We start from the raw sequence: 436,471 nt of genomic DNA, 5'->3' as shown, positions 1-436,471 counted from the left end.
ACAACCCACTCAGAGGTGGAGTGCATTTTCCCACCTTTTGAACGAGAGCTGCCCTCTTGACTTGCTTTGGCCAAAGCATGTAGCAGGAGTGGTGATGTGCTTTACGACCAGGGGGGCTTGACTGTTTCTGCTCTTCCCTTATTAGGACCCTGCCTCGGCCCTGAAAATGAGCCTGGACTAGCCTGCTGGAGGGAGAGAGAACAAGAATGGGCCAGTCTGCGGAGTAGAGCCACACCTGACACTGTGCTGTATCTACCAGCCACAGCTCAGCCGCCCACTGACCACAGAGTAAGCCTGGCTGAGTTCAGCCAAGCCTGCCCAAACCACCAGAACCACCCATCCGACCTGCGGACATCCAAGCAATAACAAGTGCTATTGTTTTAAGCTACTAAAATGGGGGGAGTTTTGTTACTCAGCGTTATCATGGCAATAGGTAACTGACACAGGATAGTGGATGGCTGAGAAGCAAATGAGAAATGAGGCAAGGGAATCCATCCCCTCCATTATTTTAATTATTAAAGTTTCATGTTAGGGAACATGAGGTCCTTTCCTCCTACATGCACCAAGACTGCTTTTCATTTGCTTCTTCCTGGAGTTCATTTGGGGACTAGAAGGAGGAATGGGCTCCAACAGAATACTTTCCTGAGTGGAAATAATTAATTCAATGTTTCCTGAAATGAGGAGGAACCTGCCTAATGGATCTGGTATTTGCATTCTGGATGCGGGTCTCAGGAAGAAGCTAAGGGCCTAGTGGGAAAGGTCACTTGAGGAAAGCTGTTTGGAACATCAAAAATAAAAACAAATACAAGAGCCTGTCTGACCCTGCCGTTTTGACAGGCGTGGAAGTGAGAAACCAGGTCAGGGAGCTGGGACCTGGAGTGCGGGGCAGAGGATCCTGAAGACCTGGAGGCATGGCTAGCAATCCAGCACACCCTGAGCACGTTCTGTCTGTCTCGGATGAACTTGGCCTTGCTCCTCACATGCCTTCATAATGCACTGGGCCAGATTCAAGGCTAATTCAGGAACTGCCCCAAGGCGCACTTCAGCATTTTTCTTAACAAAGATGGGGAAGGAGGACGGAGGGGAAATGTATCCACCGCTCCAAGCCCGACTCAATGCTCACTGCTCCCCTGGCCTCCGATGGAAGGACTCCCTCCCTCTGAATCCCACTAATACTTCCTGAGGGCCGCCAGGCAGACAAGTAACACAAGTGTTATCTGACTTGCTAAACCTTTAAAACTGCCTTAACTACTTCAGGTGCAAATGCTCAGTGTTTACACTGGCTAAATGAACTCTTAAGGGAGAACTTAAGATCCCAACACTGCATATCACATTGCTTCCGTGGGAAATGTGTTTTCTACGTTAAAACAGCCTACAAACGCCTTGGGGCAGCAGCTATTTCTAAGGTGGTCATATTTGCACAAGGAGGAAGCCCAGTTCCCTGGAGGCTTTTTCACTTTTAATTAAAAAGTGCATTCAAAGAGGCCTTGCGTGATTGATCTGTCTCTCTAGTTCAGTTCACTCCTTTGATTGGGATTTCCCCCAACCTCTGATCCAGGGATCACCTCTCCCTTCCCTAAACTGCAGTGAGCTCTTAGCCAAGAAGGTTTCTTACCTTCCTCCTCACACTCCTTAGCTCTTTGCTTTGTAAAGTGCTCTGGTGTCCAGCTGGCATGGCTCAGTGGTTGAGTGTTGACCTATGAACCAGGTGATCACGGTTCAATTCCCGGTCAGTGCACATACCACGATTGCAGCCTTGATTCCCCGGTGTGGGGTGGCAACCCATCAATGGTTCTCTCTCATCATTGTTGTTTCTCTCTCTCTCTCCCCCTCTCCCCCTCTCCCTTCCACTCTGAAATCAATTTTAAAAATTTAAATAAATAAATAAATAAATAAATAAATAAATAAATAAATAAATAAATTGCTCTGGTTACGGGGAACCCATAGTTTAGAATCGTTGTCCCACAGCAATGGTGGCCGCTCATGATTGTTCACTCTTCCTACCTGGGTCACAGGAGCCAACTTTCTTCCTCTGGAAACAGTTGTGAGGCCGCCCCCGATGGGCACAGCCACTGAGAGCGCTCCCTCCTAGGAAGCGCCCGGGACAGTGAGGGAGGGCCGAGGGTGGGGATACCTGGTGCAGCCAGCAGATCAGCCAAAGCAAGCCTGGCCAGCAAGGGTCTGCCCACGGGGCCTGATCCCCACCTCAGACAACGACTTTGCCTTCGTTTTTCTCTTTCGATTCTTCTTTTCTTATTTATTGTTTAGCAGTAAATAAATATGGAAAATTTCAAACATTCAAAAGTAAGAACATACAACGGACCCCCAAATACCTGTCACCCAGCTTCAACAATTATCTACTTATAGCCAATCTCATTTTGTATATACTGCCATCCATGTTCCTTCCTCCTGATTATTTGGAAATAAATCCCAGATATCATATCATTGTTTTTCTGTAAATATTTCAGTATTTCTAAAAGATAAGGACTCTTTTAAAACAACAACAAAATACTGTTATCAAATCTGAAGAGATTCAATGCAATCCCTATCAAAATTGTAATGATATTTTCCACAGAGATAGAAAAAAAATCCTAAAATTAGTATGAAAACACAGAAGATTCTGAATGGCCACAGTAATCCTGAGGAATAATAACAAGCTAGAGGCCTCACACATCATGATTCAAACTATATTACAAAGCAATAGTAATAACAATGACATGGTACTGACATAAAAACAGACATAGACCAATAGAATAAAATCAAGAGCCCAGAAATAAACTCATGTATATAATGTCAACTAATATTTGACAAGGAAGTCAAGACTACTCAATGGGAAAATGATAGTCTCTTCAATAAATGGTGTTAGGGAAAATGAATGACTACATGCAGAAAAGTAAAATCAAATGCCTATCTTACACCACTCACAAAGGTTAATTCAAAATTGATTAAAGACTTAAATGTAACACCCAAAACCATAAAACTTTTACATTTTTATTTATTAAGTTTATAGAGAGAGCAACATCTATTTGTTTTTCCACTCATTTATGCATTCATTGGTTAATTCTCATATGTACCCTGTCCCAGGATCAAACCTGCAACCTTGGTGTATTGGGATCACATTCTATCTAACTGAGCTACCCGCCCAGGGCAAAACTTTTAGAAGAAAATATAGGAGAAAAGCTCCTTGACATTGGTCTTAGCAATGATGTTTTGGATATAACACCAAAATCACAAGCAACAAAGGCAAAAATGAATAATGGGATTGTGTCAAAGTGAAAAGTTTCTACACACTAAAAGTTTCAGCAAAATGAAAAAGCAACATATGGAATGGGATAAAATCTTTGCAAACCATCTATCTGATAAAGGGTAAATATGCAAAATATTTAAAGAACTCCTACAATTCAATAGCAAAAACAAACAAAAATAACAATCCAAAATAATGAGAAGAACTGAACAGACATTTTTCCAAGGAAGACTCATATAAATGACCAACAGGTACATGAAAAAAAAATGCTCAACACTAATCATCAGAGAAATGCAAATGAAAACTGAAAGGGCTAAAGAGAATAAAACGGGGCAGAGGAAACTTACTGTGCTTAGCAGATATCTTGCAGAAAGCTTGCAGCCTTGAGCACCGCATAGCTCAGATAACCAGAAGACACCTGACATGGGAGGAGCCAAGGATGGACCGGACCCTTACGTCAGCAGAGCGGCTTGCAGCCAGCAAGGATTAATAAAAATCTGCCTTTCCCTTCAGTCTCTGCTGATTCCTTTTTGGACTCAGCCCACCTGCACCCAAGTGCCTGAAATAAAAGCTTCTTTTGATACATTATGGCCTCATGTCATAGGTGCATGACCCCGACCCACTCTGAACATTTCAAAAACCACAATGAGATATCCTCTCACAACTGTTAGAATGGCAATCATCAAAAAGACGAGAGATATGATTAGGAAAGGACATGGAGAAAAGGGAATCCTTGCACACTGTTGGTGAGACTGTAAACTGTTAAAGCCACGATGGAAAACAGCAGAGATGCCTAGAAAATTAAAAATAGATTTACCATATGATTGAGCAATTTTACTTCCTGGTGTATATCCAGAGTAAATAAAATCAGGATCCCAAAGAGAATCTGCACTCCCACGTTCATTGCAGCATTATTTACAATAGCCAAGATATGGAAGCAACCTAAGTGTCCATCGGTAGATGAATGGATAAAGAAAGATGTTAAATATATGAATATTACTCAGCCATTTAAAAGAAGAAAATCTTGCCATTTAGGAAAACATGAATGGACCTTGCTAAGTGAAATACGTCAGGGAAAGAGAAATTCCATGTGATCTCACTTGCATGTGGAATCCAAAAATCCAAGCTCACAGAAACAGAGCGTTAGCAGGGACTGGCGCAGGGGTGGGAGGGGGTGGGGAGATGTTGTTTAAAGAGTGCAAACTTCCGTTTAGAAGGTGAATAAGTTCTGGGGATCTATTGTGCAGCCTTGAGATTCCAGTTAATAATACTGTACTGTATACTTGAAAGTTGCTGAGTGTAAATCTGAAATGTTCTCATCACAAAAAAAGCATACGACATAATGGGGCTGTTAGCTAGCAACTCATGGGAATCATAGTGCAAGAATGAAGTATATCAAGTCAACACTGTGTACATCTTGACTTACACAATATTACATGTCTGTATCTCAATAAAGCCGGGGTGTTATCCAGCATCTTGAAGGGTTCAGGAATCTGGAGAAGGGCTGCGAGTAAATTAATAAAGAGACTAGAAATATAATCTAAAGCTGAAACCGGTTTGGCTCAGTGGATAGAGCTTCGGCCTTCAGACTGAAAGGGCCCAGGTTCGATTCCGGTTAAGGGCATGTACCTTGGTTGCGGGCACATCCCCAGTGGGGGGTGTGCAGGAGGCAGCTGATCGATGTTTCTCTCTCATCGATGTTTCTAATTCTCTATCCTTCTCCCTTCCTCTCTGTAAAAAATCAATAAAATATATTTAAATATATATATATAATATAAATTTGTAATCCATGGGGGAGCCAGAGGAAGCTTAGCTGTAGTGGCTAAATTCTCCCTATCTCCGGACCCAGGGCTCTTTTTATTCCCACATTTTGCCCTAAAGCAAAGTAGATATTCGTATCAAAGGTAAGTTTGGTATACAGTAGGCATTGTCAGGTTGGGGGAAATGCCTACGGCTGTTCATGTGTTTGGCCAGCAGGAGGCAATAACATAGATTGAAATGCCCTCAGCTGTCCGGTAACAGGCAATAATATATGCAGATCTTCAGGTTTGGGGAAATGTTTTCGGCCATTCCAGCAGGCAATAACACGTATTCAGCCCTGCTGAATATAGAAGCCCATCAACCTTTTGAGGACTTCTTGCATTTATTATGGCATGCTGGAATTAGCCCCCAGCACTCAATAAAGCTGGGAAAGAAATCTGAAAATAATTAACAGTAACACCTCAGTATTATCAACTATCCAGGCAGTCTTCAAATTTCCAAGTGTGTGAAGTGTCATAATTTTTAAACCGGTTGTTTAACTTGGTTTCGGGTCAGGTCCACGTTAGTAATTGGTTGATATTCTCTTATAATCTGCACGTTCCCTCATGGTCTCTTTTGTCCCCTTTGGAATTTGTTTGCTGCAGTAGCTAAGTTGTTTGTCCAGTACAGTTCCCACAGTCGGGACGACCTCCCCGCTGTCATTCAGCATGTTTCTCTGCCGCCCTGCTGTCTGCATGTTTGTGCTGGAGCTGCCGGCTTCATGGGATCCCAGTGCCCTTTTTTCGGCGAGGCTCCTTCACAGGTGGTTTGTTCATCCGATAGGAGGCCCATGTGTCTGGTTGCCTCTCTCTTCACCCACTAGCTGTTGTGGCTACTTAGCGCCTAGGCATTTAATTCATTAGGGCTGCCAGTGTCTTTAGTTTTCTTAAATTGAGTTATTTTTCATACTCTAAAATTCACTGTTTTAAAGTGTACAGTTCAATGGGGTTTTAGTATATCTACCAGGCTGGGCAGCCCTCATCATGATCTAATTCCAGAGCATTGTCATCACCCCAAGAAGAAACCCCGTTCCCATTAGCAGTCACTCCCATCTCCCTTCCTCCCAGGTCCTGGCAGCCACTAACCTACCTTCTGTCTCTATAAATGTTCCAGTTTGGACATTTCATGTAACTGGAATCATGTGTGGTCTTTTGTGACCGGCTTATTCATTTATCATACTGTTTTCAGGGCTCACACAGGTTGTAGCGAGTGTCAGTACTTCATAGGCCCCCATCCTCACCTCCAAGGTCTCTCACCCATTCCCAGAGCCCGAGGAACAAGGACCAGCTCCCAGGGGCACTGGGTGGGGTGTGTGTGATGAACAAGAGGGCGTGGAAAAGGGAGTGAAGCAGGCAGAGGAGAGAGGCCGAGAGCCTGGGGCCAGGTGTGGAGGCCTGGGGGTGGGGGGCGGGGAGGGCGACCGCACAGGCTGAGAGGCTCCCAGAAGGCAGATTTCAGCATCAGATTCGGTACAGTTTTAGGGGAAAAGGAGAAGCTTTTTAAAGGGAATTTCTGAGCCGGGAAGTCTGTGGATGGCGGTGAGGCAAGGGACCCAGTCAGGAAGAAGTGAGGAGCTCTGTAGAAACGTTGAGGCCGCAGTAATGGCAAGTAAAAGGAAAAGAAAAAAAAAACCCACAAAAAAACAGGTCACCCCACAAGCTGCTGAGCAAACACAGGGTCTGCAGGGCTGCCCCGGGACAGAGCGAGGCAGCCTGGAGCCCGGCTGGGGAGAGCTCATCCGAGCAGTTTGCCGAGGGCCGTCTCGGTCGGGGCAGGGAGGTTTAAGACTTGACACAAAGTTGGAGTTAATTAAATCATACCAAATTACAGTGCAACCCTATTATTTCAATGTTGGTTAATTAAAAATGGTGACTATTTCAAAGCCACTGCGAGTCCCCAACCAACCAGAGGTCTTGTGTTGCTGTTAATAAAAGCGCTGAGATAAGCGGAACCTGGTAAATGCAGAGTCCAGTGGGGTTTGGAGAATTTTTTCCTTTTGTTCTTTGGATTTCAAGTTAATAAGGTTTTATTTAAAAAAAAAAAAAAGTTCAGGTACCTGTATGCGGCGATGCCAGCAGGATGCTGACTACTAAGTAATACAGCTCTAAAATAATTAATTTTTCTCCTTAGCCTGACAACCTAATCCCCCCAGAGTTATAGATTCTGGAGTTCCCTCCTCCCCAGAAATTTCCTTTGTGTGTGAGGAGCGTCTAGCCCGGGCACAGAAAACCAATGTTTGCAAAAGCACTGTCCAGTCCACCGACTATTTATTTTAAAAACAGTTAGTAGTTAACCATTGTCTTACAAATAGAGCAGTGGCCACGTGTGGCTGCCTGTGCCTGGTCACCTGCCCCCGATCTGGTTCCAGGTGGGGACCCATGAGACCAGGCACTCCTGCAGGGTGGCCTGTCTCCCTGACCCACCTGGGCATCTGCTTCTGCCCCCAGGGGTCTCCCACCCAGCGTGCTCAGCGTCCTTGCCAAGCTCGCTGCCCTGGAAGCCACCTCGCCATCAAGCTGGCCCTGCCCGTTTCCCCAGGCCACCGGCACCGGAGAGGTTTTCTTTTTGTTCTTTGGACTCCAAGTGAATCCTGACGCCCGCACCCTAGCTGGGCAGCGGAGGAGGCACCAGGGGAGTCTGTCCTTTCATCTTCTCACACTGGAGTCTGCACCTGAGCACGGCTCGGCTTAGCAGAGCCACTACCCTTTAGAAGACAGGGACTCTCTCCGAAGGATGGCTGTCACTTTCAGGCCATATACGCTGAGTGGCCGGATTATGATGATCTCTGAACGCATAATAATCTGGCCACTCAGTGTATATCCTATATAATAAAAGGCTAATATGCAAATTGTCCCCTCGACCAGGAGTTTGACCAGCAGGCAGGCCGGCCAACTGCCGATGTCCCCTCCCCCTGGCCAGGCTGGCCGGACCCCACCCATGCACGAATTCATGCACCGGGCCTCTAATATATATTTTATGCGTTCAGAGATCATAATAATCTGGCCACTCAGTGTACAGTTGCATAGAAACAAATGAATATGTTTGAAACTTGAACATTTGTTCTGCTCTCTTTTGGTGAACGTGGTTTCTTTAAGAAGACAGGTACCAATGATCTGGGAAGAGGGGTTCCTCACTGAAAGACGTGATCTTCGTTTCCTCTCTTCGTATCGCCCCGTCCTTGTTCATCTGGGTAGCTCAGTGTATCCCTTGCTGGGGTTGTCGGGACAAAGGGCACAGCTGCGTGGCTCAAACAACAGAAAGCTGCTTCCTCCCAATTCTGGAGGCGGCAAGCCTGAGATCGAGGTTGTGGTGGGCTTGTTTTTTTCCGAGGCCTCTCTCCCTGGCTTGCAGGTGGGCATCTTCTCCCAGCCTCGTCCCTCCGTGTGCCTGGGTCCGGATTTCCTCACCTTTCAAGGACATCAGTCATGTTGGAGTAGGGCCAACACTAATGACCTCCTTCTATCTTAATTACCCCTCTCGCAGACCCATCTCCACATACAGTCACATTCTGAGGCACTGGGGAAGGACTTCAACATGTGAATTCCGGGAGGACGCAATTCAGCCCTGAGCACTCTGGAAATGGCATCCTCTCTCCACAGACCAGCATTTACATTGACAGCTTGAAGGAGCCGCCGGTTGTTGGTGACATGCAAAACACACAAAATAGTCAAAGCTCTTTAGATCCAAATTATAAAATAGAAAAAAAGTATTTCCACAGCACATAGAGGTCATGCTGTGTTTGTTAGTCTTATTTGTTAGTCTGCTTTTATGTTTTCTTAAAGAAAACTGCTTCTGACCTTTGATGCTTCCCTGTAAAAGGTTGTGCAGGAGGAATTTATTTTTTTTTTCTGAGTACCATTGAGCAATGGTACTTGAACACAAATTCTGTTATGAACTTAAGTCATAGCAACTAATTTTTTATGGCACTTAAAAATACCTGTTCAGCCTGGCCAGCATGGCTCAGTGGTTGAGTGTGGACCTATGAACCAGGAGGTTGTGGTTCATATCCTGGTCAGGGCACATGCCCGGGTTGCAGGCTCAATCCCCCGTGTGGGGTGTGTAGGAGGCAGCCCCATCAATGATGTTTCTATCTCTCTCTCCCTCCCTCTCTGAAATCAATAAAAATATATTTTAAAAAAACCACCTGTTCAGCCTTGGCCCATGTTGCTCTGTGGTTAGAGTTTTGGCCTGTGCACTGAAGGGTCACGGGTTTGATTCCCAGTCAAGGGCATGTACCTGTGTTGCAAGTTTGATCCCTGGCCAGGTCGGTCTGGGGTGCGTGTGGGAGGCAACCAATCGATGTGTCTCTCTCACATTGATGTTTCTCTCTCCCCTCCCCTCCCCTCCCTTCTCCTCCCCTCTCCCTTTCTCTCCTCCTAAAGGTCAAAATATTTTAAAGCAGCGACTAGGTGCAAAGGATATCTTTGCTAAATAAATGGATTGGTAAATGGACAGGGGCTGGCAGTGAGTTCCTTGTCCACACAGTAGCTCTGCTCATCAGGGAGAGCATGAGCAATGGCTGGACGTGGACACAGCCTCATTAGATTTGTCAGCGATTAGAGTGACTTTTGGAAAGCAGGCCACGCCCCTGGACAGCAGTTTCCCATTTCATTGGTAGTTGAACCGCTGGAGTATGCAGCTATTATGCAATGGTGCCACCTGGTGGTCGTTTATAGAATAACCACAGTAGTAGCTTCCATTCCATTCCTAAATTCCTGAAATGTCCAATTGCTTTCCCTGTTGTCTATTGTCTGCCTGTATGCCATCACACATGAAAAGAGTGATTACTAGCAGTCACTTCTTGCACTTTTGTCTAAAAAATGAAATTTCTCAGCTATATCGACCGATGTATTATGGAAAGAACACGGGGGATTCAGGTTAAAACCCACTTTGGCAACCTATTAGTTATAGGACCTGGGAAAGTGACTCAGCACCCATTTCCCGATCTGGAGAATGAAAATAATACGATTCTTGTGAGAACGACATGAGGTAATACATGTACACCTGTGAGCACCTGCCTGGTCCAATCCAGCCCGTGTGTGGAGGAAACCTAAGCCACGGTGAGCCGGTGAGCATTCCCTGAAGGAGGGCGTGGCCAGCTCTGTTTTAGTGGCTGGAAGTAATAGTCATTTAATCACGTTCCCCCCCTTTCTTTGGCAGGGGCAACGGTGGTGGTGAAGGCCGCGGCTCAGCCAGTGGGTAGCTGTGGCCAGTCTCGGCAGTGCCCACCTCTGTGCTGGACACTGGCCCAGTGGAATCAGTTAACAATGGGCCCAGCATCTCTGTACACTTTCATCCGGGCCAAGTGACGTGATAAAGTGAGCTATTTGGTAAGACAAAAAATTGGTCTTTTCGGTTTAGTTTTGGTTTGGTTGTGTGTGTGTGTGTGTGTGTGGGGGTGGGGGTGGTGGGGTGGAAGTGTCATTTGGCTCATGCTCTGGGTTCCCAAAAGGAACATAAAGCATCTTCCTTCCTCCCCGGCCCCCGCATTCTGGGAATGAGGCCACGTGTGTCTGAGGGCTGAGCCTGTCCACCCAACCCCGCTGGCCACAGCCCTCACATTCCAGCCCCCGGGGCATCGGGGGAGGAAGCTGGAGGGACCTTGGAGGAGAGGGGCTGTGACATTGCTGCTTGATCTAAAGGGGGGTCCACAGTGCCAGGAAGTAGAGGGGGCACAGGCGTAGTGGTCTCAGCAGATGTCAAGGAGTCGGGGTGGGCGTGGGGTGCCCAAGGCGGCTCACAGGGATGGGGCGTGAAGAGCCCAGGGTTGAGCCTGGACTCAATGGTGCCGCTGCCACGGGGACCAAGACTGAAGCGCCACCTCCCAGCGGTGCCCGCGGTGTCCTGGGCCCAGAGCCCACTTCTCTGAGCGGCGCAAGCCCCTCCCCAGTCCCTAGGGCCCCGGGGAGCAGAAAAGGTCCCCAACACAACAGATGGGATTTCCTTCCAAGCCTGGGTGGGAGCTGGAAAACTGAAGGAAACAGGACTCCTGCGCCTGACGGTCAGGGAGCAAATCCTTGCCAGGACCTGCTGGGAGGACGCGGTGGCCCCACAGCCCGGGACCCCCGCCCTCTCCCTCCCTGTCCTGGCCAGGCCGGCGCGTTCCCATAGACGGCGACGACAAAGGCCCCACGCGAGAGGAGAAGGCTCGGAAAAGAAGTTTTACGGCCACTTCCTGAGGAAGTGCTCTTTCACGCCACGAAGCCCTGGCTCCGGGCCCACGTGTTTAGTGGGAACGGGGCCGGGGAACACGGGCCCTGCAGGCCGGCTGCGGACCAGGTGCGGAGGGGCAGGTCCACAGACCGAGAGAGGAAGCCGGGCCACCTTCGGGGCCCCGCTGACGACACGCTGCCTGTCTCGCAGGAAAGCCGCGTCCTCCGATTTCAGCCAGAAAGGTGCCGTGACGCTGTGGCTGACGGCTCAGGGGACTGGAGATGGGCCCGGGCCAGCCTCGGGCCCTCCGCAGCGGGAGGACTGCGGTTCCGGCTGGCTCAGCCCCTTCATTATGACCCTCCTGCCCTTTGATTCTCAGCCTGGCTTCCTCCCCACCCCAGCCTGGAGCTCTGAGCCCCTCCACACCCTAAACGTCCCACATGAAGGTCCCAGCGAGCCCCAAATATCTCCCGGAAGAAAAATGGGCTCTACCTCAGAAACACTGAGAAACCACAAACGAACAGGAAATCACCTTCACAATCCGGGAAATATAAACACAGTTCTGTCTGTTCTGCAACCCCCTTTTCACCATCAGGCACTGAGAACGAAGAACAGCCCTGAGAGTCACCCTGTGGAGGCACCCCCCCCCCCCCCCCGCCCCCCGAACACACACACCATCATCTCAGTCAGGCTGAGCCCCAGCAGGCCTCCCCTCCTGGGCCGCTGAGCCCGCAGGACAGGGGACCCCCCCCCCTCCGCGCCCCGGAGCCACACTGAGCCGAGGCCGGCCCTGAGGATGCGGCGGCTTCGGTCACGTAGGTCTGCTGGCCACACCGATGGCCACGTGGGAGGCACTGGGAACACGTGGGCCTGGAAGCCTACTTTTTCTCCACCACCCCCTCCCCCTGCCAAGGACCTCAGCGTCCACCCCGGAAGAGCACCCCTGGGACGGCGAGTGGGGAGCACCGGCGCTGGTGATGAGGATCCCGGTGCAGGGCCCCGGCCCCCCGCCCTCTGGGCTGATGTGGGAGCCCCAGGGTCCAAAGCCGATCTCAGGTGTCCCTCCCTGAGGGCTTCAAGCACCTTCTCTTACCGTGTGAGAACAGAGAGGTTATGGGATTTGCCCCAAGTCACACAGCACATGAGTGGCACAGCCAGATGGTTTCTCTGCCCCAGGCCAGTGTGCCTGTGCGACAGGCTCTGGAGCAGTGGTTCTCAACTACGTCCCTAGCCCAGGCCCTGCCGGTTAAGTCAGACCCTGTGGGGGTGCGGACTGGGGTGTTGATAGTTTAAAAGTGTAACACCCCCCCACCCCCCCGCGTGATTCCCTGTGCAGCCAGCGTGGAGCACCCCTGTAGATTTGGGCATGGAGGTTCCACCCGGTCTCCAGATCACGAGGCTGTGTGCTCTGAAGAAAGTTACCTCACCTCTCTGAGTCCCATTTGCAAATTGTAAAGATGCCCGTGTTCCCGATGAAAAGCAAACACCAGGATCCGGATAGTGAAAAGCCACCAAAGAACATGAACTCACCTCCTCGAGATCAAGCAGCAGGCATCCTGAGACGTGGCCGGATATGGAAGGATTCTTGTCAGCTTGATGGGCTGTGGTTATTAGATTCAGAAGATTAATTTTCTGTTATTACAAGTAAATCATTTAAAAAGTAGCCCACGCCCTAGCTGGTTTGGCTAGGTGGATAGAGCGTCGGCCTGCGGACCGAAGGGTCCCAGGTTCAATTCCAGTCAAGGGCACACGCCCAGGTTGCAGGCTCGATCCCCAGTAGGGGGCGTGCAGCCGATCAATGATTCTCATCATTGATGTTTTCTCTCCCCCTCTCCCCCTCTCCCTCCCTCTCTAAAATCAATAAAAATATTAAAAAGTAAAATAAAAAGTAGCCGAAGCCGGTTTGGCTCAGTGGATAGAGCATCAGACTGAAGGGTTTGATACTGGTCAAGGGCACGTACCTTGGTTGCAGGCTCCACCCCTGGCCGTGTCAGGGTGAGTGGGGGAGGCAACCAATGTGTCTCTCTCACATCCATGTTTCTCTCTCTCTATCTCTCCCCCTCCCTTCTACTCTCTCTAAACATCAATGGGAAAAATTACCTTGGGGTGAGGATTAACAACAACAAAGTGGTGAAGGCGATCTTCAACAGAAGCCTATTTGGAATAAGCCCCTCCTACAGGGCCCTTCGGAGCAGGGCGCGCAGGCCCAGCGCAGCGACAGGCGCAGGACAGGCCTGCGTGGAGTGTTGGCTGAGGGAGTGCGGAGGTGAACGCACTGCTCTGCTAAAAAGAAGAGAATCCGTGCAGGACCTGACAGGTGGAGCGCTGAGTCCAGCCAGGCCCGCGTGGCTGCCCCGCGGAACTCCCTGTGGCCTCCCTGAGCCCAGACTGCGAGGAGCTCCCCAAGCGACAGGACGCCGAGACCAGCACGGGCTCTGTGGTTCAGAGAATGGCAGGAGGGTCATTTTCTTGGGCAAACATATTCTTTAAAGCAGGTCTTTCTCTCTTGGCATAAAACAATTCCTTTCCTCCAGCCGTCTCAGCCAAGATTGTTGGGCAAACAATTAACAGGGAGACCGAGGGCATGAGGGATCCCTGAGTCAAAGGGTCAGCTGAAGAACAAAGCCACAGGCCACAGGGAGCCCCTGGGGTTCCCTCGTGGGGGAGGGGCAGGCGAACGGGCACAGAGGGGAGCGTGAGGGTGCGAGAGGTGCCAGGACACATCTACTGGTCTGGGGAAGGAGAGGGAGATGTCCACACGTGGGCCCATCGCCGGTGCGCCTGGAGCACGGCCCGCAGTCCCAGTGTGTGCACGTGTGAGTGGATAGTGTGTGCACGTGTGAACGGTGTGTGCACGTGCAGGAGCACGAGGAGTGTGTGCGTGTGGGCGTGTGTGAGGCCCGTGTGAGTGCCCGCATGAGTGTGCCCGCACAGGAGAGGTTAGGACTCTGGAATCAGACGAGCCCCGTGTGGAGCCCTCCTCTGCACTGCCTGTGGCTTTGCTTTCTTTTCTACCCTCTCACCCGTAGTGCAGTTGGGAAGGTTAAATGAGGTCCTGCAGGTGAAAGCAGGGGGCACTGACCCGGTAAATAGAAGTTTCCTCTTCTCCCTCCTTCCTTCCTCCTGCTTCCCTCCTTCTCTTCCTTCCTTCCTTCCTTCCTTCCTTCCTTCCTTCCTTCCTTCCTTCCTTCCTTCCCCCATCCCTCCCTCCCTCCCTCCCTCCCTCCCTCCCTCCCTCCCTCCCTCCCTTCCTTCCTTCGTTCCCAGCTCACAGAGCCGTTGTGAAGGTCACGTGAGACAATGCTGAGAGCCTGCAGCAGCCTGTGTGACCCTGCATCGCTCACTCGCTCGTCACTGCCTGGGGACAGGGCGCCCACCATACACGTCCACCACTGTGCCCGGTGCCCAGTCCGGTGCCCGCACTGACCCACAGCAGGTGTCGGTGCTCACTGACAGTGAATGAATGAAGGTGTCGGGGAGAGCGTGGGGTGTGGCTGTTGAGCCTCCAGAGCCACAGCGGCTCCCCCTGTGGGAGAACTGGCCGGGGGTGGGAAGGGCGCCCTGCGGAGTAGCTGCTCTGCCCCGGGGCCCCGGCCTGTGAGCTCCATTCCAACAGGTCCCCAGCCTGGCGGCAGCAGCGGGCCGCGGCAGGGGCCAGTCTCGAGGACTCCCACTCTCCCTGCTCAGAGGAGGCTGGTCCTTCCGAGGGCAGAGCCCCCTGCTCCATCCTCATCACGTTTACGCCACGCAGAGCGGCCGTGGCGTCAGCTGCCTGCCTTTGGCAATGGGTAAAAGGCATCGCCCAGCTGTGTTTCTAACGTGGGCCTGGAAGATGTTCAGGGGAAGATTTATTTTTGCAGCTGGGCTTCTGCCAGACACAGATTGTATCTTCTGGGAAAATGCGAGGCCCGGGCTAATGACAGAGAGAGCTGAGGAGCAAGGCTGGGCTTCAAGTGCAAGGCCATTGCCAGGCAGGGCCGGGACCAGGAGAGCGGGAGCCTCGGGTGGGAGTGAGCTAATCACAGAATAGAAGGCGGAACCTCAGGCCTTCACACCTGCAAGGGCTCCACCGCCCGAGACAGCAGCAGAACGGGGTCCACTCCCCGCTGGCGGCTCACAAATGGAAACCGTGTCCGCAGGTTTGCGGAGAGGAGCCTGGTGGCCCCGTGGCCTGTCCTCTTCCCAGCTGCCCTCTGGGGACCTGGGTGCAGGGGGTGCACAGAGGGGAGACTGCCGCCCAGGTTCTTGCCCACATCGGGGAGTCCCATGCGGGTGCGTCTGGCCAGTGACTTCTCATCTGTTCACAGCCACCGAGCCCCTCCCTGTCCACGCTGTCTGGTGGGAGCCTGTAACCACTGCCCCCTCCCCCCTCCCTGCCTCCCTCCCCACGGCTGTGGTCCGATCCGGGTTTCCACCCACAGTCCTGCTCCCCCCCTCCCCGCCCCCAGCCCTGCCCTCTGTGAAGGCAGCAAGGGGGTCTGCAAGCCATTTTCAAGATTTCAAAAAGCCCAAAGGAAAAGCATACATTTACCTCAATGAGGCTCCCAGACTAAATAAAACATTAAGTGTATTTGCTCTGGGCTGGAGTCTATCAACTCAGTGTGGTATCTCGACTGATCAGAAGCACTAATCGGCAGTTACACGTCTTTGATGAATAAAACTCAAAGGGACAAATTATTATTCAATAAATGTAGTTTGCTGGGCAGATAAAAGCTTTCGAACACAGAATCCCTTGAGGAAAGAACTAAAAGGGATCTTTCATGGTGAAAGGGGTGGGAACCCCTCACTTGCACAAATGTCGTATTTTTGTTAAAGCAAAGCACACATACTTTTCCACAGGCCTTTGAAGCCAGAGTTCTCCTGGGTGGATGTTGACCTCACAGCCTTCCTACAAATAAGGCATCGCTCCTGCCAGCTTCCCCCAGGGCGTCCCCAAACGCCGCCACCGGTGCTCCCCGGGGGCTCATGGGAAAGGCCCTCCTCCAAGTCGTTTTTGGAAAAACCAGCTGAGCAAAACGACAGCATTCATGTGGGGTTTTTCAGGGCTCTCAATAGGTAACATGAACCCAGAGCCCCCAGCTGCCAGCCCTGGGATCCATTTGGGGGGGCACATTCTTAAGTAACAGGTGTTCCACAGAGCACGCTCAGGAACACCCGAGATTATGAGGACAGGGGTGACCCGAGACCCCACTGACAGCCATAGGGATGACAAAACAAAGAGGAGAAAGATGGCTGAAGACAGAGTGGAGAGGGGCCCACGGTAGGAGGCAGGCCCCAGGGTGGGGTGGGGTGGGGTGGGGCGCAATGATGCCAGCACATTCGGAGCCGACACTTTGCTCTCTTCCTGCTTCCCCTGCAGGATGGAGGTGGGGCAGGTATGAAACAGATGTGGCACAGGCCGCGTGTCCCCCAGTGCCCTGGATTCAAAAGGAATAGTTCACCCTGGCCAGTTGCTCAGTGGTTAGAGCGTCGGCCCGCAGACCAAGGGGTCCAGGGTTTGATTCCCAGTCAAGGGCACGTACCTGGGCTGCAGGATGCCTGTCCCAGTCGGGTGCGTGCAGGTGTGTCTTTCTCACATAGATGTTTCTCTCTCTCTCTCTCTCCCCCTTCCTCCCTTCTACTCTCCCTAAAAATCAATGGGAAAAAATAATCCTTGGGTGAGGATTAACCAAAAAAAAAAAAAAAAAAAAGGAATAGTTCAAGAGACTTGGGAAGCCTCTGCTTAATTTGATTTCCAGCCCTCGTAGTGTTCTCTCCTGAGAAAACAGCAGGAAGTGGGGTGTTTATGAGCAGCGTCTCAACAGCTTTGAGCGAAATCTACTTAACAAGGTCCTACCTGACCCCTCCCTTCTCCAGCCCGTGGAGTCCCTCTTCCTTCCTCTGGGGCCACCCCAGCACCTACACACAGACCAGTGACCGCGTCTCAGGGTGCGGTGGTGGCTGTGGCTGTGTAACATGTCCAGATGTGGCACGGAAGTTCAGTGATGCATCCAGATGTTCCCGCCACCACAGCCCCACACGGGGAGAATCGGAACAGCGCAGAGGAGGCCAGCGCAGGAGGCAGGGGGTCGCCTGCGGGGGCTTCTCCGGGCAGATGCACAGACAGGGGCCGAGTTCCTTTCTTCTGCAAGCAGAGACAGGAGCTCCGACCAGAGAGAGGCGGCAGGGCCCGGCAGGCCGCTGGCCAGGGAAGGCACAGGAAAGAAGGAAAAAGGAAAGGACGCATGCTCAGCTCCTACACTCTGCCAGGCCCTTCCGCCTACCTTCCTTTCGTTCATCCTCACAGATGCCCAGGAGAGTACCTTCGTTGTCTCCACTTCATAGATAGAAAGCCACGGCTCAGCCACGTCCACAGATGACGAAGAAGTGCTCTGTCTGGCCCAGAGCCCCCAGGCTGCCCCGGGCTGGGCTGCCTCTGGGAATTCCGGAGAGCTGAGTGGCTGAAGGGAAGTGGGTGCCAGCCAAGAATTCTGTGAGACGCCTCTGAAGACGCAGCTGAGAAACGTTGAGGAGGGCCATTTCAGGAGGAAGGCAAGAGGCTCATCTGTGGTCCCCGCTTCCCCAGTGTCAGAGGAGAGAGCCCGAGGCAGCGCTGGAGCCCGCGAGAAGGCCAGGCTGCCCCCTAAGGGTGGCGGTGCGTGAACAGCAGGGTGGAATAGCAAGGGAACCGCAGTCGGGAAAGATGGGAAAGCTGTGTGAGAAGGAACCTAGAAACGATATCCAGGAGTGCTTCCTATTTGTGTAGATCTTTGAACCTTGCATGGCAGTTGCATGTCCATATTCTTGTCTTATTCATGGTAACTTTCCTCGGGGACCAGGGGCGGGCACACGGTAATTTGTGTTTCCACCTGACAGATAAAGAAACCGGGCTCAGTGAAGTAGGGAAAAGGCATCCTTTATGCCTGACAGCCGTGATGGGCAGATTCCTTACTTCCCTCCACTTCCCCATGCAGCCCTATGGCGCCAAAGGGAGCCGTTCGGTGACCTGAATTGCCAAGTCCAGTTGACACTTGTGGCAGAACCAGAACTCGAGCCTCCCGGCACCGGAGTCACCGTGTCTCCCTCTCCTGCCACCCCGTTCCTATAGATTTAACCTAAGAAACCACCTTCCCCTGATTTCCAAGGCTTTACACACCAACGTGGTCTCCTGCCTCCGGGAATACTTCCTGGGGTCCTGAGAGACGGTCACCCAAAGCTGCCTTGACCAGGATTCGGTGACTTCATGCACAAACGGCCCTCAGCTGGGTCCTCCGGAGACACGAGCAGATGCCTGCTGAATACACTGGCCCTGGCATCCACGGTAAATGGAACACCAGTGCTTCTCCCAGTGACCTCGTTTGTTGAGTCAGATTAACTCGATCATAGTCCTCTGAGCCAGGGTCTGAGCCCCTGGATGGTGTGTCTCAGAGGCATTCTCAGACTGGGTACCGCACCTGATCGCCAAAGGGATGGAAAACATTCTGTCAATCAACGATTGCTGGCTTTCAGTGGTGTGTCAGTCTGGCTGCCTCTCTCTATATAATTCAACCAGGTACTTAGAAATGCAGACATTAATTCATCACTAATTTTCAGTTAATGTTGTCATCAAATGTTGGGAGAGTTGAATGAAATTGAAATAGTATTCGGAGAAAAAGACCATTATAAAATCTCTGCTAGGGCCCTAACTGGTTTGGCTGAGTGGATAGAGCGTCGGCCTGCGGACTCAAGGGTCCCAGGTTCGATTCCGGTCAAGGGCATGTACTTTGGTTGCGGGCACATCCCCAGTAGGGGGTGTGTAGGAGGCAGCTGATCGATGTTTCTCTCTCATCGATGTTTCTCTCTCATCGATGTTTCTAACTCTCTATCCCTCTCCCTTCCTCTCTGTAAAAAATCAATAAAAAATATTTTTTTAAATAAAAATAAATAAATAAATAAAATCTCTGCTAGGGACAAGCAGCCAAGTTGGGGCAGCTGGATTTAGGGGATCTGCTTGCTATTGGCAGGGCTCCATCCCATTGGAATAGAAGTGAGCTGATGGTCAAGTTCATCATTCCGTTCCCTCGGTGACAGAGACAATGCACGCTTGATGACAGGAGAACAGAGGCTTACAGCGTTATCAAGTCACTGGCTAAGATAAGGGGAAAAGGAGCAAGACGATAAGTTAAACTAAATAAGCACTTTGGAGCCCACATCAGGTAAACAATTCTTTTTAATTAAGGAAAAAATTTTAAGCACGAAAGATGAGAAAAGGGGCTTAAAGACAATTTCTGTCAGTGTGAGGTATTTTCAGGAAAGAATTAGGCCAACCAAGGATTATTATTTTCTTAAGCTTTTGATGGAAATCTCAGACTTCCAACCGTTCGGCAGTTAGAAAATCAAGAGACAGTGGCTCCGACTCCAGAGAGGGGAAACTAAAGGCCAAACATAACCCGGGGTGCCTGAAAGCCTGCGGGGAACTCAGTGCGAAAGAGGTCGTAGGTTCGGCCCACCCTTTGAATAACCCCACACTTTCCAACTTAACTTCAGGTCTTGGCCACACAGCCCAGCAGATCCTTCCCCGCCTCCGCACGTCCCTCTGCCCCAGGGCTGCCCTCTCCGGGGGCTCACCAGACCCTCAGTCCCGCGGGCACACGCCGGCCTCCTCCCTGCTGTCCAGTGGCCGCGTCCTCTCACTCCCTGGCTGGACAGCAAACTGCTTGGGGCAGAGCCCATTGCTCTGTCTTTACCAACAGACCCCACACAGACCCCCAGTCTGGGCTCTTGAACGACGAAGGCAGCTGCACTTGCTGCCGGGTGAGAAGAGCTCACCGCCGTCTCCAGCACTAAACAAGGATCTGTTTCTGTTTTACCACGGGGAAACGTCTCTTGGCTGGGCCAAGTGCCCTATTACACGCCACGAAAAAGAATGAGCCAGAGCTCTGTCTGCTCGGACAGAGAGACTTTCATGATGCACGAAGCACTTACTGCTCAGTGAGCAAAGCAAGTGGCCGGACTTGCACCTAGTATGACCCAACTCTTGTGAAACAGTTTCCAAGAAGGAGGGGGGCACCCTCCCGGGTGAAGGTGTGTGCAAACGCAAGGAGAAAAGGACCAGCGCCCAAGAACCGTTGCCTTGGTGACAGGCCTGTGCCGGGACTGGGGGACGGGAGAAGAGACGTTTTGAAGACAGTGCTTATAAACAAGTGCAAGAATGTGTTAGTGTGGTCATTACAGGTTCTCATAGGGCAGCCAAATGAGAGCTGAAGTTGGGCCTCAGGGTTCTATAACGTGATGTTGGGACCAACACCCAGGGCACGCCTCCGCCTGAGGGATAAAGGTGAAGCCGAGGGATGTGGGGAGGAGCTCTGATCTGAGGAGGGGCTGCTTCCTCCTCCTTCCATGGCTTCCCCTCTTCCCCTTCTTCCCCCCTCTTCCTCTCCCCCCCTCCTCTCCTCCCCCACTTCCCTTTCTCGCCTGCCCCTCCTTCCCCGGCCCCCCCCCCACCTCCTCTTCCTCCTGAAAACTTTTGGGGGCCTCATGCCGCCCCTCTTCACCCAGGGTCTGTCCTGCAGCCAGAGCCAGTGGCCTCCAGGGAGGGCAGATCTGGGCCTTAGTGCTCCCTCCATCCCTCCAGGACCGGAGCAGGTAGGTGACTTATCCAAGGTCACCACATTTTACTACACCCCTTCCCCGGAACAGGCCTGGCCCTGATGGTGCCAAGCCCAGGCGGAGGCCGTCCGGCACCAGGTGGCTGGAGGCAGTTCCGAGGACAGATGTGACTGCCCGGAAGCCCTGCCAGGGGAGCCGAGGGAGCTGATGGCTGTGTTTATCCGCCTCCTGCACGCCGGAGGGCACCGTCCAGGCTGCCCGTGACAGCGCAGCTGACTGCTGAACCCGGTTCATCTTCCTGGTTGGGGTGCCCGCTGATTCGGCAGGTCAAGCCCCGCTGTGGCTGGGACTGCTTCACAAAAGGCAGTTTCCAAACCACATGCCTTGACCACATGCTGGGCTGCCTGGTACCGGTGGGTGAGGGGGGGGGGGGGAGGGAGGGTGCCCTACCTCTGGGCCTTCCTCACATCTCTGTTTGAGGCACCCAGCCAGGGGCATGGGCCACCTTCGTCTCTGCGAGTGAGAGCTCCGAGGGTTTGGGGGCCCCGGGAAAGCATGACCTCCTCAGCCCCGCGGAGGACAGAGTACCGGGAGAGGCAGGCCGGGTCCTCAGGGTCCTGTTCGCTGTGATCTGCTCCCTGGCCCCCAACACCCATCTCCCCATGCTCTCTGTTGCGCCACATGCCACCCCCTGTCTCTGTGCACAAGCCAGAAACTTGGGCTCAACCTTGACTCTCCCTCCTCCTTCATCCCTTGGGAACCAGTTGCCAAACCCTGTCAATCTCACCCCTGTACTTCCCTTGAGGCACTCTGCACCCTGCCGGTCCTGTCCAAGGTGCTCCCCTCTCCTGGCTGGCCCGCTGCAGGCTCTCCCACTGGGCACCTCTTCCCTTTGCCTCCCTGGGGACCCAGTGGGTGCGATGTCTGGTGGGTGACACCGGGATTCGGGTGTCTCAGACGCGTGGTGCAGCACAGCTGAGGCTGCAAACCACTGCTCCAGGCCAGGCTCTGCACGGCCGCCACACTAACTGCTCTGAAACAAATCTGATCTGTCAGTCCCTCCTTAAAGCCTGTCAAAGGCTCTCCAGATGGCTCCTCTGATCAAGGCACCCCCAAGCCCCCAGGGGCTAGCCCCTGCCCACCCTGCAGCTCACCCCCACCCGCTTCTCGGGGAGCCCTCCCCTGTCCTGGCCTTCCTCCAGCCTCTCACCCTTCACACTCCTCCCACCAGCCACACAGGTCGTCCCCTCCTGGGAACACCTCCTTCCCGTCCCCCCTCTCCTCCTTCCCAGATATCAGACAAGCTCTCAGGGACCGGTTTCTCTTCCTTCTCCACACCCCCGCCCCCCCGTCTGCAATTTCACATTCATGATTATTTGATTGATGTCTCCTTCTCCCCCCTCTGAAGGCAGAACTATGTCAGAATTTGTCATTGTCATAGCACATGCTAGTCACTCAGGAATATTTGTTGAATTGAATGACTAGATAATTGCAACACGTGTTCAGATGAAGGCAGTAATGGTGGATACAGGATTGGGAAGATCGTGACCCCAAACTCAGATTTCGGGAAGGGTTCCTGAAGGAGGTGGCATCTTAACTGAGAGCCGGGGATAACCGGAGCTCGTCAGGCCAGGGCCCTGGGGGGCGAGGGGCCGTGCTGCCGATAGAGGGTGCGCACAGGCTGGGTGGATGGAACAAGAAGCCATCCACAGGAAACACATGGGAGATAAGACTGGAAAGATGAGCTGTGACCAGATCACACAGAGCCTTGAGCTCCAGGCTAAGGAGTTTGGGCTTGATGCTGTGGGCTCAGGGAACCCTGGAACACTAATCTTAGCATGGAGGGGCCCTCCCTGGCATTCCCAGCATCGGTGCAGTAGGGGAGCATGTGGGCACTGGAAGGGATCTGAGCTCATTCAAGTCCAGCCCCTTCGTTGGACAGGTGAGAAAGTTGAGGCCCAGAGAGGGAGAGTGACTTCTCCAAGGTCACACAGCTGACTCCCAGTACAGTGTTCTTTCCAAAAGAAAAGAAGGATCATCTCAATCAGATGTCAATCTAATTTTAGCTCCTCATCAGTATTTCTTTTTGTTGCCCTCGCCAGCCAACCTCCTTTTCTTTGCCCGTTCTTCAAAAATATGTTCGTCCATGAAAGTGTTTGTCCTGGTTCCTGCTCTGCGGGCCACAGCCGCTTAGAAGGCCTGGCTTCTGTGCCTAACTCTGTCACTTACATACAGTGGGGTCTTGGGCCAGTTCCTCCGCTCTGTGGACCTCAGTTTCCAGTTTGCACTGCTAACCTCAGCCTTTCCCCGCTCACCCCAAAGAGTCATTGTGGGGAAAGCTCTCTGCCTGGCCATGCAAACGACTGTTAAAGGCCCCATGGCACCCTCAGGGTGCTAACTGCAGCCAGCTGGGAGGCCTAGAGGTGTCCGTGAAGACCCTGCGAGACCCTGACAGTCACTCCCCTGCCAGGCTAGCTGGGCGTGTCTACCGTCATATTGAACACCTGCCCTCAGACTTCGGGAAGAGGCTAATGGAGGTAGGCGCCAGGCACCAAGAACCCCGTGTGCAGAGTGAGGCTCTAAGGAGGCAGCCGTGGCCCAAGCATGCAAAGGGAAGAAAGCACACACGTTGAAGCCGGTCCTTAAACCCATTACAGCAAGTCGTCCCCAAGGACTGACTCTTCCTTCTGAAAGAATTTGTGAATCATTCTTTTTTCTGAAAACTTACTCTACAGGAAGCAATCTCCATAGCAACCAGTGCACGTCCCCAGAGCCTCTGGAAGGAAGTACAGTGAGCGCTCTAAGCGTCTTCGGAGGACCAGGGGGCCTCTCGTCTTCCATGTCAGAAATGGGCCTCATCTTCAGGTTGCAGCCGAGGTAGAGCTAACAGGAGCTTCAGAAGGAACCAGGAACCAGGGATATCAGTGTGGGAGCCAAATCCAGGGCCTTCTGAAGCCCCGTGGGGAGCGCAGAGGAGGCTGGGCCATTGTGGAGGTTTGCGGGCAGGAGCCTGGGCCACCTGGTCTCCTCGGGCAGCGGCGGGGCCTTGGCTGCCGCCCAGGCCTTTCCCAAGCGGCTCTGGGGGACCTCCTTCCACGCTCATGCCTCCTTGTGGCCTCCCTCTTGTCTCTTGTGTCAGAAAGCTCCCTTCCTCTGGGACCAAATGGGAAAGGAGTCAACACTCACTGCCCAGGGAGAAAACCCTCCCCGTGGTGGAGTGGCACGTGTGTGCATGCGTGTGTGTGTGTGTATGTGTGTGTGTGCGTGTGTGTGCGCGCACACCTGTGTATGCGTGTGTGCCCCCACAGCAGTGGGGACTGCCTGGAAGCTTCCAGCTCCTGGAGAACACTCTCTTCCCCGTACTCCACAGATGCTCTCTCCTCCCCCGTCCACAGGGGGTTCTTCTGGGGACTCTGCAGGCCCCACCAGCTCTTTCTCACCCTGGTGGGAGACTGCGTCCTTCGTCCTTCGCAGGACTGACCAAAAGTCATTTGACTGCCCTCCCCCACCCCCGAAGCGCCTCAGCCACCCCCATGACTAACCCAGGGATTAACCCTGGTGCATCGCAGGTTCATAATAGAACTGACCTCACTGACCTCCCGGGCAGAAGCAGCGCAGGGATGAGCGCAGGCTGGTCCCCAGAGGCCCCGGGGACAGATCCAGGCCCTGCCACTTCCCACCGGGGGGCCTCGTCCTGAACTTCCTCATCTGTGAACAGGAACCCTAGTGCCCACCGGGCGGGGCTGCCGGGAGGTCGCAGCCAGTGCCTATGAAACCAGACAACAAATGAAGGTTCTCTGGAGAGGCCCTTAGGTATGGAGGCTAAGTATCCAAGGAAGAGGTTCTTCAGTCAAACATAATTTGAGCAGCTCTGTGCTAGGTGCTGGGGCACCTATGAGCGCCTGAGAACAGGGAACAAGGACTGAGTCAGGGAGGGAGGTGAGCAGAAACGGGTGGGCGTGGGCCGGGCAGACAGAATCCAGGGGGGCCAGAGGAGGAGCCAGGGGTGTGGCGGCTCAGCCAGCGTTCGCCCCGACCCTGCACTAAGGAGTCAGAGCCGGGCCACGGGTCTCCCTGAGGTGGGGTCAGAACTGCAGAGGGCCACGCGGAGAGTCACCGAGGGGCTGAGCCTGGCAGGTCGTGGGGGCGGCTTCTCTGTCTGCCAGGATGGTGGCTTTGACCTCAAGCCAAGGAGGGGGCCCAAGGCTTAGAGGGGAAGCAGGGAACGCTCCTTCTCAGCACCCCAGGGGGATGGAAAAGGGGCTGAGCCAAGGGCTGGGGCAAAAAGTCCCCAACCCCACCTTGGTTCCCGGGAACAGAGAGGCAGCACCCCAGGAATGCCCTGGCGTGGCCTGGACAGGCAAGGCTGGCCTGAGACCACCTGGCAGGCACGTGGGGGCAGGAGGGTGGCGTAAGCTTAGAGTGGCACTGCCGGGCCCCGGAACTGGACGGTCAGTTGAGCGGGAGCCTCCCCTGTGGTGAGAGCCCCACCCCCACAGCGAGCCCAGAGGCTGCTGCTGCTTGCCAGCGCGGTGAAGGCATATCTTCCGAGGTGGAGAGCGCCCAACAATCCTAAGCTCCTTTTTATTTTATTTTATTTTTTTAAAATATATTTTATTGACTTTTTACAGAAAGGAAGTGAGAGAGATAGTTAGAAACATCGATGAGAGAGAAAAATCGATCAGTTGCATCCTGCACCCCCCCACTGGGGATGTGCCCACAACCAAGGTACATGCCCTTGACCGGAATCGAACCTGGGACCCTTGAGTCCGAAGGCCGACGCTCTATCCACTGAGCCAAACCGGTCAGGGCCCTAAGCTCTTTTTTAAAAAGAGGACGTGCTACAACTCAGATGCCCACCGATGGATGAATGCACAGACCAGTGGTCGGCAAACCACGGCTCGCGAGCCACATGCAGCTCTTTGGCCCCTTGAGTGTGGCTCTTCCACAAAATACCACGGCCTGGGCGAGTCTATTATGAAGAAGTGGCGTTAGAAGAAGTTTAAGTTTAAAAAATTTGGCTCTCAAAAGAAATTTCAATCGTTGTACTGTTGATATTTGGCTCTGTTGACTAATGAGTTTGCCGACCACTGGAGCAAACACAGTGTATCCACGCGATGGAATATTCATTAGTCAGCCACTAAAATGGTACAGTGGGGGTGAATCTTGAAAATCTGAAGCCAAGTGAAATACGCCCGACACAGAAAGGTCACATATATGATTCCGTGTTTGTGAAATGTCTGGAATAGGTAAATGCACAGAGAAAGAAAGCAGACGTGGTTGCCAGGGGCTGGGAGGAGGGGGGACGGAAGTGACTGTTTAATGGGTTTGGGGTGTTCATGAAAATATGCTGAGACTTGATATGGGTGGTAGTTGCATAATATCGTGAATGTACTAAATGCCGCTAAACGGTACGCTTTGAAATGGTGAATCTCATGATTTTGTGTGTTGTGAGTTCCGCCTCAAATTTTTAAAAGTTTGCAGCTGAAAGAAGAGAAATGAATGCTGTCACGGGTGCCATGAGCAGTCAGGTCCCGCTTCAGGAAGGAAGGGCTTCCTCCCCCCCCACCCCCCAACCCGCGGCTGGGATGCTGCCCACAGCCAGGCCTGCGAGGCCAGGCCCTCGCCCCCAGCCCCACCTCCTCCCCAGGTGGCCACTGCCAAGGCCTGACTGGCTTGGGGCTCTACAGGCCCCGCCCCCAAGGCTCCTTTGCAGTTCTGAGGGGTCACCCAGCCGCAGGGCACCCGAAGGTCCACTGCCCCCTTCCCGCCACTTCCCTTCTCTTCCGAGGCGAGGGTCCCGAGAATTCCCCCTAACAAGCCCCTGGCGCTGAGCTCCCTCGGCAGGCTCTGCAGCCGAACCCCCTGCGCGCCTGCAGAGCGGGGACAGTAATCGGAAGCCCGAGGGGACCCGAGGCCGGCGTGGACTCCTTGGCGCAGGGAGGACGGCTGTGAGGGCCGGTGCCGCGGTGGCTTCTGTTTCTACCATCTGAGCGGAGGCTGGCAGAGCGGGCCACTTGTGGCATTTTGGTTTCACAGTTGCTTTGGGACCGCTGCCAGGACAGGGCCTCTGCCCGCGACAACTTTGGAAAGACATCCACCCAACCACCCGACCCCCCAGGTTACTCCTTCTCCACGGCTTTTAAAAATAGACGTGTGAAAACCACCCAATTGCCAAGAAGCCGTGGGGTTCCGTGCTCGTGGCCTTGAGATGCATGTGGAAAACAAGTCCCCACTCTCCCCTTGGCCTCGGGCTCAGATGGGAACGCGGTCCGTGCCAGGCAGCAGCCGCTGGCCAGGCCGGGCTGGCGCTGTCCCCGTGCAGGGCCCGGAGGTGTGCGGAGGGGCCTCCATTTCCAGCAGGGCCTGTCCTCCGAGCTCTGGGCTGCGAGCAGGGGGCAGTGGTGCCCAGTAACCCAGGCAGAGGTGGCAGGTGGGGAGCCTGGGCCCTGGGACTCAGGCAGGTCAGAACCTCAACATTTCTGCGACTCATCTTCAAAAATGAAATATCAGAACGGCCTATTTTCCACAGGTCCAAGCAGTTTCTTTAAAAAGCATTTCAAGAGCCTGGGATAAAGCAGGGGACTATATCAAGAATGCACCTAATGGCAGCGCGTTGAAATGTGTGATATTTTGCAGAATTGGGCTGGCGTTTCCTTCGGTGGAAATTGTGAGGGCAAAGTCAGCTGAGCAGATGCTGCCGTCAGCAGATGTCCCTGCGGTGGAGAATGAGCAGGCGTGTCCAGACTATACACATCTCCCATTTCCATACAGTAACTGATACGCTGCTGGCACACCATTTTCCCGTCTTCGTTAAAGATCCCAAAGGAGCTTTCCTGCCTGCAAGGTATCTCGCTTCAGCTTCCACCCTTACTTGAAGCAATGAAGCTGTTTTGTTTAAAAGATGCGATTCACATTTCATTTTACTAATTTGGTGAGCCTCCCCCGACTTCAGTGGGATAGTAGTTGGTAAAACATGCCACTGATTACTAAAAATATTAATCCACTAGAGGCCCCGTGCACAAAATTCGTGCACGGGGCGGCGGGGGTGGGAGGGGAGGGGAAGGGTCCCCTCAGCCCAGCCTGTACCCTCTCCAATCGGGAACCCTTGGGGGTGTCTGACTGCCAGTTTAGGCCCTATCCCAGGGATCGGGCCTAAACTGGCAGTCGGACATCCCTCTCACAATCCTGGACCGCTGGCTCCTAATCGCTCATCTCCCTGCATGCCTGGTCACCCTTAACTGCCTCTGCGTGCCAGCCTGGTTGCCCCCAACTGCCCCCCCACCAGCCTAGTCGCCCCTCACTGCCCCCCCCGCCAGCCTAATCAACCCCAACTGCCCCCTGTGCCGACCTGGTCCCCCCTAACTCCCCCCCCCCCCCCCGCTGGCCTGGTCACCTCTTACTGGCCCCCCTGCCAGCCTGGTCGTCCCCAACTGCCCCGCCCTTGCTGGCCTGGTTGCCCCCAACTGCCCTCCCTGCCGGCCTAGTCACCTCTCATGCCCGCCCCCCCCGCCAGCCTGGTCGCCCCACGCAGCCTGCTGTTCAGTCATTTGGTCATTCCTCACTAACCCCCCTGCTGGCCTGGTCCCCCCACAGAGCCTGCTGTTCAGTCGTTTGGTCATCCCTCACTAACCCCCCTGGCAGCCTGGCAGCCATTTTGTGAGGGTGTGATGGTCAATTTGCATATTACCTCTTTATTATATAGGCTTGCTGATTTTGAAAATAATATAAATAACATCATTTTTGGTAAGAGGTTGGGCAATGTTGTAGGTGAAATGCCGTCACCTGGGCTCCGTGCCCTTGGCCTTCTATGTGGAGAGTCAGGCTTTGTACGCTGTCTGTGCTAGTCCACAAACACAGACACCGTGCCCAGCTCCTGGTCAGGACCGAGGTGGGAAGGATCTCTAGGCAGAACCGCAGCCGGCGGGTGGGGGGGGGGGGGGGCAGGGCACCCCAGCTGAGCCTCGCCCTGGGTTCCAGGCACAGCTACACCCAATGAGTCTTGGGCCGGCAGCCTCTGGGCCTTGTTTGCTGTGACGTGTGAGGAAGGAAGGAAGGAAGCAACAAGAAGTGTGTTTGGGCGAAGGTGCCTGGGCACAACCACCTGCCCCAGGAACGAAGCCTTTGTCCTGTGAGGTTTTCACGAGGGTCTTTGTGGCACAGAGCACAGCAGAGGCTCTAGGTCAGGGTGAGAGGGAGACACCCGGTGGGACAGGAGCTGCAGGGAGCACAGCGTGCCCCAGCCCTGGGCGCTGAGGGAGGCCCAGCACCTTTGAGTATGCACCAGTCAGGTAGGTGGGACAAGAAAATGAGGGTGTCACGGGGGAAGCCCTTCAGAAGTTAGCATCCTTCCAAGAATGTTTTCCCTAACGACTGGTTACGTACAGACTAGGTTTATGCACGATTCTCCCATCAAAGTGAGTCCTCCAAGGCGTTCTTCATGAACTGGATTCATGAATTTGGAGCTAGAGGTGCTGAGTAATTATTAGAACGAGGATCAGACTTTTGGGTCAGAAGGGCAGGCAGTGTTCAGGCGGAGCCATGTGGGCCTGGGGGAGGGGACTGCTGCTTCTGCTGTCAGCCAGAGTGAAGAGAACACACACAGATTTAGAGCAGAGGGCACCCTTCCCATTGCTGACCGACCGTCACTTTACCCGCAGCTAGAGCCGTGTCCCCAAGGCCTGGCCAGCGGACCTCCCGGAGAGCCCCTCCTCCCCGGGCAGAGCGGCCTCTCGGGCCTCCACCCTGCGCGGCTGTGCTCAGGGAGCTGCCGGGCTCCCAGCATCCCCACCTGCAGCCGGAAGCTCTGTGTCGCCTGTTACTCATCAGCTGGCCACCCTTCACAGGCTCCGGGCCTGCGGTTCTGAGCTGGGGAGTGGAGGCGGCGGTGGGTGTTCGGGACTGAGCTAATCCCCACCCCCCCCCACCCCCCCCAGCCACATATTGAAGTCCTAACACCCGGACCACAGACTGTGGCTAGGTTTGGAGGTCGGGTCTTTAAGGAGAGGAGGTTAGGACCCAGACGGGCCCAGGGAAGGCGCTCTGTGAGCACAGGGATCTTGAGCCTCCAGAGAGGTGGGAGGATACATTTCTGCAGCTTAGCCCCCTGGTCTGTGGTCCTTTGCTACGGCAGCCGAGCAGACTGGAACTGGGGCAGGCGACACAGTAGATGCCGAAGAAGTTGCTAGAACCCTTGAGAAGGCCAGGCCTGAGGACATGCAGGAGGGGCCGCTGGCGGTAAAACCGGGGAAGGTCTGGCAGGGGAGGAAGAGCAGCTGCAAGGAGAACAGGGGCTCCAGGGTGGGGGAGGGGTGCCTGCCCTCTGCCCCAGCACCCGGATGCTCTCCCTCCACGGCAAAGGGGGCGAGTCCATCATTCCCACGGACACGGAGGAACAGCCAGCAGTACAGACCCATCTCCTAAGTGAAGCACAAGCCCAGGCTCTGTTCTCTGACGACGTGGACATTACACATCTTTATTAAGAGAGAAAAAAAAGAATAAAAAGCAAAGCCTCCACCTGAGCCTCTCCAGAGGGGATCCTAGCGCTGCCTCGTCTGAGGGTCCGCCTTCGGCCGCGCCGCCCTCCGAGGCTCCCGGGCGGGCGAGGCCGTCCAGGCGCCGAGGGGCTGGGGGGGCTGGCACTGCTGCCTTCCTGGGCCCTTTTCTCCATCAGAAAACACTGGTTCCGGTTGGACTGTGCAGCCGTGTGGGCATAGAGATGAACATGCGGATACTGTGTACTAAAACGTTTTCCTCAACCAAAAAGTGTATTTCTTCTCTCTGATTCTAAACGAAACTGGAATATTCCCAAGGCCCCTATAATGGGGAGGTCCCGGGCACCGAGCCTCCGGGGCCTCCTGGGGGCGTCGGCCCTGGTGCTGGTGCGGTGCCCCCGTGCCCAGGGGCCTCACAGCCTGGGCGGTGTGTGTGGGGGGGGTCTGGCCCTCGGAAGATGGAAAACCAGACTCGGGGGAGGGAGGGAGGGAGGGAGGGAGGGCGGGAGGGAGGCACCGGGAGGAGGCCAGGACCCAGGCGTGGCCGTCGCTTGGTCCAGAGCGGGTGGGAAGTGGAAGGGGAGCGCGTGGGAGCCGCAGAGGAAGCGCCTCACTGCGGTGCTGCCCGCTGGCCCCCTCACAGGGGTCTTGGACGCTCCCCTCAGGGGCAAGGCTGGCCCAGCACCCGGTCCGGCTGCCAGGTCAGGGGGCCCGGGAACAGGCACGGGCACCTGGCAGGGGTGCCCGGGCCTTGGTCGCCCAGCAGAGCCGCCTGCGTCTTACCGAGCCCCCCCCCCCCCCCCGCAGTGCCCGGCGGGGTGCCGGCCTGGGACACAGAAGTTCTTTCTGACTGACCTCCTGCCACTAAGTGTGTGGCCCAGGGGATGCTGAGCCAGCCACCCCCAAATGGAACCTCTGCCCAACGGTCCCAACAATTGCAGGCAGCAGGGGGCGCCCCGGCGCTGGGAGCTAAAGGGGGGCTGGGCCTGGGTGACCAGGAAAGCTGGCGGGACAGGAAAGGCCGGGCGCAGGCTCCGGGCTGGACGGACGGCGATGGGGGGCAGCAGAGGCAGGGGCAGCTCAGACCACAAAGCCGTCCCAGGAAGGCGAGGTCCAGGATGGAAAACAGCCCGATGTTGAAAGTAATTCATCATCCCCGCTCACCCAACCCCACCTCTGAAAAGCCGTTTCCTGTCTGTCTGGCGACATCTCTCCCCCGACTCCGTGCTTCCTTCCTGAGGGCCAAGGGAGCTGCTGTCCCCCGTCCAGGTCCAGGACACACACAGGAAGGCCATGAGTGACAGGGCGGGGGGCGGGGGGTGGAGGGGGGCGCTAAGCTGACCCTCCCCTCGGAAGGCTGGGATCCACAGAGCCCCTCCATCGCTTGTCTTTGTCCAAAAATAAACAGGGAGGAAAGAGAAGGGGGACCCCCCTTTCAGAGGGAGGCCAGCGGGGCCAGCTCTGAGGACCCCCCTCCAAGGACCCCACTCAGGGACCTTATTTGTAGTTAAAGCAAATGCGGCCCTCTCCGCAGGCAGGACAAACCTGAGAGGAGAACAGTCCGGGGGAGACGAAGAGAAGCAAAGGCAGCGCGAGCAGGAAGCACAGAGCAAAGCAGGCGGAGCAAGGGCTGCAACAGCCTGGACCGCACATGCTGATAAGCTTCTAACAGCGCCGGCGCCCTGATAAGCTCTCAGATTGCGGCGAGCGCTTTGATCGCCCAGAAAGGAGTCCCACAGTGAGGCTGGGTCACGGCAAGTGCGGTGGCAGAGGGGAAAGCAGGGCCAGTGCCTTGCCTTTAGAGCCTGGACTTAGCCCCTGTCTCTCCCCACTTCCTCACAGTTTGCACAGATGGAGTATGAGGCCCAGACAAGGGAAGTTAACTCGCTCAGGGTCACACAGCAAGCTGGGGAAGGAAAAATAAAAATCTGGGATGCAAGCCCCAAATAACTGGATCCCCAGTCCAGTGTTCTTCATTTAGTTGTTCACTGAGCCACTCAATCAAAGAGTAATTACTGAGTGCTCACAGGCAGGCTCTGCTCGATTCTGTCTCAGAGCGGTTACCATCTTTCAGCCAAATCCCATCCGCACGGCACGCCTCAGCCCAGCTCCTCCGGGTTCGCCCAGCCTGGCCTGCTCCCTTTCTGCCGGCAAGGCCGTGCCTTCAGGGAGCTCGGACATGGTGTCTGCAGAGGTCCCCGGCCGCTCATCAGCAGGGCTCGCAGGAGGAGCTTCGAGCAGGCCAGCACCCGCCCGGCCCTCGCGGCCCCTCTCAGATGGGGTCTGGGGGAAACCAGCACGGTCGGCTGCCGAATGGGCCCAGAGGTACTGACTCTGCATTTGTGTGATGTGTCTTTGGATCATCCCGACTGCAGTATTTAGCCTCTGCTAAAGCTAAGTGCTTTCCACACATTCCATTATTCAAACCTTCCAACAACCCTCTCGGTTGAGTACCGCTATTCTCCCCATTGCACAGATGAGAAACCGAGGCCTAAAGGGATTAAGTAGAATAAGGGAGGAGGGGCAAGCCTACCTGACAGAACTCCAAATATACATCCGAATACTCCTTCCTTCAGAGAGTGTCCTTGAGGGCGGCCCGGACTTAGTGGCTGGCTTCCAGGGAACAGAACATGGAGGGAAAACAGTAACGTTGTCGGGGAGAAACTCAGCAGACACCACCTTAACGACTAGTGACAAATCGTGTTTGTTTGTTTTAAACTTTATTTATTGATTTCAAAGAGAGAGAGAAACATTGATTTGTTGTTCCACGTGTTGACGCACTCATTGCTTGATTCTTGTGTGTGCCCTGACTGGGGGTCAAACCCGCAACCTCGGTGTATTGGGATGATGCTCTAACCAACTGAGCTGCCCGGCCAGGGCTAGGACAAGTCGTGATGACAGCCTGAACCCTGACAGGATGGTGATGAGGGCACCTCACTTCTGTGCTCTTCTTCCCCCAAACCCATAACCCTAGTCCAAATATGAGAAAAAGCCAAACGCAGGTACATTCTACAAAACGCTGTCTCAGTACTCTGCAATGTGGCCAAGTCATGCAAAAACAAGGAAAGATTGAGAAATGGTCCCTGATTGAACACATGTAATGTGGCCTGGCTGGTGTGGCTCAGTGGTTGAGTGTTGACCCATGCACCAAGAGGTCCCCAGTTTTGATTCCTGGTCAGGGCACATGCCTGGGTTACTGGCTCCATCCCCAGTAGCGGGTGTGCAGGAGGCGGCCGATCGATGTTTTTTTCTCTCTCTCTCTCCCTTCTCCCTTTCCCTTCCTCTCTCTCTCAAAATCAATAAAAATGTATTTTTAAAAAAGGCAATGTGGTATCGTGGATTGGATTCTGGAACAAAAAAGGACATACGTGGGGTGAAACTGGTGAAATCTGAAAAAAGTTTGTCATTTGGTTACTAATAATGCACCACTGTTAATTTCTTAGCTTTAATAATGTGCCATGGTTAGGTAAGATATTCACATTAGAGGAAGTGAGGTAAAGGACCGAAGAGGCTTCTGTGTTATATTTGTAATTCTGCTGTGAGTCTACAGTTATTGAAAAGGAAGAGTTAAATAAAAAAAGGATTAAGCCTAAGGTCAAAGGGTAAGTCAGGATTCAAATCCAGACCGCTGACTTTCTAAGGTCTCTGTTTGACCTTAACTCCCTCCTTGGTTGTGTCTTCAAATAATGCCCCTGCTGTTCATTGAGTGTTATATTTTAGACGCTTTTACATAAGTTCTACAAAAACAAGTCATTTTTTTGTTTTACAGGCATCTACCCTGTTTCTCCTCCTGTGGATGACACTCTCTTCAAGGGATGGTGACTTTTCAGTAGGAGTGCTGGTCCTCATTTCCAGGTTCAAACATTAGCACCTCATGGCACATGTGCACACACTTATATGCACACACACTCACACACACGTGCACCCTCATACTCACATGCACACATGCACTCACATGCATTCACACACATGCACACACTCACATACACACTCACTCATATGCACACATGCACACACACTCGCACACACACTCATGCATTCACACACATGCATTCACTCACATAAACACTCACTCATATGCACACATGCACACACACTCGCACACACACTCATCCATTCACACACATGCACACACTCACATACACACATACACACATGCACACACACTCATACCCTCACCCGCAGTCATTTACCCAGATGTGTGCTTGGGGTGGTACATCTTCCCTCTCTTGTTTTCTAGTGAGTGGGAGGCCGCCCTGCCTTCCAGCCAAGAGGTCCCCTGGGGAGCTCTCTCAGGCGAAGGTACAAACAGGGCCTGTTTCCCCTCGGAGCTTTCAGTTCACTGGAAACGTGTTCCCAACGCAGTGGCATCCTCAGCAGCCTCTGCAACAAATCCAGGGCGGGCCAGGCCTGAAAGTGAAGGACACCCCAGGAGCAGTCCCCTGCCCCCAGCCAGTGTTCGCTGCTGTCACGGCTATTAGTCCGATTGCCACGAGCTAGGTCCTCCCTGACTAGCTCCCCTCTCCCCCTGCCCCCTCTCATCTGAGCTAACTCTCCCTCCTGGGTCCCAGAGCGCTGGTCAGTATCCTGGGGGCACGTGTGATTTCTGGCCTCTGCTGCTGTCTGCCTGGTGGGCATCTCTGTGTCTCCTGCAGCACCCATCCCAGCGTGGTGCTGCCACTGCAGGAGACCCCCACCCTTGGAGGGAGGGAGAGGCGGGAGCCCCTGGGCTCAGCTTCAGCTCCACCCGCCAGGAAACTGGAGCTCCAAGAGCCTGACCTGCCTTTTCTGACTTTAACTTTTTATTATGAAAAACATAAAAACACACAATATTATCAACTAGAGGCCTTGTGCATGAAAATTCGTGCACTCGGGGGGGGAGGGTCCCTCAGCCAGGCCTGCGCCCTCTTGCAGTCTGGGACCCCTCGGGGGATGTCCACCTGCCAGCTTAGGCCTGCTCCCCAACATCCTTAGCATTGCCTTGCAGCCATCAGCCCAGCTTCTGGCTGAGTGGCTGTCCCCCTGTGGGAGCGCACTGACCACCAGGGGGCAGCTCCCGCATTGAGCATCTGCTCCCTGGTGGTCAGTGTGCATCATAGCGAGCGGTCATTTCCCCATTAGGGGGTCAATTTGCATATTACCCTTTTATTAGGCAGGATATTCTGACATTCTTGTTTCATTTACTCTGTACATTTTTTACTAGAATATTTTAAAACACCTCGAAATGTGAGACTGAGATACAAGAACCATTGAATTTTGGGGTTAAATGAACCTCAAAAGTCATTCTGTGTTCCAGCAGGCTGGCCTGGGCTGGTGGCCGAGCAGTGGGTGCCCAGCCTGGGAACAGCCCGGCCCAGGAGGATGCGCTCGGCCAAGGGCCTTGGGGAACATGCCCTGGGGTGATGGTTCAGTTCTTCCTGTGCCCAACAGAACCCACCCAAACGATCCTCTTGCCTCCTTTTCTCCAACTCCCCTCTCCCCTGCACCACACCTGGCAATTTAGGGACCAGTGTTTCCGTTTCACAAGCAAGGCCATTATGCTCAGGGAGGCTGGGGGCCTTGCCCACGACTGGCCAGTGGAGGCAGAGCAGGATGGAAGGACTGCCCCCCTGTCCCCGCCCCCCCCCCCCCCCCCCCCCACTGGCCTGGTTTATTCTCACGAAGGGAGCAGTCTGTCAGCACCCCATTCCCAACAGCAAATAGGGGGCAGGCTCCTGGTAAAGGCTGCTTGTGAAAGGCGGCTTTGGGAAGTTAAAGCTGAATCTGAGAGCTAGGTTTTAGGAAGTGTGTTAAATGAGCGGGAGAAAGGTTTGCTGGGGCTGGGGGTGGGGGCTTCAAAGCGATCCTCAAAACACACACTATGGGGAATGCTCCTTCCCCGCCCCAGACCGCTCCAGCCCTACCCACGCTGCCCAGGGGCCTCGGTCCCATTGTATCTCCTGTCCTTTGATGTCGGATAAACCCAGTTCATCTCTTTCATATCACTACAAAGGAGCCTCCTAATTACTTTGTTTAGACAGCCTCTTTTCCAAATGTTACACATTCGGTCTCCCCAGGCCCCCCAAGCACTTCACATCATCCAGGTTGTTGCAAAATCCACTTTTCCCAAACTGGTTGGCACTCTTCTCTCCCCATTACCAGCCTCCCTGGGCAGATCTGGACACGTCCCATCCCCTCCCCGCCCCTCCCCAAAGGCTGCACCTGGACACAGCCCTTCCTCTGGGAGACGTCAGCAGTAGGGGCTCACCCTGCTGGGGACCTCGGAGAAGCCTCCGGGCCACGGCAGTCCTGCAAGGGCGCAGGGGAGGCCGGCTTGTGGGCGAAGCTTTGCCCTGGCGGTGGCAGGCGGCACACAGCCCAGGGCCCTCTGCTAGACCACAAACTGCCCTGAGTGGCCATGTCTCTCCAGGTGCCACCTGCTTGGTCGCTGGGGCATTCCTTCTCCTTCAGTCTCTCTGATCCTCCACCAACACCCGCCGACACCAGGTTCGACTGGAGCCGATTCCAGACAGCCCCCGGCTCCCTCTGCACACCCCGCAGGGGTCTCTAAAGGGCGCGGACTTAGGCAGACAACCACAGCCTCCCATCTACAGTTACAGACAGTTATTTTCTGGACAGCATCAGGTGTCCAGTGTTCCAATTTCCCCCCGTGTCTCCCGACTGTACTTTTGTAGTTGGTTGGTTTGGACCAGGATCCAAACACAGGTCACCCCACTGAGTAGGGAGGCTCGCAGGGCCTCATTTTGGGGTGGGCGTGGGTGGGGGTGGGTGGTTGGTGGGAGGGGCAGGCCTTCTCTCCGTTCGCCCTCTGCCAGCCGCAGATGCAGCGACTCCGTGTTGTTGCTAACCCTCGGGGCTCATCCTGTAGCCTTGCGCTCTCTCCGCATTTCCTGGTCAGACTCGGTGTGGTACTCCTTCCAGGCAGCCGTGTGCACCGGCCCTGGCTGTCAGCCCTGGCAGAGTCCTCGTCCACGGTGTTTCCCTGGTCACACTGTCGGCTCCTGTCACCTGTCTTCCCAGGCGCTGTGATCTCCGCGATGGCAGGGCCCCCAGGTGCCCGCCACACGGTCAGGCCGGCTGAGCACGTGCTGGTGACTAAGGAGCAGGTGTGCAAGGCATCCGTGTCTGATTCGCTGCTCCCCGGCCTTGCTTTCCTAGGGGTTAGGAAGTGCCCGCTCTGTGCCATGCCCTCTGGATTCCTCAGCTCTCATCACCACACGTGAGCCAGTGCGGCTGTTCATTATCGCCCTTTTACAGAGAGGAGACTGCAGCTCACCGCGTTAAGCTGGTTGGTCACATCTCCTGGCTGCCGCGTCGCAGTCCCTCCTACCTTCTGTTGCCCTCCCTGCCACCTGCGAAGAGCCATTTGGGCCATCAATCCTGGCTGAAAAGTTCTAGAAAATGCCGGTAATAGAACAAGTAGGCTCCCGCTTCCCAGCTGCAGAAAGTGGTTCTTTTCACGATTTCTGCTCAGGTTGCAGAGCGATTACCCCTTCCCCTCCAGCCTTGCCCCCAGCCCAACGGAGCTGAGTTCTTTCTCCACCGTGGCATCCTCAGTCCCCGTAGCTGAGCAAGCCTCGAGCAGGTACTTCAAATCAAGCAGGTGCCCCCCCGCTTAACCGTGCCTACCTGTGCATCAGTAGGCAGGGAGCAAAGCAAGGAAAACACATACATTTAAAAAATATATGTATTTTATTGATTTTTTACAGAGAGGAAGGGAGAGGGATAGAGAGTTAGAAACATCGATGAGAGAGAAACATCAATCAGCTACCTCCTGCACACTCCTTACTGGGGATGTGCCCGCAACCAAGGTACATGCCCTTGATGGGAATCGAACCTGGGACCCTTCAGTCCACAGGCGGACGCTCTATCCACTGAGCCAAACCGGCCAGGGCTACACATACATTTTCATGTGCGATCCTTGCAGGAGGCGCCCCTCCTCACCATTGCGCTCATGGGCTGGCAGAGAGCACTCAGGTGCTGGGACACGTTTACCTGCTTCTTCCTTCGGTTTCCTGCTCCTCCCTCTCCACCCCTGGACAGAAGGTCGGTGGTTGTTTGAGAAGAATAGGGCCTTTGTGTTTCTCTCCTTTCTTCCTTGCGCCTAATTAGGATTATGCTTGGGAATCAAGCTCATTAATCTCTGCCAGTGTGGGGTGAGGGCAAGCTTCTCACACTATCAGTGTTGATCAATAGCTCACTGCCGAGTCTGAAAAACAACCCCGCCTTTCATCACGGGCTTTAATGAGGACCAGCGGGATGGCCTGTGGGAGGGCGGGGTGAGTGGGTGTGGGCCAGCCTGAGGGTGAGGTGTCAGGGAAGGGGCCTTCCAGCCGGCACCTCCCGAGTGTGAGGTTGGAGCTTCCCTATGGTGCAACTTCTCGGGGCATCAGGGGGGGGTCACAGGGAGTGAGTACGCCCACGATGGGTGTATTTCAGGACAAGGGGTCCTTCCTGCGGACAGACTGGAGGCCACAGCCCGCTTCCCACACTGGGCGGCCCCCTCGGCCGAATGATTAGGAGAAAAGACTCGGGTGTGCAGGAGAGGGGTCTGCAGAAGGTCTGGGAAATGGGAGAAAGCAAAACATCTCATAGGGCTGCAAGGGACAGAGGAAGGAAAGACCTGGCCCTGGGAGCAGGAGAATGTGGTCTGTTAAAAACGCCGTGCTGTCCCGGGGGTCCTGCGGGTCTAGGCAGAGCAGATCTCCGGAGATGCCCACAGAGTCCTTGCCTCCAGGGGGAAGGCACAGTTGTAGTGCTCCCCCAGGAGACTATCAGTAAACGAGAGGGGGAAAAGGGTAACTGAGAGACGGGCATTGAAGGAACCCAGGATGGGTTTAAGACCTTTGGAAGTCCTAGCCTCCTCCATCTGAAACATATTAAAATGAGCTCAAATCACACATTAAGTAATTTTATTTTGCTATAAAAAACCGAGATGGTTTTTTAATAATTGTTTTTTTAAATGAATTTGATTTTTGTAGTCTATATTTTTGGGCACATTTTTTCCAGGCTGCAAACGTTTTCACAGGCTTTGGAAGGCGATTGTGCTTACAGTGTGTGAAGGCAAAACGGCTCAGGGAGCTGCGGGACCTCAGCGAGGGGCCCGGGCCGCTGGAGCCTGGAGCCTGGAGCCTGGAGAGCAGGCTCTGTGCAGCAGAGCCCCATGCCAGTTTTGGGACGAGATTGTAGGTCTAGGCCCGTGGTCGGCAAACTACGGCTCGCGAGCCACATGCGGCTCTTTGGCCCCTTGAGTGTGGCTCTTCCACAAAATACCGCGGCCTGGACGAGTCTATTTTGAAGAAGTGGCGTTAGAAGAAGTTTAAGTTTAAAAAATTTGGCTCTCAAAAGAAATTTCAATCGTTGTACTGTCGATATTTGGCTCTGTTGACTAATGAGTTTGCCGACCACTGGTCTAGGCCAAAGGGTACAGAAAAAACCTTTCAGGCTATCTTCTGAAATAAGTGCTAAGACAGGGACATAGAGGACAGAAGAAGAAAACAGGGTATTTCTACTGCCAGGGACATGCCTCACTCAGTACAGGGCAGAGGGAAGAGCTCCTGGGGCTGGGACGCTCTCACAGGGAAACACCCCACAACAACACGTGGCCGTCTAACCCAGGTGGCCCCCCACCGACTGGGACGATGATGATGCCCTGGGAACACCAGAATACTACACCCAGCAGCCGCAGGGACTCGGCCCCGTTTGCCAGCCCATGTCGCAGCCCATGAAGGTGAGGGAGGAATTCGCCCTTCCCAATAACATGTGTCGGTGCACTTTGTGGAATGCCAAGGGAGAAAGAATTCCAGACTTTGAAATGCTGATTAGCCTGCTGAGGTTACCTATGGTCCCAGCAACTGCAGAAGACAGTTGGTTTTGTTCGCCAGTTTCGTGGGGAGTAACATACCAGTGTGGAAGCTGTGGACACACGCTTCTGAGATCTTTTGGGGGATCACCTGTCTGGAGAGTGCAGGTGCGCTACCTTTGCTGCAGTATTCTGAGGTCTATCTCCCCAGGTGACTCACAGCCAATGACTGATGACAACAGAGATATCAGTTCCTTAACGTTTCTGCCCAACACTAGACTCCTCAATAGGGAATTGTCTTGGTCCCCATTGGGCAGGCCAGGGCACTCCCACAACTCCACGGCAGCCTACCCCTCCTTCCTCCTTGCCTCCACAGATGTCAGGCCTGCATCAGGGTCTGCAGGCCCATCTTGACTATTTGCACCCATTGTTTCATCCAGTACTTACACAACTCTAACATGTATCTCCATGTTTCAGGTAAGGAAATGGAGTTAATTAGATGCTGACCTTGGATTTGAGGACTGTATGATGCCAAAGCTAATACTCTTTTAAAACACACACACACATACATCCACACACACGATGTGATGTCTACTTAAAATCTGGGTTTCCATGGGAGAAAAATGAAAGAAAAATGTAGTAGAGAGAAAAATAAATCCAACGAATAGAACTGGCTTACAAATCTGTCAAGAAAAAGAATAACAAATCAAGGCACCAAGATTTGTTGGCAAAGTTTTAAGCATCTTGATCTGTTACTAGGTGTGTTCTTGTAGAGAAATACAACCTCTTTGGGCCTTCGTCTTTATACATCTACTAGAGGCCCAGTGCATGAAATTTGTGCATGGGGGCGGGAGGGTCCCTCAGTCCAGCCTGCACCCTCTCCAATCTGGGACCCCTCGGGGGATGTCCGACTGCTGGTTTAGGCCCAATCCCGCCCTCTCACAATCTGGGACCGCTGGCTCCTAACCGCTCACCTGCCTGCCTGCCTGATCACCCCTAACCTCTCTGCCTGCTGGCCTGATCACCCCTAACTGCCTCTGCCTTGGCCCCTGCCACCGTGGCTTTGTCCGGAAGGACGTCTGGAATAATGTCCAGATGTCTGGTCTAATTAGCATATTACCCTTTTATTAGTATAGATTAATGAGGCAGTTGATAAGATGGTATCTAGATTTCAATTCTAACCTTCATTTTCTTCAGATGGAACTTTTATTTAGTTGTTTTCTATAAAGAAAAATGAAATTGACATTAACTGTTTTCACCAAATCCCAGTTAGCAAAATGATCTGTGGACAGTGGGTTTCATAATTCATGGAGAAGCATCATGCCAGGATCCCAAGAGGGTGTGATGGGGCCATGGGCACCTCACACACAGGCCCACAGAAAGGCTACCCACTGTTTCTCAAGCCCTTGCTTGGCATGAACTTCTCATGGGCAATCACTATGCATATTTCTAGTGGCGGTGGTGTGTGTGAGAACTGGGATGAAAGCAGAACTTTTTAGCTGAAAACAGTAAATACAACCATTCCCTAATTATGATCTAGGCTTTTTGTGAGAAAAGGGACATAAAACATGTGAAAAGCGCTTTGAAGAATGTTCATTTGAAAAGCCTCATTTAAATATTTTTCCACTTTCTTCATTTATTTCTAGATCTACAAATGAGTAGTTATTAACTATTAACTGATGTTTGGTCAAACAGTTAAGGAAAAGGCTAAAAGGCCACTCTCAGAAGAGAGAGCAAGAGAAATACAAAACCCAGAGAAGCTACAGACTCTAATACCAACTCAGTTCTACAGGCCGACTCTGCCCGATGGGTTTAATGTTATAAATGATGCAGATATGAAAGCAGCATGCGCCTCTCACCACACACACAAAAGCAGTTATGTGAGGTGATGGATGTTAAATGACCTTATTGAGGTAATCATTTTGCAATATATGCATATATAACACATTATGTTGTATACGTTAAACTTCACAATGTTATATGTTAATTATATTTCAATACAGCTGGGGCAGGGGTAAAAGAAAAGCAGTGTGGGCATTTCTGAGAGGAATGAGATGAAGAAAACAAAATGCATTATTCTTTGAGAGAGGAATGTAAAAAATCCACTAGTTTACTATGTTAAAAAAAGATGGCACATTTATTGCTACATAAATGTTATATACATATTGTGTTTTCTGTTACAGTGACAGAAAAATTTTGAACTTCTTGCTGCTGGTTGAAAAGATTTATCAATAATACCTTGAATTTGACACAGGATACAAATCTGCAATAAACCAACAATGGAAACTGGAGAACAAGATGAGAAGCAATTCATCTCGGACAATTAGCTCTTACAATACTCCATAGGTACTACACGGTATGCTAGAGTCCTACTATGGTCTTAAAATGCTATTGTAAATTTCTGATATTAATGAACAGGTTATGGTAAATAACCCTACATTTTTACTACCTAATATAATAAAATAAAGTAAGAAACTTTTTACTGAAAACTTTTTGATTTCAAAAATCTAGAAAGAGTAATATTTAGAATTCAAGAAATTTTCTTACAAGATTATTGTATAAAAGACTAGCTACAGTGAAAAATAAGCCAAATGTTTTTTTCTCTCTATTTTATGAAGGAAAGCTTCTGGGCATACTGCAAAGTCTAATATAGCGAAAAAGACAACAAGCTCTGAAGGAAAAGGCCAGGTAGTGGCCTATGTTCACTCACACATCATAAGCAACAATTTCTGTTTAGCTGATTAACACTGAAATGAAGAACAAGGCCACAGAGAGAGTCTGATGTAATCGGAGAATATATGCAAATTAAAGTAACTAAAAAGCCCACTAAGTTCACAAAAGGCTGACTTGTTAGGAATCATCCTGATTGGAGGATCTGAAGTTCTGTCCTGTTTTTGTTCTTTCAAATGAACAGAAATCTTTAAGCTACATAGTGATTTGGGTCCTTTCTTCTGTGTGCTGATTGCCACTGTTGATACTGGCTATAAGGAATTATTAAGCTAAGACAACCTTGTTTAGCATGTTTTTCTCTCCCAGGGTAGTTGTGGTGGAAGACAGATTTCATGGAAGTTCAAAGTGCTTATTATGTCTAACAAAAAACAACTCTGAAGGGTAAGAGACAGAGGGGTGCGTTAGTGCACAGCATTATGATGGACTGACAAGCACTGGTTTAATGCTAATCTGGCTCATCTTCTTGGGGCAGGGCAGATGGTTTGCAGCTGATTAAATCACCCACTGAATTCTTCCCCACTGCCCACCCATCCAAACGATAGAAAAAGAAAGGCGAGGAAAAGGAAACATGGGTGACCACTGCTCTTGTATCCCATTAAGTAACCAGCCTCAGAGTGGTGTGTTCATTTATCACACTACCTGCCTTGGTGACTACTGGGTTTTGTTATGGTCACCATAACTACAGCCTGAAATCTTCTTTGTATTTTAAATCCGTTTTGTGCTTACTTATAGCTAACACTTTATAAGTACTGTATGTAGTACTAACTGCTTGGAAAACAAAGCAATTTCTAAATAGTAGATTCTTCCCTTGTAATTTACACTTCTTGCTATTACAAGCTTTACTATGAAACCTAGAAGCTTGAAAAGTCTTGGTTATTATTAGAAATAAAGCAATATGTATTTTGGGGAAAATCTAGGGGACAAAATTTCCCCTTTCAAAATCGAAGCTAAGTTATGGTCACAGATGGTCTCTGCTTATCTTTGTAAGGTAAATAGGCAAAGCACAGAGGGCTACACGGAGGGTTCTGGACTGTGACCATAAACTACTCCATTTCAGAGACCAAAGAGAACACCCACCAAGAGAAAAGAAAAATGAATGAAAAAGTGAAAGCGAGAAAAAAGCTATACCAAGTAGTATTTTCCTATTTTATGAAAAACAGTATTCATATGGCAAAAGGATAGGACAGGGCAACAAAAGACTTTTCCCTTCCTTTTTAAGACACTAACAGGTATGCCGGGAATGCTAAGGGCCAATGGTTGTCACTGCTTTGTTCTCTGCACGTGAACAGCTTTAACGAATGCTGGCATCAGCTGAGTGTACATCAGCTTTCCACATTAACTTTTTCCCTTTATATGTAGACCTTACAGTTCCATAACAATAAATAAAATTTGTAGTTACAATGCATTTGTCAATTCAGTTTAGGCACAAGGCAACTTCCACGGTGAGTGGAGAGATCGAGACAATCTCTGATTGTGCAGAAGCAACACACTGCTTGCGACAAAATGACACGTTGATGAGCTTCCTATCTTCACTTCTGATGAAGTGCTGACCAGTTGCTTTGATCGTAGGATTACATTTGAGTTTCTTGCTTCAAGTGTCTTGTTTTTTCTTCTCCCTTCTATCAGGTTTGTCTTCAGATAATCTGAGTTGTCCAGTCCTTATGAGGAGAGTTCACCTTCTATCTAGCCTACTGATAACTCTGGAACTGTGGCAGGGAGAGCCAAGGAGAGAACAGAACCAATCAGCACATCATTATTAAAATAAACACCTCCACAGAAAAAGACCCCAAAAGGTTGACATTTCTTATACCCAGTTTTACACTACATTAGCAGTCTCCTACATGACTTATATAAGCCTCTTTATTTCAAGGGGTAATTAAAATAGTTTTACTTGAAGATGTGGTAAGATTTTTAAAGGAGATCATGTGGTTATAAAATAACAAAATACAGGATTATACAACAGCTGTGACAATTAAGCAAACCTTAACTTGAGCAACATTCCAGTTGACAATACCTGAGCTTTGAGGTTCTACCCATGCCTCCAGCCCATCAATCACACTGTGTTAACAGTTCATACCTATCTTCTCTAAACTGAACATTTCTGAAGGCAGGGACCATTTTGAATTCATCTTCACATTGATCCCAGTTCCTGGTCAATAGTAGGTCCTCTAGAAATATTCGCTCAATGAATTTTTAAGAAAATGTATAGTTCACATTTTACACATATTTATATCCTTAATGTAATATAGATAGTAGTGACTCTAAAATTTTCCATTTTAGCCATTTTTTATGGAAATAGTTTTAGGAAGACTCATACTTTGCACCTCCTTTTTCAACAATAACCACAGTATTATTTGCAATAGAGGGATGCTCTTAGGGATGGATAACTGAGATACTCAAAGCCACCTGGCCTTATATTACATGGTGGAAAATTCTTGTGCTTTTACAGTCATTCATTCTGTGATCATTTATCAGCTAATTTGATTCTAGCAGTTATGTTCCTGATGCTCAGTCACTTGCTGGTTTTAATCTGCCGCCCAGTTCTATAAAGAATTGAAGGTTATCAGGTGAGACTAGACAACTAACTACCTTTATGAAATTAGTAACCTATAAGACATATTTTAAGATAATAAACACTAACCAATAAAATCTAATGGAACAAAGTGCATTTACTACATTATGTTTTTTAAAAAAAGGGATTTTTGATAAACTCTTTTTGATAGGTAGGAATCTCAAAAGTTTAATTTAAGTGGGGGAATTTCCTCATTGTAGAGATATGAAAATCATATGAGATACAGAAGCAGTAAAAAGAGCAGGAAGTAAACAGAAGGGGATAAGACAGATGTGAGGAAGGGAGAGAGTTAAAGAGAAATGGGGGAAGGGAGTAAGAGAAAATGGGTACAACAAACTCGAGAGAAACAAGAAAAATAAGACACAGGCTCTAAGATAAATATGACAGATGAACATAAAGCACTCTTTTCACAGCCTGGTGGTTATCTGGGACCTGAGCATAAGAAGTTACCTCTCATCACACTTCTTCAAAATGATCTGCTAATTTAGAAAGTCACTTTTGCATTAAGAAACAGTGGCATGTTTTTATTTTAAAATTTCAAAGTTTATTTTTGAAAACAATTTTTTTCAGGATATTCTATATTTTCCACAGAATAGGAAGCAGTGGCGTGGGTTTTAGAGGGCCTGCATGTTAACCAGCTCTTGCTGAAGTCTCTAGGGCCTGCACAACCAGTTAGATTGCTGGATGGTTTTTGTGAGGGACATGGCTTAGAGTTTTATCCAGTGTGCTAATACTAGAATTATAATTGACACTTAAATAATTACATCAACATTCTTCCTCTTGCCCCCAAATGAAGTTTTTTGGTCTAGTTTGTTCCTAGGAAGGCTATGTGTAGAGGTGGTAGGAACCATATTTTTCAGGAAAGGGTGAGTTACTGACTAGTGTTTGTAGTTTGCAAACTATTCTATCAAATTCCAGACTTTCAGCTCAAAATGACAGCCATAAAGCTGATCAAATGAAACTGTATTTGAAATTTTTTTCCTGCTCCACACCTCCCATTCATTCATCTTTGCTTATTGCTTTTAATCTCCTGATGAAACTGGGAAAAGAACTACCCATTGCTGAAGCGGATTATAAAAATGAAGTTACCAGTTCTACTCCTAATCCATGATGATTAGCTAAAATGCTACTGTCCAAGATATTTAATTATAGTCTATATTAATTTCTGCCACCTAAACATTAACTATACAACTAAGATTATAGATAACGTAAATGCATATAGTTAAGAAAAAGGTGATTCAAATGAGCAACTTGGGCAACACCCTCATATTACTTTTGTCACTCAGTTAAAAAAAAATCACAAGGAAGTAAACTGTATTTAGTCCATGAAGAGGAAAATAAAAGAACAGTCTTTCAACAAGTATAATTCCAGAGAGAAGGGCATTCTGGTTCTAGCACATATGACAGCTTTACATTCATCTATAGATTACTGGTATAACTGATATTTTTTCTGGGAATAAAGATGCATATTACAAACTTGCATTATTGATCCAATGGAAACAAGTAGTAACTTTTTTGTATACAAATGAAGATTTCATGGCAAAGAAGAGGTGGATGGTTAACAGAAAACTGGTTGACGATACAGCTAAGTATTTCTGGTAGAGAAATGAAGAGTATAAGTGGTAGCAAAAGTATTTTTTGGAGGAAGAGTCATTGCACTATTTTCTTCTTGGACCAGAATGACATTCATGATGAACCAGAACAGAACCCAAAATTCTTTATAAACCACAGGATGCACTTTGAAGAGAGTAGTAACTGGGTATAAGATGATACTGGCTCTGTAAGTATGACTATACAACAGGAAGGTAAACTGTTGGATTCCAAATTACACGTGACCTTTAGCACAACCAGTGCCACTAGAGCATTCTGTTCAAAGGTTCTAACTTTGAGATAAATCAGGTGACCTCCTTTTCATACTCTTACTTACCTGGCTGATGTTTACATATGACCCATAGGGTTGGTAGCTTCACTAAGCCCAGGATGAGTTCCTGGTAGTGTGGTTGGCGGCTCTGCCGATACGGCAGAAACTTTTTCTTCTTCCCTTCTTTTAAGGCAGGCTGCTTTGGGGTTCAGATTCCTCTCTGAAACAGAGGAAAATAATTTTTATTATTATAATCATAAGTTATGAATCAGGAACTCTTAGGTCTTAAACTGAGCAAATTACTGTTATTTTTCTTTCTGAGAGTTTTATCCTATGGTAATCCAAAACTGAGACATTGTTACTCAGGAATTGCTAAATCTGGAGGTCTTTTCTCTAGAGCAGTGGTTCTCAACCTTTCCAATGCCATGACCCTTTAATACAGTTCCTCATGTTGCGGTGAACCCCAACCATAAAATTATTTTCGTTGCTACTTCATAACTGTAATTTTGCTACTGTTATGAATCGTAATGTAAATATCTGTGTTTTCCGATGGTCAAGAGAACCGCTAGCAGGGTCGCCTAAGACCATCGGAAAACACAGATATTTACATTACAATTCATAACAGTAGCAAAATTAGAGTTATGAAGTAGCAACAAAAATAATTTTATGGTTGGGGGTCACCACAAGATGAGGAACTGTATTAAAGGGTCGCAGCATTGGAAAGGTTGAGAACCACTGCTCTAGAGCATTTTGTTTCTCTAGAAAAGAACTCTCCAATTTTTTGAAGATGGGGTTAATATATGTGGCTGCCAGCATTAGGGAAGCAAAGCGGGACACAGGGCTGAGGGGTTCACTGTTGAATTTCATGCCTCTCAGATCCTCTGCTTTTCTTGGTGATCCATATTTGCAGCCTTTCTGATTTCATTTCCCCCCTAGAAAATACCCTTTCTGTCTTTTATGGGGGAAGAGAAGAGAGGGCAGAAGCAATATGAAGTGGAGAAGAGACTTAGGGATCCAACTTTTCCATAGAAGATCTTCAATCAGTTTTTCTGCTTCAGGCCTGATGCTGTTGCAATAATCAGCACCTCCAAAGTGCAGAGCCGGTCAGGAAAAGGGGCTCTGTGCGGCATCCTGCTCTGCTTTTTGCTGGTTTTCCTCCACTCTCCCCTTCATTTCCTCTCTCTAAATAAGTCAGTTACCACTGTTCTACTTTCTTTCCATCTTATATAATACAGTTTTTGCTATCTCAGCTGCTCTTTTATCTCCCATCTGTCCTTGTGAGTTAATTCCATTTTTATTCATTTCAGTGGGATTTTAGTAAGGAGTAGAGTATTACCAATGAATACGCTAAGACTACCATGTTTGACCATCTTGTTGCAACTTAATTAAAATCTACTAGGTTACGGTCTGGAAATTTGTTTAGGAAAAGGAAAAGCCTCCGGAGATTCTGCGACCAATCAGATTTGGTTAACATTGTCCTAGTTTACTCATCTTTAAGCTCTCTAAGAGACCAGGAAACTAAAATCGTAATAGTTCTATCAAGTCTAAATTATCACTGGAAGAGAAGTGAGCTGATGCACTGCCCTGTGGAAGAGTTTGATGAGGAAGTACTTGACCTGTAATTCAACCTTTAGTAAAAGCTGAGAGTACAAACATGACAGTAATATGTGAAATCTGCTGAGGATTAGCAAACTTGTAGTCATAATAAGGTAAAGGCTTAAATCAGCAATGGCAGGGACCAGACAGGATTTCATATGTGGGGCACCAAGGCACAAAGAGTGCTCTGGCAAAATCTGAGGCTTGGAGGGAAAGCCACTTTTCCTGCTGTTCTCCAGATGCACTGGGCCTGGGTCTGGCTGCCCTCCTCGTAGAACACTTGTACAGGGATGACAGGTTGTGCATAGCTACTTACAGTCTTGGAGCAGCCTCCCAAACTAGAGGGGAGCCCAGAGTCCAGATGATGTCCAGGGGATGCCCAAACTAGACATGTAAACAAAATCAACACCTTTGTAGAAACTGATGGGAAGTGGATAAATTACTGCTGCATGTTTTTCTGAAAGTGTGTTCTAGTTCTCTAACTCTGCTTTCCCTACTAAAGAGAGTTTTCTTCCTGTAATCAGTGCAGGGAGTTTTATGGTTATAGTTGTCAAGCATCTGTCTACTCCTATTTCTTTTTTCTTTTCCAACTTCCTTCACATGAAATATTACACAAACATCCAATAAATAAGACAGATGGAATTTTTCTCAATGAAGAGAAAGGCAGAGTCTGAAACCCAAGGTTACATCTATAAATTCTTGAAAAAAGGCTTAGGATGAGGTATTCATAACTTTGGATAAAAAGATATACAAGTAATATGCAAAAAAGCAAGAACAATGGTAGAACCTCTCAAGGGTTTGTGTTAATTGATAATTCAGGGTCTAGCACATAGCTGAATGGGACAGAGTAATAAATGCTTTTCAAAAAATGAAGTTTCAAAGCATTTTCAAGATTCCATCAAACTTCTTGAGAAGTTGAACAGCTGGGGGAGCTGTCTGAGTCAGTAGTGGATGAGCCTAATAATTACACTTTTGCTCTTAGGGACATTCAGACATGCCAGTGCATCCCAGCCTAAGAAGTTCATGGCATTCCTGATCAGGGATTAACAAAGAAGTCCTGATACCCTATTGACATGGGTATAGAGGACATCCATATGAGGCCAAGCCAGGAGGGGCCATGACCAGGCATGCTATTAAACAGCATAGCCTAGTAGATGCCCCCAGGGTAAAGCAGGCAAGGAACTGAGTGCAGAGAAGTAGGAAAGACAGAAGGAGCAGGAGGACAGGTCTAGGCAGGTAAATTCAACAGTGTTGAACACCAGAATCAACAAGACAAAGAGGCATAAAGGATAATGCTGAACAGCAGAAGGAAGTTGGCTGTTCTGCATTGTTACACAGGATTACTCTTGGTTTGTGTGAAGCACTGAGCCTATAGATATTGACCAATACAGTGAGACAGAAGTGAGAGAACTACAAAGAAAATTTGATCCAGATGATACAGTGGCAGAAGTACTAATTGAACTTGCAAACAATATGCCTAGGAGAAGAGTGAGTGAAAACAGAAATGTCTGCCCACCTGAGGCAGAACAGTTATGTATCTTTGCTGAACCTACTTACCTCTGACTTGCTGTTCAAGACTAAGGATGACTGCCACAGCCTGATGAAGAATAAGGAGTTTTGTTTGGGGTTTTTCACTCTTTAAATGAAGTTGACACATTCGACCAAGCTCTTTGAATGCCTCGTTGATATCCCGTACACGCAAGCGCTCCCTGGCATTGTTAGCCATCCGCCTTTCCTTCTCCCTTTCTATCTTCTGTTCTGGGTTCAAATCCTCATCTTCATTAGTACTGCTAGAAAACAAAGGAACAACAATGCCTATTAGATTCCCTATAAAGCATAGATATGTTTACTGAATGAAATTATAAAGTATAAAGATGCCAAAAAAATTACCTATAAATTTTACCAAACAGTAGTAATAGTTACATTTCACATGAATGTCTATTTCTTTCCGTTTTTTCTTCAAATGCAATTCAAATGATACCACAAACAGGGTAGGCAAAAGTAGGTTTATAGTTGTGAATATGTAAAACAGAGATTCTTGTATTATCATTATTATTTATTAACTAGAGACCCAGTGCACAAAATTCATGCACCGGTGGTGGTGGTGGGGGGGGGGGGGGCGCGGGGTCCCTCAGCCCGGCCTGCACCTTCTCCAATCCGGGACCCCTTGGGGGATGTTCAATTGCCTCTCGCAATCTGGGACTGCTGGCTCTTAACCACTCGCCTGCCTGCCTGGCCTGATCACCCCTAACCACCTCTGCCTGCCTGCCAGATCGCCCCTAACTGCTCCCCTGCTGGCCTGATTGCCCCTAACCGCCTCTGCCTCGCCCCACACCCAGGACCCGGGCTTCCCTCCCTCTGGCTGGCCGCAGGCACCCAGGACCCGGGCTAGCTTCGCCCGGGCTGGCCGCAGCCGCAGGGGACCGCGGGGTGGGTGGCTTGTCCCTCTCCCAGGCCGCAGCCTGGCTGGTCCCCATTCCTCTCTCGTGAGCTCATTTGTGCCTGGCTGGTCCCCATTCCTCTCTACCCAGTGTTGAGTGTCTGAGCCATTACAGTGTGATGGCGTGAGGGCATGATGACTATTTGCATATTAGCTCTTCCTATCTAATAAAAGAGTAATATGCAAATTGACCATCACTCCGACACACAAGATGGCTGCCCCCATGTGGTTAAAGATGGCCACCCCCATGTGGTCAAAGATGGCCACCACAAGATGGCCAGCATGGGAGGGCAGTTGTGGGTGATCAGGCCAGCAGGGAAGGACAGTTGGGAGGGACCAGGCCTGCAAGGGAGGGCAGTTGGGAGCGATCAGGACTGCAGGGGAGGGCAGTTAGGGGTGACCAGGCTGGCAAAGGAGGGCAGTTGGGGGCGACCAGGTTTGCAGAGGAGGACAGTTGGGGGGGATTCAGGCCTACAGGGGAGGGCAGTTGGGGGGGGGGACCAGGCCTGCAGAGGAGGGCAGTTGGGGGGGGATCAGGCCTGCAGGGGACAACAGTTAGGGGCAACTAGGCCTGCAGGGGAGGGCAGTTGGGGCGACCAGGCCGGCAGGGGAGGGCAGTTAGGGGTGACTAGGCTTGCAAGGGAGGGCAGTTAGGAGTTACCAGGCCAGCAGGGGAGGGCAGTTGGGGGCGACCAGGCTGGCAGGGGAGGGCAGTTAGGGGTGACCAGGCTGGAAGGGGAGGGCAGTTAGGGGCAATCGGGCCGGCAGGGGAGCAGTTAGACGTTGATCAGGCTGGCAGGGGAGTGGTTAGGGGGTGATCAGGCTGACAGGCAGGCGAGCAATTGGGAGCCAGCAGTCCTGGATTGTGAGAGGGATTCCAGGTTGGAGAGGGTGCAGGCTGGGCTGAGGGACATCCCCCCCTGCCCCATGCATGAATTTTGTGCACCAGGCCTCTAGTTATTATATAGGATTACTTAGGATGATTGTATTATTCTCCATACAGACAACTGTAAACCTATTTTGCCCCATGCTATACATTAAAAAATGCATTTCCATTGCATAGTACAGAGTGAAGACTTCTCCATGCTAGTGAAACTCTTCATAAATATAATTTGAATGACTACATAATATTCTAGGCACTCTGCCACTCAAAATGTGGTCAGCAGCATGAGCATTACTAGAGCTTGTTAAAAACATAGAAATCTGCATTTTAACAAAATCCCAAGTTGATTTATATGTACTTTAAAATTTGGGAAGCACTGTCCTGGTACGCTAGTGCATTAATTTGTATAACCTATACTCTTAAATATATGCTGGCAGTCATCTGGTAAACAGGAAAAAGCTTGAAGCATAGAGTGCGAGAAGTATCTCAGAAAATCACTATTTTTTATTCCAGAGAGAAATATCATCAGTAGTGATAATTAAAAATATGGGTGAACTGGCCCTGGCTGGGTGGCTCAGTAGGTTGAAGCATCAGTCCAATTCCTGGTCAGGGCACATACAGGAGGCAACTGATCAATGTTTCTCTCTCACATCAGTAAACATATTCTCAGGTGAGGATAAAAATTTTTTAAAAACATGGGGAACTGAAACAATATTTTTGAAGGACAAACTGGCAAAATAAAAATCCAAAGCCTTAAAATATTCATTACCTCTTATTCACTAATTCTAACTTTAGAAATTCATTCTATGGATATAATTAGAGATGTACATAGAAATTTATGTAAATAAAGTTGATCACAGAACTATTACATTAGTGACACACTGGAGGCCAATAATAGGAGGTGGGTTGGATAAATCCCGTACATCCAGACAGTGGCCTACTATGCATCCTCTAAAAAAAATCAAGCTGCAGATTCATTCAGTAAGAGCTGCCAGACACAGAAGACTACATTCTGTATGAGTCTATTTACATGAACTTCCAAGAAAAAACTATGGTAATGGAAAGCAGATCAGTGGTTGTTAGGGGATGGGAGAGGGTGCTGATTACAAAGGGGCATGTGGAAACTGTTGGGGGTGGTAGAAATATTCTTCCATTTTGCAGGAAACACTTAGGAATAGATGAAAAAGTTAAAAATACTCTGTTAAATGAAAAAAAGTTGACATTATAAAAATTATTTCCAGTTTAATTCAAATTTAAACTATGTTTATGGAAAAAGAGATATTCCTTGAAAAGTAGACAGTAGTTGACTCTGGGTGGTTTTTTTGTACACTGTTCTGTATTTCCCAAATTTATGTAATAAAAATGCATTAAGATATCAGAAAAAAACATGTGAGGGAGATGCTTTGGAATAAATTCTAGAAAATTCTACTTATATTTCAGAAATAAATTATTGAGCAGAGACTCTCAGATCTTTAAAATGATGTGCACAAAAAAACAGATGTTTCCCCCTATTTTCTAATATGCTGAGTACTGTAATAAAGAAGTACACAATAGATTCCTACACGCTAATTGTCAAGAATTACATAAAAGTATTCTTTTAATAGAAAATCACTAGCTCTTAGACTGCAAAGGGACCTTGACAGATCATCTACCCCAAAGATTTCCAAATGTGGCCATTTATCAGAATCTTTAGGAACACTTAAAAAAATAGGTCCACTACCACATACTGATTTAGTGAGCTTTTACTTCTAAAATGTTTCTGGAGCTTGTGCAGCAGGATTGAAAACCACTGCAAGATCCATAGACATCAGCTATCTCCCTAGGATCACAAAGCCAATTAGTGGCAGTGTGACGACAAGAACCCAGGTCAGTGCTCAATGGAAGCAAACCTATACCACATGCCTAGCATTACCATCATCATAACAGTAACTCTAGTATATTTAATGAGTGTTTACTGCATGTGAAACAGTGTGTAAAGGGCTTTATGTGCATCATTTTCAGTTTATTCTCACAAGGATTCTAGCTCAGAGAGCTTTAATGACTTGCCCAAGGTTACTTGGCAAGTATATGATGGAGCCATGAGGAAAACCCAGGCTAGCCTTACTTTGTGCGAAGGACATACTGTTAATCTGTTAACTATTGTTAATTACTAAGTATTGTTATTATTAACCTATTATACTGCCTCTCAATTTCTGATGACCTATAACTGGGTTCAGTAAACTATGACCCAGCAGCTGGCTATTTTTGTAAATAAAATTTTATTGGAAGAGCCAGCCCATTTGTTGATGTGTTGTCTATAGCTGCTCTTCTGCTACAATGGCAGAGTTGAGTAGTTGCGACAGAGACCATATGGCCCACAAAGCTGAACATATTGATTTATCTGGCCATTTACACAGAAAATTTGCAAACCTCTGATCTGTAAGATGAGAAGATGAAGAGGAAACATGTAATTTTTCCCCTTAAAATTCTATTTGAATAATAAAACTGTGGAAGAATTAAGATGCCTCAAAGGAGTGGTCTATAGATTCCATGATCCAGTCTTCACTTCTTCATCCCTCTACACAAGTGAGTACAATGCATATTAAAATAATAGCATTAGTATCTTAAGATTTAATTTTTCCTAAGAAAAATGTTAAAGTGTTGAAAACAGTGAGAATGTCAAAGGCAAAAGGACACCTTTTTAAGTATGTGAATAGAGGAAGGATCATGCTGGCTTTTTATATCTATCACACTTACTGTAATCTCCTTTGTGCCATAATTTAATACAAAGAACAATGTTAATAATAGATATATATGTGATATATACATATTGATAAGTGAATATATACCAAGAAATAGGATGGGCCACAAATATACCAAGTCATCTAGTTTTAATATATAACTATAAAAAAAATCTGAGGGAAGAATCTGGAAATCATTTGAAACTAACATTATGTGTCAATATCCATACTTCGAAAATCTTCCTCAACATCAGCCCATTTAGAATACTTCCTTCTCCATACTCTTCCAAATCAATGTTTAAACCAGGAGTTGGCAAACTTTTTCTATAAAGGGCCAGTTAGTAAATATTTTCAGCTTTGTGGGCCATCACTTTCTTTTGCCAATGACTCAAAACTGCTATTACTTCAATGCAAAAGCAACCATAGACAATCCTATATAATAAAAGGCTAATATGCAAATCAACCGAACAGCAGAATGACTGGTCAATATGACACGCACTGACCTCCTGGTGATCAGTGTACTCCCATAGGGGGAGTGCCGCTCAGCTAGAGGCCGGGCTCACAGCTGGCGAGTGCAGCGGCGGTGGCAGGAGCCTCTCCCACCTCCGCGGCAGCGCTAAGGATGTCCGCTAAGGATGGCCTGGGGAGCGGGCCTAAACCGTCAGTCAGACATACCCCAAGGGCTCCCGAAGGGACCCCCCCCCCGAGTGCACGAATTTCGTGCACTCGGCCTCTAGTATGTAAATAAATAAGGTTTGAAAGTGTTCTAATAAAACTTTTTTTTGTAAAAACAGGCAGCCCTGGCAGGTGTGGCTTGGTTGGTTGGAGTGTCATCCTGTACAACAAAGGGTGGTGGGTTCAACTCCTGGTCAGGGCCCTGCCCAGGCTGTGGATTCAATTCCCGGATTGGGGTGTATGTGAAAGGCAACAGATCAATGTTTTTCTATCTCTATCAAATAAATTAAAAAAACCAAAAGCATATCCTTGAGTGGGGATTGGAAAAAAACAAAACACATTCTGTAAAAGAATAAAAAATAAAAATAGGCAGTGGGCTGGATTTGGTCCATGGGCTATAATTTGCCAACTCTTGGCTTTAAATCATACAACAGTCTTACCATATATTTAGCCTTATATTAGTATGTTCAGATATTTATTGATTAACTGTATCTAAATGTATATACTGCACAATTTAATTTGTTTTAGCTATTTTGTCCTCTAATTGTCTTACAGATTACAGACTTCCCTTACAAGCACTGTGGGGAGAAATGTAATTCTTTTTTTTATATGTAGACCCTAATATAGTGTGGTATAATAAAAAACATAATTTTTGAGTCAGCTTCGTATGGTTTCCTTCTAGGGGTGCTGTAAGAATTAAATGAGATAACATACATAAAGTCCCAACATAGCAGTTAGAACACAGCTGACACTTAATAAATGCATAATACCCTTCAATTTCCCAATACTTTCACCCATGGCAAATGAGTGAAATTTAATACCTGAGTGTTAATAAATACCTTGTTCTGCCTCTAGATGAAACCTTGATATCTTTTTGGGAGGATTCATCATCTGATTTCATGTCATCTGATGAAGGAGGTTCATGAAGGTTTTCATCTTTCTCTTTGTTTTCAGTCTTGATTTCTGCTGGAACAACAGTTCCAGACTGACTTTGCAAGCCACCTACCAAAGAGTCAAAGAAACAAAATAAACATCCAGACGCATGAATTAGAACTAAGTCAGTAAAACACTATTGAGATGGTAAATACTCTTAGTTATTAGAGGGCTATGAGGGAAATCTGAAGATGTAGGGAAGTATACTATTTACAGCTGGGAAGAGCATGTCCACAAATCTTAAAACATTTTTTTTAAAGCATCTGTATTTAGAAGAACAAGCCTGGCCTTGATGGTCCGTATAATGATAACTTTTAGGCACTATTTAACAAATGAACAAGGTTATGATAAACTTGATGGAGTTTTAGACACTGATGACTTCTAAGATTCTGCCAAGGAAAAGGAAATAAGTTTAACACTTTCCTGGATAAACACAATAAAATAGGTGTCATGGTTAAATATAACCAGGAGAACTTTACTTTGGTATCCTTAACCTTTTGCACTCGGATGTTGAGTGTGACTTGACATGGTTAGCATTAGAATAAAGGAATCGAGAAAAAAGCAAGCGAGTGCAAAGGGTTAATATTAGCTATATATTTGTACTTATTTATAAGCTCTATTATAACATTTACCAGTTTGTTTTTTAACAGAGCTATTTCTACAACTGAACTGTTTCTGAACAACAGCTCCTATCATTCAGAGCTCTCTACATACTCAGACATATCTTTCCCAGTGCCTCTAGGGACCATGAAGACTCAGTCATGAGGGGAAGTGATTAAAGAAGACAGACACGACAGAAGCAAGAGCAGGTAAGAAAATGACAGGTTAAAAACTGAAGAACACTTTGCATGTGGTTCTATCCATAAGTTCTATAATTTACCCAGCCAAATGGGCCGAATGGAACCTTCAGTAGCACTACTGTTTGGAATTCTCCCACTTAAGATGACTTTTGAGTCACAGATATGAATCCGCCTGTGAGAAAGGTGACTGCTCCAAATGCAATCTCTGTCTGTATTATTACGAAAAACCAACAATACCTCTATAATTTTCTTGTGTTTTATGGTTCAAATCTGTGCTTGAAGCAGTGACTGTACTAGACAGGACTGAATGATTGCCATTGAGACTGACAGAGTCTTCTCGATGAGTTCCAACCTAAAGTTAAAAAAAGAAGTCAAGACAGTTCAGGGGCAATAATTGTTTAAATTCTTTCAGTGGGTTTATTAGGGAAAACAATAGGACTCATCTGAAATTAGCAACTTTTCTTCTCTCTCTCTTTTTTTTAGCAACTTTTCTTGAATGCCACTTTTCTGGATTTTGGATTTCAAATGACTTGATAGTCTAAATTTATTTTAAAAGGTTTCATTAAAAAATTGCAACCTCTAAATTTAACATCCCACAGGATTATAGCAAATGAGCTAATAGAGACAGAGTACTCTGGAAGCCATAAAGCACTACACATAATCACACCTGTCAATAATCCTCTCTAAACTGATCTGAAAACCTTATCCAAATGCTATCTAAATACTGGGCGGAACAAAGGTAGGCTTATAGTTGTTAGCATGCAAAACACAGTTTATTCTTGTTTATTTATTAACTAGAGGCCTGGTGCACAAATTCATGCACCAGTAGGGTTCCTCGGCCTGGCCTGTGGGATTGGGCTGAAACCTGCTCTCTGACATCCCCCGAGTGGTCCTGGATTGCAAGAGGGTGCAGGACAGGCCGAGGGACCCTACCAGTGCATGATCGGGGCCGGGAAGGGACATGGGAGGTTGGCCAGCTGGGGTGGGACTGTGGGAGGGCTCCAGGGCATGTCTGGCCCATCTTGCTCAGTCCCGATCAGCCGGACACCAGCAGCAAGCTAACCTACCAGTTGGAGCATCTGCCCTCTGGTGGTCAGTGCACGTCATAGTGACTGGTCAATGGGTCAACTGTCTGCCCCTTGGTGGTCAGTTGAACGGCCTTAGCATATCATTAGCATATTACGCTTTGATTGGCTGAACGGCCGACTGGACACTTAGCATATTAGGCTTTTATTATATAGGATTATTGTATTATTTTCCACATGAACAACTGTAAACCTACATTGCCTCACTCTGTAAAGTGTGCATGAATTTGCATTTAAGAAAATATTGCTAGATTCCAAGTAATAATAATATTTATTTTTACTCTGGTATGCCCTTTCCTCACACAAACAGATAGTGTCTTGTTTTTTCTTTGTCTAAATACCTGGCCTCAAGCATTTTTAAAGAGCAAAAGACAATATAAAAATGCCATATGTTTTTATTCCGTTTTATCCAAATTTATACAAATCACAATTAACCTGAAATGGGAAGTTAAGGCATGCAAACACCACCAAATGTTTGGCTATTGCAGTATTTTGAGAAAAACTGGTTATAAAAGAAGCTTTATTAGAACAGTAGCAGACATGTCAATTAGAAGATTAAACCTTTAATTAAAGAGGTTTATTGCCTGGGGTTATATATGAGAACCACTGTTTTCAATAAATCCTTCAATTCCAGTAAATTGCTGAACTCTGAATTCCTCGAGTAATAAAATATAGCTTTATATCTTTAACTAGTAGCCCTGCGCACGAATCCGTGCGCCAGTAGCTCTCTGCAGGGCCTGGCCACTCTGCGCCCGATGCCCAGAGGCCCATCTGTGGCCAGGCGTGGAACGCTTGCCTCGTTGCCGGGGTGACAAAGCAAGTGTTCTGCACCCCAGCCTGGCCAGAGGCCCATCCGCGGTTGGGCATGGAACGCTTGCCTCATCGCTGAGGCAACAAAGCAAGCATTCCGCCAGGCCGCTCACACTGCCCGCTCTCAGCGGCCACCACCCTGGGACTGGGGGACTCTGGCGGGGCTGAGAGGACTGGGCACCGCCATCTAGTGGCTATGGGTGCTGCCATCTTTGTGACGGAGTGATGGTTAATTTGCGTATTACCCTTTTATTAGATAGGATGACTTTGTGTGGATTTATACCCTAAGAGGTATAAATATATCCCTTTGCTTTCTTATGAGCTAAACAAAAGAAACCAAAGCAAAGTTTTAGGCAATGCAGACCACTTGGTAGTGGACCTAACTATATCAGGTCTTCCACCACTCTTTTAAAGAAATGTCTGTCCTCTATCTACATCCTTATTCTTATCTTTAATGTTGTTTTAAAAAACCCATTTAATGTATTTCACACTACTTTTAAAATTACTTGAAGATTAGTCATTGCTGAGGATTAGTTGTGTCACTACTCCCTTAGGTGATCAAGCATGACTCTATCCTTTTTCTAAACCACACAATTTCATCATGCATTAGAACAATAAAATCTTAAAGTTGGGAAGGGACAATAGAAACTACTTTATTCCCCTTCCGAAATCTTCCCCAAGCCTTTAGATCCCCCCCACCAAAAAAAAAAAAAAAAAACACCTGAGAAAAATCTGAAGAACTAAACCTAACAACCAGTGAAAAAGAGGGTTGTGAAAATTATATTCAAGAGAGAAAAATTATTCTCAAAATATTTCATGATATTCTGTCTCTAGGGTGTCGTAGTCATGTTTATTCTTATGCTTTCTTGCTAGCTATGCACTAACTGCTCAATGATCTAAGGGGAAGGTCAGTTCAAAAATCCCATTTTATAAAAATAGCTATGGTATAAATACAATATATAACAGCATATTCTTTGGGACTTTAAAGCCTATTCTAAAGATAAAATATCACTAAAACAATTTTGACTGGCAGAAGAAATCATTGCAGGATAAAGTAAAAGCTAAGATTTCTGTATTTGTTTTTATAATAATCTTAAAACAAAACTTTCTGTGAACTTTGGTAATATGTGCTAATTCTGCTCTTACCTTAGTATTTTGAGCTATCATGCCAAGTACTTTAAAATAACCATTAAAAATTAAAAAATTTAAACATGTAAATTTACTACATGGGAAATTCATTTTATAGCTCTGTAAGACAGTAATGACTGGACAGTAACAAACTAAATTTTCACTTATTTGAGTGATGATGCATCTGCTAAATTATTATTTCTTTTTATTTAATTATGATAATAATTATTTGATTTTCTGAATCTCTACTAATAAAATGTTCTATCACCTCCTTTCTGATGAAAGGTTTGGCCGACAAAGGATCAGTATCTAAACAATAAATCTTAGTGAATTTGCTTTTCCCTGAAGGAAAACCAGAAAGGTTGCTTGATTTGTTTTGGGATATAAATGCCAGCAAATATTTTTGTCTCTATGGAGTACTATAAACTATTTTCTCACACCAATCTACATCATTGGCTTCCAAAAGAAAAAAAAATCAAAGCTTTAAAAATTGGCCTCAGACTAGCAAAACACTTGAAGTCTGCAGTTTTTCATGTTAATGAAGTTAGCAGGAACTTTTTCTTTGTAACTTGATTCCCCTTACAAATGGCCCTCATATATTTTCTGGAGAATTTGACTTTTACAGTTCTTATAGTTCTCTTTAACCCTTGCTCACCTTGGCTCCCATATCCTCCCTTTAATCTGCAGTTACCCATTCATATGGCTCTGTCTACACACATACAACAGGTGTATAAACAGTTCTTTGTCTGGCCCGGAGCTGTGAGGCCAGCCAGATAGGACCCTGTTTAATTGTTCATCTCGTTAGCATACAGCTGACAGACTGCTTCTAGGGAGAGTAGCAGGGGAAGGCAAACCCTTAGGCCTGCTATGCTCAAAATTTCAATTATTATGAAGAGCTCCATGTCAGAATAAAAGGCCCATCCCATTAAATAACATCCTCCTGAATTCTGAATCTTCACAATCTGCCTGGCCTTACTTTGGTGGAAGCACCCTTCAAGAAACCTGTTTTCATTTCATTTGGCCAAAGGCTTTAGCACCCATGATGGAAAAAAAAATGTTAAATCTAATTAGTTGATGAATAAGGGGTCTTGTGAATTAAGGAACAGACTGAAAGAGAACTCAGTATGAATGAATTCCCCTCTGATTCTGAATTCTATTATAATGATTTGTACTGTTCACTGAACACTAATGATTTAAATTAATCAGTACTAATCTACAGACTGATGAAAGGATCTTTATGTATTGTATACATTTTGTTTTACTTAAAGAGGGGATTTATGCTAGAAATAGCAGAATTCCATTTGTTATGATATTTCCATAATATAGAACCTGTATGATTTTTAAACTTTAAGAAATGCTGCCATTTTGAACAATTTTAAATTTAAAAACCGTATCAAAATCCCTAAACACTTTAATGTGGTCTTAATAAAAATAAATTTTTTAAAAATTGCCCATTTGAGAAAAAATAGGTTAGAACAAGTAAAATACAGTTAAAAATAAACTCCTTCAATTCAGTTGAAACCTAGGCAAACAATTCTTACAGTATACAAATTTATACCAATTAGACTAAATACTATTTATATATATATAAAGTTAAAATGACTCCAAATTTATTTTGATAAGTGAGAAAAATGCTAATTTTAAACAAAATATCTTATTTGCCTTAGTCTTTAACAACTTAATCTTAAGTATCTTAGAATTTAGAAAAAACAGTCTCTCTAACTGCTTTAGGATTTGAAAAACAGACATGATTTATATTTTTAAATCATATAAAGTAGCTTTAAATTTCATGAGTTAATGTTATTTATTCTGTTCTCAGAAAACAAATACCACAGATCTCCAACCACAGCTTAAACAACAAACCCAAAGCAATTAAAAAAGAAAAGAAAAATACCACAGATCTCTCCAACCGCAGCTTAAACAACAAAAACCCCAAGCAATAAGAAAAAAAAGGAAAAAAAAAAAAAAAGAAAAAAGAAAAAAAAAGAAGAAAAAAAAAAGGAAAGGAAAAAAAAAAAAAAGAAATGCTTGGATTAAATTTCCCCATGAAAAATCAAAAGACCTCATGGATGGAATTTTATCCAACGTCATAAATAAGAAACTTTTTAAGATTTGCACCAAACTTCCATTAATACAAAAAGCTCCTAATCTAACTTAGTTTGAAGTTGAAATCATTGAGGAATAACTGAGTACTTTATGTGAAAGATAAAATGCTATAATGGATCTATCTCAATGGGCCTCAGTATTTTAGATATTATAGCCATAAACAGATGTGATGTACAATAACTTTATATTGTGGAAACCTCTTTGTAATGCCCAAATGAAATTAATGATTCTACTCCTTTTTAGTTTTCTACTTAATACAAGCATTGTTTTCTGTCAGTAGTTTATTCCAAGAGTTTATTCTTATACTACATAAATAGGAGCAAAACTAAAGTCCAATGCTGACATTTTAATAGTTCTAAAAACCCTGATTTTGTGCCTTAAAACTTAAATGATATATCAATCACATCCCAATAAGAGTGCCTGAAGAAAAGTCTTAAGTTTTATACTTGCATTAAACAAATATGGAGACGTAATAAAAAATACATAAAGGGAATAGAAAATTAAGTAAATGAAAATGTTAACCCCATTAAAAAAATAAGAGCAAATATTAAAACTATGCCAGGCTGGTTACTCTAAATATATCCTTTTTTTAGTTTCTTTTTCCAATATAATAATCTTTCAGGAAATTCAATTTTGTGTGTATATTAGATAGCCAAAGTATGTTAAAAAGCTGTCTGTAGTTGAAACCTCACTTAATTCTCAACTTTGATATAATCAAGTCTATTCAGTGAAAAGAAACAACAGTCAAAATGAAGTCTTTCGACATTGAGTCCTATTAATATATATTTTTGTCAGATGGTAGTCTTCTTATCTCCTTGGTATGAAATATAAAAATCTTTTTCTGGAACAACTGAAAAAAGCAGACAATTATATCTTCTGTAAGATGGATAATAGTTTGGTGAAGGCCAAGGGAGGGGGAGGCCGGGATGGGTGGAGATGGGCAAAGTGGGGTAAAAAGGGGGACACCTGCAATAATGTCAACATTAAACAATTTTTTAATTAAAAAAATACAGTAAGACTGATCTACAAATCAATACTATCAGCTGTGGATTGACCTTACTGACACAACCTTGTTATAACTAAAGACAATGTAAAGAAAGGGTCTCAGCAACAAGGCTATGTTCTTGACCAAGGACACTATTCTGGTTGACCCATCCATGTAGTTCTAACATCACAAGTAATCTTCTTTTTACATTTTTTATTTTATTTTAGTCTGTGAGAGAGAAACATGGTTGGTAGCCTTCTGCACATGACCTGACTGAGCATTGAACGCAAAACCCAAGTATGTGCCCTGACAATCAAACCCGCAACCTTTAGTGTATGGGATGAACCTCCAGCCAATTGAGCCACCCAGCCAAGGCTACACCACAAGTAATCTTGATAGCATTGCAGGCTGGGAACTGAGCTCCCTCTACCACATTTATCCTGCCATAAACTCTTATTCTTCCATTCCCAGTACATGCTGGCTCACCTCAAATATTCTGCTTCAATACAACTCCCAAACTACTCATTAAAACAATATAAGCAGCCTGGTGAGTATTGCTCAGTGGTTGAATGTCGACCTATGAATCAGGAAGTCGCCAGTTCGATTCCTGGTCAGGGCACATGTCCAGGTTGTGGCTTCAGTCCCTGGTAAAGGCATGTATAGGACGCAACCAATCGATGTTTCTTTCTCACATCGATGTTTCTCTCTCCCTCCCTCTCTCCCTCTCTCTCTCTCTCTCTCTCTCTCTCTCTCTTCCTGCCTCCCTCCCTCCCTCCCTCCCTCCCTCCCTCCCTCCCTCCATCTCCAAAGTCAATAAAGACATGTTAAAAAATAAAACAATATAACCAAAAAGTTTCAGGCTCAAAAAAAAAAAAAAGGTAAGTAAAAAAAAAAAAAAAAGCTTGCTAACCCTAGTTTCCTGCACTGGGAAGATAATTTATGTTCTACATTGGGTAAATAAAGGAACGCTTCTTTGTAAATAAAGTTTTACTGAAACAAAGCCACACCCATTTGTTTTCATAATATCTATGTCTTCACTTTCACGTTACAAAGTCAGAGTTAAGTAGTTGTGACAGATCATATAGCTTACAAAACTGAAAATATTTATTATCTTATAGGGAAAGTATTCAGACCTTCTTCTAAATTCTAGGAAAAAAGCAATATCATATTTAAAACCTGCAATTAGGATGGTGATTTACAATAAATGCCCATTAGGACAAAATCCATTACAACAAAAATATTATCTGAATGTTCTGTGGAATTACTGAAATAGTATTTATGCTTATTAGAATAATTCTATCTCTGCAGAACAGAAATAGAATGATGAAAAGTAAATATTTTTGAGTAGCAACCTCACAAATTCTATAAGTGATATAGAATTACTGATAAACTGATATTTCTGTGGTTACTTTGTAATTTTGGCCACATGACTTCCATTTTTAGGAGCCTAAAACAAATACTAACTTAGGATCACACAGAGGAAAAGTATATAAACTACCAGAAAGTTAAACAAGACAAAAAAAGGTAATGCCAGAATGTAAATCTGTGTCATTTTTTAGTTACAATATATGGAATAAAAGCAGGAGATAACTCTTAGAGATGGCTGTCAATAGTTACAATTATGTCCCCCCAAATCACACACCCTCCAAGAATATGAAAATAATTGAATCCATATAGGTGGGTTCTGATAGAAAAATCCTCAGACACGGATAGAATCACTAGGATAAGAGTCTTCCTCCTTGGCTAGAGGGGGCTGAAGAGGGGGGTGATGGGCGATACATCTGTAATAATGTCAATAATAATAAAATATAATTAAAAAAACAACAACAAAAGAGTTTTCCTCAATAGTATGCCTAAGGCTTAATTGGGAGAGTCACCGGCAGATAGATCTTTATTTTATTCCACCCTTTGCCATTTTGCTGAAACTGAGAACTGAGGATTCACAGCTAAAAAGTTCATTTCAGGAGGACAAGTGAAATATTGACTCACCTGACAGTGTCAGATTTTATAAGTTAATACTTTATATTTTGAGGTTAAACCTGGCAAAAACATCTAAATCTCCACCTCTACTAGTGATTGTGTCCGAATCGGGAGGATATAGTTGATGATGTCTAGCAGATTTTTACCAGCTCTGTGTCCTCTCAGAAAGTTATAAGCACTGAAGGGAAGACCTTGATGGACACATTAAGCAATACCTTGGCTTAGTTGTTGTGGGATAATGCTGCTGCTCAGACTAAGCCAGACTCTTCACATGTTTCAGAAAACTCTTTTTTTCTTGATTCCTTTGACTTTTTTCCTTTTTAAAGAATATCTCTGGCAGCCCTTTTGTTCATGCTCTGAAGTAGGCAGCAAATTCCTAGAGGATATATGTGGCTACTTTCTTAATTAAAAGCTTCAGGGCAATATCTAATGAAACAATTTTCTCTTTATTGTTTAAATAAAGAGAAAATGTCCTTTAAAATGTACTAGATTTCTAGATGGCTTTGAAGGAATGGATTTAAAAAAATCCCTTCCTAACTAATATCCAAAATTGATAAATACTAAAACAAAAAACAAACCAACAAAAAGTTGGTAAAAACTACCTTCTAGCCCTGGCCTTCAGGGCTCAGTGATTAGAGCATCAGCCTACTCATCGAAGGGTCTTAGGTTCAATTCCTGGTCAAGGGCACAAGCCTAGGTTGCAGGTTCGATCCCCCACCCTGTTGAGTTTCTTTCTCTCTCTCTCTCTCCCCTCCTCCCCTTCTACTCTCTCTAAAAGTCAATGGGAAAAAAATCCTCAGGTGCAGATTAACAACAACAACAACAAAAACACCCAAAAACAAAACAAAAACCCCCACATAGGTTCTATTTTGTACAAATAAAGGAACCCGTTTTTTGAAATAAACTTTTATTGGAACACAGCCACACCCATTTTAATTGGGAAGAGTCAGATATCCTATCTAATAAAAGACTGTATCTCTGCTACAAATTGAACTGTACCTCTGCTACACCCACAAGCCACACCCACTAGCCAATCAGGAGTGAGTATGCAAATTAACCCAACCAAGATGGCTGTGGCCACAGAGCAAGCAGGACGAGGCTTGGGTTTCCCCGACAATGGAGGAAGCCAAGCTTTCCGCACACCCTGGCCAGCCCTGGACTCCACTCAAGGCTACAAAGTTTCAATTATAGAAGATAAATAAATCCCAACAAAAATGGCAGCAGCCATGAAGCTGGAGAGAGCAGGAGGCTTGAATTGCCCCCAGCGATGGAGGAAGCCAAGCTTCTGCAGCCCTGGCCTGCCTTGGCCTCTGCTTAAGGCTACAAAGTTTCAATTATAGAAGATAAATAAATCCTAACAGAAATGGCTGCCGCCACAGAGCAAGCAGGAGGCTTAGCTCCGCTCAAGGCTACAAAGTTTTAATTATAGAAGATAAATAAATCCCAGATCCCAGGGCCTCCACTTGGGTCGCCGGGGGGCATGGCCAGCCTGAAAACCACCATAGGTCCCTCGCCAAGGCCGCCCCATGCCCCAAGGGAACCCCCACCCTGATCTGGGGCACCCTTCAGGGCAAACCAGCTGGCCCCCACCCGTGCACCAGGCCTCTATCCTATCTAATAAAAGAGTAATATGCAAATTGACCATCATTCCAACACAAGATGGCTGCCCCCATGTGGTCAAAGATCCTGCCCCCAAGTGGACACAAGATGGCCACCACAAGATGGCCAGCAGGGGAGGGCAGTTGGAAGGGACCAGGCCTGCAAGGGAGGGCAGTTGGGGGTGATCAAGCCGGCAGGGGAGGGCAGTTAGGGGTGACCAGGCCAGCAGAGGAGGAAAGTTGGGGGCGACCGGGCTTGCAGGGAGGGGCAGTTGGGGGGACCCAGGCCTGCAGGAGAGAGTAGTTGGGGGGAACCAGGCCTGCAGAGGAGGGCAGTTAGGGGTGATCAGGCCTGCAGGGGAGGGCAGTTAGGGGTGACCAGGCCTGCAGGGGAGGGCAGTTAGGGGCAAACAGGCTGGAGGGGAGCAGTTAGGCATCAATCAGGCTGGCAGGGGAGTGGTTGGGGGTGATCAGGCTGGCAGGCAGGCGAGCAGTTGGGAGCCAGCAGTCCTGGATTGTGAGAGGGACGTCCGACTGCCCGTTTAGGCCGGATCCTACTGGGATCGGGCCTAAACGGGCAGTCGGACATCCCTCAAGTGGTCCCAGATTGGAGAGGGTGCAGGCTGGACTGAGGGACACCCCCCACCCTGTGCATGAATTTTGTGCACCGGGCCTCTAGTATTAAATATTATAGCAGATAAACTGGAATATAAACAGTAATCTGTATACAGTGAAGAATTAAAAAATGATTAAGAGGTGAGAAAAGTAAAAACTGCAAACGTTGCAGTAGAGGTAAAGTTGGGATTAGAATATATTTCCAAATAAGGATAGATAATATTTCAACAAAATATATATTTCTATGAGTCTCACAATTTATAAATGTTCACACATTTATTATCAATAGCAGCAAAAACTAACTTTAAAGGAGAGTGAATTTCAAGATATCTTGACATTACCACCACCCCCCCCAAAAAAAAACCTGGTTGTTAAGATATAGAGATAAAGTTATATCTAATGACACCATGTTACTGAAAACAGTTCTCAGGAAACCAGGCTGCCTTGTTTGACGTTTACCTCAGCAGCTCCAAAATGAATGTTGATGGCTGTCTGACATGTGAATGTGAAAATCTGCAACCAATCCTATTTTACAGAACACAAGCCTTCAGCATTTGGGGCACCTAATTATTTTGATGATAGGTGAGTTTCAGCCTTGATCATATGGCTTACAGCTAGAAATCTGTTTCATAGGAGAATATTTCACACCATGCAATGAATCTTAGAAACCATGTCATATACATGCGAACACATGGTATCAGTTAAATAGCAGGTTCAAAAAATAATGTAAGACATTCAAAATAAAATTGGTGATGTGCATAGCTATAGAATTTTACTTTTTTTCCTCTAAAGAATTACCACATTTTAAAAAAGATGAACTGAATTATTTTATTCTCTTTGGGGATTAATCTAAAATTGTTTCCTTTCAGTGTCACTTAAATTACAGCCATTCTTAAAACTACCCCCACATTTTTTCTTCATTTGGGAATAAAGCTTAAATATGGACCTGTACAAATAATTTCACATTCCTTCTGCTAGTAAAGGCTGGTTCCAAACTATAATAAACAGATTTTCTAGACCAGAACCCCTGAAATCCAGTCTTGCTTTACTACTTTTGCTATTCAGACTTTCTACACACCATTTCAAGGCAAAAACTCTTCTGCCAATAATATGCATCTGGAAAAAAAAATCCAAGTTTAAGCTAAAATGATCTCTGTAGAAAGTTTCTGCTTTTTGCACATGATCATAGCAGGATTTTAAGGCCAATGCTCAGCCAATAACCCTGCCCAGGACAGTAAAGGAAATTCTTAAAAGCCACTCTATTTCCCTTCAAAAAGAAGGCCTCTCTCCCCCAAAAACATTTAGGACAATAGGTTTTGGGAGTTATTATTTTAAAAAAAAGAGCACTATTTTACCATTGAAGCAGATCGACTGCTTGTTACAAGGCTTGATCCACCATAGTTTGAATTGAGGCTTCCAATTGGTGCATTGTGGGATGGTCCCAATAAACTGTGTATATCACTGTGACCAGCAGGCAAATTGGTGGAAGGTCCCACAGCATGGTTCCGCAGCACATGGATAGCATCATCCAGTCTGTCTAAACGATCCTCCATTCGAGATTGCTGGAGTGATTGAAAAAAGACATGGAGGTTACCACTGGTAACTAATAAATTCATTAAAACTTCTATGTTTCCTACTTTGGGATATATGGAAGACAGTAAGTGAAACCTGCACTACAAATCAATAATCAAAGAAAGTAGACTATGCTAAATTAACAAAGCTTCAGAAACAAATCACTGCTTCCTAAAATCAATTTACCAATCTACCATGAAGTTACTTCTTTAATTTCTATAAAAGATGAATGCTACTGTACTACTGTCTGATAATTATAGCTGATAAAAAAGATAATGGGTACTTTAATACTGATCTTTGAAATGAAGGCAATTTGGGGACACATTCTCCAATCCATCAAGTTCCAGTTGTGATTTTAAGTGAATAAAACATACCTATCTGAAATAATGAGCACATCCAAATATTCTCTTTCACAAAACTGAGGAAATGATAGACTGTCTGTGGATACATACATGCCCCATACACAAATATATTAGAATTTTTAAAATCAAAAGCACATGCTAGTAGAGCTCTTTTAAAAAGAATCATTCTCAACAACATAAGCAAACAAAAGTCTATTCTTACACACTGTTACAAAAACTGAAATGGTCATTGTTTGGTTTTAAAAGACTTTGGAGTCTGTACAGGCTTGAAGATTTTAAATGGATAATAGGAATTATAATGAACTGAAACAGAAAAAAAGGCACCATCTAAAAGAAATAGTACCTCACAGACATCCTTTAAGAAGGACATTGCATCTTGCAAATGCTCGTGAAGTTGCTGCTCAACTCGATTTTTCTGGCAAAGTCAAGACAGAACAGGAGGCAAAGCACAGGTTAAGATTAACTCCAAAAGAGATGAGGAAATAGCTGATGTGCATGTCAGCATAACATGTTAGTAAAGTTAACGCGGAGACCTGTGAGATCTACTTGTATTAAGGTATGAGAAGGCTGGAATTTAATAGCAAAGTTATAAGGTTAGCTTCTAAATAGCACAAATGCTTATATGTGATTCAAAATATGTGAGAAGACTTTCCTTTAATTTAAAATATTCTATTAGTCACAGAAAAATAACTTTTCTATTTGCATTCCATCAAGTCATCCTTATTTTGTTTTTACAATATTTTGTAATTCTGTGGTAAGCAAAGAAAAGCAACAGTAGTTAACATTCAACCACAAATTCTTCACGCTAAATACCTAGACAGGCTCCTTTATTCTACTGCTTTATTTGTTAAATAACATTTTCACTTGTACAATTTACACAAGACAGTATTTTTTTTTAGAAAGAAAACATGGGAAATAATCTTCATGACAAAAATAATGGCTATTACATTTTCAATTTTTAATGGAAATGTACTAAACTATATATACATCATATAAGAAAGCATTAAATACAACTATTTTCCATTGCTGGACTAATTTTCTTGCTTTTACTTGGTCTGTGTGGTTTTTTTTAAAGTTTCCTCTTATACATAAATGCAAAAGTATAGAAAAATTAAGCCCTATATTTTTCAAAGAAACAAAAATACCATTACACTATTTTAACACCAGCTGTCCTTAGACCAGAAGCCTAATGTCTCAAAGAACAGATGGCAAAGGCACACCCAATGTATCTTATATTGTTCAATTAAATCAGGCCATTTGTTAGCAAAGAATTTGTGTGTAATGCTATCCTACTGTTTTTTTTTCATTGTTACTCAAGATTTACTAAAAAAAAAAAAAGAACTGCATACTATCAGATAAAAGCGACCTGTATGTTTCGAAGAGGCTCTTACCAGGGAGTGGAGTGAGTTTTCATAGCTCGGAGATGAAGGAGCTTGCCCTCCAGGTCTAGGCCACTGACTAGTACCTGTTAAAACAAAATCCCAAAGTACCCACACCTTGGTTAGCTCCAGTATTCTTGATAATGTTCTCAAGGGGGTAAATATAAATTTATATGAAAATTTTTGTTCAACCTTCAGCATAGTATTGGCTTCTTGTAAGCCCAACACATTAAAAAAACCTTTTTCATTATTAATACAACAGTGAAGGGAGTTGAGAAAACAAAGAGGAAAAAACCCTATACTAGTACTTTAAAACATAACTACTTTTATGTTTGCATATTCTTCAGATTGTCACTATGCAAACATATCTTCATAAAATGTACTTAAAGTACACATAATTTAAAATTCTGTCCCTGCCATGGTTTTTACATAGTCTTTAAAATAATGCTATTAATGAATGACTACATTAATATTCATGTGATTCTCTAGATCATAATTTGCTTAACCACCATTATCTCACTGCTGGACATTTTGGTTGCTTTCAATAGGCTATTATGAATAGTAAATGAATAATATTATATTACAAATAGTAAATAGAGAAAATGTCTTGAAGATAAGTAGCATTCTAAATTAAAAGGTACAAACATATTTATGATTTAGTTATGCACAAATGCACCAATTTCAAATGACTGCATACTATCAGATAAAAGCGACCTGTGCACTTAGGATTATCCGTTAAAAACTTTCCCAGCACGATTTATACTAAAAGCACATTATTTAATTTGGAAATATGATAAAATTTTTCTTAAATTTTGTTTATTCTTCAACTTTAGAAAAGTACCAATATAATAAAAACTGAAGATAGGAAATAAGAAAGGATACAAGTTTCAAGTAGAAAGAATAAAAAGGGAAAAAGTCTTAAGAAAAAATAAAGAGATTAATTCATCCATAGGTTGGGGAGAATGCAGTTTTTTTAAAAAATATATTTTTATTGATTTCAGAGAGGAAGGAAGAGGGAGGAAGAGAGAGAGAGAAAGAGAGAGAGAGAGAGAGAGAGAGAGAGAGAGAGAGAGAGAGAGAGATCCATGATGAGAGTGAATCATGGATTGGCTGCCTCCTGCAAGTCCCCCACTGGGGATTGAGCCCACAACCCAGGCATGTGCCCTTGACCGGAATCGAACCTGAGACCTTTCAGTTCGCAGGCTGACGTTCTATCAACTGAGCCAAACTGGCTAGGACAAGAATACAGTTTTAATGGTCTTACCAAACAGCTTTAAAAGGAAAAAGAACAACTGATCAAAAATTTTAACTATTTCATGATTGTGCATTTGAAAGTAAGTTATTTATAGAAAACAACAGACGATTCTATTAAATATATATTACCAGTTCTTAATAAAAGCTTTAGTGACAACCCAAATTACATAAGAAATATGAAGTTAAAGGTTTGCTTAATTTATCTCATTTATTGCTAACTTAATTTTAAACTATGTTCTACCAGAGCCTGTTGTTGCAGGTTAATTTGCCATATTTAGGAAACTAAAAACATACGTATATTTCACCTTAGCTGAATAACCTAGCAATTGCATTACCATTGATCATACATGCTTTGCAAGTGGAAAAGTTGGATACATACATTCTTAATAACTAATTATATGTATACTGTTGTGATCATACAGAAAAATTTTAAATTCTAAAATTGTAAGAAAAAGTATATGTTTTATATACTTCATCAGCTAACCATTGTTGTCTCTTTACTTATAAAAGCAAATTACAAACAAATTATTTTGAGGACCAATAATTGCTTCCTGCTGGACATACAAATGTAATCATAATCCAACTACACAAATAAGGACAGTTTAAAATTGCTCACTGCCCTAGCCAGTTTGGCTCAGTGGATAGAGCGTTGGCCTGCAGACTAAAGGGTCCCAGGTTCGATTCCAGCCAAGGGTACATGCCCAGGTTGCGGGTTTGATCTCCAGTGGGGGGCATGCAGGAGGCAGCCGATCAAGGATTCTCTCTCATCACTGATGTTTCTATCTCTCTCTCCCTCTCCCTTCCTTTCTGAAATCAATAAAAATATATTAAAAAATAAATAAAATTGCTCATTAAAACAGAAGCTTGTAGACTAATTTTATAATTAACAAGTAGAATTTAGCAACCAGTAAACCCAGTAACTGACTATATGAACAATTCACATAAAAACGAGTAACCAAAACTTTATTACTAAGCACTGGTGGAGAATTATGAATTTTTATGTAAATAAGAGGTTAATCATAATCTATTTTGGAAAATAATCCTAAATTATTTAAAAATAGTTTCCCTTAATGTTTATAGTATTTTATTTTCAATCATTTTGCTCCATCTTTCCCAACCCCCTTGGGTGATCAGCCTGTCATAGGAGCCTGATCATCACATTTCTTAATTTGTGTGGAATATTAATTCAAGTTTTATGTTTAAATACCTCAGAATTGTTAGAACACATCTGTTTTGCAAAACATGCAATTTTTCTGTTTCATCACTAACGTAGTGTTGAACAATAAGATGTGTGCACTAAATTTACTCAGGTAAGAAATCACCAACATTTGTTATTTTTTTTATCGTTATAGGAAAAAACTATGCTAAGGTCTACCTCCAAACTGTAATTTGTTAAATTAGAAAAGTATACGTCTACTCAAACCTATTTTGTTTTTATTAAAGATAGGGCTGTCTACTGTGATATACCTAGTTAAAACAAAATACATGATTAAATCACTGTTATCGGTCTGAACCCATACAAATGCAAAGTTAAATTTCATGGTCAGAGCTCCTTGAACCCACTTGGTCATTTCAAAACTTCATGCTATTGGTAACAAAGGGGATGGCTGGAGAGTTATAGTTAGTTCAGCAGAAGTCAATCCTATGGCTGGCAAAACTTAAAGGGGGGCATGAAAGTTTAGTGGATATGGGAATTAGTGGACCTTCATTCTTGCTGATCTGTACTATTAATTAATTTTATAATCCCTGACTATGACAAAGGCACACATTGCTTTTTGTTTTGTTTTTAATCTGTCTTACAAGGCCAATCAAAGATATGAAAGCACTCATTTCATTAGCTTAAAGGTTTTTTGACTATGGGACATTATTATTATTTCTTCCTGATGGTAGATCTATTGTGTAATCAGTGAAGAAAAAGGACACATAGACTTTTACAACTTTAGCCCAGTAATGGCTTATTAAACTAAGGATGAAACCTTTAGGGCTATGAATAGAATTCAAATTCTGGGAACAGACGATAATGCTAGCTAGCATACCTCTGACTCTGGACATTTTTTTTTTTTAAACTAGTGTGTGAATAAAATACATAGATTAAATTTAGAATATGTTGGTATCTCTAGCTTGTAATCATCAACTGTAGCATCACTGCACAAATATGAAAAAAAAGGTGCAAAGGCTGAAAACCTCAGGGGTTTCCTAGAGCAGCACCAACCTTTCGGACCTCGGAGACTACCAGTGGTCCGCGAACCACTGGTTGGTGACCGCTGTCCTAGAGACTAGAATGGTGCCCCCTTTCCTTCACTGTCACCTGTTATCTGGTGGTAACATATATAGAGGTTTTTTTAAAAATTATTTTTTATTTTTCAATTACTGTTGACATACAATATTATTAGTTTTAGGTATACACATAGTGATTAGACATTTATGTAACTTAAGAAATGATCACCCTTATAAGTCTAGTACCCATCTGACATCATATATCTCTCTCTATAAAATGCCAGCAACCGGAACACCATAATGACTAGAATGACTAGTAACTATGACGCCCACCATGGCCAGCAAACCAGCCCAATGAGGGTGTGTGTGTGTGTGGGGGGGGTGGCCGGCCAACCAACCTCCCGCAACCCCTCCCCCCCCAGCCGGCCCTGCCCCTGATCGCACCCCCATCCCAATAGGGGGCGGGGCTGGCCAGCCAACTTCCTGCAGCCCCTCCCCCCCGGGCTGGCCCAGCCCCTGATCCCCCTACCCCAGTAGGGGGCGGGGCCGACTTGCCAATCTCCTGCAGCCCCTCCGCCCACTGGCCCCACCCCCAGCCAGCTCCGCCCCCGATTGGCCCCCCACACCAAACAGGGGTGGGGTTGGCTGGCCAAACTCCCCTGGCCCCTCCCCCAGCCACTGATCCCTGATCGACTCCCCCCACCCCATTTGGGGGCGGGGCCGACCTGCCCACTGCCCAAGCCCCTCCCCATGGCTGATGCCACCCCCGATCAGCCCCCACCACTGCGATCAGCCCACAGCCCTTCCCCCAGCCAGCTCCACCCCCAATTGGCCCCCCACCCCAATCCGGGGCAGGGCCCGCTGGCCAATCACCCATGGCCCCTCCCCCCAGCCAGCCCGGCCCTGAACGGGCTTGCCAGCCAACTTCCCGCCACCTCTTCCTCCCAACAGTTCAGACCCTGATCCGCACTGATTGGGGCCAGGCCGGCCAGACCCCACCCATGCACAAATTCATGCACTGGGCCTCTAGTAGCTATTATAATATTTTTGACTATATTCCCTATGCTGTAGTTTATATCCCATGACTGTTTTTGTAACTGGTAATTTGCACATCTTGATCCCTTCACCCTTTTTGCCCACCTCCCCCAATCTGGCAACCATCAATACGTTCTCTGTATCAATGAGTTTATTTTGTTTTTTAAGCTACCACATGTAAATGAAATCATATGGTATTTATCTTCCTCTGTCTGACTTATTTCACTTAGCATAATACCCTTATAGAAGTTTTAGGCTCCTACTTCCTTTTATTAGATAGGCATAAGCTTTCAACTATTAATATAGTTAATTTCTGTAGTTGCCCTGGGCTTTTATTGAGCACCCCAAAGAGCTAACTTTTATTCAAGAAGGTTATAATAAATCTACTTGATATTAAAATTTATTGACCACTTCCAGAAAACAAGCTAGCTGGGTGACCAGGAAAACAGCATCAAATTATTCTGCTAGAAAATCAGGGAAGACTGCCTTTGATCACTAAATCTAAAATTCATTCAATGTTTCTGATCTGTTCTTTGTTTTGCCTAATAAAATTGGTTAATAAATTTAAAGAATAGATACTAACATTTTGTGTGGCTGAGAGAAAAATCTTAGGACCATTTACCATGCATTTTCTTATTCTGTTAGTTGTTTCCCTTTATAATCTCACCCTAAACTTAAACATTCATGAGATTCCCCTATGTTTGGGAAAGGTTGGATAATCCTTAAGGTAGCATTTAGTGCTCTGTGTTCCACAATCTGGCCCCAGCCAACCTTTCCATCTTACTTCTTCACACATCCACACATGAAGAGTTCATAATCAGTATTCTCAATGGCTCTGGAGGAACAGGTCACATACTTTCTTACATCTGCATCTTTGTTATGCTTTTCCCTTAATAACCAGAAACTTCTATTTACCTCCTTTTAAAATACTACTCTCTTCATGAACTTTATCTTGAGTACTCTACTTTAGATAAATATCTTATTGATTAAACTAACCAAAACTGAGGAATCCTTTCTTTCCTCTGTTCCTCTCTTTATTTTCATTGTGAATGTTCTGAAGATTGCCATTGAGTACTGAAATTATTAAACTTTTATTCACTTATATTCAAGAAGCAGATAAAGAAAGTCAAAACATGGTTTTGCTTGTCTGCTTTCTCAGTTCCCTTAATAAACACATTCTCTTACCTCAAATACCAATGTCTTCCCAAATGACAACTGTAATAGATACAGCTACTCTTCTATCTTGCTGCCAGAGTCCTGTTTTTGTTCAGAAGGTGTGTGTGTGTGTGTGTATGCATGTGTGTGTGTATCCTTTCCTAGTGTTAGCTGGGGAAGAGTAATTGTATCCTTGCCTCTTGGGATAAACCTGATGTCTAAGATAAACATGTTGGTCTCTGTCTGTTGAGAGCAATTGTGTTCAACACTGGCCAATGAATCATGAGGGGAAATCTGTTAAGAGATTTATGGAGAAGGATTCTTAAAAGACAAAGAAAAGATGGTTCTTTTTTTCCTATTGGACACTGTTATGTCCACAAGTGGGACCTTGAACTGCTATCATGCCACAAGTCTGAGGAAGAAATTGCAAAGAAGGATATAATGGTCCAAGAACTTGCTCTGTATGAGATTCTTGTCATACAAGATACCCAACTCCTTTACTATTTCAGCTAGCTGAGACAAGAGTTTCTTTTTCTTTCAGCCTAAAGCTTCATAAATGATACAATATCATCACCTCAGAAGTTTCCTCATAAGCATTCTCTCAGTAAAAATGTATGTTATTGGCCTGAAAAGTTCCCAAGGAAAATGAGCAGGATTTAACACATTAAGTACCCTGTCAGTCACCAGTGACTGACACTATACTTTCCGTCTGGAAGACAAAACGGAGGCACTTAACATGTTAAGCAAGAATGATCATTTCCTCAGAAGCTGCCTCCGTGGCTCTGCACCTGTTTATCTACCCTTACAAGCCTGTGCTCAGTCTGGCTAATGAGGCATAAGGGGTAGGGCAAGAGTAGAGAGCACACAGTGGGTAGAATTTTTTTACTTTAGAAAACAGGCCACTGCCATTCAGGATACATAATAATTTCCACATTATGTAGGAGTGTTGGTTTGCTCCATCTTTTTCATTTTTCCTTCAACTGTGAATACTTTATCACATAGTGCTACTTCCCTTTTTCACTCCTCCCTCTTCATCTCTGCAAACTGTGTGTGTGTGTGGTGATAAAAAGGAATCACTAGACACAGGAGATGGGAGATACACCTGCATAAAATCAGTTGTCAATTTGCCCTTTCAAAAGTATTTTTCTTTGATTAGAATACTAATTTAAAAGCCTATTAACAGCTTCATTACACAATTCAACAGTCCATAGATTTTTCATTAATCAGCTGAATTAGGGGAAAAGAGGACTCCACCCATTAAACATCAACTAAAGATGGAGGAAGAAATGTGAGATTCGACTTTGGTCTGTCGTTTTTTTGAAAAATGTCTAAGTCTCTGATTTTCCATTTTACTGATGTTACTTCCTAGATGCTGAGCTCCTCTGTTGCCTGCTTTCCTATCCAGTGTTAATGAAAACCAAAGGACACTTTTATAGCTATCTTACTGGGCAGTGGAGCAGAGGCAGTGGAAATATATAGTAAAGGGCTAATGTAGCACCTCAGATGAGAAAGTGAAACAGGCTCTGGCAAAAATGATACCAATAATTTCAGTAAAACTCTGCCAAGAGGGTGAGTAGGGTTAAAGTTACATCATTCTTCCGGTAATTTCAGCTCTCTGTTAAACAACAACTTTAAATCAATGGGTCTTTCATAGTCCAGTCTATGTGGGGAACAGCTGTTCAACTTTTACTAGACAGCTGAAGCCATGGTGTCTGAGAAAGTGGCAGAACCTGCTAATAGCTGAAAGCAGCTGCCAGCAGTTCATCATCTCCACATTGGAATGCTCGGAGCAGAGTCACTGGCTAACACACACAGCACAGGTGATAGCCAGGGCCTGGATACACCAGAGCCCTGATTTTTAGAAATCCTGCACAATGCAAAAAAGGCTTAACAAAAACAACAAAACCACACAAACTTAACTAATGGCTTAAACAGAAAGAGAATAATTTCTGAGGTTAACTGTTGGAGGAATATGGCAATTTTTACCCATTTGCCTGACTAGCCTGACTAATATCTTCCTCAGAACTAATACCTTTCTTTTTCAGCATAGTTTTTCTCCAAATACTGGTAGAAAATAAAATTTAAGTTTTTAAATTATAGCTTAACAGATATTAAGCATTTTCCTATAATTTTATTTATTCCTAATAAACCTAAAAATTTCTATTTACAATAACATTTGTATTGCAACAAATTTATACTGTAGGAAGGATATATCTGAAACTTGTTAAAGCTAATGTGAAAAAAAAGGAACACATAAAGCAAATCTGAGCCACTTATTTAACTCCACTAACAATATTTATCTACATTCACAGAGAGTTCTTTTCCTTAGCAAAAAACCCCAACATTTCCCCCAGGAATTTATTTACATATCCTATCTAATAAAAGAGTAATATACAAATTAGCCATCACTCTGTTATACCCACCAGCCACGTCCACCAGCCAATTAGGAGCGAGTATGCAAATTAACCCAACCAAGATGGCTGCAGCCATGGAGAGAGCAGGAGGGAGGATTGGGTTTCCCCGGCGATGGAGGAAGCCAAGCTTTCCGCACACCCTGACCGGCCCAGGCCTCCACTCCAGGCTACAAAGTTTCATTATAGAAGGTAAATAAATTCCAACAGAAATGGCAGCAGCCACGGAGCTGGAGAGAGCAGGAGGCTAGGGTTGCCCCCAGCGATGGAGGAAGCCAAGCTTTCTGCACACCCTGGCCAGCCCAGGCCTCCACTCCAGGCTACAAAGTTTCAATTATAGAAGATAAATAAATCCCAACAAAAATGGCGGCAGCCACGGAGCTGGAGAGAGCATGAGGCTAGGGTTACCCCTAGCGATGGAGGAAGCCAAGCTTCTGCAGCCCTGGCTTGCCTTGGCCTCCGCTTAAGGCTACAAAGTTTCAATTATAGAAGATAAATAAATCCCAACAGAAATAGCTGCAGCCATGGAGCAAGCAGAAGGCTTGGCTCTGCTCCAAGCTACAAAGTTTCAATTGTAGAAGATAAATAAATCCCAGATACCAGGGCCTCCACTTGGGTCGCCGGGGCGTGTGGCCAGCCTGCAAACCACCACAGGCCCCTCACCCAGGCTGCCCCACACCCCAAGGGAATCCCCACCCTGATCCGGGACACCCTTCAGGGCAAACCAGCTGGCCCTCACCCATGCACCTATCTAATAAAAGAGTAATATTCAGATTGACCATCACTCCAACACACAAGATGGCTGCCCCCATGTGGTCAAAGATCCTGCCCCCATGTGGACACAAGATGGCCACCAGGCCTGCAAGGGTGGGCAGTTGTGGGCGATCGGGCCAGCAGGGGAGGGCAATTGGGAGGGACCAGGCCTGCAAGGGACAGCAGTTGGGGGCGATCAAGCCTGCAGGGGAGCGCAGTTAGGGGTGACCAGGCCGGTAGAGGAGGGAAGTTGGGGGTGACCGGGCCTGCAGGGAAGGGCAATTGCGGGGGACCCAGGCCTGCAGGGGAGAGCAGTTGGGGGGGACCAGGCCTGCAGGGGAGAGCAGTTAGGGGCAAAAAGGCTGGAAGGGGAGCAGTTAGGCATCAATCAGGCTGGCAGGGGAGTGGTTAGGGGGTGATCAGGCTGGCAGGCAGAAGTGGTTAGGGGCAATCAGGAAGGCAGGCAGGCGAGCAGTTGGGAGCCAGCAGTTCTGGATTGTGAGAGGGATGTCCGACTGCCCGTTTAGGCCCGATCCTGGTAGGGGTCCCAGATTGGAGAGGGTGCCGGCTGGGCTGAGGGACACCCCCCCGCCCCATGCACAAATTTCGTGCACTGGGTCTCTAGTATATGAAATAATAACTTATTGAACCTAAAAATAAAGACAAACTATCTAGCAAAAACAATTTTTCATTTTTTTGAGTCACACACATGGTACAGAGAAATGGCGCAAACAAGGAAGAAAAAAGTTACATGTACTTCTAAATAGATTACTTTGTTTATTTTCTATGGTATCTTATGAAAACTTTTGATTTATTTCCTTCTCCATATTTTGCCTTCATCCAATTGTCTAGCCTTATTTTTATCTTGTTAAAACAATTACCCTTAGAAATTACAAATTATTTTAAGAATGAGAGAAGATATGAAAAATTCAAGAGTAGCAAATATTTCAATAGTCTCAAAAAAAGAACCCAAGAGGAAAGCTCTCTGTTCACATATTTTCTCAAAATCTATTTTTTTCATGAACTTTAACTGGATTTTATTAAAAAATTAATTTAAAATATTTCCAAGTAGCCCCTACATTTATTAAGTAGTTAGATAAAACAAAAGCCTACCTGTGAGAGGTGAGGGTGATCCAACCGGTGTTGATGGATTTGATGGAAAACTACTGCTGGTATGGTCAGGAGAATAAATCTAACCAGAAAACAAAAGATATACATATAGAAATATGTGACAACAGCAAAAATATAAATCCATTTGCATGGATTTATTTATTTACTTTTAAATATATTTTTACTGATTTCAGAGAGGAAGGGAGAGAGAGATAAAAACATCAATGATGAGAGAGAATCACTGATCAGCTGCCTCCTGCATGCTCCCTACTGGGGATCCAGCCCGCAATTCAGGCATGTGCCCTTGACCGGAATCGAACCTGGGACCCTTCAGTCTGCAGGTCGATGCTCTATTCACTGAGCCAAACCAGCTGGGGCTGCATGGATTTATTTTTATAATCTAAGTTGACCACCCCTAAGACTCAGAATGAAAAACTGTTTCATTCATTTTAGGACCATGTCATTACTTAAATGCTATAAAAGCCCCAGTTTTAAAATTAGAATTAAAAGGTATCATATATATATATATATATATATATATATATATATATATATATATACACACACACACACACACACACACACACACACACACACACTAATACAGGAGGAATAAAATAGATCATCTCTATTTCTTTGTTATCCTAGTTGAAAATAATTTATATTCCTAATTTTAAAACAAAGAGAATTGACTATAAAATAACAAGTTTGATAAACAATCTTTTTAGAATATACCATATAAATAAGTGATATCCATTAAAAATAATTATTTCAGGAAACGCTTAACTTACCTTTTGAAGAGTTTAAAAATTTTTAAAAGCCAAAGAAAATCATTTTTCAAAAGTTACCCTTTATTTCTCAAAGCTCTCAATTTTATCAACTACATTTCTTCCAAATTTAGCTCCAAGTGATATGTGAGTACTATAAAAAAAAAAATCAAACTTGCTCTCAAAAGATATTTTGTTACCGTGGAGGAAAGTGAAAAAACCATGAAACATGAAAGTCCTTCAAAAAATGTTCCCAAAATGATCTGTGGACTTTACGCCCTAACAGGTTTTCTTTAAAGAAGACAACAAATCTGGATGCAGATATTTTGGCATTTCAACTAAAATTTTTTTTGCAATATTTTGTTTTTTCATTGATTTTTAAAGTGAGAGGAAGGGAGAGAGAGAGATAATGTGAGAGAGAAACAGTGATGAGTTACCTCTGGTAAACACCCCGACTGGGAATGGAACATGCAATCTTAGGCATGTGTCCTGACCAGTAATGGAACCCATGACCCTCTGGGTATGGGGTGATGCTCCAACCAACTGAGCCACCTGGCCAGGGTTGATGCAATACTTTATATTTATTTCATTACTGCTTAAAAAAAGTGACAGAGCCCTAACCGGTTTGGCTCAGTGGATAGAGCATTGGCCTGCGGACTGAAGGGTCCTGGGTTTGATTCTGGTCAAGGGCATGTACCTTGGTTGCGGGCACATCCCCAGTAGGGGGTGTACAGGAGGCAGCTGGTCGATGTTTCTCTCTCATTGGTGTTTCTAGCTCTCTATCCCTCTCCCTTCCTCTCTGTAAAAAAAATTCAATAAAATATATTCTAAAAAAGTGACAGAAATTCATTCAAGTTAACCTAAATTAACCATTAAATATTTTAAAAGTCTCCTTAATCTAGGCACTAATGGTCCCAAAAAGGTCTTCTCTAGGATAATCCTATTCTTATAATGGTCATAATAAAAATTCTTCACATTTCAGCATTTAACTTAAGGCAGACAAGTCAACTTATGTGAACAAATTATGGTCAAATATTTTTAAAAGAAAATGACTAGTGGGTGCAGAGAGTCATCCAACAGAAATAACCTTGCTCTGAATAAGCTTAGAGCTCTAATGCATTTAAAGGGGCCCAAATTATGTTATATAAGGGGTCTCAGAATTGGTTTTAAAGACAGTGTAATATGCTGAAAAAAGTCAGATGTTGGGACAGTCTCATGTAAAGCAAAATTCCACAAATCATAATCATCAAACAACATTTCATTTAAAAAAAATAAGACAGCGCTAATTACATTGCAAGAGGCCAGAAAGTCTATGTTCCTTTGCATAGAAATGGATATATCTACCTCAAATAAAATACTCCAAATTGTATGATGTTACTAAATTGTAATTGCAAATGCATTTAAGCAAGTTCTCTCTAAATAGCAGACCTAGAAGTTGTATATTTAAGTTAGAAAGCCATTTTGGAAAAAGCAAAGCTATCAAGAAGTCTTCAGAAGACTTTATGGGAAGATTTAGTAATAGGGAGACAGTATAAGATCAATATTGCTGGTATTAAAGTTGCTACCTTTTAAAAAATTCAGGGAACATGAGAAAATTAGCTAACAGTCAAATTTTGGTTCCCAGTGGACTGCATAAACATAGTAATTTATTTCAACCACTTAAGTAAATTAGATTAAGCTCATCAAACTTCAACACAAACATATCTTCACATACCCTTTTACTTTTATAAATTACTATTTCTCATGTTTAAGATTCAAATAATTATATCTTTTCTGAACAACTTATGCTAAGTTTTATGGAATATGCTTGGACTATAATATTGGTAAGGGAGAGCCCTGCCGGTGTTGGAGTATCGTCCCTGTGCACTGCAAGGTCCAAGGTTTGATTCCCAGTCAGGGCACATATGGAAGGCAACCAATTGATACATCTATGTCACACTGATGTCTCTCCTCCGCATCTCCCTACCTTCCTCTCTAAAATCAATTTGAAAAAAGAGAGAATATTGGCAAGGGAGGAAAAGGTTGATAATATTGATGGTGGGTGGATGAGGAGAAAAGTTTCAATTCCATGCAGAACTTCATCATAAACTAGACCAAATGACTGATTTTTTAATTTCCTTGTCTGTAAGGATCGACAACATGCAAGTATTGGAGAAATAGCATTCCCTCTCTGTTACACCCTCCTGCTTTTGTTTTCTTCATACTGCTTACATTAATTCCTAATTGTCCAAATTTGTTTACTTGCTAATTATCAGTCTCTTACCCTTTCCCCTAGTAAAATGTATGCTCCAGAAAAGCAAGGACTTGGTCTTATTCAGACAAAAATCTGAATTATACAGAATCTGCAGTAGTTTCAGACTCTACAACAGTGCTGGTAAATATGTACATATTTGTTGAAAGAATGAATGATATCATCCTTTCAAGAAGTTACTATTTGAGAATTTCTTTTAAATCCTTGGATTATTTACCTAGACCACCCCTCTTTTACTCTTCCAGTTCTCTTAATGTAGATTTCCAGTTTCTTTTCTATTTATCTGTGTTAACTCTTGATAAAACCATTCTTCACTAAGTACCAACTATGACATCCCTGTGAATGACTCCTAAATTGACATCTCTATCCTCAGACTGATTGCTCGACTTCTCCATATGGACCTATTCTTCTTCCATCTCAAGTTCAGTAATTCCAAGCCCAAACTTTCATCACTGCCCCACGCTTCCTACCCTTCCCATGTCTACTCTTCTGTTTTCTCTGCCTTAGCACCACCCTTCTCATGGTGATGAGAACCACTTTCTCTCCTCCTTTCCCCAGGTCCCTCCACACTTCCCACCATAGATCCCAATACCCACAATTCTCTAGTTTCTGGAATAGGCACACATCATTCTCAGTGACATGACACTTCCTCAGACCTTTACTAGAACTTGTGGCTAAACTATTTAAGTCTTTATAGCCCCCGCTACTCCCTGCTTCTTTCATTCCATACATAATTGCCTGAGCTATTGTCCTCACCAGTTTTGAACAGTCAAATGCCATGCAGTGCTTCCTGTTGCCTAAATAAAACAGAATGAGATTTGATATCTTTTATAATGTGGTCACACAAACATATCTTTCTACACTTTAACCTACATATAATATTATGTACCCTATTATCCAAACAAAATAATTTTATTTTTATTTTCTGAACATAGCTTATCCTTTCAAAGCTCCTGTTTCTTAACTTCTCCCAGAGAAATCCTATACACATCACAGTACAGCTCAATTGTCACCTCCTTTGTACTCTTAGAATAACCTGTACTTCTCTTTGTTTTTTTTACTTCAAACTATGTGATACACTATCATTATTTTTTGTATGCCTGTTATCTTCTCTCCTTGAAAGTAAATTATTTGAAGGCAGATTCAACATTAAAACCATTATCGTTTGTCACTCTCATGTACAAGTAGGTGCTCAATATTGTTTTAATACTTGACAGATTAATACTGTGAGCCCAACACTTAAAATTTGCTATTAATACTTGTATTATAAAGCAGGACTCAGTAAGTGGTAGTTATTTACCTTAGTATTTATGTAAATGGGGTTCCTCAACAGGAATACCAAAAGGGTGAAAAAGATCTTGTTATAAAGATGAATTCACTTACAAATCAGTTTTATGGTGTAAGCTTTGAGAACAATATAGTGAGGTTCCACTATTTCTGAGAATTAATGTTAATGTACTAAGCTGTCCATACCACACTGTTAGGCAGATATAAACTTTTGAGAATATAACTAAACTATCAATATTTATTCTCCCTGATAACTCTGCCATTAGTGTTACATAATCCCTAACCTTGCAAAGGACTGGTGACAACTTTTTCTTCTTTATAAAAAACATTTTTTTCTACTCACCCATCACATTCCCTCGTTCTACTCTGCCCTAAACTAAAGTGATAACAGATAGAATTGTTATTAATACTTTTCCTGAACAAAAATCCTGGCAAACTACAGGCTTTTTGTCCCTGTTGCTTTCATAAAAAGAATGTGTATGCGGGGAGAGGAGGAGCAACACAATGTTAAAAAGGCAAAATAATACAGCCTTTTAGATCACAGGTCAGTTAGTTAAACTTCACCTCTGCATGATTATTCTATTACCAAAACACATACAAATTATACTTATTCTATATAGAAATTGTTGTATTACTTAAGAAATTCTAAACATAAGGTCTTATTTGACAGAGAGTATTCTAAATCAGGAATACATTACTTTTTGACCTTAAAGAACTCCTACAGTGATGTTTGAAAGAAAAAAGAAAAAGAAAAAAGTCAGTCATTTAAAAATGGGAACGGGAGTGATTTAGAATCTAGAGCATAAACACAAAGTAAGACTCATTCCGCATGCAGCCATGGTCCTCGGTACTGTTAAATGACCAATGATGAATAACTCCCAATACCTTCTGCCAGGCTTAAGAGGTAATATGCCTCATTTTACTGCAACAAATAAGGCTCCTCCTCCTATCAGTCATGGTCCATTCCAATCAGCAGGGTGCCAATAAGCCAGAGGGTAATGAAAAGGGCCTCAGACAAAAAAGAAACAATAGGGAGCTCCCAAGCCCAACCTTGGAACTGTGAGCCCAATTTTTTAAACACTACAGTGCACATTTCAGTTAATCTTTATTATGCTAATGTTATTGAGTCTAAGGAACAAAGACACTTATTTCATGAATTACTTTTAAACATCAACTTCCCTGAATTTTCTTTTCTTTTGTTAAAGACTACTGACCATTTAACTATCCAGATTAAAACTCTCTCTTCTATGCTCTGAGGTAGAAATCGAAACATAAATTATCACAAAGAAGTCTGATATAATCAACAAAGTTAAACAGTTCTCTTGTTTGATCTCCTCTAAATTAAAGACCAAGTGTTTTGATATGGTATTAAGCACTGAAATAAACCAGATGTTTCTTCCTCTATATAACTCTCCATGGGCACAATCTTAAAGGGTTATTGTCTGGCAAATGTTCAGGGAAATGCATTAGAAACGGCACGAATGCCCAGATTTTCCTTTCCTTCTATCTACCCTAGTTTATTATCTAAACTAATGCATAATCCACAGGGCTTTGGGAACTTTGTGTAAATACTTTCATGTACAATTCTCTTTTTAGCTATCCTGAGATTAAGACCACAATTATCCAGGCTTAAACCTAAAATAAAGGAACCTTTGCAAATGTATTATCTGGCTTTACATGTTTAATCACACAGTATTTTATGTGCTCTTTAATACCTAAACTGAAGAACAAAGGTTGTACCCTCTGATGTTTTACACATGAAAGACCTTCTAAGACATATAACAGACAACTGGGGTGCTAAAATATCTTCCAATGACAGTAGGATGGTGCTTCTCTATCTAAAACTAGATGCTATGTTAAAAATGTCACAATATAAAGAACTTAACATTTCAAAATACTCCTGGTCACCATTTTCAAAGATTTATAATATCAAACATAAAATTCTGATATGCCAGCCTCTTAAATGTAATCCTCATAAAATTCCTTCTCCTCATCTCTTCTAATCCTTCCTATGTCCAATGTAATGTATTGCTTTTCAGTACATTCTGAGAGCACTAAAGTGAATGTGAGTCTTGTAATGGAGTTAGAGAAAGAATGTATTTGGGGGAGGTGTCCAGTGGGGAGGGGGCAGCAGATGGATTGAAGTAAGGGATTTGAAGTGTGCAGACTATGGCATGCAGTGATGGAGCAGATGGAATGCATCACCATCAGCTATGACAGAAATGATTTATGGAATGACCTGGCTGCTCCTGCCTAGTAACAACATAGGATGACAGAATTGAGTTTCCATGACAACCAAAGCCCACCCACTAACTAGATTAAACATTCTTCCCTGGCTTCCACTAACACTGATTTTGGATTTACTTTTCTAAATGCCAACTGATTGGCTCATATGTTGGTCATAAATATGGGAAAATAGTCAAGGACTTGAAAGGTAACTGGAAAGGAGCTTGAAGGACATCACTAATTCTTGCCTACCTGAATGCCAAGATTCCTTCCCATAAATTTTCTTTTAAGAAAAAAGCCCCTGGAATGCAGGTTATATTTTTTTAAAAGTTCCTAGTATTAAAGGCTCAAATATTATTTGTCCTCCTACATGTGCAATATATGCAACTGGATTCTTTCAGAATCAGCACAAGGAATACGGCAGGCCAATCAAACACCTAGGAGGCCCTTGGACTTAATATCTCTCTATATAAAAGCCTAATATGCAAACTCCAGGGAGACCAGGAGTTCGGTCGCTCACTATGATATGCGCTGACCACCAGGGGGCGGTGTGGAGTGAAGGCAGGCCCCAGCCAGTGGCCAGCAGCTGGGGAAGGGAGGCCCCAGCTGGCAGCTGGAAGGCCCTAATCAGCCCTGATCGCCTGCTCGGCCTAGGGACCCTACCTGTGCACAAATTTCATGCACCGGGCCTCTAGTCCTATATAATAAAAGCCTAATATGCTAAGTATCCGACCATTCGACAGGCCGCTATGACAGCACTGACCACTAGGGGGCAGATGCTCCGACTGGTAGGTTAGCTTGCTGCTGGAGTCTGGCTGATGGGAACAGGGTGAGATGGGCTGGACATGCCCTGGAGCCTTCCTACAGTCCCTCCCTGGCCTCGATCGTGCACCAATGGGGCCCCTCAGCCTGGCCTGCAACCTCTCACAATCTGGGACCCCTCAAGGGATGTCGGAGAGTTGGTTTCGGCCCAATCCTCACAGGCCAGGCTGAGGGACCCCACCGGTGCACAAATCCATACACCGGGCCTCTAGTTATAGAATAATTTTCTTCATAAATAGGTAGTTTTCACCAGGTGACAAATAAGTAGATAACTGCCTTTGTTTAATCCTCACCAATCTTTAAAACAACTCACCGTATCATTGCTCTTTCTGGAAGTACAAACTAGTAAAGCTCATCAGTTCAGGGTTCTCATCTAATATATATGGACTTCACCATACCTACCTTGGTGATCTTAGGGCAAGAGACCTAATCTTTCTGAGCTGAAGTCACTTGACATTTTAAACCTTAGTTCCTCATCTGTAATATGGGGAAAATAATGCCAACCTCACAGGGTTTTTTTTAGGATTAAATGAAAAAAGTCATGTAAATGCTTAGTATAGTGCCTAGCACCCAGTAACCATTCAAATTATAGCCGCTATTTTTGTGTGTTATCACTACTATTTGTATCATATGATGAAAGACTGAATTCAACAAACATTTACTGAGTTCTATTTTGTGCAGGGCTCCATTATGTGATAGATAAGTTTGACTTGGCTTCATTTCTCAAGAAACTTGTACTTGGCTGCAAAGAAAGGCTCATTTACAGAAACCATAATCAAAGAGGTTTACCTTCTTAAGGGTTCAATAGTTGCTTCCTATTAATTACTCTCACATTAAGTGAGAGTAATTCCCCATGAACAGCAGCAAATGTATTTGACAAAGTTAACTGCACTTCGTAGAAAATGTAAGACAAGTCTGTGGGAATTCTGAGAGACATGTTATTGAGGAGAAAAAAAAAAGAAAAACCCTAAGGAAAAACTTCAGAAAGTATAAAGAAGTGGAGCCTCTTTTAAATAATTAGATTTGTAATCTTTATGAATTTCTGGTAAATGCTCTCCCCCAAAAATTCCAAAATAAGAGATTTCAGTTTTAACGTTTTACGGATTACATATTAAAACATAATCATTGCTTTTATTAAAGCAAATCATTGCTTTGCCATTAATGTCTTGATGTGATATAAACTAAATGCTCAAGAAAATACTATGAAATTCCTCCAAATCAGTTTTATTAATTTTAGCACAAATTCTTCAATGAATCTGGCTTTTTGTAGGGAAGGCTCTCATTTCCCATTTTTTGAATGAATCATTTGCACATGATTCTTTTTTCCTTTTAAAAAATATGTAAATAATTTCTGTCTAGGAACAATTCCTTATAAAAGCACTTCCTTCTCTGGATCAGGAAATAACGGAGTTGTCTTTCTTGGTTCCACCTGACTTACGTTAATGGGCAGCTCACTAAGTATTTGAAACTAATACATAGCTTTAAATGTTAATCTCAGATTTAAAAATGTCCAAATGTCTCTTCCTTAGACCTACATCTATTCCATTAAGACAAAGACATATATTTAAATTAGAGTTAGAAGAATAGATCTTGGGGGAATGTTCTCAAAAGTTATTTTAAGGGCAGTATGAATTGATACAAACTGAGAATAGTGCTAAATGAGTAATGAAGTTGATCCTGTTATAACTCTATCCTTTAATTATGACACCTACTACCCACAAAATATAATCACTACATTTCAGCAGTGTAATATTCATTTAGTAGAATATATAAAATCGATACTCACAGACGCCAAAGCCTTTCCAAGTGCATCACCTGTCTGTGAGCTTCCAGCAGCGTTCCCTCTGGTTCCTGAATATTTCAAGTAGACAGACAAATCAAGAATTTTAGCAAGCTGGCATGCTTTTTTTTAGCACTCTGCCATTATTTCAAGGGTGCTCTCTAATTGTTATCTCACAACTGTCATAATAAACTAGCAAATACTCTGCATGTGCTGTACTTAGTAGCTAAAGATGTTTCTACATTAAGGAAAATGAAAAGATTTATTATTTTCCTTTCATTTTTAAATTCAATACTAAAAATATATTAAAAGGTATGGGGTTGACTGAAATTCCCATAACTAGGGAGTTTTGCCAACTTGAAAAAGCTTACCTAGAATGCTATCTGATCCATTGATGGGAGGAGTGTGTGAAGCAGCAACATAAGGTGAACTGCTGGTACTGCCACGATGGAAGCTGGACATTGGTGGAAGACTCGTGTTTATGTCTGTTGGTGAAACTGAGTGTGGAGGATAACTCTAGGGAAAGGGGGAAAGAGACATACCGTATTAAATACATTTTCTGAACAATATGCACATATAACTGGACAACTACTGTAACAGGTGAAAAAGAACATCACAAGTTAGCAGCTGAAATGGCATGCTTAATGCAGTAGCTTAGACGTATTTCAAACTTCAGAAGTTTTGGCAGAACCAAATCTTACACTTGTAATCCAATAAGAAGCACAAGTGAGGACAAAGTGCTGCTACACTCTAGTCATGTGTTACAGCCTACCAAGCGGTCATGTGAATGAAGGCTGCCATAACTACTGGATTGAGACATGTGGGAAGTGGAGGTCCCCAGAATTCCACCAAAACCAGGCTGGCTCATCCCATTTGATGAACTCCAAAGATCAGAAGAACTGTGGGTCCCATCTAAGACAAAAAGAGAAATATAAAATTTTCCTTAGCTAAATTTTTTTCTTATTTTGATGATGCTATAAAAATTCAAAGGGTACCCTCCAGATATTTTTCCCTCCCCTTTCCAACCTAGTCTTCTATCTAGTTTTCTTCCCTTCAAACTGCATAATGACTATCTAAAAAGAAGGAATAAAGCTTTACAATTAGAGAAAAAGTAATCCAAACCAGTAGATAAACTATTATAAAAATCCTTAAAAGATCTAGCTTAATAGCAAGGATCATAAAAATTCCAAATTTGGGGATAGATTGAATTTAATTTTAGGTTAAGTGGTATACTCATAAATATTTTTTTTAAATTCCTTAATCTATAACAAACAATTTACCTTATATCAAACATTCTGAAACTGCAGAATAAAGAAGTTTCTATAAAAGTAAACCTAAGTAATTGATAATGACTATGTTACAGTCAGCCTTCAAATGAAATGTGTTAGCAATGACTTCATTCACCAATGTAAAGTCAAGGAACCACTTATGCAGTAATTTATTGCTCCCATAGTATATGCTTTCCATAGTCCAAAACCACAGGAGACCAAATAAAAATGATTTGCTAGACATAAATTATTGGAAATGTAATACTTTTTCTATCTTAACAAGTCATATTCTGTCCTATGATATTCACTCTTTATTTATATTGGTAATTCTAGGAATGATATGAATCTGTAATTTAAATAAAAAACTAGAGTTGTTAATATCTTTCATACATTTAAATTATAAAATAAAAAATTCATTTTTCTCAGTTTAAATCAATTATAAATTCAATTAACACTAGATGGGCACTCCAATGGTTTGCTGGATAGTCCAACAATGCAGTCAGCAATAAATCGCACTAGAGAATTTTAAAAATAAATTTTCATTTACATCAGCCAAAAACACCTAGATAAAAAATGTCTGAATTCCTATAAAGGTATTCCTTTTCCTCACAACTGTACAATTTTAGCTAATATACAATAGATAACTGCTGTAGTATTTGACAACTACTTGGCAGTACTTACCTTGCATAAAGAAAGTGCTAGCAAACATACTGGTTGGTGGCTTGGGAGATGGATAACTAGGAGATTCACGGTTGAAATCATCTGAATTTGGGGATGGTGCATATACCTTAAAATTAAATAGGAAATTTAATTAAAATGTAAATTACTCTCATGTCACTTATGTATAATGATTGTAGCATTATAAAGGTCTATAAAAGGCTTACCTCATATCTACGAAGACCTAACACAGATCCAAAGAAACTGCTTAAATCCACATAAATAATGTCTAACTTGGTTACTATCTACATATTTATTTTTAGCTGATTACTAGAGAAAAACACTACTCCAAATACAGGGTGGGGCAACAGTAGATTTAGTTGTTTGTATAAAAAATAATGCAATTGTCAATAAATAATAATACAAGAATAAACTCTGTTTTGTGTACTCATAACTGTAAACCTGCCCCAACCTTATATTCCTGTAATAATCTTTGTGTGACAATTATACCAGGTGGTTGAATAAAGTCATAAATGTTGACTCTGCTTATAAGACATAAATTCATATAAACTCACAATTCAAAATGTGATGATGGAAACAAATGTCTTTTGAACAGAGCATGAAATAAAATTTGGGTTTAATCATAAAAATTCATTCTTTTCACTGTTACAAGATTTATTTTTTTAAAAATATATTTTATTGATTTTTTACAGAGAGGAAGGGGGAGGGATAGAGAGTTAGAAACATCGATGAGAGAGAAACATCAATCAGCTGCCTCCTGCACACTCCCCACTGGGGATGTGCCCGCAACCAAGGTACATGCCCTTGACCGGAATCAAACCTGGGACTCTTCAGTCCACAGATTGCGCTCTATCCACTGAGCCAAACCGGTTAGGGCTACAAGATTTATTAAAAAAATACATTAGATTAAGTGCTACTATGCTTTATTACTATTTAAAAAACTCATTTGTCAGAGCAGCACTAATTTCCTTTGGCACATCTTTGCTTCAGATAAGCAAAATATGAACATTTTGAACGGGCAAATGGACAACATCGGCATTTTTCTGGAAAACTAAAGGGTCAACCAAATAACTTTTTTAAAAATATGTTCTTACTGATTTCAGAGAGAGGAAAGAAGAGGGAGAGAGGGACAGAAATGTAAATAATGAGAGAGAATCATTAATTAGCTAACTTCTGCACGCCTCCTACTAGGGATTGAGCCTACAACCCGGTCATGTGCCCTGACCGGGAATTGAACTAGCAACCTAGGTTCACAGGTCGACACTCAACCACTGAGCCACACCGGCGGGGCCACATAACTAATACTGGGAACATGATCAAACTATTTACATGATGACCACTGAAACCAAGAAGAAAAAAGAATACATTTAAGGTAATACATGGTCTGTAAAAGTAAAGCAGGAGTCAGGAAGAATGGAAAGGTGTATTATGAACAGTGTATAAAACACTTCTTTTATTTGGTCTGATAAGAATACGTACATTAAAATTCACTCCAAAATAAAAATCCTAAGAGTCCACTTAAGTAGAAATCCTAAGAGTCCACTTAAGAGTCCCATTAACTAAAATTATGGGAGCATGTGTAAAAAATCGTATTTTTTTCATAAGCATAAGAAATTTCTGGAATTATATATGAGAAACTTAATGGTTACACATCTGGACTTAGAACTGGGAAGGAGGACATTTACTTTATGCCCTTCCACACAGTTTGATATTTTTACCCTGAGCACATATTTCTATGCACTAATAAAAAATGTTGAGGAAGCACACACTCAGATTACAATGGGAGCCAAATTTTTTATTTTCATAAACTATCATTTATATTCCATTTAGTCTTTCACTGAGGTATTAACTAACTGTAAAGACTTTGGAAAATTACTTAACCCTCCAGACTCAACTATATCATTTGAAAGATAGTGCTAACAGTACCTGCCTGCATCAGGTGGTTGGTAGAAAGATCAGACAAGATGATATATATATAATGTTTAGAACAATGATCACTCACCAAGTATTAGCTAATAGTATCATTCTTATAGGAGCAGTTATAATGTTATGTATTGTCCCTGTTCAGTCTTCAAATACTGTTTCTTACATCTGTCTAATGTGATCTGAAAAATTCATCTACATAAAAGGTTAAAAAGTCAATTTTTACTCTTTTTGCTACCTGTGCTAATACTTGCACAGGTGTGTCTTTTTGATGGATTAGGAACTCAGGTTAGTTTCCTACTTTTTAGATTCCAAAGGTAAAAATACACCTGTGATACCTGAGAAGTTTGGGACAAGATATATTCTTATAAATTATCCAGAAGGATCCCAGATAGGGCAATATGGTAGATAAAATGTTTCATATATATACATATATAATGGTTTAATATACACTGAGTGGCCAGATTATTATTATCTCTGAACGCATAATAATCTGGCCATTCAGTATGTGTGTGTGTGTGTGTATGTGTGTGTGTGTATGTGTGTGTGTGTGTATGTATATATATATATACTAGAAGCCCAGTGCACGAAATTCGTGCACGGCGGGGGGTTGTCCCTCAGCCCAGCCTGCACCCTCTCCAATCTGGGACTCCTAGAGGGATGTCCGACTGCCCGTTTAGGCCTGATACTGGTGGGATCGGGCCTAAACAGGCAGTCGGACATCCCTCTCACAATCCAGGACTGCTGGCTCCCAACTGCTTGCCTGCCTGCCTTCCTGATTGCCCCTAACCACTTCTGCCTGCCAGCCTGATCACCCCCTAACCACTCCGCTGCCAGCCTGTTTGCCCCCAACTTCCCTCCTCTGCCGGCCTGGTCACCCCTAACTGCCCTCCCCTACAGGGTTGATCACCTCCAACTGCCCTCCCTTGCAAGCCTGGTTCCTCTCAACTGCCCTCCCTTGCAGGCTGGGTGCCTCCCAACTGCCCTCTCCTGCTGGCCATCTTGTAGTGGCCATCTTGTGTCCACATGGGGGCAGGACCTTTGACCACATGGGGGCAGCTATATTGTGTGTTGCAGTGAAGATCAATCTGTATATTACTCTTTTATTAGATAGGATAGAGGCCTGGTGTACGGGTGGGGGCCAGCTGGTTTGCCCTGAAGGGTGTCCCTGATCAGGGTGGGGTTCCCTTGGGGCGTGGGGCGGCCTGAGTGAGGGGCCTGTGGTGGTTTGCAGGCCGGCCACACCCCCTGGCAACCCAAGCGGAGGCCTGGTATCTGGAATTTATTTTCCTTCTACAATTGAAACTTTGTAGCCTGGAGTGGAGCCAAGCCTGCTGCTCCCTCCGGGCGGCAGCCATTTCTGTGGCAGTTAATTCACCTTCTACAATTGAAACTTTGTAGCCTTAAGCGGGTGAGCCCGGCCAGGGAGTGCGGAAAGCTTTGCTTCCCCTGTTGCCGCCAGCAACCCTGGCCTGCTCTCTCAAGCTCCATTCTGCCGCCATTTGTTTGAATTTGTTTACCTTCTATAATTGAAACTTTGTAGCTTGAATGGAGGCTTAGGCCTGCAACGGCTATGGGAAAGCTTGGCTTGCTCTGTTACCTGGGAAACCTTGCTCTCTGTGGCTGTAGCCATCTTGGATGGGGGTTAATTTGCATACTCGCCCTGATTGACTGGTGGGCGTGGCTTGACTGGTGGGCGTGGCTTATGTAGCGGAGTGATGGTTAATTTGCATATTACCATTTTATTAGAGGACTAGCGTTCCCGTTGCAGGAAAAATCCTGCAATAGGGTTTCCTGCTGCACTCTACCCCACCCTGCCTGCTCTCCTCCCTTGTCCCCCGCCCCCGCCTTCTCCACCAGCCCGCCTGCTTTTCTAACTTCTCTGCCAGCCAGCTCTCCTTCCTTCTTCCCTGGCCCCGCCTCCGCTCCTCCCTTCTCCCTCGGCCCGCCTTCTCTGCCAGCCCGCCTGCTTTTCCCTTCTCCCCCGGCCCCGCCTCCGCTCCTCCCTTCTCCCCCGGCCCCGCCTCCGCTCCTCCCTTCTCCCCCGGCCCGCCTTCTCTGCCAGCCTGCCTGTTTTTCCCTTCTCCCCCGGCCCCGCCTCCGCTCCTCCCTTCTCCCCTGGCCCCGCCTCTGCTCCTCCCTTCTCCCCCGGCCCCGCCCCTTCTCCCCCGGCCCCACCTGCTCAACTTCCTTCTCCCCCGGCCCCGCCTCCGCTTCACCCCCCCCACCCCCCCACCCCCCGGCTTGCTTGCTTCTCTGCAGCTTTGCTCCCTTCTGCAGCTCTTGGCTTCTTTCTACACTGTCGCGATATGCAAATTAGCCGCCATCTTTGTTTTGATAATTTGCATATTCGTCCTGATTGGTTGGTGGGCGTGGTTTGGCTGGTGGGCGTGGCTTGGGCGTAGCGAAGGTGCGGTCAATTTGCATATTTGTCTATTATTAGATTAGATTAGAGGCCCGGTGCATAAATTCATGCATGGGTAGGGTCCGGCCAGCCTGGCCAGGGGGAGGGGACATGGGCAGTTGGCCGGCCTGCCTGCTGGTCGAACTCCTGGTCGAGGGGACAATTTGCATATTAGCCTTTTATTATATAGATTATATAGGATATACACTGAGTGGCCAGATTATTATGCGTTCATAATAATCTGGCCACTCAGTGTATATATTAAACAGTTTTCTAGCTTAGTGTTATTACATAAAAACAGTGTGAAAATGAAATAATTGGGTATACACAAATGTGTTTGGAATGTATTATATAGGCTATGATAGGCAAGAAAAAGTTTTCAATAGAGGAATTTTGTATTTTTTTCTTTTAATCAAGATTCAGTGTCTAAATTCAGCCACAGATAGATGCTCTCTATTCCCTTTATATATCGTTTTTCCCAAAGTAGGCTAAAACCACAAACAACAAAAAATAAAGTAAATCCAAAGATGTAGCAAGAAAATACAATGAGAATAAAATTTAGAAACCAGGATTAGAACATGTCTTATTTTGTTGCAAATGCTTATTTATTATACACATCATCACTGATCTGAAAGTATGAAATAAAAAATTCTCTATTTCTATACAGGTTATAGACTAAAACAGTAGGTAAGCCTCCCACTGATAATTATGAAAAAACTCCAGTTTTGATGTCATTTCACACAAAAAACTACATAATTTGCCCGTTTAAATTTATACATAATTTACCAATTTATATTTCTTTATCCTTATTACCATTCAATTCACTGTATTCTGAACAAAATATACTTACTTTAATAAAAAGATAAATCTCACTTTACTGCTTTACAAATTGCTGTCACATAAAGACTATACTGATCAGATAATGGTTAATAGATGGCTGTCGTGTAAAGCAAGAAAAACTGATATAAATCACACCAAGGAGAAGAGACTTGCCTACTCTTGTAAACATTTTGAAAGTATACAGAGAAAATAAAATGGACTCATTTTAGAGGTAAAGTTATTTTTGATGTTAGTTTTTATAAACAGAGTTTGAAAAATAAATGGACTTTTGAAGGACAGAGCTTATAAATGAAAATGGTAAAAACTAAACTACCATAAGTTTATCATATATTTACTAACGTAAGTTCAAAGTTTGTATCTTAATAAAAATGTTTTGAAAAACATGGTTCTTGGGCCCATCTAACAGCATTTCTAACCCAGCCAAAGAACTTTACTTTTGGTATCTTAACCATAGCTTGCAAAAACATAGATGCAATGTTATGAAGCAGCAGTTGTGCCAGTCTTGATTTTTCAGATCAAAGAGTTCTTGCGGAAAAGCGCAACTGATGTGGTCTCAAAGACTTTATTAACTCCAGATGCAGGGAAATAGTCAGCCAATTCCACAAAAAGAGCAAGTCTCTTTTAGTTACAATCAGTACTGGCTACAAATTAAAACCAGACTGCTTATGTCATCTGATCACCTGCACATAGATGCCAGTTTTTTTTTTCTAGTTAAATGATCTAATCATATATTTAAATCTTAAGTATGATTTCGTATCACAACAAACAATCTCAAAATTAAGAGAAAAGAATATGTATGCTTTAAGATGATTAAAATCTACCAGAAGTCAAATTATTAAAAAAAATAGAAAAAACTACAAGTAATTTAAGATGTTCTATTAAAATGTGGTACTCAGAAATTGTCTTTAGAATTCTAGCTCCATTTAAGAATGTCAGGCTCACAGTAGCTATCATGAGACTGTCTTTCTTCTTTCCCAAGCACTTACATTTTCTCCTTCAGGAATGGTGACAGAAAATTTGAGTGTCTGGTGAACAGAACCATAACATTTATTCCAACTTGAATGAATATATACTGAAAATCTTAGAGTATCTCCCTTTCACTGTTAAAGAACAAATCCACATTAATATCTTTAATGTCCTCATCTCATCCACCCAAATTGACTTTTTAAGAGTAATAGAGTACACCAGGGATGGATATTTACAATTATAGCGATCACACAATTATCCTTGGAATGTTTTAGCCCATAACAACCAATGTGAGTCAAGTTAGCAAAAACAGATTCCCTTTTTCCAGTTTGGAAGGTTCAGTTCAGACATATGGATAAACCCAAATTCAGGGCAGCAACTTTGTTTAGCTTTAGAGGCTGGAGCTGTGTACTGTGCTCTTGATTTTAATGCATCCTTCATGTAATTAATATTGGAAACATCTATGCAAAGCAGGGAGGCATAATTATTTTCTGATGCTTATTGAGAAAAGATGTAAGGAAGTAAAAAGCTTTTGCTAAAATGACCTTTTCTTTTATCTTGTCACACCCAGTGAAGAGTTAAAAGACAACGTCATTCCCCATGCTTTTTAAAATAGATTCACAGCCTGTGTGGTGACTGATATATATATATATTTAAAATATATTTTATTGACTTTTTACAGAGAGGAAGGGAGAGGGATAGAGAGTTAGAAACATCGATGAGAGAGAAATACCCATCAGCTGCCTCCTGCACACCCCCTACTGGGGATGTGCCCACAACCCAGGTACATGCCCTTGACCAGAATCGAACCTGGGACCCTTCAGTCTGCAGGCCGATGCTCTATCCACTGAGCCAAACCGGTCAGGGCAATGACTGATATTTTTAAATATTCCAAATGATGAAGAGTAAGAATAGATGTATATCCTAATTAAGATACCTTCTACAGAAAATGAGAAGAATGCTTTAGATGAGCACTGACCAATAGAGGTTTCTGTGATGATGGAAATGTTCTAGATCTGTGCTGTACAATAGCAGCCACTAATTACACGTGACTATGGAACACTTGAAAGGTGTATAGTACAACTGAGGAAATGAAACTTTAATTAATTTAGTTATATGTGACTAGTGGTTACTACAGAGCAACACAGGTGTAGATCACTCTTCTTTACCTAACAGTTTAAAATCACATAAATTGCTTTGAAAGAAATATTCTAGCAGTCTCATAAGCTCCAAGGCCCATCAAGACCATAATCAGCCTAAATTCTCACCTTGGGAACACCTTCAGCTAATTTGGAAAGGAAGATAGAGAAGCTTATCCATTTTTCTGAGCATGTTCTGACAGAAATTATTACGAAGATTTCAATATGCTTAAGCTTCTATTTGTTCTTTTGTCAAGATGCTTTGAATAGTTCTCAAATTTTAAGTTATAATATGTTAAATATCATTAAATGCTTTAATACATGCTAACATGAAGCTCCAATATGTAAAAAACATTATGCTAAAAATAGAAGTAATCTTTAGCACAATTGTTATCAACTTACCAAAATAACAAAATAAAACACAATCATTTGGCTAATTAATCCTACCATCAGAATTTTAAAATAAAAATGTGAAATCATGTTCAGGAACATCCATTTAATTATTCTTATATTTTATATAACTATATTTTATATTAAACAATACAAAATTTTATAAGCTTGTACTTAAAACCTGAAAAAGAAAATACCAACTCAAGTCAAATCCTGAAATACTATTAATTAAATTTGGGGGGCAATAATTTTTAAAATGTGCACATTTAAGAGTTAACACTCAAAAACTAAGAAAAACTAAGTAATTACTATAAGATTTACTTTTTAGTTATTGCTGATTACCTATGCAGGTTCCACACAAAGTAACACACACAAATAACAGCTTCCTGAATTTTGTGGGACCTGAATTTAGTAAAAAATAAGCTGTTTAAAAAAGAGTAGATAAGTTGTTTAATAATTATACTCACTCAGATAAGAATGCCAGATAAGTGTTAGAGGAAGTTAAAGAAATTTCCTAAAAATGATTTCCTATTTATTCTTCTGATCACTTTGAATCCATTATTTTCTATAAATAGTGATATTATGTATACACTCAGATAAAAAGCATCTTTAACCTAAATGGCAAAACTTTAAAGTTTCTGAAATTTAAGTCTTCCCACTTTCCTTGTTCCTTCTCTAATCAAAATTAAAACAACATAACCCCAAAGAAAAATTAAAACATTTAATTAAATCTATGAAACAGCAGTCTAATTAAAGGATTCCCCCATATCTAATACACAAATGACAGATTTGATAAATATCTTAATGCTTTTAGTATCTTAATATTACATAAACAAGTACTGCCATAAAGCCCAATCTACGACAATAGATTTTATGGTGATTGCAAACTTAGGGAGAAAATATTTGGATAGTTCCAGTAATAAATACCACAAGAACTGAAACCAAAAGGCATTAAAAAGTAAAATGTCTGAAGCACAACACAAGGACTAACTCTGAGACATACAAACCATCTATATGGAAGATTCTTTTCACCTAATTAGCCTGCTAAAACAATGATAATTTCTATGAAAGGTATGTTTATATTTTCAATAATTTCATAAATAAGAGGAGCAGTATCTTTTTTTAAGAATTTCCGGAGACATGTTTAGGGTGAAGTAAAATGTCCTTGCTAATAACAGTAAGAAAAAAGAATCCAGTTTTGGTACACAACCTCTTAAAATTGCTACTTCTGCTGTCTAACAAGCATAATTGAATATTACTGGTTTTCAATTGTGAGAAAAACTTCTTAGATAAATCAAGCACATTTTTATAACTTAACAGCACTGGGTATATTTCATTAGCTCTTTATTGTAACTGCTAACATTTCTATAATAACCACAAAATTTTCCTGAGAGATAAACTGTGAAATTTTTAAAAGATTGGGTTTGAGAAATTTGTATGCTAGGATAATAGAGTACTTGAACAAATCAATGAGTGACACTTCTTAGTTACCTGCATTTTAAAGAAATTTAGATCCAACAATACAGCACCTGATCCCTTTCTTTAACATGTTTATTAACTAGTCAAAAGGGACATAAAGTTCTTTATAACATTAATAAAGTTGATCAGTGACAACATACTCTCTTGGCAGGGCCTATAGTTTTAACTCACTGATATTTGTGCTCACTTGAATCAGAAAAAAAAAAAAGATCTTGGATTCATATCAGGAATATAGTCTCAGATATTTTTCGTAAAGGGAAAAACAATCAAATAAGATTTAAGAAGTCCTTGTCATTCAATGTCTTTAGTATTCTACCTTTAAAGAATTATTAAATGACTTCATATTTTCCTCATCATATACATTAGATTTAACTCTACTGGGCCCACAAACAGCCTGGAAATTTGAATTAATTTAATTGTGTTTTCTTTCCCTTGTTAATTAGCAACAAAACAGAAATGTAGTTCTATACACTCTCACAGGGGTTTCTGTGCTTTTATTAACTGAAAATGTTTATTTGAAAAATAAGTCTTAGAAATATTTACAATGCAATTTTAGGTACTTGAGACCCTACTTCTTATGAAATACAAATTATGTGGGCAGAAAGGTGCTAAAACTATGCTAAACCAGTTTCTAGTACTACGAGTTCTATTAGAAGAGGAAACCTGAGTTTTTAAACATATTTAGGATAGTTTTAAGTTCTTCATCTTAAACAGAAATAAAAATTTGCTTGACTGACCACATCAATTAGCATTCAGAAAATTGCTAGCCTGATCAAAATTAATTAATTAATTAATTAATGTATTTATTTGTTTATTGGAATGGCCCAGTGTTTTTCTGTTACATTTTCTTTTCATTGTAGTATGTTTTGATATAAATGGTAGTAAGGATAAGTGAAGTTAGGCCCTTTGCTATGGAGACTAGTTGCTTGCTCTTGGATGATATAAAAGAGAAAACCTGCTCTTGGGAGAGAGACCTGGGTTCAATTCTGGCTTAAGCACTTACTAACTGGATGGGGCTTGAGCAAGTTACTTAACTTCCCTGAACCTCATTCTCCTTACTTATAAAAGGCTAGAAACAGATAAATGATAGAATGCAAAAATTAAATGAGGTAAACATGAAGCCCCCAGCATAGTTCCTGACAGAGTAGCCCTTATAATCATGTTGGTTCCTGCCTCTTCTTTCCCAGATTCTATACAAAGAAGCTCAATATTCAAAATGTGTCTTTAAGCTTGAGTTTTAAAACTTGGGTTTCTATGTTGTCTCTAATAAGATTAAAATAATCCCCTGATACAATTAGAAGAGCATCATGTCTGTACTTGCTGCAATTTTTATACCTGGAATACTTTGCAGCATCTTCAGTTCAAGGCCTAGAAAATGGAGACAGATCAGATGAGAGAAAGGCAGAAACTCCAGAATCCTCAATGTGAAGAAAACAGGAGGAATCTTCTCCTTCCAAAACTTTCCTTCCTTTACCCCTAAGACTTTCTAGTTTTCTGCATAAAGGACACAATTTAGTCATATCAATGAGAAAACTGAATGCAGGCCAAGTCCTTCATATATAAGGAGTTCAGAAACCCATTATTCCTTGCTATTTTTTACTTTTTTTTCTTTTTGTTATTTCTTAAATCTCAAAAAAAATATTCAATTGATTTTAAGTCCTCTATCATAAACATATTAATATCTTACAGTATGATACAGAATGTAGCTAACTATAGCTATGTATGATTCAGAACATTAATCCCTTCACTTTTCAAACAGTGGGAAAATAGGGTTAATATTTTTGTCTTTTCTTTTCTGCATATAGGTGTCCAAGCTTGTTATGTTCCAACAATACAATACGGCCACATAATCTTAAATAATAAAATATGAAATGTCTCTTCTCTGATTTTTCCCCCCTACAGTCTGTCAGCCTTAATAAAATACCCCAAATATCATCAAAATATATAGAATCAACTTGAAAATTTAAAAATAAAGATAAAACAAAAAAAAGGGGGGGGGGGCATTTTGTTTAAGGCCAGTATCACTTAGGATTTCTTGATCTCACACAATACCCGTAATGGAATCGTAAAAATAAAATCAATGTGAATTTATCAGCATTTCAAAATATTAATCTGCCCTATCATCTTAAAACAAATTGATAAAATGGTATCAAACAGTGAGCTTAAATTTAACCTGTTTACTATGAGAATTATATAAACATTCCATGACTCAAATAAGGAAGTATATTTCAGGTCCAGAAATATTAACTTAAAGTGCTAGTTTTTACTATAAAGCATTGGTAGGAAGACATTTCCTAATATATATACTAAGATTGAAGAATTTACAGTCTTAGGATAATGTAATTGCATACCACATGATTTTCTTATTGAAGAGTTGTAAGAGAATAATAATAAAAAGCTAGATAGAGGTGGTAAAAATAAAATGTATATACGAAAATACATATAAGACCACAGGGCCTTATGATACAGAAGACTAAGACAATAAATATATCATCTCTTTATGCATTTTTCAGGAACATAAAAGTCACCTCTGACCTGTATCAGGCGCAGGCTATCAATTTCAGGCTACACTTCTCTACCATACTAGCTCTGTCATCTACACTAAGCCTGGAAATACTTAATAAGATCAAAGCTGTTGCTCCCCCCTCCCCCCCCAATGTAGAACAAAGAGAAATGTTGTAATAGAGTGATCTGTGCTCTCAAAAGAATAAAATCTAAACTCAATTTGAGTTACAGTCTCTCTTCAAGGGTCCCGTATAATTAATTTTACTGAACTCTCTCTCTCTCTCACACACACACCACCACCACCACCACCACCACCACCACCACCACCACCTTCAAACAGACGATTTTACTTAAAATTGAACATAAAAGAAAAATATTTTCACATTTGAAAGACAGTTGCCAAGGAAATATATATACAGATCAAGTAATCTCACTTATATTACCCCATCAAAATCTACCTCTCACATTTTCTAAAACTCTACCTATACCGGCAGTGTGAACACATACTTTTTAATGAGTTTAAGTATGAATAGTTTGGTTTGATTATACTCTATTAAGAAATATTACCCAAAAGTTAACAAAAGTTAACAACCAAATGCTAACAGAGTTCAAAGAGGCCTTACCGAAGCAATCAGAGAATGAAGAAGTGCTTTCATTAATTCTCACATGCCCTGGTTAGAAACATAGAGGGTGGGGCAAAAGTGGGTTTACAGTTGTTGAGTATGTGAAACAGAGTTTATTCTTGCATTATTATTTGTCAATTATTGTATTATTTTCCGCACAAACAACTGTTAAACTACTTTTGCCCCCATCCTGTATGCTACTTTAAAACATTCAAGTGGTAGAAAGGGTAGGGACAAATGTAGCTGGATTTTCATACCTATTTTGGGAAATGTGATTAAATTTCCTCTAAAATTTCACACATTAACATAAAAAATGTCTCTACTCCTAAACAACCCCCCACCCCCCCACCAAAACACTAAAGTTATATAAGTATTTAATAAGACACCTGAGGGAAAACTTTCTTGGGGAATGACTGAGGAGAAAAATACTGAATTCCTGACACAAACCCAAGATTGTTATTCATTAGTATAACATTTTTATAATGTTTAACAATTATCTTACCAAGATAACTCCCTCCTATTGTCTCTTCCAGAGAAGTTCACTCTCTTTTTAGAATATACAAAATCCTTGACTTAAAAATATTTTTGCAGAAACATACTAAACAATTAATACTAAGTAATGAAAGAATAGAAAAGTCTTACTTAGCAACACAGAAAGGTATTATTTTAAAACATCTAACCATGTGCTGTAAATCGACCAGAAATACATTCTTTGGGAAATATATAAATGCATTCTTTGAAAAATAGTGATTTATTTTATGAATCTGCACAGGGTTAAAATTCTAGTTTGATTGGAAACAGATGGTATCCCAGTAAAGTCAGGCTCTGGACCTGAAACTCCAAACAGGAAATACGGCCCTCACTAGCTGACTGCTTCCCTAATCATTCCCAGAGCTTCATACTTGTTATTTTTATGAATATCCAATATGACTTTCATCTTTGCCTTCTATCTAGAAAACATTAAAGAATCTTCTCTGTCTATATATGTGTGTGTACTTTATATATAATTATATGTTTACAACATAGTAAAACATTAAAACAAAAGTACTTTCAAGCTCATTGCTAGTAAAGAAATCAGGCATTACAAATAATTCAAAAATTCAAGTTTATTTTCTATACTATTTAAAAATAAAATCCAACAACTATTGAGTAACTGTCAAAGGCACAACTTTACTGACACTACTTGCAAAAGAAATACACAATCTAAATGTATTGTAGAAAATTATAAAACAAAACCTCACAGATTTTAGTAAAAAGCAGTTAATCTACACTGTTTTCCATTAAACAAGCCAGTCAGAAGCTATATGAACAAAGAAAAAAGACTTACTGTTTTCCCATTGTAGTAATACATCAAAGAATTGCTGCCCATTCCAGGAACAGGATAAGCACAATACATGTTGATTTTGAAAATGTTACTGTTTGCAGCTAATGCACAGAGATTCTCTCCAAGACATACATCCACACAGCTAGAGTTAAGTCTTCAGGACTATGCATCCACACATGGATCTACTCAAAAGGAACTTATGCAAAACAGGACTGAACCAACTCACAGAGCAGAGAGGGAGGGTTTATGCCGTAAGTAACCTCTTTCAATTTCTATTAAGTCCTTGCATTGTGGAGAATAGCGATAAGATAAAGTTTAGGGTATAAAAAAATACATGTCACTTACAAATGCTAAAAAATAAAAAAAGCAAAGTTTCCTAGAAATAAATATCCCAAGGAATTATTAATTTTGCCATATATATGAGATTATCTATTTCAAAGAAAGGCAAACGGAGAGATCTGCTCATCTGTTTTTAGTTTTAATTAAATCAGAGCACTTGTGGCTAGGAAACCTAGCTTGCCACACCTCTAGCAACATTACCATCTGGCATGGTCTAAAGTTGCTTCCAACTTTGATAAACACATGATCAAGCAATCAGAAACTGGAAACACTGAATCATATGTAATAAGAGGGACCTAGGCAGTTAAGCCTTGTACAAAATCACTTCCTGGAGAAAGCGGACCTGTCATGTAAGTACCTCTTAACTAGGTAGAACTAACAATGATTTTTTTAAAAAAACTATAGAAGTATTATTGAAAAAGAAGGGTAAGGAACATATTTCATGGATATGTTCAGTCCAAAAAATAGATTTTCAGTTATAAAGCTCCTTAAATTCCTCATTCATTATACCAATTAAAAGTTTATAATGGGCTGCACTCTTCTAGAACATCTAATATGTATTAAGCAATTCAGTAATAGAAAAAACAAACAAGGTTTTGTATTCCCTTATAAAAAAGTGAAAAGCCAGTGTGTATAAGAGACAGAATGTACATGCTGGCTGATAACCTAAAAAAGGTTTCTTTGAACTCTTTCCTCCTTCTAAGTTAATTATTGTTTATATATTTATATTTATATTTTAATGTTAATGCTTAAATTTCTCAAAAAGAACAAATAATCAGTGTTTGAATCTCATAGATTTCAAAAATTCATTATATTTAGAAGTCAAAAGGTTTTAGACATTGTCTGCAAATCCGTATTTCTCACACACAAACACATTTTGTTATTTAAAAACTGGTGTGGACAATTTTTTAGAATATCAACTTTTCTCTGATATGCTCCTATCAAAGCTTCTTTGTACTATCGCTTCGCTCTGCGCCTTGTAGGTTCTAACAGTACTGTGTTAATCAGAAAAGAGCTCATAGGCTACAAATTGGGGTACATTACTTTTGATATCTTTGATGAAGCAGAACTCCAACTTAGAAATATTTTATAAGGCACCCCCCATTCTTATGAAACATATTGATCAAATTATAGCAATAAAACTAAGTCAGATAATAAGGCCAGCTAACTTCAATGTTTTAAAAGCTGATGGTATTGGAATAACAATAAAACCTCCCCACACTCTCCAGATATAGAAAAGACTAAGCAGCAGCTGCAAAAGAACATCACTGTACAGCAGACTATTAAAATGCCAGTCTGCAGAGTGGTCTGTAACTTCCTCCCTCCTGAGAGACCACAAAGACCCATTTCAATCCTTAGAGAACTGTGTAAAAAGCTCTGATTTACAATTAACAATGCCATGCCTTAAAACCATTCAAGTAAATTTTAGTCTTTCATAGACACAGTTTTTTTCTAACAGAACACCTACTCTTAAAAAAAGAAAAATCAACCATCTAAAATGAAATTTCCTTTTTTCTTAATGATTAATTTAAAAACACACACCTTACTTTTGAATAGAAATTGAAGCAGGATGGGGGAAGGGTAGCCACAAAGCACTGACAATACTTCAACATTTTTTTCCTACAATCATTATTCCAAACTGAGAAAACTTTATATGGGCTAAAAAAAAATCCACCTACAGTCATCAGGCTCATTTCTCTGGGGCTTGCCAGGAAAGAGAGAGTACTATGTTATCTGATAAAACAAAAGCATAATGTAAGTCCAACTACACAATCTTGGCTATTAAAAGCACAACAAAAATTTTAGTACTTTATCATTAGTTCTTTTAGGCAGCTAGCTGATATTCTGAAAGGAATAAACAAATATTCAAGTAAAAAAGAAATTCAGATTAAAGTCAGACAGCATAATCTTTTACTGTTCTAAAGCAGTTTATTAAACAACTAGGTAAGGTTTGCAGTTAAACCTGAAACCTGAATGTGAAATATAATAGTTTCTAAACAGAGTTGAATAATTAAAAGCTTTTGTTTCTACTCTTCATTTCTATTCTCAAAAACAGAGATACAAAATCCATATATGTGTATTTAAGATTCCTCCCCCCAAATACATAGTACATTCACTAGGTATACACAGCTTACTAATTAAGAGTGTGTCTAGAAACAGGGGTGGTGGTGGTAAGGTAGATCTACCTAAATATGACATTAAATTCATTCCTCAAAAATAATCACACAAAAAAAACCAACTAGTAGTAATCTAAATAAAATGTTCCCATATTTTAATTGTACATTATGGTAAGGCCTTTTAAGTTTGTTGCTCCAAAATATCTTTTTGAAATTACCTTACCTAAAAGAAACTAAAATTGGTTGGTGTAGATAGTCATTTCTTTATCACAGTTACGAATTACCTTCTATGATAAAATCGTCTTCTCTTCCTCAAAAATATTTTTTGAAATAATTTAATCTATATAACAGCTGCAGCACATTTTTTTTTCTTATGGAGAATCATATTACAGGGGAAAAAATGTATATAGATGGATCAAGTGCTGCTCTAGTCAATGCAGTTGTTTAATCTTTGCCTTTTTTTTTTTTTTTTAAGGAACATGTCAAGGGTTAATCCTGTGACTTTGTCTGACAAAATGAGTCAGCTGGAGCGAGGGCCACTTTTTAAATCTGATTTCAGACAGATATGCAGTGTGCATAGGAGCTCTGAACTGTCATGCACTTTTTATCCTGAATTGTTTCCATCCACAATTCTAAGTAACCATTTGCATTATTCTAAGATTATGTGATCTGACTCAACAGTCACACCACCTAGTCCAAAATCTAAAAAAATCACCAAGTTTCATAGCCAAATGGGATACTATATACAAGGGCAAAATGATTCATGAAAATGTCAGAGAAACCTGAAAAAAAAAAAATTACTTGGAGCCACACATCTTTTATTAACAAACTGATGATTCCTTGTTTGAGAATTACTGGATTTCACTGATTTTCAAATATGCTTACCCTTTTCAGTGGTTCAGGATGTGATGTTTATTGCCATTCTAACAGCCATCAAGTATAGACGTAAGCTAGCTAATAGAAAGCTATGAAGTGCTTTGCCTAAGCAATTTACTGCTTTACTGAAGATTTAAGAAAAGATGTTTTCAAACGTCTACTGGGTAGGGACTTCCTGGCTACTTGTTTATATTCCAGGTCCCTATGCAAAAATTTTCTTTTTCCTTATTTTTCTGTTGATTGGGACATTGACAGATCTTCCTTGGAGAGCTATGCACTCTTTCTTGGAATTAACCATGCAGTGTTTTAAGCTATTTTATTAGCTCTTCTTTATATGTGATATTTGGATCACTATAAATCTCATACCTGTTTTTGAATTTAAAGCAAGAATGTTTCAAGAGTGACCTAAAATATAAAAAGCTTTCCAAAATAATTTAATTGAATTACAAACCTTGAATGTTACTAATCTTATTGTACATTTTTTAATTTAAATTTTTATTATTGTTGTTTTAAACCCTCACTTGAGGATACGTTTCTATTGATTTTAGAGAGAGAAAGGAAGAGAAAGAGAAACATTGATGTGAGAGAGAAACATTGATTGTTGTCTACCATAGGTGCCCCGACTGGGGATCAAACCACAACCCAGGAATCACATCCACAACCCCCAGGTGTAGGGGACAATGCTCCAATCAACTGAGCCACCCCGCCAGGTCTGAACTCTCTATTTTCCTAAAGTGTGAAATTAAGTAAATAACTAACAAATTATTGGCTGCAAAGGATGTTGGGGATAAAGATAGGTTTAAGAGAATAGTAAGTGAAAGAACCTACAAGTGGGGTGATACAAAGCAAAAGACCTTTCTCAAAGCCTCCTCTTACTTAGCTTGTAAAGAGATGACTTGTGAGTGCATGCTGTCTCCTAAGCGTGCAGTATTTATTTAGTTGGCTAACTAAATCAGACATCAAATTCTAGGTTTTATATCTAAACATTATATTTTCTTTTCACAAAAAAGAAATCTTATCTAATAAAGCAGGAATATGCAAATTGACCATCACACTGTAACAAAATGGCTGCGCCCACAGCAGAGGCAGAGATTCCATAACACAAGATGGCTGCGCCCACAGCAGAGGCGGGGATTCCATAACACAAGATGGCTGCGCCCACAGCAGAGGCGGGGATTCCATAACACAAGATGGCTGCGCCCACAGCAGAGGCTGAGTTCCCATAAGGAGCCTAAACGAGCCATCAGCAGGGACCTGAGGCTGCGTGGCACTGGGCTGGAGCAGGGGACCTGAGGCTGCACCCCCCGCCTGGTGGGGCTTGACAGGGGACCTCAGGCCATGCCCCGCGCCCAGCAGGGCTTGACGGGGGACCTGAGGCCACACCCCCCACCCCAGCACCAGGCCAGAGGACCTGAGGCCACACCCCCTACCATGTGGGGCTTGACGGAGGACCTTAAGGTGTGCCCCCCAGTCCGGCCCAGGCCGGGTGACCTCAGGCCACGCCCCCGCCTGGCGGGGCTTGACGTGGACCTCAAGGTGTGCCCCCTACCCCGGCCAGAGCCGGGAGACGTGAGGCTGTGCCCCCTGCCTGGCAGGGCTTGACGGGGGACCTCAGGCCGCGCCCCCTGGCCTGGGGACCTCAAGGTGCGCCCCCCCACCCAGCAGGGCTTGACGGGGATGGGGCCGGCCAGGTCTGGATCTAGCCCAATGTGGGTGGGGCCGGCCGGGTCTGGGTCTTGCGCGATTTCGAGGCGCACGTGGATGGGCAGGGACTTGACTGGTTCCCGTGGCGCGCCCCAGACTCTCACAGGAGGAAGATTTTCATATACATTTTACTAATTTTCTTTCATCTCTGACACTTGAAAGGGCAAATAGCAATACTAAAATATTTCCTCTAATTAATTCCCTTTTAATGTGCACAAATTTCAAATTTCATGCACCAGGTCACTAGTTAAGAATATAAAATTCTAGTAAAACAATGCATCCCTCTTAAACCAATCCAATAACATTCAATGCATATTATTTAAAAATGCTATTGACCTAAAATTATATAGTGCACCTTTCTAATTCAACAGTATCATTCATCTTGCTGATACCAATCAATCAGTAAAAAGACTTCCAGATATTGTCTTTCCACTGTATGAAAATATTAAAAATAAAAAACCTGATTTTGTGATCTTTATTCAGGTGATATGAAGAAAAATTTGTTCTAATTGTGCCTTATATGTGAGTACCTAAATCTTAGCCAAACCAATAATCAGAGTTATACTGAATGATATTACAGATTGGTCTGAGTATTGATATACAACTTATTTCAATATATTAACACACACATAAACATACACTTCTCAGAGCAGAGTAAAAACATATGCTAAAGTTCACAAATAACATCACCTGTCTCAGACAAAGAACATCAGATTTATTATCTATTTACAAAAATCTCTAGTCTAACTTGAGTTTTAGAAATGATTCATGATTAATAAATTAGAAAATACATACCTGTATAGTCAATGGAAACAATCAGCTAATTAAACTGCATTTATAGGGCAAAAGAATACCTGTTTAACTCCCCTTTTGACAACCATGACTATAATGAGGATGTGTAAAACAACCATATCTCCTGGAGGAGAAAGCAAATAAATCTCTTTCTGAGGTAAATAAATAGTATCCCTCTGACATCAACACTAACAGAACTGACAGGTCATATAAAACTTCTAAAAGGCAATCATTAGACACTCCTTTCAAATAAGAGAACTGTAATTCCTGAAAATATGTAAAACCCAAAGCAAATTGCATGTTTTTTTAAAATCACAAACTGTAACAAAGCACATTTCTTTGAAATATTTAAGGGGGGGGGTCCCCCCTCCCTAATAATTCCTGCATCTCTTGGCTGTCCATTTCTTTTCCCACAGGAATTGCAGTTTGTCGTTTCTCATTTACCACTTGAAATAACATGGTAAAAACACCAGTATGTTGCAACTTGATAATTTCCCTGCAGATGGCTCTATAATCACAGGACTGCCTAACGGTATATGCACAAGTTGAAAAAAAAAAAAAAAAAGAATGAAGAGGACACCCAGGTTTTTAAATTCCTTACTAAGCTAGCACTTCTGAAGAGCTTCCAAGACTGGATAAAGCTTTGCACTACTGACTTATTAGGCAACCTAACAACAACAACAAAAAGTGTAAGCAAACAAATCTATTTAAAAAATTATCCGTACAAGGTAAACAATTTGCTCTTGGGTTGAATTAGCTCTCCCTTAGAAAAGTGCCATCCGTCTTTTTTTTTTCTTTTTCCTTTTCCGACCCCGTGCGATTTTTTTTCATCTGACCTGGAAAGAGCCGGGTCCTTTATGAAAAATGAAATAGTACCAAGATATTCTATTCTATTTTAAAATTATTTTTTAAGAACATCTGCATCTTAGCCTAGAGCCATTTCAAGAATCTGCAAACTGAAGAGCTACATAACATGTTATTTCTGGCCCAAAATCTATTATTTGTTTCAGTAAAAATTCTTGTTAGTGGCAGTAATTTTTTAAATACTTCATACCTTTAATTAAGTAATAAGTCTATCATCTTCCTCATATTTGTAACAATCAAATAACAAAGCACAGTTAATTTTAGCTATATGTATTGGAAGAAATCACATAGATCCTGAATTTATGAAAAGAACTCTCTTTAAGTATGGTGGGTTTTGTTTTTTGTTTTTTAAACATCTTTTTATTGATTTCAGAGAGGAAGAGGGAGGGAGAGAGAGATAGAAACATCAATGATGAGGAGGGAATCATTAATTGGCTACCTCCTGCACGCCCCCTACTGGGGATTGAGCCCGCAACCCAGGCATGTGCCCTTGACCGGAATTGAACCCGGGACCCTTAAGTCTGCAGGCTGACACTCTATCCACTGAGCCAAACCAGCTAGGGGTAAAATATGGTTTCTTACTGTTATTTCTGGTTACCACTCTCAACAAAAGCCAAATAACATTTCATTTTGAAAACACATTGAAGACAGGTATATTAGGCAGGGGGAGATAGGAGATGTCAGTTAAACTTAGAACAAGGCAAAACAAAAATAGTTTGACTAATGTTTGATATGCTGCACCAATGAAGGCAATATACCACTCTAACAATCTGTGTCGTGTACCAGACAGATTGGGAAATAGATGGGAAAATTTGAAAAAGGAATCTGTTAAGCTACTTGTTCTATATCTACATCACGTCTACACACAGTAGGGCAGAAGTATTGTCTTCCTACCACTCATTTGAACTCTGTAATGTGAGAGAGGTTGCTCAGGTTCCAAATGCCGTGATGTCATGATGAGAAAGAGCACTGGACTTGGAGTCAGGAGACATAGGAGGAATCTGGATTTCACCTGCACCTTTTAGGAGGCATGAGAGTTTAGGCTAGGTCTTGAATTTTCCTGAGTCTAAGTTTCCATTTCTGCAAAATATAGGCATTAAAATAAACTAGGCCAAAGATTTCCTAGCCATTTCACCGCCAATAAAACCTTTTATTATCTACTCCACCCCAAAACACTGAATTCCTATTTTGAAAGTTTTTGGTCTTCCAAACTCCTTTTTACTGAGTTATAATGAATATTTTCCCCTTCTTAATAAACCAAAAACAAAGCCATATAACTTCCATTCAGAACTTCTGATTAAAGGAAAATGAAGCATTGCCATGCTAAGTTGAAATAATTCTAATACAAGAAACTTGTTTTAACTAGCATGGGTAATTTTATTTCAATCAATTACACAATTTGATAGGTATTCTGAAATATTTTCTATCTTGTCAGATTACTGTTTTTGAAGACCCAGGCTGTGACTCACTAGCATAGATAATAGCTAGTGTCCACAGCAACCTTAAACTATCTATATACACTGAGTGGCCAAATATTTATGATCTCTGAATGCATAATAATCTGGCCACTCAGAGTGTGTGTGTGTGTGTGTGTGTGTGTGTGTGTGTGTGTGTGTATTAGAGGCCCGGTGCATGAATTCGTGCATGGGTGGGGTCTGGTCAGCCTGGCCAGGGGGAGGGGACATGGGAGGTTGGCCGGCCTGCCTGCTTGTTGAACTCCTTGTCGATTTGCATATTAGCCTTTTATTATATAGGATATACAGTGAGTGGCCAGATTATTATGCGTTCAGAGATATAATAATCTGGCCACTCAGTGTATATAAAAGGCTAATATGCAAAGTGTCCCCTCAGGGAGTTCTATCGAGAGACTAGGAGTTTGATCGCTCGCTATGACGTGCGCTGATCACCAGCGGGTGATGCGGAACATGGCAGGCGACCAGCGGTGGTGGGGGGGCACTAAAGGAGCAAGGGAAGGAGGAGGTGGGGAGGCAGGGAGGCAGGGGAACCACACGGTGGTGGCACATGGGTGGCAAGTGAAGGAGGAGGTGGGGAAGCGGGAAACCTGATCGGCCCTGATTGCCGGCCAGGCATAGGGACCCTACCTGTGCATGAATTTCATGCAATGGGCCTCTAGTCTCTATATATAAAAGGCTAATATGCAAAGTGTCCCCGTGGGAGTTCGACCTGGAGTTCGATCACTAGCTATGACGTGCACTGACCACCAGGGGGCGGTGTGGAATGAAGGAAGGACCTGGCCAGCAGCCGGAAGGCCCTGAATGGCCCTGATCACTGACCAGGCCTAGGGACCCTACCTGTGCACAAATTTCATACACCAGGCCTCTAGTATTTTTATAATCATCTCTGCAAGTGGCATAATTAAAAAACTAAAGCCTCACATGATAGGCTGATACAAAAGAGAATCCAAAAACATAATTATAACTTCTCAGTTTTAAGCTAAAAATCCAAATGCCTTATATTCTAATAACATTTATACTAGCAAATGAAGTATTTTCACAAGGGATTAGTAATATACTTCGATTACCTAGTAATAGTTTCGTTTAAAACTAAAATCTTTTTAAAAAGTTTTCTAGAGTCTAGAACAAAATAGTGAGAAAAAAGAGGAAAAGGTTGCTATCTTACAATAGGTAAGTAACAACTCTTATTGAACTTTGCTCTTGTTCAATTCATTTGACAACTTTTTTTTTTAATTTCTTTATTGATTAAGGTGTCACATATTTGTCCTCATTCCCCCATTCCCATCCCACACCCCTCCCCATGGATGCCCCCACCCTCCTGTTGTCCCCAACCATTGGTTAGGCTTGTATGTATGCACACAAGTCCTTTGGTTGATCTCTCCCCCCTCCCCCCACCCTCCCTCCGAGGCCCGACAGTCCGATCAATGCCTCCTTGTTTCTGGGTCTGTTCTTGTTCATCAGTCTATGTTGTTCATCATTTCCCCTAGATGAGTGAGATCACGTGTTACTAGAAATATACTTATAAGAACCGAATGTGAGACGAGCAATAATAGTTATGCTGACAGGCAAATGAATCAGTCTGTAGTGAGTTTCCTTCTGGACCAACAGTTCTTTTGAGACCCAATTTCAATGTCCACCAGTTCCTTATGTGTACATGTCGGCACTGACTTTTCAGTTCTGGATGGTGGACAAATGGTGTTAATGCAGGTCCGACTCCCTCTGGTTTGGTCTCGCCCCGATCCAGGGGTGCGGCCTCACCCGGACCCGGGACTCAGCCTCACCCTGACCCGGGTCCCAGCCTCGCCCGGACCCAGGGGAGCGCGGCCTCACCCGGACCCGGGACCCAGCGGGGCTTCGTCTTCTTGATCCCAATTCCTGACAGTCAATTCCCTCTCAGCAATTCCTTCGGCCATTTTCTCAAAGCTCTGGGGCGGCTGCCGCGGAACTCGCCGGGCAGCGGGCTCGGCGAAGCTCCGGTGCGCCCAGTGCGCGGCAGCGGGCTGGTCCGAGGTCACTGCGGCGGCACTCGGGTCTGCAGCGGCGACCAGTCGCCGGGCGAGCGCACCTGGATCCGGGACCCAGCGGGGCCTCGTCTTCCTGATCCCAACTCCCATCGGTCAATTCCTTCTCAGCAATTCCTCTGGCCATTTTCTCAAAGTTCCGGGGCGGCTGCCGCGGAACTCGCTGGGCGGTGGGCTCGGCGAGGCTCCGGTGCGCCCGGTGCGCGGCGGCGGGCTGGTCCGAGGTCGCTGCGACAGCGCTCGGGTCTGCAGTGGCGGCCGGTCGCCGGGCATGTACACCTGGCCGCTTCCGGGGTGCAGAGATTCTCGAATGACTCGGAGGTCAGCAAGCGCGGAGTCTCCCACCCCATGTCCCCCAGGGGCTCGTCTGTCCGTGCTTGGCAGCGAGCGGAGCCGTCCCCTCAGCCGGAGACCGCTGGGGGAACCGCGCCGAGCACGTTCCAGGCCGCCATTGTGTCACCAGAGCCGTAGTTCTTAAAGTGTGATCTTTGGCTCACCGGCATCAGCATCATCCCGCGTCCCCCTGTCTTTTATTCTAGTTGTAGAGCATCCGCTCAGCCAGCCCTCCGGTGGTTCTGGATGGTGTCTGCTCTGTTTTCCAGTTGTAGTTTCAAAATTGTTGTGGTAGACAACAATCAGGCGTCTGCCCTATGCTGCCATCTTGGTCCTCCAGAAGATTCTTAAGTAACCTTATAAATGTGGTTCTGAACACTGTGTCGTTCATTAGTTTACTTTCCTCCATCTCTTCTATTCGTGACCTGCTTCGGTGTCTCCACATTTTGGCTGCCTCCCTATGTTGATGGAGTGGCTTTGTGTGGTCAGTGACCTATAAGGGCCGGTAGCTCAGTTTCCCCAATCTCCCTAGGTGGTCGCTCTTGGTACCCCCCTTTGTGGGCTGAGTGCAAAGTCTTGGTGTTGTTAAGCCTTGATTGCTGTTGGTACACTGGGAGGATTTGACCTCCAGTCCAATTGGCTGTGAGGATCAGCTGTGTCTACACTGGGAGACAGCCTTATTCAACTAGACTTGCAAAATTGTAAAAGCCTCTGTGCTCAGCTTGGATGGGGCGGAGTTTCAGGGTGGAGCCTACAGCCTTGGCTTCCCGTTAGCCCCGCCCTATGAGGTTCCTGGGTCTCAGTGTCCCTCAGTGTTCCTCTGTACTCCCTGCAAACACCCCTGAGAGAAAGGCGCCCTGGAGTTTCACGCGCTGCCAAACAGTCTAGTCTCTCCCCCAATGAATCTGGATTCCCAGATTCTCGCCCAGAACTGGGTTTCAGTGTAGTCGGAACTGGGGCTCAGCGCAGTCTGGAGCTTTTGTCTCCTTCCCACTAGGGCAATTCAGCGGCACAGTCAACAGACCATCCTCTGCGCGCATTCCCGTGCGCGCCTCTGGAGCTCTGCCTTTCGCCGCTCCTCTGCGTTTCCGCCTTACAGCCCAGATTCCCCCAGTATGAGCCTGGGTCCCCAGGGTCCCGCCCGGAACTGGGGTTCAGTGCAGTCGGAACTGGGGTTCAGCGCAGTCCACAGCTTTTGTCTCCTTCCCGCTAGGGTAATTCAGCGGCACAGGCAACAGACCATCCTCTGCGCGCATTCCCGTGCGTGCCTCTGGAGCTCTGCCTTTCGCCGCTCCTCTGCGTTTCCGCCTTACAGCCCAGATTACCCCAGTATGAGCTGGCTTCCCAGGGTCTCGCCCGGAACTGGGGTTCAGTGCAGTCGGAGCTGGGGTTCAGTGCAATCTGGAGCTTTTATCTCCTTCCCGCTAGAGAACGCCGGCCAGGCATTCAGCCACCCTGTCCTCTCCGGCTCCGTCCTCCCCGCACACGCGCGCGCCCGTGTCTCCGCCTGTGTCTCCATACCTCAGGCTTTTACGGCTTCTCTGATTTTCCTTGTGGTTTTCTCTTTCCTTCTAGTTGTGGGCGTTTCAGTCAGCCAGCTTTCCTGTGGTTCTGGATGATGTCCGTTTTGTCTTTTAGTTCTATTTTTGAAATTGTTGTGCCAGGCTGCAGGTTAGGTGTTTAACCTATGCCACCATCTTGGTTTCTCTCCTCATTTGACAACTTTTGTTTCTCACTAATGTGCAATTTGATCTACAAGTCAAATATATTATGTTTAACATAGCATCATATGGAAAATAAAGTATTTTTGGCGATGTCCTTCAAATGAACATGTAAGCCTCTACAGAGATGCCTGTGTTATACTTTTAGCAAGGAATGAAGAGTTAAGGAGGCAAGAGGGAGCCCATCTTAATTAAGTAGGCTGTGGCTCCTCACTGTACAGAAGTTGGGCCTGTGATGTGTTTCTTTGTGCCTTCAGGCTGGATAATTTAGTAGATCAGTAAAAGAGATTGTTAAGCAGACTATAAACAAAGGTGGCTGTAATGAATATGTAGGTTGGAAAGTTTACAGGGTACAATAGGTGTGGGATCTTGAGGACACCTGTTGCCCCGACACTGGTTATTTCAGACTTAAATGATGGATGCATAAAAAAAGGTTCAAACTGTGCTAATATTGTTGAAACTGGAATAAAGATTATGTAATTGTAAGAACACAACTATCAAATGATAAAAATTTACATGGAAAATCAAATGCAGGTTTTGCTGGTTCTAATATATCTAACCGAGGGTAAGACTATACTGTGTAAATGGGAAGAATTTCAGTAATCTTAGCCACTGAAAAGACTTTCACTTTCATGATGAGAAAACTGGAGCTTTTCCCCTGCCCTAATACGCTTTTATAAAGTTTAAGCATGCTAAAGGTTTTATAATATAGAATCTATATTAGTTCTATAGAATCTATATTGGTATAGATATATTGGGTTATGTACTAACATAATTGCAGATACAGTAAAACCTTGATATAATGGACTAATTCAGGCGAGGGGGTGTCTGTTACAAAGTACAGAGTTTCTGAATGCATAAGTTAAAAAGTTGACAAATTAGTTTACTTATTTTTCCTTATGTAGACACATTTGTGTAATTAAAATTAAGCAAGAAAAGTTTAATTTCACAGAAAAGTTTTCTATATGCACTACTGTAATTTTAAGTTTATAATGAGTAGGTCTAGTAAATGCGGCATTCATGGGTCATCTTGAGTAATCAAATGCACTTGGCTGGGCGTGGCTTACTGCATGTAAGAACATGGTAACATCAGCCAGCATGCCTTAAAACTACTGAAGAAAGTCACACCATGAGACAACAGAACCAATTACTGAGCACCATGTGGTATGATCATGTGCTAATCGTTTGCCCAATATTAAGAGTGGTGATTCTTGATTTAAATACATAGACTATAGTTGTAGATAAGCAGAATTTATTTATGTTGGCAAAAATACTACAGTGCTTTTTTCCCCCAACATATAGCCTCTTGAATAACATTTATTAAAAATAACAGTGAGATAATAATAACAACAACAACAAAAAAACCCTGTTAGTTTAATTATAAGCAAATCTTGGATATAAGCATTTTTAAAATGAACAGGGCGTTAATTTTCACATATGACATACAGACGGGAAATGTCCGTTACATCCAAAGTCCATTTAATGGAGGTCCGTAAAATCAAGGGTTTACTATAATAAAAGATGAAAACTTTGAATGGTCAACACTTTAAAATGAGTTTAAAATCTATTCAGTAACTCCTTGGTCAGTGTGGCTCAGTAGTCATCCCATGCACCAGGACATTGCAGGTTTGATTCCTGGTCAAGGGCACATGCCCAGGCACATGGCATGCAGGAGGTAGCCAATCAATTATGTTTGAGAGAACATCGACGTTTCTCTCTCTCCTTTCCTCTTTCTCTAAAAATCAACATACTATTCTTTTAAAAAAATCTATTCAGTGAATATAAATATAGGAGAGATATTAGAAATTATCAGGAGACTATTCATGTTTTTAAAACACTTAAAAGGCCAACTACATGAATTTATCTATATATTATACTAGGGGCCCGATGCATGAATTCATGCACCAGTGGGGTCCACTGGTCTGGCCTGTGGGATTGGGCCAAAACTGGCTCTCCAACATCCCCAAAGGGGTCCTGGATTGCGAGGAGGTGCAGGCCAGGCCGAGGGACCCCAATGGTGCACGACTGGGGCCAGGGAGGGACTGCGGGAGGGCTCCATGGTGTGTCCAGCCTGTCTTGCTCAGTCCCAATTGGCCGGACCCCAGCAGCAAGCTAACCTACCAGTCGGAGCGTCTGCCCCCTGGTGGTCAGTGTACGTCATAGCAAGTGGTTGAGTGGCCTTAGCGTATCATTAGCATATTACACTTTGATTGGCTGAACAAACGACTGGACACTTAGCATATTAGGCTTTTATTATATAGGATACTAGTGACCCGGTGCATGAAATTCATGCACATTAAAAGGGAATTAATCAGAGGAAATATTTTAGTATTGCTATTTGCCCTTTCTCTATAATAGAAGTGTCAGAGATAAAAAAAAAAATTAGTAAAATGTATATGAAAATCTTCCTTCTGTCGGAGTCTGGGGCATGCCACAGGAACCAGAGTCAAGTCCCTGCCCACCCACGTGTGCCTCAAAATCACGCAAGACCCAGACCTAGCCGGCCCCACTCCCATTGGGCTAGATCCAGACCCGGCCAGCCCCACCCCCGTCAAGCCCCGCTGGGTGTGGGGGGCGGCCTGAGGTCCCCTGGCCCAGTGCCGGGGTGGGAAGCATGGCCTGAGGTCCCCTGTCAAGCTCCGCCCAGTGAGGGCGTGGCCTAAGGTCCCCCAACCTGGCGCCAGGGCAGGGGGCGCAGCCTGAGGTCCCTCATCAAGCCCTGCCGGGCAGGGGGCATGGCCTGAGGACCCCAATCAAGCTCCTCTGGGAGGGGGGCATGGCCTGAGGTCCCCAATCAAGCTCCTCCAGGAGGGGGGCGTGGCCTCAGGTCCCCTGACCCAGTGCCGGGGCAGGGGATGTGGCCTGAGGTCCCCTGTCAAGCCCTGCCAGGCTGGGGGCTCAGGCTCAGGCCCCTTGCCCCAACCCAGCGCCACGCGGCCTCAGGTCCCTGCTGATTGCTGCTTAAGGCTCGTTACAGGAACTCGGCCTCTGCTATGGGTACAGCCATCTTGTGTTATGGAAACCCCGCCTCTGCCATCTTTGTGATGGTGTGACGGTCAACTTGCATATTCCATCTTTATTAGATAGGACTAGAGGCCCAGTGCACGAATTCATGCATGGGTGGGGTCCCTCGGCCTGGCTGGTGATCGGGGCCGATCAGGCTGGGACTGTGAGAGGTTGGCCAGAGGTGGGGGGTGGAATGAGCGGGGCCAATTGGGGCTGGCTGGCCGGGGGGAGGGACCGCGGGAAGTTGGCTGGTCATGCGAGATTGGTTGTGGGAGCACACTGACCACCGGGGGCAGCTCCTGCATTGAGCATCTGCCTCCTGGTGGTCAGTGTGTGTCATAGCTACCAGCTGGTCACCCGGTCGCTTAGGCTTTTATATATATACTAGAGGCCCAGTGCATGATTAAATCATGTACGTGTAGGGTCCCCTAGGCCTAACCTGCCATCCAGGCCATATCCACTGCCCCTCAAAGCCTGCTCCCCGCTTTTGATGGCAGGGGGTCCGCTGGTGCTGGAGCGGACACACAGCTCCCCGCTTTCAATCGCGGGGGAGCTGGCTGTCTGTCCGCTGGTGCACCAGGCCTTTCAAAAGCCTCCAGCGCAGCCATGGCACAGACGCTGAGCTCGCGCCGCCACTGCCAGCGTGAGCTCAGCATCCCGCCGGCCCAATCAGCCACCCCGGCCATCCCGAGTCCCGCCCCCTGCGCCTGCCGCTGGCCCAATCGTGGGCGTAGTGGAGTGATGGCAATTTACATATTACCCTTTTATTATGTAGGACTAGAGGCCCGGTGTACAAAATACGTGCACCGGGGGGTGTGTGTCCCTCAGCCCAGCCTGCATTCTCACCAATCTGATACCCCTCAGGGGATGTCCGACTGCTGGTTTAGGTCCGATCAGGCAGCCAGGCAGGCGAGTGGTTAGGAGCCAGCAGTCCCGGCAGTCGGACATCCCTCTCAAAATCCGGGACTGCTGGCTCCTAACCACTCGCCTGCTTGGCTGCCTGATTGCCCCTAACCACTCTGCCTGCCAGCCTGATAGCCCGCTAACTGCTCCCCTGCCGGCCTGATTGACACCTAACTGCTCCCTTGCAGGCCTGATCACCCCCAACTGCCCTCCCCTGCATGCCCGGTCGCCCCCAACTGCCCTCCCCTGCAGGCCTGGTCCCCCCAACTGCCCTCCCTGCCGGCCATCTTGTGACGATGTGGGGACGGCCATCTTGTGACACGAGGGCATGAGGGTCAATTTGCATATTGCCTCTTTATTACATAAGATAGATTACACTCCTCTAAATTAGATATCATACAAGTAAAACAAATGACTTTTCAAAGTAAAATCAAACAAAGAGAGTATCAGTGATGCCAAATTTTATGTCAGCACATTACTCAGGATGTAAATGCCTTCCCTAACTTTGAATGAAATCCGGAGCCCCAAAGAACCCCAGTAATAAAATTTAAATTTTCATAATTTATTCCTTCTTTCCTTATACTTGAAAAAATAACCCTAAATTTCATTTGGGGAAAAAAACAAAACAAAAACTTCACATTTCTATTGATGTTGAAAACCCTGAGGATGGGCTTAAACTCTAAAAAGCATTTACAGAATTCAACCACATACACTTTAAAAACCATACAAGTTACACACACGCATATGTGTACACACACACACACACACACACACGTGGGATATTTGGTTTGTGAAGTCTCAACAAGTTGAAAAACTAGCAGCTGAAGAGTTCAATAAACCTTAAAAGCCAACTCTGAAATTCAGCCATGTTCTTTCTTCTTTAAAAAGAGGTCAGAAAATAACAATTATCACTCTACAACCACTTCACATCAGTACAAACAACTGGATACATAGGACTCACTGGTCACTTTTCCTTCTGCTTTTTTACTTGAATTAGATCAAAGACATCACTGGCTTGTCACAAAAATGAACATCTTATAACTATGAATTAAAAGCTTATTATCTGCAATGATACAATTCTGGCACTGTTCTGAACAGTAGTTACTGTCAGCATAAACAGTGGCTATTTCTTCTTACTTATGTATGAAGAAAATCTTTCACTCACTGACCAAATTGAATATAAAGTTGGAATGAATTTTAGAACCATTCCCTTTATACACTAAAAATTTTCTGCTAGTCTGACCTATAAGGTCAGAGAAAGAATTGACCACTTTGGAAATTTTATATCATGGTAGTCTTCAAATAGAGACAGCTTATCTAACAGCCAGAAATAAGAAACTCTAAAGTACCTACAGTTGTTGTGTATCCTCTATGTTTGTCTGCCATTGGAGCTAAGCAAAAACCTATTCCAACTTATGTTCAAGAACTAAAGGGTTCATTCATGAAGTTCTGCTGAAGCTGGAACTGAGAGTAAATACTGTTTATTGTGCAATCACTAAAATTATTCTTATTATTATTATTAAAGGCCTAATAACACACTTACTAATCTTAAAGGCCTAGTGACACACTGTAACCTTAACTTCCTAGTGACTTCCATAGGTGATATCCTTTGAGAATACTCTATTTGATGCTCAACTTGCTGTTTTCATGGATAAAGTGGAAGTAACAGTTTTCTATAGTTCTAACTCTTGACCTTTTCCTTACTGATTCAGATAGCCAGTACTCTTTAAAAAATTTTTTATTGCATTTATTGGGGTGACATCCTATATAATAAAAGGCTAATATGCAAATCGACTGAATGGCAGAACGGCCGGTTGCTATGACATGTGCTGACCACCAGGGGGCAGATGTTCAACATGGGAGCTGCCCCCTGGTGCTTAGTGCGCTCCCCCTGCTCAACCAGAAGCTGGGCTCACGGCTGGCGAGCGCAGTGGTGGTGGTGGGAGCCTCTCCTGCCTCCACTGCAGGCTAGTGGTAAGGAGCGAGGGGTCCCAGAATGTGAGGGCCCCACACTGCAAGAGGGATGTCTGATTTTTCCCCCCATTTTAGAGAGAGAGAGCAGGCTTTTCCCATTTGGGGACCACTCCCCAGGGGAGTTTGTATATGCTTCCAATAAACTTCCACATTTTTATTTAAAATCTTTTATTCCGCAAATTTATTCTTCAAACTTTGTGGCTAAAGAACCCACAAGGGGTGTCTGTGCCCCCAACTCCAGTATCAAAATTGGCAATCTTTTGGTGCATGGGACACCGCCCAACCAACTGAGCCACACTGGTAGTTTTTCACATTATTTATTTCTACCAGCTCCAGAAAGTATTTGTCATCTCTTTCCTATTTAAAAAAATCTTAGGTTTGCCAACCTCAGGATTTAATATTCTAACTTTTTCTATTTAATAGTTTTACCAATTCTATTTAGTCTGCATATGAAAATGCTGGCTTATTGGACATGGTTTAGTGGTCTTTGTGGTAATACCTCAGGATATCTTCTTAGTCATCTCAAGGAGTGCCCCTAATATTTCAAATTTAATACTAAAAATGACTCAAAATTCATATTAATCAAAAAAATAAGCCATTTCTGCTCATGGCCGAATAACTCAATTGGTTTGAGTGTCTTCTGGATATGCCAAAGGTACAGGTTCAATCCCCAGGTAAGGGCACATATAAGAATCAGCCAATCCTATATAATAAAAGGGTAATATGCAAATTGACCCTAATAGTGGAACGACCAGGAACGACCTGTCACTATAATGCGCACTGACCACCAGGGGGCAGACGCTCAACACAGGAGCTGTCCCCTGGTGGTCAGTGCGCTCTCACAGGGGGAGTGCCGCTCAGCCAGAAGCCAGGCTCATGGCTGGCGAGCGCAGTGGTGGTGGCAGGAGCCTCTCCCGCCTCCACTGTAGGCGGATGGTAAGGAGTGAGGGGTCCTGGAATGCAAGAGCCCTGGACTGCAAGAGGGATGTCTGACTGCCGGCTTAGGCCTGATGCTCAGGGCCTACGAGAGGGCGCAGGCCTGGCTGAGGGGACCCCCACCCCCCGCCACCGCCCCAGTGCATGAATTTCATGCACCAGGCCTCTAGTAAATGAATAAATAAGTGTAACAACAAAGAGATTTCTCTCTCTCTCCTTCCCCACCTTCTCCCTTCTTCTCTCTCTCTCTCAAAGTCAATAAATTTTAATAAAAGCCATTTCCAATTAAATAAACTTTGGGGAAAATGGAAAGCATAATTTCTTAAACTGTAGTCAATTACCAATCCAAAAGATACAGACCTCTGTACCTGTCTGTAGCAAAGCAAGAAAAGGTGGAATCTAAGCTGCTTTGATTCATCTCAAAAACAGTCAAGTAACTTACAGGTGGTGGGGGAGGAAGAGTTAGAAAATATATTTTTCTTGATGGCTGGGATGGTAAAATACATTTTGAGAGTTTAACTGAAAAGCAAAGAAATTATCTGATAAACTGTAATGGCTTTTGTGGGAAAATATATACACACTTAAAAACAGGACAAAGGACAGAATAACATTTGATAAAGAAACAAATAGATTCTGTTATCAGCCTATTTATGGGACTGCAAACTAGTTATTTTCAAATGAGTGAAACATGCCATTTTGATGCACCGCCAGGATTTGATGTTCAAAAGCTATAATATAACCAGAATATAACTTTAGAAATTTGTCTAAAGGCATTCTAGAATTTGTCTAGGTGTTTAGTTTCAGGTGATAAAAATCTTGAAAGTGTCTTGCTTCTTTCTTACTTCAGAATTCTGCATCTTCTGTAGCATATTTTAAAAATAGATATATGTTTGGAATTACTAATACCAAGTTAAGAAATAAAGAATAAGAAGCAAAGATACTTCTCTCCATCTGAGAAATGCTTCAGAGGCTCACAAGGATGTTCAACCAATGATTAAAAAAAGAAAGAAAGAAAAAAGACATAGACTTTGATAGTTCAGAAAACAAAAATAATTAGTATGAATTCTAGGCAGCGGAATTTAATTCAACACATTTTCCTTCCTTTCAGAGGTTTCTTTTCTGAAAATGAATGCTTTTAAACAACAACAGCAGTTTCCATGCATCCTTCCTTATATTTTCAAAAATTTCCTTGCTTTTCAACAAAATTTTGTAAATATGAGATGCTAAAGTTTCTTTAAATTTCAGACTGTAGTGGTAGAAACTACCAAAAATAAAGAACAGTTACTGAGTGTCTATTCTACACGTAGCACATAATGCCTTCAAACTACCATTTGAGACAGGCATTAATTTCTCCTTTTACAAATAGAAACTTGGTATTCAGATAACTTGAAAGCAATTTCTTCAAGGTTATAAAATAAAAAGAAGCTGAGGCCAGATAAAATCCATCATCTGCTTATCTGGAAGTCTGTGCTTTTTCTACATCAACCCTTTAGATGGTGATAGGTCCTTAAACAACAAAACCAATTAAAAATAAATTTGACCAACAAAAACATAATTGAAAGAATAAACTATGTTTTAAATTCAATATATTAAACAAGATATTTTATGAGTAAACCAAGATACATAATACATATTAGCATTAAAATAAAAAGAAAATGGTCTTTGACATTAAGTTAGGTTGTAATTGGCTCTATGTGTGATCTTCAGCAAGTTCCTGAGTATCTCTGAGTCTGAATTTCTTTATTTGTAAGAAGAGTATATTAGTTATCATAGATTTATGTGACCAAGACTAAACATTGAGATGACAAAGGATAGTGTCTACAAATCCTCACCTGGTAAGTCCTGCACTTCTAACAGAGTGACACTGAGTCTGTAAAGGATGCTAACAAATATATTACAAATGTTTCAATTTTTCACAAATTACTAAGGAGAAAAACACAATTGCCTATAATCCCTACCCAGTGCTTCAAAATTTCCTTAACTGTTATATCTTAGTAAAAATCTGATATAGATGAAAAACAGCTAGTGTACAAAGAACAAAGACTAGAGTTGGTGGTTAGAGAAGGGGAGGGGAGATTCAGGAATCCTAAAGGAAAACACCCACAAAGTCAAAACACTGCCATGCCTTTGGAAAGACTCGCAAGTAACCTTACTAATCACAAATGCCTCTATTATCTATTGGCCATAAGCATACTTTAGGCCTTTATCTAGGGTAGATTGCCATGAGTGTTTATCCCCTTTCATATCTTGACTGGTTTTATGTATTCCCTAATCCTCTTTTGAAGTGGAAGAATGGATCTGCTATAGGAAAAGTACAAAGGTTGTACTTGGTACAGAATCCAGTAATGCTGTACTTCTAGATGTGGCTTGAGCACATGTTTATTTTTTCACATCTCTATGCCCTTTTCACATGTATGGTCCGTTTTCCTTCTTCTCTAACATGCATTGCTATTCATCTTTCCAGACACAGCTCAAATGTCAACTCCTGAGGCCACTAGTACTTCCCAAAGCAGGGTTAGTTCTACCTAACCATGTTTCCAGAGCACTTGGTATACACCTTTACTTGCCTCATTGCAATGTAATTAATTCACTGACTGCTTGTTTCTCATACTAGATAGTAACTTCCCTGAAGGGTGTATGTTTGCATTTTCAATGACTAAGCATCATTCTACTGTTTTTGCTATAAAGGTCTACCTTATTCAATACTTCAACCTGTCTAGAGAAGCAAGTAGAAAATTAAATGTGCTTAAGAACATCATTTCTTCATCAGTAGGAAGAAAATGATCCCCACATGACTTAAAAAAAAAAAAATCCTCACCCGAGTATATGTTTAAATTAAAGGTTTTTTTAGAGAGGAAGGGGGGGGGGGAGAGAGAGAGAGAGAGAGAGAGAGAGAGAGAGAGAGAGAGAGAGAGAAACATCTATGTAAGAGAGAAACATTGATTAGCTGCCTCACGTATGCACCCCAACCAGGGATCGAATCCACAACCTTTTGGTGTATAGGATTATACTCCAATCAACGGAGCCACCCAGCCTGGGTGAATTTCTGGTTATGTATTGAGCATATCAGTTTTAAAACCTTTAGTAATTAGCATTTTCTGAAAGGAACTTCAGATTTCCCACTCTAAGCTTCCTAAGGGATAACTTTATGATTGGTCATACAACCAACCAATCAATAACTGAGCCAGTTGATTTAAGCAGACATCAATCTCCTAATTTTACATACTGCTTTAATGATGTCAACACCCCTTTATTGGACCTTCATCCACAGAGAGAAGTTACCATTCAGTTGTTCTGCAGAGAGGAATAGAGGAACTGAGGTCTGTATTTATAATACCTAAATAACATAATACCATGGCTTACAAAAAGAAAAGGCCTCTAACCAATGCTCTATCGTCAGATTATGTAGCTTATCAATGCCTTGCATGTAGTAAGTTACCCTGCCTATTATTTATTTTTTATGAGTGGTACTAACTGTTAGGTCTGATCAAATAATCGAAGCAATACCCTCTCCCCTGGGAAACTGACCTTTAGATCATTTCCCAATCGACATTCCCTTTCACTTAAACCACATTCCATTTGCTAAGACCAGTAACTTTCCCTTCTGGACTTGCCCAGGATCCTCTGTCATCTTAACACACTTGGCTTTTCCACGCAGGACCTAACAAAGCACCTTATCTTTCATTTAATACTGCCTGGCCACAATATAAATTAGACAATGATTCACATTGGCCTGAGAATGGAACTTGCGATTTTAACATTCTCTGGGACTTAGACAATTTCTGTCACCAAAATGGAAAATGCTCAGAGATCTCCTAACACTAACTCTTTCACAGTGTCTTTAGTAAAGGTAACATGTATTTTACAGATTAAAGATAGAGTGAATAAACAGCAAACCTTAAAATCTGAGATGTTACTGTAAAGTTTCTAGTTTAGTTTGGGAAGTATAATATCTAAGTGATCATGCAACAAAATATACATAGCCCATGTTCATTTTTATACCCATTTAAAAAATAATCCACACAATTAAATTACATATATTTCAGGAAAAACATTCAAATAGAAAACCATGACTTTAAATCCCATTGTTTTAAAAATATATTTCTTTTAAAAACTTGAGATTTCAACATAGAATCCAATCTAAAATACACTTTCAATTAAGTAAAAGACATTTATTATTTATATATCCTAACGATAGCATTCAATATGTGTAAATACTATTTTCAGCATGATTTCAAAGTCGTATGATCAGGTTTGAAGTTGATGTTAAATACAGAACTAAAAATACTTAATTCTATTCTGTTCTGTAAAACTCTCAAATAAATCCCAAATAAGGTAGCTAGTAATACAATATATAAGTAGGCTTGACTTGTGAAATTTCCTAATGGTTCTCAAAGGAATCAAGGTTTTGTCAGAATTTCTCTGTCTCTGAGACAATATGGTGAATGCTGTTAAAATTAGGAATGCTAGTGACCTCCAGTATCTATTCTCCTTCCAGGCTGTTCTGTCCATTTTGTCCTTTTGGTTTAAAAATGAAAGAACTATGAAACACTAAAAATAAATTGTTTCTTAAAACTGATCTCACACTAAGAAGAAATAGATGAATTCTGTATGTACTAATGTGGTTTTTTTCCTTACCTGTGTAGTTCTATTAAATATTGGTATGTAATTTAACTTTTACTATTCTTATAGAATTATAACAATAAATTACAAGAAAATTGCCCAGTTACATGTTTTAGCAATTCTGTCAGTTTTAAATATGATTTCTGTTAATCTAGCAGAAATCATGTGTTCTATGGTTGAACCACCTATCGCTGCATAGTACACAACTGTTAAAATGTAAATTGCCCAACTATTTTTAGCTGCTGCTGAAAAAAAAATTTGTCTTCCGGAATAATGATTTGAGGCATTGTGTTCATTTTGTTTATCAAGCAGCTATTCAGCCTCTAGTGGGCCCAAGTGCTTACGCAAGCAAAAGCTTTTAAGCATGCCTGCAGCTGCAATCCAACCTTACAGGTAGGCTGCAGGTTCAGAGCGCAGCTGCCCTAGGCTGCATAAAACTCAGATCCATCTGGAACTGATTTTCAAAGAGGATTTCAAATTTGAGTTTTCATGTATCACATGGAAGAGAAGGCCGGGGAAGAACACAGGAAAGAAGGAAAGCAAACAACCAAAAGATGATATCTCTACTTCAGCCTCAATAAAATATGAAAAGCTCAAACCCATGCTGCTCCTTCTAGATTATGACTTGCCAAGCCGGATATTCCATTCTGCGTATACTTCGATGAGCGGTGACTCATCCAGCAGCACCTGCGCCCATGTGTTAAGTACTGCCAAATAAAAGCCCAACATCCATTTACACAACAAAGAGATGTACCCTACAAGGCTTTTGGATTGAGGCCGCACTCCCCATTTGCTCTAAGCAAAGGGAAAGGAAAACATATCTTCCCTCCTCACACCAGGGATTTTTAAATTGTAGGTGGATTTATGATGTAGGTTAATTTACAAATACTTTTACTCTTTAAAAGAATAAAGTATATTTAATAGCATAAACACCCCTACAGCATTAGATTATCATGACCATTAATAATTGTTCACCAAATCTTTCCAACCTCCTTCATGAACACTCTTAATTCTCAAAGGATACATTTTGGAGCAAAGAGGGATCAACAAACTAGTTGCTTGAAAGCTTTCCTGACGGTAGGCTGAAGTTAGGAAAGGCTTAATGAAGGCTTTAAAATCCACAAGGGCTTCACAATGAACATCTGACTTGGTGATTTATGCATATTAATAACCTCAGTCCTACTGAGGCAAGCTGAGCCGAACATGTCCTCCGAATCTTAATGTCTTTAGCTCCACTGGGATTATTACAAATGTAAATTTCTAAGATTCTCAGCTATTAATCTCTGTCTGTCCTCCTGTTCAGCAACATAATGACTAATTAAACATCAAAAGACCTGTACAGGAGATCTTCTTTGACAGCTACTGGCCTAGTCCTCTTCCCAAGAGGGGAATTCAAATGACAGGGACATGGAGTAAAAGCCTATGAGTAAGCTACAAATCATTGCAGAGAAATCTAAAAACCTAACATTAAATGCAGATTTATCTCAATCCATGGTTCCGTTAAGCAGCAAACTGATTATGTGAAGTGTTCTTAATGACACCAGTCGAATATATCCTTATAGACAGCAAATATTGAATATCCGAAATCATTTTGTTTACCACAAAGTCAAAAAAATGGGTACTTACAGAAGAAGGCAAACCAGGAGGCACCTTTCTGACTTTCTTTGCTTGCAAAGGATCTGCACATGGAAAACAGTATATTTCATCAGCATTTGTATTAGAAAAGATCAGACTTCAAATGAACAGGAAATAAATTTTCCTCCTACTGCCTCTCTTGTTTTCCAATATTTAGGAGTAAGCAAGAGAATATAGGGATGGGAGGCTCATTCTTCACAACTGGTTCCAGTGCAGAACAGGTCCTAATGAAGTGATATATTCTGAAATACATATCCCATAAATTTGGAAAGATGACGGCAAGCAAAGTGAAATAAGAAAGAAAACAAGAAACTAATAAGCATATGTGAGGAAAGGGAATTAATGTTTCTTAAGTACCAATTACTATGTCTGGGCTCTACACTAGGCACTTTGCATCATTTATCTCAGTTTCATTTGCAGAGGGGTATTCTGTGCAGGAGACGATTTTCATAATATAACTCCTTAACAGAGACATAAATTTAGTGTCCACATCACACGGAGAAACCAGTTTACTTTAACAATGTGTGGTTACAACTGCAACTTCAGCACCAATTACGGTACAATTTACCCTTGGATGTTTATATCTATTTCCAAGAAATAACTATATAGAGGAAGTATACTTATTTCTAAGACATAAATGATTTATTAGTAAAAATGAAAACATGAGTACTTTAATATGCCTACCCAGCCTTACTTGGTATTTAAATTTAAAAAAAAATATATTTAACTGATTTTTTTACAGAGAGGAAGGGAGAGGGATAGAGAGTTAGAAACATTGATGAGAGAGAAACATCAATCAGCTGCCTCCTGCACACCCCCTGCCGGGGATATGCCTGCAACCAAGGTACATGCCCTTGACCAGAATCGAACCTGGAACCCTTCAGTCCTCAGGCTGACGCTCTATCCACTGAGCTAAACCAGTTAGGGCTTGGTATTTTAATTTTACTATCTGTAAAATTTAAAACTTGTCCTTATTTATTGTAAAAAAACAAAAAGGTGGGTGATAAGTACAGCTTTCTAATATTTCACAAAAAATGGATCAAATTCAGGATTTTTCAGAGGGGTTCACTATTAAAAAGAGAGAAAGCAGAAGAAAGCTAATGTAAAATATAATTTATTTTTGAAAACTGTAAAAATGGGAATTAAACAAGCATGGTCTTTTCCTGGGTCACAGATGATATGAAAGACATGGAGTTAAGAAAGAATGAAACCCATTTAAATTCGGGGTGGGAATCTTTTTTTTTTTTTTTAATATATTTTATTGATTTTTTACAGAGAGGAAGGGAGAGGGATAGAGAGTTAGAAACATCAATCAGCTGCCTCCTGCACACTCCTTACTGGGTATGTGCCTGCAACCAAGGTACATGCCCTTGACTGGAATTGAACCTGGGACCCTTGAGTCCGCAGGCCGACGCTCTATCCACTGAGCCAAACTGGTGAGGGCGGGGTGGGAATCTTTACAGTAAATACCCCAGGAGGTTAGAAAGCACAACTTTATAAGTAGGATGTGGAAAAATTGTATACAATAAAAAGGGAAAAAAGCATTCATTGGCACCCAAGTCACTAACCCAACAGGCAGCCTAAATGTCCTTAAAACAAAGTGCCAAAAAGAAACATCTGGCTCGCTCTATATTTATAAAATTTACAGGCAAAATTTCCGTTTTTTTGTTTGAAGCTTTTCTAGAACCCAACTCTTCACAACTAACTAATACAGTATCTCTTGAGCAAAAGCCACTCTAAACAAAGGGAGTCCAATGTACTGCTCCTATTAGTTTGGAACCCATCATTCTATTACAGGGTAATTCTTAGAAGATATTGCTATTTAGTTTAGGGCTAAATAGAACATTTTCATTTATATTTTAATTTTATCATTAGTTGCCACAATACAACCACATACATAATGTGACATTTAAAATCATGACTTTGGAATTCCCACTTCTGTTTGGAAGGGTTCAAAGTGTCCTAGTTAAGAGAGGAAGCTGGCTGGATTAAAACTTCAGACTCATCATATAGCACAGTGATGGAGAACCTATGACACGCGTGTCAGCACTGACACACGTAGCCATTTCTGATGACACGCGGCCGCTGAGGCGGCCGCATGCCGAGAATGAAACATTTGCTGCTCCTGAGTATGAAACATTTGCGAAATAATGTTTTTTCCTCAAAGTGACTCACTATCCGAGTTATGCTCAGTTTTTTGGCAAAGCTTGACACACCAAGCTCAAAAGGTTGCCCATCACTGATATAGCAGCTGTGTGAGTGTGGGCAAGTCACTTCACCTCTTGAGCTTCATACCTAAGATGGAAAAGTGGGCTACACCTCCTGGAGTTACTGTAATAAAGATAATACATGAAACAGGGTCAGGGCAGTGCCTACAGAGAGTGGCACCATGAATTTTAGCCATTAGTATTAGGTTTACATTAAATCTGGCAAAATGGTTATAAATTGGATAGTTAGATACTTTTTTTTAACCTTGCAGATTCAAGGCCTCAAAAATTGGTTCAAAACTCAGAATTGTTCCTCTCTATGAAAATCTTTAGTAAAAGGCAAAAGATTAATGCGCTCTAAAGAGAAACCAGAGTATTTGTTAGATACTGTTTTGCAGAATGTTGACTGACTAAAGCAGTGATGGGCAACCTTTTGAGCTTGGTGTGTCAAACTTCGCCAAAAAACTGAGCATAACTCGGGTAGTGTGTCACTTTGAGGAAAAAACACTATTTCGCAAACGTTTCATCCTCAGGAGCAGCAAATGTTTCATCCTCGGCATGCGGCCGCCTCAGCAGCCGCGTGTCATCAGAAATGGCTACGCGTGTCAGTGCTGACACGCGTGTCATAGGTTCGCCATCATTGGCCTAAAGTATCTAAATAATTTAAGAAGATGCTGAGATTGGTGTAGATGATCTTTGAGGTCCTTTTAACTCTGAGATTTTATGAATAACAGCAATGCCAAGTAAGAGTGACTAAGACTAAGAAATAACAATGAAGAATCTATACTAATAAGAGGAATATGCAAATTGTCCAGGATGGCATCAAATAATGACTGTTCAACAGGCTGCGTCCCTGTCCCCTGCTCAGGCAGCTTCAAGGCCCCGGGTAGGTAGGATAGGATATGATAGGAGGGGATAAGAAAGGAGAGGAAGAGGAAGGCAAGCCTGCATGTAGACAGGACAAGAGGAGAAACAGAAATACAGAAAGGGAATAAGAAATGGAAAAGGGAATGGAAAAGGGAAGGAAATGCGGGGTTGCACACAGGAGAGGGTGGCGATCATGGGGGGGGGGGGGGGCGTGGCAGAGCAGCTGGGCCCAGAGAGGGGCAAGGCGCAGGTGGTGCACAACGGGGAGCCCTGTCCAGATGCGGGAGGAGGGTGGTGGCCCCCGGTGCGGGCCGTTGGGATAGAGGGGTAGACAGTCCGAGGCCTTCTAGGTGGAGGCTGCACAGGCCTTGGCCACCCTTGCTGGGCCGGGCGCCCTGCACTGGGAGGGAAGGCGCAGCGCAGCTTAGCTGGGGAGGAATTGGACACTAAGGAGGGTACCGCTTTCGTCCCCAAGGGCTGGACCCCAAAGACACTGGCCAGGGTTAGTTTGCTGACGTGTTAAGTGTACTTTGTTGACTAGAAGTTGAGGCATCCTAGGCAGGGAATGGGAGGAGGATGGCGGCGGGGAGGCTGGGGAAGGGGGGGCAGCGAAGGCCTGGCCAAGGCTGGGCCCTGGGCTGGGGGTTAACGCCCCCCGAACAAAAGCTTTAATATCAAAGTGCGTTCAGGTGGGGCTGGAAGCAGGTCCCAGAGAGGAGAGGGGAGGGTTTAGAAGAGAAACCAGTGAATATGGCAGGTGGCGAGGGGGGGTAATAATAGGGAAGGAGGGAGGCAGGGTCAGGCTCACAAGGGAAAGGCAAATGGGGAGGGTGAGAGTGGGAGGAGTAAGAAGGAGACAGACACGGGGAATGAAGGGAGAGAAGGGAGGCGGGAGGGAGGGAGTGGGGCCGCAGGAGGTTTGAAGGGAGGGATGGAAAGAAAGCAGGAAAGAGAAGGATGCTAAAATGGGGTGAGGCCAGGAAAATAGTTAAATAAAAAGAAGAAACAGACTGTGAGAATGAGGGGAGTTTAAAAGGAGGAGTTAGTAAGAAACTTAAGTACAGGGTGATTTTTTAAAAAAATGTAGTCCGACATCCCCTGAGGGCTCCCGGGCTGTGAAAGGGCACAGGCATGGCTGAGGCTCCCCCTCCCCCTACCCCCCCGCCCGCTGTCCTGCACGAATTCCGTGCACCTCGGGCCTCTAGTAGAATAATAATGATCCACTAAATGGTATGCATACAGAACATGAGTGGGCCTCCCTGGGCACTAAGTCTTGGCTATCTATATAGATAAAAGCCTAGGCGACCAAACGATCGGAATGACCAGAATGACCGGTCACTATGATGCACACTGACCACCAGGGGGCAGATGCTCAACACAGGAGCTGCCCCCTGGTGGTCAGTGCGCTCCCACAGCAGGAGCGCCATTCAGCTGACTGGCCCATCCCGGTGGCCCACCAGGCCGGTGGCAGCCACTCAGTCCCTCAGTAGTCCTGCAGGTCCAATCTCCAGAGAACGGGCCAGGCACCGACAGACCAGTGCCACCGGCATGATCCTGACAGTGTGGCCAGCCTCCTGGAAGTCGGCCTTGGGCACCGCAGCCACCTTCCCCTCCCTAGATGCTCATCAAGGAAGAAACAATATAAAAGCTGTCGCCAGGTGGCTCCTGACAACTGGCGTGAATGTCAGCAAGACGGATCCAGATCCCGGGCTGGCAAGGGCATCCCACCACCCGCCTGGAGGGCCGATCGTGTCCCAGCCCTCCCCACCCCCCCTGGGGACACCACCCATGCATGAATTCGTGCACCGGGCCTCTAGTATAAAATAAATTACTTAGCTTCCTCAATCTTGGTTCCTCATTTGTAACAAGAGGTTAATATCACAATCTCATAGAGTTTTTGTAAAAATGTAGTGTATATATATAGCATAGTACCTGAGATGGAAACAATAAACAGTATCTATCATAATGAAAATGAAAATGAGTAAGATATAAGTACTAATTTCTGAAAAATTTGTTTTTATGAAATCTATCCCCACCCTTTCTAGTTATTTCAATAGTTCATTTTATCCTTGAACTTTTAGTAATAGTATATTGGTCTATAGTAGTGTTTTTTGTTATAATCACTCATGTAACATACTAACAAATTCTTTTCTAGAGTGGCAATAACATATCTACACTCAAATGAACGTTCCTACCCTAACTCATTTGGTGGGAAACAAAAGTGGAGATGGAGAAGACACTTTACAATTAATTTTTTTCACAAATCACCCACAATACTGAGAGCTGGGCACATCTAACAGCTCTCTGCTGAACATGACAATCCATTATTGTGCCCTTTGTTACCCTCAAAGCATATTTTAGACCCAGAAACTAGGGCTATTTCACCAAAATATCAGTTTGACAGAGGTAGATATATAAATTGGAAGCAGACAACAAATATTTGTGGAATTGGAGGAAGTCAACAAATATTTGTGGAATAAATAACTATGACATACTTTTTTTGTTGTTGTTAATACTCACCTGAGGATATTTTTCCCCGTGATTTTTAGAGAGTGGATGGGAGGGAGAGGGAGAGAAAATCACTGATGTGAGAGAGACACATCTATTGGTTGCTTTCCCACATGCCCTCATTGGGGTTGGGGATCAAACCTGCAACCCAGGTACATGCTCTTGACCGAGAAAGAACTCAAGACCCGTCAGTGGGCAGGCCAATGCTCTAACCACTGAACTTAATGGCCAGGGCAGATATACTTTCTTTTGGTAGACTATCTATATCTATATCTATTTTTTGACAGACAACTGTTTAGTTTTTATTTCATAATCATAAACTTAACTCTGCAATCCAGCTAGACTGGGAAGGGGTAAAGAAATTATGGAACCCAATGAACTGTGGCAAGAACACAAAGATTATAGAACATTCCAAACAAATCGGGATGAAGGGGTGCTCTCCTGAGCTACAGAAGGAATGGTCTGATGGTTAAAATAAAACACAAGTCAAATTTATTAGAATTGTCCACAGTCAGCAATGGTGATCTTCTTGCTGGTGTTGCCATTCCTGGACCCAAAGCACTCCATGGCTGTCACAATATCCATGCCGTCTGTCACCTGGCTGAAGACCACATGCTTGCCACCCAACCACTCAGGCTTGGCAGTGGAGATGAAAAACTGGAACCGTTTGTGTTAGGTCCAGCATTTGCCATGGACAAGATGCCAGGACCTGTATGTTTTAGGATGAAGTTCTCATCCTCAACTTTCTCCCCATAGACGGACTTGCTGCACCTGTACCATTATGGCGTGTGAAGTCACCACCCTGGCACATAAATCCCGGAATAATTCCGTGAAAGCAGGAACCTTTATAACCAAATCCTTTCTCCCCAGTGCTCAGAGTACAGAAGTTTTCTGCTGTCTTTGGAACTTTGTCTGCAAACAGCTCGAAGGAGACACGGCCCAAGGGTTCGCCTTCAACAGCGATGTCGAAGAACACAGTGGGGTTCACCATGTCTGGTCACAGGCAGCTCCAGGGTGACGGCGTCTGCAAAGCCTAGACTATATATTTTTTTACAAGCTGGTCTACCTTAATATAAACATGCTTTACAAGTTCAATTTTCCTGAATAAAGGATTCTTTGGTAGGAATCACCAAAAATGCCACAAACAGCGATAAGGCGTCAGAATACACCCGAAACTTGCTGTTAAGTAGCAACACAAAATAGATTGGCTTGGATAGGTAATGTATAAAGAAAATGAGGGTTGAATGCTTAATAGGTACTGTCTTTTTTTTTTTTTTTGCCTTTTTAAATGTGGTTTGCGATTTTAAAATGTTTTTATTGATTACAGAGAAAGGAAGGGAGAGGGAGAGAGGGAGAGAAACATCAATGATGACAGAGAATCACTGATCGGCTGCCTCCTGGGATCGAGCCCATAACCCGGGCATGTGTCCTGACTGGAAAACAAAGAATGACCTCCTGGTTCATAGGTCGATGTTCAGCCACTGAGCCACAGTGGCCAGGCCTGTGTTTCCTTTTAAGGGGATGTTTTGGAACTAGACAGAGATGACAGTTGAACAGCATTGTGAATATACTAAATGCCACTGTACACTTTAATATGATTGTACACTTTAATATGATTAATTTTACATTTTTACTTTTACCTCATTTTAAGAAAATGTGGGGAGTAGAAGCAATTAATATGCAAAGAACATTGAACTTGGAGTCAGAAAATCTTAAATTTTATTCTGTGAAAATCACCTACTAATTATATGAATGTGTCCTCTTTTGAGCCTCAGTTTTATGTTAAATCTAGTATTGTATCCACTGCCTAGCAGGACTGTTGTATTATGAGATGAGAATGTATATAAAACCACTTTGTAAATTGTTCAGCATTATGTCAATTTTAGTAAAAAATATGAGCAGAAAAAAATATATGAGCAGACATGTTTATGAAGAAAAACTAGTTCCATTTTTAAGTTTTGTTTTTCATTATTTAGTCCCTCCTATACTGATGACCAAACAACAGTATTAAATTGTTTATTAATTATCTAATAGATGTATTATTTTATGTAAATAAGCCCCAATATCAACATGATACCCAAGAAATCAAATTTCTTAGCCAGAAGAGACTAAGGGTGGGGAGAAGCATTTGTAGGATGGGGTTTGTCTGTGAGACACTCACCAAGTGCTGCAGAGTCATGGAGTGGTCTTCTCCTGGAACTTGTGGCGGAGAATGAGTAGTATGGTGTCCCAGCTTTTCCTGAAGAAGACAGCTGTGCTGGGCTTCCAAGCCCTATATCTTGTCTCAGGAGACTAGACTATAAAACAAGGCCAAGGAAACAAGTTATGTTCCCACTGATAATGACCCAAACCTGAAAATTTCAATACTTCTAAATTATTTATAGTACCTTCAACAATGTCTTGAATTTAAGAAGCATCCAATAAGTACTTGAGTTCAATTAGACCATTGTTTAAGCATATATTTCTTTTCCCCCATCAGTGGGTGGCCCACTTTCTAATAACTATGTGGATCCATATAATCTTAAGGTTCAAAGACACTTTAGTTACTATGTGGCTCCACCCATTCATCATCAAGAATGTTAAAAAAAAAAAAAGCCACCTAGTCTTTGCTTGAATGCTTTCATGACCACATATACGTTAATTCTGTTCCTTTCCTATTCTCTTTCTGGATAGCTCTCATTGTTTGAAGACTACCAGTATTTTCAAGACTAGGCATTCCTTTGGTAGGAATCACCAAAAATTCCCATACTTAAACAGTGATTAGATAAGGTGTCATCTTCAACAGTGCTCCTGAAGGGTTTGAATATCCTCACTGTCCCTGACACAGATTCTGGATATATTTTCAGTTTATCAAAGTCTCTTGTAAAATGAAATGGAAGACAACATGTCAGATTACTGCAGAGTAGTTTTCAACACCACATTTGTGCTAGCTTAAATTGAAAGGTTAACAGTGATCACATCCTATTATTCTATTGCATATGCTGCAATTAAGTCACGTCCCTAGGTACACACGTGCTCCTGACCCTTAAGTCCACGCCGACACTCTAACCACTAAGGCAAACCGCCATAGCCTGTTTACTTATTTATTCATTTACTTATTTGTTAATCCTCACATGAGGATATTTTTCCCATTGCTTTTTGGAGAGTGAAAGGGGTGGGGGAAGACAGAGAAACATTGATGTAGAGACACACATGGCCTGGTTGCCTCCCACATGCGCCCCAACTGGGGGCAGGAAGGGAACCGCAACCCAGGTATATGCCCTTGACAGGGAATGGAATCCAAGACCCTTAGATGCTCGGGCTGATGCTCTAACCTCTTAGCCACACTGGCCAGGGCCTGTCTTCTTTTTAATGTAGGCACTTACAACTATAAATTTCCCTCTGATTACTGCTTTCACTGCATCTCATTTGTTTTGTTATATTGTCTTTTCATCTTCACTTGATATTTCATTTTTCTTAAAAGCCTATTCAACAATGCTGAAGCACAAACAGAATGGATGGGCATGGATAGCATTATGCTAAGCGAAATAAGCCAGTCAGAGAAAGATAAATATCACATGATCTCACTCATTTGTGGAATATAATGAACAACATAAACTGATGAACAAAAATAGAGACAGAGAAGCATCGAAAAGACCGCCAAACCTCAGAGGGAAGGTAGGGGACGGGGGGGTGGGAGGGAAGGGACAGAGATAAGAGATCAACCAAAGGACTTGTATGCATGCATATAAGCATAACCAATGGACACAGACACCAAGGGAGTGAGGGTATGTGCTAGGGGGTGGGAGTGGGTGGGGAGAAGTCAATGGAGGGGAAAGGAGACATATGTAATACTTTAATCAATAAAGAATAAAAAGAAAAAACAATGCTGAAGCATACATTAAGTATTCAAAGTACTAAACCAGGTAAAGATCATTCAATCTTTTAGAAATGCTTATAATTAAAAAATTTTCCCAGACTCCTCAAAAGGTAAATTTTTCTTTGAACAGAGGTGATACCTTCTTGATAAAGGAGAAAAGTGAAAAGAAAATTTCAATCACCAGTTAATATGATGTGTGCATGAAAAGACTGCGTAATATTATTAATGTAATTATTTAGCATTAAGTGCACAAATTCCAACAGATACAAGGTTCAACAGATTAAGAAAGATGTGGCCCTGGCTGGTGGCTCAATTGGTTGGAATGTCCTCCCATACACCAAAAGGTTGATGGTTCGATTCCAGGTCAGGGCACATTCCTAGGTTGCAGATTTGATCCCTGGTTAGGGTGTATACGGGAAGGCAACTGATGGATGTTTCGCTCTTTCTCTCCCTTCCTCCCTAAATTCAATAAACATATCCCTGGGTGAGGATGAAAAAAATAAAGAAGAAAGATATAATTATCAGACATAAAGGAGAAACAGTACCCCTTAAAATAATAATCCAGGAAAAACGATAAAATTGAGAAAATCAATATAAATGTAAATAACACATGTGTTCTTTCTATTTCTATAGCAAACCTTTTTGCAATGGATCTCCTGATTATGTAAAAGTGGTACTGACATTTCATTGTCATGTATGCTTTGTGTTTTTCTTTCTTTTTTGCCCGGGCTAGGCACATTCAACATTCCTCAAATAGCAATCAAAATATGGCTCAGTGTGTTGGATATGACATATTATTACCACATGTGTGAGGCCAGGGGTCATGTACCTTGAAATTTTCCTTTAAATAACAGTCTTTTAGGATGTTCTCTGCTAAGAGAAAAACTGCCTTTCATATCATGTTTTGAGGCATCTGCTGTATTTATTACTTCATCTGCTTTTTCTCATATAGAAGGCACGTATGAAACTGGTCACTATACACGAGAGGAACTGGGCATTCATATGTCTTTTAACAGTGCTCCTTACAAATTTCCTTGGCATATAAATTCTAATGGGCATATAAGATAATGATTTATACAAAGCATTAACAATTTGCAGGTCAAATTGGGCCTGTTTCAAAAATATTTTTATTGGAACATTGTCTCACCCATTCATTTATTTATTAGCTATGGTTGTTTCTGTGCTATTATAGATAAACTTTCAGATGAGTAAAATGTAGCCAGTGAGTTATTTCTTCAAAGAAGTCAAATAATAGTCAAAATAAAGACTAACAGGGGCATAAAATAATCTGTCATGAACAGGAAAGCTCATCCTATTAATAAAGAGGAAATATGCTAATTGACTATCATGCCCTCACAAAGATGGCAGCACCCACAGTCAATAAGGAGGGAATATGCTAATTGACTGCCACACCTCAAAGATGGCGGTGCCCATAGCCACAAGATGGCGGCGCCCAGTCCCCTCAGCCCGGCTGGAGTGGCAGGTGCGCAGCACGGCCAGGCCCACCGGTGGCCCAGGCAGGTCTGGGCGCTCCACGCACCTGCCTCTGGAGTTCCCCAGTCCCCTCAGCCCCCCAGCCGCCCAGGGCCGGCCCAAGGCACAGGCAAGCCTCAGATGTTGGCTGCCCAGCTGCCCAGCCAATGCCCAAGGCATAGGCAAGCCTCGGATGGCGACTGCACAGCCACCCAGGGCCGGTCCGAGGCTCAGGTAACCAGGGCTGGCCGAGGCTTGCACTGCCGGCAGTGGCAGCAGCCGAGGTGTGATGGGGGCATCGCCTTCCCCTGATCGCTGGGTCGCCTCCCACCCCTGAGGGCTCCCGGACTGTGAGAGGGGGCAGGTCGGGCTGAGGGACCCCCCTCCAGTGCATGAATTTTCATGCACCAGGCCTCTAGTTTCTTATAAGCCTAAAAGTAGATGAAATGTTTACAAAAACTGTATGTCCCGAAATAGCATGAGCTTCATAGTTAGCTATCCTGAGTTCAAATGCTGACTGTATGATCTGGGGTAAATTACCTAACATTAATGCATCTGTTTCCTTTTCTATTAATGGATGTATTATCAATTAGTTTACAGGGTTGCTGGGAGAAGTAAATAAGGATTTAAATAAAACTAAGCATGGTTGTAGAACCTAGTGAAAACAAAGCAAAACCAAAAAATGATTACCACATTCTAAGTATCACAAAAGAATGAAAATAAGATGAATGACATTTTAAATTATTCTCTGGGCACAAACTCTTTGTCATAAAGTAGGAGACCTTGTGTGCCTTGAATCAAAGATGTCAGAAACAGCAAAGAGGACAGACAGAATCTTTGAAAGAGGGTTGACAATTAGAGGCTAAATCCTAAGAGGAGTGTGACAGATTCAAACTGTTTCAATTTAAGTCAAGAATAAATTGACATATGACAACTTATTTCTCAAAATGATTAAACAAAAGTATTTTTGTATAAACCACCTTTAGCATCCAAACATATAAACACACATTGAGTGAAAGAAAAGGAATGGTGAATTATACAAGTGTGGTGAAATGTTAATTAATGAATCTTGGTTAATAAGGACATGGATGCTCACTGTACTATTATTGCATGTTTCCTGTAGATTTGCAATTTTTCAAAATAAAAAGTTGGATAAAATCAGAATAAATATCAAGGATTCACTAGCACACTTTCAAATGTATTATCTCAGTTAATGTTTACTATGACCATGTAAATTTTATGTTATACATATAGCAAGTGGTAAAACCCTAATTTGAATCTAGGTCTGTTTTAGAAGTTTCTTTCTCAATACAACAAGACTTCTACAATAGTCCACGAACCTAATTACCATTTAAAAGACTGTTAACTTGAAAAAATAAGTGACCTGTACATGAATTTGTGGATAATAGTCCTAAAGCTGTGTAACCCACAGAATACATATTGGTAGGCTTTGCATATATGCATACAATAAAGGGGGGGGGGAGAACAAGTTTTTTGGGACAAAAAAAAGTATGCTTGCTAACAATTACAGTATTGCTAAAAACTTTTTCCTTACTATAGACAAATATGGAGATGTGGTTAGGAAATAAATACTCTGTCTTGTTCCATACTGAATTTTAATGCTCCCCCGCAAACTAGAGAAGCTGTCCTAATCATAGAAATAACCTACTTAATCTATATCTTGAGCTATGTAATTAGGCAAGGTAAATGTGGAAGAAATTGTTCTTTTTTAAGAACACAAGATGATTATTTTATCCTTTTAACTAAAATTAACTAAAAATAAATTGCTTAATACTATAAGAAATAAAAAAGAAGTTTAAGACAAGGTTTTCTCCACAAGAACTTGACAATCTAGGAAATAATGCCCATGAAACTAATGGAATGTGTGACTAAAAAAATTAAGGGCTAAACTATTATAAGCCTAATATTTTTATATTTTCCCACAAACAAAATAATATACTTTTCCTTTGTTTCCTCAAGCATTTTGGTAACACTAACACATAATAAACTATTTTCCCCTATATAAATTACATATCAACTCATGTTATTGATTTTTCTGCCTGCCTAAAACAAATGAGAAGCATTATTGATTACCACTGATCTTGTCCTGGAGGTATCTCAGGCAAAAAGAATACACAAGTATCCCAGAGGATACAGAACTAGGCAAAGCAGTTTTATTCTGTTTAGCTGTCTTATTCAAGGCAGAATCAAAATTCTGAAAAGATATAGTATTACATTTCTTACACATGCTTAGAAGAGAATCATTTTTACAATCATCTAGAACCTCATCTGTGCAAAATATATTTAATTATTGAAGAATAATCAATGTTGGGTTATCCTTGAAACACTAATATAGCCTAGATTATTGTAATAAAACCTACATCAAGCGAAGTTTCATTTTGAATTACATATAACAAACCTCTAGGCAGTAAATAAAAATCCCCATTTCTTTATAAGGAACTTAATGTAGCCTATTTGATCATTTTTTTTCAAGTTCTCTCCTTTTTCATGTGCTTGAGAATTCCCAACTCTAAAATGTGAACTTGAAAAGACTAATGTAAGCCTTCATGATGATATTGACTGAAAAGTAAAGGACACAAATATAGGAGGGGGCTTGGTCAACATGATTTATCAATGCGACTGCTTAATTTTTGTATTAGAAGGTACTCTAAATATGATTTAATAAGAAAGCAAAAGAACATTCTATGTAAAAATGGTACTGCAATAGCCAGGAGGATTCAGAATCACAATGCAATAATTTGGATATTCTTTACCTTTAAAAGATAAAAGTGATTGAACTCTTGATAAACATAGGCTTGTTTCCTAAGAACTGCTTTTTATCATTAAATGGCTTAGTCCCAACAATGTACTACATATACTTTGATATCCATAACTTGTTTAAATAAAGACCTAATTAACCCTACATCTAAAATTATTAGCCTCAGTTATTATTAAAAATTAAGAACTCATCACTAATTTGATTTCTAAAAAAAATAAGACGGAGAATATCTAATGTTATAGTCACATAATCTCAAAAAAATTAAAATATTTAATATGGACCCCTGGAACCTCTGCTCTATGTATATTCTGCGGAATTCCTTAATTTCATACCTATTATATACCTCCAAAGTAGTATGCAGTTTCAATACATAAAAGCAAGCAGCTGTTCCCTTTTTGAGAGGAGAATGTACTAATTAAAGAGGTAGAAAGACATAAAACAATCATGATAAAAGAGTACATAAACTGTTAAGATTTCTCAGTTGAATTCTTTATACTGCACCATGTATTTGTCACTGAAGGATGAAGAAACAAAATTGTTCTAAAATCAAAATGAGTACAGTATTATCATATTTGCAACTGTCCTTTTAATTTAGAAACATCACAGCAGAGTATATCTGTAAGTCCATCTGAAGTTTCAGAAATTATGACAGTGGAACTGAAGAGTGACAAAGAAGTCTCTCACCTCAAGTTACAAGCAAAACTCTCAGAGGATGAAGGGGAATTTAGGGCAAAATATAAATGTTGGGCTTTAATAATACCAGTCTTCTGTTAATTTTCAACAAATAATTAAAAAACAGACTGCAATAATATCCAAATTTGGGAAACACCGACATTTGTGAAATAATTGTATTATGATGCAAATTAATTTACATTGAAATTCTAGGGATATGTTAGCAATTATCAGCATGTTGTTAAAGAATTCTATCCTGAGAATCTCATTAGATAGTGATGCAAAGTACAGTTGTTATCATTCTGAGAACAAAAGAATCCTGAATGAGTAATCAATAGCAACTGGCAGAAAATGAGACATTAATTATGATCCTCTCTAGTGTTTTGTCTAAGACAAGATTTCATTAAATGCTTTGTGCAACCTGAATAGTTCCAAGAAATTACCAACACTTTGGATGAGATATTAATTGGGGGGAGGGGTGAATGGAGATTTACAGGGAAACAAGGTAAAAGGAAACCTAAGATGCTTCTGTATTCTTTTCCCAGGTCAATAAAAACACACCAACCACCACAGCCAACTTTAATGCTTGTTCTTTTACAAGTCCCAAATCTTATAATCTTAAGACTGTCTCTTGAAACTTTAATTATCATTTTTTATACTTAAAGTGTCATGCAGGTTTGAGAAGATAATGACAGTCATCCATCAAATGCATCCTGCCAATGCAATCAACCCAATCTATCTTGAAAAGAGAAAAAAGAAACTACCTATATACTATTAAATTACCAAAACATGGTAAGCTTAGGATTTAAGTTTGCCAATCTTCTTTAATTATCAGCAACAGAGGGAAATTTTATCATCTTAATACTTCCTTCTCATAATTTTTCTCTCTGAACTTTTCTCCCAAATCTGGCATCAGCCAATGAAAATATATCAAAGTAGAGATTTGGGATGTAGATCAATAAAAGAAAGACTTCTTGAAAATAAAAGAACTATGAAGAGAACAAACTAAAAGCCATTTTAATATATCCAATATTTAAATAACTGCAACTATGCAATAAGAATAACTTCCTTTTAGGATTTTATAGGCATCCATAAAGAGTCCCTACTTCCAAAAGTGCTGTAAAAGGCATACTCTGTCTTCTTCCAAATGAGTTTTTCTGACTGTCTACATGTAGAAACTTCCTTGTTAAACAGGATCCTCTGAAAGTCATCTGCAAAGCTACCAGGAAGTCTTTGAGCAGTTTCTTTTGTGAAGACAAAGGAGCCAACTATGTGAAGTGCTAACAGCATTAGAAGAACAGGAGATAAATGTCATTTCTCTTTTGCTTTTGTGGAAATGGTGTTAAATAGTCCTAAGAATTTCAGCAGAGGTTCTAATACTTTGAAGCCACTCCCTTTTTACATCTAGTAATTGAGTACCCCTTCTTCTCAATCCCTTGTATTTCCAGGAATACAAGTAAGAGCAACACAAAACCCAATATTATTAAATACTAGGCATATAGTTAGGCATGCAATACTTTTTGAACTGAAACATTCTATACTGGATATCTTTAAGAAATTAAACTTTTTATTTTTGAAATTCTCAAATATAAACTAAAGTAGAAAAACACACACAATACAATGAACCTTCATGTACCTTTCACTCAGCTTCAACAACTCAGTATTCTGCTGCTCCTGCTTGCTTCATTTATTCTGTCATCTTTCAGCTCGTTATACCCCCCAAAACTGACAACAATCCCTTATTATCATGTAATATCCAGTCTGTGGTCACCTCTGTTTTAATTTTATATTCTGAAATGGTGTCTAGCCATTATTTAATAGACGTTTTTCTCCCAAAATAAATTTGTAAAAGATAAACTGACTTTTTAAAATAATGTTCCCCAAAAGTACTAAGAAGCACCAAAAGTCTTAGTAAGTAATATGGAAAGAGCAGAAACAGAAACAATGAAGATTTTTCCCCTTGCCAACTCCCCTATACAATATAACGCTCTCTGGCCTTTTAACAGAAGCAAGAAATTAAAATTGCCTACTGCCTGACACTTCAAGATGAGACTTTTTTCCCACAAAACAATTTATTTTACCTATGTTTCAAACTCACAAATCCCAGAAGCTCACTCTGCAGGCAGCTGCTGGCTTATTCGTCTTGCTAATGAGCTTTTTCCTAGATCACAGGATTCAAATTCAAACATTTTCTGAATGCCTACTGTGTGCCAACCATTGTACATGGCCCTTTGACATGCTACTGCGTCAATAAATAATCTCATGAATAGCTTCAACACTGATAGAATATACAACTTTTATGTCTAATATTCCAGACTCTAACAATCCTCTAACCACCATTGAATAATTTATTCCCAAGAGGATATTGTTAGTACTGGGAACCACATGACTTCTGAAAATTTTAAGTACAATATTCAACTCTGAGATAACCTATTCTTACAGCACCACTGTCCCCTAATTACTTACACTTGTTCTTTCGCCTCAACACATCCAATATCTTGACCTTTTCTTTTCCAGTTCCAAAGTTTAATCATGGTTTCATTTCCTTTTTTCGAAAACTAGACCATAAAGTCTAATTCTTGAACCATTATCACATTACTACCTCAATTCTAGCCTCACTTCATTTATTAGCTATGAAACCTTGGATAAATTGTATAACCCCTGACAGTTCAGATTCCTCGGTTGTGAAATAGGAAGAAAAATAGTACCAGCAATAGCAGCAACAACAACACTTTTTTCAGAGAGTATTGTAAGGACCAAATGAAATGTTTGTAAGGTGTTATACACAATGTCTGGCACTAGTAAGAGTCTGATGTATGCTATCATATGCATTACAATTAGCCTATATAATTGGCCTGCAAACCTGATCACTATATCAATTCAAATATTTGCTTCTACATTTAGTCTGCTGAGTACTATTGGAACAAAAATTAAAGTGCATGTAAAACCTTGTAGATTACTGTCAGTAGTAATTTCTGGTCTCTAACTTCAGATGGATCAGCAGTGCCTTTTAGAAAACCTGTACTTGTCAGTAGAGAGCTCATGAAATTGGAGGAACATTTAAGGTCTTTTATTTCAAACAACAGATGCTCTAATCCTATTATAAAAATCCCATTGAAGTGAAAGTCTAGCCTCTGCTCGAGCACATCCAGTGAGAAGGAAGTCACTACCTACCAAGGTTCTATCTTAGGTACCACCAGAGGCCCGGTGTATGAAATTTGTGCCCTCAGGGGCAGGGGGTGTCCCTCAGCCCGGCCCGCACCCTCTCGCAGTCCTGGAGCTGTCAGTAGGACATCCTTAGCGCTGCCTTGAAGGCAGGAAAGGCTCCCGCCACCACTGCTGCAACTCGCCAGTCACCAGTGTGAGCCCGGCTTCTGGCTGAGCGGTGCTCCCTCTGTGGGAGTGCACTGACCACCAGGGGGCAGCTCCTGCATTGATCATCTGTCCCCTGGTGGTCAGTGCCCGTCACAGCGACTGGTCGTTCTGCCGTTCGGTTGATTTGCATATTAGCCTTTTATTATACACTGAGTGGCCAGATTATTATGATCTCTGAACGCATAATCTGGCCACTCAGTGTATATCCTATATAATAAAAGGCTAATATGCAAATTGTCCCCTCGACCAGGAGTTCAACCAGCAGGCAGGCCGGCCAACTGCTGGATGGACCCCACCCATTCACGAATTCATGCACTGGGCCTCTAATACACATACATACACACACACACACACACACACACACACACACACACACACACACACAGAGTGGCCATGTTATTATGTGTTCAGAGATCATAATAATCTGGCCACTCAGTGTATAAAATGAGAACACACTTATATTAAGTTAAAATCAGGATTGCTTAACTCATGGACCTACTGTCCACAGTTTTAACCTCAAAAGTTACAGAAAAAACAACAAATTATGCTTCAAATATTTGAAAATGTTTCTTCAATTCTCAGCAGGCCAGTATATGACTGCTTACATATGAAAGCCCCTGATTCTCTTCTCAGAAATACTTATCTGCATAGGAAAAAAACTGCTTTGATGGAAAATTGTGCATTATCTAGCATAGATGGTCGGTCAGTTCTGATAAAAACATTCAAGCTTGCCTGGCCAGTGTGATTCAGTTGGTTGGGCATAGCCCTATGCATCAAATGATTGCCAGTTGGTTCCCAGTCAGAGCACATGCCCGGATTGTGGGCTGGATTTTAAAAAACAAACAAAAATCATTCATTTAAGCTCTGTGAGGGAATACTGTCTCTGTTGTAACCACTCAACTTCATCTCTGTAGCAAGAAAGGAGCCATGGCCAATGTGTAAACAAATGAGCAAGGCTATCCTCTCTATCCTCTCTAATAAAATGGTAATATGCAAATTAACCATCACTCCGCTACATAAGCCACGTCCACTAGCCAAGCCACGCCCACCAGCCAATCAGGGCAAATATGCAAATTAACCCCATCCAAGATGGCTACAGCCACAGAGAGCAAGGTTTCCCAGGTAACAGAGCAAGCCAAGCTTTCCATAGCCGTTGCAGGCCTAAGCCTCCACTCAAGCTACAAAGTTTCAATTATAGAAGGTAAACAAATTCAAACAAATGGCGGCAGAATGGAGCTTGAGAGAGCAGGCCAGGGTTGCTGGCGGCAACAGGGGAAGCAAAGCTTTCTGCACACCCTGGTTGGGCTCAGCCGCTTAAGGGTACAAAGTTTCAATTGTAGAAGGTGAATTAACTGCCACAGAAATGGCTGCCGCCCCAGGCTACAAAGTTTCAATTGTAGAAGGAAAATAAATTCCAGATACCAGGGCCTCCCCTTGGGTTGCCAGGGGGCGTGGCCGGCCTGCAAACCACCACAGGCCCCTTGTTCAGGCCGCCCCACACCCCAAGGGAACCCCCACCCTTATCTGTGACACCCTTCAGGGCAAACCAACTGGCTCCCACCCGTGCACCAGGCCTCTATCCTATCTAATAAAAGAATACTATGCAGATTGATCATCACTGCAACACACAATATAGCTGCCCCCATGTGGTCAAAGATCCTGCCCTCATGTGGACACAAGATGGCCACTACAAGATGGCCAGCAGGAGAGGGCAGTTGGGAGGCACCCGGCCTGCAAGGGAGGGCAGTTGTGAGGGACCAGGCCTGCAAGGGAGGGCAGTTGAGAGGGACCAGGCTTGCAAGGGAGGGCAGTTGGAGGTGATCAACCCTGCAGGAGAGGGCAGTTAGGAGTGACCAGGCTGGCAGAGGAGGGAAGTTGGGGGCAAACAGGCTGGCAGGGGAGCAGTTAAGCATCAACCAGGCTGGCAGCGGAGTGGTTAGGGGGTGATCAGGCTGGCAGGCAGAAGTGGTTAGGGGCAATCAGGAAGGCAGGCAGGCAGGCAGGCAAGCAGTTGGGAGCCAGCAGTCCTGGATTGTGAGAGGGATGTCCGACTGCCCGTTTAGGCCCGATCCCACCAGGATCGGGTCTAAACGGGCAGTCGGACATCCCTCCAGGAGTCCCAGATTGGAGAGGGTACAGGCTGGGCTGAGGGACAACCCCCCGCCGTGCACGAATTTCGTGCACCGGGCTTCTAGTATTCTAATAAAACCATTTACCAAAAAAAGGAAAGGGGTGGGGATATTTGACTGGTAGCCATAGTTTGCTGACCCCTGGTCTAGAGCACATCTTTCTAGGTACCTGATTCTCAATCTATGGGAGTTATTTCATAACTCTGTTGGTTGTAGATAACTGATAGCAATGCAAAATCATTCTTATCAGTAGACCTGCAAAAAATTGTCCATTGAAAGTATGAACAATCCTCCCTCACCCTCAAAATCTCTACCATACTCCTCAAAGGAAAAAAAAAATGTTTGCCTCCATTTGAACATTAATTTCCATAATTCTGAATATGTTTGTTTTTAGATTCTCCTTTGAACTGGTTCTAACACCTTATAAATTTCTACACTGATGAGATAAAATCTATATGCATGTTCATTTTTATATCTGTAGGAGTATAATTTTACCTATTTAAAAAAATTATATTTTAATACCTACAATGTGCTATTGTTACATGATAACCTAAACTACCTCCCATCCTACTGTTCTTCATATGTGGCTTACAACAATAATGTCTCAAATAGTTTCCTTGTCTCCAGTTTATAAATTCTCTTGTATATCTTGAGCCAGAGCTCAACTTTCTAAGAAACACTTGTAGTTTTCATCATGCCACATGTCCAATTCCAAACCCTTACAGGGTAAAATACAAATCCTTCAAGCATTGTTCTTAAAATTCAAAGATCTCACACTGTTCCTTTAAGTAAATATTTCATTCAAGCCAAACAAAATTGCTACTATTCACTTATTTTTTTTTATTTTAAAATACACTGACTTTTTTTTCTTTTAAAATGCTACTATTCACTTATTTTTTCTTGTAAAATACATTAAAAGGCATTCATTGATACCTTCTATTTGTCAGACACAGAGCTAGATGATTGTGAAATACAACAAATAAGTAGCCAATGATTCTGACCTCACAGAGTTTACAGTTTTCGTAGGACAAAATCAAGGAAGTAATTACATGATGTGTTAAATATTACTGCCTCTGCGCAGCTGGTGTGGCTAAATGGTTATCGACCCTGAACCAAGAGGTTGCTGGTTTGATTCCCAGTCAGGGCACAGCGCGGGTTGCAGGCTCAATCCCCAGTAGGAGGCAACCAATCAATGATGCAGCCAATCAAGGTGGCAGCCAATCAATGATACGCTGTCATCATTGATGTTTTTCTCTCTCTCTCCCTCTTCCTCTCTGAAATCAATAATAATATATTAAAAAATATTACTGCCTCTATTTCATTAATCATGCTATCTTTTCCCAAGATGTCCTCTTTACTCTGTCAAATTTTACCAATTCTTCAAGATTTCAGAGTTCTACATTTTCCTTTGCAAAATCTTCTCTATATCAAGATCACATTCATTTTTCTCTCTTCTTATATCGATACTATTTACTTGAGACTAGAGGCCCAATGCATGAAGATTCGTGCAAGAATGGGCCTTCCTTCCCCTGGCTGCCAACAGCGCCTTCACTCTGGCCGGAGCCACCTTTCCGCTCTGGCCCGGAGCTGCCTTTCCGCCTTCCCATGCTGCCCAGAGGCCCAAAGCGGCTGGGGTGCAGAACGCCTGCGTCTTCGCAAGCGTCCCGCCCCGCCCTCAGCCGCTCTTAAGGACCGATACTATTCTTTTATTCTGTTGCCTGGCCCAGCTCCTTATTCATGGTAAAACAAACACAAATTTGTTGATTTGATTCTATATGTTAAGCAAATCCTGTAATGTGTGGTTGTTTCCTTGACATTTTTCACCCAGTAAGAAAGAAGCATCAACAAAAAGATGAAACATTTAAATGATAAATGAATTTGGTCTGCTTACAATGAAAGTTGCAACAAATCTTTGTGAATTGGAAATGCCTTAGTTATTAACCCTTTGCACTCGCTTGCTTTTTTCTCGATTCCTTTATTCTAATGCTAACCGTGTCGAGTCACACTCAACATCCGAGTGCAAAAGGTTAAGGGCACAATAGTCCTTATGGAGTAAGGGGTTCTTTTTATTAAAAATAACACTAAAATTGCAAAAATTTAGCCCATAAAATGTAAAATGCAATGTGGAATATAGATTTGTGTAATCCTATATAATAAAAGCCTAATATGCTAAGTGTCCAGTTGACCAGTCAGCCGTTCAACCAATCAAAGCATAATATGCTAATGATATGCTAAGGCCACTCAACCACTTGCTATGACGTGCACTGACCACCAGGGGGCAGTTGACCAGTCAACCAGTCACTATGATGTGCACTGACCACCAGGAGGCAGACAGTCGACTGGCCGACCAGTCACTATGATGTGCACTGACCACTGGGGCAGATGCTCCAACCAGTAGGTTAGCTTGCTGCTGGGGTAATGCCAATCGGGACTGAGCAAGATGGGCTGGACATGCCCTGGAGCCCTCCCGCAGTCCCTCCCCGGCTGGCCAACCTCCCGCATCCCTCCCCGGCCCTAATGGTGCACCGGTGGGGTCCCTTGGCCTGGCCTGCACCCTCTCATAATCCGGGACCCCTCGGGGGACGTCAGAGAGCCAGTTTTGGCCCGATCCTGCAGGCCAGGCCAAGGGACCCCACTGGTGCACGAATTCATGCACCAGGCCTCTAGTTAGTCCTATAAAATCAGTGCAAAAATCTATTATTTGATTAAAAATAGATTTGAAATAGAGCAAATCACCTAGAATGCTTAACACACTTATATTAAATTTATAGAAATCTATAAATCTGGACTAGAGTACTAGTATATCTTTCCAGGAACCTGATTTTCAGTCCATGGGAACTATTTTATAACTGTAAATTGTAGATAACTGATAGCAATGCAAAAATAATTCTTATCAATAGAGATTAAACAATTAAGTTATTGAAATCATTTTAAATGCATTAAATATTGTCTTAGCAACTTAAAATGTAAAAGCAGTAATGGGTTCAGGATACACCATCCTTGGTTGAGAAGTTTGAGAAACTTCTAGAAGCAGGAAGCTGACTCTGATCCCTTGCCCCCAAGCCCTTCTTCCCTGAAGCAGGCCACAACATCTTCAATGTGAGAGATACCCTTACTATACCCGGAGGGAAGGAGCATCCTTATCTTTCTCTCTAAAGACAAAGGGATGCCAAGAAAAATCCTAACAAAAAGGTCTTGCTAAATTTCCCCCAATTTACCTCATCCTTGTTAATCTATCATATTCCTCCACAACTATGCCCACTCTTCATCAAACCTGGCATTTCAGTTGCTAATGAAGGCTCATGTCATGTAAAACTTTCTTTAAATAAGTATGCATACTTTTCTCCTGTTAATCTTTGTCAGTTTGCTTTTCAGACCTAGCTAGGGACCCTGAGAGGGCTAAGGAAAACTTTCCTCCCCTATAGCAGCAAGACTTTCTCATACTCTTATGGGTATCTTAGGCTGGATAATTATTCTTATTGACCTTATCCTTTAGGATTTCTCTATATATAATGTCAGAAATCACCCCATTATGTAACACAGTTCAAATTATAAAACTGCCAAGTTCTCATTGGCTAAGGAAAATAGTTCTCTTAGGAGAGAAGCCTTATTGTGGGGAGAGGGAGAGGAAGAAAGAAGTACCTACACCATAGTATCTTTTATGTAGCAGCTTGTAATCATGCTACCAAGTAGAAATGATCCTGTTCTTGAAATGACCACAGAATTACAAATTTAGAAGGGACTGGAAATTTGTTTATCCACTGCACTTAAATCTTCAGCCATGAAGAGAAAAACTGTAGAAGTCTTGGGTAACCTTTTACAGAGCTGTAGGAATTCTTTCTATATCTTGAATATGGGTCCTTAGTTAGATAGGTGCTTTATAAATATTGACTCCCAGGAGTGTGGCTTGTCTAATTTTTTGAAACCTATGCCTTTTTTCCCCTTAATTTATTGATTGGGGGCGGGGGGGAGGGAGGGAAGAGAGAGAGAGAGAGAGACCGAGACCACTTATTTATACATTCATTGGTTGATTCTTGCATGTGCCCTGACCAGGGATTGAACCTGCAACCTTGGTATAACAGGACAATGCTCTAACCCAGCGGTCGCCAACCTTTGGGACCTTGCGGACCTCCCGTTGGTGACCGCTGCTCTAACCAACTGAGTACCAAGCCAGGGTAAATGTATGCCTTTGGATAAGCAGAAAATTTTAATTTTGATGAAGTCTAATTTACCATGTTTTCTTGTGTGGTTATTTCTTTCCGTATTCTGTGTAAGAAACCTTTGCTTACCCCCCAATTGAGAAGATATTCTCCTATGTTTTCTTCTTAAAATTTTTTTTGCAGTTTTAGCTTTTACATTTAGGTATAGGATCGATCCTCAATAATTTTTGTGTTTAGTGAGAGAAAAGGACTGATGTTCATATTTGTCTGTACACATATCCACTTGTTAATGCATTTTTTTGTGGTTGTTCAAAAATCTTTCCTTTACCCATTGGACTACTTCAGCAAACATTGTTGAAAATCTAAATATGTGTGGAACATAAGTGACTTCATCTTAAAGCTAATCCACCACCTTGACATCTGGGTGAACCTGGACCCCTTTCCCTGCTCTGAAATGCACACACAGAGTTCTGGGCTGTTCCCAGGACTCCTGTCGCTCTCTCCAGGCGAGGGGATCTCAGAACTCACCCTGGCACCAGAGCCTCCCACACCTGGTTCTTTTGATTATTCACACATTTTGACTGCTTAGGAGATATAAGCACTTGGTCTGGGGCCGTGGTCGGCAAACTGTGGCTCGCGAGCCACATGCGGCTCTTTGGCCCCTTGAGTGTGGCTCTTCCACAAAATACCACGGCCTGGGCGAGTCTATTTTGAAGAAGTGGCATTAGAAGAAGTTTAAGTTTAAAAAATTTGGCTCTCAAAAGAAATTTCAATCGTTGTACTGTTGATATTTGGCTCTGTTGACTAATGAGTTTGCCAACCACTGGTCTGGGGGGTGGAAGGTAGGAGGATCCATTAGTCTTGCTGCCACCTGAGACTGCTTTCTGTATATAAATCCCCTATTACAGTCTTTAAACTGACAAGCTGCACTTGTCTGTCTTGTTCTTTGGCCTCTTGGCACCTCTGATGTTTGGGGACCGCTTTGCATATACAGCCCTATCAGCAAACAAACTATGTTAAGTGTGGGTATACTGGGCTCTATGTTATTCTAATGCCGTATTTCTTAGCCATGACAGTTCTTGCTGCTTAATTACTATAGCTCTATATAAGACCTTAATTTATACTAGTGAGGTAGCATAAATTCTCCAAGTCCACTCTTTACTTTTCAAGACTGCTTTGGGTATTCAGGTGCTTTTTATTTTTTTTTAAAAATTAAAATTAGCTTGTAAATTCACACACACACACACACACACACACACACACACACACTCCTGGTATGGTTATATTTGTGACTGCATTTAACCTACAGATCAATTTGGGAAGAATTGACATTTTAAGAATATTGTCTTATATTCATAAACATTATACATCTCTTCATTTGCTGATGTCTTTTTAAACTTCTCTAAATAATTAATAGTTTCAGTGTTGAGGTCTTACATGTCTTTTAAAATTTATTCCTAAGTATTTTAACTTTTTTAGATGCTACTATAAATGCCACTTCTTTTCTTTAAAAAACAACAACACACAACTGTTCTTTGCACCCAATAAAATGTTCAGAACTTAAGTGTACTACTCAATTTTGAATGCATATCAATACACAAGACATTTCCATTACCTTGGAAATAGGGACTCCCTCCTCTCATTGGCAACCACTAATTTGAATTTTATCAAAACATGACAGTTTTCCTTATTATAGACATTCATATAAAGGGAGTCACACAGTAACACTTGGCCTCTTTCACTCAGCATAACATTGAGATAATTAGATCATTCCATTTTATTGGTGAATACATTCAATGTGAGGACCTAACAGGTCATTTATCTGCTCTCCTGTTGGTGAACATTTTGGTTGTTTTCAGTTTTAGGCTACAATGAATAAACTGCTACAAACATTTTTGATGAAAGGTTTTGTGAACGTTTTTGCTTCTCTTAGATAAGTACTTGGGAGTAAAATTGCTGAGTCATAGGTGTATCCGTATCTAATTTTACGAGAAACTGCCAGTTTTCTAAAGTCAATGTACCATCTTACAGTCCCACCATCAATGTTTCATCTTTTTATTTTAGCTATTCTGGTAGGTGTGTACTGGTATGCCACTGTGGTTTTAATTTTCACGTGCCCCATAGCTAAATATGTGGAGCTTTTGTTTATGTGCAGATTGCCCATTTGTGTATCTTCTTTTGTCAAGTGTCTGCACAAGTGTTTTGTCCATTTAAAAAACTGGGTTGCTTATTTTGTATTACTTAGTTGTCAGGAATCACTGTACATATAAGTCCTTTGTCAGATATATGTGTTGCAAATACCTTCTCCTTCTCGTGGCTTCTCTTTTCATTTTCTTGACATTCTTTTTTGATGAACACAGTTTCAAATTTTTATTAAGTTCAATGTATCAAGTTTTCTTTTATGTTTTCTGCTTTCTATGTCTTCCCTAAGAAATTTTTATTTACCCTTAAGTGGAAAAGATATTCATCCATATTTTCCATAGCAAGCTTATTATTTTAGTTTTCATTTTTAAGTCCATGATCTATCTCAAATTTATGTTTGTATGTGGTGTAAGGTAGGATTGCGTTTTTAAAATATTGACATACAGTTGTTTCAGCACCAGAGGTTAAAGAGGTGTTTCTTTTCTCACTAAATTATGGGGTTGCTCTTACCAAACATCATTTACAATATAGCTATGGGTCTCTTTCTGGACTCTATTAGATTCCATGATCTATTTGTCTATCTTTATAAGAATACCACACTGTCTTGATTAGTATAGCTTTGTAGTAAATCTTGAAGTCAGCTAACTTAAGTCCTTTCTCCTTTCTTATTTTCAAAATTATTTTGGTTCTTAATCCTGTACCTTTTCAAGTGAACTTTAAAATTATCAATGTCTATAAGACCCTGCTGGAATTCTGATTTGGGCTACATTAAACCTCCAGCTCAATGGAACTAAGATCTAAATGGTACTGAGTGATCCAATTCATGAACATGGCCTATCTCTCTATTTATTTAGATCTTAATTTCTCTCAGCACTACAGTCATCCTCCCTTACCTATGTTTTCACTTCCTGAGGTTTTAGTTATCCATGATCAATCATAGTCTGAAAAATATTAAGTGGAAAATTCCAGAAATAAACAATTCATAAATTTTGGATTGTGTGTCATCTTAATAAGTACATGATGAAATTTCACGCTGACCATAAAGTTGCTTGTAATGTATGTTTCGTCAGGTCATAGTAGCCTAACACTATGTCATAATGCCTACTGTCAATCATCTCATCACATAGGCATTTTATCATCTCACATCATCACGAGGAGTACAATACAGTAATGCCCCTTTATCTGCAGGAAATATGTTCCAATGAGTGCCTGAAACAGTGTATAATACCAAACCCATTATATATATTTTTTCCTATAAATACATACCTTTCCACTTGAAAAAGTAATTTATGGCTTCTCTTTGGCATATCTGGATTGCTAGTATCACTACTCTTGTGGTTTGGGGCCATTGTTGAGTAAAATAAGGATTACTTGAACACAATCTGATAACCATAAGGGCTACAATTTGAGTAATGTGTGGGTACATATATAGTATAGATACAATGGACAAAATATAGACTACTATCTTACCTAATAATAGACAAACATGTAAATTGACCATACCTCCGCTACGCCCACCAGCCAATCAGGAGTGATATGCAAATTAACCCAACAAAGATGGTGGTTAATTTGCATACACAGACACCGAGTGACCCGGGGTGGGTGGGATGCAGGTGTTCCACCCCACTCCCTGTCTCTCAGGGCCTCTGGGCAGTGTGAGAAGGCAGAGCCAGAGCGGAAAGAGGCAGCTCCGGGGCTGGGCCAGAGTGGAAAGGCGGTGCCAGCAGCCAGGGAAAGGAAGGCCCATTTTAGCACAAATCTTTGTGCATCGGGCTTCTAGTATTTTATAGTTTTGCTTTTTGAAGTCTTACAATTTTTAAATTCAATTTATCCCTCAGTATTTTATGCTTTTTTGATATGATTATAAACGGTACTACTGTGTTAATTTCATTTTTTAATCTTTCATTGATAGTGTACAGAAATTGGAGTTTTTAGATTGGCTTTGTATACTGACACAGCTAAAAGTATTTATTATTTCCAGTAGTACATAGGCTTTCCCATGTACACAAATGTCATCTGCAAATTCAGCTTAATGAATTCCTTTCCAATTTTTATGTCTTCTTTTTCTTGCCTTATTACACTGGCCAGGACATAAAATTCAAGTAACAATAGTGGAAATTCTTGTCTTGTTCCTAATATTAGGGGGAACACTACTAGTCTTTCAGCATTAACCTTTTGCACTTGGATGTCGAGTGTGACTCGACACGGTTAGCATCGGTAGCAGGAATCGAGAAAAAGCAAACGAGTGCAAAGGGTTAAGTAAACTCTCAGCTATAGACCTTCCATGAATGACTTATCAAACTAAGGAAGCTGTTTTCTATGCTTTATTTGTTGAGAGATTTTATTATGAGTATTTGAATTTGTCAAATATCTTTTCTACATCTATGGAAAAATCATATTGTTTTCTTTTTAATTCTGTTAATGTGGTAAAATGAATTACTGATTTTGAAATGTTAAGCCAAACTTTCATTTTTCTGGTACAAAAAATGAGTTGTTGCTCACCTCATAAAATGAGCTACAAGGTGTTCCCTCCTCCTCTGTTTTTGAGTATAGTATGTATAAAATTGTTTGTTTTTTTCCCCCTTAAGCATTTGGAAGAGTTCACCAGTGAAACCATATGACCCTCAAGTTTCCTTTGTGGGAAAGTATTTGAAATAAACCTCTCTTCCATTCTACTGGTAATTTGGGCTCTTTCCCCCTCTTTCCAATACTCTTTTGTCTTAGTCTAGCTAGAAGTTATTAATTTTATAGATCTTTTCAATCACATTTTGGCTTTGTTAATTTTTCCTATTATGTGTATAATATTACATTGGTTTCTGCTTTTATTTGTATTATTTCCTCCATTCTACTTATTTTGTGTTTCTTTTTCTAACTTCTTAGATCAGAACCTCAGGTCATGCACTGTAGAACTGCTTTGCAAATACAAGCATTTAATGCTATATCTTTTCTTCTGAGCACTGCCTTAGCTGCAACAACAAATTTTGTTATATAACATTTTATTATAATTCAGTTAAAATTATCTTTGAAATTCTCTTACGATTTCTTTTTAGAACCATAGGTTATTTGGACATGGGCTTTTAAATTTCTAGAATTTTGGTGTTATTCTAGATATCTTACTGACGTCTCATTTAATTATTTTGTGATTTCAAAACTTTTCAATATATTGACACTAGTTTTATAAACCAGCATACGGTTCAATCCTGTTGAATGTAACATATGCCCTTGAGAATAATTTATATTCTTCAGTTGTTGGGAACAGAGTTCTATAAAATATCAATTAGATCAAGGTAGTTGACAGTTCGTTTAGTTCTAAGTTTTTGTCTACTTATTCTGATAACTGCTGAGTTATTCAAATCTATAATTATAATTTGGAATCTGTTTATTTCTCTCTTTAATTCTATTAATTTTTGCTTCATTTATTTTGAAGCTCTGTTACTAGGTATATACACACTTATTAATGTTCTTCCTGATGTATTGACTCATCATTTTATCATTATCTAATGTCTGCATATGAGATTGGCTATAATAGAAAAAGAGGATGGTAAAGAAGCAAATGGTATGGGTAAATTTCCAAACTAAGTGTTAATTGAGTTTTTAAAGTTAACTGTAATTTTCTCAAGGATATACTATCTGAACTCTGATGAAACTTAAATCTCTTTGGAAAAAAAAAACAAGACCCTTTTCTAGGTTTGAACAATTTGAAAAAACATTTACAAACTACTTAAATACTAAAGAGGTCTCAATGAGAAACTATTGTAATGATAAAAGGATTTTTCATTTTATTATGGCAGTTTTTAAAGTACTATACCTATCCTATATAATAAAAGCCTAATATGCAAACTGACCATCACTCCAACACACAAGATGGCTGCCCCCATGTGGTCAAAGATGGCCGCCCCCATGTGGACACAAGATGGCTACCACAAGATGGCCAGCAGGGGAGGGGAGCTGTGGGCAATCAGGCCAGCAGGGAAGGGTAGTTGGGAGGGACCAGGCATGCAAAGGAGGGCAGTTGGGGGCGACCAGGCCTGCAGGGGAGGACAGTTAGGGGCAACCAGGCCGGCAGTGGAGGGCAGTTAGGGGCAATCGGGCAGGCAGGGGAGGGCCGTTAGGGGCAACCAGGCTGGCAAGGGAGGGAAGTTAGGGGTGACTCGGCCAGCAGGGGAGGGCAGTTGGGGGCGACCAGGCCTGCAGGGGAGAGTAGTTGGGGGGAATCAGGCCTGCAGGGGAGGGCAGCTGTGGCGACCAGGCCAGCAGTGGAGGGCAGTTAGGGGCAATTGGGCTAGCAGGGGAGGGCAGTTAGGGGCAATCGGGCTGGCAGGGGAGCAGTTAGGCATCAATCAGGCTGGCATGGGAGTGGTTAAGGGGTGATCAGGCTGGCAGGCAGAAGCGGTTAGGGGCAATCAGGCAGAGGCAGGTGAGCGGTTGGGATCCAGCAGTCCTGGATTGTGAGAGGGATATCTGACTGCCCATTTAGGCCCGATCCCAGTCGGACATCCCTCGAGGGGTCCTAGATTGGAGAGGGTGCAGGCTGGGCTGAGGGACAGCCCGCCCCATGTGCATGAATTTTGTGCACCGGGCCTCTAGTTATTAATAAAGATGTTGGCTTCTATGCTCTTTGCTGAATCAATTAAAAAAATTCAATTGCAGAATGATCTATCAGTACTTCCAGTAATACTGCCACCCCAGTTTCCTTTTAATGGCTCATCAGTTATAGGATTGCCATGAAGGTAATATGAGGAGACTCATTTAGCAACATATTATTACATCATCTTAAGATGAAGTAAGGCCCATCAAGCATTATTAAATTAGCCTGAATTTTGTAGTATGTCAGCAGCATTTTATGTACATTAATAGGAGAGTTAATGTTCCTTGGGGGGGATTTTGTTGAGGAAAATGATTTCCAAGTGGTGTTAAGATATAATTTTTTAGTCATTATTTATATTTTCTTGTATCATCATTGTGTGGTTAAAATTGTTATGTAATTTGTGAAAAGGTAAGACAAAATGGCAACTAATTAGTTTTTTCTTCTCTGACCCATTATAATAAATACTGTTTGGAATACAGGTACTTCTTTGAATGGGTGTGCTATACCTCTTTTAACTCTTGAATTTCCTGAGCTTACTACTTAGGCCTCAAATCAGCTGGTGCCATCCACATTAATTTCTCCTACAAAATGCAGCATAGTCAGAGGTAGGTAGCAATAATAAATAACAAAGCCACCGTTCCTTTCACAGTAAGGAATCCCTTTGCTTGTTTTCAGAGTCCTTATCTTCAGTGAGGGCATTTGTTCTAGCTGCAGTATAATCTTCCTTCCTCTGTGCTGAATTCTGGGCTTCCTCTTTGGGACTCATGCATTGCTTCTGTGAATTCATAAACAAATCTTTCCCCCACTTGAATAGATTTACATTTTCTTATATATAGAAATATTATTTTATATTTCATACATTCTAGTAACCTTATTTTTTCTTTTCCACACAGGCCTACCTAATCTCTCCAATATGTTATAAACAATTGTTAAACAGCAATCTTACAGTTTCTTATTTTTTCATTCTCCTTATATGCTTATACTTAAGTGTATACAGAGGAACTGGGTTTCTCAAAGCATAATCCCCAGCCCATGTCAATTAGATCACTTAGGGGCACTTGTTAACAATACAAATTCCCAGGTCCCTCCTGGATCAAACAAGTTAAAATGGAAGGATGGTATGGGGACAGACTAGGAATCTAAGGGATTCTTATGATAAAGTATAGCTACATCATAGTTAAAAACATCAAGCATGAGTTTAGGTTTACCACTTGCTAAATGTATGGCCTTAAGCAAATTACTTAACACCATTTACTTATCTGTAAAATGGGTATTGTTAAAATATTAAATCTGTTCATGTTGTGGGGTTAGTTAGTGCTCAGTAGTAAATGGTAGCAATTGTTATTACAGTCCTATTCACATACATTTAAAATAAATGTGTTTTGTTGTTTTTTAAATCCTCACCTAAGGATATATTAGGCGGGAGGAGGGGGCATCAGTTGGTTGCCTCTGTAAGTGCCCTGACCGGGGATCAAACCGGAAACCTAGGTGTATAGGCCAACACTACCACCAACTGAGCCAGCCACCTGGTCAAGGCTAAAATAAATGTTTGTTTTTTTTTGATATGAGAATTAAATCTGGTATAAACACGCATTAATCCTTGGCAGAAACTGTTAAGATTCATCTTGGTGAAATTGGTGAATTATATAAATAGAGCTTACCGCTGTTTTTAACTAAACAGCAATACCTTTGCCAAGAGAGTATTCAAACTTGTTAATACAGGCATTAACTACGATTTATTGGATACAGTTGTAGTTTTTAAAAGCTTGCAATAGCTTTTTTGTTAAGTTTAGCAGTAGTGTGAACATTACACAAGTGGCTCTCAAACTTTTTGGTCTATTAAAAATAATATTAAGGGCTCAAATAGCTTTTGTTTTGTGGGTTATATGAACTGCAAACTCTGAAAAATATTCATTTACTTTGTAAAATGTACATGGAAGCAAAAATGCTAATTCTATTTTTCAAATGAGGAAATCAATGCAGAGATAGGATTTAAGGTTAAATGGTATTTCTTATAACCATAGGTCCTAACTTGTAGAGATCGGAATTGAACCTAAGTCTTCTGACTCTGAATGGCACAATTATGGGATGTGTATGAAATAGAGTAGTATTGTTAGTATGACTTAAAATTGGCTCACATGCCCATGTATGAAATTAGGGTGGATCTGCATGCAGACAGCAGAAAACAAATTGAACATATCCTGTCTTTCCTTTCTAAACCTTTTGGCTTGATTCTGATGGGAATCTGTAGTGAACTGAGTTCAGGATTCTCAGTCTAAAGACATGGGGGAAGAGCTGAGAAGATGACCATTATTTGATACAAAACATGCTAGGGAATGTGCAAGAACTGAAAAAAAGTTTCCATATAAAGAGACTATAGAAAGTGAAAAATTTTATTAGATGTAGGACTGAAATGAAAATATTTCCAATGTTAATAAAGTTAACATTACTGGGTCTTCAAGCTACACAGAGCAACTATATGTTCTTCATGTAATGCATTAGTAACTTTCTTTTTATGAGGAAATATGCAAAAATCATTTTCAGAAACGATAAGCATTTTGGAAAGAGGTAGGAAGATAACGGCTATGCTGCTTCCAGTTAAAATGAATATTAGTTTTAAAAATCTGTGATGCTAGAAAAAGACTGTCTGGTGAATTGGGGAAGGGAAACCATTTTAAGCAGGGGGAGCACAAGAAAATATGTTTAATTGCCAAAAACCCAACACAGTCACAAATTAAAGACACAAATAATGGTGAAATAAATTGAATACATTTTTACATCTTCCATTAGAGCATTTATTTATGTATTAAAAATGATCTCACAGCCTTTGTAATTATTAAACTTACTTGACAGCCTGGTAATCCAGTGTCTCTGCTGTACAGGGAAAATGAGCCTCTCTCTGATGTTTTTCCTGTAAAACAAAGACAATAACTTTATATAAAACCCTCATTTGTTGACAGAATTCAACTTCTAGACCAATCATGATAATAATGTTGCAGTCTGGAAGTACAGAAAATTAGAAACAAGAAGATAAAAATCCAATAAGTAAAATTTTAAGTGCTTACTATCATTCCAGTCAGCTTAACAGTCAAATTCTGACTTTCTACATGTAATAGCATGTATTTTATTACATTTTTTTCATTGTAAAACATTAAAAAATATTCAAAAGATTGGACATCAACGTAGTCAACAGTATTATACATGTACCCACTAGTGAGAATTACTTTTTCCCTTATTTGCTTCAGATTGAACATTTCTCCCTCTCTCGTTCTCTCTTTCAGAAATTAAAACAGTATAAGACAGCTCAAATCTCACCCCAGGCCCCAAGGTAACCATTATCATAAAGTTGGTGTATATGATTCCCATGTATATTTTAAACTTTTAAATATATATATTCACTCAAACAATATACATTACTGTTTGTGTTTAATACATTTAAACAGATGAGATTACATGGTATCTAGTTTTGAAATTTGCATTTTTGTGCAATATTATATTTTTGAGATATATGTTAGCAGACACCTAGTTCATTCATTTTTACAGTTATAAAATGTCATACTATACAAATAAAGTCAGAGTTGGTATATTCTTCTACTGAAAAATAGATTATTTCTACCTTTTTGTTATCATGAAGAGTGCTGAAACAAATATCCTTGCACAAGTGTTATACATACACATAAAGTTTCTCCAGAATAGACACAAAGAAATGGAACTGCTGGGTTAAAAGATGTACACTTTCAACTTTTCCTTACTATTCTCTGAAGTAATCATGCCAATTTATATTCTTCCCAGAAATGTTAAGAATTCCTGTTAGGATTATATCTGCCTTTCAAATGTCACATGGCCAAGTGTCAGGAATGGTATGGGCCAGCTCCAGAGGGAGATCAGATGTCCCACAGTACTGACGATTAACAGCAGTGTTCTGACTCATTTGCTTTTTAAAACAATGGAATTTAAGTATGTTCAGGAAAGTGAGTCATATGTAGAATATTATATAATTAACTAAACAGTCCTTGACAAAGAGACATGTTGCTTAATAAGATTTCTGTAGGGATCACGGTTTAGTGTTAACATCAAAGAAGACACAAACAATGACATGGCAGAGTAACTCTTGTTCTCCATCCCAAGGTAAAAGTAACAACCTAATTAAATCTGACAAGTTACCCAAAATATGTAAAGTTATTGAGGTTACATGAACTTTACTATAATTGTATACTATACTAGTTATTAGCCTATGATTGTACAAAACTGCACAGTTTATTAATTTAAAAAAATTCCACACATACATGGATTGTCAAAATTGTCTACTGATATAGTACATAATAATAAAAAAAAAGACTTGGAGACATATGGACTATCATAAAATAAAAATGTAAGACATGCCACAGTGGCCAACTCACGTAGAAAGCTTACAACTCTAAATTTGACACCTACTGCACTTCAGATATATCAAACAATTATTGTATCAACAAAGGTAGTTATTAGAAAATACATTAATAATTAAATGTACAATTCTGAGCCCATTGGGATTATTACAGCATATGTCTTAAGAAGCACTATTACTGATGAAGCACATGTTCAGGTAAAGTAATGACCATACAAAAATGCAGATTTATGACAACAGGTTAATTAATGTGATCTATTTGCCTCACATTCTCACCATAAATAAGTTGTACATAAAGAATTTTACTCTGAAAAATATACATATGAAATAAAAAGAAAAATATTATAACTGTTTAAGGATATATCCTTTATAACTAAGACTTCTTGTAAGAGTCAAGGTGATATCTTGGGGTTTTGGACACTACTCTTTTACTCTTGGAATCTGACCTCACAAAACTATTAAAAGGATTGTTTGCAATTCTGACACATATCCCTCCCCATGCCTCATCAAAATGGATCAGGAACCCTGCTGGACCAAGAAGATGGCAGAAACTGAAGGGAAAATGCCAACTCAGAAAGACTGACAGAGAGATTACTGGGGAAAAATAAAGAATAACTACACTTACGGTTTTGGGGTATTACCTTATTAATCAAATAAATTAAGTAAGTTTATGAGGTATTAAAAATAATAAGCAAATCATTAAGAAAATGCTGCCTTGGGGTACCTCATAAAAATCAATTGTACAGGACCTGGGTCATAATTTAAGATTTTAAATGACTAGAAAGTTTTATAATTTTTGCCTCTTTGCTTTTCTGACCTACTATGAGAAGAACTGAATTGATGTCAAATCTTGATCAGAAATATTACCCCCCAACTATTCTTATTGTTTCTTTGAGAAAATAAGCTTCACTTTATAAGATTATTTCCATACAAATTTGGCAGCTATCATTAACAGTTTCTTCCCTTCAGTTAAAAATAATCATGTCTCATATCTTTGGCAAAACAGAATTGGAAGACTACATTAACATTTAAACAAATACAGTACTATAAAGAAAAACAACAACAAAAAACGGCTCTATCAATGGTTTGTCAATCACCACAATGTACTAACAACTAATTTTTGGTTGAAAAACACACTAGCCCTTTCTACCTGGCAAATTCCTTTTCCTGAAACATTATTTCAAACAACCACTAAAGACTTAAAGTTAAGTAACAACTTAAGGACTGTTATATTTTCACTCACATGTACTAGTAAAACAATATTTTCTATAGACCTCAATCTATTGGCTGGAGAAACCTACCCTATAATACTCGCCTGACAGTATGTGCTCTTTTGCTACTGATTCAAAATAATGTTTTTATGAAAAAATGGCCAGACAGAGATATTTTGGAAGATATAGCTGGCTCAGTATTTATTTCTGCAGCAGTACAGTGACTACCTGAAAATTTCCTGCAAACTAAAATATATTACTTTCAATGAATTATATACTATTTAAGAAATTATTATTGACTTCATGAGTAACAGCACAATTAGAACAGTTTCCCTATTTATCTGATAGCTAATATTACTCCAATGTTCATTTTTGTTAAGGCATACTGATTTGCATTCATTAATTCAAATTCACAATCTATTATATAAAAAACTCCATGTGCTACATTTTAAATGGATAGCATTAGACTGGTTTTTCTTATACAATAAAGGCTTAACCTAAAAAAAGAATTCCTGGATGTTTCAAAAAAGTTATCTAGGCCAACTTTACTATATTTCAAAATGATATATTTCAATATACAAATCATGAGAGCTTTTCCATATTTAGTTTTCAGAGAAACAATATGAAACCCTTATATAGGCATATCTAAATATTTGTATACAAATCTAAATTTCATCACAGTTCTAAGAACAGTCTTATCCTCCTTTGCCTTGGGTATCTTTGAAACTCATTTTTACCCTAAGCTCACAGAGAAGCTTTTCCTCTTTTTTTTTTTTTTTTTTTTTTTTGGTGGGTGAATACTACCAAAGGTTTACTACAAAAATACCATCCTACAAAGTGGGAAAACCTGTAAGGCCATTGGGTATATCAGAGCAGAGACCTAGGAATTCTGATTACTGGATTCATCTCTTGGCTCTTGACTCTCTCTCACTGAGTGAACTGGGCAAGTTAAAAGTCCCTTATCATTAGTGGTCCCACTCACTCTTAGAAAAATCAACTCAGTAACATGCACCCCACACACGCCTGCAGTTTAATTAATGCTTATAATATACTTGGAAATTCTTGTAAGAAAGAACCTAGGCCAATGCTAACCATCAGAATTACAGACTTCATTTTGGTAGCAATCTGCTCAAACTTACAGGAAAAAAATCTAAAAAGGATTTCAAACCAACAGACTATTTTTTAAAGGAAAGAAGGGAGAAAGGGTTTTTAACATAAATGCCTGCCTATTTTCTTTGCAACAATTTGTTTAAGTATTATTGGCTAACACTTGTGCCAAGCACACTGCTGGCTACATTGAAGATATTTAAATATCTAGTGCCAACAAGCACAGCTGCTGGACTCTCTATGCCCTTCCCTTGTTCACTCCATGCCAAATTACTCACACAGCTATGAAAGATGAGGCTGAGGCATAGGAAAATGCCAAGTGTGAGTGAGATTAGTAATAAACCAGAGGATCACTATAGAGGTCAGTGATTAGCAAGTTCCCAGTTGTAATCACTTTTCTAACCCAGCCTTTATCTCATCACTTATTCCATCTTAACCCTACACCAACTTCCTGTGACCTGCAGGCATCAGAACTGTAAGCAGCTAGGTAATTTCCAATAATTTCTGCAAAATTGCTAAAGCACCAATAAAGTATGTTATTATCCTTGACAAGAGCACATAGTCAGACCTGGGCAATATGAATAGACTTTAGAAATGACTTCTTGAGACTAAAACCTAAGACAAAGTAGTCCAGGAAGCAAACGTGCACCTATCCAGTTACTTTTCACCATGCTCTCCACCCCTCCTCGTAAAATCAGACTCACATTAAATATAAACAGAGAAGGATGAGAAGGTTTATACAAAACAGTTTGCCTTTCAGCCATCAAAATGGCCAGAGAGAACAATTAAAATGCAAACTTCAGTATGACAGGTTGAGGTGGGTAGGATGTTAGAAATGAATGAACAGAGTAAGATACATTTTTATCAAATTTAGTCATTTATCAAAACTTTCTGGACCACTTTATGGTCCAATTGTGCCACATATAGAATATATAACAAGGTATTCATTATAGGTAGCTCAAAATCTAAACTCTACTTCTCTGAGACAGTTTATAACTGCATTTTCTAAACTGTCCCTGAAATCATATATACATCTATATTGCATTGCTGCTTTTCCTTAGGTTCAGAATTAAGTGTGTTTTCTCACTTAATGTCTCTATACTTCTCCAACCACATTGTTTAGAACTCAGAAACAAAGACATGTCATTTTTAAAGCAATCCAATAGATTACAGAACTAGGAATCATCTCTTCATCTTGGCTGTATTTCAGGAGAACATGGTGAATGCATATTCTCTAAAAATAACAAAGTAACCTTTATATCACAATGTTTTTTATTCTATTCTTAAATAAAAAATAACTTGAAATAATTTAATTGATGCTTTACAACTTTCTAGGGATTAAATAAATTGAGCCAATCCTTCAATACTTTAATCTTGACTGCTCCCTTACCTATCCCCTGCAAAATCAGATCACCAAACAATTTGCCTGGGAGAAGACAGGAAAACATATTATCAAATTATTTTTGTAATCACAAACTTAAATAATCTACTCCTTCTGAGGTATTGATTGTTTCAACCAAATTCTTGTATGACTGCTTCTCTGAAAAATTTCTTGCTTTATACAATAATAAATAGAACATAAAAGTTTATTATTGTTAATTCCCATCATTTTCTCACATCTTTCTATAGTTTGGCTGTTTAATTTAAACCACAACCTTACCAGGCAAGGTCAGTATCTGAGTCTGTTTTTTATATGGCACCCAGGGACCAGAAGGCAGATGCCACTTGTTCAGAGAACACTGATCTGGAATTCTAGACTTGTTTTGTTTGTGTGCCAGGAACAGATTCTACTCCAACGCTCTATCTATGGCACACAGCCATGTGGAAGCAGAGAGACAGTTTAACAGAACTGTGCTCTAAAATAGAGGATAATAAATGACTGTTAATTAGCTAGTTTCCCTTGACAATAAGAACTGGAACAGAAAGAAAGGAACTAGTCAATGGAACTGCTACCATTCACCAACTATCTGGTCAGAAACAGTGACTGGAATGAAACAAGCAGGGAGAGTCAGGAGGATCTATTTCTGTCTCTGCTGTGAACTAGCTGTGTGACATAAACAAGTCACTAAACTTCCCCAGGCCTCAGTTTCTTACTTGGAGAATGGGTTATGGTAGGACAAGATTGAATTAGATGATATCTGTTTTAATATCCCATGAAATTGATACCTCATTTATTTTGCTATTCATCAGGCATCCCCTTCTAATAGAATGCAAATTTGGGCACTGCCAGTAGTAAAAGTAAAAGACAGCTGCTAAAAATGTAGGGACTTTTAGAATAATGACAATGTGCACTTAAAAAAAAATGAAGTATATAAGCATCTCATCATACATTTCTCTAATACACTATGAAATATTTAACTATGAATATGGGATGGTGAATACAGCAAATTGAAGTTAATGTACTCAGAATTACCAGGACTTCATTCTACCCACATTAAGAAAAACTCTTAAATGTTAATAAAATTTCTCACTGGAATGCAACACCCTCCACCTATATAATGTAGAAAGATAGCACACTTTGTATACCATAGAAAATATACAAATGTAGAGCAACTGAAAAGAAACTATTCTATTTTATTGAAAAGATGAAGAAAGACCAAAAGAGAGTCTTAAATCCCCTTCGTGGTCTACTAAGATTTAAATAAGATTCTGAACAAAAACAGATCCAGAGACAGAGAAACATCGATCAGAACGTCAAACCTCAGGGAAGGTAGGGGTCGGTGGGGGTAAGGGGGAGAGATCAACCAAAGGACTTATATGCATGCACATAAACCTAATCAATGGACACAGACAACAGGGGGGTAAGGGCATGAATAGGGGAGTTGGGGGTAATGGGGGAATAAGGACACATATGAAATACATTAATCAATAAAGAAATTTAAAAAAAAGATTCTTGCTACATAATAGGTACTCTGAGGGTAAAATACAAGACATTTAGTCTTCATTGTGTGGCTTCCAGTATTGGAATTTACTGCCATCTTTTCTGTAAAGAAAAGAGACAAGATATGTTTTCGACATTTTTATTCTCTATTTTTCCAGTGGGTTTGTACATATTTTTAGGAAAAGGTTTTTCCCTAGAAAAAAATATTGAAATAGTCATCATCACATCCATTTACCTTTTCTACCTTTGCAGTTTGAAAACAGGTAAAGGCTAGCCTCAAGTTTTCCCTGGGTTATAATCCAAAGTTAAATTGTGAGTCAGGCATAACTCAAAATGAGTTTTTAAAATTCCAATTCATTATATAAAACTATATAAGTCAATTTAAGTCACAGTATGTCTGTTTAAAATATCTGCTTAAGGAAAAAGCAAAGGAAGAAAGTAAAGAAGAAAAATATATATAGTAACAAAATCAGGGAGGAGGCATGGGGAAGTGGTTTGACCAGAGGTCCTGGATGTAGACTGACTAGGTTTAAATTCCCACTCTGCTTTAATTAACATTACCTATCTTCTCTGTCCCTTAATAGTTGCCCCAACTGCTACATGAGATAACAGTGTCATCTCACTGGGTTTTACATCGTGTAAAATGTACTGACATATAAAGTACTTAGAACAGTGAAAAACACAAGATAAGGGCTAATTATATTAGTTATTATTTTTAAAATGAAATATATTGATTGTAAAATCCATATATGTGTATTTTTAATATCAGTGCCAAGGAAAAAGTCTTAAATAGAAAGGGGGGGGGGAGGAGGAGGTAGATTCCACGTAAATAATTTAAAGGGAACTCCTGAGTATTTTCAAAGTTTTAAAAATTCTTTATGTGTGTCATTTCATTAAAAGCTAATGGCTTCACTCTTCTCTTAGCATTAATGAATGGGTGTATTTCTAGTACTAATTGTATAGTTAATCACAATTAAGTTTTATTCACAGCTGAAATAAAAAGAAAGCTTTACCAAAGAATGCATGTAAGATCTGGAAAAGGTGGTAAGGGATTTGAAAAGAAATGAAAGCAAGAATAATCTAAAGTGAATTTTAACAGAGTTGTAGATTCTATAATACTAGAAGCCTGATGCATGAAGATTCGTGCTAGAATGGGCTTTCCTTTCCCTGGCTGCCAGCACCACCTTTCCACTCTGGCCCAGCCCCTTTCCGCTCAGGCCCCGGCACCGCCTCTTTCTGCTCCAGCCCCGCCTTCCCACGCTGCCCAGAGGCTCTGAGAGACCGGGGGTGGAGCAGTGTCCCACCCCTGTCACTCGCGCCTGTGTATGCAAATTAACCACCATCTTTGTTGGGTTAATTTGCATATCACTCTTGATTGGCTGGTGGCATAGTGGAGGTACGGTCAATTTACATGTTTGTCTATTATTAGGTAAGATAGGGGAAAGAGGGTAGGTAGGCTTGGATGTAATCCTTAATCATCTTATTTCCTTTTTCATGGGGGTTGGGGAAATGGTTATAGGAGATTATCTTGGGTCTGATGATTCCAACTCACTGCTTCAAGATAACTTGGTGGTTGTCTGAAATTCATGGGGGATACAGAGAGGGACCTTCCTTATTAGGTAAAAAGGAGGTGTAACAGTGTTACACTGAGGAGGCGTTTGTTACACAATGTTAGCAATGAATAAATGGATGTGATGATGACTATTTCAATATTTTTATCTAGGGAAAAACCTATTCCTAAAAATATGTACAAAACCCACTGGAAAAATAGAGAATAAAAATGTCGAAAAAATATCTTGTCTCTATGTGCTTCATTTTGACTATTTAAATTTAATGTCATTTTTAATACGGCTGGATTTAAATCTTACCATTTTGTGAGGGTTTTTTTCTATTTGTCTCATATGTTTGTTTTTAACCTGCTTTTGGATCGAGTGTTCCATTTAGTCTTCTGTACTCTTGGCTTTTACTCTTTAGTATTTGCCCTCAATTTATAATATAGTGTATCTTTATTGATTTTTCTCTTTTTTAATTAATATTTTTAAACTTTTTCCTGACACCATTTATCCCCTCTATGTCCTCTTATACCGCATAGTATATATTTAATTGGCAGGGTCTACCTTCAAATAATAATGTAATGGTGTAACAATCTTAATATAAATATCTGTGTTTTGGGAGTTTTAATCACACTACAAAACATACTACAAAACTACAAAATTTATGTAAATTTTTTAAATAATATATACTTATATACTTATTAATATATATATAAGATATACTTATATACTTATTAATATATAATATAGATATATATATACTTATATCTATTAATGTAAATATCTGTGTTTTGTAGTGTTTTAATCACACTACAAAACTACAAAATTACAATCGTAATGTAAATATCTGTGTTTTCCGATGGTCTTAGGTGACCCTGCTAGCGGTTCTCAACCTGTGGGTCGTGACCCACAGGTTGAGAACCGCTGCTGTAGAGCCTAAGACCATCAGAAAACACAGATATTTACATTACGATTCATTAACAGTAGCAAAATTACAGTTATGAAGTAGCAACGAAAATAATTTTATGGTTGGGGGTCACTACAACATGAGGAACTGTATTAAAGGGTCGCGGCATTAGAAAGGTTGAGAACCACTGCACTATAGAAAAAAACTACTGAGTCCTGGTGTAGATCCAAGTTTCTGTCTGGAATCACATTCTCTCTGCCTGAAGAACTTTGTTTAACAATCATTGTAGTGCAAGTCTGCTGGGAATGGATTCTCTCAGCTTCTCTGTATCTGAAAAAGTCTTAACTTTGCCCTCATTTTAAAAATAAAAGTATTTTCAAAGGATAGATAAATCTGGGTTGACAGTTTTAACATTTTTAATACTCATTTAAGGATATCCTCTATCATCTTATTGCTTTCAAACTTTCTATAGCTGTGGTGTAGTTTATTTTTATTTCCCTATACATACTTATTTTTTCTGTCTCTGGCTGCCTTCAATATTTTTTCTTTATGGTTGGCTTTCAGTATTTTGAACATAATATGTCTAGTTGTGTGCATGTATTTTGTTTTTAAAATCCTGGATTATAATTTTTTCTCTCTCCCTCTCCACCTGAGACTTAATCACACGTATTAGGCTTTGACATGTCCTACAGCTCTGTCAGCTATCACTCTTTTTTCAATGTTTCAGTTTGGATTTCTATTAACCTATATAAAATTTACCGATTTCTTCTGCAATTGTGTTGTCTACCGATAATCCTAATGGAATTCTTCATCTCTGACATCATGCCTTTCATTTCTTGCATTTCAGTTAGATTCCCATTACTTCCATCTATTTGCTAAAAGTTACCTATTTGTGCATGTTGTCCACCTTTTCCTCTAGATCCTTTAACATGTTAGCCAGACTTACTTTAAAATCCTTGTCTGATAGGTCCAACACGAGTCTTGAGTCTTGTTCTGTTGATTATTGTGCCTCCTGATGTGGATGTCTCATAGTTTTGGTTGAATGCAGGATGTCATGTGTAGAAGAAGTAAACAGTATTTAGGCCCAGAAATGAGTATTCCTCTTCCTGTATAAAACCCTTAGTGTGAGAAAATTAACCAAATCAGGAATTTAGGTGAATGTGATTATTGTTGCTGGGCTACCTTCAGTTTACCAGAGGCTTAAACTTCCTCTAGTGATTGGCTCTAGTGTCTAATGCTTATCATGTGGCTTTTTCTCAGGGTTAGTTTTTCATCCTGGGCTTTCAACAGATCATATAAATCTGTGTTCCTGAGTGTATCTCTACTTCATGGTCTTGCCCCTCCCCCAGTGGTAGACTGCTGTTACTTTCCTGTCCTTTGTTCCTTCCTCTCCCTATAAGTGCAAAACTGCTTTATATCTGACGTTGACCTTGGGTTAAAGTCAACCCTCCCTGACAGGAAGGAGACCTGTGCTTGGTTTAAACTTAAGATCATAGGTCTAAGACTAGTTGCCTGTCCTCCCCCACCCCCAATCACAATAAGTCTTAGTTTATTTCCTTTGGGCAAGAGGCTTTGCTGCCCCTCCTAAAGTCTTTCAGTATCTAGGGTCCAGGGAAGCTGGCAGGCTTTTCTGCCTTTCCCACAATGGCAGCTGATCAACACCTGCATCCCTATACCATCAACAGGAATTCTCTTCAGACTCCTGCCCTACCTCTAATTGTTCTCGGAGATTTGAGGGGAAAAAACTTGAGGGTGAGTGTAAAGTCCCCTTTTCAACTGTTTTCTTTCTTTTTTTTTTTTTAAATATATTTTATTGATTTTTTTTACGGAGAGGAAGAGGGAGGGATAGAGAGTTAGAAACATCGATGAGAGAGAAACATCGATCAGCTGCCTCTTGCACACCCCCTACTGGGGATGTGCCCGCAACCAAGGTACATGCCCTTGACCGGAATCGAACCCGGGACCCTTGAGTCTGCAGGCCGACGCTCTATCCACTGAACCAAACCGGCTTCGGCTCAACTGTTTTCTTGTTAGATGCCCCCAGCTAGTTCAAACTGCTATGTTGCTAGGCCCACATTTGGTCTTCTGTTAAACCTTAAAATTTTAGCTGATTTCTCTTACCCACTTTTGTTGTGAATGATAAGACACCTTATTCTCCCATGCACTACCAGAGGTAAAGTAGTTCATATGTCCAATTTCTCCTTGGAATTCAGGTCATATGACTGCCTTGAGATTGCAGCTCTCTTAGCAGTTCAAAAAAAGAATTTAGTATTGTATCAGGCTTTTAAATTTTGTTTTCATTGTTAAAGAGTGGAAATGGCATTCTTTGCATCTCTCTACACTGTAAGTAGAAGCTAGATGTCCTCTGATCTTCATTTTTGATAGTTTCCATGTCTGCAAATTCACTGATCCTTTCTTCTGCAGTGAAAAATCTGCTGTTAAACCCATCTAGTGTGTTTTTCATTTCAGATATACTCTTCATTTTTAGAAATTCCATTTGGTTTTTCTTTTTTATACTTTTAATTTCTCTTCTCAACATACTTGTGTTTTCCTCTAGATATTTGAGTTATGGAGCATATTGATAATATTCATTTTAATACCCTTGTTTGCTAATTCTATCACCTCTGTACTTTACTGACAATTTTTACTTGTGGTTACAGAGTATAGTCTCCTGCTTCTTTTGATAGTAATTTTTGGTTTGATGCCAGATATTATGAAGTTCACATTTTTGGGTACTAGATTTTGCTGCACCCCTTTAAAGAATGTTGAATTCTGTTGTGATAAGCAGTTAAGTGACTTAGAATCAGTTTGATCCTTTTGGAGGGTTGCCTTTAAGCTTTGTTAAGGAAGGTCCAGAACAGCCTTCATCCCAGGGTTAATTTAACCTCACTAACACAATGCCCTTCTGAAAACTCCACACAATGCCATTTATAAGCATATCTTGAAGATAGTACAGGTTTGATTTCAGACCACTACAATCAAGCAAATATTCCAATAAAGTGAGTTACATGAAATTTTTGTGTCCCAGTTTATATCTATCTCTATCTCTCTCTCTATCTCTCTCTCTCTCTCTCTCTCTCTCTCTCTCTCTCTCTCTCTCTATATATATATATATATATATATATATATATATATATATATATACACACATACTAGAGGCCCAGTGCATGATTAAATCATGCACGTGTAGGCTGTCTGTCCGCTGGTCGGGACCCAGTGTGGCCGGCAGCTCCGAAGTCCCGGGGACCCTAGGGCGAGGCGGGGCGGGGGCGTGGTCCTCCGGCGGCAGGAGCCCAGGCCAGGGTCTTGCCTTCGCCTCCTGCCCAGGAAGGCTGGGGCCGCCGCCGCCTCCTCTGCCTTCCGGCTCCCTCATGAACTATCCCTCAGCCGGCCCGGGCTGCGCAGAAACTCGCGTCCTCTGCCGACACCACCGCGCGCTCCTGTGGCCCAACTGCTGCCAGATTCCTCCCCCGGGAGCCGCACCCCTCGTCAGCTGGGGCCTCCAAACGCCCGGCTCGCTGCCCCAGAGGCCCCTTCTGTGCCGCAGCACAGCCATGGCGCAGACGCTGAGCTCGCGCCGCCGCTGGCGATGAGAGCTCAGCATCCTGCCGGCCCAATCACCACTCCAGCCACCCACTTTTGTCACCGAGTCCCGCACCCTGTACCTCCCGCTGGCCCAATCATGGGCGTAGTGGAGTGATGGTAATTTGCATATTACCTTTTTATTATGTAGGATATATATATATATATACACACACACAGACACACTTTCTGTAGTCTATTAAGTGTGCAAGAGCATATGTCTAAAAAACAATGAACATACCTTAATTTAATGCTTTATTGCTAAAAAAAAAAAAGTTAACTATCCTCTGAGTCATAATCTTTTTGCTGGTGGAGGGTTTTGCCTTGACACTGATGGCTGCCGACTGATCAGAGAGGTGGTTGCTGAAGGATAGGGTGCTGTGGCAGTTTTTTAAAAGAAGGCAACAATGAGGTTTGCCAAATTGATGGATTCTTCCTTTCACAGACAATTTCTCTGTAGTATATGAACCTGTTTAATAGCATTTTACCAAGTAGAACTTCTTTCAAAATTGGAGTCAATCCTTTCAAACTCTGCCACTGCTTTATCAACTAACTTTATGTAATTTTCTGAGCCCTTTATTGTTATTTCAATGTTCTTCAGAGCATCTTCTCTAGGAGTAGATTCTATCTACTTTCTTTGCTCATCCATAAGAAACAACAACTCCTCATCTGTTAAAGTTTTAACATGAGACTGTAACAATTTCATCACATCTTCAGGCTCCACTTCTAATTCTAATTTTCTTGCTTTTTCCACCACATCTGCATTTACATCCTCCACTGAAGTCTTGAACCCTCCAAGGCAAGCATGTCAAAATCACGGCCCACAACAAATATTTATGCGGCCCAGCCAATATACCAGTATGTAAGAAATTGTTAAATAAGAATTACGTAACTCAATTTTTACAACAGCTTCTTATACGTAATTATTAATAACGAACTACAACACTCGCTAATGACTGATTACTATAATCATGTTGCATTCGTTTCCCTTACGCGCAGGCACACCATTTCTCTCCACTAATACTAGCAGCGAATATTTTAGCAGCCGATTGCCAAGTCATTAGTCTTGGACTGACTTGTTTGGTGTGCGCAACAGGAAATATTTTGCTTATGGAGAACAAGAAAAATAGGTTTATTTGCATTATGCTTATTAATTTGTGCAGTTATCCAGTGCCTGGTAAGTTAATGTTCAAGAAAAAATATTGATGTTTATTAAAGTGTTCTATTATTTTATGTTAACGATTATCCACTTATTTCAGCCCTTTGTATTCAGCATGCTCTATCAAAATAAATCTACGTTTCTATGAAAATTGAAGCTTTTGGTTTTTTTGCAACCCACATAAACTTAAACCTTGTTTATCTGGCCCATGTTAGCCTTTGAGTTTGACATGCTTGCTCCAAGTCATCCATGAGGGTTAGAATCAACTTCTACCAAACTACTATTAATGTTGATATTTGGACTTCTTCCCATGAATCATGAATGTTCTTAACAACTACTAGAATGATGACTCCTTTTCAGAAGGTTTTCAATTTATTTTGCCCAGGTCCACTGGAATCACTAGCTATGGCAGCTATAGCCTTATACAATGTATGTCTTAAATCAAAATTACTCCCTGATCCATGGGCTGCAGAATAGATGTTGGGTTAGCAGGCATGAAAACAAGATTCATCTTGCTGTACATCTCCATCAGAGCTCTTGGATGACCAGGTGCACTGTCAATGAGGAGTGACATTTTGAAAGGAATGTTTTTTTGGGGGGCAGCAGATCTCAATAGTGTGATTAAAATATTCAGTAAACCATGCTATAAACGTATGTACTGTCATCTAGGCTTTTTTTTTTTAATATTTTATTGATTTTTTTACAGAGAGGAAGGGAGAGGGACAGAGAGCTAGAAACATCGATGAGAGAGAAACAACGACCAGCTGCCTACTGCACACCCCCTACCGGGGATGTGCCCGCAACCAATGCACATGCCCCCGACCGGAATCAAACCCGGGACCCTTCAGTCCGCAGGCCGACGCTCTATCCACTGAGCCAAACCGGTCTCGGCTCATCTAGGCTTTAATGTTCCATCTGAGAGCAATGGCAGAGTAGATTTAGCATAATTCTTAAGATTTCCAGAATGACAAATTAAATTAGCATTGACTTTGTCACCAGCTACATTAGCCCCCAACAAGAGGATTAGGTTGTCCTTTGATGTCAGACATTGACTTGTACTCTCTAGATATGAAAGTCCTAGATGGCATCTTCTTCTAATGTAAGGCTGTTTCATATACATTGAAGACCTGTTGTTTAGTGTACCACCTTCATTATCTTAGCTAGATCTTCTGGATAACTTGCTGTAGCTTCTACATCAACACTTGCTGCTTCACCTTGCACTTTTATGTTATGAAGACTGCTTTTTTCCCTTAAACTTTGTTAGCTTCAAACTTTTCTGCTGCAGCTTCCTCACCTCTTTCAGCCTTCAGAGGGTTGAAGAGAGTTAGGGCTCTGCTCTGGATTAGGCTTTGTTGTGATTGGTTTTATCTTCTATCCTGATCACTAAAACTTTATCCATACCAACAATAAGGCTGTTTCGCTTTCTCATTATTTGTGTTTGCACTGGAGTAGCACTTTTAATTTCCTTCAAGAATCTCACCTTTGCATTCACAATTTGACTGTTTGGTGCAAAAGATCTAGCTTTTGGCCTACCTGGTTTTCAACATGCCCTCCTCACTAAGTTTAACCCTTTGCACTCGCTTGCTTTTTTCTTGATTCCTTTATTCTACTCGGGATTTAATTTTTTAAATACCCCAGATTTTACAAAGTGCAACAGTAGAATAAAAAACTGGAGTTTCTTTTCATACAAACTTATTTATTTGGATTTTTTTATATTTCAAATTATTGATACATTCAAAGAGTAATTTTAATCTCGACATCCGAGTGCAAAAGGTTAATCTTTTCTAGCTTTTAATTAAAAATGAGAGATGTACAACTATTCCTTTCAATTGAACACTGTGAGGACATTGCAGGATTATCAATTAGCCTAACATTAATACTCTTCTGTCTCAGGAAATAGGGAGGCCCAAGAAAGAGAGATAGGGGAAGAGCCAGTTGGTAGAGCAGTTAGAACACATATAACATTAAACAATTAAGTTCACCATCTCATATGCAGTTCTTGGTGCCTCAAAACAATTATAATAGTGACATCAAACATCACTGATCACAGATACTAAATATAATATAGTAATAATGAAAATGTGACACAAGAAACAAGAAGGGTGTTCGGAAAATGGCGCCAATATACTTGCTCCAGGCTGGGGTTGCCACAAACCTTCAATTTGTAAAAAAAAAAAAAAAAAAATGCAAAATTACAAAGTGCAATAAAGCAAAGTGCCATAAAATGAGTATTCCTGCATTATGAGTTCTTCCACTTTGGTTGGCTGATAGACCTATTCTCAGCTTTGTGTGAGTTTCAGGAATTGTTCAGCCTATTCCTTTCAAGTGAGTCTTTCCTGGTCTCAAGTTAAATTTCCTCTCACGCATGCACACACAGACCAGTACTCTACCAAAGACTTTACGGAACCCATCTACAGATCTCGAGCTCTTTTTTTGGTGCTCCCTCCTTTTTGCCCTACAAATTCAACCTTGCTTAGCTTCCTTGAATTCTGTTCTTTGTCTCCTTAACTCAGTAAGACTGCTGGACTTTGTTTGATTTCCTCTCCCCAAGTAGTCAGTTAGGAAACTGTGGGACTCACCTAATTTTCTTCCCTTCTCCCATGTACCACTATTTGAAAACAAATGGTTTAATTGGAAACTTCTTGGAAATCCTTCCACCAGCCCCTTTCCTACTCCAAAGAATAAAAAAGTATTCTCATAGTCTTTCTCTAGCAAACTCATTTTTATTGATCAGAAAGCTAAAATACAGTAAAACTTGACTCCTATAAACAATAAAACTTGACTCCTATAGACTTTCTGATAAAAACAAACAGAAAACAACAACACCTGCTCAGCGAAGTGTGTATGGTAGAAGATACCATAACACAACACAATCCAAATATGTTGCTATCTTTACATTTTGGAGTAACTTTTTTTAAAAATATATATTTTTTTATTGATTTCATAGAGGAAAGGAGAGGGAGAGATAGAAACATCAATGATGAGAGAGAATCACTGATGGGCTGCCTCTTGCATACCCCCTACTGGGGACCAAGCCTGAAACCCGGCATGTGCCCTGACCAGGAATCGAATCATGACCTCCTGGTTCATAGGTTGACACTCAACCACTGAGCCACACTGGCTAGGCATATCTATTTTTTTTTTTAATCCTCACCCAAGGACATGCAGAGAGGAAGAGGGAGAGGGCAGAGGGCAGAGGGCGAGGGTAGAGGGTAGAGGGCAGAGGGCAGAGGGAGAGGGAGAGAGAGCAGAAACCCAGGTATGTGCCCTGACTAGAAATCAAACAGTATACAGGACATGACTCAACCAACTGAACCACTCTGGCCAGGCCATTTTGGAGTATCTTATGTTAAATACATCCTACTCAGCTAGACTTTACCATAATAGAAATTGAGTTTGATAAATTATTAGAAAATTAAAAAACTTTGCTTAACTACTTTTTGTTTTTATGACATTATAAAGAGGTTCTCTTATTTCTAACCTCAGATGTTTTATTTCTAAAATACTTTGAATTCCACTAGGTCTGCTGACATATTGGAATCTAGAACAAACTGCTCTGAGAATATGATCTCCTGCACTAACTACACACAATATTTTTAAAAGGTTAAAAAGCTGGCAATTTTCCAGTTCTTTCCATCATATCTGTTATGGAATACAATGTCCAGTTTGTAGTTTCTCCTCTATTTTCTTTTGGCATATTGACTAAGTATTTTTGTGTGTGCAGGTCTTTAATTCCTGGCCCTATTGCATGTGATTTGATACTACTACTACTACTACTACTACTACCACTACTACAACTACTACCACTACCACTACACACACACACACACACACACACACACACACACGCATATATGCTGCATATATGCATATATAATGCAGATAGCATTAAAATATTTGTAAAAAATGCTGTTATTAAACTATTTTTTTCTTAAAGGTTATTGCTTCCTAAGAGTATCTGTTTCTGACTATATTAGCTATTTACATTTATTTTGACACATTTTTCCTGAATTGCTTTTTGTCTACATCAGACTGTATTCAGTAATAAAAACCACTGATTTCATTATAATATTTTGAAAAAATATTAAATAACAATAAAACTCACACTTAAAATTTTAATTTTGAAATAATCCCATTCTTTCTCCAAGAGATTCCTACATCCTGGCAAAATAAACTTAGATTCAGGACTCTAATCCTGTATGTGTCTCATGTAAGAAAACTGGTCATGTGCTACTTAATCACATTGCTTTAATGTCCATTTGAACATTGTTGTTGTTTTCAATCTTGTTCATAAAATTGTATTTTGTTTCTTAAACATTCTAAATTCAATCCCACTGAAGGCTAGCCTCTGCACGAAATGTTCTTCTGCCAGAACATGCAGGTCTCTGCTCAAATGTTACTTCCTCAGAAGAGCCTTCTCTGACTATTCCTTCTCTATTATATTTTATGAAGTCATAAACATTTGCCTGTTTCCTTTGCAGACGTGATATAATTTAGCTGATAACCTTTGGTAAAACCATCATAACTCACTTTTTTCCCTTTTTGTAATATATAGAAACTCTGCTTTAATCTGTATTGCTACTTTATTTACATTTTACTATTATTTTTATTCTACTATATCACATTTGCTCTAATTAAAACCAAAATTCCTTGGCATTTTCTGTTCTTGTAACATGTGTTTCCATTCACAACTTTATGAAATATGCATAAGGATTTACCTGCATGTTTATAGTTCTTAAAACTTCATATTTTCTTTCCTTCAGACCATACAAAAATCTTCTTTTGTGTTTTAGTAAGAATTTCTTATTTTGGGTAAAGTGCTCGCCCCCAATATAAAATGCTTTAAAATATTCTAAATGGAAGTTTTTAGCAGAAAAGTAGCATATATGAAAAAAAACACACAACAAAAACCCACTATTCAGGGATCAGAAGCAATTGTTTAATAGGATATAGAGTTCCCAATAGATATCTTAAGATCAAGAAGGAAGTGCAAAGATATCTCCTAAAGAGTTAAATAACTATCATGTTGATGTTCAACAAATACCATGCTCACTGGAATTCAACTTTCTAGCAATAATAAGAAGCTTAATAGCAGAATATACAGATATAGTCTTAGTATGGAGGACAGAAGTGATCCAGAAATGATTGCATTTATTCCACACTTACTTCCTCAACTTTTTTGGATTATATTCAGTCTATATCTATTTTAGGAACTACTTTGGATGGCCCTTATGTTTTATGCAAGGAACCGCTATTTTCCCAGATGAATAGAATATCCATTCTCTGGCTCCAAGTTTCCATGACAATAAAAACAAAACATTCATCAGCACCAACTTGGTATTTGATGGCAAATGCAGCTGCAGTTTATAACAGTTCAATCTTTATCCCAACTCTTTTCTGCAGAATAGAGGCACTGTATTTCCCCAAAGCAACTGAATTGTTTTTACAGTGATTCTCCCTTTCCACAGACCTTAACACTAACAACTAAGTGTGTTAAACAATCTTCAAATCATCCACTCTTCCCCACATCATGCCAAATACAATGAAAAGTTCCTGAATTTTGCAACAAGCACATTTGATCTGTGAACTCTGAAAGATTAGTTGGTTTAAGTATTACGTAACAGCTGTAGAAGAACATAAAGTGTTTAAGCCTTCATGATAACCACAGAGAAGATAAAATTTTGGAGCGACATTCACTGTAAACAAAAACCTGTTAAATTCAATCTGCTAATGGTAAGACAGTGCCCCCTTGTGTCTTGGTATTTCTGCCTTGACTAAATCCAATATTCATTTCCTTAGAATTTTATGATATAGATTTGAATAATTTTTATATCATAGAGACAAACAGGTAACTAGCAGCTTTGCTAAGATAAAATCTTAATGTATCAAAATATAAAAATACTGGCTATTCCAATTTCAGTGATTTTTAAATGCATAATCTGCAATATGAGGAAAATGTAATGAATTTGGACAGATTCGGTAGTTGTTTTTTATTTTAAATTTCATATTTAATTTACATTAGTAAGAGAGGTTGACAAAGTTTTAAAAGGGAAAAGAAAAAACTCAGCACTATCAGTTAATTTTCCTCTGGTAGTAGTTCTCCTCTGAAACCACTTTACACTAATACTTCATTATCACCTTGGGACAACTAGTGAGGTCCAAGCTTTTGGACACAGTTTGCACTAAATGGAGACAATTAATGTGAAATTTTAAAAGGTATTTATAGTGACAATATGAGCACTTTTCTAAGTTACATATACTTTTATAATTGAAACATACAAGAAAATATCCATGTTTTAACCCCATTCAAAATGTAATACTCAAAACTGCAGGCCTGGGCATGAAGTTTGTAAAAAAGCTGAATCTCAAGTCCTACCAAAATGATTTCAGTAGGACCTGAGATTAGTGCTTGCATTTTGATGAGATTCCCCAGAAGATTCTTATGGGCATTAAAACTTGAGACACTCCTTGCTCTCCTATTTCCAACTATCAAGAGGTGAGGGAGGCGGGGAAGGAGAGGGGACCTGATTGACTATTTGGACACAGGGATTTAGAGACCAGGTGGATTCAAAGTAAGTAAGAGAATCAGAAACAGCTTTGGGAAGGTAACCTTGAGTATACAACCCAAGCTAGGTCAGCCTGCTTACCTACTGCAATTGCAACTATTTTCCAATCTCTGAAATCACTATTTTAAAGCGAAGCAACAACTAAAAGTTTGCCAATTAAGAGTTTAATTTGGGTGATCAAAAAAGAAACTTTCAAAATACAAACAATTATGTAAAAATTTTAAGTCTATCACTCATTATCAATGATGCCTACTACATATTTGTACATATCGCAACCCATATTTACTATACATTATCTCAAATATTTGATACTCACCCTGCCCTGATAAGCAAGTGTTATTTCTCCCATTTTATAAATGAGGTGACTGAGACGCACTGAGATCAACTAAATCACCCAAAGTCTCACACATAGTGAAGGTTGAGTAGACCTAAGATACAGGTCTGATGTCAAATTCTAGGTTCTTTGCACTGTACCACAATACCATTACTCGTTAATGTGAATAAAGTCTAATTAGATTGCTTGTCTCTTAAGAGAAGCCGAGTCAGTATACTGACATCTGGTAAACACTGAAGAAAACTGAGATATCTCTGGACAGATATAAGAAGAACCTTATATCTGAAGATTACAGTAGCATAATAGCACTGGTCATATGGAAACTTGGAATAAGGGACTCTAGAAGGAGAGAGGGGGTTGCAGGCATGAAGGTGGGAAGATTCCAAAAATAAATTATACTGATAAAACAGGTAAACACTTATGCCTGACCCTATGTGGCATTAAAGAACTCTTTCTCTAGGCACTCCTTTAGCTCTTAGTCTTTGTACCACAATTATCCTCCTTCTGGATGCAAGTTCAGCTACATGACATGTCACTTTCTTGTAGATCAGTTTGAATACCTATTCCTACTACCTCTAACACTGTATTTATGGGAAAAGATGTACAAGTTCCAAGCGACTGGCAAATTAGTTTTTAGAAAACACAACATGTTCGTGTGTTAATAAAGAATTAATTCATCTTCCCAGCCAATAAGAAAATATCTAGTTAACACAACTGAGGAGGCAGATGATCAAAATGGAAGAAGTGGTGGATTTACAACCAAACAGATTTGGGTTTCAATACTTGCTTCACCATTTAGTGTGGGATGTTGGATCAACTTAATCAATCTCTGATTTTTAGTTTTCATATTTTTAAATGCTAAGAAGTTAAGAGTGGTAAAAATAATATTTTCTTTTAGCTCATTCTATATTTTGATTTTTTTCTACAGTAAATGTGTATTATATTTGATCTAAGAAAAAGATATTGTCATATATAACATAACACAATTCTTATAAACTACAATCTTTAAAAGAATTCATGTATGTAATACATGAATATTATAATATGTGTATTAACTTAATCATCATTACAAAACAGTCACCAGGAACACAAATAGAATAGCAAAGCATAAAAACACAAGAGCTCTCAGTAATTTATGTAGTAGTCCTACTTATTTACACATTTATATTAAAGAGCAATGTTTCATCAAATTACAGTCATCCTTACTATCCAACAGGGACTGGTTCCACCCCTCCCCTCAGTGAATAGCAAAACCTGAGGATGCTCAAGTCCCTTATTAAAAATAGCATAGTATTTGCATATAACTTGTGCACATCCCCTCTATACTTTAAATCATCTCTAGATTACTTATAATACCTACTACAATGTAAATGTTATGTAACTAGTTGTTACACTATATTATTTAGAAAGAGAAAGTCTGCACATGTTCATATAAATGTAACCATCCTAGGCCTTACTACATATTACATGTCAGCAATGCATAACATTTCCCTTCCTCCTCCTCCCCGCCCCCCCGAATATTTTCATTCTGTTGTTGGTTGAATCTGCAGATGTGGAACCTGTGGATACAAAGTGACAACTGTATTTTCAAATAAGTTCAGGAATATAATTTATTCTGGCTCAGAATTTGAGCCTATTTGTATTAAGTATCATCTGTTTCTCTTTCTGTCGCTTCCATTTTTAGAGTAAACAAATTCTAAAAGATAAGTTTAGGATGTGCCTCACATCCATTACTTTCTTTACACCCTCAACCACCACCATCTCAGTTCAGGTTCCTATGGATGAACAACTAAGCAATTATCTCTCAACTGATATCCTCACCGCTGTTTCTCTTTGTTCCCATCATCATCCTATATAATAAAGAGCTAATATGCTAATTAGACCAAACAGCAGAACGACCATCCAGGCAACCTCTGGACAAAGCCAGGGCTGCAAGGGCTGGCCGAGGCTGAGAGGGCTGGCCGAGGCTGTGAAGGGCTGCGAGAGCTGGCTGGGGCTGCGAGGGCCAAGCCCCTTGCACGAATTTTGTGCATCAGGCCTCTAGTCCTATATAATAAAAGGTTAATATGCTAAGTGTCTGACCCTTTAACCATTCGCTATGATGCACACTGACCACCAGGAGACAGATGCTCCGACTGGTAGGTTAGCTTGCTGCTGGGGTCCAACCAATCGGGACTGGGCGAGACAGGCCGGACATGCTCTGGAGCCTTCCCGCAGCCCCTCCCAGTCCTGATTGTGCACCAGTGGGGTCCCTCAGCCTGGCCTGTGCCCTTTCACAATCCGGGACCCCTCGGGGGATGTTGGAGAACGGGTTTTGGCCTGATCCCCACAAGCCAGGACAAGAGACCCCATCGATGCATGGATCCATGCATCGAGCCTCTAGTACATTGATAATAAACTTATATTCAAGAGCACTTTCTTCACTACATTCTACGGTTCAAAACTGATGAAAATTTCCCAATGCATGGCATACAAAATCCATTTTTTTAAAATTATAACATTCCAAGCTCTCCACATTCAGGTTCTAATCTAATCTTTTTTTGTTGTTTTGTTCTAATTTTGAAAAAGTTCAAAGCTTTTACCACATTAGTAAGAGAGTTTGTCTTTTCTCTATATCTGGAGGTAATGCAACAACTTCTGGGCCCACAGTTAAGAAAGCTAAAAGCAATCTAAAAGTTGTTCATAGAAAATGACTGAGACAGTAAAAACATTTAAAATCATGGGTTATGAGTAGAGAAATATTTCTGGAGAAGAGAAGGTGATAGATAGCCTTGCTTTAAATATCTGGATATGTCATAGTTTGGTGTGATCCCCAGAGCATAGCTAGGGCCAAAATAGGAAAATTCTAGGGAGACAGATTTTGTTTTTAAGCATATTATAAAGCATACTGTTCTAACAGAGATACCCAAAGATTAAATAACTGCCTTGGGGGAAAGTAAGTACTACATTATTGAAGATAGTCAAAGCGTAAGTTGGACAACACCTTCATGGAGATGTAAAGGCAGGCAAAACAGTAAAAAGGAGAGTATTGGACTTGGAATCAGAAGTCACATATACTGGTTAAAAGCACAGGTTGTAGAATCACAAAGACCTGGGTTTGCAATGTAAATTGTCAATTCTGAGTAAATTAATTACCCAGTTCCCTCATATGTAAAACAAAAACACTTGTGTCTATCATATAGAATAGCTGTGTGAATGTAATGCATTAATATACACAAAAGGCTTAGTGGCTGTCACAAATAAATACTTAATAAATGTTTTGTATTATAATTACATGGTACCTTGTAATCAACAAACTCTAAGATATGGAAGGTTTTATTATTAGGTATTAGCTCCATAAATGTAGGGATTTTTATCAATCTTGTCCCCTTTGTTTCTCCAGTCCTTAAAACAATGCTTGGTGTTTCAAGCACTTGATTTACAAACATCCTCTCTAATAAAAAAGTAATATGTAAATTAACCATCGCTCTGCTACATAAGCCACACCCACCAGCCAATCAGGGCGAGTATGCAAATTAACCCCAACCAAGATGGCTACCAGAAGGGAGGCTTGGGTTTTCACGGCAACAGAGGAAGCCAAGCTTTCCACACACTCTGGCAGGCCCAGGCCTCCACTCAAGGATACAAAGTTTCAATTATAGAAGGTAAACAAATCCAAACAGAAATGGCAGCAGCCACGGATCGAGCAGGAGGCTTGGCTCCGCTCCAGGCTACAAAGTTTCAATTGTAGAAGGTAAATAAATTCCAGATATCAGGGCCTCTGCTTGGGTCGCCAGGGGCGTGGCTGGCCTGCAAACCACCACAGGCCCCTCACCCAGGCCTCTCCATGCCCCAAGGGAACCCCACCCTGATCCAGGACACCCTTCAGGGCAAACCAGCTGGTCCCCACCCGTGCACCAGGCCTCTATCCTATATAATAAAACAGTAATATGCAGATTGACCATCACTCCAACACACAAGATCAAGAAAGCTGCCCCTATGTGGTCAAAGATCCTGCCCCCACGTGGACACAAGATGGCCACCACAAGATGGCGAGCAGGGGAGGGCAGTTGGGAGGGACCAGGCCTGCAAGGGAAGGCAGCTGGAGGCGATCAACCCTGCAGGGAAGAACAGTTAGGGGTGACCAGGCTGGCAGAGGAGGGAAGTTGGGGGCAAACAGGCTGGCAGGGGAGCAGTTAGATATCAATTAGGCTGGCATGGGAGTGGTTAGGGGGTGATCAGGCTGGCATGCAGAAGCGGTTAAGGGCAATCAGGAAGGCAGGCAGGCAAGCAGTTGGGAGCCAGCAGTCCTGGATTGTCAGAGGGATATCCGGTGGGATCGGGCCTAAACGGGCAGTCGGACATCCCTCGAGGGGTCCCAGATTGGAGAGGGTGCAAGCTGGGCTGAGGGACACCCCCCCCGCCCCTGTGCACGAATTTCGTGCCCTGGGCCTCTAGTTTGTTAAATAAAAGGAGATTAAAGTACTAGTGGTTGTTGGATTATGAACCATTTGAATGTTGATAATTTATTACCCAGCCATGTGGTATTAGTGAAAGAATATCTCTATGTTAATAACCATAATCCTTGGCATTGTATATTCAACATATATCTACTTAGGACTTAATTCATATGTTAGGCACTAGGTGTTCCTCAATACCTGGGTTTGGAGAGAAAATAATGATTTTATGTTTATCAGATATATCAACAACAAAATGTGTATAGGAGAGTCATCCAAGAAAATCATACTTTTTGACGAAGCATTTTCTTAATTATATTAGAAATTTATTCTAAGGAAATAACCAAGTTAGGACAGACAAAACTTTGCACATAAAAGAGGCTCAATACAGAACTGTTTATAAACAATTTAAATTGCCAATAAAAAGTGAAGAGTGGGAAAAATTGTATGATATACTATATGATAGATTACCCTAGAGCCCTTCAAAATCATTTTTATGGTAAGTGCTTATTACATAATATTAAGTGAAACAGCCAAATATAAGATTGAAAGAGATAAATTCTTATCTATAAAAAAGTGTGCAAAAGGGAAAATTGTCATCCAATTATATGGTAGCTAGACAACTGCAAAATATGGGGGTGTCATAAAAATCTAAGGAAATGCACACAATTGATCCAAAAGTATTAAAAATTTTGCTTAATATTATACCTTAGTACATTACTTTTCCTACTTAAGCTACATTTGTAATTCACCATCTGTGATTTTCAGATGGTGAACTATAGGTGTGATTTAAGCAGGAAAGGTAATCTTAAACCCAATCAAATTGCCCCATTTATTAAAGGCAGGCCTGTCTCCACTTCAAAAGACTAGTGACTGAATGTACATTTATATGTTTTACTAGAGGCCCGGTGCACAAAATTGGTGCACTTGAGGGGGGGGGGGGCACTTCCTCAGCCCAGCGTGTGCCCTCTTGCAATCTGGGAGCCCTCAGGGGATGTCCTACTGATGGCTTAGGCCTGCCTCCCGTGGGGAGCGGGCCTAAGCTGCAGTCGGACATCCTTAGTGCTGCCGCTGCACTCACCAGCTGTGAGCCCAGCTCAGAGCTTCTGGCTGAGCAATGCTCCCCCTGTGGGAGCGCACTGACCACCAGGGGGCAGCTCTTGCGTTGAGTATCTGCCCCCTGGTGGTCAGTGCACGTAATAGCGACCGGCCATTCCGCCATTTGGTCGATTTGCATATTAGCCTTTAATTATAAAAGATATCTGTTTCAATGAATAGTTTTTGTGTTTTAAATTGTGGTAAAATGCACACAACATAATATTTGTCATCTTAACCATTTAGTATATAATTCAGTACAATGTTAAACACATTTACATTGTTGTATAACTAATCTTTAGAACTCTTTTCATCTTGCAAAGCTAAAATTTTATAACCATTAAATAATTCTCCATTTCCCCCCTACCCTGCCCAGTCCTTAACAAATCACCATTCTATTTCCTGTCTCTATGAATTTTACTACTCAAGGTACTGCATAAAAGTGGAATTATATAGTATTTGTCTTTTTGTGACTGGCTTATTTTAGTTAGCATAATGCCCCCAAGGTTCATATATGTTATAGCATGTGTCAGAATTTTCTTTCTTTTTAGGCTTATTTTACTTAGCATAATGCCCCCAAGGTTCATATACATTATAGCATGTGTCAGAATTTTCTTTCTTTTTAGGCTTAATAGTATTCCATTGTATGTATATACTACATTTTGTTTATTTTCCATCAATGTACACATGGAATGCTTCCATCTTTTGACTATTGTAAATAATACTGGTATGAACATAGGGTGTACAAAATCTCAAGAATCTGCCTTTAACTTTGGAGGGTATGTGCTCATAAGTGGAACTGCTGGATCATATGGTAATTTCGTTGTTAATTTTTTGGAGAAATAAACTGTTTTTAACAAACTACCTGTCACATTCCTGTGGGAAAGAGGACTTCTATACTCCAAATGTTAATACTGATTGACAATGAAATTATGAGTGAAGTTTATTGCCTCCTTTGGTTTATTAATTTCCAAATTTTCTATAGTGACATTATGGTAGACAATAAAAACACATATAAAGCTTTTTTTGCTAGTATTACTTTTTCTTGTGAATGTATCATAACACATGCTTGAATATTCCTGGCTCCTAGATATTAAGACAAGTGCTAAGGTCTGAATGTTTGTCTCCCTAAAATTTATATGTTGAAACCTAATCCACAAAGTGATGGTATTAGGAGGTTGGACCTTTGGGAGGTGATTAGGTCATGAGGGCAGAGTCCTCATGAATGGGATTAATGCCCTTATAGAAAGCCTGACATAGCTCCTTAGCCCCCCTTCCACCATGTGAGGATGCAATGAAAAGTCTGCAACCCAGAGGAGACCCCTCCCTCAACCAAGTTGGTACCCTGATTTCCTAGCCTCTAGAACTGTGAAAAATAAATGTTCGCTGTTCTTAAGGAACCCAGTCTGTGGTATTCTGTTATAGCACCTCAAAATGTACTAAGATAGCAAGTATACTTTCCTCTCTGAGTGCAGTGCAAAGCTGTAATCCACTAACATTTTGGGGTTTTAATTTAAAGGTATAAACATAAGACATTTTTAATGGTGGCACATAAAGATGGCTAGGTATATTAAGGTTTCTCAAATGGTTTAGCTATGATTCAGGAGCAAAGCCCTGCTTAATGAGTGGCACTAATTTTTCCAGGGAAAAGTACTAAGATTCACTAAAGTATGCCTAGTCCAGAGAATCTATCTTCTGCTCCCAATTATCAGAATCACTGCTAATATTCTTAAACTATAAGGAGGCAGAGAAATACAGGTAGTGGAAAGCTGGTTATATTAAGATTTCAAAAAATATCCATGATAGGACATTAGGCATTTGCTTTTGAAATTTAGTGTATGTAATTAATTGTCATAAAATAAGTTATCAAAGATCATTATTCTTTGTGGTACATATGAATAAAAAATTTGAGAGCAGGGGAAAGTAAATATTAAAGGGAAGAGAATACCAAAGCACAAGAAAGGCTTTTAAAAGAGATGAGCAGCTCGAGACAAGGAATAAAGGGGGAAAACAGATTGAGAGGGGCAGAAAGAGAATAATTTTCATGTGTTTGGGACAATCTAAATGTGATCTTAGCTAGAGGACATTTCAAGGTCTTTTTGGAAACTGTATAAAGTTTAAATTTGAACTCAAATTTTCAACTGAAATGGGGCAAATGACCTTAGCTACTAGTTAATCCTATGTAATAAAAGTCTAATATGCTAAGTGTCCGGTCATCCAGTAGTCTGTTCAACCAATCAAAGCATAATATGTTAATGATATGCTAAGGTCACTCAACTGCTCTCTATGACGTGCACTGACCACCAGGGGCAGACAGTTGACCGGTTGACCAGTCACTATGACATGTACTGACCACCAGGGGGCAGACACTCCAACTGGTAGGTTAGCTTGCTGCTGGGGTCCGGCCGATCGGGACTGAGTGAGACAGGCCAGACACGGCCTGGAGCCCTCCCCTGGTCCCTCCCTGGCTGGCCAACCTCCCGCGTCCCTCCCCAGCCCCAATCGTGCACCAGTGGGGTCCCTCGGCCTGGCGTGCACCCTCTCGCAATCCGGGACCCCTCGGGGGATTTCGGAGAGCCGGTTTCAGCCCAATCCCGCAGGCCAGGACAAGGGACCCCACTAGTGCACAAATTTGTGCACTGGGCCTCTGGTATAATCATAAATTCACTTATATACTCAAAGCTTCCCAATATCAGAAACATTAGTTATAATATTCTAAATCTAGAATTTTGATCATTTAACAATAGAAGTCTTAGTAATCAAATGCATCAACTGGTAGTATGCATCTAAAAAAAGAGACTATTTTAATGGCTTATAACTTGTGTATACATAAATAACAATAATACTTGGCCACTTTCTTTTTATCTTTTAATCCTAATAAATATCATTAGGCCTCTTCTAATCTCATCTTCCTTTTGCCTATTCTATTCCAAGCCTAATGAATTCCTTTAATAATGTTATTCCTAAAATAAGTAGCTGCCTTTTTTCCCTAGAAATAACTGCTAGAATGGCTTATCAGGTTACATGCATGAATAACCCGCACACAGCTTTACCATTTGGTATGGTTTAGATATGAAATAGGTCTGGTTATTATTTGTACTATACTTGTTGTCTGGGGTAGCAGCTGCAGTTGCCTGAACTTCCACTGGAGGCAGCAGATTCCCCAACCAATCCCTAGTGCATTGATTCACGAAGATTTTTGTAACAAATACAATGTATGAGAAAGAGGCCTTAAGTTAAGGCACATTCCAAGCTTAGGGGAAAACTCTTGAAAATCTGATTTAAGCACTGAGAGCCCGTTGCAAACTGCAGAAAAACAGTGTTAAAGAAAAAAGCATGAAGAACAGAAACCCTCAGTGCTAATGTGTTATTTTAGACATGGGCATCAAAGTCCAATCTTATGAAAATTTAGCCATCCAATGATGCTAACAAGTAAAAAGAAAACAGAAATATTGGAACTTCTTTTCCTTTCTGATTCTCTGTTCTCTATGATGGAGTGCTATCAAGGAGAGGAGTGGCTTAAGGATAGGCTGCTGGAAAGAGAAGAAAAAGTAGAATGGGTGACAATATTCTTTTTAAAAAAATTCTTCTTTATGATGAACACTTTCTGTCACTGGAGAAAAGCACAGTACCTCAGAACTGCAAACAAAAACTTTTGCAAAGTTCTCATACTCTACAATTTAAACAAATCTAGATAGCAGTTGCAGTGCCATTGTAGTACAAAGGCAATGCCATCACCACTAAATATAGGTGGTTAGACTACATAAATCCTACTATTCCAATATTCCCAAGTAATCAAAAATTAATTATAGGAATAGTATTTTAGACACACAATTTACATTTTCAATTTCTATAAATCTTTTCTTTGACTATTATAGATTTTTCAAAATAATATAATAAAAGCCCTTTATACTTAAGTGTCAAACTTTTACCAAAGTGGAAAAAAGAACATTATTTCATTATCCATTCACATATATACTATGTAAATGACATTTTAAATATTAGAAAAGTATTTTATTTATAAGCATATGCTAAGTATGACACACTAGAAACTGATATCTTTTGAGTGTAGAGATAAGAAATACCTACTGATTTATTAAAATATGTGACAATTATGTCATGAGGATATTTTTGTTTCAAGTTCAAATGTTCAATCCATGGTTTTGATAGGTCAATGTGACTTCATAAGAAGCATAAAGAGGAAATGTTCCCCCACAGCAACCAAACCAAACCAAACCAAACCAAACCAAACCAAACCAAACCACTACAACAAAACAGCACGGTATTCCACCTGGTCTCTCAACCTAGCTTCTTTCCAACTTCTAGAGAGCAAATATGGGTAAAAACTCCAGCCTTTGACTTTTGTATGTGTCTTAGATACTCAAAGTAAACTTCAAATATGTCAGGCAGTAATTTGAGTGTTAGAATTTAGACAGTACAAAAAACACATTTCTTTTACTCCCTGTGTTCAGGGATGGCACATTACCTAATGTATCAAAGACATTCTAGCTCAAAATTATTGATCGATGATTTTCTTTAGACAGACTCTTGCAGAACTACATATCTACACAGTGATGACATCAGTTCTACATTTCACCTACACACAGAGTGGAAAATAAGAAAAATATCTAAATTATTTCAAAAGAAACTGAGAATACATCAGGTAAACCAGTTTCTTAGCACAAGACTATTTCATTAAAAAATGTTCCACATTTTCTGTCCGTTCTTAACAGCAACACATTAAAAACATTCTATAGGTAACTAACCTTTAGTTACACTGATCATTTTACCAAAGTGGCTTTTAGTTTGTTTTCCTATCTCACCAGATAAATCAGAGTAAGTAACACAGGGTTACATATAAAACAAAAAAACCTAAAGGTTAGTAATTTTGTTTTATTACTATTTAATAGAACATCAAACCTTTTCTTCTACTACTACATGTAATATATTTCAGTTGAAAAACTGAAGACATCTTTAAAAAGGCTTTTCTATCTTAAACCTTACAAATCCAATTCATTTCAGGGAGGGTTGCTGTTTAAGCATTACTAAAACAATTTTAGAAATGACACTGCTTGCTCCTTCAGGTCTACAAACCTGAAACACTGGGACATAAGAAGGTTGATATAGACAGTTCTCTAATTTTAAAAAAGTAAAACTCATTTTAGACATTGCCCTAAAAATAATAAACAATATAAGCCTATGTAAACCATGATTTTAAAGTAATATGCCATATATATATATTATAGAAATAGTCTCCTGCATAGCATTTTATAAAAGACTGCACAGAATCTATTTTTCTTTCTTGAATAACCTTTCCTTCTTTGTTTACTTCTTTATATTTTGCTTCTTTAAAAAATGTTCTTTTTCCAATTACATGGAGGAAATAAAAAGAAATGCAACTCTTTTATGTAAAGTAAATCCATCTGGATGTTTGCTGCATCCCATACTATAAACCTGTGATCCCCAACCAGAATGAGTTATAGTAAAGCTGCAGGCAAAATTGTCTCCATATACCACAATCCATTATCCCTGTCAAGTTAATGTTCCATGTTGAGCCATATGGCACGGGTACACATTCAACAAAGGAAATTCCTTAAACTTGTTATAATCAGCACTTGCAGTCATCCAAAAAAACTGACATAAACAGCTTTATTGTGTTTAGTGCATTTCAGTTAATATCCATGACAAAAACAGGAAACAGTACAGGAAAAGGAGGAGGAATGTGGGGGTGCAGAATTATTAAAAAAAAAAAAACCTGTACATTTTATAATTAGATTTTTTCCTAAGTGATTTTCAATTACAGTAAGCTCCAACCTCTTAACAGTGATCCACTTGGCCATATTTAAGAAAAAACAAAGTTTAATGACATCAATTTTCCATGGCATGAACTTAAACATAAAGTCTTATAGTATTGATTCATAAGCAGTTCAAGCAAAATAATGAGTGATTTGAATTTTCATGTTTGTTTTCTTTTTACAGTAGTCTCATAATTGCTAAAATCTAACAGTGCTTCATTAAAAAATAAGGCAATTTAAACAAAGTGTCTTTATATGTGTTACGTGTAGGTCACAGATGAATCAAGGACTTCCAGAAGCCTTTGGTACCTGGCACAGCCCAGCACATCAAACTCCAGTCAAGGTACAAGTAGAGCAGAACTTCATTTCAGCCCCCGCAGTGACAACAATAAAACGCTGAGAAAACACACTATCAAATACTGAACTCAGCATCAATTTCTGTTAATTACAGCCTTGTCAGCAACGTGATTATTCAAACAACTCATGCAAATGTTAATGAGGCCTTATTTGCATATTTATTTTTTCCTTTGTTGAAATGTCATTGATTATTACATTCTACTATGATGAATGTGGCTGATGATGTGCTCTGATATGTAATTAGTCATTAGGAGGAATGAATAGATCAATTATGAAAAAGGACTAAGATTAAGAAATATCAAACAAGACCGCCCAATATAACTATAGAATCTTTTTTAAAAAGAACCTAATAAATAATTTCTTGACATTTAAACTGCAACATCAGTAGTTTTCAATAAATAAACCACTACTTTTGTGAGGTTAAATGAAGGCTTAAAAATATATCAGTACTTTGATAATCCAATTATGATCATAGAAACCATCTTTTCAAAATCTGCGAACCATCTCAAGTGGCATGTCAGAACAACAAAAAGAAAAATAATTTTTTAGACTTGTACAAATTATGAGGAGAAGGAGGTGGAAACAGGTCAAAGAGAAAGGAATATAACACTCTAGAGAGAAGGGGTAGGAACCTGATGGAGAATGACTACTTTCATAAAAACAAGGCGAGCAAAAACAAACTCCTCCAAATCCCAATTTATTCTTAGAGGAACAGGATTATTTAGCCTCTGAAACTGTTTGCTGTAACTATCCAGCCAGCACTTGCTATTCACAGATGAAAAAAAAACAACACACATTACTGCAGACCAGATGGGAACATTCCACATGACCAAACCAATCAATCACCTCGGTGGGGCGCAGGTGCAACACAGCCGTGTAGCAACACACCATTTCACAGTCTATCGGGCACAAACACATGGCCACCAATCAATGGCACCCCAAGGACCTCGGAGGGGGCAAGCTCTCTGGAGTCTTACTGGTCCATGCCTGATGACTTCATAATCACACATCATTTCATTCACTAGAGGATACAAACTAGCATTCTAATAACCTTCTACTGCAAATGGTCATGTTGTGCATATTAATACAGAGCTGTTTGGAGTGAAGCAACTGACTTTACACGGCAGGCTAGGCAAAGCATGCAGGGCTGAAACAACCTGAAGCTAGAAACTTCTTCCTATTTGAAGATGGCTGTTCTGTTCAGGCTGAGATCAATGGCAACGTGATTCATTCTGCCACATCAAAATTGGCATGCAAGGCTCGTATGTTATACAAAGCAACTGTTAAACAATAGTATGCTTGAAGGGATAAGGGACAAAAGAAGATAAAATAAAAAGGGAAGTTGGTAATTGTGTATGATGGATAAAAAGGCTCCACATCTTTCTAAAATAACCTAACTGCAAATAAATATTAGGTGATCATGAATAAAACTTAAATGGATATTCACTGGCTTTGTTTTCCTCACATTTTTCCAGGGCTTGAGGGGAGACTCTGTACAGTGCATATAATTACAAGAGAAGATAAATAGAACAATTTCCAGCAGACACTGCTATAATTCCAATATTGCTATAGTTCCATTCTCTGTTAGACAGCATTCACAGAGCTCCTGTTGACTCCGTGTCAGAGATGTTTAGGCAGGGATATCTTGGATAACTAAGCATTTTTTAATAACTGATTCACCATACATCACATAGAGATGACCTAATTTAAAAAGAAAACCCAAGAAAAATGTGCTTAATCCTAAAAAAGCAAACTAGTCAACTCAAATCCTTGGTGGAACAAGGCCAAGCATATATCTATATTTAAACAGCAGATTTCCTGATAATTCAGAGGGCAGTTTGAAACCTTACAGGTCCTTAGATCCTACTGAGAACATCAATCACTGGAGCCAGAGTTCATGTGGAAACCAGTGCAAGACATGTAGTAGAGTCTACACTGACCATCTGACAGCACTAAAGGTGGGCTTGAGTGATTAATTTTTGATGCTAATATTCATATCACTTTATCTCTCAAAAGGAACCATATAGAAAATCTAATGAATATCATGCTTTGCCCAGATGAGGATAACAGTGACTATATCTTCTACAGTCTAAAGATTGTATACATTCTATGAATATAGAGGTCCTTTTGAGAAAAAAAATCTACTGATTAGTAAAAGGAAGGTATTATTATTATCATCATTATTCCACAAAAATAACTGGTAAGATCATCTCACTGGTGGTTTAGTATGTAGCATTTACTTTAAAAAGCGGGCCTAACTTCTTTCCAAATGGTAAACTAGAAGGGGACACAAGACTCAAGTCCTAAGACTAGGATTCTGCTTCAGGTTCTCACTAATCAGTTGTGTAGCCTTCATCATATCAGATAATGCTGTTGACTTCAATGGATTAATTTGCAGAGTGACCTGATTAGAGAGGACTAGATGGCTAAATGGTACATAGCAGCCACTTAAAAAAACAGTCTGGAAGTTTCTCCGAATTTTGATCTCCCTTTGTGACCTGACATCTTTAAAGGCTCTAGCTAGTAGTTTTCAGAGTTCCATGTAGAATGAATAGAGATCAGGTGTGCTAAATCCAAAAGTCTAGCAGGGAAGCAAAATAAAATGTATTTATTGTTATAATGAACAAACAATAATTTTATATGGATATGTGGTCACTCTTATAAAGACACAAAAGGCAACCATTTCTTTGGTTTATAGAATTGTGAGTAAAATAATCAACATTTGAGTTGACATTTGCTTGCTCCCTAAACAGACTAACAATACCAAAATTGTATCATATTACCACCTCCACACCTAAACAACACAACTAAAAAGGAGCATAAAACCTTTCCAATTAACCTTAGGCTAAAGTTTTCTGAAGTATCTCACATAGAGGTGAAGCAATCCTTGCAATAGCGCTGAAGCTAAAAACAATATGGAATAAACTCATTTAATAAAAAAAATATGGCGATAAAGAGTGGCAACTGGCCTCAGCAAATCAGCAGGAAGGACTCAATAGCATGCTACCACCAGACGTATCTTGGGTGACCACCAAAACAAATTTTCTCTCTTTCTTGATTCGAGTTCAATTCGTAGTAAAAGCAACTATGTCTAAACCTTTCCCCAAAGACACAGGAGATATATTATTAAATACATGCCTGACAATAATGCCTTGAAAAGCAAAGTAAAAAACCATACTTTCACTTTTTAACCACTGTCAATACAAAATGGTATTTAAAGGTAATATAGAGAAAGGTTAAGAAAGCAGCTCTAGATTAAGACAGTATTTGGTTTAAATACCAGTCCCATAAGTTACTAATTTTGTGACTCTCGGACTAGTTACTAAACTCTCTAAAACTCAATTTCTTGATTTGAAAAAGATGAATAATAATATAGGCAATATCTACTCCACAGAGGTTGTTATGAAGATTAAATGAGCTAATACATGTAGTGCATAGCAACATACCTAACACACAACAAGCAATCTATTTTTGTTATCATTTAATATTAAAAATAAAAACACTAATTTGAAAGTATAAAAATCAGAAGACAGTTAATCTCTTTAATGGTCTAATCTCAGTTCATAAATAGTACTGATCCCAAATCTGTTTTTTAAAAAAATAATATTTCACAAAATACTGACAGCCCCCTTATGATAACTAACAATTAATTGCAGCTGCTGGTCAATGTACTCCTCAATTGGCCCCCTGATAATAGATCCTACAGAAATTAAATTAGGAAAATCTACCAAGAGTGGAGGTTTCTGCTTTTGTTGAGAAAGATTTCTCCCTTTTCTTTCTCTAGAGATAGTTGTGCCAAGTTAAGGAAAAGTGTTGGTCAATATGAACCTAATTGACAAATGTTGCTTCACTAGTATCTACAAAAAACGAAAATGGTCAATAAAAATCAGATGTAACCATGTAACTAAATTTACCTAGTTATAGAAGCCACTTCACAGTAGAGGAGGGTGCTCAGCAGAGGCAAAAAGGAGGAAATTTTGGGAGGAATACAGTGTTTAATCTAGTAGGAACCACAAAGATCTGGATTTGAATCTAGCATTCACCAACTAAGTAGTATCATATGAACTCTGGTGAATTTCTCTTGCTCTCTCTCAGCCTCAGTTTTTTCATCTATGAAACTGGAGGTGAAATGGGAAAGAAGAAATGAACATTTAATAAATGTCTTTTAAGTGTTAAGCCCTGTGCTGGGCATTAGGACACATCACCCTCAAGAATATGGCAAGACCAGAATTACTATCTCCATTTCAGAGATTAATGTAGTCTTGAACAGACATTTCTCCAAAGAATATATACAATTAGTCAATGAGCACACACAATAATGCTCATTATCCTTAGTTATTAGGGAAATGAAATTTAAAACATCAATGAGGTTTTTATACCTACTAGATGGCTAAAATAAAAAAGACAGAAAATTCATGGCAAGGATGTAAAGAAATTAAATTGTTGGTAGGATTTCAAAATGGTACATAGCAGCCACTTGAGAAAACAGTCTGGCAGTTCCTCAATTAAACAGAGGTATATTACTCAGCAATTCCACTCCTAGGTATATTATATACTTGGGGAAAATAAAACATGTTCATATAAAAACCTGCATACCAATGTTCATGACAACATTATTCATAATAGTATAAAAGTAAAAATACTCCAAATCTCAATCAACTGATGAATGAATAAATAAAATGTAGTCTACCTATATAATGGAATATTATTTAGCATAAAAAGGCATTAAGTACTGACACATGCTACAACTTGGGTGACCCTTGAAAATACTATGTTAAGTGAAAAAAAGCTAGTCTCAAAAGGCCACATAGTGTATGATTCTATTTATATACAATGTCCACAATAGGCAAATCAATAGTGACAGCAAGTAGATTAGTGGCTGCCAGTGTGTGTAAAGGTGGGAATGAGGACTGATTTCTAATAGGTACAGGGTTTCTTCATTAGTGATGAAAATGTTCTAAAATTAGGTAGTGGTGATGACTACACATCTGTGGGAATACACTAAAGACCACTGAATTGTATACTTTGAAAGGATGAATTTTATGATATGTGAATTATATCTCAACAAAGCTGTAATTTAAAAATTACTGAGTTTCAAAGAGTTAAAAAGAACAAAACCACTGCCACAGGGTTATGAATATTAAATGAACTAAACTAAAGCACTCTGCATGGTGCCTGGGACACACTGAGGGTTGTTAATGAAATGTGACCCCCTTTTCCTTTTGTCAAATGCAAAAACACTGATTATAACCTGATAGTTCAATAAAGCTACCCAATTCTTGTCATCTGATTAGCCATGAAGGAGCACAGCTACATGTTTATAGTTCTACAGTAAAGTTAGTAAAACTAGTACATAATTATCATTACTACAAAAGAAAATGGCCTTACTAACCAGCCCACATCTAAAGTTGACCTAAGTATAATGAAAATATACTGGAGACAAAAATATTAGTTATATATAATTCCAAAGAATCCCTTCCAAATCTGTCAGCAATCATTTCAGGAACAATGGAGCTGTAGCCATGAACATCACTTCTTTTTAAAAAAGAACATTATTGTTCAAATTAATTTGGTAAGCTCTAATATACATTGCTCTAATTTCAGGATTAAATATTCTGATGTTCAAAAAAGTATCTTTTAAAATCTCAAAACACAAGCAAAAAATTTGTGTCCCATGCTATCAGATGGCTCTCCTGAGAAAAGCTAACACTGATCAAAACAATACAACAGGCAGGTCCTTATATGCTAATTAGTTTATTCCCCACCCCAGGTGATAGTAAAGAATAGACAGGAATACCTCTCCCCATGGGCCACTATTACCTCTACGGAGAGTTCTCTAGATTTATTCTTATACCTTCACTGAGTGTCACCAATGAATTTACTAAATAATTTTATGAATGATTACTATATTCTCTCATTCATTCATTCATTCATTCAATATTTCACAAATACTTCTCAAACTCAGTAAGAGTTCCCTCCTTGTTTAAATCAGTGTGGGAAGCAATGGGAAGACACCCTTGACGAACCAGGAACCTAAGGGGACCAAAAATTCTCTATATAAATGGTGATACCATTTATATAAATGCAACTCTCCCCATTACAGCCTGCCTTTACTTGTATGATCTGTAGATGAAGCAAAAACTATTAACACTGAATTTATTCCCTAACCATACTTGTCTCATTCAAGTTTGGCAAAACTTCTTGTATATTATAGGTGTTTTATAAATGTTTACAGATATATAAACGAAGAAAAAGAGAAGGAAGAATAGAGAAAAGAATAAGAAAGAAAAAAATCTATTGTTTAGATTTGTTTTCATGAAAAAGGACCCTACACCTACCCCTCACCCTCTGCAAAGAAAACCTCCACACAAAATAGATTTCCACACTGGACTGATATAATTAACCCAATTACAAAGAATCTTGATGATCCACAGTTATCCTATGCTGCCTTATCACAAGAAAGTTGCATTAAACATTAACAAATATGTAGCACAGAGATCCCCACTGAGACCTTTTTTGGACCCACTGGGGGAATAGATAATCAGATAATAAAGCAAAATTGGTAGATGCAGTTTCTTTTAGGGCACACTAATGAAGAAGAAAGATGGGATCTAACCAAGGACCAATATTATAAAAAACATATTTAATTTAAAGCAACTGAGGCTTTTCCAATACATAGATTAAGGGGAGAGAACAGCTTGGGTTTTTGTTTCTTACAGCAATATACATGAGCAATGATTCTTAAATGGGAGTGAGGTAGAACACATTATATTGAAGGGAAAAGGGAGTAGAGATTCTGAAATTTAAAAAATATTTCAGTATACATTTTTGGCCTTATTAAAAAAAAAAGAATGAAAAGCTCAACCAAATTTTTGCTAATAAGATTATAACGATGATACCACAAGGAAGCATCTTGAAAGAAATATTGCACTAAAGACAAATTACAATAGATCATCGTCTCAATTAAAAAAACAGATTCTTTAAATGCAAAATATAAGTGTAATAAACTTAAAAATTATAAAACACTGTATTAGCCAAAATTATTAGTTGCTTTTATATTTTTCTCCAATTTTAGTTTTCTGTATATGAAAAAAACAAGCTAAGAATAGCTTCTATTTATAGCCATGCCACAAAGACATACACCTTTTACTTAAAGGGTTATAAAATGATTTAAAACTATATAACAAGGAACAGGAAAGAACATATAGTATAGTACATCCTACAGCTATCAAAAACATCACAGGGATTAAACTAATCACTATAAAATGAGAACTTGCTTTCTAGAAATTAGCTGAGTTTAAAAGTAATAAAGTAAAAATAAAGTAATAAAGTAAAACAACTAGTTTAGTATTTTGAAGTTTAAAGGCTAATGCACAGTAGTTTTCTATTTATTTCTTGAGTAACTGCTCATTCTACCTATACGTTTGTCCAGGATAAAAGTAAAATATTAATCACTTATTTTTTGGCTTATCTTAAATTAACTTGGTGCCACTGTATTGCCAATTATAGCAAGAGTTATATGCTTTTTACTCAGGCTTATCAGCTGGATCCACTACAGTAAAATTTAAAAGAATATTATAAAAAGGCCCTGGCTGGTGGCTCTTAAAAAAAAAATAAAATAAAATAAAAAAAAATAAAAAATAAAAAAAAAAATAAAAAAAAAAAAGCCCTAACCGGTTTGGCTCAGTGGATAGAGCGTCGGCCTGTGGACTGGGGGGTTCTGGGTTCGATTCCGGTCAGGGGCATGTGCCTTGGTTGCGGGCACATCCCCGGTGGGAGGTGTGCAGGAGGCGGCTGATCGATGTTTCTCTCTCATCGATGTTTCTGACTCTCTATCCCTCTCCCTTCCTCTCTGTAAAAAATCAATAAAATATATTAAAAAAAAAAAAAAAAAAGGCCCTGGCTGGTGGCTCTGTTCATTTGAGCGTTGTCCATACACCAAAGACTGCAGGTACAATTCCCAGTTGGGGTGCATAGGGGAGGCAACCTATGGATGTTTCTCTCCCGCCCCCCCCCCCCCACTCTAAAATCAATAAACATATCCTTGGGTGAGGATTTTAAAAAAGACTATTATAAAAATTCTTTAGCTTCTGTTTTATTTTAGGCTCTTCGACTGGATAAAGAAGAGCAGGACCAGTTACATTTTAGGCTTCAAACCACACTTAGTATTCTCAGATTTCTGTGCACACAAAGGCCCCAAATAACTTTCTATATAGACCTGACCAAGCAATACAGCCAGATCTTGAGAGAGGCAGCTGAATTGGGCATGCAAGCTCAGTTATCTGTCCCCAGTGGGATCTGCAACATTACCCTGTTCAATTTTTCCCATCTGGTTGGTGGCTTCTTCCTGCAGAGGCAATGCTTAGTCAAGAAAGAAAGAAAGCCAGAAAGAAAGCCGGGGGGGGGGGGGTGAGAAGCAGGGGAGTGGGGGAGGGATATAACCAAGGTGGTATAGCAATGTAAGAAAAAATGAATAGTTGAGATCTAAGACATTATCTAGGAATCTTAGATCAGCTAGGAGACATATTAGCAGTGAGCGGCAAGCACAGGGGACTTCTTGGGACATGGTCACTTGTGTTTTCTTAAAATTTGTGGAGGAAATGAAGCTGTCACCTGCGATACCTGGGAAGCCTGTGAACATCAATGGAATCTGTCCAATCTGCATCAATCATACTACCCAAGAGAAAGTCCAGCAGACTGCCCTGAATTCTAGGAAGGTCAACAACAACCAAAGATACTCAAGCACACTGGCTGTAACTCCCAGCCACTCCCAGACTACTGTTGGCATTATTTGCCATAACTACACTAACCAATAGTTTCATCACATCTATTTTTTTGTTTTGTTTTGTTACTTAAATCAAGTAATTGGAAAAGAAAATGCTAAATCTCTGTAGCACAAAGTAGAAGTAGAAGCATGGAAACTGAACTATGTGAAAAGCTCTAATAGAACTTGATGAAAAATTAGCAGCACTTTCTATAAATAGAAATCCTTACTACCCTAGACTCCAAATGTGAGGCCTACTTCTCTTCCTTTAATAGGGAAACTCACAGAGTTAGAAGTGGTGGAGATATGTTAGCAGCAAATGAAGATTGTCTACCTAATCAGAAGAAATGAAAAAGGACTGGAAAGGAATCTCTCCTTGGGGTTCACAGTTATTTAGCTCTATAACAGTATCTCAAATAAATAATTTTTAAAAATTAAAAAGTCTTTAGCAGTCTTCACAGCTTCAGAATAAAGCTCGTGACTAAAAAATTATCCTATATAATAAAAGGGTAATCTGCTAAGTGTCCGGTCATCCAGTCATCCATTCAACCAATCAAAGCATAATATGCTAATGATATGCTAAGGCCGCTCAACTGCTCACTATGATGTGCACTGATCACCAGGGGGCAGATGCTCCGACCGGTAGGTTAGCTTACTGCTGGGGTCCGGCCGATTGGGACTGAGCTAGACGGGCTGGACATGCCCTGGAGCCCTCCCGCGGTCCTTCCCCAGCTGGCCAACCTCCCACATCCCTCCCCGGTCCCGATCGTGTACCGGTGGGGTCCCTCGGCCTGGCCTGCGCCTCTCGCAATCCAGGACCCCAAGGGGGATGTCGGAGAGCCAGGTTCGGCCCAATCCCACAGGCCAGGCCAAGGCACCCCACTGGTGCATGAATTTGTGCACTGGGCCTCTAGTACTACATAATTGTGCACTTTACTGCAAAAGCCTCAGACTTTCATTCACTTAAGAAGTCCCTTCATTCATGTTCATTCACTTCATTTATATTGCCAAAGCCATGTAAACCAAAAATTTTGACATAGCAAAGATTTAAAGTTTAAATTTAACAAGAAATGCACATAAGAGCAGGTTTCAGTAATGATTTTATCTTTCATAGCTGTGACTGACTTATTTTTTGCTCTAATGTCAGTCATTATTTTAGTTCTTCCAAATAGCCATTTTTGGTAGACAGAATAAATCTCTCTAGTTTTCTTCTACAGCTAATGAATACATCCTCAAATTTATGAGCCTCACTTCATAAAAGGCTTAGTTTCTGACCAGTTATAAGAAGTTACTGCCTAAAGACGAAGAAGAGACAAAAAAAAAAAAAGAAGTTACTAACTGTATGTTTTCCTGAATATTGCACTCCAAATTTAATTTTATTTAAATGATATATTCCAAAGGTCCTAATAAAAATGAAAACAGAAAAGAAAATGACAGGGTGCACTGGTTCTTTGGGTTGGTTCTATTTGAAGCTGAGAAACTATACAGCAGTACAGAGTTGTGTTTTAAGAGTATCAACTTTGGAGTTAGAGAGCTGAGTTCTACTTCCCGATTCACAATTTAATGGCTGTCAAAGCAAGTTTGCTAGCAGGCTTCTCAGGTTTGTTCCTTTACTCATAAAAACACTATTATAAGAAATTAATGAAATGATTAACATGAACACTACTCACAATGTCTGGCCCAAATATATTTGCTGAACAAATTGTAGTTTTTTGTTATATAATCATATTATGAGAATTACATTCTTTTTTCTTGGTTTTTGGTTTTGGCAAATATAATCAAAGCTCTGCAGTGGTGTTTTAGGAAACCAAATGTCCTCTCCTCAGATTGCTTACCTTCTGATGAAGGGGACTTGAAGCTATAACACAAGGCAAATTTCACATTTCCTTACATGTGTCATGGGAAAGATAAAAATGAAGGAAAAATCAAGCAAGGCTTTTTAAAGGTAGTGACATCTGAGTGGGACTATAAAGCATGGGTAAGTTTTTTTGCAGGAGACAGGGAGATGAGAAGCAGGAAAAGTAAAAACATTTTAGATTTAATAGTATATAGCACACAATTAGTAAATGTTGGCTAAATGTATAATGTATGAATAAAAATCTCTATATTTTATTCTGATCTTGCCCCATGGGCATACTGTGTAATGACAACCAAATTAGTTATACTAGTGTATGTCTCCTCAAAACTCCAAAGAATCCCTCCCAAATCATTTCAGTAACAATGGAGCTGTACCCATGCACAATACCTATTTAAAAGATGACTATTGTTCAAATGATTTTGGTAAGCTCATGGAATTTCTCAAATTTTAGAATGAATGAATTCATATTTAGCTATCAGAAATGTATCCTGAACTAGTAAAAATGTCTGGCTCTACCCATCAGTAAAGCTTCATTTTTTCCTAGGCTAGCCAAGGGACTCAATTTCCCTGTCAGTCAAGTAACCTCACTGGTCGATGTCACCATTTATACAGCTTCTGCACTTCATGTCAGCTCCAGACCAGGCCTTAAAGAATGTGACTTCTTCCATTTTCAAAAATGGACATCCATAAAACTTCTGTTACCTTTAAGTATCAGCTAATTTGCAGAGTAAAGACAACAGACATTTTCTGAGCCCACTCAACAACCAAGCTCTTCCAGCCTCTCATTAAAGAAGTTGCGAATTTCCCTAGACACTAGCTGACTGCTCACCCAGGTGGGTCTCATAGGAGTCAGCATTTAGCAAAATCATTCTTAGGGTTTAACTTTCACAGTTCCTATGTACAGGCATTAGGTATGGTGGTGCACATCAATATGAAAGCACTGTATTCTTCCAGAAGCTGGCAATTTAATGGGAGAGAGCGAGATGTATGCAAATAATCCTAACACAAGCCGAAATACATAGCTGCAAGTCATGAGAATACATTAATGGGAGAGATCATATAATTTATCTATAGTTTAAAAATAACTCAACAATTATTGAGTGGCTGCTGCATATCAAGTATTGAATAGGGCCCAGAGGGGGAAAAAAGTATCAAAATATCCTATCCTCAAGAAACTTCCAGTCTAAAGCAAGTGCATGCAATTAGCAAGTTTCAGTATAAAATGAACAGAATGCTGTGGACACAGAAAAGGAGCATTGAGTCCAAGATGAGAATTTAGGCAAGGCTTCCTGGAAAAGCTAATGTATGAGTTGAAAATTTTAAGAGCTCAGGGTCATAACTGATTTGCTTGCCAATGTATATTCAAGTAATTAACACAGTACCCAGCAAATGATAGAAATGCATTAAGTTTTGAAATGAAGTGGTGAAATTAATCAAAGAGAGGTGTGGAGGACATTTCATTTAAAGAAAAGAGTATGAGAAAAAAAAATGCAATCATGAAATAGTTTGAAATAAGCAGGTAATAAGTATGGGCAATTAAGTAATATTAGGACCAAAGACTCAAGGCAAGAAGTGATGGGAAACAGAGTAAGATATTTGAATGCCCTGGATTTCACTGAGGTTCTGACACAGAAACAAGGTTGGTGGTCAAAAACTGTTTAATGTTCTAATAATGTAAATGATTGACTTTTTTCCCCAAGAGATACAAAGTACTTTGGGAAAGAGGAAAAGATGAATTCCTGTTTACGATTGCCAAGGGAGCACATGGTATTTACTAAATGTCTGCTAAATCGATGACACTGTGATCTTACAACCTATTCCTTTATGAATTACAATATTTCAAAATCCAAAGTATAAAGTTTCCATATGGAGTGAAGGCTGTTGAATAGTGGGAGGAAAAAAGTCTATTTCTTGATTTTGTGTCAAAATAATACAAATAAAGAATTTAAATTATTTGCTAGCTGGTTTATAATTATTTGACTACATAATCTAAAAAATAACATATAGCACAGTATCCAGTATGTAGAAGATACTAAAAAAATCTGTGAAAATATGCATGAAATAGCTGCTCATTAACTGCAAATTCATAATTAACCCATCATATGAAAGAACAAACAAATGAGTTAATCTGAGAAAGTGGTAGTTAATCTAATACATACAAATCTAGAAAGATTTAGAGAAAATAAAATAAAAGATATGCCAGGTAAATACTGAACAGAAGAGCTGAAGTTGCTGCATGAATACTGGATACAGGCTTGAAGCCAAAACACAACTCATGAGATAAAGTTAGTCACTGTAACATAACAAAGGTTCCTTTCACTAAAGAGATAAGATGGTTCCCAATACTTATACACATAATAGAACAGTGTGGGGGTTCAGAATGAGCCTCACCAAGATGTGTCTCAGTGATATGCAGATTTTTGAACTAAGGGCAATTTTAGCTTCAGGCTCATATGAAAATTCTGCTCCTCCCTTTAACTACCTAAAAAAAATTGAATTAGAGGCCTTGCCCATAATAAGACATTATCCTATATAATAAAAGGTTAATATGCAAATTGACCAAAAGGCAGAATGACCAGTCACTATGACATGCACTGACCACCAGGGGGCAGATGCTCATAGGAGAGCAGATGCATCCCCTAGTGGTCAGTGTGCTCTCCTATGGGGAGCAGGCCTAAGCCATCAGAGGGACATCCCCTGAGGGCTCCCAGACTGCGAGAGGATGCAGTCCAGGCTGAGGGACCCTCCCCTCCAAGTGCACGAATTTCGTGCACCGGGCCTCTAGTATAGTTGTATGTCTTTAAAAAACAAAAGGAAAGATAGCTGGCTTTAGAAATCTGAAGTATTTATTTTATTTTATTATTATCTTTCTAATATATACTTTTATTGATTTCAGAGAGGAATGGAGAAGGAGAGAGAGAGAGAGATAGAAACATCAATGATGAAAGAGAGTCATTGATTGGCTGCCTCCTGCACACCCCACACTGGAGATCAAGCCTCCAGCCCAGGCATGTGCCCTGACTGGGAATCGAACCGTGACCTCCTGGATCATAGGTCGACACTCAACCACTGAGCCATGCCGGCTGGACTCAAGAATTTCTTTTTAAGTGTACTTTAAAGGAAGGGACAAATTATTATCAAGTAAGTACTATATATATACACAGAAAAGCAAATTCAAAATTTGACTAAAGAAGCATTTAAAATGAATTTTTAGAAAGTTAACTTTAAAGATACATAGGCTGCTTTGACACTAGGTAAGCCAGAGAAGACAAACTAGAAAGTAAATGGAAAACACATTAGACATAAAAAAAATCTCAAAATACATTGGCTGTTGGCTGTCTGCCTGGCAAAGCTGTTGAGGTAGATTGACTAGTGATTTGATCCAGAAAGGTGTGTCTGAAGAAGCAACACACACATGTGCAATGCATCTACTAACTGAAAAATCTGTAATGAAAATTTTCTCCAGATATGAAGTTCAGAACATTTTTAATAACTGCTCTGCAAATTAAGGTTAACATCACTGTCTGATGCTAATCAAATTGGCCATATGTCAAAGTATAATATAAAAAGTATAATTTCAAATGAACAGCACATATCCCAGATCCAAAGCACCCATTAAAAGGAAAGAGAGCCCTTTCATCTGTGTAATTTCTAGTTCAATTGCATTCAAAGACTCAAGAGACAGTCAGTGATTCTTTAACATGGGTTAACAGAAATAAAAGTTAATTTGCTCATACAAAATTATTTCCTAATGAATCACTGCCCTTCAATTTGCTTTTATTTAACATTTACAAAGGTTGTTTTTGAAGTTTGCGGTATGTCACTGCCAGGAGACCAAGCTGTGTCTGTACTTAGAAAAGAACACAATGGAGATGAGGCGGAGTTATAATCAACATTGAAGCTTGCCTTCCTTATACTGCCAAATCCATCCTGGCCTAGGATCCTCATCCTAAATACTGCAAAAGCCAATTAAATTGATCATTGTACTAAATACAAGATAAGCTTTCTGCATTGCAAAAATTGATAGAACAAATAACAGACAAAAAATGAGTCAACATGATCAACAACTAAATTTTATTTAATATGTCTCTGTGTTATTTTTCAGTAGGCAAATTACTTAGTTCAATATGATCTCTTAAAAAAATAAAAGTAATTTTTAAAATATCTTTAAGCTTTCCAATCCTTTTTTGAGCCATGAAACTACTTTTGAAATTATGCAACTGTTTTATTTTTTTAATATATTTTTATTGATTTTTAGAGACAGAGGAAGGGAGAGGGATAGAGAGATAGAAACATCGATGAGAAGGGAAGTCATTGATTGGCTGCCTCCTAAAAGGCCCCCACTGGGATTGAGCCCACAAGCCGGGCATGTGCCTTGACTGGGAATCGAACTGGCGACCTCTTGGTTCCTGGGTCGACGCTCAACTGCTGAGCCACCAGCCAGGCTGCTGTTTTTAACAATAATCCTCATACTAAAAGTAGCAAGATTCTAATTAAAATAAAACTATTTTCATCCCAAATTGAGGAAAATACAAATTTTAATTTATCAAAAAGCTCTACGTACTAAGTATGCCCTATAAGTCTCAAATCAACCCTATAACTTAACTATAATTACTGTCCTCATTTACATACAAAGAAACTGAAGAAACCAGAGCCAGAAATTGAACCCAGGTAGTCTGACATCAGTCATGCTGCAAGAAAGTTGCACTTATACCTACAGTAATGAATTTTTGCTCATTCAAGGCAGATCTTAAAATTACAGTAATGTGAGAGGTCATTTTCTACCAAAGTTAATAATATCTAATTATAGACATGCTTTTTTATTCTACCTCTTATTTTATTGGGTTTTAAAGATGGCAGTTGAATTTCAACATAAAGCATTTTTTCTACTTTAGTTCTATTTTTCCTCAAATAAAACTGTCATTATAAAAATAAGCTTACACAGTTAGCAGTTTGATGCCAAAGTATAATGAAAATTGGAAACTTAGTATGTGCTCAAATCAAGTCACACCTGAGAAAGTGACCCAATAAAAGTTGTTAATAAATCACTTCATCATTCTGTCCCCAGGCTTCTTCTTAATTCTTCTATCATAACTACACAAAATACCTGCTTCCAGCTATTAAATTATGTAGTGAAAAATAAAACAATGCAGCAGTCTAAATGAAATGAGAATGACAATATTTATATAAACTATATTAAACTCTAACCTCTCAGAAGGGCAAGATTTTAAATTTCTCACATGTCATCTAAATAATTATTTTAAAAAATCCATATTAGTGCCCTAGCTGGTTTGGCTCAGTGGATGGAGCGTCGGCCTGCGGACTGAAGAGTCCCGGGTTCGATTCCAGTCAAGGGCATGTGCCTTGGTTGCCGGCACATCCCCGGTGGGGGGTGTGCAGGAGGCGGCTGATCGATGTTTCTCTTTCATCGATGTTTCTAACTCCCTATCCTCTCCCTTCCTCTCTGTAAAAAATCAATAAAATATATTTTTAAAAATCCATATTAGAAATTATGATGCAACAATACCTACCAGAGTAAAAAATAAAACATAATTAATAAGCCACTAAATCCCATTATCTTATTTATAAGTCAGCCATATTAGGAGCCTAGAATTTGTTAATGAGAAAATGTTCATATATGGAACCCAGGATTAAAGTAGTGTGAAGTTTGTTAAACAGCATAAGCTTTGGGTCAAAGAGACCAATATTTCCCTGTCCCTACTAATAGGATTGATAAGAAAATACTTAACCTGTTGTGCCTCAATTTCCTTTCCATCACACTGTAAAACAATTATAACAATACCCATCTCACATGTGTTTTACTGAGGATTAAATGAGACAATGTTATGAGAACAATTAGAACAGAATCCAACACAGTAAGGTCCTGTGGTAGTCTGGGAATTGGACAGGAGAAAAGGAAAATGGCATTTTCTTCCTTGCTTTCTGAGTACAGGAGGGAGAAGTATATCTTGTTTATCTTCTTTTCATTGTACAATCCTCTCCTATTGCCTAGCATCCCTCTGCTCACCTGAATGCCCAGGGTGCTCAACTCTTTGCTGTAGATCCCTGCAGTGATTTGCCATCCACTGTACATCACACTCCAAAATGAGTGCATTCCCTCTTCCTTCAATTAAGACTTCTCTACTAGGAATTAAGCAATGTAAGTTGACTACGTTTTAAAAATACATTAACAATCTGATAGATTTTGGTTATTAACCCAAACTAATCACTGGTAGAATATAAGGCAATTAAAGAAAATTAAAATTTAGGCAAAAGTAGAATAGACTTTCCTAAGAATTTGCCTATGATCTGCTTCTTTAAGTCAGTGGTTGGCAAACTCATTAGTCAACAGAGCAGCAAACCGCGGCTCGCGAGCCACATGTGGCTTGTGAGCCGCAGTTTGCCGACCACTGCTTTAAGTCATATTTACTAGTCACAGCTTCTCCCAATATAATCCACATCCCCACCAGGTTTTGAGTATTTTCAAAGTAGAATCCATGGCAGTGTGTAAGGACAGCCAGCTGCTTATACTAGTAAGCTGCCAAAGACAACAATGTCATAATAACTACAAAACCATATATTTTTAGTGTTGAAATTGTAGAATTTTCAATTTACCTAAATCAGATGCTAACATCTAGAGTAAGATACATTTGTATTTTATTTATTTGTTTATGTCGTTCATTCCATAAATACCTAAATGAAATATATTAAAGCTGGTGAATATCATTAGGGACCAAACTGTGATTTTTTACAAGAACTTAGAACCTTTGACCAGCTTTAATTTTTCCAAGTAAAGAAAGGGTAGAAAACCATTATCTATATCAGTGATGGCGAACCTATGACACGCGTGTCAGCACTGACACGCGTAGCCATTTCTGATGACACGCGGCCGCTGAGGCGGCCGCATGCCGAGGATGAAACATTTGCGAAATAATGTTTTTTCCTCAAAGTGACACACTACCCGAGTTATGCTCAGTTTTTTGGCGAAGTTTGACACACCAAGCTCAAAAGGTTGCTCAGGATCTATATACTAGAGGCCCGGTGCACAAAGTCATGCACCAGTGGGGTCCCTAGGCCTGGCCTGCGGGATTGGGCCGAAACCAGCTCTCTGACATCCCCCGAGGGGTCCCGGATTGCGAGAGGGTGCAGGCCAGGCCGAGGGACCCCACCGGTGCACAATTGGGGCCGGGGAGGGACGCGGGAGGTTGGCCAGCTGGGGAGGGGCCCCGGGAGGGGCCACGGGAGGGCTCCATGGCGTGTCCGGCCCATCTCGCTGTCCCGATCAGATGGACCCCAGCAGCAAGCTAACATACCAGTCAGAGCATCTGCCCGCCCCCCCCTCGGTGGTCAGTTCATGTCATGGCGACTGGCCGACCATGTGCCCCCTAGTGGTCAGTGCACATCATAGCGAGCGGTTGAGTGGCCTTACCATATCATTAGCATATTATCCTTTGGCTGGTTGATGGACAACCAGACGACCAGTGGGGTCCCTCGGCCTGGCCTGCATCCTCTCACAATCCAGGACCCCTCAAGAAATATCAGAGAGCCAATTTCGGCCTGATCCCGCAGGCCAGGCCGAGGGACCCCACTGGTGCATGAATTTGTGCACTGGGCCTCTAGTAGGATATATAAAAGCCTAAGCGACCATTTGACCAGTCGCTATGACACGCACTGACCACCAGGGGCAGATGCTCAACACAGTAGCTGCCCCCTGGTGGTCAGTGCGCTCCCACAGCAGGAGCACCACTCAGCTGACCAACGGGCGCCAGATGCAGGGCTCACGGCTGGGTGCCACAGCCCAGAGACCGCAATGGAGCGGTAGCAAGCCTACGGGGCAGCAGGCGCAGTGGGGCCGCAATGAGCAGGAGTGGCAGGCAGGAGCAGCAGGTGGCATTGGACTGCCGGTTTTGGCCTGATCCCTGCAGGCCATGTAGAGGGACCCCACCAGTGCACAAATCCATGCAATGGGCTTCTAGTATATCATATGAAGTAGATGGATTCCCCCCAAATCTTTACTTTCTAAAACAACAGAAATAAAAACAAATCTGAACACTCAAAGTACTCTTAGTCTAACCCAAAGCTCAATCAGACATTTAATTCTGTTTGAGAATTGTTTTAGTTTTACTGTCATGCAACATAAATATAAAAGAGCAAAATGAAGACGATTCATGTTAATTTACAATTTCCTTTCCTATTTGCATTAAAAAAACACACCCTCATTTTAGTTCTGAGTTTAGTAAGAAACAGCTTTTATTCATTCATTTATTCAATATATATTTTTTAATGCAAGGCATAAAGGTACCAAAAGATATAAAACAATTAAGAGTCAACCAATCTATACTAATAAAAGGGTAATATGCTAATTAGACTGGACTCTTCAGGACGACCTTCTGAAAGTCCTTCCAGACGAAGCCACGGTGGCGGGGGCCGAGACAGAGGCGGTTAGGGGTTATCAGGCTGGCAGAGGAGAGCAGTTTGGGGGCCACCAGGCCAGCAGGGGAGAGCAATTAGGGGGCCACCAGGCTGGCAGGGGAGAGCAGTTGGGGGGCCACCAGGCCAGCAGGGGAGAGCAGTTAGGGGGCCACTAGGCCGGCAGGGGGAAGCAGTTAGGGGGCCAAAAGGCCGGCAAGGGAGTGTAGTTAGGGGGTGATCAGGCCAGCAGGCAGAGGCGGTTAGGGACAATCAGGCAGGCAGGCAGGCAGGCAAGTCGTTAGGAGCCAGCGGTCCCAGATTGCAAGAGGAATGTCCCGTATTGGAGAGGGTGCAGGCTGGGCTGAGGGACCCCTTGCCCCCATGCACAAATTTCATGCACTGGACCTCTAGTTATATTATAAAACCAAGAACTATTTGGGAAGAAGAGTGGGAAGAATCAACATTGAGATTTGGTCAAACTAGAACCAGTTTTGATAGAAATTCATACATCTTTAAAAAGCTTACAAAACTAACTCTCTGCACACCCCCATCCCACTCTCTCACTTAAAATCATAACTGTTTACATAAACATTATAGTAGGTTAAACAGCCTATATTTTTTTTCATTGGCTGAAAAGCACATTGGGATGACTGCCAACCAAAACCACATCCCCAAGTACCAAGCTCCTGATGGAGTGATAAATTAAACATCATGTAATATGTTCATATGTCAAAAAGCAAAAAGTAATACTTATGTTACTGAGATAAACATGCTTTCAAAAAGGGATAACAAAAATAAATTTAGTAGTTAGGCTTAAATATGGTTCTCAAAATTTAAGCCACTCTCTAAAGTCCTGATTCCTACTGAAAAAATATAATTACCAAAGCCTGACCCTACTTCATGGTTAGGACCAGTCAGGTTTTACCTCTAAATTTACTTTCCAAAAGTTGTTCAGTATCTTCTAGCAGACAAGACTTTCAACTACAGTACTCCTTTCTTGAAAGGTAAGGTACAGCCACTCAAGAAGTGACACCTTAATTATTTATTGAGCACCACTATATTTCAGATATGGATACAAAGATAAATAATAGAGAGACTTGAACACAAGGAATTTATAGTTCAGCAAAAAAAAGACAAGAGGTGTACACAACTCTATGATAAAAGTGATAAAAAGTCATGAAGTTGCACAATGCATTGAAAAAGTACAAACGAGGCAGTGATTGCCTCTGAGGTCACAGATGTCACATATGATCTGGTCCTTGATGGATAAGAAGAAAGTCAAAGTCACTAATCAAAGGCAAAAACTGTAAAAGTGAATGATAGTTTTAGAAGTAAGGAGTTGCTGGGATATGGCTATCTCTTGATAGAGATGGGGGGGGGGGGGAGTGAAGCTTGAGCCAGAAAATTAAGGTCTTAAAGGGCCACACTAAGGATATGAGACTTAACCCTGTAGGTAGGGCACAAGGAAAAGGATGTGGAGAGATCTATGATACTTCTTGTGAAAAAGCAAAATTCACAATTGAAAAACTTAAATTATTCAAACTGAACATCATGTTTAAGTTAAATGAGTTTAAATTTTATTTTTCCACTTAAATACCACTGTGTTCCCACAGCTTTATCTGGAACTTAATGCCTACACAATATTTTATTTTTATGTACATTATAAACTTATTAAGTACAAAATCTGAGTTCTCTGTAGTTCTTTTGAAGATAGTATTCTCTTCATCTTGGTATTTCCCACACTCTCCAGCATGATGTTTAACAGATAGAAGATACTCAATAAAATATAGAGACAGATAGTGTACTAAAACTCCTACCAGAACTATTAGAGTTTGTGCTATACCAAATCAATTTCATAAAAATAAATTTCACAGAAAAATCAAGGCCACATAGACCTTGCTGAAAGGATAGAAATTCAACTGCTACACTCCTAGAATACATCAAGCTAAGCCACCCTTCTGCAGTTCCTCTTGTTTCTGAACAGTTGTTGAGATCAAGTTGCAGCTTGGCCATGTACTCACAGTTAGCAGATAGCTGAGGGCATTCCAAGTGGTAGTGTTCCTTCCTCCAAGTCATCTGCCAAAGGTGTCATCTACCTTTAGGCACAGATATAACCAAGGGCCCATCCCTGTCAAGCTACCTGAGGTTTGGCTCCTTTGCACAAGGGTGTCAGATAACTGGAAAGTCTGATCACCTGAAAATTCAAGTGAGGTCAGGCCACAGGGATAATCTGGCATGGAAGATAATCCCAGCTCCAGAGCTTCCTACCCAAATCTAGGGAGACAGAGTTCTCAGCAGTCAGAAGACTAATTTTTCTCGACTCAAAAATTTCAGGTATAACTCCTCATTTCCACTTCCCCAAGAACTGAAGAGGAGCAGAGGATTTCCCTTTCTTATAAATCACGTAATAGAAAATATAGATTATACTCTCCAGTAACATTCCTCTGCTCATCCTAAAAGTTTCTAGTTCTTTATGGTATCTGAAGGAAGTAGAGGAAAGGTTGGACCCTTGTTCATATGCCACTTTTGGGTAAGTCTTTTTTTTTTCACCCTTTACACACATACAAAGTATATATTCTTTTCAGGATACATAAAACAAATCTACCAATTCCTCTATGTACACAGGAAAATTATGAAATTTTATCAAGGTCTGCTGATCAGTTCTTTCTGTGTCATCTTCCCAAGGACCTCAGTCTAAATTACCTCTCTCTCTCTCTTAGGTCTTAGAGAGGATAAGCAATTGCCACTACCTCTAGTGAACCCAATATTTCTTTTTGATGCCTGCAACAAATCCCTAAGAAAAGTTGTAGGTAATATGTTTTTAGAGTTTTGGCCTGAAACTCACTGGGATTCGGCTGCTCCATGAAATAAGACACTTCACCACCAAGAAACCAACTGAAAATAAGTCGATACAGCCCTAGCCAGTTTTGCCCCTGTGCACTCCATAAAAACAAACAAAACAAAACAAAAACAGACCCCCCAAAAAAAACACACACTCACATACACACACACACACACAAAAAACCAACAACAAAAAAACTAGAATTAGATCAGAGCAAATCAGAAAAGGGAGGACATTCAAATATGCCTTCATCTCAAGACCCCATACATTGGACTAACACCAGGCACACTGCATCTGCAACAGCATGTAAATATATTCTTCACTCACTGAAATTCTACACTTCTCTTCACAATGTTAGTTCAGTAACCCACACACTGCAATTTGAATCTCCTATTATCACATCAACTCTTTTTTCCTTTTCCCCTAACAACTCAATAAATGTTGGAAATATTCTGAAGTGCCTTAATTTTAACATCTCAGTTTCTTCATTTGTTTGAGGAACCAAGTCCATTTTTAGCTTTCAACAGCCAATGCATCTGTTCTATCTAGGCCCAGCCAAAACAACCTATATAAAGACAGACTGAGCCTCTTAAATTAAAGGGTTTTGTGGAACTGAACAGAAGGCAGAAGCCTACATTATTACTCTTGCTTTCTTTTATTTCCTGTATATAAATGCCTCACTTTTCCCAATTAAAAACAAACTTTCACCCAAATTCATAAAGTCTACTCATGGAAGAAATAAGTAATAGGTACTATGGAAAGATGACTCCAGTTTCTTAAGTGCATAAACATTTGTTTATATTCTTTATTTAAAACGAAAATATCATACACATTAGAGTTTTAACACAAACCAAGAAGATTCAGTGTCTTTCTTAAAGCATTACCCAATTTGTAACACTCCTTTATTTTTCCAGTGCTTTCAAAGGAAAAAAACATGAGCCTCTTCCATAACTATGGTATACTTTAAATGCTTTAGAGTAGATTTCTTTAAAATAAAATCTTAATAATCAGATGAACACAGTCTCATTTTTTGAACCCACATTGATCATGTTAATTAAATCTTCCCCACTGTGTGCTTTACTGACCCTTAGAACCATTATCTTTTGAAGCAATCCATTAAGACACTAATCAGATATATTATACACTGTTCAGCTAGCATGTGTGTGCATGCTGTGAAAGCTATCTCTTTACAACTTGCTGGGTAATTTAGGAGTTGCTTTTACTTCAAGTTTCCACATTCTGGTTTCCTACAACACTAAATGATCTATATATCTTCTCATTAGAAATATCAGGACCACTTGGATCTTGGATTAAAATATTATTTCATCCATTATATATATACAACTTTAAGGCCATTCTAACCTCTTTAATTTTGCTACTTCACAAATTAATGCTTTCTAAATACCTTATATGTGCATTTGTGGGAACTCTGTATAGTTTACCACAAATCATAATTTTATTTAAGTCATGTGTAAATGACTTAAATAAGAACATTTAATGACATTAAATAAATCATCATTTTAAACTAACATTTTTTAATGAAGAAAGATAGGAAGCCAAGTTAAACTGCCTTTCACCATTTCTAGTCATTTGTGATATACAATAGTATTCAGTATTCATCCCCCAAACTCCTAAAACACTATATGTAACGGTAGGTTAAGAAAATTGGAACACTTTAATTAGTTAATAGGTGACCTAGGCCACAGGTTCTAACTAAGTAATTATAAGAATAAGTTAAAATATTTGATGTTAAGACAAGAGACATAGAACTTCTAATACTTTTCTAGAAAAGCACAGTGAATTATAGAGAATTACAAAATTATTCTTTAAGTACCATTTAACTTAATATTGCCCTATTTACAATATTAATAATTATCACTATTGTGCATACTTCCAAATGCCTACCTCATAGGACAGTGGTTGGCAAACTGCGGCTCGTGAGCCGCGGTTTGCCGCTCTGTTGACTAATGAGTTTGCCGACCACTGCCTTAGGGAAAAACACTTAAAAAACATTTTAATAATGTACTAATGTCTTTAACCTGAAGTCAAAACTTCTGGGTAAGGGTAATGCCTTACAAGCAGTGGTCGGCAAACTCATTACTCAACAGAGCGGCAAACCACGGCTCGCGAGCCGCAGTTTGCCAACCACTGTCATAGGAAATAAAGAAATATATTTTTTGAAAGATCAGACAACAGCTGGCATTTTCCCAGCTAACCCCACACACTGAAGCACAGCTACAAACGCCCAGAGAAGAAGACCCACTGGGTAAAATGGTTCTCTGCTCAGCTTTGCATGCATCCGTGGACTTCACAGTAGATAAATATACCCTACAGCCAGATTTAAGTGGCACACTGAAGCAAAAAAAGGATATTTGAAATTTAGCTATTTCATCTTAAACTTCTTTTTAAGTAAAGGGTGGTTTGTTTTTACTTCAGCTTTTACATATATAAAAAAAATCTGCCCCCAAGGACTTATCCACATTTTTATACTAATCATTTCAAAATATTTCTAAAATCCTTAAATTTATAATACACCATAGTTCATTATAATTTTAAAAGATCTACAATTATAATTTTTGCTTTCACAAATGACACAAAAATTTGACAAATACAAAGGTAGGTATATTATTTTATTTATTATGGGCTCTTTGTACACATATTCAAAAGCAAGACTTTTAAATCTTAGAAAAAAATTGGCATATTAGGTAGAATCTTTTAAAAATTCAGGAACTTCTGAACTAGCTTACTGATGTTTTTCTGAACTCCATTTCCAAGAATCCTCCCCTGTTCTCCCCCAATTACTTCAAGAGTCTCCAAGCCAGAACTCCCTCTAAAGACTTGTTTGCCTAAAATACCTAACTCCAGGGACCACCAGAACAGCCTCGCCTCAAACTCTTCCTATGGAGCCAGCTAAGTGTCTGTCCAACTGTCAGACTGGTCGCTATGACACACACTGGCCACCAGGAGGCAGACGCTCAACGCAGGAGCTGCCATGACACTCACTGGCCATTTAAAAAGAAACAGCACTGCAGACCTGCAGCCAACAAACCTACACTTGGCTTCACCCAAGTGGGACACAGGCCCCACCACCACCCCACCAAATTGCAGCAAATGCTGTTAAGACCCCATGGCACAAAATGCAGCCCACAGCCCAGCACAGCCCAGGTGGAGGAGGACAATGGGGGAGAAAAAGAGGGACATCTGTAAATAATCTCAACAATAAAGATTTTTTTAAAAAAAGATGCAACAACATATTTTGTCTGGGCCTGTCCTCACTTTACATGAGTGCAAAATGAGGTTTGAGGATTAGGTTGACTGTTGTCTATATAATCTCAATTAGATGTGAAAAATTTCCTTCTATCCCCTAAAATGCTAATCCTACTTAGGAAACTCTTGCAGTTTTCAGTTTTCACTAGGATTAGCATTTTAGGCTGTGGGCACCAGGTAATGACGTCACGTACCAACGCCAGGCTTCCTCTCCCTAGCGACTAGCCTCCTTGGAGTTTCTTCAGCCCAGGAACGCAGGAGCTGCCATGACACTGCTCTATAGCCAGGTGCAAACATTTCACACTGTAACCAAATGTCTGTGAAGTGTTTTCCCGTGCCTCATCTCATTTGATCCTCACAGAAGTCCTGGATTAGGTAGGTAGGAGACTCAGCAGAATCCTATTTTCTTTTCATTAGCCAGAAAACGGAGATTTAGAAAGTTTAGAAACTTGACCCGACTGGAAAGAAGAAACGGTGGAACTTGAAAATGACTTCAGGTTTTCTCACTACGCAGAATAAAGTCAAACACTGCTGCAGTTAAATACTTTACCCTTTGTCTCCCTGTGTGATTTACAATAATAATCTGCTTCATGTTGGTATTTACTGCTGTGTTGCTCACAATTATCTGAAAGAGAAGTTGAGGTGCTTCACTGGGCTGGAAAAAGTTTAGCTAAATCAGAAAGCAGGTCTAATTAAGCAAGTTTATTCTATCATACCTAATAAAATGGTAATATGCAAATTACCATCACTCCGCTACGCCCACGATTGGGCCAGCTGGAGGCACGGGGGGTGGGACTCAGGGTGGCCGATTGGCTGGCGGTAGGAGCGGGGGGCGGGGACTCGTGAGTCCCCGACCCCCGCTCCTCCCGCCGGCTTAAACGGCCGGCGCTGCTTAGGCCAGCGCTGCGGAAGACGCTGGTGGCGGAACTCGGGGTGGCCGATTGCGTGGCTGCTGACACCAGTTTTCCGCCAGCAGCAGTTTTCCTCTGGCCACCCGCCCGATCGGAGCGCCTCCCGATCGGAGTTCCTCTCAGGGTGGCCAATCGTGCTGGCGGGAGGCGCTCTGATCGGCGGGTAGCCAGATGAAAACTGCTGCTGGCGGATAACTGGTGCCAGCAGCCAGGTGAAGGAAAAGTCTATTGCACGAAACTTCGTGCAACGGGCTCCTAGTATATATATAAAAGGCTAAGTTGACTCGTGCATGCGTGATACATATAAAGCTCTTGCTGGCACCAATCGCACGAATGTATTTCGATCTGTCATTGTCGATTGTGAACTTGGTTGACACTTCTATTATAGAGAAAGGGTGAACAGTGATATTAACCCTTTGCACTCGCTTGCTTTTTTCTCGATTCCTTTATTCTAATGCTAACCATGTCGAGTCACACTCAACATCCGAGTGCAAAAGATTAAAACATTTCTTCTAATTAATTGCCTTTCAATGTGCACGAATGCGTGCACTGGGTCACTAGTATGCATATAAGATCTTTATTTAATCTACTAGAGGCCCGTTGCACGATATTCATGCAAGAATAGGCCTTCCTTCCCCTGGCTTCACTCCCAGCCGCCCGGGAGCTGGCAAGTCCCCGCTCCTGGCTTGCCCAGAAGCCAGCAAGTCCCCGTTCCCCGGACGCCTGGGAGCCGGCACCTCCTCGCTCCCGGGCCGCCTGGAGCCAGCAAGTCCTCGCTTCTGTCTGGAGCACCACTCCAGTAGCTCCCTCCGCCGTCCTCCCTTCCCCTCATAGCAGGCTTCACTCTGCTCCACACCTGCATATGCAAATTAACCTCCATCTTTGTTGGGTTAATTTTGCATACTCACTCTGATTGGCTGTGGGTGTCGCAGAGTGATGATTAATTTGCATGTTTCTCTTTTATTAGGTAAGATTCCCAACCCCCTTACCCCCTTCCCTCTGAGAATCACCAGTCTGTTCCATTTCCATGCTTCTGATTCTATTTTATTCACCAGTTTATTCTGTTAATTCGATTTATTTTGATTTTTAGATTCAATTGTTGATAGGTATGTATTTGTTGCCATTTTGTTTTTCATATTTTTTATCTTCTTCCTCTTCTTAAATAATCATCTTCAACATTTCATATAATCCTGGTTTGGTGGTAATGAATTCCTTTAGCTTTTTCTTGTCTGTGAAGCTCTTTATCTGACCTTCAATTCTAAATGATAGCTTTACTGGGTAATCTTGGTTTTAGGTCCTTGCTACTCATCACTTTGAATATTTCTTGCCACACCCTCCTGGCATGCATAGTTTCTGTTGAGAAATCAGCTGACAGTCATATGGGCATTTCCTTATAGGTAACTAACTGCTTTTCTCTTGCTGCTTTTAAGATTCTCTCTTTATCTTTAGCCCTTGGCATTTTAATTAGGATGTGTCTTGGTGTGGTCCTCTTTGGGTTCCTCTTGTTTGGGGTTCTCTGTTCTTCCTGGACTTGTAAGTCTATTTCTTTCACCAGGAAGGGCAAGTTTTCTGTCATTATTTATTCAAATGGGTTTTCAATATCTTGCTTCTTCTGGCACCCCCACAATGCGAATGTTGGTACACCTGAAGCTGTCCCAGAGGCTACTTACACTATCTTCTCATTTTTGGATACTTTTTCCTCTTCTGGTTGGGTGTTTTTTGCTTCCTCATATTTCAAATCATTGATTTGATTCTCAGAATCCTTTGCTGTACTGTTGAATCCCTGTATATTCTTCTTTATTTCAGTCAGTGTATGCTTAATTTCTGACTGGTCCTTTTCCATTTTTTTTTTTTTGAGGTTTCTATAAGATTCTTGAGTAACCTCATAACTGTGGTTTTGAACTCTATATCCAGTATTTTGCTGTCTTCCATTTCTTTCATTTGTGAAATGTTTCTTTGTCTCCACATTCTGGCTGCTTCCCTGTGTTTGTTTCTATGTATTGGGTAGAGCTGCTATGTCTCCTTGAGTTGGTAGAATGGCCTTGTGTAGTAGGTATTCTATAGGGCCTAGTGGCTCAGCCTCCCCAGTATCCTGAGCTGGGAGCTCTAGGTGTACCCCTTTGTGGGCTGTGAGTACCGTCTTGTAGTTGAGACTTGATTGCTGTTGGTATCACAGGGAGGAATTGACCTCCAGGCCAATTGGCTGTGGGGACCAGCTCCGAGTACAGTGAGAGAGCTGCTATGAGGAGACACCCCTATGGAGCAGGACTTGCTTCAGTGGGGCTTCAGTGCTCACTGAGTCTGCTCCTTAAGTGTGTCACTTATGGATGTGAAGAGTTGTAATCTGGATGGTGTGACACTGACCACTGGGTACACTGGCTCTTAGGTCTCCAAGGAGGTGCAAAGTCAGCCACTGCCTGGGGCCACCCAGCAGGAGCTACAGAAAGATCTGTTGATTCCTCCTCTTTGTATCGGGTTTGGAAGTACCGGATGAGCCCAAGCTATGAAGCAAGGCAGGCTGGTGCTGGTGCCGGGTCTTGGGCCTTTTATTGATAGGTTTGGGACTCCCTGACCCAGCTGCAGCTTGTTGAGAGATTTTAGCCTGAGCAAGAACAGGCCATTCATACGCAAAAGCGGCTGCACACAGCTTGGGTGGGGTTGTAAATTGGATGAGGCAGGGTCTTAGGGAATCACCAGAGCAACAGAAATGGCTGCCAGTAAGCCCTGTGACCAGGGAAGTCCCAGCATAGGAACAATGATCCCTGTGAGCACCTCCGTCTGGGAGAAAGCTGTCCCCGGGTTCTTGCCCTGATGCCAGACAATCCAGTCCTTCCTCGTATGTGTCTGTGTTACCCGGAACCTCGCCTGGCATTGGAGCTCAGAGGAAGCAGGACCCTGTAAGTTCAGTTCGTGGTGCCAGCCTTTTAAGAGGAACAGCTGGATCTCTAGCAGACTCTGTGTAATCCGCACTTGTTTTTACAGCCTGCAGTTCTTACTGCCCATTAGGACTTCTTTTCCCAGCTCTGGGACCCTGGGTTGAGGGTCTGGTGTGGGGCTGGGACCCCTTGCTCCTCAGGGCAGTCTCCACAGAGAGGATCTCTCCCCCAATTAAACAAGTGGCACACATGGGTGCTGGATGAGCCCGTTCCACGCCTCTGTGCCTCCTACCAGTCTCGGTGTGCTTTCTTCTTTACTTCTCTAGTTGTAGGACTTCCATTCAGCCAGCTTTCCAGCGATTCTGGATAATGGTTGTTCTGTATTTTAGTTGCAATTTTGATGTGGTTGTGGGAGGTGACGAGTACAGGCATTTTTACCTACGTCGCCATCTTCCTAGTTGTCTGTTGTTGCATCTTTCTACTTTGCCTCTTGGGGGAAGATAGGTGACAAGGATCAACCCTTACTAGGTGAAGTTTATCACTGAAGAATTAACTTTGGGAACTTCAAATATTTTTCTCTGACATGCTTACTATTTTTCACTCATCCCAGGCATAAAGTACTTACATGTTGTCCTTTTGCTAATATTTTCCGTGGAAAATTCAATTCTGAAGTACAGATTATCTTGTTTTCTAGATATTCTCAAGTTGTTGATGTCCTCAAGAACACACTTAAGGCTTTGGCCTTTGATGTTTCCCAACCCCTAATGCCCAAAGGGAGAATAGTGTTCTGCACACAGAGCAAAGTACAGATGCTGACAAAAAGATTCTTCTCACTTGCTAGTATCACTTATCAGAGTGCTACAATTTCCTAAAAAGAAAAGTTCAAGAGACATTCTTGCCTTAAAATACATGAATTTTCAGTTATTTAAAATGCCACAAGGGTGAATATTTTGGTCTAGATTTCCATTAGAAATGTTTCTAGAAAAACAATCTCTGCACACCCCTGAACCATGTCTTACCTCCGATATTGCCTAAACTACTCTTCTATAACTTTTTATTCACTCTAATTTATTTACATATTCAGTTATGTTTGTATATATACTTATTAAACTGTTCTTTTGAGATAACTCGATTTACATGCAGTTCTAAGAAATAATGGAAAGATCATGTGTACCCTTTAATTTCCTCGATTTTGAAATATTACAACCAGAATACTGATATTGATGCAATCCATAGATTTTATTCACATCTTCCCCCAGTGGTTTTTTCTTCATTTGAGTAAGTTCATGTATCTGTCACCACAAGCACGATAGAGAATAGTGTCAACAGCACAAGTATGCCTTGTTTTTCCCCTTTAGAACCAAATCCACCTGTCTCTTTAATCCCTTGTAACCAACAATTTATTCCTGATTCTATAATTTTGCCATTTCAAGACTAGTATACAGATGGAATCATCTAATCTAATAATAGACAAATATGCAAATTGACCGCACCTTCGCTACACCCAAGCCACGACAACCAGCCAAGCCACGCCCACCAACCAATCAGGACAAATATGCAAATTACCCCAACAAAGATGGCGGCTAATTTGCATATCGCGACAGCGTAGAAAGAAGCCAAGAGCTGCAGAAGGGAGCAAAGCTGCAGAGAAGCAAGCAAGCCGGGGGGAGGAGAAGGGAGGAGCGGAGGCGGGGCCGGGGGAGAAGGAAGTTGAGCAGGCGGGGCCGGGGGAGAAGGGGCGGGGCCGGGAGAGAAGGGAGGAGCGGAGGCGGGGCCAGGGGAGAAGGGAGGAGCGGAGGCGGGGCCGGGGGAGAAGGGAGGAGCGGAGGTGGGGCCAGCGGAGAAGGAAGGAGCGGAGGCGGGGCCGGGGGAGAAGGAAGGAGAGCGGGCTGGCGGAGAAGGCAGGGCGGGGGAGAAGGGAGGAGCGGAGGCGGGGCTGGGGGAGAAGGGAAAAGTAGGCGGGCTGGCAGAGAAGGTGGGCCGGGGGAGAAGGGAGGAGCGGAGGCGTGGCCAGGGAAGAAGGAAGGAGAGCGGGCTGGCGGAGAAGTTAGAAAAGCAGGGGGGCTGGCGGAGATCGCGGGGCGGGGGACAAGGGAGGAGAGCAGGCAGGGTGGGATAGAGTGCAGCAGGAAACCCTATTGCAGGATTTTTCCTGCAACAGGAATGCTAGTATAGTATATAATTTTTTTCATTGTTTACTACTAAAATATTGAGTTCCCTGTTTTTATTTATTTTTATTTCTTTAAATACATCTTTATTGTTCAGATTATTACAATTGTTCCTCTTTTTTCCCCTCATAGCTCCCCTCCACCCGGTTCCCACCCCACACTCTGCCCTTACCCTCCGCCCCCTGCACTGTCCTCATCCATAGGTGTACGATTTTTGTCCAGTCTCTTCCCGCACCCCCCACACTCCTTTCCCCCGGAGAATTGTCAGTCCACTCCCTTTCTATGCCCCTGATTCTATTATATTCACTAGTTTATTCTGTTCATCAGATTTTTTATTCACTTGATTTTTAGATTCACTTGTTGATAGATATGTATTTGTTGTTCATAATTTTTATCTTTACCTTTTTCTTTTTCTCCCTCTTCTTAAAGAATACCTTTCAGCATTTCATATAATAGTGGTTTGGCGGTGATGAACTCGTTTAGCTTTTTCTTATCTGTTCAGCTCTTTATCTGACCTTCAATTCTGAATGATAGCTTTGCTGGGTAGGGTAATCTTGGTTGTAGGTTCTTGCTATTCATCTCTTTGAATATTTCTTGCCACTCCCGTCTGGCCCGCATAGTTTCTGTTGAGAAATCAGCTGACAGTCATATGGGTGTTCCCTTGTAGGAAACTGTTTTTCTCTTGCTGCTTTTAATATTTCTCTTTGTCTTTTGCCCTGGGCATTTTAATTATGATGTGTCTTGGTGTGGTCCTCTTTGGATTCCTTTTGTTTAGGGTTCTCTGCGCTTCCTGAACTTGTAAGTCTATTTCTTTCACCAGGTGGGGGAAGTTTTCTTCAAATAGGTTTTCAGTATCTTGCTGTCTCTCTTCTTCTGGCACCCCCATAATTCGGATGTTGGTATGCTTGAAGTTGTCCCAGAAGCTCCTTACACTGTCTTCATATTTTTGGATTCTTTTTTCTTTTCTGGTTGGGTGTTTTTTGCTTCTTTGTATTTCAAATCTTTGACTTGATTCTCCTTGTGTTCCTCTAGTCTGCTGTTAGATCTCTGTATAATATTTTTTATTTCAGTCAGTGTATGCTTAATTTCTAGTTGGTCCTTTTTCATATCCTCGAGGGTCTCGCTAAATTTATTGGCCTTTTTAAGAAAATTCTTGAAAATCCTTATAACCGTGGTTTTGAACTATATATCCAGTCGTTTGCTTTCCTCCATTTCTTTCATTTCTGACATGTTTCTTTGTCTCTGCATTTTGGCTGCTTCTGAGTTGATAGAGTGGCTTTGTGTGCTAGGTGTCCTATAGGGCCCAGTGGCTCAGCCTCCCCAGTTACCTGAGGTGAACACTTTTGGTGCACCCCTTTGTGGGCTGTGTGCACAGTCTTGTTGTAGTTAAGCCTTAATTGTTGTTGGTATCACTGGGAGGAATTGACCTCCAGGCCAATTGGCTGTGAGGATCAGCTGTGTCTACACTGGGAGAACTTGTGCTGGAGACACCCTTATGAGACAAGACTTGCAAAAGCCTCTGTGCTCAGCTTGGATGGGGCGGAGTCTCAGGGCGGAGCAGACAGCAATGGCTTCCCATTAGCCCTGCCCTAATAGGCCCTTGGGTCTCCATGTCCCGCGGTAATCGCTGCAAGCACCTCTGAGAGAAAGCCGCCCTTGAGTTTCGCCCGCTGCCAGACAGTCCAGTTTCTCCCCAAATGAGTCTGGGTCCCCAGAGTCTCGCCCGGAATTGGAGTTCAGAGCAGTCGAGAGCTTTTGTCTCCCTCCCAATTGAGAAAGCCAGCCGTGTACTCAGTTGCCAGCCCTCTCTGCGTGCGCGCCTCCGTACCCCTGCCTTCTGCAGCTTCTCTGAGTCTCAGTGTGCTTTTCTCTTTCCTTCTAGTTGTAGAATTTCCACTCAGCCAGCCTTCCTGTGGTTCTGGATGATGTCGTTTTGTCTTTTAGTTGTAGTTTTGAAATTGTTGTGCGAGGCAGCAGTTTAGGTGTTTACCTATGCCGCCATCTTGGTTTTTCCTCCAGTATATAATTTTTAAAGAGTGGCTTATTTCCAAACTCAGCCAAATATACTCAAGATCAATCTAAACTGTTGCACTGATTAGAAGTTCATTCCTTTTTATTGCTGAATAGTATTCCATGGTGTGAGTGACCATAATTTGTTTAACTATTTACCCAGTGAAGGACATCTGGACTATTTCTAGTTTTGGGCTATTATGAAAAAAGGTGCTATGAACATTTGTGTTCATGTTTTTGCGAGAACATAAGTTTTCAGTTCTCTGAGATAATGTTCAAGAGTATAAATGCTGAGTTCTATTCTAGTTGCATTTCATTTTATACTAAAATGTTAAAATGTTTTCTGGAGTGGCTATATACCATAATTAATTCCTTGGATTAAAGTTCTTACTGGTGGAGTTAAGTAGACGCACAACATATTTTTTTAAAATGGGATATAAATTCATCTTCATAAGTGTGTTTGGGGCACTGTTTTCCTTCCAAGTGGAGCATGGTAAATTGGAAAGTTAAAAGTACACTGTATAACAAAAACATTTGGGAAGTTCAGATGAGCTGCAATGTCTTAAAACTGTTCAGTGTAGCAAGTTAACCAAAGGAATTAGGGAGAGATGAAAAGATATAAACAACAGAGAATACACATAACAACACACAAGTTATGAATGTATACACATATATTCCCCCAATATCTCTAGGGAAATAGTAAATTACAAGCAGTAATTTCTACTACTACTCTGCCAGTACCTGAAGATGTTTTCTAGTAACTTTGTAAAACAGCTAAAGATACTATTTACATTTTTTAAGAAGACACTTGATTGAAATCTTACTGCAAAAAGAAATAAACAAAAGCCTACATTTGATGTGCTCTTATCTCGTCTAAACATACAGGTAGACATGCACATGCAGACACACATATACACAGAGAAAAATACTCCGCACATTTTAATTTCCTTGAAACCAATTAGCCTGTATGAAAGAAAAAAAAGATGGTGTGAGCATATTTTACTTTATGTAGGCTTAAGAAAAATTTTATAAAAAATTATCAAATAACAAATGGAGCACATTTCCTCTTAAATCTTTAAGATAGAAAAGAGCCTTAAGTTGAAGATAAATAGCATATCAAATTAGAACATTTCATAAACACAAACTATTAAGCACTGTACATAAAAAAGTTTAAATATATATTCTATGCACTGTAATAAAAACCCCTACTTTACATTTATCATGAATCTGTTCATACAGAAGCCTAGAAAATGTTATAATATTTTTATTACACACACCCTTTGGAGATCCCCAAGCTGACAGTGTATATTCTCAGTAAGGCAACAGCATACTATTTGGATGATTGTGCCATCCTCACATTGTCCTCTCATCACAGATTCTCTCTAGAGATTCTTCTCCACAGCTATTCTCTGAAGGTTTCTCTCTGAAGAACTGCTCTACTGCCACATCTCTATCAAGTTGCCCAATTTTCATATTTTCCTCTCCAAATGTTGTAGTTCAGTTCACTACAGCTACAACTTTATATTGCTATTTTGATAGTTTTTTTTTAAATTTCAGATTATAGATTATAAAAAACTAAAGGGATAACAGGATTTCAAATGACCAGACAACTTTAAAAAAATCCCAGTGAAATATCCCTCACAAGTAGTGTGGCTATCTGAGGCCAGAGTCACTGGATTTTTTTGTTAATCTTTGCTAATTATCCCATAATACAAAGCAAATGCAAAAAAGGGCCACTAACAGCTGAATATCATGCAAGAAACTAAGTATTTCATGAAATGCTTGAAAGTGATGTTAAAGAACCATTTAATCAAACACAAAAGCCACTAACAAATTTATACCTAACTGCATCATTAGTCAGTTAATAACTGAAGAGAAAATCAACACGGTTCAAATGTGAAGTAAAAGCGATTTCTATATTGTTGAAGGAAAAATAATACCGAAAAACAGCAATTATTTCATTTTTTGTTCATTTAGTAGATAATATGTTATTATTTGTTTTGTTAATATTACTTTCTAATTTTAGTTATTTTAATTTTCAAAATAAAGTGCCAATTGAACATTTTTTCCCATCTTCTGATATCTTGGCATCTCTTTTAAGTAATTCTAAGTAATTTTTTAAGTAATTCACTACAAGACTAAGTGAAGGATCTAGAAGTAGAGAGAGAGAACACTGCACCCCTACCCTTTCCCATTTCTCAAATTTCTCAGCTCAATTTGCCACTCCAGTTTTCTCTCATCATCTCAACAAATACGTTTAAGGAGAAAGAGGGGGACCCTATGACAAAGTTTGAACCCCTGGATCCATTATGCCTAAAATCAATCTATTCCTAGCAATCTGGGATATATAAGTCAATAAATATCAATTTTTGTTGAACATAATTTAATTTCTCTCGTTTCTAAGAAAATTCCTGACTAATACACTGGATGAAATACTACTCCACAATAACATTTTTTTTCTGATCACTTTTGGCTGTGCCTTATGTTGATCTCTTCTAAATTTCTATAAGAATTTTTTTGTATTACTCACATTCTACCAAGTATATTTAGTGAAATTACTACACTAAAATAGCCAAAACTGTAAACAGACTGCAACTTATTCACCTTTATATTGTGCCATATAGTACTTTACACAGTTAAGGACAGAATAAAGAGTTGAAGGAGAAGAAGGAAGGTACTCATCAATTCAGACTGGTCTAAGCAGCAGCAAAAGAAATAAGATCTATAACAAAGAAAAAGAGCAAATAAACAAATAGTTGAACATGAGAGGTAAAAAGCAAGTGTGTGGGGGGAGCACTGTAGTAAAAAGGGGATGTGATCTAAATTAGAATCAAGAGGGTTGGGTCCATGTTTCCTAATTACTCATTTCATTTCCCAGCTTTGGTTTCTTCAATAGTAGCTGGGTCTCTTTCACTCAAATTTCTCCCAGTGCCAACATTTTGTGTTGTAAGCAGCCAAAGGTCAGAGAATTCAGATCAATGAATATATAATTCATCCTTTCTTAAGACTTGAGGTTATTTAATTAAATGCTGGAGTAAGTATGAAAACCTCAATCTTATGAAATACTGTCAAATACTAAGCCATACTGTTTACCCCTAAGCACAATCATAATCATTTTCATTATCTCATCTAGTGAAAAAATTTCATATATATCTAAGTTAGAGATCTTTTGAGGGCAGAATTCAATTGTGCTTTGATATTCTAAAAATGGTAACTCTGCATTTTTTGTAATTCTAAGAGACTTCTGGATTAGTCATAAATTAAAGTGCAGGCAGGATCAAATATACAAGTTTTCTTTGAAATTCGATTGTTTGAAATACCGAATATATATGAAGAAAGTGTACTTGGATTTAAAAATGCAGACAAGCCCATGGAAACCCACTTAATCCACAATGAAATGAAAATAAAATGTAGTAACTGTTACCAGAGGGGCATGTTAGACTCTGAGGTAGAAAGAAGGACAGGCCTGACAAACAGACCTCAAAGGCAATGGAAGGACAGTCGGTTTACTTGTAAGTCAAATAGTACTTATAAACAGAGGTTTAACATGTACTTGAACAACTGGACCCAAACTGTTAAATCAGCTAAAGTGAGTTATAAAAATATATACAGCAATATTAATACTGTATCACTTTGCATTTCAGAGAACTTTCATTTTCCCTTCAAACAACTTACAAGCATTTTCCAGTGTGTGCTCTATGGAAAACTAGCTCTTTGGAGGCTAATGATCCTTTTTTTAGAAAGGCTCTGTACGTCATCTGGATCTGGGATGTGATGGGCTAAACAAAGTTAAATATGCTTTTTCTTCTTTTCTCTCCAGAGTCTTTAATATTCTCAAGTACAATCTGAATCTCTTGAGAGGGAACATAAATTTTTAAAACAAAAACACACACAAATAATACAATGTTTTCCAAAGTTGTGTCACTATAGAACCTTTTCCTCATGGTCATCTCTCAAGACCAGTGTTTCCATAATTACAGTTTAGGAAAATGCTGACTTAGTAAAAACCTGGGAGTATTACATAGAAAGAATAAGCATCATACATGCCTAATGTGCCTAACAGAAAGAACACTGGACTGGATGTCAGCAGACATGGGTTCAAAATTCAGTTTTCCCAATTATTGTCTCTGAAACGTCAGGGGAAAAAAACAATTATAATTCTAATTGCAGCCTTTTTCAGGGTTGAAAATATTAGATACGTTAGATTATAGAATTCCAGAGCTGCAGAATATCTTTGAGACTACCCACCAGCACCCTATTAGAAAGAGAAAGGTTATTAAAATCCAGATCACCTAACACTCCGCCCTGCATTTTTTCTTATACCACCAATACTTTCTTAAAGTATTTTCACTCTTTAAAAGATAAAATATTAACAAAACATCTCTAGAGGCAAAATGGATCTCAGAAAACTACACAATTGAAGGTCTCAGAAAAAAAGGAAAATTGAAAGTAGTATCTCATCTTAAATTTCCCATTGACAGCACATGCACACACCACGTAAAATAAGTAAAGCTTTGATAAACATAGGCTTTAATATAAGAATAATCCATTCTACAATCAGTTAGGAATTGAAGGCAGGCAATTCTATAAAATAATTCATATATATGTCCAATTAATAAACTGGTCCCAGCCTCACCAAAAATACATCTAATCAACAACAGGTAAAGGAAAGCACATATTACTGAAGTTAATGAGGGAACCAAGAGTAGAAAAAGAGAACAATAGACTATTTGGTGATACTACTGCAATTCATTGCTATTGTTAAAGCTTTGCAGTGTTACTATAATAGAGTACAGAACTGTTTGATGCTAATTACTTAGTTATGTGCCAAAAGATGTACTTATTTCAACTTGAAACAAAAAAAAGCTCTTCTTTTTCATATTGACAAATCAACTGGATAATTCTGGAATTCATTAAAAAGGAACACTAACTAATCTAACATAATAGCTTTACTTCCTGTATAAAACACTTCAAAATATCTAAATGAATATAGAAATGCATGTTTCTATGGCAAATTTTTCATTACTGAATCATTAACAACCCTTGTTAGGCAAAATTTCTCATTTTGGCAGTGTGCAAAATCATTAAAGTGTTTGAGAGCTCCATCATGAAAGTGCACTTTATAATACACTATTTCTTCAGGCAAATGTGCTTATGGCTGAACATAATACAAAAAAAAAACACACAAAAAAAAACATTCCCTAGACATACAATCCCCCCCCCCAATGGTGTTTTTTATTTGTTGCAGCAATGATGAAATATGTTACTGCTTTTCTATTAGCTTTAACTATTTCTGAGCGTTTATCATTCATAGCCGCCCCTGTGAAGGGTCATCACCTGTTATGATGATTACGTATTAACAGTTCCAAATGATTCTAGTACCATCCCTACCTCAGTTGTGCTTTAACAATGAAGGTTTTTAGACTGAAACTCTCTTAAGTTGTCACTGGCTAGAAAGTAAATCTATCCACTGTGACTACCGAGTACTATAAACCCACATTTTGAATATGTAATAGTACAATTACTTCAGCTCATATCAACTAGGAATGCCTACTGCTGTGTAACTGTTCTACAGTTTAAGAGACATTTATTTCCAAAAGCAAGCTACTGTCCTGAAGATTGCTTAGACTAAATTATTAGATACTTCATTTGATCACTTGTATTGAAAACAAAGGGAAAGAAGTACAGTAAATCAGATATTGCTAATGACCGGTGAAATGCTTCTGAATATATCTGCCACATCTTTTCAGAATTATTTCCCCCTTTCTTACAGGTAAATGAACATTTTTAAGATTAGGTTTAAAACTTACAATGAAAATGTATTGCTGTACCTTATTAACAGTACAATGCAGTTAGATGAATGCAGATTTTTTTTCACTTGTACTGTATAAACCTGTTTAAAAATCTGAGTTTTTAAAATTTATTTCAAGACTTATTTTATACACAAGATAGGGATGACTATTAAAAGTATTCTAATAATTATCTGTAAACTCAAGAAACCAACAAGCACATGCTCATAATTTCTCCAACTAAGAAAATGCTACCTCAAACTGAATTACAGAAATATTTTTAGTCAACAGCTGCTCAGAGCAAGTGGCTGACACATAGTTCTTAGAATTCATTTAATTCTCACACTTACCCAACAATTTTAACTAACCTTTGCTCAAAGCCGTGCTAATGATATAATTCTACTGGGCTTAAGAATCATCTCTGTGAGTTAAGAATAAAGGTACGAACATAAATATTAAAATAAAAAACATTTCCTGATTTTTCAAAACTTAAGAATTATAGCCTCAATTAAGAAAGCTTAGTTCAATCTGAAATTACAAGCACATTGACTATAACATGCTCTGCCACATTTACTATAAATTAAATGTTACTTGGAGAAAAAACTATACTACAAAAGATATGAAGTGTCATATCTATTTTACTTTGATAGTAAGCTCAATAGAAAATTTAAAAAATAAATTAGAAAGTTTTTCTTGGCTAAATGCAAGGATAATTATTTTGTTCTAAATTTATTAAAATAAATTCTGATTTTAACCTGGAATGATCATGTATTTAATACTGGGATTTTCATTTGCATTTATGTTGAAACAAATTGTCATTTAAAAAAATATATATATGTTATTGATTTTTTACAGAGAGGAAGAGAGAGGGATAGAGAGAAACATCGATGAGAGAGTAACATCGATCAGCTGCCTCCTGCACAACTCCTACTGGGGATGTGCCCGCAACCAAGGTACATGCCCTTGACCAGAATCGAACCTGAGACCTTTCAGTCCACAGGCCGACACTCTTTTCACTAAGCCAAACCAGTTAGGGCGAAATTGTCATTTTAAACACAAGTTTTATTGCTGATTATAGATATTTTACTCTTATATCATACTGAATGATTCTGGTTTTAGATTGGTAACTGCCTTAGGCAAAATCCACACTAACACATCAGACTTGTTTCCTCAGCACTTTACACAGGATAAGGGAAATAAACAAAGACTGTGTAAAGCAAAACCATTTGTAAAAAAAAATTGCAGACCACCAGGATTTTGGATTTGGATAATCCACTTACATTAGCATGGCTATGTCTTAAAAGGACAATTCTAAGATCACAACATAGGTCATGTCCTTCAGAAATAGAGTAAGTAATGAAATCAATGACAATTACACAAAACCTTCCATATTTACGTGATGCCACAAAAACCAGTAAAACAGATTAAATAAAGCTTTTTAATGTGCTGAGCACCAGCATAAGCAAAAAGGAAAAATAATGTCATAAAACAGATTCTTTTGAATCAGGTTCTGTAAAAAGATGAAAGTATCATAAAAACGAGTGGCATACAAGCTGATTTAAAAAACCCAACAACAAAAACACCTTGGGCTTATCATTTCAGATTGTACAGCTATAAACTTTCATATGAGAAAGATAAAAGGGAGATGGAGTTGTACTGCAGGAAGTAAAGGGGAGATATAGAGAATGGTTAACATTAAAGGTTTTGCCAAAATATAATAATCAGGTTTAGGTAGTGGGTAATATCCTTCAAAGTACAACTTTTCCATTGCAGAACAAAACTTTTAAAATCGCTAATATGAACCCAAGTGCTTAAAACAAAAGCTACAACATCTAAATGTACTATTAAGTCTTAATCAAATAGTGCCAAAAGAAAATATTATCCAATGTAAGTAAAATCTGCCTAAAATCACTGCTTTGTTGTATTTTTAATTACCACAAACATACAACTTTTGACAAATAAATTATAAATGTCTCAGAAACACTTTTCTGCCCCAGAAGCAAAAAAACAAAAAAATGCTTGATGTTACAAAAACACTGCAAAAATTGACAGTTAAAACATTGCTGCTTTCTTTTTTGATTCCGATGACAATAATGCTATATGAGAAAGATCCACATTTCTGGATGCTTGCTCCTCACACTGAGCTGAACAGGAAAGCAGAGATGTCCCTAGAAACTCAGGAACTTTCCTTTAGATACTTATGTGTCCTTCCTGGACAAGAAGACAAAATATGCCTCTAACCAAAGAGGCTTCGTGAAGACTACTTGCAAAAAAGTACCAACTTACCCATCAGATTTGAGTTCATGAAAGGTGTTGGGGACAGGCCTTCATGGGCCCCTAATCGACTGTCATTCAAGTGATCACTGTAATGAGGGCTGTCTGTAAAACCCTAGGGGGAAAAAAAAGATGGGAGTGTTAAAGAGATTACTTGGCAGTCCTGCTAATTGAGCATAATCATCTAATTAATATACAGACTTACAAATGGTTATTCCTCATCAAGTTCATTGTTCATTACTTAGAAAACTAAACAGAATGCTTCTTTTGTTATTTTTAAGGTTTTAAAGTAAAAAATGTTTCTTTCTTGATCTTAAAGAAAATTAGCCCTATGATCTCTTTACATCTAAGAAGAAAGTTCTATAAATCCTTTTAAAAAAAGGGATAAACTAAGAAAATATATTTCTGTGTTAGGAAATGTTTATCTCTATCCTCCTTTTTCTGCCTCCTTTCCCAAGTGGCAAACAAATCTTTAGCAAAAAAAAGATCTGTTTATACTTCTTTTAATACCAGTATAACAAAATATACTCTTACAGAAAGTGAGCCATGTAAAAAAGGAAAACACATTAAAAATAGCTGATTTAAGTTTTTAAGAGTCTGAAAAATAAAACTGCAAACAGCATGAAAACAATAAAGCTAATGTTATTTCACAATAGCCGTTATTAAATCTCTCCTTAAAACTTAAAACATGGCTTTTTAAAAGCAGAGAAGAAAAAAAGATACCAAAGTTTACAAATAAAATGTTACAAAAGCTCCGTGGATTAAAAACTGTTCTGGTTCTCAGACTCTTACACATACTAAGTACAGCATCACCTTCTAAAATCATACTCATACTGATAAGGCCTTGAACCCTAGTTAATTAAAACTAAAGATGATACCTATCCTTCTGCCAACTTAAAACAATTTTAATAAAGATTAGAAAAACTAACAAGAGGCCAACAAGAAAGACAACTGCCTTGGCTCACAGAAACCAGAAACCACCCAGAATCCCCTGGGACTATAAAATCATCAATCACTGAACATTTATCATTAACGCAGACTGCAGGGTAACATTCAAAAAGACATTAATGGGGCTGAAACAGGCCTCACTATCTTTGCAGGCATGTTGTCAGTTCAACCAAAAGGCTAGGAACTGAGAGCTAAATAACTGTCAAATCATTACTATTGCTTATGGATGCATGTCACAAGTCCTTCTGCTGTTCTGTTTAAAAACTAATCTTCTGGGAGTGCTAACTCCCAAATGAATCATTGTTTCATTTTTATCTACTTTAGAATCACTGATACACATGTGACAGACATTCAAGAAGAATCTCAGTGATATTTACAACTTGGTTATGACCACAAGAGTATCTATCCTCTGGTAACCACAACCATGTCCCGTCTGTCACAGCTACATGCAGCAGAAGCTATATACAAAATAGAATGGGGGTGGGGGGTGGGAAGGGCATTGGGGGGGGGGGGGGAGAAGGGGGACATATGTCATACTTTCAACAATAAAGATTTATTTTTTAAAAAGAATGGCTTCTAGGTCATTCCTTGGAGTTTTCTTTTGTTGCTTAAAACTGAACACTCTTGAAGTGTTAAGTAACATATGGCTATCTCACACATATCTGAGGTTTTCTCTCCAGCACTCCCTCTCACTGCCATTCTTAGGCAAAAGGTCAAAAGAAGGTACAAATAATTCACTGAGATATTGCTTATCATCATTAAATAATACCATTACTCAAGAAAAATACCAACAGAAATGTGGCCATATTGTTCACACTTCACCTGAATGATAAAGGAATAATAATATATTGATTTTTATGCTCTCAGTTCTTATTCTTAAGCACAATACAAAGAACTTTCTTCTTTTATGACTAAAAAAATAAAATCACTTTAATTTTTTAAACTAATTCATAAAGCACATATATACAAATAAATGTAAGTTTTAGGGTGTCATCAAATGACTGTACACACATGATGCATTAACTTAATTGATTAATGTAGTAGCAAAAAGGAATTCTATCTCTAAGTCTTCATTAATATGTGCTCAGAGAACACAACATTTATTTTTCTATCAACCTTGCAAAAATAATAGTAAATATTGTCCCTACCTATATGCACCCACACAATGCAGGGCACAGCAGAGAATTACTACAAGATTATTTCCCAGTCTACTCAAAATCCCATAGAAATTTTTGAAATTTTATGGAATTGTCATATTGCACTACATAGGAGTCTATGAACATTTTCCATCATGTAAAAGCAAGATGTGAATATGGGTCCTCAATATTTCTTCATAAATAGTAAACATATACTATTAAGCAACATATAAAATTTTGTAAGGTATAAAAGTTTGAATATTTTTTCTTCAACGTTCATCTTTGTCCATACAATTTTCTTGAAAAGCAACAGCCCAAGAAGAACAACAAAATAGTTCTTCATCCACATATACAATCTGATGATGGAAGAAGGACAAAGAAACCAAACTAATAAATGTTTGTTATAGTTTTAGACCTAATATGTACCAAATCCTCACTTAAAAGACCTGGCTACTGTTTAAGATTAATTTTGTTATTTCTTTCACATAGTAATAGCAGATGCCCATCGAGGATATAACTTTTGGTGAACCAAGATGAATAGTTACAAAGTAATTTACAAACATTTAAATAAGATCACACGTTCAAGAATACGTTAATGTGTAAACTAGCTGGATGGTATCTAGATTAGTGCTTTACAAACTTCAATGTTCGTATCAATTGACTAGAGATCTTGTTAAAATGCAGATTAAGAAGTATAAGGTCTTGCTCTGGCTGGGCTGTTCAGTTGGTTGGAGCATTGTCCCATGCACCAAAAAGGCTGCAGATTCAATTACCTGTCAGGGCACATACTTAGGGTGCAGGTTCGATCACTGGTTGGGGTGCATATGGGAGGCATCTGATCAATGTTTCTCTCCCTCTCTCTCTCTCAAATCAATAAAAACATACCCTTTGGTGAGGATAAAGGGGGGAAAAGTATAAGATCTTGAGTAGGGCCTGAGATTTTGCATTTTTAATACACAGGTGATGTTGATACTACCAGTTCACAGACCACATTTTTAGTAGCAAGAACCTAGACAATCGGAAATAAAGATCTTTCATATAGAGAGAGGAAAAGCCCAAGTCTAGAAAAGTGATAGGTTATACACTGCCTACCACCCTGAACCATATTAACCTTTTGCACTCGGATGTCGAGTGCAAATTACTCTTTGAATGTATCAATAATTTGAAATATAAAAAAATCCAAATAAATAAGTTTCTATGAAAAGAAACTCCAGTTTTTTATTCTACTGCCACGCTTTGTAAAATCTGGGGTATTTAAAAAATTAAATCCTGAGTAGAATAAAGGAATCAAGAAAAAAAGCAAGCGAATGCAAAGGGTTAAAACACCAGAAGTTTCTAGGTTAAGTATAAATTAGGAAGAAATACCATAGTTAACAACAACAACAAAAAAACCTAAAGCAATTAGAGTAACAAAATATTTTTATTCTAGTGGCCCGGTGCATGAAATTCGTGCATGGGGGGGGGGAGGTGGTGTCCCTCAGCCCGGCCTGCACCCTCTCCAATCTGGGACCCCTTAGGGGATGTCTGACTACCGGTTTAGGCCCGATCCCTGTAGGCCTAAACCGGCAGTCGGACATCCCTCTCACAATCTGGGACTGCTGGCTCCTAACTGCTTGCCTGCGTGCCTGCCCAATTGCCCCTAACCACTTCTGCCTGCCAGCCTGATCACCCCCTAACTGCTCCCCTGCCAGCCTGATTGACGCCTAACTGCTCCCCTGCCAGTCTGATCGCCCCCAACTGCCCTCCCCTGCTGGCACCCAGAGAGTTTCTTAAGTGGAGGCACAGCTACTTCAGCTAAGTGTGTAATGTTGAATTAGGCCATCCAGAGTCCAGATGCATAAGTTACTTCAAATAAACATTTTTGGGGTGTGCGTGAAAATTTAGATCTTTGATATTGAGAGGAAAAAACTATTGCTTTAAAATAATGTTAAGACTTATTTCAAATACTGTAATGAAAGTATGAAAAACAAAACAAAACCCTTACATAAAAAGGCTGCAAAAACGTTGTTTTACTGTGAAGACAGTAATAACTGAAAATAATAGGTTTCTTTTAGGCCACATCCTAAAAAGGTAGTTGCTTTTTTATTGTCTTAGGCCTATACAAAGGTCTTAAAAGACCCCTGACCCTGCATTCTGAAGATTTTAGGTTAACACATTTGTCTTAAAAACTGTGAGGTACCTAATTTTTAAAAACAACCAGCCACACCCCCTTCCTCAACCATATTGTCACATCATCCAAGTTATACTTTATAAACAGCCTTGATGTGCTACACACGTGCAAAAAGTACACAAAGTGGGTAAACTACTTTGCCTTAGAAGTATATATTTAGTAATCACTTAGTTACATTATTTCATTTTTGTGAAATGAGAACTCATCAACCAAACCTTTCAAACAGACCCACCAGATGATAAATATCACCATATGTTTGATTCACAGTACATTTGGGCACAAACACCTCAATTACACCTTTGTGTTTAGTATCAAAAACCTTTCCATGTGTGCGTTTTTTCGCTACAGATCTCTTGCTCTGGATTACATTTTGAAAACTGCCTATTACAGATAAAGCACCTTTCCAGGTACGCTTCTGAGAAATAGATGTAGTTATGCACACAAAGGTGTGTGAACACCTTTTCATGCACAAATGTCCATATGATGCCTGCGCCGGGCTCCCAGAACATGCCCACCGCGTGTGCGTGACTGTGCACCCGGATCCTGGCATAAACAGGCCGTCCCCGAAAATGCCAGAGCCCCGCTGGCCTCCCCAGCAAAGTTTTTGTTGTTGTCTTTTTTTTGTTTTGTTTTGTTTTTGTTACTTTTAAAGTTTTATTGGTTCATAAGACTTCTGCATATAAAAAAATACTCCATAACACTATGCAGTATTAAATCACAATTACATTTTTTTGCCAATTAAAACTACCCAGAATATACATTTTTTTAAAGAGAAAAAAAGTCATACAGAACTGAATTCTGAAATGACATTATGCTTTAAATACTATGACAAAATAAATAATTCCTTATATGTAGGGAGTGGCTATAGGGTTAAGCCTTGGACTGACCCGTTGGCAAAGCCACAAACAAGTCCCAGCTTAGAGGGCACAGCCCTCTTGGCATAATTAAGCTTGACCTTATGACACTCCCTAGATCCTTCCTGGGTAGTTAATGGGCTGTGGGAGGTGCAGCAAGTGCTGCCAAAACAAGTGAAACTCACAAGAACATTGTAACTATGTTGACCACTTCCTTGTTTTTCTCCAACTATAAAACAAAGCCTCACCTTGCTGGCTGGATCTCTCTCTGTGGCCTCAGCCAGGCACAGGAGATCCACCAAGTCCCAGTTTATTCTCTTTGTCTTTTCCTTAATCCTTCGCCACACCCTCCGCCCCACCCCACCCCACCCCCGGCCCTCAGGCTCACCGAACCCTTGACCGTGCTGGCCCGACACACTTATAACATTAATTCATTGCACAAAGCTGCCAGACACTTCCAAATGCATAACCATTGCAGAGTGCAAATGAACGCAATTCAACACTACACACTTAGCTGAAGTAGCTGTGCCTCCACTTAAGAAACTTTCAAATTTCTGGCACAAAAAGTTGGGCTGTTTTAACTTTTACCAGGAAACCAACTTCACAATCCATTTACTCTCTTTCTGGCCATTCCTATTTTAAAAAAAGAAGAAGAAAGAAAGAAAAGAAAGTAACATCCTTCTGCTATCAGAGCCTCAAAGAGTCAGCATCGCCTCTGCTTGAAGAAATCCACTCCTCTCAATTCTTTGGGCAGGTATTCCTGGTCCACAGGCTTGCTTGTACATGGGGTTGTATTTGCAGCCCTTGCCATAGCCCAGGTCCTTCATGAGCCGGGTTGGCGTGTTCCTCGGGTGCAGTGGGACAGGGGGCAGAGGCCCCTGGTGGTTCCGCAGGCAGGCTTTGATGTTGTTGCAGGCGCTGTACACCTCAATAGACTTTGGGGCTCTGGCAAAATAGACTACACACTGGGCCAGGAGCACCTCACATTCAGGCATGCCTATGAAGTGACAGCCCTGGTAGGCGGCCACTGCTTGTGGTAATGCGAATGGGTCTGCCAGACCTATGTCTTCACTGGCAAACCTCACCAGCCTCCTTGCCACATACAGCGGGTCCTCTCCTCCTTAGAGCATGCATGCCAGCCAGTAGAGGGAGGTGCTCGGGTCTGAGCCCCGCATCGACTTATGAGCAGAGATGCAGTTGTAGTGCTCTTCTCCTGCTCAGTCATATAACATGTGAGATTTCTGGAGGCCTCCCTTCACATCATTCTCAGTGATCAGAACTTTACTGGGAGAATAAGCTTGCCCACTCTTCTTACAAAACGTCTTCCTGGAGCTTAACCTGGCCAGCACCACCAGCTGCAGTCCATTCAGTCCAATTTGGACTCCCTAGCGTCACTACACTGGCTGCAGTGCAAACCTCTCCACCCCCACGGGGCCTGGGGCCTGCGGCCACATGGCCCACACCCACCCCAGCCATTCAGCTTGGGGCTCTGCGCGGGGTGGGGGCGGGGCAGCCAGTGCCAGGAGGCACCTCAGAGTGCCAGTGGGTCTTTATTTTCACTTTTTAAATTTTTGTTTTAGGGCAAAAGTCTATGATTTTTAATTAAAACTGAAAAACTGTCAGGGACAGGAATGACAGAGGACCCGTCCTAGGTGGATGGGATCCTGGGGGTGGGGAGTGGGGAACACTGTTGATACAGTTGTCAGAATTCAAATGCGGTCTGTGGATTGAACCTTAACACCGTTTGAATGGAGATTTCCTCACATGGTTGGGTGGAGAATTGTTATGTAGGAGTGTCTGCTTCTGGGAAATACACAGGGGAGTATCTGGGCATCCTGTCACGTGTAGAGCATGCTCTCAAACAGCTCAGAAAAAGACTGGGGGAAATGGGCATATATGTGTATAAATGCACACACTCACTCACAGTCTAACCTTGCTATTTTTGACTCCACCTTTGTGCACCAGCCTACTTGCTGAGATCAGTAACTCCAGAATCAAGGCTTGCAGAGCCTCCTTGGCCACTGGGCCACAGCGAGGGTGCAGGAACCCTGCAGACAGGCCCGCGGGCAAGTCCCAGCTGAGGTCCAACAGGTGCCACTGTTTTCTTTTTCCGCTCCAGTATGTGAACTGGGGTCTATTTCGCGGCGGGTTCCGTTGGGGCTTTGGCATTTCTGTGCTTCCCAGTGGCATTTGGCTGTGTGGGATGGCCAAGCTGGCGCTCCAGTGGCTGCCAGTTCCCTTAGCCCGAGAAGACTGTGTGGTAAAATACGGAGAAATGATCGCGTCGTAAGCAAGTTCAAGCTGCCCCATTTCAACCTTAAGGAAAAGACAGCACCCATCACATATGATGTCCTTTCAAAGGAAACACAGAGAGCGCTGCCCCGAGCATGCACAGTGCTGGCTCACCGGGCCCACAGACCAGTAGCGATGGCCACTTGTGGGTAATGTCGTGAAGTCATGACGCTGAGGCGAAACCCGAGGTGAGTCCAGCTGCCACGACCACGTCCTGGCCCACGTCCAGGCCTACTCCCCACAGTGAAGCCTGCAGTCGGGCACTGACAGGCGGCTCAGGGAACCTGGCATAGCCATGTCAGTACTGCTGCAGTTTCTCTATGCACGTTTAAACCATCCACGTTCTTCCAGAAAGAAGGGCTTTTTCTTCCACTCTGGATGGCCACGCTCCCCCGGCGGTGCCCGAGGACCTGGGGCCTACCTGGCACCCCAGCCTCACTGACCCCGCAGGCCACTGCCCTAACAACTCCGTACCTCTGCAGCCCTCCACGCAGCCTGCCGGCGTCGTCCAGCACGGTCCGTCCAGCGTGGTCCGTCCATCTACACGTGCCCGCAACCAAGGTACATGCCCTTAACCGGAATCGAACCTGGGACCCTTCAGTCCGCAGGCCGACGCTCTATCCACTGAGCCAACCCGGTCAGGGCCCTTTCTTTATTTTTAAAAGACCACCCGGCACACGCCTGGCCCACAGTGCCACCCCAGCCTGGGCAAGGGGCCGCCAGCGGTTTGCAGGCCGGCAGCACCCCCAATTGTGGTGAGGGTCCCCTCTGGGCACTGGGCTGACCTAGGCTAGGGGCCACCGGCGGTTTGAAGGCAGGCCATGCCCCAGATCCAGGCGGGGTCCCCTCATGGTCATTTAGGTCGTGACAGCCCTAGGCTATTATTAGTATAGACCACTGGTCGGCAAACTCATTAGTCAACAGAGCGGCAAACCGCAGCTTGCCAACCACTGGTATAAACTACAGGCCCGGTGCATGAAATTTGTGCATGGAGGGGGATTCCTCAGCCCGGCCTGCACCCTCTCCAATCTGGGACACCTCGGGGGATGTCCAACTGCCAGCAGTCAGACATCCTTCTAGCAATCCGGGATGACTGCCTCCTAACCACTCGCCTGCCTACCTGCCTGATCGCCCCTAACCCCTCTCTCTGCCTGCTTGCCTGGTCACTCCTAACCCCTCTGCCTGCTGGCCTGATCACCCCTACCTTGCCCCCCTGCTGGCCTGATTGCTGCTAACTGCCTCTGCCTGCCTGCCTAATCGCCCCTAACTGCCTCTGCCTGCCTGCCCAATCGCCCCTAACTGCCCTCCCCTGCCGGCCTGATCTTGCCCCCAACTACCTTCCCCTACAGGCCTGATCTCACCCCCAAATGCCCTCCTCTGCCTGCCTGATCGCCCCTAACTGCCTCTACCTCAGTCACCACTACCATGGCTTTGTCCTGAAGGAAGTCAGACATCTGGAAGATGGCCGGTCAACCCGGACTAATTAGCATATTACCCTTTTATTAGTATAGTTTATATAGGGTAGGATTGCTTAAATGGGGGGGGGGGAGCCTTTTTCAGCAGGAGGAGATGCTCTTGGCAGACAAAAACACATAATCCCTATATCTGGACTGATAGCCAGCCATATGCACTATCCTGCCAAACTGGTCATTAAAAAATTGAATCACTTTCTTACACCTTACACCAAACAGCTGTTGCCCTTAAAACCCCTCCTCAGCCCCCACCTTAGGTTCTGCCTTCGCAGTTCACCCAGAGTAGGTTCTGATTGGTTGGTTTCTATGCCAGTGTCAAAAGCTCCGCCTTCTAGGCAGCCATTGGCTCCTCGCATTTCACCCAGATTTGGTTCTGATTGGTCAGTTTCTATGCCAGAAAGCATCTCCGGGCCTATCTCTGGGCCTGATCATAGAGGCGGGGCTGATCAGCAGCCGCCCCAGGCTGCTGGCGAGCAGGCTGAACTGCTCACCTCTGGGAGAGAGAAGCTTGGCTGCTGGCGAGGCCCGGAGAGAGAAACAGGGTCTAATCACCCTGCTTCTCTCTCCGGGCCTCGCCAGCAGCCACTGCTGCTGCTGATCAGTCCTGCCTCTCTCTCTCTCCGAGAGGTCAGCAGTTCTGCCCACTCACCTGCTGCGCGTGCAGCCTAGCGTTCAGTCGAGCTTTCGGTCGTTTTGGATGTTACGACCCTGCCTCTTTATATATATACATAAATATACATATACATATACATATACATATATATAGATATATAGATATAGATATAGATATATAGATATGTAGGTATATACTCATCCATGTGCCCCAGCTTTAATGAGAAAAAGAATGGGTTAGTTGATCCACTGTTTAAATAGCCAACTTTTTTTTTCATATTAAGTTTTATTAAGTTTCAAATAGAAAACATTCCAAAAAGAGAAAAGTTATATATAATACCTATGTTCTATATTCAAATTAACAAAGAAAACACTATCGTTCTATTTCTTTTAAAGTCAGACATATCAAGACCAATTCTTTTCCAAAGAGAGCAGAATTAAGTCTGTTGGGTAAGTAAACTATTTGTCAAACAGCTTGAACAGCCAACTCTTTAAGTACCACATAGAGTTAGGCAATGAGAGCACAGATGCCCATAAGCAGAAAAGGCAAAAGAATGCCATAACATAATGCAATATGGAGCTGACAGAACAGCATGGAATGAAGCGGAATAATGCAGTGACCAGTTATATTATCAAAGGGCTGGAGAACACAAAGGGAAGGTGACTGACCTGAGGAAGGAGTTGGAGTGAGGAGAAAGGAACAAAAACCAAGCAAGCAATGTTACAATGGAGCCTAAGTAGATCCGTCAGCTATACTGATCAATGGATGCTATTTCAATTTTAGAATATAAAGGAAGTAAACTAGTGAAATCGTTAAATACAGTGCTATTATGGTGCATTATTTTAAATTGATAGAGCATGACTGTGCTAATAAAAGTAGTCAAACCTGACCTCCTGAGGCTCTTAATTAAGATCTTGAATTCTGTACAATGGTTTTACCATGAAAATAACCATTAATGAATATGAGATTTTTATACATGAAAGATGATAAACACTAGATTATGAAGGGAAGAGCAATACTACCAGAACCATCTATCATAGTAGCTTTTTAGCCATAGTATGCTACTAACCACAAAAAATTTCCAAATACACCCTAAAAATTACTGTTCCTGTCTTACAATAAAAATGGACAGCACTCAAAAGATTATTAACTTATAAAATCAGTTGATACATAGATCACAAGACTGTTCAATTTTAACTTAAAATCTGTCTAAATTACAACTTAATTTGCAAATATTAAACACCTATGAATACACAGTACTTCATAAAAGCTTTGATATTATGAAATGTATTCTACATAATGTATTTCATACTTTTCTCTATGCTCCTTTCCTGGTACAGAATTTAGAAACATCAATCCCTGCTACAATATGACAACAGACTTGAAGTAATCAATCAAAGCTGCTACCATTTTCAAACTAATTTAAACTTCACATAATCAATCAAATCTTTTGTCCTATCAAAACCAAACAAAAGCACCCTGATCTTTTTACATAATAGTTTTCTCGCCCTAACCGGTTTGGCTCAGTGGATAGAGCGTCGGCCTGCGGACTGAAGGGTCCCAGGTTCGATTCCGGTCAAGGGCATGTACCTTGGTTGCGGGCACATCCCCATTAGGGGGTGTGCAGGAGGCAGCTGATTGATGTTTCTCTCTCATCAATGTTTCTAACTCTCTCTCCCTCTCCCTTCCTCTCTGTAAAAAATCAATAAAATGTATTTAAAAAAAATAGTTTTCTCCTCAGGTTTGTCTCCTCAAAAATACAAAAACTTTTTCCTTTGGTTAATTTTTTAAATAGTTCATTTAAAAACAATATTCCACCTAAACAGTAAATAAGGTGTAATCACCAGAGAACTTTCCAAGTTGAGAACAGACTCATGGTTTTTCTAACCTATGTTGCGATTTCTTTATATGAAAACCACTGCCCATTTTAAAATATTCTTTTCAATTATTTTCAGTAGTTGAAAAGTGTGCGTGTGGTAGGAAAGGCTCTTTCAATAAAGATTTACTTTCTCAAAAAAGCTTTACTTGACCCTAGTACAGGACCAAATTGGGTGAAGTCATTCTGAGCTCCCACAGCAGCAACTATTTCCATCATATCATTGCTCACACTTATTGAAATTACCTAATTATCCATTTAAATTGCACCATAATTATCTGTTATAATTGCACAGTACAGTGTAGTGGATAAATGTGGAATTTCTGAAGCCAGACTGGCACATGTGAATTCCATCTTTACCATACATTAGCTATGAGACTTGGGACAACATAATCTTTCTTGCCTATTTCCTTAAATGTAAATTAGGGGTAATAATAACATCATCATTTCACAAGTTGTTATTAAGCATTAAATGAGGAAATATATGTAGTAATTGAAAAAGTGCCTGGCACATAGTAAATGCTAGCCATTATTAGTATCATCTCAGTTAGAGATTGCTGTCTTACAAATTCTGAAGACAAGGACTGTGTCTGTTTCTTCACAAGAACATTCTCAGAACAATGGCTGGCACATACAGAGCAGGTACTCCATAAACGATGGATGGGAGTTTTCAGCTGTTAAATCTTTAAAATACTGAAAGGCTTTAGATATTATAAACATGCAATCAGTTTTTCCATAGAACACCCAATAACTAGCAGAAAGAAGGCTGATAAGTTACTAGCTTTTCTAACCAGACTGAATAAGTAACCACAGAATTTTCATATTCAAAGAACCTCAACTATTCAAATCCTATAGCTTCTAAGTGGTCAAAGCCAGTAGAATCAGACAAAAAGCATATGCTACCAGAAATCTCTGGATCAGGCCTAAATATAAATGAGTGATCATACCTCAAAGAGAAGTAAAATAAAAATAAAAATAAATAGAAGTAACATCTGAAGTTTAAAAGAGAAAAAAGTCCTTATTACACTTCATTATTTACTCCTATGATAAATTACCAATATAAATGTTTAGATAAGTAAGGTTACACTTTTTAAACAAATGCTTGATTGCAATGGTCTCTCAATTAAATACACCTATGAAAAAGACAAGTGGTTGACTTGATGTCAACAGTCTGTTACCTGAAAGTCGAGTCTGTGTTTACTAGTATATCACTTGGTACTTTTTCACTAGTGACAAGCACATTAATGAGCACACAGTATATGACTAATAAACATGTTAACTTAATAAATGAATGAACAATGTTCACTGTTGACGAATCAGGTCTACATCAGAAAAAGCTACCTAATATTCAATATGTTAAGGTTCTGTTTTCCTTTAAGAGGTCAGTTGCTAACACATAATCAATTTTCTTGACAGAGAAATGGATTGTCACCCAGATCCATAAATTCCTAAATGGCAAGAATGTTTTAATTCCTCTTTATGATCCCCAAAGAGATCAGCACAGAACTTATGCATTAATTAAGTGCTTATTTTTTTTAAGGATGAATAGCTTTTCCAGGTAGCGTTTTACTTATGAATGCTAAGTAGTTTCATATAATTACGATAATTCCAGACTGAAGAGTAGGTCTTGAATTGTCATGGGTGGGAGGAAAGAGAGAATCAAAATCTTTTAGAGGGGGAAAGGATTCTCATAAAATATGATGGATACGTGAAATACTGCTTAGCACAAGGGCATGAAATGCTTTTGAACATGACATCCCAGATGATCATTTTAAAAAGTTCATATGGGTTCAGTTCTAAGTTGAATTCATCCATGTTCACAAATATATCCATGTAACTGCTAATGCCATCTGTTAGAAGCTATCAGAGTACCTACTAAATAAATTGACTGATATAAACATGCCAGCACTGTATAAAGGCTTTAATGTGTCATACCAGTTAATTTAAATTATATACAGATACTATATTTCCTCATCTCACAGTTGAGGAAATTTTGTCTTTTTAAATAACTTTCCCAAAGTCAGAGAGTAGTAGAAAAGTGACTTAAACTTGGAATTGTGACAGCAGATGACTTAATGTTAGCCACTAATTTTTTTTATCTCCAGCACCAAGAAATCTGTCAATAGAGTATACACTTAAATAGAGAATAATTTCCATTAAGCCAGGCATTTTCAATGTCTCAGAACCCCTTTGGTCTCAGGGTTTCTTGTATAAAAAATACTTTGTCTTGCCCTAGCCAGTTTGGCTCAGTGGGTAGACAGTTGGTCCACAGCCTGAAGGGTCATGGGTTTGATTCTTGTCAAGGGCACATAATTCAGTTGCAGGCTTAATCCCCGGCCCCGGTTGGGGCACATGCGGGAGGCAACAAATTGATGAGTCTATTTCACATCAATGTTTCTCTGTCTCTCCCCCTCCCTTCCACTCGCTCTAAAAATCAATAGGAAAAATATCCTCAGGTGAGGATTAATAATCTCAAAAAACACTGAAAACCCAAAGAACTTTTAATTATGTGGGACATACCCATTGATATTTATCATATTAGAAATTACACCTGAAAAATTTTAAATACACAAGAACCATCAGAGCAAAGGCATCATTACCTATCATGAAGCATTTGGAAATTCATAGTATACTCAGGAAAGAAAGATTGAAATGGCAAACAGCGTCTTAGTAGCATATTGAAAAAATAGTTTTAATCTTGCAAAATGAGTTAAAAGGGTCTGAGGGCCGAAACCAGTTTGGCTCAGTGGATAGAGCGTCGGCCTGCGGACTCAAGGGTCCCAGGTTCGATTCCGGTCGGGGGCATGTACCTTGGTTGCGGGCACATCCTCAGTAGGGGGTGTGCAAGAGGCAGCTGATGGATGTTTCTCTCTCATCGATGTTTCTAACTCTCTATCCCTCTCTCTTCCTCTCTGTAAAAAATCAATAAAATATATTTTTAAAAAATAATAAAATAAAATAAAAATAAAAGGGTCTGAGGGACCTCAAGAGGTCCCTGGAGTTGCTGGATTAGGGTACAGTTGATCCTTGAGTAATGTGGGCAGGGTAGGGAAAGGTAGATGAGGGGTTGGTGAGGGGCACCAGCCCTGGTGTATAACTTTTGACTTCCCCAAATCTGTGTATAACTTTTGACTCCCCCAAAACTAACTACTATCATCCCTCAGTATCTTCAAAGGACTGGGCCTAGGGCCCCTGCAGATACAAAAATCTGAGCATGCTCAAATCCCTTATATAAAATGGTGCAGAACAATGCATAGAGTTGCTTCACAGATTCCCAACTCTTTTCGATCCATCATTGGTTAAAACCACTGTTGGTTGAATCTGCGGATGTGAAATCCAGACATTCAGACAGCTGACTGTATACATTTATTTTTTTAAATCCACATATAAGTTGACCTGTGGAGTTCAAATGCATGTTATTCAAAGGTCAACTGTATTTACTATATTTTAAAATAAATCATGCCACTATATCTTGTCAGAATCTGGAAATCCAGGTTGAAAACTTTGACAGAGGCCTCATTTCAGAGATGAGAAAAAAAGAAGTCAAGAGGTATGCCTAAGATTACACAGCTAGTCAATAGTAGATATCTAATCCTATCTAATAAAGAGGGAACATGCTAATTGACCCTCATGCTGTCGCAAAGATGGCGGCGCCCACAGCCAATAAGGAGGGAATATGCCAATTGACTGCCCCGCCCTCAAAGATAGCAGCGCCCATAGCCAATAAGGAGAGAAGATGCTAATTGACTGCCTCGCCCTCCAAATGGCGGTTCCCACAGCCAATAAGGAGGGAATATGCTAATTGGCTGCCCCACCTTCAGAGGTGGCGGCGCCAACAGCCATAAAATGGTGGCACCCAGTCCCCTCAGCCCCGCCGAGGCGGCAGGCGCGCAGCAAGGCCAGGCCCACCCCTAGGCGAATCTGGCCACTCCACACACCTGCCTCCGGAGTACCCCAGTCTCCTCAGCGTCCCAGCTGCCCAGGGACAGCCCAAGGAGCAGGCAAGCCTCGGATGGTGGCTGCCCAGTCGCCCAGGGCCACCCGAGGCTCAGGTAACCAGGGCTGGCCGAGGCTTGTGCTGCCGGCAGTGGCAGCAGCAAAGGTGTGATGGGGTGTCGCCATCCCCTGATCACCGGGTCGCCTCCCCCCCAAGGGCTCCCAGACTGTGAGAGGGGGCAGGCCGGGCTGAGGAACCCCCCCCTCCAGTGCATGAATTTTCATGCACCTGGCCTCTAGTCCTATATATAATAAAGATGCAATATGCAAATGGGCATTATGCAGAGAAGCGTAACAACCGACCGCATAACGACCGAATCACGGATCAGCAGGAGGGAGAGGCAGCGAGCTATAACAGGCGGCGGAGAACTACAGGAGGCGGCAGGGAATCAAGCTATGAGGGGGAGGGGGAGGGGGAGGGTAAAGGGGAGCTACAGGAGGGTGGGGCAGCGGGTGGAGAGCTACTGGTGAGCTACTGGTGCATGGATTTGTGCACAGGGCTACTAGTCTTACTATATTAAAGAACATATTTTTTCCTTTTTGATTACAAAGTATCAGTGGATAAATATTTGAGGATAGTTGGTAGTAAGGAAAGCAATTGCACAATAGCAAATAGGATATCAAAATTCCCAGGATCTCCTGAATAAGCCAGTACTTTCAGTGTTGTGCAGAAAAAGCTAATAGTGCATTTCTCCATTCACTATTATGTGCTGCTCCTAGGGCTTCCACTGATGAAGCATATCCATGGTCCCTATCAGATCAGCCTTCGAACTTCATTTCCACTTCCACTTCCAAACAGGACAAAGTAACAGAGATCATATTAACCCTCATACTTGAAACAATCACCAAACTAAAAAACTACATTCAACAACACTTTTGAGTCATTGGATATAGGCAGTGAAGAAATGGTGACCTCTAAGAGAGGAGTAAACTAAGTGAATCCTATGATTGCTGGGGTGCGGGAAAGAGGGAGATGGTTTAACCTAGAACTCCATAACTAGTAAAAAAAAAAAGAATACTTAAGACACATGGAAGATGAAAAACTTCATCAGCACTAGACCTACACAATGAGAAATATTAAAGAAAGTCCTTTAGTCAAAAGAATTAAAATACCAGAAAGAAATATAAATTTACACAAAGAACTAAAATAAAGCATGTTCTCCTATCACAGAATAAAAAGGATCAATAAAAATATTTGTAGAAAATCCCAAATATTTCAAAATTAAATAATACATTTATAAGTAATTCACAGGCCAAGTAAGTAATAAATAGGAAAATTATAAAGTATTTTAAACCAAGTGAAATGAAAACAGAACATAACAGAAATTATGGGATGTAGGTAACACCATGGTCAGAGTAAAATTAATCTATAATAATGATAAAAGCATAATATGCTAATTAGACCAGACGACCTTCCGGACAAAGCTGGGGCTGTGAGGGAAGCCTGGGTTCCCAGTGCCTGCCGGCGGCCAGAGGGAAGTCCAGGTCCCGGGTGCCAGAGGGAAGCCAGTGCTGGCAGCCGGGGGAAGGAAGGCCTACTCTTGCACGAATTTCGTGCATCAGGCCTCTAGTCCTATAAAACGAAAGCCTAATATGCTAAGTGTCTGGTCGTCCATTCAACGAATCAAAGTGTAATATGCTAATGATATGCTAAGGCCACTCAACGGCTTGCTATGACATGCACTGACCACCAGGGGGCAGAGAGTAGAAGAGTCGACCACTTGCTATGACGTGCACTGACCACCAGGGGGGCAGGCAGTCAACCTGTAGACCAATAGCTATGATGTGCACTGACCACCAGGGGGCAGACACTCTGACCCGGTAGGTTAGCTTGCTGCTGGGGTCCGGCCGATTGGTACTGAGCAACACAGACTAAACATGCCCTGGAGCCCTCCCGCGGTCCCTCCTTGGCTGGCCAACCTCCCACAACCCTCCCCAGTCCCGATCGTGCACTGGTGGGGTCCTTAGGCCTGGCCCGCACCCTCTCACAATCCGGGACCCCTTGGGGAATGTTGGAGAGCTGGTTTCGGCCCAATCCCACAGGCCAGGTTGAGGGACCCCACTGGTGCAAGAATTCGTGCACCGGGCCTCTAGTAGTAATAAAAATGCCTATTAGAAAAGATGAAATGTCTCAAATCAATGACCTCAACCTCGACCTTAAGAAATTAGAAAACAAAGAGCAAATTAAACTCAAAGTAAAGGTAAAAGTAGAAGTCAAACATATTGAAAAAAAAAAGGACAATGAAACCAAAATTAGTTATTTGAGAATATCAATAAAAGATAAGCCTTTAGCCACACTGATAGAGAAAAAGAAAGGAAACAATTCATCAATATCAGGAATGAGGTTGGTATTGTAACTACAGATCCTACAAACATTGTGCCAGGTAGATTCTAAAAGGCCCAAGGGTGTCTGTCTTCTGGTATTCACACCCCTATATAAACCATTCCTCTTGAGTGTGAGCTGACCTAATGACTTGCTCCTAATCAATAGAACATGGCAAAAGTGATGGATGTCATGTCTATGATTAGCTCCACAATATTGTGTCTTCTATCTTGCTATCAAACCCTCTCCCTTGCTGGCTTTGATGAAGTTGCTGTGATAAAAAGACCAAATTGGAAAGATACTGAGGGCACCTTCCAGACAATAGTCAATAGGGAACTGTGGCCCTTTGTTCAAAAACTAAAGGGAACTGAATCCTACCATAAACCAAATGAGCTTAGAAGCAGATGCTTCACAAATCAGTCTTTCAAATGGGACTCCAGTTCTGGCCCATTACACAGTTCTGTTATACAATTCTGTATAATAAATATATAGATACCTATTATAGTTTTATTCAAGACATGAGCAACCAGAAATGAAATAAAAAATACAATCATAAGAACATTAACAATTATTAGTTAGAAACTGAATGTAAGTTGTGCAAGATGAGTTCAATGAAAAATATAAAACATTACTAAGGGAAATTAAAGAAGCTTAAATAGAAGGATATACCATATTCATGGATCAGATGGCTCCCCATTGTTAAAATAAGTTCCCCTTAAACTTATCTATAGATTCAATGTAATCCCAAACAAAATCCAGAAGACTTTATAGAAATTGATAGGCTGGTTTTAAATATTTCAATTTTTATGCAAAACAATTTAAAACCAAATAACAGACTGGAAGACAATACACTATCTCATATCAAGGTTTATTTTAAACTAGTGGCCTGGTGCACGAATTGGTGCACATTGAAAGGAAATTAATTAGAAGAAATATTTTAATATCGCTATTCGCCCTTTCTCTATAATAGAAGTGTCAACCAAATTCACGATCGACAATGACAGATCAAAACACACGTGTGTGATTGGCGCCAGCAAGAGCTTTATATGTATCGTGCATGAACAAGTCAAGTTAGGCTTTTATGTACATAGAATAAACTTGCTTAATTAGACCTGCTTTCTGATTTAGCTAAACTTTTTTCAGCCCAGTGAAGCACCCCAACCTCTCTTTCAGGTAATTGTCAGCAACACAGCAGGAACACGAAGCAGATTATTATTGTAGACTAGTAGCCCGTTTGCATGAAGATTCGTGCAATAGACCTTCATTCACCTGGCTGCCTGCACCAGTTTTCTGCCGGCACCAGGGACCCAGGCCTTGGCTGTGGCCACCGCCTTCTGCCTTTTTCAGGGTCGGGGCTTGGCCCCGGGCGGTGGCCTTGGGCTCGCGGCACCCAACATCCTTGCTAAGGATCGCAGGAGCCGACCCCCAGTGGTTTCCTGCGATCAGTGCAGGCTCCACGCTGGTGCCCAAGGCCCGGAAAGCCTCGGCCCCTGGGACCCCCGGGAGCGGCGGGAGGGGCCGGGCCACGCCCCCCCAGGTGGCCGATCGACCCCCAGACCCCCGGGAGGGGCAGGAGGGGCAGGACCATGCCCTCCCAGGTGGACGATCAACCCCGGGATACCCGGGAGGGGAGGGAGGGGCCCGGACACGCCCCCCCCGTGGCCGATCGACCCCCGGGACCCCCGGGAGGGGCGGGAGGGGCAGGGCCACACCCTCCCAGGTGGACGATCAACCCCGGGACCCCCGGGAGGGGCGGGAGGGGCCCGGACACGCCCCCCTAGGTGGCCGATTGCCCCAGGCACCCCCCGGGAGCGGTGGCATGGGCCCGGCAACGCCCCCCGGGGTGCCGATCGCCCCAGGCACCCTGGGGAGCGGCGGCATGGGCCCGGCCACGCCCCCGGGGTGCCGATCGCCCCAGGCACCCTGGGGAGCGGCGGCATTGGCCCGGCCACGCCCCCACGGGGTGCCGATCGCCCCAGGCACCCCGGGGAGCGGCGGCATGGGCCCGGCCACGCCCCCCTGGGGTGCCGATCGCTTCAGGCACCCCCGGGAGCAGCGGCATGGGTCCGGCCACGCCCTCCGGGGTGCCGATCGCCCCAGGCACCCCGGGGAGCGGGGCATGGGCCTGGCCACGCCCCCCCGGGGTGCCGATGGCCCCAGGCACCCCGGGGAGCGGCGGCATGGGCCCGGCCACGCCCCCCGGGGTTCCGATCGCTTCAGGCACCCCCGGGAGCAGTGGCATGGGTCCGGCCACGCCCCCCCCGGGGTGCCGATGGGCCCGGCCACGCCCCCCCGGGGTGCCAATCGCCCCAGGCACCGCCGGGAGCGGCGGCATGGGCCCGGCCACGCCCCCTCGGGGTGCCGATTGCTTCAGGCACCCCCGGGAGCGGCGGCATGGGTCCGGCCACGCCCCCCCGGGGTTCCGATCGCCCCAGGCACCCCGGGGAGCGGCGGCATGTGTCCAGCCACGCCCCCCCGGGGTGCCGATGGGCCCGGCCACGCCCCCCGGGGTGCCGATCGCTTCAGGCACCCCCGGGAGCGGCAGCATGGGCCCGGCCACTTGGCACCGCCATCTTGAACTTCTCAACGGCGGATATGCCACCCGGAGTCCCGCCCCCAGCCTCCTGCCGGCCCAATCGTGGGCATAGCGGAGGTGCGGTCAATTTGCATGTTTCTCTATTATAAGGTAAGATCACGCAGGGAGAACAAAGGGTAAAATATTTAACTGCATCAGTGTTTGACTATATTCTGCGCAGTGAGAAAACCTGAAGTCATTTTCAAGGTCCACCATTTCTTACTTCTTTTCAGTCGGATCAAATTTCTAAACTTTCTAAATTGGTTTTCCAGCTAATGAAAAGAAAATAGGATTCTGCCGAGTCTCCTATCTACATACTCCAGGACTTCTGTGAGGATCAAATGAGATGAGGCACAGGAAAACACTTCACAGACATTTGGTTAGAGTGTGAAATGTTTACACCTGGCTATAGAGCAAGTCATGTACCTGGGATGAAGAAACTGCAAGGAGGCTAGTTGTGGCTAAGGAGAGGAAGCTGGGCATTGCTAGGTAATGGTGACATCATTACCTGGCACCAATAGCCACCATTTTCAAGCTGGGCTGTGAGCCACATTTTGCGACATGGGATCTCGGCAGCATGGGCTGCGATTTGGTGAGCTGTCACTCCAGGGTGGTGATGGGGCCTGTGTCCCACTTGGGGGAAGCCAAGTGTTGCTTTGTGGGCACCAGGTCCGTGGTGCCAGTGCACATCATGGCAGCTCCTGCATAGAGTGTCTGCCCCTGGTGGTCAGTGCATGTCATAGCGACCAGTTGGACAGTTCAACACTTAGCATATTAGCCTTTTATATAGAGAGATGTACAGTAATCCAGTATGGTCTTGGTGTGATCATTAAAAAACAACAACAATGGAACAGAATAGAGTAAAAAATGGATCTTTTCATATATGTCCATTTATTTTCAGAGGTAACTAGGGAATTCAATGGGAAAAAAATAATCTCTTAAACAACAGATACCAATAAAACAGGAGCCTTACTTCACACCTTATTAAAAAATGAACTGTAATGGAGCACAGATCTAAACAAACAGTTAAATGTATACGTTGTTTAATTTACTATGCCTTGAGACTGCTATGTTACTAGTAGTCAAACTTATTTCAAAAGGGTTACAAGAAGGATTCCCTGGATGGGAAAATATGTGAGAAGTATGTTGCATTCCTTTCTTAAAGGTTTATAATTTACAATAATATTAAAAACAAAAATCTAATATGAATAAAAACATTTGTTTAATTTTGTTTAACTCAATAATACATAAATATGGTGGACCATGGAACTGTGAACTTACAAATTGTTTATTAATATCCTATTAAACACAGTTTGAGAAACTATAATCTTATTCAATTTCTTTTGTTTTACATGTTAGGAACTAATGTCCAGAATAAGTAATTAATTTGACCAAGTTTGCTTGTCTAATGGAAGAAATTCACTTGTCTCCAGGCTTAAGTTCTCTGTTTTTTGTATTACAAAACAGATAATCATTTTTACTTGGTATGCCTTTAAGGTTTCATAATCAAGTACTGCTTCAATTTCTGTGCTTCTACTCTCCCTGGGCCATCATTATTAGAACTTTTATCATTCTATAGTATAATAATCTGTTTTTCCCATAAGAAAGAGAACTACTTTTGCCTAGGGTATGTGAACTAATCATTTTTGTTTTGCCCAACTAATTCCAGAGACAGAAAATAGTGGAATCTCAATAAATGCTTCATGAATGAAAGAAGTGGAAGAAAAAATGTAAGATCCCACAAACTAGAGTACAGAAGTTCAAAAGAAGACTTTAAGATTTAAAAAGGGAAGAAAGATACTGAGGAAAAGTGATCTAAAAATGTAAGGTAGGGTTAGTGGCAAATCAAGTACAGTATTTACAGAGCACAATCTCAGAAAAGTATGAACTCAATGAGATGTAATGTTATCATCAATGCAGAGAAGATATTTGGTTCAGGACAGCTGATACTTTATTGTTTAATCACTAAATAATTTCCTAAACACCAAGAATACGTTCTGCTCCATGCAAAATGTAGCACATTGATTACAATATAAAACCACATCCAAATAATTACTTCATTTGATAACAAAAAAGATTAAGCATCAGTTCAATATATTAAAGGAAAACCTTCCTAGCTTATTTTCAGAAAATCCTCTCTAATAAAATGGTAATATGCAAATTAACCATCACTCCGCTACATAAGCCACGTCCACTAGCCAAGCCACGCCCACCAGCCAATCAGGGCGAGTATGCAAATTAACCCCATCCAAGATGGCTACAGCCACAGAGAGCAAGGTTTCCCAGGTAACAGAGCAAGCCAAGCTTTCCATAGCCGTTGCAGGCCTAAGCCTCCACTCAAGCTACAAAGTTTCAATTATAGAAGGTAAACAAATTCAAACAAATGGCGGCAGAATGGAGCTTGAGAGAGCAGGCCAGGGTTGCGGGCGGCAACAGGGGAAGCAAAGCTTTCCGCACACCCTGGCCGGGCTCACCGGCTTAATGCCACAAAGTTTCAATTGTAGAAGGTGAATTAACTGCCACAGAAATGGCTGCCGCCCCGGAGGGAGCAGCAGGCTTGGCTCTGCTCCAGGCTACAAAGTTTCAATTGTAGAAGGAAAATAAATTCCAGATACCAGGGTCTCTGCTTGGGTTGCCAGGGGGCGTGGCCGGCCTGCAAACCACCACAGGCCCCTCGCTCAGGCCGCCCCACGCCCCAAGGAAACCCCACCCTGACCCGGGACACCCTTCAGGGCAAACCAGCTGGCCCCCACCCGTGCACCAGGCCTCTATCCTATCTAATAAAAGAGTAATATACAGATTGATCATCACTGCAACACACAATATAGCTGCCCCCATGTGGTCAAAGATCCTGCCCCCATGTGGACACAAGATGGCCACTACAAGATGGCCAGCAGGAGAGGGCAGTTGGGAGGCACCCGGCCTGCAAGGAGGGCAGTTGTGAGGGACCAGGCCTGCAAGGGAGGGCAGTTGAGAGGGACCAGGCTTGCAAGGGAGGGCAGTTGGAGGTGATCAACCCTGCAGGAGAGGGCAGTTAGGGGTGACCAGGACGGCAGAGGAGGGAAGTTGGGGGCAAACAGGCTGGCAGGGGAGCAGTTAAGCATCAACCAGGCTGGCAGCGGAGTGGTTAGGGGGTGATCAGGCTGGCAGGCAGAAGCGGTTAGGGGCAATCAGGAAGGCAGGCAGGCAAGCAGTTGGGAGCCAGCAGTCCTGGATTGTGAGAGGGATGTCCCAAATTGGAGAGGGTACAGGCTGGGCTGAGGGACAACCCCCCGTCGTGCACGAATTTCGTGCACCGGGCTTCTAGTGTTAGAATAAATGACAACAAAAATATATCACAAAAGGAACTAAAATTAATTGATTATGCTATGTCTGACCACATAATCAATCTCATTTAGGTCTCCTAACTACCCTGTGATGTAGATATCCTTTACAAATTTTTTGAGAAACTAAAGCCTCTTCTTTTTGAATTTACATTCCTAAGAATCTGGGCTACATACTTTTTCCCACAATAATCTCCAAATCCCAAAATCTGTGAGATAGTAAACTTTTCCAACAGTTTCAAATTTGTAAACATAATTTTCTTTTTCTGATTTATAGAACCTACTGGTGAGTATTTAAAAACTAGAATAGGTCCCCATTTTGTTCTGGACATACTCCAGCTTCCTCCGTAAGGAGCATCCAAGATTATAAAACTCCTAACATGGTTTTGCATCAGAAGGGATCTGTATACCTTTCATAAAACTGGATGTAAAAAGAGAAACTCTTATTCACTACTTAATAAACTCCAGATATTACACTACATATTTTATAAAACTTCCTCTATTTAATTCTTATACATTTTTATGAGATCAATCTCTTTGCAGATGAGAAAACTGAACTCAGATTAAGTATTTTATCTTTTCCAAGGTCAAATATATTGGTAAAACCAAGAAGCAAACTTACCTGATTTTTCCATGGCTTTATTTTTTTTTTTTACATATAAAAGTGAACATTTTTATAAGAAATAAAGATAGCCCCATCATGTTACAACTTCTAGAGTATCTATCTTTAAAGTCCTTGATAAGTAGAAATATCAAGGGGTCTCTTTTATACTTCAGCAAATGTAATATGATAGAAAGAAACAGTAATTTAGAGTCATATTAGTTTTAGATATTTAATATCTGGTAAGTTTTCTACATTCTCTGAGCCTAAATTTCCTTGACTTCTAAAATGTACAGGTGTTTTCCTAGAAGAAAACAAAGGCTAGTAAAATCTTGGACATTCTCAAAGCAATATTTATTTTATACATCTCCTCAGGCAAGGGAAACAAAAGAAAAAAATAAACAAATGGGACTATATTAAACTCAAAAGTTTCTGCACAGCAAAGAAAACTATCAACAAAATGAAAAGACAACCTACTGAATGGGAGAGCATATTCACCAATACATCTGATAAGAGGTTAAAATCCAAAATTTATAAAGAGCTTATAAAACTCAACACCAAAAACAAACAATCCAATTTAAAAATGGGCAAAAGACCTAAACAGACACTTCTCCAAAGAGGACATACAGATTTCTAATATACATATGAAAAAATTAAAAATGGAACTGCCCTATGACCCAGCAATTTCACTTCTGGGAATTTATCTGAAGAAACCTGAAATACTAACTCGAAAGAATATATGTACCCCTATGTTCATTGCAGCATTATTTAGAATAGCCAACACGTGGAAGCAACCCATGTCCATCAGTAGAAGAGATATAAAATAGCCATGGTACATTTACACAATGGAATACTACTCAGCTGCAACAGGAAGAAAATTTCACCCTTTGTGACTGCATGGATCGACCTGTTATGCTAAGTGAAATAAGCCAGTCAGAGAAAGAAAAGTAGATGATTTCATTCGTATGCAGAATCTAATGAACTGAACAAATAAGCAAAATAGGGACAGACTCATAGAGAGTAAGTAGACAACTCTGGTGGGGGGTACTGTGGTAGGGATAGGTTTGCAGAAAAAGAAATAAAAGAGAAAGAACTCATGGACAGGAATAACAGTGTAGTGACTACGGGGTGGGAGGCAGTAGGGGAGTGGGTAGAAGTGGAAGAGGGTATATGTGGGATAAATGGTGATAGAAAAATAAAATAAAATAATAAAATAAAGGGGGGAAATGTTTAGGATTTTTAAAATGACTTCTTGGTGAGCTGGTATGAAACTCAGAATAGGCATCACATGAGAGGTCTTAAACTATATTATGACAAATGCTGGTTATGATTATTGTTATTAATAAAAATAGGCTAAACAGGCCTAAAAATGTATTCAGCCAGACTCCATCCTCAATTATTTCCTAAGTTTATAGGAAATAATTAAAAAGCCATCAGAAACTAGGACCTCAACAATTACAAAAAGGGACACAAGAGCGATTTTAAAAGATTAATATGTTTTGACTTCTACTTGTTAACTTTAAAGACTAAACAATGAGAAGAAAAAAAGAGAGACTTGCAAAGATCAATCCTGATAAACATGCTATCTCATAGGCATACAAGTGAAACTCACAGTGAGGTGAGAAAGGCTCTTTCCAGAAAATCTATATTAGAGCATCTCAACTGGCGTTGTACCTAGAATGGCTAGACTGAAAAAATAGGTTTGACTGGCTTAAAATGGAACCACCGACAATCTGATAGGTATGTGATTTGAAGGAGCGTATATCATTTTTAACCCAATTATTTTGTTACCCAAGAATATTAAGATTACAATATATAGTCAGGTGTTGTTTTGAATGCAACCAATTGTAATAACCATTTCTCTCGTGGGTTTATTTAACCCTAACTTTAAAATACACCCTTTTCTTACCCATAGTTTTCTTCACATTCAGAAGGAGCAGTTATATAACAAAACAGAGATTAATGGGAACATAGATGCAATATATAGAAAACACTTACTTTAATTCTCTGTCCCTCTTGTCTTGCTTTGCTATTTAACTGCTTCATCTCGTGTTTTGTACCTGAGATCAAGAGGCATAAAATACTATTTCAAAATCTGTATCTCCTTTCTAATTATTGCATTTGAACTCCTAGAACCTACACCATTTTCTTCTTCAAAATAAAAAAAGCAAACCATAAACAATCTACTCTAAAGGAGAGTTAACACTAAACTTTAGTACCCATCAATGCTAATGGGGGTTAGGAAGTAAAAATTATTTTATTTAATTTTTATTAACACAGCTAGATTTTCCCATTTATAAGGAAAACCATCAAAATCAGATAATCTAGTAGTTGTATAACACAACCACAGCTAACTTGTCAAAGCCTAAATAAAACACATGAAGTTTAGTTCGGGAGTCATTACTCTGGGGGCAGTAAGTCTCTATGATTTTGTATCTCCCCTAGTCACCAAGTGTGCCAGTTTTTTTTCCCCCCTTTGTGACATCTCTCTTCTTTCCATTACTTTGTGATCTTAATCTATCCATCCTAATCCAAATTTTATATCATCACAAGTGGGCCAGATGTAGTAACATCTTACCAGATCATCTTATTTCTTGTCACCCTTTTACATTGGTTCCATCCTTCATACCTCAACATATTGATCTTTATAAAGCACTTTGTGTCATGACCTATATAAAAGTCTAATTTTAACTGGCTCTCTACTTCCCAAAGATAGACTATATTTCTTCTACAGAAAGGTTACCTGCCTTACCACACTATTTACCTACAAAGCAAGATGATTTACTATTTACTGAACTTCGTGATTTGGAAGCATTTGTACTTGTGGTTCCATCATTCCACATTTCCAGAAAGTTATCTTCATTTTAACTTTATTCATACAAATGCTATCTGTCCTATAATATACTACTCAAATACTTCCTCTTCTATTAAGTCTTTCCTGACCACCCAATGTAATCTCTCCCTCTCCTGTAATCCCATGTTTACCAATAAGATTAATTTTATAATTAATTATTTGCTACCTTAAAAGAGTTAAAGTTTTATAATTGATTTAATTCTTTAGGCAAATATGACTTGTATTTCTAACCATAATTCCTGAACTCTAAAATATATATTTATTCATGTTTTACATTTAAGAAATTGAGTGATTTTAAAATATCAGCAAATTAAAACTTAGGACCACAGTAAGCCTCAAGCTACTTAAAAGCAGGCAGACAACCTTATTATCCTTATTTACAATGGTGGTTCCCACTGTGCTCTGCTGGAAGAAGAAAACCACAGGTCCTCTCCACCCTTAGATATTCATTCCGAAGGCCTCTACCTTAAAATGTAAATGAACTACATGCCAGGTTCTCCCAAAATTCAAGCCAGTCCAACCCTTCCTGGGATCAAAATGACCTCGGTGTATTTTTACAGATAGCATATGAGGGGAACTAAGGCTTTATTATCCCATCTCCAGCTCGCTATTTGTCAAACTATGGAGTGGCTCCTAGTCTATCCTTCCACATGAATGAAAAGATGCTAAATACCTGCTAAAAATGGAGAGATATTCCTTTAGCCACATCTGGTAGAAATGGTTTAGGAGTCCTAGAGTCCTAGAGATATAATACTAAACTCAGCCAGATAAGGTAACCTTATGAATTCATTTTAATTTTCATAAAAGCTGAAAGCTTATGTTTACTCTAGCTGATTTTTTTTATTATTTTGGTTTTCCTTATCCCAAATACCTGATCTATGGATTTCTGTATGAGTCTTAGGAGGCTAGAGCAACTCTTAAATCCTTGTACCCTCATATTTTTATTTTCTACCTGACCTGGTTTATCAAGCTGCCATCCATGTGTATTCCTGACAACTGGTCTGAAAAATGACCACTGCTGGTTGCTTTTTTAAATAAACCAAACCCTCATATCCTGTCACCGAGACAGAATAGTATGTATTAAAATGAAAGACCTCTAAATGTACCTACTGTTTATCCCTTAATAAAAAGTCCCTACAATTATTCTGTGCTGAGTCATATACAGCAGCTAAAACAAGTATTTTAAAGACAACTCATCACCACATAACTACTTTTCCTCTCCTCCACTAATAGGCCTAAGTATGGAACTTAGTAAGTTATTATTAGTAGCCAGCACCCTTTTATCAATGAAAAAAAGGGAAGGGGGATGAGTTTAAGGTAAAGAGAAAAAACATGCCCAGGGTCACAGAGCTAGAAAGTAGAAGTCCAGAAATAGAACCCCAACAGCCTGACTTCAATATTCAGGCTCTTAAATTCTAAGCTATTCTGCCTCCCAATTCACTATACTTACTAAGCAAATTTATTTTTACCATATCCTGTCCCATGTTCTCTTTTGGGATATCAATTACAGATCCTCTTCTCTTTCACCTTTCTCCTATCTCTTCTCTCATTCCTTTAGTATATGGCAGAAAATTTAAGACAGTTCTTCGAGTTGAGAAATCCAGACAAATCTCATGGGTAGTTTGTATCAAAAGCACACATCACAAACTAGTAAAATCTCAAACTCATTAAGTCGTAGTTTCCTCATCTATGAAATAAAAGCACTGGATATAAATAACTAATATACCTTCTAATCTTAAAAACTCTATAATACTGCAAAATGGAGACTGGAGGAAGAGCAACATGGACATGACTGTTTCATTCTACAAACCATAGTATAAAGATAAGGGGGGCGGGGGGTGGAAAATGGTGGAAATTTAGCAATTAGAAAAAATAAGCACTCAAACCTTATTCAACTGAATGTTACTTCTTTCCCAAAATAACTGCCATAATAGATTATATATAACCTGAAAAATACTCATGATTAAAATGCCTACTCCTGGTACCTATAAATATAATATCTATTAGTAGTGACCTACCAGTGAACTTCCCTACTTTTTAAAGTGAGAAATGAAAAATTCTACCTTAGCACAGGGTGCAAACCCAAATGGTACTTCAGTACTTTGAGCTTGGTCTAGGTTGTGTAACAGAGCTAGGAGGCAGGAAAACCAAGATGAGATGGCCTTCTAAAGAGGAAAAGAAATCTGAAACTGGAATAAACCATGAACACTATAGTTATTAAGAAAAATCATGATATTCTCAGGCCTTCATGTCTGATACAATGACAAATGTAGGAAACATGTTTTCAGGAAATGATAAAAAATGAGGAAGAGGCAGGACAAACTCTTTAAATATACCTTTTGGACATGTCTTAATTGAGATTTTAACTGTTCCTTTCAATCTCTGGTGCTTTGATCTCGATCACCACTTTCACATATTTCTGAAATTAACAGTGCTAGTCACATCACAATGATTTTTTATCTGTTCATAAGTGTGTCTTTGTTCTACAGAGGTGAGCTATAGTTTAATAACACAGAAACCAGGACTCTAAAGTAGGGAGGTCTGAGGTACATGCCACAAGTACTATGCTGAATGTCTCAAGCATGTTCTGTCTCATCTCCACATTTCCTAAGAATGCTAGCCATTTCTTCTATACCATTAGATATAGTTTTTTATTTCTGAGTGCCCTAACCAAAATTCTGCACTGAATGATGTGCTGTGGGTAGTTCTGATAACCAGAAATTCAACCATATTACTTGTACATTGTCAAGTTACTTTTCTGGTGGATCAGGCAGATACAGCAGACAGAAGCCCTGCTGGAGTGACGTTTCCTACTTCTGAGAAAACGGGTATAAGACTAACACAATGATGAGAACATTCCCTTTGAAAAGCTGTTAAATAAAAACTTCAACCTATATGATTTTGTGTAGCCAAGCTTACACAGTAAAATACATAGTAAAATACAGTATTAATAAGAGCCCATGTGCCAAATATGGATTTATAGTACTACACAAAATTCTTTTTTCCTTATAGTTTTGAGTGGGGGTAGAGAAGAAGAACAGCACCTCTGAATCCATGTGAATTAGTAGCATATGTTTTATAATTCCTTTTTTATTTATCTCTACTGTTCAAAGTATTACATATGTCCCCCCTTTTCCGCCATTCGAACCCTGTATCCCACCCCTCTCCCATCTCCAGGCCTACTGCACTATCGTCTGTGTCCATAGGTTATGCATATCCTATACAATAAAAGGGTAATATGCAAATAGACCGAATGGCAGAACAACCGAACAACCAATCAAAACGTAATATGCTAATGATATGCTTATGCTCCTCAACCACTTGCTATGACGTGCACTGACCACCAGGGAGCAGACAGTAGACCAGTCGACTAGTCACTATGACGTGCACTGACCACGAGGGGGCAGATACTCCAACAGGTAGGTTAGCTTGCTGCTGGGGTCCGGCTGATCAGGACTGAGCGAGATAGGCTGGACACGCCCTGGATCCCTCAGGCGGCCCCTCCCCAGCCTGATCGTGCACCGGTGGGGTCCCTCAGCCTGGCCTGTGCCCTCTTGCAATCCGGTACCCACAGGGGATGTCAGAGAGCCAGTTTCAGCCAGAACCCGCAGGACACTCCCCTTGGGAGGGCACCAGACGCAGGACTCACGGCTGGTGAGCACTGTTGCTGCAACACAAGCCTCTCCTGATCAGGACTGATTGGGCGCGAGCCCGTAGAAGGCACAGTGAGGCCAGGGTGAGCAGGAGCAGCAGGTAGGAGCTGCAGGCAGCCTTGGACTGCGGGTTTCGGCCCAATCCTGCAGGTCACCCAGAGGGACCCCACCGTGCATGAATTCGTGCACTGGGCCTCTAGTATACATATAAATTCTTTGGCTAATCTCTTCTTGCTCCCTCTTTCCCCCCGCTTCCCACTGAAATTTGTCAGTCTGTTCCATGCTTCTATGCTTCTGGCTCTAGTTTGTTCATCGTTTGTTTTGTTCATTACATTCCATATATAAGTGAGATCATGTGATACTTATTTGTCTCTGACTGGCTTATTTCACTTAGCATAATACCCTTGAGGTCCCTTCATGCTGTCTCAAAGGTTAAGATATCCTTTTTTTACAGCTGCATAGTATTCCATGGTGTAAATGTACCACAGCTTTTTTATACACTCATCTACTGATGGGCACTTGGGTTGTTTCCAGATCTTGGCTATTGTAAATAATGCTGTTATGAACATAGGGGTGCATACATTCTTTCTGATTGGTGTTTCAGGATTCTCAGTATATATTCCTAGAAGTGGGATCACTAAGTCAAACAGCAGTTCCATTTTTAATTTTTTTTGAGTTAATTCCATACTGTTTTCCATAGTGGCAGTACTGTCCGCATTCTCACAAGCAGTGTACTAGGGTTTCTTTTTCCTCCACATCCTCGCCAGCACTTGTTGTTTGTTGATCTATTGATGACAGCCTTTCTGGTAGGTGTAAGGTGGTACCTCATTGTTGTTTTAATTTGTATCTCTCTGATGATTAGTGACTTTGGGCATTTTTTCATGTCTATTGTCCATCTGTATGTCCTCTTTCAAGAAGTATCTGTTTAGGTCCTCTGTCATTTTTTAATTGGATTGTTTGTCTCCCTTTTGTTGAGTTGTATGAGTACTTTATTTATTTGAAAATTAAACCCTTATCAGATATATCATTAGCAAATGTTCTCCTATACAGTGGGTTCCCTTTTCATTTGATGCTGGTTTCTTTTGCTGTGCAGTACCTTTTTAGTTTGATGTAGTCCCATTTGTTTATTATTTCCTTTGTTTCTCTTACTCTAGGTAATGTATTGGTGAAAATTCTGCTACATGAGATGTCTGCTAATTTGCTGCCCACATTTTCTTGTAGGATTTTTATGGTTTCATGACTCACATTTAAGTCTTTTATCCATTTTGAGTTTATTCACGTGTGTTAAAGTATCTTCTATTGTGGCCTCTTTACTTCTATTGTGTAAAGTGTTTTCAAATATTACAAAACTAGAGGCCTGGTGCACAAAATTCATGCACGGGGGTGGGGGGTGTCCCTCAGCCCAGACTGCACCCTCTCCAATCTGGGACCTCTTGAGGGATGTCCGGTCAGGCATTCCTCTCACAATTCAGGACTGCTGGCTCCCAACCGCTCACCTGCCTCTGCCTGATTGCCCCTAACCGCTTCTGCCTGCCAGCCTGATCACCCCCTAACCACTCCTCTGCCAGCCTGATCGACACCTAACTGCTCCCCAGCCGGCCCGATTGCCCCTAACTGCCCTCCCTAGCCGGCCTGGTTACCCCTAACTGCTCTCCCCTGTCAATCTGGTCGCCCCTAACAGTCCTCCCCTGCAGGATTGGTCGCCCCCAACTGCCCTCCCCTGCAGGCATGGTTCCCCCCAACTGCCCTCCCCTGCTAGCCCGGTCATCTCTAACTGCCCTCCCCTGCTGGCCTGATCACCCCTAACTGCCCTCCCCTGCAGGCCTGCCCCCCCAACTGCCCTCCCCTGCAGACCTGGTCCCCCCGAACTGCCCTCCCCTGCAGGCCTGGTCACCCACAACCGCCCTCCCCTGCTGGCCTAGTATCCCCCAACTGCCCTTCTCTGCCGGCCCGGTCACCCCTAACTGCCCTCCCTGGTTGCCTGATCGCCCACAACTGCCCTCCCCTGCAGGCATGGTTCCCCCCAACTGCCCTCCCCTGCAGGCTTGGGACCCTCCCAACTCCCCTCCCTTGCTGGCATGGTCCCCAACAACTGCCCTCATCTGCCAACCTGGTCACCCCAAACTGCCCAACTGTGCTGGCCTGGTCACCCCTAACTGCCCACAACTGCCCTCCCCTAAAAGCCATCTTGTGGCGGCCATCTTGTGTCCACATGGGGGCAGACATCTTTTTTTTTTAAATATATATTTTATTGATTTTTTTACACAGAGGAAGGGGGAGGGATAGAGGATTAGAAACACTGATGACAGAGAAACATCGATCAGCTGTCTCCTGCACCCCCCCCACTGGGGATGTGCCAGCAACCAAGGTACATGCCCTTGACCGGAATCGAACCTGGGACCCTTCAGTCCCCAGTCTGACGCTCTATCCAGTGAGCCAAACTGGCTAGGGCGGGGCAGACATCTTTGACCACATGGGGGTGGCCATCTTGTGTCTTGGAGTGATTGTCAATTTGCATATTACTCTTTTATTAGATAGGAATAAATTTTTTCTATTATTAATGTAAAGTTATTTTTTAAATGGTTCAATTTGCTATGATAGAAATGTTTTATTTATACAACTAGAGGCCCAGTGCATGAAATTCCCTCAGCCCGGCCTGCACCCTCTCCAATCTGGGATCCCTTGAAGGATGTCCTACTGCCGGTTTACAGGGATCAGGCCTAAATGGGCAGTCGGACATCCCTCTGGCAATCCGGGATGCTGGCTCCTAACCGTTTGCCTGCCTGATTTCCCCTAACCACTCTGCCTGCCGGCCTGCTCGCCCCCAACTGCCCCCTCCACTGGCCTGCTCACCCCCAAATGCCCCCCTGCCAGCCTGCTCACCCCCAACTGCCCCCCCCTGCTGGCCTGCTCACCCCCACCTCCCCTCCCCACTGGCCTGCTCGACCCCAAATGCCCCCCTACTGGCCTCCTCTCTCCAAACTATCCCCCCCCCCCCCCGCTGTCCTGATCACTTCCAACAGACCCACACTGACGGCCTGCTTGCCCCCAACTGGCCCCCCTGCTGGTCTGCTTACCCCCAACAGCCCCGCCCCCCAACAGCCTGATCACCCACAACTGCCATCCCATCCTGGCCTGATCACCCATAACTGCCCTCCCCTCTTGGCCTCTAACCACCTCTACCTCGGCCCCGCCACCATGGCTTTGTCCAGAAGAACATCCGGAAGGTCTTCTGGAAGGTCTCTCAGTCTAATTAGCATATTACCCTTTTAGTAGTATAGATAGAGGCCTGGTGCATGGGTGGGGGACAGCTGGTTTGCCCTGAAGGGTGTGCTGGATCAGGGTGGGGGTTCCCTTGGGGCATGGGGCGACCTGGGCGAGGGGCCTGTGGTGGTTTGCAGGCCGGCCATGCCCCCATGGGTGAGGGTTCCCACTGGGGGGGTGTGGCCAGCTGGGTGAGGGGCTGAGGGCTGTTTTCAAGCTGGCCACACCCCCTTCAGGGTGGGGGGTCCCCACTGGGGTGCCTGGCCAGCCTGGGTGAGGGTCTGATAGCTGTTGGCAGGCTGGTCAAGCCCCCCAGTGGGGACCCTCACCCCATGGGGGTGTGGCCAGCCTGGGTGAGGGGCTGAGGGCTGTTTTCAGGCTTGCCATGCCCCCCCGGTGATCCAGGCTCCCAGCCCCTCCTTTCTTTCTATTTTTTTTTTCAGCGCCTCCTTGAGCGGAGGCCAGGGCCGGCTGGAAGCAGGTATCTGGGATTTATTTATCTTCTATAATTGAAACTCTGTAGCCTTGAGCGGAGGCCAGGGCCGGCCAGGGTGGGCAGGAAGCTTGGCTTCCTCCATTGCCGGGGGCAACCCAAGCCTCCTGCTCGCTCGAGCTCCGCGGCCACTGCCATCTTTGTTGGTTAATTTGCATACTCACTCCTGATTGGCTGGTGGGCGTAGCGGAGTGATGGTCAATTAGCATGTTTCTCTTTTATTAGTGTAGATATGATAACATCTAAAGAAATTTCATTCATATAATTTCATTAAAGTTTAAATTGACTTGTTAATACTTTCAATAAAATGTGTCAAAGTAGTTTTTAGCCAACATCAATACTTATTTCTGAATTTTAAGAAACTCAACACACTAAAATACTCAGGAGAATGATGTACTTTGGTTAACGGAGATTCTTATTTACAAAATTATATCCATCTTTACCTTATGGAAAAAAATGGTCAAGATAGTGAATGATGTTTAATAATAAAACTCCAAAAGTTGATAATTTTCCTATAAATAACTTCCATGGAAAGTTTCAAAGACACCCACAAATGTCTACGCTGGTGAGAAGAGCTCAGGGTAAAAATAAATGGTTTGAAACTATAAATAAAACATAACTTCTTAACTAGCCCACTAAATCATTTTAGGCTCAAAATCATGACTGGCATAGGAGAAAAGTTAGTGAAAGAGTGGATTTCAATGGGAAAAAAACTTAAAAAGAGTTAGCATTAAATCACTTATTTATCTGACCTTTCAGTAGACAGGTAGGAATATAGATATAGATAGATAGATAGATAGATAGATAGATAGATAGAGATAGATAGGTATAGATATAGATATATAGATATATATATAGATAAAGATGTATAGCTATATATCTGTATGGCAGACTGGGAATATCTAGAGATTAATCTTATTTTTAAAATAGAAAATTAGTTCACTATAAAAAAAATTTAACTTCTCACTACACACAATATACACTCAAAAAAATAAATGAAGAGTGAAAGTGGCATTTCAGGACTTCTGGTTGGAAAACCAAGATGGCGGCATAGGTTAAACACCTAACCTACAGCCGGGCACAACAATTTCAAAAACACAACTAAAAATCAAAACGGACATCATCCAGAACCACAGGAAAGCTGGCTGACTGAAATGCGCACAATTAGAAGGAAAAAGAAAACCACAAGGAAAATCAGGGAAGCCGTAAAAGCTTGAGGTATGGAGACACGGGCGGAGACACGAGCCCGCGCGCGTGCGGGGAAGACGGAGCCGGAGAGGAAGGGGCGGCTGACGGCCTGGCTGGCGTTCTCTGGCGGGAAGGAGATAAAAGCGCCAGATTGTGCTGAACCCCAGCTCCAACTGCACTGAACCCCATTTCCCGGCGAAACCCTGGGAAGCCGGGCTCATGCTGGGGGAGTCTGGGCTGTGGGACAGAGACACAGAGGAGCTGCGCCGGAGCCGCGCACGGGAATGTGCGCAGAGGAGGGTCTGTTGCCTGTGCCGCTGGATTGCCCTAGTGGGAGGGAGACAAGGGCTCCGGACTGTGCTGAACCCCCAGTTCCAACTGCACTGAACCCCAGTTCCGGGAAAGACCCGGGGAAGCCAGGCTCATACTGGGGAAAGCTGGGCTGTGGGGCAGAGGTGCAGAGAGGCGGCGAAGAGCAGAGCACCGGAGGCGCGCAGGGGATTGTGCGCGGAGGATGGGCTGCTGACTGTGCCGCTGAGTCGCCCTGGAGGGAAGGAGACAAAAGCGCCAGACTGCGGTGAGCCCCAATTCTGACTACACGGAAACCCAGTTCTGGGCGAGAATCTGGGAATCCAGATTCATTGGGGGAGAGACTAGACTGTTTGGCAGCGCGCGAAACTCCAGGGCGCTTTTCTCTCAGAGGTGTTTGCTGGGAGTACGGAGGGACACTGAGACACAGGAACCTCATAGGGCGGGGCTGACGGGAAGCCAAGGCGGTAGGCTCCGCCCTGTAACTCCGCCCCATCCAAGCTGAACACAGAGGCTTTTACAATTTTGCAAGTCTAGTTGAATGGGGCTGTCTCCCGGCATAGACACAGCTGATCCTCACAGCCAATTGGACTGGAGGTCACATCCTCCCAGTGTACCAACAGCAATCAAGGCTTAACAACACCAAGACTTTGCACTCAGCCCACAAAGGGGGGTATCAAGAGCGACCACCTAGGGAGATTGGGGAAGCTGAGCGATAGGGAGGCAGCCAAAAGGGGAAGACACCGAAACAGGTCACGAATATAAGTGATGCTGTAATTCATGCTGAGGGGCCACAGGCAGTAGCTGACCTACACTCCATTGGAGACCCAGAAACGAAGGCATCTAGTGGTCGGTGTGAGATGACACCAGATTTCAACCACTACCATAAGGGACACATTCAAGAGGCAGACGCAGTGAGCGCCAAAGCCTTGCTGCACCAAGACCCGGCAAATAAACGTGTCTCCCGCACAGCAACTCTTCCTTTATAGACACAGAGGGTCCGCACGACCAATTGGCCTGGAGGACAATTCCTCCCAGTGACACCAACAACAATCAAGACTTAACTATACAAACAAGGACCATGATGGAGGCATAGGGCAGAAGCCTGATTGCTGCCTACCACAACAATTTTGAGACTACGACGGGAGAGCAGAGCAGACACCATCCAGAACCACCGGAGGGCTGACTGAGCAGATGCTCTACAACTAGAATAAAAGAGAGGGGTACGCGGGATGAAGCTGATGCCGGTGACCCAAAGACCACACTTTAAAAACTACGGCTCAGGCGACACAATGGCGGCCTGGATCGTGCTCGGCGCAGTTCCCCCAGCGGTCTCCGGCTGAGGGGAAGGCTTCACTCGCTGCCGAGCACGGACAGACGAGCCCCTGGGAGACATGGGGTGGGAGACTACGCGCTTGCTGACCTCCGAGTCCTTCAAGAATCTCAACGCCTCGGAAGCGGCCAGGTGCGCATGCTCGGCGACCGGCCACCGCTGCAGACCCAAGGGCCGACGCAGCCACCCCGGACCAGCCCGCCGTCGCGCACCGGGCACACCGTAGCTTCGCCGAGCCCGCCGCCCATGAGTTCTGCGGTGGCTGCCCTGGAACTCTGAGAAAATGGCCGAAGGAATTGCTGAGAGGGAATTGACCAACAGGAATTGGGATCAAGAAGATGAAACCCCGCTGGGTCCCGGAACTGGGTGAAGCCGCGCGCCTCTGGGTCCGGGTGAGGCTGGAAACTGGGTCAGGGTGAGGCTGGGCCCCGGGTCCGGGTGAGGCCATGTGCCCCTGGGTCAGGGCAAGGCCATGCGCCCCTGGGTCCGGGTGAGGCTGAATCCTGGGTCTGGGCGAGGCCGTGCACCACTGGATCCGGGTGAGGCTGAATCCTGGGTCCGGGCGAGGCCGTGGGCCCCTGGATCCGGGTGAGCCTGGGTCCCGGGTCCGGGCGAGGCCCTGGGCCCCTGGATCCGGGTGAGCCTGGCCCCGGGTCCGGGGGAGGCCCTGGGCCCCTGGATCCGGGTGAGCCTGGGTCCCGGGTCCGGGCGAGGCCCTGGGCCCCTGGATCCGGGTGAGCCTGGGTCCCGGGTCCGGGCGAGGCCCTGGGCCCCTGGATCCGGGTGAGCCTGGGTCCCGGGTCCGGGCGAGGCCCTGGGCCCCTGGATCCGGGTGAGCCTGGGTCCCGGGTCCGGGCGAGGCCCTGGGCCCCTGGATCCGGGTGAGCCTGGGTCCCGGGTCCGGGCGAGGCCCTGGGCCCCTGGATCCGGGTGAGCCTGGGTCCCGGGTCCGGGCGAGGCCCTGGGCCCCTGGATCCGGGTGAGCCTGGCCCCGGGTCCGGGCGAGGCCCTGGGCCCCTGGATCCGGGTGAGCCTGGCCCCGGGTCCGGGCGAGGCCCTGGGCCCCTGGATCCGGATGAGCCTGGGTCCCGGGTCCGGGCGAGGCCCTGGGCCCCTGGATCCGGGTGAGCCTGGGTCCCGGGTCCGGGCGAGGCCCTGGGCCCCTGGATCCGGGTGAGCCTGGGTCCCGGGTCCGGGCGAGGCCCTGGGCCCCTGGATCCGGGTGAGCCTGGCCCTGGGTCCGGGCGAGGCCCTGGGCCCCTGGATCCGGGTGAGCCTGGCCCCGGGTCCGGGCGAGGCCCTGGGCCCCTGGATCCGGGTGAGCCTGGGCCCCTGGATCCGGGTGAGGCCCTGGGCCCCTGGATCCGGGCGAGCCTGGGTCCCGGGTCCGGGCGAGGCCCTGGGCCCCTGGATCCGGGTGAGCCTGGGTCCCGGGTCCGGGCGAGGCCCTGGGCCCCTGGATCCGGGTGAGCCTGGCCCCGGGTCCGGGCGAGGCCCTGGGCCCCTGGATCCGGGTGAGCCTGGCCCCGGGTCCGGGCGAGGCCCTGGGCCCCTGGATCCGGGTGAGCCTGGCCCCGGGTCCGGGCGAGGCCCTGGGCCCCTGGATCCGGGTGAGCCTGGGTCCCGGGTCCGGGCGAGGCCCTGGGCCCCTGGATCCGGGTGAGCCTGGGTCCCGGGTCCGGGGGAGGCCCTGGGCCCCTGGATCCGGGTGAGCCTGGGTCCCGGGTCCGGGGGAGGCCCTGGGCCCCTGGATCCGGGTGAGCCTGGGTCCCGGGTCCGGGGGAGGCCCTGGGCCCCTGGATCCGGGTGAGCCTGGGTCCCGGGTCCGGGCGAGGCCCTGGGCCCCTGGATCCGGGTGAGCCTGGCCCCGGGTCCGGGGGAGGCCCTGGGCCCCTGGATCCGGGTGAGCCTGGGTCCCGGGTCCGGGCGAGGCCCTGGGCCCCTGGATCCGGGTGAGCCTGGCCCCGGGTCCGGGGGATGCCCTGGGCCCCTGGATCCGGGTGAGCCTGGGTCCCGGGTCCGGGCGAGGCCCTGGGCCCCTGGATCCGGGTGAGCCTGGCCCTGGGTCCGGGCGAGGCCCTGGGCCCCTGGATCCGGGTGAGCCTGGGTCCCGGGTCCAGGCGAGGCCCTGGGCCCCTGGATCCGGGTGAGCCTGGGCCCCGGGTCCGGGTGAGGCCCTGGGCCCCTGGATCCGGGTGAGCCTGGCCCCGGGTCCGGGTGAGGCCGTGGGCCCCTGGATCCGGGTGAGACTGGGTCCCTGGTCCGGGTGAGGCCGTGGGCCCCTGGATCCGGGTGAGGCCACGCGACCCTGGGTCTGGGAGAGGCCACGCGCCCCTGGGTCCGGGTGAGGCCATGCGCCCCTGGGTCCGGATGAAGCTGAATCCTGGGTCTGGGCGAGGCTGTGTGCCCCTAGATCCGAGTGAGACTGGATCCCGGGTCCGGGTGAGGCCGTGGGCCCCTGGATCCGGGTGAAGCCGCGCCCCTGGATCCGGCCGAGACCAAACCAGAGGGAGTCGGACCTGCATTACCACCATTTGTCCACCATCCAGAGCTGAGGGGTCAGTGCCGACATGTACTCATAAGGAACTGGTGGACATTGATATTGGGTCTCAAAAGAACTGTTGGACCAGAAAGAAACTCACTACAGACTGATTCGTTTGCCTGTCAGCATAACTATTATTGCTCGTCGCACATTCAATTCTTATAAGTATATCTCTAGTGACACATGATTTCGCACATCTAGGGGAAATGATGAACAACATAGACTGATGAACAAGAACAGAACCAGAAACAAGGAGGCATCGATCGGACTATCGGGCCTCAGAGGGAGGATAGGGGAGGGTGGGGGGAGCGGGGAGAGATCAACCAAAGGTCTTGTGTGCATGCATATGAGCCTAACCAATGCTTAAATTCAACAGAGGGTTGGGGCATCCATGGGGAGGGGGGTGGGATGGGAATGGGGGGATGAGGACAAATATATGACACCTTAATCAATAAAGAAATTAAAAAAAAAAAAAAAAAAGAAAGTGGCATTTCACATTTGACCTACATATCAAATGACAACAAGAAAAGCAAGATTTGCTTTGCAGTCCATCTCTGGAGGACTTTATTGCAGGATCATGAACATATACTAGTAAATGCTTAGATACATTATCATGTTCTCCTCTCCTAAAATCCTACTTAGTACTCAATTAGAAAAATATTGAAAACTTGAAAGGAAAGTAAATATAAAGTACAATGGCACCATTCAATACATTTTAAGAAATAACATGTTATCACACAGTAACTCAAGTCTCTGAAAGAAAGTAATCATACATTTGAATACTTGAAACCTATATAATTTTATTAACCAGTGTCACCCAATAAATTTAATTCAAAAGAAAAATATAATCCAGTATTAATGAATAGTATTATGTTCTACACTATGAAATCCCTACTTCAAAATCTAAACAGGAAACCAGCCTTTCCTATTCACAATATTATTCAAAGAATCAAAAACCTTTAAACCTGGAAAGAAATTTAAACATCAACTCATTGAACTATCCCCAAATCAAATAAGGTGTCCAAGACTAAATGTCAAGTGCATAGTAAAGTCAACAGTAAATCCAAGTCTTGTGATAGAGAGGACAGTGCTTTTTACACTACAACCCAGCTTTCTCATCACTGATTCCTGAAAAGGAAATACTATAACTTTTAACAGTCACTCTCTACATCTTTTTGTATTACAAATGACTATCCTAGTTCTTCCCAAAGTATTTAAAATAAATTAAACATAGCTACAGCAATGTAATAGCAAAACTACATACTTTAGTATTTTAAGTCAGCATTTTTCAATGCCAAACAATTTAACTCATATGGAGACTATGAACTCCAATAACATAATTCAGTTTTCTTTCCACTTAAAGCCAATTTGCTTCTAGGGTTAAGAGCCCTTAAATTTTATGCTTGTCTATCTTCTCTTGGTTAATTCTGAGAGAAACAAATGTTCATTAATTCAAAGTATGACCTTTTGGGGAAGGTATGTCTTAACCTCACCAATTTGTCAGGGAGTCTGGGAATACAGCGTTTAATTTTATTGCCAATTCTTTGGTCTAATTTTCAATCTCTCAATTTAGTATTTTAAAGTTTCATGGGATTTTTGTTGTTGTTTGCTCATTGCTGGGAGAACCTCTAACCTACTGACCTTTCATTGTGTAGAACATTAGCTTGGTCCTATTTTCTCTTAACTGCCAACCAAGAAATGTCATCCGTTATATGTGTTTTGATATGCTTCTAAGAGACAGGGCTATAGCATCCCTAATATAAACAGCTGATGACTACTGGAGCAAGTATGGAAGACAGGAGACTAGAAGCTGGTACTTGGAAAGCTAGTGCCATCTCTCAAAACAAATAAACAATACATGAAGAAAAATGGCCATGTATGGAGAATATTTAGTGAGGCATTCCAAGCTCTTCCAATTTTAGTAGAGTATTATAAGTAGTCTAGGTGTAGAATTTACACCAGGAATATTTTCTTCATTTTAGGAGATAAAACAAAGTATCAATATATGATAGTTAATAGAAAATTAAACCTACTATGAAGGTACTGGGTATTCTATATTCCAATGAATGTAAGTTAATCTTCATTTCTCTTAAAAAAATGAGAGTTCGTATATGAAAGAACTTATTTGGCAAATTATCTTTACAGTTTTAATCAAGGGTTGATGAACACACTTACTCTAGATGAGTCATAAGAGGGGCTTGGTTGACCACTTGTTCCCCAAGATGGTGTACTTCCTCGTTCATCCATACCTATGGAGAGAAGAAAGTGAAAGATATAAATCCAAAAGGATACTATGATGGATGTTTCTTTGGTATAACAGAAGAGTACAATTCAGCGAGTGGCGTATGTATTTGCCTGAAACTGGCTGTATATCAATCTTTGTCTCAGAAACCAGTAGAAAATAAATTCTGTCAGAGCATCTTCATCACTGCTTCATAAAATGCTCTATATATACTGCAGAATTTCCATACCAAAATACATCTTTGGAGACTTTAGACTAGGGCATAATTTGGGCCTCTCCATCTTTATTCCCATCCATTGCTACTTCTAAGAGTAGATGAACCCTCACAGGTTTCTACAGTTTAATACTGCCTCATGAAAATATAAAGAATTCCGTTCTTAAGGATAAAACTTAGAAAATGAAGCAAGTTAAATAACTGTTCAAGTTAATAAAACTGGTTTCTATCAGAGCATTGATTAGATATTCTTAAAGACAGCAAACTAAATCAAGCCATATCAAATCAACATTAGTTACATCAAAGCTAATCAAAATGACATGACAACTCATCCTAGAAAAATTTTTTCTAAATCTGAATCCAAATAAATATATCCACGCTTATGAAAAGTGCACAGGAAAAGTCAAAGTGAGAAGGATTGGTAACCATTAACAACAAAACAATTCATTGTATTCCTTAATGTACCTTCTGAAGCTTTGGTTCCATTATTTTCACCTTCTAATCAGTCCCCAGAAAAATTTGAAGGAGATGGAGATCTCTCAATCCAGCCATCTCTCCCTTTTCTGTTTTGAAGACCAGTCTTTTTCATCCTTGACACCTAACAGGGTATACTTTACCAACCCCTCTGAGCTTCTTTTTATGATAAAATACAAATAGTTGACTTTTTTCGTTTCATTCTTGCATGAGAAAACTCTAGATGTTAAAAAGAAACATTCCACTAATTTTAGAACCTCTTTTTCTTAAAAAAAATTCCTTTTAAGTCTTCTGTAATTTAAATGAGAATGTGATGTGTAGTAAGTTAAATGCCCCAAATTCTCCAGTAACTGGCCAGCATTCCCAAAGCTCTTTTAGAGGAACTGAATTACCAACTGAAGGGTTAAGTGACAAAAAGCAGGGAAAAGAAGTCAGTTTCCAAAGTAAAATCTACTAATTACTAATTAGTAGGACCCTAATTCTTTTGATGAATCTGAATTTCTTATATTAACTGATTAATATATATTTTTAAAGTTTTTAAAAACAGTAGAGAAATGATGGGTACCTAACTAAAGACCATACTCTAGGCTCAATTTCAAGTGAAACCAAAGTTTTGAAAACACAGAGATTTATACACAAAACTAGAAATGTTAAGTTCATTCTTTGAGAATTATTATCAAAATTCTACATTTACAATTCTATCTTACTGAAACATACTTTGTTACCATCTCTCTATGGGCTATTTTCCAAGCATTTTCTTCACAACCAACACTAGAACAGTAGATACAATTCCCATGAGACCCGATTCAAGACAAAGGCTAGTATTAACCTACAAAATCCACTTATAAAAAACTTTCTTTTTAAATACTTACCATTTGCAATTATTTTTCTACATGAGGTAAAAAAAAATTTTTATACTAAACTGGAGGCCTGGTGCATAAAATTCATGCACAGGGGGTGAGGGGGGTCCCCTCAGCCTGGCCTGCACTCTCTCCAATCCAGGACCCCTCGGGGGATGTCCACCTGCTGGTTTAGGCCCGATCCCGTAAACCCACAGTCAGACATCCCTCTCCCAATCTGGGACTGCTGGCTCCTAACCTCTCGCCTGCATGCCTACCTGATCACCCCTAACTGCCTTACCCTGCTGGCCTGATCACCCCTAACTGCCTTACCCTGCTGGCCTGATCACCCCCTAACTGCCCTCCCCTGCCAGCCTGATTGCCTCCTAACTGTCCTCCCCTGCTGGCCTGATTGCCCCTAACCACCTCTGCCTCAGCCCCTGCCACTGTGGCTTTGTCCGGAAGGACGTCCGGAAGATGTCCAGTCTAATTAGCATATTACTCTTTTATTAGTATAGATGACCAACATAAAATATAAAAGTAAATTGGCTACTGGGAAAGCAAGGTCTCAAATATTTGTACCCCCTGTTCAGGGCAGCATTATTTACAATATTCAAATTATCTATCAAATGGGTTAAACAAAATGTGGTATATACTTACAATGGAATATTATTCAGCCTTAAAAGAAAAAAAATTCTTACACATGCTAAAAATGGATGAATCTGAGAGCATTATGTTAAATAAGCCAATCACAAAAGGACAAATACTGTATGATTCCACTTACATGAGGTCTCGAGAGTAGTCAAATTCAATGAGATAGAAACAGAATGGTAGGACTGAAGTGGGAAAAATCACACTTTCATTAAATATTTATAACAATGGAAATTTATTTTGATGATCCCATCCTAATGAAAATAATCAGACCATAATTTATTCAGTTTAGGACTGAATTGTTCTACTAGTATATCAAGTAATTAATAAATATGAGGCCTTTGTATTATTTCAAATACATTTCTAAACGAGAATATAGAAAAGATGGGTGCCTGCTACAGAAAACATCTGACAAATTTCAAAAGAGGTGCATAAAATTTTGTGAAAACACATACTCAATTTTCATCAAGTGACATTAATTACTTCCACAGCATGAAGGAAGAGCAAAGATTAATTAAATAAAATGGTAATTAATTAAGCCACAGCTAAAGAAGGCTACATTCCAATAATACTGGACATTGCAGGGAGCTTCAAGGGTGCTGAAGAATAACAAGGGTCTGGCTAGGTTTTTATACTCAGAGTTCTATAGTTTTATTGTTAATATATCCAGACTATGAATGGAAGGTCGTGGCTGGCACTGACAAAGGCAAGAGTCATCTTTAGGCATCAATGACTCCTTTCTGCTGAAGACAATGGCTGTACAAACATAGAAATATGACAGGAATAATAATCTTTCCAAAGCTTCAGCCATAAGATCAAAGCAAGCATAAAAAAAGAAATTACATACAGAAAATAAACTTAATACAGAAAGTATACACACATATCAAAATCTGAAAAACTATTTATCACAAGAAAATACATCATAGTTAAAATACAGTGATTACAATGCTGGACCAACGTGGTTCAATGGTTGAGCCTCTACCTAGAAACCAGGAGGTCATGGTTCCATTCCAAGTCAAGGCACATGCTCAAGTTGTGGGTTCCATCCCCAGTATGGGGTGTGCAGGAGGCAGCCAATCAATGATTCTCTTTCATTATTGATATTTCTGTCTTTCTCTCCCTCTCCCTTCTTCTCTGAAGTCAATAAAAATATATTTAAAAAATACAGTGATTACGAGAGAAAACATTTCTATTAAAATGCATCTAGCCGAAACCGGTTTGGCTCAGTGGATAGAGCGTCAGTCTGCGGACTGAAGGGTCCCGGGTTCGATTCCGGTCAAGGGCATGTACATTGGTTGCGGGCACATCCCCGGTAAGGGGTGTGCAGGAGGCAGCTGGTCGATGTTTCTCTCTCATCGATGTTTCTAGCTCTCTATCCCTCTCCCTTCCTCTCTGTAAAAAGTCAACAAAATATATTTTAAAAAATAAAAAAAAAAAAATAAAATGCATCTAAACCATCATTGCCAAATATTTTCTTTCCTTCCCATTTCTAGTCTATCTATACCAATTTAACAGTTTTAGAGAAGCTAGTTCCACAACTGACAAGATTAAAATGGTAGGTATAAGAGAAAGTTTACCAATAATTAAGTGGTAGAAACACTTTTATTCTTGCATAATTTTCTAATATGTTAATCTGATCTATTCCTATCAATAAGATTAAGAGTTAATGATCAATCAGACCGTCAAACCTCAGAGGGAAGGAAGGGGAGGGTGGGGGTAAGGGGGAGAGATCAAAGGACTTGTATGCATGCATATAAGCCTAAACAATGGACACAGACAACAGGGGGGTGAGGGCATGTGTGGGTGGGTGGGAGGGTAAGGGGGGGATAAGGACACATATGTAATACCTTAATCAATAAAGAAATTTTAAAAAATTTTTAAAAAGAATGAATAAATTAATATAGAGATTAAAAAGACTTTCCTTATTTAATCTTTTATATATAGAATCTCTTAAGTGCCTGCTTTTCTGAATGGAACCAATTAAATAAAGTAACAATATGTATATATTTTGAGTCCATGTGTCCCATTTTAAAAGACATACTATTCTTATTTAATATTTTCCAGTAAAGAACACTAAATTTTAGATCTTATATCTAAAAACCATGGTTGTAAATTCAACAAAGTAATATGCTTCCTTCTTTGTAAAACATTTAATAAAGTAATGAGGCAAATCATAAATTACTACATATGCTGGCAATTCCCTAAGAGGCTGGGACCCTAGATAAGAAATTAGGATGGAAACCAAGTTTTTGAGGTGTTAGAGAGCAAGACTCTTGGAAGAGCAAGTAAACTTCTTGGCAAAAGTCAACATTTGGCATTACTCTATTCTATGAAGAACTCAGTTACAGTCTACCTGCTTCATTTCCACTGCCACCATCCTTTGTTTTTGACCAAAAGTGTTCTCTTTCTTGAATCAATCATAAAATTCTTTCACAGCTTCTATTCTATCCCCTTTCATTCTTCAAGCAGAATCCTATAGACTTCTACAAGTTTTTAGCAAAAACTGAAAACAGATTTTTTAGGGGGATTGACTTTTATATACCATAAATATCTGCTTTCCCCCCAAATGGGCCCCAACAGTACACAGTCTGTGTACATAAAGCATTACTTAAGGTTTGGTGAAGTTCAGTCAAGACCTGCCTAGAGGTAAAAGGGGTCAATGAGGAGCAAAGCTGCACAGTTCCTTCCCTTCCCACTTGCCACTGCCAGACCTATACCAAATCCACTGCCACGCTAGACTCAGAGACTAGGGTAAAGTGAGAAACAGGACTGGAATTGGGGAAATATTTCAGGTAGTAGTAGGGAGTCTAGTGAGCTGAGAAGGGATGAAAGAAAGAAGGAAGATGGTACAAAGAATGGAGAGGAGAAAAGTAGTTAGGATATCCCTGCAACAAAGCTGGTAATAAGTCAATACAGCCTCTCTGCTTGACATCATGCCCAAGTCCAGTGGTCGGCAAACTGCGGCTCGCGAGCCACATGCGGCGGCTCTTTGGCCCCTTGAGTGTGGCTCTTCCACAAAATACCATGTGCGGACGCGCAAGTACAGTGCAATTGAAACTTCGTGGCCCATGCGCAGAAGTCAGTTTTCGGCTCTCAAAAGAAATTTCAATGGTTGTACTGTTGATATTTGGCTCTGTTGACTAATGAGTTTGCCGACCACTGCCCAAGTCTATCCCTGTGGAAAAGAAACATCTATAACGTAGGGAGTAAGAGCCCAGGGGAATGTATAGCCACCTACCTCTCTGTCTCTCTCTCTCTCAGTGTATCTAACACACACACACACACACACACACACACACACACACACACTCACACACACGCACTGCCTTTGATAGCAGTACAAAAATACCACATACCAATACTTATAAATAAGGGAAAGATAATACACTTTGCAGGATTGCCATCTGCTATAGGGTGATTCAATAAATGATTTGATGAAAGAAATCTCATGGGAGATGGCTATATCAAATAACCAAAGCTATGATTGTGTCTCTTAATAGCTTCTTTACTCAATTTTATTTATGGAGTAATGATATTCCTTTAGGTAAGATTTAAAGGCTGCCATCAATTTTAAAATAATATACACCTAAAAACCCACCACCACCATTTTATTATATTTTTCAGATTTTTGATACTCATGAAATGAATCTACCAATGTGTTTTGCTAGAAATTCACTGTGAAATAGGGTCAATTAGAATATAACAGCAAATCTTTGGTGTTTTTTGCTATATATTAATGAGAAACAAATAAAATAGAAAAGCTATGGAAATACTAAAATTGTAAAACAATTTAAGAGAAGTTAAGACATGCTGCTTCATATGAAGTATATAAAATTGATTACTCAGAAAAAATTAATTCTGTACAAAGAACTGTTAAATAAAATCTGATTTTTTTGAAGTATCTAAAAAAATGAGACTAGTAAAAAAATAAGAAGGATTTGCCTTCTCAGGTCATCTTTTAAAATTCAATCACAATTTGTTTGGTATTGTTGAGAACAGGTAGGGACATTATAGTGCCAAAGTACACTAGAATAAAAGTAGTCAACACGTGGCTAATTTCAAGAAAATAACTAATTTTGAAAATAACTTTCAAACACAGTAATTTTACGTTTTTAGCCACATCACTATATTAAAAAATGCCCTGTAAAGATATAATTAAACAGGATAATCCAGTGATTTAATTGAAAAAGAGAAGCTCAAAAAGAAATGACAGTCTACCTCTTCAAGAAAAATAGAAACTGCATGATGGCCACAGGTTGAAACTAAGTTCCCAGAGGGCATGCAGATATTTTGTACTAGGCTTGGAACTGTCTAGTGACCTAGTATCTTGAGAATCTGCTCTAACTGTCTGAAGAGACATTCTAACCCTGACAAAGCTCTTGAGCTGTCTCCAAACCTCCCCTAAAGTAGTTATCAAGTCTCAGGACAAGGAAAGCCCTCCCACTGCACCTGAAAAAAAACTGCAATACTACTCTTCGATCTAAATATCAAAGCTCTCACCTAAAATACATTGCCAATTTACTTTCTTCCATAGAGCAGTAAAGACAGTCAACTCTTTTTAAAAGGGCTTGATGACTTTCTCTGACTCTGGATGAGTCTCAGCAAAAAATCTCCCTACACAGACTTTCAATGGTACAAACCCATTAGGTTTACCTTATAAACATTTCCAGAATATGACCTATGACTATTTTTAACATGATCATTTTAATCCAAGCCACCATCATCTCTGACCTGTATTACTAAAGGGTCTCCCTTCTTGCCCCTCTCTTACAGTCTGTATTATCTACACAGGGACTAGAATGACCTTTTAAAAACAACTCAAATCATGACAATCCAATGCTCAAAATTTACCACTGGCTTCCTATCTCATTCAGAATTAAATCCATTAATCTTTTACAGGTTCTGCTACAATCCCTCTCATTTTATCTCCTACTAGGAGCCCAGTGCATGAATTCGTGCACCTTGAAAGGAACTGTGGGCCGCAAGGCTGCAGTAGGCACAGGGGCAGGTCTTGGCCCATTCTCCAAGACCCGTCCAGCCCTTCCCATCACAGCCCCAGGTCACCTGTCTGCTGGCAGCCCCGCTCCCACCGCTGCCACACCCATGCACTGATGGTGCCAGCCCCGCTCGCACACACTGCTGGTGCCGGCCCCAATTGCTCTGTGCCGTCAACAGGTGCAAGCGGCGGCTGCTGCCCCGATTGCACCTCAGGAACAGGGGGAGGTAGAGAAGCCCTCAGGGGTGATCAGAGCTGGCAGCTGCCACGCACGCCCGCTAACGGTGCCGAGTGATCGGACCGGCGCTGGGCACCTGTAGCGGGTGCGAGCGGTGGCTCCAGTGCCAGTAGTGGGTGCAAGTGGGGCAAGCACCAGTAGCAAGTGAGAGTGCCGGGAGGGACCGTGGCGCTCGGGAGCAAAGAATTTTCAGTAACCACCAGAGGCTCACCCCTATGACAGCAACCGGCGCCCCACCTTGGTCTGGCACCCCCACTCACCTACTCCACCATCCCGCCGCAGCCAACGCCCACCATGTTCCACACACACACCCTGGTGGTCAGCGCATGTCATAGCAACTGATTGCTCAGTTGTTCTGCCATTCGGTCTATTTGCATATTGGCCTTTTATTATGTAGGATTATTATTTCTCTTGGATCACTTTACATCAAAAACATGGCCCCTGCTTTTGCTCAAACACACCAAGCAAGCATGCTTCCTCCTTAGGGCCTTTCCACTTGCTCTTTCCTTTCATAAAATGCTGTCCCCCAGATATATGGTTTATTTCCTTAGTTTCCTTCAGGTCTCTGTTCAAGTATCATCTTATGGGAAGAAATTTACTGTCTGTCTTTTCCCAATACATTGAAAGATTCATGAAAAATACAACAACAATTATCTGTTTTGTTCACTGTTAAATTTTTGGTGCCTGACACACAGCAGGTACTAATAAATATTTGTGGAAGAAATTAATGTATAAAATAGAAATAATATATCTAGTTTAATAAAAGTGGAGCTAAAACTGGTTCCTTATTTGTTACCTTCTCATCAATAATCAAAACCTATACTCTAAATAACTGTACAGTATTCTGAAAATTCCAGTGAGAAGCAGTTAGACTGTAAATGATTCTATGAACTAGACAAGTAACTACCTTCAAAAACAAAAATTATTTAAAAGTTTTAGAAAAACCTAAATCATCACTAGGCTTGGTGGCTAAATTACATACAGACCTTAAGTACCATTACTTTGAAGTGACCTTGTAAAAAATCACTCTGTATTCACTATAGCACAGCCTAAAGTACACTGCTATAAAAGGAATTTTAAATTAAAAATGTTCCAAAAAGCTTTATATATTCAACATAATGTTGGGATATTTACAAATGTGGTTAGAAATTTAATGATTCTCTTGAATTTGATAACACTCTTCTTTTGTATTCCCTTAATCAGTCAGTTATCCATTGTATTAATTTCTACCTCAGTAATATTTCAAGTAAAACTATCCCAATTTGTTCTCATCATATATACAGTGCTCTGGATCAGGTCCTGTGTATTGCTTATTCTTCTACTATGTTCCCGTTCCAATCTGCAGTTAACATTGCCAGCAACACTTATCTTGCCATAAACACAAGTTGGATCACATCCATTCACTCCTCAAATGTGATCCTCTGCTGCTTCAGAAATAACATTCACACTCCTGAGCATAATATTCTGCAAGGTGGCCTCAATCTACATTTTCAGCTTCAGTACTTACCAAAAACTCAATGCTCCAGCCTCATCAAGACATTAATCACTCCCAAACATGCCAAAACTTGTCACAAATTTATATTCCACTCCTATTGTTTCCTATGCCTAGAATATACCCCCCCATACCTATTAAATTTTTAATTTTGAATCACCTAAGATCAAATGCCCTCTCCTTTAAGAAAGTGTTTTCCATCAACTAACTCTAAATTAATCACACTTTTTCAGAAATAACTTTGCACTTATTATATCTTGAGCACTATGGTTCTTTCCAGGTATATCCTACCAATAAAACTTTATAATAGGCAACATACCTTGATCATCTCTATGTCCTTCTGGTACCTAACGGAAGTGCAGTATTCTGTATTAAAAGATTAACTAGTTAAGAACATATAATATTGGGGCATTCACATGAGTCTGCTACAAAAATTCAGTAACTATAAAGATGGGTTAAATGGTTAGAGCATTGTCCCAATAAGCCAAGATTCAGGGTTTGATCCCCAGTCAGGGCACACACAAGAATCAGCAAATGAATGCATAAATAAGTGGAACTGCAAATCTCTCTATCCCCCCTTCCTCTCTCTCTCTAAAATCAATTTTTTTAAATGAAGAAGAAATTCAAGAATTACTATTTTTTAAGGAAGTATTATTTTTTAAAGCAGCTTGTAAATATGTTGAATGAAATCTCAAAATTAACCTAGTGAGCTCATCTTCCAATATAATGCAGTTAAGCTCCTTCTGACAGCTACTATAAATTTTGGGGAGAAAACATAAATATTAAACAACTACCTATAGACTCTTAAGAGTGAACAAAACCAGGCTGATTTAGGTTGGAAATATAACCTTGGAAGAAGAGATCAGAATGAGTTTCACTTTTTAATAGCTTTTAGAGATCAGCACAAGTAAGCTTCCCATTCTTTTTATTTTTCCCTTGTTCTCCCCCCCCCCCCCACCCTTGTTCTTCTTTTAAAGAGAGGAAGAGAAGGAGAGAAACATCGGTTGCCTCCCATACATGCCCCGACCAGGGATCAAACCCACAAACCTAGGTATGTGCCCTTACCAGAATCGAACCTACAACCTTTTGGTTTATAGGACAATGCTTCAACCAACTGAGCCACACCAGCCACAGCATGAGTTTACCATTCTTAAAGTTTTATCCTGCAGGCAAGGGGCAGCCATAGCATGTAGGAATTAAAATTGCAATAGATGACCCACTGTCTTTCTGGCTTGAAGAAAAAGAGGACAGAGCCAGCACAACCATAGTCTCCAAAAAGTAAAGATAGAATCCTAAAAAAAAGAGAGGCGGCGGGGGGGGGGGGGGGGGGGGGAGGCGGGGGGGAAGCGAATTCCCAACTCTTGGGTAAATCTCTACCCAAGAGTTTTGGCTGAGCCCCAGAGCACACATTTACAGGACACAGCCCCAGGGCAGTTTGCAGCTGAGAATCAAATTGAGATTTGAACAGCTGCCAACCTCAGGTAAGAGAAAGTTTTCACTTTCAGTCTAATCCAATTAATGGCTTACTAAAATAAGGAAATCAACTCTTTGGAGGAACAAGAAAGAAACCAAAATTCATGCAAATAACATTCACAATATCCATAATACAATCTGAAGTTCCAAGACAATGAAAATGTGACCAATGGCAAGGGTCATCAAGAGAGGCCAACCTCAAGATGACCCAGATAGTGAGGTTTCAGATAAGGACATTAAAGCAAATACTATAACTATGCTCAATGAAGTAAAGGGCATATGATCATCCTATATAATAAAAAGCTAATATGCAAATGATCGTCACACCCTCATGCTGTCACACAGTAAGGGCTCAGATACTCAACACTACAGAGAGAGGAATGGGGACCAGCCAGGCACAAATGAGCTCATGAGAGAGGAATGGGGACCAGCCATGCTGCGGCCCGGGAGAAGAACAAGCCGCCCGAGCCATGGTCCTGGGCACCAGCAGCTGTGCCTGCGCCTGTGGACCGGGAGAGTGACAAGCCACCCGCCTTGCAGATCCGGGCCCCAGCACCTGTGCTTTCAGCCCAGGAGAGGGACAAGTCGCCCACCCCACGATCCCAGGAGCCTGCAGCTGCGGCCAGCCCGGGCGAAGCTGACGCAGGTCCTGGGTGCTTGTGGCCGACCAGAGGGAGGGAAGCCCAGGTCCTAGGTGCCTGCGACTGGCCAGAGGAGGGAATCCTGGATCCCAGGTGCGGGGCGAGGACAAGGTGGTTAGGGTGATCAGGCCGGTAGTTAGGGACAGTCAGACAAGCAGGCAGAGGTGGTTAGGGGTGATCAGGCAGGCAGAGGTGGTTAGGAGAGATCAGGCAGGCAGGCAGAGGGGTTAAGGGAGATCAAACAGGCAGGCAGGCAGGCAGGCGAGCGGTTAGGAGCCAGAGGTCCCGGATTGGGAGAGGCAGTCAGACATCCCCGGAAGGGTCCCGGACTGGAGAGGGTGCAGGCCGGGCTGAGGGGACCCCCACCCCCGTGCACGAATTTCGTGCCCCGGGCCTCTAGTAATAAAAAAAAAGACTAGCAATTTCACACACACACACACACACACACACACACACACACACACACAATAACAAGTGGAAAGTAATTATTTGAAATCTAAAAATAATTATTGGATGGGTTTAGAGAAGAATGGAGACATGATAAAGGAAAAGAGTCCCTGAATTTGATAATAGATCAAAGAAATAATTCAATTTGATAAAGAGAAAAGAGATTAAAAGAAAATGATCAGGGCCTTAGAGACGTAAGAGAAGATATTTAAAAGTTTAAGATAGGCATAATGAGAGAACAAAGAGAACAGGGAGGAAGAAAATTGATGAAATAATGGCCAAAAATTTCACAAATGTGGTGAGAAATAAAAGTGATCTCAAACTTAGGCACATCACAGTCAAACTTCTGACAACCAATAATACAGAGAAAACCTTAAAAGTGCACAGAAAAAGAAAAACATTACAGACTGAAGAACAACAGTTCAAATTAATGAAGACTTGTCATCAGAAACTATGGATGTCAGGTGTGGGAACACATCTTTACAGTAAGGGGTGAAGATAAATAAAAATATTCCTCAAGAATAGAGATGAAATACCTTTTCGAATAAGAAAAAAATAAAAAATTTGTCATCAGCAAAATTGTAGTACAGTTGATACTAAAATTAGTTCTTCAAGCTAAAGGAAATGTTATTAGAGAAAAACTTGAATCTTAAAGAAGGAAAGAGCATCATACATCTACACTAATAAAAGAGAAACCTGCAAATTGACCATACCTCCGCTACGCCCACAAGCCACACCCACAAGCCAATCAGGAGAGAGTATGCAAATTAACCCAACCAAGATAGCTGTGGCCACTGAGCAAACAGGAGGCTTGGGTTTCCCTGGCAATGGAGGAAGCCAAGCTTCCCGCCAGCCCTGGCCAGCCCTGGCCTCTGTTCAAGGCTACAAAGTTTCAATTATAGAAAATAAATAAATCCCAACAAAAATGACGGCAGCCACAGAGCTGGAGAGAGCAGGAGGCTTGGGTTGCCCCCCGCGATGGAGGAAGCCAAGCTGCATGGCTGGCCCTGGCCTCCGCTCAAGGCTACAAAGTTTCAGTTATAGAAGAAAAATAAATCCCAGATACCAGGGACTCCGCCGGCCTGCAAACCACCACAGGCCCCTCGACTAGGCCGCCCCACGCCCCAAGGGAACCCCCACCCTGATCCGGGACAACCTTCAGGGCAAACCAGTCGGCCCCCACCTGTGCACCAGGCCTCTATCCTATATAATAAAAGAGTAATATGCAAATTGACCATCATTCCAACATACAAGATGGCTGCCCCCATGTAGTAAAAGATCCTGCCCCCATGTGGACACAAGAAGGCCACCACAAGATGGCCAACAGAGGAGAGCAGTTGGAAGGGAGCAGGCCTGCAAGGGAGGGCAGTTGTAGGCAATCAGGCCAACAGGGAAGGGAAGTTGGGAGGAACAAGGCCTGCAGGGGAGGGCAGTTGGGAGGGACCAGGACTGCAAGGGAGGGCAGTTGGGGGAGACCATGACTGCAGGGGAGGGCAGTTGGGGGGGACCAGGACTGCAGGGGAGGGCAGTTGGGAGGGACCAGGACTGCAAGGGAGGACAGTTGGGGGCAATCAAGCCTGCAGGGGAGGGCAGTTAGGGGTGACCAGGCCTACAGGGGAGGGAAGTTAGTGGTGACCAGGCCTGCAGGGGAGGGCAGTTAGGGGCAAACAGGCTGGCAGGGGAGCAGTTAGGCATCAATCAGGCTGGCAGGGGAGTGGTTAGGAGGTGATCATCAAGCTGGTAGGCAGAAGTGGTTAGGGGCAATCAGGAAGGCAGGCAGGCAAGCAGTTGGGAGCCAGCAGTCCTGGATTGTGAGAGGGATGTCCAAATGCCCGTTTAGGCCCGATCCTACTTGGATCCGGCCTAAATGGGCAGTCAGACATCCCTCGAGAGGTCCCAGATTGGAGAGGGTGCAGGCTGGGCTGAGGGCCACCCCCACCCCACCCCCCGTACATGAATTTCGTGCACTGGGCCTCTAGTAGTAAATATAAAATATTATTTTTTCCTTTTAACATCTATAAAAATTTTTTATATAAAAAATTATAACAGTTTCTCATAGGAGTCAAAATGTACTTAGATATACGTATGACAACACAACATAAAAGAAGGCAGGGGTGAAGGTAACTAGGTCTATAAGGTCACAAGATTCCTGTGTTTTATGTGAAGTGGTACAATATTAACTCTAAATAGAGCTTGAGAAAGTAACTGTGTATTAACACCCTTAGAGAGGCTTTAAAAAGCAAAGGTACCACCGTGGCCAGGTCGCTCAGTTGGTTGGAGTGTCGTTCTGTACAGCAAAACGTTTCAAGTTTGATTACCAATCAGGGCAAATACCTAGGTTGCTGGTTTGATCCTGGGTTGGGATGCATATGGAAGGCAGCTGATTCATGTTCCTCACTCACATCTCTCTCTCTCTCCCTTCTGCCCTTCCTCTCTCTAAAAAAAAACTTAAAAAAAAAACGTGAAGATTTAAAAAAAATCAGAGGCATCACTGAAAAGCCAACTAATAAGTTAAAATGGAGTCCTAAGAAATAGACAAACCCAAAAGAAAGAACAGAAGTACAGTCTAACAGAATTCATATAGAAGAAAAAAAAAAAAAGAAAATAAATAAATTAGCAGACCTAAATCTAGCCATATGATAAAACATTCCATTTTTATCTAGGGAGGAAGATAAACAGAGAAGCAATCAAATAGATACTACTCCTTTCATTGAAAACACACCTCATTGCTCTCTGTAAGTTCATAAAGTTCATGCTTTTGCTCTTCTTGAATAAGACAGTTATATTTGGGTTTGGTTGGGGGTGGGTGGAAACATTGCGATTATACTTACACATTAAACAAAATACATATAGTACTGTACCACTGTAAAAACTGCAAAGGTTTTGAGTTTGTTTGTTTTTATAGTACCCATTAGGCTCATAAGTCAGTACCAATAAAGCAGCTTCTACATAACTATCAAGTACGTTTTAGTGGATTTTTGCTGATTACCTAACACAATTTGCTATTTAAAAACAGCTGTGTGAGCAATTACTATTCTTAACTTAATTCCACAAACAATTCTATTCATTTCCTGTAATGAGGCCCGTGTACTCCCTGTGTTGAAGTCTTAGTCCATTAATTCCTGTAATGGCAACACACTCTGCCTCTCTCAGAGAAACTCCATAAAAATTTTTCCTTCATATTTTCCCTATAACTAAAAATCTCTTCCTCATATACGATTCAAGCCATCACTCTTTTTCCCCACAAAACAAAAATTTACATTGACCACCTTCACTCCTTACAATTTACCGGTACTCATTCATTCATTGACGAATCTCTTCATAGTAGATAGTAGCTAGCCTCTTCCCAGACCATACCAAGACACATAAAAAGCATTTGTTTACAGAATAAAAATAAATTCTTTCAAGTTGTCAAACGTTATCATAAAATAGAGAAGCCCTCTCTTCCTCTTCATTTCTTAAATCTCTATAGCAGAGTTCAGCAAACTTCTCCTGTAAATGACCAGTCAGTAAATATTATAGGCTTTATGGGCCATGCACTCTCCTTACCAACTATTCAACTCTACTACTGTAGCACAAAAGCAGCCCTAGGCGATATGTAAACAAATAAAAGTAGCTGTGTTCTAATAAAACTTTATTTACAAAAACAGGTGATGAACCATGGGTCCTATTTTGCTCCTTTGGTACTTTATGGTATCCAATCTGATTAACCACCTTACCTCTCTAATATTTGCTGATATTAACCATTGGATCTCTATTACTACTTCCCTTTGTGTGTGGAAAAAACTGAAAGTACCTGCTCTTCACCCCATGTTCTTCTCAGTTTATGCTCTACCCAATGGACTGCTCATTTAATTTTATGATTTTGACTGTCCCCTCTGAATGATCAGTTTTCAAATGTACATTCCCAGCCTTAAGCTCAGTTCTGTATTTTGGTACTTAAATCACCAAATTTCTGCTGGAAGCTTTCACTTGGTTCTCCTGTTGTCACCTAAAACCCATCATACTAAAACCAAACTCTTCAGGTAGCCTTCATCTCTTCCTCACATGCCTTGGGCCCTAATTATTAATATTTCTAATACTGCAGGTAGTATTATAAAATACAGGGGTGGGAAAATGTAGGTTTATAGTTGTGAGTATGTGAAACAGTTTATTCTTGTATTGTTATTTACTAACTAGAGGCCTGGTGCATAAAATTTGTGCACGGAGGGTGGGGGGTGGGGGGGGGTCCTTTCAGCCCAGCATGCACCCTCTCCAATCCAGGACCCCTCGGATATCCCTCTCACAATCCTGGACCACTGGCTCCTAACTGCTCACCTGCCTGCCTGCCTGATCACCCCTAACTGCTCCCCCTGCCAGCCTGATCACCCCTAACCGCCTCTGCCTGCCAGCCTGATCACCCCTAACTTACCCCACTGCCAGTCTGGTCACTCCCAACTACCCCTGTGCCAGCCTGGTTGCCCCTAACTGCCCCCCCCGCCCCCCGCCAGCCTGGTCACCCAATGCAGCCTGTTGTTCAGTCATTTGGTCGTCCCTCACTAACTCCCCTGCTGGCCTTGTCGCCCCACGCAGCCTGCTATTGGGTCGTCCGTCTGGTTATTTTGGTCGTGACGGCCCCTGGCTTTTTATATATTAAGATTACTGTATTATTTATTTGCATTATTCATTATTATATTATTGTTATTATTTCATGTCCTTACTTATGATTTATCTTTTTGGTAATTTAACCTATTTTTGCCCACCCCTGTATAATATTTCAGGTCCACCAGACTTGCAAATTGGCATCATCTTTGATTATCCCTTCACTTCTCCTTCTACCCATTCTATACTGAGTGTTCCTTATGAATGTCTCCTGAAGCAGCTTTTCCATTCCTACTGGCACCTCTTATTCAGAGCTTTTGTGGTATCCTACTTAGACTCTTTTGCTAGAGTCTATCTGAATCTTCCTAAAATACTCTTCAATAATACTTCACCTGCTTATAATATCCTGCCAATGTAATCTTCCTAAAACAATCCTTCAAAACACATTACCCATAGATTTAAAAAGCACATCCAGTACCCACTGCCAGTAAATTAATTCCCAAATTCTTCAATCTGAAATGGAATATTTAGTCATCTGTTCTACAAATATTTACTGTAAATTATGCTAGGTTCTGTCCCTCCTATGTTTAAAGCCTCTGAAAACCCAGTTACAACTGCCTCTCCTCTTCCGACCCTAATAGTCAAAAACACTAATTGCCTACTGTGGCATACATACTGTCATAGTCTAGAGAGAATTCTAGGCACTGATAATACAGCCATTCACAAAACACAGTCTGCCTTCAAGATGTAACTCAGTGTCTTACCTTTCAAAATTTCAACTGTAACAATGAGGCATAATCTTTACATATAGTATCATTCATGAAAATTTCATTGCTCTAATGATTCCTCTTAGCATTCCTCTACAGTTAATAAAGTCTTAATAGTTTAATGCTCACTTTAAATTCCACCTCTGCTGTAAAACTTGCCCAACCTCTCTAATCCTTATTAGATTCTCTTTCATACTTGTATCATACTTATAAATCTACTAGAGGCCCGGTGCACAAAATTGTGCACTGGAGGGGGAGGTACCTCAGCCCAGCCTTGCGCCCTCTTGCAGTCCGGGATCCCTCTCACAGTCCAGGACCCCTCGCTCCTTACTGCCTACCTGCTCGATCCTTACCACTCAACTCGCTGCTCCTTAGCACCGACACGGAGGCGGGAGAGGCTCCTGCCACTGCCGCTGAGCTTGCTAGCCATGAGCCCAGCTTCTGGATGAGTGGCGCTCCCCCTGTGGGAGCACACTGACCACGAGGCGGGCAGCTCCTGCATTGATGGTCAGTGTGCATCACAGTGACTGGTCGTTCCGCCATAACAGTTGCTTAGGCTTTTATTATATAGATGTCAAACAGCACAGAAGTTATACAGTTCTTAAGTAAACACTATTCAATATGTGGTCTCAAATTAGTTAAGAGCAAAGACCACATTCAGTTCTTATTCTGTATCATCTACAGTGCTGAAAACACAGCTGAAGGTTAATAAAAAAACTTTTTTTATACAAATGACACTGCTAATTAAGGAAAGGTTTTTGGTTTTTTTAGTAGCAGCTATACCTTTATACTTATCTACTTATATTCACTCTCCCCAGTCCCATTGGTGAAGAGTATGAGTATGTAAGAAGCCTTCATAAAGGATATAATTGATAACCAAAGCACAAAACCCCTGGAAGACACTCAAGTGAAATACCTGACATTAGCATGCTCTAATGAAATGAACTAAAACTCCCTGGTTCACACTCATGTATATTTATTACAGCAACATGTAAGCAAAAATTACTGCCATGTACAGATTTTTAAATTTTGAACTCTCATAATTATCTAACTTAAAAAACAATTTAAGTCATTATAAAACATCTACAATTTATGACGATGGATAATTACATCTACAAACTAATGTAGCTATTAAACTTTTGTAGCTATTAAAACTAGTTAGAAAAGTTGGATATTGCTTATGTAAATAAAGCATAACACTCTTGAAATCTCTAATTCAGAATACTTTTTGTTTGTTAGATAATAGAGGACTACTTATCAAAAATATTTACCTGAAATTAAAGACATACATTAAAAATGACTTCTTATTAACAGACTATAATCTTGGCATAAAAATAAAATCTGCACCTAAAATTTTACATGTGGCCTGTGGACATGTAAAATGGTAAACTGGACAATTGGCAGTTTCTTAAAAGACAAAAATACATGTACCCTGACACAACAATACTATCACTAGCTATTTACCCAAGATAAAGTGATAAAAACATAATGTCATTTAATTAAGAATATTATTCATAATAGTTAAAACTGGAAACAATCTAGGTGACTATCAATTTTTAAAAAAAGGATGGATAAAAGAAATGTGGTTTACACATTAAATGCAATACTGTTCAACAAAACAAAAAATGGACCAGAGGTAAATGCAACAATATGCATAAATTTCAAAAATATTATGCTTAATGAAAGAACTCAAGATATAAAAAAATGAGTTCCCATTTATATATTGATCTAAAACAGGAATAAAACCAAAATCATAGTGATAAAAATAAAGACTAGCGGTTTATTGGGTAGACAGTTGACTAGGAAGGAGTATGAGGGATCTTTATGAGGTGAGGAAAATGTTTTACTAGTATTAAAAAAATAACAAATGTTCAGTGGCCATTTTCCTGGGGTTATTCAATTGAAAATAACAACTATAAACAAAAGATTTAAAAACAATTACTTAAAGGCAAGGAAGTAAAAACAAAAGCAGGCAGACAGTGGAGAGGATCTGATCAGTGAAAAAAAAAATCCAGACATACTGGCTAAAATCCAAATCTATAGGGTTTGTCCAGTGAGGACACCGCCCAGTCAGCATTGCATGTGGTAGATGAACAAACAGAAAGCCACTGTCTTCTTTATTTAAAGAACTAGAAAATAAGATTTGGAAGTTTCAGTGTGGCTGGAAAGTAAGGAGGGAAACATAGAAAGGAGAAAGCCTCAGTTTCCTCATCTGTGAAAATCAGATAACACTGGCTCTGCTTCCTTAATTGAGACTATATAAAAGTGCCTGGAAAGAGTCTTGCATGTAGTAGGTTCCAAGAGTTTTATAATTACCTACCCTCACAAAACCATTCCCCTGCAATGTTTCAGTGGGTTATTTTAAAAGATTAAGTTAACACATGCCAGAAAATATAATTATGTCTCTGCTTTCTACAATTCTAATTATATGTTTCCACAATTTAACAATTTGTATTCAATACTTATTTACTGAAGATCTACTATGAGTAAGGAACCATTCACTTCCCACTTAATTGCTTTACACACCTTCTGTGTGGTAGACGATCAGCATTACAAATGACCAGGCAAGTTAAAGTCAATAAAACAGATGTTTCCCTGTGCCCCATATACTCCTTTACATTTTATATCCACTGACCTCATGGTCATAACTTGTGTGGAAAACATAACATATCTGTGAACTTTTGAAAACACTAAATTTCCAAGCTGAAGGTGTTGCCATAAAAATAGTTCTATAAGAAACTAACCTAAAAATCCCATGTGACTGAAGTCAGAAAGAAAAGCTTTAATTCTTACAAAGTAAAATTAAAGATGTATTTAATTTTGGCTAGGAAATATGTCAAAGCAAGACTAATGAAAAATCAGAATAGCTAGAAGAGAAGAAAATTTAGTAAGGTGAATCAGTCACAAATCTGGAACTCTCACTGAGCATGACGATTCATTCAACAAACAGAACGTAGCCCTGGAAGAGTTTCTCTAATAAACAAAACATTGATTAAAATAAAAATAATTAAATGATAATGTAAGAAATGTTAAACTGCACTTTATTTTTAAAATCCATAGGAAAATTCTTAAACAATAAAAAATTTTAAACTCACCAGAATCATGTCCCTCATTATTGTATAGATTTAATATAATGTGTTATGACTCGTGTCTAAATTTCTAAGATGCAATAATGATACTATTTCTCACTTTCTCCTCCTAAAGGATTTGCAGTAGCACTTAACATCTCTGCTTTTTCACTTTTCCAATTTAATTTAAAAGCTTTTTCTTTGTTTCCAATTTGAAGCCATCTAATATGAATGTAAATAATTCTACCTTGTCTCTTTTTATCTATTAAGTTTCTTTTTTTAAATCCTTGACTGAGGATATGTTTTTATTGATTTGAGAGAGAGGAAGGGGAAGAGAGAAAGAGAGGGAAGGAGGGAGGGGGAGAGAGAGAGAGAGAGAGAGAAAGAAACATTGATTTGTGAGAGAAACATTGATTGGTTGCCTCCCATATGTGCCCCAACCAGGATCAAACCCACAACCTAGGTATGTGCCCTGATCGGGAATCGAAGCTGCCACCTTTTGGTATGCGGGAGGACGCTCCAACAGACTGAGCCACCTGGCCAGGGCCTAAGCATTATTTTATTTAAGTATGTTTCTTGTTATGTATAATTCAAATGCAATAACAAAGACTTCAAGAAATTCAGTATCTTTTATTTCACTGACATTTCATTGACTTAAATATTGCTTTAAATAACATAAGAACACCTAATTTCTCCAAAGAATACATATGTAAGTGCCCAACGGGTCTATAAAAGATTATCAACATCATTAATAATCAAGAAAATGTAAATCAAAACCACAATTAGACATCACCTCATACCTGTTAGGCTGGTCATAATAGAAAACAAACAAAAAAACAAGTATTAGTGAGGATGTGGAGAAATTAGAACCCTTCACACTGTTGGTGGGAATGTAAAATGGTACAGCCACTATTGGAGGTTCCTAAAAATAATAAATATCAAACTACCACAAGATTCAGCAATCCCACTTCTAGGTACTTATAAAAAAAAAAAATTAAAGCCAGGATCTCAAAGATTCCCCCAACCCCAACTCTTGTGCATTGCAGCATTTTCATAATAGCCAACATGTAGAAACAGCATAAATATCCCTTGATAATGGATAAAGAAAATAAAACATGCTCATACAACAAAATACTATTCAGCCTTTAAAAAAAAGAAATCTTGTCATTATACTAAATGAAATAAGCCAGTTACAGAAGGATGATTACTGCATGATTCCACTTACATGAGATACTAAAGTAGTCAAACTCAAAGAAGCAGAAAATAGAATGGTGATTGCCCAGGGCTACGAGAAGGGGATGGGGAGCTGTTCAATGCTAAGAGTTTCAGTCATGCAATATAAAAAAGTTCTAGAGATCTGTTGTACAACAATGTGCATACAGTTAACAACTCTGTATATGCACTTAAACTTTTGTTAGGAGGGTACATTTCATGATAATGTGTTTTTTACTACAATTAAGAAAACTGAATTAATTCATAAGAAAGAACATTCATATGTAAATAATACCATCCAATGGAGGGGGGAGAGAAGTAACTTTGAAATACAGAAGTGATGCCCATTTTTTATACCTTTTTATTTCTGTAAGAATAATCTGTTTTCATTCCTTAATTTAATCTTCAAAATGAAAGCTTCCTACTTGTGTTTCCCTTCACCCAAAGCCATCTGATAAGCCACAATGAAGCTAGATTCACAACTAGCTAGAGATTCATTTATTTTGTTCCGTCAAAAAATAAGGTAAAAGGCATTTTTTGTAATTACATAAATGCCACACAGACAAGGGCTGTAAAATGGCAATTACTAGTATATTCACAATATAAAATATGCTGCAAACATACCAAGAAATGAATTCTAACTATGGGCCCCAATCCAAACCCTTAAAAAAAATGTGTTTAGTAAACTTTTGATTTAATGGTCATATTTTCTTCTGATGTCACCCAAAATAACTTCCATGAACACGAAGAAAGATAGTACACTAGTAATGGAATTAACTAAACAATAAATGGATTTTAACAAAAGTGAAAGGTAGCATTGTTCATAGAAACTAAATGGCTACTGTAAATTTCGAAAGACCATTTTCTCTAAAAAAAAACCACACAAACTCAATTACTTTTACTTTTGTGTAAGATGTCTTTTGTATTTTAATTCCAAACAGTTGCCAAAATAAGCCCATTTACATGTGATGCCTGTCAACTAACAAATTTACATTTGGATTTTATTGGCTTTGGACCCTGCATTCTGTTCTCTTCTTTGTGCCATTGTTGTTTTTAGGTTTGGCAGTAGCTCTAGATCTTTGTTTAACTTAGTCCCTTTGTCTAACTTCTGCAGTATATACACATTATAAAATTTGCACGAAACAACATTTTAGGTTCCACTGCCACAAATTCCCACTGTGGCAAAGGCTTGAAAATTATGATTATGTGGATCCAAAAGGAAAAAACACAAACACAGCACCTAATTTCTCTACCTGAAGATGTAAAAAGCAAGAGAACGAGCTATTTGGTTCAACAATATATACAAAAGATTCATCATGAAGTTCACGTCTAATCTTAACATATTAAAAGCTGAGTAATCAAAGATGACCTCCTGACCCTCTCCCCTGTGCCATTCAAAGCCATATTTGTTTAGCTGCCAAAATACCCACCTTTCTCTTTAGCTATGTTTTCTTTCAATGTGTTTTTAGTTCTATCTAATACAGAAGTACCTAATGTCAGGTAAAGTCTCCTGCCTCAAACTCTTTATGTAACTCTGAAAATGATAGTTTACTTTGTTAAACTTAATACTTCAGAATTTCATTATAGGTTCACATAGTGGATCATGCAATGGATCAATATTTTACCAAGGATTTATACAATATTATGAGTTTGATCTTCAGTACTCTATGGAAAAATGTTAAAATGCACATGGATATCCTACATAAGCAGAGAATTTGACTGTAATAACCTTCACAAACCCCATCTATGTAATCATAAATAAACTCAATTGCTTTCATATTCATATTATGAGTAAGTTAATTACCCTAAATGCAATTTTTCATCATAATCAAGGGAGCAATATCATTAGGAATATTCATAAGAATTTTATTGGCTGTGAACTATGTTTTTTGTATTTACATCTTATGAGATATTCTCCATGTTCTCAGAACTCATAGCCCTTCAAAAATAAATAAATCATAGGGTTAAGACCTTATTTGAAAGAGCTTTTAATTCATACTGAATACCCGCTTAAAAACAGCTGTTCTTTCATTTGAAGGTTCAGCTCCTTTTAACATCATTTCTGCAGGAAAGGAAAGCCAGTAAAGCTATTTTACACAAAGTCAAACTCCTACTATTCAGCCAATTCTTATGGAACCCCTTTCCATCTGTTCCCTGACATTTCATTCAGGTTATGCACTTGCCAAAGATCTTTCTTTGGATACCTAATCCACTGGTGAAGACAAATGGGGGGAAAATCAATTTACTTAAATATTATTAATTTAAATTATGAAAAGTCATCATGCATTATGTCAAGATAGGCTCTACAAATACATAATCCTATCTAATAAAAGAGTAATATGCAAATTGACCATCACTCCAACACACAAGATGGCTGCCCCCATGTGGTCAAAGATGACTGCCCCCAGATGGCCAGCAGGGGAGGGCAGTTGGGAGGGACCAGGCCTGCAAGGGAGGGCAGTTGGAGGTGATCAAGCCTGCAGGGGAGGGCAGTTAGGGGTGACCAGGCCGGCAGAGGAGGGAAGTTGGGGGCAACCGGGCCTACAGGGAAGGGCAGTTGGGGGCGGGGGGAGGACCAGGTCTGCAGGGGAGAGCAGTTGGGGGTGACCAGGCCTGCAGGGGAGGGCAGTTGGGGCGAACAGGCTGGCAGAGGAGCCGTTAGGCATCAATCAGGTTGGCAGGGGAGTGGTTAGGGGGTGATCAGGCTGGCAGGCAGAAGCAGTTAGGGGCAATCAGGAAGGCAGGCAGGCAAGCAGTTGGGAGCCAGCAGTCCTGGATTGTGAGAGGGATGTCCGACTGCCCGTTTAGGCCCGATCCCACCCACCGGGATCGGGCCTAAACGGGCAGTCGGACATCCCTCGAGGGGTCCCAGATTGGAGAGGGTGCAGGCTGGGCTGAGGGACTCCCCCATTGTGCATGAATTTCGTGCACCGGGCCTCTAAGTCTATGTTATAAACAAAAAGAAGAATCTAGACTGAGCAAAATTTAATGGTTCAGAATTTTTTGCTACTTGGTTGCTTTCAAAATTTATTCTATGATGAAAAGATAATAAATAAGAATCAATATAATCATGTTTTCATGGAGAAAAGATAACTTCTCAAAAGAAAATAATATCCTGAAGAGAAGTTTGGAAATCATTTTGCAATAGCTTATAAAGTATTTTAATAACAAAAGTTCTTATTCAGGAAATAAAATGTAACAGAATAGATACTTATTGATTCCATGCTTCAGTAGTTATTGAGGAAGCTTTTAAAAATGATTTAAATAATTTTTAAGCAGAAGTTAAAGTATTATATCAAAGAGTAATAAAGATAATCAATATAAAGAATTTACTAAGTCTGGATGACAACCAACCATGATTTTTGACAAACTCAAAGAACTGTGACTACTAAATGATTAGTAGCTACTGTGTCAGAGGACAGGCAGATCAGTAACTCTACTTGTCCTTCAGGAGGTTCAGAAGCAAGCCTGAACTGTATAAATAAATTGGTCTCATTATTTTTAAAAAGATGGTCTGAATCTTAGGATGTGTAAGTATAATGTCAAATGAAATCCTTAGGCATAATTTATTTTTCCTTTTTAAAGACTTCAAAAATTCTATAATATTCAAAGAAACAACAAAAACAAGAATCTAAATTATGATGAAATACAAGGTATTGTTTTTGTCCTCGTTAAAGTTTTGACAAACAAACCCAAAACAGAAAAAACATTTACTGAAATCTATGGAAAGGTAGGTTCCACAAATAATTAATAAAGATAATAACCTGGATGGGGAAGCTAAGTTAAATGGCTGGGTGTGCAAATGGCAATGAAATTACTCTGGCTAACAAAATACTAAGAACTGCTGTTGGAATATTTCTTACCACTTAATAAATGGGGTAAGGTAGCAGATGAGTTTCAATATGGAAAATATGTAAGAAAAAACAACCCAAGCTCTGTTTCTAAAGTAGCACCTTCCTATTAAAGATAATAAAAATACTTTTTAAAAGAATAAAAATACTTTAGATAAACTCCAAGGCTTTGCCCTTTTCCTTTTATTTCCATACATGTTATGTTTTAATTGTCCTTTTTTAATTGAGGGAAGGACATGCTTTGGAAAGAATGAAGACATGAGAATACATCTCCCTACAGGTGATTCACCACTAGAAACCTGAATCAGCGGATTCCTCCAAACTAACCTCTGAGTAGTACCCAGACACTTTTCTATTATTGACAGCTTTCCATAACCCAGGTCCCTAATCAGACATTGTGAGTTAATAACTATTAACCCCTTTCCAATACAATTAAAATGTGAATTTTTCTCTTAACTTTGTTTTTGCTCAAATGTATGAAAATAGTTTATTTTAAAGACCGTTTTGTTTTGTAATTAAAACTCCCTTTCCCTAGAAATCCATCAAATTGTTTTAAACATGGCTTATATCATATTACAGTGTTGACTTTGAGATGCCACATGATTTGGTTCAATAATACCCATATGTTTAACTAGAGATTGAAGTCGTTCCTGAGTAAGGAATATCGAGTTTTCTGCCATGTCTAATTAAATTACATGTGTATGCAAGCATGAGCATGTGTAGGAGATAAATTACATATTCATAAGAATGGAGGGTGGAAATCAGTACTAAAATGGATTCTACCTTTCAGTTATTTTGCCCATTAAAACCAGGGTTATTTCTTGCAGCATCAGAGAATAAAAGAAATGGAATACATGAATCTAAGAAATTGAACTATTTTCCAAAGTAGTCAAAATTGCTACCAACAGCCAATATGATCAGAAGAAAATGACAGTCTGAACTATCTCTCTCCTCTACCCTATTTTCACACTGGAAACCTTGACCTTCTACTGCATACTCACCCCACCTAATAGGTAGCTTGTACTATTCTTTAAAATCTGAAGAGAAAGACATTTTCAGAACTATTCTGGTTTTGTTACTTTAGAGTTTATCACCTCACAACCATCAATTTAAGAAAATGAACACATTTTAAATTTTCACTTCTTTGTCCAGGGGAAAACAACTGACCTTTCTCTTTAATTAACTGACCTCCTTCCTCCCTTACTTGCAGCTGCCCAGATCCTATGACTCACTACGAAGAAAACCTCAAAAAATTCTAGAGGAAAAAATAGACAGGGCTTGCTTCTTTCTCTCTGCTCTATGTAAAAGTCTCTCTGACATATGACACCAAGAAGACAAAGAAAAAGTAGCTAAACAGGACATCATAAAAATTAAAAGAAATTGAAAAGTCTACAAAATTGCATATCTGATCATGTATCTAGAATATATAAAGAACTATGACAACTCAATAATAAAAAATAATTTTAAATAACCAAGTGATCTGAACAGACAGTTCTGCAAAGACACACAAATAGGCAATAAGCACATGAAAAGATGTTCACCATTATTAGCCATCAGGGAACTGCAAATTAAAACCAAAATGAGTTACCAACTTCACACCCATCAGGATGGTTATGATTTTTTTTAAAAAAATCACAATTGTTGGCCAGGAGAGTGTGGAATCCTTACACACAGCTGGTAAGGATGTAAAATTGTACAGCCACTTTGAAAATGTCTGTCAGTTACTCAAAAGTTAAATATGGAATTACCATACGACCAGCAATTCTACACTCCTAGGTATAAACCAGGACTAGGTAAATGTCAAAATACAGTCAACTTGCTCTTTAAAACAGCTCCTCTCCAACTTTTTTATTCCTTTCCTATTATTTCCCTAATCCAGACCTATTTTCATCAATATGCCTTCATCACCCTTACCACTAGTGTTCTATTCAATCCATTCCCCAACACTCTTAGTGAAAACCTCCCCAACACACCTTCATAATCTTTCAAGGATCCCTCAAAGCTCCAACTACTCAATTTGTCAGTCAAGGTTCCTCACAATCTAAACCTGATCCACTTTTCTAATAATACTAGAGGCCCATTGCACAAAGATTCATGCAATAGGCCTTCCTTCCCCTGGCTGCCAGCACTGGTTTTCCTCCGGCACCCGGGACCCAGGCCGCAGTGGAGCCAAGCCTTCAGCCTTCAGCGGAGCCAAACCTTCAGCCATCACCGGAGCCAAGCCTTCAGCCTTCAGGCTTGGCTCCAGCCGCAGCACAGCCTTCAGTCTTCACTCCCTGCATGCATATGCAAACGAATCCCCCATTTTGTTGGGTTAATTTGCATCCTCACTCCTGATTGGCTGGTGGGCATTGCAGAGGTATGGTCAATTTGCATCTTTCTCTTTTATTAGTGTAGATTTCAATTAGGAGTCTCTAATCCTGTCAGGCCAGAATCTTCAGTGTCAATTCCTCCAAGAATATAAACAAGAATAAAATTAAGAAAAATTTAACCTATCTAAGCCACCCTTTGGAGTCCATTAAAAGCATCTATCCTAGATAATAAACAAGGGAAATGCTAATTGACCCTCATGCCATCACAACAATGGCGGCGCCTACAGCCAATAAGGAGGGAATATGCTAATTGAATGTCCCACCCTCAAAGATGGCGGCGCCCAGTGCCCTCAGCCCCGCCAGCACACCTGCCTCTGGAGTCCCTCAGACCCCTCAGCTCCCCAGCTGCCCAAGGCTGGCCCAAGGCACAGGCAAGCCTCAGATGGCAGCTGTACAGCCGCCCAGGGCCGCCCAAGGCTCAAGTAACCAGGGCTAGCCAAGGCTTGCGCTGCCGGCAGTGACAGCAGCCGAGATGTGATGGGGGCGTCGCCTTCCCCTGATCACCGGGTCACCTCCCACCCCTGAGGGCTACTGAACTGTGACAGGGGGCAGGCGGGGCTGAGGGACCCCCCCCACCAGTGCATGAATTTTCATGCACTGGGCCTCTAGTCCTATCTAATAAAAGAGTAATATGCAACTTGACCATACCTCCGCTACACCCACAAGCCACGCCCACCAGCCAATCAGGAGTGGATATGCAAATAAACCCAACCAAGATAAGATGTGGCCACGGAGAGCAGGAGGGAGGCTTGGGTTTCCCCGGCAAGGGAGGAAGCCAAGCTTTCTGTCTGCCCTTGCCGGCCTAGGCCTCCACTCAATGCTACAAAGTTTCAATGATAGAAGATAAATAAATCCCAACAAAAATGGTGGCAGCCATGGAGCTGGAGAGAGCAGGAGGCTAGGGTTGCCCCCAGCAATGGAGGAAGCCAAGCTTTTGCAGCCCTGGCCGGCCTGGGCCTCCACTCCAGGCTACAAAGTTTCAATTGTAGAAGATAAATAAATCCCAGATACCAGGGCCTCCACTTGGGTCGCCAGGGGGCGTGGCCGGCCTGCAAACCACCACAGGCCCCTCATCCAGGCCACCCCACGCCCCAAGGGAACCTCCACCCTGATCCGGGACACCCTTCAGGGCAAACCAGCTGGCCCCCACCAGGCCTCTATCCTATCTAATAAAAGAGTAATATGCAAATTGACCATCACTCCAACACACAAGATGGCTGCCCCCATGTGGTCAAAGATCCTGCCCCCATGGGACACAAGATGGCTACCACAAGATGGCCAGCAGGGGAGGGCAGATGGCAGGGACCAGGCCAGCAGGAGAGGGCAGTTGGGAGGGACCAGGCCTGCAAGTGAGGGCAGTTGGAGGCGATCAAGCCTGCAGGGGAGGGCAGTTAGGGGTGACCAGGCCGGCAGAGGAGGGAAGTTGGGGGTGACTGGGCCTGCAGGGAAGGGCAGTTGTGGGGGACCCAGGCCTACAGGAGAGAGCAGTTGGGGGGACCAGACCTGCAGGGAAGGGCAGTTAGGGGTGACCAGGCCTGCAGGGGAGGGAAGTTAGGGGCAAACAGGTTGGCAGGGGAGCAGTTAGGCATCAATCAGGCTGGTGGGGGAGTGGTTAGGGGGTGATCAGGCTGGTAGGCAGAAGTGATTAGGGGCAATCAGGAAGGCAGGCAGGCGAGCAGTTGGAAGCCAGCAGTCCTGGATTGTGAGAGGGATGTCCAACTGCCCATTTAGGCCCGATCCTACCGGGATGAGCGCTGTTCCTACTGTGAACCCAGAGCCGACGGGTAGGAACCCAAGCTGTGATTGTTGCCTCCTTGCCCCAGGCTCCTCCTCGCTCCCTGCCACCTTCTCCAGATGCCCGCAGACTGCGCAACGCCACCGCTGGGCTTGCAGTAGGAACAGCGCTCATCCTACCGGGATCGGGCCTAAACGGGCAGTCGGACATCCCTTGAGGGGTCCCAGATTGGAAAGAGTGCAGGCTGGGCTGAGGGACAACCCCCCCATGCACAAATTTCGTGCACCAGGCCTCTAGTATATATATAAAAGACAAGCAACCAGAACAACGGAATGGCAGAATGACCTGTCGCTATGACATGCATTGTGGTGGCGAACTGGCCCAATCAGGCCCCAATCAGCACCCCCAACCTCCTCCGGCCCCTCCCCCGCATCCAGCCCCACCCCCAATCGGCCACCCCCACCCTGATTGGGGGCAGGGGCAGCCAGTCAGTCAACCTCCTGAGGCACCCCCCAGGCGGTCCCAGCACCCACTACCCCCCCAATTGGGGGCGGAGCTGGCCAGCCAACCTCCCACAGCCCCTCCCCCATAACGGCTGGCCCCAGCACCCATCGTCTCCCCACCCTGATCAGGGGTGGGGCTATGGCCGGCCCGGCCCCAATCAACCCCCATCAAGGCAGGGCCGGCCGGACCCACCCATGAACAAATTGAAGTCTTGTGATAATGACTTGACTGCAAACACTTTTCATGCTATTATTTGAATACAACTACTCTTTTAGAAAACACTGATCATTTTAACTGTTTGAAATCAAATACCCTAACTCATTATTGTATATACTAGGGTTGGCAAAAGTATTTTTACAGTTGTTCATATGGAAATAACATAAATAATATAATAATTAATAATAATACAAGAATAAACTTTGTATTTCACATACTCACAATTGTAAACCTAATTCTGTACACCCATGTAAATAAACTTTTACTAATTACTTAGACACCAAAGACTCTTTTTCTTCCCTTCCTCTGGTAAGTACAGGTAACTGTACCTATCTCATGGGTTAAGGATAGGTGGACAGTTGTTAAGGATAAAATAAAATAACTCATGTTAAGTACACATAGAAAGCACTCAGTGAATGTTAATTATTATTATTATATTGTTATTTCCTAACACATGTGCAAAGGTCTTGGAGCTAATATGTTGAAGAAAATATCTTATGTCAATATTGTTCCTTCTATAGTACCTGCACAATGGGGAATTTACTGCACCTAAAAACAGTGGAAATCACAGCAAACAGAATTTTAAGTGACAACATCCCCCTTTTGAATAATAACTTAGAGACTCTCAATGCATTTTTTTAAATTTTATTTTAGAGAGGAAGTGAGAGGGAGAGAGTGATAGAAACATCAATGATGAGAGAGTCATTGATTGGCGGCCTCCTGCACACCCCCTACTGGGGATCAAGCCTGCAACCTGGGCACGTGCCCTGACTGGTAATCGAACCCATGACCTCTTGGTTCATAAATTGATGCTCAAACACTGAGCCATGCCAGCTGGGCTCAAAGCTTTTTAAAAGGCATGGAAATAACCTTGAGCTGGGAGTCACCCTAGTTCTGTGTTAAAGTCACAATTCCACTGTATTAAGTGGATGGTTTTGGTAAAGTCATTTAAATCCTCTAAGTCTTGATCCCTTACAAGTAAAATAGAGACAACAGCACTACTAAATTCACTGCACTGTTGTGAATATGCAGTGAAAAACATACATATGAGAAAAATACATTATGAACTATTTGTTTACATATTAGAGGCCCGGTGCATAGGATTTGTGCATTGGTGGAGGGCATGGCCTGCGGGGATCGGCCTGCTGTGGGAGCACTGCTCATCCTGGTCAGCTGAGCGGCTGTGGACCCGCCCTCTGAGCAGCTGCTCCCTGGTCCGGCATCTTCCATGGAGCTGGAGCACTCGCCTCTCCAGGGGACCCGGTTGGGGCTGGGCTCAGGGACAATAGCACTGAGAGGCGACAAAGTAGGCCTCAGTCCCACAGCGGCCACTAACCTGCCTCCCAGCCTCTGGGGTCAGCTCTGCAAGTCCAGCGGTGGCGCTGCGCAGTCTGCGGGCATCTGGAGAAGGTGGCAGGGAGCGAGGAGGAGCCTGGGGCAAGGAGGCGACAGTCGCAGCTTGGGTTCCTACCCATCGGCCCTGGGTTCACAATAGGAATAGCACTCATCCTGGTCAGCCGAGCAGCGCTCCCACTGTGGTAGCACACTGACCACCAGGGGGCAGCTACTGCGTTGAGCTTCTGCCCCCTGGTGGTCAGTGCACGTCATAGTAACTGGTCGACTGGTCATTCTGGTTGTTCCGCCATTCGGTCCCTGGGCTTTTATTATATAGGATCTTTATAAATCCACACGTATATGTATATATAAATTATACATAAATAAAATCCCTATTTTAAAATGTCTATATTAATTAGTTGTCATAATTTATGAACCTATTCACATCCAAAAGGACCAAAGATGGACATATGAAATCCATAAATGACCTTAAAACCATATATTAATTATCAATATCACTTCTGCCTCTCCAACATCACACTCCATTTCACAAGTGGCAGTATTTTATTAAGTTGAAGTCCAAAACCAGTTCTTGCCTACCAAGAAATGGTTAACTGTAGAGACGAAACTATAGCAAAAGAAGGACGGAAAAAGCAATGAGTAAGAATAACCAGTCAACACTAGATGGTTGGCAAAGTGGATAGAGTGTCAGCCTGTGGATTGAAGGGTCCCAGGTTTGATCCCGGATAAAGGAACATGCCCGGGTTGCGGGCGCAATCCCCAGTGGGGGGTGTGCAGAAGGCAACTGATCAATGATTCTCTCTCATTGTTGATGTTTCTATCCATCTCTCTCCCTTTCCCTTTCTCTCTGAAATCAATAAAAATCTATTTAAAAATAAAAAGAATACCAGTCAATCACATGATCATCTTGAGGTTCAGTAGCTAATAGTTCAAGTCCACTAACCATCTGATAGCAGCCATCAACTAACAAGAAAAGCAGAAAACTAAAGAATCTTCCATTCATAGTCTAATCAACAGCAAAAAACGGCCTTGGATACTGAAATAAATTACACTAATTTCAATATACATATCATTTAATTACCCAAGCAAAAAAGAGTAGCCATTTGCTTAAAGAACTGTTAACTATATTCAAATCCAAATAGATACTACCGAAACTAACATGTTGATGAATAATGCGAAGTAACTCACTAGTAAACTTAATTGAAATATATATTATTCATGCGTGAATTTCATCGCCACCATATCACCAAATAACTTCAGGATAAATAGCGTTGGTTAAGTATTCTTTTAGAGAGCAAATAGCATTCTCATGGAGTCTTATGTGTCAATTCATGGCATCTATTTCTGAACCATTTCCATTTATTTTCCCTTCTAATGGGTACTCCAGTGTTTACTTCCCTTTTGAACCTGTACAAGTCCTGCCAAATGTCTACAAAGCTGTGAAATTAGTGGTATTTCGTTAATGGCACATTTTTAGAATAAGCAAAGCTGCCAATTTTTACTAATGTTCATTAAATTCTGCAAGTAGAAAAGTAAGAACCTATTTTCTATCTTTCTCCGGGTGTTCACATCCTTGCAGTTCCTTGTAAGTAGAAAACTTCTATAGTTTAGAAAACAAAATCAAAGAAGCCGAACTATCATATGCACCAAGAGTTGCTTTATAAAAAAAGAAAGAGTATTAAACATCTTGCCAGCACTATTCACACCCAATTAGTAATTCACCTCAGGTAATAAGAAGGGGAGAAACTATAACATTCCCTATCACCAACTGTGAAACCAATAATCCCCAAGGTCAAAGGAGTCCAGAATTTACCACTGCTAAATAAAAATTTTGCATTACCACCACAATATACCACCCCTTTCAAATTTTATTACATTTTTTAAATTCTCATGTAGTTAAATTGACCATTTTCCCCCTGTTGGTGTACAGTTCTATGAATTAAAACATAATTATGTTGTTCAGCCAGTAATTTCTCAAACATTTTTTCTGCATTGTACTATTTCTCCTCCCCTTTTGGGATTCCAATGTTAGCCCGTATGTTACTGGCCCATGGTTTTCTGACGCTCTTTTTTATTTTCCTATCATTTTCCTCTTTATTGTTCAGGCTAGAAAATTTCTATTGACCTATCAAGTTCAGTGATTCCTTCTTTCATCTCCATCTGCTATTGAATCCATCTAGTGAGTTTTTCATTATGATTATTGTACTTTTCAGTTTCAAATTTTATTTGTTTCCACTTTATCCCTTTTATTTGTTTGCTGATACTTTGGCTCAATACTTGTTGCAGGGATATTTGCAATGCCTTTATCATCATGGCTGGTTTAAAGCCTTTGTCAAACAATTCCAACATCTATATTATCTTGTCAGTAATGTCTGTCATTGCCTTTTCCAATGTGTGTTATCTGTGGTTCTTTGCATACTGAGTAATTTTGGATTACATTCTTAATATTTTGAATAATATGCTATGAAATTCAGAATCTTCTTAAATCCTATGGAGTATATTAATATTTCTGTTTTCAGAGGCAGTTGGTCTCATCAATTCTGGGCAGCTATAAGTTCCAAAATACCTTCTGTAGGTTGTGGTACCAATGTCAGTTTTCAAAGCCTTTGCAATGCTATTTGGATTTTTCCTATAGGTGTGCCACCCAGTGGTCAGTCTGCAACCTGGGTGAAGTTTTATCCCAAATCTGTTTTCAAAGGTTTTGAAATGCTAATTAGGATCACATTCTTGCATATGCATAGTTGACAAGTAAGTCCAGGTGTTTGTACACAACTTCATGGGTTTCTTTCTCAAACTCTTTTCATTTTCTCCCTAGCACTTTCCAATCTCCTGAGGATATTCTTTTCTCTCCTCCAGCAAGACACAGTATACTTCTACAACTATGCCAGCCTCTGGACAAACATTGGGAGGTCAGACTAAAAAAAGCAAATGAGTTTGCCTCTGCCCTCTTGGAACCACAGTTGCATTAAAGAGTGTAAGGGTTCCCCTCCCTCAGAGTTTTGGCTCCTAGAGACACCCAATGCAAACTGATGTCATTACTATCTGGGTTGTGAAAAAAATAGAAAAAAAAAGGAGAAAAAACAATGGCCAGCCCCAACTCTGAGGTTTTCAGCCTTTTCTCACACCTCAAGCCAGAACTAGAGGGCTTCTGAATCTCGTTCTGTCTATACCACCACACTTAATTCCAGATTTCTGGCTTCAATGAGGTAAGGTCAGAGGATCCTGGAGGTTTGGTGATATTTCAAAATCTGATGTTCTTTTGCAATGTGCCTGCTGATATTTACCATATGTTTTGTGCAGGCTTTACAGTTACAGTCAGCTGTAAAGAAAGGGTGTTTGTATTTACTCTATGGTATCCAACCAAAAGATACTATCCTTTTTCAAATAAGTAAAAGAACACTACGTTTCCTGATTTTAAATTCTGAGTTATAGGGCCTATTAGCGTAATGAAATTCTCTAACAGAAGCCACGTCAGAAAGACTCAGATTTATTTATTTACTCCCCTAAACCCCAAGCCAAACAATTCTTTTAGACAAACTCTTGGCTATAAAGGTGACAGAAACATCACTGACTAACACTTCAGCCAAATGCAAAGAAGTGAGTGTTTATCTGAGTTCTATAAGACCACATCAAGGTTTTAGCCATCCTGACAAGTGCCAACATTCTGAAAACAGGAGTAGCCCACAGCAGTGTAAAAGTAAAGGTAAGAAGTAGAAAAATATGGAGCAAGCAGCATCTAGTTTCTAAGACTCCATAAAAATATTTCCATGTTGTTTACTTCATGAATACAAATAGCCCTATTTATTCTATTGAGGTTTAGATGAAAACTCTACTCCAGAAATAATCACTCACATTATAAACAATGGCAAATATTTAGCTGCCTTAAGGCTCTATTCAGTCCAAGTGGCAAAGCAAGTGTCTGGCATCAACCACAGTATCCCCAAGATCAGGCAATTGGTTAGACTCCATAGTCATCCAAATGGCAGGATTAGATGAATAAAGAAAAGTTGGTCAGTCCAAAATATCTAACACCAACAGCTGCACTGTCTAAAATCCCACCATAGTTAGTTATTCAATTCTACAAATGTGTACTGTGATTATGTACATGCTAGATACTGTGCCAAAGGCTGATTAGAAAATTATTGTCTAGTTGGGTTTTACATGTAAATAATGCAATTAAGAAAAAGAAAATGAATTATTACATTATATTTTCAATATGATTACCACTAGGTAAAAAACAGAAAAGAGGAGGAAGAGAAAGGAAAAAGAGAGAGAAGAGGAGGAGGAAGAAGAGGAGAGGAGAAGGAGATAGAAGAAAAGAAAAGAAAGAAGAATAAAAGGAAACACTGAAATTTTTAGTGTTTGGGTTTCAGCAGAGACAATGGGTAATATTTGTCCGATTTTTTTTCCCTGTTCATGCTTTCTAAATTTACTTAATGAATGTAATCACTTCCAAAATAAAAAGCATTCATTAAAAATAAAAAAAAGCAAACTGTACACAATTATCATGTAACCCAGGTGTCCCATTCCTGGGTGTTTAACATACAGAAATGAAACTTACGTTCACACAAAAATGTTCACAGACAGTCTAATAATATTCTCTAAAAACCATAAATAGCATAAATATCCTTTAACACGAATAAAGAACCTGATACATCCACATAATGTGAGGTTACTCAGCAATAAAAAGGAACAAAATATTGATACCTTCGACAACACAATTGAATCTCAAAGATAATATGCTTAGTGAAAGAAGCCAGTCTCTAATGTTAGGTAAGGAATTATATCAATGCAAGTTCTCAAAAAGATAAAGCTGTGGTTGCCAGGGATTAAGAAGTAAGGAAAGGGGAATGAAACAGCAAGTGTTACAGAGGATGTTAAGCAACTGAAACAATCATATGTTGCTTGTGGGAGTATAAAATGGTACATCAGATAACTTTTACCAGTTAGAAAAGCATGGTGGGGAAAAGTTAGCAGAAGTCTTAGGAGTCATCTGGTCTTCCCTTCTAGTTAGTGCAAAGTCCTACCAACAGCATGCTAGGTGGATGGTTACAATAAATCAGAAAGGGAGCACTCACACCTCTTGAAAGGATCATTTTTACTGCTGAAACGACAATCTCTTGGAAAACTCTCTCTTAAATTGAGAAGAAAACTGCTCTCTAGAGCAGGAGTTGGCCTATGGATGAAATCCATTCCATTGTCTGTTTTTACAAATAAAGTTTTATTGGAATACAGTATATTTACCACATACTGTCTATGGTTGCTTTCATGTAACAATAGGCAGAATCAAATGGTTGCAACATAAACCCCAAAATATTTATCAGGCCCTTCACAAAAACAGTTTTCCTACCACCGTTCTAGAGGAACACCAAAAAGTCTTTACCTTCTTTTATATAGCAATATTCAAAAACAGTTTTAGCCCCATTTGCTCTTATCTTTCTATCCCATTTACTCTTACTCCTGTTACCTTTTTCAGTAGCTCCTATCCTAAACATTCTAGACACTATACTTGATGAGTGATCTCTTAAAGTATGAAAATTAATTCATCACCCCATTTAAGATGACAGTGGAACCATTAGTACCTATGATTCTGACACCACATTTGATTTATACAGTTTGTTTTATGCTCCACCACATTGCTGACTCACATATTTTTTGTATGTATATATTACTTTTATAAATAAAAATACTGTATGAGGAGATATCCACAAATTATTTCCACATAATCTGTCTGGATCTGGAGACCAGGCGTTATTTCAGGTATTTAAAGATCCTAGGTGATAATTTTATCTTTTTCTTCACTTCCTGTAGGCTATAATTCTATTACGTTGTTTGATACAAGCCTTTCAGTTTGAGGATTAGTCTCCTGAATGAAACAAAATAGGCTCTGTAATCAAAGTTCCAAGGGGAAAATTCCGGGAACTGGCTCAAGATTAAGAGAGCTATGAAAAGGGAAGCAGGAGGGTGCCCAGAAGAAACCTCAAACAAGTGTTATGTCTTGAAAAGGGAAAAGTTTTACAAATCAGACAGGATGAGGCTTGATTTGGGCTCTGCTCCTTTTTAGCTACTTAGCACATGATCCTAAGTTCAAAAGAAGATTAAAGGAAAGATATACTGAATTAGCTAAGCATTACTTAAATATTTGTTTAACATAAAAACATAACCCAATATTCTGATGTAGGACTCACCTTTACTTAGTAGCCGTAGGCCTCTACCTAGAAGAACTGCCTCCCCTCCCTTATCTATCCCAAGGAAGAGTGAGCTTCCTGACTAGTGTACACATTTCTTGACTATGTGGAGCTAAAACAATAATAAATCTGCCAACACTAGTGATTGGCACTATTCTTCCAATCAGGTCCTGGAACGGTGTAAGACAGAAATTCTGGGTATTTTCTTTGAAGTGTTGGCAAGCTCTTTTGGCAGCTGCAGTTCTAAAACTATAAATTCTAATCATTGTATCATTATTAAAGCTGACATTTCAATCTTCATATGTCGATCTCTGGTGTCTTATTTTTCATTTGGTTCCAAATTCAGGATTAGGATCCTTTTATTGTGTGTTCCACACTGCCCATCTTCTTTTTTTTTTCCCCACTTAAAAAATACATTTGTATTGATTTTACAGAGAGGAAGTGAGAGAGAGAAACATCGATGTGAGAGACCATCTACTGGTATCTGTTGCCTCCCATACACACTCCAACTGGGGATCAAACCCACAATTTGGGTATGTGCCCCAACTGGAAATCAAAACAGGTGACCTTTTGGTGCTCAACCAACTCAACCACACCAGCCAGGGTTCACACATTGCCCTTCTTGCATAGGTCACAGTGCCAATGCATCCTCCACAGTGTTCAGATTGTTTCTTTAAAGTATAATAAAAACTAATGCATTTTATTTGCAAAGAAATAAATTCAAAATCTTCCCCCAGATTTGTGTTTTTCATCCAATTGACCTTTCAGTATGGCAACCAAAACAAATTTTTTAAATTCCCCAATAAACATGATATTTAACATTTCTATACATCAAGAGAAAAAGGGAAAGCCTCAATATCCTAAAAGAGAAGAAAAACCACCTGGCATGGCACTATGCAGATTATTCCACTCCCACCTGTATAAGCTGGAAATAGTAACCTGTTCTCTTTTCAATTCAGAAATTCTGTAAAGTCAGGATATTACCACATATTTCCTTCTATTAGCCCCATGACCCAACAAGAGAGGTCCCATCCAAGAAATATGATCACCAGAGGCTACTATTAAAAAAAAAAAAAACCACAAATTTCAAACTATTCAAAATCACAGTTCCTACAATTCTAGGCCAAACCTGAAAAATACAGAACTAGTATAATAAATATAAGGTTTTATATCTACTAGGTTTCAGTTACTGCAGTAAAGTCATATAAAGACTAAAGAAGTCACTTCTTTGTAAAGAACAAGTCCTTTACCCTGGATGCTATCCTAAACAAATGTGTTTTCCTACTAGATTGTGAGGCATGAATCTTATTCTGAGCAGCATTCCCTAATTGTTTCCTCATGATTGGTGAGAATTCTGACCTATACCTGGTATACTAAGCCACTGTTAATACCCATGTTTCCTTTCCCACCACTAGTCTAACCTGCTACACTCAGGGGCTTACCCCTGTCTTGGAATTTCAGTGTGACACTTTGACCTCATATTGACCTTTAAAGCTAAAACTACTTTAAAGGTTTTGCCCCAGCTCTTGAGTCTAAGTCTGCTCTTTACTGACTCATATTGTGCCCAAGAGCTAACAAGATGCTTAAGCTTTCCATATTTGAAATCTTAACATTTTCTTTTTTTTAAAAGAAAAAAACCCTGAATTTTTTGTTAGCATGAGTCTATAGTTTTGTTCTATGTGGGACCCAAAAGCAGCAGAAATTTCCACCCTCAAAATGCTTAAGGAGAGAATACATGGTGAAAGAAGTAAACATGAACTACTATAACATACTATATCAAATCTAAAAAAACTACAAGGTGATAGGTGTTTTACTCTGGACAAATCCCATCCACTTCATTTAACACAAAAAATTAAAACTTATTATCCTTAATTTCAAAAATGATAGATTGCTCCAGGACAGCCATACCCTCAGGTTCCTATCCACACTTAGTCATCCTTTTCCATGAAGTCTTCCCTGATTAACTAGAAGAAAGCTTAGCATTGTTCCACCTACACATAGTCCAAAATTCTTCCATGTCTGCCACCTGAAATAACATGCTTATCTAACTGCCCATATAGAAAAATAAACAATCTATTTATTTAGTTGTGCACATTTTCCCAAGTGTTATTCAGCTAGCTGGCTGTATTAGCTTTGAATAGGACATAATGGTTTTCTACATTGCTTGCCTACCTTCAGTTACTTGAACACTTGGAAATTTAATGTTCGAGGCAAAATATAATCTATGGAAATTAGGCAACAAGTTACATAATAAAAGGTTTCCCCTCACTACTTCATTTTTTTCAAAAGGAAAAAAAAAACACTTTTTAAAAATAGACATTGCTACTAATACATGTCAGACTTTGTCAGTTCCAGTCCTGAAAAATAAAAACACGAGGTTTACAACATATTGAACTCTACAACAAATCCTCAATATTCACTCAATACATTTGTCTCTACTCCTACCTCCCAAAAAACAGTTTACCACTTATCTCCTGACCACTGTCTGTTAACAACATTGGATTACAAACATATGGCACACATTGCCTAGGTTTTTTTGGGACACTTCCTATTTTATATACCCTCTTTTTATGAGGATGTCAATATACAATTAAATATTATTAAATTTTTATAAGTTTTTAAGACTGTGAAAAAAATGTTGTTCAATACACATTGTCAATATATTTACAACTAAAAAGCAACCCCTCTAAAGACAGTAGGCAAAACACTTCTGAAACATCTTCAATATTGCCCACTAAAAAGCTGTATACTGACAGTGCTGGCCACCATAACATTAGAACTCTGCCTTCTTTTTCCTTAGATGGATTCCTAAAATTTAAGTTGCTACCAGGCTATCAATTCCTCCCCTTCTTAACAGTGTACCAAACTCCAAAACAGTTTGGTCTTGATTTTCTTACTAAAGACTCATTAAAATAAAATCAATTTAATTCTCTCCTAAACCTCCGTCAGTATATGCCTTCCAACTAATTTAAGAATTCTACCCTCACACTTGAGCATACAATCAGAAGCCCCCCCCCCCCTTACCAGAAAAGAATCAACAGTTAATGTGGCTTATCCACATCAGAAGTTGAACAATAGCAATCTCTGTGGGGCGTTTTCTGGTTGTTTTTTGTTTTGTTTTACTTTGTTTTCCCAATGGTTACTCTTTTGATTAGCTTTCAAAACCTTTAGACTCAAAGGCAAAACTTAACAGCAGGACATCAGCCTCTTCCTGGGCATCCCTGCACGCCCTAGAACCTGCAATATGCAAGGCTTGCCAAATTAATCTGGTGTCCCTTGCCTTCTCCCCCAGATTGTATTATCTGACAACCTCTTATTCTGGGTGAAGAAGAAAATGGTGTTTCATGTATATTTAAGTCCAAGTATGTAATGTGGTGCCTCAGACTCATTGGGAGAGTTCAATCGAAGGGATGACTTGTGAAAATCTGCAGAACAGATCAACGTTCATGCAGTAAGTCTAGATCTCAAATTCCTAAAGTTGTTTCCAGTTTTTGATGATTGCTGGCTTTTTTTTTTGTTCTTGTTTTTCCACTATTATCAACAACCCTGCAGTGACCATCTTTGTACATCTATCTTGGCACACTTTTTCAAGTATATTGAAAGGAAATAGTGTTGGGTTAGAGTGCTAGAGCAGGTTTCTATAAACCTTATCTTAAAAGGAACAGGTAACTATTTTTTTCACTTTGCAGGCCATTTGGTCTCTGTTAAAAATACCCAATTCTGCCTTGTAGCACAAAAGTAGCCACAGACAATACAAATACAGAGAATGTGTCTATCTTACAATAAAACTTTATTTACGAGAAACAGGCAGTGAGACAGATTTGGCCCCAAGGGCTGGGGCAGTAATTGGTGACCCTGTACTAGAGGTAATATACATGTAAATGACAGTGCCAGACTGAAAGTTATATGCATTTGACATTTGCACTGATAGTCAAACAGATCATATTTTTTTAAACAGATCATTTTTAAGTAGAGATAGAGGCCCCCTAAATGGACACTCCAGAGAGAAGACCAATAATCTCTCTGTTAAGAATTGTGAAGGGTCTGCGATTTTGCCATACTTGTAAACTAACAAGGTAGATTGTCAGTTTCATGAATGAAAGCAAAGGACATGAGACTCCTGAGTCAGCAACAAAGTACTAGTCAAATCCCATGATAGGAACATGAATGAGCCCAAATGGATGTCTGCACACATAATGGGTTTACAGGAGAGGAGGTCTGAGTTTAGGGAACAAAGTCTTTTATAGTGAGCAGTGAGCATGCCCTAACTTTGCTCTGAAGAGAGATGTTATCTCTATTATACTGAACAGTAAACATCCCTGCCCTTTGTTCCAGAGAGAGAGACACTATGTCTATTTTCCAAGGCTGTTTACTATACAAGCATCCTTAAAAGGATGGTCCAAAACAAGGGCAGTCCGTGCCTCTGCTTGCAAAACATGTAGAAATGTAAGAGGACTGTGGAAACTTACCTCCAAACTATGTGTCCCTTGTTTCTACACTATCTTGGGCTCCTGGCAAATTTTTCTAAAGCATTCCACTCTATCAACCAAGCTGATTAATTTGACCAACAAAGGTAAGACCAAATCTATTTAATTTGTCTTAATAATCAAATAACTATAAACAGAACTCCAAGCAGCAAGATGAGGCCAACCTGCAGTAGTGACCACCAGGTCTTCCAGGGTGCTGGGCCAAATCTGCTGGACAAATCCCATTTAAACCATGAAGGTCTACTGTAGAAATCCAAGTGGCTTTATCCTTATGTGTCTGATCTGACCTTTCCATTTAGACCAAATCATTAATCCAGCTATAGGACTATGTACCAGCGATTACACAGAATCTGCCTTATAATCCACCTGGCCCACAAGGAAATCCAAGGCAATCCTATCACCTTTAAGAACCCTGGCCAGTGACTTGAGGCTGACCTGAATACCTTCTAGAGACCAGGTAGTATCACTGATCACTTCAGCTAAAGAAGTCAGATATCGATTTCACAACACCTAACCTAATTCATCCTAGGGATAACTGCCTGCAGAGTACATGTAAATAATGAATCAGCCATCCCTCTAAGAAGGTCCCCCAAGTAATCAAAGTTAGCCTAATGTTGGAGAGATCTCTACAATCATTTGAAAACTACACATTTCACTAAATACCTGAGGTCTCTTACAACTCCCCAATGGTGCATGTCACTCTATTTTGGGTAGGAAGGCAAGTTAATGTCTGGCTTCCATACAGGAAGTACAATGCCAGGAGTGCTTAAGGTGCCCATGGAGAGAGGGCTGTTTATAATTCTTGTAAGTCCACAAGTAGAACCTCAATCAGTCAGGGGTACAGGCTGACAGTGCATCAAATGTGGCCCTTTGACAGGCTGGTGTGCCTTAGGATTCTCAACTTAGTTTTAATCTAGTCATTATTTGAAGACTACCTAAGAAAAATCAGTCCAACCTGTCCTGTCTGTCCAAACATCAGCCAGGTGGCATTTGGCCACTTCAAGGAATGGCTGTGCAAGGGCTACTGAAATGGGGGCAGGGAAAGCATCTGGAGGTTTTGGCAGGTGTTTTGTGTGGGAGGTAGAGGAGTTGGTGCCATTCCCTGCTGTTTCCAGTACACTTCTCAATAAGGCTAAAAGGAATGACAATCAAATCATGGTCAGAACCATCTGGGGTGAAGAGCAGAACCAGTTACATTTAAGGCACTTGCAACTGTTTGGGAGCACTGCAACAAGAGTTTTCCTCCTTGAGGATGGCTCTAGGGCAGTTATGAAAGACAAAAATCACTAATGTCCTGTCCCATCACATTCCCTTCCCCCTCCTCCCATCCCCCCTTACTTCCCAGGGCCTAAGTTATTCCCACCCTAGGAGCTAGGGAAAAACCCATGTGATCCATTCCAGTAGCCATAAATTAAACGTTTATCTATTTCAGACCTATTCTCTTCATCTGGAAGAGTCAAGTACAAGAGAAACAAAACTATATTTTTAAAATAAAAAATCCCAGAGAACTATTATCCACCCCCTCCACTTTGACTCATATAAGCAATTTAGGGGGACTTTAGAAATACTTCATTTTGCTGAAAATACCTAGTTGTTAAGCCCATTTTCTTGCTTCAAAATTCTATAATCCCCAAAGTTTATAACAGTACCTGGCACACAGTAGGTACTTAATATACATACTGGATACATTAAAATCAGAAGCCAAATATTTTTTTATTCTCTCTGCCTTCCTAATATAGTCCATTCTCACCCCACCCAAAACAAACTAAATGCCTCACAACAACCAGAGAGATCATGTATACAGAAATGCAACAGAGAAAAACATATTATTTTTCTTTTTACTCATAGTATTATACAGTTTGGAAAGAAATCTGAAGCATCTTATATATAATGATATCAATGCATTTTTAAAGTATTTATTTTTAGAGACTCTCAATAATTCTCTAAGGCAGTTAAAGTAAGTTAAGACTCCCTTGCTCAGAAGAGAAAGAAAAGTGTTATAACTTATCCCAGAAGCACAAGGAAAACTATAAAGAAAAATAAGAAAGAGGAAAGAAAGAAGGGAGAGAGAAGGGAAGGGGAGGAGAAGGGAAAACTATTAGAGACAATAAAATATTCCTGAGGAGGATACTGTGATGTGTCACCCAATCCCTCTAAATTAAGTACTCACTGCCCCAACTACTGGAGTGCCTGAGCTACAGAGAGCAGCTTTTGCCCAAGAGATGCCCCTTCCTGGGCAGCCCATATGCAATGACAGATCCATGTGAAGCTATAAGGGCCTGGTAATCTTAACCCAACTCAGGACATAATTCACAGTAAAGGGTTGGTCAAGGATATAATTGGGCCTGAATCACAACTTAAATTTTCCCTCTGTCCAATCCTGTTTCCTTTTCTTTTCACAGATGTTGATCCCAAAAGCACTCAATTAATATCCTGTAAGCTAAACTCTACCTCAGGCTTTCCATGGAAACCAATCTGCAACAATTCCCAAGAGCCACACTGTAGATCTATAGAGCACACAAGAATTAAAATACCTATAATAGTTTCCACTTATACATTCTTATAGCTGGAGAAACAATATACTAATATATAAAAACCCTGGGTCCGTCACATCTGCAACGACCAGGAGGATCGACCATTCACCAGGCTTCGCGTGCAGCAGGCGAGTGGGCTGAACTGCTGACCTCTCAGAGAGACAGAGAGAGAGAGAGGCGGGGCTGATCAGCAGTGGCAGTGGCTGCTGGCGAGGCTGGGAGAGAGAAGCAGGGAGATCAGATCCTGCTTCTCTCTCCCTCTCCAACAGCCAAGTGTCTCTCTCTCTCCCAGAGGTCAGCAGTTCAGCCACCTCCAGCAGCCTGGGGCAGCTGCTGATCAGCCCCGCCTCTATGATCAGGCCCAGAGATAGGCCCAGAGATGCTGACTGGCATAGAAACCGACCAATCAGAACCAGATTGAATGGCAGAGGAGGGCAGTTGGGGGCAAGATCAGGCCTGCAGGGGAGGGCAGTTAGGGGTGATCAGGCAGGCAGAGGCAGTTAGGGGCCATCAGGCCAGCAGAGGAGGGCAGTTGGGGGCAATCAGGCTGGCAGGGGAGGGCAGTTGGTGGGGACCAGTTCTGCAGGGGAGGGTAGTTGGGGGCCATCAGGCCAGCAGGGGAGGGCAGTTTGGGGGGGCCAGGCTTGCAGGGGAGGGAAGCTGGGGGCTACCAGGCCTGCAGGGGAGCAGCTGGGTGTTAATCAGGTTGGCAGGGGAGTGGTTAGGGGGTAATCAGGTTGGCAGGCAGAAGCTTTTAGGGGAAATCAGGCACGCAGGCAGGTGAGCGGTTAGAAGCCAGCAATCCCGGATTGTGAGAGGGATATCCAACTGCTGGTTTAGGCCTACAGGGATCAGGCCTAAACCGGCAGTCGGACATCCCCTGAGGGGTCCCAGATTGGAGAGGGTGCAGGCTGGGCTGAGGGACACACCCCCAGTGCACAAATTTCGTGCACCGAGCCTCTAATTGTAAAATAAAAAAGCCACTACTATTTCTCTGATAATATAAATTGAATCAAAATGTTTCCCTTAAAAAATGATCAATGCACTGCAAGTTATAAAGATGTTAAAGATCTTGGTGCATATACCTATTAGCTTTGTTTTACAGGCTGAAACAATATTTATTTCTTTCTAAACCCAAATAATAATAAGTGAACATATTAATTTAGTATATTAAATATTAGGTTATTCAAGGTCTTAAGTTTATGTACTAGTAATTGTATATTTTAATTTCTAATCATAATACAAACTCCCAAGTATTCTATTTTCTCTATGTCAATTAAAATTCAGAAAGACATTCTTCCTGTTAAAATCCCTGATTAAGAGGAAGATACTTTCCTAAAATGTAACAGCAGAATACAAAAATTTAGAAATTATTTAATTGGACATCACATCAATAAAAGCATCATCTCATATGAACTTCATTCCAAGCAGCAAAGTTAGAACATGAATTAATTACATGGAGAAATGTAGAAAAACTAGTCCTAGGTCTACTTTCATAGTTAGCTCTTAAAATGCAATCACTTCTCTAAGAAGTCCTTAAAGTCATAATATTCTTTAAAAATTCACAAAAAGCGGTCAGGTTCTGTAAATACTTAAAAGAAAATTAGTTTTTTCCAGCTCAAAAAATAAGGAAATTTGGATGATTGGACAAAGGGGCAACATTCTTTGGTAAAACACAGCTGTTTTTTTTTAACATTTAATCATTTTTAAAAATTAAAATGACTACCATAGTGAATAAAATTTTTTTAAAATATATTTTATTGATTTTTTACAGAGAGGAAGGGAGAGGGACAGAGAGTTAGAAACATCGATGAGAGAGAAACATCGATCAGCTGCCTCCCGCACACCCCCTACTGGGAATGTGCCTGCAACCAAGGTACATGCCCTCGACCGGAATCGAACCTGGGACCTTTCAGTCCGCAGACCGACGCTCTATCTATCCATTGAGCCAAACCGGTTTTGGCGTGAATAAAATTTTTATTAAGCATTTTATACAGTGTCTATGCCAGTGGTTCTTTACCTTTCTAATGCCGCGACCCTTTAATACCGTTCCTCATGTTGTGGTGACCCCCAACCATAAAATTATTTTTGTTGCTACTTCATAACTGTAATTTTGCTACTGTTATGAATCGTAATGTAAATATCTGTGTTTTCCGATGGTCTTAGGCTCTACAGCAGCGGTTCTCAACCTGTGACCCACTAGCAGGGTCGCCTAAGACCATCGGAAAACACAGATATTTACATTACGATTCATAACAGTAGCAAAATTACAGTTATGAAGTAGCAACGAAAATAATTTTATGGTTGGGGGTCACCACAACATGAGGAACTGTATTAAAGGGTCGCGGCATTAGGAAGGTTGAGAACCACTGGTCTATGCTGATGGTACTAAGCTAAGTCCAGTAGAAAGCCAGCACAAACTCAAAGGCAGTCCCTTTTTATATTAAAGTGTAAACAGCCCTGGTTGGTTTCGCTCAGTGGATAGAGCATTGGCCTGAGGACTGAAGGGTCCCGGGTTCGATTCCAGTCAAGGGCACATGCCCAGGTTGTGGGCTCAATCCCCAGTAGGGGGCGTGCAGGAGGCAGCCAATCAATGATTCTCTCTCATCATTGATGTTTCTCTTTCTCTCTCTCCCTCTCCCTTCCTCTCTGAAATCAATAAAAATTTATTTAAAAAAATAAAAATAAATAAAGAGAAAACAATCCTAGGCATTTTCCACCTCCTAAAATCTTTTAAAAGCACCACTTGTGGCTCTACCTGAACCAACTCTCAGACCCACAGCAATATGACTAAATAAATATGGGGTCACATGAACTGCCAGAAACGCTACTTTAAGAAATACAACATCAAGAACATCTGAGAACTTTTCATCCGGAAGAATGATTGTTAACCATCCTCTAAAAGAGGGTCTCCAAAGTTTTAGAACTAGAATGACCATATCAGCACTATCCACAAACCCCAGGATCCAGGAGGTTCTTACTTGACCTAGGGCTGTATTTAAATAATTAGCAAATGAGGCAACAACTAAATTTCTTTACTTTTGACTTAAAGAGAAAAAAAGACTTCCCTTATAAAAGAGATCAGTTTTGACCAACTATGAATTAAAAGCTTCTGCAAATGAAAGTGAATTGATTGTGTCTCTCCTTCCTCCAATTCTTTTGTCATGTCAGTATTAAGACCGACTTGCTTTAAAATTTTGTTTATAAAAAATTTTCTAAAGAATTTTCCATTTTTTACTGAGTTAGGTTGCATATCTTGTATTTAGGCCTCAGAGTTTACCAACTATGTTGTCTCCCATTAACCTACTTGTGCTTTCCCACCAGGAAATAAAATGAATGCTACCAATGTTCTCACTTGGGTCCAAGTTTTACACTTTGTATATTTCCTGGCCTTCATTTGTTGTTAAGGAGTTTATAAGGATGGGAGGGAAGCAGGAGGAACAATCAAGTAAAATGAATACTGCATGCAAAAGGAAATAAAATCAGATATACAAAGGAAAGATTTAGAACTTGCTACCACATCTATGTCAAATATAGTAAGTCCTCACTTAATGTTATCAATAGGTTCTTGGAACTACAGCAAAATGACGTATAACAAAACCAAGTTTACCAAAGGCTAATTGATATAAACAAGAATTAAGTTCCCATGGCATCTCAAAAACATAATAAGGCAATGACGTTATTCGAGAATCCGCTGTATATGAGCCAGGCACGGATGAAAATGACATCTCCTTGGGACCTTGAACTTCATGTAGCACAGAACAAATCTGAGTTGAAAAATTTAGAGATGTCCTACAAGAGTTTGATTGATCTTCGGTTGTCTATAACCCTGATTTATGTTTTCCATGTTTCTCTCTCTCTTTTCTCTCTCTCTCTCTCTCTCTCTCTCTCTCTCTCTCTCTCTCTCTCTCGTCCCTCAGCAAATAAATCAATTTAATGCACTTATAACACCCAACAAAAGAAATATTCAATGAATTCTTTGTAATGTTGATATTAAAACTAGTGTTGCATACCAGAAATCCATCATCCTCATATTTGGCTATAAATCTACAGAATTCTCACTAAACAAGGATAATTGGTACTGGATTAAAAAAAAAAAATCCACCAAATGAATCCATGTAAAAACAGGACCAAATTTTCATAGTAAGTAGTGAAAAAAGATTTGCTTAGGACTTTAATTTCAAAATAAAATTATTTTAAAAAGATATCACAAAATTTAGGTCATTATTACGGCCATGTGCTAATTCTGAGGAGAATGAACAAAATTAGAGGGAGGTCATAATTTTAAATAATACTGTATAACAGCATCCTTCACTTCCTAGCTGACTTTCAGAACATTATCTAAACAAAAGTAATTTTTCAACAAAGGTTCCTCTTAATTCTATGACATCCAAATCACTTTTTCCTAAAGAACCGAGTCACTGGATCATTCTCTTGGCAAATTTCTCTTCTACAATTGTTAACTAATCTGTCTCTGTCACAACCTCACCCACATATGGCTTTGCATATGACTGAAACTGTTCTACAATGGCCCTTTCATGAACTTCATGACATACAGCACTTTTGCATTATCTACAATTTTTCTTTATGCTCTGTTTGTACTCTGTCACTAGAGAGGAAACAAGGTTTTGGCTCAACAGCCATGGCTAGACAGTCTAGCTGAGGGATATGTTTGAATGGAGATGATTTCATAGGTAAATACTCTTGGTCAAGAAAACGTTTGCTTCCTTATCCAACCTTTATCCATGGAGACCTAGGATTGTGAGCCCTTATATAATAAGGACTTAAATACAAAAACTGATGACCAAGGGATTTAAGAAAACTGAAAATTAAACTTTCATTAATCGAGATTATCTGAAAAGAAGTTTAGTAAAAATAATGTGACAGTTACCATACATACCATAAATAACATATTTTTAAAAATTAAAATATAATCAAAAATATTGTTTATAGGACTATTATTTTAGTTATATCACTTTCCCTGATAATTCAGAAGATGTATCTCAATCTGTCAGCACCTCAGACTTGTTTTTATGTTAGTTATTACACACACAAACCACAAAATTCTAGAACTGGAAAACACATTAGAGATGATGGGACACCACCTCCTCATTTTACAAAGGAAGAAACTTAGGCCCAGAAATGTAAACAGACTTGTTCAATATTGACAATTCATGGCAGAGCAAGGGAACTTAATGACTTTATAGAACATAACTACCTAGAAAAAAATTGACCGTAGTTATCCACTACCCTACAGAACACAATCATCAAGTTATTTCAACCCATGAAAAGTTGGGATTTAGTGAAAAGCTTAAAGATTGGTTAAATTTCTCATATAAAATGACCTTAGAAAATGGGTTTTTCTTGTATAAGAATGAATTTTTCTAAGTTTTCTATTAACTAAGTAGTGGTATACTCTAGAAGTAGTACACTATTTTTATTTTTATTTGTTTTTAATTGATTTTCACAGAGAGAGGACGGTAGAGGAAGAGAAAGGAACATCCATGTGAAAAAGAAATTTCTCTTCTACAATTGTTAGAACCCCGGGGATAGAACCCCAACCTGGACATGTGCCCTGCTTGGGAAAAGAACTAGCAATCCTTCGGTGCATGGTACAACATTCAACCAACTGAGCCAAACCGGCCAGGGCAAAGAAGTACACTATTTTTAAATGGTGATCTCTCAAGGTCACCATAAATCCAATTCACAATCTAGAACTGAGCCTCTTTTCTCAGATGCAGTGTTCATGTTACCTGTTGGTTTTTCAGGTGTGAACATGATAAAGGATTAATTTGAATCAATAATTACCCACATACTGCTAAGTATTATGTATAAGCAGTACAGCATAATAGGATCCACAGACTATGCTTGCTTTATTTTACCTGGTTAAAGTTGAAGCTTTTATAGAGATACTGAATGAAAACTGAGTTTCCCTTTCGATTGACAGCTTGTCAGTCAAAAAAAAAAAAACACAAAAAACCTCTTAGGAACTTCTCTTAAATCAATCAGTTTTCTTTTCTGATTGGGATATATCTGTGTATGACTTTAAAAATGACATGCTTGACTGGAAACTGTCTTTTGCTAATCAGAGTATTCTGTTCTGTGTCCAAAATATGCATGAAGGGGTCAAATAACTGTAGGCAATCAACATGGATGGATGTCTACTCAGAAATTTCAGATTTATGAATACAGAATATGTGGTAAGTGCATTCTATTTCTGTTTCAACAGACTTGACATGTTAAGTAATTTAAAAATTGTGATTGAATATGATTTTAAGGGTGCTCACTTAAGGAAGAAAAAAAGAATGTCATTTCTTTGAAGGCATATTCCCCTTTGTGCTCAGTTTTCAGGACAGTGTAAACTAGAAGTGTTTGTTTTCTCATGGGGAATGAAGAACATTTCCCACACCACTCGCATACACAAGACTTTCATCACCATGTATTTGCCTGTAGAGCCAGCTCCCAGATTTTCTCTCTTGGATCAATTGTGTAAGTCACGTCGTGCTCTAGGTATGACTCCCTAATGTAGACAAAGAAAACTCTGTACAAAAGGACTTGGGAAAGAGACATGCTCCTCAACCTCAAAATATTCATATCCCAAGTTCAAGGCTCATTGGTCCTTCTCTTTCTAGAAATGGTTTCATGTTTTCCTTCAATCCAGTGGTTATAATATCTTTCATACCTTTACTTACTCTTTTATTCCTATGACTTTCCAGGGACATCAGAAATCCTTCTATTCTATCTTTTCCCTTGAACTCTTAAGAAAAAGACAAGTCCCAGAACAAACCATGGAAGCAGGTTAAATTAAGAACAAGTCACTCAATATTATGTGCCTCTTAATATTATACATATAGCATCAATTACAAAGTTTTATTGACAAAATTTTAATGTTTCAGAAAAAGTGGGAGATAGTGGAATACAGTAAATGACACTTCAAGGAAAATCAGAAAAATCCAGAATGTGAGATATTCTACTGGGGGAAAAAAAAAAAAGGTTGTAAGGGAAACTTTTAAATCAAAAGAAACTGAAAATCAGAAAAAAAATTCATCTGCAAATAATATATTTTTTAATCCATGGAAAACATTTTTGGGACAATTCAGGAAACTGTAAATAGAAAATAGTGTTAGGGAAACTTCTGCTTAACGTTTTTTATGATGATAATGGTGATAGTTATGTAGGAGAATGACCATTTTTTGTGAAATGCTTACTGAAATATTGCATGTTTATAGTCAAAATCATAAAACCCAAAAACAATTACAATTGTGTGTTTCCTGGTCACTGGAGTATAAATAAAAGCATTAAAAAAATTACAGAAAAGGTAAAATTTATGAGTAGAAAAAATAAGGCTATGGAGACATATTAAATGTACACCTGCAAAAATAAAGCACTAAGGTAGAATTTTAATGGTGAAAAACTAAAATGAAGAAATAGAAGCCGAGCCTGGTCATGGTAAATATTACAGATATGATACTTCAGTGGAGAGAATAATGAGGCTAAATGTGCAGAACTAGAAGTCATTAATAAAGAGATATAGACAACAAAAACAAAACTAGACTCTAAAAAGTAGAGCTGAAAATAAGGTAAATCATCCCTTATTTACTCAAAGCAACAGCTTTTGGTTTCACTGATTTTTTGTTTTCAATTTCATAGATTCTGCTCTAACTTTTTCTTTTGATTGCTTAATTTGCTCTTCTTTTTCTAGTTCCCTACAGTCTTATATTACTGATTTAAGTATTTCTTTTAATAAATGCATTCAATGATATAAATTTCTCTCTAAGCAGTTTTTGCTGCATCCCACAAAATTTGAAACTGTGTTTTCCTTTTCATTTAGTTCAAAAAAAATTTTAATTACTCTTGAGATTTCTTCTTAGACACATGTAAAATTTTAATAGGAGAGGTAAGAGCACACACCATTACCTTGTTCTCATTCATGAGAAAAAGCATTCAGTCACACAACATAAAGTATGATGTTAGTTGATTTTTGTGTAGGTTTGTTAACCATGGTATATTATTCTTTTTATGGATAGTAGGATTCAATTTGCTAATATTTTGTTGAGGATTTTTGCAACTATGTTCATGAGATATACTAGTTCATAGTGTTCTTTCATCCTTTCACTTTTTCTTCTGTCTTTGTCTAGTTTTGATATCAGTTTAATTCTGACTTCATAAAGAGGGTTGGGAAGTATTCCCTCCTCTTCTTTGTTTAGAAGAAAGGGTAGAGACATAATGTTATATATTCTTTAAGTATTTGGTAGAATTCACCAGTAAATCATCTGTGTGTAGATATTTTTTAGTCGGTTTTTAACTATGAATTCAATTTCATTAATAGTTGTAAGACTTATCACCATAATCTTTTCCTTCTTGGGCAAATTTAGGTAGTTGGCTAAGGAATTAATCCATTTCAATGAATTGGTCCATTTCACCTAATTTGTCAAATTTGTGCACATCAAGTTGTTTTTTAGTATTCCTATTGTTCTTTGGATTCCTGGGGGCATCTGTAGTGATATCCTCTTCCATTACTGATACTGGTTCTATATGGCTTCTTTTCTCTTTCTTGTCAGTTTTGCTAGACATCAATTTTATTTATCTATGCAAAAAACTTTTCATTTTATTGATTTTCGCTTTTTTTTTTTGGTTTTTTTAAATTGATTTCTCATATTATCTGGAACTTATTTTGTTTTCTTTTGCACAAGGTAATGGTGTGTGCTCTTAACTCTCCTATTGAAATTTTACATGTGTCCAAGAAGAAATCTCAACAGTAATTTAAAAAATTTTTTGAACTAAAAAATTTTGAGATGGAAACATAGATTACTAATTTGGAATCTTTTTTCCTAATGTAATTAATGCAATCAGTTTTCTTGTAAACACTGCCTGGGCTGTAAATTTTGATGTTATATTTTCATTTTGTTTAGTTCAAAATATATTTTAATTTTCCCTGAGACTTCTTCTTTTACCCAATATATTATTTAGAAGTCTGCTATTTAATTTCCAAAAAAGCTTAGATTTTCCTTTTATCCTCTCTGTTATTGATTTCTTATTAATTTTTATTATATTCTGAGAACATGCTTTGAGTTCAATTTTTTTAACTTGTTAAGATTTATATAATGACTAAGATATGTTATATTTGGGTAACATGTACTTGAAAAGAATATATATCTGCTGTTGCTGTGTAAAGTATTCTATAAACATAAATTAAATCTAAGTGGTAGATAGTGTTGGTCAGGCACTCTGTACCCTTGGTGATTTCTGTCTGGTAGTTCTATCTATTCCTAAAAAAGGACTATTGGAGTTCTGTCAAATTTTGCTTCATGTATTTTTAATTTCCGTTGTTAGGTATGCACACATTTAGAATATTTTTATCAATATGTAATGGTCCTCTTTATCCTATATAATTATCTCTGCTATGGAGTCTACTTTGTTTGCTATTAATATAACTACAGTTTTCTTTTTATTGGTTTTTGTACAATATTTTATTCCATCCCTTCACTTTTAACCTATGTTATTACATTTGAACTAAATTTCTAACAGACAGTATACAATGGGGTCATTTACTTATGCACTCTGACAATCTCTTTTAATTGATGTTTACAGCATTTAAAAGTTTAATGTAAATATTGGTGGGTAAGAATTTACATGTGCCATTTTATTTGTTTTCTGCTTCTCCCATTTGTTTTCCTTTTTCTACCTTCTTTGGGGTTGAGTATTTTTTAATGGTCCACTTTAATTATCTAAATTATCAATGTAATTCTAACTTCTCTCTTTATTTTATAAGTAGTGATTCTAGGGAATATTACATTCATACTTAACTTTTCAGTCTAGTTAGCATTAGTATTTTACAACTTCAAGTGGACCATAGTACCTCATCCACTGAAAACCCCATCAGACCATGTTATGGTATTTGCTTTCAACTGTCAAATATATTTTGAAGAACTCAATTATCTATGATATTTATGCAAATATTTACCATTTCTGTTCATCTTCTTTCCATTCCTGATATCCAAGTTTCCTTGTGGTATCATTTCTCCTTCGGTCTTAAAAACATTCTTAAGCAAATGCTTTGATCTTTTGGCAAATGAATACTCTTAGTTTTCCTTTATCTGAATATGTCCTTATATTACTCTCATCACTAAAAAATATTTTTCCTGGTTATATACAACTAGGGGCCCAGTGCACGAATTCGTGCACCTTGAAAGGGCAAGGATGCAGTGGGCACAGTGGCGGGTCTCGGCCCTACCTCCAGGCCCTAGCCAGGCCCCTCCTGCCACAGCCCCTGGTCCCGTCTGCCTGCAGCCTGGCTCCCACCACTGCCGCTCCCACGTGCTGATTGCGTAGGCCCCACTCGCACCTGCTGATGGGGCCAAGCAATCGGGCCTGTGCCAGGTGCCGGCAGTGGGTGCAAGCAGTGGCTCTGGCACCAGCAGTGGGTGTAAGTGGGGCTGGTGCCAGCAGCAGGTGCAAGCGCAGGGCAGGACCGCGACGCGCAGGAGCAAAGAATTTCCAGTAACCACCAGAGGCTCACCCCGATGACAGCGATTGACGCCCCGCCTTGGTCTGGCACCCCTGCTCACCTGCTCCACCATCCCTTCACGGCCGATGCCCACCATATTCTGTGCTCTGCCACCTGCTGCTGATGCCTACCATGTTTCGCGTGCGCCCCCTGGTGGTCAGTGCATGTCATAGCCCCCCAGTTGTTTGGTTGTTCTGCTGTTCTGTCTATTTGCATATTAGCCTTTTATTATATAGGATTCTTTTCTTTCAGCACTTTAAGAATGTTTTGCCTTTCTTCCCACCTCAATGGTTTCTGATGAGAAATTCTCTATCGTTCAAGTCATTGTCCCTGTATAGGTAATGCCATTTTTCTCTGGGTCCTTTCAATATTTTTTGTTTTTATTTTTCCAATTCATTATGACATGTCTGGGTATGAATTTCTTTCCGTTTACCCTATTTCAGGTTCTCCGAATCTGTATGTATACATCTTTCACTAAATTTGTGATGTTTCGAGCCATTATTTCTTCAAATAGTTTTTAGCACCACAGCCTTTTCCAAAATATCTCTAAATGTCCAACATTTTGTTATTTTCCCATAATTCCTGAGGCTCTGTACAATTTTTAAAATTTTGTCTCCCCTTTGTTATTGAGTTATCCAGAGAATTTTTTTCCACTTATTGTATTTTTCAGTTCTAATAATACCCTACCTTTCTTATATCTTCTCTTTTTCTGCTAAGACTTTCTACTTTTTCATCTATTTCACGAGTATTCACAACTACTTGCTGTAACATTTATATTGCAGCTATTATAAAGTTTCTATAATATCCCAACATCTGTATCATGATGATATGGTATGTTTGATCGTCTTTTTTTATGTGAATTCAAATTTTCCTGGTTCTTCATATCCTGTATACTTTTTTATTACAATCTCGATATTTTAAATATTATGTTTGAAACTCTGGCTCTTGTTTAAATCCTGTGGATAATGTTATATTATTTTTTTGCTTTAACAGGTGATCAATATGGTATGGTTAGGTTAGGGCCACAGGTATCAACATAGCTTCTGTGGGCACAGTTCCATTACCAGTTCAACTTTCAAAGCCTCTGCCATTTTATCTCAACCTGTCCCACCTTGTATCATCCAATAATCAGTCTAGAACTTGGGCAATAATTTATTTCCGTGTATGTATAGCTCAGAGGCAAGCCCATGAATTCATAACCAACTTTATAGTACTGTTTTACCGAATCACTCCTGCTACAGATATCAGTATTTTTCAATTCCCTGTGGGATCCCTTTTCCTTTCTTCAGTCAGAATGCTGGGGCTTTAGGTTATCTGCTTGATCACACGCCTCTACTATTATACCTGCTCTGGGGTCACACAGGGAAAGGACAGGGGATGGGGGAGAAATGGAAGTTTGTCAGTTGGAAAGGAAAGTTCCCATCCCTAATTTGGCTACAGGCTACTGCTGCAGTCCCTGCTGCCACTACCAAGGAATTACGTGGGACTATGGCATGAGAGAACAGAGTAAAGAAAACAAGAAGAATTTCCACATTCACACTGTGTTAGGAGTTACCTTTCCCACTCCTTAAGCCAGAACTAGTGGGCTTCTTTTAGAGCTCTCTTTGTCTATACCTAAGTGCTCACTTGTAGCCATCCGACTATTAGTTCAGGTTCAGGGATCCTGGAAGGAAAAAAACTGGTAATCTCACAGTCGATATGATGATACTTTGGACTCTAGTATTTTTTCCAATCCACCTATTATTATTCTTTAGAGTCCTCAAATAGCTGTTCCATCCATTTTGTCCAGGTTTTATACATGCATTTAGTGGACGAAATAGAGTGTGTGTGCTTAATCTATCTGAAAATGAAACCATACACAAAATTCTATTCTCCAATAATTCTCATTAACACATGGATGCCTCAAATATAATTATCAGAATATATTATTCATCTAAAATAAGAAAATAGTCATATGAGTTCTCCTTCCATTTACAAAAAAAAAAGTGCTATTCACATAATAACTAACTCATAGAAAGTCAGCCATGATATTAAGAAAAGCTGATCATGTTTTGGCTAAAGAGCTTTTATACTATATACTATCACTGCAAAGCCCTCAAAATTTTATAGTGCACTATCAGAAAAAAAAGGGACTCTGCTTAAGACACAGATAAATGGAAAGGTATCCAGTGTTCATGGATTAGAATAATTAATATTGTTAAAATATCCATACTACCCAAATCATCTTGAGATTCAATGAAATCCCTATCAAGATTCCAATGGGCTTTTTTTTTTTTTTTTACAGAAGTAGGAAAAAAATTCTAAAATTGATATGGAACCACAAAAGTCCAAAATAGTTACAAATCTTATATCTGATATCCAGATATAATATCCAAAATATATGAACAATTCATACAACTCAACAGCAGAAAAACAAATAATCCAATTAAAAATTGGATCAAGGACCTGGACAGACATTTTTCCAAAGATATTCAAATGGTCCACAGTATGTAAAGAGGTATTTAACATCATTAATCATTAGGGAAATAAAAAACAAAACCACAATGACTCATTCCAGCTACATTGGTTATCTTCCAAAAGACAAAAGATAAACACTGGTGAGTATATGAAAGGAACCCTTGTGCATTCTTGGTAGGAGTATAAATTCATACAGCCACTGTGGAAAACAGCGTGGAAGTACTCACAATATTAAAAATAGAACTACCATATGATCCAATAATTTCATTTCTGGGTATATACCCAAAGGAAACAAAGTCACTATGTAAAGAGACATCTGTATCCCCCATGTTCACTGCAGTCTTATTTACAATAGCCAACATATGGAAAAAACCTAAGTGTTCACCAACAAATAAATGGATAAAGAAAATGTGGTGTATATACACAACAGAATACTATTTGGCAATAAAAAAAGAAGGAAGGAAATCCTGCCATTTGTGACAATATGGATGGACACTGAGGGCCTTATGCTAAGTAAAATTAAGTCAGAGAACAACAAACACTATTGGATATCACTTATATGTGGAGTCTAAAAACAAAACAAAACTCACAGAAAAAAAATCAAATCTGTGTTTACCAGAAACAGGATGGAAAGAGGAGAAATACGATGAAGGTGGTCAAAACACATCAACTTACAGTTAAAGATAAGTAAGTACTGGGGATGTAACATATAGCATGATAACTGCAGTTAACACTGCTGTAAGGTACACTTGAAAGTTGCTAAGAGAGAAGTTTTCATTATAAGGAAAAAAACATTTTTAAATTTTTTTACCTATATGAGATAATGGATGTTAACTTACTATGGTAATCATTTCATAATATATGTAAGTTAAGTTATTACACCATGTATCTTATACAGTGCTGTTTATCAGCTCTATCTCAATAAAGCTGAAAGGAAAAATTTTAAATGATACATCTGGTATGTTATTAAAAACAAACTATATTTAATTATAAAATTATTAAAATAATTAAAATGATAAAAATATAATATGGTATTTGTAATTAGATCTAAATGATACAGTTCATCCAACTTTATGTCTGAATATGAAACCTTTACTATTTTGAGGGAAAGTGATCAAAATAATATTTTTTTAAAATTATTTGGGTTTTTTTGTTTTTTGTTTTTTTAATATATTTTATTGATTTTCTACAGAGAGGAAGGGAGAGGGATAGAGAGCTAGAAACATCGATGAGAGAGAATCATCGACCAGCTGCCTCCTGCACACCCCCTACCAGGGATGTGCCCGCAGCCAATGTACATGCCCTTGACCGGAATCGAACCTGGGACCTTTCAGTCCGCAGACCGACACTCTATCCATTGAGCCAAACCGGTTTCTGCGCCAAAATAATATTTTAAAACAAATTAAAAAAAGGACTTGCTTTCTCACTGTTTATGAAAATCACAATGACACAATGGCCACATCACAAGGTATTTATGTGGGTGATCCATTTATAGGTAACTAGTTAAGAATCACCATCCAAGGAAATGTTAAGTGACTTTCAGTAGTAGATTCAAATTAAAATCATTAAGGACATTTTCTTTCAAAAGGGTGATTTTTAAACTCTTTCAAACTCTGGGACTAAGAAATACAAGTTTTAAAATTTAGGTTTAAAACAAGAACAAAAAAAAAAGATCAAAAGAATATGACAACAAAATTTAAGGGTGTTGGGATTTGAGAAAGGCTTACAGTTTAAGGAGATCAATTTTTAAGAAAATCTAAGGAATCACACAACAAAGGTGTTTGTCTCCATAATAAACTAAAAACTTCTTCATTGACTTGTTTTAATCAACTTTTTCTATACTCTGAATGTTATAAGACAACCCTTGTACAATGTCAGTCAATAATGATAAATAAAAAGGGCACTATAATACAATTATTTATTTATATGAGTCAACTTCATAGTTCTAACAAGAGCATATAAAAAAATAAGGTACAAAAATTAGTTCTTTTCATTTCTTTAAAAAATACCGAATGCTTTGCCATGACAAACTATTAACCCTAAATGTCTTAAATTTTCAGGCCATCATCATTCAAGCAGTAGGCTAAAAGACATTTTTCATAATGCATACTAATGAGATCTTCCTCCAAACTTCATTTAAATAGACCCACACTTTACTTGTTAACCAATTATAAAGTTTGAATTAAATAAGTTAAGACATTATAATGTAGTAATTAGAATTACACGGAAGATAACATAAGGTCACAAATTTAATCCCTTTCTATGCAAGTTCAATATTCAGCTTTTTCCTATGCCCCTAGATTTGGTCAACCATTATATCTTGTCGGACAGCAGTCACTGGATGGGAAGAGAGAGTTCATGAGGAAAGAGGAGAGAAAAAAGGCAAAGGAATCAGAGAAGAATGGGCCCATGCAAATCCTTTACCATTAGGGAAAAACAACTTAGTGAGTGAGATAATGGGTCAGGAATATCACCTTTCATTCCATGTACTAGTCCCATATAAGGGGACTGGGAAATGAATGCAAAAACCTGAGAATTTATTTAACTTATCTGAAGTGTGACATGGAAATTTTAATTTAGGAGTTCTGGTCAAATTTGTTAAGAAATTCTTAAAAGTTCAGCAGTATTCCAAAACATACCCCAAGAACAGACTGGCCCATTAAAAACACATACTATCTCGGTTCTTAATTCTGCAGAAAGGATGCTACAGGCCAACAGACATATAGAGCAGTATTAATAACAGCAAATATGCCCATGTTGAAAACTAATTATCACCCCTCCCTTATTAAAATAAGTATTTCTAGTATTACAGGCAACACAAGCCGTAAAATGCAATCTAGAATTTACCGCTCAAATGCATGTTTCCAATATTTTTAAATTGCTGATTAGGAGGGCAATGAAAAATACAAGCACCATGTCCCTCTAAATGTTCCTGTGAAGTACAAGCACCATAAAGGAAAATCATCTTAAGACAGAACTTTGTGCTCTTTTTTGTGGCATCTTAGAGGTGGTCAGCTGCTTCAGGATGAAGCTGAACATCTCTTTCCCAGCCAGTGGCTGCCAGAAACTCACTTAAGTGGAGGATAAGCGCAAACTTCATACCTAGTATGAGAAGCATATGGCCACAGTGTGCTGCTGATGCTCTGGCTGAAGAACTTAATCAGTGGTCCAGAACGACAAACAAGGTTTCCGCATTAAGCAGGGTGTCTTGACCCATGACCATGTCTGCCTGCTGTGGAGTAAGGAGCACTCCTGTTATAGACCAAGGAGGACTGGAGAGAGAAAGCGCAAATACGTTTGAGGTAGCACTGTGGAAGCCAATCTTAGTGTTCTCAACTTGGTCATTGTAAAAAAAAGGGGAGAAAGATATTCCTGGTCTCACTGATACTACTATGCCTCATCGCTTGGGTCCCAAAAGAGCTAGCAGAATCCACAAACTTTTCACTATCTCTAAAGAAGATGCTATCTGCCATTATGCTGTGACAAAGCCCCTAAACAAAGAAAGAAGGTAAGAAACCTAGGACTAAAGCACCCAAGATTCAGCATCTTGTTTCTCCATGTGTTCTGCAACACAAACATCAGCATATTGCTCTGAAGAAACAACGTGCTAAGAAAAATAAGGAAGAGGCTACAGAATATGCTAAATTTTTGGCTAAGAGAATGAAGGAGGCCAAAGAAAGACAGCAGGAACAGATTGCCAAGAGATGTAGGCTGCCCTCTCTAGAACTTCTACCTCTAAGTCTGAGTCTAGTAAAAAATGAGATTTATTATGAGTAACAATAAATAAGAACAAACATTTTTTAAAAAGACAGAATCTAGACCCACCATCAACAAAATGAAAAGGGAGTCCACTGCATGGGAGAACATATTAGGCTATGAAAAACCTAATAAGGGGTTAATTTCCAAAATATTTAAGGAACTCATACAACTTACAAAAGGAAGACAAACAATCTAATTAAAAAATGAGCAAAGGACTTAAATAGACATTTCTCCAAAGTAGACATACAGAAGACCAAGAGACATATGAAAAAATACTCAAAGTCACTAACCATCAGAGAGATGCAAATTAAAATGACAATGAGGTACCACCTCACACCTGTCAGAATGGCTACCATCAACAAACGACAAGTGCTGGTGAGGATGTGGAGACAAGGGAACCCTAGTACATTGTTAGTGGGAATGCAGACTGGTGCAGCCACTATGGAAAACAGTATGGAGTTTCCTCAAAAAACTAAAAATGGAACTGCCATTTGACCCAGTGATCCCATTTCTAGGAATATATCCTAAGAAACCCAAAACTCTAATCAGAAAGAATATATGCACCCTTATGTTCATAGCAACACAATTTACAATAGCTAAGATCTGGAATCAGCCCAAGTGCCCATCAGTAGATGAGTGGATAAAAAAGCTGTGGTATTTTTACACCATGGAATACTATGCAGCTGTAAAAAAGAAAGATCTCTTACTTTCTGAGACAGCATAGAGTGACCTAGAGAGTATTATGCTAAGTCCGTGGTCGGCAAACTGCGGCTTGCGAGCCACATGCGGCTCTTTGGCCCCTTGAGTGTGGCTCTTCCACAAAATACCACGGCCTGGGTGAGTCTATTTTGAAGAAGTGGCGTTAGAAGAAGTTTAAAAAATTTGGTTCTCAAAAGAAATTTCAATTGTTGTACTGTTGATATTTGGCTCTGTTGACTAATGAGTTTGCCGACCACTGTGCTAAGTGAAGTAAGCCAGTTAGAGAAAAATAAGTATCATATGATCTCACTCATATGTGGAATCTAATGAACAAATAAACCAATAAACAAAATAGATCCAGAGACATAGAAGCATGAATCAGACTGACAAATCTCAGAGGGAAGGGACTTATATGCATATATGCATAGCCCATGAACACAGACAATAGTGGGGTGAAGGCCTGGGAGGGGCAGATGTAAGGTGGAGGGGGTCAATTGGAAAAAAGAGGGGACAATTGTAACACTTTCACCAATAAAGATAAATTTAAAAAGACAGAACTTAGTTTGAATCAAGTTTTCAAATATAATTGCTCAATAACTATACATAACTTAGTAAATCTCTCCCCTAAAAAAGAAGGCAGAACACTTTGGCTTTTGTGTCATACCATTAGGAATATAGTTTAAAATAACAACGTGAAATCTTATTTTAAATCTGTTCTGCTGGAAACACATTTCCTTTCACTGAAGACATCACAAAGAGCAACGAACACACAAGAGTTAACTGGAAAAGCTTTGCATGTTATGTGAAAATGGGAACTGTAATATCTACACACATGCAAAAAAACTACACTAATAAAAGAGAAACATGCAAATTGATTGTCACTTCACTATACCCACCAGCCAATCAGGAGTGAGTTTGCAAATTAAGATGACGGCCCTGCCCCCAGCTGCTCCGGGCCTCTGGGCAGCACACGGTGGGGCAGGAAGCCTGCTATGAGGGGAAGGGCGGGGGGAGCTACAGGAGCAGCGCTCCTCCCGAAGAGAAGACTGAAGGCAGTGCAGAGGGAAGGCCTGGGTCCCAGGTGCCAGAGGAAAACCGGTGCTGGCAGCCAGGGGAAGGAAGGCCTATTGCACAAATCTCTTCGTGCAATGGGCCTCAGGAATTAATAATAAGCAGTATCATTGTAATACCAAAGCTACAGCAATTTTTCCCTGCTGGATACATTTTAAGACATAATTTTTAATCCTAAAACAAGAAAAAGTGTGTTTTGACATTTATTTTCAGCTACTTTATCTTTTCTATCTTTTCTATCTTTACTCATTTATACCCATCCTATATAATAAAAGCCTACTATGCAAAGTGTCCGGTCATCCGGTGATAGTCAACTGTTCAACCAATCAAAGCATAATATGCTAATGATATGCTAAGGCCACTCAACCGCTAGCTATGACGTGCACTGACTGACCACCAGGGGGCAGACAGTCAACTGGTCAACCAGTTGCTATGAAGTGCACGACCACCAAGGGGCAGACGCTCCAACCGGTAGGTTAGCTTGCTGCTGGGGTCCGGCCAATCGGGATTGAGCGAGATGGGCCGGACATACCCTGGAACCCTCCTGCGTCCCTCCCCGGCCAGCAGGCCCCAATCGGGACTGGGCGAGATGGGGCCAGACACACCCTGGAGCCCTCCCGCGGTCCCTTCCTGGCCCTGATCATGCACCAGGGGGGTCCCTCAGCCTGGCCTGTGCCCTCTCGCAATCCAGGACCTCTCGGGGGATGTCAGAAAGCAGGTTTGGGCCCAATCCCTCAGGCCACTCACCTCGGGAGGGTGCCAGATGCAGGGTTCAAGGCTGGCAAGCGCTGCTATGGTGGCAAGAGCCTCTCCCGATCAGGACTGATTGGGCGTGAGCCCACAGCAGACGCAATGGGGCCGGGATGAGCGGGAGCCACAGGTAGGAGCTGCAGGTGGCACTGGACTCCGGGTTTCGGCCCGATCCCTGCAGGCCACCCCGAGGGATCCCACCCATGCACAATTTGTGCACCAGGCCTCTAGTATATAATAATAAACTGTATGATACTTAGTGCCATCTCTGAAGTTAAAAAAAAAATAACACTGAAAAGGGAATACAGCCAGGTCAAGGAAAACTAGATATGGCAGGGCAGCCTTGACATTTCAAGGCTAAGTAACACTTTTAGATGGATCTAACATCTCCTACACAGTACCTTCTCTCCTAGACATCAGGCCCAAGTATGGCATGTTCCTGTTCTCTGTAAAGGCTGAATTATGTTCACTACTAAGCTCAGTACCATAATTTACTAAGTCAAGGTCAGCCCTCTCTCTAAGAGCCAGCAAACTGATTCCTGCAGCAATAACACTGGAATTATAATCTGGGTCCTTGGGTTTTAATACACAGGCTAGTTCAGTGCTTGTGAGGTAGCAGTGTCAAGAATTGTTTAAAAAAAAAAATTCAGACACATGCAACACACATACCCACACTCATTGCGAAAAATCTAATCTAATAATAGACAAATATGCAAATTGACCGCACCTTCGCTACGCCAAGCCACGCCCACCAGCCAAGCCACGCCCACCAGCCAATCAGGACGAATATGCAAATTATCCAAACAAAGATGGCGGCTAATTTGCATATCGCAACAGCGTAGAAAGAAGCCAAGAGCTGCAGAAGGGAGCAAAGCTGCAGAGAAGCAAGCAAGCTGGGGGGAGGAGAAGGGAGGAGTGGAGGCAGGGCCAGGGGAGAAGGAAGTTGAGCAGGCGGGGCCGGGGGAGAAGGGAGGAGCGGAGGCGGGGCCAGGGGAGAAGGGAGGAGCGGAGGTGGGGCCAGGGGAGAAGGAAGGAGAGTGGGCTGGCGGAGAAGTTAGAAAAGCAAGGGGGCTGGCGGAGAAGGCGGGGCGGGGGACAAGGGAGGAGAGCAGGCAGGGTGGGGTAGAGTGCAGCAGGAAACCCTATTGCAGGATTTTTCCTGCAACGGGAACGCTAGTATATATATAAAAAAATACAAGCAAATAATCTTCTAAAGCAGAGGTTAGCAAACTACAGCCAGCTGTCTGGTTTTTATTAAGTTAGGAAGTATTTTAAAATTTTTAATGGTTACAGTTTAAATGGTTATGAGAAACTATGTTATATCCTGAATTTTGCCTGTTGGCCTGGAAAGCCTAAAATATTTCACTGTCTGCTCCTTTCAGAAAGTCTGACTTCTTTGCTAAAACAAAAAGTATGCTCCCCTGTAAGTTTTAGCTCTAGCATGTAAATATGTTCATAAGGAACAATCAATATTTAAAGTTAAAATCTAATACCATTACAGAAGCGGTAATATCAACTTAAACATTGGTATAAACCAGTGGTCGGCAAATTCATTAGTCAACAGAGCCAAATATCAACAGTACAACGACTGAAATTTCTTTTGAGAGCCAAATTTTTTAAACTTAAACTATATAGGTAGGTACGTTGTTATTAACATAATTAGGGTACTCCTAAGCTGGCCTTTGCTAAAAACGTCCTCAATTTGACTGAGGTACGTTCGTTGAGGTCGACCCCTTCCAACTCTCCCATCCACACTGGTCTTGTATACTTGTTTCGTCTATCTCCTCTCATTCAACCTCTCTATATGTCCAAACCATCTCAACATACCTTTCTCAATCCTCGACACTACCTCTTCTTTCACTCCACAATGTTCCTAAAATTAACTTAATAAACTTTACTTAAAGTTTTAAGTCTTAGTTAAACTATAGATACGTTGAATAAAACTTGATATCATACTTAATAACGATATTATTTATTGATAAAATTAAATTCCTTACAATTTACCTTACAATATTCATAAAATTAAATCATGACAATGACTGACAAACACTAATGTGAACAATGGCCTTGCATCTCCTTGGAAAGTTGGGTAAGTCAGGTTTGTATGTTATTGTTTTTAATTTTAGGCACGATTCCAGGTTCTCATCAATAAGACGACTTCTCAATTTACTCTTGATAAGGTTCATGCTTGAAAATGATTTTTCGAATAAATATGTAGACCCGAATAAGGAAAGAACAGCAAACGCTAGTTTTTTCAGTTGATTATATGAGTCAGGAATACTATTCCAGGTGTTAAAAATCAACATATCTTCCTTCTCCAGGTCTTTCAAAGCAGACCACTTGTGCTGTGAACTAAGTTCACATTTGTTTTTCTCCAATATTTCTATATCAGCACAAAACGTTCAAATTTTGAGCTCCACAATTCTTTGTTTTTTAAATCCAGCAATTGCATTTCAAAGTTGCCAATGTCAATATTAAAGGGAGAAAAATTTAATTGTTACAGTAGCATTAAGAGATTTTTTAACAAAGGCTAACGTAGCTTTGCTGTTTCTGAATTCCTGAAACCTGTTGAGAAAAGCTTCCCTCATATTTAAAAGTGTTGTTTTGCAAATAATAGCAAATGTCAATATCAGAATTATTTTCTTGGCGATGTTTCAACAGGCTTGGAAAGTGAATCAAAGTTTCTCTTTCAAAATCTTGAGCAAAAAGAGATAATTTGTTTTCGAATGAAATAACTTCTTCTAACATCGAAAAAATTGTGTTTCCTTTCCCGTGCCGTTTATGATTAAGCTGATTTAGATGAGTCGTAACGTCTACCATGAAATAAAATTTTTGGATCCACTGATCATTCGTTAGTTCTGGATAGTGAACACCCTTCTCAAGGAGAAATGCTTTAATTTATGTTAATAAGGAAGTGAAACGTTTCAAAACGTTTCCTCTTGATAACCAACGTACCTTGTTATGCAGCAGCAGATCTGCGTACTCACTCTCCATTTCAACTAAAAATTCTTTAAATTAGTGATGATTAAGAGCTTTAGCTATAATAAAGCTGATAATGTTAACCACCAATTCCATAACTTTGCAAATTTCTTCTGGAAATGTCTGCGCACAAAGCGCTTCTTGATGAATGCTGCAATGGTAAGTAAGTATCTCGTGATTAATTTTTTCTTTCAAAATAGCAACAAACCCGTTTCTTACGCCGGTCATACTTTTCACCCGATCTGTTGAAATTGAGACAATTTTATCGAGTGGAATATGATGTTTTTCAATGCACTCAATTACAGCATTTGCTATATCCTCTCCACGTGTTTGACCTTTGAATGGCAATAATCCTAAAAGTTCTTCTTTAGGACCTGTAGATGCAATAAATTGTACAAAAAGTGAAACTTGCGTTGTATCATTTATGTCACAAGACTCGTCAACTGCTATTGATAAAGCTGAAACCAATTTAAGATCTTCGACTTGCTGGTCGGTTATATTCGAAGACATTTTGACTATTCTATCTTTCACTGTTTTAGCAGACAATGGTAACTCTTTAATTTTTTTTAGAATATCTGCTTTGTTCTTAAAATCCCGAAATAGCTCTTCAGATGCATTTATAAAACAACTTTTTATGTATTCGCCGTCTGTATATGGTTTTCCTCTCTTAGCAATCTCTTGACTAACCACAAAACTTGCAATATTAACATTGTTGGAAGATTGCATCCAGTAATTAAATACAGAACTTGATTTTTCTTGACTCTTCCGAAGTTCCTCAACTGCTTTTTTCCTTGCATCACCGACGGGATATTTAGTACTAAATGACACGTGTTTAGTTGTAAAGTGTCTCTACAAATTTGATTTCTTGTTATGCGCCAATTTTTCAAATAAGACAGGTCGGAAGGCCATTTAAGTTTTGAATAAACGCGCAAGTCTCGGTCCATTCAACTTTAAATTCACCGTTTTCTTCTTCTGTTTTTCTTTGCTTCTTCTTTGTAGCCATGTCAAACAGGGCACCTAAAAAAAAGTTTCATTTTATAATAATAAAGCCACCAACACAAAATAATTACAATTCTTAAACTGATGACAAAAATACCTGTAGGATTTGCAGCTGGTTGGAAAAATACAGGTAACTTTATGCTTCGAGTAGGTCCTTTAGTCACCCGCACGCGATTTGCGACGCAACTAGCACTAACCACTGCACAATGAGACTGCTGACTGGCTCACTCAACTCGTGCATGAATTGCGCGCGCCTCCCCCGCGCTGCATATCCCTCGGCCTGCCTGCGCTGTGTCTCTGCTCACCCGACCGACCGACACCCCCCCCTTCTTCTAACACCACTTCTTCAAAATATGACTCACTCAGGCCAAAAACTGACTTTTGCGCATGGGCCACGAAGTTTCAATCGCACTGCACGTGCGCACCCGCACATGGTATTTTGTGGAAGAGCCACACTCAAGGGGCCAAAGAGCCGCATGTGGCTCGCAAGCCGCAGTTTGCCGACCACTGGTATAAACAAACATGATATACACATGGAAAAAGGCAGGAAGGAGATCAACATAAAAATATATAACTAACTTATCTTGGTAAACTGCATTTTCACTTTTTTTTTCCTGTACTTTCCCAATCTTAAGTGAGCATATCATTGTTAAGATCAGGATATAGTACTAGAATATTATAGCGCAAATTTTCAAGAAAATAGAGACCAAAAAATTTTTGTGACTTGAATTGAAGTTATGTAGTTACTTACATACAGGTTCAGTAACACTTTGGTATTTGCCATTATCTATAAATCAAACTGTTAAGAATTAAAATAGTACATTTACATTCTTTCACATACATAAAAAAAAGAAGGCCCTGTTTCATCAGAAGTCAGAGTTGTCGATCTGAACTCTCAAGGTCACTACTTTGGAAGTAACTTTCAGGCACACTGCAAGATACTTCATATAATCTGAAGTTTAATTCAAATATTATCTCCTACATTCATGTTAGCTTCAATATTTTTCAAAACATAGTAAAAAATGTGACTAAAACCCTAAATATATTCTATACATATTCCATATATACTATATAACCATAGCATTAACATCTGAAGTCATACTGGGCAATACAAGTTCTTATTAACTAAACAATTCAAACAAAAACATATTTTTTACTGATAGAAAATAAAATGCTACTATTAAAAATTCAGACAACTGTTCTGCTAACACTAAGGTACAAACAATGAAACAATCATGATTGTTTTCATAAATAGTATTTTAATTTTCTTGTTCAATAATTATTGCTTAGCTGTTGTTTTGAAGCCCACTATTAACTGTAAACATACGACAGCATACTAACATACATGATACATGATATATCATTATGACCAATTTAACTCTAACTTGATAAATGAGAGGTTTACTTTGAATGGTTAAAAGGCATTTTAAAGTCACATCTTCTCTGTTTTCTGAAACAAAAAACAGTCTTTGCTTTATAGTTTATTTCCTGAGTTTATCTTGAAAATGCATGTAAGTTTTATTTCTGAATAATGTTAAAGTCCAAATTTATTTCTCCCAAACCACAAATTTAAATTAGAATACCACTTATCAGCTTTTCTTTCCAAGTGTCACTCATATTTCTGTTCCCTTTATAGCACAATGTTAACTGGTAAAGAATTTAATTATCATTAAAATATTAAACTGCAGACTTTTAAAAAGTAAAAACTATTGGTCATATCATATATCAAAACTACTGAAAGTAACAAAGATCCCATAGCTAGTTAACACTGACTAGAGTCTTAACTTTGCTTAAAATAGCAGTGATAGGAGTTTATCTACTCTCCCTCTTCTCTTGATGATAGAAGCAAGCACTGAGAGAGAACCTTAAAACATTTATTCACAGGGCAAAAACCACAATCCAGAGCCCTATTAGTAACTATTTAAAGGCAACGGCTTCATCTCACTACTGCATTTTGCAAAGGCTTCATCTCACTACTGCATACTGCAAAATTCAAGAATTGGCCTTAGGACTTGTGTGCATGCATATGAGCCTAACCAATGGTTAAGTTCAACAGGGGGGTTGGGGCATCCGTGGGGAGGGGTGTGGGATGGGAATGGGGGGATGAGGACAAATATGTGACACCTTAATCAATAAAGAAATTAAAAAAAAAAAAAGAATTGGCCTTAGCCTCAAAAACTTATCTTACTTATGTAGACTAACATTACAAATCCAGATTCTATTGTCAAGGATAGTTAAATATCCTCCAAAAATCCAACCATGAGCTACTTCTTTAACAGAAAACAGATTTTGAAGACTTTTTGTTTCATCTGAAATGTCTATCCTGTTAAGTACTATATACAAACAAATTTTGTCAGAATTATATTAATTAGCATATATTGTAGATTAACATCTCTTACAGATGTACAAAACAGAGACAATTGTCACTCTAGGATGAAGTTTCCTTTTTTTAAAAAAAAAGAACTGCATACATATATTTAGTAAAGCAAGTAAAAAAAAAGACCCTTTGTATATAAGGATATACAAAATAACTCAGTTCTATAGTCAACAGCCTCTTTTTAAAACTTTTGAAATTAATTTACTCTAAAAGATAGGCAGGAATTCAATAGGTTATAAAATTGCTAGGAGATTTCTATTTCTGGTTTCTGCCATAATAAATACTAGGGGTTTAAGCTTAGCTGCTTTTTTTACTTAAAAGATTTTTTCCACAGTCAGCAACTTACAACAGGACATACTGTAATACCAAAATGGAAACTACTTAATCAACATTTCCTCATGGAAACACATATCACACATAACAGTCTGTAAGGGTAAAGTTTTATTTCAAAAAGTAGCATTTATATTTTATTTAGCAACACAAGCTCAATTTTTTTTTCTGGTTCTGTCAACATGTTCGGTTAATTTAAGTCAACATTAATAATACACACAAAAAAAACTGAAATGTAAGCAATAATATAAGGCAATTTGTTTATAAGTTTGAGTAAGACCACGCTTTCATATTTTTAGAACATAGGTCACAGGTTTTCAAGTCCTATAAAATAAATATGATCCTTTCCTCATGCTATGTTTTTTAAAACTGTTCCTGTAAAGAATTTAAGCCATGTGGAAAACTCAACAGTATGTGAATCATCCAATACATAAATCTTTCAGGTTTCAAGTTCTAAATTGCAGTCATCTATAGCATCACAGAAGGCTAACAAAGGATTGAAAACTCTTGGGCATAATTTCAAAATGTTCCTATTCCCTTTTTGCCCACTCTTCAAAACATACCATTTAATAATAAAATAAAATAAATCTCATTCATAGTTGGTCCCGTTGGTTTTAACACATTTAACTTCTAAATTCTATCATTTACGAAATATTGCAGGAAGTAACTTTTTTGTCATTGAGCTCAATTAATATATAAAAAAATAAACTATATATATATATATATATATATATATATATATATATATATATATATATAGTTTATTTATCATTAGTTTCTGCTTACCTAAATTCCACCCCAGGCTGCTGGCAAGCGGGCTGAACTGCTGACCTCTGGGAGAGAGAGAGAGAGAGAGGCCTGGCTGCTGGCACTGCTGATCAGCCGTGCCTCTCCCTCTCTCTCTCTCTCTCTCTGAGGGGTCAACATTTCAGCCCACTCGCCTGCTGCGTGTGCAGCCTGGCATTTGGTCAAGCTTATAGTCGTTTTGGATATTACGACCCTGGCTCTTTTTATATATATAGATACTTTTTGTAATTATTCTAAAATATATCAATTAAATTTATATGGGTTTTTATATTAAAATAATATAAACTATATATATATATATATAAAATATATATATATATAGTTTATTTTGAAAATCTGTAGACCCAGGGGAAATATAGTTAATTTGGCTTCTGACTCACACTTTTACATAATCATTTGCAATACTCCTCATTCAATTGCCTCATTCTTTGTGCTTCCTCTTCACAAAGTCTAAGCTCACTTCCTAAGAGCTTTCTTCTTGCAGGAATCAGCATTTATTGACCTCACAAAGTACACACACTTGCTGTTGTCAGCAAAGAACACAGAAATTGGAGAAAAAAGCATCACAGAAGCACTGGAAGTGTATGAAACTATATCTTCTTATACAGTTATATTTGTAAAGATCTGGGACTTCATATTTAACCTAAGAAATACTGAAGATTTTTATATTTAAAAAGGAAATACAGCATTCCAACCCAAGAGTTCATTTCATCTGACTGAGTCAGGACCTGACAGTCAGTTGCTACAACTGAGTGGAAAGAAAGGTAATTTCTACTACATTTACTGGTACTTAACACTGTTAATATTAAAATCCGAGTATTTTTCAAAGCCTCCTGAGGTCATCTGCGATCTCAAGGGATTTTTCATAATGGGAGGGTGTTAATCCCCAATGCCCTGTCCTACCTCCAAATTGGATCATTAGTTTCTGCTTACCTAAATTCCTATTACCATTCCAATTGGCTCAGGTATTCTTCGTTTCCTTTCTTGAACTATAGTCCATGCACTAATTATTAAACAGGCAAAGTGAAATAGCTTCTTTGGGTGTCTATATGCCATGACAAACATTTCACATTCCTTTAGGATTAGTAAAACAGTAGTTTAAGCCATATTCTGTTGTGACTTTTAAAATTTTTTCTACTGTTATTTTGTATGGCACACAGAATGTTTTGATTATTATTTTACACAGAATTTTTAAGTTTTATTTTTTTAAGAGAATTGGTGCCGAAACCGGTTTGGCTCAGTGGATAGAGCGTCGGCCTGCGGACTGAAAGGTCCCAGGTTCGATTCCGGTCAAGGGCATGTACCTTGGTTGTGGGCACATCTGTGCAGGAGGCAGCTGATTGATGTTTCTCTCACATCAATGTTTCTGACTCTCTATCTCTCTCCCTTCCTCTCTGTAAAAAATCAATAAAATATATTTTTTTTAAAAAAAGAGAGAGAGAATTGGTGATGAGCTTAAGTGCTAACAAAGATGTGAAACTGCAAACCAGAGCTAGTACAAAGATGAAACAGAGCTAAATGGACCCAGTTCACCACTCCCCCATCCCTATCATCAACATCCACAGACATATCCCTCCCTCCCCTCCTCTCTCTCTTTCTCTCTCTCTCTCTCTCTCTCTCTCTCTCTCTCTCTCTCTCACACACACACACACACACACACACAGAACATACACATTTCCCTAAATTTGTATATATACATATGTACATGCATGTATTTGTATAAATGCGTATCTATATATATAAAAGGCTAATATGCTAAGTGTCCCTCCCACCGTGCAAGTGGTCGCTATGATGTGCACTGACCACCAGGGGGCAGACGCTCAACGCAGGAGCTGCCATGATGCACACTTGCCATTTACAGAGAAACAGCAGTGTGGATCTGGCACCAACAAAGCAACACTTGGCTTCCCCCAAGTGGGACACAGGCCCCACCACCACCCCAGAGCAACAGCCCACCTAATCGCAGCTAACGCTGCCGAGACCCCATGGCACAAAATGCAGCCCAGTGGCTGTGGGGGCCAGGTAATGATGTCACGTAGCAACACCTGGCTTCCTCTCCCTAACCATGACTAGCCTCCTTAAGAGTTTCTTCGGCCCAGGAACATGACTTGTTTTAAAGCAAGGTGCAAACATTTTACACTTTAACCAAATGTCTGTGAAGCGTTTTCCCATGCTTTATCTCATTTGATCCTCAACAAAGTCCTGGAGTAGGTAGATAGGAGACTCGATGGAATCCTATTTTCTTTTCATTAGCCGGAAAACGGAGCCTGAGGGCTTTTGTTTTTAAAATTCCACTGCTGAATTATCTGGTTCTGCTTAAGAAATATTCAGCAACCTTGCCTTGCCCTCCCTTAGAGATTAAAACCTTTATAATATTTAAAACATATGTATATAAATAGAATATAGTTATTAATTTTTATTTGATAAAGCTTTCCACATGATTTCAAGTATATTAGATCAGCCTAGTTAAAAAAATATTTATTTTAAAAAGAGAGAATAAATCCTTAAGTCACTCCAGGGCCCTAGGAATGTCCCAAAATCCATCTCTCGATTACAGTCTTGAATTTTAACTTGGAAAGATTATCAAATATACATATGTAATCCAAATATTATATTACACTAGAGGCCCAGTTCACGAAATTTGTGCACGGAGGGGAGTTCTTTAGCCAGGCCTGCACCCTCTCCAATCTGGGACCCCTCGGAGGATATCTGACTCGCAATCCGGGACGACTGACTCCTAACCACTCGCCTGCCTGATTGACTGATCACCCCTAACCCCTCTGCCTGCCGGCCTGATCACCCCTACTTTGCCTCCCTGATGGCCTGATCACCCCTAACCTCTCTGCCTGCCTGCCCTATCGCCCCTAATTGCCCTCCCCTGACGGCCTGATCTCGCCCCTAACTGCCCTCCCCTGCTGGCCTGATCGCCCCTAACTGCCTTCTCCTGCTGGCCTGATCTTGCCCCCAACTGCCCTCCTCTGCCTGCCTGATCGCCCCTAACTGCCTCTGCCTCGGCCCCCATCACCATGGCTTTGTCCGGAAGGAAGTCGTACATCTGGAAGATGGCCGGTTGACCCGGTCTAATTAGCATATTACCCTTTTATTAGTATAGATTATATAGGATTGGTTAAATAAGGGTGGGAGCCATTTTCAGTAGGAGGAGATGTTCTTGGCAGACAAAAATACATAATCCCTATTTCTGGACTGATAGCCAGCCATATGCACTATACTGCCAAACTGGTCATTAAAAAATTGAATCACGTTCTCACACCTTACACCAAACAGCTGTTGCCCTTAAGACCCCTCCTCAGCCCACACCTTAGGTTCTGCCTTTGCAGTTCACCCAGAGTAGGGTCTGAATGGTCGGTTTCTATGCCAGTCAGCATCTCCAGGCCTATCTCCGGGCCAGGTCATAGATGCGGGGCTGATCAGCAGCCACCCCAGGCTGCTGGCAAGCGGGCTGAACTGCTGACCTCTGGGAGAGAGAGAGAGAGAGAGAGAGGCCTGGCTGCTGGCACTGCTGATCAGCCGTGCCTCTCCCTCTCTCTCTCTCTCTGAGGGGTCAACATTTCAGCCCACTCGCCTGCTGCGTGTGCAGCCTGGCATTTGGTCAAGCTTATAGTCGTTTTGGATATTACGACCCTGGCTCTTTTTATATATATAGATACTTTTTGTAATTATTCTAAAATATAGCAATTAAATTTATATGGGTTTTTATATTAAAAATTTGGTTCAGACCACAGAATTAATCCTCTTTCTTAATTAGACCTAGGTTGAAATTTTACCACACATAAAGACTACAATATATTTTACACTACTAATTTCTCCAGAAAAAATACAAGAATTATTTTCTCAAAAATAAATTTCTATACTTTATGCATTTTGTTATCACAACTATATAATTTCTCCCAACTTAATTTGAACTTTAAACTCTTAGAAGCCTTAAATTTTAGGTGGCAAGTTAAATACTTAACATTTCTTAGATTAGTAATACTTTCACATTTTTAAGAATATATTTCAAAAATACAAGACATTTAATTAATAGATTCAATTCTAACCTCTAGATTTTTCATACGAGGCCAACTCAGATTAATATTTCAGTATTTTGTCATTTCAAAATACCTAGTTATTTAACCCTTTGCACTCGCTTGCTTTTTTCGATTCCTTTATTCTACTGCTAACCGTGTCGAGTCACACTCGACATCCGAGTGCAAAGGGTTAATACGTTTTATTATTTAATTCAGTAAACTCCAAAGTTTTAAGTTACCAGGGACTTTGGAAAATTATGTTTAGAGGGGTACGGGGAGGGAAGCAAGCCTCCAGGTCACTCTGCTTAAATGTAAAATCGCCACAGTTTTTCTACTCAGGGAAATGCAACCAGCACCCTCCTCTATCAATATACTTATACTTATCACTGAAAAGCTCTACCACAAATCCTTCATTTTAGTTACATCTATTTATCTGTTTCAATAATTTTGAGATTTTAAAGCCAATGATTATTATCCAAGGCATTTTCTTTGGCAAATTCTGTAACAGAGATAACTGACTTTCAATGGCCTTAAGGTTAACTTTGGAATGCAGTCTATTATTATTCAAAAATACCCTTTATTATGGAAACACTAATCTTGTTCCTTAGATACAGCCTGTATTTTTTTTGAGGGGGGGGGGGTCATTTTCGCCATCTTTCTTTTGAGGAAAGTAGTCTTGGGTTTATTCCATAACATCCACAGACACTGAGCTTAGCCCAAGACCTATCCAAAATCGGACGGTATGCACTTTTGTCTTAAGCCAGCCTTCTCTCTCTACAAGTACAGAAATCCCAAACGTCTCCCTTGAATTCTGCTAAATTTTACCTCTACCTCCCTTTATCTCACATGTCTCCCCCACCCCCACATCCTGTTCACTCTGAGGAAATTCAGTAAATGGCCTGGCTGTCCAGGCATGCTTAATAGACTAACAATAAACACATTAAGCCAAACAAAAAGGACAGATCAACAAACATATAGACAAGACTTAATATATCACAGTTCTTTTCTGGAAATTTCTCTCCATAGCATTGACTACCCTTTAAAGTTATTTTAGCTAAACTCTGTCTAGCCTAAGGCATCATATGGTAATTTTCAAACAAAGCATCAGAGTTCCCCTGCGAGAGAGCTGACAGCTTTAATCTCTCTAGCTGCAGAGTCTTTCCACACCAGAGGTGGAGGATCCGGGGCCTTTTTAGTAATTACAGAATTTTGATCCCCAATACAAATTAGGCATTTTGCAATTTGAACAAGACCCCACATAGTTAAATATGACAATGGCACTCTTTTTCCTTGAGCCTGATTTAAGAAAGTATCTTTTAACATTTTAATTTCTTTATAATTTTGCCTTTTAACCGAATTTTTCCCCCATTATGGCCTGGCTTGAAAAAGATGTTCCCACCCACTTCGGATCGCAAATTCCAAAGCTTGGCACAGGCTTTATGTGCAGTGAATCTCCACACCGAATTTACCAGTGATCCCCACCTTTACCGTTGATCCCCACCTTTACCAGTAATCAACTTCTTTTCGCTCTGGCGAATCTTCTTCTCCAGTCCCTGTCTTGGGTGCCATAAATGCCACAGTCTTTTCGCAGCAAGGATTCAGGAATCTGGAGAAGGGCTGCGCATACATGGATATACTAGACAAGAAATACCAATTTGGAAGGCATTTGGGGGAACCAGGTGGAGGCTTTACCCTCTAGTGGGGTGGCTCCCCAAATATCCGGACCCACAGCTTTTTATTTACTGGAAAACACATTGGCCCTTTAGGAATGCAAGCAGGCATATCAAAGGTAAAGTTTGGTAAACAGGAAAAGATTATCAGGTTAGGGGAAATGCCTACAGCTGTTCAGCAGCAAGTAGTAATATGCAGATCTTCAGCCCTGCTAAAGATGTCCATCAGCCTTCTGACGAACTTCTCAAATTTATTATGCTAACTACTGTTCTTAGCCTCCAGCACACATACACAGAAAAAAATAATTAAACTTTTTAAAAAATAAAATATTAAGCTATTTTAAAATAAACATCCCTTTGTATAAAACATTCTTACAAGAGCCTTTAATAAAATAATTTTAACCCAAGAGTATTCTCTCAAGAACCTAAAATTCTAGGACTAGGATAAGATTTACAAAGTAGTCCCAGAAAAGTAACTTCACCTGCTTTCATGTACTTTGATGTTTAAGCTCAAGGTAAAACCACATGATCAATAGGTTCGAATACTCACCTTTTCATTTTTACCACTTTCATGAACCTCATAAATTATTCTAAAACTCCTGAATTTAAATTCTTTCATAATTATTGATGTTGTCTCTTCAAAATGAACCATAATTTTCTGAAGGCAAAAACCATATCTTAATAGTCTTGAAGATCCCCACACATATCTAAAACTACAATAGAGATTCAATTAGAAATTTACTGACTGATTATTTGAGATTGAAATTTTTACCTTTTTAAAGCACATGCTACCCTAAAATATACTTGACATTATATAACCTTTCGTTCTAGTTGATCACACTTGATAAGAAAATAGGTGGGAATTAAGTGTTTTGAGAATTTTTAATCTGCACCCTGCCATCATAACCCAGCATCAGGTTTAATTTTGTCCTTCTGAGAGAGGTCTATTTGTCAACCAACTCACTAACAGAACTATAAGAGGGACCCTGAGAGTAGGGTTAGCAATGCTAAGTTTATGATTAAGCCCTGCATTATACATAATGCAACCCTGAAATGTAGATGTTTTTATGCTCAATTCTCATACTACTGTGACAAACTAAAGAGAAATATAAGATTCTTACCTTTTCCATAGAAAAACACAAATAGAAGACATTCATTTGTTGAAGGTGTAAAGTAATAAATATAATGAATTAAAATGTACTTGGAATATTTTGATGAACATCACTTTAAAAGCATTTGATGGGGGGGAAAGAACACTTGGAAAGTTTCAGCAATAAAAGAAACTACTCTTTTTATGACTGAAGGATAAATGTATAATTGTAAAGGTATATGTAGAGCATTGGGTATTAGTCCATGAATACACTTGAGTATTTAAAAAAGAAACAGTTTGAGGGAAACACCCATTAAGAATATGTGTGAGCCCTAGCTGGTTTGGTTTAGTGGATAGAGCGCCAGCCTGTGGACTGAAAGGTCCAGGGTTCAATTCCAGTCAAGGGCACATTCCTGGGTTGTGGGCTCGATCCCCAGTAGGGGGCATGCAGGAGGCAGCCAATCAATGATTCTCATCACTGATATTTCTCTCTCTCTCTCTCTCTCTCTCTCTCTCTCTCTCTCTCTCTCTCCCCCACTCCCTTTCTCTCTGAAATAAATAAAAAATATATTTTTTTAAAAAAGAATATGTGTGAAATAACACATAGTACTATAAATCTGAAAAAATATGAAACTAAGAATATTTCCCATATGAGGAAGAAAATAACTTATTTATTTAAAAGCTTTTATTGTATTACATGTATATCTACTTTCAAAAATACTTGTAAAGATTCCTGTAAACTGCTTATGAAGAGATTTAATAAAGAGAATTCTCATTATCTTTCAATAACAATTTTAAAATATTACAAGACAGAATTTAAAAGAGAATGCAAAGGATAAAAGATTAAAACCATCAACAAAATCCATGGTGAAGCTATTAAAGAAATAAGAGATCCTGTGAAAATGGAAGCTTTCTAATGATAATTTAGACTTTTAATCTTGGTAAGTATTATGAAAATTTCAAACTAATCCATCAGTTTACTACGTCCTTTCTTAAAAGATAAAGAATAAAAAATAATCAAGTTTTTAGCTTCTTGAGCAGTCTATTTTAACTGATAATTTACACAATAGTCCTGGCTATTTGGCTGGCTGACCTTGAAGTATGATTTTCTTTGTCTTTGTTGTTTTTGTTATCCTTTGATAATTTTTAATAATAAAGAAACTAGAACTTACTATTAACTGGGTAACGGAAAGTACCTTCAAAGAAGGATTATATAATTTACACAATAATATAACCACAAAGTTCTGAAAATATAGCTACAATTAGTGTATCCCAGTCTATTTCCACTAAATTTAAACCATGGTCTACCTATGGGAGGAATATCTTACAGGTAAACGAAACCAAGCTGGGTCTATTCTGCTAGTTTTTCCAAGCCACACTGTTGTTGTATAATTACTATCTCAGAAGCAGTAAGGTCTGTTTTTTGAACTACCTTCTCATAAACACTAGGAGCTTCAATTTTCTTTCAGATGCTATAGAATGTATAATATCTGACTATTATTTTGAAATATATTTTTTATTGATTTTAGAGAGATTGGAAGGGTGAGGGAGAGACAGAAACACTGATGTGAGAGAGAAACATCCATGCCTCCCATACGCAGCCTGACCAGGATTGAACCCGCAACTTAGGTATGTTCCCTGACTGGAATTGAACCTGCGACCTTCAGTGCACAGGACAACACTCAACCAAGCCACATGGGCTAAGGCCTATAATACCTAACTTTAAAATGTATAAAACAACTTTTAGTTTTACTAAACTAGTCATCCTCTGATCCCTCGACATTGTTAACTCTGAGACCTCAGCAAATTCCAAAGTGTCTGACTGAAATCAAAGACATAGAAAACTCAGCTTGATCTGGAAAACTGAACCAAGAATTCTGTACCTCATCACATAATCATGAATTTCAATCAACAGCTGTTCCACTCACCAGCTATTTTAAACCATTTTATATGACTGTAGCAAGACTAATTCTTTTCTAAATAAGCATGACAACACTTACACCAAAACTATGCTTTTTTTCAAAATTGTCTCCTTAGAAATCTTAATACTTACTTAACCTATGCTACAACTTGCCAAAAAACTTTAGAACTTTCTTTTCCGAAATTTCCATCGCAAAAAATTTACTAACCACATATAGAAATCCCTCTCATTTCTATGCAAACATTGGATTAATACTCTTGGCCTTGTTTTTCCAACTCTCCTTCCCACCACCCCCTCTACTCCCATATTCCCTTATATCTGGCCTCTGCCTTTTCCTTTCTTCTGGTTTTTGAAATCAACACAATGAGAATTTATAGGGTGGGAGGGAACCCTGAAGTGACCCAGGAGAATAGACAGTGGAACAAAAGAAACAGACCTGGATATAAACAATCATTTTCATGCCTCCTACTTTCTAGTATCATGGGTAAAAATGTGCAAAAGGCCATAAAAATATTTAAAAATATAAAAAATATACATTATCTAATGTCCATACTTTCTTTTGAAAGAAGTATCTTTCAAGCCAAAAGTTTCCAAGTCAAATGTTCAAAATGTTAACTGTCCACTAGGTGTGACTTATATTTTACCTCCTTTCCACCAACACTTGATATCCCAATCTTACCACGCTGTTCATCATACCCGGCACTAAGATTAACTTCCTCCACAACAGTCAGTGTTCTAAGTTGAGGCCAAGAGTGCTCAAATACAAAAAAAAATTATAATAAATATTTCCTGAAAAGGACTTGGGTGGAAGGGTTATGAAGTAGCAACAATTTTTGATAGACTAGGCAACCTCCCATCACAGATGCTATTAGCACAGGTGCCTTTTTATCCCCTACTTTCTAAAATGATATAATATTCTAAGGATGTTGGGGTCAATGACCAAAGTAGATGAGGGCAGTTTGGTCCATTACTGAGCAATATAACTAGGTAATTCATTTAAATCATGGGTATAAAGAAAAATCTACACTTCTTAAGAAAACAGCTGAAAGATCATTTTAAATAAATAAAATTAAACTGCTTAATTAAGATTACGTTAAAAGGGAGAAATTTTCCCTTTGTTTTGAAAAGCAAAGAAAAGGGTCAGAAATAATCAATGAGTAAGTGAAGACTTGCCAAAGTTTTTTCCTTGCTCACATACAAATTTGTCTCTGGGTCCACAGTGGGAAAGGAGCAGGCATCAATTACTCTTGAGACATAAAATCAGAAAGGTAGTAAGCTCCTGAATGAAGGAGAAGACATAAACTACTCAATTAGCATGACAGAAAAATTAATATTACCACACCCCTGAAGCTTTGGAAGAAGGAAACTGAAATGTTTTTAGTAATCAAGATCAATGAACAAATTAACTGCATGCTGCTCATCTAATCTGAAATTTGTTAAATGTTCATAAATTATTTGTTTTAGAGCTCTTTATTGTTTTTGGTTTAAAACATATATGAAAATATACAAGGACTCATGTTTGTTTGTAATTTTAATCCCCCTACCCTATTTTTCCCACAACTATAAAATCACCAATGGGATTTTCAGAAAGAAAAAAAAAGCTTTGAGGTTCATACTTTGTAACTTGTATATTTTTAGAAACATCTATTCATGTTTCCATGTTTTGGCAGTTTGTGTCTGGACACCTTCATTTTAAGGTTTAGTATAACAGAGTCTATCAACACTTTCCCAATTACAAAGAAAAGTAAGTAGAAAAGTTCAAATAAATAATAGTCCAAATTATCAAGTCTCTCAGAAATCAATTTTCTTAAATAACTGTGAAATCATTTTGCCAAAGAACCTGAAACACTGATTTGAAAGAATATATGCACCCCTATTTCATTGCAGCATTATTTACAATAGCCAAGATTTGGAAGCAGTTGTGTCCATCAGCAGATGAGTGGATAAAAAAGCTGCAGTACATTTACACAATGGAATACTACTTGGCCATAATAAAGAAGGAAATCTTACCTTTTGCTACACATGATGGACCTGGAGAGTATTATGCTAAGTGAAATAAGCCAGTCAGAGAAAGACAAGTACCACATGATTTCACTTATATGCAGAATCCAATGAACAAAATCTATATATATAAAAACCTAAGCAACTGGAATGACCAGAATGACCGGTTGCTATAATGCACACTGACCACCAGGGAGCAGATGCTCAACACAGGAGCTGCCCCCTGGTGGTCAGCGCGCTCCCACAGCCAACCTCCCCAGCTGGCTAACCTCCCGTGGTCCCTCCCCCGGCCTCCTGGGCTGGGATGGGGAACCCGGGGTGAGTGGCAGCAGATGCAGCCCCTTTCCCAGAGGGACCGATGGCCAGCTCCCTTCTTGGGGCCAGCTGCCAACCTCCTGTGCCCATCCCTCTCCCTGGCTGGCAGGCCCTGATCGGCCTGTCACCCGCCCACTGTGGTGGCGGCATGGCGGCAAGTGAAGGAGGAGGTGGGGAGGCAGGAAACCGCATGGTGGCAGAGCACCAACGATGGCGGAATCGGCGTCCAGCATCCATTCCTTCCACATCCAGCCCAGGGACTGTCACCTCCTCTCTGGCCCGGCCCTGATTGGCCTGGCCCCGATTGGCCTTGATCGCCAGCCAGGCCTAGGTACCCCCATCCATGCACGAATTTCATGCACCAGGCCTCTAGGAAACTAATAAAGTGGAGATAGACTCATGAGTACAGAGAACAGACTAACAGCGTCAGAAGGAAGGGGTTTGGGAGCTGGGTGAGAAAGGTGAAGGGATTAAGCAAAGAAAAAAAGAGAAAGACTCATGAACACAGACAACAGTATGGTGATTGCTAGAGGGAAGTGGGGACAGAGGGAGGTAGAAGTTGTTAAAGGGGGGATAAATAGCGATAGAAGGAGACTTGACTTGGGGTGATAAATACACAACACAATATATAGATAATGTGTTGTAGAATTGTATACCTCAAACCTGTACAATTTTATTAACCAATATCACTCCAATAAATTCAATTTTTAAAAAAGAAAAAGAAAAACATTTTGCACTAAGCAATATGCATTTCCCAAAACTGAGTCATATGGTAATGTAAATGTTTAATCCTTTGATTAAAACTTTATAATTTGATCAATAATGATTACATTAACTCAAGGTAAGATATGCAAATGATTGAGCATTGCACCTAGTTCACATTTTATTTTTTAAAGAAATATTAATTTAAATGTTTTAAATATTTCTAAAGAAAACCCTAGAGATAATTTGAATTTAGACTCAAGTAAATTATCACAGGCTACAAATAATAGTATTTGTGGACATTAATGAATCCAGATTTCCTCTTTTTATTAATTTATCCAAAATTAAATTTGTACATATACATAAGTCATGAAAACTCATCTTTTCTACTCTGAACAAAAAGGAAGATGAGGACTAAAATAATTCAATATTTATAGTTACCATACTGATCTAGTTTAAAGAATGAGCCCCCTCAATTTATATTTTAGCTAGATTTAAACTTAAAATACAAGATATAGAGAGCTGGGGGGGGGGGGGGTATAAAAGATATAGAGGAATAAGTTAAATAGCACCAATAGGAAGCAACCAAACATGCTCCCCAACCCCACCCTCCACACCCCAAAAAACAGATGTGTACAATAAAAGGCAAGGTCTAATTAGAAAGTCAGTGCCATTAAAAGGGGAGGGGAGGGATGGTGCTAGATTTTTAAAAACTTAAGGGGTAATAATTATCAAATGTAATGAATCATCTGGTTTGGACAGATCAACTCCAAATAATATTTTCCAGAAAACTGAAAATAATATGTGAATTGGGTATTAGATAGATGAAAATCTGCTAACATGGAAAAGCAGAAATTGTTAGCTAAAAAAGCTTTTACTTCACTTGTGCAGCTATTCATGTCCAAAAAAAGCATGTACTAAAATAACACATACAATACAGTATAATTTTAGTAAAGAAATAAATACATGTATGTACATACATTTACATAGGAAAATATCTGGAAGAACAGATAGTAAAGTATTAACAATGACATCTCTAGGTGGTGGGGATATGGTGTTTTTATTTTTGCTTTATATTTTTTAACTGTGTGTATGTACTGCTTTTGCAATGTTTAAATACAATTTTAAAGAATATACATGTGTTCTTCCAAATCATTATATGAATGCCATTTTTCAAATTCCAGAATCCATAACTACACATATAACCCAGCATACAAGATACATTTATAGTAAATAATATGCATTTGTCAGCCACCTTTTTGAAGAGCTAATTTTGGTGACAGTCATCTTAATGTAAAGTGCCAACAGAAAAATTAGGTGAGGTACTCACTCATCCAATAAGAGTCATCCAAATATGAGTGAGCACTTTCTTTAATAGTATGTGACTTACATTCAGTGGCATGTATCGGCCTCAACTGAAAAGCAAAATAACCACTTTCAGGTTTTTCAATAGAATTAACTTCAGAAAGCAATGTAATTTTAAAGCATAACATATCTGGCTTCTAAATAATAAAACCTGTAGTTGATTCCTGGCTGGTGTTCTAAGTGGTTAGAGTGTTGGCCTGAGAATGGAAGGGTCTTGGGTTTGATTCCCGCTCAAGGGCACGTATCTGGGTTACAGGTTTGATCCCTGGCCCCAGTTGAGGCACATGCAGGAGGCAAGCAATCAATGTGTCTATCACCTCTCGCTCTCTCACTCTCTCTTCCTCACCCTCTTCTCCCCCTGCACACACACACACACACTCTCTCTCTAAAAATTAATGGGAAAAATATCCCAGGTGAGGATTAACAACAACAAAAAACTGTAGTTGAGCTTGGGGGAAAAAATAACCTAGATTCAAAATCACGTAAGTAACAGGCACCTTTATTCCAGGTTAATCATCTATATACAAGCCTATATAAAAGCCTAAGCAACCATCGCAACCCAACAGACAACCGAACAGGCTACGTGGTGTGACCAGGCCAGCAGGGGGTATTAGTGAGGGACGACCAAACGACTGAACAGAGGGCTGCATGGGGCGACCAGGCCGGCAGGGGGGTTAGTGAGGGATGACCAAAAGACTGAGCAGTGGGCTGTGTGGGGAGACCAGGCCAGCAGGGGGGGGCAATGAGGGGCGACCAAACAACTGAGCAGCAGGCTGCGTGGGGCAACCAGGCTGGCAAGGGGGTTAGTGAGGGGCGACCAAACAACCGAACATCAGGCTGCGTGGGGTTACCAAGCCGGCAGGGGGGACAGTTAGGGGTGACCAGGCCAGCAGAGGGGCAGTGAGGGGCGACCAGGCTGGCAGGGGAGGGGCAGTTGGGAACGACCCAGCTGGCAGGAGGGGCAGTTGGGGGTGACCAGACCATGGGGTGGGGGGGCAGTTAGGGATGATCAGGCAAGCAGGCAGGTGAGCAGTTAGGAGCCAGTGGTCCCGAATTGTGAGGGATGTCCAGATTAGAGAGGGTGCAGGCTGGGCTGAGGGGAATACCCCTCCATGCATGAATTTCATGCACCGGGCCTCTAGTCTATAATAATAAAAGCATAATATGCTAATTAGACCAGGCAGCCGAAAAACCTTCCGGACATCCTTCCAGATAATCTTCCGGACAAAGCTGGGGCTGAGAGGGCCAAGGCAAGCTGCCACGGCTGCAAGGGCGGAGCCCCTTGCACGTATTTTGTGCATCAGGCCTCTAGTTTAATCAATATAAACTTAAGCAAATACAAAACAAACCATCAAGAACAATTTTAGTTTAAAAAAAAAAAAACACAGAACAATGTAGTAGAAATAATATATGTATAATGAATACTTAGGTATAAAATTACACCTTCAAATATTTGTATGAAAGTTCAAATGTTAAATTCAAAGAGAAAAGTAAAAATAAATACAGAAAAGCAAGAGAATGTCAAAGAACCTTGTAGGAGGATTAAGAGGGCAGTACACTTAAACCTCACAACAAAATTTATAGCCTACATGTAAAGAAAGCAAAGGTCAAGTCTCAAGAAAATGACATCTCTTCCCAGAGTGAAATAGTAAGAGAAATTACAGTCTTTGAAACTGTAATTTTACTAGAATTGAAGGCAATTAAACAGTCTAATGAAACAATTACAATATTTTTTGTTACGCTTCACACTTTTTTTTTACAAGATACTCCCATGTACATTAAAGGGGTGGCAGACAATGAAGCAGCACATCACTCTCATTTTGAAGACTGGTACTTTGTCATTTTAAGAAATTTATCCAAGGGTACAATGTTTGTCTTGGGGACAGAAATCCAACTCTAAGCCTTTATTTTGTATTACTATTAAGTAGTCTACTTGTATTTGAATTACCTGTTTATCATCTTTGCACTATATCATTGTTTACTAGGGGCCCAGTGCACGAATTCGTGCACCTTGAAAGGAACTGTGGGCCACGAGGCTGCGGTGGGCACAGGGGCAGGTCTCGGCCCCTCCTCTGCATCACCACCCGGCTCCTACTGCCGCAGTCCCTAGTCCCCTGTCTGCTGGCAGCCCCGCTCTCACTGCTGCTGCTACCACACACTGACGGTGCTGGTCCCACTCGCACCTGCTGACGGCGTGGAGCAGTTGGGGCTGGCACCAGTAGTGGGTGCCGCTCACACCTGCTGATGGCGCTGAGCGATTGGGACCGGCGCCGGGCACCAGCAACGGGTGCAAGAGCAGGTGCGAGCGCCAGGCAAGACTGTGGTGCACGAGAGCAAAAAATTTTCAGTAACCACCAGAGGATTGCCCCATGACAGCGACCAGCTCCCCACCTTGGTCTGGCGCCCCTTCTCACCTGCTCCACCATCCCGCCATGGCCAATGCCCACCATGTTCCGTGCTCTGCCACCTGCTGCTGATGCCTGCGATGTTTCGCACAACCCCTGGTGGTCAGTGCCCATCATAATGACTGGTTATTTGGTTGTTCGGTTGTTTGGTTGTTCCGCTGTTTGGTCTATTTGCATATTAGGGTTTTATATATATAGATGTGTCACTATAATTCCTTGGGGGTAGACATTATATCTGCCTCTAGCCATTTTTGTAGCACCATCACCTGACACTGTATCCTATATAATAAAAGCCTAATATGCTAAGTGTTGGTCGTCCAGTCATCCATTCAACCAATCAAAGCATAATATGCTAATGATATGCTAAGGCCGCTCAAAAGCTCGCTATGACATGCACTGACCACCAGGGGGCAGATTCTCTGACTGATAGGTTAGCTTGCTGGTGGGGTCTGGCTGATGGGGACTGAGTAAGATGAGCCGGAGATGCCCTGGAGCCCTCCCACAGTCCCTCCCCAGCTGGCCAACCTCCCAAATCTCTCCCTGGCCCCGATAGTGCACTGGTGGGTCCCTCGGCCTGGCCTGTGCCCTCTCGCAATTGGGACCCCTCAGGGGATGTCGGAGAGCTGGTTTCAGCCCAATCCCACAGGCCAGGCCGAGGACCCCACTGGTGCACGAATTTGTGCAACGGGCCTCTAGTTTTTATTATAAGTGTTCAAAAAATGTCTGTTAATGGACATGTATAAAAGTACTCAAGGTAACCTATTAAATGAAGAATTCATTTAATTATTTTTACAATACACATATACAAAACCCTCACTAACAGACCCAATTAAATGGGCATCCCAGGCAGCCATGTTTGTACCAGTTAACAACTATCATGTTTCTAACCCCAAGTAACTGAATCAGACATGGGCAGCCAATCCAATCCACTGGCTTATTGATCACCAAATGTTCTCGTTTGCAAATTGAAACCAAGAGGCAGACAGAAAGATAGTGCTTAAGCTAGACATCTTGTGCATTTAGTCAATGGGGTAAATAAGGAAGCTAGTCAGTGAAAGGACAGGAGCAAAAAGCAGACATCACCTGGGAACATGAATTCAAAGAAACTCTTTGTCCCCTAAAGTGCAGAGAAAACAGACTCTGTTCCAATTTTTAATTCCTATAAGACCTAACTGTATTCGTTTTCATGTTGCACTTCTGTGATTTAAATATCTTTACTTGAACCAGCCTAAATGGGTCCTTTTTTGAAAGCACATGAGCCTTTACTATAACAATTTTACACTCCCACAGCTACTTTCATTCTCCACAAACAACTACATCTTCTTGAGGTTTCAATTAGCAGCTATACACAAATAACTCTAAAACTGTTTTACGCACCAAACATTTCACAGATTTGGAAAACACCTAGTACTATAATAAACTATCAACCTAGGATAAAGAACAAAGCTATAACATCACAAATTAGTGTGTTAAAATTCTGAAGTCAATAACTATCATCTAGGTAACAGAAAAAAAAATACGAGAATCATTAGGATAGAGACGTTTCATGTAGATGTTTCGTATATATAGCATCTTTTTTCATTTGCTTGGTGGTTTTGAGATTCAACCATACTATATCCATATTGTGGTATAATTTTTTAAATCTATTCACCAGTTGATAAATACTTAGATTGCTTCCTATTTGGTATTATTATGAATAGGGCTCTATGAACATTCTGGGGGAAAATGTGTATGTATGTTTTCATTTCTCTTGGATAAATTCCAGGAATTGGGAATGTTGGGTCATATGGTAAGTGCATGTTTGACTTTATTAAATAAAAAATATATAAAGCCAAACTGTGCTCCAGGGTAGCTACATCATTTTTTTCACTCCTACTTACTAAATGATCATTCCAGTTGTTCCACATCCTCAGCAACATTTGGCATTTGGTAGTATCATTTGTTGCTATTGTTGTTGTTGTTTTTTAAAGTATTACATATAGTATTACATGTGTCTCCTTTTCCCCTCATTGACCTCACCCCCGTCCACCCCCACTTCCCCAGCACATGCCCTCACCCACCCTAGTGTCTGTGTGTATTGGTTATGCTTTAATTTAGCTATTCTAATCAGTGTGCAGTGTATCTCATAGTGTTTTTAATGTCCCTTTCCCTGATAAGAATGTTAATGACACTGAATATGTTCACAAGTGTTGTGGGCCTTTCATGTATCTTTGATCAAATGTCTAGATCAGGGGTGGGGAATCTTTTTTCTGCCAAGGGCCATTTGGATATTTATAGCATCATTCGCAGGCCATACAAAATTATCAACTTCAAAATTAGACTGCTAGCCTGGCCAGCATGGCTCAGTGATTGAGCATCGACCTATGAACCAAGAGGTCATGGTTCAATTCCTGGTCAGGGTACATGCCCAGGTTGCATGCTCGATCCCCAATGTAGGGTGTATAGGAGGCAGCTAATTGATGATTCTCTTTTATCATTAATGTTTCTCTCTCTCTCCCTCTCCCTTCCTCTATGAAATCAATAAAAATATATATTTGCTAAAAAGATAAATGTCCCTCCTTTAAAAGAATTAGCCTGCTATATTTGGTAAAACATTTAATTAACTCACCCCTAATGCCTTGGCAGGGCCAAACCAAATGATATTGCAGGCATTATACACAGCTCTCGGACCAAACATTTCCCATCCTTGTTCTAGATTCTTTACCCCTCTTTTAAAATAAATAAATAAATAAAAATAAACGAGTGCTGTCTTTTTTTGTATAAGTTCTTTGTATATCACAGGTAGAAGTCCTTTTCCAAATACATATTTTGCAAATCAAAAAGAATTCACAACACTTAGATAGCTAAGAACTTTGATGCACAATCTCCTTTACCATCAAGTGACAAAAAAAGTAGAAATACATGAACACTTTGGATTGGTTACTTTCCAGCCATACACTTCCTTACTCTCACTTCTCTAGGACTAACCAATGTGTTTTTGTCAGGCACATTCTGCTTCCTAAAAACACTTCCAAATATGCTCACATCATACGTCAGAATCTATTTTCTCTATCATTCCCCATTTCTCAGGAATGCATAGTTCACATAAGCAAATAATACTGACTGACTTAAAGTATAAACTAAATTAAATAAAAAAATTTTGTTTGGAGACTCAGAAAAGTCAATGAGGAGATATTTAAATTAAATCAATAGAAAATCAAAGTAATAAAACTCTGACATACAAAAAACATTTCAAGTACTATTATGAGTAAAATATTACTATGCTCTCAATAAACTTTAGTCCAGTAGCTTCTGATTCTGAAAACTCAATTTTGAGAATTTAAGGCACAAGAAAGTCACAGGTATACCTTGAGTTCAGGTCTTGCCTTCAATTTGTAAAAAATGCAACATTTGTTAAATGCAATAAAGTAAAGCACAAAAGGAGGTGTGCTTGTAAAACAAACCGCTACCACTGAACATAAGAAGCAGAAGTAGGAGTCAAAGCACATAAGGTATCAGTCAAAAATCAGTGACCTAAGCAAAATGTCAGCCAACCAAACAGTGCATATTTTATAGAAGAATTAATTAATAGATTAATAACTCAAGGGATAACCCATGTTCTAAACTGTCTAGATTTGTTCTGTCTAATACGGTAGACACTAGCCACATGTGCCTATTTAAATATAAATTTTAAATAATTAAATAAAAAATTCAGTTCCTTTGTTGCACTAACCACATTACCAGTGCGTATTATCTATATTTGACAGCACAGATTAAAAAGAAAATAATTTTTATCATTACAAAAATTCTATCAGATATACTAGTCTAGGGTATTCAGCAGGCCCAACTAAAAAGCCTAAGGGAGCTATATTCTTCGTAAGTTGTTGTTTTTCTATGAAGCAATTAGAGTACTTTGTTTTAGTATTTAAGTAGTCATACTGAATACTAAAAAGAAAAGAATATTTATATCATATATGTAAGATACAGGCAAATAATGGAACATAAATACTCTCTCCTGAGAGGTAACAATACTGAATTAACTTTAATATTCCCTTGCTTTTTAAAATAATTTTACCAAATGTTTCCCTAAAACGTATTATTTTGGTTAGCCCACTTAATCTAATTTTAGCAGAGTCATACTTTTTCTTTACATCACTTGTTCTTTCCACTATTTCCACTTACTCTGAAGTTCATTCTCATCTATCTAAATAACACTGCTACTAAATATACTCGAGTGCAGTTCTCTTCAGAAAAAGCTAGGCCTAAATCAATGAAATCACCTCCTATGAATCAAAGCTGTTCAAGTATTAAAACACAAGGCTTAAAGTTCCAAATGATTCTCTATAATATGAATAACTTTTCATATATATTTAACTGATCATAAACCAAAATGAGAATAACTTCCTTGTGCATCAAAGATAGGTCTTAGTTGCTATACATACATATACCTTTTCTTTCCTTTTTTTTTTTTTTTTAAATAGTAGAGCAGCAGTTTATTGAAGTATGTTCCCTCAACGGGCAGCATCAACTCATAAAGGAACTTGTTAAAAATGCAAATCTTCTGCGCCATTCCAAACCCACTGGATCAAAAACTCTGGGGATGGGATTAGTTTGTTTTAACAAGCCCTCTAGGTGATTCTGATGTGTCCTATAGTTTAAAAACCTCTAGAGAAGTATCTCAACAATTAGTGTACATAAGAAATTTCTAACAGTTAACCAATAAACTCAATTATCAAAAATAGATTATCATTTTTCCATTTACTGAATTTTATAAACTTCAGCTTACTCAAAAATATTATATTCAAAACAACTGACCAAAATGCACACACACAAAACAAAGCTACAAACTTGTCTCTCTCTCTCTCTCTCTCTCGCTCTCTCTCTCTCTCTCTCTTTCTCTCTCTCTCTCATGTGTGTGTGTCTGTTTGTGTGTATTTTTTACAATGTGTGTGTATATATATGTGTGTGTGTATATGTATATATATATAGCTTTCCTCTTAATTTTTTTAATTAGCCATTTTCTGATTATAGTCTCTTTTTTTTTCCCTCTCTTTTAAAAAAACCATTTTCCTCATGTGCATCTTAGTCAGTTGCCTTTCTTTGGAAAACAGCATATGTCCTTTTCTAATTTTTCCATTTCTAACACAGAAATTTTTTTCCTGATGATATATAGAGGCTGCAATATATTAAGGTTCTCAAATCCGCTGTTATATATTGCAAATACTTTCCCAATTGTGTAGTTTGCCCTTACACATTTCAACTTATATTTATAACAATTTGGCTTTTGTAAATTAAAAATATTTTAGCATATAAATACAAAATAAGGTAAGACTCATATGTCCACCACCCAGATTTAACAAGTGTTATCTTACCAAATATAATTCAGACATGTAAGAAATAATATAGATAACAGCATTTTTTATAGAGTAAAATATTTTTATATTTTCCATTTTTAGGCTTACTTCTTTCTTACCCTGAAATAAGACAGTCAACTATTATTTTTCTGAAAATTTAATATATTATAGAAAATTTAAAGCATAAACCTAAAAAAGACAGCTTTAGCAATGATCATTTCATAGTCTACCTTGTTTCACCTCTATAGAGATCAACAAGTTTTTTCAGTAAAAATACCACAGAGTAAACATTTCAGGATTTGTAGGCCCATGGGTCTCTGTTCCAATTACTCAATTCTGCCTCTATATTGCAAAAGCAGCCATAAGCCATAAGGGTGTGGCTGTGTTCCAATAAAACTTTATTTACAAAAAAGGCTGCAAGCTGTGTAGCTTGCAGGCCAGGTTCTTCATCTCTACCCACTTCCTCATTCAAGTATTATTTTAATGAACCTCCAATATGTCATTTCATCTGAATGAAACTCCAATATGTCATTTCATCTCAACTGCTATACCTCTAAAAGATAAAGGCTTTCTTTTTTTTTAAGGCTCTTTCTTGAAACATAATTACAACACCATCATCACAAGTAAAAGTTAACAAAATTTGTTTGAAATAAATACCCAGTGTTCAAATGTACAATTGTCTCATAATTTTAATTTTATAATCTGTTTGTTTGTATCAGATTCAAATAAAGTCCTGACATTGCTACTGCTTAATATATCAGTCTCTTAAATCCCCTTTAAATTTTAGTACCCTTCAATTTTGAGTAAGTTAAAACTGTACCTCCCCCAAAAAGTACTCCTATGTCCTAACACCCAGTACCTATAAATGTAAAATTATTTGTAAACAGGGTTTTTGAAGAGGTAATTAAGGAACTCAAATAAGATCACCCTGGATTTAGAGTGGCCCTAAATCTACTGACTATTGTCCTTATAAGAAGGAAGGGAGGAAATGCTATGTGAAGATGAAGACAGAGCTAGGAGGTATGTTGCCACAAACCAAGAAATATCATGGTACCACTAGCAGCTCAGTAAGAGGCAAAGAAGGATACACCCCTAGAGCCTTCACAGGGAGTGTGGCCCTGGCAACACATTGATTTTGAACTTCTGGCCTACAGAACTGTCAGAGAATAAATTTCTGTTTTTGGAAGCCACTCTGTAGTAATTTGTTATGGATGGAAGCCCTAGGAAACTAATATACCTATCCCAAAAGAACTTCTGCAATGATGGAAATGTTCTGTATCTGCAATGTCCAATATGACAGCCACTAGCCACGTATGGCTGTTGAGAACTTGAAATTCAGCTAGTGCAAAGAAAGGATCTGCATTTTGAATTTTATTTAATTTTAATGAATTTAAAATATGTCCTTTTGGGGGGCAGGGGTTTGATCTATAGAGTTTCCCACAGTTTGAACTTTTCTAACTATAACTCCTTCCTATTAGTTAACATTTTCCTCTTCTGTATTTTCTATATTTTAAATGATGAATTTAGATGCTTGATCAGATTGAGGTTCAATTCTTTTTTTCAGGGAGAGACAAGACTACTTCATGAGGAATATTTTGTCTTCTATCAGGAGACAAACTTTCCAGATGTCTTTCCTTGATAATATTAATATCCATGATGTTCAATGGTTCCATTCATTAATATATCAAGGCTTATACAATGATATTTTAATTTTATAATCCTTCCCCATTTGTTAGCTAGAATAGTTCTATAAAAATAAGCTTCCCCTTGTCTATTATTTAGTTGCCCATGGTACAATTCTTACAGGAAAAGCAGGAGAAATGCTCAATTCTTTTCTTCCATTTTCAACTTTTAAAAATAATGATTGGTTCATTAGCATCCTCTACCAGCCATTTTTTTAAAGTCAAATGAGAGAGAAACCAAGATGGTGGCATAAGGTAAACACCTAACTGTTGCCTACCACAACAATTTTGAAACTACAACTGGAAAACAGAGCGCACACCGTCCGGAACCACCGGAAAGCTGGCAGAGGGTAAAACCTACAACTAGAGAAAAAAAAGAGAGGGGGACGCTGAGCCTCAGGAGCTGTGGAGGTGCGGAGATCCGTGAGCGCGGAAAGGGCGGGCGGCTGAATACACGGCAGGCTTGCTCGCAGCGCGCGGAGAGGGAGGGCAGCAGACGCTGCGTGGCTAGCTTTCTCGTTTGGGAGAAAAACAAAACCTCCCGATTGCATTGAAATCCAGCTGCGGTCAGGGAAAAACTGGTCTGTTTGGCAGCGGGCAAGGCTAAAAAGTTGCCTTCTCTCAGAGGCGTGCAGCCATTGATTAGGGCACGGAGAAACCGGCCCTCTTAGGGCAGCGTGGACGGAAACCAAGTTTGTCTGCGCCATTCTGAGACTCCGCCCCATCCAAGCTGAGCACAGCCCTCCCAGTGACTGGATTTCTAGTTCGGGAGAAAAACAAAACCTCCGGTCTGCACTGAAATCCAGCCCCAGCTGGGGAGAAACTGGTCTGTTAGGCAGCGGGAGAGGCTCGAAAGCTGCCTTGTCTCAGAGGTGCGCAGCCATTAATATGGGCACGGAGAAATGGCCCCTCTTAGGCGGAGCAGACGGGAAACCAAAGCTTGTCTGCGCCACCCTGAGACTCCGCCCCATCCAAGCTGAGCACAGAAGCTCTCCCGGCGGAGACACTGCTGATCCTCACAGCCAACTGGCTTGGAGATCAATTCCCACCAGTGATACCAACAATCCCAACCACTCTGAACTCCAGTTTCTGGGGACACGCAGGGGACCCAGACGCCTATGGGACTCTCGGCCATCGGTCGGAGAGTGAGAATGACTTTTCTGTCAGTGTGGACAACACCAGATTTCAACCACTCTCATAAGGGACACATTCAAGAGGCAGACTCAGTGAGCACCAAAGCCCTACTGTGTCTCCAGCACAGCAATTCTTCCGTTATAGACACAGCAGGCCCTCACAACCAATTGGACCGGAGGTCAATTCCTCCCAGTGTACCAACAGCAATCAGGACTTTTAACTACACCAAGACTTTCCACTCAGCCCACAAAGGGGAGTACCAAGAGCCGCGGAGGCAGAAGAGGCTCCTGCCACCACCTTTGTGCTTGCCAGCCATGAGCCCGGCTTCTGGCTGAGCTGACCACCAGGGGGCAGCTCCTGCAGTGAGCATCTGCCCCCTGGTGGTCAGTGCGTGTCATAGCGACCCGTCATTCCACTGTTGGGCCGAAACCGGCTCTCTGACATCCCCCGAGAGGTCCCAGATTGAGAGAGGGCGCAGGCCAGGCTGAGGGACCCCACCAGTGCACAATCGGGACTGGGGAGGGATGTGGGAGGTTGGCCAGCCAGGGAGGGACCGCAAGAGGGCTCCAGGATATGCCCAGCCCTTCTCACTCAATCCCTATCGGCCAGACCCCAGCAGAAAGCTAACCTACTGGTCGAAGAGTCTGCCCTCTTGTGGTCAGTGCATGTCATAGCGACTGGTCAACCAGTTGACTGTCTGCCCCTTGGTGGTCAGTGCACGTCATAGCTAGAGTTGAGAGGCCTTAGCATATCATTAGCATATTATGCTTTGGTTGAACGGCCAACTGGACAACTGGACACAATATATTAGGCTTTTATTACATAGTATAATCAAAAAAGTAGACTTTGGCTACTAGCATATTTTATTTTTTAACATATTCACACAGGTATAGAGATAGGCAGACTATGTTTATTAGGTAATTCAATATTTTTTAGGATGACATTATAATCATTTGAAATCACCAAAAGAAAATTCAATTATTCCATAATTGACAATCATTAAAATACCCACAATCCACAGATATTTTCTTTCTCAAAGGAGTATAATTATTTACAAAGTACAGAAGTATAATTATTATTATACTAGGGGCCCAGTACACGAATTCGTGTACCTTGAAAGGAACTGTGAGCCATGAAGCTGCAGTGGGCACAAGGGCGGGTCTCAGCCCATGATCTGTACCCACACCCGGCCCCTCCCACTGCGGTCCCCAGTCCCCTGTCTGCAGGCAGCCCCGCTCCCGCCGCCACCACTCCCACGTGCTGACAGTGCTGGCCCCGCTCACACGCACTGATGGCGCGGAGCAATTGGGACTGGCGCCAGCAGCAGGTGCGAGGGGGACCGGCGCCATCAGCAGGTGCGAGCAGCGGCTGCTGCCCCAATCACCCCTCAGGAGCAGGGGTAGGTGAAGAAGCCCTCCAGGGTGATCGGGGCCAGCAGCAATGGTGCCGAGTGATTGGGACTGGCACTGGGCACCAGCAGTGTGTGCAAGCGGCGGCTCTGGCGCCAGCAGAGGGTGCGGGCACCAGGCAGGAGCGCGGCATGTGGGAGCAAAGAATTTTCAGTAACTACCAGGGGCTCACCCCAATGACAGCAACCAGCTGTCTGACGCCCCTGCTCACCTGCTCCACCATCCCGCCATGGCCGACACCTGCCATGTCCCGGGCTCTGCTGCCTGCTGCTGATGCCCACCATGTTCCGCGCACGCCCCCTGGTGGTCAGCACATGTCATAGCGATTGGTTGATCGCTTGTTCTGCCATTCAGTCTATTTGCATATTAGGGTTTTATATATATAGATAATTATGTATTTTAAATGTACTATTTAGTAGCAAATTCAATGACTTTAATACAGCTTTAATTCTTGCTTTAGACTGCATTTTTGTCAACTATAGATAAAAGCACTTTGATTACTAATATTTTTAATGACCTGTTACTATAGCCTGATGAATATTAGATCGTGGCCATGAGCTAGATGCTGGTACATAAATCCAAATGTCTAAATGAATTTGAATTAAATCCATTAATCACAAAGATAGCTATATACATGTTATTTCCCATTTCAAATAAGCTAAAGCCCTGAGTGGTTTGGCTCAGTGGATGGAGCGTTGGCCTGCGGACTGAAAGGTCCCAGGTTCGATTCCAGTTAAGGGCATGTACCTGGGTTGCAGGCACAACCCCAGCAGGAGGTGTGCAGGAGGCAGCTGATCTATGTTTCTCTCTCATCGATGTTTCTAACTCTCTATCCCTCTCCCTTCCTCTCTGTAAAAAATCAATAAAATATATAAAAAACGAATAAGCTAAAAATTTTTGCTGTAGGAGGTCAAATATTTTATCAGCATTGAAAATGTTTTTTAAAAAGAAAATCTGGGGGGACGTTCACAAAATTAAGCCAAATATATTTCAAAGCAAATGTATTTAACAAATATATTCTGTAAATGATCTAACTATAAAAACAAAGATAGCATCTAAATAAATTTTTTGGTAAAATCTTACCCAGCAAGTTTAGTCAATGACAAACTTATTGACTAAAAATCATCTAGGAAGCAAATCCATGCAAGGGGCTAATATAGAAGAATATGAAATAAATAACATATACAAACATTCACACATATCTCATCTATAATCATTTCTTTTTTTAATATTTTATTAATTTTTTACAGAGAGGAAGGGAGAGGGATAGAGCGTTAGAAACATCGATGAGAGAGAAACATCAATCAGCTGCCTCCTGCACACACTACTGGGGATTTGCCCAAAACCAAGGTACATGCCCTTGACCAGAATCGAACCTGGGACCTTTCAGTCCAAAGGCCGATGCTCTATCCACTGAGCCAAACTGGTTAGGGCTATAATCATTTCTATAGATGAATTGACTGATGAATGGATGGGCAGATGGATGGATGGAAGGAAGGAAAGAAGGAAGGAAGGAAAGAAAAAAGGAAGAAAGAATTTATATTGACACTTCAAATTCCAATTGAACATTACAGGATTTCTTCCTTCTAGCCTTCCCCCTTTTTATATTTAAAACTCCCTCCTCCAACAGTAAGAAATCTGGCTCCCATTACCCATATAATCTTTATTTGCCTATTTGCTCGATCCTGGTTTACAAAGTACAGTAGTTTTGGATTTGTAAACCCATACCTCTGCATAAAGAAGGAAAGCCTACAAGGCAGAGTTCAATATTTTTTGAGTTATTATTATCTTCAAACCTGAGGCCATATAGTCCACAACTGTGTTCAAAAAAGTTATTTGTGTTAGTTTGTCCCCCCAACCCACATGTAATTATGTTATTTATTTGAAATCGATTGAGTTCGTTTGTCTCTATTTTAGTCCATTTTCATACTTTCTCCTCTAACTTCACAGATTTTTTAAATGTGAAACATTATCATAGTTCCAAAATCAGAACCATGAAAAAAGGTATACTCAATAATGTCACAGCCTCCTCCACTCCTTTAATACCATTCCAATCCCTCATTCATTCCACCCTGTTCCTACTCACTGTGTCTGTGGTTACTGATTTATCCTTCCTATATTTTATTGCAGATATATATATTTTCTTATGTTGTCTTCTTTCTTACATAAGGCAGTAGAGTGTAGATGCTCTTTTGCATTTTGCTTGTGGTTTTTAACCAAAAATATCCTAGAAATCACTCTATATCGATTCACAGAGGTTTCCTCATTCTTTTACATATCTGCACTGTGGGAATATACCATAGTTTATTTACTCACTCTCCTCTATATTGACATTTAAGTTGTTTCTAACATTCTGCAATTACAAACAATGCTGCAATGAACAGTCTTGTCTATATGCATTCTTGTATTGCTAGAGGTGACTCTTCGGGGTAAATTTTCAGAAGTAGAACTGCTAGGTCAAAAAATAAATGCATATGCAGTTTTGTTTTATACTGCATAAGTCCCTTCCAAAAGAGTTGTACTAATTTACATTCTCATCATCAAGGTATAGTAATGAGTCAGACATTTTAGTGATGGGGGGAAACTTATTAATTAATCCCTAAGGATGGATAACTCACTTCTTCTTATAATAAATTCATTGAGATATAATACACATACCACACGATTCACATACTGAAAGGGGACAATTCAATAGTTTTAGTATATTCACAGTGTTGCAACCATCAAATCACCACCATCAACTTTAGAACATTTTCATTATATACCATCCCCAAGAAACCCATATCCATTAACAGCCACTCCCCATCTGCCCCCTTCTATCCTAACCACAAATCTACTTTTTATCATTATAGATTTGCCTATTCTGCATATTTCATATAAGTGGAATCATACAATATGTGTTGTTTTGTGACCGGCTTCTTTCACTTAGCATGCTTTCAAGGTTCATCCATGTTGTAACATATATCAGTATTTTGTTTCTTTTTTTATGGCCCAATAATACTTCACTGTATGGATATGTAACATTTTATGCACTCATTGGTTGGATCTTTAGCTTTTTACTTTCTGGCTATTATGAATAATGCTCCTATAAACACTTTTATACTAGTTTTTGAATGGACATGTTTTCAACTCTCTTGGGTGTATACTTAGGAGTGGAACTGCTAGGACTTATGGTAACTCTATGATTACCCTTCTGAGGAACCATCACATTGTTTCCCAAAGCAGCTTGTATCATTTTACATTCTGGCCAGCAGGATTAACTCACTTTTGTTGTTGTTAATCCTCACCCCAGGTTATTTTTCCCATTGATTTTTATTTTTTTTATGTCATGTAATCTCTTTATTTTTAATTCATATCTTTCTCTCAAATACTGCAATTCATTGTTGAAACTTCTTTGCATGATGATAAACAAAGACACAAGTATTACAAATATTTAAAAAGGAAAATGTATTGCTTCAAAGAGGCCCATTATCTAGTTCTTAGAGCAGACTTGTTTTCAGTAAGGAGAAGGAATTTATGTTTAAAATTTCTCAGTTGTAGATATTTTTTTTAAATGCTACAAAAGCATGGCATGGATTTACCTGGTAATAACAGATTCAAACACTGAATGTGAAAGATTTCATATGCTCTAAATAAACATTAAGAAAAGCAAAAATAAGAACATTTCTATATTACTACTTATTCTGCCAAATGATAATTTATCTTTATTCCACCATACCAGAACACTTGACCATTTTTCTAACCTCTGATCAGAAGTACCAAAACAATGCCTATTATTAATGCATTCATTCACTCATTAAATTAATAACGATTTTTTTCTTTATTAAAGTATCACATATGTCCTTATCCCCCCGTTGTCCCCCCCCCACCTCCACCCCCGCTCGTGCCCTCAACCCCCTAGTGTCTGTGTCCATTGGTTATGCTTATATGCATGCATACAAGTCCTCTGGTTGATCTCTCCCCTTCCCCCCACTCCAACCTCCCTGCCTTCCCTCTGAGGTTTGACAGTCTCGAGGTCCTTCCCATATTCATCCAATTCCTTAACCTTACTTTCTGTAAATAAGCTCAGCCTCTACAGATCCATTGATTTTTAAAGAGAGTGGAAGAGATAGAGGAAGAGAGGGAGGGAGGGAGAGATGGGAGGGAGGGAGGAAGGGAGGGAGAAACATAGATTGGTTGCATCTCACATATACCCTTGACCAGGAATCAAACTCAAAAACTATTCAGTCCAAGGGCCGGCACTCCAACCACTGAACCACACTAGCTCGGGCAGGATAACTCACTTTTTAACTTGACTTATTAAGTCACCTATTCTAGTTCTAATAACTAGAACAAACAAAACAACTCTGAATAAAATCACGTGTAATCAGGCCATTGCTGAATCAGATTAGTTAACTTTCCTTGTGCTATCATTGATCTAAAAATTAATCAGCAATGCATATACTTAGGAGTGTAGAATGTAACAGTTGTGAGTTAATGTGGAAGCATTACAGCACACGATAGTGTGTATTTATATTAAGTACATATTCTGTTTTATATAGTCCAGATTAAATTCCTCCCCAAAAGATGTCTCTTCGCACTTATGTAGAATACATGCCATATAAAAACCACAGTTAATAAGGATAATTTTATTTATTAAAATAATGTTGGCCTTTCCAATCACCTGACTTTTGCACTCACATGCCTAATGAATCCATTTACCTTGAAAGAGACTATGACTTGCTTCTAACGGAATATAACAAGACAGAATTAATGAATATTCCCTTTCCTGCAATCAAAGACATGATTTCTTATGTCAAAGTTCTGCTATTGTCTTGGGAAGGACTGTTTGTGTTCCTTAACTTGCCTTCCTTGAGCACCTCAATAGACAGTCTTGGTGGGAGAAACCGTGGAGTTTTAATTAAGATAAATATAGAAAGAAAAGGGGTGAGAAATCCCACTTTTTTAACCCCAGGGATTTGTGGGAAGAAGAGAAAGGACCAGGTGAAGTGGTAAGATATATGTCCCAAAGTGCCTTAAATAACAAACTCTTCTCTTCCCTTGCCCTCTTGCTCTGGAAGAAAGGCACTTCTTGAGATGTTTAGTGTCAACCTGGGATACAGTCATATCAAAATACCAGTTTACATTATCTACCATCAAAGAAGTATTAAAATACCTCTTTCCTCACAGCTAACAGGGTATTTTATTGTATTTCTCAATTTCTGCCAATCTCATAGGTGAAAATTGGCATCCCAGTGCAAGTCTTAACTTGGATTTCTCTTATAAGAGTAAATATCTGTTCATATGTTTAAGAGAAATTTTTATAGCTTTTTGTGAGAATTGTCTGCCCATGTCTTCAGCCTATTTTTCCAATGGGTCTCTTTATATCTGGTCTTTTCTTTTTGCCCTCTATTTTTAAAGGTTCTTTATATATTAGGGATATTAGTCCTTTACCTGTGATATGTAATGCAAATATATCCTCCCAGTTATATATCTGTTTTGCTTTTATTAGGTGTTTTTTTTTTTTTTTTTGCCATATAAAGAAGTCTTACTTTAAATTTTTATATACTCAAAAATTTATCACTTTTTCCTTTTGTTGAATCTGGATTTTGAGTCATAGAGAGAAAGCCTTCCTTACACCCAGATTACAAAAGAACTCATTCCTGTTTTCTTTTCATATCCATATAGTTTTATTCTTATATTAAGACTAGAAGCCTGGTGCACGAAATTCGTGCATGGGGCGTGTGTCCCTCAGCCCAGTCTGCACCCTCGCCAATCGGACATCCCTCTCACAATCCAGGACTGCTAGCTCCCAATTGCTCGCTTGCTTGCATTCCTGATTGCCCCTAACCGCTTCTGCCTGCCAGACTGATCACCCCCTAATCACTCCCCTGCCAGCCTGATTGATGCCTAACTGCTCCCCTGCCAGCCTGTTTGCCCCTAACTGCCCTCCCCTGCAGGCCTGGTCACCCCTAACTGACCTCCCCTGCAGGCCTGGTCACCCCTAACTGCCTTCCCTGCAGGCCTGGTCTCCCCCAACTGCTCTCCCCTGCAGGCCTGGGTCCCCCCAACTGCCCTTCCCTGCAGGCCCGGTCACCCCCAACTTCCCTCCTCTGCCGGCCTGGTCACCGCTAACCGCCCTCCCCTGCAGGCTTGATCGCCCTCAACTGCCCTCCCTTGCAGGCCTGGTCCCTCCCAACTGCCCTCCACTGCTGGCCATCTTGTGGCGGCCATGTTGTGTCCACATGGGGGAAGCCATCTTTGACCACGTGGGGACAGCCATCTTGTGTGTTGGAGTGATGGTCAATTTGCATATTACTCTTTTATTAGATAAGATGCTGGTCCATTTGCAGTTTATTTTTCTATATGATGTGAAGTATAAATTAATTTTTTTTCCAAATGATTAACCATTTATTTAAAAGTCCATCTTTACCCCAGTGCTCCGAAATGCTAGGTTTATCATGTACTAAATGCCCATGTTCTTGAGTCTACATCTTAATTTTCTTATTCTACTCCCCTGTTCTGTCTGCATTATATTAAACAAAAATCTAATCTGCAAAATGACATAGACAAAATGTAGTATAAGATTCCTTCCATTCTGTATCTAACTCTTAAAAAGAAACTTAGACCATATTCATAGTCAGTCACCATTAAGTGACTAATTGTTCTAATCAGATACAACAGACAATGACTATTTAGACTAGTTATGTAAGGAAACTAAGGCACATTAGGATTTGCTGGTTTACAAATACTATCTTAAAATTTTGTCCATCAACTGATAATTAACAGAACCATACAAACAGATACTGACTTAGTATGATAGGCAAAATTATTTAATTAATAGATTTTGGTAGTTTTCTTAACTTCAGGCATAAATATTTCATAGCTCCTCCATATCTTTCAATATCAATTTTACCTTGATATTCATAGGTTTATTATTAAATTTAATAAAAGTCATATAGAGAGTAGTAAAATAAATATAACAGTATATTTTTATATTTCTAAAACAGAAATCATGCTGATAACCTATATACTTCATTTTCTCTCCTGCTACTATGAGCTGTACTTGATTTTAGCCAAGCTCATTTCCTCCACCTGTTCATGTGACTTGATCCATCCTCCTTTCACCTATTCAAGCAATTCTTACTCTCCCTCCTGTATCATCAATTATTTTTCTTTCTATTGACTCATTCCCATGATCCTGTAACATGCTATTAATTTTTAAAAAGATTAAAAAGTAAAAAATCTACTTCTGACGCACCTCTCCCCACTACCACACAGCTACAGCCCTTTTCTATCTTTCCCACAGGAGCAGTAAAGAGCCTATACTTGTAGTCTCTAAATTCTTTACTTCCACTCTCCCAAAACCCTGCAGTACACTATTGTACCCTCCACTCTACTACAACTGTTCCTTTCAAAGTAACCAATGAGCTTTATATTGTTTAATCAAGTGGTCAATTTTTAATTCTCATCTTAATTGACCTATCAGCAGCATTTAATTGTTCATAAGACAGTGTTTCTTCCTTGAAACAGTATCTTCATTGCCTTCCACAATACCACACCTGCCTGGTTTTGCTCCTGTATTTCTGGACATGCCTTTTCAAGCCTCTCTTGATCATTACCCCAACCCTAAAAGTTAAAGTATATATACAGTCTTTTGATCCCTTTAACTATATTCACTCTAATTCTATATAGAATTTAGCAAAAAGTCAAGAGTGCCACAGTGAAGAAATAGGCACATCTGGTCCTTGGCAAACACAGCTCTGTCAGTGAACAAGATAGATTTGTAAACAAAGAAGAATGAGAGGAAGCCACGAGTTTCAGGAACTACAAAGAATCCATCAAAGTAATAATATATTATGTTCCATCTAGTGCTAGAGAATGTCCTTAAAGATATTTCTTTTTTTTTAAATATATTTTATTGATTTTTTACAGAGAGGAAGAGAGAGGGATAGAGAGTTAGAAACATCGATCAGCTGCCTCTTGCACACCCCCTACTGGGGATGTGCCCGCAACCAAGGTATATGCCCTTGACCGGAATCGAACCTGGGACCCTTGAGTCCGCAAGCCGACGCTCTATCCACTGAGCCAAACTGGTTTCGGCAGCCCTCAAGTTTTATTTTATTTTATTTTATTTTTTAATTTCTTTATTGATTAAGGTGTCACATATTTGTCCTCATCCCTCCATTCCCATCCCACACCCCCCCCCATGGATGCCCCAACCCTCTGTTGAACTTAAGCATTGGTTAGGCTCATATGCATGCACACAAGACCTTTGGTTGATCTCTCCCCCCTCCCCCCACCCTCCCCTATCCTCCCTCTGAGGCCCGATAGTCCGATCGATGCCTCCTTGTTTCTGGTTCTGTTCTTGTTTATCAGTCTATGTTGTTCATCATTTCCCCTAGATGAGCGAAATCATGTGTCACTAGAGATATACTTATAAGAATTGAATGTGCGACGAGCAATAATAGTTATGCTGACAGGCAAATGAATCAGTCTGTAGTGAGTTACTTTCTGGTCCAACAGTTCTTTTGAGACCCAATATCCATGTCCACCAGTTCCTTATGAGTACATGTCGGCACTGACCCCTCAGCTCTGGATGGTGGACAAATGGTGGTAATGCAGGTCCGACTCCCTCTGGTTTGGTCTCGGCCGGATCCAGGGACACGGCTTCACCCGGATCCAGGGGCCCACGGCCTCACCCGGACCCGGGATCCAGCCTCACCCGGATCTAGGGGCACACGGCCTCGCCCAGACCCAGGATTCAGCTTCATCCAGACCCAGGGGCGCATGGCCTCACCCGGACCCAGGGGTGCGTGGCCTCTCCCAGACCCAGGGTCGCGTGGCCTCACCCGGATCCAGGGGCCCACGGCCTCACCCGGACCCGGGACCCAGGCTCACCCGGATCCAGGGGCCCACGGCCTCACCCGGACCCGGGACCCAGGCTCACCCGGATCCAGGGACCCACGGCCTCACCCGGACCCGGGACCCAGGCTCACCCGGATCCAGGGGCCCACGGCCTCACCCGGACCCGGGGCCAGGCTCACCCGGATCCAGGGGCCCACGGCCTCACCCGGACCCGGGGCCAGGCTCACCCGGATCCAGGGGCCCACGGCCTCACCCGGACCCGGGACCCAGGCTCACCCGGATCCAGGGGCCCACGGCCTCACCCGGACCCGGGACCCAGGCTCACCCGGATCCAGGGACCCACGGCCTCACCCGGACCCGGGACCCAGGCTCACCCGGATCCAGGGACCCACGGCCTCACCCGGACCCGGGGCCAGGCTCACCCGGATCCAGGGGCCCACGGCCTCACCCGGACCCGGGACCCAGGTTCACCCGGATCCAGGGGCCCACGGCCTCACCCGGACCCGGGGCCAGGCTCACCCGGATCCAGGGGCCCACGGCCTCACCCGGACCCGGGTAAAGATATTTCTTAACCAATTAATCCAGTGTCTACTCTCAACGACACTTTTTCCCCTTTACATTTACAGAAAGTTTTCTTTACACCAGGACAGGCTAGAAGGTATTCAAAAGAATGTTCTTTATCAAGGCATATTAGAGTTTAATGCAGTAATCCCTATCAATAATTATAAATTCAAATAAACTTAATCCATTTTATGCCAAAAATATTTGTTACTTAATATATCTTTAATTCACAATTGGTTGACTTTAAAGTTCATGTAATACATTTACTATAAACAAATCATTTATTTGGATTCAGGCGTGGGCAAAAATTTATAGTTGTGAGCACACAAAACAGTTTATTCTTTTATTTTTATTACTTATTGTATTATTTTCCATATGAACAACTGTGAACCTACCTTTGCCCACCCCTGTATGTTCTCAAATTTTGCTACTACATGAGAAAACAAGTGTTTAAAAAGTTTAAATATCAAAGTTACCTGAAGGAGCAATGACATACACAGTCCATATATCTCACAGTCACACATCAAGTGACTGCAAACAATTATACCCAGAGGCAAAGAGAGAAATATGCTAGAAAAAGAACTTCAAATGGGGGAATAAGGACACATACGTAATACCACAGTCAACAAAGAAATTTTAAAAAAAAGAACTTCAAGCCTATGCACTCTTCTCAACCAGGAGAGATGAAACTAGGCCTACTTTCATATATCAACACAGCCTCTGATTTTAACAAGGCTTACCTACTTCACTAAACCTAGGAGGTCAGTTTTTAGTTGTTTAGATTATAAAGCAGAATAAAGATTATACAGCATAGTAAAAGCCAAAAATTGGCCAGTCCTGCTAAAAATTGACAAGCTAAGAAATAACCATAGGTAAAAAGGAAATAAAAATAAAAATGCCACTATATAAATGCACAGTAATCAGAAAAAGATCTGCATAGTCTCAAATAATGTTATCGACCTTCTTTTTTCTTTTCCAACTGAAGCCTGTGTCACATCATTAATTGAATTTTCTCCTGTTTGATACTGTTTGTTTTTGTTTTTACATAGTTACATTCTAGTCTCTCTCTTCATATTTCTGAGATCTTTTCCTTAAGATGGATACAAATGATTGTCTCCAATGCCAATAAAGTTGCCTTCTTTCTTTAAAAGAAGCTAACATGAGTTAAAGGTCAATGACAGAAAGATTAAAGGCTACTACTAACAAAAAAGTTGTAATGGAGTTTTTATCCAATACGGGAAAATCTGGAGTAAAGTTTATTAAATCACATTGTCTAGCATTTTGCAAAGCAGCATCAAGGACCAAACCCATCACACAGCAGATATGCAAATCCAATCATTTCCACAATTTACAAAATAGTAAAAATATACTATTATTTTTAAAGTAGCTAAATTTAACTACTAAAGCTGTGGCTTTCAAACTTGGTTTGTTTGGGGTTTTTTTACCACAATCTACAGTTAAATATATTTTAATATCACCACCTAGTGTACACAAATGTATATTTATATAACAAACTAACATTTTATAGAAACAACCCTCTAAATGCAAGTGATGCATTCTCGTGGTTTCTGTTCTTTCCCATTTCTTTATCATGCTGTGTGAGATCCCCAAAATATTTTCTCAACCCACTAATGGGTAATGGCCTGCATTCTAAAAATGACAGAAAGTATAAGTTAGCTATTCCTAATAAAAGCCCTTGGAGAACAATTTTCATAGGCCTCATGCCATAAATATTTATTAATTTTTACTATGTGAAAAATACTATGTGTTTGACTACCCTATGATAGATATTGTACTATAGAATTTGAGATTGCTTATACAAATATAACGACAGTCTTGTACTTATCTACACTAATAAAAGAGAAATATGCAAATTGACCACACCTTCACGACGCCACCAGCCAATCAGGAGTATGTAAATTAACCCAACAAATATGGCGGGTTAATTTGCATACACAGGCGCCAAGCGGCTGGAGGCGGGGCGGGATGCTTGTCATTGCCATGGTGAGGACGTAGGCATTCTGCACTGCCCCAGCTGCTCAGGGCCTCTGGGCAGAATGGGAAAGCGGGGACTGAGTGGGAAAGAGGCGGCTCCGGGGCCGGAGCAGAAAGGCGGTGCCAGCAGCCAGGGAAAGAAAAGCCCATTCTTACATGAATCTTCATGCATCAGGCTTCTAGTTTTAACAATAAGGTTAGATATACAAGGAAGAAAAGACAGACCTGTGAATCCATTTACTCATTAAACATTTTTCATAGGTATTTTTCCAGCATGTCTACGGTATTTCAAAAAGGTTTATATTTGTACTAGAGGCCCGGTGCATGAAAATTCATGCACTGAAGGGGGGGTCCCTCAGCCCGGCCTGCCCCCTCTCACAGTCTGGGAGCCCTCAGGGGTGGGAGGGTGACCCGATGATCAGGGCAAGGCGATGCCCCATCACACCTCTGCTGCTGCCACTGCCGGCAGCACAAGCCTCAGACGGCCCTGGTTAACTGAGCCTCAGGCGGCCCTGGGCACCTGGGCAGCCGCCATCCGAGGCTTGCCTGCGCCTCGGGCCAGCCCTGGGCAGCTGGGGGGCTGAGGGAACTGGGGGACTCGGGAGGCAGGCATGCAGGGCGGGCCCGGCCTTGCCATGCGCCTGCTGCCCTGGAGGGGCTGAGGGAACTGGGCGCTACCATCTTTGAGGGTGTGGCAGTCAATTAGCATATTCCCTCCTTATTGGCTGTGGGTGCCGCCATTTTTGTGACAGCGTGAGGATCAATTACCATATTCCCTCTTTATTAGATAGGATTACCATTATTAGTATGGCATATATATTCTTTCTTCTATTAGATACATGGAACTACTCTGATCATATCTAATACATCTTTATTATCCTCAAAGCACTTAGCATAAAGCCTAGCATACAATAGGCATTTATTTACTGAACTAATGATTTTCTCTAATCTCAAAGATTAGTTAAAACTGTAAGAATTAGGATAAGGCACAATACAATAGCTTTGGGTTAACAGGTACTTTTGGGTACTGCTATCAAAATACCTCAAATATCAAAGCAAATTTCTGAAAAACTAAATTTTGTCCCACACATTTGTAAGACTTTTGAAATTACTTAAAATAGAAATATTGCAAAAATAACTTACACCAAACTCCACAAATGCAGTTATTAATAAAATCCTACTAAAAAGAAATATATACTACTAGTGAGTAAATTTTAATTTCTATAGCAAGTGAATGTCCAGAAGAAATAAAGCTGTTGCAAAGTAACTTAATTACTTCCCAAAACAAAGCTCAAAAATCTTTTTTGTTGTTGCTAATCCTCACCTGAGGATATCTTTCCACTGATTTTTAGAGAGAGGAAGGGAGGGGGAGAGACAGAGAGAGAGACACATCAATTGGTTCCCACCGCATGAACCCTGGCAGGGATCAAGCCTGCAATGGAGATACCTGCCCTTGACCAGAATCAAACCCGGAACCCTTCAGTCCTCAAGCTGATGCTCATCCACTGAGACAAACTGGCTAGGGCTCAAGAATATTTTTAGTAATACAAAAATAAATAGCACCCAGAAAGGAAAAATTCACAATGTCTAGAATCTAATAAAAAATTACTAGGCATAGAGAGGAGCAGAAAAGTACAAATCAAAGAGAAGAAAGAAAAAAAAATCAATCAACTTAAATTTAATTAGAATTGACACAGATATAAGAATCAACAGACCTGGATATTAAATCAGTTTTTATAAACTATCCCATATGTTCAAAAAGTTTAGTGACATAGAAGATATATCAAAAACTCAAATCAAAATTCTGATGAAAACTAAATACTTAAAAACATAGACATTCAATGTAAGGAATAAAAGTAAAATCAAGAATTTAAAATGTAACAACTTTTTTGCCTTTTCAGGGTACTGTGAAATGACCTTTTCTGAAAGTCATGAAATTAGACATTTTCTCTCACACATAGTCACCAACAAAATCTGGGAGAAATCAAGCAGAAAAAAATCAGTTAACTTAAAGGTAATCTGTATTGGGGCCTTGTTGTCCATTTCTTATAGATTATGATTATCTGGGGGAAAGAGTAAAATTTTTGTGTCCTTACCATGGAAAAGTGTAAAACATTCTCTTCCCTCTGATACAGAAAGATGAGTGCAAGTATCTTACCTTATAATAGACAAATATGCAAATTGACCGCACCTTCGCTACGCCCAAGCCACACCCACCAACCAAGCCACGCCCACCGACCACGCCCACCAGGAAACCATTGCAGGGACGTTGGGGTGTGGCCGAGCCCAAGGCCGGGAAAGCCGCCCCAGGCTTTCCCGGCCTTGGGCACCAGCGGGGAGCCTGCACGGATCACAGGAAACCACTGGGGGTTGGCTCCTTCAATCCTTAGCAGGGATGTTGGGTGCCGCTGAGCCCAAGGCCACCGACCAGGGCCAAGCCCCGACCCTGAAAGAAGGGAGAAGGCGGTGGCCACAGCCAAGGCCTGGGTCCCTGGTGCTGGCAGAAAACTGGTGCAGGAAGCCAGGTGAATGAAGGTCTATTGCACGAATCTTCGTGCAAACGGGCTACTAGTAATATATAAGAGAGTGAGCAGGGTGGTAATGCTTATAATAATAGAACATGTCCATATTCTACAAAAGCCTTATAAAGACTATTGTCACTATTCTACACTTTTGCCTATGACCTCTGGGCTGATTCTGTCATAAACTTTACTCTTCAGCTTCATTCTGAGGTGATTCCACCAGTGAGAACAATGTTTTATCTTCCTCAACTTACACAAAATGTCATTGGTATTTACTACTTCACTGGTATTTACTGCTCCACTGGTATTTATTTCAGTTTGTCTTAATAGTCTCTTCTGGAATCAAGGGATTTTACTTAAAGACCTATCTTATACAGATTGCCCTGAGGCTAAGAAACTCAAATACTGACTAAATTCTTAAAGAGAGGAATAAACCTTCTCCCTGGAGATGAATTCTGAAGTTTTGGAGATACAGTAAGTTTTTCAGGTCACTATGACACCAGAGCAACATTATTCAGGCTTCTCTGTAGAGACCCAGAGGATAGATTTTAGCAATAAACAGTACTTCAAATTGTATATTACTTTGTTATTTAGAAAACATTATCACATGCATGATCTCATTTATGTCTCATAAAATCCTTATAAATAGGGCTTATTCACCTCCACAGTGATAAATAAATCATGCGAAATAAAAACTTTGACATCATCTTGAAAAAATCCAACGCTACCTCACACTAGTAACTCAATTAAGATGAGGTTCTATCAATTCCACATCTGCATACTCTCACTTATATCTTCACCCAGCTCTGCTCCACACCAAGCTGTCATTTAAGCTGTGTATCACACACCTTCAGGGCCATCACTCACAATGCAGTGTAACATCTGACGAGACTTAAGTGGTTGTCCTGGCTTCAAGAATACTGCCCTCATTCAAGAACCTTGCCTCCACTCTCCCTATTACACATTTTCTATTTACCTTTCTAAAAAGGAGGGCACTTATGATTTCAGCCATGATATAGGAACTGGAACTGAACTTAACTTCCCACTGCAAACAATTATAAAGTTGGAAAATAAACAATATAAGACTCTGATCCCTGAGAAAAGGGAAACTTATGTGAACTCTACCATCAACATTGGAAGCAATTTGCAGTTCTTTGTGCAGGAAAGGGATCTCAAGCAGAACAGAGCAGTATCACTGAGTTGAGGGGCAGAGATTAGAGTTCTGGAATTTGTGGGGCAGAGATCCAGAGAGGAAGCTATGCAGATCTCAAAAAATCTGCATGGGGTCCCCTTGAGTATCTTACTCAAGCATATGATAAAACGCCACAAATGCAGCCAGAAAATTACCAAGAAGTTATAGGTTCAACAACTTCCAGAGCTCAGACAGGACTGGGAGATGTTTTAAGTTGGAAGGAGTCATAGTAGTGCATAAACATTGAAAACTTGAGACATTCAGTAAAGGCCTCAGAAGGGTTACACCTTAGTAACAGGCTAAATTATTCTTATCATAAAAGTTACTCTAGTCCCACTCTACAAAAACAAATATACAAAAACAAATATACAAAAAAAAAAAAATACAAACAAGACTGAAAGGATTGAGTTGATATCTAGTAATTTAATTTCCTATCATAACAAAGTCCTGCATTCTTTAAAAGAAGACAACAAAATCCAATCACTCAATAATGTTAGAATCTACTCAACATTTACCAGACATGTGCAGAAGCAGGAAAACATGCCTCATACCAGAAAAAAAAAAAATCTGTCAATAGAAGCAGGCCTAGAATAAAAAGGTGATTTTAGCAAAAAAAGACTTAAAAGCAACTATTACAAATTGCTCAATGATTTAAAGAAAAACAGGATCACCATGAGGAAAGATATGCAAGACCCAAAAGAGACCTTTAGAAATAAAATACAATATTCAAAATAAAACACTTACTGGATAGGATGAACAACAGACAAGATAATATAAAAGAAAAAATCAGTAGCTTGAAGATACAATAATACAAACTATTAAAACTGAACTGTAAAAAGAAATTTGACTGAAAATAATTAATTGAATCACAACAACCCATGGGATAATATCAAGAGAGCTAACATTTGTGTAACTAGAATCTTAAAGGAAAAACATGTGACAATATAATGGTCAAAATGTTTCCAAATTTGATAAAACACTATAAACATACATATGAAACACACACATACACATACGAATCTCATAATCAAATTACTAAAACACAAGGAAACTTTAAAAGCAGCCATAGACAAAACACCATATTACACAGAAAGGAACAAAGATAAGAACTACTGAAGACTTACCTTGAAAAACAATGAAAGTAAAAAAAAATAGAAATCTTCAACTTTGAAAAGAAAAAATCAATCTAAAAGTCCATTTCCAGCAAAAATATCCTTCAAGAATAAAGGCAAAATAATACATTTTCAGACCAGCAAAAATAAAAAGAATTCACTGTCTACAGTCCTACACTATAAAAATTTAAAGAAAAGTCTTCAGGCAAAAGGAAAATGAGATGAGATAGAAACTTGGATATACATAAAGCAATGAAGAATGATGAAAATGGAAAATATATGGATAAATATAAACTCTCTATTTAAGACTGGTTAAGAAAAACAGAGAAAAGGCACAATTACCAATATTAAGAGGGAAAGGTAAAACATGATTACATATCCTATGCAAAAATTAAAGAATAATGGAATATTATGAATAATTTTAGGCCAATAAATGGAATAGCAAATGAATTGAAAAAAATTCCTTAAAAGACACAAATTACAAAAACTAATTCAAGAATACAAAAAATATCTGTATAGCCTTAAATCAACTAAAGAAATTGAACTCACAATTTAAAACCTTATAAAGAAAACACTAGATCTAGAAGGCCTCACTGGTGAATTCTGTTATATATGTAAGGGATACATAACTTCACTTCTACACAAACACTCGCAGAAAATACAAGAGTGAGGGGACACTTCCCAATTCATTCAATGAGGCTAGCATGATCCTGATGCCAAAATCAAGAAAAAGACAGTACCAAAAAAGAAAACTACAGATTGATATTCATCAAAAATACAGATACAAAAATCCTTAACAAACTAAATTCAGTAATATACAAATAATACATCCTGAGCAAGTAGAATTTATTGCAGGAACACTTGGTTTACAACATTCAAAATACATACCCTGGCCAGTGTGCTAGGTGGTTAGAGCATCGGCCCATGTACTAAAGGGTCAGAGGTTCGAACCCCACTCAAGGGCAAGTACCTGGGTTGCAAGTTCCATCCCCAACCCAGGTCAAGTTCGGGAGGCGACCAATCAATGTGTCTTGTCTCTCCCACACTGATGTCTGTCTGTGTCTTTCTCTTTCTCCACCCGCCCTTCCACTCTCTCTAAAAAATCAATGGAAAAAATATCCTTGGGTGAGGATTTTTAAAAATTAAACATTTTATAAAAATCAAACATTTTATTCACTATATGAAGAGAACAAAGGGGAAAAAATCCATCTGATGATCTCAATATAATTCAAAAAAAGCATTTGACAAAACGTCAATGCATTCATGACTTAAAAAAAAAACAACCACTCAGCAAACTGGGATTAGAAAGCTATTTCCACAACCTGGTAAAGGACATCTACCAAAACCTACACTTTAAATCATACTTAATGGTGAAAAACTGAATGTTTTTCCCCTAAAATGAAGAACAAGGAAAAGATATCCACTCTCATCATTTCTATTTAACATTATATATTTAGGAGGCCCGATGCATGAAATTCGTGCAAGGGGCTTGGCCCTCACAGCCCTGGCTTCGTCAGGAAGGTCATCCGGAAGGTCATTCAGCTGTCTGGTCTAATTAGCATATTATGCTTTTATTATTATAAACTATAATGGCCAGTATCCTAAGTCAGTAGAAGAAATAAAAGCTACACAGATTAAAATGGGAAAAATTTCTTAATTTGCAGACAACCTCCCTGAATACATAGCAAATACTAAAGCACCCAATTAAAAATATATATATTATTATATCTAATAAGTGAATTTAATTTAGCAAGGTTACAGGACACAAAGTCAATATATAAAAATCCATTTTTTTCTACATAGTATCAACAAACAATTGAAAAAAATTTAATACCACATATAATAGAATTAAACAACATTAAACACTTATGGTTAAATGTAACAAAATATGTGCAAGACCTCTACAGTGAAACTGCAAAGTATTGCCAAGGGAGATTTACAGAAGATCTAATCCACAACTACTTATTGGTAAGTATTGTCTTGCTCCCAACTGAAAATGAAAAGGACAACCCATTTCTAAGCCTTTGGGTCTTGATCATTTAATTTTGTTTTCCAGTTTATGCATTTTAGAGATGTATTTACAAAATGTTTCCATAGTGTTCACCTCTGCAATAAATAATAAGATAAAGTCTTCAGTTTTATTCACTTTCCATTACAGTGTGGCCCTATGAAGAAAATAAAAACTTATAGTGCCATATAATACAGCTCAATAAGATGAAGTTTTGTTTAGTTTTAACATATCTTTAAATGAACTTTCAAGTTTCACATGTTTGTTTCTACAAAGTGGTTCATTATCTTCAGAGAGAAAACAAGTAGAGAACTGAAACCTCATATTCATAAATTTGAAACAAAGACACACGTCAATGGTCCTAAACTGGAGCCAGGTTGTTGCTTAAAAATTAAGTAGGAACTTGTTAAAAATTCAGATTTCTGGGCTATACCCCAGATCCATGCAATCAAAATATCAGGTGTGGGGGATCCAGGAATAGCTATTTGTTAAAAATTCTCCATATAATCTCAGCTACTACAGTGCTGAGTTTGGGATCAGAGAAGAGCAAATCCCTCCACCAAACACATTTTAACAATGATTACTTCACCAAATTTTTATAACTGTGATATCTGAATACATGATATTAGACAACTGTCCATGAGACAAATTTTTTTAACAATCTGAATAACTTAGCTACTGCTGCATAATTGTATGGGTCAGCTTTGAAATGTGATTCTGCCACTTAGCAGCTGTGTTACTCAAACCGTATGAGGCCTGTTTCCTCATCTGCAAAAATAGTAGTAAAATTGAATCTGCCTCAAAGAGCATTGTGAAGGTTAAGTTAAATAATTCATGTAAAAGTATGCCCTGTGCTCAGGGCCTTTACATAAGGAACTAGTATTTTATTGAATGCTTTCTATTACAATAAAATTGATTTTTGTGCTTGTTTTCTACAGGGGAGAACAATTAAGTTGGTGAAACTGAAATTTTAAGACTGCCAACAAATGGTAATGCTTTTGTGGTTTTTAGCTCCATTAAGACATATGTGTTGTACAATTATGTCACTTTCTATAATAGGTCAAGTCATTACACGTATTTTAAGAAATCAAATGTCCTACTGAAATCAATATGGGCTCAAGAATGCCCTTTACTAGTGATCCCCTACACTCCTTCTGTTAAGTGAAAAGGTTAAGTCAAAGAACTATTGTTCCCTATTTTGAGAGAGAGAGAGAGAGAGAGAGAGAGAGAGAGAGAGCACGCTATTCATCATTTACACATTCATGAAAAACTTTGAGAAGAAACTTAACAGTGTAAAACTCTGCCAAGGGAGTGGGAATGGGGAACAGGAAGGAATGACCAGAACTTTAGTTTTCCACCATATGCCATTCTATGCTGTTTAGATTTTTTTTAGCTTTGGCTTGTATTTTTATAATTTTTCAAAAGTAGTTAATAAAATAAACCATTTTCAGTCTCTTACATAAAGGCTTTCTAAATTAATTTAAAACTTAACACTTCCCTCCTAAGTCACCTAGAAGGTTAGTAAAAACCACACTACAAATAGATAAAACACACTTCCCCTGGAAATAATACTTCCATACCTGAACAAACAACAAAAGTCTTTAAAATAAGAAGGTATTGGAGGGGAATATAAAATTAACAACTTTATTTTACAAATCTGAAGACTTACTTTGGATTCTGCCTGAGCACTTTTACACTGTTTATGTTTACACCCAAACCAGTTGAGCCAAACCAAAATATTTCTGTTATTGGTCCAATAACACAGTAACTTGTTCATCTGACATTAGAGCACTAAACAAATGCTTTCCTAGAGTTTCCCAAGACTATTTTCATATTTAAGTACACTGCTTTTGATACATTCTTCTAAATCAAGACAACAGTTGAAACTCCAAAACTAATTTACTAGTAGGATATTGGATACCAAAAAAATATCCTCCTACCACAACACAATCTGAGGACTATTTTCAATACAAAAAAGCTCTAAAAATCAGGTACTCTTTAAACATCAAAGAGATCGCCAATGAAAACAGATTATTATTAAATGTTAACAAAAGCTCCTTTTTTTCTGAACTTTCTGGCTATTCAGTTAACATCTTCACCAAAAATTGTCATTTGTAATTTTGAAATGTGTTTACAAACACAGCTTTGTTTCACAGAGCTCAAAAATACAAAGCCTCCATTCAAATAATAAAAATACCAATTATCTCATTTTAGACTCACTGAATATTCCAAACCTGCTCCTTTCACAGGGAGCAAAAGGGCACTTTCAGAGAACTAAAAATCAACCTTAAGTCTATAAAAAGGTGGCATCTCGGAAATCTGTAGGTTTTACAAGCAATGAAAGTTACTGTTTAAAATAAAAATCCATGAAAATATATTCTACACATTTCACAGGTAAGCTATATGAGAACTGAAACATATAAAAGAGTATTCTAATAGCCAACAGCTCAAATAGAGTTGCCTTAAGTCCGTGAGAAGTTTACAATGGAGAATTTTTGTTGAGGTAGATTACTGAGATGAGAATTTTTACCATCTTTATCATCCAGATCACACCTCCAGCTTAATACAATCCTGACAAAACTCCTTAACCTCCCATTGTTTTCCTTAAAACAAGATTTTTCCAAATTCCACGTACTAGAATAATGTTTTAGCTCTACATTACATCAGAGTGGTCAACTCAATTCCTATTTAAATGAATGAATGAATAAATGATACAGTTGCCAAAAAAAAAATCATGTATAGATCTGCAGCCTAACTTAAAAAAAAAAAAAAAGAAAGCCAACCTAGTTTCTACAGTCAACAAAATTAGCTTTGGCCCCCAAACTGAAGATGATTTAAAGGCATTAAGTAAAAAGGTGGTAGTTCACCTTTTTATCACAAATTAAACAGGTGAACGGACTTGTTTCCATTAAAATTAGAGCATATTTTTCTGTTCTTAATGGATGTTTTCCCACATCTACTCTAATGCTAGATCATACAACCTCTCTTCCATGGCTCACCCTCTCTTCCATTTGGCAAAAATCAGGGTTGTTTTAGGAAAAGTCATTCTTGCAAGGCTTTGGCCATCTACTGATTTCCAGACTGTGGTAAAATGATTCCTATGGACCTTATACAACAGAGCTCCTCTATCCAATCAATCTCAGAATTGGACAAGCCATTCTTCCCACAATCTGACATTACTAGAGAACAAAAGTAACACACACCCTGTGAAAAGAAACTATCAAAGTATCACTTCTCTTTGCTTTTGAAAGCCAGGGCTGTGGTTCAGTAGAGGCAGCTGTATTCACATACAATCTCAATGCCTTTAACCACTTGGCCACTTCTTATTCATCCTTGGTGTTTAAATGTGGGGTCCTGGATGGACTAAGATCCTTTCAGAAGAAATAAGAAAACGAGTAGAATTTATTCATTCTAACAAATGAACACCTCAGGTCTCCAGTCAGTTAATCCACACAAGTTCAGTGCTTCCGTAAAGCTTCACCATGCAGCTGATGCTAGAAAAGATAAATGCCACTTAGGAAATTTAATCTAGGAAATTTAATTTAAGGAATTTAATCTTGCTTTCCACCAACCAATTGCACATCCCCAAACTTAAAAATAGTCAAACATTAAGTGTCTGTTGACCTCAAAATAGAGTACTTTGCAGAAAAACAAGTGTAAAACATTATCCTTGCTTTTGGGTAGCTATAATCTGGCTAACATACATGTAATTTTTTTAAAAGATGAAAGTATTCTAAAGAACTTTAGGGTTAAAAAGAACTTGGAGGTCACAGAGTAGAACTCCTACAAATGGAAATCCTTTGTTCAATGTTCATCAGAAGTAGGCTTCAGTCTTCTTTTATTTTATTTTTCATTATTTTAAATTGATTTCAGAGAGAAAGGAAGAGAGATAGAGAGATAGAAACATCAATAATGAGAGAGAATCATTGACTGGCTGCCTCTTGCATGCCCCCCCACTGGGGGCCAAGCCCGCAAGCCAGGCATGTGCCCTTGGCTGGAATTGAACCTGGGACCTTTTAGTCCGCCACTCTATCCAGTGAGCCAAACCAGTTAGGGCTTCAGTCTTCTTTTAAACTTATGAGTCTATCCAGCTATAATAACTGGTTGTACTCAAAATCTACTGGCCATAACTGCCATATTGAACTTAGCTTTGCCTTCAGGAGCCAAAAAAGAAGTTTTACTTTCCTTTACCCAAGAGTCCTTAAAATATATGGAAGCCACATTTTTACAAAATTATGACCTAAGAAGGGTAGAAAAGATTTTAAAATGACAGGGGATTCAAATGGCACAAGAATTACAAGAGGTATTCCAGTGTGGGAGAAAATAATAACTAGAAGTAGAAGGTCTAATAAAAGCACCAGTGTGACTAAATCATACAATTCACACTGGGAAATAGGGAGTGGAGAAAGGGGTAACCTATATTCCTATCAGATTATTAAAGAACTTAAATACCAAGGTGAGACTTTTGATTGTTTTGATAGCCAATAGGGAATAAATGTAGAGACAAATCACACGAGGAAGATGTTTAAAAACATTAGGATTTTGTTATGGACTAAATGTTTGTGTCCCCCCAAAACTTATCTATTGAAGCCAGTATTGGTGGCGGGGCCTTTGGGAGGTAATTAGGATTAAATGAGGTAATCAGAATGGGACCCCTGTGAAGGAATTAGTGCCCTTACAAGAAGAGACACCAAAGAGTTCTCTCTCCCTCAACGTGCTCTAGTTCACACTGAGGAAAGACTATGAGAATGCAGCAAGAAGGCAGCTGCCATCTGCAAGGCAAGAAGAGTGAGCACCAGAACCCACCCATGCTGACACCCTGATCTCTGACTTCCAGCCTCCAGAACTGTTAGAAAACAAATTGCTCTTGTTTAACCCACCCAGTCTGAGGTATTTTCTTATGGCAGTCTGAGCAGACTAAGACAGATTGGAAAAGAGAGCAACTGGCAGCAAGGAGCCCAAGTAAGGAGACTACTGAAATGCCCAGAGATGGCAAAGGAATGCAGAAGTCATCAATTACCTATGAAAGAAAAATAAGCTATTTCACCTGGCCCCAGAAGTGACCATCAAATCATTCATGAACTCCTGCTATTCATTTCCCAGGGTCCTTAGTTTTGCTGTTTTACCTACCACCTACTCTCACATCATTGTAATTTAATATAAATCTTTCAAGAAAGCTTTAGGAACTATTACAATGTCTCTGGAAACCCAGAGACAGAGGCCCCAGAGTGACTGTCAAATCATCCTATAACCCTTCTCACCCAAACCCAGTCATTGTCTTATCCTGAAGAACAATAAACAAACAGCTCCTATGGAGCCCACAAATGCACAGGCCTCCATCAAAGCCACACCAATGTGGTCTTGATGGCCCTACTGGCTCTAGGTTCCATGAAATTTGGATTTGCTGATTTCCTTCTTTAAAATAAAAAGAAAACTTCTAAACAATACAACCCTATAAACAAACAGAGAAAACCCCAATATTTTCCAATAAAAGGTGAGCCAGGTGTTTTATTTAACCAGACAAGGATACTAAATGAAAAGGGTAGTTTGGGGGCCTGAAACAGTGGCTTCAACGGACAGTCCCAAGCCTTGATACCTTGTCATTTATGGATGAGACTAAATCAGTCTTCCCTGCCTATACAGCACATCTGAGTTCCACTTACATTTCCCTACTTCATCCTTGTACCATCTCATCCTCACTCAGGAGTGAGTATACCAAAGCCACTCCATCCTGTACTTTTAAATCCTTAAAAAGTTGACTCTGATTGACATTAAAATTTTGTCCAGATTACTACTCATTAAACAAAGCAAAAGCAGGCTATTCCTAAGAACTATTCTGCTGTTGCACCTATTTAAGCCTGAAGTTAACCTTGCACAGCCACAGATCCTCAACAAGCATTTTAAACAGCTAAGCTGAGAATAAAGGGTTCGAGGGTACTAATTTTGGTGCTCTCCGGTTTGGGATATAATTAACAGAGTTTTAACAAAGAATATGGGTGAGAATTTCTTTTACTTTATTGATATAACTTTCCCTATCCAAAAGAGGAAGAACTCACCTGAAGAATTGTAAAATTTTGAGGGTTAGCTACCATAAAGGAGTCATCATCCCTCTCAATCACCTGATCTAATCTTCAGTAACTATGTAACTGGAATGTTTTGCATGCAGAGTCACTTTCTCCATATATAATTGTAAGCTTTACATCCCTTCAACAGTTGCTATGCCACCTAACATAATAAGTCAACTAATATTCATGCAGAACCATAAACCTCCACATTTTAGAAAAAAATTTCCTTAAAATTGCTTACCTTGATCATTATCACAACCCCCTAAGGCAGTATTTTTATTCTCCTCATTTTAGACATAAGATAAACAAGGATCAGAGAAGTTAATGTAGTGCCCTAGAATCATAAATCTAGTAAATGATAACACCAACACTGAACCAAAACTTTGTGACTCCAAACCCCTCCTCTTTCCACTATACCAGAATGTGTCTATCTATTCTCCACCACCTTAAACAAACTACTCTACATAGACAAATAAAACTGTGTGTTAGTAAGAGCTCTAGTACCTACAGATACACTTCAATGTAATGAATACCCGGTCTAGTTTTAAATAAATGAAAATATAAAATGAACTAATCGGCACCCTCTCAAATTATAAAAGTTAGCATAAGTCTTTTCATTTTAATTCATTGAAAGTTCTGTTTCCAAAATTATATTTTAACAACTTTCATTAAAGTATCTTCTGTATGTTTAATAACATTTTTAAACTACCTTTGGAATAACTATTTTCCATCTGCTTTTACTTGCCTTTATAAACACTAAGTCTTTGAAAAGTGGAAGTGAAAATAAAGAATTTTCCACACTATGAAGTAACCATTCTTTTCTATGGCCTCAACTAAATAATAGATGTGAATATTCCAAAATCTTACACATATATCAAATTTCATCTTCTCCCCAAGGCACAGAGTCTGATGACAGCTGAACAGTTAAAAGAAGAACCACGCATAAAAAGAATTACACTCTCCTAAAAACATTTCAGACTGCAGTTGTTTATATTCAATATCTTGCAATACTACAAACAATTTTATTTTATGGAGGCTTTTGATAATTCTGTTTTCTTTTTAATAAAAATAAATCTTGAAGGTCTTTCTTTTGGAGAATATCAGCATTACACTATTTAAGCCTCCTGTTACAAAAACAAATTTTAAAGATTTCTAGAGATATTAAATTCCTGCTCAAGGCAAACCATGCCCTGGTGTAGATTGGTATCAGTGCAGGTGCAACTACAACTGATCAGTTTGCTGCTTCTGAGGGGCAATAAGAAACCACAGGGAAATGTATATCACTGTTGATTTCTCTATTTCCTCTGTAAAATGAACAGTTACCAACTTCCTACAAGAATTATGAAGTAAATAACACATGAGTAAATATTTATGAAGTACTTTTATCATTATTGATTTTTTAAAACAATAAGACTCCTCCCCTGCCCCCAATGATTTACTGGGCAAAGTCCTACTGCTGTACAATTAGTTCAGCAAACCTCCAGAGTCTGCTCATTGTGGCACTACTCTTTTAAACTTGACAAGAGGTTATTATATAACTATAAAGGCAAGAGAGATCTTGGCTGTATGGCCTGTTTTGTGTTCCTACAACAGAGCATCTCAAACTCCTTCAAACTTTAAGTGGATTTAACTATTCATGGTTCTTAAGACAGTAACACTGGGAACAGTACAGAGAACAGGTTTGCAAGACAACCAGAAGTCAGAATGGCCAACTGGCCTGCCTCTTACACAGGTAAACAACAAACTAATTTATTTCACCTCACTTCATTGCTACTTTCATAGTTTATATTAAACCGGGACTAAGAAGCCAATGACAGACTCCTGAGGGACTTTTCATATGCTCATTAGAATCACAATTTGTTTTTAATAAAGATCCTTTAACTGAGTATATTGCAGGAATAAACATTATGCTACTAATCTATGAAAACTTTTAACATATAAAAGGAGATAATAAAATTACCAAAGACTGGTTTTGTTGTCTATCCCCTAAGGAACCATATCTTAGCTCCTCCTTTTCTTTATGAAGATGGCTTTGGTAGAATTCTTTTCTCTGTTTGCTCTCAGACAGCAATTAAAATTGAGTCTAGTTAGTGTTGAGATTTCCTTTCAGAGGTGATCATATAATTATTTTCATTTGGTTTTATATATACATGTATAAATATATCTCCTGTTAGCATCCTGAAAATTGCCATGCAAACTGACTAGGGAAATACCAGTACACTCCTTGGCCCAAAAGATGAAAAAGCTTGTCCCTCCTCAAAATATAAATCTATTTCCTAAATCAAAGTATTGGACAAACTATTCAAAAAGCACAAATCTCAACCTAAGAAGCCTACATTCCAAGAAGAATTTCCTTTATAGTAACAAGTCCACCACAATTTTTTCTGTATTGAAAGTAATAAAAATCTCTAATACAGATTTTTAATCCAAAAAAGAACTACTTATGTTGAGTTGACACCTGGGAGGCACACATACAGAGGGAGATCTATAGTATCTTTTTGGAAATCCATGGAGCCAGGTGGGTATTAGAACCCAGTTTTTCAGATTTTAGAAAAGAAATATAGAGTACTATATATACCATATGTCACAAATCACCCCCAGCACCTGGTAACCATACAGTAACTAGGAAAATAGAGAATGTCAATGGCCTCCATTCAGATAAGATCACATTTTGCCATGAAAAACAGTTTATGGTCAATTTAAAGGAAAATTTTTTATTCAAACTTTTTTGGATTTCAAAATTGTAGATCAGGGATTGTGGCCCTTTGAAAGATAACCAGTGGTCTTGACATACAATTAATAAAGTATGTTCTATCTCCTAAAACAAAAACAACTAGCTGATGATTAGATAAGAGACAGGTAGAATATTTAGTATACAGTCTTGAAATGGGCCTAATTACTTGCCTACTTGGAGAGGCATAATCAACTCAAGCCAGCTATAAAGTTTCCTCTTTAACTTTATCCCAAATTGGGACCAACATTGAAAAACATTTTCCAGAACCTTAACATGTCAATGCCACGCTGAGAGGCAAGGGGCTTCTGACAGGTGACAAAATCAGCTAGATATAGAAGGACTTCCACATGGCAAAAAAACTAAGAGGAGAACTCAAAGATTTTCACCCATGGCCTATGAGTGCTCATACAAACTCAGATTCTCTAACTTGTGGCCAAATCATGCTTCTGCCATAAGTCAAAATGAACCTAGCATTTTTTCCTCTCTAGCGGCACAACAAACCTTTTCTTTATCCCCAACAACTGGAAAACAACAACATATGCCTCAAGGACTGAAAAGCTTATGACTGTAATTCTCTCCTAGGAGGGATCCCTGTGGTGCCCCGCCACTACTCAAGTCTTGCTGAGAACAGCAGCACATTTGCTCATCGATTAGAGTTGCAGGATCATATTAAATTTAACTGTGTTCTCTACTAGTACATTAACCACCAATGAAGTCGTAGAATAGTAATATGAGGTGATTCTGCTCATTTTAAAGCTTCACAATAGCTCACCAGCAAACCAAAAATAAATAAATAAATAAACCAACAACTGTTGAGAAAGGTTGCCTCCAGATCCTTAATGCAACTGGAATAATCTTTCAAATTCAAAGACTCCCTCAGCTCAAATGCAGGCACCTTCCTAACACCTAAAATAGACCTGACAAAATGACATCTTAGACAAACTTTCTCAATTTTTAATAACCAAAAATATGGTAAAATATGGTAGTGTAGTTGTTTTTAAAAAGTAATGTTTTTCTGTCCTACAACTTATCTCAAATTGTTTTATTGTTTTATATTCAAGGTTTCATCCTTGAGTCACTACCCAATGCAATAAAAATTAGTAACAATCCCTAGTCTGTTTTCATTTTTGTGTGATCTTCAAATGTGATCTTTAAGTCCCCAATCAGCTTACACTAACTTGGATGACTCACCATGGTCTTTATGAAAGTACATTTTAAACATGGAACAAACAAAAAACCAAAGTTCTCCCTAGAAAATATACATTTTCTTCTCAAGTCAAGGGTATGTTAAGAAATTACAGATGGCCTACCTGTAATCAGAAAACAGAGGTTCAAATGACAGTTACATTACTAACAAATCTCTCATTTAGTTTACAAAGTAGTAATTTCCTCCCTACCAAAGTCATTTTTCTTCTAATGTAATGATCTCTCTCCATAGACTTCTATAGAAAGAAATGATCCAGAAATAAAGACATCTAAAGAATATACTTCAATGGTGGGCTTCTCACTAAGGAAAATATAGTATAGGTCTGCATCCCACTCCTCTGGCCCTTAACACCAAAAGTACAACTCAAAACAGGAGGAGAGCGATGCCACAGCTAAACATAATGCACCTTACTAGAACTTCCATTTTACTCAGTGATTACCTAAAACATATTTATATTACACCAAATATGTTTGTGCTACAGAGCAGAGAGTAAAATGACATGAATTTTTAAGATTTCTTCTGCTCACTTGCAAGGTATTGCTTCAGGGTACCAAGGGAGTTTACGTTCCTTCTCCTCTACCATTAAGAAAAAAGTGGAGAAGTTCTGCCCTAGAGACTCTTAACATTTTCACCAACCTGTCTCCCAACTATTCTATCCTCTCAGGTCATGTAATTTTTATTTTATTTATTGAGCCTACACCTCATTCCAGAAAGAATTTCAAGTAGCTGGGGAGAGAATATGGAGAAACACTACATCCAAGTGGTGCTGCCTAAGCAGTGAAGAGGGTTTTCAAAAGGTGTACAAAAGGTGTACACATTTCTACTCATAATTCTGCACTATACAATAGCTAGTCTACAAAAAAAAAGTCATAAGAAGAAATCAACTACAAAAATAAAAGGTAAGGTTCTAACATAACTTATGACTTTTCAAAACTACCCTTCTGCCTGACTTCTTTTGTATATAACTTTATGGCACTAAAAAGCAACTTTGACATGTTGCCCTAGTGGCAGCATTTCTCAAACCTCCTCCCCCACCTCCAACCAGGAAACATCTCATTTTATCCAAAGTAATATGAGATAATGCCTGTAAATTGCTCAGCACAGTGCCTAGCATATAATAATAGTTCAATAAACACTGACTATAACACTAGTTATAATTATTACTATTAGTAATAATTAATATTATCATTAGTATTACTTAAGAGGGTGCCACCCAGCTAGCAAGTCACAAAGCAATGATTCCAATTCAGCTGTCTGGCTCCTAAGCCCAATTCTTCCCACTGCACTATACTGTCTCTTTTATGAAAAGTCAAGAATTCAAGTGCTCTCTCAATGACAGACTCCAATTAGATTCCACTCCATTTCAATCAATCCAGGACGAAGAATTACAGGAATTCTCTCCAGTCACACACAATCAATTTATATACAAATCTATACTCCATATACAAATGCCATCAGATACTCCATTCATTCTATCTAATAAAGAGGGAATATGCTAATTGACTGTCACACCCTAACAACAATGATGGCACCCACAGCCAATAAGGACGGAATATGCTAATTGACTGCCACACACTCAAAGATGGCGGCGCCCACAGCCAAAAGATGGTGGTGCCCAGTCCCCTCAGCCACACGTCTGCCTCCGGAGTCCCCCAGTCCCCTCAGCCTCCTAGAGCCGGCCCGAGGCACAGGCAAGCCTCGGATGGTGACTGTCCAGCTTCCCAGGGCTAGCCCGAGGTGCAGGCAAGCCTCGGATGCTGGCTGCCCAGCCACCCAGGGCCAGTCCAAGGCACAGGCAAGCCTCGGATGGCATCAGCCCAGCTGCCCAGGGCTGGCCCGAGGTGCATGCTCACTTCTGATAAATTCCATATCAAAGTACTGGTGCCCTCCTCCCCCAAATCTTATACATCAGAGATGGCGGCTGCCCAGCTGCCCGAGGCTCAGGTAACCAGGGCCGGCCAAGGCTTGCGCTGCCAGTAGTGGCAGCAGCAGAGGTGTGATGGGGGCATCGCCTTCCCCTGATCACTGGGTTGCCTCCCGCCCCTGAGGGCTCCTGGACTGTGAGATGGGGCAGGCCGGGCTGAGGGACTCCCCCTCCAGTGCATGAATTTTCATGCACTGGGCCTCTAGTCTATAAATAAAAGCCTAAGAGACTGTTACAGCACAACGACTGGAATGACCAGTCACTATGATGCATACTGACCACCAGGAGCAGACACTCAATGCAGGAGCTGCCCCCTGGTGGTCAGTGCGCTCCCACAGGGAGAGTGACTGCTCAGCCAGAAGCTGGGCTCACAGCTGGCAAGCGCAATAGCGGTGGAGGGAGCCTCTCCCGCCTCCGCGGCAGTGCTAAGGAGCAGCAAGCCTACTGGTAAGGAGCCCACCGCTAAGGAGCAGCAAGCCAAGCAGTAAGGAGTGAGCAGGTGGGCAGGGTGGTAAGGAGCAAGGGATCCCAGATTGCGAGGGATGTCTGCCTGCCAGCTTAGGCCCAATCCCCGGGAGATCAGGATCTAAGCCAGCAGGCAGACATCCCCAGAGGGATCCCGGACTGCGAGAGGGTGCAGGCCGAGCTTAGGGACCCCCCACTCAGTGCACAATTTCATGCACCAGGCCTCTAGTCCTATATAATAAAAGCCTAATATGCAAATTGTTCAACCGGGAGTTCGACCAGGAGTTGAACCACTCGCTATGATGTGTGCTGACTACCAGGGGACAGCATGGAACATAGCAGGCATTGGCGATGCAGCGCAGGCAGCAATAGAGGTGCTGCTGGCCCCGAAAGACCCTGACAAGAGCGGGACCACGGCGGGATGGTGAAGCAGGTGAGCAGGTGGTGCCAGGCCAAGGCAGATGCAAGTAGGAGCCCAGTGGCAGCAGCTGGGGGTGGGGCCACTGCCCAGTTCCCAGACACTGAGGGAGCCAAGTGGGGGGGGGGGGGGCGGGGAGGGGCGGCCCCAATCGATCACCCCGCAGGAGGGATGGTGGAGCAGGTGAGGGGGCGGCACCAGGCCACAGCGGGGTGCAAGGAGGCGCTGCAGGCTGCAAGGCTGGGGGCGCGAGCTGGACCTGCAAACCTGGGGGTGCGAGCTGGGACCCAATCCCCACAGGCCACCCTGAGGGATCCCACCCATGCATGAATTCATGCACTGGGCTTCTAGTATACTAATAAAAATTTGTGTTTTTACATTAAATAATCAACCAAAGTCACTAATTTTATATATCTAACTGTACCATTAACATCAATATTTGGCCTGATAATTTATCTCCCTCTGAGTTTATTTCCCTAGGGGGTATTCATTTACTCAGTTTTAATTATAACTTATAGGCACAAAAAAACAAGATCTATATCTCCAGCCAAAGGAAATCAAAGAGTGGTTAATAATCTATGTATGTACAAAAAGGTGTTCACTATCACAATTTTTATAAAAAAAGAAAATTAACAAAATCCCTAAATTTCTTGCAGTAAGAGAACTGACTTGATAATCTAGGCTATGTCCATTTCCACGTAATATCATACAATTTTAAACCAAGTTCATCAAGTATTTATAGACTTGAGAAAATACTCAAAATATTAAGTAAAATTTAAAATTCAGAATATAAAGTGAAACCATCATTAAGCTCTCAACTTTGTAAATGTAAGACTAAAAGGAAATAAAACAATTTTCTCTGGAAAGTGAAATAATAGGTGTTTTCTTCCCGTTTTTTCTGTTCTCCGATGTTTTTTCAACACTACCTATCTATTAATTTTATAAGCAGAAAAGAACTGTTGTTGTTGTTTTTTAACCAACATCCCTATTTAACTCATCTCCTTGCATACTTCTGTCATAAATCCCTAAATTAGCCAGAAAAGTCCCAGGTCATGTGAATTTTAAAATGCTCAAATCAATTCAATACCTTTACTCTCTTCCAGCACTACCATCCTCTCTAATCATGCCAGAACTGCAACCTTAGTTCATTTCTCTTACCTACATAAATCCAATCCTTCAAATCTATCAATCCTTTTCTCCTTCCTACTTCCTATACTAACACCTAGCTCATACCTACATTAGCACAATGGCTTCCTGAATAAATAAATGCTTTCCTTATTCTATTGTCTCACCACTAAATATTCACTCCACCACAGCTCACTATTTGCCAGGCTCTGTTCTTGAAGCTTCATCTGTATTCACTCAGTCAATATGCATTACAACTCTATGAGGATAGCTACTATTATTAAAGTTTACAGATTGAGAAACAGAAGCACAGAGTGGTTAAGTAATTTACCCACAATCACCCAGTTAGTAAGTGACAATTACTGGATTTGAACCCATGCAATAAGGCTCCAGATAGTAGTCTTAAATAATAAAAGGCTAATATGCAAATCAACCGAATGGTGGAACAACCGGTGACTATGATGCGCACTGACCACCAGGGGGGCAGACGCTCAACACAGGAGCCGGGCTCATGGCTGGCTGGCGAGCACAGCGGTGGAGGCAGCAGTGCTAAGGATGTCCGGGGAGCAGGCCTAAGATGTCAGTTGGACATCCCCTAAGGGCTCCAGCACTGCGAGAGGGTGCAGGCCGGGCTGAGGGAACCGCCCCCGCCACCACGAGTGCACAAATCTCATGCACCAGGCCTCCAGTATATAAATATTAGCTCCTGCAGGAATGCAAGAACAGGGATCAATAAAAACCAGCTTCTCTTTCCTTGAATGTTACAGACCCTTGAAGTAAGCCAAATTCCCATTTGGGGGTCTCTTTTCATGCTATTCCACATCTAGGAGGCCATTTCTTCTCTTCCCTTATTCATTTTCCATATCTTCAAAAGTTAACTCTAAATTCAACATCTATGAGTTTTCCTTAGACCAGTTACCTGACTCCTCAGCACATCCTTTTTCTTATGGACTCAATTTAAACTACATTAATGTGCAGTTTTTGACATTTTTTTATGTTACAAAAGTTTATCTACCTCACAATTTTACATTTTCTCTCCCTATCTGCATAATAAATGCCCCCACTTTTCTTTGGTCTACATCCTTCTCCATTTCCCACCTTCCCAAAAGCTACTGGAATAGCAGGCTACACAAAGTAGATACTAAATAAATATGCAATTAACTGATAAATATGGCTCCACTATTTAACAAAGCAGAAAGTCATTAATTAGTCTTTTGAACTGACATATTTAAATATTTATTTTCTCATTTTATACCCTAAATGCAAAAGCATTAGATTTGTAATTTCAACATTCCCGTCCAAAAAATTTTTCAAGTGGTATCCAAAGCAGTCCTATTAAGTTTTTTTTAAAGGTGTCCAACACACTGTCCAGAAATGGTCTTTTTCTTTTTCTTTTTTTTCAGAAGACACTTTCTAATACAGTTACTTTACTCTCTTATGGCAAGAGTTATCCAAGTCTGACAACATTAAGTAGGCAGTGATATTCCAGGCATGATTACCAATTGTTCAAGAAAAGAAAGACTAGCAGGTTTTAATAAGAGATTATTCTAAATAACCCCATTAAATCTAAAGTGTGAAAACAACTGCGTTTACATTTAAGGTTTAGTATCTTCATCTTTATCTTCCTGTTCCAAGAGAATTACTTAAAAACTCCAAGAAAACGATATACCAAAGGATAGTAGCCTAAAAGAAAGTTAAACTTGTATTTAAATAATTAATTATAGGCATACCACACTGTATATAATAAAAAAGTCTCTAAAAATTGTGATCCAATCAAATTATTTTTCAAATACATTATAAACCAATGACTACTGAAGGAATACTACAGTAACTATTCTAAAAAGCACACAATACTCATGGTTATAAACTTGTCTCTAATTTTTCTGTTTTTCAAGTATGTGTTTTCATAAACAGTTTTTCTCTGAAGACTTTTTGCTACTTAACTTTTACCTTAAATGAGCCACTTAATAGCAGACAATATTTATCCTAAAATACTGTATTTTCCCCTCACATGCCTGCTGACTCGGCAGTTACTTCATTCACACTACAACTTGAAGGAAACAAATGTTTAACATGGTTTGGTTACCCAAATAAAAGCACTAAATTTGAACACGTGTATATTATGACACATTATAGTTACTATAAAATTTCAACACTGTTAGGTACAAAACATGAACCATACCGTACTCATTACCTTAAAATACTTTACATATAAAGGTTAAACCTAGTTTCTACCTGATGTAACGTACCATTCCTACTTACATTACAGTTCAGTTGCATTGGTAAATTTTGGTTTATTTTGGTTTGCTTTTTGATTTTTTTTAAATATCTTCAAATTATGGTACAGGCAATTTGAAAAGCTTACTCCATGTTTAACACGGTGAGTAGGTATTTAATAATCTTACCATAGGTGTTTTTTTTAATTACTTTACAAGTAGATGCAGTTATAAAGGGAAACACTCGGAATCTTTGTGGTGATAGAACTGTTCTTGTATCTTGACTATATCACTATCAATAACCTAGGTGTAATATTGTACTAGTGTTGCAAGTTGTTATCACTGCAGAAAATTTGGTAAGTGTACATGGGATCTCTGTATTGTTCCTTTCAACTGCATATGAAACTACAAAAAATTAATTCAATAAAAAAAATTTGCTGAAGAGCAATTTAATGAGAATTTAGTTTTCTGGCACTACAGCAACATTCTCAAAAAGCCTAAGTGTACATATGAAAAATTTCTCCCTCCAGAAATTAATCAGTAACTGAGAATGAAAAACTATATACCTTTTAAAATTTAAGAGCTAGAAATAGTTTTTACAATTATTTCCAAAAATCTTGGGCAAGAACTATTATCAAAGTCGGATTTGAACAAGGAAAAGTAAAGCTTTACTTGCTAGTTAAAACAACTTTCTAGATAGAAATATCAGACAGAGAGACTCAATATGGCTCACATACCAAATATATATCCCAAGCCCTCGCAACATCTCTTATTACTTGGATTCAAAAACTAACAAATTTTTCATATAGCACATAAACATTAAACTACTAAAATTTAAACCCAGGATCAGAACTTAGTTCCACATAATCAAACCCTAAAGTTGAGGGGACAGTGGATTTAATAAACACCTTAACTATTTCAATTTTGTTAAATCCTTTCAACAAGCTTTCCTTTTATACAGTGCCCTAACATAGTGCCTCACCTTTAACGCCTATAGAAATGCCTCTCTCAAGGTCACTGTTGAGAGCACCTCCCAGGCTCTATCATACCATGCAGATAAATTCAGTCTTATCAGGCAAAGAAAATTAACACCTTAATGAAAAAATGACATTTTAACAGACTCCTCAAAACAAATAATAGTAAATAATACACATTCATTCATCTTTTCCATAGTGATTTTTGATGAAGTACCAGCTATCATAAGAGTTGTTTTGCTTTAGAAATAAAATTTAAAAAATAGCATTGTGTACTCTAGCATGTATGTTTTCCATTTCAAAAAATTCCAAAGGTGTTATATATTATTTCTCAAGAAAATCCCACTGTGAAATTAAATCATCCTAAAAAGGACAAATAATCAAGAAAGGAATTATACTGCACAATTATAGTCTCCATGAGGCAAAAGGCTAGGGTTTTACAAATGACTCCAAAGACAAGAAAACGCTAATCTTTAAGTCAGCGCTTCAGAAGGAAAGTCAGATCTTTAGATCCTTATAAGCTGCAAACAAACAAGCATTAGGACGTATTACATATCCTTTGATATCAAGACAGATAATTCAAATATCAGTAAAATATATAAATAATACTACTATACCAATTTCTTTTAGACATTGTCTTTAAGATAAGAAATGGCTACAGGAAAACCATATCTACCAGTATATGTACTACGATATAAAATAATCACATGGCATTTTCCCTTCCCCAAAACTAATTATTAAAGGTCACAGCTTTTAAAAATTCTTTTCTAGATTTAAAACAAACCACACAGATAAAAATTACTATGTCCACTAAATACAAGTGCTTAAATTCAAACTTTCAATGGATAAATAACAAGTCTAACAATTTTAAAACTAAAAAGTTCCTACTCCAAAAAAATCAAATACTACAACCACTTCTACAATGTAAAAAAAATTTTTTTTCATATAATGCAAGCAAGGACCTACAACTTCTCCAACGCCATGTTTGTAATACACAACAAATTCACCTACTTTTTAATTTCACAGACTATAAAAAATCACACCTTCTTAATTTTATGAAGTGTAAAAACTAATTGTCCTTATTCTAAAAACAGAAAATATTTCTAATAACAAGTTTCTAAAGTCCATGTTATTGATACCAATGAGTGTCAGTTAAATATAATTTCCACAATTTAAGCTGGAACTAACAGCCTGAAACAGCAATATATCACTATTCATTAATGAAATATACTAAGCATGTACTACATATTAGGCAAAGTAAACTTGAAAGTTCTTGAGAATGAATTATTAGTTGCAAAAATTGAGACATACTCAAAACAGTAGTGAAGAAAGGAAATATAGCCTTCTTCTACATTAACTAATAATGTTCTCCCCTCTCCCCAAAAAGTGACAATTTTCAAATGATTGCCAGTAAAAGGCAAAAGGTGGGAGAAGAGCTGGGGTTTGGCTGACATGTTATGGTACCCTTTTTATTAAGGATAGTGTTAGCCTTAGGATATTTACAATCCAAAGTGCTTTTATTGTACTTAATTTAAAATATTAAACGACGTATTATTTTCCTCATAAGCTACGATTTCATCATTAAAAATGAATTTTAGTAAATTAAGTTATTGTATGTCTTTTAAATAGAAATGTTTTTAAATGTAAAGTGTAATAAAGTAGTAAAATGATTACTAATTTAATCTTCCTTTCTAATGTTTTGCTCTCACAGTATCTTAAGAAATCGCTATCACTTTACCAGGGGAAATAAAAGTACCAGTCAAAGAGGAATTACGGAGTTTCAGCCCAGAGATTTGACAGCTGGTTTTTATAAGGTGACACTGTCATGGCTTTAGGTGTTTGTTTGTTTTTGTTCTTGTTTTCATCTATCTCTGAGCACTAATGAGTAAATTTAAATTAAACAGAAAATTATAGCTTTTGTACATTAGAACGGACCTAGCTTTTAGAATGTCTTTTTTTTTTTAATCATGAATTTAAATAAGTTAGAAAAACAAAAATATGGATACTTAAGAAATATGGGATAAATGTTAATGGAGCAGAGTAGTTATAAATATACAGAAGATAAATTTAAAGAGGACAGCACTAGTGTAGGAATAGGAATCTAATTTATCTTACTCTAAACATTATCATCATGTAATCTGAATGTATGACAGAATTCAGTCACCTAATAGGTGTCATTTGAAAATAAATCTAACTCCTTTTCATTTATTTGTAACTTTTATTCCATTAACATTTTAAATAACCATCCACAAAATTGTTCATTTGCTGCAAACTACTAAGGGAATGGCCATCTTTTAAAATAAGCATCTTACTAATTGTTGCTTGACTCAATTCTACTTTTCATGAGCATATATTAAATAATATTTTACCAATTCTTTAGAACCCTGGGTTACATAATGCTAATGGACTAAAAATTTAACAAAATTTAAAAAGACATATTTAAATAAACATTTTTTAAAAGATCACATATGGCCATAGTGCATTTTCTTCTGGTACTTTTCTAAATATAGAGGCATGATATAATCCCTTATACTCAAATAAGACAATTTTCAATTTAAAAATTCATAGAAAAAGAGAATAATACTTAATCCACACTGAAATTCTTAGTGAAATGTCAATAGATCCTTACAGCAACAGCCCACATTTGGGGCTTGGTTGTTTTTATTTATAATTTTATTTTTTTCCTGTTTTTACTTATAATTTTAACAAGACACTAAAGAATACAATGAAGATATTAAAATACTTTATATATTTTTCTACTAAACTGTATCACAACATCAAAATATGAGGTTCTGATTTTAGACATCATCTTACCTGATCCACTGAACTGACTGCTTCCCAGTGTTGTTGGTCTGGTTTTCCCACTATTAACAGGCGGGGAAAACATCTGCAAAATAACCCAAAAGTATCTATCAGTCCTGAAATTCTTTTAGACTCTTTGCAAACCAAGAGTCATCAGTTAGTTACTATATTTCAGAAGGACGTTAAAATAAAATTTGAAATGTACATTCAACCCAGAAAGGCAAATATACTATGATACTATTTGCTAACACTACTTAGTTATATTCTGTCCTGCAAAACCAGTTACTTAAATGAGAGATTCTAAGATTATTAAGTTTAAATAGTAAACTTTTGTCCATGATTGTAACTAATTAAATCTCATTACATTTACATTACAATTTAATACACACAGTCAGAATCATATCAAATGAAACTACCACATACACTAAGGATCCACTATATTAAGTTTTATAAAGTAGGGATTGGTCCTGACTCCTAACAGCAGTTAATAAAGGAATTCAACCACTGAAAGTGAGGGCAGTGGGCCCTTAGGTTTCAACAGATACTTTGGAGACACTCAATTATTACCCATGGGAAAAAAATGTTAAATATATACACATACACACATATGTGTATTACAAAGATACTCAGCTCAAAAGGCTGGCCCTCTTGTAAGTGACATCTTTCACATACCACACCTTAGGGAGAGAAATGGTTACGAGTGCTGAAGAAAAAAAAACCATTTTCTTCTTTCCTAGGAAACTCAAAATCCCTAATAATCATCAGGGTCAGAGGGTGACTCAACCAAAGCTCATGATTACATTGTTTTCCTTGCAACTGGTTAAAACAAATGACCCCTTTGGCAATAAAGTTTTAAATCTGCAAGTCTAGACATTACATCAAAGTTCAGGTGTCCAACTTGGGGGAGCTGGACTCCAGCCCTGAGAACTCTGCTCAGAGCAAAGGGAGTTCACGCTGCCTCGTCTCCACGGCGCTTCCCCCCCCACACCTCCTTCCTTTCTTTTTCTTTCTTTTTTAGTCAACCTCAGCCGAACCCCGAGATGCCGCGGGAAGCTCTCCTACCGCACTGAAGTCCAGCAGGTCGCTCAGCTCCTTGTCGGTCCCTATAGCGGCCATGCGCTGCTGCTGAGGATTCATCTTGGGCCACTTCTAGCAGGTCCTGGGGTGGAGGGAGAACCGGGCTCAGCGAGCGACCACCGAGGGGATGGAGCGCGGCGGACTCGCAGCACCCGCCTCGGTCCCCGCGCCGCGCGGGCAGGGGGCGGGAGAGCCGGGAGCCCGCGCCCGGCCCGGGACTCCACGCGTTCCTCGGCGCGGCCCGGGAGCAACGCAGCGGCCCCCGCAACTCACCGCCTCTCCCGCAAGTTTCCGGGCCGGTCCCTTTTTTCCCCTCCGCGGCGCCCCCCGCCCCGCGCCGCCGCCGCCGCCGCCGGGAGCTGTGCGCACGGGGCCGGCCCGGGCGGGGGTCCCCAGGGGCGGGTGAGGGGCGCCCGGGCGCCCGGCGGCCGAGCGGCGGCGGGGGAGATGCGGAGTGACTCTCGGGCTCGGCAACAATAGACCTGACAAGTTGCAGGGAGCGCGCCGCTCGCAGGCCCGCGTCCACGGCCGCCGCCGCCCGGACCTCCCCGGCGGGCCCCGGGGGTCGCCAGGCACCCCGCGAGCGTCCAAGGGGCGTTGGTGAAAAGAAAACAGCAACACCGACAACTCGTCTCGCTCTCGCCCGGCGCCCTCCTCCCCCGGCTCGGCCTCCTCCCACTTTTGCTCGCCCTGCCCGCGGCCGGCCGGCCCCGGACCCGCCGAACAATGAGCCGGGCTCGGCGGCCGGAGCAGCCCGCTCTCCCAGGCGCCCCGAGCCCGAGCCCCGGACCGAACGGGGCGCCCAGGCCGAGCGCGCCGCCCGCGGGCCTCGCCGCCCGCGACTCTCGCCGCCGCCCCCACTCCGCTCCCCAACTTGGAGGGGACCCCGGCTTCGCTCGGTACAAAAGGGGGCACAGAGTTGGGGCGCCGGCCGGGGACGCCTCCGCTCCGCCAGGGACGCGGCGGCGCCCCGCCGCCCCCGCCACGGCGGCCCCCTCCCGCTCGCCTGCCCTCAATTACCTGCCGCCCCGTCTCCGCATCCAACCACCCCGATTAAAGTTCACTTTGGCCGGGGGAGCGGGCTCCGGCTGCCCCTGGCACCGCCCGGCGGCTCGGGTCACTTTGCCCCGCGCGAGCTCTCGAATCCGGGCGGGGGAGGCGGCTCTCGGGCCTGGCCGCCCCTTCCTCCCGGGGCGGGCTGGCGGTCCCCCCGAATAGAACTTGTGGGTCTCCTCAGGCGGACATTTTTTTCGCTGAAGCGGCCTCAGCACTGCGCTCGGCTGGGCTCCGGATCCCTCCGCGCCGGGAAGAGCTCGGCTTAACCCCTTCGTCCCCGGCCCGCTCCCGCCGCCCGCGCCGCCGCTCCGAGGAAGTGGGGCCGGCGTGGAGGGGGCGGGGAGGAGCCGGCGGGAACGGGGAGGGGCGGCCGCGGGCCGGTGGACAAAGCCCGCGGCGGGGCGAGGCGGGCCGGAGCCGGGCCGGCGGGGAGGGGCGGGAGCCGCGCGCAGGTACCCCGCGAAGCAGGGCCGTCCGCCCGCCCGCCCGCCCGCTCGCCCGCTGAGGACGCCGCCTCCGGGGCCCCCGGGAGCGGGACGGCGGGCTCCGCGGCGCCGGCTCCAGCTGGTCCCGCTCCTGCCGCGGGCCCCGAAGCGGAGCGGCGAGGACGCCCCTGCGGGCCCATCGGGATGCGCTGCCCGGGCCGCCAGCCCGAGGACGCAGAGCCTGAGGCTGCCGTTCCGGAGCGGGCGGCGGGGCCCGGAGCGCCAGCCCCGGGAGGCTGCGCCCGCCGGGCACGGAAGATGCGGGCGTGGGGAAGGGACCCCCGGCCGCCTCGGTCCGCACGAGGAGTAGGGGCGGTGGGTCGGACGTGCTGGCTGAGCGGCAGGCAGAAGGGGCCAAACTTCCCTCAAACCCCACAAACCCGCGCGGGCTGCAGGGTCCCAAATACTGCACTCCCTCAGGCCCCCACGTCTGCAGTCACCTCTTCCCACCCGGATCCCGTCCGGGGCCCCCACACGGCGCAGCGGGACGAGCTCTTGGAAGTGGACCGACCAGCTTCCTTTGGCCCGGGGAGAGTCCGTCGCACAGGCACTATCTGGGCGCAAGTTCTGAACTTGGCCTACAGAACCCCCAAACGGAATAGAAGACAAAATGACTAAGCCTCAATTCCTTTCGATTCGGAGATGGAAGTAAGGTTTTCTCTAATGGCAGCCAGTGTTTTCACTCTCTGGGGGGCAGCGAGGGCAGTAAAGACTAGGAAGGGCCAGGGAGGAGAAACACTGAAGAAAGGAGACATCCAAAGTAACAAATTGAAGGGAGCAGCCAATACCTTGAGGGTAACAACCAGGACAGGGAGCCTCTGGAGCCCAGACTTACACACAGGGAAGCAAGGAGGGAGATTCCCTGCAAATATGCAGTTACCAGTTACTTGATTACAACCGGAGCTGTCCAGCGGGAGAAGGCAATTGTAGCTTGGGGTAGGGCTTTCCATGACGTCAATGGCTACACCCTGGACCTTGTGCCAGATCCAGTAGTAGCCTCCCCTGTATCTACTCCTCCTTACCTAGGTAAACACCCGCCCCCCCCCCCCCCCCGCTTCTTAGGGTCACATCCCTGCCCTGGCTGGGTGCTGGAGTATATGGTTCCAGTATAAGCAAGTCAGCATAAATCCAACTAAAATAAACCAGCATGTTCACATTCCCTGCTACAGTTATTGGTCAGCAATGGGCATAATACAGTTTGGGCCACTGAGAACAATTTGCCGGGGACTTCTGGGAAAGTTTTTATTTGTTTGTATTATATTCCAAGACAGCTTCAGAGGCAACGTGCATGTACTCAAAAATCAAGGTTTCATAAAAACTCAAAAATTGAAGGCATGTTACTAGAATGTTCTATGGGGCGGGGGGGGGGGGGGGTCCCAGAGCCCTGGACTGTGGGCAGCCATCTCCCATCCACAAGGTCCAGCCAGGTTAAAATAAAGCAGACATGGGGAAAGCATAGGCAGAAAGAAATGTGATCTCTGATTATGTTTTTGAGCCTCTGCTCAAACAGCTTCTGAACCCAGGTCTCTCTTCATCGATTAAACCAACAGGATTGGAGTTTTCTGCTATTTGTAACCTAGTGTGTATACATGGCTATTCATCAGATGGGAAGTCTGACAAACTTTTAAGGCCCCATTCTGGTGGTAAGATTCAATGGCTCAGAGAAGTCTTGGGAAATGGGGAAAGTGTATAATCCCAACTGAAAGATTTATGCTCTTTTCAAGAGAAAAGGAAAGCCCGTTTCTTCTCATCCTTCTCATACAACTAATTCGCAGAAAGAAATAGCTGTCTGCCCACACCCTCAGTCATGGAGCTCCCTCACTCCTTTGAGGGACTGAATAGTGAACTTTTCGTAACTATTATGGGCCATATCGTTTTATACTTTATTTTCCTCAAGGAGTTTGTATACTCATTGAGGGCTGGGACTGCCTTCGGGACTGGGACTGTCATGCATCTGTCTGTACCATGCACTTAACATAGTGTCCAGGGCATTATAAAAACGTTATTTATTTATTTAGTTGCTAATCCTTACCCGAGGGTATTTTTCCATTGATTTTCAGGGAAATGGACGAAGAGAGGGAAAGACAGAGCGAAACATCGATGTGAGAGAAACACATTGATTGGTTGCCTCCTGCACAAGCCCTGACCAGAATCCAACCCAGGACCCTTTGGTCCACAGGACGATGCTCTATCCACTGAGCCAAACTGGCTAGGGCCATAATAAACACCATTTGACACTATAACATGATTCTTTTTTAATGCTGAAATGTTATCTTTGCATGTATAAACAGGGGGATATCATTCCTACCAATCCCATAATGTTCCTGATATATATGGAAGATTTTAAAAAGTATAAAACTGGAATTTTGTGTCACTTGTGACTTATTTCTGGGCCTTTGCTGACCTTGTTAGATAGAGCCAGAAGGCTTTATTGAAAAGCTCAGAGAGAAACAACCAGTAATACAATTCAGTGATGATTAATAGAACTGTTTCTATAGAGTACATTAATATCAACAAATCATCTTTGAAATCTATTTAATGAACATTTCTTACATTCAAGGCATAGTGCTAAATGCTGTGAGAGTCTCAAACCCACCCTGCCCTCAAGAAAGTTATAATCTGATAGATTTTAGTCCATTCACCTTAGCCTCCTATTGGGCAGACATGGGAGTTCTGCAGCATTGTTTCAGTCCTTACTTTCTAAGAGGTCCCCTCACCCCCAACTCTCCACTAGAAAATGCACATAGTTTTATCAGGGAGACCTGAGTTACCCAGAGAAACCTTTACAGGCAAAAGGAAAAACAGCCAAGGCAATGGGCTTTGCTTCCTTAGGAGATTTGACTTGACCTTGATCTCTTGTTTAGAAGACAAGTATTCTAGAAAGCTCAGAGAAAGAGTTGTTGGAAGCAGGAACAGAATAGAGCTCAAGTGAAGGGGCAGGTTGTTATCTAGTTGAAGTGACTGACCTCCTAGTATTTTCCACTTAGAATTGAAGTAGATGGCCAATGTGCTCCCTTGTAGCTCCCTGCTCCTTTGGAGAACAGCTAGGAGTCCATGCTTTTTATTCCACCACAGATATACCCTTGGGACTAAAGGAAACACTTTTATGTAACAGTTAGCTTAATAAGAAGTATTACCTTCAGTTCATAGTATTCCCATTACTGATGAACTAAAAGCCAAAATTCTACTAGTCATCAACAGTTCTCTCTCCTCATTCTCTTCTACCAGCCAATAGTAATCCTCACCTTTGTGGGATATTCTGATATAGATTTTGCTTTTTCTCTATGTTCATAGAGTTATCTACTCCTTCCTAGTGTCATTTTTTATTCAAGCTTATAAATAGTTTGTATGAATGCTATTTTCAGGTATGATGAGATAGATATTCCCTAATGCCCCATCTCATATCTAATGTCTTTTTCCCCTTTAGGGTTCCTTCTTGCATATTTCGTAAAAGCATATGTTTACACAAAAATCAAAATAAATGCAAATGTCAGGGAAAACCTGTCACTCTAAAACATCAAATTTAGAGAGTCACAATTTAATTTAAAAAACTCAGTATAGTTAATCAAGTTCAATGAATAATAATCTCTCTTCCATATTCTGTGTGAATCTTGGCACAGTGCCTAGTATATAGCGGATGATCGATAATATTTGTTGAGCCCAGCTAGCATGGCTCAGTGGTTGAGCATCAAACTATGAACCAGGAGGTCACAGTTTGATTCCCAGTCAGGGCATATGCCTGCGTTGCAGACTCCATCCCCAGTGTGGGGCTTGCAGAAGGCAGATGATAAGTGATTCTCATCGTTGATGTTCCTCTCTCTCTCTTCTCTCTCTCTCCCTCCCTCTCTGAAATCAATAAAACATGTTTTTAAAAAATAATATTTGTTGAAAATAAACAGTTCTGCATTTCTAAGTAGTAAAATTTTTTTACAAATATTTGTATTATAGAAAATTTCAAACTTATTTTAAAAGGTAGACAGAATTGCCCAGCCAGGTGGCTCAGTGGTTGCAGCATTGTCCCATGCACCAAAATGTTTTGGGTTCTATCCCCGGTTGGGGCTGTACACAGGCAACCAATCAACCAATTGATGTTACTCTCTCACATCAGTGTTTCTCTCTCACTCCCTCACTCTCTTTCTCTCTCTCTCATTCTCTCTTCCTTTCTATAAAACATACCCTCTGGTGAGGATTAGTTTTTAAAAAAGTAGAGTAATATTAAGAACTTCCATGTATTTAATAAGTATGGATTCTTCTATCTTCTATCTTATTCCTGCTTTAAGTTAAAGTAAATCCAGAATGCCATGTCATGTCATAAAATGAATTTTTAAGGATTAAAAGCATGAGGATGCAAAGAGGAGACAATGGCAACAAAATTTGAGAAGACTTTTAGCTGGAAAAGTAAGAGTGATAAAAAAAAGTAGTAGACTAACAAAACATACTCTTAAGGCAGCAATGAGTCAAAATCAATCACCAAACCCATATATACTTTAAGGTTGCCAAAAGACTCTAACTAGACATAACTAGTCACCAAAAGACTGATAACTAGTTGCTCGTGAAGTGAGGAAAGAGGGAAATACTATAGGAAGGATTTTTTGCAAAGCTGTTTAAAAAGCAATCAGATCCCCAGATTTCTTTCGAAACTCCATGCCGTCAGGCAAACAAACGTCTCCCTCTTATCTAGGTAAAATACTGCAAACTTATTCTCTTCAGGTAGTGAGCCAGGAGACCTCTGAGGGGTAGGGATATTAAATGAATATTTGTATATTGGATGCTGAGGAACCCAGGTATCTTCACCAACTTGACTCCCAGATTTTGGCAGCCAGGTTGTCAACTTCCAAGGAGATTAGAAGATCGTTCCATGTGGAATCTGATCAACCCAAGAGGAAAGACCTGAAGGTACTGACATTGGAGTTTCCCCAATTATGAGCTCAAACAAATGACTCTACAGATAAGTTTATGGCTAACAAAATCTCATTTATTAAGTATGGAGCAGACAACCAGGATTATCAGACATTTGAAGGAAAACAACCATCATGTGAGACATTTAGAATTGAAGACAGGGAAGTATAAATGGGGGGGAGGGTGATATACAAGAAGAGAAAGGTAAGGAAATTTCCTAGAAAGGAGAACAAAAAGTCAGAGAAGACCACTTCAGGGGGTTCAAAATCCAAATAATAAGGACTCCAAAAAGAGAGGTGAGGGGAAAAGGAGGGAAGTCATCAATGAAATAATTTAAGAAAAACTCCCCAAACTGAAGTACATGAGTTACCAAATTAAATGGGTTCACCAAGAGCGCACCACATCAGATAAAAATAGAGCTGTACCCAACCATGTGACCAGGAATTGTGAGTATACTGCAGACAAAGGGAAGACCTTCAAGCTTCCAGAGAGAACACAAAACAGCACAAATGCAAAGGATTAAAAACGAAACGGCATCCATTGTTCCACAACAACACTGGAAACTAGAGGGCAACGGATCGAGACCTTTAAACGTTATGAAGAAAAAATACTTGCTAAGTGGATTAATTATTGGGAGTATTTTGAAAATAACTCTATATATCAATTTAAAACCAAATAGGACTTGTATTTAGTTTTGATCAATGTGAGTTAGGGATACAGAAGTACACCCATGTCCCAAATAGAACACACAGTGGCATCACCTGCAAATACACATACAGTTTTTGCTTTCTATTTTCTCAGCATCTCTAAAGGGCATTTTAAAATTATTAGTGGCTTCTGAATTTTGGTGAGCAACGAATCCTTTTATTTAATGCATTCTCTTTTGAACATAGACAAATTCAATATACGTATTTCTTATAGTCAGATCTCATTTATTCACTACAATGAGAGAAGCATTTCAAACAGCATATACCATTTTAGAACATACCTTTGCCAAGTACTTGAAGAGAAAGGTGCCTAGAAACTAGGACAGTGGTCAGCAAACTCATTAGTCAACAGAGACAAATATCAACAGTACAACGATAGAAATTTCTTTTGAGAGCCGAAAACCGACTTCTGCGCATGGGCCACAAAGTTTCAATCGCACCGTACTTGCGCGCCCGCACGTGGTATTTTGTGGAAGAGCCACACTCAAGGGGCCAAAGAGCCGCATGTGGCTCGCGAGCCGCAGTTTGCCGACCACTGAAGTAGGACAACTAATAGAACTGTCTTGGAAAAGCTGACAAACACTAGACTGCTTAGTTTGCTCCACCCACTGACCCAGCCATTGTTTGAAAACAGATGTGGAATACCAACAGAAACTGAAGACATCCCACTGCAATGTAAGCTCCATGGGGGCAAAAAACCTGCAAAAGGATGGTAGTGGACATCTGTCATAGTCATGAATGTCCACAATCTCCTTTTCTTAAAATATATTTTTATTGATTTCAGAAGGAAGGGAGAGGGAGAGAGATAGAACTGCAAAGATGAGAGAGAATCATTGATCAGCTGCCTACAGGGATCGAGCCCACAACCTGGCATGTGCTCTTAACTGGAACTGAACCCAGGACCCTTCAGTCCGCAGGGTGACACTCTATCCACTGAGCCAAACCAGCTACGGCTGTCCACCATCTCTTAAACTGCCTTTCTGTATTAAAGGACATTACCATGATAGGACTCTTGCCTCCCTAACATGTAAGTCACATCCCAAAATTTTTACAGCCAGAACACAGACTTACAACATAGACACCTGCAGACTTTGGTTCAGAAGTGGACAACACAAGAAAACAGGCTGTGGTTGGAGCTGCCATTTTGTCATTTGGTTGTTGTTGGTCTGTTTCCTGATTGATTCCGATACACACTGAAGTTTGAGAAAAAGTGTCTTAGAATGGTGGCCCTATGAGGTCCTTAATGCCTCAGGATAATAAAGATGAACATGAAGTGAGCTATCAAAGTATATCTACCTTAAATAGATAATGACCATTGGAGAAATGTACTTATCAAGATGGAGCCGGAGTAGCTCAGTTGGTAGAGCGTAAGTCCCAATTAGCCAAGGTTGTGGTTTGATCCCTGGTCAGGGCACATATGAGAGTCAGCCAACGAATGCATAAATAAGTGGAACAACAAATCGATCTCTCTCTCTTCCTTCCTCCCTCTCTCTAAAATCAATAAATAAACTTTAAAAACAACAACAAGATGGAGCAATGCTGAAAGAAATAAAGTGAAAATAAATTAAATGTTTTTAAATCGTTGCCAAAAGCAAAAGTTATTACTGGTGAAAAGTCTAGAAAAAGGGCCTAGGTTAACACCAAGTTCAGCTCTCACCATGTGTCACATCTTATCCTTTTGCACTAGTCATTGGTATCTTAAACAAATTTAGTCTATTGTAGTAAATTTATTGTTTATCTTAACACTTCCCAAAAAATCTGGAGAATACATCATCAATATCCTCAAGCTTTTAGGTGCATATGCCGTTTCTCTCAACTAGGAACTCTTTTGGGGTAAAAAAATGTATTTCCCTTTTCTTACTAATGACTGCATCTTCTCTCTAACCCCAATAATCCCTCAGTAATTGTTTATTAATTATGAGAAATTGTATTTTCAGTGGAAGTTGCCTGTCTTGAATTCATTCCCTGGGTGATTTGATAAAAATGAATTGATAGAGTTGGATTAGATGATTTAGATTGCATTTAATTATCCACACTTTCATTTGAGAGGAGTTAGGAAACAATTGTTCTCATGTACTGCAGAAATATTTTATTTTGGGACCATCTGTTGAATTCCTAATTTCACTGAAACAGCATTTTTATGTAATTGCAGATTACGTTTTGGTGATTGGCACATTCTTCTCTAAATCCAAAATAACTTACTATAATTTTTCTTATTTCATTTGCATTATAAGCCTACAGGATTTTTTTAAATTGTTTTTAGCTTTAAACATATTACCTACAGCTTTCAAACTATATTCAGTGGCATGATAAAAGGATGCCACTGAATATTTTAAACATCTTTTACTTCCTCTGGAATTGGGAACGAAACCTGAGGAAAATACTAGATGGGACTGGCTCATTGATTCCTAGTCTTTGGCTGTCCTCCTCCACTCTATTTCTAATGGTCTGATGGTATTCCATCTTGATTTTACTCCAACTTTAATAAAGTATGCTTGATGGGATTAAAACCAGCAAAGATATATACTTTGCTTTCTAAATCTCAGAGCTTACTTTTAGTCTTTATATATGACCTGAGCTAGGATTAAAGTGAAAATGAAAGCATTAATAAACACCTAGAATATACTTCCATTTCCTTCTGTAGCGCTTTTATTTGAACAAGCGATTTAGTGCTTTATTTCTCTTTTAGCCCAATACTGTAGTTTTCTTATAAATGCAGTTTCATTACATTCATTTGTTGAATCAAAGTGTTCTGATTTGTTTTTTTGATGAGCTCTGCAAGAACAGAAGCACTAATCTATAAGAAAAAAAAAAAAAAAACCTCTCTAACTTGTCTCTCCCAAAGTGCTCCTGTATTGACTTGTGTGACTGTCAGTCACACTTGAGTGGAGCCCACAATGCTAATGAGATCAAAATCATAGACTTAAACCCAAAGGATCTGTTAACTTCTCCCAGAGAAGCAGGGGTCTCTTCTCTGCAGATCAGTCTTTTATTCCTGACTATCTCAAAAAGTATTGGTCCCAGAAGGACAGGACACAAGAATGCCACTGGCCCATCAATAACATCAAATAGGTGTTGCTTTTTTTGCTCCACCTAAGAAATGAACTGATTCAGAGATAGGTACACATGGAGAACTTATAGGAAGAAACTATTTGAAACATTACAGTGATTGGGTAATGGGTAAGAAAGTGGGGAAAGGGGTGGACATATGTTCAAGTGGAAACTAATTTTCTGCATTTATGTTACAGACTTAAAATTGAGAGCATACTCTAACACTATTTTAAAATATAATTCTTTTGTAGAAATGTTCAAACACCTACAAAAGTAGTAAAAATAGTATGATGAATGTCCATAAACCTGTCACCCAGCTTCAACAATTATTCAAGCATTCCCACCTCCCGATTAATTTGAAGCGAACATCAAATCATTTAATCACAAATAGTTCAGCAATTATATCTAAAAGATAGGATGCATCTAAAAAATATAATGAAAACACCATTATCACATCTACAGTGTTTATAAAATGCCATATCATCATCAAATATTCACAAAGTAACTAAATAAGGATGGATACTATAACTAATGCTTCAATGAACATGAGAATGCAGATATCTCTTCAAGATAGTTATTTCACATCAAATTTCTCTCAATTGCTTCACAAATGGTTTTTGTTACAGTTAATATGTTTAAACTAGAGGCCCGGTGCACGAAATTCATGCACTAGAGGGGGGTGGGTCCCTCAGCCCGGCCTGTGCCCTCTAGCAGTCCGGGACCCCTTGGAGGATGTCTAGGTGCCCTCGCTCCTTACCACCCGCCTGTTTCCTGCTCCTTACCACTCGGCCCACTGCTCCTTAGCAGAGGCGGGAGAGACTCCCGCCACCACCGCTGCACTTGCCAGCCGTGAGCCCAGCTTCTGGCTGAGCGGCACTCCCCCTATGGGAGCACACTGACCACCAGGGGGAAGCTCCTGCATTGAACATCTGCCCCCTGGTGGTCAGTGTGCATCATAGCGAACGGTTGTTCTGTGTTCTGTCGTAATGGTCACTTAGGCTTTTATTATATAGCTTGGATCCAAATAAGATCCATACAGTGAATTGTTTGATAAGTGTTAAGCCTGTTCATCTATAGCTTCCCCCTCTTTCTCTTTCAATTGGTTTGTTAAAGCAAAGTTGTGTTCTTTGTCCTGTAGGATTTTCCATAATTTGGATTTTCTATTTGTATCTCTACTGGTGTCATTTAATATGGTCCTTTATCAGCTGTATTTTCTGTAAATTATTATTTAGATCTATACTTTTGATCAAATTCTAGTTGGAATTTTTGTTTTTAATCCTCATCCAAGGGCATGCTTAGAGAGAGGTGAGGAGAGAGAGAGAGAGAGAGAGAGAGAGAGAGAGAGAGAGAGAGAGAGACATTGATGTGAGAGAGAAACATCTATTAGTCACCTTCCCTACCTGCCCCAATCAGGGATCAAACCCTCGATCTATGTATGTACCCTGATGGGGAATCAAACTGGCAACCTTTTGGAGCACAGGATGAGGCTCAACCAACTGTGCCACTCCAGCTGGGCTAGTTTGATTTTTAGCAAGTATATTTCATATGTGTTGTTACATACAGGAGGCAAGTACTGCCTGCTTATCTCTCTTTTTGTGAAGTTAGTCATAGATCAGTTCTTAGTTGTATTATTTCATTGGAAATTAGAATGTGATAATGTTCTATTATTTCTATATCTATTATTAGCTGAAAACCTGTAAAGAGAAACTTCCTCCCATCAACTATTAGTTTACCCTGAGATACTATGTGTATGTGAGAGGTAAGATAAATACTTGATTCATTTTCTTTATTTACCAGTTTTCAATAAAATGAGTCTATTTCTTTGCATTTTCTAAGGGTATCAATAGAATTTTTGTTTGAGAGTATCAATCTGAGCTAGTAGATTTAAATGTATATATAATATGCTTTGTCCCATTACAGTTATTCTTATTCATACTCAAAGAGGATTGACAAATGGAAGCATCTTCAAGTTAGTTTCTGGGTCCCTTTTGACTTGACCCAGCAGTCTTTGATACTTACCTTCTGATATAACAAGATGTTCCAGGATCATCTTGTAATTTCCTGCCTCAATCCTAGAATCAGCCATTTCTCCAAGGACACCTGGGAAAAAATGTTTTGTAATGCTTGTATCTTATGCATATGCCATTATTTATTTAACCAGTTCACTATTGAGGAGGAAGAGGCTTCAGACAGTTTCTAACTATTCCCTATTATGAATTAAGTACTTAGCTATTTTATAGAAATAGCATGTATAAGTGACTTGAAGATGTACTTATAATTGTTTATTTTCCCCCTATTATTTAATTTTAAAGAAAGGCTAGTCAATTGGCCCATTTATGGCCTGGCCCTAAACCAGGGTACATCATTCAGCTATTATAGATATTGGCCTCTAGGGTGGAGCTTGCATACAATTAATTAAAAGGTGGCAATAAACATAACATAAAACTTGTGGTGGAGGGAGACTCTGTATGTTTAATCCCAACATCACCAGCTCCTCAGGATATTTTATTTGTTGGAACTGCAATCCTGCTCATAGTCCTTGGACATTTCATCATGAGCCAAGAGATAAGATAAGGCTTGGGAGGAGTATGACAAATGGAAGATTTTTGTTGATAAACTATATTGGAGGTGGCTCACTGATAACTGCAAAAAGTTATAAATCACCATTTCCCTACCAACCAAAATTCCCTGTTTGGCTGATTGGAAATATTTGGACTGGCTAAAATGCTAAGTGAATTAAGCTTTCTTCCAAATAAATGCAATTGGCATACAGTTTTGAGTATTAAAAATTTTCTCTAATTTTTGAATGTCATGCTTCTACTTCCAATGGATATATCCTACACTCTGCCTCTTTCCCCAGAATGTTTGAAAGCTGTTTTTCTAAAACTCCTGGGCATAGACAGCAACCCCTTTCTTTAGGAAGAAAATGAAATTATAATAGAAGTTTCCAGAGGGAAGTCAACAGTGATTGTCACCATTTATTTCCTTTATATATAATACTTAATTTATGTAGTCAGGTTCTGTGGGATAACGTTGTTATTGGTCAAAACTCATTAAATGAATTTAGTTGCAATTTAGACATATACTAAAAATTAACTTTTATCCTACGGAACAGTTAACATTCAGGGTCAACATAACATTCACTTTTCATATTATAGGGGACCCTCAAGCATTAAATGCTTAAGCAGAATACAGAGAGGGCTTGGAACTGTAGACTTTGTATATTCTGACATCATGATACTTATAGTTTACCATGCCAAAAGAGAAAAGTGATATAAATGTTTTCCTATAGGCAGTTATGTTAATTTCCCTTTTTGTTCATTTATGTTCATTGCTATGAGAGAGTTTTGTGGATGAACATGATTGCTAGATAATACTGTTTACCCAGTTAAATTTGAATTTCAGACACATAGGAATAATGTTTGTTATAAGTATGTCCTAAATATTTCATGGAACACATTGATTAAAAAATATTTGTTCTCATTTAATTGGGGGTCCTGCATTATATCTGGCAACCCTATGGATGAATAAAGCCTAATAACGACTGACTTTTGAAAATTAAAAAGAACTATGTGGCCCTGACTGGCATGCTAAGTGGTTAGAGCGTCTGCCTGCACAACAAAGGATCTCGGGTTTGATTCCTGGTCAAGGTTGCAGGTTTGATCCCCCGTCACCCACCCCCGCCGCCAGTCAGGGCGCGAGTGGGAGGAAGGCAACCAACTTATGTGTCTGTCTCACACACCTCTCTCTCTCTCTCTCTCTCTCTCTCTCTCTCTCTCTCTCTCTCCCTCCCTCCCTCCCTCCCTCTCTCCCTCCTTCCCTCTTCGCCTCTCTTCCACTCTCTCTAAAAGTCTATGGGAAAAATATCCTCAGATGTGGATTCACAAAAAAAGAACTGCATGATGTATAATGTAGAACAATACTTCTAAATGTATGTACAAGTCACCTCACCTACTGGTTAGAAAGCAGATCCTGATTCTGCAGATCAGGAATTGGACCTGAGATTCTCTATTTCTAACAAGTTTCTGCTTGATGTTGATGCTGCTACTCCGTGAACCACTGTTTGTGCAAGGCTGCTATGAACATCATCTCTTTTTGTTGGTTGTTTTTGTTGTTGTTTGGTGACCTAATCTCTGAGCTTAGAGAATTCACTGATATGTGAGTCTTGGGAGAAAGTAAAACCTGATTCTCATTATCTAGAATCTAGATACTGATAGAAGTTGTAAAACATCTTACCATCCTCCCTTGGTCCTCCTCCCTTGCAGCCCGGATTCAGGAGCATGACCTGCTCTGACGAACCAGAAGCACCTCTAGGGCTTTGAGCAGAGAACTAATAACACAAAGCAGCATGGGTAGCAGTCAGTTCTCGCTCTTGCAACAGAGCAGTTGTGGCCAAATTAAGTTCCCAGCGCAGTGCTGGTGGTGGAGGAAGGGAGCAGAGTCAGTAATAGCAGTCTTCTCACAGGGGCTGTTTCTACAGCATAATTTTGGGCTTTTTTTTTTTTTTTTTTTTTTTTTTTTTTGCTAAACAGCTCTGAGTTTGAGTCTCTCAACCCTCATAATGATTCTGTGAGCTTCCCACTTCCTTTGCTACCAAATCAGTCAAAATTCATTTTTGTTGTTTGAAACTAAAACCCTGCAGAAGCCAGAGGATCTGCCAGCAGCTAGTTGGCTTGAACAGCCTGTCAACTGGCAGTATGTGGATGGGATGCCATCTCAGTCATCACTCAGAATGATCTCCACCTCACAGGGTGAGGACGATTCTGAGAACTGCAAACTCTAATTGGTGGGAGGGTATCTATTTCCTGGCACACATCTCTGTGCCTCCTCTGGCTATGAGGTTTCTGTTAATAAATAGTCTTGGCTTAATAGGGCTAGATTTATATGCTAACCCTGTCATTAACTATTTATGTGACTTCGTACACATAACTTAGCCTCTCTGAGCTCCATTTCCTCGGCTGTTAAAGGGGTGAAGACTAGATGTTTATTATTACACTAGAGGCCCCAGTGCACGAAATTCATACACGCCGGGGGTGGGTGGGGGGGTGTCCTCAGCCCGGCCTGCACCCTCTTGCAGTCTGGGAGCTGTCAGTTGGACATCCTTACTGCTGCCGTGGAGGCTGGAGAGGCTCCCACCACCGCCGCTGAGCTCGCCAGCTGTGAGCCTGGCTTCTGGCTGAGCAGCACTCCCCCTGTGGGAGTGCGCTGACCACCAGGAGGCAGCGCCTGTGATGAGCATGTGCCCCCTGGTGGTCAGTGCGCATCATAGCGACTGGTCGTTCCAGCGTTCAGTCAATTTGCATATTAGCCTTTTATGCCTGCAGGATCAGGCTGAAACCGGCTGGCTCTCCAATATCCCCTGAGGGGTCCCGGATTGCGAGAGGGCGCAGGCCAGGCCAAGGGACCCCACTGGTGCACGATCAGAGCCAGGGAGGGATGTGGGAGGTTGGCCATCTGGGGAAGGACTGCAGGAGGGCTCCAGGGTATTTCCAGCCAGTCTCACTCAGTCCCAATTGGCCAGACCCCAGCAGCAAGCTAACATACCGGTTGGAGCATCTGCCCCTGGTGGTCAGTGCACGTCATTGTGAGCAGTTGAGCGGCCTTAGCATATCATTAGCATATTACACTTTGATTGGTTGAACGGATGACCAAATGACTGGACACTTAGCATATTAGGCTTTTATTATATAGGATTGTTCACATTATGTCATAATTATTTCTTTTTTATAATTTTATTAGTATGTAAAATACATATTATAAAATTCAACCATTTCAAGTGTATATTTCAATGATTTTCAGTAAATTTATCGAGTTGCACAGCCATCAACATAATCCAGTTTTTAAAACATTTCTATCATCCCAATAGAATCCTTCATGACTATTTATAGTTAATCCCTATTCCTACCCTGTCCTAGGCAACCACCAATCTACTTTCTGCCTTTTCTGGATATTTCATATACTAGAGTCACACTCATAATTATTTGTTACACTAGTTTTTTGGTGCTATATAGTGAGTTCCCAAAAGGCTTATATCTAATCAAACTTTTTATCTACAATGTATAGCACAGTGCTTTGTAGATAGTAAGTACTCAAGATAATAAAATAAAAAAAACACTGATACATATCTTATGAAGTTGTTGTGAAGATCAAATGAATCCATTAGGCTCTTGCTTCTCAAAGTGTGGTCCATAGACCAACAGCATCAGCATCACCCAGGAGCTGGCTACAAATGTAGTCTTGGGTCCCATCTCAGGCTTAAAACCTGCATTTTCCTAAGATCTCAAGTGACTAATATTCTCATGTAAATTTGAGAAACACTGCTCTAGATTGTAAATTCCATGAGGGCAGAGATTATGTGTGGCATGTAATAGGCACTCAATACTATTTGTTACATGAATAAATGAACAGTGATACATATGAAAGCATTTTGTAAACTGTTTAAGTCCTATATACACAGGATTGCCAAAAAACAGAAGTGTGGATTTTTGGCTTAATTAAATCTGTTACAGAAACAGTTTGGACTAACATTTTATAATGCCAACTTATATGCTGAAGCAAGTAGAGTAAGAGATAAATATATTTTACATTTGAATGATAATCCCATAAGGAAACCCAGATTTTAGATTAAAACAATATTAGTCCCTTAACTGAAATGGACTTTATAGTGAGTTAATTAGCATGAAAGTTAATTATAGAACTTCTTACATCTAGGAAAATTGCAGTTCCATTTTTTATGAGATAATACCTTGATTAAGAGCTAAGAAGCCAATGTCAGACTTAAAGAGACAGGATTGGTAGATGTAGTGTAGTCAGTATCAACCACTAACAAGAAAAGCCCATCTAGTTTCCCTCTTAGAGTCTGAATCAAAATGCTTTAATTTATTCATTTAATAATTCTTCAGATCATCAAACATTTATCAAAATTGTCACTATTTGACAAGTGCTGTGCCAGAGATTTCTGATGGATTGCTAGGTACGATATTCTTAAGGAGTTTTATATCTTACAATGATGATAGCTTTTTAACTACATAGGCTAACAAAAGACTTTTTATGGTTTCATGAATTTTAAATTCTTAAAATTTTATGAATATTAAACATTATTTATATATTGAACAAAGTTATTGGAAGGGTTAAATTATATTTTCCTGCTAAATTCAGGTTATCTGGTTAATACTTACAGAATATGAATTTTTTTTATTTATTTAGGGTTCCTCTAAGGAACATAACAGGAATGTCTTGGTTATTTTCCATTTGCCCTGCCCCCTCTAGATCTATTTTTCATCCTATTTGTCTTGCTGTATACTGTACCACCAAGCCCTCTAGCTTCTGGTTGGATTTGGCCAAAGGGAGGTACCAACACAAATTTAAAGAGTGGGAGAAAAAGAGGACAAGTGTTTATTCCCGCTCCTCTGGTGGGCCACATTTTGGCAGTGGCTGCATTTCTCTATTTATAGCCACACCCTTTGTCAGGCATCCCCTTTCAAACTACAACTCTTATAGGGTTCCTTCCTCTGCTCCTCAGGCTTAAGGCTTCCAGTTGTTACCTGCTTTACCTTTGCTTGTTGGTTCCCTTAACCCTTCCCATACCTCTATAAATCATCCCCTTATTAAGCTCTTTTTACCCTCTTGGAGTGTGCCATCTCTAGTGTTACAAGAAGAGGCCATCAATCAGCCAGTATCTAAGGACTGCCTGCTGGGCTGACACTGTCAAGACATGTAATACATGATCCTGCTCCTGAGACACTTACAGTCCAGTTAAGGAGATAAAACCAACATATGTGAAGCAATTAGGAAACACTATACGTTGGTATCTAATGAGAGAAATTTGGGTTTTTGCTACTTAGCAACCATTCACTCTTCTAATAACCACACCCTGATTTTCCTCTTCTATTGCTCTCTGCCAACGTCTTTTAGGTAGAGTGGACTAGACTCTCAACATGAGTAAATCATGTGAATCAGCTCTGACCTACTGGATTCCTCTGACCCCATGTCCTAATCAGAGCCAATGAAATATAAGGAGACTATTACTGGCACTTGTAGGAAAGAGGCATGCACTCTTCCACTGAGATTGCTAAGAGTAAGGATTATGTGAACTGGAGCTGCCAGGAGCCACCATATGGAGCCTGAGAATGAAGCCAACACAGAAGACAGAGCCAAGAGATGAAGCGGAATTGAATTCTAATGACATTGCTTAAGCCCTTGGATCAACCTATGCCTTGAGCTAAATATATCACTAGTTCTTCAGTTATGTGAGCCAATAGCCAATGTAGTCTCTCTCTCTCTCTCTCTCTCTCTCTCTCTCTCTCTCTCTCTCTCTCTCATATGTCAGTTTGAGTAGTGTTTTTTATTTTGACACTTGCAACTAAAATAGCTCTAACAATTCATAAATTGGTAACAGGAGAGGGGATTAGTAAGAGAAAGACATTAAAATGTTGAATCAGTTGATTCAGATGAGGCCCTACCTATACTGGACTAGGGATTCAACAGTGAAGTAGTAGGTTAAACCTGCACCTGTTGTACACTAGGATTCAGAATATGTGCTTATCAAATATGAAATGTAAAAGGGCCTGCTTTGAAAAGGTCTGATATTGGAGTACTTCAGCTATTCAGGATCTTTAATAAGGTCCTATAAGAAAGATTCGAGTTTAGGATTTATCTAAGGCAGAGAAGGAAAATACTGATTTGTTCTGAATGACCACTTTTGCTTATAGGCAGAAATCAAATATGACAGAAACTTTAATAATCTGAAGCCATTAAGGGTTAGAAAAGCCCCAAGAGACTGTTAAAGCCAACAAAGGCAAGAAAAGGCACTTGGGAGAGCATTATTTAGGGTTGCTCTGAGAAACCTAACAGGGATGTCCAGGCCTCAAGTAATTCCTGCCTGCTTAGAAAGGTAATAATTATCTCATTCTGTTCCCTCTAGCACCACTGTGCCCTCCCTCCTTACCCTCCTACTTGCAAAACCAGTAGCTATTGTTTCAAATTGTTCTCAGGCAGAAACCAAAATGGAGGCCATCAAGCTAGGGGAATATCAAGTCCTACTACTAAAAGACAAAAATATACCTATTGGAATCTAGATGCAAAGGCTGCAGCTTAAGATGACCTCGACTTTGGAGTTTTCCTCCCCTTCCACCACCCCCCCCCCCCGGCCCCCATGAGTTTGGCCAGATATAAATAGACTGAAAGCTTACTAAGAACTAAAGAAAATTGTACTGTGAGAGAAATTCTAGAAAATTGTATTGTGAGAGAATAAAGGCTAGGTCTTAGTCTTAGCACTAACTGCTATAACAGGTAATGCACAAGTCTGAGTGGCTTAACACAATAGATGTTTATTTCTCACTCAGTACTCCTGGCCTTCTACAAGGTCATTCAGTTACCCAGACTCCTTCCATCTCATGGAGGCTCTCTTATGACTATCCTCCAAGGTCCTAGGGTCAGTTCAGAGCAGCCAGAGGAGGAAAAAGAGACCAGAGAAGTCATAACCTTGTTCGTAACCACATTGGCAAGAAGTGATTCACATCATGTCCACTTCTATTCCAAAGGAGATAATCAGTCATATGACTACCAAGAATAATGAGGAAGCTGGGAAATGAAGTCTCTAGCTATAAAGCTACTTCCTAGCAACAGTTCCACATAACAGAAGAGAATCACAACAATTTGGTAGTAAAAGCTAGTTATCTCTGCCATAAGAAGTGATTTTACAATCCCCACTGTATCAGGAAGCAGAATGCTGAGGAGGTATAGTCCCTAGAAGGATTGTCCTCCCATGGTCCATTACAGATATGACATGAAAGAACAATGAATGAGAAATTCTCCAAGAATAGAACATATGGCAGCCAGATGGGTTGATCAAAGAACTTTTTCCTCTCCCATGGTGGGAAGCCCTTGCTATTCCTGTCCAGCTAGATATGATATATGCTATGAATTGGAGACCACTGTGAGTTTGCCATTAGTCATTTTTCCAAATATGAGTTTTCATTGCAGTTTTTCTTTTCTTTTTCTGTCACCATATTTTAAGTATTTTGTAGCTAATTTTATCATGTAGTCTTAGGTTACTACACTATGAAGAACTATATTGCTGTATGATAAAGAAACATTTCTTACCCTACTATCCTGGACTTGGAGTTATCTGCAGTACCTAGATGAAACTTGGGATCATCTCTCTCTGGGAAGGAAGTGAGTACAAAATATTTTTGCATTGAGTAGGCATAGATATTTTTATAGGCATATGTAGAGCCCTGATTGGGTGGCTAGGTTGATTGGAGTGTTGTCCCATGCACCAATAGGTTGTGGGTTTGATCCCCAATCAGGGCATCTATGGGAGGCAACTGATGATGTTTTCTTTCACATGGATGTGCCTTTTTCTCCTCTCCTCTCCTCTCCTCTCCTCTCCTCTCCTCTCCTCTCCTCTCCTCTCCTCTCCTCTCCTCTCCTCTCCTCTCCTTCCCTCTCCTCTCCTCTCCTCCCCCCCTCTCCCCTCCCCTCCCCTCCCCTTCTCTCTCTCTCTCTCTCTCTCTCTCTCTCTCTCTCTCTCCCTCTCTCTCTCTCTATCTCTCATTCCCTTCTCTTTCTAAAGTCAATAAACATATCCTCCAGTAAGGACTTTTTAAAAAAGAAGGCATATGTAGAGGAAGAATGTTAGGGTATATCAACAGAAGAACAGGAATGGGTGGTATGTCTGCTGCTTCCATTACCCAGGACACATCCACCATTCCTCTGACAATCATACTCCT

At 40.8% G+C, this 436,471-nt stretch overlaps 1 protein-coding gene and 2 pseudogenes across 14 annotated transcripts; 1 reads left to right on the top strand and 2 right to left on the bottom strand.

The window, feature by feature from the left end:
- Window positions 1-42,175: 42,175 nt before the first annotated feature.
- On the bottom strand, window positions 42,176-416,862 carry TCF12 (transcription factor 12). Of its 12 annotated transcripts, none has more exons than XM_079767779.1 (21): window positions 416,561-416,862; window positions 415,526-415,622; window positions 414,476-414,548; window positions 280,104-280,177; window positions 238,126-238,228; window positions 164,422-164,486; window positions 138,560-138,695; window positions 130,808-130,860; window positions 91,908-92,013; window positions 90,731-90,870; window positions 90,330-90,474; window positions 89,965-90,029; window positions 80,829-80,907; window positions 70,903-70,976; window positions 69,855-69,926; window positions 68,933-69,139; window positions 57,508-57,622; window positions 56,377-56,539; window positions 50,377-50,606; window positions 47,290-47,443; window positions 42,176-44,496 (listed from the first exon to the last, which is right to left on the bottom strand). In XM_079767779.1, the coding sequence occupies exons 2-20, from the start codon at window positions 415,598-415,600 to the stop codon at window positions 47,301-47,303; spliced, it is 2,118 nt and encodes a 705-aa protein (XP_079623905.1). In that variant the 5' UTR covers window positions 415,601-415,622; window positions 416,561-416,862; the 3' UTR covers window positions 42,176-44,496; window positions 47,290-47,300. The 12 variants fall into 12 exon arrangements, with proteins under 12 accessions (XP_079623905.1, XP_079623903.1, XP_079623904.1 ...); XM_079767777.1 differs by having other exon boundaries at window positions 50,377-50,609; window positions 416,561-416,859; XM_079767778.1 differs by lacking the exon at window positions 416,561-416,862 and adding an exon at window positions 415,814-416,216 and having other exon boundaries at window positions 50,377-50,609.
- On the bottom strand, window positions 136,777-137,784 carry LOC307097712 (peptidyl-prolyl cis-trans isomerase A-like; annotated as a pseudogene). Its single transcript has one exon. The product of its transcript is annotated as a peptidyl-prolyl cis-trans isomerase A-like (transcript).
- LOC307097711 (small ribosomal subunit protein eS6-like) lies at window positions 338,696-347,745 on the top strand (annotated as a pseudogene). The gene has a single exon. The product of its transcript is annotated as a small ribosomal subunit protein eS6-like (transcript).
- Window positions 416,863-436,471: the final 19,609 nt, after the last annotated feature.

Source organism: Cnephaeus nilssonii, assembly GCF_951640355.1.
Source record: "Cnephaeus nilssonii genome assembly, chromosome: 4".
NCBI lineage: Eukaryota > Metazoa > Chordata > Mammalia > Chiroptera > Vespertilionidae > Cnephaeus > Cnephaeus nilssonii.
The sequence above is the reverse complement of the archived record's forward strand: the minus strand, read 5'-3'. Positions and strand labels throughout refer to the sequence as shown.

What these genes read in the sequence shown, in the direction of transcription:
- TCF12 (XM_079767772.1), bottom strand. Translation starts at nt 364,461, where the DNA reads ATGTTATGCTTTAAAATTACATTGCTTTCTGAAGTTAATTCTATTGAA. An exon ending in TAGCACTTTCTTTATGCAAG is followed by an intron (nt 90,871 to 91,907) that starts GTAAGTACTGCC and finishes TTTTTGTCTTAG; the next exon opens with ATGGGACCCACAGTTCTTCT. An exon ending in TTGGAAAGGCTTTGGCGTCT is followed by an intron (nt 80,908 to 89,964) that starts GTGAGTATCGAT and finishes TTTTCTGGTTAG; the next exon opens with ATTTATTCTCCTGACCATAC.